The sequence below is a fragment of the Podarcis vaucheri genome, assembly GCF_965113315.1.
Source record: "Podarcis vaucheri genome assembly, chromosome: 10".
In the NCBI taxonomy this organism is placed as follows: domain Eukaryota; kingdom Metazoa; phylum Chordata; class Lepidosauria; order Squamata; family Lacertidae; genus Podarcis; species Podarcis vaucheri.
The window spans coordinates 44,250,378-44,774,260 of record NC_138748.1 but is presented as its reverse complement, the minus strand read 5'-3'; the positions used below and the strand labels follow the sequence as shown (position 1 = coordinate 44,774,260).

Genomic DNA, 523,883 nt, shown 5'->3' with positions numbered 1-523,883 from the left:
TGAAGCAAGCAGGGTTCCAAACAGCAAGGCAGCGAGGGCTGAGCCCATGGATTGACCCACCATCAGATTGAGCTGTCTTGGTGTGTGACCCTCAGGGTCAAATGAAAAGGTGAATTGTTAAGGAGGAGGGTTGTGCAACTTGGGGTTGGCTATAATTAAAAAGCTAAGCCGTAACCAAGGCTAAACTGCTTAACCTGTTGCATTTCCTTGGTGCTGCCTGTGCATTCTCTCCACTCTCAGAGACCAGAAATGGTCATTGCATTAACTGAAAATTTAGGGGTGCAGCTCTTGAAGGACAGCAGAGCAAGTGCTTGCTCATCGATGCGCAGGCTGTAGTGTCCGTTTCAGCACATGAATCTTGTGACAATCAAGCCGCCCCACCCCAGGAAAGTTTTCTAGCTATCTAATGTCACTGAAGGCCCTACAATGCTATGCTAAGCCCAAAAGTTCCAGATTATGAACCACCTTTGTTGGTGGATTGGACAGACAGATAGAAGCTGAAACAGAAGAATGTAAAGAGAGTCCCTGTTGAATCAGGCCAAAGGCCTATCTACTTCAGTGTCCTGTTCTCACAATGGGCAACCACAGGCCTAGATGGAACCCACAAGTAGGGCATGTTGCATTCAGCCTGCTGTGTTCCTTAGCAGGATGTGGTAAAGGTAAAGGGACCCCTGACCTTTAGGTCCAGTTGTGGCCGACTCTGGGGTTGCGGCGCTCATCTCGCTTTATTGGCCGAGGGAGCCGGCGTACAGGTCATGTGGCCAGCATGACTAAGCCGCTTCTGGCGAACCAGAGCAGCACACAAAAACGTCGTTTACCTTTCCGCCAGAGCGGTACCTATTTATCTACTTGCGCTTGGACGTGCTTTCAAACTGCTAGGTTGGCAGGAGCAGGGACAGAGCAACGGGAGCTCACCCCGTCGCGGGGATTCGAACCGCCGACCTTCTTTTATTATTATTATTATTATTATTTTAAGTTTTTTATTTATACAACAAGAAAAACAAACAAACAAAAAACACAAATACCAAATTATACACAAATTACAAAAATAACCATAGATACATAATATTCTTAGCAAACAATAAAACATCTATTGGTCTTAACACTAAAGACCCAACCTCCCATCTATTCCATACTTCAAATTCATATTACTTATTGCCAATACACATTTTTTTTCATAATTAAACTTATTCTCATTAAATCTAATTTCTTATATCTACCTTACAACTATTACTGAAGTTCCTCGAATGCTGCAACAGAATTTAAACTACTGTATTTATTTTTCAGATATTCTTTAAAAACCTCCCATTTAGAAACAAAGTCCTGTTTTGATTTATTCTTTGAACCGCCGACCTTCTGATCGGCAAGTCCTAGGCTCTGTGGTTTAACCCACAGCGCCACCCGCGTCCCTAGCAGGATATGGTACATCACAGGAATTCCCAGGTAGAGAATTTGCTGCTGGGATCCACCAGCTGCCACTGTGTGGCCCTTTAGATCAGGAGGCAGTGGTGGAAAGCTCCCACAGACACCACTGGGGGTGTTCCTCCCATTGCAAACAGCAGGCATGGAAGGGGAGATTTCAATCGAGACTCCCATGGGTACAATTATTATAGCTCCCCTCCCTTCCTGCCATGGTCCAGATTTGATTTGGCCCCTGCCCGCGCAGGCAATTTGTTTTTAAAATAAAGCAACTGCAAAGGTAGACTATGACAAATGTCAAGTTTAAGGCTTAATTCCAGTTTGGATATGAATTTGCTGGGTGGCCTTCCCTGAGCCATCTTATTTATGGTTCTACATCAATAAGAAGGCATAGCAACCACGCAAATGAGTCACTCAGTTGCCTTAAAGGTAAACTATACAACGACTGCAAAGCATTAAAAAAAAAAAAAACGGGGACAGAAATGGTTAACGAACATGACAGATTATCTGTGTTTAGCAATTTAAATATTCTACTTCCTCAAACTTCTAGGTCGCTTTTCTGGACTTGCATATTTATTTACTTCTTTGCTTACTCGCTCTGTTTAGCAGATGCCCCATAAAAATTGTTCCTAGGATGATGTACAGACATAAAAGAATAAAATAAAAGCACAGTTCTGCAGGAATGACCCAAGTGACTCACAGAGAATCCTGGAGACATTTCTGTCTTGTGTGCTGTGACCAATCACCTCTTTGCCCAGCTGGACAAGTCCCTCCCACCTGCCTCTCGGTACAGAGGAATATGTTTTACCAAATTAGCATTTTGCCTAGTCTCCATCTCCATAGTTTTCTACCACAATTTCTGCTTACACTGATGATGGGCTACAGATTTCTGTAAAAGAATAAATTTGAAGTTGAATTCTATCAGCTGCACCAGTGGGGAATAGCTTTCCAATATGGAGAGATACGAGTATGCATGTGGCTTTCATTGAATTCTGGCTTGTTTTCTTTTGCTGCCAAACTTCCTAAAATTGGTATTATACAGGCTCCAGATGTTTTCACACATGCATGCTTCACCAACAATGATCAATCACACAACAGTGCAGGCTTTGTAGACTGCAACTGATGCAGTTTGTTACTGAACATATAAAATTAGCAAACATGAAACCAGCCTAATTGCAGAAAAAGCACCACAGTTGTGGAGGAACAACAAATGCATGAACTCTGCTTATTGTCAGATAGCAGTGCAGCCAGTATGATTTAGATAAACCATTTTAATTCCTTACTTTATACCAGAACTCACCAACATCCCTGTTACCTTTCCCTGGCCCATGTCCTGTCTACCTTTGTCCTTGCCAAAAATACTGTGGAATCTTTGAAACCTCAAACATTGCTATCACGGTACGGTGTCTACTTACGCACCACCCAAAAAGGGAACAAAAGAGCTGCAGATCTGAATACAATTTACATCAGCTAATTTATAATTTAAAGCAGAGACATCACCTTGCCAACAAAGGTCCATATAGTTAAAGCTATGGTTTTCCCAGTAGTAATGTATGGAAGTGAGAGCTGGACCATAAAGAAGGTGGATCACTGAAGAATTGATGCTTTTGAATTATGGTGCTGGAGGAGACTCTTGAGAGTCCCATGGACGGCAAGAAGATCAAACCTCTCCATTCTTAAGGAAATCAGCTCTGAGTGCTCACTGGAAGGACAGATCGTGATGCTGAGGCTCCAATACTTTGGCCACCTCATGAGAAGAGAAGACTCCCTGTGAAAGACCCTGATGTTGGGAAAGATGGAGGGCAGAAGGAGAAGGGGATGACAGAGGATGAGGTGGCTGGACAGTGTTCTTGAAGCTACCAGCAAGAGTTTGACCAAACTGCGGGAGGCAGTGGAAGACAGGAGTGCCTGGCGTGCTCTGGTCCATGGGGTCATGAAGAGTCAGACACAACTAAACGACTAAACAACAACAACAACAGCAATGTATATTTATAGATGCAAATGTAGAAACTTCGTTATTATTTAAGTAAAAATATAATTCCTCCCATCATAGAAAATTGAGCAGGTGAGCTGTGTGCCTGCACAGTTTGCTCTCTAGATGCTAACCATTGATGGCAAACTTTTGAGGGTTTTTTATATTTCAATCTAATTTGGCCCAGCCAGCTGTTCAATCAGAGGATGCCTCCTACAGAAGACAGTCGCCTGCAAAGTAGGACAAATGGCCGCCCTGATTCAGAGCAATGTGTGCAAATTAAGATGTATTTAATGACATAATTTCTCTTGAGTGCAGATTGGCGATTTCCTTTTCATAGAATTTGGATACCTTTCATACGGAAAAGTACCTCCTGTACCAGCCGCTCATTAGGTGTGTTGCTCATGTCTAATTAATGTGTCTTTATTTTTACTTTAGGCCAGTTCCCATTGAAATAAGGCAGCCGGTGATTAGCAGTTCCTGACAAGGTGCAAGAACTGTTAAAACACAGAAGGGAGGGAGATCAGGCCGCACTCACCGCTTTGGCGTTATTGCCTGCTTTAGTAAATATAGGCATTAACGTAGCTGTAATACCAGCATGGGGGCCTGCGCTGATGTATTCATGCAGTGCCATGAGAAGGAGAAAGATCCCTTTCTTTAAATGCTACAGAAGGGTTTACAAATTGAAATAATGGGCCCACAGGGAGGGTGTGGGTGAGGTGTGGAAAACAGGATACCGTAAGTCTAGAGGTCCATGTTTTAATATCTTTCATTAGAGAGGTACAGGGAGAGACAGACAAAAGGAGCGATCAGATTTCCCAATGCCATTCCAGACGTATCGGATATGTATCGCGGACGTAGGCGGGCGGACCCGAAACGACAATGCCATCCCGGGGAGTCCAGAACAAGGCCTCAAAATGCAACGTGATGAAACCCAACCCTGAGGAAAGACGAATGTCCTGCTCTGGAGGGCGGGGGGAGAAAAGGCTCAGCTGGGAGGTTGGGGACAGCTTTGCAAAGACTGTCGAGAATGCGCCAGCGAAATGGGGAGCACGCAGGCCAGCGCAGGTAGACGAGGAAACGGGCAGGACTTTCCATCGCCAACTAGCTTCATCGAGCAATGTCAAAACAGCCCAGTCAGTAACCTCAGGGTGGTGTGGGGAGCAAGAGCAGGAGTGAGGTCGAATGCAGTTCTTCTGCTCTTCGGAATAAGGCCTGGAGTGGAAAAGGCGAGGGTGTGTGTGCAAATTGATATAAGGCTGGGAGATGGAGGCACTAAATGCCTGTAATTTAAAGCAGATGCTTCTGGAGGGGGACCTCAGCACAAAGATATATGCAATCTCAGAACACCTTGAGGGGCTGGGGGGTAGGCATAAATCAAGAAAAGTGATTGCTCCCAGACACACACACACACCCCTGGGTGGGTGGGTGTGGAGCGTGAGGCTAGAAGAATAATGTGCCCAAAGCAATAACCATGTTGTGGGAATGTAGATATCTGAAGATGGATTATGAAAAGTGGCTGGGACCCACTTTTAGATCCTGGAAGGGGGAAGGGCCTGTTCGCCCCAGTCTCCCTCTCAGCCTGGTGAGCTCATCTCTGGAGACCCCAGCTGCAGATCAAGCTGGGTCCCAAATCAAGCAGGGACTTGCCAACAAGCGGCTTCCTTTCCCCGTTGACCTTTGAGCAAATGTCAGCCCCATCACTTCAAGGTATGGATTTGCTGAGCTCAGGTAACGAGAGAGTGAATTCATTGTGGGGTGGGAGTCGTGTTGCTTCTCTTTTCTCTCGTTACCTTTTTTAAAAAACTTGCCCTTCCTTCAGAAGTGAGTAGCATCTTTACCTCAGTACAATCCTGCACCGAAGGTCCACCATGAGAGCTTCATGCCTGACAAATGATTTGATCCTGGCTTTTCAGTGTACTCCCTTAATCACACTGCATGTCTGTTTTTGTTAGGAACTTGCCTCAACACTGGTCCATCTAGTGCAGTTTTGTCTACATCCAGTCATTTGAAGTGTAGTTTTTTTTAAGGGCCCCTGTTCACCTCAGGAGAGCTACAGTTCCCAGAGTCCCCTATGGAAGAAGGAGCAACAGTTAAACCACTCTGAGAATTAGAGCTCCGTGAGAGGAACAGGGGTCTCTGAACAACTCTCAGCACCCTTTAAAAAAAAGACACTTTCCAGGATTTGGGGGGCGGGGGAGGCCTTGACTGTTTAAATGGACATGGTACTGCTTTAAATGTCGAGTGCAGGTGGGCCATACGGGTGGCAACCATTTTGCATGGGGGTTCTGTTCCTGGCCCCTATGTGCGTCAGAAGCATGGAGAAGCCCACCCTCGTTCCATTCCACCCTGCCCCAATTCTGCCCTCTTCCTGGACCAAAAGGACCTGTATCAATTGGACGCACGCAGATGGTCGCCACCTAGACTCTCATCTCTGTATAAGCTTTGTGCAAGCAAACCAGGAGGAGTGTTCAACATAAAGGTTGTTTGGAACATCCCCTACTCTCACGTATAGCATCTCTTTCCTCAGTATGGGTACTGCTTGCTGCTGTGTATCGAATATTGGCACACACTTCCTTGCCAGTTGTAACAATTTGACAACTTTTTGACCCTGCCCCCCATTTTTATCACAAGGAACGGTTTTGTGCTTCCCTGCCCAGATGTATGACATACAAGAAGTGTTTCTTTAACCTCAAATATGCTCTCTGGGTTGCAGGAGGCCCAGCAGAGTAGCCTGTAGGAGACTTCTCGCCATCCCCCAGAAGAGGAACGCAACCACATGTGGGTGAGCCAAAGGCTGACAAAAACAGCAGGGGCCTAATCCCAACGAAGATGGGATCCAACACAAACAGAGCGAGACGATGCAAGTGGTTTCATCTGAGTGCTCCCACCCAGCAGTCTCAGGTCCAAAATCAATATAAAAACAAAACAAAGTGTGTCCACTCGCCTTTCAGAAATGGCACATCTCTTTCCAAAGAGACTGAAGTTCAATAGTTCACTTGTTCTGGAAGCCAGGTATTTAATCTGGCCCCTATCTATTTCATTGTTTAAGCCCACTGTGATGTGGTGGAGGGTACTTTTCTTTTTAATGTTATTTATTTTTCACCCTTTTTTTGCTGTGCTGGAAGAAGTAACTTCTCCAGAACCAAATTAGATTGTTTGCTTATTATTACTTGCACAGGGGAAGGTCACAAGAACACAACCACACTCTGTGCACATTCTTCTTTGGCGATCACTCGTAGCCGAGTGAGATTGTCTTCCATGAACACAGTCTTAACAGTGAGTCTGTAAGTGACTGTGGAGGCCAATTCTGGATCCACACATTCTTCCACAGTGGGGACATAGGTTTCTGGGTGGGAGTTGATCATGGTGAGGGTTTGCCAAACGTGCCTTCCTCTTAGCTTGTTTCTCCCTTTCATCTTGAATTTGAGCATATTCAAAGTCCATGACACTTTTGGTAAAGGCTGTTCTCCAACTGGCATATTTGCAGGCCAGTGTTTCCCAGTTGTCAGTGTTTATACTACATTTTTCTAGATTTGCCTTGAGAGAGTCTTTAAACCTCTTTTGTTGACCACCAGCATTACGCTTTCCATTTTTAAGTTCAGAATAGTGTGGTGGCATTAGTTTGACTGTCTTCCCAAGTGATATGTGCACATGGCAGGGCTCTGGGGCTCTTGCCCCTGCTCCCCAGCGCTGCAGCTTCAAAAATTAGGATAGCATCAAAAACAGTCTGTGATACATCAGACGGTCTCCCAGGCACAGAACAAAAAAAAAAAGCTTAAACACACATATGTACATCCTCAGTAATCTTGCAACAGCAACGTAATTGGGCAAATGTGAAAAGCAATTACAAACTCATAATCAGTTGTATGTGGAAGGGGATGCAAGCCCCTTTGAGAGAAGTTAGCTGGTGCTGATGGCACTGCATAGATCCTGGAAATCCCATCACCAATAACTCAAAAGTTGCTAGAATATCATCTAACATGGAGCTATTTAAACAGATGCTGGATTTTAGGCTCAATACACACTCAACACAAAAGTGGGTCTGCTACAGGGCCCAGGAGGTGGGCTGAGGTGGTGGACACACTGCACATCCCACTGCTGACAGAGAAGAGGTGACAACAGTGAGTTCTGGCAAGATCTTGCCCAAATCTCACAAGAGCTTTGGGCTCTGTGAGAGCTTGTGAGATGTCTGCAAGATCTTATGAGATCTCGCCAGAACTCACTGCTATCATGTCACATGCATCACCACACAACCAGGCAAGGGAGGCATTTGATGGTAGCAGGACAGCAGCTTCCCATTTTGCCTCGGGTGACGAAACAGGACATACTGCCCCTGGTCCACTAAAAGGTTTATTATATAATTATTTATGTCGCCATCTTTGGGTTGGATCCATACCTAGTCATGCTTAGAGGATACTTGTTCAATTAGTGATGATGACCATTGATTTCAAGCCATCTGCTCTAATTATGACTAAGCCTTCTGGATCCCACCCTTTTCCAAGAAAGTATTTTACAGTTTTCATTTTGTTTGCTACCCTTTTCACACTTTGCTTTGCCTGGGTTACTCATTCCAATTCTTTCTTTGCTGCCAACAATAGCAAATATTTTGGCAAGATCCCAAGCCACAAAAATGTGTTCATGATGGGGATGGAGTGTGTTGTCAGGGCAGGTCAAACGCATAGCGGCACCTCATAACTTTACAGATTAATACAGAGTCAACTTGGGATCAAAGACTTGGTAGAGGACCTTATTTAACAAGAAACACATTGAAAAGTAGTTTTATCAAAATGACTATCACCATCATTTGTTCCCCACCTTTAACCAAAGGTATCTGTACACAAATCAATAAAATGCATGTAACAGAATAAGAAATACAAACCTGAAGCAAAACAGAACCGAAAATAATCAAGCAGCCCCTAAGTTGTGGAACTGGTTTCCTACAGAGGTGCCTCTTGCACCTTCCTTAGACAGATTTTCACAAATTCTGAAGACACACCTGTTCACCCTACTTTTGAAACCTGAGATGCATATTTTCAAGACCTACCTTATTTTTGTAATTTTAAGTTGTTTTCAATTGTTTTCAATATTGTGTTTTAGTATTAATGTTGTGTTTTGATTGTTGCAACCCGCCCTGGAGCAAAAGTGTGAAGGGTGAGTAATAAACTGAGTAACAACAACAACTTACCAGGCAATATAATGTTAAACCACAGAAAGTCCACTGTAACCAGACTTGCAAGCCAAGCTACAGTTTATACCTGTTTAGTTAATTGTCACGATTTTCCAGAAAGAATCCCGAGACTATGGCTGCATAGACGCCATGTATTTAAATAACATCCCTACCACCACTAAGAATTCTGGGAACTATAGTTTCCCCCTCACAGAGCTACAATTCCAAGCACTCTTAGCAGACTACAGTTCCCAGGATTCTAGGGGCCGAGGGCAAGAAATGCACTTTAAATGTGCTTTATATTCATGGGGTTGTATGCAGCCTGCAGTCTGTGGAGCGCAGGGGAGATGCCCAAAATTCTGGTGCAGAATGTTAGCCCTCACTCCTCCACCCACTCCTGGCAGAACTACAGTTCCCTCAGGCTAGGGAATGACTTGACTACTAAACCAATTCAAGTTAGGATAGACAGATACGCCCTATGTTTTCTCGCCTTCCATGCTTCCTCAAGGGAATCAACTGCTTGCAATTATGTGCCTTCCGCGTTGGAGGAGAGAGGTATTTTTGAAAGCCTCAAGCGCTCTCACTTGTTCCTAAGAACTGTTTAGCTGCTAATCTGAGTGCTGTGGTGTGTGTGTGTGTGTGTGTGTGTGTGTGTGTGTGTGTGTTTATTTTTCAGCCAAAGGAAGGCTTGGTTTTACTCCCGCTGCAAACCACAGGAATTTTGCCATGGGGTTCTATGGAAATAACACCTGCCTCCCTTGATGCAAAGAACAGAAACCAAGAACGATGATGTAAGTTCAGAAATATAGCAGGAAAACAACAGAAATGGAGATCCGTCCCATGAATCCCAGTCACAGTAAAGACCTGCTTATACAACCAAGGCTCAGGACTGAATTAGGCTGAAATAACAACACTCATTCGCGCAAACAAGGATTTCTTGGGGATTTCAGCTGCTCATCCTTGCTGTCTTGGGTCATTCAAAGGTGGTGTGTGCTTCTCCAGGGCTGTCTATTTCAACCTGGTGCTTTCAATGCTCCTGGACTATGGCACTCTAACCAATTTGGAGTAAAATAATGTAGCTTTTCTAAGTCCCATGCCCTTCATCCTCACCCTGCTGCTTTCAATCTAGATTGATCCCAGGTCTTGCAACCCACAAGGGTAGGTTACCTGAACACATTTGAAAACCCTCCCCTCATTTAGGCTCTCCTTGCCCTTTCCTCCCAGAACATGCCCCAAGTGAATGAAGTGGGGAATAGTGATGGCGGTCTTTGTGTATTTCCAGCCACAGTGTCTTTGGGCAGGTGTAGATACAGACCCCATTGCTAGTGTATCAAATACACAAAGGAAAACTGGATTTTTGTGACCTGCTTGCAATGTAAGGCCCCCATCAGCCAGCAGCCCAAGCAAAACACATGTATTGCAGTGCTGGCTCAGACTTAAGGTCCCTTTGCTGTAGCCTTCTGTCTCCAAAAGCGGGCAGCCAGGTTAGGAACATAGGAAGCTGCCTTATACTGAGCCAGAGCATCGTTCCATCCAGTGGCGTAGCGTGGGTTGTCAGCACCCGGGGCAAGGCAAGTAATTTGCGCCCCCTAGCCTGTGGATTTGCGCCCCCTAACCCTAACCCCCAGATGTTGCACCCGGTGCGGCCGGCCCCCCTGCACCCCCCACGCTACGCCACTGGTTCCATCTAGCTCAGTAGTGGCAACATGGATTGGCAGTAGCTCTCCAGGGTTTGGGGCAGAAGTCTCTCCATCCTACATGGAGGTTCTGGGGACAGAGAGGGGGCATTTGAACCCAGGAACTTTTGCGTGCAAAGCAGTTGTTCTGCAGCTAAGCTACAGCCCGAGTGTGCTTAACTTAAATAGAAGACTACATCTAATCTATCTATTTATCTATCTTTAAAAAGGGAAGAAAGCACCACTGCCCCTGAAAAATGCAGCTCATTCAAATTCACATCACTGCACCTGAAAGAGACTGTTTCACTACATCAAGGTGGGAGGGAGAAGAGGGAGAGAGAGAGAGAAAAGCTGAAAGGGGAAAAGAAATTACTGGCACAGACTAGGATCCAAAGAATCTCAGAGGTATTTGATGCCTGAATGCTCGAATCAAAAGCCATTGTCAGCAGCCAAGCAGTCGGAGTCAGTTATTTATTTAAACACAGAACAGGAATGTTACTCAGGTTGTCTGCCAACAGCTGTCAATCGGCCCAAAGCTTCTGATGGGGTTGAAATCCTGCATGGGGCAACAGAGGCAGCCCCACATGAGAAAATGCCAATTTACAATCTCCCACTTCAAAATAAATAAATGAACAACCCTCAGAGACATTTCCAATACATCCATAGAGAGGAGACCATGCTTTAAGACTTGTAAGTGTTTAAACATTTAGTTTTGTGGGATAATGTCTTTTTTCTTCCATACATCTTCACTAGTGAAATGCCCGTCCATCATTTTGACAGGCAGCTTGTTGGGCAGCCTGTATATTGCAAGATTCCCCAAGGGGTGTATATATGGGGACTGCTGCTGGGGTAGCCTTAAAAACCTGCCACACCAAGCAACCATACACTATCATCTGACACTTTCAGTGTGCCAGAGAAGAGGCTCTAAGTGTGCACCAACAAATACATGCAGAGATCTTCCATTTGAGTAGATTATGTCTGAGCCAGGATTCCCTCCACCTGCCACCCAATGGTAGTGTAGTGTATTTAAAGATGGAGAAAGATGCACCCAGACACCGGAGCAACCTCTGCCACAAAATGGAAGTGCTGGGCAAAATTGTGCCCCCAAAATCTGAATCTGATCTTTCATGGGGAGTGAAACTTAAGACTTCAAAACATCTGGTGGCAAAGCAGTGGCCCCATGTATCAAGCTGCTTTGCAAAACCAGTTCGGGCTAGTTACTTCCATGGGAGAAAACAAGCCCTTCATGATGTTGCTCCACACCCAGGTGAATGCCTTCTTGAGCAAGGAAGGGCACTGGGCCAGAACCATGCTATTTCCTATCTCTAAATGTCTTCAGCTCCAACACCAACGGACAGTCTTTGAATGCCTGCCTTGACCACTGTAACCCTCTCAAGTCTCCAGTGAGGATTAGGATCAGGGTTAAAATGAGCCTAGTTTCGCCCCTGCCTACAGCACAGAAGGCAAATGTAGCTTGCTTTGCATTGGAATCTAAACTATTAGGGCAAATGGGACATTGCCCCACCAAGCCCAGCCTGCCCCCACCTGCCTGCCATCTCACAGTCAGGTGGTGCCTCTGCCTATCATTGGCTTGGACTTTGCCTGTTGTTCGTCTCCCTGCTTTCTGCCCCACCAGCCTCAACAATCACCAGCCACCACTGTTGGGACCTCCCAAGTTGAAATAGTTGGGTTTAATGTCCTTTCCCAACAGAGCATCAGAAAGACATAGCATTCTTCTCCCATTGAATAGGGACCAAATCGAGGAGCATTATTAAAATGGGATTGTGCCATAACTGCTCCAATACCACCATAAACACAAACCATCAGGAACGTTCAATAAAAATTACATCTGGTGGAGCCCTCCCGCACCAATTTAAAAGAGAAAGGGTGGGAAAGCTTGTAGAGAGAAAGTGTTTCAACAAGAGAGATGGGATTGGGGTGGCTGTGAATCGATTTGTACTATGAACCATTGATTTGTACTGTGGGCTGCTAAGGCAGTTGAGAACATCAACGATAAAAGCTGAACTCCTAAGTGGCTCAGAATAGTGTGCAACAGCCAGGCTGCTAGCTCCAGAAACACCAGATATAACACAGTGGTACACAAAAGTCTGGAATATAGCTTTTCTTTTTACAAGGTTAACAAGATATTCAAAGCGTAAAGAAGATTGAGCTGGTAACAAAATTATTGGCAGATAAGAGTCCATTTTTAAAATTATTGGAATCTTAGATTTCAAGGTAACATTCAACAGTATGTTTTGTTCAATTTAATTTAAAATGAATCAATAGTAGGTATTTTACTAATTTTTTTCTTATTTTCCTTATTTCCTTACTATTCAGAAACATGTAGCATTTTGATTATTAATTACATATTATTTGATTGTTTTTATGTACATAGCAGCCATTTATTTTAAAACAAAACAACTACTACTATTACCAATAATAATAAAGCGATCAACCTACCATTTGGTATAAACATTCTGATCACATTTTCCAATGCTCTTTCAGCTGCATGGGCTGATAATGATTTTTCAGGCTCAATTAAAAATGCTAACCATAACCTTTAAGGTCTTGGACTAGAATTCCTTAGGAAACCTCATCATTCATACAGACTTGCTCATATACTTTGTTCAACAAATGAAGCCCTGTTGATTTCCCACCATCACCTAATATATGGCAAAATAAAAAAATTCCTTCCTGTAGCACCTTAAAGACCAACTAAGTTAGTTCTTGGTATAAGCTTTCGTGTGCATGCACACTTCTTCAGATACACTGAAACGTTTCAGTGTATCTGAAGAAGTGTGCATGCACACGAAAGCTTATACCAAGAACTAACTTAGTTGGTCTTTAAGGTGCTACAGGAAGGAATTTTTTTATTTTGACTATGGCAGACCAACACGGCTACCCATCTGTAACTAATATATGGCAGATAGTGTCCTGAACCCCAGGCCTACCTGGCAGCAAGTCAGTATGTCAAGTACCCAGTCGGGGGTCAATCCACTTGTCCAAAGTCCAAAACAAAGTACCATCTCACAGAGGTCCAAGAGCATCCAAGTCAAGGTCCACCAGCATGAGGAGTTCAGCAAACACAGCCCTTCACTTCTGCTGCCCTTTTGTACTTTGCCTGCTGATTGCAGCATCAGGGCTTGACGAGGCAGGTGACCCTCACCTGCTCCAAGCCTCCTCCAGCTGAGGAATCACACACCTCTTCCCAGAGCTAGCAAGACCCACCTGGTCAGCTCAGGAGCTGGGCTGTGGGTCCTTGCGTGCCTCGGCCCCTTGGAGCGCCCCTCCCACTGCTCCCTATGCCTCAGAGCCCTCTGTGTTCATGAAAAGAGGGGCCTCTCTGACTCTGGTGATGGGTCCTGCTGCTCTGGTTCCTGTGCATTGATCCCCATCCCCTCACCACCCTCTGTCACTCAGTGAGTTCTTCTTACACCAACCTCTCCTTCCGCATCCCCAGCTTGCTCCAGTGTGTCCCACTCCCAGCTACACCCCTTGCCAGGATCCTCTGCCTCTGCCTCCTCGTTGTCCTGCCAGTTCAAGACAGGTGAGGACCCAAGGAAGGGTCTTTTCAGCTGCTGCAGCATCACATCCATGCCACGCATTTAAAGCACATTGCTTCCCCCCAAGAGTTGTGTGAACTTCAGCTTGTTGATGGCAGAGGCAGTTTTAGGGTAGCATAACCAGTTCGGCAGGGACGCGGGTGGCGCTGTGGGCTAAAGCCTCAACGCCTAGGGCTTGCTGATCGAAAGGTCGGCGGTTCGAATCCCCGCGGCGGGGTGCGCTCCCGCTGTTCGGTCCCAGCGCCTGCCCACCTAGCAGTTCGAAAGCACCTCCGGGTGCAAGTAGATAAATAGGTACCGCTTACCAGCGGGAAGGTAAACGGCGTTCCGTGTGCGGCTCTGGCTCGCCAGAGCAGCGATGTCACGCTGGCCACGTGACCCGGAAGTGTCCCCGGACAGCGCTGGCCCCCGGCCAATAAATGTGAGATGGGCGCACAAACCCCACAGTCTGTCAAGACTGGCCCGTTCGGGCAGGGGTACCTTTACCTTTACCTTTAACCAGTTCGGCCACACTGGGAGCTGCAACAATGATGTAGAATGGAGTGCAAGAGGCAAGGGTGGGTGGGTGTGCTGAATTTTAATGTCACACAGGGTGCTGCTGAAATTTGAGAACCCCAAGTCTGCCCCTGTTAATGGTGAACTGTAGTTCCCAGGATTCTCTGGGGGAAGTCACATGATTTAAATACATGGAGTGCCTTCCCCAAAAAGTTAGCTTTCCAGGGAGCAGCCAGAACTAGCCTTTTTTACTCAGTGGATTGTGTTTTCGTAAAATAATAACAAATAAAAACAGAAATGTCAGTGTATGGCCTCTTGTCAGCTATTTTATATGTTTGTTTGTTTATTTGTTTATTAATTGATTTGAACCCTAGTCTCTCAGGTCTTTGTTCAACACTCCAGCCACTATAACATGCTGCAGAAATGTGGGGGACTGAATTTAAGATTGGAAAAAGTAATTAATGGAGAGAATCTGACACTGACAGATTCATCCAGCCCTAACGTCTACCTGTTGGCATCCAAAAGTTGCTGCAGAAACATTCTGGTTCCCGTTACCTTTTCGGGAAGATTTTGAAGCGTCTACTACCTACAGCCTCCGTCTATGGAAATGCTCTAGGTCATGCTCCCCTTCTCATCAACACACAGCAGACAGGATTTTCTGTCTTAGGAGTGTTAAGAAGCTTCAAAAAATATATATAGAAGTGTTACCATTGCTGAAAGCAAACTCTGCTATTAAAATGTGGAAGGGAACACATGAAAGACGAGATATGGAACAAATCCCAGCTTGAATCAGACAGTTTGGGGACCGGTTTAGAGCCTATTGAGCACCAGCTAATTTTCTATTCACAACATGCAGAAAACAAAGACAAGCCAGAATGGCCCTGAGGTAAAGTTACTCTGTGCTGCATCCGGAAGAGATACTGACTGCCACATCTGCTCAGATGCTGATCTGAAAACTTTCTGCGCCTGCTGTCACTCCTTTGTGTCACCACAGGATGAGACGGACCGATACAAGAAGTCACTGTTGCACGTTACAAGAATGCAAGGGTTGCAGAGGTAGATGACTGAAGTGTGCATTGGCTCCTGAGAGGTTTTGGACCAGGTGTCTAGATTTGGAGGAAGGCAGCAGTGGTCACAAGAGGTAGGGATGGGCACCAACTTGGATGACTTTAAAAGAGGATTACAGTGGTACCTCAGGTTACATACGCTTCAGGTTACAGACTCCGCTAACCCAGAAATAGTACCTCTGGTTAAGAACTTTGCTTCAAGATGAGAACAGAAATCGTGGTCCGGTGGCGCGGCAGCAGCAGGAGGCCCCATTAGCTAAAGTGGTGCTTCAGGTTAAGAACAGTTTCAGGTTAAGAACGGACCTCCGGAACGAATTAAGTACTTAACCCGAGGCACCACTGTATACAAATTCATGGAGGCTATGCATGACTAGCTACTACCCATGATGGCTATGTTCCTGTCTTTCTCAGAGGGACAAGCTATTTGCTTATTTACCATTGTTGTGGTTTTAAATGACTAAGCGTGGTGTAGTGGTTAAGAGTGGTGGACTCGTAATCTGGTGAACTGGGTTCGCTTCCTCGCTCCTCCACATGCAGCTGCTGGGCTAGTCACACTTCTCTGAAGTCTCTCAGCCTCACTCACCTCACAGAGTGTTTGTTATGGGGGAGGAAGGGAAAGGAGAATGTTAGCCGCTTTGAGACTCCTTCGGGTAGTGATAAAGCAGGATATAAAATCCAAACTCTTCTTCTAAATCAGATTCTAATAGCATGTTGCCAAACAAACATTTTTAAAAAGAAGAAGACAACGACACAGGGAGGGCAGACAATAATTCTACTCTATTTGGTTTCCCCCCCCCCCATGTCACCAGCCGTTTCTGCTGAATTAGTATATCATATTTCTAGACAGGAACTCAAAAGAAGTCTTGTTTCAAAGATTCTAGCTCAAAAGGATTCTTGAATGTCTGAAATCCCATGAGATAAATTCTTTTTAGTGAAATTGTAGAAACAGGTTAGTGGTCAAAAGTTAAGCTTGGGGAAGAATATCAAGACCTCAAGGACGTTTATAATTAAGAATCCGTCACATTTTCCAGATTTTAATTTTGTGGTAAAGCAAAAACGAATTGTGTTAGTCAAAACCAATTCTAACATTACCTTGTCAGTGTATTTCTTCCCCACAACTGTTGAAATCCCCATCCTTGATCTAGCCCCATGGAGTCCTCTGCCTCCCCTGCAGTTGAGGATGAAGATGGTCCTAATGATGAAAACTATTGTCTATTCCATAATAAATTTGTTAGGGATGCCACAAGGTTCTGTTGTTGTAGGAGGAGATCGGCAAATCTGTACAATGGACTAACTTTAGGCTGAAGTTGCAGACACTCTCTCCCTTTTCCATCCCTTTCCCCCTAGACTAGAGCAAAACCCTGGCTCCAAAAAGGAGGGTGCATTTCAGCCTATGTACTTGGCGATCGCTCCCTTTTGAGCATCTGGATTTCAGAATGAATTTTAATGCCTATTTCAAATTGGCTTTTGTAAACCGCTTAGAGGTCTTTTTCTGTTTCAGTAAGCAGAATATACATTTCGTTAAAGAAATAAAAACTGCTAGATGTCTACATCCAGCCACTACTGTCTACATACACAGAGAGATTCCACTTCCCTGTTGCCCTGGCTGTTCGCATAGTCAATGGGGAGAGATGGAGATTTGTTCACACGATTCAACATTTTGCTACTTGGAGCTGGACAGTAAATTGGGGACGGTGTCAGGGGATGAAACCCAGCACCCAAGGCTAGCCATGTTATTTTTGGCACCCCAAGGTAGAAAATCCCACACACACCCACTCTGGCAGTAACAAATATAATAACCATAAATTAAATAGCTAACAATTATGCTACCCTTTCATGTCACCTAAAACGATCTGCCTGAGGAGGCTGCCTCATTCCGGCTAATGGCAGGGCCAACCCACCTAAACTTGCTACACTGACATATTTTAGCTGGTAGAACAGATAGCAGCACCCAAATATATTCATGTAGGAGGAATATAAATCAGTGGCCAGATGGCTGTATTCGGGTAGCAGAATAAGAAGGCTGAAAACATGACTGGCATGTTATACATCAGGGGCGGGCAGATTTCAGGTTACTGGAAACTCCGTTGTTTTCCCCTAGAACAGTCAAGTCCCACAAACTAGAGCCAGATATAAAATGATGGCTCGGGGGTACAGCCAATTTGCTTTTCCACCCCAAGCAGAATACATCAATCGGATGACCTGCACCTACTAGGCTAAATTTACATCTGAGTTACTGTACCTAAAGGTACACATTCCACCCCCATATGAACCTGCCTGGACCATCTGAGCTCCTTCTCTGCATGCCACATCTGAGGGAGGTCCAAAAGGAAATGACAAGAGGACAGGCCTTTTCTCTAGAAGATCCCCATCCATGGAATGCTCTCCCCTGTTGCCAACATTGTCATAATTTTGGTAGCAGGAAAATGTGATTGGATATTTGTATTCTGGCATGCTTGCTTTTAACATGCTTATGTCTTTTATTATTATGTTTTTATTCTGGTTGTAAATCACGTTTTTGGGGGTGTATAAATTTAACAAACCTAACCTCCCTAACTGAATCTAACCTAACCCAACTGTAAAGAGCAGGGAAATTTAAGGCTGGGAGGGAAGAAGCCTATGGTGTTATTGGTAAAGGTAAAGGGTAAAGGGACCCCTGACCATTAATGGCCGAGGGAGCCGGCGTACAGCTTCTGGGTCATGTGGCCAGCATGACTAAGCCGCTTCTGGCGAACCAGAGCAGCACACGGAAACGCCGTTGACCTTCCCGCCGGAGCAGTACCTATTTATCTACTTGCACTTTGAGGTGCTTTCGAACGGCTAGGTTGGCAGGAGCAGGGACCGAGCAATGGGAGCTCACCCTGTCGCGGGGATTCGAACCGCCGACCTTCTGATCGGTAAGTCCTAGGCTCTGTGGTTTAACCCACAGTGCCACCCACGCCCCTATGGTGTTATTGGTATTGATAGTTAAATTGCTGAGAGTCAAGAGCCTCTGTCTACTGCAGAGTATCCAGTCATCTGCCAGTAGATTCAAATCTACTTTCTTCCTTTCCCTGCTATACACATTGCCAAGAACCTGTACAAAAATAATTCTGTAAAGGTACCAGCATTTTTGAGTGAGTGTCATTAATGTTTATCAAGTCACTAGACTATAACAGAGGTGAAATGTAGCCTCCCCCTCCCCATCTTTTTCTCAAGCCATGATGCATTGATTATCAGTGGGCAGTTCTCAGCTAATCAGTAAAGAATAATTGATGTACTGGTCCCCCCCCCCCAAAAAAGGGGAAACCAAAGTAAGTTAAATGACATATTTTTGTGGACCAGTTTAGGATGCTGTATAGAAAAATTATGTGCAAGTTTTCAAGTTTCACAGAACTCTCCATTTGAGTAAAATTGAAAGGGATCAGTATTTCAGGTGGTTGAAAAATATGTGCCTTGCTGATAATGAGCTACTTACAAAGGGAGAGAAATATACAGTACTGATAGGATAATTGCAAAGTTAGGCCACAGGAGACTTGCACTGTTGATAATGGACATTTTACAAGACGTTCAGAACTTGCCAACGCAGTAGCAGGAACAGTCACAGTGATCCAGAAACACCTGGCCTTAACACACATGCATGTGCACAAACTTACTCCCAAGTATGTCTCACATCACACCCTGCACATTATCAGGTTGTGGCAGATATTGAAGGAAAAAAACCAAAGAATTGTAGAGTTGGAAGGAACTACAAGGGTCATCTAGTCCAACCCTCTGCAATGCAGAAATCTTTTGCCCAACGTGAGGCTCAAACCCACAAGCCTGAGATTAAGAGTCTCTTATTCTACAACCGAGCTTTTCTTTTAACTTGAGAACCAAGTGATTTGAAAAAAACAATAGCCTCACCATGAAAAATGCCAACAGGTGGCAGACAATTTTAATCTGTGTCCGCAATGTGAGTTCACCTGTGACTTCAAGTCTGCCCAGTCTAATTTCTGAAATAACTTTCCTGGCATCTTTTGTACTGTAGGAGATTTTATGTTGTGATTCATACATGTTTTCCTTGGCTGGAGACAAGACACTTGATATTTCCATAAAAGTATGACTGCTCACCCCACTATCACCTCTGGAAATTAGGTTTTGCAGGATTCTGTAGTGCTCCAGAAATAGGGCATTCATGATGATTTGTGCTCATAATAATATCAATGTGGTTATACACAATCCCACTTTCAAAACTGCACCTGCAAAGGTTTCAGTGCAGACATACTGCTTCACTTCCAGTGTATGTCCTATAACCTCCTACTGAAATCCTACCAATGTTTCAATTTATTTTTTGTGGCCTCCTTTTGTTGCACTATAATGGAAGAGTGACCCTCCAGATGGCAGTAATGTTTTAGGAGCAGGAAAGCATCACAGCACAACTAATAAGGCAGAATGACGTGTAGATAGTCAAGCTTCAATCCACTGCTAATGCACTATTCTTGTGTTAATGACATGTTGCAGAATCACTTGCAGAAAAGCACCACAACCACCACAAACCAGTCTGGAGGGGGCCTGGTAGGAAAACCTTGGCAATTAAGATTGTCTAGCCCTCTTGATTTGTGTTTATAGAGATGAGACTTAAGCCACTTTTGAAAACATCAATCATATGTTGCAGAATACGCCAGAAAGAGACACTAGTCTGTAGGGGCCATTAAAATACTGAACTGCCACTAACTCTGTGTAGAGACAGTGGAATGCTCTCCCCTGGGAGGCTTGCCTGATACCAGTGTTTCTTTTTCTATGTACCAGACAAAAATGTTTTTCTTTGCTCAGTCTTTTAAAAAAGGAATGCTAAAAGCATTTTAAATATTCTTGACTGCTGTTTTATCTGTGGGCTCATCTTTTATGTTCTTGCAAACCACCCTGGAAACAATTTTGATGATGGGTGGCATGAATATATTTCAAAATAAATATTCTCAAAAGGTTTGCGCGATACGAGTCTTTGAACTGGACTTGACTGCTGTCAGGTCAACTGTTCCCAAGGTTATACTCGATGTCATAAGCTCTGTCCTAAACCCATCACTTCATAGCATCACGTAGGACATGACTGTGTCCCAGCTCCCAGATGTATACTGAAGACACACTGGATCAAAAGAGAGATTTTCAGACTGTGGAAAGTCTAAGAGGTCTAGGCTTTTCAGGAGAAGTCCATGGATGCATAGACCAAGACATACGTCAGTTTCCAGCCATGTTCTTCCCTTTTCTCTATTGCTCCTCCCATCCTGCTCATTACTTTCCTGTTTCCATCCTGCTAACGATGTCCCCCCGCTGTGCAAAGTACTAGATATTTAATTTTGAAATTTCCATCGTATGGGTTCACTGCAATGGCCCATTTCCCTTTGAGGAGTGATACCCAGGGCGACACCTGCAAGTTGATCTCTCAGGTTGATCTGTAAACCTGCCCCTTGTATAGTAGCTCAAGAGGACCACATCTTGCAAGAGTATAGATGTCTCTGGCCGTGATTGTATTGTCCAGACAGTCAACTGTGCCAATAGCGAAGTTTCGATGGCTTCACTTATCTGATGTAAATGAGCTCACACTTACTACAAACACCTGATGCTTCAGCTAACGTCCCTTTTATGCCTTTAACATGGTGGTGGAGAACCCAGGGGCCACATTGCATTGTGGGAAACCTTCCAGGGGTTGTGGGCAAAGTAGGTCTGGCCAGACACACACCACTCTTCGCCTTTCAACCAAGCAAGCAAGCTAGTGGCATTTATCAACATTGAATGACATATTCCAGCCAGAGAAAATCACTAGAGAAGTACAGAGAGCAGAACAAGTGAAGGGTGTGCCTGGGAGGGGACTGGCCAGATAGAAAGGTCTCCAGGGCGACTGAGGTTGCAACACTTGTAGAGACCCAACCAGCAAAGCTTTTGCCCATCCGTGCATCTCTCAGCTTCACTTGATTCATGCCCATTATGTGCAGCCCAAGAGTCTCTATCAACAATAAAGGTGGCAGCACTACCTGTCAGTGACCTCGTGTTTTGTTTTTTTCCGACGGTCCATGGCTCTTGTCATCTGATTGCTGTTCACTGGCCTGTGTGAAATGAATTAGTGGACTTTGCTTATTGCCTAATGGGATTCATGTTTGCATAACACAAACTACCAACACAATTAGGCCTAATTGATCCCACTTGCCAGCAGTCTCAGAAGAGCACTCAAGGATGAAACAGGAAAGAAAGACCACGATGACTAAAGTTGCCCCTTTGTCTTTCTGTGGGTGATCCCCCACTGAACCAAGCCTGAAGAGTTCACCCTTTGTTGGGCTATGCAGGGAATATGCAGGCCGTGAGGTCCTAACACACCCTTCCTTTATCCTGGGGCCATTTCTATTTTCTGGTGTCTGTCCAATGGGCATTATTAAAGGATAGCTGAGTGGTCCTGAGCCCCAGGGTACTTTGCGCCAGAGATCTCTTGTCCGCCCACCACCTTAGTTTGCCCAGAGGTATCTATGCATATAAATTACACCTGCAGATTTTATGAAAAATTGTGTTAGTTTGGGCCTAGCAATGAATTGGTCCCTTCAACTGTTTTGCTTTTAAGTAGTCATCACTGTCTGTTCCTTTTGCATTTCATCTCTCTCTCTCTCTCTCTCTCTCTCTCTCTCTCTCTCTCTCTCGGGCTTCCACCTTTGGTTGGGCAAAATAAAGAACAGGTTAGGCAGAATACAGGAGAGGTCGGCCCCTCCACCCTAAAAATTACTTTACCTGATGCAGAAATGACTTCAAAACAATCCATTACAATGAGACACCTGGTTTACGGTGCTTCATTCAATGAAAGAAACAAAAGCGCTATTATTTACAACTGTAAGAAGAATATTGCATATTACATGCATAGCTGGCCTTTGTAATGCCAATTCGTTTGACACAAACCAGCACGAAACATCACAGTTGCATGGTGTTCACCCCAACTGGAGAGCAAGAATTTGAGCCGACTCACCACCACCTTTGCAAGGAAGGAGTTTTGGGGGGTGGGCAAGTGCCCTCGCCTTTTAACTGCTACACTCTGCTCAGTGATTTCTTTATCTTCTGATCTTGCTCTTCGGCTGGCCACCCTTCCTTCTCTCTGCCCAAGCAGACTCTCCACTGGATTAGATGGGCCAGGTCTGTGCAAAGTGCAAATCCACTCTTGCTCTCCGCGACCCACCTCTGCCTCCATCCCACTCTCTCAAACACACTCTCTCAAACTCCTCCTCCAGGTCCCACCCTCTGCCCACATGCCATTTGAAGTCCAAACAGGACTCCCCCATCCAAAAACGGACGATCATGTCCTTTCTAGGGATGGGTGGCAACAACCCTACTCTGACCACTTCCCCCTACTTCCCCACCCCCCTGCACAACCAAGTACATAGGTGCCAGTCAATCTGGGGCTACACTTCCTGCAACAGATACAGTAGGCTGTAGTCCCCAAAGGCTTATGCTGTAATTAATGTACAGTGGTACCTTGCGTTAAGTACTTAATTCATTCCAGAGGTCCGTTCTTAACCTAAAATTGTTCTTAACCTGAAGCACCACTTTAGCTAATGGGGCCTCCCGCTGCCGCTGCGCCGCTGGAGCATGATTTCTGTTCTCATCCTGAAGCAAAGTTCTTAACCTGAGGTACTATTTCTGGGTTAGCAGAGTCTGTAACCTGAAGCGTATGTAACCTGAGGTACCGCTGTAATGTGACTGCTCTGAATCCCACTGAACTCAATGATGCTTACTCCCAGGTAAGGAGGGCTAGGGCAGCCCCAGTCTTTAAGCTATCACAAGACTCTGTAGCTTTTTCCAGCTTGTGGGATCTGGTCATCCCTGGTAAATCACAGTCCAATTTTTTTGTCTTTTGAAGATCAGTTTGATTATTATTTTTGTTCCATCCTTTTTAAAGAAGCTCAGGGCACATATGTAGTTTGCACATCACATGAGGAAGGGTAGACCAGGACATAGTGACTGGCTGAGGGTCACCCAGTAATTTCATGCCTAAAGAGGAATTTGAAGCCAATTCTAGTCCAACACTCAACCCACTACACTGCTTTAAGTTTTGTGAAGATGAGTTGCTAGCATTATCATCCCTCAGGGTTCAGCTCCTAATTCAGGGTCTTTAGATCAAGGGCTGGGAACCTGTGGTCTTCCAGATGGCATTGGACTTCAGCACCCATCATCCCTGTCCATTGTCCACACCGGCAGGGACTGATGAGAATTGGAGTCCAGTGGTATCTAAAGAGCCACATGTTCCCATGTGTGCTTTAGAGGTTAAATCTCTGAGTGCACCTTGACTGTAGTGTACATGTAGGTAAAAGCATGAACATGAATGCTAAAGCACCATGTGCAGTGCACAGCTTGCCCTTTCACACTTTGAAGCTGGTATATTTGGAACAGCTGATAACTTATTGTAGGTGAGTTTTATATTCTACTGGCATGCATCTACTTGAGCTGTGCCTACACGGTCTCTTGAAACATATTCTCCAGGGAAATGGGCACAGAAATAGGTGGGTAAGTACAATTTTTCACTTTAATTTCTCCAGGGGGAAGAGAAATTTTCTAACAGGTTTTCAAGGGTGAAGTATCTAGGGAGGAAATTGCCCTTCTTGAATTCTAAAGTGGACTTAACTTGATCCATTCAGGAGAAATCTTGACCTAGGCCAGATTGTATCAATGGTCTACTTCAGAATCTGCCATCCAGTTGATTTGATTACAAGCTGGTCCAAGGGTTCTGCAATGCCTGTTTCCAGTCTCACCCAGTGGTTTCCCCTTTAAACCTTCTAAAACCATATATCCAGCAGCCCACAGCCTGAGCAGCTAGATCACAGGCTTTCTTGAATGAGCACATGCCCTGCATGAACGCACAGCAAGCCCCCTAAGACCAATCCATTGCTCCTGGAGGGAATTCACTGGGGCAGCCACATTTCCTCCATACAATTCCCCCTTGGAGTGACGGAAAATCATCAAGTCCTGCCACTCCCAGAGGGACTTGCTTTATGTTCACTCAAGTCATGTGGCTCAAATAATTCCTGCAAGCTAGCTCTGGGCAGTCAAATACTTGATTTCAGCTCTGCTCTAATATTTACCAAAATTGCAATTGGCATCTGTGAAGGAAAGGCTTTTGCAGAGCTAGAGAATTTAGCACTCAGCAAGTGAAGGAATGTGTGTGACCAACAACCAAGGGAGGGAGGGGCTCTCAATGTGATCCTTGGAATGGGAATCAACATCCCTTTAGTTTCGTCTGTGATATGTTGGAGGGCATGAGCTAATAACTGGAGCCCTACATCTTTGGACAGATTCATGTAGGCTGTGCACCTACCCATCACGGGTTGAGTCACACAGCTAGAAGTGGCAGGTCACCACAACCTGGCAACACATTCCCTGTCAAAAGGAACTCTACACAGACATGCAAATACACAGAGCAAAAAAAAAAAAAAGCAATATATTAGAAAGTGCTTCAAGAAAGCAAAACCCAAATCACTATAGAAATGGGGGAAAGTTCAGTGAAACTAGAATCATATGCCTAACAAATAACTTAGGTGTGTTTGTTCTGGTTTTTATAAAAAAGTTTTGTATCTCTTTCTAACATTCTGCAGGGGCGGACTGAGCTTCAGTTTTCTAATTACTTATTTAATTCAAAGCATTTTTATCTCACTTGCCTCCATTCCAAGAAGGGTTCTCAGAGTGGCTTATGAAGATCAATAACAAGGCTTCAAATCTCAAAGACACACCACAAAAGGAAGAGAGTTTGGAAGGAAGGAAGGTAGGAGAAAAGCAAACTCAGGCATTAGCCAAAAGTTGCTGGTCTCTCAATGGCATTGATGGAGTGGTCCTGCTTACCTTCCTTTCCCACCACTTCTGATGGAATGGCTGCTGTCAGTTGACAGGTGAAGGAGGGAGGAAAATTCCTCTTCTATGAAGGATAAGTTCCAGAGCACCAGGGCCACAGCTGAAAAATCTCCCCTATCTGAAACACTCATCAATTTTAAATCAAGCGGGCCTCCAGGTTTGTCACATAGCAGGACTGGAGAACCGGTACAGCTGCATCTCTCATTTAATGAGTAAAAAAAAAAATGTTAAAGGGTTAGAATCAATTGCTGGGTTGAGTTCTGGCAATCACAGCAGCAGCTCAGGAGAAACTGCTATTTTCATAACTCAGGTTCCCTTCCAGAATGGCGTTTTGTTGCAGGTGTATTCTGCAACATAATCCATTAATGGTGGATTTATCCACCATTAATAATAACAACTAATAATATGATTATTAGTTGTTCTGTAATGATGCTCCAGTGCTACCACATTACTGCTATCTGGAGGGGCCTTAGCACAACAAGAGCAAGAGAAAAATATACCAAAATGTGCAGTATAACAAGTTGCAGGATTGCAGGAGGAAGTTACGGGGCATGCACTGGTTGGAGATGAAGCAGTGTGATCACCCTGAAACAGTATTGAAAGTGGGATCACACAGATTGTTGTTGCTGCTATTGCTGGAGTAAAGACTTCATTGCTGATCTATGGTAAACCCCACAGTATCTGCTAGGAAGTAGCTCCAGATCCTCCTACCTCTAGTTAGTATGGTTCTGTTTTCTTATATTGATGTCAGTTCACTTGCTCTACTCAGAGTACAGCCTAATGTCAGTGGGCTTACTCTGAGCAGGACTAACACTGGCTCCAATCCTCTGTGCATCACTTTCCTCCAAAACAGTTGTTCCAAGTGGTTTACAAAGATACAGCCTACGGTGATGCAATTGTGAAGACACAAATTGTTCCACTGGAAAGAGCAGCAAAAACACAAGAATGGAAAGAGTTTCAGCCATGGGCAATACCTGATGCAGCAACAGGGTCAAAGCTTGGTTAGAAAGGAATGGCTGAATACAAACAAGGAGGGAGACAACCAAACCTTTTGAGGTAGGGGGTTCCCCTGAATAGGGTTGGTTCCCCACTCCCATTTCCACACCATTTGTGTCTAGCCATGTAGGAAACTATTCTAAATCTGAAAACAAACTATTGTTTTCCCAGAATGAGCATGAAATGTGGAGATTTCTTTTCTTTGATGTTTTGGTTTTGCTTTCCTTTATCCTTTGAAGGCTGTGTGCTCAGTTGTTGTTTAAGGTTTTTTTTATTACATGCTTAATAATACAAACATAACCAGCAGCAGAAAATAAAAATCTAAACATTGTTTAGCTCTCTACAAAATATAACCTATTTTTAAAATGTCAGTGCATCCGAAGTGTGAACTGCTTAATTTGATCTTATGGTAATTTGCTCTTACGTTCAGTATGTAAAACGAAGAACATTAGCTCAAAGATGAGTGCATTTTTAAAGGCATAAACATTCTGTATAACATTAACTAGGAATACTGAATCAGACATTAGGTCTATGGCAGTGGTGTCCAAACCTTTTTCAAAGAGGGCCAGATTTGATGAAGTAAACATGCGTGAGGGCGGCCAAAATTGTTGAGTTTTTTTAGGATTTAAGTTATTGAGGGTTTTTTTTTAGGATTTTGCCCCCGAGTTGTTGAGCTTTGTTTAGAATTGACCCACAGAAATTGTTGGGTTTAATTTACACTTAGGTGTTAAGGAGACAGAAGAGAACAGTGACTGTGGTCTAACTTCAAAACAACAAGCTCTCCATTATTATTGGCATCTCCTTTCCTGGGCTGCTTTTGAGGCAAGGAAGAAGGGCTACCCCTATGCTATCCACATAATCAGTTATCAGTAATCAATATATTCAATATATATTCATATATGCTTACACATAATCAAGGATTACAGTATTTTATAATCCATTTTGAATCAAAGGGAAACTGTGCCTTAGCTAACTGCAAACTGCTTGGAACAACAAAGTTAGGAACCGACCTTTCCCCTTCAAACATCCGTATACCCTGGACAAGGGGAAGACGTGAATCAGAGATTCTGGTACAAAATCCCCTCAGATACAGGCTAAATTAATCCACAGAACAGGAAGAGGAAAACCACAAAATCTCCAAACTCCCTGTCCTGTCATAACTAGGGGAAAGGTAAGACTAAGCGTCACTGCAAGCATCGGAAAGCAGAACTAGAACTCTGTGCTTGACCAGTGCTTGACCAGGAGCTGGTAGCGTGACAACAGCTTGCTGATTGGCTGATTCTCGCTGACAATATTGTGAATCCCTCTTGGCTGTCTATGATTTGCTGTGATTTGCTCAGGTATAAAGACCTCTGGATTTCTGTCAATCCGGGTCCCAGTTCCTTTTGGAAGAGATTCCAAACTGGGTCCTTATTGCCTGGCAATAAACCTCACCTTCTTATTCTCCATTGCTGAGTCTGCCTGATCCTTATTTTGCACCTAGCCAGTAACCAATTACTTTCACATGCTTCACTTTAACTCCTGAGACTCTACAGCAGCCTTTGTCAACCTCTTGCCCCAGATGGTGGAGACAGCAACATGCAGCAGCAACAGCAACAGATAGCATGAGAGCTGAGGCATGATTTGATGAAGGGAACATGTGCGAGGCCTGACCATTTTGCCTGACATTCTTAGAATCAATAAAATTAAATGCAAATTTTATGCAACGATTTTATGCAAATTTTATTGCAAATGGCATACTTTTCATGATGTCACATGGATGACAAACCTATGCAGGTGTTAAATCACTCTGCCTTTCATATCTGAATGCCAGATGAAAAATAAATCCAGAAAGCTGAAATATATGTCAGGAACATTGTAAAGTACATTACACAGTAATAAAGGTTGTCTGTCAACTTTTAGAACATATGAATAGGAACATATGAATAGGAACCTAACACCAGGTATACTTCTTGTGTCCAAATATATTTATACCTGATTTAGACCAACTGACATTAACTGAGATTTTACAATGTATTCATCTCAATTGAAAAAAAACAAAACATGCCTACACTAATACGAAGGGTGAAACTGAGATCTTCTGGACTGCAGCTGAGGGATCCCCACCCCCTCCTGCTTGCACGCAAGTAAGAGTTGGGATCGGAGTTGCTCCATAGGCAGTGCAAAGCCTCCCTTCCCAGCTGAGGGATCCCCGCCCCCTCCTGCTTACACGCAAGTAGGAATAGGGTTGGGGCTGCTCCAATGGTAAGGGAGGCATTGCTACATATTGGGTGTATATTTCAGCGGATGAACGTACAGGTTTATGGCCATGCTGTAGTGTAGTGCTTATGCGACTGTGAATAATAGGTGGCTGGGCTCATTGTCTCGGGGTTTGCGGGGGGAAGAGGTGACAAAACTGATTTCCAATAAGTGCCCCCCCTTTATTTCCATAACAAGTCCTTGAGTCTCTACTCTGAATAGTGACACTAGGAACCTAGAAGGTGCAGGGCTTGTCAGTCCAACCCCTGCACAATCTCATCAGGGCTGACCTTAAGGCAATTGGAGCAATTGGGCCAAATTGGGCCCCATGTGCTGCTCACAAGGGGGCCCCTGCACCAGGGTAATCTAGATGGATTTTATTTATATCTTTAAGATTTTGCAGACTTTGACTGTGAACTGGGGCCCTACCCCCCAAAAAAAAAAATTCAAGTTGCACCCCACTGTTTCAAATTGGGCCCCACTGGCTAGCCCTGAGTCTCATAGTTGCTGGGCCTGAGTTGCCCTGCCCTTGCATGAAGTCTTGGGTTTGCAATTTTGGGAGAGGGGAGACTGCCCACTGGGGAGCGAGCTGGCTGGCAAGGCCCCCTAGATTTAGAGGCCCTAGGCTTCAGCCTACTTAGCCTATACAGTGGTACCTCGGGTTACATACGCTTCAGCTTACATACGCTTCAGGTTACAGACTCCGTTAACCCAGAAATATTGCTTCAGGTTAATAACTGAAATTATTTCATGCTGGTTTGTGTCAGGTTAATAACAGAAATTGTGCTCCGGCGGCGGCAGCAGCAGCAGCAGCAGCAGCAGCAGGAGGCCCCATTAGCTAAAGTGGTGCTTCAGGTTAAGAACAGTTTCAGGTTAAGTACGGACCTCCGGAATGAATTAAGTACTTAACCCGAGGCACCACTGTACATAAATTCGGCACTGGGTCAAGACAGCAGCCACCCTTCTGCCACCGCCATCACTGCAGCATCAATGTTCTGAACGTGTACTGTAGTATTTATTTATTTAGTCACACACACACACACACACCCGGCCGACCAGACTGGCCAACCCAAGGAATGACATAGCCAGGGACTCCCTAATGGCACAGGGGCTAGCCACGCCCCCCCATGCAGAGGGGAGAGCTCATGATGAGCCTGCAAAAAGGAAATGGCTTTGGTGGGCAGGTGCTTGGGGGGGCGTAAGACATTGCTTTTTCAAAATTGCCCAGAGGGCCATTTGAAACCAGCCCAGGGGCCGCAAGTGGCCACTGGGCCGGATTTTGGACATGCCTGGTTTATGGGTATTGGGGGTAAGGGAACAACCCCTCCTCCCCCAAATCCTAAATGTATTTCATTATTTTGATGTACAAAGAAGCACACGCATGCAACTAGTCAACAAGAGATTTGGGGTGATCTCTGAGACCACTCCCAATGAGAGTGGTTGCCAGACTCAGACTGTCTGATTTTTCTGCAACAGAGCCTTCCTAGAGATGAGAGGGCTATTGATGGCTTTAAAAGAGGATTAGACAAATTCCTGGAGAGGGTTATTGATGGTGGCTGCAAGGCTTCTGGATACCAGTAGTTGGAAACCACAGAAGAGGAGAGTGGTTTTGTGCTCGGGTCCTGCTTGCAGGTTTCACATGACCTTGCTGTTCATGGTAAGACCAGCACAACAGGTAACATGATAGACCTTTTACGGTTTTGTGCTGAGGCAGGGGATGAAATATTTAAAAATTGGAAACTGGGGCAGGCAATGCTAAGTATACATCTGCAAGAATGCAGAATGAGTTAGTGAAGTAGGGTGGCCAGATTTTGAGGGGAAGATGTTGCTGTGAAGCCTAATGCTTCCAATAAATTCTAAATTTTAGCAGCTGAAGCAGCAGATATTTACGGCATTGAACAATTGTCTCTAGGTGTAAGAATTGTTGAAGAAAGTGGTGGAAAGGCATTTCTACATGAGGAGATCCTTGGGTTCATTTAAATCTCACACCAGCAGGCATAGCCAACACAATCTGATCTGCTTGTTCTGATTTTGGACTAAATACCTTATTTGGGCAAGGATACAATGGTTGTTCAACCATGGCAGGAAAAGAAGGTAGGGTTCAACCACAAATTTCGGCATTCTGTCTTCAGGCAACCTTTGTCCATTGCTCATCCCATAAACATAGTCTCACTGCAAATGATCTAACCGTGTAAGTGATGTGTGCAATAAAGCTAACACATTTAAGCCACCACAAAAAAACCCCATGAGAACATTCAAAGATGACATACTCAACATATTAATGCAATGTGAAATGTGGTGGACTAAAAAAATTAATAAATCCATACCTTTGTAGAAAATTACACATTTTCTCACAGCCTAAGCAATTAGCAGGATCAGACAAGACAACTTTTGTATCAGTTGTTCTGTGCATCAACTTTTATTATTTATCTTGTGATCCTAAGCAAGCATTTTTTGATGCTAGAACCAAGCTCTACAAACTGTGAAGTTAAATATGATTTATATGAAAGTGCATATAAAGGCTTTGCTGGGAATAATGGAACAACACAGGGACGCTTACGAGAGGACCATCAGCACAATAATAGAGAAGTGCAAGAAACTGGCCAATGAAGTAGATGTACAACACCTGGACAAACCATAGGACAGAAAAAGCATGCCAATCATTAAAACCAATCCAGAGAGGAGTGCTACCTGTGGTCCATCAACATTCTCTACCTGGATTTGCTTATTACCTCACTGAATACTTTTTTACAATTTGCTGAAACTACATACATCTCAAAGAAAAAACTTTCAAGCCCATGTCAATTCCATTCATGGACTTTACAAATTTGAAAACTATGGAGATGAATCGGTTACATGGTATGAGTTGTGGGCAAAAAGACATAACAAAGAAATGCACTCTCATTGTGTGACATAAGCAACATCAGCCTTACTGAATTGTTGAACCACCTTAAACTGTTCCTTGTTATTAAAATGGCCGTCCTTGCAGCACTTTCCCTCCCAGTTACAACAAGCGCAATTTGAGTGAAGACTGACCACCTGGCTTCTGTTTGTTGAGCGTCCACAGAGAAAAAGTTGAAGCCTGTCCCAAGGAGAAATTTATAATCTTATTGGCCCTTTCGGCTACAACCCTCAAGGACTCTAGTTTTCATTGAAAGAATGGCCCACTTTGTACTCTATTTTCCATTATATTATGCACAGACAAGCATTAACAAAAAGTCTCACTGTTTTAGACCTTATGTCTGGCATTTAATCAAGGCAATTCTGTGCAAAAGGTGTGACGTACAGCCTTAATAGTTTTTAATTTGCCGAGTCCCACAGTATTGTTCTTTAATGGACAAACTGAAGCTGTACGTCTTTCTAGTACTTATTCTGTTATTGTTAAATGAACAAACAAAACAATTTGTTCGGAGTTAGTTCTGAAATGTATGATTCCATACAATACAGCAAATCACCAAGAGGCACAGCCCATAATTGTTTCTCCTGGCTTCTCTTCAGCACCATATAATGGTGTGGGAAGTTCAGTCCCATGAAGACTGAAAACAGTCACATCAACAACCTGTAGTTACAAAGCACAGACTTCCCGCCCTGCTCAATTTTTTGTGCAGACACCCAAACATTGGTCCATCTATCTCCACACTAGAGATTGAAAGACCTTGGCCAGACCATTTTGACAGATAGATGGGGTCACCAACCTGTCAATCACCTGACATACGCATATAATATCAGGTGACCTGAAAAGTTCCTCTCCGGGCATGGGTTAAATTCAAAGGGCACCGGTGGAGTCTGAGCTTACTGCCAATCAGCTGACCGGTGATGATTTCAAGCCATGCTTTTGCAAGAATCAGATGCACTTGGAGTATAGGTGATGCCAGCACAGCTTTGGGCATTTGGTGCCAAATTTGAAAGGCTTTAGAACTTTTGGTTAGTCCTTTGCAGTCAAATCCTTACCTGCCCTGGGACGCAGGTGGTGCTGTGGGTAAAACCTCAGTGCCTAGACTTGCTGATCGTAAGGTTGGCGGTTCGAATCCCCTCGGCGGGGTGAGCTCCCGTCTTTCGGTCCCAGCTCCTACCCACCTAGCAGTTCGAAAGCACCCTTAAGTGCAAGTAGATAAATAGGTACCGCTTTATAGCAGGAAGGTAACGGTGTTTCCGTGTGCAGCGCTGGTGCTGGCTCGCCAGCTGCAGCTTCGTCACGCTGGCCACGTGATCCGGAAGAGTCTTCAGACGGCGACAGCTCCCGGCCTCTTAAGCGAGATGAGCACGCAACCCTAGAGTCGGACACGACTGGCCTGTACGGGCAGGGGTACCTTTTACCTTTACCTTACCTGCCCTACACCTGACATCATATATTCTATCCGACATGGTGTGGATGGGTGTGGTTTGGGGGAAACTGCCTCTCAGGTTGGAGGCTTCCCATGGCTGGCCTACAGACAAGAGAGGCCAAGATGAGCCATTCATTTCAGGCGGCTCCATATGTACCATTAGAGATGTTGCCTTTCATAAAGAGAACTTTACATGCAAGATTGTTTGCCTGAGCCTATTCCTCTCTTCAGCTTCCAGCCACAGAGCTGTGCAAAGCCAACACCTTACAGGATAATAGAAGATCACTGACATTGTATCATCAGCTGGCACATTCTCCCTTCCTGGCCTCTGAAGTTTCCAGCGTATCGACAGTAATAGAAAACCATAAAGGAAGGAACTGATGCTGCCTTTCTCCCATGACCTCTTCTGTGCCTTGCTGAACCTCTGTTTGATGATGCTCTTGCAACTCGCAAGATCTCATCCTTCCCATTTTCTGTTCCTTTATGCAGAGGCTTATCCCATATTAATATGAAACTCAAAACTGAAGGAATCTGTTTGTATTTAAGGCCTGGATTTCCTTGTGGTTCAGTTTTGTACTTTTGTCTTGCAGCTGTTCATCTGTGGCCTCAACTTCTATAATAGGGCAGGAATAAGAAATGATTTGCTAATGTAGGAAGATGGGTGGTAACTTTCGTTCCATTTTTTTCTATGTTTTCATTTATATTGCAAAATATATATAATTCAAATCACTACAAAAAAGTCAAGTATGTTAACGAGATACATCAACACAAAACATACATATTATTTTATATTATAATTTATTCATGTACAAAAAGTCAATTACGGTTTAAAGAGCATCATAAGCACTTATTAGGTGCCCTTGGCTACTGCTGTATTTTAAGGAGAACATAAAATTATATGCATGAAAATGATATATAAGGCATTGCCTTGGAATTTTACATTCTTTAACCAACAAACTCTATTTTTCATTAATTTATTTGGTGCACTTCCTTCAATGTCTCTTTTATAATATACAGGTTTTGCCAACAGTGCTATATCCCATACATTTTTATGCCATTGCATGTCAACCAGTTTATCTGATTTCCAATTTCATGCTGTGAGTATTCTGACTGCAATGATAATAGCTGTTGCAAGTTCCATATTTTCCTCTTTTACTATGCCTTTCAGAAATCCCAGTAAGGTATATTTTGGTGTTCAGATTATGCTGCTACCAAGAATTTCAGTTATAATCCTCATCAACTCTTGCCAAAAAGAATATAATCTTACAACAGTTTCTCTGTTTTCAATACAGTGGTACCTTGCAAGATGAATGCCTCGCAAGACAAAAAACTCGCTAGACGAAAGGTTTTTCCGTTTTCGATTTGCCTCGCAAGACGAATTTCCCTATGGGCTTGCTTCGCAAGACGAAAACGTCTCGCGACTTTGTTTCCTTTGTCTAAAAACAAAGACATGTTTTGTTTATAAAATTAATTTATTTTCCCTTCAATTTTTGAACTGCTCTTTACAGTATGTGTGACTTTAAAGAGCAGTTAATAAACTGTGGTTGTACCAAATTTGGTTTTGTTTGGACTTTTTTTGACCATAGGAACGCATTAATTGAATTTCAATGCATTCCTATGGGATTTCGTGATTTGCAAGATGAAAAATTCGCTAGACGACAAAACTTGCGGAACGAATTAATTTCGTCTTGCGGGGCACCACTGTAGTTGTCTCCTTGTGAATTATACATTTTCATTAAATGGTTTGATGCAATATACTATCTGTCTATCATCTATCTATCTATCTATCTATCTATCTATCTATCTATGTTTGAAGAAACTTTCCTTCAAAGTTATAGGGATAATATTTTGCTGCATTTTTATTTTAATATTCATATTATTACAGTGGTGCCTCGCAAGACGAAAAGAATTCGTTCCGCGAGTCTTTTCGTCTTGCGATGTTTTTCGTCTTGTGAAGCACGGTCCATCGCAACTGCGTCTCTTCAAGCGGCTTTTAAAAAAAAGCGCAAGACGTTTTCGTCTTGCGAAGCAAGCCCATAGGGAAATTCGTCTAGCGAAGCAACGCAAAACTGAAAAACCCTTTCGTCTAGCGAGTTTTTCGTCTTGCGAGGCATTTGTCTTGCAGGGCACCACTGTACACCTCTTTGTCACTAAGGCCCAAGTGTCATAAGAGGAAGCTCCATTGAACTGAATGGAACTTTTTTCTTAGTAGGCATTTATGTGATCAGCTAAAAACGTGTTCCTATTAAGTAGGCAGCAAATTTGAATGTCTGTATTTAAAAAATAAAATAAAAAATGCTTCAGAAAAATGCTCACAAGCACCATCTTCAAAGAGGCATTCTCTCTCTCTTTTTTTAATAAATAATATTTATTAATTTTCCAACAATTTAAACACAACACTACAAAAAAACAAAAAAGGGGAAAAAATACAATATAATACAAAAACACTACAGAACACTAACACATAAAACTAACAAAACAAAACAAAAACCATTTAAAACACATCAAACAATTTCAATATCTTATCTTTCATTCACTTATTTCCTCGACCTCCTCACACCTCCCTCACACCTCCACACTAGTAGTAGTAGTAGTACAGTACTAGTACTATTCCCATTTCATTCCTGAACCAACTGCATTTCATATGTGTTCTATTGAGAGATCCCACTTTGTAGATTCTGGTTAAAGCTATGTTTGGAATGTGCAGTGAATCCATTAAGTGCTTATTTGTATTGATTGGTCAATTATCGCTTTCAGGCTGTGTACCCAGATTCACACAGCGCCAACAATAACAGAACACAGAAGGCACGAGTGACATCCATACATAAACTCCAGTGGGAAGCTCTCTGTGAAGTGCACAAGCAAACATTTAATAGCATCTTGGAAGAGACAGCTGCTTACAAGCATTGCTTTTAGCATGGGTGGGGGAGGGAAGAAAAGAAAAAAGAAAAGAAAATGCCCTTGGTCCCTCCAGCAGTCAAAGAAGAGAAGGAGGGGATGAACCTTCAGCACCATGGCCAGCCTCACGGTTGACAACAGCTGCCGTGGACTGCAAATCCCACCAGCCCCAGTTGCAGTCCAAAATAGTTGGGGGGCACCATGATGTGAAAGGTTGTCCTACATTGAGCTCTGCTCCCAACGGCTATTGGCCTTGATGAGTATAAAGAAGTGGGATGGGGGAATGTTGGCACTCCAAATACTGTTGGACTACAAGTCCCATCATCCTTGAACAGTGCTTGGAAGGGTCCAACAGCATATGAAAGGCCACATGTTTCCTACCCTTGTCTTGGAAGAGGGAATTCTCCTGTGTGTGAAGGAGAAAGGAGAACATCTCTTTGAATATGGCACTAGCTTTCTCTTTTAAAAGTAATATACATTCAAATTTGCTGCTCAGTTAACAGAGGCACATTTTTAGCTGATTAACAATGCAGTCACATGCATGTCCACTCTGAAGAAAGTCCCATTCAGTAAGTGGTGGTCCATCTTAAATTTCAACGAGGTGGTTGTATGAGAAGTTGGAGTCCAAAACAGTTGGAAGGCACTAGGCTGATCTACAGCACTTCCCATGCAAATACCCAAGCTTTAACCACATACCAACCTGCAAAAATTTATCTTTCTTTCCCCTTAACATTAAAGATGCAAATGTCTTCCCTGTTGTTCTTCTCGTTTTGTGTGCTGCATCACAGCGGTCATTTATGCATCACCAAAAAAAGAGGATGAAAGAAGGTACTGATTTGCAGAAAAATTGCATGTCCTAATTTAAATGTACAGTTAAAATGCTTTTCCCAGAGAGATGGGCCTAGTACCATCACTATCAATCTTTGGGCACCAGGTGAAAATATTCTTATCAGGGCTGGCTCCCCATGAGACAAGGTGAGGCAACTGCCTTAGGTGGCAGGATCCACAGAGACAGTAGATTTTTATTTCCTGCCTTGTTCCTGATGAAGATGTTCACTCCGCCCTTCTTCCCTGGTGGGGATCAGGAGGCTCCATTTTGTGGTTTGCCTCAGGCGGCAAAATGTATTGGGCCAGACCTGATTCTTATTTACCTATTATGAGTTTTTTGTTAAAGTTTTTCATAATACAATAAAACAGCTGCTTCAAAAAGTACAAATAGAAAAAGTAGAATATGGAGTCCCCTCTTAAAATTAATTCTTAGCCCATAGCACCCACAGAAGATAGTAGCTCCTCCCAGCTCTCACCTGGGATCTTTCCTTTCTCCTCCCAGTCTCTCACCCTGGAAGACCGACATTTCCCTGTCTCTCACCCTGTGTTCTCCATCAACCACCTGCCACCCCCATGAGTATACACCTGATTCTCATTTACCCAGGGATCTTCCTCCTACTGGGTGTTCCTCTTTTAGCTGGGTGAGGTATGTGGGATGTGTCCTTTTTATGTTCTTGCAGGATGATCCTTTTTAGCTAATAAAGATTTTAGTTTCATTTGGTATTGTGGGCTTTTCTTTTTTAAAAAATGGAAACCATTTTGAAACAATAAAGTGTAGCAAGTGACAAAATAATAATAATAGTAGATACAAATGTAAAAAATATTAGCTAGGGTTAAAAGTTAAAATATTTAAAACAAAAACTATACCCCCTCCCACTATATTTTAAAGAGAAATAAATACAGTGGTACCTCGGGTTAAGCACTTAATTCGTTCCGGAGGTCCGTCCTTAACCTAAAACTGTTCTTAACCTGAAGCACCACTTTAGCTAATGGGGCCTCCTGCTGCCGCCGCGCAGCCAGAGCATGATTTCTGTTCTCATCCTGAAGCAAAGTTCTTAACCCGAGGTACTATTTCTGGGTTAGGGGAGTCTGTAACCTCAAGCATATGTAACCTGAAGCGTCTGTAACCCGAGGTACCACTGAAGACCTCCACATAATGGGGAAGACTGAGACAAGGCAGCCTATGTACCTGCTCAGGTGCAAACTGTAGATCTGCACTCTCTTTACTTCTGGCTCTTTCTCATTAACGGAGACATGAACCAGACAAACAAAGGACACCTTTAAACAGAGAACACTCTCTATAAATTAGGGCAGATGGCCACCTTGTCTCTAGTGTCCAGAATTCTGCTAAAGTCGTTTCCCAGTCCTCCTCCCCCAACCCAGCCCTGCTACTGCAGGCAATCCATCCCATTGTTTTTTTAAGACTGGGAAGTGCAAGCCCTTCCCAGTTGGGGCATGCAAACAATGTCTGGGTCAGCACAGTCTTATTGCAATGGGCATTGTAAAGAGCACTTAGGCAACACAACGCTTGAACATAATGTGCTTTCCAAAAGTTATGCTCCAAATCAAGGGTTGGGAACCTCAGGCGGGGGCTGGTCTCTTTTTCTGGCCCTTCCTAGGCCACACCTCTCTCCAGCCTTACTCTGCGCTCTTTGCAAGTGCTTTTGCCTGGTTGGGATATGTAAACAGGCCTCTTGCTTGCCTGGATGCAGAGAGACGGGTTTATGCAGAAACCATGGGCTTTTGCATAGCTGGAACACAGGCAGCCCAACAAAGGTAGAAGCCGTACCTGTTGCTCCACCCACTTTTGCCTCTGGCCACTCCCACCAGTGGCATGAGGACCTTGGGAAGTTGCCCATGAGGTTATGCAGCCCTTGGGATGGAGGGTAGGAATCCACCACCCCTTCTCTAAGTGCTTTGTTCTTGTGCTAGAACAACAATTTTCATCTACAGGTTATGAATAAAGACAAACCCCGAGTTTTCACACAGCTATTTCGGAAAAACAGAAAAGGATTGAAATACTGGCATATCAGAACACAACCACAAAAACATAATATCTAGCACATTGCTCTCGCTTAGGGGTTAAAGGCTGTAGAAAAGAACGTGGACAGCTGCATTTCCAGGGTCCAAAGGAAGTTATTAATTGTTCAAGGAGACTTTCCTTCACCCAGACAGAAAGTAAAAGTGAGACTCTCTATGCTGCTGCTGAAGTCCAACAAGTGTGCAAGACTGAAGAACAAAAAATGAAGATGAAAGGTACGGTAGTCAGAGGCAACCCTTTTATTGTGGTGGCAGGGTGTGTGTCTTCTGACATTATAAGCCCATGAATCAATCAAAACACATTTCAATTGTGTTTCAACATTGGCGACGCCGACACTGGCAACGCACCCAGATGAGGAAGCAATTGTGTGGGATTAAGTTCCCAGTCACAGAAAGGATTCTAAGCCTGTTCAGCTGAATATGCAAAGAAGCTCTTTCCAGACTTTGTCAACTTGAGAAAGTCGGGGCTGGAGCCAGTGGGGACAAGGGAAAGCCGGCTCTCCTACAACCCTTATTCTCACATGCTTCTGAAGGTGGCTCAGTAGAGTTTGCCACTCAGCAGAAAGTGTCCAGTCTCACAAGAGCCTATTAAAAACAACAACAACCAGGTCTACAACCCAATTAAGGGTGAAGGGGGACAGATTTACTAATATGGTTTTGTTCTTAGAGCTTTCATTTTTTGTGCTTTGTTCTATTTTCATCTTACTTCTGTGGCTTCATGCTATGAAGCAGCTTATAAATTTGTTAAATAAAATACAGTGCTAACTGGCACTGGACTGAGGCTTGCAGGGCTATCCTATGAAGACTAAAATGTGCTTGGAAGCTTCCATGGCTATCAATGGGACCCAATCCTACTTCCGCACAGACAATTCACTCGTAATGGTAGGCCTGGACATTATCACCTGTCCCATCCCATTACAAGATTACTATTACTATTACTATTAGGCATGAGCCAGTGAAAGTTAACTACTTTTCACTCCCATTCAGTTCAGTGGGAAAGCAAACTGTGTGAGCTTATTTCAAACCCATGGATGTGCTATGCTGGAAGGATTTTATGCTTTTCTTCTTATTTTACAGCTTCCTAAACATTTTAACCTAAAGCATGCTCTTTCATCTTTATCAGCAAGCCTTCCCACGTGATCCCTCAAAGCATTCTTCAGCTGCGTTTCCCCCTCCGCCTGCAAATGTGGTGCCATTTATGGCATGCAGTTTGCATGGGAGTGAATGTGCACAATTGTGTGCCAGAAGCAGTGCAAGTAGGTTCTTCCCTTTGAGGGTGGGGAGTTCTTTGGCTGCTTGCCCTTTGCCACTCCTTCGGCTTCTTCCTTCTCCAAACTGAACTACAAAACATGCAGCCTGTTGTGCAAGTTGCTGTTTGCACAAAGATTCAAGCTGTTGGTGCTGGCATGCCCACTGCCCTTATCTTTAAGCAACAGGAGGTGAGCTGGAGAAAGAGGTTAGAGAACTGAGTGATAGGAGTCGGGGTGAGGGGAGGGGATCTCTAGAAATGCAACCTCCTCTCTCCCAGGATGCCAACCACCACAATTCCATTAACCACCCCACATACATGCGCTCACATGTATATGAAAGCAGCCAAGCCTTGTGGCACCTTAAAGACTCGCAAATAAACTGTAACAGTGAGAAAACGTAGGCCACAATGCAGTGCCACGAAATCTCTGCGTTGTTTGTGTCATATGGCTGCCCTTGGGAACTTATGTGCACCCACCCACTTACAAACACACAGTATTTCTCACCCAGATCCTTCCTATTGATTTATTATGCTTTGATCCTGCTGTTCTTTGAACAAGTTCAGATGCAAGCCTTAAAAGCCTACGAGGTGCAACATCAGGCCAAGCATGATAGCTTTATGCTGCTGCTCCAGACAGAGATCCCTACCATTAGACAAAGTGAAGCAATTGCCTCAGGCGGCTGATGCTGGAGGGGCTGGAGGCACAGCTAAGCCACCCAACCATTCCCCCTGTTGGAGAACAGAGCTGTGCATGTTACACTGCCTGTTCTGCCTAAACGTCTAGACTAGCCTGCTATGCTATAGAGATGCTATCACCTCATTTATATTGAAATAAGACTCAACTGCCAGTCCAGTGGGTTTCTATACATGGAATGGGGTGGAGGTAGCATTTTCCCTTTCACTTCAGGCAGCAAAATGCCTTGGGCTAGTCTTGCCTTCAGTCTTGCCCTGCTTGAAGACTTCCCAGAGGGATCTGATTGGTCAGTGTGGGAAACAGCATGTTGGACCAGATAGCCCTTTGGTCTGGCCCATATTTTTCTTAAGAAGATTGACCCACAGAATTAACAAAGGATTGCTGTTGGTCAGCCCTTGCAGGGCTGCTTCTCATGCACAACCACACAGCAGACATGTTTGGTTCATCCATTTCCCTCTTTCTTCACTATAGATTCTTTGTCTCCTTGTCACTTGAGCAATGGCCTCTAATAAGCACAGCAAAAACCCTGGGCTGAAGAAGTGGGAAGACGTGTTATGTCAACTATAGGGAACTTTCTGAACAAGCTGTTCCTAGTTCATATAGTTCTCCTTACAAAACTTCTTGTAGTCCTACTAGCGTAATTTGTTGATTACAGTTGCTCTTCAATTAATTCATATACTTCTTCCAATCTTCTGAAAATCTCTGGTCCCGCAGGTTTCGATTCCTTCCTGTCATTTTGTCCAATTCTGAATAGTCCATTAATTTCGTCTGCCATTCTTCTTTCATCGGAATTTCTTCTTGCTTCCATTTCTGGGCTAACAATACTCTTGCCGCTGTTGTTGCATATAAGAACAGTTTGACATTTGTCTTTTAATGTCTTGGTCTATAGTACCATGTAAAAATGCTTCTGGTTTTTTAAAGAATGTACCGTATTTTTCGCTCTATAGGACACACTTTTTCCCCTTCAAAAATGAAGGGGAAATGTGTGTGCGTCCTATGGAGCGAAGATGCCATAGCCCCGCGACCCTCTCCCGGCTGGAGAGGTGATGCGCGGCTATGGCAGGAGCCTCTTTAGCCACTCATCACCTCTCCAGCCGGGAGGGCGCTATGGCAGTGACGTGCGACTATGGCAGCAGCCTCTCCACTGTGCCTTTCCGCTGTTCCCTGACCTGCTCTTTGGGGCTGGTGGTGGGCTTCCCCCCGCCAGCCCCAAAGAGCAGGTCGAAAGGAACCTGAAGCCTGGAGAGCAAGAGGGGTCGGTCTGCACCGACCCCTCTCGCTCTCCAGGCTTCCAAGGTAGCCGCCTGAACGCACCTTAAACGGCACCTTGTTTTAGAGCGGGAAAACAAGAGGGGGAAAATTCTCCCTCCCTCTGCGCAGCGCCTCCTGCCACTTCACTGAAGGGGCGCTGGGCAGAGAGGGGGAGATTTTTTTTTCTTGTTCTCCCCCCTCTAAAACAAGGTGCGTCCTATTGTCCGGTGCGTCCTATGGTGCGAAAAATACGGTATATTTCAACATCTTTTTCATCTCATATATCATTTCCCAAAAGTTCTTTACTTTATTACATTCCCACCACATGTGATAAAATGTTCCTTCTTTTTCTTTACATTTCCAACATTTATTATTTGTCTTACACATTTTAGCTAATTTCACTGGTGTAATATACCATCTATACATTATTTTCATCATATTCTCTTTCAAAGCATTACAGGCTGTAAATTTTATCCTTTTATTCCACAACCTTTCCCATTCTTTAAGTTGTATATTATATCCAAAGTCTTTTGCCGAGCGTATCATTACGTTCCTAGTTCTTTATTATACCCAATAAAGAACTTATCAAACTAGGAAGTAGAAAAGATTGATTTATTATATGGGGGGGGGAGGGAGTGTGTGCTGCTTTAGAGGGTAAGATACAAATATGTGGGCAACACACACCTTAATCCTGCACACTTTAATCCCAAAAAGAACTACCCCAAAGGTCGGTGAATGAGTGCAGCTACGTGCTACAGACTCACAGTAAAAAGAAGAAAGGAATACCTGATCTTGGAGTTTCATGGAACACAAAGTCAAGAGATCTGTGCCTTTTTCGAAATGTAAGCGTTTACCTTAAACTCCTCTATCAGCCGTGCAACAGAAATCTCTGAGAGAGACATAGGGCTGGTGTGTGGCAAGAAGGGGTTCCAGTGGAACGGTGAGTTGACAAACCACTGTAAAACCTTGGGTTTAAATATAATTGGAATCTAACTTTTCATGAGCAAAGGGAAGGGGCTTGCTCAGTGAGTGAATAATATGACACCAAATCCTTTCAACTGTGGTTTGTTCTCCCTGGTTTACTATTGTGTTTCTGCAATATATGTATGAAGTGAGGATGACACGAGCTTAATTTTGGGAAGGCCACATTTTATCTTTACAGTTCTTGAATCATAAATTTGCCTTAAAAGTGATCTTTCTAGTCTTCTTCCTGCCCACAGGAGGTTGATCACTAGATCTTCCTGGCTAACAAAGGATTAGAATGTTGATCTTTGCTGCAACTATTAGGGGTCAGGATCTCAGCTGTTCTCTGAGTCATGGATGGGATAGGTGCTTGTAACCAGGGTCAGAGATAGTTCATGCGGGATATCTTTCATATTAAACTTATGCCAGCTGCACTGATGCCACGATCCAAAGAAATACAGTAGTACCTTGGGTTACGAACAGTCCTGCTTACGAACGCTTCAGGTTATGAACTCCACAAACCCGGAAGTAGGTGTCCCGGGTTGTGAACTCTGCCCTGGGATACAAACACAATCCGCTTCCAGGGCCTATGTAGGCCTATGTAGGGAATGCACACCTGGGATTAAGAACGCTTCAGGTTAAGAACGGACTTCCAGAATGAATTAAGTTCATAACCCAAGGTACCACTGTAAACCATGTAAAAAGTCCAGAATAGCACCCATTGTTACAGTAAGAGAGCTGCTGCTGTATTTGTGGCCCTGCCTGCTCATTCTGCTAAGCGGGGGCCCCAGATGTCTGCCCCAAAGTTGTGTCTTATGGCACCACTGTTTAAACACCAATAATACAATATCTGTTCCCAACTAACAGAAGGAGACAGCCTTACTGTAGAGGGAATCCACACTTGAAACCACTACTTGTGGGGGGGGGGGAATCAAGAGAGTAGTGTATTATTCCAACATTGGAGAAGAGGAGTGTGCAATTTCCAAAGAAATAAGCAAAATGAATAAACAAAAGGGTTTACAAAATGTAAAATAATTACTAGGTGGGGTGAGAAGCCTTGCTAGCATTTTCCTTTTATATATATAAAAAAAGTCTACATTAAAACATTCCTGGGTTTGAATGGTACCCTGGAGACCCCTTGAAAACAACCCTGCTCATGGTGTTTTCCCCATGAAACTGCTAATCGTTAAAGGTGCTGGTACTGGTTTCAGAAGCCCCACACTGCCTGGAGCCAAGATACCTAAAAGACTGCCGTACCCTTTATATCCACAACTATCACTGTGCTCTGCAGGAGAGGGCTTCCTGCATAAATCATCTCATCAGGAAGACACTTCTGTAGGAACTGGGCCTCCGTGTGGTGTACCTACCCTTTCAAACTCTCTCCAACTACATATGTAATGTAATATGTAGTGTCAGATTATGATATCAGACAAGTGCCACCCCCATTCTTTTTTCCTCCCTGCCCCCGCCTCTCCCGGACTTATAGGTGGAGGTTTTCCTTCAATGTGTTTCCTGGGAAGGAATTTAAAAATGAAATGGAAGGCCCTGTGCTCTGAAAGGCAACTTACAAATTCCTTTAATAAATGAACGAATTAATAGCTAAAAGTAATCTGTGACTCAATCAGTGGATGAACACAGCTTGAAAGGTCCTCATGTCCTCGTCCCTTGCCATGTCACAAGCCTTGCCCAAGAGGGACTTGTGCAACCGCACTGCCACATAGGATTCATAATTGCATTTGCTGGATTGCTGCATTTTCCCAGTGACAAAATAACCCAGTCTGAATGCTGGGGGAATATTAACTTGGCACAACAAATGTTACTCTTTGTAGGGAGGGGAATAATTTGTATCACTGGCAAAACAAAATGAACAATGGCTGCTAACCTGTGCATGATTACTTGTGAGTAAGATGCACAGAACTCTGGGGCTTGGTTCTGAATAGAAATGCGGAGGATTGTGCTGACCTATACATTTATTGCCTAGAGGCAGTAACAGGGTAGCCTTTCCTTCTGCTTCATAGAGAGCAGTTCTCTCTTTTTGAAGGGATATTGGAGGATAGTCCTATGTTTGAAATCCTCTGTCCAGTCTAAGGCCAATCTATAGCTCAAGATCCATCAGGAGGGAGAGCAGGGACCTTGAAGGGTGGTCCATTGACAGCAAACTGAGCAGCCACACTGGTCAGATGTACTGAATGACTGTATCAATGTCTAAATTTGCATCCATACATATAAGTTAGCCTATGTAAATTTTAGGTAAATATGTGCCTTCCGTTTCCTGTTCTTTGGTGATGGATAGGTAGCAAGGAGGGTTTGCTGGAAGGCTCATAAAATGCGCCCCCCCCCAATGGGTCTGCCAGTCTGAACTGGAGTGGAGCTGTGCCTCAAACTGCAACCCGACCCACCTATTTTTGCCACGGCCCTCTCTGGAACAGGGTGTCCGTTGTGCCCATTTTACAGACGGTGCCTTGAACACGCAGCACATTCAAATCCAGGCCTTGCCGGGTCCACTCCCAGCTGTCCGCTGCACCGTCCTGGCAGCTTTCCCTGCCCTTTCAGGTGCCTTGGGAAAGGGCCTGCTCCCCACCGCCCGCCCCCTTCGTCCCCGAGCTTGGCGCATTCCTTCGCCCAGCACAAGTGGTCATGCCCAGTTCAGACACTCACCGAGCCCACCCCGCCGTCTCCTCCCCGCCCTCCCACCCCTTCCCAACTCGGCTTCCAAACACAAGGCGTTCCTTTGTATTGCCTTCCATTGCAGAGGCAGAACAGGAGCGCGAGTGCACAAAAAGACACACACGCACACACAGCTCTTTAAGCTGCAAAAGCCGCCGCCAATTGCTAGGCGTAGATTTCCACACTCAGATATCCGTCCCGGTTTATTTGCTTTTGTATTGTGAGGGGCGTCGGGTTGAGCTCGCTTTGAAGATGGTGGGGAGCCCACCCTCGACTCCTACCTAGATGCAAAAAAGAGAGAGCGCCTCTGGGGGTCACGATGATGCTCGGATGACTTAATCCCTCTCCTCCCGACGAGTCCTTTCTCTCCTCATTCCCTCCCTCGTCCGCTCCCTTCCCTACTTTGCGTCGGGGTAGGGGGCGGGATATTTTTAAACCGGAGGAGGGACGGGAAGGTGGGGAAGGAGCTGCGGCGATCTGGCTTGGCGGGGGCAGAAGGAGGTTTGGGGGGGGGCTGAGAAGGAACCTTCAGGGGCAGAGCGGCGGGCGGAAGGGGCACGGACGGACCCCCGCTCTCACGCACGCAGGGCTTTTGAATGACTGCAGCAGCAGCAGCAGCAGCATAGAGACCTGCCAGGCGAGGCGAGGCGGGAGGGAAGGAGAGCAGCCCTCCCAACCTGATCTCTCTCTCCCCGTTAGCATCGGGCTCCCTCCTTTGGCGGCTCCGAGGAGGAGGAGGAGGCGGCGGGGGAGGAGCCTCGGCCGCATTATTATTAGAACTATTAGTATTATTCTTGCGCGAGGAGGTGATTTCCTCCCCCCCCCCCACGCACACATTCCCTATTTCTGCCCGGATCCATCGCCTGCCCCGCCTGCCTCTCTCTCTCTGCGCCTTCATAATCACCACCATCTTCATCATCCTCCCCTCTCTTCATCCTGCGCTCCCTTCGCCTCTCTCTCTCTCTCTCTCTCTCTCTCCCCCAAACCACGCTCCGCACCCCGGTGTGTGGGTCGCTCGCCTCCTCCCTCCCCTGCAGAGGCTGCTGCTAGAGGGGGGAAGGAAGAGGAGGAGGAGCAGGGAGGTGGAGGGCTTTCGCCCCGGCTGAGCCATGCCGGGGGGCGGCCACGGCTACCGGAATCAGGGATGGGGCGAGAGGCTGCTGCGGAGTCCAGCATCTCCCCACCGGGGGCCCGCGAGGCAGAGGAGCCGCCGCCGCCGCTGCCGCCGCCGCTGCTGAAAAACAACGGGCGATGGGTAAGTGGGATAAGCCCCCCCTCACTGCCCCCCCACCCGCCGTCACGCTCTCCTCTCCGGCCCTCCTTCCCCGCTGCCCCCCTTCCCACTTGCACTCCGAACCCCCCACTCCCCATCTCACTGCCACCCTTCCCTGCCCCATTCCACCCATCTTCCCTTTTGACGTGTGTTCCCATTCCACCCCACATCGCTCCTGACCCCAAGGGTCTCCCTTGACACTTGTGCCTCCTCGCTTCGTCCCTCCCCCCCACCAGATCGTCAGATCTTTGTGTATGGTTAGGAAAGGGGGGGGGGGCTTCTTTGGAGGCACAATTATTTTAAGACTGTAGGGGTGCGGGAAGAGGTCACAATCAGTCCATTCTTTGAGTCAGGGAGCTAATGGTGTTCTGGGGACCAGACACTCTGCACCATCCATCCAGGAGGAAACTCCAAGTGTTTTTGATCTTTCACTTGCCTTACTTCACTCTGAGCCTTAGAAATAATGGGGGGGGGGGTTGCAGATGTGTGTGTGTGTTGGGAGGTTAAGGGGTGGCAGGGACCCTGGCGTCGCTCCCCCAATCTCTGCTGCTGTTTGTGATTGTAGTATGGGGAAAATAGGGAACTGGGGGGGGGGGGTTGGGTTTCCTTCTCCTCCTTAGCACTGTAGGGAAACGACCCACCTGTATCTGCAGGGATGGCTAAGACATGACCAGAGAGAAGATGCTGCCCCTTCTGAAAGACCATAACCCCAGCATATCTCTCTCTCTCTCTCTCTCTCTCTGGAGGTGGGGGATGATGGGCATCTCCTGCATTGCAAAGCCAAGGCTAGATTGCAAGCCCACTCTGCCTTTCCCCCCTACAGAGAGAGAGAGAGAGAGAGAGAGAGAGAGAGAGAGAGATACACCTCAAAGCAAGGCTGGGAACCTACAAGCGCAGGCACTGCAGCAACAGCCCATCTGCTGCCCAGCTCTCAATGCCAGGAGGGCACTGATGGTGTATTTGTGCCAAGCCTGCACCGTGCTATAGGCAGTAAATAAGGTGGGGGGGGGAAGATGAGATAAAGAGAGGTGCGATTTGGAACACTTATTCTATAGAATAAGCACAGAGGTTTTCCTTTCCGATCCACTCCCTCAAGCATAATGCTCATTGTGTTGTTGATTTTAAATGATCCCTAGACAGGGTTTGATACAGAAGCTGGGCTTCTTTCCCTTGGCTTATACATAGGGCCACTGGCAATGTCTGAAGATGCACAGCTAGACAGACAGAGCTTTGCCTCTCTGTATATTGTGGTGAAGGAGGGACCATCCCGTGCTGCTCCATCCCAGGGAGATGTGATTGTCTGCAGGAGCACAACAAAGGTGTTGTGGCGGGGAGGAAAGGAGCCTGTGCTGCAGATGTAAACCTACTTAGGCAGTATTATGGAAAGAAGGGGTGGGGAGAGCAAGCAGGAGGGATGGAAGAGAAAGAAGACTTGGACCCCCACAGCTTTCCTTTCTCCAGGGATTTGTGGGTTCTACCTGCTGGGTTCTCCTCTTGGGCCACATTAAAGCTGTCCTCTTGGCACATTTTAAGGACCACTAAATAGATCAGGCAAGAGCAAATATTCCCCCAAAGTAGAATTTTCACAGTTAGGAAAGCTGTCCCCATCAGCAGCAAGGATAGCATAGCAGAGCTTTTTGCCTGTTGAAAGTTCTTCACACAAACCATCTCAGTAATATTTAGAACAACCCTGTTAAGTAGGCCAGTATTTTTATCCCCATATTTGTAGGTGGAAGGCCAGTAGTGGCTTGCCAAAGACAACCTGGTGAGTTTGAGTTAGATCTGAACCAGGGACATACTTGGCAATCATTTATAGGCTGCTTTTGCACATATGTACATCACATGAGTCAATGCACCATGGCTGGGAGTGGAATATATGAACTTGACTACACTGAAAAAGTATAGATTCTGAGTTGGAGTATTTTGTGTGGTGATAGATTGCAGCTGACTCTTTCACACATGCCAGTCATCACTTGATGTTGCAGTCATCATGGGATGAACTTGCATGTTGAGCTAGACCTTAGGCTGAGAGTGTTACTCAGTTAACCAACAAATTTCCTGGAGGTTCAGATGCGTTTATGCCCCTCCGCAGTCACTGCTGAGAGTGGAAGGGGCTGAGTCATCTGTAAATCCCAAAATATACATACATTTCAGCAGAAACTGAATCATCCACAAGGCTCACTACCTTCCTATACATAGGAGCACAGGAAGATGCATCCTACCAAGTCACACTGGCAATTGACCAAAAGGTTGGTGGTTGATGGCCACCCAGGGATGGTGGTGGGCAGGATTCCTGCATTGCAGAGGTTGGACTAGATGACCCTCAGGATCCCTTCCAACTCTACAATTCTCTGGTTCTGCATGCAATGATCTACCATTGACCTATGGCTCTTCCCTGACCTACACCCCCTCAACTCCCTATACAGCAGAGCTCAGATCACGAGGAATCACAAATATCTAGAAAAGCAGCCCATTCCCCCATTCCTTGGAACTGCTGTGCTTCTCCCTCCACACCAGCATTTTTTTAATGGCACAAGCTTTAATAGACTACCACCCATGCCATCAGATTCATTATGTGCACATGCTAGAGTGGTGGGATTGTGAGCAGAAGAAAAAGTAAATGCAGGAAAGCAGAGAGGCAGTGATAATTATGTGATGAGCAGAGTGGCCACACATTCCCAAACAAATCCTTGTGTCACCTGGAAATTCTTCATTTAATTTTTCCTATTATCTCTTTTCCATCTACGTTATCTAATCCACCAAACTCTAGTCACTATAATCTATAGTACCTTTCCCTTCCCCCTGTGCTGGATGGCAGGGCACGCCATAGGGTATGTGATCCATGTGTGCTTCAAATCTGGGGTCAAGTAGGAACTGGGTGACATTTTTTCAGAAACTTGAAAATAGTACAATAGGGCTATCGCTGCCTGTTGGTACGTGTGCTCTCTTTTTTCTATCCCATTGGCTTTTGGTCCAGCAGAATTTGCATTGCTTGAAAAATCTGCTTTGCCTATAGTGGGATGGATTGGTTTTTTTAAAATATGCATGTTATTATGGTTCTTCTGTACTTCATTCAAATCTCTGAAAGACTGTAGTCAGTACTCAGCCTGGAAAGAAGAGGGGAACATAGGAAGCTGCCTTATATGAAGACAGACCATTGAGCCACCCATCTCAGTGTTGTCTTCACAGACTGGCAGTGGCTTTTCAGGGTTTCATTGCAGGATTCTATACCAGCCCGACCTGGAGATGCTGGGGATTGAACATGTGACCTTCTGCATGCAAAACAGATGCTCTACCACTGAGCTACGCCCCGTTCCCTGAAGCCCCGCCTCCAAAGATAAAGTTCCATTCCAAATAGAGAAGTAAAAGTGGGGATAATCTGTGCAGCATTTGGTGAGACAACAGAGACGGGGCATTAAAAAGAAACCAACCCTAGGTCTAGGAAGATGGCATTTGGAGGGGAGAAATGCCCAAATCTTCCCTTCCCTGATGCCCTTTGAGAATCCTTGAGTCTCTGCAGTGAAGTCTTGTTGTAAACAGTAGACTTGGACTGAAGCCTACAATTACCACAGGCTGTGGCAAAGCTCCCAGCCTAGTAGCTGGACCGACTGACTCAAGGTAGCTTTGCAGTAGAGACAGGAAGTTTGCTGCAGGTGTGACATCCTTTCCTGCTGGGGCGCTGTGCCAGATATCTATATCCCTTGGTTTGGATTCTGCAAATATGCAGACGACCCAAAACTGGATGCTGAGTGCACCCAGCCGAATGCGGAGAGGGAACCTGACCAATTTTCCCTGCGGGTGGCAGCTCACATTAAGAAGGCCCTTTCCCAGATTGCTGTCCAAGCAGCTGCTTCTAATACCATCATGTTTCTTTGCGTCTGTGATGCCTGCTTGAAATGCTACCGTATCCCTCAAGCACTTTGAGCTGCTTCAGGGAAATGCTATGGCCTCTTCCTTATAGAAAATATCAGGCAGGCAGGCAGAGATGCAGCTGAAGAAATGGGTTTTTGTTGCATTGCATCCTAGGATTTATTTTGATATAAACACACACTATACTCATGAAAGACAACCAGGAGACTGGAAACTGAACACACTTTGTCAGAAATCAGAGTCTCTTAGGTATAATCATTTTCTATCCAGAGTTCATTTGCTTATCAAAGTGCTGGTTTAGGGTTGTTTTTCCATTTGTCCTTATTTGCTCCTTGTGCCAGTATTTTTGTGGGCATGCTTGCATAGTAAGCTGAAAGTGGTGCATGCACATTACTATGGGATGTACACAAAGCACACAGAGTGGCCAGGGACTAGAAGACATTTTAGGGTTGCCAACTCTTTCCAGCACGGTTTCTATACCTATTTCAGCTTTGGGAGAAGCAAAATTTATCTGGTGAATGGTTTCCCATCTCCAGTGCATCTCCATGCTGTGCCTGCTGAATTTCTGTTTGCTGTAAAAGGCACAGGAGCCATGACAAAAAGAAATTTGGTAGCCATGAGAGAAACTCCGCAACAAATAATTTTAAAAGCTGGTGAAAGAAATTCTTTTTTTGGATCTTTTAAAAGAAAGGTTGGATAGATAGCCAATATAATCTCACTTTCTCTGTTCCTTCTGAACCGGAAGAGGCAGCTGAGGTGTTAGAAAGGTGCTTGGGGGCTGTGATGGGCTGAATGTGGGCCAATAAGTTGAAGCCGAATCCTGAAAAGGCAGAGGTGTTATTTGTCCCAAGTTCTCACACCCAGAAGGTGGGAAGACAGTCTGTTATGGATGGATTTGCATTGCTCTGGAAGGGCTGGTCTGTTGGTTAGGGGTGCTTCTGGATTCAACACGGTCACTGGAGGCTCAGGATACCTCAGGGGATAACAGTGCCTTTTTGCAGCTATAGCCGGTTCACCAGCTAGAGCCTCTTTTGTACAACAGTGATTTGTGCCCCATGCTCTAGTTACTTCCAGGCTGGATTATTGCAGTGCACACCCATGTGGGACTGCCATTGAATACAACATGGATTCAGCAAATACCAGAGACACACCTCATTGCCCTGGACTTTGACACCTGAGATGTGTGTTTTCGGGATCCATCTTATTTTTGCAATTGTGAGCTGTTTTGAACTGTTCTCAACATTGTGTGTTAATTGTTGTAACCTGTCCCGGGACCTTAGAGAGTGAAGAGCAGGTCAAAAATTAAAATAAAGTAGCAGTAATAATAGTAATAATGTGTGAATCTATATCCAGAAAGTTTGCAGCATGTTCTTGTAGGTGGGGAACTTTTGTAAAAGCAGAACCTCCCTTTGTTTGATCCTTGGTCCATCACCCCCACTTGACTCTCCCCTAGCCCATCATGTAGCACAACCTCCCCCAGTTTGGTGCTCTCCGGTTGTTTGGGACTACCACTGACTGGGAACTAATGGGAGTAGTATAAAACAGCTGAAGGGCACCAGGTTGTGGCAGACTGAGGAAGGCCTCAAGGGCCTCTTCCTCCTTTCTTATCTTGTGCCTTCTGGGCAGCCACTGCAACCGTTCTGTGGAGGACTTACCAGTGGCGTAACATGGGTTGTCAGCACCCGGGGCAAGGCAAGTAATTTGCGCCCCCTAACCCATGGATTTGCGCCCCCTAACCCTAACCCCCAGATGTTGCGCCCGGTGCGGCCGCCCCCCCTGCACCCCCCACGCTACGCCACTGAGACTTACACCCTACTCAGCCCTCAGAAATGCTCCATGCTTCTATTCGCCCTTGACCTAAAAATGGCTAAATATGCATATACCCAAGATCTACAGTTTTACTTGTTTCACAGCATCTATACTGCTTAATTAAATAATAACAATCTCTTGAGCGGTTTACATAAAATAGTAGGAACGTCTGGTATACTTGAACAGTTAAGGAGTGTGTATATAACCTGATTGCAGCTTATGCCATCTCTCTCTCTCTCTCTCTCTCTCTCTCTCTCTCTCTCTCTCTCACACACACACACACACACACAGCTGTGTGTTAATCTTTTGGCTGGGGGATAAAACTCTGCACGGGGACAGAGGTCTTATCAAGCTGCCGCTGGATTTCCTGTCACAAGCTTTCTTAAGAACAACATCTTGAAGATTAAAAAAAAAAAAAAGCCAGAATGGGCAGATTGGATGAAGGAATGGAGTCGGGGGGGGGGCAGGATAAGTGCCAGTGGGGACTATCCGCCCAGGAAATTCTCCTGTAAAAGCCCCATTGAAACAGACAGGGGCAATGGGCAGAGCTTCCCCAGAGGGCAAGCCTCTCTGAAACGGGCTCTTTGTACATTGTTGGAATCTGTGATCCAGGCAGAATGGGATACGGTTTGAGGAGGAGGTGGCAGTGCTGAGGAAGCCTGGCACAGCCTGCAACCATGCCAGGGTGGGTGGGTGGCCGGCCATTGCCTGGCATATCCAGCCCGGCTCACATCTCTGGGTCAGGTCATGTGCACCAAGGCTTACACTCACTGCGCATCGCCTGCGGTTGCACGCTGGTGGGTGTGGGCAGTGCTTTCTCCTCTTCCACCCTGCTGGGGGTGAGCACAAAGCAGGGGGAGAAGTATTTTCCGCTCGGTGTGCCACCAGGTTGGCAGGTGTGTGCTAGGAGTGGTCAAGCCATTCTGCTTTCCCCTTAAGGTTGTCATGAGAAGAATGACTGAGGGACATTGTGTCCCTTGTTTGTTTGTTTTTTGTTTATGGACATTTTCCAGCATACAATACAATAAATAGCAAACTAATCTAAATAAAAATTAAAAGCAAAAGCAAAAAAGAGCGAGAGGGGAAAAAAATACAAAGCCCCCTATCGGAGGTAGATCTTAACTGGTATCACAGATAAAAGCTGGCACATGCTCCCAGCTCTCACCTGGGAGCTTCCCTTTCTTCTTCCAGCCCCCCACCCTGGGAGATCTTCCCTTCCCTGCTTCTCAAACAGGGTTTTCCCCCTTCCTTCCTTCCTTCCTTCCTTCCTTCCTTCCTTCCTTCCATCTATCACCTTCCTCTGCATTCCTTCATTAACTCAGAGCAGAGGACACCAAGAAACAGAATGAAACATAAGGAAGAATTAAGTGGATAGAAAAAGAAAAAGAGAAAACTCAGGAAATTTAAACCAGGCACAGCCTAGAAGGACACAGTCCTGACCCCAGTCCAGGTAACCAAGCTGATGCCAGCATGGTGATTGCTTCAGTCTAAGGTCCTGATCAAGCAGATTAATTGTGTATTGGCTTGAATCCAAGATGAAATTGACTAGTGGAGTTGCACTAATGGAGACAAGCCCTGAGGTGCTCATACGGGCCGTAGCTCAGTGGTAGAGCGTTGGCGCTGCATGCCAAAGGACCCAGGTTCAATGCCCTGCAGTTCCAGCTTGGGCTGTAAAAGACACTACTGAGCTAGGTGGACCAATGGTCTGGCTCAATATAAGGCAGCTCCCTGTATTCACCCAGGACATAGAGCTGTAGGTTCTGAGGTGTCTCTAGACTGGCCTTTCTCAACTTTCCCAGCTGTAGTTGGACTACATCTCCCACCATTCCTAGCCAGCATGGCCAGCGCTCAGGGATGATGCGAGTTGTAGTTCAACAACATCTGGGGACCCAAATATGAGAAAGGCTGCTCTAGACCATTCATTCCCAAACTGGGAGAATTGCAGGTGTGCTGTGAAAATTAAGGGAATTAGGTTACAATCCTATGCTCACTTTCTTGGGAGTAAGACAGAGGAGCTAACTCCTGAGTAGACATGCAGAGCCTTGTACTGTTCAGGAAAAGCTCCTGTGAGTCCAAAGTACCCATCCAAGAAGGAGGCTGCCTGTTGCCTCTCTGATGAGTCACTGCAGAATTACCTACTCCTTGGAGGAGAAAGCTTCTTGGGCCTTGCCACCTTCCTGTCAGAAGGGACACCCAGAATAATGACTCACCCAGAAACAGAGGGAGTGTGTGTCCTCTGTGCACAAATAATTCTTGCCCTAAAAGAAAACATTTTCAGGTGTAACCTCTTAATGCTGTAAGAGGAGCTGATCTCTTAACTGTCATCCAGTGTGCATGCATGCATGTGCTTGTGTGTGCCTCTGTATAAATTAACAGAATTGTAGAGTCAGAAGGGGCCCTCAGCATCATCTAATCCAATCCCCTGCAGCAGTGGAGCGTATTTTTATGGTGCTTGGGGCACATGTGTGTGCCAGGGGGGACATGGCGCAGAGCATGGAGGATGAATGGAGCCTGCTGCACACCAGCCCTTGCCACCCACGTAGTGACACCAGCCCCAAACCGCTTTGCAAGGTTGGAATGATGCCAGCCTCCCAAAGTGGCACAGGCTAGGATCTGGGGAGGATGGCGTGAGAAGGATGCCATGCAGCCTTCCATTCCAGCCCCTCAAGGGCAAGGCTGGGATCAAAGGGTGCATGGCGTCCTTCTCACGCCACCCTCCTCGAGCCACGTTGTGATACTGAGATCTGATCAGATCCCAGCCTCGCAAAGTGGCATAGGGCTGACTCGGCCGCGTGGGTGGTGCAAGTTGCCCCCCCAAACGTACCCAGGGTGAGCACCCTGACAGTCCCCCACCCTATGCTACGCCCCTGCCCTGCAGTGCAGGAGTGTGTACATAAATCAGCCTACTGTAGAAAGGTATGATATGCATTTGTTGCTCCATGCACTTTTGCCTGAGCCCCACCCAGCACTGGCCTGTGGCCCCTGGAAGATTGCCCGGAATGGGATGTGGCCCTCAGGCTGAAAGATGTTCCTCACCCCTGATCTACACTGACTGCCAGCTGCACTCTAGACTTTTGGGCAGGAGTCTGTCCCAGCCCTACATGGAGGTCCCAGGGATTTACCATGGGACTTTCTGCAAGCAAGACAAGTGCTTTAACCTCTGAGCATCAGCCCTTCCCCAATGTGCCACCTTCGTTCTCCACGTCTACGGAAGTATTGCTTCTGGTATATACTCTGTTCCTCATGTCCAAAGAAACACTTCCCAGTGTGTGAAACCTACAGCTTCCATAAGCAGCTTCATTTGCCAGCTTAATATTATCTGCTGCAGCAATGCTGATTGTTGTTCTAAGGACAACGCGTGTATAGTTCATTTTAGAGTATTTCTCTAGGAAAGTGCATCAGAATAAGCAACCCCGTTAATTAATGTGAAATAGCTAAGGCGGCTAACAAAATCAAAAGAGCATTTAAAAAGGAAGTCATCAGTTTAAAATGGCATTTAAAGCATAACATAAACCTCCTAGACCTGACTTCTGCTGCATACAAACTTTACCTTTAAAGCACATCCCTGGCCCAGCCAAAGTATCCTGGAAACTGTAGTTTGCTAAGGGTGCTGGGAATTGTAGCTCTGTGAGGGGTAACTCACCATTCCCAGAATTCATTGGGGGGTTCTTTAAACGTATGGTGTGGGCAGTCTCCATCTCCTAAGCAGCAGATGAGATGTCATGCCTGGATTATCTCATGTCTACCTGAGACTGCAGGTCGGAGCTCACACGATTGAACGGTTCTCCATCCAAAGAAGTCCTAAAACTAAATGTCTGATAGAAGGATGCTAGCCTAAGCCTTCTTCCAGCAATATTCTTTTTCTGTAAGCACAAAATCCTTTTTCTTCATCATGTCATCAGCACCCTATCATGTGAACTCCCAGTTGTATGCCAAAGTCATAAACAGGTTTATGAAAAGTAAATAGCCCTTCTAATGATGCCTCTCCCTGACTGTTGTGGCCTTTCTGAAAATATAAAGCTCAAAACCTGATGCCAGCGACCGTTGGACTCTTGATTCATTAGGGCTCACTTGAAAGTTATGGCTGCTGTAGGTTTCATAATGGCAGCAAATGTTTAACATACACAGAAAGGAGCCTGCAGTATAGATACACTGTCTAAAATGTCTTTAAAGTCAACAATCTTTTTATGTTGGCTTCAGCCTTGCTGGTAAATAAATAACTGAAAACGAACAATATGAGGAAAGCAGCGCATCTCAAAGGGAGAGGAACTCGGAGAATAATAAGCAATTAGCCCAAAGACAGACGTCATCATGGCAGAGATTGCTTTAAAATAAACTTCTATTGTTATAACTATTGTTATAACTTGGAAGCTATTGTTATAACTTGGAAGGCAGAAATCCATGCCAACCTGCCGCAACTCACCCAGATATCTACCAGGAGATCCAAGGATAACTTCAGCCTGCTCCTGATTGACAAGAGTTCTCTGCTTGCTGTCTCACCCTGCGCCCCTCTAGACCAGCCCTACCATTAGGCAAAAAGTGGGCAGTGGCCTGTCCTGGGGCCCCTAAACTAGCCTGCTGACCAGATATGCTATCCTGGACCACTGACCTTCTGATCGGCAAGCCCTAGGCCAGGGGTCTGCAACCCGCGGCTCCGGAGCCGCATGTGGCTCTTTTACATCTTTGCTGCGGCTCCGGGGCGGATACTAGCGAGGGGAGGAGGTGCATTGTGCGCTCCGACACTCCTCACTGTGGCGGGCACTGTACTGGCTGTGACGTCGCATGTGTGCGCTGCGTGCGTTAGTCACGCACCGTCCCGACGTCACCTTCCCGCCCGCTGTCAGATCGTGGCTCTGGAGATATATTTGTTTTAAATGTCGCAATGGTTTTGCGGCTCCCAGTTGTTGTTTTTTCTTCGGAAACGGGTCCAAGTGGCTCTTTTTGTCTTAAAGGTTGCAGACCCCTGCCCTAGGCTCTGTGGTTTAACCCACAGCGCCACCCACGTCCCTATTTTCACTGAAGTAATGTTGGAGGGTATGCAAATGTATTTTAGGAGCTGAGTGAACAAATAAATGACTGCAAGCCTGATAATGTCTACTCAGAGGTAAGTCCCATTGAATTCAGTGGGCCTTACTCTCAGGTAAGCAAGTTTAGGACTGTCACCTATGGTAGTTTTGAAGCATGGCAATTATCACACTGAGGCAAGGGAAGTGGGTGCAGAAGAACTTGGGCATGCTTGGCAATGCTCTTAAGTATACACTCCACTTCTTTAGGGAATGCAAAGCAATTAGCAAGCACTGGGGGAGGAAGCGTAATTATCTCACGTTTGTGGCCAATTTGCATTAATCAGCCCCAGGTGGGAAGGAAGTAGCACTACCACCATTTCACAGAATGGGAAACAGAGGCTCTGCAGAATGTAATTCACTCTTCTGAAGAATACCAGAAGGGACCAACATCCAGTCTACTAACAGTGTAATGCTAGATGTGTCTGTTTAGAAGTATGTCCCATTGATTCCTGAGACATACAGTACTCCCAACTAGGTTGGGAAAGGAGTGTAGCCAGGAGTTTCTGGGTAATGGCTTAATCAAAGAAGTAGAAAAGCAGCTTCTCAGTAAGTAAGAAGTGGGTTTGTTCCACTTTAACCTCTCTACTGTTTTTATTTCTTTTTGTTTCTGCTCTTATCCATTCCTGTATCTTCCCAGCGTTTTGTTTCTTGATCAATGCAGCCTTACTTACATTAAGTAATTAATTATACCCTAACAGTGAAACCTATGGGCCATGTTACTGAGGGAAATTAATCTGCAGTGAGGATCCTCTTCCTGTATTTTTAAAACATGTTTATGTACCATATATTTATTCAATCAAAAACGTAAGTGTCAGGGCTGCCACCCAGTCCCAGCTCACATAGGACCAAGTCCGCCAGCGTTCACTTTATAAGAGTCTTTATTAAGTTACAGGTTTCATTTCCGAACTGCAGCGTGCAGCTCTACACCTTCTGCCCTAGGTCGGCGAAGACCCGTCTGAGTCCCCGCCTCTTGCACACCAGCTTAATACCCTAGCCTTGCTCCACCTCCTTCGCCTCTCCCTACGTCTCTGGGTCCTTCTGCCCCCCTGGGCCTCCTCCCTTCTACTCTCCTCTGACGCTGACCCCCCTGATCCTTCTGCCTCCTTGCGGCGGGCTTTAGGACCTGGCTCACTCTCCGGGCTGCTTACTGCTCCAGCTTCCGCTGCATTTGAACTTGGCGCGCGCGCCCAACTCTCTACTTTCCTCTTAACCGTTGCCTCGCTCTCTGAGGAGGGCGTGACCACCCCTGACTCGTGCCCTCCCTCCTGCTGACAGCCTCCGGAACCCGATGCCTGGCTACCTTCCTCCCTGCTGCTCTCAGTCTTGAGCGTGGGTCCCGACTTCCAGCTGCTGCCGCCCTCAGTTATGAGCGTGGGTCCCGACTTCCAGCTGCTACTCTCTGAATCTCCTCTGTTCCCTTCCTCCTGGGGTGTCCCCCCGGATCCCCCCCTTGCTCTGCTCACTGGGGCTCCCTTTTGGGAGTCCTCTGACTCACTGCTTAGGCTTGGAGATCTCGGGTCGTCATCATCACTCATTTTCCCTTCGGATTCCTCCCCCTCGCTCTCTGCCTCCCCCCCTCTCTGCGTCTCCGCTCCTGAACCCCTGACATCCATCCCCCCCTCGAAGCCCCCCCTTCCCCCCTCCCCGCTTTCAGGTGTGGGTGCTGGGTGCTCCATCATCACGGGAGGGAATGCCGGATACAGTTCGCTCCCTATGGTTGGCCGCCAACTGAAGACCTCCGAGTCTTCCTCCTCGCGGTCGCCGACGTTGACCTGTTCCGCTTCCATCTCTGTACCGCCGTGCTCGAACCCAAGGTCCTCCCCGAACACGTCCATGTCAGTCTCTGCGTCGGTCGCTCGACCTGGCATCTCCAGCCACTTCCGGCGCCATTGCTCCTCCGGTCGATCGTCCCACCAATACGAGGTGTCTGACGCCGAACCCGCCGGCGATCCTTCTGGGGAACGGGTGCTCAGTGCGGGTTCCCCGTCCGAGTCGAATCCATGGAACGTGCTGGAAGAAAGTGTGGGCGTGAACAGCCAGTCGTCGAAGAAGCTCGCTGGCATGGGTCTGTGTGGGAAAAGGGCATGAAACTCGTCCTTGAGCAGGGGTTCCTCCAAAGCGTAGTCTGGCACCCAGCTATTGGCGCTGGCCCGGGTGCCCTCTCTGGCTAGGAGGTATTCGACTCCCTCTTCCCCCCATCTGGAGTCCAAAATCTCCGTGACCTCGTTGATGGGGTCTTGCTGCGTCACCCCTCGCGTCTCCGTCCGCTCCCGGAACGGACTCGGTGCCGTCCCTGGCTCCTGGAATCTGTGAGGTGCCTTGTAGGGAGTGAGCACCGACCTGTGGAACACCGGATGCATTCTGGAACCCTCCGGCAGCGCCAGTCGGAAGGCTACCGGGTTGATCTGTGCTTCGACTTGGTACGGACCAATTTGCTTGTGCCCCAACTTCTTCTTGGCTAGTGACCTGGTCGGCACTGCGTGGGCTGCCAACCAGACCCAGTCTCCCACTTGGATCTCTTCGCCAACCCGCCTGTGCTTGTCAGCTTGCACCTTGTAGGCGTGCTTAGCTAGCTCCAGCTGCCGTCGGAGTTGATCGTGTACCGCCTGCAACTCTGACGCGAACGCGTCCGCCGTCTGTGGTTCTCCGTCCCCCACTCTCTCCCGTCCCGGGAAGGTTCTGGGATTCCTCCCATTGTTGGCGAAGAACGGCGTCACCCCTGTGGACACGTGCTTCGTGTTGTTGTAAGCGAACTCGGCGAGCGGCAGGTAATCCACCCAGGTCGCAGGTTGTTGATTGGCATAGCATCTCAGGTACTGCTGCATGATGGCATTGACCCTCTCTGCTTGCCCGTTGGTCTGCGGGTGTCTTGCTGATGCCAGATCGACCGTGACATTTAGAAAACTCATCAGCTTCTGCCAGAAATTCGAGACGAACTGGCGCCCGCGGTCGGACAGGATAGACCGCGGCAGACCATGCACTTTGAACACGTGATCTATGAACAGTTTGGCGGTTTGTTCCGCCGTGGCCACCTTCGCACACGGAATGAAATGTGCCATCTTGGTGAACAAGTCCACCACCACTAGTACAGCTGTCTTGCCTCTCGAGCTGGGTAGATCCGTAACAAAGTCCAGGGCCACTCTCTCCCACGGTTCAAACGGCGTTTGCAGCGGTTCCAGCAGTCCCGCCGGTGGTTTGTGCACCGGTTTGGCCCTCTGGCAGGTGTCGCACCTCGCAACGTAGTCCGCGACTTCCCCTCTCAGTCTGGGCCACCAAAAGTCCCTTGCGACTAATTCCACCGTTTTTTCCGTGCCAAAGTGCCCGGCCGTGGGTGCGTCGTGCAGCTGCTGCAGTACCCTGGCGCGAAGTTCGTCTCCCGGCACGTAGATGGCCCCTTTACGTAAGAGCAAGCCGTCTCGTATCTGGAACTCGTCGCCCTTCGCCGTGCCCTTGTGCACCTCTGCCATCTTCGCCTGCGCGAAGGAGTCGTCCTGCAACGCCCGCCGCACCGCATCCAGGTCTACTGTGGCTGAAGCGCACGCCCACGCTGTTGGCGCGAAGATGTGCATGGCTGCCGCTGGCGTCGCCTCTTCGAGGTATTGCGGTTTGCGGGACAGTGCATCCGCCATGACGTTGGTGTCGCCTGGGACGTACTCTATTCGGAAATTGAAGTCAGCAAAGAACTCCGCCCAACGTATCTGCCTCTGGTTCAGGAACTGAGCCGTGCGCCAGTGCTCCAGATTCTTGTGATCCGTGCAGACCTGCACCGTGTGCTTGGCGCCGATCAGGAAGTGCCTCCACGCCTTGAAAGCTGCATGAATGGCCAGCAACTCCCTGTCCCAGATGGTGTAGTTCTGCTCCGACTTGCTGAGCTTTCTGGAGTAGAACGCTCCCGGCCTCCAGACCCCCTGTGGGTCCCTTTGCAGCAGGACAGCTCCCACTGCTCTATCGGACGCGTCTGTCTCTACCCGCATCGGTCTGCTGGGGTCGATATGCAGCAGTTGCTCTTCCGACGCGAAGAGACGCTTGAGTGCCTGAAAGGACTGCTCCGCCTGCTCCGTCCAGATGAATTTCTTTTTCTTGGAGCTTAGCGTGTCCGTAATGGCCGCCGTCTGCATCGCGAACCCCTTGATAAACTTGCGATAGAAGTTGGCGAAGCCGACAAACCGCTGGACCTCCTTCCGGTTGCGCGGGCTCTTCCAATCCAACACCGCACGAACCTTGGCGCTGTCCATGGCTAGCCCCTTGTCCGACAACTTGTAACCCAAGAAATCCACCTCCGTCGTGTCGAACTGGCACTTCTCCAGTTTGGCGTACAGTCTATGCTGCTGCAGCCTCTTCAGCACCTCCCGAACATCTTGGTCATGGGCTTGCTGCGATTCGGAGAATATCAGGATGTCATCCAGAAAGCAGACGCACTTCTTGTAAAGGAGTCCCGCCAACACATGATGCATGAAAGCTTGGAAACAGTGAGAACCGTTTTGCAATCCAAACGGCATCACTCTGTATTCGTAGGTGCCCAGAGGCGTGAACATGGCTGTCTTCCACTCATCGCCCTCCCTCATGCGGATGAGATTGTACGCACCTCGCAGGTCCAACTTGGTGAACACGCGTCCCTTGCGCACCGTCGCTAGTAGGTCGTCAATCCTGGGCATGGGGAAATCAGAAGGCTTGGTCATCTTGTTTAAGAGGCGAAAATCCACCACCAGTCTTTTTTGGGGCGTGTCTTTCTTCTTCACGAAGAAAACAGGACTGCCCCCTACTGCCCTGGACTCCCGGATGAAACCGCGCTGCAAATTGTGATCTATGAACTGTTTGAGTTCCTGTAATTCGTCCTCAGACATGGAATACAGCTTCCCTTTCGGCAGCGTCGCCCCTGGTAGGAGGTCAATCTTGCAGTCATATTGCCTGTGCGGTGGTAGCTTGTCAGCCTCTTTCTCGCAGAAGACCTCCAGAAAGTCTGCGTATTTGTGGGGGACTGCTTGCAACGTTCCCAACTGCAGTTGTGATTCCTCCTCCTCTCCCTCCTGTCTGGGCAGGATGCAGTGTTCTGCGCAATAAGAGGAGCCGAAGATCAGCTGTCTCTGGTACCAAGCCAGTGTCGGACTGTGCCTGTCCAGCCAACTCATGCCCAACACAATGGGCGTGTCCGACAGTTGGGTGACATTAAAACTGATGACTTCCCTGTGGTTGCCAAGGCGCATCACCATCGGTGGCGTCTGCTTCACCACCTGCCCCCCTAGCAACTCTCTGCCATCCACTGTGACGACTTGCAGGGGCAGAGTGGCAGGCAGTAGCTGTATAGCGTGCTGCTCCACAAAATCCTGCGCTATAAAGTCTGCGTTGCTTCCAGAATCCACGGAAAGCGGCACTTCGATAGTGACGCCATCGGGTAGCTGGAGAGATGCTGTGAGCTGCACTACTGGTTTGGGTGGGAGGGGGTCCGTGGGTTGCAAGATCGCTGGGGACTGCTTCACTGATGTGTCTGGCTGGGCCCCAGTGCCTCTGTCTCCAGCCAGACATCGTCGTTTCCCTGCTGTGGTTCTCCTTGCTGCGTTGCTGCAGTCACCATTGCTGAGGCTGCAGTGTGCTTGTGGAGCCTCCGGGGACACTCTTTCGCCAAATGGCCTGGATCCTCGCAGATGTAACACTTCCTGTTCCCTCTAGGAGGCTTCGCTTTCACTGCTGTCGGTGCTTGGGCTCTGGCTGCTGACTGAGCCCTTGCACCTCCAACCTCCATCGGTTCCCCTCCCCCTCCTGGCGGAGGTGTGGATTGCGCACGCGCTGCTTCTCTTGGAACGAAAGAGAAACTTCTCGCTGCTTCGCGCCCTCCACGTCCTTCATCTCTGCACCATGGACGTTCTTCCAGCCTCACCCCCACAGTCAGCGCCCTTTGGACCACCTCCTGCGTGCTTCGGGGCCTCTCCCCCCTTGCAATTTCATCCTTGACCGCAGAGCTTAGACCCTCCCAGAACAGGTCTCTGACAGGGGGCGAATCCCGGTCCCACTCTAAGGCACTGACCAGCGCAAAAAAGCGGGCGTGGTACTGCCGGACGCTTGCCCTCCCTTGTTTTAGTCCATGAATCTCCCGTCGGGCAAGATCCACATCAATAGTAGACAAAAAACACGCATCCATCGCTTTGATAAAGGCATCTGCATTCTGAAGCGCCGGATCTTTATCCCTCCACAAATTGCGTAGCCACGCTTTAGCATCCCCATGCAAATGGGATAGTATGAACCCCACTTTCTCTTCCTCATCTCTAAAGTCTTTTGCCAGCAGTTGCAGTGCGCACATTACGTCTGCCCGAAAATTGGGGTACTGTTGTAAATTCCCATCGAAGTGAGCCACAAGCCCTCCTGCTCTCCGTGCCAACCCAACCCCCTCCGGTCTGGGTCCTGGCTGCCCGTGTTTAACCCATGCTTCAAACCTGGCGTGGAGATCTCTGTAGGCGGCTGCCGCATCCTCCTCCCTCTTCTTGGATGCCAGTACCTCCGCGTTCAATTGGGTAACTGCCTGTTGCAGCGCTGCAACTTTCTCTGCTTCCGTCATCTCTGCTAACCGTCGTGAGCTTGCTCCCAAACACCGATCCCCTCCTCCAGCTGCCTCTCTCTCCGCTGCGAGGTATCAGGTGTCCGAAGCTTTTGAGAGACGGGTCTTACTGTCAGGGCTGCCACCCAGTCCCAGCTCACATAGGACCAAGTCCGCCAGCGTTCACTTTATAAGAGTCTTTATTAAGTTACAGGTTTCATTTCCGAACTGCAGCGTGCAGCTCTACACCTTCTGCCCTAGGTCGGCGAAGACCCGTCTGAGTCCCCGCCTCTTGCACACCAGCTTAATACCCTAGCCTTGCTCCACCTCCTTCGCCTCTCCCTACGTCTCTGGGTCCTTCTGCCCCCCTGGGCCTCCTCCCTTCTACTCTCCTCTGACGCTGACCCCCCTGATCCTTCTGCCTCCTTGCGGCGGGCTTTAGGACCTGGCTCACTCTCCGGGCTGCTTACTGCTCCAGCTTCCGCTGCATTTGAACTTGGCGCGCGCGCCCAACTCTCTACTTTCCTCTTAACCGTTGCCTCGCTCTCTGAGGAGGGCGTGACCACCCCTGACTCGTGCCCTCCCTCCTGCTGACAGCCTCCGGAACCCGATGCCTGGCTACCTTCCTCCCTGCTGCTCTCAGTCTTGAGCGTGGGTCCCGACTTCCAGCTGCTGCCGCCCTCAGTTATGAGCGTGGGTCCCGACTTCCAGCTGCTACTCTCTGAATCTCCTCTGTTCCCTTCCTCCTGGGGTGTCCCCCCGGATCCCCCCCTTGCTCTGCTCACTGGGGCTCCCTTTTGGGAGTCCTCTGACTCACTGCTTAGGCTTGGAGATCTCGGGTCGTCATCATCACTCATTTTCCCTTCGGATTCCTCCCCCTCGCTCTCTGCCTCCCCCCCTCTCTGCGTCTCCGCTCCTGAACCCCTGACAGTAAGAAAAGAAATGAGCTCCAATTGAGGGGGGATACAACTGAATAAAAATAACAAAAAAAGAGTACAAATTTGGGTGGTTGTGTTTCTTGGGAATAATAATTAGTAGTGTTGGAGGATAGTAAATGTTCCTTTTTGAAGATTTGTTTTGCTTGCAAGTATCAGTCTTATGTTATTCACAGTTGAGGTAAGATGGTTATCGTAGCACTAAGAATAATTAGAATGGAACTGAAAACAAGGCTATGAAAACAACTGTCTTGTAAACACTGATGCCTTGAGAAGCCTGTTTCTCCTTGTGCAAGAGTGGAGGGTATTGACTTTCTCTCCATTTGGGCACTAGATCTACTTCAAACCTATATACTGCACTTAATACCACTTTAACTTCATGGTTTTCCCCATGAGTAGGGAACCCTACTCTTCGATGCTGGTAATTTTTTAGAGATTCCTTGCCCATCTGACAGAACAATGATGCTGTTGCTTCCTAGGAAGAGGTTGTTGCTAAAACTGACTTACATCTGTGATTGTGGATTGACGTGTTCAGGACTGGTGAGTGTAGGATTATTGAGATCAAGAAAGGGTGAAACTTTGGGCTTGGACTGAGCTGAGTGCAACTTCAGGTGCTCTGATGTGCCAGACACTTGTAAACCACATGGGAATTAAGGATCTTTGCTAATCCTAATGGCAGACTAGTACATGAGCAGAATCGGGACAGGTAGCATACGGTTCATAATAATACAATAGACACTGCACAAAACCCCTGTCTTAATCGGTGACCTCCCTTTTCTGGCTTAGCACTATAGTACTGAAAAGAGGTGCCAGTTCTCTGAAGCCTGAAACAAAAGGGGAAGAACCTCTTAGGAAGAGGCAGAGGCTGGCAAGAGAGAGAGATAGAGCCTGTTGCACTTTATTTAGAATAAATAAACGAAAAGCAGAAAACGAGATTACCCTTGTTCTGGCCCTTTAACATGAGAAGTAACCGAACAATTTAACCCCTGTGTTGCAAACAATAGTCAGTAATATCCAAGGCAACATGATGACCAAATACAATGATACGATATCAATATACGCTCTTTATATAATATGAAATATATGAAAACACATAAACAGAAAACTTATGAATCTCTGAAAGTCACAAAATATGCACCCTTCATGGATTCTCTTGAAAACATAAAACCAGATAACCATAAGTCTTATAAGTCTCTGAAAGTCTTTGAAGACTATGCAAGTCTCTGAAAGAAGCAATGTATCAGATTCTTATCTGGTGAAAACAGGCTGTAAAGCTTTGTTTATGGTGTCCAACACTGCCGAAGCAGTTCACAAACAGATGTTGTGAACAGTGATTCCGGATATACCCACTGTTTCGTGGAATTCTTCTTCAGCACAGCAGAAGGATACACAAATGCTGCATAAACCCATCTATATGGTGAAGTATAACAACAATTGCTATGGAGCAGTGGTCATAAAGTTATGCCCAGTGACTACATAACTGAAGATGCCATAAACAAAGCTTTACAGCCTGTTTTCACAAGATAAGAATCCGATACATTGCTTCTTTCAGAGACTTGCATAGTCTTTAACATGAGAAGGCAGATTAAGAAAAACCTGGAAGATCCAGTTCGCATTTAAAGGTGAGTCTATATTATTTTCACTTTCCAAAATGATACAAGAAATGAAACATAGAGCCATCTTTCAAAATTTGCAATTCTCTAAATTTTGTAGTGCAGCTCTCCAGTCAATGACATGTACAATAGTGCATATACAGAGGTGAAGTCTGCATTAAAATACATACAAGGGTGAAAATACCACACCAAAATGCAATATATATGGGGAAATAGCTTTCCAAAAATGAGTCTACAGTCATACCTCGGGTTGAATATGCTTTGAGTTGAGCGCATTCGAGTTGCGCTCCACGGCAACCCAGAAGTAACGGAGCACGTTACTTCCAGGTTTCGCCGCTTGCGCAGACGCTCAAAATGACGTCACGCGCATGTGCAGAAGCGGCAAAAAGTGACGCGTGCGCGCGCAGACGTGCTGTCACTAGTTACGTTTGCTTCTAGATGCGAACGGGGCTCCAGAACGGATCCCGTTCATATCTAGAGGTACCACTGCATTTGGAGAAATTCTCACTTAATGCTAATTAGTTTTCATGAAGGTTGTTGTTGTTTTTTAATGCAAACAGATGTGAAAATATGAAGAACTGAAATTAAGAATAAAAATAAGAAACCGAGAGAAACCGAAATTGACGCATCCCTGCTAGTGAGAGAGGAAACAGACCAAGCACATTCTGGCTGGGGTTACGTTGGACATACGAGAACTACTTAAAGGGGTAGCCCTTTGGGGAAAGGCAGGATGCTCTGGGTTGACTATTTGCCCAGCACAAAAGAGCAATGTAGGCATCGCCATAAAGGAGGCTAATTACGAAGGTCAGGCCGGTTCAGGGATAGAGTCAATCTTTTATGCCCCAGAGGAAGTAGAGTGAAGCAATGTACAGTTATTAATTAACAATGTTGTTACATATTCCTCTTTCTTTCTTCTTCACTCAAAATATCTGGATCGGCAGAGATTGGGAACAGTTTTTTGGGTGGGAGAGATGCTGTCAGTTTGTGGTAGAAATGTGAGGAGGTTTATTCTTTTCTGCAATGTGTGAACTGGGCCTTGTGCAACCCAGGTGGGTGATGTCTTCTCTCGAATACCTGGTAGAGTTATTTTGTCTTCTTTCAATGAGACTGAGAAGAGATATGATAGCCGTCTTAAACTATCTAAAGCGCTATCACTTGGAGGAGGGAGCCAGCTTGCTTTTTCCTACTCCAGAGGGTAGGACCTGAACCAATGGCTTCAGGAATAACATTAGGAATAACTTGCTGATGGTAAGAGCTGTTTGACAGTGGAACTGACTCCCTGGGGAGGTTGTAGGCTCTCCTTCCTTAGAGGTTCTTAAGCAGAGATTGGGTGGCCATCTGTCATGTATGATCCAGTTGAAATTCCTGCATTGTAGGGAGTGTGACTAAATGACCCTTGGGGTCCCTTGCAACTCTACAATTCTGTGATCCTGTGTGTGTTGTTTCCATCATCCTAAACTGAAGCGCTAGGAAAGAGTCTGAAGAGAGATGTTTGCTACAATCCAATGTTCAAATGACATGTGAATCTGGTGGGCAAATGTGTCAATTTTAGTTTCTCACTTTTCCAGTCTTTCGTTCAGTTTTTGCACATTTCCACATCAGTTTGCAAATTATTTTTAAAGACCTAATGGAACTTCACCAGCAAATTTCTCCTAATATGTTTGTATGTACCGTAATTTTGCAGAACATACACATTTTTGCAAAGCAATTTTCCCCAATATAATGCAATTTTATGTTATGTTTGCTAATATATGCATTTTTGTGCACATTTTACTGCATCATGTGCGTTGTTGTACACATTATTGCTTAGCAAAATTTGGGGAAGTGCAAATTTGGAAGGATGACTGTTTCGGGTCCTGAATTGCTTCAGAAAGTGTAGATAAAGCAGCTTCACCTTTAAAGGTGAATTGAAGCAAATCTCTCTGCCATTCCTACTTGAGCATGATTTTTTTTTTAGTATCTCAGGCTTGTGGCTAGCCATGTCTCTTTGCAGCTGCAGCAGCTCCTTGATTGTAACTGTGGGGGGGGGGGACAGGATCTTTTTAAACCCTTTGCCATATGGCCATTCCCCACTGCTTACTGGCCCTGTTGTCATTTTTTTAAAGTCTTTTTGTTTCATGAGTGCATGATCCAAATGAATCCTCCTTTCCTACCAGTTCCTGCCATTGTTTTGTGGCCACACCTGCATTTGGAACGGCCAGGAGAGCTATAGGATGGCTTTTGCATTATTAAACAAGCTTGTGCATCATTTATAGGCTATTTGTGCAGTGGAACAGCATCTTCTGGTTTCCTGTAAATACTGGAGATAGTGCTATTTGGTCCTGGTGATTTATATCTCAGCAGCTGAAATCAGAGTGGCTTTACTGCCTCTTTGCATTCTCTCTCCCCCCCCCTTCTTTGCCTGGTAGATGCTCTTCAAAGAATTCCCTTGCTGGCTGGGGCTGATGGGTGTTGTGGTCCGCAACATCTGGAAGCCACCAGACCGGTGGAGACTGGGCTGGTGGCTTGCAGACAAACTAGGTGTACTGGCTGCGCAGTGGTTCAGAGTGGCCGGTTTAGGACTTTGTTTTGGCACAGTGGGACCACACATTTCCTGTCAACAGCTGAAGGGCATTTGCACATCTAAAATTAAGTAGTGAACCCACTCTCGGGAGATGCAGTTGGCTTGAGGCTTGGTGCGTACATTTCACCACAAGTTTTCTGAAGCACAGATGTTTTTAAGCCACTAAAAGACTAGTTTGCTGGCCATAGAAATGTGGTGTTTTTTTCACTTCCTGTAATGTATGAAATGGCCTCTGGGTACACTGCAGCAAAATATCAGCATGCCGTGAGACAAAAGGCTGCTTCCATTCTAGATTCCTTTTCCTGAGTGCTGCTGAGGCATTGCTTTTCCTCAATTAGCTGGAAGCCGAATTAAAATGGGAGGTTCCACACAAGCACTTGATAAAGCGCCCAGTTGTCCAGTTGCCCTTCCTTATGGCCAAACTCCTTCTGTATTAATTCCCGAGTAAGTTCCATTCAGCAAAGGTTTCCAGTAACGCTTATTAAAGCTTCTCCCTTTGTAGAGCTGGCCTGATTTCCTTCTCAATGACTGTAGGAGGAGGATTAGTGATATCCTATCCCCGCAGTGTCAGTTTCTGTTCCTGCGTGAGGGGAGGGCATAATTTCTAGTTTATTTCCCCCCATCTTCTTTTCTGCTATTAAAAATTGAGAGGACACTAGTAATTGAAGTCCCCCCCTCACCTTGTGAGAACAAAAACTGAAATGGGTCGATTGAGAGGCTACCCAAGGGTCAATTACTGTACTATTATCTATCATAAATTCCCCATTTGCATTCATAAAGAAGCAATAAAATGGGCTTAAAACAGGTGCTTAAAAAGAGCATTTGGAAAACTTTTTCACCTTTAATTATTTAAGTGATGCTGTGGAAAAATGGAAACATAGTATCTAATACAATTTCTGTTGATTTGGTAAGCTCTGTAAATGTTGCTACTCCATTGTTGTAACTTCAGCCTTTTTCAGATCTGTCAAAAGGGCTAACAAGACTGGACTGTAACACTTATGCAACTATGCTGTGTGAATGTTTTGTTTGAAATTCCTTTCCTCAAGTATGTCCACCTTGGTATCCGTGGCAGAGAGTGTTCTGGTAGACTGAAATGTTCTGAAGGTTTGACATGTTCTCCTTTCTCAGTCTGTCTTGTTCAGTATTCTCTAAACTGCCTGGCAGCGGCTCTCCGGGATTTCAGAAAAAGCGTTTCCCCCCAGCCCTGCTTGGAGATGCTGGGGTTTGAACCTTTGGCTTCCTGCATGTTCTCTTCTACTGAGCTATGGCCCCTGCCCTTGTACGGCAGGTTCTGGTATAAGGCGCTGCAGGCTTCCTAGGTTGTAGGGTGTCTCCAGAAAGTAGTTTGTGCTTAATGCTGCACAGACTCGGTGTTCTTTTGGAAACACTTCTCAAATCCCAATGGTGAAGTTTTTGCATCACAGGCAGCACACTGTGAACAAAATCTGACCACAGCATTTCCTGCCACTAAAACTGCACTTCCACATCCCTGCCTGAAGGGTGGCAGTGCATGACAGCTTGAAGCCCACCCTATAATGAGGCTGATCTTGAGTATGAAAATTAGCCACATTAACAGTACTGTAGATCCCTCTTCAAAGGTAACTCCAGGAATTGTGGATCTGTGAGGGGAATAGGGGCCTCCTAACAACTCTTGGCTACCTTACCGAACTACAGCTCCCAGAATTCTTTGGGGGAAGCCACAACTGTTTAAGGTGGCAAGAGTGTGTTTTCAATGTATGGTGTGAACGCGATCCTAGTCCTCTTGGCTTTCTCGCCACCTACTATTAGAAGGTTATATCTAAGGTCAAAAACATACATCTCTAGAGGAGGCAGTTCTGAGAAATGTCCAAATTTGGTGTGCTGAGAATGTAGATTCAGGGGAATCTTTGCCAAATCTGCACTCGGCTTGAATCATAATGGATGATACTTCTATCATAGTTCAAAGACCCTCAGTCTATATCCCCCCTTTTTCTCTGAAATAACTGAGAGGTTTCTTAAAACTCAGAGCCTAAGCCCTGCTTGTGAGTTTAATATGCTACAAAATGTTTGCTTTAGGTTTAGCAATTGTAAAATCTGGTTTGGGGGTATGTTGTGCCAGTCACTACTGTGCAGAATCTGTTAACTAGCTAGCTTCTACAGAACTTTAATCCTATTGGTTAGGGTCCTCTAGCTGCAAGGCCATTATTTGCAAGGAGATGGATATCGCCCAAGCAGAAATCTACTAGGTGGGCAGTACATCCTCTTTTAAGTCAACTCATCAGACTTTGTTAGTTACACATGTGGCAGCACAGGGAGGGATGGAATTTTTTGCAAATCTCAAATGATGAGTTTATCTGCATGGATTTTTTCTAATTCCTGTCTTGCTTCCTAATCTTGATAAGGACCCTCTTGCTTAAAAATATGAACAGTTATATATGAACTATTATACATATAATGATGTATACATATCCACTCCTGGCTTCCTAAAATAACCAGCACATCATACAACAATACGTATAACTGTGTGAGTGGCTGGAATTGTGCTGGAGAAATATAGTACAGCATGAAGCTTTAGATTCCACCCCATTTAATTTGGCACATAATTAGTTGGACTTTTAAACAACCACAACAATACACAAGCAGCTTGGATGTAAATTGGCATATTACACAAGAAGCAGTGATGTGAGCAAAACACGGTCTGATCAGAACCTCCAAATTCCATGTATAAATAAATCCCTTTAAAACAGATTCCATGGTCATCCCTAGTGTGGGGTATTTCATTATTTCTCCCATTAGTTAACGGCATGATTCTTAAAAATGCACGTGGGGTGTGTGTGTTAATCTTATAGGATTGCTGGGGCTGAGGTGATTTGCTGGGTCTTGCCAGAGCTCAGGAGGAGGAAATGGAGAACAAAAGAAGGCTGGAAAAATAAATAAGGCCACTTCTTGGATCAAGTGAATCTCCCTCGAGCAAAAGTAATGCATACTGGAAGGGGCTTTGCTCCCCTGCTACCTTTGGATTGTGATTAGAGGAAAGGGTGGGGGTGGAGGAAGAGAGAGAGAGACCCCCTTAGATTAAAGTGTGGAGTCAGGTTTCCCCCTGTCTGTGTGTAGTGAGTGGGAGGAGGGTTCAGAGAGAGAGCGACAGGGAATGCTTTTTGCATAGGATTGGCTTATCCCCAAACATTCATTGAAGCAGAGAAGGAGCCAAGTTGGGACCCGTGCAGACAGAAAGGGAGGGGGGATGAGAGGGAAGGGGAGGTGGAGTGACTACTCTATTCCAAAACAGTAATAGAGCTGCTACTGTGGGAAAGTGATCCTGCTGCCAAACCTCAAGTGACCAGGGTATGTGTGTGTTTGTTGCTGCCGCCCCCCCAGCAGTGATCCTGTCATTTGTGCTTTGCAGTGCCTTCCTCTTTCTGAGCCCCTCTTTTCAGAAACCTGCCCCACAGAAAAGCCATCCATTAAGAAAACTGCTTTGCTTTCTAAAGGCTATTTTTAAAACACCCCCCCCCCTGCAAAGGTGCCTTGTAACCGTAGCAAAATTACAGGAGCTACTTGATCTAGGAAATCATTGAAACTGTTGAAACTGCATCATTATGCCCTTTAAAGTGTCTTTGCGCCTCATTCCACTGCCCCCCTCCCTCTTTTTGTGACTTTTGGGTGGTTACGTCCCAATTATCCCAAAGAAAGTTGCTACAGCAGCAATACTGAAGTGGCCTGATATGGCTGGACACAGCAGAACCCATTAAAGCCAAGTTGATTTCCTTATTTGAAAAACAAGCACTAAAGTATCTTTATGGGCGTTCATTGAGAAGTAGGGCTTAAACAAGGACAGATAACTTCCTGCTTTGTCTTTAAGAACAGCTTTTTAAAAATGTTGTATCTGGCCCGGAGGATTAGTCTTCAAAACACAACTAAACATTCCGTACCAAAACGAAGATATATGGCCTCATTTAGTCCATAGACCAGTCCATCAAATGCAAAGTGAAAAATAAAAGGGCATAAACATGGAGTTCTTCAGAGAAGAAACAGCAGTAAAAGAAGGATGTGTTTTCAGCCTGAACTGACCTGCCAGGGCGACATAATCCAATCAAAGATTGACTCTCTGTTAATATGACAAAGGAGAATTTTACAAGAGAGAACCGGTTTGTATTTAGATGTCTGTGCACAGAAGGAAGTGACTGGATGGGACCAACTCCACTTTGATCAAACAAAAATGTATCTTTTTCAAGGAAGAAATAAAGAAGGTGGAGAGTTGTAGCAGAAAAAATAGTGGGCAATAGGGAGTTAAGCATCCTTGCCCTCTGTTTCTCCACTTCACATCGTCCAAAGCAGCTTTTCTCTAGAGCAGCAAGAGAGAACCCGTAGCCCCTGTTGGACTGCAACTCCCATCAACCCCAACCTGCTTGGCCAATGGTCAGGGATCATGGGAGTTGTAGTCCAACGCATCCAGAGAACCATAGAAGAAGACGCCATCAAGAATTTTAATACACATTTGCATGTAATGTTCCAAAACGAAGATATATGGCCTCATTAAGTCCATAGACCAGTCCATCAAATGCAAAGTGAAAAATAAAAGGGCATAAACATGGAGTTCTTCAGAGAAGAAACAGCAGTAAAAGAAGGATGTGTTTTCAGCCTGAACTGACCTGCCAGGGTGACATAATCCAATCAAAGACTGACTCTCTGTTAATATGGCAAAATATTAACAATTCTCCATTGTTACCTTTCTTAGTCAAACAGTTTTGGAGTTACTTCAGGGCAGTCAGCTAAAACTGAAGAAAGGCAGTGCTGTTGCTGACTTCATTCTGGAAGGAAGTTCAGTGGTACCTCGGGTTAAGTACTTAATTCATTCCGGAGGTCTGTTCTTAACCTGAAACTGTTCTTAACCTGAAGCACCACTTTAGCTAATGGGGTCTGCTGCTGCTGCCGCGCCGCTGGAGCACGATTTCTGTTCTCATCCTGAAGCAAAGTTCTTAACCCAAAGTACTATTTCTGGGTTAGCGGAGTCTGTAACCTGAAGCGTATGTAACCCGAGGTACCACTGTATATTTATATACAGTGGTACCTTGGTTTAAGAGCAGCTTAGTTTATGAACAACTTGGATTAAGAATGCTGCAAACGCGGAAGTAGGTGTTTTGGTTTGTGAACTTTGCCTTGGAAGCAGAACATGTTTCGCTTCCTGTTGAGTGTGTTCCATTTGTAAATTGAGTCCCCCGCTGCTATGGGAAAGCATGCCTTGGTTTAAGAACACTTTGGTTTAAGAACGGACTTCCGGAACAGATTAAGTTCGTAGACCAAGGTACCACTGTATTCTTTTTGGTTTGGGGTAGAGGTGGAGTTCAGAACCCAGTCTCTTAGTGTGCAGAAACATAATAGAACTACATATGGTTGTGTTGCTAGTGTAGAATGAATTTGACATTTAACTTGTATGTTGTTAAGAATCATTTCATTGCACTAGAAACATGCAGTTGCCACTTGTACAATACACATGTGATATTTTGAAAATTAGCACATCAGTTGTGGGGTAAACTCATTTTACCAGCAACCCCACCCCAAGGTGGTTATTTCAACAGGGTAGGGTAGGAACAAATAAATAGAGCATCACTTACCCCGTCACTACTATCTGTCCTCGTTTACCTTTGAAGGACGGGGCGTACTGGGTCTGCAGACACCCACTGGCATCAATGAAGAAGAAAAACCCATTCTTAAAGCCATTTTGAGACACCCTTTTTGAAGTTTGAAAGGTAAACACCTACAGCACAATTGCTCAAAAGTCTTACTATGTTCAGTGGGGCTTATTCACGAGCACATAATTGCACTCCTAATGTTTTTATTCTTATAATTTTAAGTTTTATTTTTCTAAGGCAACATCCATTATGCCAAAAGGAGTCCTCAAGCAATCTTTGGAAACTAATTTAAAAATATTATAGGTATTTTTATGATTGTCACTACCGGTGGGCAGCAGGATGAGGAGCAAGGCCTCTCTATATTTTCTGCCTCAGGTGCAGAAATGTCTTAGAACATAAGTAGGTTCTGTGGTTCCCAGGTTGCTGTTTCATTTTTCAAGTGTCTTGTACTAGTGTGCACAGACATCTGAGTGCAAGACACATCCCAATTACTTCCAGATCACATATTGGAGAATGTCTTGTAAGGGCAGTTCCTTGGTAAGGAATAACATGAAGTTTTTTGCATCCTCTGTTTGTTCAGCTCCCAAGGTGAACATCAATGTCAGTAATTGTTGACCTGTTTACTAAAGTTCCATTATGTTTCGGATGTGAGTACAGGATGGTATAAATCACTTGATAATTCTGAACAATAAGAAGGCCTAATTCTAGGGAAGGAGAAGATAACCTCTAGTGTATTACCGCACTTGGCCCCAGTTTCTTACTGCTTAGGAAGATGACAATAAGCACAGATTTATAATAGCTTAGATCTAAAATAGCCTAGATCCAGTCATTTCCCCATGTACCAAATAAATTACAGCTGTCTGTTGAATGAACCTATAAAATGGTTTAATTTTCAAAAGGAGATTTAGGTATCTTAATTCAGATAATAATTTGAAAAGAGTTTGTTTATTGAAAAATTATTAGGGAATAGCAGCTAGCAGAATACCAGCCATTATGTTGGTTGGAGTAGTCAGTATGGTTCCCTCCAGATGTTTTTGGGATACAGAACCCATCATCCCTACTGGTCTTTCTGGCTGTGGTTGATGTGTGTTGTAGTTCCAGGTTATCTGGAGGGACCATGTTGGCTACTCATACTAGAAAGGGTATGATGGAAAGTGAATCTATGCATTGGAAGGGCCCTACTCAGTGGGACTCAGTGTCACAAGTAGAAGGCAGGCTTTGCCCTACCTTGACCATGTCTCAAGTGCCAGAACCATTGACTTAAAAGAAAATCAAGGATGCATTCAGGGATGCTAGTTGGAGAAGTCAATCTGCTCCCTGTAATTGGTGACCCCAGTATCTTGAAGTTGGAGAGGATGTTTTCTCATTTCCCAGTCTCCTTACATTTGTATTTTTTTACTTAATAAATTTCTATACCACCCTTCATCCAAGGATCACTGCACTTTATTTACAATAGAAACACACAAAACATAGTGATAAACAAAAACAATTACATGCCCCTCCCATAAGGTTTGTTTATGTTGTGTCCCATAGAAGTCATTGGGAAACAACCCAGACTCTTCTCTGCCGTAGCTTAATTCTGGCTTCTGTTTCTTGGTTACCAGGTAACAGGACTGTGTTATACTATTAGCAATCAAAATTCTGCTGCAGGAAAAGGTGCTCATTAAATTGCTGACCTAAAAAAAAAAAGCATGGATTTCTAATCTCTTAACTGGCTCAGTTGATTGTTACATGCTGAAATCACTAAATCAGGAATGAGGAACCTGTGGCCCTCCTTGTGGGACTCTAAACCAAATCAGCCCTAACCAGTATGGCCAGTGATGATCAGGGATGATGGAGTCCAACATCTGGAAGGCCACAGATTCCTCATCTCTAACCCGGCTGTCTCTGCCTGGGTGCTCAGTACAACACCACTCCATAGGTCAGAGAGGCAGGAAAGGGAGGTCACTATCACCCATTAAAAAAAATCCATCTCCCTCACTATGAGACTGATACACGCTGTGTATGGGTTCAAGTGATGCCTTGTGGTGTTTGTGGCCAGTGAAACAGAAAGGGGATGTTGTTAGTGCACTGTCCACCTTATTGTACTACAAACTCCTTCACCAAGCTGGCAGAATGTAATATTGAATGTGGTGATGGAGAACGCTTTCATGATTGTATTGAGGGACTTTCAATATTTGTTCTGAGGCTGGGCGAAGACTTCATGACAACCATGAAACTGTCTCAGTACATCCTTGACCTGACATATGTATCTGAACATACCACCTAGTGTTCGCCACAGCACAAACTAGTAATATTTTGCTGATTGTGGGGCTTGTTGTGCCTTCCCCACAGGCTCACTTGTTTGAAGACAGGCAGAGGGGACCCTTCTGGTAGTTCCACTGCCTTCAGAAGTTTGGAGGTGATGGTGGCTCAGGGGAGGGCAACCCTTGTGGCACCCCTTAAACTGTGGAATCCCCCCTCCTCACAGAAGTGTATCTGGCACCATCATTATGGAGTTTTCATTGAATGCTGAAGATGTGCCTCTTTACCCCTAGCCTTTGACACCTCATGTATATTTTAGGACCTACCCTTTTATTCTGTTATTTGTTTTAACTGATTTTTATTTTAACAATTGCATTTTTAAAATTGTAGCCCACCCCAAAACCTCCATGGTGAAGGGAAATAATTAATAATTGGCAGCCAATATAATATGCTCAAACCATCTTGCCCCCATGAGTAACCTGGCCGCCCTTGCATATAGTGTGTTGCAGTAATCTAACCAAGCTGTTAGCAGAGCATAAATGACAGTAATTAGGTTATCCTTGTCCAGATAGGGGTTCAGTGCCTCAGTCTTACCTGGATTGAGCTTCAGTTTGGCTTTCATCCTATCCTAGTCCATTACCAAGGAAAGACATAGGGCCAGCACATCCATACCTGCAGATGTAAAGGAGAAGTAGAGCTGTGTGTTGTCATCATATTGCTGACAATGTACTCCAAAACTCCAGATAACCCCACTCAGCAGTTTCATCTAGGTGTTATAGGAGACCTCTGGTTTCCATAGTTATTTTTTGGGGTGGGAAGATCCTTTAAGTTCTCTGATTTTCATACGTTCTGTCAGGACTGGTTCGGGTTCAGGCAGCAGCTGCTGGAGGCAATGGTGGCAGCCTCTTTTCCGATCTCTCTAAGCCTCCCTTACACAGATATGTCCTCCAACTGAGGAGAAATGATTGACCACTACATGGCATGTCCTGGTTCTGCTATTTTAGCCCATTGCTTTAGATGCACTACCCCATCACCAGTGTTGAATTAAGAGTCAGCTGGCAGATCAGTCAGCTTCTGTGTGTGGAACAGAAAAGGGCACCATCTCCTTTGTCTCAGACAACAAAGTGACTTAGACTAGCCCTGCGGTCTGTTGTCTCCTTTCCACCTGTGCATTGTTTGTCTCTTAATTGTGGGCGAAGGAGAAATGTGTTGATTGCTTCATTGGATGAACTTTGGCCTCACGCACCTGCAATTCAGAGGCATTTCTTGCATTGCAATGTTAATCTCAGGAAATGGAAAAAGGAAAAATGGAAGAGAAGGCTACAGAATGTCAGCCCACCCAAGTGTTTCTTCCTCTCTGAGATGAGGAATCTCTGGTATGTGAGGATGCAGAGGTGACACTGTGTGTGGATAGGAGCAGGGCAGGCTGATCTTAATTTGATAGCTTTGGGGTGCTATGACAAATAGTTTCTATAATTCAAGTTTCCCCAATGAAAGAATTTTTTATTGCAGTGATGTCTCCCACAGGGGAGAGAGACAACTGGAACCCTAGGATACGAATCCATCTGCCAGTGGGTAGGTCAAATCCAGATTAGAAACCAAGGTTTCTAGTGTGTGCTACATGTTATATATACTCTCAGAGGTGAATTCAGATTTAACAACAAAGTTGCCCACCAGGCAAGTTCTCTTTGAGAACTTGTGTGATGGTTAAGAGTATGGTTGCCATATTTCAAAAAGTAAAAATCCGGACACAAAGGTTTGGCAAAGTTGTTGAGCCGATTTCCGGAAATTACGCCAAGGACATTTTTGACAGATGAATCCCGGCTATGTCCGGGAAATTCTAGACGTATGGCAGCCCTAGTTAAGAGTGTGAGGTATATGCCCCAGGGCTTCTTTTCAGCCATAACTCAGTTCCAGCACCTCTCAGGTGGGCACCATTGCCATCATAAGAGAATAAGGGAGGCGTTCATGATGAGTCCTGGCAGCTCTTTTTCTAGAAAAATAGCACCTACTATGCAGAAGCATTTTTGGGGGGCTTATCAGTGGGGGCTCCTATATCTAAATAAACCCCAAGCTGAACTGCCAATTTATGGATTTTAGTGCTGTGCTTCTGTCTTTCTAATCATCCACAGGCCCATGATTCAAGGTTTCAAAAACCTGTTAATTTAAGGTAAGCAGTCCCTTCTTTGAGAGAGAGAGAACAGAGAGATTGCCTCATATTTTTAGACCAGTGTTTCAACAGTCATGACCCATAATAGTGTTCAATGTTTTGGAACGCAGAAATAAAATCCTCAAACTATCCATTCTAGCATGCGGGGGGCCACCTAAATTATATAACTCAGTATTTGAATGACTGGTATTAGTAATTGTATTATAAATTGGTATTGTTATAACGCGGCTATTATTGGATAGTGATTGAAAACTAATAAAAATTATTATCAGTAGTGTTCAATGCTGCGGCTGTGAAAAGGGACTTCTGGGCTTTCTTCAGAAGTCCTCGTTGTGGTATATGTGTGTATAACAGAGGGCAAGATACTATTGCTACCAAGTTGTGAAAGCTTCTGCTTTCCTGTGCTTCCCAATGTCTTCAAACTTTTTGACAAAAAAAGGATTGCAAGCAGGATGCTATGAAAAGAGTCTTTCACAATGTGACATCCACGGGCCTAGGCCCAGTTGTAGTTATAAGGAAGCCGTGGGGAAAGTTTGAGGCCTAACCACCACCAACCTAAGCAGGGCTCATCTCCTGCACCAGAACTACTTGGTGTCATGTGAGTAGCACTCCTGCCTTCCCGTGGAGCTCCATCAAGGCTTCTCGGCTTCGACCTGCTAGCCGTAAGTGAGAAATGGGCCTTCATCCCCTTCATAGCTGAGCGGCAGACTGAGAATGTGGCAGACTCTCCTGCCCAAAAGATGGTTTCTGGGAGGCTTTAATACAGGGGTAGGCAACCTGAGGCCCATGGGCTGGATGCGGCCTTCCCAATCCAGCCCGCAGACGGTCCGGGAATCCGTGTTTTTACATGAGTAGAACGTGTCCTTTTATTTAAAATGCATCTCTGGGTTATTTGTGGGGCATAGGAATTTGTTCTTTATTTTTCCAAAATATAGTCCGGCCCACCACATGGTCCGAGGGACGGTAGACCAGCCCATGGCTGAAAAAGGTTGCTGACCCCTGCTTTAATACGTTGCCTTGGTGAACAAAGGGATTTGTGTGCACTGTTGGAAGCAATGTTTCTTGGCCTCTGAGGTGGCTTGGGTGATGTTATATTTTGCGTGCACGGGAATATCACTAATTGGTGGCATGGAATGAGAAAGGTTATTAGGAGGGACACTTGGGTGGACAGAAACAGTGCGGTGCTATTGCTATCTCATCAGCAGGAGACTGGACAAGAGGAGCTATGGGCAGAGATAAATTTTGTTTGGGCAAGTAGATCTAATAGTTAGGTGCAGGGCCAGAATTGGAAGCCTGTGGCCTCGAGCGACGCTTACATCCCAGCAGGAGTCAACTGGCAGTCTCCTGATTCTGCTGCTCCTCTTTGCTCATCTTGCTGGTTCACCTGTCCTCTGATGGGTCCCGACAGGAGAAACAGCCTGTGCCACCTTGCCTTCTCTTTTTGGGCAGTGGCACAGACTGAACTGAGACACGGAGCAAGAGAATGGGCAGCAGCAACACTGAAAGGGCTAATTGGGCTGGCAAGCCTGCTGAGGCCATCTAGCCAAAGGGTGCCCCAAACTAAGGCCCGGATCCAGCCCAATCACCTTCTAAATCCGGCCTGCAGATGGTCTGGGAATCAGCATGTTTTTACATGAGTAGAATGTGTCCTTTTATTTAAAATGCATCTCTGGGGTATTTGTGGGGCATAGGAATTCATTCATCCCCCCCCCCCAAAAAAAATAGTCCGGCCCCCCACAAGGTCTGAGGGACAGTGGACTGGACCCCTGCTGAAAAAGATTGCTGACCCCTGGCTTGCGGTTTTAGGTGAATAGGCTGTCTTGTTCTTATTGGCAATGCTACTTACACAAACAACTGCTGGCATTAGCTGTCTTGGCTTCAGGAAAGAAACTTTGTCCTTGGTTTTCAATAATAACCGGCTATATAGCTCAGATCATTTTTTCACACACATTCTTGGTCAGCCCTATGCTAGCCTTGTGAGATGGGCCAGTTTATGCCTGTATTGCCAATGGAGAGCTGAGTGGAAGAAATAGTGCCTTGTCTACAGAGTTCTTAATGGAGGCAAACCAAAGACTTCTATTTGCTGTGCAATGCTACTTCTCTTTTATCTGGAAATGAATTGCTTCATAAGGTAGAGGAAGGAGATTAAGATAACTTTAGTCTCTGCTTCTGCTGGTCATCTTCTGCCCTGTCCCCTTCCTTCCTCATTTTCTGACCCCCAGCTTGCATAGACCTCGCCATACTGTCCATTGCCTTCATAATTAAATGTTGTGTATAAAAATAATTATGCACATAATTAAATGTCGTGCATAAAAATTTCGAAAGAAACTCTGGCAACTTGTTCTTGACTCCTGAACTGGAGTTTAAATAAGCAGCCTCACACCCTCTGGCTTGAAACTTATTACATCTTAGAGATCTCTACTGATTTATGGTTTTAATTTGCCATAACTCATTTAGCCTGCAATCCTATGCACACTTACCGGATCGTACGTCTCGCCTTTTAAAGTCAATGAGCCTTTCTTGGAAGTTGCCTACGCACATGCATAGGTTTGTTGCCTTTAGTTACAGTACTTTGGAAGCAGCATTTATTTCACTGGAACATTTTGGTCTGCATTTCCTTTGATGCCCAGGGTTGTCATTCTGGAAATCATTCTGAATTTAATAGCCCAGGTGTATTCCTACTAGGATAGATGTGAATGCACTTTGCCAAAGGTCTTCATGTTTCACAAGCATTAAGAAACAGAACAATGTTTTCTGGCCTTTTTTGATAACCTCTGTCTGGGTCTCTTTATTAAACCTACTTCAAGCTACTGCCTTTTTATTATTAAAGCAAATTCTTGTTTTGTTTTTTTAAAAAACCTTTGTAATAGGATACATTAAATGCTTTCCACTTGATAAGTTTTACTAGTTGCAAATTTAGAGGGTTGTTTTTCTTTTCTTCAGGCATAGATAATTGTGTCTGGGCATGAAGGAATTTCCTTCATCTTAAAAACTGCTGAAGAACATCTATGCCTGAAGGGCAAAACTCCAACTTAGAATTATCCACACTGACTGGCAACCGCTCTGCAAGGTTTCAGACAGGAGTCTCTCCCAGCAGATGCTTTACCTGTCTTTTCCTATGCTGAGCATCTTCTTAATCACTATAGTTCTTGGGCCTCCCTCATGTTAATACATGAATGTAGTGAACCCTTCTCTGCCTGCAGATGTAGTGGTGCAGGGGAAAGAGTATTGTTATAGATTTTTGGGGGTGATCCCCCTAAACCCTAGAAATTAGTAAATGGTAGGATTTTCATTAATTGAGATTTGGGACGCGGGTGGTGCTGTGGGTTAAACCACAGAGCCTAGAACTTGCCAATCAGAAGATCGGCGGTTCGAATCCCCGCAACGGAATGAGCTCCCGTTGCTCGGTCCCTGCTCCTTCCAACCTAGCAGTTCGAAAGCAAGTCAAAGTGCGAGTAGATAAATAGGTACTGCTCCTGCGGGAAGGTAAACGGCGTTTACATGTGCTGCTCTAGTTTGCCAGAAGCAGCTCAATCATGCTGGCCACATGACCCGGAATCTGTACACCGGCTCCCTCAGCCAATAAAGCGAGATGAGCACCACAACCCCAGAGTCAGTCACGACTGGACCTAATGGTCAGGGGTACCTTTACCTTTACAAGTTGTGCCAGACAAGGAATTCCTCCTGTCTTATGCAAACCAGCCTGACTGGTCTAGTGAGGAGCAAATCTGTTAACATGACAAAAGGTGTTGATGGGCCATCTGAAGGGAATCATTTGGCCTGGGGAGGCAGATATTGCCAAGGTGTTGGGGTGTCTGTTTGAGGTGATGGGATTGCCAAAGGAACACAGACTGGGGGGGGGTGTGCCTAGAACCCCCTGGGATCTTCCTATCACTGGGCAGAGGGTGGGGATGGTACCCAACTTTTGCAACAGTATTAAGGAGGAAGGTGTGTGTTCCCAGTGGGTGGATTTGGAGACAATCTGGTTGTCGGGAAAGCTGGATGTTTAGGCCTTGTTGGTAAAACCCCTTGTCTGAGTATTGTATAGTACTGTATACCACTGAAGGCAGAGGGCTCACAGGATTACTGTATGGAGGATCATTTAGTCATACAATTCTCCCACTTGAAGTCTTACCACTCAGTGAGAACTAGGTCGTGGTCCCAAGGGCTGTTGTTATTGCACTGTTGGAGGTTTGCCATAACCTCTTCTGAAGATCGCTCCTTGTTTATCTTCCGGCAACTCCTGCTGATAGTGCCTAACTCCTGACTAGAAGATATCAGATGGAAACCCATTAACAGCAGGCCGTTTTGATCCTGGGGAGAATGCAAGCTAGGCTGCCTGCCTGAGTAGAGCTGGTGGACTTTGGCTCTTTCTGCTTCATTTTCTTGGCAACAAGTCATGGAGAGACAGATAAAAGAGGAAAATTATCGGTTCTGCTTATATCTCTTTGATTCTTGCACCTATTAATTTCTAATTGCATGATGCTTCCAAGCAAGGAAGCTGGGGAGGAAAGGGTCAAAGTAGGCAGGCTAGCTTGATTGCTCTTTAAGCTATCATAGTTTGTATGACTAGGGACGCGGGTGGCGCTGTGGGTAAAAGCCTCAGCGCCTAGGACTTGCCGATCGAAAGGTCGGCGGTTCGAATCCCTGCGGCGGGGTTGTGCTCCCATCGCTCGGTCCCAGCGCCTGCCAACCTAGCAGTTCGAAAGCACCCCCGGGTGCAAGTAGATAAATAGGGACCGCTTACTAGCAGGAAGGTAAACGGCGTTCCGTGTGCTGCGCTGGCTCACCAGATGCAGCTTGTCACGCTGGCCATGTGACCCAGAAGTGTTTGCGGACAGCGCTGGCTTCCGGCCTATAGAGTGAGATGAGCGCACAACCCTAGAGTCTGGCAAGACTGGCCCGAACGGGCAGGGGTACCTTTACCTTTTTTAGTTTGTATGACATTGTGGCTGAAATAAAATGAGAGCCATTTGCAATGATTTCTTAGAAATCTTAGAAAGGTGGACTTGACCACAAAGGGCAGGAAACATGTGTAAGGTAAAGAGCCAAATGGCAGAAACTTAGCATCACTTGTAAACATGTAGAAGCTGCTTTCTACCAAATTAGACCATTGGTCCATCTAGCTTTTTCTGGTCTTTGCTGGCTGGCTGGCTCTCCAGGATTTTGGAGAGTGGTCTTTCCAGTTCTACCTGGAGATGTCAGGGATTGAACTGGGAACCTTCTGCATGCAAAGCATGGGCTCAACCACTGATCTATGCCCCCTCCCTTCCATTAGTGTACCATAAGAGGAGTCAGAGCATATTTCCTAAGTAGTTTAAGGTGCATTCCTGGATGCATCCATCACTCTTTGCCTCTTTGTGTAGACAGGGACTCCACAGAGTTTCCTTCACTTCCCTTTCTGCCACTTTATGGGCAGTGGGCGACCTCATCTAAAGTCGGGCATAAGCTGTGATGGGGAGCTAGTGGCACCTCAGAGGTTGCTGGGCTGTAACTCCAAATATCTCCTACCACTGGCCATAGTGACTGGGGCAGATGGGAGTTGGAGTGCAAACACAGCCGTTGGCCATGCATTCCTCATCCCCAGTGTTAAAGACTGGCAGGATTTCCCCAGTGCAGCCCATGTGACACCTGGAGGGTATGAGGTAATTCTAGAAGCATCACTAGAAATCATGGCCCTGTCCCTGAATGATGAGAGGCAACAGTATATGAAATGCACTGAATATCCAAGCAATATTCCTGCCCGTGGTTCTGGGATCAAATTAAGACAATGTATACATTTACCCTTTATTAAAGTTTTAGGATGGAAATCCAATTTTGATCAAAGAAAAACGAAAGAACTAAAACCCTGTTCCACAGGTATCAAAAGTTTGGGAAATGCCCCAGGGATGCCAGTGCATAAATATTTCAACTTGAGTCAGCAGTAATGTGAAACTGTTGCAAAACACACCAAAACCAAAATCCAATTTAAGCAGCGTTAAGAGAAGAACTATTCACAATATATTGAGACCTTTTGCTGCAGTATTTTGCCTGTCTCAGTCATCAGATTAACACTTATGTGAAGAGTCCAAAGAGGTCAAGACGATAAACAATAGTCTTTGTATTATGCTTTTTATATTTATAGAGGCTTTCAAGTACTCACTAGGCTGGAAGGAGAAAAGCTCTCACCCCCACAAGTGATATAGGACCCAGCAGAAGCTCTGACGTAACTCTTATTTGCCAGATTGTCTGCTGTTCCCAAAGCCCTTTGAGCCATGAACCAGAGCAAGTAGGAAGATGCCTCTAAATTAGGCAGATTACGTGGCACTCCCAACAGATGGACGCCAACAACAATAATTCAGAATTTCATATGGGCTACACATAAAATGAAGAGATATGCTGATTAAACAAAGAAATCTCTGAATAAAATGTTTCATTGACATTTAAAATAAAAATACATTGCCAGAATAACCAGTAGATGTCTAGCCAAGCATATTCATACAATACAACTTCATTCCTAAGCACACATACTGGGAAGTAAACTCTACTGAATTTACTGCATAGGATTACATACATAGGATTGTCCTGTTACCCCATAACAAAAGACTAATATTGTCAAGAGAAGTTTATAAATGATTGCCAATTTTAAAAATCATGAACTGGCCATGGGGACCCAGTTTCTAGATATAGATAGGATGGTCACTCCACTTAAGAATCAACTGACCACTTCCTGGATCAATTTTTCAATGACTAAAACTACAGTGATTCAGAAACTTCCACTGGTGCAGAATTCAACAGCCAGGTTGCTCATGGAGGCAATATGGTTTGAGCATACAGGTGGTGACCATTCTGCATGTATTTCATTGACACACAACCACCGATGCACAGGTCATTTTGGACCCGGAAGAGGGCGGAACGTGCTTGTGTGCACTCCACTGGCGGGTGTGAATGTCCAAAATGCAACCCCTGCCACAAATAAAGAGTTGTCTGCTTTATACTGATCCTGGCCTGACTGCACTGGTTGCCAATTAGTTTCCAGGCCCAACTCAAAGTGAACTGACCTGGACCCTGTGCTCATAATCTAAGGCCCTTCTTAAGGTGTCACCTGCATGAGAGGTTTGGAGGGTGGCAACATGAGAACGGGCCTTTTCTGCCTGTCGTCTTTGTGGCATATCTTCAGGCACCAGGCAAAAGCATGTTTGTGGGGGTGGGGAAGGTTGTTGGTTTGTTTCTATTGTTTCTATTGTGTATTTTGTGTTCTCATTTTGTATTTTTGATGTTTGGATGAAGTGCGCTATACACATTTAATAAATTAATAATAATAACAACAATAATAACTTAAAATCCAATATTATGAATATCAGTTAGAGTCTGGGAGCGTCCCAGGTGTACTGAACTAGTTTTGTGGGTTTTGTTCCATCTTCAGCCACATCCTGCAAACATTACCAAAAATAGAAAGTAAGGCCTTTTTTACCTTCCAGTTACAGATGAGCATCCTTAAACTAGCCTTGATGTCCTTCACATTAATTGTCTTTTCTGCATTGCAGCTGGCCTGCAATTTTTGCAAATAGTGGTTCTTGCAAATAGCGGTTTCTGCCAGTGTGGTGACACCTGAAACGGGCTCTTCTTTTGCATGAGCTGTTCTTGTCCTTTCAAAGACAGAATTTTCTCTCTGACACCTAGAAGAACAGTATCAGCCTTACTGCAGTATCAGTCCCCAGCAGCAAAAGCAGTACCCTCAAATTTAAACTTTTAGCCCGTTTTAAAACTGAAAAAGAAGCAGCTCACAAAATGGGGAAGGGATGGGGTAACTGGGCCCCTAAAAGACCAGGTGTGCAGCTTGGAAGTTGTTTTAGACTAAGAGCTGTCCATGGAGGTACAGGTCAATTCTGTGTCCAGGGCAGCTGTCTACCAGCTTCACCTGGTATGTTGGCTGAGACCCTACCTGCCTGCGCATTGTCTTGCCAGGGTGATACATACTCTGGTTATCTCCCACTTGGACTACTGCAATGCGCTCAGAAACTACAACTAGTCCAGAATGTGGCGATTGGTGACTGGGAGCGGCCACCAGGACCACATAACACCTGTCCTAAAATATCTACATTTGCTCCCAGTACGTTTCCAAGCACAATTCAAAGTGTTGGTGCTGACCTTTAAAGCCCTAAATGCCTTATATACCTGAAGGAGCATCTCCACCTCCCATCGTTCAGCCCAGACACTGAGATCCTGCTCTAAGTGCCTTCTGGCAGTTCCCTCATTGCGAGAAGTGAAGTTGCAGGGAACCAGGCAGAGGGCCTTCTCGGTAGTGGCACCCACCCTGTGGAACGCCACCCTGTCAGATGTCAAGGAAACAAACAACTGACTTTTAGAAGACATCTGAAGGCAGCCCTATATAGGGAAGTTTTTAATGTTTGATGTTTTACTGCGCTTAATGTTTTAATTAAGCAACCCAGTCAGATGGGTGGCATATAAATAAATTATTATTATTACTAGTAAAAAAAAAATCAAAGCTGAAAAACTAAATCAGTGGTTCCTCACCCCAATAGACTATTTGAAGATTGCTGAGTGTCTTGACAGACTACTTAATGACTTTTCCGCTTGTTGTAGAAATTGTAATTTGTTGTGCTAGATACTGTATGGTTTTTAATTATATTTTTTCTTTATTTATCATACGTTGCACTGTATTGCAATTTGAACTAAAAACTACTTAGGTCTCAAGTTTTTTTAAAGTGTTGCAAAGATCAGAACCAGCACTTGGAGCTGAACCTAGAAACAGGAAGCCAGTGCAGATTATGAAAAGTTTAAGAAACAGCACCTATCGCAAATGAATAACCAGGCGGGTAGCATTTTATATCAGTTTACATTTTCCATTGCTTTTCAGGGCCATTGCTGTGTAAGTCATGTCCCAGGAGTCAAATCTTGATATTATTAAACCATGAATAATCACATCCAGGTCAAAATGGCAGCATAGCAATCCCTAGATATCACCAAAAGTATTTTAGATCATTTGTTTTGGTATCTGCCTCCAACAGCAGAAAGCTTTAGTTCAGATATAGACTGCCTTTCATTACAAGACCTTTTAAGCACTGCGCTTCCTAAAAAAGAAAACATATACAATTGAAAACACTTCACTGAACAGCAAGACATGAAGCTCCTACCCCTGCTGTTCTTTCTTCCCCTCCCCAGAACTACTTGATTCACTCACACACATGAATATCATTATAATTGTTGGGGCACAGGCTGATCCCCCTCAGCTAGATAAAACAGAAACAGTAGCTAATTGTGAGCTGCAAACTTAGCCAGATAAACTGCATCAGAATAAGACAAAAGGGCAGGAAAACATTATCTACACAGATTGACAGCAACCAGATAAAATACCTATCAAAGGGCAAAGACAAATAAGTTCAGAATCGATTTTCCTTCCAGTTGCTCATAATGCCAAATAGCAGTAAAACAAAATGAGTAGGTAACATCCTATTCTCATTCCTTTCCCACTCCTGCTTCTCTTGTCAGTAGGGCTGAGCCCAGAGAACTAGGCTCCTTGTGAGCCTTGCCTTCACTGCTATATACCGTACCTGGCTAGCTTCCCCCAATTTGTGCTGCAGCCAAATAGTCTCAGGGGACTCTTTTCCCCCCTCTTTTTTTTAAAGGGTGTGTAGTTCAACTACAGGAGTTGTTCTAGTGAATGGTGGTCTAATGGGGGGTTTTGATCAGATGAGTCCCTTGGGGATAGAAAGTGAACAGGAATGAAAAAGGGAATGAAAACAGGAATGAAAAAGACAAGTCCCTCTGGAAGGCAAAGCTTTGGTTCACTGTAAGTCTGCCTCGTTTTTAATACTTGCACTCTAGCATTTGAAACTGTAGGCTGATTTTCCAACTGAGGTCTGCACCTACACTTTAAGCTAATAAGCTGCATTTAAAACCTAAGCCGAGCCTACGCTGAGCTTGAACTAAAAGCTAAGCCTGTTATTTATGAATGGACTTTCCTGCCAGCTAGGTGTGCATTGTGGTCTTTGTTAATGCAGAACTTTATATAAGCTTCGCCCTATTTTAGAAACTGAGCTAAGCCCAGGTTTCTGGGTTGTGGTTTACTGGTAGAGGAGAGCTGCAAGAACTGTTAAGTTTCTACAGAATTATTATCTCCCCTAGGATTGATTTCATGAGCTGTACATTTCTACAGGATTGTCGGGACTCAGTTCATGCCATGTCGTGCCCTTTGCTGAACCTTTGTTGCTTAAATCTGTGAGGAGGAAAAACCTAACCCTGGTTATGCTTCCCATCCTGAAACATTTTAACTGTGGTGCAGTTAAGTAATTTTAGACTCTGGACTTAATAGTCTTATGGAGGTCTCCATCTTTAGATCATAAACATGTATTCCTTCACTTTCTTCAAAATGTGGTAATCCAGCTCTCGTGTGTTAGGGGTGTGATAGAAATTTTATGGTCTTAGATATGTGGTAATGTTCATAAGTGTACCAACCAAGCACGTACATAGATCAGCACAGGAAGACCAACCTGGAACCATTTTGATTCCTAAACTGAGCCAACGTTTTCTCCGCAAGGTCAAAGTGGGAAACCTCCCATTGTCTCTTTCCTCACAAATCCTGTCTTAAGGGCACATTTAAGATATGAATAGGGTGTGAGCCTGTGACCTGGCCCAGGAACTAAGTATTTATCACTACAAAAGAATGGCCAGGCTCCCCAGGCAATCCAATCAAGTAACCTGCCAGACAGGAGATAAACAAGGACAGGAGAGAGAAAAACAACATTCAAATTTCTGTTTAGACCACCTTTTCTGTGATGTAGGTATGATGTATCTGGGGGGTGGTCTTAGGTTTGAAGAGGTTGAGCCCAGTCGGTGGCACTGGCTCAAAGGCGAAGCTGACAAGGTTATACCCCTTCTGTGATGTATGTATGATGTTTCTGGGGGTGGTCTTGATCTACAGGGTGGCAATTTCAAAAGTCTTTATAAGGCCTTGCATGCCATTTTTCTGGGTTCCTCCTCTCTCCTGCGGGTAAGGGGAGCACTCTGTTGCAACAGATCAATAAAAATCAAGCTTACTAGCTGCTTTGCTTCTCAATATTCTCTGGTTGGCCTCTGTTATTCTCTCCTACCAATAGGGAACCTATGTAAGGACTCTATATGGGCTCTTGGATACCCCATAAGGGAAAAGGGCAATTTTTGTTTACAACAGGGGGACCTCTAGCTCATTCTGCTGAGTGGGGTGGGGGGGGGGGCTTGGCTTCTGCCCCTGATGGCACTGCTGCCTTTTACCCAACCAATGATTAAACAATCTCTGTGGGCTAGGAAATATTTAACCCAACTTCTCTCTTTCTCTCCCTTTGTCTTCCCTCCCTCCCATCCCAGGATGAAGATGAGACGCCACAAACTCTTTTTGACTCTGTGCATGGCTGGTCTTTGCCTCATCTCTTTCCTTCACTTCCTGAAGGCCCTCTCCTATGTCACATTCCCCAGGGAGCTGGCGTCGCTTAGCCCCAACCTGGTCTCCAACTTCTTTTGGAACAATGCACCTGTCACACCTCAGGTCAGCCCTGAGCCTGGGGGCCCGGAGTTCCTGCGTACGCCGCTGTACTCCCACTCACCTCTGCTCCAGCCCCTCTCCCCAAGCAGAGCTGGCGAAGAGCTGCATAGAGCCGAGTTTGTGCTGCCGGAAGACACGGCGGAATACTTTGTGCATACCAAAGCTGGCGGTGTCTGCTTCAAACCAGGCACCAAGGTGTTGGAAAAGCCACTAGCGGGCCGGCCAGAGGAGAAAATAGAAGGAGCTGCTTTGGGGCGGACAGGCCGGAAACCTCTGAGCACCAATGGGACAAAGCGGCGCAAGTGGGTGGAGTGCGTGTGCCTGCCTGGCTGGCATGGGCCTAGCTGCGGGGTGCCCACCGTGGTCCAGTACTCGAACCTCCCCACTAAAGACCGGCTGACCCCGCGGGAGGTTCCTCGGAGAGTCATTAATGCCATCAACGTCAACCACGAATTTGACCTCTTGGACGTGCGTTTCCATGAGCTGGGCGATGTGGTAGATGCCTTTGTGGTCTGTGAGTCCAACTTCACCGCATATGGTGAGCCACGCCCCCTCAAGTTCCGCGAGATGCTGCTCAATGGCTCCTTTGACTACATCCGCCACAAGCTGCTCTATGTCTTCCTGGATCACTTCCCCCCAGGCGGGCGCCAGGACGGTTGGATCGCCGATGACTACCTGCGCACTTTCCTGACTCGGGATGGCATCTCCCGCTTCCGCAATCTGCGGCCCGATGACGTTTTCATAATTGACGACGCCGACGAGATCCCGGCCCGCGATGGCGTGCTCTTCCTCAAACTCTACGATGGCTGGACGGAGCCCTTTGCTTTCCACATGCGCAAATCCCTCTACGGGTTCTTCTGGAAGCAGCCCGGCACCCTGGAAGTGGTTTCTGGTTGCACGGTGGGGATGCTCCAAACTGTTTACGCCACAGATGGGATTCGCCTGCGCCGGAGGGAGTACTACACCATGCCAGGCTTTCGGCAGTATGAAAACAGCACAGGTCACATCCTGGTGCAGTGGTCACTGGGGAGCCCGCTCCATTTTGCTGGCTGGCACTGCTCTTGGTGCTTTACACCAGAAGGAATCTACTTCAAACTGGTGTCAGCCCAGAATGGGGATTTCCCCCGCTGGGGTGACTACGAGGACAAGCGGGACCTTAACTATATCCGGGAGCTAATTCGGACTGGCGGGTGGTTTGATGGCACCACCCAGGAGTACCCTGCTGCGGACCCCAAAGAACAAATGTATGCCCCCAAATATCTGTTGAAGAACTACCAGAGGTTTAGTTACTTATTGGAGAACCCTTACCAGAAAGCAGAGGGGGCTGGGTGAGGGGAGTGGGGCTTGCATGGGACTTTATGGAAAAAGGGGGAAGTGGGGTACGTCTTTTGTTTTTCTTCCCCCCCCTCCCCACCCACTCCTCTTGGAGAAGTGTGCGTTCTCTCCAGCCTCTGTTTGCCCCATCTCAGAAAATATCCTTGGGTGTGTCTGGGTGTGGGGGAGTTTCCAAACCATGTAAAGCAAGGACCAGAGGATGCAGGAACTGGCCCTGAGAACCAGCAGGAGGTACAGCTCCTTCACCTCTCTTGTGGGATGGAAGAAACTCTTAAGGCAGGGAGCGCCTCTCTGTGTGACATGGAGATGAGAAGGAGCACACAGCTGGATGTGTGAGGGTGCAGAAGCCTTGAGTCTTTGTAGTTTAGGTGGGCGTGATGTCAAACTCCATTGCTAAAAGCCAATGTTCATCTGAGTCATTTGAAACCAATGGGTGTCCAATTAAGTTCTGCTCTCCTAGCATATTGCCATTTGTTCAGCCCATAGAGGTTATGGACAGAGGTCAGGGTAGATGTGTGGACTCTTCTTGTCTTGGTCGTTTCAAGAGCATGTGGTGGTGTTTGGCCAAAGAGCACTGTGTCCCTGGATACAACGCTCTTTATTTGGAGCCAGAACAGGTGGGTGGCAGCTTCACTAGGAAATGTGTGTATAAGTGTGAAAGAATTTTTGTAGGTGACTCCAGGAGTCATGTTTGTCTAGGATATGTATATTTTGCCACGTGTGTTTGTTACATTTGAGTGTGGGTGTGCACACAAACTGGGAGCACGGTAGCACCAAAGAACTCTGCTTTCCACCTGATGATGATGAACATTCAGGGAAAAACTCTCTGCAAAGTGGCAGGCTATGGAGGTCAAAAAGCTGTCTGGTTTTGCTCATTAAATGGATAGTTTTGGTAGCCAGTCTCTAATGTGGAAGGAACGTGACAGTAGGGCTGTAGCCCACAGACTTGCAAAGGGAATGCCCACTGAGGTCCTACTTTCTCTCTTTCACAACAAAATGTGCTGTTTACATTTTCAATTAAAACAGTGTGCATGTCATGCTTAGAGTTGCTTTTAAGGAAAGGGGATATTAGGATGCTAAAGCTACAGCGCCCATCCTACTACTTCTGGAACAGGAGAGGTGTAAAGGTACTTGGCTCTATGATGCCACCATTTTGAGGACAGTGCTATATTGGAAGTCTAGCACTTGCACGCCTATAATGTGGTTTGCATAGGCAAGTAGAGAGGGGACAGGGTGTGTGGCGGATGAGGCTGATGTAAGAGCCAAGCGTTTAAGTATTCTATTTACGGTGTTCATCCTTTCTCCTTTGGTGAAGAGGCTCCACTATGTCTCTTTTAAGTTACTATATGGAGTCAGGGTGAAATGTATTGTAAACCCCATGTTATGTTTGCTGCTAAGGAAATATATTAAACAGTGAGCTACTATGCTAACTGCAGAAAATGGGTATGTGTATGCAGCAATAGGAGGTGCACACAGGTTCCTTGCCACTGGAACAGTATGTTACTTTGATGTGTGGTGTGTGTTTTTTCCTCTCGTTCCCTTTGTCTTTCCTGCCCTTCAAATGCATTATTCCTGATCCCTATAAAAGACACAGAAAGTGCTGTGTCTTCTTTATAGTTTTCCTTTGGCATCACTCCTAATGCTTTGTCTCCATGATGCGCTCAGCCAGTTCATGCTCTACCATTTTCATGTGATGAAATCCCTTTGCATTGACTCTTCTTTTTTGGTGCAGCTGCTGGTCTTGTGAATGCTTGGATAGCTCAAGCACCTCTTCTACTGGCAAACTTTCTGGCCTGTGGGTTTGAGCCAAGGGGTGGTGGGAGAAGTGGCTCCCTGTACCAACCAAAGTCATCTTGCGTTTAGCTGTGCCATGTAAAAATGGTTGTATGAATTGACCTTTATGCCTTTAAAATGAAGGAAATTCTGGCCTAAAGCTGAGCTCGCTTGAAGCCCCTTTTCTTTTTGTTGGATGGGTGAATGGATTGGCTGGTGCTGCCAACCTAACTCTGTGCACCACTCTAAGGCAATGCTAAATTTTGTACATGGTTCCTTTCTCTGTTGGAGCATTAGACCACCCTTCTCTAACCAGGTGTCCATCAAGTATTGTTGGATTCTAACTCCCATCATCCCTGACCATTGGCCATGCTGGCTGGGGGCTGATAGGAATTCCAGTCCAAAACATCTTGAGGCCACTGTTTGGGAAGGCTGCACTAAAATGACCCATGGAATGGGCTGCATGCTTTTTCTCTGAAAAGATCTTCATTGGGTTAAAGGAGAGGGATCCTGAAGCATACTGGGTACAGCGGGCACAGTGGGGTGTAGAGTTGATGGAGCAGATCTCAAGCTGCTATTCCAAAATGAATGTGCAGCAATAGCAAAGGAGCTGCTGGTGACTAATGGAGGTTAGTTAAGCACCATTGGTTCCCAGTACTGCCATACAAAGGCCCACTACACAGAGGGAATAGTTTTCTTTCAGTCTTCGGAGGAAATGGGAATCTAGGCTTTGACCTTCAGCTCTCATGACCCAGCCTGCCTAACACAATCGTTGCAGTATGTTCCTTCACTACTGATGTGTGTTGAGAGGCAAGGGAGGGGGGAGAGATGGGCTCCAGCTCTTGGGACATGGAGAATGTGAGCTTTGGCTATGCTGCAGTGCTTGGTTGTGAGCCTGCAGCGTGTTGGGACAAAATTCAGAAAAATAGCCCTTCAAGAAATGAGGACCAAGGGGATGACTTCGCCATATCTTCAGCACTGTGCTGCTTTCCTCCGAGCTCCTTCCTCCAATCCAGCCCGCTGTTCATTTCAGTCCTTGCACTTGCTCTACAGGGCATGCTTTGTGCACATCTAGGGCTTTCACAATTACTGCTCATGAATTCGTAATACTCCCGTCACTGCTGTCTCTAGGCTCCATCTGTCACTGAAAAGCGCAACACACACAGACAGCCAGGCTGTTCCTAGCCCCGCTATACTTTCCGCAACTCTCCCCCTTCCTTGGGGTGGGGGGTTTGCCCCCCCCCCCGCCCCGTTGTGTGCAAGCAACAGATCCCATTGTAATTGGATAAGTTAGCGCTGAATTCCTTTGGGACACTGAAAGAACTCTTTGTTCTGGTCCCCTTCTTTGACTGCACCAAAGTGAAACTTGAAACTGACCTCTTGGGTTGGGGGTAGGGGAAGAAAAGGAGAATTTACAGTAAAAGCTTTGCTTTTTAAAAAATAGGACTGTCTTTTGCGTACGATGGTGTTTTTTTTTTAACATTTCCAGTTTAAAAACCCTCTATTTAATTATTTATTATGTAGTGGGAACAGAGTCCCACATTAAGGAACTTTGCACTAATAGAAAAGCCTTTGGACTTCTGCATTCCGGTGGGGGGTGGCCAATAGTGGCTAAAGGAGAAACGACGTTGGAGAAGTATCTTGGCAAGCCAGTAATTTAGGCACCTAATTTTACCCCTTGACTTGCAGAGTCAATGGAAAATGAGTGAGTCAAATATTAAATGTGTATGCAACAGGTAGAAGAGGAGAGCTCCGAGATGATTGAAGAACCTGCCCTAATGGAAGAACCTTTAGGCACAATTGTAGAGGAACCGATGTAGAAAAATCAGGGTGTGCACACCCTCCATCTTGTAACAAGACTGTATCCAGCTGGTATCACGTAGAGAATCTGAGATCCTTGCACATCATTACAAAGGTAATTAAGGGTCTGTCCCCACTTCATCTTGTCCCCTGCTTTCTAGCCAGAGGTCTGATTTTGCTGATTGTGGTTTGTTCCAATTCAGCACTAAACTATGGGTTTTCCCATAAGAAAGCAGTGGGGCAGACAGAAGTGTGGATGAGCCCTTGGTGTGGTTGGTGGGCAAAGCCAGCCTCATTTTGGAGTGTGTCAGTGGCTGCATACTAACGAGTACCTGATGCTGTGCAAGTGGATATTTAGTGCCTGCCCCTCCATCAGTTTAACGTATACACAGAATTTGTGTTCAGCATTGCAGCTGCAGTGACGTCGTGTCTTAACTGTATTGATGAGTGTTTGGAAAGAACTTTGATTTTTAGAATAACTCATGCCACTTCAAATGGGCAAAGGGTGGGCTGACTTAAAAGTATTAGCAGAGTTCTTTCCTGCTATGCAGAAAGGTTTGGAGCAGTCTTTGTTATAGTGCTGCATAATTGCTACTTGCAAGTGTACCAATAGTACTATAAGCATCATGATGCACTATCCTCATGAATGCCAGCATATAATTTGTAGCAGAGCTAGGTTGAGTCTCCTCACTCTATGAATAGCTGGAGGAAGTTGGGGAGTATCTCTTTCCCATTTTCCCTACAACAAACCCACCTCACTTATCCCTAGTAGACCTCCAGAAGTATTGTTATGGCCAGTGACAGCAACTATGGCCAGTAACTGTGGAGAGAATGCCCACTTTGTAGACAGGATTTAGAGGATAACTTCCCTTTGGTTCAGAGAAGCTCTATCTCCCATAGTGCCACATTCCACTGTCTTCAAACCTGATTTGTACAAAATGAGGTTGTGAAATTGGTCTTTGACTCTACCTCTTTTTAAGTTGCAAGGTGTGTGTGTGTGGGGGTTTGAATGCTTTTCCTTATTTGAAAACAAAACTAGCTTCCCTGTGTGAGGGAAAGATGTGAGGGAGAAGAATTATAGCCACCATAGACTTTTCCATGATTTGTTTGTTTTGTGTCTCTAGGGGTTCCTACCCACCCTCACCAATGAGATAGCACTCCGCTATGAGATCCCATAGCTGCAGTACAAAATGGGTATGGTCCAGGAACAGTTTCCCCATCTTATCTGCTCTTTATATGAACATTGAGCAGTATATATGAGCATTAGAGAACAGCTCCTTTGACCTACTTGTAAGCATCTTTTCATCCCTTGACCAATACAGGCAGCAACTTATGTGACTGGTTATCAATTTGTACTAATTCTTACTCATATTCATATGTTCTCTGTGACCTTGGGGGCTACTTCACACCTTATCCAGTTACAAGGGACAAAGTTGGCACTGCGCAGAGAGCTGGATAGGCTGTTCTTTTTAGTTCTTTCTGTATGGAAGAGATATTTTCTCTCTGCTGTGTAGCTCCTTGTCTTCCCGATACTGTCATTAAGACGGGGTATTCAGCTGCTGAAAAAGGAAAACTGGAAGATTCATAACTTCTTTTCTATAGCAGGCACATAAGGATGTTCTGAATCATTTCTGGTGAAACTACGGCATTTTCATTGCGAATCTAGAGCTCAGACTTGAACTACCATTAATTTTCACTCGTTGCCTGCTCCTAGGCAGTTGCCGAACTTCATTTCTCTGTCTGTCCTCTACTGGTGGAGATCTGGAGTAATCGTGGAAGTAGTCACACTCTGGATTGGATTGGAAGGGACAAGGTGCCATGGCTTTATAGACCTTAAACTGAATGGTTTGGAAAAAAGGAATGGTACTCCACTCAACCTTTGGAGCGCTTTTCAAACTCTGAAGGATCTTAAAAAGGGAAAATATGGAGTTGATGAGTTTTGTTGGGGGGAAGAGAGGGAGCCATTAAGGGCCATAACCACACTATAAAAGTAGGGCTGGGAAACCAGTGGCCCTCCCCATGATGATGGAATCAACCACCAGCCACCCCAGCCAGCATGGCCAATGGTCTGGGGTGATGGCAGTGGTAGTCTAATAACATCCTGAAGGCTATGACTTTGCCACCCCTGCCATAAAGAAGCTACAGAGAATTTTGATGCAGAACTCTCTCTCATAGGTGTGGGTGGGGGGAACAAGGCTGGTAAATTCGCCTAAAAGAGATATGAAGAAAAACCTGCAACAAGGGTGCACACCACTATCCAGCATGATTCCCGGGGGAACAATTGAGCAGCATTCTACCGTGGAAAGTCCTGAAAATAGCTCATTTCTTAAAGAAAGGATACGGGATCTCTTGTCCCAGCACAAAGAAATAGCTTTTGTGCCCCCTGTTGGCTAAGGAATACATGGGACTTGCCAAATAAGTTGAAGAAGCCCTTTAAAGTCTAATTTATAAATACCAATTATTAATAATTTTTTTGTAAGGGAAAAATCAAAGTGTACATTCTGAAATCATTTTCTCTGTAAATGGTTGGATTTCATTTCACCCTTAAAGGGATGTTTAAAGGAAGAAATAAAACAAATTACAAACCATGAAAGGGAAATGAGCACGTGTGGTGGTTTTATTTCCAACTGAAACTGGAAGATGTTCATGGAAGAGGAGAGGGGAGCTTGCTTGTTTCCTTCAGCTTCGAACTTACTGTGTTTGTAATATTCCTTCCCTTTAGCCTGAAAGCACAATTGCCCAGTCAACTGAGGAAGCCTATGCACAGTTAAAGATATTTTGTGTTTTCTCCATAAGAGGATATAGCAGAGTATGCAGCCACTTGCAACCACGCTTCCCAACTGGATATATACATGTATACCCCTCCCCTGAATATTCCACGCAGAATTGTCAGACAAACAGTAATGAGAGATTTGGTGTCATTCATCCATCTCAACTGTCTCTGATAGGAGATGGAGCAAATGAGACATAATACAAAATATGTGGTAATAAATGACAATATATACACAGCAGATGAATGAATAAGTGAATTATTGCAGTCTTTAATTAAAAGTTCAGTTAGTCATTGGAGGCTTACTTAACAGCCGTCTGAAAATAGGACAAGTTCATACTATGCAGCAACATTTCCCCCTCCTTCTGCAAATAATCCACCTATGGTAAATGCCTGCTTATTTGTTAGGACCCATTCATCGCCAACATACTTCCCTTCCTTTTTCTCCCTTCAATCCCTGGATCAGTTCTGCAACTACTTATATACAATTAAAATTAATTGAGTGAACCAACGTCTTCCTCCGCACCATATACCTCTCTAAATCAAATCTCAACTAAAGCACACAAAACTGTTTACATTGGTTATTAATGAGAGAGAAGGATTAGAAAGCGCCTACATAGATCAAACTTCAGTTAACAGACAATAGGTGATCTTGCATGAACTCCCTCTTATAAGAACAATTCTATGCCATGTTTTCTGCTGCCCGACACTACTTCATAGTATGAATTGCCCAGTGTCCTGCATGGAGTAATTTACTCACTTCTGGAAATGATAACATGGGTTCAATTCCCCTTCATGTAGGATTGCAAATGTTGTTAGTTTATCTTTTGCTATGCATAGCAAGTAGCAGTGCCATCTGGACCACAGCTCAGAAGTAAGCCCTATTGAATTCAGTGAGGTTAGGATTTCAATCTAATACAACTAGGTCAGGAAATGTTGGTGTGTACAGATGATTCAATCATAGATACCTGCTATGGGTACAAAGCCTAGGTAGGGGCTGGGCGAGACTGTTGCCTGACAAGAGCCACTGCCAGTCTGTGTAGTCAATAATCAGCCAAGTGGACCAATTGACTCTCTTGGTATAAGTCAGATTCCTATGTTCCTAAATGCAGCTTAAAGTGACTCCACTGATGGAGGAAAAGAGCAGTGACAAAAGAGGAACAGTGTGAAACTTTTGGTCCAGACAATAGATCTTATCCCCAGAGAACTGAAGGTTCACATTTTCTCTTTGCTTCCTCTTTTTGCAAAGCTTTTGATTATATGGCTCACTCTCTCAGCTCCAGGTTTGTAGGTAACAACTTCAGAGAAAGGGATTTGGTGCCATTATTAAACCTGTAAATATTCAGCCTGTTAACAGCAGCCCTGCTTCTGTGGCAAACTTTGCAAATTGGGATCTTAATTGCATTTTTAAACTTTTGCACTGTGCAATTATTCCTTTATGAAATAAAATAAGCTCGATATTTTACACTCCACAGAAATGATTTCAATATTGCTTGGGCATTTAGGAAAAGTGTTTTAAAAAATCATAGGTTTCAATTTCATGCTGTATGACAGCCAAAGTGGTTATTACTACCCGACTTATGATAACACTCTAGGAGCTGATAAAGCAAGTAAGAAGAAGAAGAAGAAGAGTTTGGATTTGATATCCCGTCTTTCACTCCCTTTAAGGAGTCTCAAAGCGGCTAACATTCTCCTTTCCCTTCCTCCCCCACAGTAAGACTGAACTGGCTTACTGCTGAAGTCACCATAGGTTGGCAGGAGCAGGGACCGAGCAACGGGAGCTCACCCCATCCCGGGGATTCGAACTGCCGACCTTCTGATCGGCAAGTCCTAGGCTCTGTGGTTTAACCCACAGCGCCACCCGTGCTATGCTATGCTCAGAAATTCTAGTCCTGATTGCATGGGTAGTATTGCCAACATATAAAATCCCACAAGCACAGCTGTGTTATGACATATTTATCGCATACATAACCAGTATAGCAACAAGAGAGACACTGGTACATTCTATGTTTATGAGTATCTCCAGGCTTGATTGTGCACATTGCACTTTAGTTTGCTCATTGTCTAGTTGGTTTATGAGGGTATATACTTATTCCAGTAAAAATGTTCTTTATATTCATAAGCCAGTTCTGGTGGTGTTGGTTTGTTGTTCAAAGGTAACAAATAACCTGTGTGTTTATAGCTACTATGGCTGTTTTGGAGTGGTGATTGTTGTGCTACCTACTCTGAAACTACTGATTCTACTGAACCTACTGCAGGAATGGGCACTGTCCTTTTGTGGGCTGTGGGTGATTTGACACACCTGAGCCTCACCAGCTACTGTCTGAAAGTGCTCATACTGCTCTGTTAAGACATCTGGTGCCAGACCAGTGGTCCTTCCACCCTGGACCTCTGTTTATCACAAAGGAACAATTTCAGCAAATGTTTATTCAAAAGGTCTGGTTTCATGCATTAAACCTTCCATCTGTTAGTGCCATTACTGCATGCACAAGTTTCCAACACCATGTACAAAAAGAAATCTTCGAGCCAGTGGGAGGAAGCTTGTTTGTTCCTTCTGGATTCCAAAGAATCAGACGGAAACTCTCTTATATATAGTTGCTCATTAGGGGCTCTCCTTCTTGCTAGATAGCACTGCACACATTCTTCAAATAAAAATGAAATAAATAGGCATATGTTGTATTTCTGGAGTTGTACAAAACATCTATTGATCGGATGCATTTAGAAAATGGAAACAAACCCTCTAAAAATAGCTAAGTCCATTGCTTAAAAATGTATATGCCACAGCTCTCTCAGCCTAAAGAGAATCTCTGTGGCATACATAAAGCTGTATTAGGACTTACCTCTGAGCCAGTCAATAAAGTGCAAAATGAGAGGAAGCCCACGCACTGGCATGCTTAAGTATTTTGCAGCCCAGCAATGGGATTACTTAAGGGCCTGAAGTTAAGTACATGCCCAAATGCTTTGCTGAATTTGGGTTGTACACTGTTGGGAACATTATGATCTGAAGAACTAAATATAACTTTATACTGCAATCTAAAGAGCTGGAAAGATTGTGTCAATAAAGCAAAGTCCTCCAAGTTTATGGGATTTCCATACACTCTGCTTAGTAAAATTCTGAGTAAAGAAATTATTTTCAGTCACTTCCTCCTACCTCCCCTGCTCTTCTGCTAATGGCTACGGCTTCAGTTCCAGATAATAAAATGTTTTCAACAATAGTCCTAACGGTTTATTTTACCTAATCATGGTGCTTTCATCCAGGCACTTTACTCTGAGAAGCAAGCCACAGCTCAGCAGTGACAGGTTGTTCTTAAGCAGTTCCAAGCACAGATCCCAGATGGTTTCAGACAACAAATAGAAATGCAATCACTGCTGCAGTGCATTTCTATGCACATACTTAGTAGGAAGAAAGTCCCATAGGACCTCAGAGAGTAAGCATGCTTAGGAATGGGCTGTGTATGATGTATTTAAGTGTGCATATACATTAGTGCCGTAAGGCCAAGCTCTTCAATCTTCCTCATCTCCTCTCCCAGGTACACTGCACATTGAGAAGAGACATGGTTAGCAAAGAAGGAAAGGGACTGTGATCTGTTGTCTCATTGGTGGAGGGAGATTCTGGAGGTCAGGGCAAAGATTGGTGGGCCAGACTAGAGGGAAGAATGGTAGCTGCAGGACTTGTTGAGGGATGGAAGGCAAAGAAGACAGTGCTTCTGTTCATTCTGCAAATACTTCAATTATGTGGCTCAAAAGCTAATAAACTTGGCCACTCCTATTTAAGAGCATAAGAAGAGCCTAACAGACTTGGGACACAGACCCATGACACAAATTTGCTAATAAAATAATTGCATACACAAATTTATATGTATAGATGCTTCTGGGAAAATCAAGTTGATGGGTGGTTGGGGGTCTCATCAACACTGTGCTTTGCCATGTGCTCAGCCACTTTGTAAGCAAAGAAAAATAAGTTTTTAAAAAGAAGGTGAAAGGGGAAGGAAACAGGGGCTTGGTGCAGAAGATCTGGTCCCTCTGAGCCACTTCTTAGCAGTGCATCTGAGGAACACTAAGGAACCAAGTCTGCCTTAACAATTGCTGTGCATCTTCCCACCGTATTCAAGCAAGCAAGATTCTCAGCTCTAAACCAGTGCAATGCAAACACAAATGGAAAAAAAAATATTTTCATTCTTTGCAAACTGTTTTTAATGGAGGCAGATCAATGGCAGCTTGTAAACATGACACCTTACCATTTGTAAGATAGTTGTTTTTAAGCAATTAAAAAAAATAAAAACCCAGACAAGCTACATACAACGCATAACAAATCTCCAGCGGAAACCTTAAGCTGCCAGGGCTGCCAACAAATGTTACTAGCACATTGAAATCCCATTCAGCACAAGTTCAAAAACAGTTAGTGCATTTTTGCCTCCTAATTAACATACCAGAAGAGAACATTAACTTCTGGTTCCGTCCCAACCAAAGTAGCAAGCACTCCCTTAAGCTGCAATGTGGTAGAGGAGCTGCTTCAGTCAAAACCCTCCATTGGCACTAACTCACACTACTGGCCTGTAAATCCAGATGTGAACCGGTCCCTGCATAGCATCACACCCAGGCTTTAGTACTCTCACCACAGCCACACCAGTAGAGTAGACAACTCGGTCCCAAATAAAGGAATGGTACAAAAATACCATACCAAACTCTAAAAAATATCTAGGACTCACAGGAACCTGGGAGAAGGAAAAGTGATATTGTTGCTGAATATATGATTTGGTATTGAGATAACCAAATGCTCTGTTTATGTATGTCTGGTCTGGGCCATAATTTGGCTGCTGTGTCATGTTTGTGACATGCTTAACTTCCAAAACTATGGCAATTGCCTAAAACTTGCTTTAATAATATTTTAAACTGGGCTTCTTGTTTTCAACATGATCACAAAACAGGTGTCTGTAAGAGAATAATTTGAGTTGCTGTTTGTCCCACTCAAATCACTCCTCCCCACCTTTCACTACTTTTCTTTTGTTTTGTTCTGAGGATATACTATTTTTGTATTTCTGCATACACACTTTTTCTTATACGAAAGAAAAAGTTCCCAGGAAGAACAAAGTTCCCATAGACAGTAAGAACAAACATTTCCAGCCTGTGATATTGATTCACAATGGGCAAAATGGAGACTTTTGGGGCACAATACCCATTACCATTCAATTTTAACATTTAAATAATAACCAGGTATTGCACAAGCATTATATTTAGTTGATTCATATAAGGCTTGCACAATAGGTTTTGTGCAAAACCTCCTTATTAGTATTCTTTTTTAAAAGCTCACTATATATGTAGATTACAGTCTATGAGACAATGTGTCACGCTTACTGTGTAAATGAGAGAATGGCTCCTCTGAACTGATGTGCTTTTAGTAAGCATTAATCTGTAAAAATGGGTGCTTTTCATCTGGTATCAGGCTGCAGGAAACAAAATGGCTACGCTGTGCCCAGATAAGGAGTAAAGGGAAGTGTGGGTGTGATGACAGAGAGTAGCCCCTGAAACATCACCAAAATATGACAAACCCATTCACTCCAAACAATACTAATGAGCTTCCACACGAACAGTGACTGCAAATGTATAATGGGTTGTTTTTATTAGCTGGAGTAAGGGGAAATCCAGATTAAATGTCAAAAAAAGGGGAGTATTGGCATTTTGATGACATCACAATGGAGATGCTGTGAAAAACATGTGTGGATAAGAGCAGAATCAATTCCACAATAAATTCCAGTTTGGAAACACCATCTCACAGTTCTCCAGCCTCAGGAATCAACATTTAATGCTTGGGACCACAATGACCACTTTGTGGGGACACAGGTGGCGCTGTGGGTTAAACCACAGAGCCTAGGACTTGCCGATCAGAAGGTCGGCAGTTCGAATCCCCGTGACAGGGTGCGCTCCCGCTGCTCGGTCCCTGCTCCTGCCAACCTAGCAGTTCGAAAGCATAAATAGGTAAATAGGTACCGCTCCGGCAGGAAGGTAAACGGCGTTTCTGTGTGCTACTCTGGTTCGCCAGAAGCAGCTTAGTCATGCTGGCCACATGACCTGGAAGCTGTACACCGGCTCCCTTGGCCAATAAAGCGAGATGAGAGCCGCAACCCCAGAGTCGGTCACGACTGGGCCTAATGGTAAGGGGTCCCTCTACCTTTACCTTTAACCATCTTTTGACTCCATAGTCGTTAAGGTGCCGTTAATAAACTAATGAATTACTGATACCAATGCTTGTGAACCGCTATGAACACTCTAAAGTGCTGTAGAAATGATAAGCATAATAGTCTTTACTACCCAAGCAGCAAGATCAGCACAGGTTTCCACATGCCACATTGTTCCTACTTTGCTTGGCACTACAGTGGGAGAACTTGCCAGTCTAGTGTAGATGCCCTCTTCTTAGCTTTTGACAGTACACTGAGGAAGTCTTTGTCTCTCATTTCGACAGAAACAACCTGCACAGAATTCCTTTACAAATCATGTTGCACAGGTTTTCAGATAAAAAACAAAAACAGGTTGCTCATGGCTACCAGTTGCTCATGGCTACCAGTTTTCAGCAATGTGCAGTTGGAAGCAAGTATTCAACACACTCTTGGCTTTGCATTTGCCTCCTTAGGCAACCCTGAGAATACATCCTAGAACACACTATAGAATCCTGATGTGTAACAGGTTTCATGCAAGTGAATCCACAAGGAAAGGATTCCCTGGACGTAGGACACTTGAAGGCCACTAACCTTCACTAAGCCCCTGAAAAATGCTTTTGCATAGTCGGTGCCATTTTTCTAGAAAAAGAGATGCTGGAACTCACCATGAACGCCTCCCTTGTTCTCTTAGAATGGCAATGATGCCCACCTGAGAGGTGTCGGAACAGAGTTCTGGCTGAAAAATAGCCCTGGAAATCATAATGATTGTGTGGTTCCTCAGTCTTATATGCATTAATTGGAATTAAGGACCTCAGTGAAAATTACTTCCAAGCATCCAATTATGAGGAATATGTACGTTCTCATGAATACTGGATATTTCTGTTGGAAGGATGCCTTCTGCAGTGTCCACGTACTCCTTATGTACAACTACGCATTCCCCTGTTTCCCCCACAAAGATATTATACTCAAAATAGCTGTGCAAGACTATACCAGATTTTTCATAGGCCTGCTCTCTAGAAAGGAAGTAATCCAGCTCTCCAGTTTAGACAGAGACACCCTGGAAAGTGATGGTGTGGGCCCTTCTCTGTTAACAAAAAAAAAAAAAAATCAGGAGCAGGGTAGGATACACATTCTTCTTAAAAGAGAGTGATCCATAAATCCCATGGACTCTACAGTTTAACCCTGGTGAGAATATCCAAGTTTAAAGTTCATTATACAGAACTGTTTGCATGTGCAGAAAGCTATGGGCAGAAAGTGAACCATATCACCACCTTCCAAATTTGAAGCAATGCTGACACCAGTGCAGGTTGTGATTCCTGTTTCATAGGAAAACATACACTGAAAAAGAGCAGGAGGATTTACTACCACCCCCCTTTTTGTTCTTTTTAATCACCCTGAGCCATAAATGTCTCAGCAACCTCTTCTTCCATCCGGGCACATGGACTCGGACAGGTCCACAAAGTCCAGCAACCAAGTCCACAATGCTTTGCTCTTCTCACAGAAGTGGAAGTTTATTTGTAGCACTTATTGTCCTGCTGACCTTCCCACAATTTCCAATCAGAAATGCTATTCTCAAGAATAGTGTGTCAGCAACGAGCTTTCAAGAAAACAACCAGAAGGCGGCACCATTGAGCTGAGCTGAGCATGAGGGGTGGGAGGAGGAGGACAGTCAGCTCTTGCGCATAACGGGAGCCTTCCGTGCTATTCTTTCCTATATCTATGCTCTCAAGTCCTTCTCTAGAATATCACGTTCATTTACAAAGCAACAGTGCTTCTTGAGCATCACTTGCGGACTGTGATTGCTGTTGGCAGAACCCTCTGTATGTGGGGCAAAACTAACAGAAATGCATACGGATTAATGTAACAACGTAATTAAAGTAGTAGGCTGGATTAAGGTCTCTGTTTTGCTGCTGCTTTGAAATTGTACCCTCTATCAAAAACAAACACACAAAATAAATAAACAAGGATTACCTTCCCCCTCCCCCAGGCAGTGCTTCATATTCCACCCCACCCCCACTCCGCAATGCTGGTGTACATTTAATTGCCTCACAGCAAGCACCGATTCAATAGCAGAAATGCACTTCTGGGGGGAAAAGCTTCTCCCATTGCATTTCTACCTGTTAGTTCTGTTTTAAGGCAGGAGTGGACACTCCTTTTTTTAAGGTGAGCAGTAATTTGATAGTGACTGCAGGCAGTGGGGTCAAGTCATAGTTGATGCCCTGCTATTCTTTTGTTGCTTTGTTATTGGCTGTTTTGTGGATTTTATTTATTTATTTAAATGTCAACTGTACTTGTTTAATTGTGGCAATTTTAGAACCCACCCAGGGACTACTGTATTTGGTGAAGGGTGGGCTGTAAGTATAGACAGTAATAAATATGTTTTTGGGGTCTATGGACCACAACAAAGTGGTGTGTGTGTGTGTGTGTGTGTGTGTGTATAAATAAAAATAAAAACCTGCTTCAATTTTCATCCTAACTACTTCATATTAGAATTCCCAAACCTATGCAGTTCTGCTTAGATGTAACCCACACTGAGTTTGATGGGGTTACACACAGATAAGAATATACAGAGGATTTGTTTTTAGTTTGAAGGATCAATACAGCTACTGTTTGGGAATGAAAGTGGAAGTAATTACTTCAGTGTGTTTTATAGCACATACGCACAGTAGAGGCCCACCAATTTGTTCTTGGGCAGCTGGGGAGAAAATGAACAGCACAATTCTAACCATGCCTACTGAGAAGTAAGGCCTAGGACTGAAAACTTATTTTTCCCAAGCCATACAACTAGAAAAGGTTTAAAACATCAGTTCATTTTTTATCAATTATACAGTAATACTATCATGGGGGCATGCATGACATAACACAAATTTAGAGAGAATAGTCATGGTGAAGCTTTCCACATAATTGTATTTTCCACACAGGAAAAAGTTTTAACCAGTTGAATTTCTCTCTGCCATACAGCTGTTAAATACACAAGAACCCTTCCCTCCCAAATGTCAAGCCTAAACCAAAGCCTCAGTTGCCATCCTGTGCCCACTTACCTGGGAGTAACCCCCATTAAACACAAAGATACTTCTGGGTAGAAATACAGTATATACCATTGTTAACTATGCAGTGAATTATTAATGAGTGTCTGGTCTTTAGTTCCTGCAAAACAGGAGATGTGTCTAAGCCCATTTGCAAAGTTTTCACATTTGCCTTTTGGGAAGAAGAGGGATTCTTTAACATACTTATTGTATACTATGATTTGCAGAAAGAAACTTCTAGGGACTATGCAATGTCAGACGAACCCAGCCCAAGAAAGATGCATCCTGGTTGCTGGGAAAATGAAGTAAAATACAGATTCCAGGGAGTAGGAAATAAGTAGAATCAGTAAACAGGAGGGTAAACCAGCAGCTCTTTAGGACCTCAGAAATGTCTATACAAACCATCTCACTTATAAATCATAGCTCTGACTTCATTCATTGGTTGAAAACACTGACAAGCAGGAGAAGCCAAGAGGCTACAACTGCATTGCCCAAGTCAACAAAGCAATGTAAACCAAAAGACCAGCTGCTTTTATCCTCGATCAGGCACATAGCCAAAGACATGATGGGGAGATCTAGGAAGGGAAGGCTTGGAAGAGTAAATGCATCCTCCATAGTCTTCTGAAACAGGAGCAAAGGATGCCACTATAAAGGGTAGCAGAGCTATTTATTTATTGCATTCAAAGCCCAGCTTGTTCTCCAAGCTCAAGGCAACATAATGTACATGGTTTTCCTCATCCTCTACTAATCTCCACAATAGGTAAGGTAAAAGGTAACGGACCCCTGGACGGTTAAGTCCAGTCAAAGACGACTATAGGGTTGCGACGCTCATCTTAATAATCCTATGAGGTAAGTTTAAACTGAGAGGAAGTGGCTGGCCCAAGGTCACCCACTGAGCTACATAGCCAAACGGGCATTTGAACCCTGGTCTCCCAGGTCCTAGTCTGACACTAACCACTATACCACACAGTAAGGTTACCAGACGTCCCCCTTTCCCGGGGACAGTCCCCAGATTTACAAATCAGTCCCCTGACAAAATCCATCCATTATGACTGAAGTTGAAAAGTGTTCCCAGATTCATTGAAAAAATAAATAAATCTGGTAACCTTACCACACAGGCCACCAGTTCTGGGCAGGAGGACCATTTCCAACAGCTCTATTCTTACGAATGAGGAAGACTGCAACCCATTTTCCTTGGAGGAAATCCCACTGAATTCCTTGGGAATTATTCCTGCTGGGTGGACACGGCTAGTACTGCAGCCTCTTTTTAGTCATGCCTAAGAATTGACAAGTAGATAAATAGGTACCGCTTACCAGCGGGAAGGTAAACGGCGTTCCGTGTGCTGCGCTGGCTCGCCAGATGCAGCTTTGTCACGCTGGCCACGTGATCTGGAAGTGTCTCCGGACAGCGCTGGCCCCCGGCCTATAGATGTGAGATGGGCGCACAAACCCCAGAGTCTGTCAAGACTGGCCCGTTCGGGCAGGGGTACCTTTACCTTTAAGAATTGACCAGGGGGACATGGGTGGTGCTGTGGGTTAAACCACAGAGCCTAGGATGATCAGAAGGTCGGCAGTTTGAATCCCTGCGATGGGGTGAGCTCCCGTTGCTCGGTCCCTGCTCCTGCCAACCTAGCAGTTCGAAAGCACGTCAAACTGCAAGTAGATAAATAGGTACTGCTCCGGCGGGAAGGTAAATGGCATTTCTGTGTCTTGCTCTAGTTCACCAGAAACGGCTTAGTCATGCTGGCCACATGACCCAGAAGCTGTACACCGGCTCCCCCAGCCAATAAAGCGAGATGAGCGCCGCAACCCCAGAGTCGGCCACGGCTGGACCTAATGGTCAGGGGTCCCTTTACCTTTAAGAATTGACCAACTTGGGGGGGGGGTGAGACTTCCAAGTTACTACTACCTGAAGCGTGGATTTCAATAGGTCTAAGCATAAATCTACACCCCTGCCTTGCCATAGAGAACTCCTTATTTATAAACAATGGAACTTACACACGTCTAATGCCTAAATTTAACTCCGTTGCTCAGCTCTTTGCTTCGCACATCACCTTAAAAAAACAGAGCCTTTAATAAAAGCATCCAAGACGCCGAGGCTCTATATGCAAACAGCCCAGCAGGGGCGCAGCCGCCTTCAATGAGCAAAATATAATATTTTTAGAGTGCAGGGTATTATTATTTCCGAGCGCAGGAAGGGGGTCGGTCAGTTTTGTTTTCAGCTCTGTTCTGCTTCATTTAAATCCTCTTCCATCGATGCCCCTCCGCCTCAGGGCCGAACGGGAAGCCGGGGCCTTTTGTGGATTTTTTTCTTCTTGGCGTTTCCATGGCGAAGGAGGTCGTGCCCCGGAAGAGAAGCCGCCATCTTGCCGAGTGACCCCGGGAGCTGTGCCGGGAGCGGGAAGAGGTGGGCTCCGAGCAGCCCCTGAAACGCGACGGTCTCCTCTCCTCCGCGAAGGTACCGAGAGCAAGTGCCTGCCCTTAGCCCCAACCCCCCGCTTCCCTCCGGGGGAGACGCCCGGAGCCATAGGGCAGCCCCAAACGCGGTGGGACCGGCGGGGCTCTTCCTTCGGACCCTCGGCTCGGAGTGGAGGGGAGAAAGACTTCCTTAATGCCTTGAGTTCCAGTTTCCTCTGAGGGCCTTTCATTTTCCTCATCGGGCACTCAATATATATATATTAATAATTATATGTATATAATTCGTATTGTGGTAGGCTGGAGGGAGAGGGGAAATCTGCCAGTCGCCGTCACCGCCGTCTCCGAAATCCACTGGATTCCGATGCTGCTTACTGTCGTCTTCTTCTTTTAAACCAGTGTTTCCCAACCTTTTTTGGGCAAAGGCACACTTGTTTCATGAAAAAAATCTCGAGGCACACCACCATGCCAGATGGGGAAAGGTCACTTTTTACTTATGTAAAAAAAATTGGAAAAATAGTAACAGCATAGAAGGTAATGGTTAGGCTAGCATCCCTCTTCCAAATATGCTAGGTTTTTATTTGCAGGGACTGTTCTACATGGGAAAGCATTCAGCACTGTCATTCTCCCATCTGCCATCTGAATTGGTACTATTCTGGGTCAACTTACTCTGCTGCATGTGTAGATGAAAATGGCACCAAGTGTGGGGGAGGGGGCAGAACAGGTTTCAGATACAGGATATTAAGCATACACGTACTTCAGATTGAACTGGTTGCTTGCTTTGCAAGTTTTCATTTCCCAAATGACTGCCTTGGCAAGCGCAATACCTACCAGGTTCAACGCCGGTCTCACGCTGCCGCTTTCCGCGCTCTCAAGGACCCGGGAGGAGGAAGGCGTGAAGGGAATCCCGAAGGCGCGAAAACCTCGCGCATGCGCAGGCCTTCCGCCTGCGACAGCCCAGTAGGCCGGCTGAAGCGAGCGGCGATGGGATGTGGGAGGGAGCTCGCTCGCCGCCCCGCGTGTGCCTATGTGGGGCACGTTACAGCCCCGTGACGTCAGGCAGACGGCGAGAGCCCCGCGCTGGGCGGCCTCTCCTCGCCGCCGCCGCCCCGACTCTCGCCGCCCGACTCGCCTGCCTCCCTCCCACGGCACACCAGGCAACGTCTTGCGGCACACTAGTGTGCCGCGGAACACCGGTTGGGAAACACTGTTTTAAACAACCTTTATTGTACAGCAATTAACATCAATTTACATATAACTTATAAGAATTAACTTAGTACATACAGTATATACCACACACACTATACACACTACAACATATACACACCGTAAACACTAACTTCCGATGCTTCTCATTGTGCTATTTTACGTTTTGTTAGTCTGTACACATTCCGTTATTATTTTGCTTTCCCATTTATTATCAAGAACATTTTGCTATATACTTTATATTTCAAGATTCATTTTAAGTCTGCCAGGAGATTGACGTTGTCACAATAATTATTAATAAATCTGACTTCACAATAATTTCATTTAAAATACATATATAATGTTTCTCCATAACCCACCCAACTTTCTGATTAAGTTGTGGGTCCTAGATAGAGGCAACGCTGCCACAGGCTGCTTGATTGCATCTCCCTTTGAGATTTCATACCTAGTTTTGTGGGATGTGAATATAGGTTGTATTTTTTTAAAAGGCTTTTCCTTACCTTTTGAAACTTTTTTTGGCGTTTCTTTTAATATGTCTTGTGGAGTCTTCTCTGTTTTTTGTTTAGAAAATAAATAAAGGATAACTTTGCAGGAGGTTGTAATGGATAGAGCTTTAAATAGATTTATTTCTCTTATTTGTTGATATTATTACCTCTTGGATAAAACACAATTGACGACTTGGCTAAATATTATAATTTTAAAAAATACTGGATTGTTTCATTGCCCCTGTTTACTCTGTGTGCCTTCAGTTTGCCCGCCCTCCACTCATCCTTCATGGCAGCGTGGACCCGTGAAGCAGTTCTGAACCTCTATCGCGCTCTCCTGCGTCAGGGACGGGACCTGCGCTATACTGACCGTGATTTCTACTTCGACACAATCCGGCGTGAATTCCGCAAGAATCAACATCTTGAGCAGCTCAAAGATAAGGAGAGACAACTGGAGAAGGGCCAGGCTTTCTTGCACTCCAAACTTGGGGGGTTGGTTTAGAGACTTCCCTTCCTGCCCCCACCTGTTTCCTCACCACTTTCCTTTTATCAACCCTTTTGACCATCTGGGCTAGATGGTCAATATTGGCTGTGTAGTAAAAACTTGAAAAAGGAATCTCAAAAGTGTCCTGCCTGGGAGTATTCCCCATTCTTCACAGATGCAGTAAATTTCAGGTAGGTTGTTTTCCAGGCAGAATGTGCTCTCTTACTTATTCAGAATCTTTATAAATGATTGTAGATCTGTCCTAAAGCACTATAGTGGTGCCTCGCAAGACGAAATTAATTCGTTCCGCGAGTTTTTTCGTCTAGCGAATCTTTCGTCTTGCAAAGCACGGTGTCGGAAAAGTTTTGGAAAAGCTTCAAAAATCACTAAAAACCTCAACAAGGCTACCACACCGCGTTCTATGAGTTGCTCCTCGAAGTCAAGTCGCAACTGTATTAACGGTGTTAAGAAAAAGGAAACAAATTTGCAAAAAACACAAGACGTTTTTGTCTTGCGAAGCAAGCCCATAGGGAAATTCGTCTTGCGAAGCAGCTCAAAAACCGCAAAACCCTTTCGTCTTGCGAGGCATTCATCTTGCGGGGCACCACTGTTCTTTGAATGACTAAATTTAACATGACTAGGCTATATGGGAGCCAGAGTAGTTCCAGGAAGCTTGCATATCACACTGCAAGGAGTGACCTATACATTTGGTGGTAAGAACAAGAGAAATGCATAACTGCAGAGGTTGGGGAAACTCCCATCTAGCTTTTGATGGTTTTTCATAGTGGAAAGATCTATTTCTTTTTCTTATTACAACTGTTTTTATGATCTGGAAATCAGTTTATAAAAACTGATAATTTTGTCTTGAGTTCATTTTTAAAGAGCATACCATTTTTCATATATTCTCATTTGCCTTAGAACTTAATTTTATTTAGCAGTAAAAGATAGAGACTTGGGTTTGGTTGTTGAGCTGCGTTCAATTCCTTATTCAGCCATGAAGTTCACTGAAAGGACTTGGGGAAATCTCAGCCTAAGCTGTGCCAGAGTTGTGTGCACAAATGACTTTAGGATTGTGAAGCATGTTATCCCATTACAAGTTTGGTAGAATGGATAATTAGGTTCTTTGTAACCACCAGTGGGACGGAGTGAGATTCTAGCTTTAATCAGGAAGCACAGAGTGACAAATGGGCAAAATGAAATATGTTAACAGTTGTGTTTGGTTTTTCTCTTCCCCTAAAGGAGCAATGGCAGGCGCTGGAGAGCGCAAAGGAAAGAAGGATGACAATGGCATTGGCACAGCCATTGATTTTGTATTGTCCAATGCTCGACTTGTCCTGGGTGTGGGAGGTGCTGCCATGCTGGGGATTGCCACCTTGGCTGTTAAGCGGGTAAGAGTGAACATTGTGAGTGAAAGGGTGCCTAGATTTGGGGTATGATAAAGATGCAATGGGAGTTTTCTGTCCTGTGGGTCCAAATACAGACCAAAGTGAAGGATTGACTGGTGCTCCGAAGGACCCAGTTGCAGGGATTCCAAAGAAAGATGCACAAAACACCAGAGTAATCAGTTCTAATGTTTTATTATAAGGATGTATATAAGTGACATACAAGGCAACATAGAATTCCTTTCCATTACACCTCAGGATGGACGCTGAAGCTATAAGCACCACCATGCTTCGTCTTTGAGGGGCTAATAGCTTGTGTGTTACTTGTACAGAAAACAAGCTATATAAACTGGCAGAAATAATCCAATTAATCACACTGCCTTAGGGGCCTGTTCCCCACTCACAGCCATCTCTCAGATAAGTGGGTAGCTGACAGGTAGAAGCTTCCCTTTTCCCAACTAGCCAAGCCAGCAGCCAAGGCTTCAAAGCAAGCAGATAAGCTCATTTTACAGCTCACATTGATTAGTCCCATGTTTGCTTGACTACCAAGATGGAGTTTACAGGCCTTCCAGGACGGTTTCATCATTGGGTTCTACACAGGGAGGCTGTGGAAATGAAGGCTTTTGAATGGATCATACACTTAATTTCTTGTCTCCCCACTTTACTGCTTCAGATGTATGACCGGGCGATCAGTGCTCCAGCCAGCCCCACTCGCATGAGTCAGTCAGGAAAGAGAAGCTGGGAGGAACCAAGTTGGCTTGGATCATCATCTCGGTTATTGAACCAAGATATGAAGACTAATATTAGCCGCTCTCTGCAGACTCTTCCCACTGATTCTTCAGATTTTGATATAGGTGAGGGACATCCTGTAACTCTTGTGCAACTTCTTACATAAGTTGGTTGCCAAACAGGTAAACCTTGCACCTTTACATCTTCTGGTGTCTAAAAACAGTTAGTTAAGAAAGGATCTTAGTTTTGGAAGAGAGCCTACTGATCAGTAAGTCCAGCACATTCTTCTGAGGAAGAATACTACTGACCCAATGCATTCCTGACAAGTACAGTTCTAGTGCCTTATGTGAAAATCTCCAGGGAACAAGAGCATCTTTTTCAAATCAGTCAGTTTATTTTACACTGCGCTTTCAACAAAGATATTTGTGCTCAAAGCAGTTTACAGAAAACAGACTGTCCAAATTATTACAATTCTCATATATATAAGAGAAATTATATCACTACATCATAACACTAACAATGTGCAGGAAGAGCACATGGTACTTTTAAAGTTTGTCCTCATAAGGAAGATTAAAGCTAGGAGGTTGTACTGTTTTTGTCAGGAAAATTACATGAATTAAAGGGTGTTGTTGCAGTCTGTATCAAGATGCACATTGCCATTACTTTTAAAGAAAGGTTAAAAGTGTGGTCAATGATTTTTTTGTCTCACATAGTTTAATCTCCAGTGTTTCAAAATTCAATACAGGTCCAATTCAGTATAGGCAATTTGTACCTAATCAGTCCTGTGTGGTGCAATATTGAGGCCTGCTGTTCTCTCTCCAACCTATCCTGGCAGATTTGATCAAATCCACAAAGCAGAAATCATCCATCAAGAAAAGCCAGGTGGAGCTGAAGAAGTCCCGCCTCCGAATGTCCTTGCAAGAGAAGCTGTTCGCGTATTACCGGAGGAAGGTGGCCATCCCTACAGAAGAGCAGGCGAAAGCCAAGCAGGCTGCTGTAGATATATGTGCAGAACTGCGTGGTTTCCTCCGTGCCAAGCTGCCAGACATGCCTCTCCGTGAAATGTACCTGAGTGGTAGCCTCTATGATGATTTGCAGGTAATTTGGATGGGTGGGAAGGTTTACATATTCTTCAATAGGCATGATAGAGACAGAGAACATGCAAACTTCATTGTTGCGGGTGTTTGTCTCAGCATCATGTTCTTGTGCCTAGAATTGTCTGTGGTCAGATTTCTTGGCTTTTTTGTGATTTGCTCTTGCATAGGAAATAATTTGTTCTCCCCAATGCTGTACAGTGGTACCTCTGGTTACGTACTTAATTCGTTCCGGAGGTCCGTTCTTAACCTGAAACTGTTCTTAACCTGAAGACCACTTTAGCTAACGGGGCCTCCTGCTGCCGCCGCGGCACGATTTCTGTTCTCATCCTGAAGCAAAGTTCTTAACCCGAAGTAGTATTTCTGGGTTAGCGGAGTCTGTAACCTGAAGCGTATGTAACCCAAGGTACCACTGTAAAGCACTTTCCCTCCCTTTTGCAATTTGAATGTCCTCTCTTTCCGACTGAGCAAGATTCAAATCTTTCTCTATCTTTTCTCGCCCACATCTGTTCCTGACTGTGCATGGTCCTTCTACATTATTTAGTCTCTTCTGTTCTTTTCAATATATAATGGGCATGGGAGCCATTCCTTCATGCTACCCTGATGAACATATAGCCTTTAAGTGAGCAATTCTGAATGGACGTACTTGATTCAACACTACATCAAGACTTCTATGTGTAGTATTTTGTATTAGATAAAACTTAAATTTACACCTAATGGTGATGGTGATTTCCTTGGAGAAACGTATCATGTTTTGTCAAACTCAGTTTTTAAATAGTTGTCTATTGGCTTTAGACAATAAAAACTTAGAAGCAGCAATGTCCCATGTTCAGTCCCTGCCACTCCAGGTAGGTCTGAGAAAGACTCCTGTGTGAAAAACCCTGGATATTTGTTGCCAGTTGATGAATAAACAATTGTGAGCTGGATAGAACAATGGTCTGATTCAGTGAATGGCTCCCTGTTTTCTATTACATGCCCTTGGCTCTTTTATTGCATTCACCATAAATGTGAACAATTACGTTTTATTTTGAGGAAGCAATTTCATTTCTTCGTTTCTTATATTCTTAGCATTCTTCTCAGGCTTTAGTTAATGTAAATGCACTCCATTTGAGGGGCTTAGGATAGGTTGCAACACATTTAAATCTATATATGACTAAATATTCAAAACATCTCAAGAAAAAAATCGCACAACCTCTACAGAATTAAAAACATCAGGTAAGTTTCACCTACATGCAGACTAAAACTCAGGCAACTCCCCCGTCTGTCTCTCTGATCTGTATCCAGGGAATGCCTATCTGCAAATCATCACTGAGCATGTGAATGCTATCTCAATAAGGTGGTAGTTTCTTTGAAGCATAAACTCTGCTTTTATTTCCTTCTTACTGTCTAATTTATGAGGAACTATTTCTAATGCTGCCTCTGATACATCAGCATGTTCTAGCACGGCACCGAACATCATAGAGATCCCAGCTCAACGTTCCTTTGCATTCCAGCCTTCCCCTTAGCCAAATAGCGTGGCCTTTTAAGGGCCTTAGAAAACCTCTTCTTTTTCTCCCCCCTGGCAGGTTGTGACTGCTGATCACATCCAGCTCATGGTTCCTCTGGTGCTGGAACAGAACCTGTGGTCTTGCATTCCAGGTGAAGACACCATTATGAACATCCCTGGCTTCTGCCTGGTACGTCGGGAAAACCCAGAATACTTCCCTCGTGGTAGCAGTTACTGGGACCGCTGTGTGGTGGGGGGCTACCTTTCACCCAGGGCAGTGTCCAGCACCTTTGAGAAAGTTGTGGCAGGCTCCATCAACTGGCCAGCTATTGGGACCCTCCTAGACTATGTGATCCGTCCAGCAGCACCCTTGGAATCTCTGACACTGGAGGTCCAGTATGAAAGAGACCGGCGCCTTTTCATAGACTTCTTGCCATCTGTGACGCTAGGTGACACTGTCTTGGTAGCCAAACCACACCGACTGGCCCAATATGATAATCTGTGGCGGCTCAGTCTTCGGCCGGCAGAGACAGCTCGCCTGCGGGCCTTAGACCAGGCTGATTCTGGCTGCCGTTCCTTGTGCCTCAAGATCCTCAAGGCCATATGCAAGCTGAACCCGGCGTTGAGTCACCTTTCTGCCAGCCAGCTTACCAACGTCATACTGCACCTGGAGGAGACTGACTGGTCACAAGACATGCTCGCTGACCGTTTTCTGCAGGCCTTGAAAGGGCTCATTGGCTATTTGGAAGCAGGGGTCCTTCCCAGCGCTTTGAATCCCAAGGTGAACTTGTTTTCAGAGCTTACTCCTGAAGAGGTGGATGAGTTGGGTTACACTCTGTACTGTTCCCTTTCGGAACCAGAGGTCCTCCTGCAAACAGAATAGCTGCCTTATACGTGAGAACAGTGTTGGAGCTTCCTGCCCGCGACAGGTTCTCTCTGACACATCCTGAGTGAGATATGCATAACCTGCTCCATTCTTTTCACAAGTTCGTCCTGTTTTTCTTTCCGTTTTTATCATACCGTGAGAGCGGGGAGGTCCATTAGATTTCTTGGTGCTATTAGTCCAGTTCCATTACCCACATAGTCATTGTCTCATGGGGCAAGAAGTTATGTGGATTGGCTGCTCGGTCTATTAGAAAGGCCTTGCTGTGGTCCCAACTGCATGTCCCAACCCTGTGCAACCCGCCACCCCAGTAATATGCTATGACTTGTTGCACTGAAAACTCTCACTCCCACCTAGGAAAGTGTGGGATTGGGCCAGTAACCTACTGCCAATTTTTGGAAACATCTAAATATAGTGATTCTGTGCCCTCTTCCCCCAAGGGATTCAGTCCCCTATTGTTGGTTTGTGTGTGGGAGTTTGTTTTTGTTCCTCTCACACCCCAAAGTGCATGGCAGTCTGGATGAAAAGTTTCAATAGAAATATTTATAGTGGAGAATGTATTTGTGTGAGCTCTGTGCATTGATTGTATTTATATTTGCCGTGCGGGGGGGGGGGGGTGTGTGTCCAGAGAGAGTTTGAACATTTGCATAGGTTCTCACCAGTGTATCCCCATTTTTGGGAAACTGGGGATAAACTCCCCAGCCAATCTGACGCCCTTCAATGTATACAAATTTGGTTCTTTTATTGCATGCATGTTTGCAAAACAGTCGCTAGACCCTTAATGTGTCTAGAAGAATGTAGGGAGAGCAGTTTCCTGTATGTGGCTATCAAGAACACTTCCCACTACAAGTGGTAACTGCCCAAGAAAATGCAAACGGCTAGGGAAAACACATTCTTTAGCTTTTATTGTGACATAGAACAAGTAGCTCTGGAAGTAAGGCGCCACGTTTTCAAATATTTCCGTTTTGAACATTCAGATTCTTGCTGAAAGCACTGCGGCTGGAGTGTGCTATGAGGAGTAGTTGAGGTTCAGACCTTCATCACCCAATTGCTAGAATTAATGGTCACTACCTTGTACCTGCCAAACGTTAGGTCCATAAAATGACTAGTCACTAGAAACAAGAGACGAAGGTTCTACAGGAAGGCAAAAGAAAGCTTGAATAAAAAGTAAAATTGTGCTTTTAATACGCTTTTAAAGAGGGTGGCACATTTCACGCTTAATCACCTTGCCCCTACTGCTTTTAAGGAGTCATCAGCTTTAATTTACGCAATGCTGCTCTGCATCTCTGGCTGCTCCTTGAGATAATGGCACAGCTCAGGGAGTGGCCACTCACTCTAGCTATGTCTCCTGCTCTGCAGACATGAAATGGGCATTGACTGTGAATGTCTTATCTCTCAGGAATGTTTGGTTCTGTTACTGCTGCCATCACCAAAAAAGAAAGAAAAGTAACAGGGGGTACCCTAAGTGGCGAGATTCTTGTGTGTCGAGTCTGTGTGACAAGCATTGCTATGGTTGTATGTAATTTTGCAGGCATGGCTCCTCTGTTTTCACATCTGAAATGCTCACCTTTGCTGCTGAAAAGGCACCATAAATAATGAGATAATTTGTAGGTACAGTATAAGGAACAAGTGCCCTTTCCTGTTCTTTTTTTTTTTAAAGGTGGTGCTTATGTTAATAAATTAAGCCTTTGGTGTGGTTCCAGAGTGGAGGCTTTAATCTATATACCAACTTAACCTGGGTACACCCCCCCCCCAAACAGTCTGTCTTTTCAATTTTGTCTGCTAGGTGGTATTTGTTGCACAGCAGAGAAACAGTGTTGCGGTTATTTAAGCCTCACCAGATTTACAGCCAAAGACTTGAAAGGTTGTGTGTGGGTGTCTGGTAATACATAGCCTGGAAAAAGACCAGGTTTTTCACTCATCTCTCAGCCGTCCTTCCAGTACGAGTCTTCCTGCCACACATGCTGCCATGGATGCATGCGGATTTTAGGGGGATGGAGACCTTGCTATTTGAACATGAATAGATACTTTAAGAGTTGTACGAAACCCCACATTGACCTCTTCTGTGTTCATCCAGTTTCCTCTTTGCCACCATTCTGTTGCTTGTTTCAAAGTTTCAGCATGGTAGCAGGGAGATCCTGCAAGGAGAGTAGGAGGGATCTAGTTTCTCCTGCTTTTCCGCTTCTCAAATGCATATCATTACATGCTCAGTTAAGAAAATGAATGCTTTATTACTGACTAGGAACATAATTAATAGAAGCCTTGACCAAGACATGTTGCCATGAAGCTAAATGCGTATTGAATGTAGGCTTAGGCCAGCAAGACACACTTGTATTATTCACTTTAATTGCTTTAGCTGTTCCTTTCTCAAAGTAATGAATTCTTTCTTTGAGGCACCTAAAAGAGGACGAGGGATTTGAGCCCATTTCTTAGTATGGTAGGTGCACATAATTCCACGAGTAGGAAATAAGAGACCATGCTATTGACAGTCAACACAAAGTTTAATGTGGTGATGGTTGGGAGAAGCATGTCTGGGCTATTCCTTATTTCTGTGGCAGGGGATGCAGGGCAGGCTATGCAGGACAGCTATAACAATATTGCACCAATTCTGCTATGTGACTAGATGATTCATTCTGAAGAATGTTTACACCGCCACCAGTATTCAGTAAAAATGCATGTGTATTGGTATATCTAGGAGGGTTTGGTCTTAAACACTTGTGGACTCCTTATGTGAAATGTCAGAACAAATTGTAGATGTCAGTAGTGTCTAGCTGATTTCTCATATCATGGGGAATGGGGAGGCCTTGGTATAAAATGAATGATTGTCATAGGCCAGAAGTCGAAGACTGCTGCTGCATTCTTGAACCCTGGGAAAGCATCAACGTACTATCTTGATGTTTAGGTCACACCAGCTAATGCGATTTGCCTCTAAACTGCAGGGTGGGGACCATCTATCTCAACTTGAAGTCTTTCATTGTTGTCAAACTCCACTACTGATCTTCCAAACCTGTTAAAATTCTTAATACGACAACTTAATTATGTAAATTGTAGACTTCTTCTAGTGTCTGTGTGTCCAAGATATTGAAGAGAAAGGAATTAGATACTTCAGCCTCTCTCAAGCCCTAATGCTGTGTAAGGGAGTTGGAAGAACAAGGTCTAGTGCATGGTCTGTGACTGTGTGGAAATTATGAAATAAAACAACTTTTCCACAATTGTGTGGCTGTTTTTGAATGTCTCTACAACATAAGATGCATAGCCTTTTTCACATTCTGTATGCTGGGGGACAGGAAAATTCTTTGTGTGCTAGTTAGATTGATAAAATCTTGAAACTATCAGCTTGTAATGCCCACAGGGAGAAATGTACTTAAACCATATAATAATCCATCTACAACTGCATATAGCTTTCAAATAGCACTTGCTAGTTTGTGAGCAAAACTTGGCAAGGAGTGAGCAAAATATTATAGACTTTTCTGCAGAACATGCTGCCTCGTGTGCTTTTAAAAATTCAAATAAGATTATGCTGTAGCTTTACATCAATATTTCACCATATGCCTTGTGGAAGTCACTTGGAAATGCCACAAAGGATAGCTGTCACATTACCTTGGTGCAGAGGTTGCAAGAGTTGGCTTCTCACACAACTCAGTGTTCAATTTTGTTTTTTAAGGGCACAATACCTCAGCAAATTAGAAGTCAAGGTGTGTGTTTGTAAGGAGGAGTTGAGAGGACAACTTGGAGGTCTTGGCTTTTATGCCTAGCATGGATGCTCGTCCTCCTGTCCTTAAGATCCATGCTTTTTATTAAATTTCTATCCCACCCTTCATCTCAAAGGAGCCCAGGGTGGTATCTCCTGCTTCTATCTTCTGTGCCCTCTTCCTGTTTTGGTTTTACCCTCCAAATATGATAATATAAGATTACCAGATTTTTTTTCAAAGAATCCAGGGACACCTTTTTTTTTTTTTTTTGAAAAGAGAAAAGAAAAGTTATTTAAATTTTTTTTTAAGAACTAATATCTTCTGTGATCTCCACTGTCGCTCTCTTGGAGCGCTAGCCGCCATGGAGAAGGCTCGGGTCGGGCCTGGACTCTGCCATGTGTCCTTGCCCTCCTGGTGCTCTCCTATCTCTCAGCGGTGGTGGCAAGGTTGAGGCTCCCCTCTTTTTCCTCCTTTCTCTCTATTCCTTCTCTCCTCCTCCCTGCGTTGGCTCTGGTGTTTTCATGGCCCCGGCGCGCCGCTGAGCAGTCGGCCTGGTGGCTGGGTGCTCTTGCTCCCAACTCAATTTGGGTTGCGGGTGTGTGTGTGTGTCAGCGGTTCCCCTAGTTGAGGTGCCGGGCATCCCCGGTTCCCCCTGGGCAGTGGCGCCCGCCATTTTGCCTTGCCGGAAGTCCCTATATGATGTGTCTTGTGCCGTTGAACCAATAACGCAACATTCATTCCCTACTAATAAATCTACAACACTTAAAATATAAATCCGAGGACATTAAATGAAATCCGGGGACATTCTGGGGACAGATTTTGTCTGGGGACAGATTTGTAAATCCAGGGACTGTCCCTGGGAAACAGGGATGTCTGATAACCATATGATAATAATAATGATACACATTACTAATTCTGAATATAGAATCGGTGATTTCTTGACATGTACTGTAATTTGGAGTTCTTTGGCTATGGAATTCATCCATTAGAATGCTGTGTCCCTTCTAAGTTGGCATTACTATTGAGAAATTGGGTTATTGGGAAATGTTTAAAAAAGAGAACGCAGTTGGCATGAAAGATTTTCCCCATCTTTCCCAACTTAAGACAGTGATATGGAACTCTTTCGTTGGGGGGAAATGAAAATGGCTCTCTTTAATTTGAGCTGTACACTGCTGCTATACATTGTGACCTGAATTTATGATAAACATTTGTGAGGTGTGTTCTGTTACTCTGCCACTGACTGCATTGTACGTCATGGAGTTAAACTCCCTGAAAACCTCAGGTTTTGTTTTAAACTTTATCCTATACTTTTTGGAAGCAAGACTCATTTAGTTCAATTGAACTTGCAGGTAAGTGTGCATTGAATTGCAGCCTTAAGCAAGTTTGCAGCTCTTATGGTTGGGGCGAATGTGAGCACATGGAGAAACAGTCTGCTGGAGGCTTGTAAGCAATTTAGCAGTCTTTTTTGTCACTGTGGAAAGCAGAGAGAGGAATGTTGCTTGCCTTACCAGGCAGTCACCATTCCTATATAATGCCTTGCTTCCCCATAAGGCAGGGGTCTGCAACCTGCGGCTCCGGAGCCGCATGTGGCTCTTTTACACCCTTGCTGCGGCTCCGGGGTGGATACTAGCGAGGGGAGCATTGTGCGCCCCGACACTCCCACTGTGGCGGGCGCTGTACTGGCTGTGACATCGTATGGGGGCGGTGCGTGCGTTAGTCACTCACCGTCCCGACATCACCTTCCCGCCCGCCCGCTACATTGTAAGGGGCATGTACGCTGGTCACTGCATTGAAAGGGGGCATGTACGCTGGTCACTGTTTTGAAGGGGAGTGAAGAACACACACACGAAAAAAGGCAACTTGCTAATTTAACGTTCATTTCTATGAGGAGGAGTAATTCTGAGGGGCCAAACAAAAAAATAATTTTTAAAAAGTGACAAAAAAGTTATGTTTATAATGACGAGTTTTGCGGCTCCCAGGTTTTTTTCCCCTTCGGAAACGGGTCCAAGTGGCTCTTTTTGTCTTAAAGGTTGCAGACCCCTGCCATAAGGCAACACAAGTTGGGAACCTGCTACAACTATTGTTCCTGAGATTATTTGATTGGGGAAAAGCAGAAGAGCCAAGGCATCTTAGGACTCTAGCCTTCGTAATCACATCCCCAATGTTGCATGGTATGTTAGGGACCCAAACAGCAGGCATATACAGAATGTAGGCTCTGAAAACTTCACAATAAGCTGCATTATTCAATTACGGTCTGAAAGGCTCCTCTTCAAATAAGCCCATACTCTGAGCCTAGGGCTTGCCGATCAGAAGGTTGGCGGTTCGAATCCCCGCAACAGAGTGAGCTCCCATTGCTCGGTCCCAGCTCCTGCCAACCTAGCAGTTCGAAAGCACACCAAAAAGTGCAAGTAGATAAATAGGTATCGCTCTGGCGGGAAGGGAAATGCTGTTTCCGTGCACTGCTCTGGTTTCCAGAAGCAGCTTAGTCATGCTGGCCACATGTCCCTGAAAAACTGTCTGTGGACAAACGCCGGCTCCCTCAGCCAGTAAAGTGAGGTGAGCGCCACAAGCTCGTCTGCGGCTGGACTTGTCAGGGGTCCTTTACCTTTACCTTTTTACATCTACCCCTTTGGAAAGAAACCCTCAACAGGAAGAAAATGATTCCTTACACCTGGTCTATAATCTAATCAAGTTACCTGGCCTAGTGAGGGAAAGACTGACCACCAGGTATGGAATATATGTTTTGAATGCATGATTTATCTTTCATTTTTTGACATCCCTTAAGTTACTGTATCACTATCAAACATCTGTGTGTTCAGCTTTTAACCCCACTCCCTTTCCCCAAGTATCACCATCTGGATTGATGGTTCCTTTTGCCATAATTTGGGTAACAACTAAATTTGTTGAGTGGCAACTGGGACAAGCTGCTTCCTTCCACCACCCTAAAATAATGAAAAACAGTGATTTTAAAAAACATGGTTACTTTTTAATTTTTCCCCCTTTGATATTTATATTTCTTGTGTGTTTTTAGTTGTATTTGTTATAATTAATTACGCCTTGGGTCCTGCATTTGGAGAAAGGTGGATTAAAATAAATAAGGGCATTAAATTAAATAATAAACATTTTTCTGTGCTGTATGTGGGCTGCTGTATTAACCGTCTAGCAGTGGAGTAATAGCAAAGTATTGGTGCCTTTGGGTCCGGTGAGCTCACTGCAGCACAAGACTCTGCTTACGGTTGTAATTATAATATTTTCATCGTGATTCAGTGAAGAAAAATGAAACATGAAAGAGGGACGTTGTGTAATTCCAAGAATCGCGTGACAATATGGTTGCTCTGAACTAGTGTAGAAATGTACTCAACCATGTGTCTGTAGGTGGAGTAAACTAGCCAAAGGATCCCATTGCAACCCAGTACGACAACAACTGCATCCTTACCTGATCCTTTATTGTGTTTTAAGTAACAAAATTGTAACCCTGTCTGCCCTTTACATTCCAATACTCATTTGCAGTTTTGACCTTTTGCTGTATTACTGGTTATGCTTCATGAAGCATATCAGCTTCTAAAGAACGAGATGCAAAACAGGAACATGTTATTTGTGTTAACCGGCTATAACTGGGCTTTCCATAGGATTTCCCCCTCTGTAGATTAAGGGGAACAATTCTGAGCACTTCTTGCATTTTCTTGAATGTAGCAATACTCCATTCCTGCCCAATGGCCAAATGTGGACTGTAGCAATGGAGTAGATGGTCATCAGAGTCTTACACAACTCTGTCCTACTGCCCCCACCCAAGTGGAGAAAAGGGCCATAGTTCAGTGACTGAGCATCTGCTTTACATAATGTTACAGGTTCAAACCCAGGCAGCTGCCATTTGGTATGAACTATGACAAGCAGTAATGTCTACAGTAGGTGTCATGCTGCCAGGCAAAGCTTACCTTCCCCTCTTTGTAGCTAACAGCACAAAGCAAAAGCAGTCTTTTGCAGCAACAGAGGTTTATTGAACACAACACAAACATTCAGCATCCATTCTCACTGTGTAGGTGCTCCCAACTGAGTTCCTCCCACTTCCTTCTCCCCACCACATGATCCCTCCACCACTGAGCCTTCTGAGAGGCTACCCTATTCAGACGCTTGGCTCTAGGGCTCATGGGCTGCACACTTTCTAGTGAGGGAGATCCAATCAGCTCCCTCTCTTCCTGATCCTCTCCCCTTGGTTGCTCTTCTCCCAGCTCAGCCCAACTTTCAGTTCTCAAACTGTGTCCTTCCACGAACCATTGCTCTAGGTCGATACTATCCTCCTGCTCCAGAGGAACTTCAGGATCAGGCCCTTGAGCAGAGGGGGGGGGGCTCTCACCATTCTTCCTCAGAGCAATACCCTTCAGTCTGGTTCCTGACAGTAGGGGAACATCTGCTGTGCATGCAGAAGATCCCTGGATCATTGTCTGAGTCAGTGCAGCCAATACTGAGCTACATGGAGCAATGGTCTGACTTGATACAAGGCAGCTTCCTCGGTTTCTAATATCTGACGCCCCCTCACAAAGGTACAATTCCTAGAGTTCCCTGTGAATAGGGATTGGTTGTTAAACCACTCTGGAACTAGAGCTCTGTGAGGGGAAAAGGAGACTGCTAACAATTCTCAGCACCCTTAACTACAATTTCCAGTAAACTGTAGCACCCTTAACTACAATCATAGTAAAAATCACAGTGGCATCATAGTGCTTTAAATGCATGTTGTGAATGTGGCCTTGGTCTTCCACCCTTGTAAGGCTAATTCAAGTATGTCTGCAAACATCTCTTAAATTCCAACTCCAGATTGTTATAAACTACAGATGGAGGGAACAAATACACCAGTGCTGGGGAACCTTTTCCAGGCCAAGGGCCACATTATGTTTTGGGCAACTATCCGGAGGCCATATATCAGTGGTGGGTGGGGCCAGAGTCCAAAGGACATGGAGCAATGAAAGTGAGTTTTGCCTTTTTACAGTAGGCTAGCTTCTACACACACACTCACACATCCTTCTCTAGCCTCCATCCAGGCAGGCAAGAGGCACCATCAGAGTTCAAGGGCACATCCCATCCTGGGAAAATGCTTAGGTTATGAAGCAAGGCCAGGGACAAGTCTTTGTCAGTAAGACTAATTATAATAATCCTACAAAGTTGCAGTAAGGCTGAAAAAATGTTGTTACCCACCCAGGTTAGGTACATTAGTTTCTCTGCAGAATTCTAAAAGTAATTACATTTCATGCCTAAATAGAAGACAATTCTAAAGTAGCAAAACAAGAAGTTTTGAATTAATTTATTTTTGCCCCAAGGACTGGGAATTTCTTTCTGGAATCTTTCATCACCACAAATGCTAAGGATTTATTTCCTTTGTATTGCTACAGCAAGCCAGTTCTTTTTATTTACGGTAACTTGTGTCTTTTGTTCAGCTCCACAATGAGCTCTTTCATTGAGATTTATTATCTCGGGGGGGGGGGGTAGAGGTTAAGGTTTACATTTAATTTCCATTGATTTAACTGATTAGAATGACCTTTTCATTTTCACTTAAAAAGGCATTCACTAAAGTAGGGAGGGGAATGATATGAGATTGTTTACCGCAGCCAGTCAGCACCCTGTGATGATGTCCACCCATTTGCCCAGCCAATCAGACATGCAGCAGCTGCATCCCTCTTTATGAACTGAAAGCAGAGTTTCCTAGATTTCCGCAGTACTGAAGTGCTTTTGGGGATTCTTCTTTGGCAGAGAGCAAATGACAAAACTAAAGTAGGATTTTGTGGTTTTAGCACCCTGAATGTTAAAATATTTTCCTATCTGAAGATCTATACATATTTACTTCAATGGTTGTTAAAGCCTAATAGGTTCTGTTGCTGTCATTTTCAAAACCAGCAGAAGTAAATAAGCCAAGTATTGCTAATGTGCACCAGTGGATTCTTCAGCTAAGTTCGCATTCCCCACCCCTTTCACAGAACAGCTGCACACACACAAACCTAGATAAGGCCATGGGGCTGAACAAACACAGATATACTTGCACCACCAAAAATCAATGTGACTGGGGGCTGGTTGTAAAAATGAGTGTTTTGGCCTAGTGAAATCTATTTTTGCACTTATGTAAAAAATAACCTTCATGTAATCTGTCTTCAACTAACCGAACTAAATTTGTAAAAAAAAGAAAAACGAGGTAATTTAATGTATTTGCCAAATGCACATATTTGGTGCAATGCAGTGCTAAATCAATTTTTTTTTTAACTTAATCACTTGTGACCCTGAGGGGCATGGTTGTTGCTTTTTTTATATACAGTAACAGATTGACCTGTATCAGTCAATAAAATCTTGTATGACCTTTTAAGCAAACAGGAGAACTGCTACTCTGTCAATGGAAAACACTGGTGCTGACGTGTCCACCTAGTGATTATTTTTCCCCTCATCAGTCTTGGGAAATGAAGTTCCTTTTACTATATCCTGTTGAAGATTTTATTTTGAAAAGAGGAAACAGAAGCTGAACAAGGCTTATCTTAAAGAAGAAGACAATAAGGTGTATGTGTTAGAACTGGTTTATTTTTAACTAGCAACGTAACCTCATGAGCTTCATATTCCCAACCAACACACAGGTTTAAGTAGCACTGGACAGGCTAAAAAGTCCAATTGTGAACACTCTTCATTTGTGAACTTGTTAATTTTGAAACACTAAAGCTTTTAGGCGCTACATTGCTTTGAGACAAGTTGTGTATAGTATTAACAGTACAACAAAATCACCAAAATTACCTGGCCTTCAAAGCACTGCACCCAACATAAGTATTGTACCAGCTATCTGTAAATTAATATGGATGGAATTGCAATAGTAACAACAGCCAGTTCAAGTAAAGAGTTTTCCATTCATACATACTTTGTTAGTCTCTTGTTGAAAATGACAGTAAATACAGCATCATATTTAGCAGAAATCAGCAACTACTGCAAGTATTTTGTGACAATGTCTTTCTTTAGCTAACCATTATTGCTGCGCAGCTGAGTCCATTGCTTGCTTGGTAGCTGCAGCATTGCTTTATTTTTGAGAAAAAAATGGATGCCACAATGGAATCGAGATAAAGATTTGTTGGACCAAAACTTAATCCGCAGAATTATGACACTCGCTATATGACCTTGAAGCTAGCCTGCCTCACAGGGACGTTGTGCAGATAAAATGGGATGACTCCACGTATGTTGCCTTCAGTCTCTTCGAGAGAGAAAAGACAGAATACAAATGAGATCAATAAGAAAATGCAGCAGAGGTCACAGAACTGTGCACTTTATGCGGCAAATCATGATGAATCCTTCTATTGTGAATGCCTTAGTACACAGATAAGTGTAGTTTTTTCATTTCGCAAAAAAGAAAATCCCAAAGACTTCCCTTTCCCTCGCTTTTCATTTGTCGTTACAAACAATTGTGCTTTTATTGATTCAGGGCTACCAGACCACACAACGTGAACTTTCATGTTGATTCCTGTCATGAGGGAAGGAGGAAGAAAAATTTGTGAATCACCCAGAGATACTGGCAGAAGAAAGGAAGTGGATTACCCAACACGAAGGGGGCCAAGCTACATGTTATGTTATTTTTAAAAACCATACCCTATGCTGAGCACTGAGGCAGTTATTCTGCAGGAAAAGAAGCCGAATGGAGAGGGAAGGAAAAGGTGGCCAAACAATTTGTGCCATCTGCACCAGATGCTAGAAAGGATGGGGGGTGTTCCCCAACTTAGAAAGCGCCCCAGAACACATACACCCCAGCGGCACTATTTCTTCTACGCTCTCCCGTTTAGGGGAGGGCATAAATGTGCATGGAAAGGGCAAAGAGCAGCTCCTCACACCTTCCCCTCTATCGCTTATGGTCCCTGGGTGCAGAGAAGAGGACTGGGCCTACGGTGCTGCCTAGAAAAACGTGCGAGCAGCGACCAAGGCACCCTCTCGAGAGCTCAGAGGCGCGGATCCAGTCCAGCGCACCATATACTCCTCGCTATGCGGCCCTGAGAAACAGGCAGGCAGGCAAGAGCCAGGACTCAGCAGGGGCGGTTGCTGCTGCCTGAAGGCTCATCTCTCCCCCACGCTCCCCAGAAGGCTTTATGTCCACTCTGTGGGCAGCTTGGCCATCTTGAGGGAAAAGCAGCTGCGTTGCACTCAATTCTTATCTCTTTCATAGTAAATTAGGGTGGGGAGCGATTAGGCTCGCCAGGCGCCATCTGCACCCCAGCACAGCCAAGGGAGGGAGAGGAAGAGGCGGTTACTGCGCCCTATAGGGCTCCTGCGGACGGAGCTCCAGTTCCAGGGGAGCAGCCATGTTTAGTCTCTTGTCACACCGACCAAACATGGCAGCCGCTCTGGAAAAAGGGGGAAGGAAAAGGATGGCAAAGAAGATGGAACAAGGTTCCTTTCCTATATTCACATTCCAAAAGAAGGGAGAGGCAAGCAGCAGCAGCGCATTAAGAAACACGCAGGACGGGGACAACGAAAGGACGTTTGCGCCGTTCTCCAACCTGAGGCGGTTGAATTTTTAATGCGCGCGTGCGACACAGAAAAGAATTCTGCCTCCCTCCCACCCCTCGACTGCCTTTCGGAACCCATTGACGCCCTTCCCGCTCTAAGCCAATGACGGTTTACAGTACACGTGGACAGGCGCTGTCAGCCAATCGGGTGTTTCTATGTTCACGTGCTATCTCGAGTTCGGGACACCATCTGCTCCAGCCAGTCGCCTTCCCACTGCTCCAAGGAAGCCAATAGGAAGCCAGCCAGCCGTTTCTGCGTCACGCGGTCTGACCTTAATTGAAAGCCTGGAGAGCGGCATTAGAGTAAAATAGCACAGTGTAGTACCTGAAAACCTTCCGCTGACTTTTGAGGAGGGTCAGGCAGATCCAGTCGCTAAGCCCCGCAAACTGTACGTTTGGCCCCTAGAGTCCTGCAGAGTGCCCTCTGAGAAAATCCAGTTCTTTGAACGAAGTTATTTTAACTCTGGAAACGGTTGGTGGAAGGATCCTGTTGCAGTGATTGCTCTTCGAGGGGCGCGTCCTGCCGGATCTTGTTGCATATAAATACGGAAAGCGCGGGCGGCGCAGCCTCATTGTCTGCCTGTAGAATTAAGAGTAGTGTCTGCTGTTGCATGTCGCTGTCAGGGGCGCAGCTCAAACGCGGCGTCGAAGCGAGGGGGTGATTTCTGCTACCGCAGCCGCCGCCATGGCATGGTAGGTGCGGCAGTGCAAGCGGCGGCATCGGCCATTGCAGAGGCGCAGCAGCATCGGCCGCGGCCTCGGCATCTCCAGGCATCTGCAACCATGGCGTGAGTATCGAGGAGGGACAAAACGGGAGGATCGCCTCATTCTTCCGAAGGAGGGGGCGACGAGAACCATCTTTAAACATAAGCCAGTAGTGGGCGGTGGCGGCGACGGGGGAGCTCATAGACTCATCTCACGGGATTAAAAGCCCCGGGGTGTAATTAGCAGCGTTTTATGCTCCGCTTCCCCCACTGGAAAGGGTCGCGCTTTGACATCTGCTTTCGTGGCCGGGGCATGAAGTGGGGATAATGTGACATTCTGTAAAATGGTTCGTCCTCCCAAAATAAAGACATACCTTGGAAGTGGAAAGGAGATCAGAGGGTGGGGCGAGGCTTCCCTTGGAGAGAAAAAGGATGGGAGAGGTATATTTGTCCAAAGTGGAGGATGAGTTAATGAGCCTCTGGGCTTCCCAGGGTAATTAAAGTGATTTCCCTTCATAGCTAAGCAAATGCTCATGAGATCTGAACTATTGACAGATCTGTGCTGTGTCTTCCCGTCCTATATAGACCAAAGATGGCATTTAAGGTAAATTTGCTGCGGCTTTCATGAGCCAAACAGCTGTGGTTTATTAGTACCTACTTGCCAGGCAACTGGTAAACCTTTTCTCAACATACAGTGACAGGCAAAAGGAGCAGCTCTAATTTTTGTTTAATTTTGCTGGGCCCAAGACACTTAAAAGGAGAAAAACGGTGGCTTTCCCTAGGTTCAGATCTGACTGTTTTGGATTGGTGCCATATGGAGCTTTCCAAGAAAGGGTGGGGATTTCAGATGGCTCCCTGTCACCTTGAAATAAGTTTTGTGTATATCTATTTGTGGAAAGTGTTACCCTTTTTTGATCACGGAATGTGAATTCAAACTATTTGGCACCCCCTTATATTGCTGCTGCTCAGTCTTGATTAGAAAAATGCCAGGATACCAGGAGTAATCGAACCTTCGTGGAACGTGGCAGGACAAAATGGCTCCCTATTTATAGGGTGGGGACATGCACAGCAGGCAGATCATGAAATGGCTGCAGCTGTTGCCTTTGACGCTTGTGAATGCATGAATCAGACCAGGAAAAGTGGTGGGTGGAGCTGAAACCGTGGCTGTGACCATATATGGTTGGGAGGAAACCCAAGCAGGCTGTCTTGCAGAAGTGAGAACATTTTCCACAAATCCTAGTTGGCGCTATTGTACAATAGTGCCTTGTTGGTATTCATTGGAACTCTCTTGGATAGGATCCAGATACAGTGTCCTAAACTGGAATCATGGGGTGCTGTTGTTGCAGTAATGTACTTTTTTTCGTCTTTTCCCTCTCAAGGAATAACCTGAATTCAACATCAGTGGACATCTTTATAATGACAACAAAAATTGCTTGTGTCTTTCAGGTTTTTCAAGCCATCAGACAGCAGCTTTGCTGTATTCGACAAAGACACCATCTATTTGTCCACGCTTTTTGACGACAAAGTACTAAAATCTGACCAAAATGAGCTTCTCAAACACAGAGATGTTGTTGGGGGATTTTCTGTCCCCCTTCAGCCAGCCGTGTTTGGTGGCTGAGGAGGGCCTGGGCCTCCTAGATGACTACCTGGAGGTGGCCAAGAACCTCAGTTCGCATGGGTTCTCCAGCGACAAGGCTAAAGTGGGCTCTTCCGAATGGCTGGCTGTGGATAGTTCGAACAATGCCACAGACAACAGCCAGGGTAAGACACAGACTAAAACGTATTCAGAAAATGTTGGGTGGCCTTGCTGAATTATAGTTCCATGTAGTAAATGTGTGACATTCTTAATAAGTTTAAAGCACTGAGCTGATATGAGTGCTAGCAACATCATTAAATATATTAAATGAGCACAGGAAAGGAGAGAGAAAAAACACTTTTTAAAAACCCTCATTTCTAAAGTTCATGTTTTTTTGTTTTATAAAAAATTATCATTTCTTTAACAGAGGATGCCTTCTCTGGCATGGATTGGATGGTGGAGAAGATGGATTTGAAGGAATTTGACTTCGATGCACTGTTGGGTATCGATGATCTGGAAGCCACCGTCTCCCCAGATGAGCTCATGGCCACGTTGGAGGACACGTGTGATCTATTTGACCCTCCTGTCCAAGAAATTCCCAACAAAGAAACTCCACTGATAACAGAATTAATTATTCATTCTCCTAAGTCTCCCTCTGGGGCAGAGCAGGTGGCCCCACTGGCCCCCTTGTTTCCATTTCCCCTCACTCCAGAGTCCGTGATTTCCACTACAGACCATTCTTTCAGTTTAGAATTAGGCAGTGAAGTAGATGTTCTTGAAGGAGACAAGAAAACTGAAGCCCATATCTTAGTAGTGGTGATTCCAAAGTGTGAAAAAGAGGATGAAGCTCACTCAGACAATGATAGTGGAATATGCATGAGTCCAGAATCTTACCTGGGGTCTCCCCAGCAAAGCCCCACCACTTCTGTTCATTCCCTCAGTGATTGCCAATCAGTCACAGTCCTGCATGATAGCCCTGTGAGGTCCAAACCTTATGATCATCCTGCAGATAAGGTAGTGTCAGTGAAGATGAAAGGAGAAAAGAGAGTAGATAAGAAACTGAAGAAGATGGAACAAAACAAGACTGCAGCTACACGCTATCGACAGAAGAAAAGGTTAGAGCAGGAGGCTTTATCAGGGGAATGTAGAGAACTAGAGCAGAAAAATGAAACACTGAGGGAAAAGGCAGATTCCCTGAGCAAAGAAATTCAGTATTTGAAAGATCTGATTGAAGAGGTCCGGAAGGCCAAGGGTAAAAAAGTTAAAGCCCCAGAATAGGGTAGTCAAGGGTATATGTTACATGCATGTATATAAGAGCTTAGTACAATGAGCTGTGTATTGTTGCTTAATAAATTATTTTCTAGTACATATTTGTCTTGTGTCTTGCAAATGGAGGTTTTACTTACAGCGGGCTTGGTCTGCAGATTTTAATAAAATTCAAAAGGAATAAAAATAGAGAGGTCTGGATTATTCTGGTGAGGGGGGAACCGGGCAACTCCATTTGATAAGGCTTAAAAAATGGGATATGGCACTTTTGGCAGTATTCATCTCCAAGCTAGTTATGTGTGTGGATATTTTCATATACATATTATTGGTACAACCAATAAATAGTTCTAAGTTTAATGATCCAAAGGCCTTTATTCTCAAAAGCAACCTTAATTGCAGTTTTACTCTGCTATGCACTTGGTTAGATACAGTTGACAAAAGTGCATGAAGGGAGCAAGAGCTAGTTCTATGAGGGTTTTTTTAAAAGTTGGTTATGGTAATTTGTCAGACTTCTCAGCAAGACAGCTTCATCTGCCTCCTATATTGGTGGAGGTGCTTTTCCCCTTAATACTCTGAAGAAGCTTTCAACAGCCTAACAATTCAGCAATCAGCAAAAGCTATGCACCCATAGCTTTTGACAACCACAGATTTACTGGCAGAGTGCTGTTGCCATATTCTGGTAAAGTTGCTGCACCATCCAGCAGATTTTGCAAAGTAATTTAAACCCAAATTGATTAAGATGAAGTGGAGAAAATATTTTAAAATTTTCACGTAATTGGGGCAGAGGGGTATTTCCACTAGTAAGAAATCTTTGACTAGGTCTTTGGCTTACCTGGCATGAGTTCAGCAGTCTTAGAAATTGCACTGGCAAAGTCTTGCCATTTCAATTTTGCTGCATTTGGAGTGATGCACTGCGAAAAGTTTAATACAGATGTAAAAAAAATTTTAGTGGGTCAGAATGGGGGCTTGGCAGCTGCCCAAGGCTGGTAGGTGCAGATGGCAGCTCAAAATGAATTTGCACAATAACTGAACAATTGGCTCATGGAGAGTGTGGTCCTTACACCATCAGCCATAGGGAGCATGGCAAATGCTCTGGGATTATGGAAATTTCAAACAACAGCTGGAGAGCAGTGGCTTTCCCAACTCAATTTGGGGAGACAGTAACATAGGAGGGTTTTGCAGTAACTGCAAAATTAAGAAATAATTTAAATAGTTCACAAGCTGCTGAACATTTACACCATCAGCTACCCTCCAACACTATCGGTTCCCAGCCCAACTTGGTCCAAATATAGTGAGCACTTGCTTTAAATGACAATTGTATTTATTAAATTTGTATACTGTCCTTCCCCCCGACGATCACAGTGTCTCACAACAAAAATACAAAAAGAAAATAAATTACATACAAAAGCAAAACAAACCAATAACCCCACTCCCATAGACACATTTAAAAGGGTATATAGGATGTTAAATCAGTCAGGCCTGGTTAAAGAGGATCATTTCTGCCAGGTGTCCAAAGGTGTGTAATAAAGGTGCTAGCCAAATGTCCCCGAGGAGAGCATTCCACAAATGGAGCCACTGCAGAAATGGCCCACTCTTGTGTTGCCACCCAGACCTCTTGAGGCACACAAAGGTGGTCCTCAGATGACGATCATAGGGTCTGGGGCGGTTCATATGGTGACAGGCAGTCCTCAGCAGTTCAAAGCTTAATAGGTAAAAAACCCCACGGTGAATAGGGGCTGGAAACTCACCGACAGGCAATTCAGGATTGGTGTAATATGCTCAAACCCTCTTGTCCTGGTTAGCAACCTGGCCACTGAATTCTGCACCAGCTGGAGTTTCTTAACTGTCTACAAAGGCAGTCCTATGTATAACACACTGCAGTAATCGCCCAGAGTGGGGCAACCCAGTCTGATGAGCTGTGTATAAGAAAACTACTACTACCATCCTAGAGGTTACCAGAACACAGATGGCAGGAGTTAGGCTATCTCTATCCAGATAGAGACGTGGCTGGGACAACTGTCGAATCTGATGGAAGGCGCTTCACTCCACTGAGACCACTTGGGCTTCAAGCGACAGCAAAGGATCCAGAAGTGCCCCCAAGCTACTTTAAGAGCACAAGTTATGCTATACCATAAATACCTACCTTGTAAGCCTCAAGAATCATTTTCAGAAACTGTCAACTAGAGACCCTTTTCACTTACTAACGGAAGCAGTGTTACTACAGCCTCACACTGAATACAGAAACCTAAGATGCTTTAGAGAGATGATCACTTGGGGTACAAAGCACAACTGTATATAAGCTGCTGTAATTTCTTTGGAAGAAGGACGAAAATGAATGCAAGTGTAACAATAAAATACACATTTATGGAGTTTTCCTAGCGGCATTCCTGCAAAAGGAAGTGCATTTAATTCCCACACTTTGGTGGAATTCCCCTTGCCCCAACATTGGCATTCAATTTGTCTCTCAGGCCTCTTAACTATTTGGGGGTGGGGGATGATTGGTTGAAGCCAGCATTTTCTCATACTGCTGCAAAAAGTATTAGAGAGGTAGAACCCTAAGTCCCAAAGTAGGTAATTCCTAGGAGAATGTGTTCTTGGTAAGAAAGAGCAGACATCTTGCATGAGAGGTGCTTCAGGTCCCTATTGTAAAGTTCTGCTCCCAATTGCTTATGAAAAGGAAGTATCTTTGATGTTTTCTCTATAACCAGGAGACAGTGCCGTTTTCGTCAGACTGTTCCAGTTCCCCCAAAATATTCTCTCTCAAATTTCTGGAAGTCTTCCTCGGTGAAAACGGTGCCTTCGGGCTTCTTTTTCTCCTCCTCTTGACGGCGGTCTCTGGCTTTCCTGCCTCTATTTTGGGCCAAAACCTTCAGACACAAAACAAAGGGAAACGAGAAGTTACAGCTTTCTATTATTGCACAACTACTTACAGTTCTCAAATCTCCATTTATCTTCCAGCTCAAACAATCATCTGAGCACAGACTGCTGACACACTGTTCAAATAGAGCCAAGTCTAGGCTCTGTTTAAAATAATTTAAGGAAATTCAGTCCAACAAGGCTACACTCTGCATTGCTGCATACCAATACTAAAATTCAATCATGGTCCAATTTCAAAAGCAACTGCCTCTTCCTTTTGGGAAGAAAAGGACCCATGCAAGGTGAGAATTAAAAAAAAATACTTGAGTCAAAAAGTCTGATTTACAGTCTAGTAGAAATCATTTTAGGAATTCCCCAGACTGTTTAAAGATATATTTTTAATGTATTAAGATAAATATTTACTATTTGGTAAGAATGGCAGAGCAAGAAGCAATAGGAATTAGAAGGTAAGTGGAAAAATGCAAGTTCTTTCTCAAGACGCCCTGACCTTAGGAACACAGAAAGCTGGCTTACACATTGGTCCATGTAGCTCAATACTGTCCACATGACTGGTAGTTTCTGGCCACGAATATCCCCAGTCCCATCTGGAAACTGAATCTGGGACTTTTTGCATGCAAAACAGATGCTCTGCTCTGCAACTGAGCTAAAGCTCTTCCTTTTGAGACATCATTTCAACTGATAGTTTACAGGTATAGAAATTTGTTAGTTTTTCTTACACAACATATGGCACATAGAACCCATATTTCAGGCAAACTTTATCAACTCAATTTCTATTAAAGAAACATTATTGTTAGGGGGTGTGACAAGGCACAAGGCAGGAAAAACAAATTTGCAACGACAGCACATTCCTCACCCCTTCCTCCAGGTAAGCTATGGGATCTAATGAACAGAGTAGAAGGCTCACCTTCTGAGTGATGGTGCTGTCTGTCATGAAATGGCTACTCGTCATGTACTTCACATTTTCCTGAAAATGGTCAACAGCTTGACGTTTCGTATACTCCTCTGGGAAAGTTAAGAAAATATTTTTTTAGTAAGATTGTTCAACAGATACGGCGAGATATAACATGCTGCTCTGACTGATACTTTCTTTCATGTATGGCATGGACATTGCCACTGCGGCCCAGATTTATTATTATTATTTAATTGCCCATCATACAGTATAGCACAGGTTATAGATCTAAAACTACAGATAAAACTGGTAAGGTGGTCTTTCATTGGATCAACTAGGACCATGCATGGGGCATGTGTTAATTCCCAATGTGGAGAGCAAATTTATTTACTAAAGTGAATACTACAGTCACTTCAGGTAGATAATAGACCAATCACAAACCCTTCCAGATCTTAATTATAATATAGCACATTGAGAAGCCCAAGGAAGTGGAGAAGTGATGGTAGTAGAGAGATTCATGTCTATACAAATACACAATTCCGATCATTAAGCAACTAATGTAACTAACGGATACAAAACAAGGACAGATGCCTGGGCATGTATTATTACAGTCTTGCAGAATGTTCCTGCATATCATTCACAACTTCCCACATGCACAGAGTTTTTTAAGCAGCTCCAGCTGGGGCAAAAGTCAGTTTGTCTTTTCAGCTTCCTTTTAGAATTCCTTATCTGCAAACCCTCAGAGGACCTCAAAGACTGCCTTTCCCCATATGAACTGACATAGACCCTGCACTCATTACCAGTGATTTACAAAACAGATATATTTAAGCAAAACATTTTGGTTTCCATATTGCTTAGTTCTTTTGGTGTGAACAGAGGGTACTGTAGGTGAGGTAATATTCAGATAATTAAAGCCTCTCTGGTTGATCCATAATTGCAACAGAAATGTCATTTGCTCTAGAAAAAACTCAAAATGCCTGGATATATATACTTGGAGATATATCTATATATTTGATACAGGGCCTCATTGAAGAAACACAGAGAACATGCCAATGGCCCATCAGTCCAGCATCCTGTTCTCACAGTTGCTAACCAGATGCTTACATGAAGTTAGTAAACAGGAAATGAGCAGAATAGCACTCTCCCCACCTGTGATTCCTAGCAACTGGTATTCAGAAGCACACCGCCTCCCACAGAGGAGGGAAACATAACCATCATGGCTAGTAGCTACTGATAGCCTTATGCTCCATGAATTTGTCTATTCTTCTTTTAGCACCACTCAAATTGGTAGACATCACTACTTTTGTAGGAATGAATTTTGTCGTTTATACATTCTTTCGTTTCTCCTGAATTTTCCAACATTCAACTTGGTTGGATTGCACCCAAGTTCTAGTATTATGAGGGAGAAAAACATTTTTTCTATCCACCTTCCCCACACCAAGCATAGTTTGATGCACCTGGATGCATACCTCCCATTATTCCCCTTCTCTCTAAACTAAAAAGCCTCACCCTGGCGGGTAATAACAGGCATCACTCGACAACAGCCACACTTCCAAATACTCCCTCGTGTTCTGAAACTGCCACCTCGGCTGCAGCGTCTGATATACATAAGAACAGCTGAAGAAGGCGGGAGTCAAAGCGGTTCTCTTTAAAACTTTAGCATCTCTGGGGTTCGTCATCGCAATAAATATAAGGTTTCGGTGATTAACTGCATCCTCCCGGGATTCAGAGGAAGCTTGCCTGAAGGGTTTTGCTTTGATTGGTAAAAAACTTATGGGTGGATTCGAAGATAATGGCTCCTCGGCGCTCACCTAACGCGGACTTGATGACTTTGCCCTTGACTGTCGCCTTCTCCTTTTGGGGCCGAGAGAACTTCTTTTTCTTCGCCCTCGCCAGCGACTGCTTGTTGGGTGGGCTGGTGGCGGCTGCCTTCTTGGGCCGGGGAGCGGACGCTGTCCCGAGGAAGAGAGAGGAAGCCTATTAGAGTAAAGAACGAACGGATTTCGTCCCTTTCCCTTAGTCCCCCGCTGCCTTACACTACCTCCCGTCGTCTCCAGCAACTCCAGACCCTTTCTCAGCAAGGAGGCTGACATGTTGCCTCGCTTCTCCCACGTGAAATGCCCTTCTTTCTGTCTCCCCTCTATGGTACTACTACTTCCGTGTTTCTTCCCGCCACACTTCCTGGTGTGCCGTGCTGGTTTCTGCCACACTTCCGGTAGTTCTTTGCCGCACCTGTTTAGGTTTTTGCTGCCGGTTGCGCAGGGCAATGAAATACAGTACTGTACTGTACTTAGAAAGCGGGTGAGGGAAGGAATGGCCACTTTAATTTTTAGGCGGGAACGCTGAGGGTGGCCGTGCAGTCCTTTACGTGTCTGCTCGGAACTAAGTCCTATTGAGTTCAGTGGGCTTACTCCCAGATATGTCAGTAAAGTATTGAACCCTGAGTGGCTGAAGTATTCCCCATTTCTAGGGCGACATCTTGTGAGCCTCCAGGGGCTGAAGTTGGCTGTTTATCCTTCTTATTTTTATTTATATAGCAACTTCTGCCCCGTCTAATTTTAGAGCGCTCCAGACAGGTAACAACAGTAAAAAAAAAAACAAACAAACAAAAAACTTTACAAAAAAAGTAAACGTCGTCGTGAGATTTACAATATGTAAAACCAAAAATCGGAGCTTCTAAAATAAAAATGTTTTGTCTACTCAGTTTCAGGGTTGCCATATTAAAAACAAAAATTCCTCACACCCGCAAAGTTGTTGAGCATTTTTGGGAAGACCCCAAAATTGTTGAGCTTTTAAAAGGAAACCACCAATATTGTTGAGCTTTTTGGGAACAAACCCAAATTGATTTAAAGCTTTTTGAGCTGTTTTCACTGTTTTTCCCCATCATGTTCCCGTATATCTGCATATCCCCTGACATTTCAATAATTTTCCTGATGTATGGCGAGCCTACTCAAGTTTCCTAGATATCTGAGGGATGGGCTAAGGCAGTGCTAACCTGTCTAAACCTAACCCCACCTACTGGAGCCTATTTTCCTGCTCTACGATAGAAAATGAAAGAATTTCACATTCCTAGTCAACACTGAAGAAATTTAGATTTACTTCATAATGTTAACATAGTTATATGTAGGCATTATATGTTTGCCTAGAACTTAAGCGTAAGTAACCAAACAAACCCCTGTGTTGCAAAGAGAACGTCAGCAATGTCTAGGCAACACGATGACTATGTACATATGCAATAAACAATCTTTTATAGAATTTCTTCAAACCATAACAAGTCCAAAATGAAATCTTGAGACTAAAGTTTTCATTTTGGACTTGTTATGGTTTGAAGGAATTCTATAAAAGATTGTTTATTGTACATTGTCATTGTGTTGCCTAGAACTTAAGCGTGACATGGAGTGAGTGAGTGAGCTTGTTGGCCCAATGAAAAGAAGTACAAAAAGTACCCCTGGTAATGAGAAAAAAAGAGTCCACCATTGTGAGTCCCATTCAAAAACATAATGGATCTACAATTTGAGAAGCACCGGGCTAAGGGATTATCCATAAAGTATGTTCTGTATTGGGTAGGAGGAGATTGCATAAAGCTTAAAAAGGAGGGATTTACTATTGGTTAAAATGGGACAAAGTGTTATAACTGGGTGGGACAGCATTTATTTCATTTCTTTATTGCACTCCACTTATGCCTCAGGGTGATGTACAAAATACAACAAACACAACTAAAAGCAATATAAAATAACAACAGATAAATTTAAAAACGTCAAAGTAGACAACCATAGCAGAGACCTTTTCCATCTCAGAAAGCTTGTCAAAACAAGCATGTATTCTGGAAAGCACAGATAGTGGGTGCCTGTCATATTTCATTATAAAAAGGCTTTAACAAGTGTGATATGCTTTATGGATGGCCCTTAAATCAGTAGAGTTCTGCATGAATAACTGATCTCAAATCTACTTATTTTCAGAAATTATTTTTGACAAATGCTTTGAGGTTGTTGTTGTTGTTTTTACAATCAAGTGGTATATAAATTTTGTGAAATGAAAAATTATATGAAATAACAAAGAGATCCTAATAGAAACACCATGTGGAGTTTAGGATTTCCAAATGGCTATTCTGAGAAGGCAGGATCCCTCCATGCTGTTGAGAGGACAAATTTGCATCCATGCTGCTGTTCCAAAGTTTCATCTCAACTCAAAACCCTATAAGAAACAATGCTCTGGGGCAGGCGTGTGCAGAAGAAGGTGGATTGGGATCTGTTCTAGATCTCAGGGTAATTTTCAGTGGATCAACAACTCCCAGCTGTTGCAACAACAAATGGCTCTCTCCTATCCCTTTCTAAAATATGCTGCTGAGCTAAAGAGACTTGAGGGAAAACCAGGAATGGCATGTAGGTGTGACAGAACTGTGAGCTCATTTCTGATTAAAACAAATTCCTAGCTTGAACATGGGAAGGCGCTCTCTGTGCTTTAATTCTAAAAGTATTCCACCACCATTCCTGCCAACTCAAGTCATTATTTTACCCCAGGCCTTGGCTGTAGTATTTCAGTAAAAAAAAAAAAAGCAAAGTAGGTCCTGCAAAAGTGGTGTCTGTCAGCTTCTGCTGTATGGTTTTTCAGAGATCTGTGATTAATCAAATGGGTTTTAGGGCCCAATCTTCTACTGAAGATTTGGGCCCCATCCATAACTCATCTTAGTATGGATTATGAGCCCCTGCCACTCCTTTAATTCCCCCTCATCCATACAGCATTGTCTTCCACCTACCATTGTCACATTGTCACACGCTTTCTCCTCCCTACACCTGTAGATTCCCTATGCAATCAATGTAATTCTCCTAACTGGATTTTGAAAGTACTGTACAGAGAATCTCTGGATTTAGGGAGGGAAGCCTGTGGAACTGCAGTAGTTGGAGGAGAGCACTGCATGCACAAGGGGGAACAAACTGTGAGGTGTAAACGATGGTGCTCAGAATTCTTTGAGGGTAAATAAAGTGGTTTGAATGTGTTTTAAAGGTACAGTGTATGCAAGCTTACAGGGAGGAAGAATGTTTTACATAAAAAGGAAGCACATTGTACAGAACAACTTAGTCTTATGGTACAGAGAACCTGAGAACAGAGCCAGCCCATCCATGAGACAGGGAAGCGGCAGCCTCAGGTGGTGGAAGTGCAAGAGCATTCTGGCGCATGGCATTGCCACTCATCTTCCCTACCCCTGGGGCGGAGAAGACGATTGTCAAAGCCTTGTGGAACGCTCCCCTGCTTGCTGAGGTCAGCTGGGTGGTGGTGGTTCTGGGATGCAGCAGAAAGGCGGGATGGGGGGGACTGGGGTACAGGGAGAGGCTCATTCCTGTTTCTCCTCAGGTAGCTTGATAACATTACCAATGTTTGTTTGCTTAGTACCCTAACAGGCCTTGGGATTCCAGACACAAATACCAAACCCCACTCCATCAGCTGGGGATGCCTGCACAGAGCAGCCCACACAGGTAAGCCTGGGAGGAGGGAACACATGCTGTAGCAGTCTACAGTTGGTTAATTGTCTCCCAACTCTTCCTCTCACTGCCTTCCCTTTACTGAATGTGAATTTGTATTGAAAGGGACTTCAGAAATACAGACCAGGAATGAAAAAATCAGGCAGCAAAGTTTCTTAAAGAAAAAGTTTTTTTTTATTTGGATTTTTGTCAGACAAAAAGCAAATAGGGTGCATTCAGGAAAATGAAGAATGCCCACCCCTCCTTGGGGGTAGCTAACTCATATACCCTTTTTGCAAAGCACAGTTCAGCCCCTTGGCATCCCTTTAGCCAATGATTGACAATTTCCTATGGTCATTGATGCATATTCATTAAAGCTCAACCAATTAATAAATTGGTGTGTCCTTTCGGTTCCAAGTTGCCTATTCCACTAGGTGGCGCTACTGGCTTATAAACTAATTAACCTCCTTATTAGTTCCAGGAAGTATTTGTGGTTTAGCAACTTCACACCTAAGAGTTATATCTGGACCCTGGCGGTTAGCTACATCCTGCTTGTCAGGGGTCGTTTCTTAGAAATGGCTTAACCTCAACTGGCAAACTTCCTGTCGGGGCAAGCTACCCTTAACCACACTTGCTCTTTGCAAACAGGAGAGAGGCTTTGCTCTCAGAAAATGACTTCAGGCTTTTAGCTTCTAGTTTGCTCTCTAAAACGGTGTCAGAGGTTCTTAGCCTGGCTCTCCATTGGTCATCCTGACCTTCACCCCTGCATTCCCCCCTTTCCATCACGAAAATGCTGACCGGCACGGTTCTCCATTTTCGCTTGATGGACCTATAGGTACAATATCATAGAGAGCCAGGAAATGTACACTTCTGTGGATACACGGGCCTCCCTCTATGACCCTGTCAAGTCTTCAAATACCCAACACTCAGACCTGTTCAGGCTCTTGGCCACAGCCGTGGTCATGTTCAGGAAGGTGTTCTCCCTCCACCCGGTGGCCATCTGAGAGGCGAGAACCATCAGGAGGCAGGGTATGATCCACATCCTGATTCGAGGGATGTTCGGTGCCCCAGAACAAAGAACTGTACCACCAACACAGAAATACCACAAAAGGGTAATACCACAGGCCAAAGGGATGGGGGCCCACGAAGGCTAGGTCATGTGGGCCTCTAACTCCTGGCCCTACTGAGGCGTGAACAGCGTCTACACACAAAACGTTCCCACTCTACACAGGGAAAAGTGGCCGCCTGACACTGATACACTGCTAGGCCTCGGGAGCTATAGGGATGGCAATAGACTCTGTAAAGTTCAAAGGCTGGTCCTACTGGGTGGAGGTCACCTACGTGGTCTCTGACCAGGGCCTATGGAGGCTGAAGCCTGGGGTGGCAACCCTTATGCAGCCACAAGAATACCCTACCACATTCAAGGGTATTATGTGTGGAGTTACCAGGCCAGGTATTCTTCTGGGATTATGGGAGGCTCGAGCCACCACGACAACCACAGGTGGGGCTGCAGGATTTACTGGCACTTGTTCAGCAATTTCAATGCGCACCTGGTTCAGGCTCCCTCCCCTGCAATATTTGCATTAAGATAGGCTCCGTCCCATGCAACACCTGGATTAAGATTAGGACCTGGTCTACCAGATGGGGTTGGTACAGTGCTCTACCCCCCCAAGTGACAGTTGGTTACCCCCCCACAACAGCAAGAGCGGTCCAGAACTCGATAGATTTCGACTGTCTCTGCAACTTCCCGTAGGAGCAGTACCCATGTGCGCTGGACAGTGGTGTGGAAGAGAAGCCACAGTGGGGTAGTGGGATGTTTCAATACGGCAACCTCATCAAACCCCTGTTCCCAATAGCCAATGAGCACGCCATTTCTTACCACTGGCAAGACGAACCAGTCATAGCAGAGGTCCGCAGGCCAATAGGGTCGGTATGGCTCGGTGGGGTCAGGACAATAGGACATAGAGCAAATCAATACAGAACATAATAGAGAAAAGGGGAAAGTCCTTGTGAAAGTCCTTGTGATGATCAGTCGCAGGATCTAGTTGCCCGTGGCCTAACGCGTTTCCGGTAGCGTCAGACACAAGGTGATGATCAGACGCGTGTGATGCACCCAGGGAATCACGTCAGCTATTCTCACCGCAGTTGGGATGGAGAGGAGGACGGTATACGGGTCTCGCCACTTGGGGATGAGGGGGTTGCGCTTCCACGCTGTCACCCGGCTGGAACTGGTGTACCGGCTCAGCGAGACTGCACGGTGTAGGCTCGAGGTAGTACCTGGAAAGGGAAGCAAACACACACGGGGACAGGAATTGCACTTGTTCCTGAGTGATGTGATCTCCCACCCGCCCCAAACTGGCGGGGATGTCTCGGACGAAAGCGGGTGGTCTGCCATACAAAAGTTCAAAGGGTGATAGTCTCAGTCTCTTGGTTGGAGCGCTCCGAATCCGAAACAAGGTAATGGGCAGGACATCTATCCAGTGTAGTCCCGTCTCCTGGGTCAGCTTGGCCAAGTGGGTCTTCAAGGTGCGATTCATAAGTTCAGGTTTTCCCAAACTCTGGGGTCTGTAGGCTGCGTGTAGCCTTCAGTTTATCTGCAGCGCCTTGCACACTTCTTGCACAACTTCATCAATGAAGGCAGGGCCATTGTCACTGCCAATACTTCTGGGGAGGCCACTGTCCAACCCGTCAGGGTGCAGACAAACACAAGCAGGTATTTGATGCCCCTAACTGGAGGTAGTTCAGTGAAGTCCACAATCAGGCTTTCCATAGGGGTAAAGCCCACGTGTTGTACGCCCGGTGGGGGAAGGTGGCCTTGTCTGGGGTGTTCTTGGCGCACAGGACACACTTTTGGGAGATAGCAGCAATTAGTTGGGATAGGTTGGGGATGTAGAGTATTCTCCCAAGGTGTGCTTTAGCAGCTGGGCTTCCTACGTGAGTAGACTCGTGGTAATTCTTCACAATCACGGTAGCCAGATGTTGGGGCACAAAAACACGGTTTTCTGGTAGATGGAACCATCCCTCCTGGAGTGTTGCTCCTTCCTGGCGTGCCCACTGTTGTTCCTCCGGTGTGTAGCGTGGTTCCACATCGTCTGGAGTGAGTTGTGGGATGAGGGCTGCGTTGAGTGCTGGTGGAGGTTTCAAAGCTGCTTCACGAGCTGCGTTGTCTGCCTTCCGGTTGCCCCTAGTGCCCCATGTCCCGGCCTCTCCGATGGCCTTTGCAGTGCATCACGGCAATCTCTTCGGGACCCCATACTGTTTCCAGTAACATCTCAACTTCTGGACGTTAGCCTTGCATCCAGTTGCCAATTGCAGGGCAATGCCTTTTGCTGTTGGACTTCGCCTCAGAGCACAAACAACTCTTGGAGACTTTGGCTTTCTTAGAACTCTTGGAACGGCTTGCCTGGCTTGCACCCCCACTTCTGGGTGCTCTGCTGCCTGAGGAACAACTTGTAACTGCCTTCCTCTTCCCTTCTCTCAGCCTCTTTCCAGCCCACAGTCCATCACACAGATTTATTGAAGCGTAGAAACAGCTTCCCAAAACAGCCTCAGCCCCCTCTGGGCTTGGTACTTTTTCTGGGCATCCTCTAGCCCCCTCTGGGCTTTCTGGGCGTCCCACAGCCCCTTCTGGGCTTCCAGCCCCCTCTGGTCTGGCTGCCACTGTGGCCTGACATGCTGTCTTCAGTGGCTGCCACGCTACCCAGGGCTTCCTCCCTTGGAGTATTGCCAACAGCCAAGAATCAATGCTGGCCCTTAAAATGGCTAGGACCCTTTGGTCTCTCTAGAACATCAGGCACGTCTGCTTCACAAGCTTCCACTGCACCTGCAGACTTCTCAATGGGTTGGGCAAAGCCTGTTTCAGCCTGTGTACCCCTTATATTCCATAAGGGTGAGAACCGAATGGGGCACATTCACATGCATCTCCTGGCCAAACATGAACTTGCCTGCTTCTTCCACTAGTGTGACGGTGGCAGTGACAGCCCGCAGACAGGGTGGCCAGCCTTTCACTGTGGAATCTAATTGCTTGATAGTCTCAAAGGCTTCTTGTTGGGCCGGTCCCCACTCAAAGGGGTCTCTTTCTCTTCCTCTGGTACTCTCATTTAGAGGTTTTGCTAAAATACTGAAGCCTTGGATCAGGATTCTACAAAAGCCTGCTGCTCCACAACTTTAACCTTGTCTTTTAGGGATATCACAATCTCTGCCTTTTCTTCCAGTGACCTTCTGACAATTTCTAGATGGTCAGTATGTTCAGCAAGTTGTCTGGATAAATTAGCTAAATCTTCATCCCTTCTTTTGCATTTTGTAAAGTGAACTGGTTGTGTGAATCTTTCACTGATTTCAGCTCATTCACAAAACTTTGTTCTCTGTTTTTCTTTTAATTTTAGTAACTTGTTCAATTTCTCCTTTACAGAGATATGTTCATCAACCTGGGATTTAAGATGGTCTGTTTCCTCCTTACATTCTATTTCTGTTTCTTGCAAATTTTTAGCTGATTTACTTATTTGTTCTTTAAGCAATTTAATTTGTGAGTCAAACTCCATGAGTTTGTTGTTTTAAGTAACATCACAAGTATTGATTGCAGAATGAAGATCTTTAACTGTTTGGCTAGTCTCTTTGTTTTGCCTAACAAATTCTTCATTCTCTTTTGTTTTACTAGCGTTTTCAATTTTTCTTTTTTTCTCAGCCAGTTATGATTTTTATTGCATTTAACTGCTCAGAAAGTTCTGAAAGCTTTCTGCCTCCACTGTTCACACCTTTGCTTTGTAGATCTTTCAGTAACTGGACTTCCCTTTCAGCCTTAGACAACACTATTTCCCTGTCTTGCATTTCATCCTCTTTGCACTTGATCTGCCATTTCAGAGTATTAATCTTCTCAGAATACACATTTGTATTTGAAATAATAGCAGAAATTTCTTTGTCTTCTTCAGCTAAAACCTCTCTGAGGTTGTCAAATTCTCTTCCATGCCTCTGGAGGTCTTGAATTAGTTGAGACCTCTCTTCTAAATGACTTGTGTTTAATCTATTAAGTCCTTCATTTGTCTGCTCAAGATCCTGTTACATTAATTCTACAGCAGCATCCTGTTTCATGGTCTTTTCTCAAAAGTGGGTATTTATTTATTTTTTCCTCTGTTAATGCAGTAATAACTGCTTACTGTTCTGTACACTCTTCTCTATAAACACTGCACTTCTTCTGGACGTCTTCCCTCTCCAAAACCTGACATGAGGGAGTGACTTTGCAATGTTCAGTCCTGCATTTCTTCAACCGGGGGGGGGGGGGTTGTCATCTACAACCTTCAGCCAGTTGTCTATATAGGGGATCTGGTCAGGATGTCCCCCCCTGGTCTATGCCATAGTCTCCGCTGAATCCTTTCTTGAAGTTGTTTAACATGCATTGAAGGGAAATTACTGGACCTTTCAAGCCTCCCCCTCCCATTTTCAGTATGGCCCTATACAGCGTCCCCACACCAAACACTCACACATTCATTTCGCAACTTTTCTCACCCAGGTGCGGTCGCCCGACTGGGAAATGGAGTACTTGTTGCTACGACCCCAGGGGAATGCCCCGGGGTAACACACATACATGCACAAAATGCCTCTCTCGCCAGACGTTGTACCATACACTAACCACCCTGTGCCCCCCCCTTTCTCTCCTTCCTAATACCAAAGCGTGGGTGGTTGGGTCAACCCTTCTCCTTAATGCCACTATCCACGCTGGAGATTTGATCAGGATCTCCCTTCTCCTTAATTAAAGGAGGATTTCCTATCCCCTCAGGGCTTGTTGCCATGTACTCACCCCAGCCGGCTGTTCTCTGCCCTGTCCTCCCAACCTCGGCTCTTCAAATCCGTTGTCCTCTGTCCCAGGATACAGCAAGAGGGTCAAGTTGCCTTCTGTCCCCCTCCGAAGAAAAGGTTCGGTGTGCACCTGGAAGCCAGGAGGTCCGTTGACCCTCCGCCGTCACTGCCCAGAGGGCAAGGGAGCTGCCTCCTGGTCTCTGAGGACACTTAAAGTCCTTCTGATCCGAGTCACTTTTGGCACCAGAAATGAAAGGGACTTCAGAAATACAGACCAGGAATGAAAAAATCAGGCAGCAAAGTTTCTTAAAGAAAAAGTTTTTTTTTATTTGGATTTTTGTCAGACAAAAAGCAAATAGGGTGCATTCAGGAAAATGAAGAATGCCCACCCCTCCTTGGGGGTAGCTAACTCATATACCCTTTTTGCAAAGCACAGTTCAGCCCCTTGGCATCCCTTTAGCCAATGATTGACAATTTCCTATGGTCATTGATGCATATTCATTAAAGCTCAACCAATTAATAAATTGGTGTGTCCTTTCGGTTCCAAGTTGCCTATTCCACTAGGTGGCGCTACTGGCTTATAAACTAATTAACCTCCTTATTAGTTCCAGGAAGTATTTGTGGTTTAGCAACTTCACACCTAAGAGTTATATCTGGACCCTGGCGGTTAGCTACATCCTGCTTGTCAGGGGTCGTTTCTTAGAAATGGCTTAACCTCAACTGGCAAACTTCCTGTCGGGGCAAGCTACCCTTAACCACACTTGCTCTTTGCAAACAGGAGAGAGGCTTTGCTCTCAGAAAATGACTTCAGGCTTTTAGCTTCTAGTTTGCTCTCTAAAACGGTGTCAGAGGTTCTTAGCCTGGCTCTCCATTGGTCATCCTGACCTTCACCCCTGCAGTATTACTGTATTCAGTTTGCTGAGCAGTCTAAAGAATGTGGATGGAAACAGGTTGAACTGGAAATGCGCCATACATTTAAAACATGTTTCTGCCTTCCTAAGAATCATGGGAACTATAGTTTGTTGAGGGTTCTAGGAATTGTAGCTCTATGAGGGGCAAAGTACAGTTCTCAGGATTCTTGGGAGGGGGAATGTGCTCTAAATCAGGGGTCAGCAAACTTTTTCAGTGGGGGGCTAGTCCACCGTCCCTCAGACTATGTGGTGGGCTGGACTATATTTTTTGGGGGGAAATGAACGAATTCCTATGCCCCACAAATAACCCAGAGATGCATTTTAAATAAAAGCACACATTCTACTCATGTAAAAACACCAGGCAGGCCCCACAAATAACCCAGAGATGCATTTTAAATAAAAGGACACATTCTACTCATGTAAAAACACCAGGCAGGCCCCACAAATAACCCAGAGATGCATTTTAAATAAAAGGACACATTCTACTCATGTAAAAACACCAGGCAGGCCCCACAAATAACCCAGAGATGCATTTTAAATAAAAGGACACATTCTACTGTGAGATTAGGAGACAAAGGAGAGACTGGTATGGAGCGTGCCTCAAACTCAGGAGAAAGGGTCTTTTATGAGTCCAAATGCCATGTCTGCAAGATAGCGGCAGGAGTGGAATGCGTATACCTGTATTTAGCAACAGTTAAACGGCTAGTGTAGATTGAAATAATGTATTAGAGATGTGTTGAACTCTGATAGGTAGAATGTAAGCCAAGCCTCCTAAAGAGGGGCGGCAGCTGTAGGGATAATAAAACCACTGTGTCTATGCTTGATAAGCGCTCTTCGTATCCATGGGTACGGAGAGTCCGCCTTTGCAAACGCGAACAATAAAAGGGTTATCCTTATATTGAAGTCCTTGGTCTATTTGTCTCCACGAATAACTTCTAACACTACTCATGTAAAAACACGCTGATTCCCGGACCGTTCGCGGGCTTAATTGAGAAGGTGATTGGGCCGCATCCGGCCCCCGGGCCTTAGGTTGCCTACCCCGCTCTAAATGTATGGTTTTTATGCAGCCTCCCAGGGGGCTAATTTTGCTGGTAGAGGCTTCTGAGGTTTTTTCCTTCTCCCTCTGCATCAGTGGAAAAAGTGGGGAGTAGTCTGTGAGGAGATGACTAAAAATGGTGTGCTAGTGCCTTCACCACTAGCCTCTTACATGATACTAGTCACAATTTCCCCCCACTTTATTTCTTGTGTGTGTGTGTTCATGGCTGGGATTTATAGTATGCATATATAAGTGTGCGCATGCTACTTCTCTTGCTTATTTGGCCACATGAAATATCCTTTGAAAATCTATAAATGAGAAACAGGCATGTATTATTACTGTATCAGCGCAGCTCTTGATCTTCACTTTTTCATAGACTTAAAAAAAAAAATCAATCCTGGAAAAGCACAACAGAACTTTGCTGGAAATAACTTACCAGGCAGGGATCAATGATAATTTATTGCACCCAAGTTGCAACTGGGCAGCATTTCTTGGACAAGGATTGCTGACACTCTCTCCTTTCTGTTCCTGCTCCTCTTTTTCTATTCTGATCTCACAGCCTACTTGGCATGTGCAGCACAGCGTAGCACTTGCAACAAATTGGTGACTTTGGTAGCCCTTGCCCTTGTACTGTAATGCTAATGCTGGCACTATTAAGAGATTTTCTCATTACATTTTCTGTTCCTCAAGGAATCAAATTTATCTCGGCCTTGCCTGTGCCAGACAATATCGTTTTGTGCCAGTTCTTTAAAGGGTTTATTGACCAAAGGCTTTGAATTAATCTCGCTAGATATTTTATTATTCCTTTAAATACTAGCGAGGATGTATTTTATACTGAGCAGTGTGCTTTTCAGCTGTTGTGTTGTTTTATCTGAATCAGCAGTTTAAGAAAATACCACTGCTCAAATTAGTTTCCGTAGCTGAGCTCTTGGAAAGGCTCCTCTCTGCTTTTTTGCTTTAAAGTCTTCCTCCTGTGTTCTGTGCAAATGGTTCGAGGCTTCATTATATTCTCTTAAATCTCTCCACTCAAGATTTATTACCCTTAAATGAAGTGTACAATAAGGATTGATTCACTTGACCCTGAAAGGAGGATTGATATGTGCTGAACTGAAGTGTGATATGTTTGGAGTTTGGTGTGCAATGAAACTGCCATGGGATCTCTTTATGTGATGGAGAAAACATTTTTTTTCAGAGTAAGCTGACTTTCTGATGTGCCAGTACCGATCTTAGAGGCTTTCGTAGTGACTTTTCAAGGTGCCACCTGCCGTGGAAAAATTAGGATTTGTGCACATAGTGAATCAATCACACGATGAGATGTCCAAACCTAGCCCACTTCTATCCCACTGTATGGAAAGGTGGGATATAAATAATAAAATTATAGAACTGTAGAGTTGAAAGGGACCACAAGGGTCATCTAGTCCAATCCTCTGCAATACAGGAATCCTTTTGCCCACATGGAGCTTGAACCCACCACCTTGAGGTTAAGAGTCTCGTGCTCTACCGACTGAGCTATCCCAGTCCTCAGTGTTTAAGTAAATCATCATGCACAGGTTTGTATTTAACAACTTGCATGTTGGCTGCAGATGAGAGGAAGCCCCTTCCCCTGCAGCCAAGTCAGAAACCAAGTGGGCTGGCAGAAGGCAGATCTGCCATCTTGCTCAATAACCTGCATAGGATTCCTTGTCACCAATGGCGGCCAGGTGAGCTGTTAAACATGAGTCTTGACCTCCTCTGTGTGATGTCTGTTTCAAAAACGTATACAGTGCCTATCTGTCCATTAGGCCCTTTAAGCTGATTTAGGAACAGTACAAAACTTTCTGGCATCATTATTTTTGTTCTGATTTACCGTATTTTTTGCTCTATAAGACTCACTTTTTCCCTCCCAAAAAGTAAGGGGAAATGTGTGTGCGTCTTATGGAGTGAATACAGGCTGCGCAGCTATCCCAGAAGCCAGAACAGCAAGAGGGATTGCTGCTTTCGCTGCGCAGTGATCCCTCTTGCTGTTCTGGCTTCTAGGATTCAGAATATTTTTTTCTTGTTTTCCTCCTCCAAAAACTAGGTGTGTCTTATGGTCTGGTGCGTCTTATAAAGCGAAAAATACGGTATTTCACAGGGAGTTGAATTAGCCAGTTCACTGAGACCCTTCCAATTCTGATTCCTGATTTTACTGTGAATTGCTTTGGATGTTTCATGGGAAGCAATTCACAAATTAAATAAATAAATGGATGAATTGAAATTGGAGAAAAATGTGGGATATAAATGCAGCTAATTAATTAATGTAAAGCCATTCTACCTTAGATGGCAAAGATGAATACTGAAAGAGAGGATAGAGATCAATAAAGGAATAGTGAAGAGTAACAAGATATCTTCCTTGCCAGGCTGATGTTCGCACTGGCATTTTGGCCAGAAAGCAAGGGAAGTCCAGTTTAGACCAGAAAGCTGTTAGCCTTGTACCCAGAACACCTTGATTCAAATTACATGTGCTGGATGGCCTTTCTAAGGGCTGAACTATAGTTTACTGTTGCTGGCATACTTTGTGTGTTTTTCCTGGCATGCTTGATTTTTTTGACATGGTCCCTATTCAACTTGCTTCTTTTCCCTGCCCCCTGCTTTGCCATGCTGGCTATTAGAAAAGAAAAGAAAAGAAGTCAGAGGAAACGATGCTTAAGTGCTCATTAGCAGCTTAAAATGCAGTAAGTCAACTCCCCACTGCTTTTCAGGTCACATTTTTATGTTGCTGCGCACACTGGAGAGGAGGTGGGGATATCTTCACCTGATTCACATTACCTGATTTGTTTCCCTGTGCCTGCAACACCCCCAAATCCTGTTGAATGAAGCTGTCACCTGCACATGTGCTGCTGCCATCTGTGCATGCTCAACAGATGCCTCAGCTCAACTGTAGTTTACATTTTCAAATCAGATGGAATTTGGTTTGCGGGAAAACACATCAGACAGCAGCATTTCTCAAGAAACTACAGGATAGGTAAGGGACTGTGGCTAACGTCACACATACTCAGCTTCAAATGCGAGCGGTGAAAGCACACTGGATATGGAGTGTGCCCAGCCCAGCCTATGTGACAATTGTTGTCTATTGTTTGGTTCTGAGACAGTAAAGAATACCTGAGACAGACCGTAGACAGGATTGTTTTTTAGGATGAGTGAGATAAGGATGGTAAAGCACCAGATTCAGAAAAGGCTGGGGGGGGGGCGTAAGAATGGGTTTTGAGGAAGGCTTGAAAGATGAGGGGCAAATAACATTTTGTGTGATTCTGGATTGCAGGCTTGCGAGTGGGAGCTTGACTTCGGCCAATGAAGTGGTGCTGAAAGGCAGTGGGGCTATAGGTGGAAGCAGCTGCAAACATTTGCAGAGCTTTATGGGGGTTTCCAAGAGGACCCCATAATATCCCAGAAGTGCTGTGCAGTTCTCTCTAACGAAGTTCTGCACATAGGCTGGGCTGGCCACACTCCATATCCAGTGTGCTTTCACACACACTGTGTGTATGGGCACACACACAGTGCTGGCATTTCTGTTTTATTTTCCTTTTACATTGTAGGCTCTGGAAGCTCTTTGAGAACTCTCCTTCAATATATCCATTCCTTTCCCTTTGGACTCCTGTGCCCAATTTATTGCCATTTAATCTGACAAATTTATATACAGCTTAATTGACAACTCCCCTCCCCGCAATCGGTTTACTTAAAACAATGTCAAAGATGCAGTAAAATCAAACATTAAAAACAACTTGGCATTAAATTTATCAAAACATAAACAAAACCAGCAGCTATAATACAGTCACATAATAAAACTATAGGCTAAAATTGTGTTTTAAAATGGTATGTCTGGGTAGGTGTGCCTAAACAAAATGGCACATGCCAAAAACAATGCAGTATAGCGAACGGGCTTGTCTAATAATAATAGGCAGAGATTTCCAAAGAGTAGTGGGTGCTGCCACACTGAAGGATCGATCCCTTGCAAATTCGGGACAGACATGATATGGCATTCATAGAATTGTAGAGCACCTTTTGCACAGCAGTTTATTGTGGATTCAGTTTTGTTCACAGAACTGAAGGAGGAGAACAGGACTGAGGCCAAGGCTGTGTACACATTACCAGCTTAAAACACAGCGACGTTGTTCTTTTTCTCAATTTCGATTGAAGCTGGTTTGCGGGGGAATGCATCAAAATGCAGCATTTCCTAAGAAGTGACATGATAGGTACAGGATCAAGATGGATTGTGGCTAACATTGTGTGCACACTGCTTCCCAAGCCAGTGGTGGAAGCGCACTGGAGGAGCACACTGTGTTTGTGCACAGGCCTTAAAGTTTGTACAGGAGTTTGTACACAGCCTTAAAGTTGCTATTACCTCCCGAGAATGACCTCTAAGAGCTGGATTAGAGATCCAGGTTGTTCGCCTGTTTATCATCTTACTGTATGTCTTGATGGGGTATTCATTATTTATAAACCAAGAGGAGGAGAGATAAAAAATTTACAAGGGGGAGATGAACCAAATATTGGAAATAAGAGCAGTCAGGGTTTGGGTTCTTCCCCCACCTTGACAGTCAGAAATAACTACATGCTCAATGAATTCAAGACCGAAATTCAAGGAACTGCCTTCCATTTGCTTGCATTCAGTCAGCCATAAAGGCAAGGGAGGAAAACATCATTTTTCAAAGCGATGTCACCAGTTAAAAGCCAAAAGTGTTTACACCACACGCCTGCAGAACAGCCAGCCAGTGATCCATATCTCTTTGTAGGTAAAGCGACTGCCGAGTAAATTGCCTCGGGTTGGCAAATACAGATAAATATGAAGAACGATGGAGCTGGATGTTGACACATAATGCAGTGCTATTCCAGTGGAAATGTATAATACTGTAACTAATGGAACAGTACAGATTCAACAGTAAATCACATTTTGTATTCAGGCTACGTAGGACCTCTGTGAGAGGAACTAAGGAACTAATTAGTTCAATTTGTATTTTAAAAAGGTAAATGCAAATTAGTTTTTAAAACCTTGCTAATGAGGACATTTTTAATGGATTAAAATGGTAGTGGGGGAATCTTAACTCTGGGCGCTTACACTAAGCAGTTTATTTTGGACTCGGTTGCTGCTCATGCATGCAAGTTTTGCACAGTCTCCACACAACGACATCCTTATCAAAATACTATTCCATATCCCTCCTTGCTTTAATCCAGATTTGCCTTTTCCACTAATAAGTAAAAAAAACAACAACCAAAGATACAACCAGTTCAGATTAAATGGGGAGGGGTAGAGAAAAATGTGGGATGGCATTTTGATGAGAACAAGATTGCGTGGGTGCTGCAAAAACCTGCATGCAGGAGGAACTATTGAGGGAGCTGGGTATGTTTAGATTGAGAGGTATCTGGGTAGGCAACTTCAAATATCTGAAGGGCATGGAAGACGGAGCAAGCTTGTTTTCCGCTGCTCAGGAGGGCAGGAGCTGAACTAATTGATTCAAATTGGTCTTAGAAGCACCATTAACCCTGACAGGCTAAACATTAGGAAGAACTTTCTGACAGTAAGAACTGTTCTGGCATGGCCCACAGGCTAGAAATTCCCTGTCCCGGTCATAATATAAATGATAAAATACAGGGTGTTTTCAACATTCATTGTGCCCGTGGAATCAATAGCCTGGGACAGGGGATGTGGTGGCTGTCAAGCTGTGCCATCCCTATTGACTGGTTATGAGAAGGTAGGCAGGTAGGGGACTGGCTAAGGGTAGACTGAGGCTGGTTGGGCAGTGCCCCCTTAGCCCTAGTGGACTTGAATTGTGGCTAGAATTACTTGAGATCAGTGGTGTAGCGTGGGTTGTCAGCACCCGGGGCAAGGCAAGTAATTTGCGCCCCCTAACCCGTGGATTTGCGCCCCGTAACCTGTGGATTTGCGCCCCCTAACCCTAACCCCCAGATGTTGCGCCCGGTGCGGCCGGCCCCCCTGCACCCCCCACGCTACGCCACTGCTTGAGATAAATAATGCACTTCAAATGTCCTTTAAAGGGAAAGTGTGTATGCAGCCTTAGAAAGCCATCACAGCAGCCAGAGAGACTGTCTGGTGGAACAGAATGCAGGAGGAGTGGAAGGGAATTTTTGGAAGCCTATCAGCTGCGATGAAATTCTCCCGCTGTTAAGTTTATGGTGCATAAAATATACTGCTCCCCCCACATACTTTGGTTTTAATATGAGAACAATGATTTATGGGATAGCTCAGTTGGTAGAGCATGAGACTCTTAATTTCAGGCTCGTGGGTTTGAGCTTCATGTTGGGCAAAATATCCCTGCATTGCAGGGGGTTGGACTAGATGATTCTTGGTGTCCCTTCCAACTCTGCAATTCCACAGTTCATTATAAGAACAGTAAAAGAGCGCACATCAAAAGGCTTGTGCACACTTGCCTTTCCTTCGTGATTCCCAGGCACTGTCTGGGCTTAAAAGCTCCATGTCCAAGCACAGGTCGCCCCCCCCCCCCCCGAGCTTTCCTTGTCAAAACCTGCTCTTTAAAAGCTGAATAGGAGTAAATGGCAATTGGTGGAAAACCAGCTGCTGACTTCTTTTGCTTGCACTTATTTCACACACACACTGTGGCCCAAACAGCGCTGCTCGCAGGGGGATGATGTCAAAGGATGTGGCAGGGAGGTTAGAGGAGCTTCCTGGCTGGGGGCAGTGTCCCTCCTTCCCTGCTCTTTTCCATCATCTTCCGCAGCACAGGAGAAGGAAGTTTTCTGTTTGTTCACTTCTCCTCACCAGTGACAGCAAAGTGGCCTTTTCAGAAGTGTGCTTAATGTCAGGTGGTGCAGGGCCCATCAGAGGATGCACAGAATTACTTTGGTCCTTGTTGCAATTGCTTCCTTTTATCACAAGGTGTCGCCATTCCATGACAGACGGAATGTTTTGCAGTTAGCCTCTTGCAAGGTAACGGAGGAGGCTGCTGAAGGAGGATTGCTGTGACCCGCAGTGTGTGTGTGTGTGTGTGTGTGTGTGTGTGTGTGTGTGTGTCTGCGTGCCAGAGTGTCTGTTGGGGGTAATACTTTTCTCTGGCTTGTTGATGAGGACAGTGACCTATTTCTTTTAACAACATGTGAGATGCATGATAATAAATAATAATGCATGATAATAAATAATAAAAAAGGAAAAAATGTTCATACAATAAACCATGCTGAATACAGTTAGTATAATAGCATAACAAATATACAAAGGTATATATATATATAACTTTGCTTCAGGATGAGAACAGAAATCATGCTCTGGCGGCATGGCAGCAGCAGGAGGCCCCATTAAGAACAGTTTCACGTTCAGAACAGACCTCTGGAACGAATTAAGTACTTAACCCGAGGTACCACTGTGTGTGTGTGTGTGTGTGTGTGTGTGTGTGTGTGTGTATATATATATATATATGCAATAGCATTGTAAGGTTGGTCACTAATGTTCCCCTATTAAAAATAGATAACTGTGGCTGGGAGTGTGTGAAGTGTCTACAACCAAAAGTACAAGTGATGGTTGGCCCAGATCTTGTTGACCCAATGTTATATCCAGAATGGCTCTTCCTGCTTGTTGTTAGGGTGACTAGAATTAAATACATTCATTCATTCATAAAAATGTATACTGCTTAATATGATAAAGATCTCTTAACCGGTTTAAAAATACACAGCATTCAAAACTCCTGTTGTTCTAGGCGCATTTTGCGACAGGGAATTTCATTAATGCAAACAGTTTCTGGGCACAGTACTGCACCTATAATTTCAGATTAAAACTGCCACTGCTGAAAGAAAACCTTTTTCTACCTCCTCACTTCCAGCCACTCTCTGAAGGCTGGAGAAGGGACTCATAAGAATATTAGGGGGGCGGGCAGGGGAAGCATGGCTTTGTTTTTTGCAGTCTTCAGAGGAGGATAAGACCATGTGAAAAATGAACATAAGATTGAAGATTTTCAGCTTTGTATTCTTGTTATAAAAAAGTGTGCCTAGACACTCCATTGCGGCATCCATAACCTAGGTTTAAGGTCATTCAGCTCCTAGCTTTCATATCTCAGTTTCTAACACTGCACTAACAATGTATTTTTAACAAAATAAAAAAAATTCAAACAACGTTCAATAAAATCACCTTAAAAACTGGATAAGAATAAGAAAAACACAACTGAATATTACAAGTAAACTAAGCTCAATTGAAGACTTGCCCCTTGTATCTTTTAAGACTTGCACGGGGGTGGGGGGGATTTCAAAGTGTGCAACTTGTTATGCATGAGTGAGAAGTACACCTGCTGAAATTTATTCTTGCACACAAGTCTCAAAGTAAAGAAGCTGTCTTCTCCTTTGCACTTTATCAAACTGTGTTTTTGATCAATAACGCTTCTGTAAATGCCACAGAACACTGAGTGGGAGCCTCTCATGTTCCTCCAAACCAACCTTTGTCCCAGTTTGTAAGGCATCTTGCACAGACTTTTTCAAAGCAGTGATCTTTCTGTAATGACCATTATGTCAGTCCTAGCAGAGTCATTAGGTGTTGCTTGCAGATTGCACTCCTTCCCCTTATTGATATATGGCTCAGTCCGACATGATGCGCTCGCATGCTTTTTCGCCATTTCAGCTGCCGTCTAAGGGCTTTTCTGCATGATCAATTGAATGAGCTCTTGTGATACTTTCCCCCTCCAGTAATGGTGTTTGGTTGTTTTTTTTTTTAAAAAAAATGGGTTTTGCAAAATGAATATTATCACTTTTTGTATTTTACAAACAAAAACAAACTACAAAAGAACCCTACCCCCAACCACATTTAAATGCAGAAAGTCTTTGTTGAAATGTCCATGTCATAAAAGTATAATATCGTCTAAATTGTTGAGATGCCATGTGCCTCAGGAAGGCCACATTTCTTCTTCTTCTTTGTATAGGTAGGGAGCCTTGCAGGTTGTTGGTTGAGATGTAGAGTCTGAAATCCCACCATATGCAACTGTGTTCTTCATCTTGCTACATGGGCACCTCTGCTAACATGATCCCTCTCACCCTCCTATTTCAACTATGAATGAACCCCATTCATAAATGAAATAAGGCTGACTTCACTGATAATGTTTTATTTTACCTTATTTGCTTCTGCACATTCATTAAGCCTGTACACTCACAGCAAACATGCTTTCCAAGTATTGGTTCATATCCAAGATGGCAGGATCCACACACGGAAGTGGGAGGTTTGCAGAAGTACAGAAGATGATGGGAGAAACCTGCAAGGATGATTCCACCCCGTTTCTGCCCCCCCCCAAAAAAACAGCCCAATAGGGATTGATCATGCTTAGTGGCTACAGAGTGGTGAGTTTCTGGGGTGGAGTCCAGAAGTCAATATGAGAGGACTGGAATGGTGAATCTTGAAAGGAGGATGGCTGGCTAGCTGGAACGCTGAAGAGGAGCACTCAATATCGCAGCACGTCCACACCATAGATAAGCATATTTGCTTCCCCCAAAGACTCCTGGGAACAGTAGTTACAGAGCACTTGCAGAGCTACAATTCCCAGCACCCATAACAAGATCTCCAGGATTCTTTGGAAGAACCATGTGCTTTAAATGTATGGTGTGGGTGCAACCCCCGGTTCCACCAGGCCATAGGCAAGGGAGAGAGATGGGACTGCAAGGCCTCTTCATCTACTCTGCTGAAAGTCCAACAGCTTTGGGGGACTTCCTCTCCCTGAACTACTTCAGTCACAGTTGGCCATTGCAAGAATTCTTGTAAAGTAAAAAATAGTGCCTAAGCTTGCTCCCCCCCCTTTCCTAATACCCTTTTGTGTTGTGTTGTGTCTTTTAGAATGTAAGACCAAGGGCAGGGACTATGAACATTTTAAAGCTATTCTGAGAACTCTTTTTGGTGCTGATAATGCCAAGGTTGCAGGTTCAATCCCCGTATGGGACAGCTGCATATTCTTGCATTTCAGGGGGTTGGACTCAATGATCTTCAGAGTCCCTTCCAGCTCTACAATTCTATGACTATGAAGAACAGGGGGGAAAATGTGTTGTTGTTGTTTTTTAAAAACCCATTATGTTTGCAGGGACCATGTGTTTATTTCAAACAACTGATCAATTTTAGTGCTGGGCTGAATATTCCACCCCACCTTTGCCAGATGGGGGAGGGGCTGTTTCATGATTTTCGGGGAGGGGGGGGATTTGAAGTATGTTGGGCTTAGCTTATATACAAGACGGCAAAGGGATTTCTGTCTCTCCTTTAAAATTATCGGTCTTGCTGCTACTTGAAGCAGTGGCTCTCCTGATCTGCCTGCCTTTCTGGGGCAGGGGGCTCCTGGGATTGAAGCTGGCTGTCTCATGATGTAGTGTCGTTCCCAGGGGGAGTCTGTCTGAGGGACATGCCTGCATCACCTTCAAGTGGTAGCAAGCCATTTTTTTTTTTTAAAGCCAGAGGCGGGGGGAATCAGGGCACTCGTATTTTAAAAAAGAAGAAAATTATTCAAATTTTCTCACCTATGCAAAATATGAATCTGATCTTTCTTTGAGGGAGGTATTTCATCTGGAGTTGTGCCATGATGTGCACAAACTGCTGTGCATCCCCACAACTGCACTCTGCAGTCTCAGGCGCTGGTTTGCTCTCCTGGCCGCAAGCACAACTTTTACCTTCCCTGCATCCAAAATAGTTCTCTCTTAACCTGATGCTGATGCTTACAGTGGCACCAGGTATGGCCTCAGGCCCTGTACAACCACGAATAACGAATAGTGGGCAGTGCCATTAGCTCTGTCAGAATCCACAGAGTAGCACGAGAAAGCTTTACTTTGGCAGTCGTACAAGTGGGGCAACCTTGTAATGCTAGAAAATCAGATATGTCTCATCTGATCAGGAGTCTAGGAAAACAAATTGTGCCGCACCGCAGAGGGGGAGCGCAGGTGCTGCTGTCAGCCGGATCAGGAGAACGTGAGCAGCTCCAGGACTCAAGAAGGCCCTGATTCCTCTCTGTTGTGGTTTCTGCTCTAACTTGGGTGTGTGTGTGTTGGTGTGTGTGTGAAGGAGGAGCACAGCGTCTCCCAGGTTGCTGTGCTCGTGCTTGGCAGTGTGCTCCATGTTGCCTGTGGCTGCCCTGCTGCATTGCTGAAACGGGAGCCAAGCAGTAAGCGTGACACTCTCTGTCTCTATTAGCAAACAAACAGTGTGCGATTAGAGGGATCAAGCACACAGGCCCATGCACCCATTTGTATTCCATCTCACACACAAGCACAGAAGGGCAGCTGTCCAATTAAATGGACAAAAATGCCAGTTATGGGTCCAGCTGTGTGGGGGCAGACAATATATGTCTCACTCCTACAGAACTGCTTTTTCTCTCACAGTCAGCAGCTCGGCAGCATCTCTCCCTGCCTCACTCGGACCCAAAGCGAAGGCAGCAAAACTCAGGAAACTTGCACAACTTGTGTGGGCAAGCCTTTGTGAATGTGCAGTCTGCAAATACAACCTCCACTGAGTGAACTCTGTGGTATCTGTTCTGTAGGTCCGTTGTCCCTCCTGATGTAGCTCCAAGTATGTGCAACAAAGTGCAAAGGGCTCTGTGTTTTAATTTTGCTAGGGGACTGGAAATTTCCTAGGCCGCTTGGATATATGTGATCATATGGAAGCCCAGCCTCTTAGCCTCAGAGGCTTTCTACATAAAGGGCGGGGTGGGGAAGTGGTAAAGATTACAGTTTTCCAAACCTTGATTCACAGACCAGTAGGTCTGGTGAAACATTAGTTTCTCTTTGGGCTTTTGCCTGTAGGCATGTGCAATGCTATTGTCTAGAATAGTCTCTCCTTATCTGTCATCTACACCAGCCCTATTGCCTCCTTTAAAGTCCCCATCAAAAATCCTGGTTAGCCTGCGAAACCTATTTGGCAATGGGAGACTACAGCTTCCATTAGTGCTGGGTATCAGTCAACCTTCCCCACTCTTGCTGTTTCCCGACATCCCAGGAAAGGCAGATTTCTCTCCTCGTTTCTTATATAGGGGGGAAAGGGGATCTCTATCAAGGGCTTCTATAATACAAACGGCTACATCAAAAATACACTGATATTTCACTCTTTGGCTGAGCCCCATCTCAGACTGTATGAACAGTAGACAGGAAGGCAGAACTGACAGATGGAAGGCAACTCAGCCTTCTCTGGGGACTCTAGCATGGGGCTTTCTCAGGCATAAGCTTCTGCAACTGCCACCCATTCCAAAAGGAGAAGGTGTCCTCAAAGACATCTGCTCTCTCCACGTTCCAGGACTGTGGCTATCATTTCTGCTTTGCCAGGCAAAGGGGGCGGTGGGTGGGTGGGGGAAGGGTCTGGCTACGACTGCATTTGATAAAATGCCAAGGTGCATTAACCTCCCCTCCATCACAGGGCTGTGCAATTAATATTTGATGCTGGCAAATGAAGGAGGGCAGAGGAGTTAAATGGGGTCAGCTGCATGGAATGGAGGAAGGGGTTCTTTCCCGGGGAGGCCCAATTGGGAGCGCAAACACTTAACCAAAAGGGAACTTCCAGCTACCTAAAGCTCTCCCCCTCTAAATAATCAGTGCTGCTATGGAAACGGCCCTAAACGGTCTACATGATTCTGTTACTGATGGAAGTGTAGTGGGGACTGGGCACCCGTGGGGCTAGGTTACTATAACAGCACAAAGGACTTTCTTGTTTTTTACAATCCATATTTTGCAATGCCACATTACAGCATCAGAACAAGCTATGCTAGTTTCAAATGATTTGCCCATATTATTCCGAGATTTTCAATCCCCCCCCCCCGTGTTAAGTGTTGCTCTCCAGTGGATGGGAATGAATGGGCAATGTGGGTGATTGTGGCACCAACATGAGGAAAGGATACTGTGAATAGGGGAAAGAAATTATGCAGAGAAATGTCCTGAAATCTATGGGTGTAGGGTGGTATACAAATTTAATAAATAATAACCACCATCATACTTTCTGACCCTTAAAACAATTGTGCATTTTTAGCAGATGCCGCCTTTTTGAACATTGCAGCTTTGTGCAATGCAGCCATGAGTCAGATATGCATTTCTTCCTAAAAATCCATTGGCTTTGCTTTAGTGGCCTCCTTCAGTAATGTTCCACAATCTGGAGCCACCACTGAGAAGTCCCCTTATCCTGATCTTCCCTGAATTCCACCATAAGCAAGATTGTTGCAACTGCCCTAAATGGAATGAATGGGAAGGGATGCTTGCAGATGAGTTTCTTATGTCCATTGCTTGAGAAATCAGAAGTGCAGGAAGAAAACCGTGAAGAAATAAGGTATACTGTGAGACAGGGTTTCCACCCTAATGCTGCTTTCCCTTGAATGGGAAACAATGAAGGAATTCCCCAGGGAGCCATGATGGTCAGATATGCAGCTGAACACCACTGGTTGCAAATAAATAGCTCTTCTTGCTGGCTGCTGGTGACGGAGTCCCAGTGTTGGGTAATACTAACCAAACATCTGTCCCTGTGGCCTCCTGCACTGGCCTTGCTTTCTATCTCATTCCAAGTTCTGGAGCACGATAAGCATAATTTTCTGTTTCTGGGTGGGATTCAGTCACATACCAACAAATTCAGGTTGCACAATTAAAGGTTGTGTGGTGTCACTGTGTAACATACCATTTCTCCCTCCCTCCCTCAAAATCAGACTTTTTTTGCAATAAGAAAAGCGATGGTCAAATGCATTGGGATGTGTGGGCTATAACAGTTGAGTAACATCGTATAAGCTCCTCACAAGCAAATCAGAATGGATCCTCAATAAACAGCCAACATCATCTAATCTCCCCCAAACAAATGGAGATGAAATCTCCATACTAGGTGGCTATGTAGCCACTGCTGATTGTATGGGTGAATATGCCTGAGAGGACCCCATGTCTGAGAACTGCAACACCACAGCTAAAATATGAGAATATAAGTGAAGTCTTTACTTTGTATACTCAGGCACCACTAATCCAGCAGTATGGATGGGAGGGCCAGAGCAGTGCTGCTACTTAGCAAGAAGTTGGAGCGTGGTGGGGAGACACTGACAGCAACAAGCTGCTACTAGCAGAACCACAGCTGAAAAGTTTCTTGGAATAATTTATAGAGGCAGAAGGGGGGAGATGGGGATGGTGCAGATCCAGATGGAAGCAAATCACCCATCTGTTGAGATTGTGGATCTGTTCAGCATACAAATGCAAGCCGTTCCTTGTTGCCCCCTGAGAGAGAGAGAGCTCAAATTCCATATGCAGAGGTAGAAGTCTGATCTAATCTCAATATTATTATTATTATGTGTGGGGTGGGGGAGCCTGTGGCCCTCCGGCTGTTGTTGAACTTCCAACTGGAAGCTTCTTTCCTAAAATCGAGCACCTCTTAGTTCCCACTTGGTTCCATATTCAGGTATTTGGGTTCTGTATTTGTTTGGTGGGAGTTGTAGTCCAGCGGCATCTGAGAGCCACAGGTTCCCTACGTTGGTTGGCAGGGGCAAAAGGTATATGGAAAGGAGAATTCCTGGATGCCAAGATCAAGGTTTGGGGCAAGTAGTCGATGGTGGGAGAATCCCAGCAGAGATTTAAAAACACAAAATGTGCATCAGAGCATGGAAATATAGGTTGTTAGACCTTTAAAACATGGCCTTCTAACTTCCTTCCAAAGTTCCCCTCTTCCCCAGCATAGAAAAAGGCCACACATTTGGTAAGTTAAAAATTGGTTTACTTACAAACTCTTCAAAGGTCAAGTTCATGTGCTTTTCCATACACCTGTCAGAAAACACATGCAGTAAAATGTTCCTAAACCCTACTCCAGTCTTAGGTGGAGCTAATTTTGTAATTTCTGACTTAGGGGTGTCCCTCTGCTTGCTTTTGTGCCATTTCCAGCAAAGCCAGTATGCAGAGATGCAAGTTAATTCCTGTGCTAACCTGCCATACTGACATCAACAAACTAATATACCAAGTTCAGAAGAACAATGTATGGATCCTATTTAATATATGTTCTGTGACTATGACTGTATTTAGGACTTAAGTAATATCTTAAGGCCCTTCTACCCCACCTGTTAGTAATACATTGGGTGGAATCTAAACACATATAAAAATGCTGTGAAAATGCTTTTTTTAAAAAAGTTTTTTTAAAAAAAGATATTTTTATTAGTTTTACAAGAAATTTTAAGACAATACTAACATATACAAAGACATACAAACATGTATAGTTTCATAAACAAATTTTCATAGACTTCGTTCCTCAGACTTCCCCGTACCTTCCCTTTCTGCATCCCAATGCCCAAAGTTTTTCAGCAACTTCTAATAATTCTGTCAAAGGTATGTCTTACTAGCATTTCCTTCAATCTGGTATTATCTCGCTGTAACCCTTTCATTCTAAGAACCTTGACATCTTAACCTTCATCAAGTTTGTAGTAGTCCTTAAGATAAATTTTAAATTTCTTCCATTCTTCTTCTGCCGTCTCTTTCCCCTGATCGCGGATTCTGCCGGTCATCTCCGCCAATGTCATATAGTCCATCACTTTCATTTGCCATTCTTCCAGAGTGGGTAGATCTTGTGTCTTCCAATACTTTGCGATGAGTATTCTTGCTGCTGTCGTAGCATACATAAAGAAATTCCTATCTTTCTTTGACACCAATTGGCCGACAATGCCCAAGAGAAAGGCCTCTGGTTTCTTAGGAAAAGTACATTTAAGTACCTTTTTCATTTCATTATATATCATTTCCCAGAAAGCCTTAATCTTCGGGCACGTCCACCAAAGGTGGTAGAAAGTACCTTCAGTTTCTTTACACTTCCAGCACTTATTGTCAGGCAAATGATAAATTTTTGCTAGCTTGACTGGAGTCATGTACCACCTGTAGATCATTTTCATAATGTTTTCCTTTAAAGCATTACATGCCATAAATTTTATACCGGTGTTCCACAACCATTCCCAGTCAGCAAACATAATGTTATGACCAATGTCCTGTACCCACTTAATCATAGCTGATTTAACTGTTTCATCTTGTGTATTCCATTTCAGCAGCAAATTATACATTCTTGACAGGTTCTTAGTATTGGGTTCTAACAGTTCAGTTTCTAATTTTGATTTCTCCACCTGAAAGCCAATTTTCCTGTCTTGTTTGTACACCTCCATTATTTGATAATAATGGAGCCAATCTCATACTTTAGGTTTCAATTTCTCATGACTCTGTAACTTCAATTTATCTCCATCTTGTTCCAGAATTTCCCAATACTTTGGCCATCCGGCCTCCATATTGAGCTTTTTCAGTGCCTTAGCCTCCAAAGGTGACAACCATCTAGGGGTTTTGTTTTCCAACAGATCTTTATATCTCATCCAAACATTATATAAAGCTTTTCTAACAATATGGTTTTTGAAAGCCCTTTGCACCTTAATTTTGTCATACCATAAATATGCATGCCAACCAAATTCATTGTTAAAACCTTCCAAATCCAGAATGTCTGTATTCTCGAGGAGCATCCACTCTTTCAGCCAGCAAAATGCTGCTGCTTCATAGTACAATTTTAAGTCCGGCAGGGCAAATCCCCCTCTTTCTTTTGCATCTGTGAGTACTTTAAATTTTATTCTGGGCTTTTTGCCCTGCCAGACAAATTTCGCAATATCTTTCTGCCACCTCTTGAAACAGTCCATCTTGTCAAGAATCTGTAAAGTTTGAAACAAAAATAGCATTCTAGGCAATACATTCATCTTAATAACTGCAATTCGGCCTAACATTGACAGTTTCAAATTTGACCATATTTCTAAATCTTTTTTAATTTCTGACCAGCATTTTTCATAATTGTCTTTATACAAGTTCAAATTTTTTGATGTCAAAAAGACCCCTAGGTATTTCACCTTCTTAACCACCGTCAAACCTGTCTCTTCTTGAAATTTCTCCTTCTCCGTAACTGTTAAATTTTTTTCTAAGACTTTAGTTTTTTGTTTGTTCAGTTTAAATCCAGCTACCTGGCCAAATTGTTGAATTATCTCCAACACCCTTTTCGTACTAGTGTTTGGCTCCTGTAAGGTCAAAAAAAGTTTTGAAAAATATGTTGAATTTGCCATAAGCTCACCATCGTCATCTAGGGTCACAGTTGTATAATGCAAATAAATTAAATGTTATATTTGCAGCAGTCTAGCTGAGTCCTTGCTCCACTTCCTCATAGATGGTTCTTTTCAGGCCTTCCCTTCCTGATCATGTTCTTGCTAATGTCATCCATGGTTAAGTGATTTCCACCCCCCACCCTTTCTCATCACATCAGCAGATGCTCCTCTGCATGCAAACCCTCCGTCCTATGGGTGGAATGCAGGCTTCAGGAAGCTCTGCGCAACCCTTGGGAGACTGGCGCGACTTTGCGCCGGGCTCCCAAGGGTTGCGCAGAGCTGGCTGGTTGCATTCCCGGGCTTCACGCAGCTCTGTGCAACCCTAGGGAGCCCGGCGCGAAGCTGCGCCGGGCTCCCAAAGGTTGTGCAGAGCTGCCTGCATTTTGAAGCCTGGGGCGCGCTGAAGAGCGCGCCCAGGGTTCGCACAGCTCTCCGCAAGCCTGGGGAGACTGGCGCGGCTCCCTAGGCTTGCAGATAGCAGGCTGTTCTGGGGGCTGGGGTCGGGGGAAGCTCGGGCTTTCTTTATTCCCCCCCCCAAAAAAAACTAGGTGCGTCCTATGGGGTGGTGCGCCCTATGGGGCGAAAAATATGGTAAGTTTCAAATTATCTCAAATTATCATGGCAATATTTAGGCCAATTAGCAGGATCACTGTAATTGAAGTTAGGCACAATACCATCTCCTTGCAGACTTTGCAGCACTCTCACTTTTCTTGACATCCTATTTTTCCGCTGTGTGTTTTCCAAAAATATCTCCAATTTGTGAAACTTCTGTCTTGGACTTTATATCATTTGTAGTAGAAACACCACATTCAGCTCCCTTAGTGCTGGTTTCAACAAGAGTATAGTCATAGTCATATTCTTGTTCTCCAATTGCTTTCTGGGTACGAAGGTATTTCAGGAGAAACTTCTCTTTGCTTTGCTTGCTCCTTAGCTTTTTCTCCTTTTCGTTTGTGGTACTGAACTATCGATGGTCTTTTTTTTATCAGTTATAGCTCACTAGAAAAATGAATACATAAGATGTGAAGGTAAGATTTAAAATTAAGTGATATATGCATAACCTACAACTCTACTTTATGCCCATTTCATATATACATTAAAAACAATTCTAATGTATGAATTACTTCAAAAATGATAAAATACTTCAAAATATAAAAATAAAATATTGTGAGAAATTTAAGATATAACCAAAACTAATCTGTATAAAACTATGTCCCTCAGAAGACAGTCCTGTGCCCCTCAGAGGTCTGCAGCCTTGGCACTAGCCCTGCCTGTCTCCTGTTACTAATGTATTTAAATAATGTTGTTTTTAGCAATATGCTCCTCAAATTCTTTTTTAGCATCCCTTATTGCCCACTGGCATTTCTTTTGCTAATATTTGTATCCCTTTTCGTTCTCCTCATTTGGACGGGACTCATGTTTTGAAGGACGCCTTCTTGCTGGTAGTAGCTTCTTTGACTCCTCTAGTTAACCACACTGGCCATCTCTTGGCCCTGCTGATGCCTTTCCTGATCTGAGTTATATACTATATTCTGCTTTTAAACAACTCCCATGCATTTGGAGTGATTTGACCCTCCTGACTTGGGCTCTCAACTTCATTTTTAACAAAAAGCCCTTATTTTGGGGGGTGGGGAAGTTTCCTTTTTCGTTATATAATATTGATTTATTAATGAAGTTTCTTCTTCCAAAGTCCAATGCGACCATGTTGGATTTTCTTGAAAACTGGCCATTTACCTGCACATTTAATAGCACCAGTGCTTTTTTCTAAAAAACAAACACACATTTAGGGGTACTCTCATTTTGACTCAAGGAAATCACCATTTTATAGTTCAGATCAGAAAAAATAAATACAGTAAATGGACAAAAGTACAAAGATTCCCAAAATGTTTATGGGTATGCGTACACATGCGTCCCCCCAGAAAAAAGCACTGAATAGCACTATGGTCACTGCTCCCTTATTCTGCACGACTGTGTTCCGACAATGAGAGAAGCTACCAGATTATCTGACAATGGGCTACCATGTACTTTCCCCTTTAAATCCTTCCCTCCCCCTTTCCCTGGCTCCTAATCTGCTGTTTCCATGTGCCCATTAAACACTGCCTGCTTCTTTTCAAACACTGCCAGCCTCTGGTTCTTACCTCTCAAGGGAACGGTTAAGCAGTTCATTATCACTTCCCTATTAATGTGGGCTTTTCACAGGCTTCCCAGCAAGGTGCAGCCAACCCCCTACGTTCAGGAACCACACCTCTCTTTTGCTTCTTGGGACCCCTTACTCGCAAGATGGGGAGGTTTCATGCTGGGCAGCATTTTAGCCCAGTCAAAGCCTTGGATGGGCTCCAACCAACATGACTTTTTGGGCCGATCCCCCTTTAGCTTGGAAGCTCCCCCCCTCCTTCTTGGTCTCTTTCTCCCTCTCCCCCTCTTGCTTTCCCTGCTCAGGCGTCATGTCACTTTCAAATTGAAAAGCCAAATGGAATTTCCAGGCGGTTTGCAGCTTTTATGATTCACTTGTTTGCTTTTCTCCCCTTTTTATTTTTAATTTATTTCTCTCTCCCTCCACATCCTCTCTCTTCCTATTCACTCCTAGCAGCTGCCTGCTTTGAATTTGGTTTGCACCGAGGGCAGGAGAAAGTCATTTTCTGCCTTTCAAAAAAAAAATCTTTTTTAATACAGAGTGGATTTGAGGGGTGGCGGTGGTGGAATAGATGCAGGATCAAATGAAGATGTCTTAGAAGTTTTTTTTTTTTTAATGTTACCTCTTTTGCCCTTTCTAAATATCTGCCCATCTGCTGAAAATGTGTGACAGTTATTCAACAACATGTCTCTCTGATCTAAGAAACTGAAGGGGAAATAATTACCCATTTGCTGTGAATTAGATATTAGATAATGCCTAGGAAGGGGAGGGGAGACAGGAGAATTCTCTGGAAGTTTATACTTAATTACCAGAGATCAGTAGTGCCGCACAGTAATTTTAGACTCGGGACTTGATGGTCTAATGGGTGCACTCCTCATATAGATCATAATCTGTGTTACTTCACTTACTTCAAATGGTTTTATAGGAGGTCCCATTTTGGATTACAATGTGTATTAAGATCCCTGCTGCCTTTGGGAACACCACTTTTCAGTTGGCCAGGTGGAGCCCCTGACATCTGCCCCATATTCCTGCCCCAAATGGCACCACGGTCAGAGATGCCCAACACACATCTCCTTTGTGAATATTTCTTTCAGAGCACACTTGGTTGAGGTCCATGGGACATGTTGTTTCCCTCCTTTGGTTGCTCTGAAGCATTGCTATAGCACAGAGGTTTTCAGGATGTTCAATTCCAGGGAAGCTACCCTGCATGAATTTGCTTGCTGAGGAACCCTCTCCATTTGCAACAGATAATAGGATGTGTTTATTTATTTATTGCATTTATATCTCAGATTTTTCTTCAGGGAGCTCAAGGTGGCCTCTAAAGTTCTCCCCTCCTCATTTTATCCTCACAGCAACTCTGTGAGGTAAGGTGGGCAGCGACTGGCCCAAGGTCTCCCAGTGGGCTTCCTGGCCCAGTGGAGATTTGAACCCTGGTCTCCCAGGCCCTAGTCCAACACTCTAACTGCTGCACCACACTGGCTTTCAATGGAGCTAAAAGTTCTCAATGGGTTATTTATTTATTTCTTTAAGAAATGTGTGAGCTTCACCAGCTCAAAATTGTCAGGATAGGATTATTTGTGCTGTCCACACAAGGATGGCAGCCAGATCTGTAGGACTTCCCTGTTGCTCAGCATGAACTATGAAAACAGATCACTAAGTGCTTCCTTTGGGTGGGATTCAGTCAAAGGTTGCAGAATTATAGCTGACTGGGAGGTCTTGCACAACAAACCACTTCTCCAAAAGCTCAGGGTTTTTTTTGATGAGGAAAGTGATAGAAAAATGCATTGGAAAGTGTGGGATAACTAATAATAATAATAATAATAATAATAATAATAATAATAATAATAATACTTTTATTATTTATACCCCTCCCAACTGGCTGGATTGCCCCAGATGGTGGTTAACAGTATACAGTGGTACCTCAGGTTACATACGCTTCAGGTTACAGACACATCAGGTTACAGACTCCGCTAACCCAGAAATAGTACCTTGGGTTAAGAACTTTGCTTCAGGATGAGAACAGAAATCATGCTCTGGTGGTGCGGCAGCAGCAGGAGGCCCCATTAGCTAAAGTGGTGCTTCAGGTTAAGAACAGACCTCCGGAACGAATTAAGTACTTAACCTGAGGTACCACTGTATATAAAAGCATAATAAAACTTCAAACATTAAAGGCTTTCCAATACAGGGCTGCCTTAGATGTCTTCTAAAAGTTGTATAGTTGTTTATCTCCTTGACATCTGATGGGAGGGCGTTCCACAGGGAGGGAGCCACTCCCAAGAATCCCCTCTGCCTGGTTCCCTGTAACTTCCCTTCTCACAGTTAGGGAACCCCCAGAAGGCCCTCAGAGCTGGACCTAGCGCCATCTAATCTGTTGGAAGATTCAGGACAGATAAAAGGAAGTACTTCTTCACACAGCTGTTGTGTGAAGCTATGGAGATCACTCCCACAGGAGACAGTGATGGCCCCCAACTTGGATGGCTTTAAAAAAAGGCTACTAGCCACAATGGCTGTACTCTGCCCCCACAGTCAGAGGCAGTAGCACTTCTGAATACTAGTTGCTGGAAACCACCAGGGGGTGGGGGGTGGCGGATATTGCTCTTGTGCTCAGGTTCTGCTTGGGGGTTTCCCATGATGTCTGGTTAGCCACTCTGAGAACAGATTCTGGACTAGATGGGCCAGTGGCCTGATCCAGCAGTGCTCTTCTTATGCGCTTATTTTCCAATCTCCCCGCAAACAGATCAGAATGAACGCTCATGAAATAGCCAATATTGTCTGATTTGCCTGCGAATGAATCAAGATGAATGCTCAGCAAACCAGTTGTCTGGATGTGCCCCGTGTACAAACTGTCTTTTAGGGATGCTTTTCTGCTATTACAGTGGTACCTCTGGTTAAGTACTTAATTCATTCCGGAGGTCCGTACTTAACCTGAAACTGTTCTTAACCTGAAGCACCACTTCAGCTAATGGGGCCTCCTGCTGCTGCCGCCGCCAGAGCACGATTTCTGTTCTCATCCTGAAGCAAAGTTCTTAATACGAGGTACTATTTCTGGGTTAGCGGAGTCTGTAACCTGAGGTACCAGTGTACTGTTCTTGGCAGCAAGAAACCCCTAAAAAAACCACCCCAAACCCAATGGTTCTCTGGCGCACAGTTTGGACCTCACTGATTTAGTCCATCCATTCCCCATGGATATCGGACACGCCCTGACAGAGCCGATGCTTCCCTTGCTTACTGATGGAGCTGCACACAGAGACCAAGCTGGGACAAGTAGCAAAGGCTGTGCCTTTTGCTTGAAATTCTGTTGTAAGCCCACATAGACCCTTCCTATAGTATAACTTTTTTTCCAAATTCTCTCTCTTTCTCCCTCCCTCTGTCTGTACTATGTTGCACAGCACCATTGTGTTACGTGCCACGGGGGTGTGCATGTGTGTTTATTACCTCTTAGAGAGGAGGAAGCATTTGTCTCAACATTCTAATTGTGTCCCATTAAAATGCAAATTTTGGTTTATGGCTTGAAATCGTCAGTAACGTTGCCATGGCAACAGGGGTTTGAGGGTGGGGAATTGGAAGAGGTGGGCCTGGTGCATCTTTTCACAGAATCTCTGCAGAGCAACTCCTTGAAATCCCCAGTACTTTGAAATAAAATGAAATAAAATACAGGAGGCCCAGCCCAAATCAATACTTGCTAGGAAACAGAGGGTTACTCCCAATGCCATTGCAGGACAGTCCTTTGACTGATCTTGTTCTGTTGGCTACAGCCATCAAGAACTAGCAGTGGATTCTTCAGGAGGAAGCCCATCATTTCATTCCCACTAGCTGTTCTATGAAACTGAATGTTGGGATGAGATCTTTAAATATAGCCAATTTATTTGGTGTTTCCTGCTTGGCAGGGGGTTGGACTCGATGGCCCTTGTGGTCTATTCCAACTCTATGATTCTATGATTCTGTATCTGTGGTGGCTAACCTGTTGTCCTGGCTCTAACTGGATTAAGACATTGAACTCTGAGTACAGTTTCTGCCAAGATCTTTAATGTTCAGATGAGTGCAATGCCTGGGCAGCGTACAGGTCAAAGGCACAGGAGGTGCTGCACATGGCTAAGCAAGCTAAGATGCTGATCCAAGAAGCAACACACCCTCTTGAGTCCCGCTATATGGGAATGGGGTGGGCACAACTTCAGCACAGGAAATGGGCAAACAACAGGGTCTGATGAGAAATGGTTGAGGAGTTGGAAATGATTAGCCTGGAGACTGAGAGGTGATATGATATCTGAAGGGCTTTCACAAGGAAGATGGACCAAGCTTGTAAATTAAAATTAAGGAGGTTCCAGATAAACATTAGGAGGAACAGTGGAATGGACATGGAAGGTGGTAAGACTCTTCTTCATTGGAGATTTTTAAACAGAGGTTGGATGCCAGGGATTCTTTAGGTGTGATTCCAGTGTTGCAGCGGATTGGACTAGATGGCCCTTGGGATTTCTTCCAACTGTACAATTCTATGATTTTATGAGCTTTTGATGGGCTGGACCTGAGTTGTCTGTTTTTACTTGCATTGGTGTCTCTGTGACTTAGGCGATGGAGGAGGTGACAGCTGCTGCTCCAAACCAGACTGCTCCTGAGAGGTTGGGCTGGGAATGGGCTTCTGTGCTGCTGGATGTGGTGCCAGGATGGGAGGCCAAATGGGCACAGAAGCTGAGGGTGCAGTGGGTGTAGCATGCCTGGATGATGTAGGAGAGGGTGAAGTGGAGCACTGGGAGGTTGTGCTGCTCAGACTCTCCCTGGGATCTGACTCCTTACCTGTAACTCCTTCCCCCTCTCAAGGTCCTTGAAACAGCCCATTCCCAGCGTCATCAACAAGTGGCTCATCTGACTCCCCCTGTCCTGATCGGAACAGCCACTCCTTGATGTCTCTTAAGGACTCACAACACCTGCAGACCTCCAGATGTTGCTGGACTACAGCTCCCACTATTGACCTGATGTCATGAACTGACAGGGCAATGGGGAAGAGGAAAAGGAATAAGAAGAAGAGGATCCCTGCGACAGGTGCAGCTGGGACTGGGACACACCAGGGCAAGCAAGGGATGGAGAAGGAAGTACTCACAGGGTGACAGAGGACAGCAAGGAGATGGGGGTCAGTGCACAGGAACCAGAGCAGCAGGACCCATCACTAGAGCCAGAGGGGCCCCTGTCTCCATGAACACAGCAGGCTCTGAGGTGTAGGGAGCAGCAAGGTGTGCTGTAGGAGGCTGAGGCAGGCTAGGGCCCACAACTCAGCAACCAGGTGGGACTTGCTAGCTCTGGGAAGAGGTGTGTGATTCTTCAGCTGGAGGAGGCTCAGAACAGGTGAGGGTCACGTACCTCGTCAAGCCCAGGTGCTGCAATCAGCATGCAAAGTACAAAAGGGATGCAGAGCTGAGGGGCTGTGTCTGCTCAACTGCCCATGTTGGTGGGTCTTGACTTGGATGCTCCCAGAATTCTATGAGACTGTGCTTTGGGTTTGACTCTGGACTGTATCCTGACTGCTGAACCTCAGGCTTGACTACTTGGATTGACCCTGGAATGTGTTTCCTGACCTTTGGACTTTGCTTGTGTAGATTGGCCCTCGGACTCTGAACTTTGGACTTGGCCTGCTGACTTGCTGTTAGGTGGGCCAGGGGTTCAGGGCACCTAATCATTGGCCAGGCTGGTTGACCCTGATGGAGGCTGTAGTCCAACAACATCTGGAGGGTCACAGGTCAGCCACTGCTAGTGAATACCCTGAATCAGCATGTCTGCCAGAGAGGGAAACAGAAAAGATGGCTAGCAATTGTTGAACGGTCTGTTACATCCGTGTGCTTGACACTAGATTCTCCACTCAGTGATCTCCTGCTGCAGAGTCCCACAGGTAAGCAACACTTTGCCAAAAGTAAGTCCAGAATTGCTTCAAAGGGGGTCCTCACAAGCCATGAAGTTGCAAGAGTCTTTCAGGCTGCAATAGGGTCAGATGGTGGGAACAATGGGAATGTTTCCACTATTCTCTCTCCCCCCACCCCAGTCAGCTTAAGAACATTCCTAATATAGTTTTTGTTTGCTGAGGGATCTCACTGAGCAGTGGAGAAAGGAGTGTGGAGAGAAATGAGATTGGAGTAAATTATTTCACTTTCAAGGAGAAATTGCACGTCTCTAGTTTGATTGTTGACTGAAAATCTAATAACTGTGCTGCACAATAAAGCAAAAAGATTTGCACATCATCTTTGCTGCTGTAGCCACTGATGCTGTGTCTTTCCCAACAGCTCTCCTTTTCTCACTTCTCAAAAAACTCTGAAGTCTTTCCCACCAGCCCATATCAGGATAAAATAACTGTTTCTGCTGGTGGTACCTAAAATGTTTGCTTGTGTGTATGCAATGAATGCAGGAACAAAGTTTCTACTTTCGTTGGCTGTAATGAGGTCAGCGCTTATTGCCCATTGAATTTATGGAGTGGTAGTGGTGAAATCCCCCCAAGGCTTTGTGGCTTAGCATGGGGAGACCTTTGATTTAGGTCAAAAAGTGAGGTTTGCTGGAGTTAAAAGCCTTTGTGTGCTCATTTTGCTCCCTAGATATCTGTGGTATGTTAAAATGAGTAGGAATGAGTTCCTGAGTCCTGGGGCCTCTCTGTTTGACAGGGGAGGGAAAAGAAAATGTATTCTAAGCACTATACTAGCCCCACTGTGTGCCAGTGGTGCCTTTATTTTAATAATAGTACTATTTAATATTTCGTAATATGGGCAGGGAAAAGAGGTTGTTGCCCTCTAGGCAAGGAAGGAAGACCCTGTGGCCCTCCAGATGTTGCTGGACTATAAGTCCCATCATCCCTGACCATTGGCCATGCAAGCTGGGGCTGATGGGAGCTTGAGTCCAGTAACATTTGGGGGGGGGCAATCATTCTCCATCCCTCCTACAGGCAGAGAATTTACCCTTATTGTTGATTGTTAGTTTCATTTTAAAAACCTATGCGGTGTTCTCTACAAACTCACAACCTGCAGAACATTCTCAGCCCCTTCTTATGCCGGAGCACATGACTTAGGTTTTTCTCGTGTTTTTGATGTGGTGTGGATCCTGGGGAAGTTTTTGCAGCGGCCCCCATTGTCAGGTGTGTGTGCAGGAGCCAGGCCCTGTGACCAGTAGGACTCTGCAGGACTGGGGCCTTCCTAAGTTTGTTCTGAAGAGGCAAGGTGCGGCCACATAGGTGAGGCTGATTGGTAACTCACAGCACCTGGTAGCAAGAGCCGGGAAGGGATATAAGGTCAGCATTTTCCCTTCGGCTCTTTGCCACGGCAACACATTCCCTGTCTTGCTGCATTTGACTCCTTGACTCTTTGCTTCTTGATCCTCGGACCCTTGACTTTGTGACCCCTTGCTTCTTGATCCTCTGACCCCTGACTTTGTGATTCCTTGCTTCTTGATCCTCGGACCCTAATTTTGTGTCCCCTTGCTTCTTGATCCTCGGACCCCTGATTTCATGACTCCTTGCTTCCTGACCCTCAGATCCTTGGCTTCTTGACTCCTGGCTCTCTGACCCTCGGACTCTTGGCTTTCTGACTCCTGGCTTCTGGACTCCCGTTCCTGCTCCCACCCCGCTATCTTGCCCCCAGTCCTGACATCCCCAGCCGGGACTTCGATTGCCTGTGAACTGGACCGTGACACCCATCTCAGTTGTGCTTACTATATGCTGCATTTCAAAGATGTGTAGGGTTGGTGCACCAACAGCTTTTCCTCTGAGGTTGCAGATCACCAGTGTGCTAATGTTACACATGTATGGGCTGGCTCATGCAGTACGTGCAATTAAATGAGAGACTGTCCACGGGGATTGCATGCTTGAGTAAATTATTCGCTTGTGGCCGCCATATGAAGCAAATCAGACTTCGTGTAAGTTAGGAAAGTCATTGTATGTACAAGGTGATGAAACTGTTCTGTTGGCTGCTGATTAGGCCTCAGTATAATCTCTAGGGTTAGTAAGGCAATACCAAGAAAAAAGAATCCAGTGGTGTGCAACAGTGATGATAAAGGGTTTAGGTAGAAAGTGTGGGAAATTGTTTCAGCGCAAAAATGCTTGATATTGGAAGGAAAAAAGATGCACAACCTTTTGCTGAATTGCTAACCTTAAAAAAAGAAAGACCAGACATTGTGGAATGAAAAAACCAACAACCCTCAACGTTATAGAATTGTAGAGTTGGAAGGGACCCCAAGGGCCATCTAGTCCCACCCCCTACAATGCTGGAATTTGAACTAAAGCATCCATGACAGATCATCTGACCTCTGCTTTAAAACCTCCAAGGAGGGAGAGCCCACCACCTTCCGAGGGAGTCCATTCCACTGGTGAATAGCTCTTACTGTCAGAAAGTTCTCCTTGGTGTTTTGTTGGAATCACCTTGTAACTTGAATCCATTGGTACAGGTCCTCCCTCTGGAATAGGAGGAAACAATCTGGCTCCATCTTACATGTGACAGCCCTTTAGAAAATGGCTATCTTATCTCCTCTTTTCCAGGCTAAACATACCCAAGTCCCTCAACTGTTCATAATAAGGCTTGGTTTCCAGACCCTTTATCATCTTGATTGCCCTTCTCTGCACACATTCCAGCTTGTCAATATCCTTCTTAAATTGTGGGACCCAAAACTGGACACAGTACCTGTTCAAGGCAAAATAGAATGGTACTATTACTTCCCTTGAGCCGTACACTATACTTTTGTTGATGCAGTCTAGAACAGCATTAGCTTTATTTGCTGCTGTATCACACTGTTGACTCAAGTTAAGCTTGTAGTCTACTAAGACCCCTAGATCCTTTTCACGTGTACAACTGGCAATCCAGGTGTCCCCCATCTTAAATTTGTGCAGCTGGTTCTTCCTGCTTAAATATAGAACTTTACATTTGTCCCTATTGAAATTCCTTTTGTTAGTTTGGGCCCAGTTCTCCAATCTGTTAAGGTCATAGTGAATCCTGATTCTGTCTTCAGTGGCATTGGCTGCCCCTTCCAGTTTGGTGTCAACTGCAAATTTGATGAACATCCCCTCAATTCCTTCATCTAAGTCATTTATGTTGAACAACAAGCACAGGACAGAACCCTGTGGCATTCCACCTGCCACTTTCCCCCCAGGATGATGGGGGGGGGTACCATTAGTGAGCACTCTTCGGTCAGTCAACATGCCACAAATCCACCTAAGTTACCTCATTGTGAGTACCTCACCTGAAGCTTGATAAATAACTTAATATACAGTATTAACACAAATTGAAACCATAAGATTGTAGCCGTTGCATAAGGGATTATTAACTTGAAGGGAACGTAATTGAAATTATTAAGATTTTGGCATGCAGAAAATAAAACAAAGATGGAGTCATCAAATGTAGGATGTGAGGAGGCCACTTTAGCTAAATTGTATAATTTGGTAAATTAATCATTGGTTTTAATAATTGTATTAATTGGATAAAATTGGCATTGTTATAATGAGGCTGTTATTAGAATGATATTGGAAAAGCAATACAAATACTTATTAAAAACAACAGTAGTTATCTCATCCAGCCCACGTTTTACCAGCTTCCTCACAATAATATTATGGGGGACTTTTTATATAGAGGTGAAATGAAGATCATATACCACAGGACATGATGAACAAATGAGTCATTTATTATTGGACTACCTAGGTGTAGTGTTGGAATATCATCTTTTAAAGAATATAACACCAAGAGTCTTGCTAGATGAAACCAGAGGCCCAACTTAGTTCAGTTTCCTGTTTCTTACAAAGGCCAACTAGAAACCTCCAGCTGGCGCAGATGTAGGGCCTAGTATCCTGCCACTGTTGTTCCCCAGCAGTTGTTATGCCAAATCCATCCTGGAGGTAGCATATAACTACCATTACTAATTGCCACTGGTTGTCCTGTCGTCCATGAATTTGTTGCATCCCTCTTTAAAGCTGCCTTAAGTTGGTGGCCATCACCCGTCTTGAGAAGGTACATTCTGAAAATTAACTGTGCGCTGTGTGAAGAAATTCCTTTTGTGTGCCCTACATTTCTCACCATTCAGCTTCCTTTGGTAACTAGTGGAATATTAAGAAAGACCATTGTTCTTTTTGAGGCATTTTGGTGAAATGCAACAATTGGCTCCTTTCCTTCCTGGAGAACCTTTGAGACTTGGGGCTTTAAGTGGTTAATTCTCTTTCCCTCTTGTTATTTTGTGAAATGTTAGCTTCTCCGAGTTAGTTATATGCTGAGATGGCACTGCGTGGGAAGTTTAATCTCTAGGTAAGCCCTTAACAGGATCCCATGGGGGGGGGCAGCTGGTACGGGGGATTCACTAGTTTTAGAGCTATCTGTGTTGGATGCTTGACATATACTAAGTGGTCCTTCACTCAGGCAACAATGCATAAGCATTGCCAGGGCTACTGATCTAGCACACAAATACCAGATGTGACTTACGGAACTCCAAGAGTATATAAGTCCAGAGAACAGCTTTGTTAATCAGAACTTCAATGCAGGCCACGTCCAGAAAATGATGTGTACTGACCACCACTCCAGCTTCAGGAGTTACATTGGTTGCTGATGGGGTTCCCAGCAACCAAACAGAGAAAGGATGTAAGTTAATTGCTATGTTCTGCAGCTCTTTTAGCTGTAAAATGAAATTTTTAGCCTTCACCCCATTTGTGTGTTCACTGTGTTGGGAATCCAAACAGAACACCTGCTCCTTGTCAGAACAATGACCCCTGGTTTTGGCATTATGAGAGAGAGGAAACCTTCTCTCTTATTCTCACTTTTTACTGAACTAGAAAGCTCCAAAACATTGTAATATTTTCTTTTTGGAAAGTCTTCCAGTCATTTTGATTGCCCCTGTCTGCACATTTTCCAGTTCCATAGTATCCTAATTTGAGGTGGAGCAACCAAAACTGTATTCCATTCCAAGTATGGTTGGCCCGTAGGTTCATATATAGCAGGTGTGAGGAACCTCAGGCCAAATGTGGTCCTCCATATCTCTCCATCAGGTTCTTGGGGTTCTCCCATACAATACACTCTTCCTAGGCAATACCTTGCATAGTTCCTGCTGTGCACCTTTACTGCCCCCCATTTGAATATTTTTGCTTGGGTTGAACTGGGCCCTTGAACTGTGATAATGCTTCTTGCTTGTCAGAATGGAGAGATGTGTTTGTGTGTTTGATTTTTGTGTGGCTAGAATGGAAGAACCATGTTCATTGTTACACCCACTACCGGGATGCAGTTCCCAGAGGGCTGCATATGAGGGAATGTGGCCCTCAGACTGAAAAAGGTTCCCCACTCTTGGCATAAAGGCATTACAACATTGGTAGTTTTATTTCCAGTCTATCTCTTGGTTTCCTTCTCATTGAAGTTCAGCGTGATGCCTTGCACCCCCGGGACCCTTGCTCTCTGGGGCTGTTGCTCTGAGAGTGAGATGTTGCAATCAGGTACTGAAGGACTTGCCTACAAATCTTTCAGCCTTTCTCTGCTTCTCTAGGCCAGCCAGCAAGGCCTGAAGGGAACAGATTTGCCCCCTGACAGTCAGGAGTTCATTGTACCAAACACACACACCTGACTTTTGTCCAGCTCTGTGAAAAATAGGTCTCTACTCTAAACACTGGGAAATAACTAAATAAAGGGGTGGGGGGAGTCAGCAGTAGGCAGGGGGGAGACTGTTGTTATTTCAGTTGCACATACATTGGCTTTCTTCTGATAAGGGGTTACGGACTAGGGAGGGCAAGGGAGTGATAGTTCCAATGGGAATACGAGAAGGGAAGGAAGGAGGAGTGGGAAGGAAAGGAACTGGAATAAGATTAGTAGAGAGAGGACAGACAAGTGCCATAATGTTTGAAAGAGATGGCTGGAGGCAGAATGAGGAGTTCAAGGTCTCACTGCACATGAAGGGTCTCCAGGAGTTTCTGGTAGTTGCTGGAGTTCTCAAGGTGGGAGGGAGCACTGTGTTTCGTGATTGCTCCAGGCTCACAGGGGAAAGCTCAGCAAATTCCCTTCCATAGTCTGAAGCAATAGGCTAAGGACTCTGAGAAACCCAGCGCACCTGCAGGACGAAGGAGAGCTCCCAGTGTTCTGCTAAGGCCCCTATGCAAGCTATTTTTCTGCAAACACCTCCTCTTCCTCAGATTTTAATGGCCTTCCGAGGCCATAGGGGAGGCCCCATTACCATCAACTACTGGCTCTAATGTTATTATTTCTCAGTGACTGTCATGTTCAGTTTAAAGACATTAAAAGGGAACAGCCCATTTTGAAATGTCCAGAATACTTCTTTAAAAAAGCTTACTTGGGTCATGGATGGAAGAGGCAGAAGCAGTAGCTATAAGTCTGAGAGGCAATCAAGAATGTGAGGCTGCATCAGGAAACAAAATAAAGGTTTAGGCTTTGGCTGAAAGCAATATACGGCTCAACAGTGAAACAGAAAGAAGTTGGTAGAGGATATAGAGGAGAAAGGAAAGAAACACATTGTTTGTGTAACCTTCTCTAGCCCCACTGAAGACCCTGGTCAGCGAGGGGAGATTTCTTAATTTCTCATGCATTACTCTAGTGACATCCATTTCCCTTAGTGATGAGTTAGGTGTCTCTGCTCCAGCACAGAGCCTCTGCCTGGCATTATTGCTCATGATTCCTGGTGTGCGTTGGCTCTCCATCCCACTCTTTAAGTGATATCATTTGTGACATATTATTTTCTCTGCATCACACCAGGGAGTTGCAGGGATTCCATTTCTTAGCTGGCTCAGAGTTTCAGGGAGAGAAGGAGTTTTATTTTAACTGCCTGTCTGCCAAAAAAGGCTTTGCAATCTAAGGAGTAAACTTTATTGTAATTGTTCGCCTCCATTTAGAGGCATCTTAGACCTGGTGCCTCTTGGCTATATGCTGGAGCAGAGGAGGATATTGTAGGGCTTAGAGTGAGATGTACTAGTCATTCCCCAGCTATTTGTTCTGTGTGCAGTAAGTCAAACCCATTCCCAGTACATCGCTGCTCTGTTCACCTAAAGTTTCCTCTTGTTAACACAAAGTGATGCAATTGTTCCCTTGCTCAAGCAGCTTTGTCAAATTAACCAAGAATGAGCGGCATTAGTGGCACCTTCAGTGTTCTTTTATCATTGGTTTGGGAGCATGGAGAATACGGCATTGATTTGCTAAGAACCAGTGTTGTCTAGTCAGCTGTGTTTAGCTTGGATCCAGAAAGCCTGGGATCAGTTTCTGGCATAGTCTCTTATGGCTTTGAGCAAGTCACCTGTCTCTAACAAGCTTCTTTTCCCTTTTAAGATTGTTGTAGATGCAATTCAAATTCCAAAGCATTTTGCAAAGAAAATGTGTAGAAAGAAAGATAAATAGTAACTATATGAACATTAATTAATTCATCTAAAGATTTTTACCCTGCTCCTCTGCTGGAAAAGTCTTCTTGAGTGGTTTACAAAGACCAGAAATTTTGACACATGCTTGATGTGTGCCTTCAGGGGAGGTATAGGAAGTCAGCGAAGGCTGGAAATCTGTGGGTGGCATCTTCAGATTGCTTTTGGCTTATGCCCTCACTTATAGCCATGTTGCAAGTAGTATGGGAACTGGAGCAGCATTACTGCCAGAGAGGTTCTTCTCCTGGGGTTGGTGGCTGGGGAGTGTCCTAACCCACAATGGGATGGGATGGGAACAACGTTCAGGCCTTCTTTTGTTGGGAGCATGGGCAACCATCACTATCTTATCCAGGGCCCTCCCAGGCAGAAGGCAGTCCTCCCATCACCCTCTGACTCAGAATATAATCCCTCTGCAGACCCCCTTTCTCTCAAGCCTTGCAGAAGTCATAGACTACACAGTCACTACAAAGCAAGGCAAGGACACTTTAACCAGCTAGCCAGAGAGGCAGGGCCTATCACACTCCAGGTCTTCAATGGGCTTTATCTCCTTGCTGAGACACATTTTCAATTGTTTCAGGAGCAAGATGTCAGTAGGTCCTCTTTGGAGCGGTCTAAGGTCATGTTCTTGCCTTCCCTCTGCTTGGACTTGACTCAGACTGGCCACTTCCTCTGTGAGCCTTAAGCTCAAAGAATGCTGCGCCAGGTGGGCCTTTGGCCTGACCCAGCAGGGTTCTTTTCATGCTATGATGACAGGACTGGACACGGAGGGTCTAGCTCACAAAGCCAAAGTTGGTTGATTAGATATATATTCCATTGTGTCCCATGGACCTTGTTAGCAGTTTTTCCCCAAACGTGAACACTTCTGTCTCCAAGGGGCTCACAGCCTAAGTTTGGTCATTGCTGCTCAAAGGCATGTCTGCACAGGTCTCATATCATTGCCTTTAAATTTAAGTTTTATTTTGTTTTTGTTCTTTTACTCGTTCTCTGTCTTATCTGCTGCGTTTCATATTGATTTTGTGCCACAGTGTGATGTTTTTATGCTGATCTTTGTGATGGGATTGTTATTCCATTGATTGCTTTTAGCCTTTTAATTGTGTCTTGTGTTTTTATTATTTTTTTAAACTTTTGTGAACTGCCCAGAAGGCCAGAGTTGATGGGTGGTATATAAATTGCCTGAATAAAAAGTGCCTTTAATTCCTATAATAAGCTGGAGCAGGGGAAGGAACTGTACCCTTTGCACAGTCTACAGAGTGAGAAGATGCACGAAGTCCTCAATAGTGTTGCCTCTTTGCCCTCCTTGACAAGCTGGTGTGTTTGTGCTTTGCACAAGTTCTTGCCCATCCCTGGTGACTCCTCTCCCTCCTTATGACCATAAGAAGCTTCCTTTAACTGAGTCAGACCATTGGTCCATCTCCCTTTCCATGGAGGCGCAGGTTGCAGCCACAGCAAAGGTGGCATTTTTCCATCTCCGCCGTATTAAGTAGTTGGTCCCTTACCTTTCTCGCCCTGACCTGGCCACAGTGAATCCATGCGATGGTCACCTCCAGGCTTGGTTATTGTAACTCGCTCTACACGGGGCTGCCCTTGAAGCTGACCCGAAACTCCAGCGGGTGCAGAATGCCGCGGCGAGGCTCCTTACAGGGTCCTTGCCATGGGATCACATTCATCCAGTGCTTTACCAACTGCACTGGCTCCCGGTGGAGTACAGGGTCAGGTTTAAGGTGCTGGTTTTGACCTTTAACGCCCTATGCGGCCTAGGACCCACGTACCTATGAGACAGCCTCTCCTGGTATGCCCCACGGAGGACCTTAAGGTCCACAAATGACAACATTTTGGAGGTCCCAGGTCGCAAGGTGGTTAGATTGGTCTCAACTAGGGCCAGGCCCTTTTCAGTACTGGCCCCGACTTGGTGGAATGCTCTATCACAAGAGATTAATAACAACAATAATAAATTTTATTTATATCCTGCCCTCCCCAGCCGAAGCCGGGCTTAGGGTGGCTAACAACAATAAAACAGTACAACAGTACAACACAACACAACACCCTAAAATCATTCATTATAAAATTAATTCAAATCAAACCACTGGCAACGATTGGGCCAGAGCTCCGTGAAGATTGCCAAAGGAGGGAGTCAGGCTGTGCCCTGGCCAAAGGTCTGGTGGAACAGCTCTGTCTTGCAGGCCCTGCGGAAAGATGTCACGTTCCACAGGGCCCTAGTCTCTTGTGACAGAGTGTTCCACCAGGTCGGAGCCACAGCCGAAAAAGCCCTGGCTCTAGTTGAGGCCAGCCTAACCTCTCTGAGGCCTGGGACCTTCAAGATGTTTTTATTTGAAGCCCTGCAGGACTTGACATCTTTCCACAGGGCCTGCAAGACAGAGCTGTTCTGCCTGGCCTTTGGTTTGGACTCAGTCTGACCCTTATGTTGCCCTCCCCTTATGGTCTTGATCTATTGGCTACTTTTAAAATGAGGCTGCATTTTAAATTGCATTTTAACCTGTATTTTAAATCCCCCCCATTATGTTTTTACTGTGATTTTATTGGTGTTAGCCGCCCTGAGCCTGTCTCTGGCCAGGGGGGGGGGGCAGGGTATAAATTAAATTTATTATTAATATTAATTAATATTATTATTCACTCAGTACTCCCTACACTGATTGGCACTGACTCTCCAGGTCACTCCATGGACAGAGCTCAGGTCCTTCTGTATACAAAGGTGATGCTTTGCTGCTGAGCTCCAGCCCTTCCACCTAGTTACTGGTCCCTAGTGACTCCGTGCCCTGGTTGAAAATGTCCAGAGTCTTTGGAGGCCCAGCTCCTAAGAGTTAATGATTTGCTCGTATACCGTATTTTTCACCCTATAGAATGCACTTTTCCCCCTCCAAAAATGAAGGGGGAAAGTGTGTGCGTCCTATGGGGCGAATGCAGGCTTTTGCTGAAGCCTGGAGAGTGAGAGGGGTCGGTGCGCACCGACCCCTCTCACTCTTCAGGCTTCAGGAAGCTATCCGCAAGCCTTGGGAGCCCGGCGGGAGTTCCCACCAGGCTCCCAAGGCTTGCGGACAGCAGCCTGCATCCCAAAACCCGGGGAGCGCAGCGGAGTGCACCCCAGGCTTTGGTCAGATGTCCGCAAGCCTTGGGAGCCTGTGGGAGTTCCCGCCGGGCTCGGAAGGCTTGCGGACAGTAGCCCGTTCTGGGGGCCGGGGTCGGGCTTCCCCCGCCCCAGCCCCATGGCTGGGGGGGAAAAGTATTTTTTCCCCTTTATTTCCCCCCCCCAAACTAGGTGCACCCTATGGGCCAGTGCACCCTATAGGGCGAAAAATATGGTATTTCCTTTGTGGAGTTGAATGGAGGCATCACCCTGGAGGGGGACAGGTAATGGGGAAATGGGGCTAAAACAGTGATAGCCAACATGGTGACCTTTTGACATTGTTGGACTACAACTCCCACCATCCCTGACTATTGTCCATCTTGTCTGAGGCTGATGGGAATTGTAGTTCAAAAACATATAGAGGACACTGTGTTGGCTGCTCTTGGCTTAGGGCTCTGTGCTGAGGACGTTATGAAGATTGTCCCGCCTAACCTTTGGAAAGGAGTTAAGCTGCCACAATCTCTCCCATGCATCATTTGGAGCTTTTTAAAAAAATCTGACGCTTGATTGATGCCGGCTTGTCATCATGCAGAGCCTTCTGTGCAAAGCAATAAGTATAAATGAAATTTCAATTATTTTTCAAATCAGCGCTGCTTAATTGGCAGCAATTATTTTATGTGTTTACAGCTACACAAGTCCGTGGGAAACGTTCTGTGAGCTAGTTTAGTGCTGGCTGACCTCTGCTGTCTAGATACAGGCAGGGAATCATAGAATCATAGAGATGGAAGGGACCACAAGGGTCATCTAGTCCAACCCATGCCATTCAGGAATATTTTTGCCCGATCCATGACCCTGAGACTAAGAGTCTCTACCAACTGGGCTATCCATGTTTCTGTAATATTCAAGGCAGGTTGGTGACCGCCTCTCCTTCACTGGATGTGCTTAAACAGAGGCTGAACAGCCATCTGTGCCAGGGTGCTGTAGTTGCATCCTGCATGGCAGATCTTGTGCTGAAGCAGAGGGTTGGACTAGATGACCCCCAAGACCCCTTCCACTTCTAATAAGCTCTGATGCTTGGATAGGCAGTTCCTTGAGATTGAAAATAACATGATGTGATTGGCACCTGCCCTTCCTTGGAAGGTGTACAAAGAGGAGGAGAGGATCCAGTAATGCCATGGCATTTGCAGATGTTATTTGGGTGTAGAGCCTGTGGCAGGAAACCACCCTCCAGTTTACTGTGGTTGGAGCGGCTCTATGCAGAATTTGTCACATGTTAAAATAGTTCTGTGGTTGCTTTAGTGCAGCATGAACTGCCTTGGATGGGGCTGATTGTAGTCCAACAACAACTGGAGGGAAGCATGTTGGCACATTTGATACCCGTGACACAGATGCTGAAAGAGGACCGAGAGGTACCATGGTCAGTGTTTTAAGCTGATTCAGTGTTAAGCTGCATCCATTGCAGGGCTATTTATAATTGCATGCAGAACTCAACACACAACCCCAGCACATCTGGGATTGTAGGAGAATTGTAAAAAGAAACCACCAACCTGGGCTGCAGTTTATTGCTGAGTGTTGTCAGTGCATGCCCACATTATTATGGGAGAACAAAAATGGGGAGAAAACTATCCAAACAGGCAAGCTATTTTGCTGAAGTCTAAAGTCTTAACAGAAAACATGTGTGTCAGCCAGACGGTATAAAAGACCCAGACACCTGTTCCTTGCTTTCCCCTCAAACTAGCAAGCCTCAGCCATCCAGGCAAATAATCCATCTTTGTGTTCCATTAAACAATAGCAATCCTGGCAACTTAGTCGCTTGGCTTTTATAACAGTGCCTCAGTGCCTGTCTCTGGGAAATGCCACCCCTGACCTCAGCCATCATACCTGTGTCAGCTGCACGGGGCTCAAACACCTGAGGCCCCGCTCTCTGCCAGTGACATATTTTTGGGCAGATTCTGACAGGCAGTCAGGACTCATTGTCTCTGTAGGAAGCTAGGGAGAATAAGCCTGCCTCTAAATTGTCACAGGCAATTCAGATACTGCACTGCCTGGCAATTTTATGTTCCTTCCGCGCGTATATATTCATTTCCCCCTTCCTTCCTTTCTCTTTCCTTTACTTTGCTGCATCGCCAGCAGGCAAGGAATTCTTTTCAAGCTGTCCTGGAGCTGGAGCTTGGGAGACGTGAATGAACTATAGTGGTTCATTTGTTGGGGCAACACATTGGCTACCTTCTTCCTTCACTGTGGGAGGCAGTGTGCCTCTGAAAGCCAGTTGCTGGGAATGGGAAGTGAATGGAGCGCTGTGGCTCAGCTCCTGCTTCTGTGCTTCCCATAGGCATCCAACTAGCCACTGGGAGGACAGGATGCTGGGCTAGATGAGCCATTGCCCTGATCCAGCAGGGCTCTCCCATCATTGGCTATGTTCCAGCTCTACTGTCGGAAGCAGTAGGCCTCTGCATAGCAGTTGGTGGGAACTGGAGATTGGGGAAAGTGCTGCTGTTCTCAGGTTTTGCTTGCATCTGTTTGGCCGCTTTGAGAACAGAGTGCTAGACTAGATGGGCCTTTGGGCAGACAGTCAATTCTCACCTTAGTCTATTCTTCCCATGAGGGTGCCTACTAAAGTAGGTTGCTTCATCCTGATGCAGGAGAGGGTGGCCATGTTTCTTGAGGTCACAAATGAAGGGGGAGGCTGCATTCTGCTCATGCAGTCTGGAGTATAATAGCAGGGGGCTATCCCCACCTGCATTATACATTTAAAACAGAATCATATCACGTTAAATGACTTCCTCCAAAGAGTCCTGAGCACTGTAGTTTATTAAGGGATCCCAATCCCTTTGCAGAGCTACAGTTCCCAGAGTTCCCTGGGAAGGAAGATTGACTATTAAATGGCAATAGGGACCGCCTAACAACTCCCAGCACCCTTCACAAACCACATCTTCTAGGATTCCTTGGGGAAAGCCACGACTCTTTAAAGTGGTATGATACTGCTTTAAATGTATAGCACAGATTGGGTCATTGCCCTTCCCAGGCTAAATATTTGAAGTGTGATTGTCCTTCAGTGGCAGATGCATGGTTCACTAAAAACCTGAAAGAAGGCAAAAAGGAGGACCTTGTTCTTGAAGGTGTCAAGTAAGAGGATAAGTTGCCAGGTAGGCAACAGTGCTCCAACAAACTGCAACGGCAAGTGTATAGAATTTGAATATTTAGGATCACTCCTGACGAAGGAACTTTGGTTTGAAATGTGTTGTGCTGAAATAAATCCTCTTTGCCAGTGCTTTTGAGAACAAGTTTCTCCTTTGGGAGGGTGGTATGCTGTTTGATTTCTGCCTCCCTCCCTTTTGTGCTTACCAGAAACTCCAAATTCTGTAACAGAAGTGAAGTAAGCAAATCAAAGTTTAAGAAGCGGTAAATCTATTACATATATTTTTAAGAGAATCCTGTGCATTGAAAATTGCTAAGCATGGATTTTGTTGACCGGAGAGCCAGCCTTGCCAGGAACCAACTGTGGGGAGGGGCGCATTTTCTCCTTCATCTTTTTGTATCATTACAAAAACATGGCTAGATACAGAGGTGAGGGTCACCATTTTACATTTTTGCTTTGGGTGCTGAAATGTCTAAGGCCAGCGCTGGGTGATTGCCAACAGCTGGTGAAATGTCAAGCATATGCTATTGCCTTATACAAAAGGAAAGGGAAAAGATGCTTTGCATTTCACGCTGCAGGCAAGGACTCTGGTCTGCTTCTGTTTCAGCACCAAGGACATGGACAGATCCACAGATACTATTGAAGACTGCCCTGGAATTTGGTGTGACACGCTCCTTCTGTAATACACTTTGCAACCTGCACTTTCTAATTGTGGAAGTGAACCTGTCTCAACACTAGGCCAAATGATGGAAAACAGAAATGAGGCCGGTGTACACAGTGAGTTGTTGTGATGGCCATAAGCTGGGAGAGGAGAATTCATGAAACTTGAGTGCCTAGCCCAGGCAGCTGTAGCGACATCCACAACAGAGTGACAGGGTAGATAGAGAATGACAGGCTGCACAACTGATCAAGCCTATTTTTATTTTTGTTCCCTGTGCTGAAATATATGATGAAGGGTAGTATAAAAATATTTTAAATAAACAAACAAGCCAAAAACAGTCCATTTTGATGCTCCAAGCACGAGAAGTAACTGCAAGATGACTAGCTAGATATGCGGCAACTCCTGGTCCTTGTAAAACCTGAGTTGGGCTTCCCCTCTGGTCTGAGCAACAAAAGAATTAAGGCTTGCCTTCCTTCAACCTGGCACAGTGCTGATTTGCATTGCATTTGTGGTGCTCCATCTTTGCTCCTATTTGTCATGCATGCTTTCTTTCCTTTGTGTCCAAGTGAGCTGGTTTATGTATGCAGGATGCATCCAAAGAAGGGGGTGCAGTTTGCTTGTCTGTCACTCTCCCTGATTGACTATTAATGTTTGGTTATTTTTAGTCTGTCACAACAGCACAACAAGGCAACAGCACAACAGGGTGGGTGGGTGGGGAGATCTGTGCCATCTGGTCAGCCAAACTGAGGACTTAGTTGGTTCCACCCAGAGGTGAAACTGCTCAACAGTTTGGTTCTCTCAAAGGAGCGTGACTCCTTTGACTTTGGGAGTTGCTCTTTGTCTGTTGGAGGACGCTAATTGTCCTCATTAATAACTGAAGATAGAAGGCAAAAAACCCACAATTAAAATACTTTTTCTGACAGTTGTGATGGAGTGACTGAATAGGATTTCCTCTTCCTCCCTACAGGGTGGATAGATTCCAACTCCCCATAAAACTTCATAACATACCACATTCTCGATATGGGTGACTTGACCCTAAAACAGTGATGGCATGGAACTTTCAGTGGGCAAGGTGGTGGATGTGTGTCCCTTGGATAGTAGTGGAAGATTCTGAGTAGCAAAAGACTGTAGAGCAAATAGGAGATGTGCTATTGGAAAAAGTCAGAGAAACGGGATGAATGTGGAAACTTGTTAATAGTTCACTTAGAGCAGGCATAGGAAAACTCGTCCTTCCAGATGTTTTAGGACTACAACTCCCATCATCCCTAGCTAACAGGACCAGTGGTCAGGGATGATGGGAGTTGTAGTCCCAAAACATCTGGAGTGCCGAGTTTGCCTATGCCTGACTTAGAGGAAAGGGCCCATCAACCCTGGGATCTCCAGGAGAGAAAAATACAAGGTTTTTTGAGTGTGAATCTTCAGTGCTTTGTGACATTAGCAGGCGGCATAAAAACCTCCTCTTTACTCTCCTTGCCTACTTGCTTGGTTAAAAATCCCAAACTCTAACTGGCGATCTGGTGGTGTGCATTTTATGTGGCTAATTCAGAAAAGGTTGCTTAGCAACTGGGTGGCCCAGGCCTCAGTTTGTTACTTAGGTTGCTTCAACACTAAGGCCAGATCTGCAGTAGTCATTAAACCACTACAGTGCTGAATTTTGGAGGAGGGATTGTGCCCAAAAATTATATTGGGAATTCATTAGGCATCCCAAGCCACAAGCCTGACACTCATGTAATGGGAGCATCCAACAGAGAAGTGAGAGTCTGGATAGGGATGCTGATCAGCTGAAAGTGAGTAGCAGAGAAAATTTCCTTTTTTGTTGGTGTCTCAATAACACTTAATACATAACACTGTTTACCCAGGCAATTGATGGCTGAAAGATACTGCCCATGGCAATCTTGGACTGAGCAACCATGAGGGTATGTGATTGTTTTAAAATGTTTCTTAGATGCTGTAAATCAAGGCGGCCCAACTTTTTATACCAAGTGGGCCGCAAGAGTACTTTGGTATAGAACCTGCAGGTCGCACACTGCTTTGTTGCGTGGTGCAGGGGAGCGAGGCAAAAATGTGATGTCCCCCTGCCCTCACACTGCCCTCACACTGCCCTCATGGCAAGGCTCCAGGCTTTGGGAAGGAGGCGCAATGCTCTGGCAGGGTCCTAGAACCCTCTTGTCTCCTTCCCAAAGCTGGGAAAGTGCTAACTAGGTTTTAGGAAGGAGGTGGGAGGACTCTGGGACCCTGTCAGAGCCCTCCTTTCCCTGGCATTGGGAAGACAGTGCAAGGGCTGGAGAGTGTGTGTCAAATATTGCTCAGGACTATCAAATAAGGCCTTGAGGGCTGCATTTGGCCCTCAGGCGCTGCATTGGACCATCCTGCTCTAACTATTTTTGGATGGTTTTAAATGTTTTTATTTTAAATTGTGTGGTTTTAGTTTTTTAATGTTTGCCGCTCCAGGACAGAAATTTCATAAACAACAAAAAATAGTAATAAATATTATTATTATTAATAAAGAGAAAACAACATCTACACAGGCACACAAGGGGAAGACAATTTTACTGAACAGAAAAAATGCACGAGGATGAATTTTATCTTGGAGCCTATTGTTCCAGAGCATAATAAGCACTATCCACTTTTCAATGAATTCATTATTTTGCAATTCCGTATGGTTCATCCAATTGTAAGTTTATTTTGATATGAGAGTTGTGAACCACATAGCACTTTGATACAGATGGTATCTCTTGCTTTCTTCCACAATGAGCTGCCATACACATTTTAGCATCTGTGCGTAGACTTATTTCTAACTCTATAACAATGCTGTCAACAATTTCTTTGAGAAAACATAATAAGACTTGGGATCATAGACTATCAAATCCTCTGGCATCTCATTAAGCAATTACCCTCTCAAAACTATGTGTAAAGGAACATATCCAAAATGTGTGTTTTAATCTTGCAAGCTCTGCCTCACTCTGCCTCACAACAGCAACCTGTGACCTACAGCAAAGTACAAACACAACTTAATTTGTGTTGTGTCAGATACCGCTTTTTAAATGATCAGAGATTTATTTAGAAGTTATTTTACCCTGCCCATTCCTGTTCTATAACTGGTTCCTTATACTGTACCCCAAATCTCTTTTCCATTTCTTAAAAAAACAAAAATACAAACCTTAGATGATGAACTATTCCATTTTCAACAGCACAGTTGTGTGTAAAACATACCAATCAAATGAGAGATATTTTTTCCTTTTATTAGATATATTTACCTAGAAATGTAGAGATGATATGCCTAGTCTGTTTAACTGTACTTTCTGCATAGATATGTACTATTTTCCCATTGGTTGACCCCCCCCCCATGGTAAAGGTTCAAATACATCCTTCATCATGAGGAAGAGCCATTGTTCAGTGGTAGAGCATCTGATTTGCATGTGGAGGGTCTCCTGGTAGGGCTGGGAGAGAACCCTGTCTGAAATCCTGGAGAGCTGCTGCCAGCCCGTGCAGGCATTACTGAACTAGATGGAACAATGGTCTGAATAAGCAGAAGGCAGCTTCCTATGTAGAGGCTTGGCTCAAGGAGTGGGTTTGCCAGAGCAGGCTAGCCTCCTCTGTCTGTTTTTTGAATAAAGTTCCCATTTCTCATAATTTTCCTTGGTTTGCCCCTAATCTGTGTACCTTGTACTTTGTAGATTATGGGGTACTTAGTGACAGTCAAGGTTTTTGAAGGACAGGTAGAATGAAAAGATTGACACTGCTGGGGTTGTGATGCTGCAGGCAAATAAAAATTTCATCCAAACCGGGTGGAAATGGAAAGGGCAGATTACATGCATGGTTAACCCAGATTATCTACAATATTATGAAAGAAGTTAAACAGTGAGCCAATTTAGGTCAGATAGTGAGAGAGAGATAACAGAGCCCCACAGCCTCCTGTGGAGACATCTTTGAGAGGAATAGTGGCTGAGAAAGCAATGTTTTTTTCCTCCTTTTTCTTGCCACGAGGATTGGTACTTTAATAATACAGGGAATGCCTGAAGTCAGTTTCTCATCGGTAGAAATATTAGAGGCTTCCCCTCGCTCCAACCTTTGCTTATCTGAGGGAATCCTTTGCATAAAAAAATGTTGTCTTAATGAAGTTTAGCATCGGGAAATAGGAACAGCTAATGCTGTGTGAGCTGACTGCTCAATGAGGAACAAAAGTAATATTCTGTGACCATCTGATGGCTCATGGACTTTAGGAGGGACCTTTGAGGATGACAGGCTAGCAAGCCTGTGTCCATGCTGGAGCTCTCCTTTGCCATCCCGTAACACATTTCATTGTGATGACCAAGCACTATCATTTGTGTGAAGGGTCTCATGTTATTCCTCATTTCCAATATATTTAACTGGGCTGCTTTTTTTTTCATTTGTGGAATGGATCCTTTTTATGCATTGATTTGTTTGTTAGGATGAGCAAAATGTCTCTGTGTGGTGGTGGGGGGCAGGCACAATGGACTCAGAAAATACATTTCTGTCAAAAGGCCGCATGATATGCAGGCATGTACAATGCCAAGGGAAAAACAGAGGGCAAAGTTTAGTGATTAGGTGGGTATGTCAGACTAAAAACCCTGCTTCAGGTAGGAAAGGAGTTGCAGAACAATGTTCATTTTCTCCACAGGATTAGTTATAGGAAAATAAGAAGCATTGTCTTAATGAGTACATACAAGAGGCCTCCTTCCTTTAACACTCTCCTTGAAAACATGGAGAGCGATAGAGATGAAGGTCAGAGCTTGCGCTCTCATGCACACACTACAGTCCCCATAAAGGGCTGAGATATTCATAACTTCTGGTAAACTGGCCCTATGAGATGTCACACTAAGGTATGCAAATCTACACTTGTGTACACAGCACTGTCTATTAACATGAATCAACAGAAAACTAGCTAGTGTAGATATATTTTTAGCAGGTACATGGACCCTTCTTTGGGACCCATTAAATCTATATTTCTGGTGGATGCATATCATTAAAAATTGTATGCGCACCATAAATGAACATGCTGGGAAGCCACCGCCTCTCGTAAATCTGCTGGATGGCATTCAAGGCTAGTCCTACCCAGAGTAGACTCGTTTATAATAAGGAAGCAGTGTTAGTCATGCTCATTAACTTCATAAAATCACACAGTTGGAAGGGACCCTGAGGGTCATTAGTCCAACCCACTGCAATGCAGGAATCTCAACACATGATCCCAATTTGAAACCATACCGGACCCTGCTTAGCTTTGTAAATATGCTAGCAGTTTTAATGCTCCACCACTAGGAGGATAAAAACAGTGAGGCTACTCTGAGTAGGACTAGCACTGAATGCCCCCCATTATTTGGTTACAGTGAAACATAGTAATGCATGAAGTAGTCCCAAGGTCAGCCCTGCTTTTTAATGACTTAAGCTAGATCAGCTTCACCAGGTGGTGCCTGTTTCCTCCTCTGTAATGCGGGTCATTTGTTCTTTCCAAGCAAGCTCTGTATTAATATTTGCAAACAGCTTTGAAAAATGTAAACTGTTTAATGGAAGGCAGTTAACAGTAATAGATGCTGCTTAGGAGGAAAAAATAATAGCGCACATTTTTAAAAAATCTATGTATAAAATTCTATCTCACTTTCTACAACACTCTAAGCTAGCTGCCATAACAATCAATATATCAAATCAATAAAATATCATAAAATAATTCACAACCATAAATATATTAATTAAACTGTATTAAAATATTTAATACAAAACAACTCAGCTCAGCAAAGACCAAACGTAGCCTTTATAAAATACCATTAACTGCCTCCCTAGGAAGAAATACCTTAAATTGTTTCTTCATTGTTCCTATAGGGTGAAGAATGATGGTTTAGTAACTCGCTGAATACAGATAAGGCTCTGATGGTTATGAAAACAGTCAGTGAACTGTGTCTCTAACAGGAAATCCTTGTATATTTCTTTTTTAGCAGTCTCCTGGGATTTATGTCGTGAGCTTCTTCAATCTTTCCCCAGGGACTGACAGCCTTGTTTGTGTATATTAACTCAGCCCTGTGCAAGAGAACTTTTGCAGCCGCAGCAGAGTCCTTTCTTCCCGCAGTCAGCCCCTTAAAGAGTTTACTCTGAAAGTCAGTCAATCAGTCCATCCCACAGCCGTCCAGAGCCATAAACAGGGATAAATAGTAATTAGTATGGTAAATAGTTTGGCCCTGTGTGTGTGTGTGTGTTCTGGTTACAGTATCATGGTAATTACTGCTGGCTCCCTGCCTGAGTCTTCCTGCCGCCCGATTTCGCGCTCTGCTCAGCCTTGCCAGCCTGATTAGTACTGGACTCATGCGAATTGGCAGTTTACTTTCAGCTGTCTCTTCTGCTCACTCACCAGGAGGCCAGGCATTTGCCCAGGTGTGTTGCAGCGTGCTGAATGCAGGGCCTGCTCCATGCTCATTGTGGCTGAACAGAGGCTTTTTTCACACGCATCTGAGCTCTGCTTCAAACATTTGGGAATTGATGTTCTTAGACTGTCTGCCGTGTAAATAAGTCCAATTCACTAGCTAGCCCATTAAAAAAGAAATCAGCACCTGTACCTATTCTAATAACTTGTGGTACAGCAAATCCCTGAAATATATATAAGACTGACTTTGTTTCCTTCCCCCACTTCAGCCAGCCTGCTCTCAGTGGCTATAACAACCTCACTCTCTCTTAAGGTAGTCCTCCAGAACTGCTTCTCTGACAAACCCTTTCCTGAACCACTTAGTGGCTCCACGGTCAATGGCTTGACTCCTCTCTGCCAGTCTTTAACTTCTTTCTGATCCCTGTGTTGGTAATTATGTAAAATCTTTAGGCAAGGACGCTGTCACTTTCTGGCTCTAGACAGCTTCATATCCTACTTATGTAGCGAAATGATAGTCCACAGAACTTGGCATTGTTGATGTGGAGAAAGGAACGTATTTATTTACTTATGTATGTATTTATTTGCTAATCATTTGGATCCTAATCCAATGGTAAAGTCTCTTCCAGTACCTTTGAAATCAGTGAGAATTGTTTTTAAAGGTTGTGCGTAGGGGAACTTGGTTAATTGTGCCCTCCCACTTTATACAGGCCGTCCCAGGTATAGATGGCATAAGGTAGATGTGCTATAAGAAAAGTGAATCAAAACTAAAAGGCTGCAAAGCACACACACCTATGGGAAAGGGTCAAGTATCCATTTAGTGTGGAACTGTCATCCTTCATTCACTTTTGACAGAAAATCCAGACGATGTCATTTTCAACCCATTGCATTCCAGTGTTTCATCTCTTCTCACACCATTGCTTTTCAGACTGTTGTGGTTATTCCCCCCACAAACCCTTAAAATGCAGTTGCCCCACTAGTTTATCCATTGTTCACTGACAAAGCTCTATTGAGGTCATTCAGGGCTACTGTACCTTTAATTAGAAGCTTCATCTTTGCAGCTTCTGCTTCTGTTTGCTTCCTGTACAGCAGGGCATGTTAGTGATGAAATGCTTTTTAATTTGTCCATTTCTGTTCCTCTGAGAGGTTGTTTCCCCACTCATCCTGAAACTGTACTACTTTGCAACTAAAGGGGGAAAATGCTTCAAGTTGCAGCAGATATTTATTGAATGAGACTTCTGAGTAAAACATTGCTAAAGGAACTTAGCTATGGGGAAGGGCATTGTTGGAGGATATAGAGCTAAGTTGATTATTAAAATGCAGTGTCTTAGCAACACTAAAGGGCCCTAGCATGGTAGCAACCAATAAGGACATTTAGTCTTACCTGGTGATTCAAGGCCTCTGTATTCTGGGGAAGATTTTCAAGGCCCAGCAAATTTTATGTGAGATGTCTTATTTGTCTCTCTCTACATCTGGGGGAATTTTGCTCTTGTGAATCTTGAACCCTCCTTAAAAAAAAATTCTATATCAAGAGTTACCAGCTAGTTATTTTCTAGCAGGTAATCCTACCCTCTATTTTGTTGTTGTGACAGGTCTCCCCAGGCACTTTTTGGATGGAGCCATATGTGAAGGCAACTGAATAAACTGCGCTGAAGCTGAAGTGTGCCAAAACAATTGTACAAGCCTGATTAGTTTTCAATGAGTTTTTGAATAGATTTGGGAATGAAGTAGGGAGAGGGGATTAATCAGTGAGCAGGTTGGCCAGGACTCCCTGCTTATTTTAAAAGGCAAGGTGACCCCAAATAAGGAAAGGATCTGGTGACAAGTACCCTGAATCTATTCATTGGGGTCTCCATAATATGTAGGTTAGATCTCTGTGCTTGTTTGTGATCCAGCAACTGCACCTCACAGTTGCATATAAAGTGTTAAGCACAGAACAGCCTGCTGAATGAGTCCAGTGGCTTGTCTGGCTCAGCATCCTATTCTCACAGGGGCAGACCAGATGCCTGTGGGAAGCCTGTGAGCAGGACATGAGCGGAACAGCATGCTGCCCACCTGTCTTTCCCAGCAACCGGTATTCCAAGGCATACTGCCTCTGATGGTGAAGGGAGAACTAGCATCCATTGGCTAGTATCCATTGTTCTGTGTGTGCATGGATGCACACTTGACTGAAAGGGGTTGGCAGTATATATTAGGGGGAGCCAATCTGCAGAAGGAAGTTGCAGCAAGTCAGAAGCTGTGTGAAAATGTCATGCTTTCTGAAACAAATCAGCATGCCTCCTTAACGCTTTGGTCTCTGAGGATAGATACAGACACTTTCCCCCCTAAGCTGAACCTCTGTCACTGGAAATACTGTGTTTGTTAGCAGTCAAGCTGCAAACTATGGTTGATGGCTAAATCCAATTTTCTATGCTGCTGGTGCTATCAGTATTTCTGCGACTGGGTGCATGCATTATTGTTTCAAACACCTATTGTATTGTGCACATAAGATCACTGATCATGTGTAAAAACTGTCTCTGCCCCACATACCTTTTTTAAAATTTCTTCTAATTTTGTCTCGTATTTCTGTACTTAGAAGGTAATGGTCGAGTGCTTATCAATTGTATTGGATAGATTCTAACGGATTCCTTTTACAGGAAAATTTATAAGCACAACAGTGCAAGGCTAGTTCTCCTGCTCAATAGTGCAGAATAGTTTTTTGTGTTTTTAAGGTTTCCCTTAGAAGTGCAATTGATTAGTCCGAAGTGGTTTTCAATCTGGTCTAATCAATTTCAGCACTCCATTGGCTTGCTCATTTATTTATTTTAATTTAATTTACTTGTTTGCTCCACTTTTCCTTAGTAAGTCCAAACAACTTGCTGTCAAACTCAGTGAAAACTACAGTTAAGCAAAATTACACAATGAGTTACCCTGATACGGAGCCAGAGGAAGCAGCTTCAGTTAGTAACTATGAAAATAGAGGCCATTTCTGTTTTTCATCCATTGTGAGGCTTCTCACTCTTACTCCTGTCCCCCACCTCCATGACATTTGTCAAATGATCAGGCTGCCAGTGCTGAAGCGGGGCTAGAATGTTTTGTTTCTGTATTCCTTCAGCTTTGAGACATCACTGCCTCTTCCTCTTCCTTCTGGGACCTTCATTGCTTTCCTGCTCCTTTCTCTCTTTCATGTCCAAAATCTAAACCAGTTCAGTGACTCAAGAAAGTTATTCAAGATGCATAGTACATTGTACCAAGTGTTCTGTGGTATCTGATGACCTGGAATCTTTCGCCCCATCCCTCCAGCAGTTCTTTGTTTCATAGAAATGACTGTACATATTTCAGATTTCAGTCAGCAGCAGCACTTTACACTTCGCTCCCCCCCCCCGCTCTCCTTCCATTACTATTATTATTGACATTGCCTCGAGTGGCATGTTACTGATTGTGGAAAAATACCTTCTGCCATTTCCCACCTCTCCAAAAATTACTATCTTGGTGTCTTCTCAAGCACTGTGACCGCAATGCTCCACTGCAGAGTCACCTTTGAGGCACTCCAGACTCCTGTGGCAAGCCTGAGGGCTGTGCTTCATTTGCATACCATTTTTCATTAGTGGGTGCAGGGTTTTAATCAGAGGGCAAGGCACACTGTTAATTTTGCCTCTGGAATGCCATTGAGTTTACATAGCTCTTAGCAAGACTCGCTGTAGAGGCTGACTGTGCTCTGTGAGGCACAAAGGATCCTCAGCGGAGACAGCTTCTTTCTTGATGCTTGCTTTTGCATTTGAAGTGACATGTACATTCTGGATTCTGCTCAGCTGTTGTAGGTTTTTGGATTATGGAAGGACACACGGTCAAAATGGATTTTTGTTGTTGCCATTTCTGAGAGGCTTTTGACCATTAGCAGTTCTTAGTGCTGGCCCAAATATGTTTTGCTGCCTGAGGCAAAAGGACTCCCCTCCTCCCACTGCAATTTTTTTTTTTTTTTGGTCATGCTAACATTTAAGAAGAAATACCCTGGTAGTGAATTGCATAAAGTCAACAATGCAGTTACATTTATAAAACAAGTAGAAAATACATTACGAATTAATAGATTAGCTTAACATCAATATAACCGGGTCTCCCCTCAGGGAAAGTCTGGGTGAACAGGTGAATTTTAAGGAAGTGCCTAAATGTCAATGCTGCAGGTGGCTGCCTGACACTAGTTGGGAGCACATTCCAAAGATGCCAGTACACTGAAGGCCCTGCAGTTAGTGGGCATAAGGCAAGCCCAGCAGGGCAACTAAGAGTGTCTCTCCTTAGGATCAAAGCAACTGGGCCAGGAGCATACAAAGTATGGCATTCCCAGAGGTAACCAGGCCCCTTGGCTTAACTGTCCCACAAGAGTCTAACCCACATACAGAAGCCAGAGCTGGCTAGGCAGGTGAATCTTACTTTGACACCAACAATGGGGCAGTGACTTCACTGCACACAAGGACAGGAAACTCAAAGTGGGTTGGATCTAAGAACATAAGAGCCCTGCTCAATCAGACCAAAGTCCTGTCTAGCCCAACACAACACTCTGTTTTCGTAACAGCGGTGAACCAGGTGCTTATAGGAAGCCTGCAAATAGGACCTGAGTTCAACAGCACTCTCCAGAATCAGACATATTGAAATCTGATGCATCTTAAAGGTAAAGGTAAAGGTACCCCTGCCCGAGCGGGCCAGTCTTGACAGACTCTGGGGTTTGTGCGCCCATCTCACATCTATAGGCCGGGGGCCAGCGCTGTCCGGAGACACTTCCGGGTCACGTGGCCAGCGTGACAAAGCTGCATCTGGCGACCCAGCGCAGCACACGGAACGCCGTTTACCTTCCCGCTGGTAAGCGGTACCTATTTATCTACTTGCACCCGGGGGTGCTTTCGAACTGCTAGGTTGGCAGGCGCTGGGACCGAGCAGCGGGAGCGCACCCCGCCGCGGGGATTCGAACCGCCGACCTTTCGATCGGCAAGCCCTAGGCGCTGAGGCTTTAACCCACAGCGCCACCCGCGTCTTACTAGGGTGTAAATTTCACTGAAATCAGTGGGACTTGCTGTTCAGCACAAATACTAAGATCTGCATTATACAACTGCAAATTAATAAAATGCAATCAGGACTCTTGGAGCAGGTTTATAAAATGCCTTGTACGGCGAATGCCCACACAAGTCTCCTGTTGACAGATGACATGCAGGTGATTTTCCTTTTTTAATTTCATCATCTCTGAGTTAATGATAGTGGCATCTTGTTGATGACTGCCCCTTTGCTATATACACACTCAAACGGTGTATTTTGAGTGTTGAGCACTGCAGATGAGGGATGCTGTGGCTTGCCATAACCAGACTGCCTTTGCTAAATAAATAACCTGGATGCTGTGAGGAGGTGATTTGGAGAGGCTTTGTTGATTCAATTGCAATTCATTTGTACTTTCCAAGAGAGATGGTTTGGAATGTGAATTTCAAGCCATTCAGGAGCCATGGAAAAACAACAATGGAAATGCAGCAGTGTTTGCACTTAGGCAACTCCTCCAGTTCCAACTCCATTACTGTTTGAAAGAGTAAACCAGGAGTAGCTGAAGTGATAAACAATGTTTTCCTTTCATCCTTCCTTCATTTGACTGAGCAGAGATTGTATCCCCTCCCTTCTTTGCTTCTGTTGATCTGGTGAGAATTTTCTATTTTCTTGTTCTCTCGCACCCTCCTCAATTGGATATGGTCCTCCGTGTGAGCAAACGTGGTGTGTTCAGGATCCACACTGGGCTAATCTCATCTAAGAGGTGGTGGTCAGTGTTTACTTGTCAAGGTTGTCTGGGGTATCAGTGCAAACTGGCACGAGGCAGAGACATTTTGCATCAAATCTGTAGACTGACATGGAGTGACAGAGCAGAAAGAATTGAGTGATGGGGAAGGAAGAAGAGGAGAAATTGGAGAGGTGGAGTGGAGGGAAACAAGTTTCAGTTCTGAAAATATTACTTTCATTGAGAGGGAGTGGAATGCAAAATGCCCTTTAATAATAAAAAAGAGTCTCCTTTATTTAACCTTGTGTTTTTATAAACTGTGGTTTTAAAATTCTCCCTTAGGCTGCTGGAACTCAAGCATTGTCTCAGATATTTATATCTTCCTGTCTCTTCTCCTTTCTCTTCTTATGTGGAAAGCCCACCCAAGGGGATTGTGGGACACAAGAGGATTTAGAAACAAAGGGGCTGCCAAACTGGATCAGTCAAGCCAGCCCAGAATCTTCTCCCCTGGCAGAGAAGAGGAATAAAATAAAATAACAAAAAACACACACAACACATTTCAGCCATCTAATAGTGCATTGCCAGAGGTGGTTCACACAGGGACCATGTTACACCCTGAAATGTGGTATTGGGTGGGTTTTTACAGTGCATAATTAGGCTGGTTACTTCCAGCCAAAGGAAAGGGTTGTGTGGATATTATGATAGTGAAAGAATCTTACTAGATAAATGGGATTGTTTTTGCCATATATGTTCACACAGTCACCTTTTCCTAGTTATGACCAATGGCTTTCATGGTGATCAAGTGAAAGGAATTAAGCAAAACCATGTTGATTTAAGGCAGAGGTGGAGAACTCCTTGCTCTCCAGATGTGTTGGATTCCAGCTCCCATCAGCCCCAGCCCAGGGTCAGAGGTCATGGGAGCTGTGGTCCAGCAACATGTGGATGTGCATGGGTTTACCACCCTTGCTTTAAGGAGCACAGATTCTATGATAGCCTGTTGAACATGTTCAGACAAACCAGTTTCAAGGCTTATTCACACAGATGGTGATGATATTTATTATTATTTAAATTTTTATACCACCCATCATCTAATGACCACAGCACAGTTTACAACATAAAAACACAAAAATATATACCATAATAACAAACAAAAACAATTCCACAGTCACAGTTTGAAAGGCCATAGATTGTTTAATTAGCCCAAAGCCTGTGAGGAAAGGAATGGTTTTGCCTAAAAATATATAACGGAAGTGCCAGGAGAGCCTCCCTGAGGAGAGTGTTCCCTAGGGGAGCCACTGTAGAAAAGGCCCATTCTTGTGTTGCTGCCCTCTGGACTTCTTGGGAGGAGGCACGTGAAGAAGGGCCTCGGATGATCATCACAGGTTGGTTCAAATGGGGAGAGGTGGTCCTTGAGGTATTGCAGTCACGAGCTGTTTAAGGCATTCTAGGTAAAAAAAAGCATTAAACTGGGCCCAGAAACTAATTGGCAGGCAGTGCAGTCAGGCCAGGATTGGCATTATATGCTCATACTGTCTTGCCCTGGTGAGCAACCTGGCTACTGAATTCTGCACTGGTTGAAGTTTCTAAACTCTCTTCAGAGGCATGTATAACGTATTGCAGTAATCTAACTTAGAGGTAACCAGAGTATAGATGACAGAAGCTAGGCTATCCTTGCCCAATTTTCTCCTAAACTTCTTGTTAGTTTGAATTGAATTGTAGAAGTTCTGAAGTTCTGGCCTGAGGGCTTCATAATAGACCCTACGCTGTGTTTACCGAGAACATCACTAGAAGACCATATTTTATGGTGTACTAAACTCGTAGCTCTGCCAGCAGTAAGATATGCAGATGACAGCATCTCTACTACTTTGGCACTAAATCAGGTTTGCAAAAAAAGAAGTGGGGATAGGAGGAAGAAGAGATTCAAGAGATGGATGAAAAAGAAAGGGCTGGCCAAGAAGAAGAGGGCTACAATTAACATTGACACAAAACAACTTGAGAAATGTTTACATGGCATTGCCCTTTCCACCAAGCTGCACAATAGTTAGTGAACAATAAATGCAAAAACTGGAGAGCATCCTAAATGAACCCCAAACCAAAAAGTGAATGTGTCTCAGGACTTTGATTACTGTGAATAGGAGACATGTATAACAGAGATCTCTGCAGGCTGCTTTTTCAATTTAACCCTTGAAGATGACATTTTAAACAACCATTGGGCAAAATACATTGGGCTGCTTTGACAATAGCTAGTGAGACCACCTTCCCTCCCTCCCAGCTGTTTTCTGCTTGGAGTGGTGTTGTGGACCGAATGTGGCCAATGATGAAACGCAAACCTCTTCCATGACTTTTGCTGCTGGGCAAATGGAATGTCTGCTTTTAAATAGCGGTCACGGGGTGGAGACAATTCTGAAAGGAGACTGTGGTTTGGGGAGATAATCCGTTTCAACTGTGCTGTGTTTCCAGTGAAAATTAGCAACCCTCCTCTCCCCTGCTGCTAATTCCTGGTTGGGAAGCTTGTTATTGGTGCAAATAGCAGCCTCCCTCCCAGCGGAAATAATGGCTACCAGGGAATGATTTTCACCTGGATTGAAATGAGTACAGAGGGAAAGGGTTAATTCCCCTCCTTTTGCCCCACAGCTACAACCCTCTTTGCTTCTGTCTGCAGCTGACTGATTTTTGAAAAGAAACACCCAGATACATTAAATGCAATTATGCATTTAGTGCAATTCGTAGTTTGTTCCAGGCTGGTCTAGTTCTCTGAACTTAGCCTTGCTCCCCATTCATTCAATAGCTGTGATGTCCAGCTTCTTCTGCTTTAGAAGCTTCTTGTATCAAGCTGGAGTAAGAATCAGCAATAGAAGCTGTTGCTGCTGGGGCCTTTCCCCAGTCTGTGTACACACCCACACCTGTGACGCCTGTCCTCCAGACATCCTTTTTTCTGTTATGCATTCATGAGGATTTGTACTCCTAATGGTATCACAGCAGTTATAGAATTGTAGAGTTGGAAGGGACCTGGAGGATCATCTAGTCTGTGATGTGGGAACATGCAACTGTCCCATACGGGGATCAAACCTGCAACCTTGGCATTACTAGCACCACACACTATGCATCGGAGCTATTTAGGTGGATGTGATCCCACTTTCAATACTGTTTGTGCTTGCAAAAGTTTCAGGGTGGATATATTGCTTTGTTTCCTGCAGAAATCCTGTAACTTTCCATACTAGAATTGTTCTGATGACAATGATATGATAATAGTGAGGAAGCATGGCAGAATAACTAATAAAGCAGAATGATGTGTGGATGGTCCACTGTAAATCCACCACTATTATTCTATATGTATTGTGGAATACACTTGCAAAAAACCACCACTTCCAAGGGTGCCATTGTGGGCCTATCATGAGCAAATAAATAATCTCTAAGGAGGGAACGGAAGCACAGGCCTAGATATTTCTGTTCAAAGGGTGAACAGAGCCTCCAACTATCCTACTTAAGAAGTACAAGGATAGAGGCTATTTTTTTTCTTTCTGTGATCTGGCCATGACTGAATATGTTTCGAAAGGCTCTCGAGCTGCATCTCTCACTGAAAGCGAGATATCTAATTGCAGTTTGCACTTTAGAAAGATCTACCTATATGAATGAAAAATAGAAAAGAATATTTCTCGCAATAGAAGACTCTTCAGAAGTTGAATAAATTAAATACACTGAAGGATGTTCCAGTTAGCAGCCGGCAGAGTCGTGGATTCTTTGTTCTCAAAAGCTGCACTTGGACAGAATCCACATCGCTCTAGAGTTTTTGAGTGCAACCTTTTCGATAACAGTGAACTTGTTAGCCTGAAATTGAATCAAATCCCTGGCACAATAAGTTTGGCCGAGGTGTTAAGAGTCAAATACAATTCCTTGATTTGGCTGCAGTAACCAGAGAAGCTTCTCCAAACACCCATCCTTCTGTCAATATGTTCTGACATCTTGTTATAGCTTGTCCTTTCTCCTGGAGCAGGAATTGTTCCATGTGACTAAGGGAGAGTCTTCTTCATAAACTATTTGGGAGTGAATACCAGATTGAAGTAGAGCTGTGTGTGTGTGTGTGTGTGTGTGTGTGTGTGTGTGTGTGTGTAGTTTCTTTTCCATCTTTGTAGTTGTTTCTCCTTACTGCTTTTAATTTTGAAACACTGCTGCAAGTATTGTAGAGAGTGTGGGGCAGAGGGTTGGGTAGGGCTGAAGGGCTGTCAGCTGTGGCCACCAGTGTCAGGAATGTCTCCCAAAAGCTTAGCGTCCAGAGTAGTCACCCCAGTTTTGGTTCCCAACCCCCAGGATAGCCCTGGTGGAGCACGGTAGAGTATGGTCAAGAAGGACGGTAGTAATCAAGGATCTTGGCCAAGTTGCCAAGGAAGCAGAGACTCAGTGGCTGGGGTTTTGCTTCCTTGAAATAGTCATTTGAGGAATCGGAAAGGAGATGCAATAGCTTTGAGACTGCTGAACTGTGAGACAAACAATCAAGCCCCCACTCCAGCATTGCATCACAGGCTCACTTTGAAAGTCAACTGTACCAGTGTGTTCTAGTAACTCATCTTGTCCCCATTTTTAGATAAACTTTTGAAATCTGGAGTGCCTTTTTCCTCACCTCCATGCCTGCCTGCCTTGGCAGAGTGAACTGAGGAACTAAATTGAATTCCACTCTTGGACGATTCCTACCACTGGAACACTATCACACTCATTACTCTTCCCTTCTCCGCTTCATGCTTTGTTTGTTGTTTCTGTCTTCTAAGGCTTATATTTCTGTAAATAGTTTTTATCTCTTCACATGGGAGCTATGTATCTCTGTGTCTCTTGCTTCCTTCATGGCCTCCCTTGCCAAGCCTGCCTGCTTTCTTTCAATAATAATAATAATAATAATAATAATAATAATAATAATAATAATAATAATTTATTTATATTCCGCCCTCCCCAACCGAAGCCGGGCTCAGGGCTGTTAACAACAATAAAATAACACAACATTCTAAAATCATTTCATTATAAAATTAATTCAAATCAAATTGATGGCAACCATTGGGCTAGAGTTCTGTGAAGATTGCCAAAGGAGGGAGCCAGGCTGTGCCCTGGCCAAAGGCCTGGTGGAACAGCTCTGTCTTGCAGGCCCTGCGGAAAGATTTCAAGTCCCGCAGGGCCCTAGTCTCTTGTGACAGAGTGTTCCACCAGATCGGAGCCACAGCCGAAAAAGCCCTGGCTCTAGTTGAGGCCAGCCTAACTTCTCTGTGGCCTGGGACCTTCAAGATGTTTTTATTTGAAGACCGTAAGTTTCTCTGTGGGGCATACCAGGAGAGGCGGTCCCGTAGGTACGAGGGTCCTAGGCCGTATAGGGCTTTAAAGGTTAAAACCATCACCTTAAACCTGATCCTGTACCCCACCGGGAGCCAGTACAGTTGGTATAGCACTGGGTGAATATGATCTCGCAGCGAGGACCCCGTAAGGAGTCATGCCGCAGCATTTTGCACCCGCTGGAGTTTCTGGGTCAGTCTCAAGGGCAGCCCCACGTAGAGCGAGTTACAATAATCCAGTCTGGAGGTGACCGTCACGTGGATCACAGTGGCTAGGTCAGGGCGAGAGAAGTAAGGAGCCAACTGCTTAGCTTGGCAGAGATGAAAAAATGCCGCCTTTGTTATAGCTACACTCTGCGCCTCCATGGAAAGGGAGGTGTCAAAAATTACACCCAAACTCTTAACGGACGGTGCTGGCACTAATTGCACCCCCGCAAGAGATGGGAGTTGCCCCCCCCAATCCCATATCGCCCCGTCCCAGCCAAAGGACCTCTGTCTTCGAAGGATTTAACTTCAACCGGCTCCCACGTAACCATCCAGCCACAGCTTCCAAACATCTGGTCAGTGTGTCTGGGGCCGAGTCAGGATGGCCATCCATCAACAGATAGACTTGGGTGTCATCAGCATACTGATGGCAGCCCAGCCCAAAACTCCGGACAAGCTGGGCGAGGGGGCGCTTTCTTTCTTTCTTTCTTTCTTTCTTTCTTTCTTTCTTTCTTTCTTTCCCAAGAAGGTTAGTTAGCTTCAACTCTTAATCATTTGGATTCTGACACACACAGAGAGGCACAGGTGCATCTGGAGATTTCCCTAGAGCAAATGTGACCCTCCAGATGTTTGGGGCTTTCAGCTTTCATGAGCCCCAGCAATTGGCCACCAAACAGGTATTATGGGAGGTATAGCTGAGGGCATTGAATAGGGGAGGGCTGGTACATTACCTACCATTAGGCAGTGTGACTGCAGCTGCTTCAGGTGGCAGCCGCTGATATATGTGGAGTGGCGGCAAAGAATCTTGGGAACTGTAGTTTACCCCACATGGAGCTACAGTTCCATGTGCCCTTGGGAAACTTTCCAGTGCCCTTAGGAAACTACAGCTCTCACGATTCTTTGGAAGAAGTAATGTGCTTCAAATGTGTGGATATCTCCCTTCCGCCCACCCACCCCTTCCCAAATCCATGTGGGTTACACACTGAGTTTCCATCTGAACAAGAAGAGAAGACTTCACTTATGGGAGTGGTGGTCTTATAATATCCGGAGGGCCACAAGCTCATCATCTCTGCCCGAAAGGCTCACCACTCTTCCAGATTCTGGTCCCCCTGCTGTCTCCCATCTAAGTCCAAGGAGCAGATGAGCAGCCAATGATCAGAGGGCAGCCTGGCGTGCCTTGAAGTCCCTCCCATTTCCATGTGCCGGTGATGGTAACACGGTTCCAGAGATCTCACTTGTGCACACCTTCTGTATTTCTCAGTGGGACTGCCCAATGTCTCAGATACTCTTTCTTCTGCTTCCATCTCCTAGCTCAGGGCTGGGTAACCTGTGACCCTCCGATAGTTGCCAAACACCAACTCCCATTAGCCCCAGCCAGCATGGAGAATGGCCAGGGATGATGGAAACTGTAGTCCAACAACATCTCTGCTTTGCTTGATCTTTTCATTCCAAGAGCACAGCCAAATCACAGACATCTTGGTTTGGGATGAGCTGTACACCAGAAATGAAGGAAGCAAAATGTAGCTCTGCAGTTTGCAATGTAGCTTTTCTGTTTCTGTGTGGGGAAAAGGGGGTTGCATGTTCTTTATTTTTGGAATACTTCTTCTGTAACTCCTGTTCTGGAGATGGTGTGGCCATGGGCATAGCCAAGGGGGGAGGGCAGGGAAGGGCAGCTGCCCCCCCCACATCAAGATCAATAAAAATTCATAGCTAACTCATGCTCTGCCCCCTCCCCAATAAAAGGCCTGCCCTTCCCAAATCCTGGCTATGCCCTTGGGCTTGGCTGCACTGGTTCCACAATGGCTAACGCTTGCAGTACAGAGTGACAGGACCAGGCAGGATAGTGTGGGATGCAGTCAATACAGGTACAGCTAAGGCAGGAAGCTTAGTTGGAGGCAATCCCTGTGAACAAAGGTTGGACATGAATGTGCATCCATCTCCCTGCAAAACGAGCTTCAGCTTCTCAAAAGCCTCCTCTGAATTCTCTCAGATGTATGACCATCGCTACACCACCCAGAGCAGGACACACACTTTCCAAATGGGCACTGTGCCAGGCACCAGAACTATCTTCCCCCATAATGACACCCCCTTTAAGCTGAACCTCAGCTCCTTGCCATGCCACTGCCTCCCTGTGCCACTCTAAACAATAGGCTTATCTTGGTTCTCCCATGGGTACAGTGGCAGCAGGGGTGGGGGCGGCAGAAATGATACTTTTTAGCCCTGCATCTTGCACAGGAGCTGTCATGAAACCCAAACAGGTGATTTGATACCTGCTGTGTCTCATCAGTCCCGCTGATGAAGCCATCCGGGCCTCCGATAAATGCCATAGTTACGCACACCAGCACGAGCTCCTATGAGTCACTGCTATTGTGCATGCCACGGCTGGCATGAACATCGGATGAGGAGCTGTTGAAGGTCAGGGTGTATCCTGCCTTGATGTGTGAGGAGCCTGTCATGTGTGCAAAACCCAGCAAGAGGAGGAAGAAGGTGATGCAGCCACTACCACCCACTCACGACTGGCAGTGCGCTCTTTATTTATTTATTTCCTCCCAGAAATTCAGGCTCGAGGCCCCACACCCTTGAAAATAGCAAGAGAATAAAAGAGAGAAGAGAGAACACGAAAATATAAAGCTGTGACATGAGCCTAACTTTAGATCTCAGAGCTGATGACTCACTCCGCCGGGGAGGGGGTTGAAGTGGCTGAGTTGGCTGTAGATTTCTGTATATATATCTCACTGAGCTAAATATACAGATTGAGAAGTTCTTCTCCTCTTCTGCTGTGGCAACTTCCATCTGCGTTGGATCCCACTCTCTCTTCATGCACTCAGTCTCTCTCTCTCTCTCTCTCTCTCTCTCTCTCTCTCTCTCTCTCTTCCCCCCCAGCTCTGCCTTTCCCAATGCCCTTTTTGTAGTGGGAAGCTGAGAAACACATGCCGGCTCTCATTGGCTCCCTCTGTTTAGAGAGCAAGCAGGCAGAGGATTTGTGGCGCTTATGCTTCAGTCCTGCTATTACACATCCACGTTCAGCACAAAGCTCTGCGAAATGCAAAGACTCCCCCACCCTTCCAAGACTGGCAGGAGCTCTCAGCCCAAGTGATTTGCCAGTTGTTGTCCTGCAGGTGGTACTGAAGCACCAGCCATGTGGTAGGACTTGTGGTGGTGATGACATTTGGTCCTCTTGCCCCTTATCATCCTCCCCAGCCCATCCTGCTGCAGAGGATAAGTTGCGGATGGGACATCTTCTCATGGTAAAGCATATAAGGAGCTGAGAGAGGATTTGGTTAGAGAACATGTAGAGCCCAACCTAGGGATGGAAGGATCTGTCAATGTTGGTTCTTTCTGTTTCTTGTTTTTCTAATCTTAAATTTAGTTCTTCACATTACTGCAGCAAATTGCAGGGGCTTTCTTTAACAAACAAATTAAAAAAGATCCCCAGGAGAATTCATTAGCGTTTTAGTGTGAACATCTTCTAATAATCATGTTTTCATATGCAATTTCCCCTAATATGCATTTTTTGCATGCTATTTCCATTAATATATTCACACTTTCCATTGATGTATTCATTTTTGCAAGTACTGGTTGGAGAACTGCATTGCAAAATTCAGATATGTGCGAATTTTGCTTTGCATATTGTTTCAAAAATTCTGAATTTGACAGGTTCATCTTTAAATGAGAAACTTCCCCCTGTCCTTAACCCAACTGCAAGCAGAAGGTCTGATCTTGGGGAAAAGGTTTGAGGCACAGAGCAAATTCCCCAGGCAGTAGAAGCAAGCTAATAAGAGACCTTGGTAAAAGACATGCTTTTTTGTTTGTTTTCTTAACTATATGAATTTTGCCATATTAAAGTTTAAAATTTTCATGAATATTAAAAAACATATGTTGGTTCTGATGGCATAAGATCAGACCGGGTTGAACATGTCCTCTCCAGTCAGCTGATTATATAAGCAAGCCACAAGTAGTGGCTGATGCTGGATCAAGTGCTTGTGGAAATGAACAGTATTGTTTACATGCTCATGTCTTTATAGTTGTATGTCTAGCTGCATAAAGACTTATGTGTCAGGATTCCTCACCACTCTTTTTGCTGATGCATTCCTTTGTATTTTTGGGTTTCAATGTTCTATATACATTTTTCTTTCTTACTTTAAAAAAAATTATCTTACTGTGCTTTATGTAAACCACTTAGGAATTTTGCATATTGTCAGGGAATTGGAGGCAGAGAAGGGGGAGAGAATGGGCACTTACAGAGATCTGGTGCCTTTAATTAGCAGCTGCTCTTCCTCGGATGAGGAAGGAGACAAAGGGCAGTCAGGAGGCAATGAATCTGAGAGGGGGGGAGCCATTTCCAGGGCCCAGCCACTCACATAGCAGAGGAAGGAGTGGGGTTGGACTCCGGAAATGGGTTTGCTGGGGGAAGAAATGGAAAAACACTTCAAGCGAAGCAACTGACTCATCGTGATGGTGTCGTTCTTTGAACTCTTGTAAATACTTTGAAGAAACCAATAAATCTCTGTAAATATGGCTGGATTCCCAAACTCTTATCTCCGCTAGCACTCGCAACTCATTCCTGACATATATTAAGCAGTATATAAATGTTATTATTGATTATGATGATGATGATAGTAGTTTTCAAGGAAGAGCTGAGCAAAAACATCTGTTGGGAGGCTTGTATAAGTTCACTGCCTTTGGCCACAACAACAGAGGAAAACGTGCCAAAATACTTGTTGGTGTTTGTCACGATGCATACCAATAGCATCAAAGTGGAGTCATCCTTGGTAATCACTGGTTGTGGTACAGCTGTAGGGATGAAGGCAAGGTGTGAACAGGTCAAGTTTTTGTAAGACAAACCCTTTAAAGTCAAACATTGGCTGTGGCGGAACAGCTGGAAACCAGGAAGCCTGTCTTTCCATTTGGGATGTGGGCGCTCATGCATTTTAAATGCTGCAAAGCAGATTGGGCAGAGGCGTGGGAGAAGAAGAGAGGACGTCATCCCGCCTGCCCATCCACTTGCCCTGGGGACAGCCATTGACCCAAAGCTGCTGCTTGTCTGTGAGAATCTTCTTTCTCTCCCTGTCCCCTACTGGCATCCCCTTTCTCTAAAGCTGTTTGCAGGCAAGTCACAATGGATAGTAGTTCGCCCCCTCTAAATAAAACCAATTGCTCTCATTGAAGTCCTTTTTCTGGAGGGCTCCAATGCTCTTTAGAACTGAAAATGTACCGCTTCCCCTTCTTTACCACTGAGCATCATCGATTCAGGCAATGAAAAGGAAGCCACTTTCTTTATTTCTTTCAGAAGCCATAGAGCAGCCCCTTCCCCAACCTCTTGGTGCTGTGGGCTCCAACATCCCTCAGCCCCAGCCAGCATGGCCAATGGTTAGGGATGATGGGAGGTGTAGCTGAACAACACAGGGAGGGCACCCAACTGGGGATGGCTGATGTGAGGCAAAGTGAGTGGGGCTGCTTCAGGCGGCAGACACTTGTAGGTGTGGAGTGGTGGCAAAGTGCACATCCCCAGCTTGGTCTGTGTCCTCAGAGGTAGCTTGATGCCCTCCGGGGTCATGGGGAATATTTTCCTGTCGCCAGTGTTGAAAAAAGGTCAGTGTTAGAAACTGAGATATGAAAGCTAGGAGCTTAATGGCACCTTAAACCTAGGTTATGGGTGCAACAACAGAATGCCCAGGTGTATATTTTTATAACAAGAATACAAAGCTGAAAATGAATGAACTGCAGCTGAGATCTTATGTTCCTTTTTCACATGTCTTGTCCTCATCTGAAGACTGCAAAAAACAAAGCCATACTTCCCCTGCCGGCCCCGCTAATATTCTTATGAGGGTCGCTTCTCCAGTCTTCAGAGAGTGGCTGGAAGTGGGAAGGCAGAAAAAGGTCCTCCTTTCCTTCCACTCTGCAGACAAGCCCTGGATTCTTCCTATACCCCTTTCCTTCAAATACAGTGGTACCTCGCAAGACGAATGCCTCGCAAGACAAAAAACTCGCAAGACGAAAGAGTTTTTTGTTTTTTGAGCTGCTTCGCAAGACAATTTTCCCTATGGGCTTGCTTCGCAAGACGGAAACGTCTTGCAAGTTTGTTTCCTTTTTCTTAACACCGTTAATACAGTTGTGACTTGACTTCGAGGAGCAACTCATAGAACGCGGTGTGGTAGGCTTTTTTGAGGTTTTTAAAGACTTGGTGATTTTTGAAGCTTTTCCAAAACTTTCCCGACACCGTGCTTCGCAAGACAAAAAAAATCACAAGACGACAAAACTCGCAGAACGAATTAATTTCGTCTTGCGAGGCACCACTGTAAATATATCTTTTTGGCACCACAATCAACACATATTAAAGGCCTATACAACTGATGGCAGAGACACCCACCTCATACAGTTCACAAACATAAGACTTAAGGGTCCTTCAATGATCCCACTCCAAAATTTGTTTTGATTTTAAGCATCACTGTGAGAGTCTGAGGTAGATAACACTTTAACATGCACTCCTTAAACCATGACAACGAAGTGGCTAATATATTTCAGATTAAAAGCACATCATACATTAAAGTACATTAAACAAGGCAACGTAAACAAAACATGTTGGGTTAAAAAAATTTCAGGCCCCCAATCCATGCACACTTTACTTGGGAGGAAGCCCCATTGAACTTGGTTGGGATTTACTTCTGATTAACAGTGGCAATTTTAATCTGAAATTTTAGGTGCAGTACTGTGCCCAGAACTCAGAAACTGCTCATGTTTGTGAAATTCCCTGTTACAAAACGTGCCTAGAACAATGGGATAAGGTTCAGCTGCCAGTCTGGTTTCCTTCACTAAAGAGACTTGGGGTGGGATGGCCTCTGATGGAGGCCATCTTCTTTTTACCTCAGACAGCAAAGTGTTTTGTATCAGTGTGAATAGTTAAATACTGAGTGTTTTTAGACTCTCTCTCTGTTCACACCCACCTCATACATTTAAAGTGCATTTAATGCACATGAGCAAACTATAGTTCTCAGGATTCTTTGAGGGAAGGCATCTGCTTTAAATGTATGGCGTGGATATCTATCTATCTAATCTTTCTGAAATCCATATGGCTTATACACCAAGTATCTGTATGAAAAATGCATCTGTATGAAAAATGAATCAAGACATTCTCTCTCTCGCCTCCTGGGCTGTTCTCCGCAGCCCTCGCTCATAGATTTCTCCCTGTATTGGTATGAAGAGTTTGTGAGTCTAAGTTCAAAATAATGCCAGGCAGTCTGGATCAATAGAAGATGCCTTGAAGATGCAGTTGGACCCTTTTGTTCCTCTTTCTACTCGTAGCATTTTATTATTAACATTCCTTCTATCAGCTCTCCTGTTTTCTTTCCCCGCCACTTTTCCCTCTCTCTTCCTTTTCCTCTCTTTCCGTCCCCAACATCTCAGTCTCTTCACTGCCCTCTTTCTCCTTCTCACATTGATATTCATGCATGAATAAATTCAATTGCGTTTCTCCCCCCCCCTCCACCCCGAAAAGGCTTGTTGGTGTACTGTAGACATGTGAAATCATAATGCTCTGATTTATCATTTGTGCAATAGCATTGAAATCCTCCTTTCTCAGCCTGTCCTCTCTGAGGGGGGAAAAAGACAGCAAGAGTGGGGGGGGGGGAAATAGAGCTGTGCAGCTTGGTAACAAGGAACACAGAGGACCAGTTCAGATGTGGTGATACAGTCTTTTCAGAGGGACCTTGCCACCTTGAGGGGGTTTTTTGGGGGGTGAGTAAAGCAGGACATGATAGAGGTGTATAAAATTGTGTGTTGTGTGGAGAAAGTGGCTTGGAAGAAGTTTCCCTCATAATACTAGAACCAGGGTTTATTAATGAACATGAATGTTGGATGCTTCAAGGACAGACCAAAGGACATACTTCCTCACACATACTTAAACTATGGCATTTGCTCCCACAAGAGGTAGTGACGTCCGCCAACTTGGATGACTTTAAAAGAGGAATAGACAAATTCATGGAGGATAAGGATATCAATGGATGCTATTAGGGGATGATTAGCTGCTTGTGCTTAAAATGGTGCCCCTTCAGAGTTTGTGCGGCCCCACAAACCTCTGTGTGTGACAGAGCTCCTCAGACATGTCTGCTCTAGTCACTGTTAGAGTCCGACAGTGGCTGTTTGCGGAAACGCCTCCAACAAAGAAGTTCCTTAACGGAAACACGTCTCCTGGACTCACGACGTGACAGCTTCCGACGAAGCATGGGTCTCCCTGCAATTGCTTCTGACACCTCCCCACTATTTTCACTGGACGTGTCTCTCACCCCTTTCTCCCCCCTGCTTCCTGCCTGCGCTGCTGCATCTCTCTCAGTATCCCTGAGATCCTCCTCCAGAGACCCCGCGCTCCCCCTGCTGGTCCCTGCTTTGGCTGTTGAGTCTCTCCCAGTCTCTGGGAGCCCTATCACCTCCTTTCCCTCTGAGGTCAGTTCCCTGACATCCACCTCCCCTCCAGGGCCCCCTTCCCCCCCGCCCCCTCCCTCTCCTCTGGGCGGTGAGGAGCTGAAACCCCGAAACGAATCCTCTTCATCTTCCGACGTCTCGAACATCTCCCTCCATCGGTCTTTGTTCCGACTCGCTGAATCCTCCTCCACCTCGGAATCAGAGAACCCCTCCAACTCCTCTTCTTCGTCTGTGGTGGCGAAGTATTCCCTCCGGAACCTCGCCACTGGCTGGGGTTTTCGAGGGAATCTCTGATGAAAAGTTTCAATTAGAACCTCGTCATCTACATCCTCTGCCCTGACCCAGGTGTTTTCCGACTCCGGTTCCCCTTCCCACATTACCAAATACTCTACTTGCTCTCCTTTCCACCTGGAATCTAGGATCTCCGCTGCATGGTAGCTGTGTTCTTTTTCCTCCATCGCTGGTCCCCTATTGACCCTCCCCTCTCTGTCCCCTATATACGGTGACAGCAACGATCTGTGGAACACTGGGTGCAACTTCATGTGGTTCGGTAACCGGAGTCTGAAAGCCACTGGGTTGACCTGTTGCGTGACTTCAAATGGGCCCAGTCTTTTGGGTCTTAACTTCTTACAACCTCCTTTAAATGGTAACCCTTGGGTGGACAGCCACACCTGGTCTCCCACCCTAAGGCTTTCCCCTTCCCTTCTGGTTTTGTCTGCCTGCCTCTTATATTCCTCCTTCGCCCGGTTTAAATTAAGTTGGAGTTGGCGATGGATCGCTTCCATTTCTTCAACGAACTGTTCTGCTGCTGGAACGCTCCAGTTCTCCCCCTCCCCCCCTGGGAAGGCTCGGGGATGACACCCGTGATTGGCCAAAAAAGGGCTCATTCCCGTGGACACGTTCTCTGCATTGTTGTAAGCAAATTCTGCCAACGCCAGCTTCTCCACCCAATCATTCTCTCTGTCATTAACATAACACCTCAAATATTGCTGGAGGACACCATTAGCTCTTTCCGCCTGCCCGTTGGTTTCTGGATGACGGGCAGTAGAGAAATTAACCTCTACATGCAGTAAGCTCATGAGCTTCCTCCAGAACCTGGAAGTAAATTGTTTCCCTCGGTCCGAAACCACCCTCAAGGGGGCGCCATGCAACCTAAACACATTTTCCACAAACAATTTGGCGGTTTCTTCTGCTGTGACCGCATGTGAGCAGGCTATAAAGTGTGCCATCTTGGTTAACAGATCTACCACCACCATAATGGCTGTTTTCCCTTTGGACCTGGGCAGATCAGTCATAAAATCTATTGCCACTGCCTCCCACGGTCTTTCCGGCGTGGGTAGTGGTTCTAATAAACCTGCCGGTGCCCGCCTCTCCCCCTTGGCTCGTTGGCAACGGTCACACCCTCTCACATATTCACGCACATCTTCCCTGACCTTGGGCCACCAGAATTCCCTGGTAACCAGCCACATGGTTTTGTGTTGCCCAAAATGCCCTGCTGTGGGGTTATCGTGCAGTTGCTTGAGTACCTTTTCCCTCAATTCCCCTTCAGGTATGTATAACGCTCCCTTGTAGTACAACGCCCCATTTCTCTCCTCAAAACCCCCGGGTTTGTCTCCCTCCCTCCTAAGACTCCTGAGTTTGTCCTGGGCGTATACATCCTGCCCCGTTCCCTCTACCAGTTCCCTTTGCCCCACCAATGCCGCCCCACACACCCAGCGGTCCTCGGGAATGACATGGGTCTCTTCGGGTACACCCTCTCCCTCCAAATATTCAGGTTTGCGTGAGAGAGCGTCCGCCCTAACGTTCTCCGGGCCTGGTACGTAACAAATCTCAAAGTTAAATTTGGAGAACTCCTGGGCCCATCTCAACTGCCGTTGGTTGAGCACTCGCGCAGTTCTCCAATACTCTAGATTCTTATGGTCCGTGCACACTTGCACCTTCTGTTGTGCACCAATTAGTAGGTGCCTCCATCTCCGGAAGGCCTCATAAATTGCAAGAAGTTCCCGGTCGTACACCGTGTAGTTCCTCTCAGACTTGTTCAGCTTCCGCGAAAAGAAGGCACACGGTCGCCACTCCGACCCCTCCTTCCCCGGCTGCAGAAGAAGCACCGCCCCTATGGCTCGGTCCGACGCGTCTGTTTCGACCCTCAGCTTTTTTTGTAAATCCACATGTAGAAGTTGTTCGCCAGAGGCGAAGGCCCTTTTCAGTTCCTCAAACGCTCGCTCCGCCTCCCCCGTCCAAACAAACTTCTTTTTGCTGCTGAGACAGTCCGTGATGGGCGCCGTCAGGTGGGCGAAGTTGCGGATGAACTTACGATAAAAGTTTCCAAACCCTAGGAACCTCTGCACATCCTTCTTGGTCTTGGGTGTTTTCCATTCCAGCACCGCTTGAACCTTGCCGGGGTCCATGGCCAACCCTTTGTCTGACAAGCGGTACCCCAGGAATTCCACCTCCTTGGTATGAAACTGACACTTCTCCAGTTTCACCCACAGTCGGTTGGCTTGCAGCCTGCTCAACACTTCTCTGACGTCTCTCACATGTTGCTCCTCATTCTCCGAATACACCAACACGTCATCTAAGAAGGCCACGCAATTCTTGTAGAGCAAAGGCCCCAGTACGTGGTTCATGAAAGCTTGAAAACACGCGGAGCCTGTTTGTAATCCAAAAGGCATAACTAAGTATTCAAATGCCCCCAAAGGGGTGAACATGGTGGTCTTCCATTCATCCCCTTTCCTTATACGTATCAGGTTGTACGCCCCCCTTAGGTCCAGCTTTGTAAAAATCTTTCCCTTCCGCACCCTGGTCAAAATATCATCAATCCTGGGCATAGGAAAAGCCGCCGGCTCTGTCACTGCATTTAGGGCCCGAAAGTCACATACCAGCCTCGGCTTGTCCGTGTTTTTTTTGTCCACAAAAAACACTGGGCTACCCCCCGCTGCCTTGGACTCTCTGATGAAGCCCCTCTTCAGGTTCTTGTCAATGAACGCTCGCAACTCCTGCATTTCCCTGTCTGACATGGCATACAACTTGCCTACAGGAAGCTGTGCTCCAGGGAGTAAATTGATCTGGCAATCAAAGGGTCTATGCGGAGGTAGTTGGTCAGCTTCCTTCTCGCTGAACACGTCGCTGAGATCAGCATACTGTGGTGGCACCTTCCCCTTCTCCACTACTTCAGTCCCTGCCAGGGTGGCTTGGGCCCCTGCTGACCCCTTTTCCCCCCTGCAGTGTTCTAAGCAATGTGCGGAACCGAAGGAAACCACTCTTTGATGCCAGCCCACCAGCGGATCATGTAGGGCTAGCCAGCTCATTCCCAAAATAATGGGAGCACCTCCCAAGGTGGCCACATTAAACGCTATCAGTTCTGTGTGCCTTGCCACCCTCATTATCATTGGGATGGTCTGCAAGCTGACTCCTCCTCCCAACAGTTCCCTGCCATCGATCGTGGTCACCTGCAGGGGGTTGCTTAAAGGGATAGTCTGTATCTGGTGTTCAGCAGCAAACTCCTTGCTCATAAAATTGCAGGAGCTGCCTGAGTCCAACAGTGCCTTTATTTTTAGGGGGTGTCCATTTTGCAGCTCTAGCGACACTTCAATCACTAGAGCCGGTCGAGGAGCTTCTGGCACTGGCACTTGGGGAAGGGGCACTTTCACTGCTCTTTGGCCTGGCTGCAGTGCCCTGATGGCAACCAGGCGTTGGCTTTTACCTGCTCCGTTTCTCCCTGCTCTTCCCCCTCAACAGTTCCCACCATCCCTTGCCATTCCTTCCTCTGGGGGCAGACTCTGGCAAAGTGGCCTGGCTGTTGGCAGAGATAGCATTTCCGGGCTCCCTTTCCCTCCTTCTTCGCCCCCTCACTGGGCTTTGAAACTGCGCGCGCGCGGGCTGTTCCGATTTCCATCGGCTCTGCCGGCGGGAAAGCTGGCTCAGGAATGTCTGGAATGCGTAACTCCTTCCAACGTTCCCCTCTCCCTTCCCGCCTCTCCAAGGCTCTTGCCTCCTGGCGCGCTCCAATGGTCAGCGCAGATTTGGTCAGCTGATCCATAGACACCGCCCTGGGGCTCCTGGCCAGCTCGTCTTTCACAGCTGAAGAAAGACCTTCTTCAAATAGCATCTGAATGGGTGCTGCCGATAAATCCCACCCCAATCTGTGAATCAGCATGGTAAATTCAGTCCAGTACTCACGGACAGATCTGCTTCCCTGCTTGCAAGCCATTAACTGTCTGCGCACCGCCCCTTCCTCAACGTCGCTGGAAAACATGATATCCATTGCACGAAAAAATTTCATAGTGTCCTTTAGGATATCGTTGTGCGTTGCCATCAGGGGTCGAACCCAGTCTCGCGCGCCCTTCTCAAGATGCCCAATTACAAAAGCAACTCGAGATTCCTCATCAGGGAACTCATCAAACTGGACATTCAGGGCATATTGCATTTCAGTCCTAAAGGCATGGTAATCCTTGGGGTCCCCCCCAAACTTCTGCACCAATCCTGGTACCTTTCTGGGGAACTGAGTGGTTCTCCCCTTCTTGTCTGCATCTTGAGCCCTCCTCTCCTCGAGCCTCGCCGTCTGCAGCGCCAGTTGGACCTCCAATGCTCGGCATCTTTCTTCCAAGCTTGGATCAGCTCCTCCCCCTGCTCCGGCTGGGTCGCTCATGATGCTTTCTCCTGCACAGGCAGCGTACAGAGACTGTCGGACTGCTATTAGGGGATGATTAGCTGCTTGTGCTTAAAATGGTGCCCCTTCAGAGTTTGTGCGGCCCCACAAACCTCTGTGTGTGACAGAGCTCCTCAGACATGTCTGCTCTAGTCACTGTTAGAGTCCGACAGTGGCTGTTTGCGGAAACGCCTCCAACAAAGAAGTTCCTTAACGGAAACACGTCTCCTGGACTCACGACGTGACAGCTTCCGACGAAGCATGGGTCTCCCTGCAATTGCTTCTGACACCTCCCCACTATTTTCACTGGACGTGTCTCTCACCCCTTTCTCCCCCCTGCTTCCTGCCTGCGCTGCTGCATCTCTCTCAGTATCCCTGAGATCCTCCTCCAGAGACCCCGCGCTCCCCCTGCTGGTCCCTGCTTTGGCTGTTGAGTCTCTCCCAGTCTCTGGGAGCCCTATCACCTCCTTTCCCTCTGAGGTCAGTTCCCTGACAGATGCCAACCATGATTGCTATGTTCTACCACCATTTTCAGAAGCACCTCTATATACCAGTTGCTGGGGATTACAAGTGAGGAGATGCTGTTGCACTCAGGTCCTGCTTTTGGACTTCCCGTAGACATTTGGTTGGCCACTGTGAGAAGAGGATTCTGGACTAAATGGGCCACTGGTCTGATCCAATAGGCTCTTCTTAAGTGTTTCCTTTAGGGAGATGATCAACTGCAAGCCTTTCACTATGAACCTTGCACTCCAGATCAAAAGTTCACTGGCGAGAGGGGAGGATATTGAGAGAGGCATACAAACTCAGTAAAGAGGAACAAGAAAAATCAGTTGAAATATGCTCTCCCACCTCAAAGTTTCATGTGGGGTAGTAATCTGTTTTTGGATTTAATCAATATTTTTAAGTTTTAAAAACTAATTTGTTGTTTATATTCTTGTACGCTGCTTTGAGCAGACAAAATACAGCAACAATTTTTTTATAAAACAACAATTGATATGCTTAAATGAGGGTGGAAAGGGTTTGATGTAGGGAGACATCCGACTGCAAGCTATAGTTTGTTTTGTGCAAACCAAACCATTGAGTCACATTTGTGCATTTTAATGCCCACTCACTCAGTTTGGAGAGATCCTTTTGGAGCTCCTCACAATCCCATTTTATTCTTCTCACCCAGGTCAGTTTGGTTATATCAGTGCATTTGGCCACCTCACTGATCATGTCTAACTCCACATTGTGTCACTCCACTACAAAGGCAAGTGCTTAGCCTATTATCTATTACAATCCCATAATATTTTACTGCAACTGATGCTACTAACTTGTTAACTAAGTACTCTCAATCTTACACTATATTTGACACTTCTTTTCTGTGTGTAATACTTTACATTTTATACATTTCATATTTTACATTTCTCCTTGCATGAACTGCCCAGTTCTACAATTGATTGAGATCATTGATCTTTATTCTCTCTTGCACTGCCATGCTCAAATCTCATATTTTAAAGCATTGTTTAAAATGCATTTCAGAGGCTACCACACCTACCCTTGATCAACATCACAGGATGCACCACTGGGAACCTGATGTGAGGTGGAAGCAGAAACAGTTGCAAGGACAAACTGGATCACAGGGAAAATATTATGGACTTAATATGCCCCCTGAGGTATTGCAAACTGTTATGGAAAACCAGAGAGCTGGGGTTACCTTGCAACTGGGTGTCTGTCTCTCGATCTCCACACCGTTCTAAATCACTAGGGAAAGATAACTGGGAGGGAAGGCGAGAAAGGGCTTCGTCTGCATGCATCATTCTAACTGATGGTGCTCATATCTGTGGCCACTAAAAAGATGCCTGACAGTGGAGAAGCTTAAAGTCAGACCCAATTTAGTGTGTGCTTGAATGAAAAATAGTTAATGCCGTTCCATGTTACACATTGCCTAATCTATCTGCCTCCACAAAATCTTTGAAGAAAGAAAATAACTCGGGCTTCCTCAACCTCGGCCCTCCAGATGTTTTTGGCCTACAACTCTCATGATCCCTAGCTAGCAGGACCAGTGGTCAGGGATGATGGGAATTGTGGTTTCAAAACATCTGGAGGGCTGAGGCTGAGGAAGCCTGAAATAACTATATATAGAAAGATCTTTTATGGCAGAAAAGAAACATAAAAGGCATTGATTTCCTCCTGCACTGTTCTGAACATCTGGTTTGAAAAGGGGGCAAGACTGCTTGCTTTTTGGTAGAGATAATTGACCCTGTAGCTCTCAAGGGCATGTTGACTGCATTAGAACTAAAATGATTTTTGACTATTTGTGGTTCTGGTCAATTTACTTTAATAGAGTAGCAATGATTTGAACCTAGTAGGAAGTCATTGGCCCGATGATTTTGATGGAGGGACAGTAGAACTCCCATTAGACTTGCTGCAGAGCTGGGAGGAAAGTGAAGGCTGCTTAGTCTGGTCTTTACTGGACTGGGTACACACACCTCAACAGACTGTGACTGCATCCACAAAATGTTTTGTTTTAGAATCAACAGAGACTCAAATATTTTCCACCCCCCACCTCCCCATGTAGTCCACACACAATTACAATCTATTGCATACTTTTTGATCCTGAAAAGTGCTTCTTGAGAAACCAGTTTCATTTGAAAAATAAAAGCTCATTGCAAAGCAATTCTACATTACCCTGCAGTTTGTCCACTTGGAAAACAGATGAAAACAGATGTGGGTAGTCCTGGCAATGAGTGGGTGTGTCCACACCTGCCCAATGATTTTGTGGGCAGACATATACCAGTGTTTCAATCACCACTTCCTTCTTCACTTGGGGCATGTGCAGAGAGGAAAAGGCATGGCTAACCTCATCAAGGGGAGGGTTTTTAACCATGTATCAAGTTTCCATGCTCACCCTTGTGGATGACAGGATCTAGACTCACTCTAGTTGCAATCAGCATGCTGAGGATGAGCACAAACAACTCCAGACCGAGAAAGCTCCATTTTTGTGCCACAAAAAGCTTAGTGTGTACACAGCCTACATCATTCATATATAAACAGAAAACCAGAGCATGAAAGATGCAGCATGCTAGAGATGCTTTCAGGTGAAGGAATAAGAGCCCCTTCACATACCCACATTTGGCATACCGAGAATCTGCTTCATTTATATTCTCATCTAAACTTACAAGGATAGTGCGTTAGCACAAATCTATTGAATGTAGGTCAACAGAGGTGCAGTAAATGCGGAATAAGCTGCAAACCGGGAGCACAATGAAGTCGAACCACTGTATGATGTGCCAAGCCCTGCATGGATCCTCTCAACCCACATTCCCAACATGCCAAATTGGTTGCTAAGAGTAGGAAAGCTCAAAAAAGTGAGTTATGTCACATGCTCCATGCTGCAAACCCAGCAAAAAGTAGGTCAATGGTGATGCGACAAATCTGGATTGAGCTGCAAACTGAGAGCACAGCGAAGCACCACCACCACCGTGCCAAGCTCTGCATGGATCCACTCAATCCACATTCTCAACATGCCAACTTGGTTGCAGATAAGCTAAGCAAGACTCAAGAAAATGAATCATGCCACATGGTACACATGGAAACAGAAAATCTTCCGTTGCCTGCCAAAAGTACCTTCTTTGTCAGAGATAAAACTGTGTGATCTGTTGCGCAGTGAGTTTCCACTAGCACAACTGTTGCTTTGGATTCCTTTTTTGCACAACATTAAAACTCACCCATCCTTTAGTGCAAGAGACTTTGCGTGAGTGGACAGAGAATGATGGGTATCCAGCCCAAGGCTAGGGATTATTAGGAAAGATGCCTTTATCCAAAACTGTGGTGCAGCCTAATTGGGAAAACTATGCATCTTTCTATATAGCTAGACTGTGTTCAGGTGAAAAGCAAACAGAAGCAGGGGATGTGATTGAAGAAACCACCACCCAAATGTGCTAAGGAACTTCTACACTAGCAATGAATAATTTTTGTGTGGTCCATGTTAAGTCCTGATTACATGCATAAAGAGTGTGGACTTTCATTTTGATAGTGTGGTGTGGATGCCCATTCTGCAATAAAGTGGTTTGACTGATAATAGTTGCTACATTATAATACAGGCATGGAACAGTGAAGCAGCTGGAGAAGAAGAGGAAGAGACTGGGGGAAAAAACTATGAGTAGAGGGGTGTCCTTTTTTCCATTTTTTGGGCCTCCTGGGAAACTCACCAAACCTATTGTGCCTGGAAAAGGGTATGAAGAGTGTTAAGTGTGTATTTTTGTAATGTTTGTTATTTAAGCTGTCTGTTATTACACCGCTTTGATATAGTTTTATATATTAAGAGGTATCAAAATGCTGTAAATAAATATAATAAACACTACAACACCAATTCTACAATAAACTCACACCTGGATGTGCCCAAAGTTCGCCTAAATGTGCTTAGAATCCCTCTTCAGATCTTCCCACTGAACGTGAACCAGTCTGAAGTGCATACAGGGATGTTGGTGGTGGGGCTGGCATGCCTGCAGCTTCCCACTTTTTATATATAAAAAATTACTATTTTAAAGCAAATTTTCTTTTCTTTTATGGGGAAAAGAAAAAAGAGAATGTAAAAATAAGAAGTGGGGGAAATAAAGAGAAAAAGTATACTAATAAAGTATACTAAAATACTAATAATAGCAACTCACCATCATTTCATATTGTGAATACAGTGACTGTCAGTACATGGATCTTATATACGGTATTTAGTTTAAGTGTTTTTACTATTCTGCTGGGAGCTGCCCAGAGTGACTAGGAAAACCCAGCCAGATAGGCAGGGTATAAATAAAATAATAATAATAATAATAATAATAATTTCAATATAAGTCCTCTAAATGTCCAAATGGGTACCCACATGAGATTGACAAATATGTTTGAATGTAGTCAGGGCAGTAGGCCACTTTAAGCCCAGATACATTTACTCTGAACACATCAGTAGGGCTTATGCACCTTTTCAAACTGTTTAGATAAGTGTGGAAGAAGTCAGAGTATGTTTTTGTACCAACTTATGAAGTAGTGCCTCCACCCACTTCCCTTTGGAAGGTTCTGATGGAATGACTTGTTAAGTGCCAGCGTGCAGAGAGATGGGGTAGGAATTTGATTCTGTTTGAAGTTAAAACCGAAGCTACCCAATTCACACTTTCTGAAACAATATGTGAACTGAGACACAGCCATCCTTCAAAATGTGCACTTCGCTTAATTTTGCAATGCCAAGTAATGTGTACACAGATGCATATACTGGGGTACACAGAGAGCATAAAAATGTGCATATTAGTGAAAATCACATATTAAATGCACTCTGTTAGGGAAAGTTGTTTTACAAAAGTGCATATATTAGACAGAGTCATATGCAAATGTGTGCATGTTAGAAAGTCATACAAAAATGCTGATTAATTTTCATGTGTTTTTTTTAAAAAATTGCAAACTGATGTGGAACTGTTGAAAAGTGAATTTACGTTTGGAAACTGAGAAACTGAGGAAAACAAAAATTGGCATATTTGCCTATCTGTAATGTGCCATAATCCTAATTTAGGAGTGTACAGTGGTACCTTGAGAGCCAGTGTGGTGTAGTGGTTAAGAGCGGTAGTCTCGTAATCTGGGGAACCGGGTTCGCGTCTCCGCTCCTCCACATGCAGCTGCTGGGTGACCTTGGGCCAGTCATACTTCTCTGAAGTCTCTCAGCCCCACTCACCTCACGGAGTGTTTGTTGTGGGGGAGGAAGGGAAAGGAGAATGTTAGCGGCTTTGAGACTCCTTAAAGGGAGTGAAAGGCGGGATATCAAATCCAAACTCTTCTTCTTCTTCTACCTTGGGTTAGGTACTTAATTCGTTCTGGAGGTCCATTCTTAACCTGAAACTGTTCTTAACCTGAAGCACCACTTTAGCTAATGGGGCCTCCTGCTGCCGCTGTGCCACCAGAGCACGATTTCTGTTCTCATCCTGAAGCAAAGTTCTTAACCTGAAGCACTATTTCTGGGTTAGCAGAGTCTGTAACCTGAAGCGTATGTAACCCGAGGTACCACTGTAGTCCCAAACTCCCTGTAACCAAACATGTAGCCTGCCCTCCACACCTACATTGCAACATATTTTTGGTGAATCGTTTTCAGTCTGACCCTTGCTTGGAAATGACTTGTTGGCAATCCAAGAAGCAGCAGCTTTGTTCTAGGCGCCTCCAGACATGTGTTTATTGTGGGATCAGTGCACCACGTGTATACAAGTGGTTTTTGTTTGTTTGTTTTGCAGCATCCATACGTCATTATCGTCCAAACACCAGCCCACATTCCCCCCAATTTTAATCCAGATTATATCCAGGGAAAATCCAATTAACAACAAGAAAAACCTGTTGCCAATCAGTGACCCATTTGGCAGCCCACGCGTTTATAGCACCAAGTTCCCCTCTGGAAGTACCTTCCATCTCTCTGAAAAGGGGGTAAATTCACAATCTCCCAACCTGTAGGGAGAAACCTGAAGTCCTTCTCAGATGCTAAACTGGAAATGAAGACGCATAATGTGTGTGTGTGCGCCTGTTAACCAGTCATCTTGAGCCCAACAGCGGAGAGCTGGGGCAGAATTGTGTGCGTGTGTTGGGGATGGGGAGAGCGAGCGAGCGAGCTTCACCCCTTCCTTTCTCCCCTAAAATTGCCTTCCAGTAATTGTAGGTTTCCCCTAAAGACATTTGGTGTCACTGTAAGGACAGCATTTTTCTCTGTCTGTTCAGCGATTCGGTTGCTTTCCCGGTGCATCCACTCTGCGAAGCCTGAGCCGAGCCTAGCCTAAGGCACAGCGCGGGAGAAAGAGAAAGCAACGGCAGACGACCCTCTCCTCTTCCTCTTCCAGGTTTCCCTACCAAACTTCTCCCCTGCCATCTTCCACCTCTCCTCCTTCCTTCCCTCCCTCCTCCTCTTGCTCACCTGGCTCTTTCCTGGGAAGCTCGCTCGCTCTCCTTCCCCCCTCTCCATCCAGCCCCCTTTCCCACCCCGACGCGCAAGGGCGCGCGCGCCAAGAGTTCCAGCTCAGGCTCCCAACCTTCGGACTCCAGCCTGAATCGGAGGCACGTTTTTTTTTACCATGTATTTCCCCTTTAAACCTTCTCCTGCCTCCCAGCCCTCGCCGCCGCTTCCAGCTATGGATCTAACGCAACTGCATACTCTCCACTCCCCGGCGCTCAGCTGATCCTCATCGTCTTCTTTTTTTGGGGGGGAGCCCCGTTGTAGATGTGCGCGCGTGTGGGGGGTGTCTTTTTTCTTTCCTCCCCCCGGCTGGGAATTTTGTCAAACTACCTTCTTTTTCAAACTTCTCTGGACCTGGACTCCCCCCACCCCTTCCTCCTCGGATATTTCTCTTCCATGCAAAGGTAGGTGACCAGAACACACCTGGCTAACCTATTGCCTGGATGGCTTTTGTTTGTTTGTTTGTTTGCTTGCTCTTTTCTTTTTAATTAGACAAAAACAGGGGACTTGGGGGCTGTGGCCAACTAAGTTGTACTTAGAGTAGACCCATCGAAATGCAATGAAGGGACCCAAGTTAGGCATGCCCGTTCATTTCAGAGGGTCTAGCCTGACTAATGTTGGAGGCGACCCTTTGGAATCCTCTCCCCATAAGCGTTTCACTTCCGCACCTGTTTCCTCCTCGAACAGTAGAAATAATAACCTTTAAAAAACAGACCAAGCCTCTCTGTGGGGCTCCCGCTGTTTCTGTTTATCCCAGAAGTGATCATCATTTCTATGGGGAAGGTGGGGTGGTGATCCAGTGTGCAGGGCATGTAACTAGTGATATATCTGCAAAATTGTTCCAGGAAAAGATCTGTGTGCGTAGGACCAATAACATGTTCCCTTTATGTGTGTTCTCGTATGTCTCTAAATATGACATAGCAGGTACGAAGGACATATGATATCTGACATGGGATCCTTATTGTTCTGTGGGGGTGGAAAGGAATGGGGAGGGCTCAGAAATTCCCCCTTCCTGGACCAGGCTTTCCTCTTTCTATTTAACTTTTGGCTAAACCATCTCATAGCAAAAGCTGCTCCTACCCCTTAATTTGACTCTGTGCTTAAAAGCCCTGGGATCTCTTCACAATGTTGTTGTTTAATTGGTTTTTTGGGGAGTAATCCTACAGTGGTTGTTATTTCCTGGCAATTGTCTGTGCAGTAGCCCAAAGTGCTCTGGAGAGGATAGCAGTTGGAAAACACTTTATAATGCAACAAATGATTAATTATTCTCATTATTTGGAGCATGTGGGAAAGCTGTTTCCAAGAGGGAGAGCTTATAAAAAAGGGGGGGGGGGAATTATGTATACTGGCAAATGTTTAGCAGTCTCTTCCTCCCACCTCTCTCCTCTCCTCTCCCCCCACCTCCTTGCTTTTGTATCGTTTTTGCAACACTCAAGTGGATTCAGTTTGTTTCATGGACACAGGCAACAGTCGGATGAGAAGTAGCTGGAGGTTTGGGGGGTGGCAGGGAAGGGGGATGATTTCAATAACAGTCATTGCCTAGAAAATGAAAAACAACAAAAAGGAACCCCCAGCTCACACTGGTTTTCCTTCCAGGCGGAAAAAGATTGATGAGAGAGGTGTTGTCTGGTTCTGTTTAGGGCTTTGGTTTTCTCTCTCCAGCCACTCTCCAGTGATAGTTGGTATTAGTTCCCCTGTTTCATATAGCAAGCTTGCTGATCTCTCCAAAAACCAGGATGGTAATTAATGGTTTGTTTTCTTATTAGCAATTGATGAAGGGAGGGCTCACCAAACTCTTGACTTCCTCCCCTCTCATCTTGTTTTGGATGTGATGCTTTCAATTCTCCCAAAGCAACTTTTTCAAAATTACTTACCCATGGGGTGGTGGAACTGGTGGGAGAAGCCTCAGCCTTATAGGTCATATCATATGTGTGTGGGATCTTGGATGGATCTGGATCTCTGCCTTGATAGATTCTCTGCACACATTCCAACAAGCTAAAGTGGGTTGTGAAGCTGCAAAATATCAGGGTATTAATGGCATATCATTCTCTGTTGGCTGAAATGGGGTGGGTGGGCTGCAAGGGAGATGTTCCCTTTCAGTCTAGACAAGCCTTCTAGAAGGTCACCATCTTCTTGCAGGGGAGGGTGCAGGTGCATCCTCATGCCAGTGACACATGGACACGCATCCTTGTGTGCCTGACTAGCTTTGGAAGAAATGTCACATTACCCCGCTTTACAAAGGGGGCAGTAGTTATCCAGCTGTGGCTGGCATTTGTGAGTGTGTCCTGTTGTTTCTAGAAAGAATGGGGAAAGCAGGTTTCCCAGGCATCTCACTAGAAAGCATGTGCCTGGGCACTTGCAAGCTCAACATGCAGAGCAGACCTGGCACCTGCCTCTCCGTATGGTTCAAAAGCACAACCTCTATGTGCAACAGTGGGAAGGGGCGTTGATGGCTAATTCTGTGGGTGAAAGGTGAATACTGTATGTCTGGAAGTGCTTAGGAGTGGCCTCCCTTGCTTTTCTATATAATTTTTATTTCAAGCTTTGCAACTTTAGTTGCAACTTCACTGTGGTGACGGTGGCAAGAGCACTAGAGGATGCTGTATATGCTATGGGTTTGTGGGAAAGGCCAGAGCTCAGTGTCAGAGCATGCAGAAGGCCCCGTGTTCATTCCTCAGCATCTCCAGGTAGAGATGAGAAAGACCCCCTGTCTGAAATCCTGGAGAGTCAATGCCAGTCTGTGTGGGAACCCTGACCTAGATGGTCCAGTGGTCTGACTTGGTCCCATGCATCCATGTTTATCCTGGGGGAGTTGCTGGATCTCCCCATATTATGTTGTCTGAGTTGATGGATACAGGAGACTGAACTGGGGCACAAACGTTTTATGTTTTCTACTCAATCCAGCCAAGATGTAAAAAGAAAAGGCTCATGCATGTAGAAATCCACTCCAGTGTTGCCACAGCTTTCTTTCATCCCTACACTTTCTTCAAGGAACTCTGGGTGAAATACATGGGGGTTATCCTGTTTTTTAAGCAGATTAATCTGGGATCTGAATTTGGGTCTCCTTAGTTCAGCACTCTGAACATTGCCGCACTTGCCACCACGAACCCCATGCAGGGATAGGGGACCTGTAGTCCTCCAGTTGTTGCTGGACTCCCCACCTCCCATCTGTCCCAGTTAGTGTTGACAATGAGCAATGCATGGTGGGACTTGTAGTCAAGCAACATCTGAGGGCCGCAGGTCCTCCATCTCCATGATACATACTGTTTATCCCCTAGTAGGGGATTTCTCACCACTGCCGAATTATTTCTATATATTTCATTCCTTGAGAGTTCTTTCCTATACTGTTTCATTGCTTCAGGTCCATAAAAATGATTTACCACCACAAATATATGTGACATAGATACATATAAAACAGGATAAATGCATGGCAAATGATGAGGACTCCACTTTCTGCTGGTTTGACTATGCTCCCCAAAAGCCAGGTGAAGCAGTCACGTCCAGCAAGTGCCCCTGCCAACATTGGCTCAGAACTACTGAGAGTGAGAGGTAAATATTATTGGTACAGCAGCTGTGTGCAGAAAGGCTGGGGTGCTTCCATTTGAAAGATTTATCAGCTGTTGGGCATGCTTGCAGCCATGGAGGCCTGTGTCAGTCTCTTTGCCTTTAGTTCAAAGGGCATAGTGTGATGATTTGCAAAGTCAACCCAGGTGACACAGCCCAAAGGAACTGCGTTCCTTAAAATCTCAGGCAGTTCTATGATTCTTTTCTCCAGCACATCTTTCCACACTTCTGCTGAGTGTGAAATTGTGCATCTGGAGAAGCAGGAAGCAAAAGCAGGCAGCAATCCGCAATCCGGACACACAGCCCCAAAGCACTTGTGTAACAAAGGCCACAGTAGTTTCTGTGGTTTGCAAAATAGCTAGGTGTACTTCATATAGTGAGAAGGATAAGGAGTTGTGGGGAGAAAGGGAAATTTTGAGATGTGAAAAGTCTGTAAGGCTGTGTATCAATCTGTCAGTATGTGTGTGTTGCTGTGCAAACCTTTGCTGTTCTCCAGCTCATCTCCCTCTGGTTCACTCAATGCACTTCTATACCTGACTGTCCTTTCTGCTTGCTCTGACATTCCTGGCCTCCTTGCTTCTTCCAGCCCCAGGTCCACTTCTGCATTTCAGTCGCGAGGGTTGCAGCATCTCCCAAGTGAATCCACATTGGGAAACTCCATAAAGCTCTGCCTGGTGCAACTCACTTTATTACAGCAGCCTTGTGCTTCAATAAAGAAATGCCCAAATATTGCAGATCTTCAGAGTAGGAGAGGATAAGATAAACTTGTATCACTTGTGGATAGGGAAGGGAAAAACTAGAATCTCAGCCACTGCTCATAATAACACACAGAACTCATTTGATGCACCTTCTTTGATTTGAAATGCGGAAATGTGGGTGGGTTTTATTCCTGTTTATTTCCTGTTGCAAAAGAGAAACAACAATTAAAAAACAAACAAATCCAATCCCATTGGACTCATAACTGTGTGAATGCAGCAGAATTCATTAAAATAACCAGGCTCTGATTTGCTGGAAGCTGTATATTTCTAAAAACTGGTCCAGCAGCCTAGGGCCTGCTTCTGAGTCTTTATACCTGCCGGTGGGCTATGTTTCAGTCAATGGACCTTTGCGTGAGCTGACCCGTTGTATTTTAGGATTAAGGCCACAGGGGCTCTCTGCTTTAAAACCAACTGACAGAATCGTGGGCATTCTAGCTGCCTCCTCACCAAGTGATTTGTTGCTTGAAGTCTCACAGCTGAACATGTGAATCACCTGCGTTGAAAAGCATTGCGTCTGCAGTGACTTCAAAGCTCTGTCTGTGATAATTTAACTGTTTATCAGATGGCTGTTCCACACATGCTGGCCTCCCTTTGATGTTGCACTTGTTGCATTATGAATGTGCATGTGCAAACTTGTCGTCACTTCCCCGTCCAAAAAGTGACCGTAATGGCTCTTGGCTTCTATAGGCAAGGTGCTTTGAGGGCTTTGGATGTAGTATGCCTTTTGTTTTGGTGTACGTTTGTTATTTGGTATTGTACAGTTAGAGGAAGCCATTATGGACATACTGTACTCAGTTGCACTTGAACGGGCCCCATGTTGTTCATTATCTGAAGAGGCTGTTTTGTAAAGTGTGCCTTTCAATTATCAGCTCCGTTGTCTGTCTGTCCCCCCTCCCCCACATCAATTTGTCATGACTCCCATAACCATTGTGCAACTTTGGAACAGAGGCAGGAAAAGAGAGTGCGCATGCGCTGAGTTTTTGGGCAGGCAGACTGAATGGAGGCGGCAGAGGACAGGTCAGTGACAGATAATGTGGAAGAAAGCAGGTTGGGTACAAGAAGTCTGGACGTGCAGTGGGAGGACACAGTGGCCTCCTCTAGGGACAAGTTATCCACAATGAGGCTAGCAGGACTTGATATCCTGTAGTAGCATCAGAAGGGCCATAACTCAGAGGTTGAGCATCAATCACTGGGAGCCTCTTATGCTCTCCAAGGGCCACCGGGTTTCCCCAAGCCCTGAGGAATATGGGCTGCTATAGCAAACTCCTAGCTGGCTTGCCCTGCCCATTCTCACCTCCCAGTGCTTTGATGCTGCAGGGAGCTGGTGCCTGAGCCATAAGGCTCCTGGTTTGAATCTTGCCTGTGCAGATGCACAGGTGGTGACTGATAGTGTGGGACTTCCTCAAAGCTAGCCAGTGAGTTCATTGCCAAGCTAGGAGACAAACCCAGCTCTTCATATCCCACAAGTTGCTCATGGGATCACACTGGTGGTCTCTTGGAATTCTCATCCCTCTTGCAGCAAGTGAACCAGTCCATTCTAAATGTAGTGCCTGACCTAGTTTAAAGTTGTTGAAATATGCCTGTGGGCAGAGAAATGAGCCATGCATTGTTTACCAAAAGCCACGTAGACCTGTGGATAGTGTTGTAGGCTTGGATCCATGAGCCTTGAGTTCAACATGACCACTCATCCTGTACCTTAGGAACATCACTTTCTTAGCCTTCATCCTCCATTTGTAAAAGGAGAATAGTAGCTTACGTCAGAACTGTTTTGAGGACAAATGAGAGAACATTTGCTATGTACAGTAAAAGTATATTAATAATAACTTTTAGAAGAGCACTTCAGGCTCTTTTGAAATAGTAAAAGAGGCCAAAGCCTAAACTACTTTTGGAAAACATTATTTCCATTTAAGCATTGAGAATTGCTTGGGATCTGTGGATGAAAACTGACCTTTCAGATAGGTAGGCCAACAACCACCCAAATTTTTCTTCATTGAGAGCAACACCTCTGGATCTGTCCTGAACTGCACACACTGCAGATGAAGCATCATGTAATAAATCAGTAGTGCTTTCTGCACTTAATTTTAAGTGGCCTTGTGGTAGATCAACATGTGGATCATAATGTTGCAACCTTGTTTTCCAGTAGCTGCACACCAATGTGTTTTAGCAACAGAAGACAGTGGGGAGGAGGGTTTTCAAGGTAGCGCAAAAAGTAAGAATGGTGAGGCACAGTTTCAGGGATCCTTGAACTAGGAACCTTAGAGCAGGAGTGGGAAACCTCAGATGCATATATGGCCCTCTAGGCCTCTCTGATCCAGCCCTGGAACTATTTCCTCTTTTCCTAGGCTAGGCCACGCCTATCCTGACTGGCCTTGCTTTGCACCCCAGTAAAGCAGTTTTGCTTTGCTGGCCCATTATCTTGAATGTGATGATGCCTCTTCTTGGCTGGATAGAGGATGGAGAGGCATAGATCCGAAGTCATGGTTTTGCCTTAGTGGGAAGGTAGCCTATTGCACAAAGGCTGTTTTCCTCTGACACCACTCACTGCTGCTATGTGGCCCCCAGGAGTTGTACTTGAGGGAATGATAACTTTACTTCATTTCTTAAGGTGTGTCTCGGTTGTGATCATAGCAAGGTTTGTGTGTTTCCCTCCACATCCATCTTGTCCTTGGTGTTCATATAACTACAGTACAGGGTTTTGTTTTTTTAGCTCAAATGGGCTGATGTGGGATATGCTCCACTCTCTGGTTCTGGCATTTTAATCACTCTATTAGATTAGAATCTCTTTTTTGCAAGCATTCTCAGGATTGGCTTAGGAAGTCAGTATCCCTTTCTTCTCACAATCAGGCTGGTAAAGAGTCAAGCTCTGCTACTGTTTCAGTGACTATTAAGGAAAACGTCCTCACAACCTTGAATACACCCATATCTTCTATCCAGGATTCATTAACCTGAAGTGTACTCACACAATCCCTAAAGTGGAATGGTTTGTGTGTTTTGGAAGGCTGGAAAATGCCTCCCACTTTAACCATTGTAGGTTGAAGCATCATTTGCTGTAAATTTCTCTGAATACAAATGTATTTGTAGCAGTAGTTAATGGTTTTGTATGTTTGGTATTTGGGTTAATAATGGTTAAGATGAACAAATCTGGCATGTAGATGTGAGGGTGATTTTACTGTCTGCACCTTTGACTTTTATTGATGGTCTTGCTGAGGTCTCCATTGGTGTGATTCTGTGTACTTCCATACTTCCAGGCTGTCACTATTATCTGGTGGGATTCAGTCACATCTCTACAAATTATGACTGCATTATTGAAGCCAGTTTGGAGCGCTTGCAAAACAAACCCACTTCCCCTAAAGGTCAGACCTTTTCCCAATAAGGAAAGTGTGGGATGATGCTTGGTAAATACAACATCATCTACCCAGACAACAAACAAATCTGGCTGAGTGTTCATGAAATAGGTCACCAGGAAGCAGCTTTTAACCCAGGAGAAGCTAACTCTGTGTCGCTCCTGATATTGTTGAAGTCCCAGGTCCCATTAGCCTCACCTACCATGGCCAGTGAGCAGGGATGATGGGAGTTGTCATCTGGAAACATCTGGAGAGCCACAGAAGAGCCACCTCTAACTCATAGCAAATAACATTTGTTTATTGGGAATCTCCCTGATTTTTATTTCCCCTGTAGGCGTGTTTCCAATCTGCTAGCTATTTGGATTGGTTGTAGTGGAGCCACAACAAACAGAGGGTTGGCCTAAGTATTAAACATAGGATACTATACTGTGTTCATCCCATTCCCCCACTTGGTGAAGGTGGCAAGAACACTAGGTGTCTGGTTTGTCCAGAGCACAGCACATCTTCAGGCTGCCCCCAATATAATATTTGAGGGAGCAGAAGCCCCCAATATTGATGGACATTGTCATTCAAATGGTGTGTGCGTGCCGTATTTTGTGATCGATTATGTGGGGCAGGGCTTACCTGCCCCCCAATATTTTATTCAGGTTGTCACCCCTGACCTCTACAATTTTTTTGGAAATAAAACAGGAGCACAGGAAATCACTGTGGCTTGAGTAAGAGTGATGTTGTCGGAAGCAAAAATGTACATTCATGCTCCTTCCAGTGGTGCAGACTCTGCTTTGTGATCTGACTCTTTTGTGATTTCCATATATTGTTGAGACAGAAGCAGGTCAGATGTAAGGTATATTGTGACCAGTGAAGGCTGGGTGGTTCATATTTCTAGACCTGGCTGAAACGTAGTGAGGCATATTTCTAGGCTGTTCTTTTTTCTTGGAAGGTACACCAGTGCATATTTTCTCTCTTGCACGCATATACAGCTTCCTTCACTCACACGCTGTTCTATCCTTGAAATTATCCCGGCAGGAAATTTGGTATTCTGCACACCTCGCTGACCGGCTTATGTGTATTTCAAACTTTCGTCCAGTTGGGAGCATGACCGCTGTTTCCCATGTCTAGCAATGAGGCATCAGCCATCATAGTGTAAATGCTGAGGAGTTCAAAAGAAATCTAGCAAAAAAAACCTCCTTTTCACTCTTGGGTAACAGTTTCGTGCCCAAAACCCTATTCTGCACTCTGCATTAAGGTTAGTCTAGTCCTCAGCTTGAGAGATCTGAATCCACAGAAAGTGCAAGCAGGCCTTTGTACAACCACATTCTCCAGTACAGTGGTACCTCAGGTTAAGAACTTAATTCATTCTGGAGGTCCGTTCTTAACCTGAAACTGTTCTTAACCTGAGGTACCACTTTATCTAATGGGGTCTCCCACTGCTGCGTGATTTCTGTTCTCATCCTGAAGCCAGTGTGGTGTAGTGGTTAAGAGCGGTAGTCACGTAATCTGGGAAACCGGGTTCGTGTCTCCGCTCCTCCACATGCAGCTGCTGGGTAACCTTGGGCCAGTCACACTTCTGTGAAGTCTCTCAGCCCCACTCACCTCACAGAGTGTTTGTTGTGGGGGAGGAAGGGAAAGGAGAATGTTAGCCGCTTTGAGACTCCTGAAGGGGAGTGAAAGGCGGGATATCAAATCCAAACTCTTCTTCTTCTTCTTCTTCTTAACTTGAGGTACTATTTCTGGGTTAGCGGAGTCTGTAACCTGAAGTGTCTGTAACCTGAAGCATATGTAACCCGTGGTAAAGGTAAAGGGACCCCTGACCATTAGGTCCAGTCATGACCGACTCTGGGGTTGCGGCGCTCATCTCGCTCTATAGGCCATGGGAGCCGGCGTTTGTCTGCAGACAGCTTCCGGGTCATGTGGCCAGCATGACTAAGCCGCTTCTGGAAAACCAGAGCAGCGCACGGAAACGCCGTTTACCTTCCCGCCAGAGCGGTACCTATTTATTTACTTGCACTTTGACGTGCTTTCAAACTGCTAGGTTGGCAGGAGCTGGGACCGAGGAACGGGAGCTCACCCCGTTGCGGGGATTCGAACCTCCAACCTTCTGATCTGCAAGCCCTAGGCTCTGTGGTTTAACCCACAGCGCCACCCGCGTCCCTGGTAACCCATGGTACCACTGTATAGACAATAAGAAAGTAAGATGAGGCTGTTGGATTAGGCCAATGGCCCATCTAGTCCACCACCCTGTTCTCACAGTGGCCAACCAGATGCCTGTGAGAAAGCTGAAAGCAGAACCAGAGCAGAAGAGCCCTCTCCCTGCCTGCAGCTTCAAGCAACTGTAATTCAGAACCATTACTGCCTCTGACCCATGGAGGCAGAGCATAGCCCATCATGGGCCGCAGCAATTGATAACTCTACTCTCCATGAATTTGTTGGTGGCCATCACTGCCTCCTGTGAGGTCCTGTAGTTTAACAAATGTGCAAAAGACTTTACTTTCAGTGATTACTGTACAGCTGGAGGCCAGAACTCTGTAAGAAAATGAGGGTTGTGTGTGTGCTTGTTATGCCGATAAATAGTCTGACCTTAATCAAATACCCTGGAGAAACAAAGACCTCCTCATACACTGAACAGGTAGTTATAAGATAAGGAATATTAGGCGAGAGGCAAAGAGCTTTTTATTCAGCTTCCACTCTCCTGCTGCCAACGCTAAACATCCTGGCCTGAGGCATCTAGCAGTCAGGACAGCTCCAATCCCTTTTCTCCTGGGAGCTTCCAGGCTCTTCTCCGCCTCCTTCTCAGGTCCCATCGTCCTTAACATCTTCATTAGCTATCTGGAAGGAGTAAATAGCATGTTAATGAAATTTACAGATGATAATAAATTAGAAGGGTTTTTTTTTTTTTTTTAATACCGCCGAGGATATAGAAATGATACAATGAGAACCAGAGAGATTAGAAGTGTGGATCGGAAAAAAAAGAGGTAATGAGATTTGGCTTTAAGAAACAAAGAAGCCAAAGGAACATTGGAAGCTGCCTTCTACCGACTCAGACTGTTGGGCCATCTAACTTATTATTATCTACACTGACTGGCAGCATCTCTCCAGGGTTTCAGGCAAGGGGTCTTTTCCCAACCCTCTCTGGAGATGCCAGAGATTGAGATCTTTCTGCGTGCAAAGTCAATGCTCTACCAGTGAGCTTCAGCACACGCATGTCTCTGGGATGCGGGAGGGTGAGGGGGCAGAAAGTAATTGTAAATCTTAAGCAGGTGGTCTCAAAGGTTACAATATCAGAGTAGACATTCTGAAGTTTAGGGACGCGGGTGGCGCTGTGGTCTAAACCACTGAGCCTAGGGCTTGCCAATCGGAAGGTCGGCGGTTTGAATCCCCATGATGGGGTGAGTTCCCGTTGCTCGGTCCCAGCTCCTGCCAGCCTAGCAGTACAAAAGCATGTCAAAGTGCAAATAGATGAATAGGTACCACTCCATTGGGAAGGGAAACAGCATTTCCATGCATTGCTCTGGTTTCGCCAGAAGCGGCTTAGTCATGCTGGCCACATGACCTGGAAAAACTGTCTGTGGACAAACGTTGGGTCCCTTGGCCAGTAAAGCGAGATGAGCGCTGCAACCCCAGAGTCGTTCATGACTGGACATAACTGACTTACCTTTACCTATGCTGAAGTTTAAGGTATGAGATAAATCAGCAAATAATCTGGGTATGAACTTGCCCCTTGAAAGGAGGGGGTAAAGGCCGTGGAGGAAATCAGCACGGTCATTTGAGGTACCACCTCAACACGAATGTACCCATTTTCTGTTTCTGCCTGTGACCTCTCTGAATACAGTTTTTAATTGTTGGCATTTTACTGCCTGTAAGATGCTGGAAAATTTTAGGGATTTAATGAAGGAGGACACAGTTGACCAGGGGGCTTGGAAGATTAATTTATCAGGAGGGATTAAGAATTAAATATGCATAGGTTGGTAAAGTGAAAGGACATGATAGGAATCTACAAATATGCGGCAACTATAAATCCTGTGGATGGAGACAAGGCACGGTGCAAACTTCCATGGTAATTCCTATCATGTTCCTTTCTTCATCATCCGCTTGCCAAGCTGAACCTATTTCAAACCACAGTATCAAATGTTTAGCAGGTGCTGTGCCTGAAAAGTGTTAGTGAGGTCTATCATAGCTCCAACTTAGAGTGGTCCATAACCATTACTAAGGTCCAAGCTTCATCCTCTAAAGCAAACAAGAGTCAGAGCTGAAGATTTTACGGGATTTTTGGCAGAGTTAACATGAGGAAAGGCCAGGTGGCAGGTTTTGGTAGCCATTAAGGAGCAGAGACCAGTCTGACCTATGGATGGGGCCATCCCTAACATTAGACAGAGTGAAGCACTCACCTCAGGTTGCAGATGCTGCTGCTGCTGCTGAAGAAACGTCAGAAAGACAGAAAAGGAAGAGGGTCATTGCTGATGTAGCTGAAGAACAGGCAGGCTAGAGCTTTCACCTTCCACATCCATCTTCTCTGTTGCAGAGAATGACAAAGGAAAGGCATGTGGTGAACTTCTCGTATGAAAAATCATTGTGTAATGTTGTGGTTATGGGATACCACTAAATGTGATAACTGAGTCATGTATTCTGATGTGTGTTTTGTGGGTGAAGCACGTTGGCAACTGTTCACCATGTGCACTCTTTCCTGTCCCCCCCTTTGTGCCAAAACCCTTGTGTGACTCAGCAAGCCACTAACATTAAGTTTGAGCCAGTAATTAAACCACAGCTTCATAGATTGCATGTTGGAGAGCAAAGAATTGAACCTAGGTCTTCCCTGGCCCTAATTTTCACTTGTCATTAGGCATCAGTTTCTCCTAATAAAACAGAGCAGAGATGAGGATGATAATGTAAAGCACTTTAGGTTCTGATGAGTGGTTCGTGCAGGACATGTTCTGTTTACATGAACTGTCTTGATTATTCTCGGGCACATATCTGTGAGGACAAACTTTGAGTCCTCTAAACAACCTGTTGATTCAGCATTCATCCTAATTTTCTTGCACACAGTTTATGCTGTGGTTAGATTGTATCTAATCTTCAGAAAGCATTCACTCAGGGGTTTTTGTGTGTGGCAGTTATACAACAATCAGGATCCATCCTGAGTTGCTTGTGAGGTGTTTACAAACCTTCATTTGTTCACTTCGCTATCAGTTTCCTAACTACAACAAGTCCTTTAAAAAGGTAGATATGTTGCACTAGGGTGGCAGCCTGCTTTAATCCAATTCACTTGTACAACTTAATGTTTCAATGTGCGCTTGAATGCCTCTTGCAAAATAGTGACCATATGAAGGAACCTCTGTGTGTGATTCTTGTGATCATGTTGGCTGGCTCAAAGAAAGAACCATTTTGATCACATGAAGTGTACCTGGTCATATCACCTAGTGTATTTATCCACATAAATTCATATTCTGGGATAGAAATATATTGCAAAATATTGTTCAAAGAGTGGCATAGAAATGTTAAATAACAATTCTGTTTTCAGTGCACACAGAGAGACATAATCACTTGCTTCCTTCAAATCTGAGCTCTTACCCCTACCCTCTTGTCAGTTGTCACACAATTTTGGATGATAAAATGCTTCACTGGAGACTGCAGAACCAGGCATATTTTAAGTTGGTACAAACTGTTGTGACAGAGGTGGCCCTTTGCCTACCACTCTCTGAAGCACCTCTCTTGTGCCTTCAACACCAGATACCTTTTTCTCCTCATTAGGAAGCTCAGAATTTGAGACCAGCTGCTTCCAGAAGAATCAAAATACACTCTCCAACCTTCTGACTGCAAAACCAGCTACTTCTGAAGCCAGAAAGGGGCAAGCTAAAGGCCATTAACTACCTGTGATGGCCAAATGAGCAAGCTTTCTTCATATTAGTGCATGTGCAAGACAGAGGGAGATGCAAGATTCATGAAACTAGGGAGCAGGGCACGGATGTGAAATAACTACAGGTATAGTGGTTTTTAAGGGAGGATGGAGCAGAGAATGTCCATTTCTGAGACCTCAGATGCCAGCAACATTTTGGGTAGATGCAAAGAAGAAGAAAGAGAGGGAGAGAAATTTTGTTCCCTGGGGCCCTTTCTCAGGCAGCTTTTAATTTTTCTTGAGAAAGGGCACATTTGTTAGCATTGCTGCTCCTGAATATTGCATTTTTTCCTTATTAAATAAGGCTAGATTTGCACAAAGACCCACATGAATTGGCTTCCCTTTTCTATAACCTACACAGTTCTTTGATCTTTTTCTGTCCAAATCCACGTGATGGAAATTTACCTTGAATACATCTTGGAGCATTCCTTTCTCAGTGAAGCTCTTATCACACAATTAATCTGTTCTGGTTTCCACTTGGGATGTCTTCCTTTTCACTACGAAAGCAGCACACCCTCGTTCCATAGATACGGATAAAGTTATCCCTCCCTGCCAGAGATAAGTGATGAGCATGGGCGGTGATTCAGTGGGCTCCTCCTCATTTCTCCTGTGAGTGTGAGACCTGTTTCATCACTAGGTAATAGTTAGCTGGGCAAGCTCCATGACTGCAGCATCTATTGAAAGTTTCAGCTGGGCATATTTAAAACCAGCAGCCCAAGATGGGGATGCACTCCCCTGTTTAAATCAATTGAAAATACACATTTGTAACAGGGTGGCTCTTGACCCTTATGGATTGTGCAAACGTGTCCTATTTCTTTTGTCAGAAATCATGGCATCTCTCCATGTAAATTTTACCTGAAACTGGCTTTTTACAAAAGGCATACATGATCCCCCTCTCCCCCCCCCCCGCCGCATCACTTGATCTACCTGTGCCAGTTTCCAAGGGGAAGCAGAAGTGGGAAATACTGACTTCAAAAATAAGATAATTGCTGCTCTTCTATTCTAGGGCAGCAGATTGTCTTCATGACTCATGGTGTTCTTTACTGCAGGTGCCCACAGTGACCTGTTCAGGTGCTCATAATGGGCTTGATTCAACTAGCTGTGTGAGAGGGAGCCAGAGCAGAAAGTCCTGCTAGTGCAGTCATATCTTCCCCTCTCCTCCCCTACTCCCCCAATTCAGTTCTGGGTGGGGGTCGTAAGATCTTTTGGAACAGTGTGCAAGGATAAGAGAGGGGCTATGTACCCTGAGGCCGTTTGGGTAAGGAAATGTTAGGAGATAGAGAGCAGCAACATCAACAGGTTCTGTAGTCTGATGGAGGTTCAGATGTTACATTTTTTGCCCATGTGAATTGTCCCAACCATCACTGAATGGGCCCTTGCCATTTCAGACATAACATGTGATGCCGGGTCATTGCAGATGTTGGTCAACTACATCAGTTGCATCCACATCACAGACTTAAACCACTTGTAAACAACTTCAGATGTTTGGGCTTTCACTTAAAGAAACTTGGGCATCATTAGGTCTGTAGAGAGAGCTTTACAGGCTCCAATCCCCAAGGTTTAAGTCTGTGGTGTGGGTGCACCCATCCTTTGCAATTATGGAACTTTTCCTGGACATTGAGATAATGGAAGTTTCTGCTACCTACACTCACATTATGTTTGCATATCTGCATTTAAACTTTAGGGTGCTTGGGATGTGTGCAGAAAAACCATCACTTCTCAACCACCCTTGAAATATTTTGACCCTCCCTGATTAGAATATTTTGCTAAAAGCATTCAGGTTTTTTTCCTGATTCCCCCCTCTCCATTCAGAATGCTCTCTTCTAGCATAACAGCTGTTGGACTAAGATAGAGGTAAATAGTTGTGTTCATTGAATACTCTTTTATCTCGCTGACTTATTCTTCTGCCTCTGAACAAGACTTTCTCAACTTGGTTGAGAGCCAGTGTGGTGTAGTGGTTAAGAGCGGTAGACTTGTAATCTGGGGAACAGGATTTGTGTCTCCGCTCCTCCACATGCAGCTGCTGGGTGACCTTGGGCTAGTCACACTTCTCTCAGCCCCACTCACCTCAGAGTGCTTGTTGTGGGGGAGACAGGGAAAGGAGAATGTTAACCACTTTGAGACTCCTTCGGGTAGTGACAAAGTGGGATATCAAATCCAAATCCAAGCTCCTCTTCTTGATGCCCTACAGATATTTTAGACCAGGCACCCCCAAACTCGGCCCTCCAGATGTTTTGGGACTACAACTCCCATCACCCCTAGCTAACAGGGCCAGTGGTCAGGGATGATGGGAATTGTAGTCCTAAAACATCTGGAGGGCCGAGTTTGGGGGTGTCTGTTATAGATTTCTAAGTTTACAAAAATGCATGCATTGTCTCTCTTTTCAAGTTATTTTTTTCGCTACAGATCAGTTCCATTTGTTGTGAGACATTAGTGCTGCATAAAATGTTAGGTTAGGAAGAAAAGGGGGGGAGGGAGAGGGGAAATTGTGAGTGGGATGGGGTCGGCTGGCAATGCTTCTATTCTTCTACTTAGTGTATATGTGGGGTTTTGTGTCAGCATCACTTGTATGGGTTCTCTTACTATTCACTTGTTGTATTTCCTTGGTGGTGAGATAGATTGGGGTGTGGCTTAGGTTGTGGTTGGTTGTCTTTGGTTGGTATTGATGCGAGTTGTAGTTCAAAACATTTGAGGACACCAGATTAGGAAAGGCTGCTCTCTAGGTGTCCGTTGCAGCCTTGGCATATGGATAGCTAATTGTCCTTCTCAGTCACTGAAATGTGGCTCCTTTTGTATGATGTAATCACGCATTAGCCAAAAAAAGTGCCAGCAACTCTCATGCACAAGGTTTCAATTTAGCTGCGTCGAGATTGGCTCAGTTTATTTTGTGACACGTTGGCAGCAATTCTAATCTCACTTACCTGAGAGCCAACCCCATTTAATCTGGTAGGTTTTCTCTGCATACATGGTTAAGCTTGTGCTGTTAGTTGAAATTCTCCAGACTGACAGTGGGTTTTTAACGAGTGATTATTTTTAAGACACATCAGGGCTGAAATTGCTGCATATTTAATTGCTGTGGACTATTTCATTAGATATTGGTGGGTCTCTATGATGTCAGTGATGTCAGCAGTGGGCATGGAAGAGGCAGGTTATTTTTCCTGTGATCCTGCCTCTCCTAGGGGTCCACAGCCACCAGTTTCAGGGCTCCCACTTTCTCATTTTGATGCTGTGTTACTGCATCTTGGCTTTTCAAAGTAAGGGCACAGAGCAGGGAAAGTTTGGCTCTCTGCTTCTATTTCTAGTAAAGAAAACTGGATTCCAGCAAGATGGTAGCTGCATACACATGCATCTTGGTAACCAGGGAAGGGATAGTGCTGCAGTATCCAGCCTTTCCTGGGAAGAAAGAGCCATGCAACTGAAGTAGCCTAGCTGCTTAGCAACTTAGGTCACATCCACACTATGCATTGAAAGCACTCTTATGGAACTTCTAACATTTATGGCTTTCCCCAAAGAATCATGGTAACTGTAATTTGAAAAGGGTGCTGAAAGTTGTTAGGAGAACCTTAACAAACTTTAGCTCCCTGGATTCCTTGGGTGAAGCCATGCTTGTTAAAATGGGATAAGAGTGCTTTAAATGTGCAACATAGATGTAACCTGACAGTGCAATCCTACCCATGGTTGTTTCCAGGCTAACTGTGTATTGAGCATTCATTGTGATTGTTTGCACAAAATTCACAGGGAGGTTAGGTGACCTCGGCTAGTATTTACTGAGCATTCATTGTGATAAGTTTGCAGGGAGGTTAGATGTGGTGTTCCATCAATTAAATGCTATCCCACACTTCCCAATGCATTTTTCCTGTTACTTTCCTTATTGCAAAAGGTCCAACCTAAAATTTGCTGATAATGTGACGGAATCCCACCTGAAAATTGAAAAAGTCTGGACGCACCCCATATCTACTGAGAAGTGGGGTTTACTTTCAGGCAAGTAGGGTTGGGGTTGCAGCCTCAGCAGAGCAAGAGGAACTGGAGGTGGACAGGAGTGCCAGTCAAAGTCCCAATATTTCTTTTCAAGTTCCTTAATGTCAGCTGAGGTACCCTTCTCAATTCAGATGACAAATTTGGGTTGACTAAGTGGTGTACATTTTGTTAGAGAAATTATTTTATCCTGGGCTATTATTCGCATTGAGAAATCATAATAATTTATCTGCTAATTAGTGACAACCAAGAAAATCAACAAGCTCCTTACTTTGCATACATTTAAATGCAACACACACCCCAGATATGTTGCTAGTCTGCAACTATTTTTTTACAGAGCCATATTTTGATTGATAAGCAACAGCCGAAGGGCATCAACACTGGCTCAGCTCACTGGCTCAGCTCACTGAATCTCTCCTAGTGAGCTGGGAGACAGGAAAAGGACACTTTCAACTGATGCCTTAACCACTGGACCAAACTGGATGAGATGCTGGAGCTCCTTGATTGGATCTCTCAGTTCTTAGGTGGTGTTTTTTGTTTTTGTAAAAAGCAGTCAGGAGGAGTGGAGAAAGAGCTGAGTGTAAGAGCCAGCCATTCTGCCCAAGGCTACTGCAGATACCATTGTTAATTTACATTAATTAACATAATTAGAATGCATGCATTTTTAAAAACAAGTTGATTTGAGAGGTTATTCAGCTGAAAATATACTAATAATGAATAAATTACACATTGGTGGAAATGTTCCGTGATGCTGGGTTATTAACCCAAAAGAAATATCAGGAGCCAATGAATCTGCCTTATACCAGATCCAACTACTTCTTGCTGACTACTCTGATTGGCACTTGTTCTTCAGGTTCCCATCATCTGCTGCCTTATCCTCTGTTGAATGGAGGTGCCAGGGATTGAACCTGGGATTTTCTGCATGGTCCTAGCTATGGTCCTTTCACACTGTGTCCTACAAGGGAACATAGGAAGCTTATACCATCAGACCATTCATTCATTTAGCTCAGTATATATAGGCTACACTGGTTGGTACTGGTCTCCAGAATTTCAGGAAGGCGTCTCTCCCAACCCTGCCTGGAGATGCTGGGGATTGTACTTGGGACCTTCTGCATTCAAAGCAGATGCTCTACCAATGAGCTATGGCCCTTCCCCACAAGGGTGATCTCCAAACAGGGGAAATGGCATGAATCAGCCCTAAGGGCCAAAGGGTCCATATCCGCTCCCACCCTGCTCCCCGAATTACAGTACGCTGCCTCTTTAGGGAGTAACTAAGCACGATCCTGCTGACATCTGAGCTGGATTGATTGAAGGGTTTTATTTGAGCTGGATGGGGTGGGGGCTACTCTCTGTCAAGAGGGTGCTCTTAGCTTCACAGTGCCCATACTGGTTAATCTGCTTCTGCATTCATGCTGCCTGTAATGAATTGTTTAGGCTGCAGCAAATTGGAGTAGATAATCTGTTGGATGCAGCAATTCCTTCCTTCCTTCCTTCCTTCCTTCCTTCCTTCCTTCCTTCCTTCCTTCCTTCCTTCACAAAAAAGGTACCCCTGGTGAACTGCCAGACCAGTTGCTACCCCACCAGTGAGTGCTCTAAGGCATAAACTGTGTCTTTCAATGCCAGAGGCAGAGAGTTGTGCTCTTCACTATGGCGGATGCCTAGCAGCGGGAGTGCAAAAGAAATCCTGAAAATAAAACTGTGAGCGGAAACTGGGAAATGCTAATGAGGTTGCTTTCCATAGCTTTGTTGCATTGTATTGTTAATTATGAAGCCGTGTAAAGCATAGCTTGGAATTGCCAGCCTTCTAGTCTTTTGGAGCTTCACAACAAGCAAGCCTTTTCTCCCAGCAGTCTTCAACTAACCTTTCACCTCTGTGGCCTTGACGGAACAGAAGGTGGACTCAACAACAGCATGCTGGGAGGCTGTAGGGAAAATCCTGCTCAAGTTGTGAAAGAGAGAAGGGATCTGCTTCTATGTGTGATGTGTCTCAGAAGTCACTGCCCGGTTATCTGGAACAAACGTATCACCAAAGGTGCAAAAAGCAAATAGTTTTGAGAAAAAGGAGTTGGGTATTTTGGGATTTTGTGGTGTGCTGTAAGAACATCCTTGTGCTTGGGTTGACTGGAGGCAGATCTGTGTTTTTTAATGGCTGGAAAATGAGAATGAATGAATGGGCTCCAAAAGGGCTTTTGCTGGTGTGGTCACAATGGCCAGCATTTTTGATGGTGCCACCAAGACACTGGATTGCTCCACTGACCTGTATCTGTCATGATGGTGCTGGGGCCAAACCTGTGGTATAATGCAAATTCTGTGGCCATGTGTGTAATCATTCTGGGAACCAGACACATAAGATCTAATTGCTTATATTTGTTTTAAAAGCTTTTTCTTTGTTTTTAATGCTGATGGGTTGATGCTTATTTGTTTAATAATTGGTTTGTGTATTTTAAGCATGCCTTAGCTATGAATTTTTGGATCAAACAGTTTATTAGATAGATATAGATAGATGATAGATAGATGATAGATAGATAGATAGATAGTGTAGCCATTTAGTGAACCCATCAGTGTCCATTTGGGATATTTGCCCATGTGTTTCCTAATCCATCCTCACACTAAAATAGCAACAGCTTGTATCCACCACTGTGTGAGCAGAGCTTTGCTCTTGCAATGGGACTTCTGTTTCCTCCACACACACCCAATCTCTTCCAGAAGGTCCAACAACCCCCCAGAGCTGATTTTGAGGGCACATGGGGCCTTGGGGGACAGGAGAGGAAGAAGTTCCATTGGAAGCATGCAAGTTTGTTGTGCGAGTAGAGCTGTTGTGATGGATGCAACTCAATGCCTTCTGAACAGGACTTTGGGTGAACTATAAGCAGATAAAAGAAACCATGTGTCCCTGCCAGGAGAGAAGACACCTTTGTATCTCAGCAAGTCCCACTGAGTTCAATTTGATCTGCTCCGGTGTAAGTGTGCATAGTACTTATATCACAATCTTATGCAAGTTTACTCTGAAGTAAGTCCCACTGCATTCAGTGGGAATTACTGTCAGGTAAGTGGCACAGAACTGCAGCTGCTGAGTATCAGTAAAATATTACAGAATACTGGCAATGCATGCTAACATTTTAATTTAAAATGTAATTTATGCAAACAATTTCAGATCTTAATGTATTATCCACAGGGTCGTGAGAATGTGAAGATATTTTTCCTTATAATTGTTTTACTTTGTTATAAGGAGAATTTATTTGTACTAATATTTCTCTTAAAATAGATTCTAATAATTTTTAGCTAGCTTCAAATGTTCTTTCAGAGTAAGCATTCTGTAACTCAAACATAAGTTTTTGATCTAGACACTATTACCAGATCTCACACTTCCCAAATCTGCTATCCCCACCATGCCATCCTGAAATATACAAGGAAATAATAGATTCTGGGTAGCCTCACCTGTGATCCTCCCACTTCCATCAGCCTCAACGAGTGTGACCAGTGGTCAGAGACTCCTACTCCTGACATCTATCTGGAGAGTCGCAGATTTCTCCCCCCTGTAATAGACCGTTCTGTTAATATGCAAAATGCCATTTCATTTGGGAAGATTTCCTCACTTTTCTTGGGCATAAAATATTTGCATTTGCACATTTCCAACATAATGTACTTGTTTCCCTGTGTTCTTGCTGCAGTTCCAAATATGCTGTGCATTTATAGATGCATCCCCAGTGTCCAGGGGTAAACTTGCCTTGATGGAAAGAACTTGAGATATGATATAATTAAAACAAACTAGAAGCAGGTATAAAGACTGCCCACAGATTAGAGAGCAAGGTGTTGGCCCCACTGTGTCCAGGCATGACTGGAATGCCTAGAAGCAGATCTGCACGGAGAACAAGGGTCTGCAGATAAACAGCAGGAGGTGCTGCACGCCTAGACCAAGCAACATTGATTGAACATGGGCTGTATAGCAACAGCACAACAAAGGCAAGCTCATGGGCAGAAAGATCTGGGAAACACGGAGAAGATAATGTTCCGCTTTTAGAGTGGAGACAGGATTATGAGCAGATAAGCTCTGTGTTTTGGATCTTTGTCACTGATAAATCCTCTACTGTTGGCAATTGGATTTTACTGGAAATTGATGTTTTTAAATGCTTTCGCATTGCTACATAAGCCACCCCAGTGTGACACGCTGTTCTGTGCTGCCCTCTTTGTAATAACAGAATGAGGGGAGACGCATTCCATCACACAGCAGACCAGAACGCCATCGCATAAGGCGCCAGGAGGGGGCACGATGCAGTCTTCTGTCAATAATTGCACTTCCTCCTTGTGCTCTGGCATCTAAGCTGTTTTTATGTGTTTCAGGGGGGGAAAGCAAGTGCTGTTCCCTGCTAGGGCTCTTCAAATGAAGGCGGGGGAACAACAGGGACATCATAAATGTTTATGCAGTGCCCCCTCTGCAATTGGTGCTCAGGCACTTTACATAGAAGATAGTGCATTTAAATCTACATTTTTTTAATAGAAAAAAAACCATTTTCAAACCAAATAAACACTAGATGGAAGCCAACACTGGATGTCCACGAAGAAGCGCAGGTGGTTTTCAGAATGGGTGTAGGGGTCAGGGTGCTTCCAGCCTGTAACTATTCTTTTTTTGAGAGGAGAGATTCCATCACATACCAGCCAGTTCATGTTGCATAATTAAAGTTGGTCTAGGACTTACTTTTCACATTTATATCTCACCTTTTTCTCCAAGGAGCTCAAGGTGGCATATATGGTTCTCCCTCCCCTCATTTAATCCCAACAACAGTCCTGTGAGGTAGCCTAGGCTGAGAGGCAGTGACTGCACTAAGGGTTTTTGCAGGCAGTTGCAACTGAGGACTTCTGTACCCCTCAAGTATCCCAGAAAAACTGGGACATCCTGTTTCCCCCTGCAACAGCATAGCAGCCATCTGAGAGGCCATGATCTTGCATGATTTTGTGCTGATATCTCTCCTTGAAAAAAATGCAGGGTGATCTCACATGGTGCCCCCAAAAGCACATTTTGGGGCACCGTGAGAGCACGCTTCGCCCAAGCGCATATTTTGGACTCTGTAATACTCCACATGAGTCATGTGACACGCATGAGAACAGATGGGAAGACGCATGTCCCGGTTTTGGGACTCAACATCTTGGAGAGTATGGACTTCATGGGCACCAGCCTGCTCTCACATCCATGAGCTTTTGCGTAATTGTGCCTCCCCTGGGAGCCTAGAAGTTCTCTTCAAGTAAACCCAGTTGAAATGCTGACCTTCCCTCCTTTTTTTGTGTTCTCTTACATGAAGTACATGTGCCTGCTTTTCTAATTCAGCCAATAGTCATTATGTGTTTCTGAATGACTTAAGCAGCTGTTTGGTAGGGCACTGTGCCAGAACCAGCAGTGCTTCAGGGCTGCTGCGGTGAAGCCTTATGTCCTATGCTTCTCAGTAACCTTTTCTCACCTTTTGATTAATCTTCCTAAAAAGCCACAGTATTCCATAGCTGTTCACTTTGTGGAGCAGAGCCTCACTTCAAGTGAGAACTGGAGCTGCGCAACACCATCCCCTCCCACCGGCACCTATTTAATAGCTGCCACATTATTTTTTTCTGATTATTTTTTGTTTGTTTCCAGAGTGCGCTGCTGTGTACCTGGTACCACAGCTTACCTTTCAGATTCAGCTGGTTGCTATTTCATTTCTGGGCCCAGTTAAAGGTCTCACACTAGTGCTGAGTGTCCTCAATGACTTAGGTGCCAGATATCTGAAAGACTGCCTCTATCCCTGATGACCTTCTGGGGACACCCTTGCAAGTTCAGAAGTACAGGGAATCGTGACCCAGGAGAGGGCTTTCTCTGTCGCAGCCCCTAAATTGTGGAACTCCTGCCCCACAAATGGGCTTCTGACATCTTCATTGTACACCTTTCACTTGAATTTCACATTGTACACCTTTTGTTGAATTTACACTGGTGTGTTCCATTTCTAATGGTACATAATGGGGAAAGGCAGGTTTGATGGCCATGTCCCAACCACCTGGCTATCTGGCCACAACAGAGTGTATCCCTTTGCTTCTGCCACTCTTCCCCCATTTGAGGTATCCCCATGTAAACATTACATATAAATGCAATGTCCCAAACCTGCTGAAACCAAAAATATTCTCTTCAGAACAAAATTGGATAAATATGATCCTTTAGCCCTAGTCTGAACCATCCCCAATTTACCAGGCTTCTTTGGTCTCAAGTAGGCTTTTTGTTCCTTGTTCCTTCTTCCCAAACTTAATCTGCTTGTCTCTTGTCTGTCTGTCTATCTGTATTCATGGCACTGCCTGTCAATCATATGCTCCTCCACTTGGGACATTTGCTCAAGGAAATTTAGAGCTTTCACATTTCCTGCCCTCAGATGAGGGATGTGCTATCCTGCACATCGGCAATGGCAGATGCCTCAACCCTGTTGTTTAATGAATCATAGAATTGGAGAGTTGGCAAGGAGCATGAGGGTCATCTAGTCCAACCCCCTACAATGCGGGAATCTTTCACCCATTGTGGGGCTCAAACCCACAACTCTGAGAACAAGAACCTCATGCTCTGAGCTATTGGAGACCTGGCAGATTTGTCAAGGCTCAAAGTTAACCCTATACTCCCCATAGACAACAAAGCTATGTATCCCTTTGCCATGAAGACATACAAGTACATCATATACACAAGCAGTCCAGGACTATGAATTCATTCCTTCAAAAGGGGGAAGGAATTTTTCAGCTGAATTTTAAGTCCCAGGGAAAAATAGTATTTGAGAGTGAGATGTTATATGATAATGAAAACCATACAAGTTTTATACTTTTTCTAAATGTACTCTCTGAGTTTCAAGGCATCATGTTGAACGTTGACGCAGAATTCAAGCTAGAATCCTGAAGGGCCTTGAAAAGACAGAAAATGGTTTGTATGCAGTGTTGTGTTCATGGAATATGTAGGATCAGTCAAGTGGCTCACACTGTATAATGGATTAGAGAGTGATGTGGTTTGATTAAGTAGCAGGAAAGATGACTTTGGCAACAAGTTTATAAATGGATTTTAGTGGATGAAGAGGTAATAGATGGGGTGAGACTCTCATTTTTAAATGACAGAACCAAAGTGGGACGTTGAATATGTGAGCTGAGTGGATTTTGCATACAGTGTCCAGGCAGCATGTGGTGAAACAGTTGGGTGATTGCATCACTGCCCGCATAGATCATGGCACGATTCATGTTAATCGTTCCAATACTCAACCAACTATAGGCAACTTTGCAGGGCCTGTTACATGTGGGCTGAGTTGCCAACCAAATTTGGCACGGATCCTGTCAACCCACATCCTCAATATGCCAAGTTTTGTTGGGTATAATTAGTCGTAGATGGAGGTCTACCATGAAGTTTCCTGGCCTCGTCAGACGTGTGTAACACACACACACACACACACACACACACACACACACACACAGATTGCACTGCTTCTGCCAGTGGGGTCTGTACCGAGGGCTATAATATTATTGCCTTTTCATCATGAATGTGTTTATTGAGCCAGAGTGAGGAGGAGTTATGAAAACTCCTCAGTATGGCCTGGAATGAGAAGGACATTAGTAAGCAAGCAAGTAAGCAAGTTCATCTAACATTTTGGATTGGTTCTATCAAAGCAAAGGACAGTTGCGCTGTGCATTTGGTGGTGGACTGTTCTTCAACTGTGTCACTTCTGTCTCTTTCCAGGGATTCTCATTTCATGCCAACATGGCCGAACATGGCTCCCACCCCTCCTCTGCCCGGCAGTCGGGGAACCCACCCACTCACAATCCCACTCTGTGCTCTCTGGAACATGTGGATCCGGGAATGAGTGAGCAACCAACCCTGCTGGAGCAACCACCACCATCCCCAGACCTGGGTGACGAAGATGATGATGGTGACATGGAGCCTCTGCCGGACCCAGATGTGCCCTATCCTGATTTGGCCCCCGTGGTTTTCTTCTGCCTGAAACAGACCACCAGCCCTCGCAGTTGGTGCATCAAGATGGTGTGCAATCCATATCCTTTCAAAACCACAAGCTGCCCTTTCTAGCCTTTCTCCTTCCTCTCTTTGTTCTCCTGCCCTTGCAGAGCACCTGACAGGTAAGAGATGGCGTTTCTTACATATTTAATGCGTCACTTTGTTCCCTGCTTGCATTTAAACAGTGCCTTGGCTGCTGCAATATGCAAGCAAAAAGGAGCTGCTTGCAAAATGGGAGACTTCAGAGGGAGTGACTGTCAGTTAGAATCAGGAGAACAGAGATGAGGGGCAAGGAGAAGAGAGGGGACAAACATTTTAAAATGTATTTCCCCCCCTTTCATCTCTTTACTTTTCCTGCGCTGCCAAAGGCGTCATGGTATGACTCTTTGAAAGCTTCAGAGCATAGGTTATAGCAGTGCTAACGTGTTTCTAGGAGAACTTGATGTGGTGGCATGCATTTATTTTGTAGTCTTCTCTGATATACAGTAAGCTGTCTGGTAGCTATAAACATGGCCACCCCAAGGCTTATTGCTGTCCTGAGGCAAAGGACAAGATCCCCTCCCCATTCTCTGCACAAACACTTGCAAGGGATCTAGCAGACTGATCTTTTTTCAGCACTGGTGAAGGGACAGCTTCCTTCGCTGCATCTGGAGGGCAGTAGGGCAGCTTAGAAGGCTCAAGGTAACCTGTGTAGCACACACAACCCTGTCTGTTCTCCACCCGTCATCATCGGCCTCCTCAGGCAACCACCTTGCTTAACCTAATGGTAGGGCCAGCCCTGGTAATAGGATTGATTGATAATTAAATTTTGCAACAGGTTGCAGTAGTGGTTCATAACTGCTTGACAGCTGGAATTATTATGGATGGCCCGGAAATTTTAGGGCTAACACTGATCATTAACTGAAATGGGGTTTATGGAGAGGATCTTGTCTTGCCACATTATTCCACGTGCCAGCAAGAAGATACTGGATTGGGTGAAACAGGAGTCTGAGGGCCAGCCCAATACAATTTTCTGCCTGCAACAATAGCCAAGATGCACCTGTTCCTCTTTCCAGGATGGGCAGTTTAATCTTAATTCAATACAACTGACAAAACAGTTTATTCTCCTGCATCTGAGGACAACAGGCCAGATTAGTGGGTACAGAGCAGGCTGTATGGGGCACACACACACAGTTCTGTCCAACTCCTTGTATCTGTTGCCTTCCCTTCCCGCTGCTCGCCCCAGAACCGCCACCTGAAGCAGTTGCTTCACTTTGCCTAATGGTAGAGTTGGCCTGATGAGTCTGTCTGACATACTACAGAAATTCTTGCCTTTGTATATTTACTGAATTCACTAACTACTTAGTTTATTGCCCTAGAAGTATTCGATCCACGTCCTCCCTCAAAACACATTACATGCTTGCCCCTGGGTAACCACTCCAACTTTTTTAAATCCTGGGCTAAACACATCCTGGAGGCAGGGCTTTGGGCAAGAATAGTAGTGTGGATAATTCACCACAATCCACCAAGTATTGCTCCCATGAAGAGCCTTTTGTTTTGCATCAACACCTTATGGATTGTGACCATGATCAGCTGCCCCTTTTATCATGCATTTCCCTACTGAATCATAGAGATTAGCTCTGAAGCTGCTGTAAGTCTATTCAGCCTCAGTCTTTGTCTCGTGACTATAACAATAACATCTTTTGGAGACTCCCAAATTCATTCCATTCTCCCTATACCTGCAAATCTAAACAGTGCTTCCATGGACTTGTGGTCTGCCTGTCATGTGTCTCACTATTATCCTGTTGGCATCTAAGGTGGTGGGATTTTGTAGTTATTGAAATGATTCCTGGGGTGCAGTGATCAGAGACTATCAGCTGATTGCAGCATCGACAGCTGTCTGCAGCTAACTTACTTGAACTCCCTGAGAAGGCTATGTTGTGGAGGAGCAGTTCATTTCCCTTGGCTCTTTTTGTAGACAGTGCATATAACAAGAAAGCATCCATCTTCCACATGTCCTCTTTGCAGCCACATTTAATGGGTGTCGCACTTGTGCCAGCCAGAAGTCTCTGGAGAGCTGAAAACTCTATAGGAGTCGTGGCCTCTCCCTGACTTTTCAGCATGAGCTCGCTTGCAACAGCTGACTTGATGGGAGGGGAACCCCACTTCATCTTCTTCTGAGAGGCAAAGGTATTTGTCGGGGGATAATCTGAACGCTGATTACAAGTCAGTGACACTGGGCTTATTTACAAAGTGTTTGCATTAGGATTAAAGGATTTTGATGAAGCTTCTGTCTTTTGAACCAGTCTTCAGAAGACTTGTGTATTACCATAACCTCCCTAAAAATGACTGCTTGAAATAAAGTAAGAGAACTTATTTAAGAAACCCCAAAGGCCACTCACTGTAAGAAGTAAAGGGGTGTATTGCTCCATCTGTGGCAACTTCACTAGCACAGCAGCCATTCTGCTAGTGGGAGCCCTGTTCTTAGGGTAGTACAATTGCCAGCTTGTGTTGGCAGAAGAGTTGCAAGTCTTGTATGCTGTGTTGTACTGTTACACTGCTTCTGCTGCAACTTGAGCAACACTTCAAACTCTCCTGCTTCTTGCACTAATGTTAGATTTCATCCAACTCAGTAACATGTATTTCATTTCTTACTGTGGTAACATGCTAGTACCATCAAAATAGCCTACAAATATGAAGAAGTGTGCCTTTAATACACCCGCCCACTAATTCAAATTGATTTTCATTGGTTAAAATCAGTACACAATAAACTTGAACTCTAAATCTACCAATTCAAGCCAGTAGTCTTAGGGCACAATCCATCCTTATGCATCACCCACTCATGGATGGATCACCAGACAAATGACTGGTGGGTCATGGACCCCAATATGGACTACTGTCTTCAGTGGGCTTATTTGCAAGGCTTGGTTTCAGTACAAACCATAAATTGAATGTAGTTGGGTGGGGAATAGGGAGCCAGGTTTTGAGATTGAGTTCACAGTCAATATTTGGGCTCTGACACAGATTCTCACAGGAAAAGGTACATTATAGATTGCAACAGTTTAAAAGGGAAGCTCAGGAAGGTTTAGTATTGGGTTTTGTATGCTTGTTTGAATTTAGGGACCAGCGGAGGACCATTAGGGAAAATGGGGCACCATGACAACCCCTACCTGACCGCCATCTTACTTACAACCAATAAGGAGGTGGCTCTGCCTGTCATTGACGTTGGCTTCCTGCTTTCTGCTCCACCAGTCCCAATGGACACTGGGTACCAGGTACCAGTGGTAAAGACACTGAAACTATAGAGTGAGGAGAGTCTGCATTAATGTACACAGATTTACTAATCTGTTTCTCACCCTAGTAGAATGCTTTGTGGTTGAGTGTACTATTGTCCAAGACAGATAATGGACTGTACAGCAGTGGTAGGTGGAGCCAAGAGGGTGTGGGGAGACTGACAGCTTTCTTGGTCTTGTTGCTGATGATGAAGATGATCATCCAAATGTCATAGACCAAATGGAGCAAACAGCACGCAGACCTAGTGGTGGGAGGAAAAAATCCTTAAATAAGAGACACGGGGGAATGATTAATGGACTTCAATGTCTGTACACTAATGTGCAAAGCATGGGAAATAAACAAGATGAGCTTGAGCTCTTGGTACAGCAAACTAAATATGACATAATAGGCATCACTGAAACCTGGTGGTCCCACGATTGGAATGTAATAATGGAGGGATACAATCTATTTCAGAGAAACAGACCAGACAAGAAAGGAGGAGGAGTGGCGTTATATGTCAGGGATGTGTATACCTGTGAAGAGATCCAAGATTTAGAACCTCAAAGCCAAAGTGAGAGCATTTGGGTCAAAATTAAGGGAGAGAAGAATAACAGAGACCTCATTGTGGGAGTTTACTATAGATCCCCAAGCCAAATGGAGGACATAGATGATGCCTTCCTGAAACAGATGGCCAAGCATGCAAAAGGAAGGGAGATAGTAGTAATGGGGGACTTCAATTACCCGGATATTTGTTGGATGTCAAACTCAGCCAAGAGCATAAGGTCAAACAGATTCCTCACTGGCCTTGCAGTCAACTTCATTGTCCAGAAAGTGGGAGAAGCAACAAGAGGAACAGCCATTTTAGATCTGGTCCTAACCAATGTTGATGACCTGGTTAGTGGAGTAGAAGTGGAAGGATCATTAGGTGCGAGTGATCATGCTCTTCTGAAGTTTACTATACAGCGGAAAGGAGCAGCCAAGCATACTAGGACTCAATTTCTTGACTTTAAGAAAGCCGACTTCATAAAACTTAGGGAAGTGCTGGGTGAGATCCCATGGACAGTAATACTAAAAGGAAAGGGAGTTCATGATGGCTGGGAGTTTGTTAAGAGGGAGATAGTAAAAGCACAACTTCAGGCAATACCAATGAGACGGAAACATGAAAGGTGCCTAAAGAAGCCAGGGTGGCTATCTAAAGAACTTTTAACTGAGTTAAGATTAAAAAAGGATGTGTACAAAAAAATGGAAAAGGGGGAAAACCACCAAAGAGGAATTCAAACAAATAGCCAGCACATGTAGACACAAAGTCAGAAAAGCTAAAGCACAGAATGAACTCAGGCTTGCTAGAGAGGTTAAAAGCAACAAAAAAGGCTTTTATGGGTATGTCCGTAGCAAAAGGAAGAACAAAGAAACAGTGGGGTCACTCAGAGGAGAAGATGGTGAAATGCAAACAGGGGACACAGAAAGGGCTGAACTCCTCAATGCCTTCTTTGCCTCAGTCTTCTCCGATAAAGAAAACAATGCCCGACCTGAAGAATTTGGAGCAAATGATTCAGCAGAGGAAACACAGCCCAGAATAACTAAGGAGATAGTACAAGAATACTTGGCTAGTTTAGATGTATTCAAGTCTCCAGGGCCAGATGAACTGCATCCAAGAGTATTAAAAGAACTGGCAGATGTGATCTCAGAACCACTGGCAGTCATCTTTGAGAATTCCTGGAGAACAGGCGAAGTCCCGGCAGACTGGAGGAGGGCAAATGTTGTCCCTATTTTCAAAAAGGGGAAAAGAGATAACCCAAATAATTATCGCCAGTCAGTCTGACATCAATACCAGGGAAGATTCTGGAGCAGATCATTAAGCAAACAGTCTGTGAGCACCTAGAAAGGAATGCTGTGATCACCAATAGTCAGCATGGATTTCTGAAAAATAAGTCATGTCAGACTAACCTGATCTCATTTTTTGACAGAATTACAAGCCTGGTAGATGAAGGGAATGCAGTGGATGTAGCCTACCTTGATTTCAGCAAGGCATTCGACAAGGTGCCCCATGATATTCTTGTAAAGAAGCTGGTAAAATGCAGTCTTGACTATGCTACCACTCAGTGGATTTGTAACTGGCTGACTGACCGAACCCAAAGGGTGCTCATCAATGGTTCCTCTTCATCCTGGAGAAGAGTGACTAGTGGGGTGCCACAGGGTTCTGTCTTGGGCCCGGTCTTATTCAACATCTTTATCAATGACTTGGATGATGGACTCAAGGGCATCCTGATCAAATTTGCCGATGACACCAAACTGGGAGGGGTGGCTAACACCCCAGAGGACAGGATCACACTTCAAAACGACCTTGACAGATTAGAGAACTGGGCCAAAACAAACAAGATGAATTTTAACAGGGAGAAATGTAAAGTATTGCACTTGGGCAAAAAAAGAGAGAGGCACAAATACAAGATGGGTGACACCTGGCTTGAGAGCAGTACATATGAAAAGGATCTAGGAGTCTTGGTTGACCACAAACTTGACATGAGCCAACAGTGTGACGCGGCAGCTAAAAAAGCCAATGCAATTCTGGGCTGCATCAATAGGAGTATAGCATCTAGATCAAGGGAAGTAATAGTGCCACTGTATTCTGCTCTGGTCAGACCTCACCTGGAGTACTGTGTCCAGTTCTGGGCACCACAGTTCAAGAAGGACACTGACAAATTGGAACGTGTCCAGAGGAGGGCAACCAAAATGGTCAAAGGCCTGGAAACAATGCCTTATGAGGAACGGCTAAGGGAGCTGGGCATGTTTAGCCTGGAGAAGAGGAGGTTAAGGGGTGATATGATAGCCATGTTCAAATATATAAAAGGATGTCATATAGAGGAGGGAGAAAGGTTGTTTTCTGCTGCTCCAGAGAAGCAGACACGGAGCAATGGATCCAAACTACAAGAAAGAAGATTCCACCTAAACATTAGGAAGAACTTCCTGACAGTAAGAGCTGTTCGACAGTGGAATTTGCTGCCAAGGAGTGTGGTGGAGTCTCCTACTTTGGAGGTCTTTAAGCAGAGGCTTGACAACCATATGTCAGGAGTGCTCTGATGGTGTTTCCTGCTTGGCAGGCGGTTGGACTCGATGGCCCTTGTGGTCTATTGCAACTCTATGATTCTATGATTCCTCAGCCTCTGAGAGCAGCATGAACTGGTTGGCCGTGCGAGAAAGGATGGGTAACTTTGCTAGTATTTGAAAGGGTCCAGTTTCTTTATAGGGGTTTTCAGTCTAACTGTATTTATTTTATAAATTCCAAAACAGAACCAATTCAAACAATCCCACTGCTGTTTCCTAGCTTCCATTATTTAACGCTGAAGGCTGTAACAGTGGTATGAAATTCAGGATTCACATGTCTCCCTGCTGGCCATGTGTAGATGTAGTCCTTTGGGTATGGAATCTCTCATGCAAATCTGGTATAGATAAACTAGTTCATTTGTTGCCTTGGACCTATTTGCACTAATGTATTGCAATGCACTACCTATTCATTATACAAGCAATGTAATGACATATGACCCAACAATTTTACCAAATTCTGACTTGAGAACCACCCACTCTCAAGACTTCAGTTTGTCAGGATTCAGCCTCACTGTAGTGGCCTTCATCCAGTCCATTCCTGTTTCCAAGAATCACCTTGTCTGACTCAGATAATGATGAGAAATATTGATGGGCGTCATTAGCATTAAGGAGAGGGAAAGCGTTTGTTTTTTAGTCTACTTTCACTGCTCAGAATTTTAACAAAGGATCTAGACAAGCTAGCGTCACTATGGTTTTCTCAATTTTTCATTTGCATTTAGTAATGCAAGTTTGAAAGGGCTGAATCACAGTTACTGTGCGGATATTTATTAGCAGAAAATTATTAGCAGATGTCTGTCTCTGTTAGATCATTTTTTAAAACAATCCTGAAATTTCAGTTCTGAAGGCATTGTGTTTTTTAGAGCCCAGATTATTTGTGAAAGATCAAAATTTAGATTGGAAATGAGAAAATGAAAAGCATTTCTTTACAGTTTTATCAAAGCCTAGAGAGATAAAGAAAATGTGTTAGTCTTTAAAGTGCTGCAAGACTCTTCCTTGATTATGCTACAACAGATGAACACACCTGCCCCTTTGGAAAGAGATAAAGAGGCTGAGGTAGTAAATTGTTTCTCTATTAAAGGGGAATGCGATGTAACTGCCTGTAACTATCAATGAATCTCCCTTCTGAGAATCTTCATTTTCCCTGCTGTTGTTGCTGCTGCTCCACTTCACTTGATAACCATTGGCTGATCTGCTGTGAGGTCACAGCGGGCCTCTGTTGACTTGCTGGTCTAGATGCAAGCCCACATCTGCAAACTGCTTGGGGGAGATGGTGGCTTTTGCAAATTTTGCAATCCAAAATTGGAAGCCAGTTAGCAACATAGTTCAGTGATGAAGCCAATGCTTTGTACACAGAAGTCCCAGGTTCAGTTTTGGGCACCTCTCCAGTTAAAAAGACATGGTGAGTTGAGAAATCTTTTTGCCTAAGGCCCTGGGCACCAGCTACTTGTCAGTGTAGACAATACTGGGCTAGATAGGCCAATTGTCTAAGCAGGTATAAATTAGCCCCCTCTGTTCTAAACTACTTCATCAAGAGCAGAGGTCATTGGCCAAGTTGGCCATGTTGGCTGGGGCTGATGGGAGTTGGAGCCAGGCAACATCTGGAGGGGGCACCAGGTTGATTTTCTCTGATCTAAGGCAATGTGCTACAGGCTTTCTAGTTGCATGCATACTTGCTGAGTGGTTTTGTATTGTTACATAGATTACCCACAAGGATCTTGGTGCCCTTTATAAACTCTAGTTTAAATTCCCAATCAGAATGGCAGTCTACTTTCATATAATCACCATTACTTTGTGGAGATGCCATGGCCAATTGCCTTGTACAGCCCCAGTGCCATCCCATTATACCCATGGAAATTAGGACCAGAAATAATAAGTGTGGTCAAAATAAACACCGGAGCACCCATGCAGTGTTTGTCAAGCATGTAAAAGGATAGCGGGACTGTGGTTATACTGCATAAGCATCTCAACTGACATACGGAATTTGCTGATTCCGGACCAGAGTCTGGAAGCATCTGTAGGGGGACTTGTTCAGTAACACAGATTCTGCACTGACCTCGGTGGGACACTGCATGGATCTAAATGTGGATTTTTTGAGTTACATCTTTACTTTGCCGTTTTAAAGTTCTGTGCAAAAGGAATCTCTTTAACAGGCCTATAAACCCGCATTCTCCCTCCTTCCCCAATGGGAGGTCAATATTTTAGATGGGAGCATGAAAGCAAGAATGAGCATGCCATTAAAAAAGATCAATATAAGAAACAGGGAAATAACAAGGCATATTATGCAGTTCACTGGCTCAGTTGCTTGGCTTTTGTTGCATCCTGGACGCATCCTTCTTTGCTCATAGAGGAGATGGCTGCTCCTTCTGCAGCTGTTGTCCCTGATAAATTGCCGTTTAATTCCATGAGTCTTGAACACGGCATTCATGGTCCAGGAAAGCAAAATAGTATGTTACATACTTGAAATAAAGAGCTGGGCTGTAACCAGTCACACAATTTCAGCTTTGCATCGGGTGAACATAAGCTCTCTCTTTTTTGCCAATGTTTGACATACCTCTTGAAATGGTTTATTTTAATTTTTGAAGGCTTAGGTACAAAGTCAAATGATTGTTTCTGAGTGTGTTTCCTTGGAGTTTGCCTGGGAGTTTTAACACTCTGGTTTCCATAAAACAGTCTCGGAAGCTAGTTTGTGTGTGTATTTGCATAAGTTGCCCATGTTTTCAACAAAAAAGTTCTATCTTGTTGAAAAGGCGGCTTTCCGAGTCATAACTGAGTGCCCCTCCTGATGTACTTTGATTGTGCATTCCTGGTGATTTGTGCTCATGTGACTGTATTGGGGTGATTATATGTGATAGCCTGTTTTCAATACAGCTTGCACCTGCAAAAAAAATTGGAGAGGCCATTCGGCTTCATTTTCTGTCAGCGTATATCCTGTAATTTCCTGCTGAAGTCCTGTAATTTTTTTATACCGCAAATGTTCTGGGGTTGTTGTTGTTGCTGCTGCTTCTAGCCTACTTTTATTGTACACTAGCACAAGAGTGCCCCTCCAGATGGCAGTAATGTGATAACATTGGGGAAGCTTCACAGGAAAAGTAACAAAGTGAAATGAAGTGTGGACGGTCCAATCTCAGTCCAACACTAATGCACTAATATCGTGTCAATTGCATGTTAAAGAACACACCTGCAGAAAACGACAGGGCAGCAGTCCAAAGGGGCTTTGAATGAAATGACAACACACACACACACACACACACACACACACAACCTGCATCTTGTTGCATCACCTGTAAATATATAGTTGCTGTGCTGGTGTAAGCTCTGGACAAGTCTTCCAGTGCACCAGCCTGCAAAAGAGTGTCTCCAGTCTGTGAACATTAAGAATTAATGGTGACATTTCTCCTTGGAACAGGTGGTTATTCCAATGGCCTGGTAAAAATTCACTTTCAGTTCCCTTCTTCTGTCTGCATAAAATTCCCACCAGAGTTTTCAGTGAAATCCCAGCCTATACGTTGGGGTATAAATGATTTTTTATTTTTATTATTTTTGTTTAGACTCTATCACAGCAATAGTCTTTACCAGAGGTGGTAACTGCAAATCATCTGCAATGCAAATAAAGCTGTTTCTCTAACAGTATATTTTAGAAACTGAACCCCTTGGTTTACACTTGCTATAGGGGAACCAGAAGGGTCACACAGTCTTAACTAAGAAGCCTTATATGGGGGGAAGAAAGTTGTCTTTGTAGAAAGCCTGTTAAACGCCCTACAAGAGAAGACATTTTGGCAATACAAAATAGTATTTTTTTGATACACGGAAGCTGGAGATATTTCTGCTGCACTTTGGAATATGCTAAAATGTGGATTTTGCAGCCATTTTGTTCCATTGAAAGGCAAAGACGCAAGCATTACATGAAAGCACATCCTGCAGTGCTCACAGGATGTGGTCTGAGTGACTCTGGAGAGGAAAATGAATGTTGCATTTTTGTGTTTGAGTTCATGTACAGGACAGTTTACAGCAGGAGATTTTGACAAAATGTCTGCAACTAAGAGGGCAAGCTGAAATCCTGTGATAGCACACAAGAGAGTGAGGCCCCACATATTTGAAGGGAGTTATCATGCTTGTTCGCTGCAAGATATTTTATGTGGAGTGTGTATGTATATATCTGTGTGAGAAGCTAGACATATTAGTGTTGCTGTATTCCCAGGGAAGGGATTCTGAAGCATGGTGATTATACCATCTTGCTTTCAGATCTTCAGCTTGCTATTTTGTGAGCTCACCGGTAACATAGTTTTAGAATTTGCAGATTGTTGCTGTGGAAACAAATGGTAAACACTGATCCCCACCCCGCAAGAACCTCAACTTTTGATGTTGAAGCTGGAGTGGAAGAAGCAAATTGTTTGCCTTGGTGCCAATAAGCTCTCCAGGCACAGCAGTGACTTGAGTGAATTAAATTTCTTTGCTCTCCTGATGGATGACAATGGGTCTGTTCTAATGGGAAGACAGTGGTGGCTACTTAGAGATTCTGCCTTAACTGTGATCCAGAGCAGCAGGTTCCTGTAAGGTTCCAGAAGTGTCTCTTATTTGTTCATTTTTGCCATTTTGCTGATCTATATATTTTTTCATGTTGTGGTAGCTCATCTGCCTCACTGGGACAAGGAACATGCAAAGTATGCAGAGGATAAGCAACTATTTTAACTCATACTACAGACATGTAAGCAGCAGGGACTTCCCACCCACATTGTGAATTTAAAGCACATGGCTTCCCCCAAAGAATTCTGGGAACCATAGTTTACCTTCCACAAAACTACAATTCCTAGTACCATTAACAAAATGTAGTTCCCGGTATCCTTTGGGGAAAGCCACGTGCTTCAAATGTATGGTGTGTATGGGGCTAATATATCATCGAAGCCTTTTTTTTTTAATATACCTTTTCTGCAGCAGCTATGTCATATCTCACTAAGGGATGTGGAGAATTTTACTACACATTTGCCATCAATAGGAAATCTGGTTGGCACCTGCTCCATCATCCTATGCCCTTTACCCTTTTTGACTTATTTTAATTATTATTATTATTATTATTATTATTATTAATACCCTGCCCACTCTGGGCGGCTTCCAACAAAATATTAAAATACAATAGTCTGTCAAACATTAAAAGCTTCCCTAAACAGGGCTGCCTTCAGATGTCTTCTAAAAGTCTGGTAGTTGTTTTTCTCTTTGACATCTGGTGGGAGAGCGTTCCACAGGGCGGGCGCCACTACTGAGAAGGCCCTCTGCCTGGTTCCCTGTAACTTGGCTGTAGTTACATGTAATCCTATGTGAGCTCATTGGTTGCCTGTATGTGATACCTTACTTGATTTTACTTTTGTGTCTATAATTTTTTACAATACATTTTATATATTAAATTAAGGATCTAGCATAATTCAGTACTGTATATTTTTAAAAAGTTACTAAACTTGGGGGGGGGCAGGTTTCGGTCTGTACTCTGTGCGATGGGAAATGGCACCCGTGTTTTCCAAAGGTCCTCTGGTTCTTGGGAGTTTGGCAGTCCAGGAGTTTGTCATAATGCAGAGGCTTGTGTGAAGACAGAGCTTGTACCGCTAACTGGGGCAACTGGGGCTCCTTGGATATAGGAAGCAATTTCATTTTTCTTCCATAGCCTGGCATTGGGAATGCTTGGCCTGCAGTTGTGAGACTAGATCACATATGCTGTGTAATCACTAGCACCACCAGGGAAAAGCCTGGCTTTTGGCAGTGACATCCTTCTGTTGATGTCTTACTGCATAAGGACAAGGAGCAGAAGAGGGAGCATTGGAGTGAAGCTCAGTTCAGGACCTTGGTCAGCTACCTGTGGAACTGTGTAGAGCTGCTCCAGATCTGAAGCCAAATGAGGTCTTTAAAAATAGTTCCTCTGTCAGGTTTATGCTTCTACAGAATCACAGAGTTGGAAGGGACCATGGTGGGTCATCTAGTTCAATGCAATGCAGGAATCTTTTGCCCAACATGGGGCTCAAACCCAGAGTCTAATGCTCTACAGACTGAGCTATTCTAGCTTTGAGGAAATTGGAGTTTAAAGGATCTGCACTCTATTCAATGAAGGCTGGATCTAGCAGTATGCTCCCATACCATTCTGCTCCTGAAGACGATACGGTAAGCAAGAGGTACCCCACCCTGCACAGATGAGGGTTCTGAAGAGGAGTCCATGGAGAAGGGACCATGGCAGCTTCCTCAGGCCTTGTGGCTTAAGGCATCTCTGACTACCAAGTTCCCCTAGTGCTGATGGGACTATTTCTGGGAATGGTTTCTGCACCCAAGTCTTTGGCAAGACCTTTGGGTCTTCAGACCCCTTCTTCTCAGGGCACGAAACTGTGAAAGGGGGAAGATGGGGTAGGCAGATCAGTACAAGGAAGTTGGGGCCTGAATGGGAGAGTTTTTATGCAGGGCTCCTGGCCTACTGGAAGACAGAGCCAGCAACAACGATGTTTTTCATTCTAAACTGGAAAAAGATATATGTTCAGGTCTTGGAGTACCTGTGATTGGTCTTGGGAGGGATAAAAGGGGAGGGTGAATGTCAAATGTCTCAACTGGAGCAAATTAGCATTAGCTTTGTTGAATTCAGTAGAATCGCCTGCTTACTAAGTCTTGCACTGAGTATAGCCTCTGTGCTTCAGGCCATCTGTGGAGAACAGAGTCTGTTCTGTGTCATATACTGTGCAGTATAAGCCAGTGGATAGATTGGTGGTAATGTCAGTTCAAAGAACAAATGTAAAGGTGATTTTTTGTGGATGGATGGAGGAAATGTATAGTAAAGTCCCCCAGGGATAAGAAGAAGATGACTGATTTCTTCCTGTCTGGAAGGGTAGTAAGGGTTTAGAAGTAGGATCCCCTCCCTATCCATTAAAAGATTAAACTCTTGTCACAAAATGAACACTAAAACCCCATCTGGAGCATATTGTGAGCACTCACTGGAACAATATTTTGCTAGAAGAGAAGAAAGACATTTGATGTGCATCAGGCAGGTGATATATGTGTGTGTATAAAAAGACACATCATTTTCTTAACCTCTTTGCAAATATTTGTTTATTCATTTATTTAAAAGTATTGATAAACTGTTGAAAATATTTTGCAGGTCTCTAAGCAGTATACAATATAAAAGGAAGCAGCATTGTTAAAAAGAAATGCTACCCAAAACCAGTAAAGTAGCAGCATAAAAGCACATTAAAACAAGAATTTAGGAGAATCAAATGCATAAAACGGGGTCTGATCTTGTGGCTCAAGGAAAGCCTTATATGAGGATAAGTTGTGTTCAAGTGAGGCAAGAGAACTCCCAGGGGCATCTAAAGATAGCTGAGCTATTTTTAAGATTTTAAATAAACTGATTTGATTTTTCCAAATGGAAGGCACAAGAACAATAGGAAGAATGTGAATTAAACAGCATGTCAATCCAATTTGCAAAGTCTCTTATTAAAGGGTTCCAAAAAGCAGACTTTTTTTCTGCCATGTTTTTCTAAATGTGTCCACGGTGATGAATGTTCATTCTGTCAAAAATGCGGGCTCCGTTGGCACTTCACTGAAAATATTCTGACACCCCTCCTGAGACCTTCTGCATTATTAGGGGCTATTTATGTGAACACCTGTAGTGATTATAGCTCCAACAGAAAGCTATGATGAGAACAACACTGGGACAGCCATCACGAGATATGAGAGTGTCTGTGAAAAATACTCTCTCTAGAGAAAAATAAACCCCTTTCCTTTGTCTTTTCAAGATTTTCCTTATGCTGTTGGAATCCAGCGTGTACAGATTCAAATGAAGTACAGTTTTAAAGTGCTATAAACATTATAGGGTACTGCACAATCCACATTGTTCTGTGAAATGCTATTTCCTTACAGGTTGCAAATGATAATTCTATTTGCTCCAAAATTTCTTGAGGTTTCATCTATATTTATCACCCTGCTCCAACCACCCAGTTCCTTTAACATTTCTGATTTTTTTTTATAGCAGCCTGCACAGCAGGGGGCTGTGAATAAAATGGCTTGCACAGCTCCGCTGTGATTTTGATATTTGAAGATCCAGAAGGAATCGTGCTCCAGAGACTTGTTGGTGACTTAAGGCTGCAGTCCTGTCTGCTGTGTGAGCCAAGAGCAGGTTGCCAGTGCAGCTTCCCATGAGGCTCCAGCTTAACTTCTCTTCTCTCGGCAATTCATCTTTGCAGCTGGCACTGTGCTGCAGTCACTTCACTTTTCAAATGAGGTTCCACCGCTCCTCACAGGAGCCCAGCTCGTGCCCACTGCTTCAGCTGAGAGCAGCCTCGTCCGAGCCTGGACAGAGTTCATATGCTGAAGTCCATATTCCCTGGCCCCCTCTCCTAACACACCATACACCCCATTCTTCCAAATGTGGTCTGATATATTTATGTAACCTTTTATAATTAAAGGGCTCCTTTGGAAGGAAGGGTGGGACGCGGGTGGCGCTGTGGGTTAAACCACAGAGCCTAGGACTTGCCGATCAGAAGGTTGGCGGTTTGAATCCCTGCGACAGGATGAGCTCCCGTTGCTCGGTCCCAGCTCCTGCCAACCTAGCAGTCTGAAAGCACGTCAAAGTGCAAGTAGATAAATAGGTACCACTCCGGCAGGAAGGTAAACGGCGTTTCCGTGCGCTGCTCTGGTTTGCCAGAAGCGGCTTAGTCATGCTGGCCACATGACCTGGAAGCTGTACGCCGGCTCCCTCGGCCAATAAAGCGAGATGAGCGCCGCACCCGCAGAGTCATCCGCGACGGGACCTAATGTTCAGGGGTCCCTTTACCTTTGGAGGGAAGGGCAGGATATAAATGTAATAATAATAAAAAGAATCTGGTATAAGGATGATCTCTATGTCATACTCTAATGGTGATTAAGTGTACATAACTAGATAGCTCAGTTGGTTAGTGTGTGGTGCTGATCATGCCAAGGTTGCAGGTTTGATCCCTGTATGGGACAGCTGCATCTTCCTCCATTGCAGGGGGTTGGACTAGATGGTCCTCAGGGTCCCTTCCAGCTCTACAGTTATATGATTCTGTTTCTCTGTTCACCTCTGCCTCCCTCTCTCCTAGTCTTTGCTTGTCTCCTCTGTATTAAATTGGAAGCCTCTTGGGAAAGGACTGGTCTTATATTCTGTAAAGAACCATGCCCTGTGATGGCACTATACAGTTGCTGCTGCTGTAATACTAATTATTATTTGTAACCAAAAATATTAATTACTGAGAGTAGAGCAGCCTTCTCCGACCTGGTACCTTCCAGATATCTTGGATTACAGACCCCATCACCCAAAGCCTGTGTTGGGTGGGGCTGATGGCTACTTAGTCCACAACATCTGAAGGACACCAGTTTAGGGAATATGTTTTGCTTCCTTTATTGGTGTGATTTTATTGGTTTCTTTTTAGTTTTAACATTTAATAACATGAGGTAGATTTATTCCCCCGCCCCCACTCATGTATGAAACTGACTGCAGGACTGTGATTCTGGGATGTAGAGAGGTGATACTTTCATTCCTTCTTTTTGTGGTGGCCTATGGCTGATACAAATAAACTTGACTTGATTAGACTTGATGGTTTCCTGAAGGGACTGACCTTCATGACCTTCACAAATTCAACTCCTTCTAGGTCAAAGCCAACCCTTTCAGTAACAGCCAGGAGATTACTCAAAGGCAGAACAAGTACAGAGCAGCACATAATGCTTTCAAATAGCAATTTCTGTTTGCTCTTCAAGTGCAGGGCTTAAAATGGAGAGAGGCTGTTACGGGAATTATTGTGTATCTACTGAGAGTTGTGTTGGAACCTCCTCAGATTTGTGAGAAATCAGGAAGTGCTTAGTGGTCTGATTATTCCTAAAAATCAATAGGATCTCCCAGTTGCTCCCAACAGGGGCCCAATTCCCTCTTGTGAACTGGAAAGACATAAATAGCATCATCTACTAGATATATTATGGGTCTTGAAGAATACACATAAATTGAATTTTGTACAAATTGTACATTCTCTGGCATGATGGAGATTATGCATATTGATCAGGACAGATTATGGACACATCCGTCATCATGGATGGATAATGAACACATTCTCCATAAGGCCTGGTGAATGTGCACAAAGGCCAGGTGTTGTGCACATTAACCATTCAATTTACATTGCTTCCCCTAGTACATTAACCATTCAATTTACAATGCTTCCCCTAGCATATGCATTAAGTGCCAACTGAATGTTCCTCACAGTGGGAAGACAGACTATTGACTAGAATAGTGCTTCCGCTTTAGTGGGGAACCACATTTTTGGTTTTGTTGTAGACACACTTGCAGATCCATCTTTATACACACTTGTGTATTACACAGCATCTCCAACATGCAGTGATCACATGTGATAACTGTTGAAATCCACTGAATTTCTACTTATCATTGAGGAATCACTTGGTCAGGAAATAGGATGGGGAGGTATGAATAGCAGAGAGGGAATTGGTAGGTGGAAAATGGAGAAGTAGAGAAGAAGACCCCCCCCCATCAAGAAGAGGGAAAGACAAAGGAGTTTAATGAGAGGGCCAAGTTGTCCCCAAATGCTGTGGATGAAAGGTGGGTGATTATATAGATTGAAGATAAAAAGATGATGTTTGAGGAGGATGCTTTAAGTTACAGAGAATCAAGAAAAGATTTTATGTAGAGTTTCCTTCTGGCTGTGAAAAAGAACAGAGCTGATTGTAAATCCATGCTGAGAGTCCCCAGCCATGTCAACAAATCCTTTTGATTGATGTTATCAGAGGCAGCGAATAGATCTAAAAAGAATCAGCATGCACCCTTGACCTTATATGTTGCCATCATTGACTAATGGAGCCAGAAACTGAGGGGGGGGGGATGCAATAATGTTTTGTGCCAAATGCAGTTATTCCAGAGAATTTACCTTTGTAGGAGGTAGTCAAGAAGCAAGGTTGTGGTTGTTGTTTTAATATATTACCCATCCTTCACGCTAAAGTTTCAGGGTGTGTTAAAACCATTTACAACATAACATTAAAAAAACAGTTTAAAACAGGCTTCCTCAACCTCGGCCCTCCAGATGTTTTTGGCCTACAACTCCCATGATCCCTAGCTAGCAGGACCAGTGGTCAGGGATGCTGGGAATTGTAGTCTCAAAAACATCTGGAGGGCCGAGGTTGAGGAAGCCTGGTTTAAAACAACTCACAATCTCAAATAATTTTTAGACTATTTACAGCATTTATAGCTAGTGGTCTTTGAAGTGAGAAAAGGAGGCCCAAAGCAGTTTCAAAGCAAGATTAGACAGGGACTTGTAGTTATGTTACACCCTCAGTTTAACAAACTTTGGCACTCTTGTCCTCCTTTCCTTATCCTGGTGTTTTTTCATGGAAGCCCTTCTGCCCTCTTCCAGTTGACATCTTTGCACATAGCTGATGTAGCATATTGAATTCTTCATACATCTTGGATTTTGGGGAGGGAGATAATTTTGCAGGATTTAGAGGCTGGTTACAACATCCATGCAACAGAATCATGCAGCCATGTTTTGCGTTGTTGTACTGGAGTCCCAATACAACCTACGCTCTGAGAGGCTGCAAGGACTGGGTTGGATGGAACATGTACTTTCTTCACATGGCTACTTCTGCGTGCCACTCTCCCAACTGGGAACTTGACCTACAGTTGCCATATCAGAACTGAGTAAGGGCCTGTTTTCATGATTGTTTCAATATGCTACAGTTGTGTGGGGGGTTGGAATGTCCCATCAACCTCCAACTGGGCTTCTGGATAAAAAGCAGCAACCTCCAAGATCCCTTAAGGAGTGCATGTGAAGCACTGAAAGCCATGCTGAAGGAAGCCAAAGTTGGGTGTTCTCCCACCCCCACCAGCTGGGTTAGGCTACAAAGATCACTCCTTTAAAAAATAATAATTTATTATTGATTTTCTTTTCTCATAACAAATATCCAATATCATTACTAAACATTTTCCACCCTCCCTGTTCACTTCCCTCATCTTCCATTTCTGGTTTATTACATAAAATGATATATTCTGCAGTTTGTATATAATACTATGTTATCACATTGTTATACTTCTTGTTTTCTGTAAATAAAATTGCAAATGTTTATTCAAATCTTGCCAGTGAGTCCATTTTTTTGTTTTGTTTCTGCAGATATATTGTGAAAGGTTCCCATTCTTTTTCAAAATCACTATTGTCCTTTTCACGCAGTTTGTCCATTAACTTTGCTAACTCTGCATAATTCATCAGTTTTTCTTACCATTGTTCTTTTGATTTGTTTTGGGAAGCTTTTAATGTTTGATGTATTATAGTATTCTAATATTCTTTTGGAAGCCGCCCAGAGTGTCTGGGGAAGCCCAGCCAGATGGGCGGGGTATAAATAAATTATTATTATTATTATTATTATTATTATTATTATTATTATTATTATTATTGATGGTACTTCTCCGGTCTTCCAATTTTGTGCTATTAAAATTCTTGCTGCTCTTGTAGCATACAAAGATCACTCCTGGTAAGCTGGGAACACATTCCTGCTCTCCCTCACATGGGATTGAGAGTGTGTTAATAATGCAATAAGGATTACTAGAAAGTTAGTGAAGTGCACTTGGGAAGAGGGTTTAAATGATTCTATGAGTCTCCGCAAACCTCCTGTCCCCTCTAGGGCCAAAATGTGAACCTCACTAGAGTCATTTTAGGACAGCTGTGTTTTCATAGCCCATAGTCTTCCTGGTTGCACTCAGAAGTATAAGTCGACGCAATAGTCAAATGCAAGAAATACATCAATCCAGGAGAAATTTCTAGAAGTCCTGGGCATAAGAGCAACAAGTTGCTGATCTAAGCGTACTGAATTTAGTGTAGCTATGTAGTGTAGCAGAGGGGGAAAGTAAGCCGAGCACACTACCCCCCCCTGTAAAATATTAACCTCCTTATTTAAACAGGCTGGTAGCTCATAACAAACAGCAGCTGTTCACTGGCTGGGTTTGGAAGAGGCAAGGGGGTTCAGTATGCCAAAGCGGGAAGAAATTGTTCCTTTAAAAAAACACACACACAACATAAGATACTTGTGTATCTGATGGGTCAGAGCTCCCACATTACCTTTAATTTTTTGCAAATGCACTTGAAAATCAGTTAACTTGTACTTTGCAAGAAAAATTTTTTAATCCCCGCAACTCATAATTTGCCCTCTTCTCAAGAATCTATACCTGAATGGCATGGTGATGTTTCATCTGAGAATGATTTCATTATTTTTGCAAGGGAATACTGAAGCGAGGGAGCATTGGCATCAATAATTGAAGCCAAAATGTGCATGTTAAATAAATGAACAAAGTACATCTGTTGGTGCCCAAGCCCCACTTTTTAATGTTATTGTCTTTGTTCACTTGCTACTAATTTGCAAAATGAATCTGTGGGGGATGGGGAGAGGAGAGAGAGATTGCATAGCAACATGAGAAGAAGCAAGGTTGTGAGCTTACAAGAATTGTAGTTAAGGTTTTTCACAGTCACTGCCTACCTTACAACGGCACATTAATGCTGGGTATCTCTTTGCAGGGAAAAGTAAGATTACATGGATGTACTGTAATGTTTCGGAGGTGTTTGATGGTGGAAAAATTTGTTCCCTTGTACCACCTAGACACTCTTGTACTCTTATGCTGTAGTAATTGCCTTGCAAGGACTTTTGAAAGCTTAGCCACATTTCCATTCAAGTTTCGTGGCTGGGATTTAGATGAAGAAGCTCTACAGCTCTAACAGCAGCATTTATAAGCACTGTAGGCATTTTTGGGAAAGAACAGCAAAATGTACCGACATATGCATGTATATATATATGCATATGTATATGTATATGTACTGGATTTACAAATAGAAGGAGTTGTGGTGGTATCATAAACTGCTTGAAGCTGAGTATATTGCCAATATTTCATAATGAAAGATCTTATTTTACCTCCTGGCAATTACATTGATTGCAGTTGTCTACACAGCAAATTGCTGTTAATGCTATTGAGGGGATAATTTTCTTCTAGTGATATTTCTCTTTTCAGGTCTCCTTGCTTGCCAGGTAGCTTTTGGTGGAGAGATGTAGTGTGCATTATCAAGTGCTCTGAAATTTGGTGCTAAAGTTCAGTTTCTGGGCTTGGAATAGTGTGGATTTGGAATTCAGGACCGAGGCCAGCAACTAAGTGGGCTTAGGTATGATTCCAGCATCAGAGAGGAGCCCTTTTGAGCACTCAACTACTGCTTATTTTGATCATGGAGAGAGAAATTCCCACAAGTGCCTATTGCTTGGCATAAAAAATATAACACTAAGAAATAAAAAAGTAACCATTTGCTGCCTTTTCATGAAACCCAAAATCAACTGCCTGAGGCATTTGCTTCACTCTGTCTAATGATAGAGCTGGCCCCCATGAAATCTCCTAAGGGCAATAGAACAGCAATGCAGTCACATATACGAAATAGATAATGGCATGACTTAGATTACAATATTTAATAAGCAGGGTTCCGTTTTCAATGTTTGTAGATGTCCAGATTATATAAAATATTTTTCACACTGTTCCTATAAGCATTCAGTGTAAAGTAAGTTCTGCCAAGTAGTTTCTGGAATTGCAGCTGTAGAAAGCAACCTCTTTCTTCCTCAGCTAGGCATCTGTTGCAAGTGTCCATGGAGACAGCACTTCAGCAGCTAGCTGAACTGTGGCTTGTTAGGAAAATCTACTTCTTAATTAAGCAAAGAAGCCCTTTGATTTGGAGTAGGTCTGACCCACCAAGCGAAACACAGCTCATGATCTTTGTCAGCCTCCCACAATCTGGTGCCCTCTAGATGTTGTTGGATTACAACTCCTACCAATTAGGTCAGTTTTTGGACACGATGATGGGCTGGATGTGGGCTGATAAATGTGGGGTGGGGGAGATGGCCTGTCCCGGACAGAGTTGCAGGAGCAGGTCTGTAGCTTGGGGTGCTTGTGGATCCAACACTGTTCCCAGGGACTCAGGGGCTCTGAGTGCCCTTTCCCACCTATGGCTGGTTCACCAGCTACAGCCGCTTTTGGATGGAAATGACTTGGCTGCTGTACTCCATGCTCCTGATCAGTTCCAGACTGGAAGCTCTCCTTGAAGGTGTCTTGAAAGCTTCAACCAGAGCAAAATGCAGGAGCCAGATTACTGGCTGAGGTTCCTTTTAGAATATTTAGAACTGGAGTTGCTTTTAGTACTTTTAAAAGAACTTTTAGAGCTTTTAGAACATGGGTCTATGCTTTAAAACAGCTGCATTGGTTGTCAGTTTGTTTTGGATCCGATTCAAGGTGCTCACATTAGCATTTTAGTATTATTAGTATTTTAATATTTTAATGTTTCAATATTTTAATGTTGTATTTTAATGTTGTTTTTAAGTTGTATTCATTCAACTTGTTTTTATTATTGCTTGTTAGCCGCCCTGAGCCCGGCCTTGGCTGGGGAGGGCGGGGTATAAATAATAATAATAATAATAATAATAATAATAATAATAATAATGCCCTAAGTGACTTGGGCCTCAAATATCTGAAAGACGGCCTCCTTTCCTACAGATCCCCTTGAGTTTTAAGTTCAGCAGAGGGCTCTCCTTGGTAGCTCCACTATTCCCTGGAAGCTCAGGAGTGGCCTGGCAGAGGATATACTTTGTAGAAGCTCCTACATTGTGGAATTCCTTCCCTATAGAGAGCATCTGGCACCTTCACTATACAGTTTCCAGCAAATGCTGAATATGCATCTCTTTACCCCAGCCTTTGACCATTGAGGTGCATATTTTTGGGACCCACTCCATCTAAATGGTTGAGACCCAGCCATGAATGAAGGGTAGGTAATAAATCAAATTGATAACAGTAATCCGGAACCATTGGCAATGCTGGCTGCGTCTGAAGGTGCAACCACATTGGAAATGCTGTGTACGGTTCTGATCATCTCACCTCCAAAAGGATATTGTAGAGTTGGAAAGGTTTAGAAAAGGGCAACCGGAACGGTCGAGGGGATGGAGCAATTCCCCTATGAGGAGCGGTTTCAGAATTTGGGACTTTTTAGTTTAGAGAAAAGGTGAATAAGAGGTGACATGACAGAAGTTTATAAAAGTACACATGGCATGGAGACAGTTGATATGAGAGGATGAGAGAAGCTTTTCTCTGACACTAGATCTCTTGGACATTCAATGAAGCTGAATGTTTGAAGGCTCAGGGCAGATAAAGCAAAGGACTTTTTCACACAGCACATAGTTGAACTATGGAACTGGTTCCCACAGGAGTCATTAATGACCCACCAGCATGGATGACTATAAAAAGAAGATTAGAGAAATTCATAGAGGACGAGGCTATAAATGGCTACTACCCACAATGGCTCTGTTCTACCTCTGCTATTGGAGGCATGCTGCCTTTGAATACCAGTTGCTGGGAACTGCAGGAGAGCAAAGTGCTCCTGTGCTGAAGTCCTGCTTGCAAGCTTCCCAGGGGCATCTGGCTGGCCACTGTGAGAAAAGGATGCTGGATTCGGTGGACCATTATTTTGTTGAATATTTGGTTGAATATTCTTCCCACCTACCATTGTTAATATAGTAAATGATTTTGTACTGCTGTACACATGTCCTTCCAGGCTCCAAATTAAAGGCTAGTTTATTATACGCCCCCCCCCCCCCGGAAGTATGGCCGTGAATGTGTGTATACCACTCTTTCAGTATGTCATGGTAATTAAAAGCAAACAATAAGCTTTTAGGATTCACGAGGTTGCACTGGCAGACATTCTCAAGAGCAGCACTTAAAATGGATTAATTAATCTTTAACAGACTTTAAACATTCTGTTGTTCCTACTACACTGTGGTTAAAAGCCTGGTAAAAGGGTTCATTTTTCTTCCATTTTTTAAAATGCGTGTGCAGTCTACAAAACTGTTGGTAAGAGTGTTCTAATTACTTAATACAAATTCAAAGAGCGCATCAATGCAGGATTATGCTTATTTTTCCAGGCACGGCCCTGTTATTAGGTATGGCGATGTGGCAGATTTTGGAAATAATTAAAGGGAAGCAAAAGGAGAATTATTAGTATGTTGCAATTTCTTTCTGCCCTGGGGAGCACCCAGGGAGCGATTTATTTTCACAGGTACAAAAATGCACAAATGTATGTATGCATAATTTTATTTGTCCGCCGCATTTCTATAGTTCAAACCCTGCTCAAAGTGGCTTACGACATGAAAAAATACGTAACTACAACATAAGAAATGTAGTCATAAACCATAAATAAACCATTAAAAGAATACACAACCAAGCTGAACAATTTCAGCATAAATCACAACGACATCTATAATAAAGATACCAACAACCAACAGCAAAAACTGCCCCCCCAAAAAACTCCTCAAAGAATACCTCAGCTCAAGATGGGGTTCTGCAGCCTCATCCCTTGTAGCTGGAATCAGTCAGGGCTCTGCCCTCTCAGTCGAGATGGGAAAAGGCCTGGAATGCAGGGAAGCGGGTCTCCCAGAACTCATAGCCAAGATGGTAGAGGTTACACTGATTGTGTCCTTCATAGATATGCTTTGGAACAGGGGCGTGAATAGAGCTGACATACTCCCCAGATTCCCCACCACCACCACAAGATTCTGAGCTTAAATACTTGGCAGATATTCAATATATTTATTTGCTTATCTGATTGGTGCAGTGGTTAAGAATCTTGGACTAGGACCTGGGAAACCAGGGTTCAAATCCTCACTTGGCCATGAAGCTCACTGAGCAAGTCACTGCCTCTCAGCCTAATTCACCTCACAGGGGAGAACCATGTATGCCAGACGGAGCCCTTTGGAGACAAAGGTGGCCTATAAATGCAATCCATCAATGAAACAAATATCCCATATACTTCCGATACCTCTGCAGTGTTCAAGTTGGCTTGGGGGTCTGAAACCCAAAACAATCCCTTAACAGAAATAAAAGAGCAGCATGAAAACTGCTGTGTACAAAAAATAGCATAAAATGAGGGTCTGCCTACCTACCTACCACATGGAAACCATCTAGTAAGGCAAAGTTTTGCTACTTTAATCACGCGGCAAAAAACAGTGAGGAAGGGGGAAGCTATCACAAGGTAAAGTGTTCCATGATTTGAGTGCAGCCACCAAGAAGGCTCTCTCCCAATCAAACATGTCTCAGCCACAGCTGGGACATGAGACCCCTGCAGACAACCTATGTATTGAGCATTCTTCCCTGTTTGCTTGCACAAAACTTATGTGGCAGTAAAATTACATCCAGTCTTTGTTGAGCAATTGGGGTTTTTTTTCTTTTCAGTTTTAGATTTTTACTTTTTTTAAAAAAACCTTTTTTATTCAAAATTAAAACAAAACATATTATCCAGAAACATATATCCTTATTTCCCGCCCCATTTTCCTCCCCCCACCCCCACCCCTGACTTCCCTCAGTTCCAGTCTTTGATTTCTCTAAGAATGCTGTTTTCTGCATGTTACACAGCTGTATAGATCCTCAAGCTATTTTGCTGATTATTATCAATAAAAAGTTTGTGAATGTTTATTCAAGCCAGCCAAGGAATCCAGTTCGCTTTGTTGCATCTTCAAATACTTTGTAAAGGGTTCCCATTCATCTTTAAAGTCACAGTGATCCTTGTCCCGTAGCTTATATGTCAGTTTTGCCACTTCTGCATAGTCCATCAATTTTTCTTGCCATGATTCTTTAGTTGGGGTTTCTTCAGTCTTCCATCCTTGTGCTATTAAAACTCTCACGGCCGTTGTAGCATAAATGAAGATGTTTTTCAGCTTATTGAGCAATTGTTCTGATTGGTTTGTGGGGTGGTAAAAAAGAGAGTATTTGTCCTGATGTGCTTTCATGGTGTTTACATGTCTTCCTGCTAGTCATTTGTTCATTCCACACTTTTCAATGCATTTCCCCATCACTTTCCAAACTGCAAAAACTCCTGTTTTCGTCATAATAAAAAGATGGCTTTTTTGTTCTAGAGTAAAGTAGCACTTTAACCTACTTCACATGCACAAACCTAAGGTTCTAATGCAGGCATCCTCAACCTTCGGCCCTCCAGATGTTTTGGCCTACAATTCCCATCATCCCTTACCACTGGTCCTGTTAGCTAGGGATCATGGGAGTTGTAGGCCAAAACATCTGGAGGGCCGAAGGTTGGGGATGCCTGTTCTAATGTATACTTGAACACACATGCCACCCCTGCCCCACAAAATATTGGTGGTCTGGAGGCAGCCAGGTGGAGAAGGACATCTCCAGCAGATCTTAGAGAACATGTAGGAGGAGTTGGCCCTCAGGCATCCAGGACTCTCTAGCCACTTAGGGTTTTAAAGGTAATTGTCAACACTTTGAATTGTACCCAGAAACAAACTGGCAGCCTGTCATTCATTCATTCATGCATGCTAAGAAAAAGTGGGTGAGCGCCCACTGATATCCTTGCTGCTACATTCTAGACCGAATGAAGCTTCAGGGTAACTTCATGTAGGACGCCTTATAGTAATGAAGCTGAGTTACTGCCATCTAATTTTCTCAAGGATGGGAGCAGCTGGCTCAGCAGTGTGAGATGGGCAAAGGCACCTCTGGTGACAGCTGCTATCTGGGTATCCAGAACCTGTCATATCCAGGAACATCCCCAGATTGCAAATCTGACTTTTCATGGGAAGTGCTATTCCATCCAAAGTAGGATGGCCCAATGTCCACCTCTTTCCTGATCATCTTTCCCCGCTACTTCTCTAGATTAAGCTGCAGCAGGATTTGAGAGGCAATGCTCTATTTGATTTCTAATGTATATCCTAAGTAGCATTTTGGTTACATTCCAGCTTTGCAAAGTCAAAAATTAATTTGTGTGTACAGACATCTCTTCATCAACCCCTCAGGCAAGCAAGAGGCCCTGTCACAATTCATAGACCCCTCCACTTAAGCAAAAGCTCCGAAGGAGGGCAGAGAGAGTGGGCCAGTAAAGAGGGTGGCCTGGGGAGAAGGGCAGCTATGAAGGACTCACATCCCCATAGAGTCCTCTAGCTGTACTCTATATAAAATACAGCTTGCTATTTATCATATATATTTGCCACTTGATAGCTGAAATTCAGTACTGGAAACTTGTAGCTATTTGATACAGTGATACCTCGGGTTACAGACGCTTCAGGTTACAGATGCTTCAGGTTACAGACTCCACTAATGCAGAAATAGTACCTTGGGTTAAGAACTTTGCTTCAGGATGAGAACAGAAATCGTGTGGCGGCAGCAGCGGGAGGCCCCATTAGCTAAAGTGGTACCTCAGGTTAAGAACAGTTTCAGCTTAAGTACGGACCTCCAGAACGAATTAAGTTCTTAACCTGAGGTACCACTGTATTAGTATTTTAAAATCAACCCAAGTCCCTGGTGACAAGACATTGCAGTTCATTTTGTCTGGCACAATCTCACTTCCTTCAGTCCTCACTGGAAAACCTTTATCAAGAAGCATGCATTAGATAATGAAACATATTCTTCTTAGAAAAACTAATCTTTTCTTACCGCTAGTCATAATTATACCTAGATAGTGTGAAGCATGTGTGTTTGTAAAGAAAAGAAACAAAAAGAAAAAGAAAAAAGCCAGCACTGTCCCTAATTAAGTAGCTGTGTTGGGTCTACTCCAGGCACACACTCCACCCACTTTCTCCTCAAAATATATGGTTCCCTAGGGGAAAGAATTAAAACATAAGAGCAGATCTGAAAATTGCATGGTAGGCTAATGCACTGAGCTCTTTCATTAGCAGGGCATTTGTCAATAGCAGACTGTCTTATTCTTAAACTAGGACAGATTGTCACCAGATGCAATTGGTGATCACAAACCAGTGGCTGAAAATTGGAGGCCAAAATCTCCGTCCAGAAACTAAGAGGAGTACATGCATGTAGACAATAAATGTGAAATATAAGTGCCAAGACACTTTCTGATTGAATTTGCCAGCCATGGAGAAGTAAAAGACGGCACCTTTAAAATGGTCAGAGACCACTTTCAATTTCCTATAACTGTGATGGGAAAAGAGTCAAAGCAGTTGGCATTGTGCAATGTTACCCTTCTGCTGCCAGATAAAATGGATAGTAATAAACCATAGACAGAAGTCTCGGCCCAAAGGGCTTGCGGCGGATCTTAGAAACACAAAGCAGGGGTGAGGAGGAGGTCACAGAATCAGTTTTAACCTAGCAGGAAACATCCCTTTAAATTGCTGAAATAATGGTCTAACCAATAAACTTCCTGACAAAGGGATGGGGAACCTGCAGCCCCTGAAGTATTGGACTCCAACCCCCATCAGTCCTGGCCAGTATGGTCTGTGGTCAGGGACAATGAGAGTTCCAGTACAGCAGTATATGCAAGGCCACATGGTCCCCATCCATGCCTTATGAGGTTATTTTTACCAGTTGAATGGCTACCACAGTAACTTTTAGTATTTTCCATAAACAGTATGAGCAGCTGTGTGCTGCTCCAGTGTTAACTTCCAAACCCAAATGTTGGTAATTCTAAAATACTCTGGTTCAGTTTCCCCCACCTTGGTGCTCTCTAGAGGTTTTGAACTACACCTCCCATCAGTCCCAGCCAGCATGGTCCTACAATGCTGGGAAGACTGTAGGTTCCCCATCTCTGTCTTATGCCAGAACAGCCACATGAAACCCTTGGGATATAAGAGAGACAAATGAGCACCTGTAAGCTTGGCTGAGATATTTTATAGTCCCATCCAATATGTGGATGCACAATATTTGTTTCAGCTTTTCTTGGCTGATGGAGACATAGAGTTCCCCAGCCTGTCTCTCTTAATTGTGGCGCTAGGGATATTATCTATACGTTCAAATTGCTTGAGAAGTTGTGTTATCATCAGCAACTGTGATCACAGTGAGAGAGGGCTGTGCTTTTTCTGGATTAACAAACCTCCTGATTGTACTGTTTTCTGAGTGGCAATAAAGGCCAAGGCATGTAAGGTGTGTCTTCTGTGAAATTGGTATTCTGGAGAAAGTGGGTGGATAAGAGGATCCACCTTCAAAAGCAATTTATTATTAAGCAGGAAGGGGCATTTCAGACAAACAAGGTCAGTCATGTGTAACCAGTTGCGGGGTGTGTTTTTTTTGTAGTCCTTGAAGTTGACTGCTGTGTGGTAGCCTTTAATTGAGCTGGGGATGCACCTCGCAGATTTCCCCTGGATGCTTAAAATCCATTTGGATGGCTCTCAAGTAGGATTAAGCAGATTAGTGTCATAGAATTTAGATGTCTTTAGGGCTGCACGGTAATTTATGGCAGAGAGTCTATTATTTCAGCGCTAGATAAGGACGATACAGTCACAACGCTCATGAATTGGGATGCTTGGAGATAACTGAGAGCAAGGATGAAAATACACAAATATAATTAAGCAGAAGTCACGCAAAGCCTCGATGTTATAGAGGTTGTGTTTGTGGCTGGTGCAGTTCTAAAGTCATAGAAAAGGAGTGACTTGGGCAGCTCGACAAATCTGAAGACCAAACAGCAGCTCTGGTGTGCTTATTTTATTTATAGGGGTTTCTGCTACATGCCTGCATTGCTGTTGTGCGGCATTGGCGTGCCTTGAAAGATACATAGATTCTGCCTTATATTTGGAAACTGCAATGGGGTCCAAAGAAATTGTAGCAACAGGGCTGCCATGCCTCAGTCACACCTGACACATGTGGAGACCCAAGTTTGGACTGAAAACAGCTCAGGCTGTGTACACACCATAAATTTAAATCACACACACACACACACACACACACACACACACAATCATGGGAACTGTAGTTTACTTATCACAAAGCTACAACTCCCAGCCAGCAGTTCACAGGATTCTTTTGTTTCGGGCATGTGCTTTCAATGTGCTTTAAAATTGCTTTAGATGTATGGGGCGGATGCAGTCTTAGATAGCTGCCAAAGAGAACATTACTTTGGATAAATTTATTGTCATTGTCCGTATATACACAGTATACACAACAACGAAAATCAAACACCCACCCAAAGACCGGGTTCACATATACATTTGCACGTATCTCCGAACTCTCATCCTATTTAGACATAATCTATAAAACATAACATAATCCAGAATATAGCATGACCTATTAAAAACATAACATAACCTAAAACCTATCTCATTCCTTCCACTCCCTACTTACTAAACCTTGCAACTGGCCCTGAGATCATTATTTAGTGCAATCAGAGCTCTTGGATAGAAACTATTCAGAAGGCGTGTGGTTCGTGTTTTCATTGTCCTATATCTTCTGCCTGAAGGCAATAGTTCAAAGAAGTTGTGAGCAGGGTGGGTGGGATCTCTCAGAATATTATGTGACTTCTTCAAGATGCGAGACGTGAAGATCTCATCCAGGGTTGGTAGTCGGAGCCCAATAACGTTCTGGGCAATTTTAATTGTTCGCTGTAAAGCTTTTTTATCCGTTTCAGAGCTGCTCCCATACCACGATAATATACTATAGGTTAGGACACTCTCAATGGTACTATGATAATAGGACAGGAGTAGGTGCTGGGATAGATTCAGTCCCCTGAGCATTCTCAGGAAATACAACCTCCCCTGCACCTTCCTCACAACCATATTAACATTTGCAGTCCATGAGAGGTCCTCCGAGATATAAATGCCCAGGTATTTAAAACTACCAACCCTCTCCACTTCCTCGCCATTTATGTGCAATGGTAACAATACACTTTTCTTTCTCCTAAAGTCAATTATGAGTTCTTTGGTTTTTTTGGTGTTAAGCATAAGATTATTTTCTTTACACCATTGAATTAACCCCTGTACTTCTTTCCTATAAGCAGTCTCATCGTTCTCACTGATGAGCCCCACCACTGTTGTATCATCCGCAAATTTGATGATTGTGTTGGACTTATACAGTGGGGTGCAATCAAATGTGTACAGAGAATAGAGAAAGGGACTTAGCACGCATCCCTGAGGGGCTCCTGTGCTTAATACTAGAGTAGAAGAATAGTAAGGTCCCATTCTCACTGTCTGCGGCCTATCAGTCAGGAAATTCCTTACCCACAGACAGATCATGTTAAGTTGGAGGATCACTTGGTCTGTATCATGCCATCACATTCTGTTGCACCAGTCAATGGTGCAGAACAGATCTGGGGAAGCTTTGGCCCTCAGCATGCTGCGAAACTACTGTTCTCATCATTTCTGGCTATTGGCCATGTTTACTTGGGCTGATGGGAATTGCAGTTCAGCAACTGTTTGTATAGATGGTTGCATGGAAAACACATGTGGTAATGATAATGATGCCAGTTGCATTGGGGAAAGCCTCTAGACAACATGCAAGAAAAATTAAAACAATTTAAAGCATAGCAAAATATAAGCAGTTCTTCTTAAAACAAGCCAACTGCAACAGGAAACGAATATCAGATCATCTGTTTATTTGAATGGCACTTTCCCACTAAATTCTGCTCAAAGTGGCTCATAATGTATCAAATGAACAATAATATAACAATTCGAAAAGCACATTAACAATAAAAATAAGCAAAATATAAGTAAATACAAAAAACCAACCCGTATAATAAAAGAGTACAAACAGGCTAACCTAATTTAACCATTTAAACTGGAAAGAGAATATCGCCCAGTGCAGAAATTTAATGATAGCCTACAAATCTGATGGAAGAACCACTCTTCCCAAAGGACATTCCACACAATCTTACTACAATTAACTGACATCCATTGGATACTTGTAAGTCAGTCATGTAACAACCATACGAAAACAAAAAACTTCCAAAAAGCTCAACCCATGCAAGCAAAAACTAGTTGCAGTCCAATGCTTTTAAAGTGTTAGACGTTTAAAAGCCAAAGGAAAAAGAAAAGTCTTTGCCTGGCACTGAAAGGCCATTATGGAAGGCACCAGGTGAACCTCTTTTGGGAGAATGTTCTACAGATTTGGTGGGGGAAACACCTCCAAAAAGGCCTCTCTCGTTACTGGCCTCTGTGCCTTAGAATTATGGGGCATCCAGAGGACGGCTTCCACAGATGATCTTAGGGCAGGGAAAGATATTTGTTGGAAGAGAGGTACCATTTAGTACCAGGGGCCCAAGCCCTGTAGGGCTTCATAGGTTAAAGCCAGCATGTGGACTTGGGCCTGTAAACAAATAAGAAGCCAGTAGTGGTGGGAAACGATAATGTCCCAATACGGGGTTGAGGAGAAGGACTTAATATGGGGGTGCTGTTTTCCAGTGCCATTGCCACGCAGTGCGTCATATGCAATTCCTCTTTTCTGTTCAGTCAAGATCTCAGGCACAGGTAATTTCTAGCTTGGCTACCTGAGAGCTTATTAACTGGAGATGCCAGAGATTGAATACAAGATCTTTGACATGCAAAGCCTGCAGTCTCGACTGTCAGTGAGAAAGACTAATCTGCCCAAGATATGAACCGAGCCCTTAGTCCTTAAAGGACTCCTGCCACCCTCCTGTTTCTAGCAAAGCTTTCGGTCTGTGTGGTGTGTGTGTGTGTGTGTTTGAAATTTAGGCTGCAATTCTAATCCCAGTTATTTGAGAGAAAACCCTACTGGATTTACTTCTGAGTAGACATGGTTAGCAGCATGCTGCTAATTACTGTATTTATACAGGCTGTCTGATAATGCATGCTCTGGACTGTTCACAAGAAGTAAAAGAATGAAAAACAGCATTTAAATATCAGAACCAAGATAAAATACACAGCAGCACAAAAACCATGTTAACTAGCAGAGAAAGAGATGGAAACAGTCACCCCCAAGAATAAAAAACCCCCATTGATTCAGACATTAAGAGATTGTGTGTGATGACCAAGACGTAGTGGAGACTGAGCTGTGATCTTAGTGGGTTTCCAGGCAGCTAAGGGCCCACCCAGATGGCCTGTTTGTTAAGCATTCATCCTGATCCGCTTGTTCAAAACTTAGGTGGAGGTTTAATTATATCAGGTCTTCATTGATTCTTGGGACTCCACTCTGGATTTGTGTAGGGTTTACTCCTTAACAGTTTGACTTTGCCCCCAGAGGTGCTCTCCATTCTCTCTTGAGACAGATGGATGCCATAAAAAATTATCAACTATTCATTCAGATTGAGTTTTGGAGATGGATGTGGGTTATGCAACAATGAACATTTACCCTTGTTTGCTTGCAAGGTGTTTGCAAATCTTGCAATTAGTCATTTGTTCACTCCAAACTTTTCATTGGACTTCCTCATCCCTTTGCTACGCACAAAAATCAGTTTCCTTTTCGAAGAGGGTTTCTGGCATGGTGACACAGACTACTTTAATCCACTCTTCATTTGTGCAAACCTACATTTCCCAGCTTGAATCCCTCTTGTGAAATAGGAGGTGCCATAGGGCTGAACTACTCAAGATGGGGCATGAGACAGCTTTAAGTAAAAACTAGTATTTGCTTTGACAAAGGGATCTAAGCATCTTGGGAGCCCATACCAATGATCCAAGTCCTACTCCTAGATGCAGTATTAGCAAAGATGTAAATGGGCAGCATTCTGGTGTTACTGGGTGGTTTCCAGCCATACCGTCTTACATTGGCAGGGGGACACCTTGAATAAATGGAGATGTGGAGCCCAGTGTCTCCGTTGTAAAGCTACAAATCAGGTATCAAATCCTGTATCTCTGGGTAACCCAGAGTACTCTTCAGATTCCCCCAGGTAGAGTCCTGCTGACCCACGCCTAGACAGATCTCCTTTGCATTAGAATCACTGTTGAAGGCACCCAATAGATGATGCTGAGTTCTAGTTCCAGTCAAAGAATAGTGACGAGAAGCACCTTGATTCTCCCTGCAGTGAAGTTCAAACTGGCATTCTTCTGCTGTGCATCCAACACCCTATTTTTTCCTCTTGATTGGGGTTGCTTATTCTTTTCAGCTTGCATTATGTTGTAGCCACGTTTTCCCTACAGTAGTCATATGAGACCTCCACTGTGTGCGCCGATCACAGTTGAGCACAGCGCACTGTTGCACAAACCTCCAAAAAATGAGCAGAAAAGGGCCATCTGGCTGTGGCGAGGAGCATGACTCTTTGCAGATGGTTGGTGTGAAAACACGTGTTAGATGATAAGAGTAACAGTAATACCGAACTCAATGTTTTGCTTGGGTAGGCAGAGCGGTAGTTGTTGCATGCTCACACTGCTGAAGATGGCAGGTGGATGTGCCCTAACATAAATTGAGCATGTACACGCACCCTCTATCGACAGTAGAATCATGTGTTATTAAGGCTCGTTTGCTAGAGGAGACGGTGGTGCCTGGAAGGAGGGGGGCGTGAAAATGAAGGGAGAAGAGGACTGGAAATAAAAGGAGACAGACCATTCACATGTCTTTGAGTTGATTTGACTTTTAAAATCTGGCGTGTTGCCATTGAGTGTGTTGGGCAGTGAGCTCCTTGCACTGTATCTCTAATCAGTGCTATTTTTCTAGAAAAATAGGTGCTGTAGCTCACCATGAACACCTCCCTCGTTCTCTTAGAATGGCAATGGTACCTACCTGAGAGGTGCTGGAACAGAGTTCCGGCAAGTTCCTTCTGGAAAAACACACACCTGTCTCTAATGCTGCTCAGGAAATGGAGTTGGAGGGTAGATGAAAACATTAAATGAAGCCTCTCTGTTTCCCACATGACTTTCTCTCACTACCCAGCCAGCACTCCCACCCCTTCTGTGAGAGCAAAAATGCTGTGCGTGACTCATTCCTTCAGCCTCTGCAAGCTGGGCAGCAGTAATGTCTTTCTCGTCTGCATCCCCAGTGTGTGGGTGTTTAGAGAACATGGCCTGAGCAGGAGTGGGTGGGGGGTAGCCCTGTGAACCTCCACATGTTGCTGCATTACAGCTCCCATCAGTGCCATCCAGTATGGTCAATAGTCAGGGGGACAGGAGTTATGAGGTTCAGCAGCATCTGCATAGCTGCAGGTTCCTTTACATGTGAAAGGACCCAAGTTCTGCTCCTAGCATCTCCCATTAACAAGGCTTTCTGGTTGTAGGGCTGGGAGAGACCTTTGCCTGAAAGACCTTTAGGGAAAGGGCGTAGCTCAACGGGAGAGCATCTTGATTTGCATGCAGAATGTCCCAAGTTCAATTCCTGGCATCTCCAAATAGGGTTGGAAGAGAACTCTCTCTGAAGAATCACTGTCAGGCAGTGTAGGCAATACTGAGCCAGGTCAGCCTTAGTATAAGGCCAGTGGCGTAGCGTGGGTTGTCAGCACCCGGGGCAAGGCAAGTAATTTGCGCCCCCTAACCCGTGGATTTTAGCACTCGAGTACGAGTGCGCCGCCCAGATGTTGTGCCCGGCCCCCCTGCACCCCCCCACGCTACGCCACTGGGGCTGGGGGCGAGCGAAGGAGCCAAGGACCCCCCCCAAAGGCTCAGCAGGAATTTATTAAATTTATTATTTGCGGAGCCCCCGCAGGCCGAGGCAGCCGAAGCCCCCTCCCCTCGGGCGCCTCCCCGCCCCCTCCTCTCCTTGGGCTGTAGGTGGAGCTCCAGATCTGGGCTTGGCGAGCGCCTCTCCTCCTCCCGGCCGGGTCCGGGGGCTTCCAGCCGTGCTCCGTCCTCGCCCCCCCCCCGCGCCCCCTTCTGCCGGGAGACCCTCGCCCGCCCGCCGGCTTCCTCTCGGAGGGTTTTGGGGAGCGCAGGGCACGGCGAGGCCCCTCAGAGCTCTCCTCCCTCCCAGTCGGCAGAAGCAGCCGCCGCCTGTGGCTGAGCCGAGGGGATGGCGGCGGCGGCGGGGTGCGGAGGCTGCCCGTGCCCGGCCAGGCGCCGGTGGCGGCGTCGGCGCTGCTGTAGTGGCTGCTGCTCCTGCGAGCAGTGAGTGGAGCGCAGCCGCAGCGGCGGCGGGGGCGCGCGTGCGCTAGGGCGCAAGGCTGGCGGCGGCGGCGGGGAGCCTGGCGGAGGAAGGAACTTGTCCCTTCCCTCTGGACTCACGCCCCCCCCCAGATGTTGCGCCCGGTGCGGCTGGCACCCCTGGCACCCCCCACGCTACGCCACAGTATAAGGCAGCTTCCTATGTTCCTAGCCTGGAACGCCACTACCAAATTGGGTAGTTAGACCAATAATCTGCTTTTGGTAGAAAGCAGATTAACTCAGCAGCTCTCCTCACCGGAACTTCTTTGTAGCAAATGAAGGTGCAAAGGAGAAGAGATGCTTCTTTGAAGAGAGAATGCGGCTGATTCTTCTCATGTGGTTTTGAATGAGCCAAATTGGCACTATGATCTGGCTCAGAGCAGCACTGTAGTTGAAGCCTGGAATTATTTAATATTTTGATTCATTAACTAGAGGTTAAAAACCATAAAATGGAAGTTTGCACGAGGCCATGCAAAGCATAGAACTGTGAGATGGAATTCAACTCAATTGTAATCTTTCTCATATCTTTCTTTCTCACCAACCATGGCTTTTTGTCAAACGCCACCTCTTCTGTGAACTCTCTGGATACAATCCTTAATTGAATTGAAGCCTAAGTGCATTCAACTGCATTTGCACAGCTTTCCACTCCCATTGCCAAAAATTCAGCAGTAAACCCTTCCTTATAAAGACTGGCCTTCTTTACTTATGTTATTATGTGAGGTGCTATGTACTTTGATAGCGCTGTTTAAATAAAGAAAAAGAATTTCCCACCCCATTTTCCCTCTCCATTTTGCCATCTTCACTGCCTTAAGTGTCTGATTCTGAAGTGGCTCCTGTTGTGTCACCAATTCACTATACTCTGTGGACACCACAAGGTCACCTTCATGCCATACATCCAAAGCATATGCAAAGTACAGGGCTTCCTCCAAGGAATCCTTGGAATTGTTGTTTGCCCTTCACAGAGCTACAATTCTCAGCACCCTTAACAAACTATGGTTCCCAGGATTCTTTGGGAGAAGCCAAGTGGCGCTGTGGTCTAAACCACTGAGCCTAGGGCTTGCCAATTGGAAGGTCGGCAGTTCGAATCCCCACAATGGGGTGAGCTCCCGTTGCTCAGTCCCTGCTCCTGCCAACCTAGCAGTTCAAAAGCACACAAAAAAGTGCAAGTAGATAAATAGGTACCGCTCTGGCGGGAAGGTAAATGGCGTTTCCGTGCGCTGCTCTGGTTTCACCAGAAGCGGCTTAGTCATGCTGGCCACATGACCCGGAAAAACTGTCTGTGGACAAATGTAGGCTCCCTGGCCTAAAGCGAGATGAGCGCTGCAACCCCAGAGTCGTTCGTGACTGGACTTAACTGTCAGGGTCCTTTACCTTTTTTAAAAAAGTGCTTTAAACATATTGCGAGAATGAAAATTAGACCAGACCAGCTTTGTCCCACTTGCTGCACTACACTGAGCAGCTGATCTCCATCTGATTTAAAAAAACTTTTTCATTGCAACGAAAATCATACACCCAAACACAAACATGGTCCTTTGTCCAAGGTATTAGTTCAGCTTCTAATGTGCTCAGTGGAAAAACCACCAGTGATTTGAATAGGGGGATTAACCAAAGGAAATAGAGTAACCTCTAATTCACCTCTAGCGGAGGGATTATGTAAATGAATCCACTTGTTTTTCAACTGGGAGGTTTCAGCAATTGCATATTGTGTGACCTTCACCTGTCCTCTGACTCTGCAAGTGCCTTTCTGCCTTGGCCTCAAAACCCCTTCTAACAATCCTATATAAATCTGCCATTACTTCCTACTCATATCTCCCAGGCCACTGGAACTATTTGCTCGCCTTCCTTTCCTCCCTAACTTCCTTTCCTTTCACTGTACCAGGCATGTCCAAAGTCCATTTCGGGAGCCTAATTTGGTCAGTTTAATCCCTAAAATCATGAAAAAGCTCTACAACTTCAATCCTAAAACAAAGGTCAACAACTTTGGTCACTTCATGAAATCTGGCTCTCTTTGGAAAAAGTTTGGACACCACTGCTAGCCCCCAAAGAGGCTGTGAAGACACTCCCTTCTACTCTGCAGCCAATGCACTCCCTCAGCTGGTTTGGGAAGCGGCGTCCACACAACAGCATTAGCCCCAGTCCACATCTACCTTGTATCTACCCTGTTGCTATGGAACCCTGCATCTTGGTGTGTTTCCCCTGCAGACAGCTTCAGTCTGAATAGAGAAAAAGAACGACCTAGCTCTGTTTTCAGCTGGTGGTATGTACCCATCCTCAGTTCCATCAGGTGACAAAACTGAGGAACATTAAAGGTAAAGGTAAAGGTAAAGGACCCCTGACAGTTAAGTCCACTCGCAGATGAATCTGGGCTTGTGGCGCTCATCTCGCTTTACAGGCCAAGGAAGCCAGCATTTGTCCGCAGACAATTTTTCTGGGTCATGTAGCCAGCATGACTAAGCTGCATCTGGCACAACAGAACACCAAAAACAGAGCAGCGCACGGAAACGATGTTTACCTTCCCACCGGAGCAGTACCTATTTATCTACTTGCACTTTTTTGGGCGTGCTTTCGAACTGCTAGGTTGGCAGGAGCTGGGACTGAGCAACGGGAGCTCACCCCATTGTGGGGATCCGAACCGCGACCTTCTGATCGGCAAGCCCAAGAGGCTCAGTGGTTTAGACCATAGCGCCACCCGCGTCCCTTGAGGAACATTAATCCAGACATAAAAATCCATTTCCTTTTAACAAAGGAAAAAGGGGGGAAAGATCAACAAATGTGTATTACGAAGAGAGTGGGGAGGTAGATAAGAGAGGAAGGAGCAAAGTTCTGGGTGTGGGGAGAAGGGGAAGAGAAGGTAATAGGTGAGCCTCAGGGTGAGGGCAGGATAAAGGACCAACAGAGCATCGAGAGAAGGAAAGAGAGAAATTGTTTTTCTGCTGCTGCTGCTGCATTGCTTCTACTTTGCACAGGCTGAGCCGTGACCTGAAGAAAGGGAGAGGGAGACTTCACGGGGGAATCAGAAAACCACACACAAGAGATAACAAGATAAAATAAAGGAGGGCACGGTTGCACAGAGTTGAGGGGGAGGCATTTCAGTCAAAAGACGCTGACGAGAAACCAGCCAGGATGGATTCCTGCCCAGTGCAGTATTAACAGGGTCTCCCCACCTTTCTGTCAGCAAAAACCTTCATACGTATTGCAAGCTGTCAACAGCCTTGCAGAGCTCTAAGTGGTGTCATTCACATATGCCATTACATGTGGCAAAGTAGGATGCGCTGCCATTCCCACATGGGAGGAACATGGTGTGTGTGTGCCTGTTGTTGTTTTCAGGCCATAAACTCCAACCCCACATCAGCCTCTAGCCCTTTTATGTCCTTTGCACGCTGAACACCCTTACAATGCACCATTTCTTTCCAGAACTGGAAATCTGCTGGCAGTTTCTCAGCACTCTCAATGTGTGTATACCCCAACCTGGTGAGTGAAGCAGGGGAAATGGTTTTGTCTTGCCTTGTGTGTGTGTCTAGCAGGCCCCGGGGGGGGGGCACAGTGCTTTCCTCAGGAAAGGACCAAGGGCCCACAGGCAGTGTTGGGAAGGAAAGCAGAAGAGCTGCAGACTAAGGGGGCAGAAGTAGGCAATAGGCTATGTAAAGCATTTACATTGTTCCATAAAATAAAAACAAAAAGCTCTATCTCACAGCAGCAGCAGCGAGACGCAGGATGAAAAGGAAAAAGAGAAACAATATTTTGACATCTAATGGGAAGGTTACAATAAACACACACACGGGGCTCTAATCCCCAGCTTCCTCTTTCCTTCTCTTTATTTTCTTGTCTTTTGTTTGCTTCCTACCACTTTGCTTGCGCTCCTGGCAGGGAAGGCACATTTGGGGAATAATCCAATTATGCCAAATGCAAGGGAGAGCTTTCTTTGGCCAGCTATTTGGATGGCAGCCTCCCCATGTTTCAATTTTCCTTGGATCCAAATGGAAGCTCCCATAGTTACTGCTTATGGTTTGATGTCCCACCACCACCTGTCTAAACGCTGCTTTGCCGAAACACCTATCCTCTCAGTCTTGTGATGTTCTCTACTTTCTGCTTTCTTTCCTATGAATTACATTAGTCTTCCCATCCACTGAGCACTGTACTCACTCCATTTTGGTTTTGCCTCCTTGTACCCTTCCTCCTTTGGCTGTCAGCAAAAGCCCCGCTCTTCTGAACTTGACCTTGGACTTCAGCTCATGGCTAGATGCTGCTGAGAAGGGTTCAGCAGGGTCACCACAGCAGTTTAACAACCAATCCCTCTTCACGGAGAACACTGGGAATTGTAGCTCTGGGAGGGGAATAGGGGCCTACTAACAACTCTCAGCACCCTTCACAAACTACAGCTTCCAGAATTCTTTGGCAGAAACCAAACTGTTTGAAGAGGTATCACAATGCTTTCAATGTATGGTGTGAATGTGGCATAAGCCTAGGACAGGGGTCTGCAACCTTTAAGACAAAAAGAGCCACTTGGACCCATTTCCGAAGGGAAAAAAACTGGGAGCCGCAAAACCATTGCGACAGTTAAAACAAATATAACACTGCATATATTGTTTCTTACCTTAATGTCTGATCTGACAGCAGGCGGGAAGGTGACGTCGGGATGGTGCGTGACTAACGCACGCACCGCCCCCATGCGACGTCACAGCCAGTACAGCGCCCGCCACAGTGGGGAGTGTCGGGGCGCACAATGCGCCTCCTCCCCTCGCTAGTATCTGCCTCGGAGCCGCGGCAAAGGTGTAAAAGAGCCACATGCGGCTCCGGAGCCGTGGGTTGCAGACCCCTGGCCTAGGAAGATTTTGTACTGGTACACCAGTGCCATGTTCTGGTGGGGAAAGGAAGATTCATAGGGTGAAACAACAGAAATGATTAACAGGACTATTTGGGAACTCCACCAGTACTTAATCATTTTATGCATTGGCATGATGGGGAAACTGAGGCATGGCTACCAAGTTCATAGAATTGTAGAGTTGGAAGGGACCGCAGGGGTCATCTAGTCCTACTCCCTGCAATGCAAGAATCTCAACTAAAGCATCCATGACAGATGGCCATCTAACCTCTGCTTAAAAACTTCCAATGAAGGAGAGTCCACCACCTTCTGAGAGAGTCCATTCCACTGTCGAACAGCTCCGGTGGTCAGAAAGTTTTTCCTGATGTTTGGTCAGAATCTCTTTTCTTGTAACTTGAATCCATTGCTTTGAGTCCTACCCTCCAGAGTTTGCTCCTTCCATGTGACAGCCCTTGAGATATTTGAAGGTGACTATCATATCTCAGGGGATGCGGGTGGCGCTGTGAGTTAAACCGCAGAACCTAGGACTTGCTGATCAGAAGGTTGGCGGTTCGAATCCCCGCAATGGGGTGAGCTCCTGTTGCTCGGTCCCTGCTCCTGCCAACCTAGCAGTTCGAAAGCACGTCAAAGTGCAAGTAGATAAATAGGTACCGCTCCGGCGGGAAGGTAAACAGCATTTCCGTGTGCTGCTCTGGTTCGCCAGAAGCAGCCTAGTCATGCTGGCCACATGGCCCGGAAACTGTACACCGGCTCCCTCGGCCAATAAAGCGAGATGAGCGCCGCAACCCCAGAGTCAGTCACTGCTGGACCTAATGGTCAGGGGTCCCTTTATCTTTATCATATCTCAGTCATCCCAGCTACAAGTATGAATGAAGATTGAAACACACCATACACTTGCGGGCGGGAGGGTGGAAGTATTGCTCTAAATGAGATTGGGAGGAAAATTCTAGGCAAAGGGAGTAAGACCATGGGCATAGCCGGGGGGCAGGGGGCAGCTGCCCCCCCAATCAGTAAAAATCAATACAAACCTGAGGTTCTGCCCCCCCTAACAAGAATCCTGACTACTCCCATGAGTAAGACAGGATGGCAAATGTTAACTGTGTAAAGAAATAAGAAACGGAATGTTTTCCCCTGGGGTGGTAGGTAGTTGTCATAATTTAGGCTGGAATGTCCAAAGAGGCCTAAGAGATTTATGCACAGCTGAGCTCCCAGTGGGATTTGGGAACTTTTCTCCTACACATTTCCTAGCTGGCATCTGAGACCATTAAGGCAAATTGGTGCACTTGGCCATGTTTTTCAGTAATACAGAATTTCACTTGGAGGTTATGGTGACTGCGACCTTTCTTTTTTCTTATGCAGTAATAATGTAAGAATTCAAAACCTGTCAAATGAACCGCTATCAAAGGATGTTAAAGGTTTTTTATTCTCCATAGTTAAAGTTACTTTAATAAATCTATTAGTTTGTCTGCAGTCTTCTTATCTATCTTGATTGCCCCTGCTCATCCCTGATAGTCTAGCAGATGCATTTATACTTATCTAGTCTTTCTTCTTGGACACTGTTAAATTATATTTACTTCCTTTTGTATATCCCACCCCCCACAGACTTTTTCGAAGTGATCAGTTTGAAGTGTGCCCTGTCACATTTTAGCCAGCAACTGGTTTAAAGGTAATACTATAATATCCAGTCCACACATAATGGGGTGGTGGTGGGGGACTAGGTTTTATAATTTAAGATGAATCCATAGTCCCTTTTGAGGCCATGTGCTGGTTTTTATTCTTTTGCCTCACATGTATTTGTTGAACTACAAACAATCATTATTTGGAAATGTCCCTAGTCTGTCTAACTTCCATAACACACTTTGGCTGTGTTCAGATGTGGGGTTTGTTGTTAGATTTACTGGTTAGATGTGGGGTTTGTTGTTAGATTTACTGGTTATAATCATAAGCGTCTTTAGCGTAGCATGACTGGTTCAGCCGCACTGCAGGGAGCGCCACAAGAATGCTGTAGAACGGAATGCGAGGGACAAGCAGGTGCCGAATTTTAGTGCCACACAGGTTGCCGCTGAAATCTGAGAGCCCAAAGTCTGCCACTGTTATAATCCTAGTGCTTTCGTCCCAATTTCTTATGTTCCTTTTACACTGCAGTGCCTGTTGCATTATGGAACTGCGGCCTTGTGATCAATCTACCCCCATGTCATGCTAAATTTTAAGTGGTGGAAAAGAATTGTATGACAGGATACTGCACCAAATTTTGTATTGTGAAATTACAGTACAAAACTCATTTTTCCCTGAGTTAATAAGGTTGCAAACATATTTTTTAATGGAACCAACACAGAAATGAGCACTAGCCTTCCTGAAATGGTTTTTACATCATGTGAATGAGAACATAAAATGTAGAAATTATCAGGCAAAGAAATGGCAGGAAAACGGAACAAAGTGCTGCCTGAATGCATTGTTGTTTCTCTGGACAAATGCAGCAGCACAGGGAACCTGTAGCCCTCCATATGTTACTGAATCACAGCTCCCATCATTCCTGATCTTGGGCCATGCTGGTTGGGGCTGATGGAAGTTGGCGTCCAACAACGTCTACAAGGTTGCAGAATCCCCCTTTCCTGCGCTCTTCTGTGACAAGTGTTCACTAGCAGGTTCTTTTTTCCTATTTGTTGCCCTGCCACGAAGAGAGCAGATGGTAACAGCAAGGAAGCGAAGTGCAAATCACTGTCAAACTACAAAGATTAATTACTCTGTTGTCAATGTGTAGTACAGTAATAGCAAACACATAATAATAGGAAATTACTAGCTTGCATCATTCATGGAAAAAACAAAACCAGGTTTACTGGAGTCTGGTTCAAGAGAAAGCTGTTATAATGTAATTTGGCCCCTGGAGTTGAAGCAGCTCAAACTTGCAGGGAGTCTCTGATTCCAAACGCGCCACATTTCTTGTATATGTTAATAAAATTCAATGGTGCAGGAATGAGGGTGTCCTCCAAGACTTTGCATGTGGGCTTGGGAAGAAGGCTTCCCCTGAATTGCTTTCCACAAGGTTACAGTTTGAAATTCTTATGAAATTCTACTCATCCTTCAAATTCTGCCCCATTTCCCCCTTGCACTGTTACTGTTCCACCAGCATAAGGATTCTGATGATTGCTGGTACCACTGGTGGCAGGGGACGTTCCTTACACTGGCTTGTCTTTGACCTCCACTAACTCATGGACTCAGAAGTGCTCCTATCTCTGCTCAGCAGGAAACAGAATCGCATGGTTAATTACAGCTAAGCTAAGACGGTAAAGAATATATTTTATCTTTGAGTCATCCTAGGGTTCGTATTGTCAGTTCCAAATTGTTTTCACAATTTTGAGAGAGAGAAAGAGAGGAAATTGCATGGTGGAATTCACACAATGCTGCAAGTTATTTTCCAGATCTAAGTCTAAATGTCATTTTATACTTGAGATGCTTTGATAACACTGAAGTTGTGTTTGGAGGTTTGCAATGCCCTGGAGATTTGTCCCTGCATTGGAAGACCAAGTTACAAAGACATGACTGAGATGAACTAAGACTTCACTATATACTGTGCATAGGCTTCCACGGCCTGGTGTTGCGGACATGCATGAAAAGAGCTGTCGGGCTGTGGGGTTGGGGGAGACTAGCACAAACCAGGTGGGATTTGGGAGAAGTAGACTGCCACCAGTGTGGGAAGTATCTTGACACATCTAACCAAAACTATCTGTCACTCTTGTATACAAATACCAAAATGAGAAAAGTAGCTAGCTAGCTTAAGAGTATGCCTTATCAACTCTGCTCACATTATTGGATGTAGGAAATTCAATAATAATAATAATAATAATAATAATAATAATAATAATAATAATAATAATTCATTATGTATATGCTGCCCATCTGACTGTGTTGCTCCAGCCACTCTGGGCAGCTTCCAACAAATTAAAACATCAAAAATAGTAAAACATCAAATATTTAATAACTTCCCTATACAGGGGGGAAATGATACAAAATAAATGACAGAAAGGTCTGTTTGTGAAATCACAATAGGAGTCACACTGTGCATGCCAAGTGCATTGTAGGACAATGCAACTATCATTGGAAAGAATTGACAGGAGGGGAATCAAAATAATGAATAGGACAGGCTAGATTGATTCAAGGGAAGATTACAAAACTAGAATTACCTCAAGCTTGCTTAAATGCTCTCTGGTGAGAGAGCATGGTGGCACCCTTCAGGCTGTACTTATCAGAGAAGGAGGAGGTAGAGACAAGATTGATCCTGGAAGGACTGCAGGGAAATTGCCTGAGCAAAAGCTTAATTCTGATATCAAAATTGGGTTTTATTTCAGTCTGCATTTTGTTAACTGCTGTGTTTTGAATTAACTTGTGCTGTTCATTTTAAGTAGTATATGTGTTTTAAAATGGATGATTTTATATGTTGTTACGCTTAATTTTAGAGTGGTGCATTGCCTGGGGAGGTCCTGAAATAGGGTCTAGAGTTTCTAAATAAACTACTGGTAATTAAATGTTGGGGGTGAAATAGTCCATTGAGGGATATAGTAGAAACCTTCTACATTCCATGTCACAGTCTGCCAATTTTATTGTCATTATATACCTACTAGTGATAATAGATTATCTACTAGTAAAATAAAGTCATTGGCCACCATATACTTATTCACAATGTGCAGATACACCTTCCAAAGACAGTGCAGGGGCAATTGCTCTCCCCCAGCTTTTCATAAAGCATGCAAGAATTAATGAACTATGGTTGGAGTGTGGGGAGAGGGAAGGCACTGGTCTTATTAGGGAAGGGGTGGGGAACAGATTCAGTGGTTTGGCCAGATTCTGAGCACCTCTGCAAAACATTTTGACAGATGGGCAAGTCTGTCCACCCATCAATCATCTGATGTCACGCTTAGCACACACTAAGGAAACCCCTGCTGAAAGCAGGAATCAGCTGCCCTAGGGAGTACCTGATCAGGAAGTAGATAGCACAGCCAATCCTTGCAAGGCTTGCTGTCAGCACCAATCAGCACTGTCAGCAAGCCTCAGTTGGCAAGGTACAACTAGGAGGTCTCTTTAAGGCTCCTGATAGTTCCTTTGCAGCTGTGATATTGTCTTCCCCACACCTGATGCTACATAGGATGTGAGTGTGGTTTGGAGAAACATTCTTAAGGGCCAGATTAGCACCCTTGCTGGGTCTAATGTGGTCCTGACTACTGCAGTCAGGTGTGTGAGGGTGAGGAGCTGATGATAAACTGGATTAGAAGAGAACTAGGTGAGTTGAAATAAAAACGTTCAAATTTTGAGGAACAAAACTGGCCATAACTAGAATGACTTTGAATCAGTTTTTTAGAGTCCTGCCGGTAGGCCAAGACCACGTGCCATTTTGGGATGAGTACTCTGGGGGCACCAGGAGTAATATTGAGACAGGCTAGAGTCACATTGCATCCATCGATAGGCATGGCTGGTGCTTCAGTATGAATGAGGTAGAATGAGAATGGTTTGTTTGTTAGTATATAAACAGCCTTGTGCAAAGTGCACGAATCTATCCTCCTTAAAACACCACAGCATCTATTAGTAAAGCAACAGGTTTCCCACAGTGACAGTAAAATCTGATTTGCCAGTGCTTTGATTTACTGATTGAGAGGGGTCCTTGTTGTTTTAAAAAGGGAGTGCAGCACCCCAGCGAGAAAGGTCATGGGGCTGTGTGGCAGTTTTTCTCTAGATCTCTGGTGGTTTGTTATCCTTCAAAAGCAATCTTTCCATACATTTTATCTCCCTAGGCACCTTCCCCTTCATTCTTATCTATATTTTATGCTGTCTGGATATCTCGGGCCATTAAGCCTATCTCTTTTATCGCTGCAATCTTTCTCTTCCCTCTTGAAGGATGTTTTCTGCTCCACTGTCCCCCTCTACATCTTTCTCTCTGTCTTTTATTTTGTGCCTCCCTCCTCCCTTTGACCCTGCATTTTCTCGCTGGCAGATGCACCGCCTTCTCCCCCCGCCCCCAGAGAGGAGAGTCTCCCTATCAGCGGGAGTGATGGCATAAAGGAGGTCTGGGGTGACTGGCACTCCTTTAGCACACCTACAAGGGTAAGATGTGGAAGTAACAGCCGCTTAAGACAAGGACCTGCAGTAACAACGAACTTTTATTTCGTAACATTTATATACCACTTGATTGCAAAGAAAACCCTCAATGGGCTTGCATTGTTCAGATGACGTAAGTGGCAACAGTAGGAATGCCGTGTCTAGTGTTTCCCACCAAAGATGGCAGCACCTCCCCTTCCCGTTACTGGTGCATGATGGGATCTTACCTATTTTGGGGGGTTTGACACCAGAAGGACTCCTCTTTCTACAACTCAAAATATCTCCTGTGCTGGCTGGTTGTTCCCACATTGCATCAGGGAAGTGGGCCTCCCTCTGACTTGAGGTGCTTGGGAGTCTCATACTATGGTATGGAATCCCCTCCCTTGCTTTACTTGGGTGGGGTTTATTGTCCCTGCAGATCCAGTTACAGTTGTGGAGATAGGATTCTTGACCGATGTTTGTTGGAGTCCTAGGGTGGAGTACTGTTCGGCTGGCTGTTATTTATGCAAGTTGCACTTTCGCCACTGTCCTTATCACCAAGTTCTCACAGGTGTTAAGCTCACAATGACAGTAATATAGCTTCATGCGGTGTGCCTTGATCAGTGCTATCTGCATTCCCTGGCAGGGTCTTATATGTTTTGCAGAGTTAATCACCATTGTATCTTCTGTTGTAACAGTAGGAGCAGAGAAGGAGGCAGAAAGGAAGGTAGTATGCAGTTGTTGGGGACTGCCTGTTGACTTAAATGGGAACACTTTCATTTTCACCATTTCTTCTGCAGGCGTAACATTGCATCATTGCAGAAGGCAGGGACTGTTGGAAGTGCAGCAGCAGGGATCATTCCATTTGTCACGTAAGAGTTAATTCTGTTACTGTAAAAGTGAACTAGCCAAGAGGGCAATGGGTGGAGATGTTGCTTAGCATCCAAGCAAAGTGGCACGATCTTCACTGAGGCAACACATGCACTGATTGACTGTATAGCTCTGAGCAAGTATCCCCTCATATCTTTGGTTGAATATCTCCTTGCTATGTTCAAGACCTGAAGGAAGAAAGGCAAAACATCTCTCCTTTACTTCTCGAATTATACACTGCTTTGTTTCCTAGTTTCCTAAGTAACGGGTTATCTGGTTTCTTTTCTCTCTGGTCTCCTATCTGCATTGTTTACGTGACTTTGCTAAGGGGGACAAGCCTTGAATGGTATGCTTCACTGGTGTAAAGATGTTTAGAAGCAAGTCTATACTGTCTAACAGGAAGAACCTGAGGCTAGGATTACTCTTCAAATCCATACCAGACTACTTCATTATACCCACATAAAACTGTCCTGGTATTATTTGCGTTTATTTTATTCTCAGCTGTAAAGTTCACTTTTCTGTATTTTAAGGACCCTCTATGTATAGAGAAGCCAGTAGGAGGATTTTAAACTTGAATGAGATCTCTGGTTGTTCTGAATGATCCTCAGGTACTTGCAAAAATTACTATGAAGGAATTATTACCAAGTGCAGGCTGTATGTAAGTGTTTACCTGGTGTTCTTGTTATGGAAGATCTTCACATTTTCATTTAATCGTGCGGAGAGTTGCACATTTTTCAAGACCAAATGACACTTTTATACCTTTGCTGATTTTTGTGTGTGGCTATGAGGTTGTTAAGTGTACTTGGATTCAGCAAATAATTTTATATCATCCATATATCAAAGGGGCATGGCTTGTGTTCTTTCCTTCCTTTTTTGGAATCAGTACCTAGTGCTAGAGTTGAGAGTAGCATAAGAGCTGAACAAACCCATAATAGTAATAATAATAGATGATATTATTAATATTTGCGTGTTTATACCAGACCTCTTTAGATGGATTAAAATATCCAAATTATATGACAAGGAAAAGTAAATTGCTTAGCAATACAATATGAAGTTTTACAAAGAAATAGTATATAACATTGTTTCTTCTGTTGGGAGTGGGGGTGGGGAATGCTTCTCTAGATACAGGAGAAAAAACATTTCTCTTGCAGATCGTGAAAACTGTTGGGTTCACTTAGGCCTGACTGTAAAATAGGACAAGGCCTAGACAGGCAACCTAAAGTGTTTAGGTCATATCTGTCCCCTCTAAGGATTCCACCTAGCCTCTGGTGATCCTATGTATGGCAACACATCCTCAAACTGCTTGTTCTATAGAAGGATGAAGCATAATGAGCTGAAAGTCCATTTGTTCAAATCTGCTTGAGCTCAAATCTTTTGATGACTTTCAGCAGGGTTGAAAAATTTGCAGCCTTCCAGATGCTGCCAGACTCCAACTTGTTGGACTGATTAGATGCTAGGAGAGGATATATTTATTAGATATTATCCTTCTTTCCTCAGCAGAGTGCCGTCCCTTTGCAGCTTAAAGGAAAGCTTGGATAGGCTAGTTTTAGCCTTTTAGTATTAGTAATCCAGGGTGCTTTAAAGCAGACTGGATTTTCCTGGTATTACCTGCCTTTCTCCCCCTCAAAATAATAATCACACACACTTTTTGAGAAAAGGTAAAAATAGCATTTACTCAGTCTACGTCTTCAAGAATAACAGATACAGCAGATGTAGGCAGGCTAACAAATACTAAAGTCTAGCTTAAAAATGGAATCTGAACTGGAGCTCAGACTCAGATGCTCTCAAGTTGCTGGAAAGAGGAGAATGTGCCCAACCAGGTAGGAGCATATATAGTCTCATCTCTTCCTGCCAAGGCACCACAGGGAAATGATCTTACGGAGTTATCTCTTGCAAGTTTACAGGAAAGCTCTGTGAGCTTTAGCACCTGCATGTGCCTATCTAGCAAAACATGAATTGTTGGTTCAACTGCAATGAATGTCCCACACAAGTCCCATCAGCACCAGCCAGCATGGCCAATGGTCAAGGATGGTGGCAGTCAGAGTCTAGGAACATCTGGAGAATCACAAGTTCCACATTTCTTTAGGTGTTTCTGCCTCCTTCCCTGCCTGACCCTAATATGGGCAGAATGTTACTGACTTAGCTTGGATTCGTCGTGTAATTAAACGTGAAGAAATTATACATAAACACAAAATTTCACCCCACGGAGTGCTTGCATTTTATAGCGTTCTTGTTCACGTCTCCCTCCTTCCCCATCACCCAGTGACTGAGCATGTCAAAGCCTGACAACAATGGATGGTAGCAACTGTTACCAACATTCTTAATTGTTGTGTCTCTGAGTCTGTGTGTGTTCCATGTTTTTCATAATTAGACTACAATAAATATGTTCATAGTCTCTATTGTTAGGCATTTGAAAATGTCATCAGAACTAAAAAGGCTATGTTTTAAATATTATCAAAATAATTACATTCTCACTGATTTGATCATCAAACATGTCAACTGTTTTTCACCATTTTAAAGTAAATTATTATCAAGGGGGAAACGAAAGCAAGGAAGGAGGTGCTTTGGGAAGCAGTGCTTTTGCACATAACTCTGCACAGTGGTACCTTGGGTTAAGTACTTAATTCTTTCTGGAGGTCCGTACTTAGCCTGAAACTGTTCTTAACCTGAAGCACCACTTTAGCTAATGGGGCCTCCTGCTGCTGCCGCACCGCCAGAGCACAATTTCTGTTCTTAACCTGAAGCACTATTTCTGGGTCAGCGGAGTCTGTAACCTGAAGCATATGTAACCCGAGGTACCACTGTAGTATCTTCTATGTTCCAGTACACAACCAGCTTCGTGGTCTAAACTACAGCTGGTAGTATAAACCAACGGACACTCGGAATTCACTCCACAACTTAGCACAATCACTTCTCTGCATGGTGTCTGTGGTTTGCACGCTTTAAACCACTGCCTCCCTGGGATTTAAGACACACAGTTCCTTAGTAATGGCTCGCCTAGATTATTATTTTGTTCCAGAAAGAGCATCTGTATTGGGGGAGGGGACACGGAAATCACATTTTGCCAAAATACTTGAATATTCTTTTCACTAGGAAAATGTGGAGCAATGACAACCGCGTTGTTGAAGTTTTGAGAGTTGTGTACAGTTTATTTATTTTTCTGTCCGTCTATCTAATTTATATCCCACATTTCCCCCAAGGAGCTCAATGGGGTGTCCATGGTTCCTCCCTCACATTTGCATTGCCACAACAACTCTGTGAGATAGCTTAGGCTGAGAGGCAGCTTTCTGGCAGAGTAGGGATTTGGACCCTGGCCTCTCAGGTCCTAGCTCATCGCTTTTACCACTAAACTATACTGCTTCTCCATACGTAAGAGTTTGGGTTGTATCCAAAGAGTAGTCTACAGAAGAGGAAGGTAGTAGCTGAAAGTATGGCTGCAGCCTCTACTCCCTAGCTCAGGGGTAGGCAACCTAAGGCCTGGGCGCCGGATGCGGCCCAATTGCCTTCCCAATCCGGCCCACGGACGGTCCGGGAATCAGTGTGTTTTTACATGAGTAGAATGTGTCCTTTTATTTAAAATGCATCTCTGGGTTATTTGTGGGGCATAGGAATTTGTTCATCCCCTTCCCCAGAAAAATATAGTCCTGCCCACCACATGGTCTGAGGGACGGTGGACCGGCCCACAGCTGAAAAAGGTTGCTGACCCCTGCCCTAGCTCCTTAAGTGGAAAAGGGATGATTTTTAATGACATCCAAGAAGTTTATAAGAAGTTTCTCTATGACCTGCTAAGATCCTCATCTTCTCTGTCAAGGAGGAAAACCACAGGATGCTTGTTGATTGGCTACCATGGAATTAATGGCAGTATGCAATAAAGCAAGCGTTAGAGATACCTGTCATCAAATGATCATGCAATGCAAATAGCTCTCTCACAGTTCTTGATGGGAATTGGGTTTGTTAGGGAGATGATTAACTCATGCTGCAGTGTGAGGGCACAGATATGTGTTGCTTTTTGTTCGTTATGGACACCCATCTTGCCTAATCAGTTACTTGATACTGAAAGGAATATTTTTAGACTGCAGCTTGTGCATATATTACAGGGCCCGTGCCTTGAGAAAACTGGGCCACAGGTTGTAGTGATACAGAAAGAACAGAGGTGCATGCTGCTGTCCACTTCTGAGTAAATTTATTAGTTCATATTTGTGTGCGCGCGCATACACACACACACACACACACACACACACAAATTGCTTGGGCAAAACGCTTTGTGAAACATAAACAATGCTGAAGAACGCAGCAATACACATTGAGGCTGCATTTCTTGTTACTTCCAAGGCAAAGAACCATTTGTCTGGACTGAATTCTGATATTCAGTAGCCCTCGATTGGAAATAGTTAGAATATGATTAAAATCAACAATTGCTAAAAAGAAATAAAACACATAAAACTTGTGCATGTCTGTTTTGACTTGCCTGAACAAAAATGTTTTAAGCAGGCACCAAAAAAAGTACAGCGAAGGTGTCTTCTGCCTGTTGTCAATAGGCTGTGGGTTCCAGTGTGTAGGTGCTGCCAACTAAAAGATTGATTTCTAATGAGTGTGGAATGAGTATTATGTCACACCTGTAACAGTGCCAGTTCTAAAGATCAAAGCTGTCAAGTGGATATATGTGGGGGAAGGTGATCACACAAGTAAACTGGCTCCAAACTGTTAAGGGCTTTATATACTAACAGTACTGCTAGTAGCAAATAGGCAACCACTGCAGATCTCTGAACAGAAGTTTTATATGCTGACATTCCTGTCAGCAACTGTTTTACAGCATCCTGCACTTACTGCAGCTTCCAGATCAAGTGCAAGGAATGCCTTATGGAGAATGGATTGCAGTAATCCAATATGAAAGTCACCAAAGCCTGAACTACTGTGGTCAGGTTCTCTCGGCTCAGGAATGGCCATAGCTATTGCACCAGCCACAACTCATAAAAGGTGCATCTAGCTACTTTGATTACTCAGGTCTCTTCTCAGTGAAGAGAATGGGAGTGGAAGGTATGTGGAATTGTGTTCGTCATCATCTTTAGACATGGGTGTGAGAAGAAGGCTTAATTCCTTCTGTCGTCCTTTCCCTTTCATTCCTTTCTGTCTTTAGATGTGCCAAGGAAAACTGTGAGGGAAATTGGAAACACTTCAACGTTTTCATCACGATTTCCTCTTGCAACTGAGGATGCTATATTCATTGGATCCTGTTATATTAAAACTCTGTTTCTTATCCAAGCATAGTGGTTGCTCCCCGCCCCCAACAAACACAATGGCACCTTCCTCTTCATATGTTTTTATTTAGCTCCAGGAACTAGCTGTCCCGTGGGTTCACTGTAATACCACTCAATAGCGGTAGTCTCTCACCCAACGAAGCAGAATTGACAGGGTTGATGTTATCACAAATTATATGTGATAATTTCATAGCTTCGTTTTGGGGTGCTTCCAAATGGTGGCTTCATGCAGTAACAGTAGCACTTTTTTGTTTATGGCACACTGAAAGAGGACACCTCACACCCACAGTCTAGGTGGGGCTGTGAAGCTCTGCTTACAGTCAGACTAGTCTAGCACAGTATTTTGTTGGTTTTGGGACCACTGTCTTTGTGGAATGCTACATTTTATTCCTTCACAGCCATCGAGCTCGAAAGGCTTCCGAATGAAAACTCGGCGTTTGCATTTGCCCTCTGTGACTGTGATCCTGCCAAACTATGGAAGAGACCCATGCACAAAACCAGACGGCTCTGTGAGGTTTACATTGTAGCTACCCTGAGCAGTGAAAGAGGCACAACATTTTAAAATCCAAATGTTAACAATTGAATTGGAAAGCTTCAGCACTTGAAGGTGGATTGTCAGGAGGAATCACTCTCAAAGGTGCTGTAAAAAGTTTTTTAAGGAAAAAAGAAAAAATGGATTTTTTATATTTGATCATATACTGGGTGTCTTTCTCACACAAAGACATGCACACACTATTGTTATATATATAGAGAGAGAATGAAAACAAAATGTAAACAAGTGTATCTGAGGACTTATTGCTTATCGAAGGGATAATATGTTGTCGTTCAAACTTTCTTCTTTTTTTGCAACCACTCATAGCTGAGTAAGATTGTCTATGGCTTAGTGGGACTGTGCAAACTGTGTGGACTGCTAGAGAGGGGCATACAGATAACTTTGCTACTCTCTGGTCCCTTTTACTGCTACCTCATGCTGAGCTGAGCCAAGATTTGACTTAGTATGCCATCTGAACTGGGGCTTGGAAAGCTATCTCTGCTGTAGCCAAAGTCTGCTCTTGGTTTATCCTTGGCAGAGGGTGGAGATTAACCACGAGCCCCAGGCTAGATCTAGAGACATCAAAGAAGTAATTCGGTTAAATGCGTAGTAAACTTCATGCAGAGAAATCCCATTGGCAAAAATGGGACTCCACAGCGCCATCTGATGTCGCAGTGTTATGGTGCATATAAAGCGTGTTTTCTTTACAAATGTAGCTGAGTCCCCAGTTCAGACAACTCACTAAGCCAAACTTTTATTTTCCAAAGTGGCCAGGCCAGGGGAACTGCTGGAGTGATCCATCAGGGCACTTCGTAAGACGGCAGAGGAATTTGTCTTCAGTTCAAGACTGGCAGGACATACAAGTAGAATGAAGTGATAGAATCCTGAGGTGTCAGAGAGGACTGCACCATTTTCAGCAACTATGTTCATTTTCTACATGCAGAGAGCTCCTCTCCACTCCATGTTAGGGGAGTGCCCCAAAGCAGGGTTCTCCACCTCAGTCTGAATTGATATAGTCCACTTCTACCACCTCCAGCCTCTGCTGCTTCATTCTCACTTCATTCAGCTGCATGTGGAAACCAGGCCGCAGCTGGGCCTCAAGTAATTTATATCTTGGCCAATGCTGATTCCTGTAATGACTCTACTGGCACGGAGGTAGTTTCTTTTATTCTCTTCCATGTTCCCTTAGGAGGCCAGCCTTGCCTCATTCTTTTGTAGGAACAGGTTCCTCGGACGTTGTCAGCAGCTGAGAAAAAATATTGATGATTTTTCTCATCGCCCCAAACACTTGCCTCCCTGTTATTTGATTGTAGTGGTGTTTAGGGGCTAACAACTCTTTTCGGCCTCCAGCTGTTATTGTTTGTTCCTTGGCATGCGTGTTGCCCGACTGTCATTTGGAACGATGGGCCTGTATTTGCCATAGTACCAAAAAAAAAAAAGGTAGTTTATTTCGTCTGTCTTCCAGCTGTACTTGTAAGCTTGGTATTTACTTGGGTTTTGATAACTGGTGTCTTGTGGGAAGAAAAGTCTGTGTTTGCCTGTTTGTTATCATCTGTGCTTGGGGAAATTAATGCTTCTGCTTCTGTTCCTTTAGTAATGGTAGATATGGACTGGTACTGAAGGCATAGCTTTTCCGGGGGCGGGGGGGGGAGTTGCACCCCCATAGACCTGATAGATTTTTATAGACATCCTGCTAACTCTGAGTATCTTAGTGATGAAATAAAATGCTCACATTAGTTGGGTCTTAAAATCCGTAACTGAGAATTGGACTCCCTTGTCAGCAATCAGACTTTCTGCAGTGAGCTATCACGTCTGTTATCAGTGTGCTCCCTCCACGGCAAGAACAAAATATATCACCCTCTTTATCTCTATTTCCTAGCAACTTGATGACTGCTGCGTATTTTAGTGAATATTCTCCCTGTCTGCATATTCCTGGGGGAAACGGTGTCTTTCTCTGGAGCATACATACAGACGTGTGCTTTATTAGATATGGAATTATGCTTGATGTGGAATGCGTTGGCCAGAATGCCTCCATCGTCACTGTAAAATTCCAGGTTGTTGCTCCATTTGTTTTTCATTTAAGAAATCTTGAAGGGTTATACTACACTGTCTGGTTGTTTACTCATCATTTTCCTTATTTAAAAATTATACTTTTCATAAAAATTGCAGTAACTTTGATGAGAACCGTCAAAGCATAAGAAAGCATTAATAAAATCTGGTTGGGAAGAAGGGAGGAAGTCATGTGTCAAAGAGCTGTCTGAATAACCATTTTCGATAGATGGGCAGGGATGATTCCTGCTGAACCTCCAGTGGCAGGGAGTTCCAATGGTGGAGCAAGCCAGTTGGGTGCCTGGGGAGGCACACATGCCCTGCACCCAAGGGCGGGGAGAGCTGGGGCAGGATGCTCCACAGGGCCTCTGAGGAGTCTACCTGCCTACTCCCACTCAGCCTCTGTACAGGGGGAGGCAGCGGGCAGACTGTTTGGGGCCCCGTGGTGAGTGCCGCCTGGCATTTTGTCACCCCCCCTCAGTGGTGACACCCAGGGTGGCCCACCCCCACCACACACACACTTCCTTTGCCCCTGGGGAGTTCCACAGGACAAGGCCACCACGCTAAAAGCTTGGTCCCTAGTAAAGGCCAACTGGACCCCAGGATCATGGGAACCACAATAAATGCCCCATCAGAAGATCTCAGTGATGCAGGTGGAAAATAAGGAATCAGGAGGTGCTTAACAAATGAAAGTTGTTTTGTGAATTGACACAAGAAATTGACACAGGGTTTTGTGAATTGACACAAGAAAATTTAATCCAGTCTAGTAGCTAATTGGCAATTGGTGCAGCTCCCTCAGCAGAGGGTAATGTGGTGCCAGTTACCTGGTCCTGTGAGCATTTTGGTTGCTGCATTCTGCTCTAGCCACAGCTTCTGGATCACATACAAGGGCAGCCCACATAAAGTGACAGCAATCAAGTCTATTGGCATAGATTTGCATAGATTCCACTTCTGCTGTCTTATCATATAAACTGGGAAGCCAGTGTCGTAGTTAATGCATTAACCATGGATATGGAAAAGGCTGATATTGGGTCAGTCATAATTGTAATATTTATTTATTCTAAATGCTTCTCAACCACTCTTCATCAAAAGATTCCAGAGTGCTGTATAATATTGCAGCCTAACCTATTTTTGTAGGCATTGCGGTGATACCCTTTGAACCGGTTTGTTACGTTTTGGAGGGAAGCCCTCTGGGAGGTTTGCGCAGCAGGGGGACGGCTGAGCCAGAGGCAGTCTGCGAGTGGCAGCTGTGTGTGAGGTAGTTAGCACAGAACAGGACCATGATTAATATTAAAACTACCCGGTGGTCGTAAAATAAATCAAGCAACATTATATGGAAGAAATCTGGTATCTGTCTTCACTGGTGCCTCTGAGGCAACATTACAGGGGTGTTGTGAGGGTTGAACAGGGTAACACTAGCACGCTCTCCTGAGCTCCTTAAAGGAAGGGTGGACTTATATAAAGGTGAGTAATGATAAGAATAAATTGCTCTTCTCCCTCTTCATGATTCTTCTTCATAGGGAATCCTATGGTTCCTTAAAATGGCCTCCCAGGAGCCATAGGATAGAGTGAAGCTCCCATTCCATCTGCAGAGGAGAAAGACTGGGCAGAGGAGGCCTGACTGTACAAGCTTCCCCAGCTGCAGGTGCAGAAACTTCTGCAGCCTTTTGTCACCCAGCCATTGGTGCTCCAAAAGTGGTAATGGCAAAGGGAGATGTGCTCTGGATCTCTGCTTTATATTTTGCCTGATCCCCAGATATGCAAATAATATACCCTCCCATATGCAAATAAGCATAGGGCTGATTTTTTGGTCAAAGGTAACACCTGTTATATCAACCATTGCGTGTCTGCAAAGCAGATGTGAATCCGGGATATCCAGAGTTAATAATGTGCAAATGTAAATTGTTCGAGGCAAAACCTGTGAAGCAGAATTCCTCCTGGCATTGCCTAAAATGTTACTCATTCTTTTAGCTCAGTTGGTGGCAAACACTGCACTGTGTATGAACTGGCATTCTTATATTTGGCTTTGATCCCCTCCCCTTATTATTACTGTAGCATTCAACGTCTGCTTATTGCTGATCTATACTGGAAGCCAAATGTTAATAATAATAATAATAATAATAATAATAATAATAATAATAATAATAATAAATTTTATTTATATCCCGCCCTCCGCAGCCGAAGCCGGGCTCAGGGCGGCTAACAACAATAAAACAGTACAAAAGTACAGCATAAACAACACTCTAAAATTATTCATTATAAAATTAATTAATTCAAGCCACTGGCAACCATTGGGCCAGAGCTCCGCGAAGATTGCCGAGGGAGGGAGTCAGGCTGTGCCCTGGCCAAAGGCCTGGTGGAACAGCTCTGTCTTGCAGGCCCTGCCGAAAGATGTCAAGTCCCGCAGGGCCCTGGTCTCTTGTGACAGAGTGTTCCACCAGATTGGAGCCACAGCCGAAAAAGCACGTAGAGCGAGTTACAATAATCCAGTCTGGAGGTGACCGTCGCGTGGATCACAGTGGCTAGGTCAGGGCGAGAGAGGTAAGGAGCCAACTGCTTAGTTTGGTGGAGATGGAAAAATGCCGCCTTTGTTATAGCTACACTCTGCGCCTTCATGGAAAGGGAGGTGTCGAAGATTATACCCAAACTCTTAACGGACAGTGCTGGCACTAATTGCACCCCTGCAAGAGATGGGAGTTGCTCCCCCAATCCCATATTGCCCCGTCCCAGCCACAGGACCTTTGTCTTCGAAGGATTTAGCTTCAACCGGCTCCCACGTAACCATCCAGCCACAGCTTCCAAACATCTGGTCAGTGTGTCTGGGGCTGAGTCAGGATGGCCATCCATCAACAGATAGACTTGGGTGTCATCGGCATACTGATGGCAACCCAGCCCAAAACTCCGAACAAGCTGGGCGAGGGGGCGCATAAAGATATTGAAAAGCATCGGGGAGAGTATCGCACCCTGAGGTACTCCACACACCAAGGAATGGCGCGATGACAATTCCCCCCCCAAGCGCCACCCTCTGTCCCCGACCAGAGAGAAACGAGCGCAGCCATTGAAGGACTGTGCCCTGGATCCCCATGTCGGCAAGGCGGTGGTCCAGAAGTTCGTGATCGACCATGTCGAAAGCTGCTGACAGATCTAGAAGAATCAGCAGCCCCGACCCGCCTCGATCCAGCTGTCTACGAAGATCATCTGTTAGGGCAACCAGAGCCGTCTCGGTCCCATGACCAGCGCGGAAGCCGGACTGGAATGGATCCAGAGCCGATGTTTCATCCAGAAACCCACCAAGCTGTTCAGCAACCACTCTCTCAATCACCTTACCCAGGAACGGAAGATTCGAAACTGGGCGGTAATTGGATAGATCTAAAGGATCTAATGATGTTTTCTTTAAGAGCAGGCGCACCACTGCCTCCTTCAGTTCCCCTGGGAATGTCCCCATGGCAAGGGACAAATTGATGATATCCCCCAGGAGGGCCTGCACCTCGTCTGGACACGCTCTAATCAGCCATGACGGGCACGGGTCGAGAGGACAGGTGGTGGGCTTTCCAGCTTGGAGAAGTCTGTCCACATCGGCTGGGGATATCCAGTCGAAGTGGTCCAATACTGGACCCGAGGACAGTCGAGGGGCCTCCAGTTCCTTTATTGTATCCAAATTGGCAGGGAGGTCATGGTGGAGCAACAAGACCTTCTCCGCAAAAAAGCTTGCAAATGCCTCACAGCTGTGTGTCAAATTGTTATTTAAATTTGGCTGTCCCTCAAGGGACATTAAAGACCTGATTATACTAAATAATTGCGCTGGGCAAGAGCTAGCGGATGCAATGGAGGCCGAGAAGTATGACTTCTTAGCAGCCTTCACCGCCATCTCGTAGGTTTTCATAAAAGCCCTATAAGATGTCCTTGAGGCTCCATCACGGGCACCCCGCCATACTCGCTCTAGCCGTCTGAGGTCCCGCTTCATTTTCCGGAACTCCTCGGTAAACCAGGGAGCCCGGTTTCTGCGGGGTCGCAGAGGGCGCTTAGGTGCAATCTCATTGATGGCTGCCAGGAGCTGGGTATTCCAGCCCTCAACAAGCTCAGTCAATGAGTCGCCAGGGGGAGCAAGGTCCCGCAAGGCTTGGCGGAATCTATCACGGTCCATCAGCCTCTGCGGGCGAGCCCAAATCGGCTCGCCACCTAAGCAGGGTGGGGGTGGAAAGTCAATCCTGGCTTTCAGAGCATAGTGATCAGACCATGGCACCTTCATCGAAGGAGACATGATCACATCTATACCTATGCCAAAGATCAAATTGCCTGAAGGCAGAGATTTGGGTCCCCTCCCCAATCATTTTCAGTACCTTGTACTTGACTAAATCTGTTTCTCTCTCCCCTGAATGCACTGCTGGAATGTAACACAGCTAATACACAGATGCCAGTATTTTCTGCCATCTTCCCCTCCTGTTTCTTTTGGCTTTGTAGCAGGATCTCATTGCAAATGCATCTGGCTGCTTATCTTGCATTAGCAAAAAGCTCCTTCTGTACATCTTTTGGAATATACATCTGCTGACGGTGCAACTGGCTATGGGGAAATTATACTTTTAAAACGGATGGACTGTTGATCAGCATGTTTTAACTGCTCGTGCGCCTCTTGATGTCTGTCTTACCAACATGAAGGCAGAGTCATTTTCCTGCAGTTTCCTTAAGGGCTTATTAACCATAGATAAATTTGGAATGAATTTCTCAGAGTAATTTATCATCCTCACAAATCTTGGTAGATCTGTTCTGAACTGCGGCTCTGATATTTCAGCTATCTCTTTCATTTCATTGTTCTTCTCTTTTACACTGATCATTAATTAAACATCTTTTTACTTCTCAACTTAAGACCTTGTCTACCCAAAGAAGCACAGGGTAGACTGGTGGAAGTCTAGAGAGGATAAATTTAATCCTTTCTTGTGAAAATGAAACCAGAGCTTCTCATAACTAAAATGCACCATGTACCTGGTTTTAAGGGAGTAGTACCTATTTTCTCATTAAGTTAACAGGTTGGAGGTATGTACAGAATTATACTGGAGTAGGTCTGCCAACTGTGTACCTACTGTATATTGGCTGGTACAACAAGGTCTTGCTTATTTTGAGAACAGCCTTATTAATTTGTGTTGAATGTTTGAAATTCTGAACATTTTGGGAATAAGATGTGCCGTGCTAGTAGAAATGGGCTATATAAATGAAATATATACATCCAGAGTTGCAGGGGGAATACATATTTTGGAGTTAATCGTTCAGAATTCCTAGAGATGGCTGCCACAGTCTATGCTGAGGAAGAAAATGTGACCTGTGGAAGCTTCTCATTACAGACTTTGGAACCAAAGTGCAGAACTATACGTCACCTTGGTAAATCCATATTCCCAGATCTGTGTTTGCTGAGATAATAGGAACTCAGGAGAAGGGGCTTTTCTACAGGAGAACCTCTGTAGAACTCTTCCTGTGCCTGTCAATCCTCCTCCATTTCCTACTTAATCAAGCTTACTTCTGGTGTCAGAGCCTGACAGAAGAAAAAGGGTTAAAAGAGCCCTGGATAGCAAGGTAGAACCAGCAAGTGAGTGAAGTTAAGCTCCTCCATTTAGCCCTTGGCATCTCCCTTGCATATGGTTACCTCCACTGTGCTAGCTGTACAAGACAAACAAGAGGTACAGAACCCTGTACTTGCTTTCTAAGGTCCTCTAACCTAACCTAAACAGCTGGCCTTGCAGGAGCAACATCTAAGGCTTTATGGTGATGAGCTAACTCTGATTAGTACCATGTCCCTGGTCCTGAAAATTTTGATTGTGCTTGCTGTCTTACCTATCATGTTTTATCAAAACTGTAGCTTTGAACTACCCAGTTAACTGGACCAAAGGCGATATTTTTCTAAGATTCTTCCTTTCAAGTCCAAGCCTTATACAAGACAATGGCAGGCTCATATGGCTTGCTCTTATTCATATTTTGAACGCTTTTGCTCCTTTAAATGCACCAATTTTCTCCTGAAACTATCACAGGCTGTGCCAACTGAATGGCACTAGGGAATGTTAAGGAGTTCCTGGGGAAAATAGTCGCCCATGGAAACTCACCTTGGAAGGGATCTTCATTTAAAATCCTTGAAGGGAGTTTTGTGTAGAGTTGCCAGCTCCACTCATTTTGTATTGTCAGAGCTGTTTCTCACAGCCAAGCTAGGTGAGATGTTAAATGCATGAATGCATTTATTGTGTTTGATTTTTGTTATGTAACTAGCAGCTTCAAAAGATGGGAAATCAGGATCAGGAGCATAGCATATAACCCCTGTGAAACATGTTTCCTTTAAAAGGTAGTAAGAGAACCAGCTCTTGCAGTTAATGCTTCCTTTTTCTTTAAGCAATAAATGCTGTAATTATTTGAATTTCCAGTTTGTCCATTTTCTGTTAATAAAAAGCTAGGCTGTAATGCTTCAACCACTTAATTCATTTGGGGTACTCGTAGGGTGTGCTGATTCACATTATTACATGACTGTTGAGAGAATGTGGATGGAGTTGATTTCTGTAGCGTTTGTCACACAGTGCAGAGATTGTGTAACCTGAAACAGTTACACGATTGCTTCACTAAGCATGGTCTACCTGGATCCATTTCTCATAATTTTTCCAGTCACTCACCAAGTGCCTCATCTATAATAGCCAGTAACACCCTGGCTACCCCACACTTCGCTTCATGGAACTAGGAGATGTTCTGGGCACCTCTTAGAATACTCTGGTTATGGGGCAGGTTGGCTGATACGTTGCAGCTGCATGAAATGCAAGCCCAGAAATTGACCCAATATCATATACTGGGAGAGTTGATGAAGCATAGTGGCTAAGAGTAGGGGTGGATGAATCTGACTATTTCGGTATCTCTCAGTTTCTCAGATTTCAAGCCTTAACTTCACTTTGCCATATTTTTGCATCGGTTTGAGAATTTTTCTTTCCAAAAGTCTGCATAAAAATTCACATTTTAGTGTGCATGTCTCCTGATACGCATAGTTTTGCGTGCAATTTTGCCTAATATACAAATTTTCGCAAGCAAATTCCCGTAATACAATGTGCAGGCGTAATATAATTTCACTTACATATGCATTTTATGGATATCTTCCCCCAATATACACATTCTTTGGGGGGGGGGTAGAGAACTGCATTACAATGTTCAGAGAAGTGTGAATTTTGGAGGATAGCTGCATTTCTGTCCACATATTGTTCTAGGACGTGCGAATTAGGTAGCAATACATTAAAATGAGAGCTGAATCTAATTTCTTATCTGGCCCTCCTCTGCATCCCCTCATTAGGGAATGTCCATTATGTGGTGGTTTGGGAAAGGGCCTTCCTTGTCACCACAAGCTTGTCCTTCTATGGAATGCCCACCTCTTTGCACTGTGGCTAGTTCTAGCATTGGATGATATACTTCATCTTAGAAATGATGCAGAGGAAAGGTTTAAATACCCTCTTCTGCAATATCTCCCAGGTCACATCTGCTTTGGCCCTCTGCAATTTAGAATAACCAAGTAATACATCATAGAATATCAAGGTAACATAGGCACAGTGTGGGGTTATGATGTGGACACTGCTGTGTAGTAGTATACTTAACAAGCAACTGTTAAGTCTGCTCCAGGTTAGTTTGTTACTGAGTGTGTGAAATTGGATATGAAACTGGTAAGAGAAATGAAAAAAATAGTTTTTGTGTGATTCAGAGGAGAAAGCAGTTTTTTGAATTGTGAGAACATTGCTCAGTGAGATGGCTGGATGCTTACAGGAGTGTGTACACGCATATGGGAAATGTGGGCTAGTACACTTGCTTGCAATGCTGGTGTATATTGTTAAAGTCTATCTTCTGGAAGAATGAAGAAGAAAACCCATGGCTTCATAAGCAGATATTGCTTAAGGTGCAGCTGTGATTTTTGTTGCTTTTGGTGACAGTTATATGATACAGGTATTTTAATCTAGATGTATGCACATAAATGCACTCTAGGAGGTGATTTATTTTCATTTTTAACCAATATATATGGTTGGTTATGTTGATAAATATGGCTAGTCATTCAGTCACTTTCATTTACATAAGGAAATAGATAGGCTTATTATCAAATGTGCTATGGATTTTAAATATGCCCTGCCACTTAGCGATGCATCTAACCAGAATGACAGATTGTATGCAATTTTCTGAAAAAGATTTTGAAAAGTGCCTATGAGATTAATAACAACAGTAATATGTGCTGGATTGATTTGCAAAAGGCACGCCAGATTCTATATGTAGCTGTTTAAGTGTTGAGTGCTGCCCGTGGAAGTGTTATGAATGTTAATTTATTGCAAAAAAAGTAAAAGAGTCCAATGGCTTGTAGGACAAACGAACTAACATCTAGATCTGGGTGGTCTAGTGTGCAGCCCAAATCTTTTTTGTGTGGCTCTCGGCAACATTTGACACACACATCTGCTGTTTTCCCAAAGCCAGGTAAGCAAGACCCTGGACTTTGGGTAGGCGGTGTGAGGGTCTAAGAGTCCTCTTTCCTCCTTCACAAAGCCTAGTTAGTGCTTTCCCAGGTTTGGGAAGGAGGTGGGAGGGCCCTAGGACCCTGCCAGAGCCTCACGCCTCCTTCCCAAAGCCTGGAGCCTTGCTTACCCAGCTTTGGGAAGGCAGCCGAAAGACAGGGGTGTGTGTGCGTGTGTCAGATTTTGGCAAGGCAGTGTGCGGCCCATGAATTCTGTGTTGAAGTACTCCTGTGGCCCACTTGGTATAAAAAGTTGGGCTGCCCTGAGCTAGATCCTATGTAAAGAGGTAAAGGACCCCTGGGCGATTAAGTCCAGTCAAAGGCGACTGGGATGCGGCACTCATCTCGCTTTCAGGCCGAGGGAGCCGGCGTCTGTCCACAGACAGCTTTCCGGGTCGTGTGGTCAGCATGGCTAAACCACTCCTTGCGCAACGGAACACTGTGATGGAAGCCAGAGTGCACGGAAATGCCATTTACCTTCCAGCCACAACGGTACCTATTTATCTACTTGCACTGGTGTGCTATCGAACTGCTAGGTTGGCAGGAGCTGAGACAGAGGAATGGGAGCTCACCCCATCATGGGGATTCGAACCACCAACCTTCTGATCGGCAAGCCCAAGAGGCTCTGTGGCTTAGACCACAGCGCCACCTGCATCCCATGAACCTTTATTCTATGTATCTTTTTTAGGAAGGAAGTTCTATTGTGTCCAATGGGGCTTATTCTTTATTAGTAAGTATGTATAGCATTACAATTGAATCACACTTACTAGGAGGTAATAGAAGTCTCATTGAACTCAGAATAACATTCTTTTGAGTAAATTGCCAAGGATCACACTGAAAAGACTCACACTGACAACCAAATAACAGCACTGAAACGAAGATCCATTAGTGCTCTGAGGTCTCAGAGAAGCACACTGATGAGTCATAGCCATTGCTACTGGCATACCAAGAGGGAATAATTATGATAAAGTAAGAGGTGTTGACTGATCCACTTACATATATACACACAAATGTGGCTGATTCAATTTTTTGGGTCACAAGCATGCATCTATATTCTAATCAAAGTATAAAGAGAAAAACAGGATTTTATGTTCCGTTTGGTTGAATTGAACCAAATCTTTGCCTGAACCAAAAACTGGGACAGCTCTAGTTTTTCCTGAACTGAATGGAACAGAACCTCAAACATCCTCTGAAAGTCTGGTGAACCTGAAACAGAGCAGAACTATAAAAACAAGCAGATCAGAATAAGTGTTTGACCCAAAGTACCTAATGTGGTACATTCAACGGCTCCTTCAGAAAGAATCTGAATGAGTTCATGAAACAAAACTAAAATCTGGAAGGATGTGTCTATTTGTCCAGCCCTCTGCACTCCATCTTCTAGAGGGCTTGGCCTTGAAAGCATCAGGTTGGATTGGACGTCTGCTTCTTCTTTAAGGCAGAAGCCACCACTGGAGCAGACTATAAACATAAATAGGGGGGAGGACATTTCGAGCATGAACTTTGGAGAAATGGAGAAGTAGTATGGAAAGGGAAACAGCAATAATTGTAGCCTGTAGGCTACAGGAGCAAAGTCGCTACGTGCATGCTAGCCCTGGGATTAAAATGCCATTATTCAGGGTGGGAGAGGGAACAAGCCAACTGAGAATTTAGCTGTTTCACAGATTTCATTAGTTCATTGTCATAATTAATTAATTTCATGCTACTTTGGTGGTGCAAGGCACATTCATGGTTTTTTGACCTGTCAGTTTATAACCCCAGAATTGTAATTTGCTATTCTGCTTAAAAACAAAATAAAAAACCCTTGTATCTTTTTTCAGTGTTACAATGTTCTGTTTCATCTCTTGGAAGCAAATGGTGAATGTTCCTCAGCATTATTGTTAAGGCAGGAGTTGCCTTGGGGTATTAGAAAGCTTAAGAGTGGGATTATAAATCACCTGCCCATCTCTCAGAGCTTCTCACCCTTATTGTTTGTAGTGCGCTGTTCATTCCTGGAACTTTGTTGGCTAACCACAAGGAAGTCTGTAGCTTAGATGTCATATATCATTGTCATTGGTTGTGTACACACTATACCTTTAAATCACATTTGAAGCATACTCTTTTACTCAAGGAATTCTGGGAACTAGTTTGTTAAGAAGAAGAAGAGTTTGGATTTGATATCCCGCTTTATCACTACCTGAAGGAGTCTCAAAGCGGCTAACAATCTCCTTTCCCTTCCTCCCCCACAACAAACACTCTGTGAGGTGAGTGAGGCTGAGAGACTTCAGAGAAGTGTGACTAGCCCAAGGTCACCCAGCAGCTGCACGTGGAGGAGCGGAGACGCGAACCCGGTTCCCCAGATTACGAGACTGCTGCTCTTAACCACTACACCAAACTGGCTCTCTTAAGGGCTGGTGAGAATTATAACTGTGATAGGTAAACTACAGTGCATAGAATTATTTGAGGACAATAATTTGCTTTGAATTTACTGCGTGTACACAGCCATTGTTTGTTTGTATGCCACCTTTCTATCGTAAACTAGGCTGAAGATGGCTCACAACATCAGAAAGTCTTACATAACATTGTTAACCTGGATAGCTCAGTTGGTTACAGCGTGTTGCTGATAATGCCAGGGTTGCAAGTTCGATTCCTGTACAGGGCAGCTGCATAATCCTCCATTGCAGGGAGTTGGCCTAGATGATCCTCAGGGTACCTTCCAGCTCTACAACTCTATGATTCACTAACAACAAAATTTAAATAGTCAGGAAAACAATAATCTAATAAAAAATCATATTAACAAATATACAATAAAATTAAACAACCCACCACTAATTCATAATTAGGTATAACACTTAAAAAGACAAGAACACAAAAAAGAAAAAACAATGCATCTAATAATATGAGCTCCTAACTAGATCGCTCACTGACATGGGTCCCAGATTTCATACTCTGCCCATGCAGTTGTTTCCTTGTGCCTTGTTCCGTCCTGACATGTTCTTGATCATACCTTGCCTTCTCCGGTGTCAGGCCCTCTTCCTTGACACCCTCTAGCATCTGTGCCCTTCTCTCACCTGCTACTGTTCTGAAGTGACAAAAGCATATTGGTCCCTTTCTTCTTCATTAAAAAATAGTTTTTATTAAAGATTTTCTTGTGTTACAAAACAGACAAATAAGTGGAGAAAAGTACAACTGGGTGGGCAAGAGAGGGGAGAGAGGGACGGAGGGTGAGAGATGGTGTGAGTTGTGCTATCATTCGGTTGTCTAGGGTTAGTGTAGGGGTTGTGCCAGACACTGTGAGAGGTTAGGGGGTCCAGAGCTTGGTTGGTTGCATTCAGTTGGTTGGTTGCAGTGTGACTAGTTTGTGTGGGGGGTGTGTGTGTAAGTTGTTGGGTCAGGTTAGCCATATTGATTCATATTCTGACTGGTCCCCTTATTGTTGGACTGATTTCTTTTACCAGTGTAACCAAAATGCACTCGCCTTGGGCAGTCACCTTGGGATGCTGTGGGTAAGGCCTGCTTGGCCACTGCAAACTTCAGCCCCCAGATTAAGCTGCATAATGTGTTCCCTTTTGTAGCATATCAGATTGTTTGGATTAGCAAGCAGATGCCGTACCTTCCAGACAGCACTCGTGTTGCTCCCTGGCATGTACTTGCTCCGCACTATGATATCTTTGATGTAGCTAAATTATTAAAAGTATTTGGGTTGATCTTTGAGCCGCTTCCAGTTGTAACAATTATATGAGGCTATTATGGAGCCGAGGGAAGTCTACGTCTGGTCTTTGACCAGGCAAAACACATCTTAACAACATTTTAAAACGAGAACAAAAAAATAACCTGGTCTATTTGGCACAATAAGAAGGAGACAAGAGCTTATCCATGTTATTTATATACTTCAGCATAACTATCTAGAGACATGTAACTGAATATTTTGCTTCTTATTTCCGTTCAGATTCATATTTTAAAAGCATCTCTCCTCTCTTTGGTAAGTTATGCTATGGGAAAGTGCTGCAGCATGGGCAGAGCATCTCGTTTTGCACTCCGAAGGTCCTGGGTTCAGTCCCCAGCATCTCCATGAAGGGCTGGGAGTGCCACTGCCAGTTGTTGTAGGCAATATAGAGCAAAGCGGACCAGTGGTCTGACTCACGATAAAGCAGCTTCCCATTTTCCCAGTCCTGGCACCAAAGCTTACCCCGGGCTTCTCTCTCAACAGGAAAGAACATAACAAGAGCCCTGCTGGATCAGGCCAAAGGCCCATCTAGTCCAGCACTTGGTTCTCCCAGTGGCCAACCAGATGCCCATGGAAACCCCCAAAAGCAGGGCCTTCTGTTCCTAGGCTCTGACATTCCTCGTTCTCCCTGGACCTTCCTTTTCACAGTTCTCTTCTTGCCGTCTCAGGCTCCTGTTCCTCCAGGCGTCCTTTCCTCAAGTACCTTCTGCTCATCCTACTCCCTACACTTCCTTCCTCCATTTTGGCTCTGGGCACCCTGACCCTGAAACTACATTTTATCACCTCCACCTGTTGTCAACAGGAGCTTGTATATTATAGCTTTGCAGCATAACTATATCTAAGATATTGAGGATGTGTGTTTTCTATAATCCCTTGGTGTAGGACTTCAGATGTGGTAATGACCTACTTTTTCCCAGCCCCATCATGGATTCATCATGGATTCAATGTACAATGAAGATCATGTAATCATTCCTCCTGACCAGACTTTTGCAGTTCTCTGTCATTGAGAGTGGGTGGAAGGAGGAGATAGAAACTTTATTTTATGCTTTGCTGAGAGCCCATGTGGTTAGAGTGTTGGAGTAGCATTAGGGAGATCCAGGGTCAAATCCTGGGCCAATCATTACCCTTCAGCCTTTTCTACTTTTTATTGGGCTTTTTAGTTCATAGAAAAGGTGAGTAAGAGGTGACGTGATAGAAATGTAGAAAATTACGCAAGGCATGGAGACAGTGCATGGAGAATTTTTTCCCTCCCTCTTTTATGAACTTGTGGACATGCAATGAAGCTGAATGTTGGAGAACACATCTTCATGCAGCGCATAGTTAAACTGTGGTCCTTGCTCCTACAGGAGGCAGTGATGGCCACTGTTGTAAATAAAAAATTGCCCTTTTCCCTTATGGGGTATCCAAGAGCCCATATAGAGTCCTTACATAGGTTCCCTATTAGTAAGAGAAGATAACAGAGGCCAACCAGAGAATATTGAGAAGCAAAGCAGCTAGTAAGCTTGATCTTTATTGATCTGTTGCAACAGGGTGCTCCCCTCACCTGCAGGAGAGAGGAGGAACCCAGAAAAATGGCGTGCAAGGCCTTATAAAGACTTTTGAAATTGCCACCCTATAGATCAAGACCACCCCCAGAAACATCATACATACATCACAGAAGGGGTGTAACCTAAGACCACCCCCCAGATACATCATACCTACATCACAGAAAAGGCGGTCTAAACAGAAATTTGAATATTGTTTTTCTCCTGTCCTTGTTTATCTCCTGTCTGGCAGGTTACTTGATTGGATTGCCTGGGGAGCCTGGCCAGTCTTTTATAGTGATAAATACTTAGTTCCTGGGCCAGGTCACAGGCTCACACCCTATTCATATCTTAAATGTGCCCTTAAGACAGGATTTGTGAGGAAAGAAACAATGGGAGGCTTCCCACTTTGACCTTGCAGAGAAAACATTGGCTCAGTTTAGGAATCAAAATGGTTCCAGGTCGGTCTTCCTGTGCTGAACTATGTACGTGCGGTTATGAACATTACCATATATCTAAGACCTCAAAATTCCTATCACACCACCAACTGGGATGACTTTAAAAGAGGATTGGACAAATTTGTGGAGAATAAAGGCTATCAGTTGCTGCTGCCCATGATGGCTATGCTTGGCTTCTTGGTCAGTGGCAGTGCATTTCTGAATACCAGTTGCTGGAAAGCACCGGAGAGGAGAGAGATGTTGCACTCAGGTCCTGCTTGTGTGTTTCCCATAGACATCTGGGTGGCCACTGTGATTACAGGATGCTTTACTAGATGGGCTCAGGGGCTTGATCCAGGACGACTCCTTTTGTGTTCTTACTTGTTGTGAAAATAAAAGGGGTGGGTGGGAGGGAGGAAGAACCATGTAGAAAGCTGTGAGGTTGTTTTTGGTGGTGTTGTTTTTTGGAGGAAAAGCGAAATATGAATGTAAAGAAAAGAATGGAACAACTTTTTAAAAAGATAGCTTCACTGAAAAAGCTTGAAATTTTTGGCAAAGGCAACAGTTGTGAGTATATCTTTGTGCCACTAAAGATATGCATATTGTTGCTGTTTTCTTAGCGATGGGAGAGCACTTTAAGCACAACACAATTCGGACATATTTCCTTTTACATTTATGGCATAATTGATTAAACACCACACAGGGATTATTTTTGGATCATGTTCTCAACTCTGTCTAGTGATTTGAAGCTCTGTCTAGCTTCCATTGGGAGCATTTATCCATCGACTTTGCTGGGAGTTGGATCAGATGCTTGTCAGATGGAGATTTTATTGCTGATTTCATTGTTGTTCCAGTTTCATTCGTATCTGATGTTGCCTCTTTGGAGAATTAAAATAAAATAAAATCACACTCTGAGCATTCAGCATCAGGTCACTTAGTGCCCATGTCTGCATTCCAAAGGAAAAATAGACATTCATAGCTCAGGTAAAGGTTAAATCACCTTCCCATGGTAGTCTGACTTGCTCAATCATTTTGCTTCCATTTACAATTAATCTCTTATTTAACAGATTTGAAATTCTATGTTCTTAAGCATTAAAGTCAGACACATATATCCGCTGGGGTTTTCAGGGTTGTGTTTGGTTTTTTTGTTCCCCTTCACTATATATAACAAACAAATGTCTCTCCTTAGTTCCTTTTCTCCTTTCCTTGAGGTTGCATGTTGCTTTCAAAATTTATCTGCAATCTCTCTCTAATCCTCTTTATCTTTTTCTTCCTGCCATGTAAAAAACACTTTCTACCTGCGAAAGACCCCGAAGCCTGCAGGCAGTTTCTGTGAGATCAGCTGATTGCACATCAAATATATACCCCCCCCATTTGTTTCACACAATCCTCCGACTTCCTTCCAGGCCATTCTTTGCTTCAATCTATGACTTTGCCTGATACTTAGTCAGATCACTGACCAATCTAGCTGCCTACTCTGGCTTCTATCCTCCAGTAGAGAGAAATCCTTGATTACCAGAAATCTATAACACCCAAGGACCAAACTAGATGTAGGATCTGTCTTTGCATTCAAACATGTACATTGTTTGTTTGTTTGTTTGTTTGTTTGTTTGATTGATTGATTGATTGGTTCATTATTTTTAATGCTGCCTCCCAGGGCAGCAGCTCACAGGCAGGATCTCAGCAGGCAGGGATAATTTGACCCTTTCTTGCCCACCTGCAGTCCTGATGATACTGTTCCTCTGAAGCTGCTATTTGCAGTAGAAGAAAAGCTCCCATTTTAAATTATTTCAGCTCTCAACAGTCTCTGCCCTACTGTGACTTCTAGCTAATGATATACAGACCCCACCTTTACAACAGTTCATTCTAGATTTCTTAGAATGGATACAGTAGTGTCAAGCAGCACACAGGGGTGTTCCGAGGCGGGGATGTGTGCCACACCCCTCGCAGATGGAGCACCACGCCCCCTGGGATGTGCACCCAGGGCGAGTGCCACTCCGGGTACTGGAGCAAGTTGCTCCGCCTCTGGCAGCACAGAAATACCATGATCCAATCATAGAGTTGAGTTGGTGGGCTGAGTGAAGCTATTAGGCATCAAATATCCATTCACAGGAAGGAATAATTGTTATTATCTCAATAGAAGGAAAGAATAGGAAAACAATGAAGAGCAGGCATGCCTCTAATCTGGGTATGTTAAAAATTCAACATTGAGGACAGAACCAGACTTTTCTGTATCCCAACATTTCATTGTTACAAAGAAAGTGCTTTCTCTCTAGTCTAAACAACAAAAAATGTTCATGGTCTACAGAACACTGTAGGGAGGCTAAAACTGGACAAGCTGTTGGAGATAAAGCATTTGTATTCAAATTTGCCTAATACAGTACACACATTTTTGGAAATAAATCCCCCACAGTATAATGCATGCCTGTATGTTATTTTCACTAATATATGCATTTATACCCACACTTTATGGGACGCATGTGGCGCTGTGGGTTAAACCACAGAGCCTAGGACTTGCCAATCAGAAGGTCGGTGGTTCGAATCCCCGTGATGAGGTGAGGTCCTGTTGCTCGGTCCCTGCTCCTGCCAACCTAGCAGTTTGAAAGCATATCAAAGTGTCGAAAGCACATCAAACCTGTTGCTCGGTCCCTGCTCCTGCCAACCTAGCAGTTCGAAAGTACATCAAAGTGCAAGTAGATAAATAGGTACCGCTCCGGTGGGAAGGTAAACAGCGTTTCCGTTCGCCAGAAGTGGCTTAGTCATGCTGGCCACATGGCCCGGAAGCTGTACACCAGCTCCCTTGGCCAATAAAGCGAGTTGAGCGCTGCAACCCCAGAGTCGGCCACGACTGGACCTAATAGTCAGGGGTCCCTTTACCTTTACCCACACTTTACTTGGCTGCAGAACTGCATTGCCAAATTCAGAGAAATGCGAAATTTAAAGGAAGTCTGTGTTTGGGTTGGTATTTTGAAAAGTGTGAATTGGGAAAGTTTGCCTTTAAAAGTGAAATTAATCAATCCCCCCCCCCGCCGTACGTGTGTGTATAGGATTGTAACCTGATATACCTGCTGTTTACAAATTGGCAGGGTTGGCAGTTGATAGTGAGGCAATGAGCAAAATAAGGTTAAGAAATAAAGCAGGGCCTCATCTTTTTTTGTTTTGTTCTTACAATAAACAAAGGAATTGCTTTAAAAAAACAAAACAAAACGCCATAAGCCAAAACCTTGCACAAGGAAACAAGGAGAAGAATGAAGAGAAATGTGTTCCACAATAGGTTAGCTACTGCTTCTTTCCTCCTCCTGTGTAAACTCTGTAATTAAAATCCAGAATAGAGCAGTGTTGGGTGTGCAGTGGGGGTGAAAGGGCTGGGATCCTGACTTCAAAAATATTCTCTCCAGAAATAAAATTGTCCCATACTCTTTGCTACTCAAGTAGATTTATTTCCATTTCATTGTTCTTTGGTATCTTTTTGCGTTGGTCCTGCCTCCTCCTCCTCCATATTGTGAGTGGGTTCATACATTTACATAACACAATAGAACAGTAAAGACTTTCCATTGGCGTCTCAGTGGCAAAATTACTTGAAAGAGGTGCAGGATGCCAGCAGTACTTTTTTATTTCTTTTGTTCTTGGTTACAGCTGATGGTTAGTGTGGATACAGTTTGCCTATGAGCCTTGGTCTGGACAATACACTAAACAAATCTTTGGCTTAGCCAGCACAGAATAGCAGCAAAAAGGACAAGCAGGGAGCAGAGCAGCCATGCGCTCCTCCCTAGGAGTCTGTATGCTCACATCAGCTCACTAATAAAAAAATTCCTTCCAGTAGCACCTTAAAGACCAACTAAGTTAGTTCTTGGTATGAGCTTTTGTGTGCATGCACACTTCTTCAGATACACTGAAACAGAAGTAGACAGATCCTTCTATATAGTGAGAAGGTGGGGAGGGGTATTACTCAGAAGGGTGGTGGGAATGGGAGATTGGCAGATAGCTGAGATGCAACTCATTACCAAACTTAAAACCATGGAGAGACCTGGTCTGAACAAAGACATTGGATTCTTATCTCATTATACATGACTAAGCCATTTTTCACCTTCTCACCCCTTGCCTTTTCCTGTAAGACCTATTGCAGTCGTTAAGAGTCGTCAACAGGCTCATCTCAGCTATCTGCCAATCTCCCATTCCCACCACCCTTCTGAATAATACCCCTCCCCACCTTCTCACTATACAGAAGGATCTGGCTACTTCTGTTTCAGTGTATCTGAAGAAGTGTGCATGCACACGAAAGCTCATACCAAGAACTAACTTAGTTGGTCTTTAAGGTGCTACTGGAAGGAATTTTTTTATTTTGACTATGGCAGACCAACACGGCTACCTATCTGTAATCAGCTCACTAAGTCAGGGTTTGGCTTAGCTTCATGTGAACCAAACTACAAGATTTAAAGAAAGAAGACAGCAACAAGATACATGTGCAATAAACTAGACACCCTTTATTGAGTATAGGAAGGAATGTGGGTGGTCACCCAATATTAACCATGGTTTTGTGATATTTTGGAAGTTTGAAATGATAGGACTTTGCAGAAATCTCACGCAAATATTAGTGTGAACTGAGCATTTTAGATAAGTTACCGCATATGAAATGATTTGCTTGGTGCTATATTATGCATATTTTAAATCAGCAGTGATAAGCGGCTTGCACACATATATTCACCGATTGTAAGCACTTTTGTGTTGGTGGCTAGTTTGGGAGGGCACATGAGGGCATCAACCTACCGACCTCAGCTGGCTTTCTGCAGGCTTGCCTGCTTTCTGATTGGAGGGCATACAAAGCCCAGGATTCCAGTCCTCATGGTGGCAAGGAAAGGGCGGATTTAAGAAAAACATTGTCACAAATTGTGTAACCCGATAGTGCTTCCAAGGATGGTATTTTCATGAACTTCAAGCGTAACTGTTCTGCAGAGCCAATATTTCAAACTTACAATTCCATTCCCCATTTAAAGCAGTTTTCCTCACAATGTTAGAATTCCTAGTTAAAAACTACAGAAGTGGAAAGCTCCTAAATGTCACACTCCCATTGCAACATTTTCTCTTTCAGATTGGCTATAATGGACCATTTTATAGCTATTAAAACCATGTAATCACATTGACTTCTTGGATAATCTGTGCCATAAATTTTAATCATAAGCATTCCCTTATCACAACCAAGGTATGGACACACGAGGTTGCTACCAGGGACATCATTGTCGTGGGTTCCACGATGGAAGATAGGTGGGAAAGAAATATAAACAGTGCTTCATCAGGAATGAGTTTACCTTGATATGCCATTAAGATTTGTTTTGCTCCCCCCCCCCATATCATATAGTAACAAGAAAATATTGCCACCTGCTATCATAATTTTTTTTAGAGCATGGATCTAGATTTCAGAATTTTACACACTCAGTTCCAAAATCAAATACCATAAATTCTGCTGTTGGAAGGAATTGCAAAGAATGTGGCTATCATTGCTTAATCTTCCTACTTGATTAAATGTATGAATGCTGTATTTGAGCAGAATCAGGATTTATTTGTAAAAAGCTGTGGTGGTTGCAAAAGAGATCCTATGGGCACCAGATCAGAAGGGGACAGTGGTGTTTGGTAACTGTTTGAAAGGGGAGCATGGGAACATAGGAAGCTGTCTGATAGAAACCAGACCATTGGTCCTCCTACCACAGTACTGTCAACATGGATGGTAGAATTTCCATCCTGCCTGAAAGTGCCCCGGACTTCTCCTTTCAGGTCTTTTAAGCAATGTTGCTCTCAGGCTGCTTAGCCTTTCCCCGTAAGTGCCAGAAACTCACTCTTTCTTACCCAAAAGCTGTGATTCTCCAATATTTGCATATTATCTTTAAACAGCCAGATTACATGCTATGCAGCATGACCACAGTTATTCATATATCTAGATCCCCTGGTGCCTGACTAACAAAACAATAGTGTTTGTTCATCTTTGCAATTCTCAGGAACCTTGAACAAATTTCTTCACTTATTTCCTTTTAGTTACTTTGTGACTGAAAAACAAACAAACACAAAAACCCAAGTATCAGCCTTCCCAATTTCAAGCTGTAAAACATCTAACTTTTTGTAGTCAAGAATGCATACTCCCTTTGCAAGGACTGATGTTTCCACAGTTATAAATTTGAGCCTACAACCCCCATTGCCTCTGACTATTGGCTATTCTGGCTGGGGTTGATGGACATTGGACTCCAACTATATCTGGAACACCCCAGGTTGCTCATCCCTCCTTAGCCTTGGTTAAATAAAGGTAATTGTCTTAACAGCAGGAGGGTCTTGGACACCTCATCATATAATAATGGTCTATGTCAGGCCAAATGATGTTGTGGTCTCAAACCATCAATCTAAGAAAGGAGAACTACTGAGTTAGTGAGCACCCAAGAGATCATTCAGACCCACCCCAATCACTCAGGACTATATTCCAGGTAGAGATAAGAGTGCAATCAAGTGTTCCATACATCTTCCAGCCAGCTCAGTGCTCATTTGCCTTACAAACCGGGAAGCAAATTTCCTTCCTTCCTTCACATTTTAACCCTCCTTATCCATTCCAATGGAGCTGGGCATTTTGCACCAAAAGGCATCTCAGTAATTGAATAACTTTCATGGCTTTGCAGAAATTTAAATGTATCCCTTAATTACAGAGGATCAAGAAAGCAACTGCAGGACATTTTTCTTCTCCTCTTTCTTCACACAGGCTTCACTTGTCGTCCCCTCCCTGGGCCCCCAGCCTCCGTTTGAGTATAGGATGCTCTTATTCTCATTTGCGAGATTGACACTCTCTCATTGCCATTTCTCTTCTAGAATTTGGCAAGAATGGCTTCCTGCTGGGCCAAGAGAGAAGCTGCTCTGCAGAGGAGCAACCTCACGCCATTTCTTGGCTTGCTTTCAGCAACTCTGCATCATTTTGCCAAAAACACTGAGTATATTTTAGTGCGCAGGAGAGGCTGGGGCAGATAAGCCTGGACCACGGCTAACACCTCCCCCATCTCTCTCTCCCAGGTCCATCATAATCACAACTCCTTGCACACGCAGACACCCACACAAAGATTAACTAATTTTTTAACCTCGTTACATGAAATTAACCTGAATTTCACACATTCTTGCAAAATAAGTTCTTTAGTAAGCCTGCTGGCCTTTACCTTGTGGCTATATTATAATTATCCTGCCCTAGAAAAACTCAAAGATAGCAAGAGAGAAAGAGAAAGAGCGACAAGGAAGATATTGGAGAGGGAAAGGGAGAATGCAGGTGGGGAGGGGGACAAATATCATGATTCTCAGATTAGAAATTCTTGGGTGGAAGGGAGGGGGGCAAATATCATGCCTTTAAATATGTCTGGAATACACCCAGTTCAATGTGGGCACAGCTGGAGCCAAATAATCAATTTAATGCGAAGGCTAACAAAAGGGGAATAATTATTATTTTTTTGAGGAGGATTTATCTACACACAGGTTAATGAATTCACATTAGTTAATATTATTTAACCAACCAGTATTAAGCCCCTATACACTCATTATCACTAAAAAGTGCCTTCTCATAGAGATCATTACACTTTGGGGATTAAAGTTAAAGCTAACATGGAAAGGGGACACTGAATTCCTAATAAGAATGTCTGTGGAACTTAACTTAAATTGAACAGAGGAAAATGGCTCCCAAAAGGAAGGGTGGCGAAAAAGAGGTTACTTCCAGATGTCCTGTTTATTCAGCGTTCATCCTGATTTGTTTCCACAAAAAATTGTGGGGAGGTTCCACAACATCAGCTGATTATTGAGCATTAATTATGATTTGTTTGCAGGGAGCTTATAGTGCACTGCCTCATGCAACTGTGACTCTGTACTAGCCGACCCACTTCGGTTGCACTACGTGAATCTGCTGATATGTGATTGAATTATACCCACAAAAATAAACGTTTGGTTTTTCTCACTGCCTCTTAATCCACATGGAGAAGATTTGTGGTTCTGCTCATGGTGCACACAGGTGTTACAAGTGTGTCTCTATATCCGCTTGTAAAATGTTGGAGGTGATGGGACTTTCAATGAAGAGAGCAAGGAAGACCATAAGAATTAAGCTGAATGCCCATCTAGTCCAGCACCTTGTTTTCCCCGTAGCCAACCATCATAGGCGCCGACTCCATGGGGCTTGAGGGGGCTTGAGCCCCCTCAAAAAAATTTTTGGGGGGGCTCAGCCCCCCCAATAATCTGGGGCGCCGCCGCCGTCCCCCGCCTCCTCCCCACCTGCTCCCTCGCCAGCCAGCCAGCCAGCCAGCCGCGCGCCCTAGCCGGAGAGCCCCGGCCGTCCCCCGCGAGATTAGGGAATCCCCGGGGGCGGGGGCTCCTGCCTCTAGCCCCAGGTTTCCCGCCTATCAGCTGTTCCGGAGCTGATTAATAGGCAGCAGCACGCTCTCCCCTATTCGCTCACGAGGGGGCGGCGCCACTTTATTTGCATATTCATGAGCTTATTTGCATATTCATGAGCTTATTTACATTTCACGAGCTTTCCCGGGCCCCCCCAATATTTTTTATAAGTCCGCGTCCCTGCCAACCATATCCCTAAGGGAAGCCTGCAAGCAGGACTTGAGTACAACAGCACTCTCCCTCCTTTGGATTCCAGTCCTAGCAACTAGTATATAGAGGCATACTGTCTCTGACAATGAAGTTAGAACATAGTCAGTGTGACTCGCAGCCTTATCCTCCAATTATTTGTCTAATTCTCATTAGTTGATGGTCGCCACTGCATCTTGTGAGAGCAAATGCCATAGTTTAGCTATGCCCTGTGTGAAGATGTACTTCATTTTGTCTTCCTTGGATCTACCCAACATTCAGGTTCATTGGATGGCGCTGGATTCTAGTATTATGAGAGAGGCCTATCCAATTTTCCCACACCAATGCTAGATATGTGTGTGTCTGAAGGGCCGAAAAGATACTTTACTGCAGGTTTTGCGGGCAGCAGGCAAGGACTGTTTCACCCTGATAAGAGAAGTGGGAAGATCCTGTTTCCAGACTTTGCATCCTTTCAGCTCTGACAGGCATTTCACACATTTTCCTTTTAACTCACAGTCAATGCACATGATTGCTCTGCTTGTACCATATACTTTTTCACCTGTCTAGTGGAATCTGTCTGTTATGAGCAGGGATGACTGCTTGAGGTATCCCATTATACATCACGGAAGGCTCAATTCTCTTTGCTATATGCTGTGCTCATTTACCTCCTGCACTGGTAGATTAAAGATAAGGTGTGTGTGTGGGGGGGGGAGATACAATTATCTTGCGATCTGTTTATCAAGAGCTCAAAATGAGCTTCATTAGCATGTTCATATCTGCCATTCCACTTATATGCGGAATTCATCATGCGAAAGGCTGGGCTGGATGAATCCCAAGCCGGAATTAAGATTGCCGGAAGAAATATCAACAACCTCAGATATGCAGATGACACAACCTTGATGGCAGAAAGTGAAGAGGAATTAAAGAACCTTTTAATGAGGGTGAAAGAGGAGAGCGCAAAATATGGTCTGAAGCTCAACATCAAAAAAACGAAGATCATGGCCACTGGGCCCATCACCTCCTGGCAAATAGATGGGGAAGAAATGGAGGCAGTGAGAGATTTTACTTTCTTGGGCTCCATGATCAGTGCAGATGGTGACAGCAGTCACGAAATTAAAAGACGCCTGCTCCTTGGGAGAAAGGCGATGGCAAGCCTAGACAACATCTTAAAAAGCAGAGACATCACCTTGCCAACAAAGGTCCGTATAGTAAAAGCCATGGTTTTCCCAGTAGTGATGTATGGAAGTGAGAGCTGGACCATAAAGAAGGCTGATCGCCGAAGAATTGATGCTTTTGAATTATGGTGCTGGAGGAGACTCTTGAGAGTCCCATGGACTGCAAGAAGATCAAACCTCTCCATTCTGAAGGAAATCAGCCCTGAGTGCTCACTGGAAGGACAGATCGTGAAGCTGAGGCTCCAATACTTTGGCCACCTCATGAGAAGAGAGGACTCCCTGGAAAAGACCCTGATGTTGGGAAAGATGGAGGGCACAAGGAGAAGGGGACGACAGAGAATGAGATGGTTGGATGGTGTTCTTGAAGCTACTAGCATGAGTTTGATCAAACTGCGGGAGGCAGTGGAGGACAGAAGTGCCTGGCGTGCTCTGGTCCATGGGGTCACGAAGAGTCGGACACGACTAAACGACTAAACAACAACAACAACATCTGCCATTTACATGCATGTGAATTAAAGCCAAGATGCACCCACCCTCCACTGGGAGATTTCACATCTAAAGACGCTGAGCTGAACCTGGGAAAATTACAAGTATAGTAACAACTCACAACTCTAGTAAGTCAGCCCCTAAAGCCAAAAACTGGGACAACTGGAGTCAATTTAAGGAGTCTGCTCATTCCACATTCCTTTTGGAGTTCTTCCTCACTGAGCTACTAGTCACTTACTTTTGATGAGCTGTGAATTACCGGTAGGTCCCACATTGTTGTGATAGAAGCACCAATAGACAAGAGTACACTGCCCAGGCTTCTCCTCACCAGTGCTCCTCCAAACTTGCTCTTTTCAGTTAAGGACTCCCCTCTTCTCACTAAACCATTTAAGAGGAGTAGAAGCAGATGAACCATGTCATGGTCTGGACTTCATAAACATCTCAGCCACTTGAGCCAACATTCTGGTCTGTTGTAAGCCACTTCTCATTAACTATTATTGGCAAAAAATAATAATACAATATGTTTAAATTTTGGCCAGAACCTCATGCACTTTGAAAAGACTTAACATTCTGTGCATGTTTAACAAACATCAAAATAATAACAGAGAACTCTAGGTAATAACATTGAAACTGGAGAAATTATTTTTACCTCATGTTCTTTGCAAGTTACTATCCAGGATTGCTAACATAATGGCTTTTATTTGATTGATTTATTCTCAGTCTTATCTGGGCATTAGAGAACACATAGAACCAGTTATGTTTTTATTTGTCTGCTTCTCATTTGCTACATGGTCTCTGATGAGCTAAATATCCCTGAGCCCCTAGACATTTCTCTGGGCAGCGCCCCTCTATTTGCAACTAAATTATGAGAACTTCATTTTAGAGCAGCAGATCCAGCTGGAAACTCTCAGCTCATACATTTTAGATCTTTTTTTAATTTTATTCTCCCTTCCCCAAGTGGAAGGAAGTTCAGAATTGGTTTTGCTTGACTAATTTCCATCGAAAGAGTGGAGACTTGCAGTGGTTTCTGAGCCAATGGACACATTTCAAATGTTGAGAAAGTGCAGTGGGTGCCTGTCACAAAATGGCTGCAATGGGAGTATGGCATTAAGCAAAATGGCTGCAGTCGGGAGTGTAGGAGATGACTAGCCAGTGCAAACGGAACTGAGAAGGAAAAGGAAGCATGCACTGTGGCTTTCTGAGGAAATATTTACTGACACCTTCCGTGGGTGCTATAGGATGTTCTGGCAGGCACAAGGTCACGCACATCTGCCACGCCACCTGACAGTCACCAGGTGATCACTACCACCACCTATGACATCTCCTCTTAATCATTTTTAATGTACTTGTTTTGTGTTGTTGAGCACACATTGAGCAGTAGCTTGGGCTCGATGACCTCCAAAGTCTGTTCTAACCCTAAAATGTGATTCTAATCAGAGGAAAAGCCCCAGATCTTTGCAATTTAACAGTGCAATTTAAGGAGCTTGTAATAATGAGGATTTTTACTTGGGTGGAAAAAGTTCCTTTATGTTTGGGGTGCTTACTCCTGTGAAAATGTGCATAGATTTGTTTGTTTGTTTATGGTTAAAAAAAACAACCCACCTCCAACCCCACCCTACCAAACCTAACCTTTAGTCCGGGGGGTGGGGTGGGGGAAACAGTGGGTTTGATAATATTAAAAATACAAAACTAAGCTAACTGCGGGATTAGGTTTATAGGATTGCAGTCTGAAATCAGAAGCCACTCAAGCACCTCCAAGTCTGTGATCCTAGGCATGCTTAGCATTTGAGTAAGTCCAATTCAGGGTGATGGTGCTTACCACTGAGTCAACATATGCAGGGGAATGTATTGAACTTTCTAGCAAAAGATTGGCATGCTTAATTATTCCATTGAAATTAACGGGAGCTGAAATGGTTCAATTGATCTCAAAGTCCTCTCTCTTTCCCCTCACCCCCAGCCCTATAAGTTTTACACTGGGGGAAGGGTGTTGGGAGGGTTCCACTCGGCAATTGCATCAAGTCAGGCTAGAGACAAGGGATGTGAGTGGATATGGGGTATTACCGAAATTGTGTGTTTGAGGACGCACTTGAAGGTATAGAAAAATGTTTCGTTGCAGACTGTTATTTTGGAAAGAAGCTCTGGGGACAGCAGAGGAGAATGGAATAAAATAAAAATAAAAAATCTTCTGAATGGAACTTCCAAGCATATCCATTTACTTTATCCCACTTCCAGTCTGTCAAAAGAGAGATGAGAATCCCTTTTGAGGATGCAGATCCATTGATCCCAATCCACTTCTGTCAAATCAATCTTGTTGGTTTTAGCAGCGCCATTATAGAGTTCAATGGGACTTACAGCCCAGTCATATGAATGCTTACATAGCTGCAAGCGCTGCTGAGTTCAGAGGTATTTTCAGCTTGAACCTACCTAGTGATGTTCTGGTCTGTTTTACAGCCTCCCCTACCATTTACTTCCTTCCACCACTGCCTTCTCCTGCCGCCACCCTTTGACTTTCTTTCCCTGACAGTGTGTGCCTGCTATGTTAGGTACCAGTCAAGATGGGAGGAGGTGAGGTAGGACCTCAATCTGCCACCCCTCCCAAAATCATCCGCTGAAGCATCCTCCTTAGTTGGGCTCATTGTAGAGCCAGCTCTGATAATGATGGATGCATTGTAGGAGAAACTGATTGGGAAGTAGCATAGCCGATCTGCCGTAAGAGGAACACTGTAAGGGAAGCCAACGGGGACTGTCCATTACTTGCTCAACTAAGTAGTAATTAATTTGAATCTTGGGTTATACGGGAGTAATGATGAGAGACCCTTGGGAAGCGTCTAGGATGACAGATTTCTGGGGAAGAATAAAGGAAAGCTGCGACGGCGCACATGAAACAAATCTGCGTGATGCTCAGGAAGGGAAGGGATAGGGCATTTGCAGTGTCCTGATACGACTCCCAGGAATTGAAGAGTAATCCTGTTTGAAAAGCTCCTGGAGGCAAGAGCTGCAAAAACTATGCAGTATATGTGTCAGCCCAATGGGGGGGCTTGTTATGCCTGTAGTAGGCCTAGTGTTTTGCAACATCAAAGACAAGCCCTTCTGTACTATGTGATAGACCCAAACTTCTTAATTATGCATTGAGACCAGATGATTTATTTGGAACTCTCAGGACCCCCATTGAGGCATGTGTGGCAAAATCCATTACATGACATGTAACGCTGAGAGCCTCGAAAGAGACATAATTGGGTAATGGGGAAATCCAAGAATAATGGGGGGCAGTGACAAGTATTAAGAAGAAAGCGCCTTCATAGTGGAAAGGACAAAAAAAGAGGATTTCTGTCAGTCACAGCCAGCTTTTATCTTGTTGCGAAGTTGGAATTTTAAACTACTGGGGGTATGTTTGTGCAGCAGTCTAGAATTAAACAAAGAGGCCCCTGCAGCAAAATGTTGCAGCATGCAGTGCTTTAGTTCAGGATTGCAGCTGCTCCTTCCCATTCCATCTAGATAAGACATGGGGGGGATGCACTTTCCTTCTTGCAGTCTCCATGCCCCTGCCATTTTATCCTGCGCCTGTTTCTCCTTCCTCATACTGCAGGTTGTAGCAGCAGAAAGCCAGCGCATGCCATGGATTACAACTAGTAAGTGTCACACATTTCGGCTGACTATAGGGGGACTATAGGGTTTTTAAATAAATGAATGTGCTTAGAGGGCATAACAGTGATGTACAAGCATTGGCCAAGCAGGTTTTGTAGGCTTTTGAATCTCTACAAAACTTAATTGACTAGAGGTGACTAAGTTGAGTGCAAACCCCATGAGAAGTGAACCCTCTGCCAAAATTAGCTTTGACTGTCGGGAAAAACAGAACAAAAACTACCGTCCCTTGCCAGCCTCAGATGACAGATAGTTTAATAAATAAATAATCCAAAGGGTTTGCTTTCAAGAGATTGTTTCTTCTGCTTCCAGTTTAGTGCTCTGCCTGAAACTACTCAGGAGAGCATTGCCTCCTCTCACTTACAGCTTCCGTTCCTCTTCCAAATCCCTTCCCCAGCCTGTAGTCCATTGTGCTCTATGAAGGCTGAGGTGGCGGGAGGCAACTGGGTTTGCGGAGGAGGTGGATGTGAAGCAAGATGCTTCTCTTGGTCTCCTTGAGCCTTCTTAATGGCCCCAAGCTGCCCAGGATCAGATGTGGGACAACTGGGTGAGCCCAACATTCAGCGCCAGATTTAGTATGGCGCTGGTGGTTCCCCTGTACAGGGTGCAGTGGTGTAGCGTGGGGGGTGCCAGGGGTGCCGGCCGCACCGGGCGCAACATTGGGGGAGGCGTGTTTGGCCGGCCCTTCGCAAGACGAAAGTCCATAGGGAAATCTCCGGGACAGCGGGGAAGCGCAGCGCGTCTTCCCCACTGTCCTCGGACCTCCTCCGAAGGCTGGCGGTGGGGCGGAGAGACCTTCTCCCCGCGCCAGCCTTCGGATGGCTGTCCTGAAGACTTGTGGTGGGAGCAGTGGCGTAGCGTGGGGGGTGCAGGGGGGGCCTGCCGCACCTGGCGAAACATCTGGGGGGCGCGGAAGAGACTCGAGTGCTAATCCACGGGTTAGGGGGCGCAAATTACTTGCCTTGCCCCGGGTGCTGAGAACCCACGGTACGCCACTGACAGGGTGCCATACTGAGGGAGCACCTGTACCTGAGGGTTCCCCTGTACAGGGTGCCAAACTTTGAGAAGATCCATAATTGAGAAGATCCATTTGGGAGCGACGGATTTTGGGCTCACTCAGGGCACCATATTACCAAAGATTACCAAAGGCCACCCCTGCCACTATTCCCCCTCCTCTCTGTAGCAGAGTACCTTTGCCATGTCATTTTTGACCCATCTATGAAGTGGTCTTTCATCAGCAAACTAATCACCACCCAGGGAAATAAATAGAAACAGCTAACCCTCTGAGGTGCATCTTAACCCAACATGGCTGTTGCTGTTGTGTCAGGTGAAGAGGTACCTCTTTGCCCAGGCTTTTGAGGATGGCTAAGGCACACTGAGGGACGCGGGTGGCGCTGTGGGTAAAAGCCTCAGCGCCTAGGGCTTGCCGATCGAAAGGTCGGCGGTTCGAATCCCCGCGGCGGGGTTGTGCTCCCATCGCTCGGTCCCAGCGCCTGCCAACCTAGCAGTTCGAAAGCACCCCCGGGTGCAAGTAGATAAATAGGTACCGCTTACCAGCGGGAAGGTAAACGGCGTTCCGTGTGCTGCGCTGGCTCGCCAGATGCAGCTTTGTCACGCTGGCCACGTGACCCGGAAGTGTCTCCGGACAGCGCTGGCCCCCGGCCTATAGATGTGAGATGGGCGCACAAACCCCAGAGTCTGTCAAGACTGGCCCGTTCGGGCAGGGGTACCTTTACCTTTACCTTTAAGGCACACTGGGCTGGATTTTCATTCCTACTGTTGGTTTAATTTGTATGGAATTCATGTTTGCTATACTGTATATGTTTTAGATTTGTTCTGATTTTAATGTATTTCTGTTTTGAGACCTGTGAGTAAAGGGCAGAATATAAATATGGCAAATAAACAAGTGAATTAATAAAAGCGCCACCCCTCAATCTACCCAAACCCATTTCCACAGCAAACCCAGATTTGCTGTTCCCAAGGTGGCAGGGCTTTCCAGCTTCCTGGTTCACACACTTGGAAGTGTGTGGCATTTCAAGCCAAATTCAGTAATATTAAATGTAAAGGTAAAGGTAAAGGTACCCCTGCCCGAACAGGCCAGTCTTGCCAGACTCTAGGGTTGTGCGCTCATCTCACTCTAGAGGCCGGGAGCCAGCGCTGTCCGGAGACACTTCCGGGTCACGTGGCCAGCGTGACAAAGCTGCATCTGGCGAGCCAGCGCAGCACATGGAACGCCGTTTACCTTCCCACTGGTAAGCGGTACCTATTTATCTACTTGCAGTCGGAGGTGCTTTCGAACTGCTAGGTTGGCAGGCGCTGGGACCGAGCAGCGGGAGCGCACCCCGCCGCGGGGATTCGAACCGCCGACCTTTCGATCGGCAAGCCCTAGGCGCTGAGGCTTTTACCCACAGCGCCACCCGCGTCCCTCTAATATTAAATGTATGCATCTAATAAAGAAAGCATTGGGAATTTAAAAGAGAGCTGAAGCGGGATATATAAAATATTGGCCACACAATGTATCAGCACTGGAGATGCAGTCTTAAACTGTTATGTAACAGCAAAATGCAGGTGGCTGAACCTTTCCCTTTGTGTTCTAAGTACAGTGGTACCTCGGGTTAAGTACTTAATTCGTTCCAGAGGTCCGTTCTTAACCTGAAACTGTTCTTAACTTGAAGCACCACTTTAGCTAATGGGGCCTCCCGCTTCCGCTGCCGGAGCACGATTTCTGTTCTCATCCTGAAGCAAAGATCTTAACCTGGGGTATTATTTCTGGGTTAGCAGAGTCTGTAACCTGAAGCGTATGTAACCTGAAGTGTATGTAACCTGAGTTACCACTGTACTAAAGATGTAACATGTAAGGTAAAGGTTGGGGAGAACCTTTGGCCCTCCAGATGTTGCTGAACTACTCCCATCAGCCGCAGAAAGCATGGCCAAAGGCCCCAGGGATGCTGGGAGTTGTAGGGCAGCAACAACTGGAGGGACAGATCCCCCTCCCCACTGTAAGGGATATTATCAATTCCTTTTCATTCTTTTTTTCTCCTACACAAGCTGGCTTGGACACAATTCCCACTGAGTTCAATAGTATTAAGTGTGCAATGTTGCATTGCAGTCTTGGAAAGTGTCCCATCAGGACTTTCTCTGCATGGATTAGTGTTTGCCCATCATCATCTCACACCTGGACCCCTGAAATAAAGTGATTAAAGTCCTAAAAACACAAGATAGGACCAAGCCCCACCTCCACCCGTCATCTGAGCACTGGACTTTTTTTAAAAAAAATGCTCAGAACATTGAGCTTGCTAAAGCTGTTGTTCTGAAACAATCCTGTGTCACTGCTTAATTTGCCCCAATCATCCGTCCCCACCCCCTTCCATTCCAGGTTCATTGTGTGATTATCCATCTTTAATTAATGAAAGCACAAGCTTTAACAACCCCACCAAACCTTGCTTTTTTCAAATCTGGTAACTGCTGTACAGCTTACATATTTGCATTGCTTCGTCTTGCAGAAATTTCAGAAGTGAAAGTAAAGAAATTACCAACTCAAAGAAATGCGGAGGGCCGCAAGAGCTGCAGGCAGTTTCTGTAGACAGGGACAATAAGGAAATGGGGAATGTTTTTGGCTTTCCACATCTGTTCTGTTCCTTCTGTGGCATAAAATTCTGCCTATGACAGTATGGAGCAAGCTGCTTCAGTGCTCACAATCCACCAAGTCTACAGGGTACCCCGTGGGAGTTGTGCTTTGGAGCACCACACACACTGTGATCACAAAACCATGCCAATCGAATAGTTTCTGTCTGAACTCCTCCTTTTGCTCCTGTGCTTCTGTTTTTCCTGCAGACAAATAAGTGAGATCACAGCCTCTCGGGTTGTAAATGGCAAGACCTAGTCTGGTTTTTATATGTCACATTTAACAACCCATCCAGCTGTACTAGTGATCATAGTGCTATCTGAATCTTAATTTGTGTATTCCTAAATATGGCCATTTTATCTGATCAGTTGTGTTTTTCTACTGACTGTAGTCCCATAAAATGGAAGATATAGACTCAGTTTAGATACCTCTTCAAGACAAGTTTTGTGCTGACCATAATTAAGGAATCAAACCATGTTTTGTATTTCTAGATATACAGCAGGCATGCTGTGGTTTAGAGCTGCTTGTCTTTGTTCGTTTTCCATCTGCTCAGCACTCAACTTCAGAAATTAGGAACATAAGCAGCTGCCTTATACTGCATCCGACCATTGGTCCATCTAGCTCAATACTGTCTAGGGTAGACTCTACACTGACCAACAGAGACTCTAGAGCAGGCATAGGCAAACTCAGCCCTCCAGATGTTTTGGGACTACAACTCCCATCATCCCTGACAACTGGTCCTGTTAGCTAGGGATGATGGGAGTTGTAGTCCCAAAACATCTGGAGGGCCGAGTTTGCCCATGCCTGCTCTAGAGGGTGCCAGGCAAATATATCCCTCAGTGTCGGCTAGTGATGTTAGGATTTCAACATGGGACATTTGCATGTAAAGTGCGTACTCAACCGCTTAAGTATGGCTCTTCCTCATAAATTCACTCCTGTCTCTTTGGTGCAGCAGTCTCTTGAGATGGAGTAATCACCCTAACTATGGTTTGTCTGTGGTTGTAAACTCAAATTTAACAGCAAACTACAGGCAGCACAAATTGGTTTGCAAACTAAATTCAAACCATGGTTTGGTAGCCCCTCAAGAACCATTGTTTGTAAGCTAGCGTAGGTTCAGAGATAACACCAAACCACGGTTTGGCATCATGTCTGAATGCAGCCACAGACTTAATAAAGATTCTATCTTTTATTTAGTATTTTAGGGGGTCACCATCGAATAGGTTTTTTGGGTGTGCCCCCTCTAGCTGAGGCTCACTATGTGGTGTCATAAGGGATAGGTGGTGGCACCCCAGTTTTGGAAGATACACTTCCCTAGGATTTGAGTAGCACCAACCCTTTTGAGTTTTCAAGGCCAGCAGAAGGCTTGGCTATTTGTCCAGGCCTTTGTTAGAGTTCAGTGCCAGGGTGGATGCAAATTTTTTATGGCTTGTTTGTCATTTCTCTGCTTTGTTTGCTTAGCTGATTGCACTGTGTACATGGATGTGTATTTCAGCTATAATCCATTCTGGAATTGCATTTGCGACTAAGAGCAGCTATGAAATGTTCTAAATTAAACAATAGAGCAAATAGATAAAAATATTTTGGAAACTTCTATCTCCTACAAAGTTGCTGTTTATTCATCATTACTTTTCCCGTCCTCTGCCTTTCATTGAAAAACTAATTCCTGGGGTGGCAAATACAAAAGTGAAGACAAACGACAATATACATATGCAGTGATTAACTGCAGTAAAAATTAACTGTGATAAAAGTAAACCAACAACAAAACCTTCAGTTAGCAGCATAAGCTGCATTAAAATATTATCCACTAAGAAATTGGGAGAATAAACTTCTTCATCTGGTGCCTAAAAGCTACTAAAGTGGGCACCAGAGAATATTCGTCAGGGCTTTCTTAGTGATGGCACCCCACCTTCAATTGTCACCTGCCTAAACTGTCAAAGTGGGACCACTAATGAAGATCTTCGGGGAACAGGCACATTCAGATGTGAACAGGCAGCCCTTCAAATATACTGGTGATTGCTTAGAGCAAACATAACAACATCTTACACCCCTTACATCTCTAATGCTAATTTTCTTTTCTGCAGTGCAATATTGTTCCTTTAAAAAATGGTAAAACGAGTTAGGGGTTCCTCATGAGTATTTGTGTCTGGGATTTTGAGGCAGGGCACCTCTAAGGGTTCTGAGAAGACAAACCACTTTGTTGTGCAGCTTGGTGTTTTTTGCAAAGTTTCCTTTCGACAGTGTCTCCACCACCAAGTTCCCACTTGTGTGTTCAGTTCACATGAACATAAGAAGAGCCCTGCTGCATCAGACCTGAGGCCCTTTTAAGTTTACCATTTTTTTCCTCTTAGCGGCCAGCCTGAGTGCAACAGCACTCTCCCCACTTGTAATTCCCAGCAATGGGCACGTGGAGACATATAGCCATCATGGTTGGTAGCCACTGATAGCTTTCTCCTCCATGACTTTGTTTGATGAATGTGAGGACAAAGTGATATAGCCCTATGTGGCTTCCCTTTAATATATGTGTTCTGTGTGGTCCTTAGTTTTGTCTTTATTCTCCTAGTACAGTGGGTTAAGTACTTAATTCATTCCGGAGGTCCGTACTTAACCTGAAACTGTACTTAACCTGAAGCACCACTTTAGCTAATGGGGCCTCCTGCTGCTGCCACGCCGCTGGAGCACGATTTCTATTCTCATCCTGAAGCAAAGTTCTTAACCTGAGGTACTATTTCAGGGTTAGCGGAGTCTGTAACCTGAAGCGTATGCAACCTGAAGTGTATGTAACCCGAGGTACCACTGTAATATGCTATGATTTGCTGTAGAGTTGGCCAGAATTGCACCATCTGTTGTGGCTGTGAGGATATACTAAGAAGATGTGAGAGTGTGGTCAATTGATTGCAACGGGTGTTTCTTACCTTCCACCATCACTTTTGCAGGCATAACGTTACACATTCCAGGAGTGAGCCGAGGCACTAGACTAGACTTTTCTTATTGATTCCTCTGCTCTGCTCACTTTCACTTGCTTGCCTTGGTGATGCATGGATGAGTGCCACGGGTGCAGAGGAACACAGAGCGTACGTCATGAGTAGGCTTGCTGTGTAAAAGCAGGAAATAGGTGCAAGGGATATAATAAGAAAAACCTACATCGTTTCAAAGACTTAAGTGCTGAGGAGGAAGAGGAATGATTGACACAATATTTAAAAGATGCATATTTTTATATTGAGATGGTGATATGAGGTAAAAATAGTAAAATTTAAATATCTGAGTGAACATTCAGTTGAAGAGGTACAGTATCTTCTTATATCCAGGGGCACAATTTGTGTTCCACTTCTCCTGTGTTTCAGATGACATATGATTATTTCTCAGGAGCACTAATCGTTCATCCGAGTGGCCTGGTTTGCACATTGCAGTAAACCACAGTCTTAAGGGCCTTTCTGCATTTACTGTTTGCATGGCAAGTCCCCCTCCCCCCTTGGGAAATAAAGACACAGGACACGGTATTTAAGGTTAATGGATGAAAATGGCCACAACTTTATTGATTGCAGGAACTGAGCAGTATTGGCTTAGGCATTGGTCCTATCAGCTAACCGTCTTGAGCCCGATTGCATGAAGACCAGTGAGGGTTAACCACCAGTAGGGGGAGTCCTGCTGATGTACAGCAACTAGGATCTCCCCCGGGGTCACCGCTCGGGGGCGTGCCTTAGGCCCACACCTCCATAGGCTTCAGACAGGGCAACGCCCCCCGGAATCCTTTACCGAACTACTCTTTGCTTTGGGGGAAGGTGATGGCACTTCCTTCCCCCCTCATTTGCATCACAATACCCCTACCAATGCCTAACCGCCAATGCCGAGAAGTTGTGATGATTTGCTACAAGGTAGGCGAAAAACCAAATGGCAGGTGCCAATTCGCCAAGTGGAAAAAATTTCTATCAGGCCCCTTGACGGCAACCAACTGAAGTCCATAGCAAGGTTGGAGGACTAAACTAAAGGGGCGGGCAGGGTGGGAAACCTAAGAAGCTGGAGAGGCAAAGAGAGGGCGGTCCTCGGGTGCGCCGGGCATAAATAGCCCGGGCCATGCCTCCCTGACCAGCCGATTGGTTAGGCAGGGCGCTGACGCGCCCGAGGATTCCCTCATTCTCGTGGGGGCTGGGTGTGGGCCTGCAACCCCACCTCCTCACCAGTTTGGAAGTGGCTTTACAGTGGCATAGTTGCTATTCATCCAATGTTTTTTAAGAGTAAATTAGTAGCTGATTGTCCACACCTTTGGTTGCATGTGACTGTTATTACTGAGTTTTCATTTTCATGCTAATAGTGAGTTGTGCCCAAATTGAGAAAAGTTCCATGGTTGTAGTCAAACCCCTTACATGCTCCTCCAGGTACTAAATATTGGCGTTATAAGCATGCACATGGAGATAGCCCTTTCATGGTTTAAAAAAGAAATTGATGCCTAGTATTCCGGAATTCTGATTTTGTCTGCAGCTGAAGATTGCTGTTATGGGCAGTACTTTGACTGAGTGCCATCATCTCAACCTGCCATATTTTTCCTATGAACTGAGTTCATAAACTGATAGCTCACACCAGTCAGAGGGAAGCAGCGTAAAACAGATGTCTCCAGACTATGCACACCGACTCTCCAACCCCTCCACCCAGAAACCAGGATAATGATTGTACACATGGAGCATAAATGAAAATGTTGAGGATCCATTTTGGATATTAAAGTAAGGGTTTTTGTTGTTGTTTTTAACAGTAGGAGAAAAGTGGTTTTTTTTGAGCACATTATTCCTGAATACTAGCTAAATGATGATGATGTTGTTGTGTGGCAGCATACTAAAAAATTCCTAATCCCTAGCTATAAATAGTAAGTGTTGAAAGGCCCTAAACAAATCATGGCTTACATGAATGACTGGTGGGCTTGTACATGCTGCTCAGATTCTGCCCTCTGTTCAGATTGTGCCCGCCCTGTCCCTTGCTTTGCTGAGTAAGGAGGAAACAAACTACAGTGTTCACTTGGTGTTATGTGCAGACCAGCACTTGTGTTTTGTTTCTGTGCAAAGAAACCGCAGGCAGAAACCAAGAACAGACGCTGCTAATTCACTGTAAGCCATTGTTTGTTTCTAAATATGATTTAGTGTTATGTGCAAAGCTATGCAAATTTAACTCCTTTGGGTTAAATAGTGTGTGTGCATGACAGCTTGGTCTGAATATATGTTGATGATAGGAAGGTCAGCAGTTCAAATCTGCGTGGCAGGGTGGGTTCCTATTGCTCTGTCCCAGCTTCCGCCAACCTAGCAGTTCAAAAGCACACCAATGCAAGTAGATAAATAGGTACTGCTGCGGTGGGAAGATCAACGGCATTTCCGTGCGCTCTGGCTTCCATCATGGTGTTCCGTTGTGCCAGAAGTGGTTTAGACATGCTGGCCACATGACCCGGAAAGCTGTCTGTGGACAAACGCCAGTTCCCTCGGCCTGAAGCGAGATAAGCACCGCACCCTATAGTTGCCTTTGACTGGACTCAACTGTCCAGGGGTCCTTTACCTTTACCTTACCTGATAGTATTATAATAATCATAGGATGATGAGCCATACCTAAAGGAGACCATTAAAATGTCCACTGATTCCAAGGGGTCTACTTTGAGTGTGACTAATGCTAGATATCATCCATTAAAATACAGTGGTACCTCGGGTTAAGAACTTAATTCGTCCAGAGGTCTGTTCTTAACCTGAGACGGTTCTTAACCTGAGGCATGCTTTCACTAATGGGACCTATCGCTGCCACTACGCCGCTGGTGCGCAATTTCCGTTCTTATCCTGGGGCAAAGTTCTTAACCTGGAGCAACTACTTCCTGGTTAGCGGAGTTTGTAACCCAAAGCGTCTTTAACCCGAAGCGTCTGTAACCCGAGGTACCACTGTATAGTAAAAATGTTCTGAATGTATGCTGCCTTTTTGCAATGTAATCTTGAGCACAGCAAAGAACAGCAGCTCTAAGTAGCTTTGTGCATCTTCCTTCCTCTACTGAGATTTCTTTACCCGCCTTCTTCCCCCACCATTGGAACTGTGCCTCTGTGGATGTCCCTTTGCTAGTGACATTTAAACAAGACTAGATGAGCCAATACACTATTCTGCTGGAAGAAATGTTGTTTCAGCCCTAGAGAGCTGGATTGCTTTGGCACAAGCACAGTGCCACTGTCTCCAAAAACAACCTAAGAGGGTGCTGTGAAGCAAGAAAGCAGCTGTTAGAGAAAGGCTCACAGCGATAAACTTAACGAGAGAAAACTTTCCTCACTTTAAATATGATCATATCTAACACCCTTCTCCCAATCCCCTTGTGCATATAAGTGCATACAAAGGCAGTATCTTAACTAGAGATGGGGGGGGGATTCTCTTTGCCTCACATTTTAATGCACATCTGCCTAATTCACAGTTCCTGAAACAATATGCAGACTGAAACACAGCTTTCGTTCAAAATTCATGATTGTCCAAATTGTGTGAACTGTTCAAAAAATGTGTACGTTAAGGGAAAATATGCATGAAATTAATATATTCGTGAAAATAACCTGCAAAAATGCATCCTGTTCAGCAAAATGTCCAGCAAAACTGTGTGTGTTGGACAAGAGAACAACAACTACCAGACTTTTAGAAGACATCTGAAGGCAGCCCTGTTTCGGGAAGCTTTTAATGTTTGATGGACTACTGTATTTTAATATTTTGTTGGAAGCTGCCCAGAGTGGCTGGGGAAACCCAGCCAGATGGGCAGGGTATAAATAAAATTATTATTATTATTATTATTATTATTATTATTATTATTATTTATTGCATAAAGAAAGGCGTATGCTAGGAGAATTTCACAGTTAAATCCTGACAAATTTTCAAGAAGACTTTTTTATTGTAAAAAATGGCAAACTGATGCAGAAATGCAGAGAACTGAATTCAAGGTTGGAAAAATGAGAAACCGAGAGAATCTAACATTGACATGGTTGTCCATCCAAAATTTCAATATGCGTTTAATTCTTTTGCTTCGCATAGTGTGTAGTGGTGAAATTTGTACCTGCAGAGGCATTATGTGGAGGGGCAAAACTGTGCTAACCCACTGTGTCTGTCCTTCTGTTCCTTTTCCTAAAGTGGTTACTAACACCGCCTAAAACATGCAGGTACCCCAAAATAGTTCCTGCATGTGTCTCCTCACAGGGCAAATAGCTTCATGGGGGTAATTTAGATAAGACAAACAGCACAGGGGGGAAAGTTAGCTCTCTTAGATATTGTCAAGAGCCAAACAGCGCATAAGGGAGAAGATTAGAGCTAGGTGAGTTCCTTGCCTGAGATTGATGTAGAAATTAACTGAGTTGTTTACAGATATGATGGCTTGTTTTTCTAACTAATTTAAGGCTTGGTAAACAGGAAAGAGGGTGGTCTGTGCCTCTTGCTGTTGTCCTGGCACTTTGCACAGCAGCATACCTTGCCTGCAGAGCTGGCAGCCTCTCACCCTTTTTCAAAACCCTCCCTTGCAGAGAGTTCCCTCTGCCTCCTCTCCCCTCTCCTTAGGAGTCCTCTGGGCAGCTGCGACCGACCGCTGCTCCTGGTCTCTGAGCTGCTCTCCCTCCCTGCCCCAAAGAGAGGTGCCTCCCAGAGACACCATTCGCCTGCGGAGGTTATGGCCAGGGCTGCTGCAATAAACAGCTGTGCAAGCCTTTGGGAAGCAGAGACAGGAGAGGGTGTCAGAGGAGAGAGGGAAGGAAAGAAGCCCAGAGGCCCAGTGTTGCCCGCAGCACCCCTGACCATCATTCAAGGCACCTCAGGGTGCCACGGCACCCTGGTTGAAAACCACTCGTCTAGAATCTGAAAAATTCTTTCTGATCGCTATTTTCACGTAGCCTTGTGAGAAAACAATTTGTATTCCTGGGTTTTATCTACACAGCATTGTAAACTTGCCCGTTGCAATTTACTACTTGTGACAGCAAAACATGCAGCCAAAAACAGAGAGAGGTAAGAGCCAGTGCCAATTCCACCTGACCCAACCACTCACGCTGTTCTCCCTGCACGGCTGAAACGTGGTCTCAGAAATACTTGCTGCTTTCCAGGTGTGAGGCCTCCAGGGAGCTTTCATTTGAAGACAACATGGCTTACTACATTTTGCGCGCACTGTAATATTATTAATATTCCTCCTCCCCAAAAGGGGGAAGGGTACAATGATAATGGATATTGCTAATATCACAGTGCATCCAGTGCAGGTTTCTAGCAATGGTGACATTTCTTTAGAACCCGAGAAGCAGGATTCTTCAGCAAGTATGAGGTGAGAACATAAGAAAATCCTGCTGCATCAGGCCACTGGCCCATCTAGTCCAGCATCCTGACATCACAGTTGACAAGCAGATGCCTATGGGAGGCCTGGAAGCAGGACCTGAGTGCAACAGTACTCTTCCCCTCCTGCGATTTCTAGAAAGTGGCATTCAGAAAGAAGCTTCTTGCCTCTGATAATGGAGGCAGAGCACAGCCATCATAGCTGGTAGCCACTGACAGCCATATCTTCCGTGAATTTGTCGAATCCTATTTTAAAGCCATCCCAGTTGGAGGCCATCACTGCCTCTTTTGGGAGTGAATTTCATAGTTTACTTTGTCTATCCTGAACCTTATAATAAAATGTTCTTGCTCTCAAGGAATTTCAGGCTCAAAGCACAGAGTTTCATCAGTAATAGGCCAGTTCTAACACAATGTTTTGCCAGCACAGGATGATTAGTAGGGATGTGTACCCATGCAAAAAGCTGGTCAAAATGCATCATCCATGTAAGTTGGTGGAAGAAGAATGACAGGCCACCTGGCATGTCGATATAATGAACTTCTTATAGTATCCTGGCACCACTTGTTCAGGATTGTGCCTCTACTTCTTCCCACGTGCTGCCAATCTGAGGGCCACTCCCCCACCCCATCCTCCCTCTGTTTTGGACAGGGGGAGAAGGAAAATGTCCTTGGTGGGGAAGGTGTATGGGCACAGAAGCGACACAGTGCTCTGGAGCCCCAGGTGTGAGAAAGGGTGTCCTTGTAGTTCTGTGGCCATGGTGGTGGAGATTCAAACTCCACCTACAGGAAGTCTTTCAAATTGCCAGGGAACTCTCCTAAGACTGCGATGGTTGCAGTGCTATAAATTTGACTGACTGATCTTATAGTCCACTCTTTACCAAGTGGTCCCAAGGTAGGCTACAAGAACAAAACAATATTAAAACAGGTACAATTTTCATTAAAATTGTAGAACAAAGCCACAAAATGAGCCAGGTAGCAAAATAGCTGCACTGAACAACAGTACAGGAGAGAAAACATCCTCTCAGCCAAAGATGTGGGTAAAAAGTACATCAAAAGGTGTACAGTGATGACACAAGACAGCACCTTGGAGGGGAAGTTATTCCACAAGCTGGGGGCTATCACAAAGAAGGCCCTCTCATGCCCCTCAGACAACAGATGTGGCAGGATGGTTGAGGAGAAGAGAGCTCAGGCCTTTTGCTCTGCTGCTGGGAGACAAGGAGACAAGGATGAGCAGGAAGAGGAGTCTCTTTGACCCTTCCCCTCCATTCTGGAAGCTAAGGAAAAGAGTATCCAGGAGGGGCAAAGGAGAAACCAGGGCAGAGGCAGCTATGGGTAGCAGGCATAAACCCATGCCCTACCAGCTGCTAAAGAACTCTCCAGACTGGAGAAATGTCTGTGGGAGAAAGCAAAGCATGCATATTTTCCAGATGTGGAACACTGCAGGGGAGAGGGAGACTAGTAATGGAAATTGAAATGCAAATTCTTTTTCTGTGTGGAAAAGGCCCAATAAATCAGGAGTGACAGGAACACAAAAGACACCATCAGGAAGCATTTGCACAATCAAGGGATGCTTCATATATCAGAGAGTACTCAGGCTGTGCCTCCATGCTGCAAATAAACCAGATTCATTGCAGAAGGAGCAGCCTCTGAATTCTCCCTGTCTGAAGAGCAAAAGAAAACATATTGTGTTCCATTTCAGTCAGACTTAGCATGTTTTCTAACATAAACAGGATCGTATTTAAAGGGCCAATTTGAAAGAAAACAAGTCAGTCTGACTTCTGGAACTCCTTTATGGTGAAAGAGGAATTCTAGGGATAGAAGCTGCTCTTGCGAGGCTCCCATATAAAGTGGAAATGCAGGGCTTCTGAAGAAGGGCCCAGCTGAGGAAGCGAGTCCTTAGGGGGCAGGGGGGTGTGGGAGCCAAGGATTAGAAATGTATTGTGGCAGTGCTAGCTGACAGCTCTCTAGACTGTGTATCTGTCTCCATTGCTGTCCCCTGATATTTCATCCAACGCTTTTTATGCTCAGGCAAGAAACCCTGCCTGTTATGGGAAGCTGGGGCAAAGTGCGGAAAAGGATGGATTTGGAGAGCAATTTGTCCTTTGGCCACTGCTGAAAAGGCTGATGATAATTACCTTTTTCTGGGTACTTACGCTTCACTTTTATGGCTGGCCAGCGCTGGAGGTGACTAAGGAATTATCCAGACTTGCTTGCTGCTCATAGATCCTTTTGCAATCTCTGCCAGTTAATAAAGAAGCACTTGCAGAGAGAGGGTTATCCAGCATTAGCACTAACAATTGCCAGGCCTTTAAAGAGAAAAAGAAAGAAAGAAAACGATACAGTGGCGTAAATTCTGTAACTATTGGTAGGCATTGCTGCTATTATGAGGCAGGCAAAGTAACAGCAGGCCAACTCCAGCTGTGAGAGACACAGGTTTATATAATGGGAATTCCATCACTTCCTTCAGGAGTACATTCTCCAGAGTATTTTGACAACAGAATGAAGTCAAAAAGGTATGCTACCGCAGATGTTTGGAAGATGGGTTTGCAAACGTATGTATGCTTTCGTATGTGTGGTCTATTCATGGAGCAGAGATTTGGCAATTAGATATCTACAACGCATTCAGCTAAAGAGAACCAGTGTGGTGTAGTGCCTAGTTGCAGCATTGAGTTAGATATGTGAAAGCTAAATTCATATCTGCAATCAAGAGTGGCATTTCCTGGGTTGCCTTGGACATGACATGGCAGCCCAGATCAGTCATCAGATAATCATGTACAGTGGTACCTCTGGATATGAAAGGGATCCGTTCCGGAGCCCTGTTCGCATCCTGAAGCGAACACAACCCGCGTCTGCGCATCTGCGTGTGTCGCGATTCGCCGCTTCTGTGCATGCGTGTGACATCATTTTGAGCGTCTGTGCATGCACAAGCAGCGAAACCCAGAAGTAACGTGTTCGTTACTTCCAGGCTGCGGAGCATAACCTGAAAACACTGAACCTGAAGTGACTTGAACCCGAGGTTTGACTGTATTGGACTTGCATGCTTCCTCGTCCTCCCTTCATGCACTTCCTCCCTAATTTCCTTGTTTGCAGTAACAGTTGTTTTCTGTGATGACCAAATCAGGCAAATTGTGGTTACTGCAAACCATAGTTTGCCTCCAAACCAGAAATAGCAACTTAGTTCACATGTGGCCTAAAGTTCTGATTTGGAGGGATAGTATATCTAATGTGACCATAGTTTGGTCAGTTGGGATGTCACAGCAAGCTACAGTTATAATGTTCAAGAAAATAAAAGAGGGAATAGATGTGCATGAAGGGAGGCAAAAGTGTATGGACCTGAGGAACAGCTCAGTATTTGTTTTTTAAAAAAATAATAATATTTATTAAAAGTTTATTAAAAGTTTCAGAATTACAGAAAAGAAGAAAAAATAGGAAACAACACTACAATACATAAAAAGAAGAAAAAAAACAAAGCATAAAAACTAATACAACAATACAGCAAAAAGAAAGGGGGAAAAACACCACAAATCCCATATTATGTATCTTTAACTTCCATTTGCTTGTTTCATTGACCTCCTCACACCTCCCTTTTTGTATTCTAGTTTAATTAGTTATTTCAGTAAATTCTTTCCATCTTTCTCAATTTTTATTGAATAATTTATCTTAACAATTTAACCTATTAATTAACTCAACAAATCCTTTCCATCTTTCCCCATATTCTGTTATTCAAATTGCCTTGATTTATCTAACCTTATCTTACCGTAAAATACCTTAGAGCTTGAATCTTAATACTCAATTATACATAACTCCTTATATCATTTCTACTAAAGCCATATAGTTTCATTACAACATTTTCCCTAATATTCATTAATTTTAGGCTAATTCCCTAAATAAAAAATTTTCTTTATAAATTTTCTTCCAATCTTCATCCAACATCTCTTCTTCCTGGTCTCGGGTCATGTCAGCCCTTACTGTCCATTCCATCTAGTCCATCAACCTGGTAATCTTATGTCTGAGGGCCTTAAGTCTCTTCCATGTCCCTTCTGCAGATCTTCTTCTTCTTGTTTATACCTGCACTTTTCCTTGTCTTTTGTTGGTTTCTTTCTTAATTTCTTTCCTTTCTCATTGAGGAGTAGGTCTCTGGGAGGTTCCAGCCCCAAATTATCTCCATCTCCCTTCATCAAACCAGCCCATTCCCCACAGTCCCACTCCCCACAGTCATCAATGTAATCCAAAAAATATTTAAGAGCATATTTCAAAGTCCCTCTGAAGTTAAGAACCCCCTCAGCTCCAGACTCCCCCTGGCCCACTCCAACTTCAATCTTCAAAAACAGCGGCTTATGCTCCTGCAGGGCCTCGGATCTCTCCATTTGTATTACTTGAGGTGCAACCGCAACCTCCTCCATTATCTTCTGCACTTGCCCAATCAATACAGGTTCCTGAGTTGGTCCCTGAATGGTTTCTGTATCAATATTCCCTGTTTGTCCAAAGTTATTGACCACAATAGTCATCAAATCCGTTTTCTCATTCATCAAATCCATCTTCTCATGCATCTTTTCCAACAAAGCACTTGTCTTGCATAAAGCAAGCACCAAAACTTCCTCCCAGCTCATTTTTATTCAAGGTCAAAAGGACTGGTCCCACGATCTTAATCTCACAGCTGTAGAGTCCTCAAGTAGACTGCAGCAACAATTTAACAAGCTCCCTCTAGAGGAGACAATTTCTATTTGTCCAACAAATAGAATCCAACAAAGGAAAATAACTTTCATTTTTCAGATATTTTGTTTCTTTAGAATGCAAAAGGCAACATTGGAATCAGTTTATTTCTCTTCTTTAGCTGTCAAAGTATTCCATTCACAGTCAGTGAACCTCTCCAACAATTTCTGTCTCTGACACCCCGTTCCCAGGTTTGAGACGGTGGAAACTTATCTTTCTTCACTCCCTCTCCTGCAGGCTTAAACAAAGTCCCCCCCCCCTTTCTCCTGCTTCCAAGGGGGTTTTAGTAGTTATAAATGAAGGAAATTTAGACTTTTTAACGACTTTCCAGACTTTAGCTTACAAGGTTTTTGCTTCAGTCTATATACAAAAAGCGGAAGGCGGACTTCCTGTTTGAACCTTCCCGCTTCGGTGCCAAATTAGGATATTTCTTGATCCAATTTTCCGTTTCTACTCACGGGTACTTGTTTTAAATCCAATTGTTCACAGGAAAAAGTCAGTGCTCTCCGGCAATGGCTGTGCGGCTTCACTCCGTGAAAGTAGCAATCAGTTCATAGCACCGCGCCACTCACCCCACTTCACTCCGGAACCCCGAAATGGGGTTCCCCGTGAGTAGGGGAGGCACTCCTGGTGCCCTGCCGAACCCCACGTTCCCAGGCTTCCTCCGCCTGGGATTTCTAGCGGGTCCCCACCTTCGCCGCGGCGGGAAGACCCAGTTTCCATGGAGCCAGTTCCTCCGGTCGGAGGAACTCCGCCATTCGCCAATGGCGCTAACCCGGACGCCCTGAGGAACAGCTCAGTATTTAACCATGACATCTGAAACAGGCCTTTCAACCTAAGCTACACCAAAACATTATGGGTCTGACTCTGACCAGCTACTGTGAAGCGTTTGGTGGAAGAGTGGATATGCAAATCAGCTGAGGTGCTACAAATAGAGCAAAGTTTGATCGATATAGCTCCTGTGTTCACAGAAATGAATTTAAGCAGTGTAACCAGTGAATCCTTAAAGCTGGGGTGGCGAACCTGTGGCCCTCCAGTTTTTGTTAAACTCCACCATCAGGTCCAGCCAGCATAGCCAATGATCAAGAACGATGGGAGTGGTAGTCCAACAACATCTGCACAGGCAAAGGTTTTTTACCCCCATCTTGGTGCATTTTAAATTAAATCACCTTTGGGAAACCAGCTGCCTCAGAGTGCTATGAGAGCAACACACATTCTCTAGGGCAATGGTAATTTGGATGTCAAAGTTTTCTGCCTTCTGTGGTCCCTTGATATCAAAAGCTTTTGCCACTACCATGGCATGACAGCACTCTTTTAAAGCACTCTATGTTAAAATAAGTTTGTTTTATTGGCATGCTATAACTTTTAAAAAAACAAACAAACAAACCTTGTAGGGATGCAACTTATGATTATTGGAACTTCTATGAGCTGCGGATTTTTTCTTCCACCTTGAATATTAATTTGTGAATCTTAAGCCATATAGTATAGCTTTCGTGTCTTGAAGACAGGCTCAGTACTCAGTAGAGACTTCTTACCACATAAGAAATGTGCGCTAAGAAAACATTCACTTAGTCATTTGTTACTCTTGACCCCAAATCACAATTCTTACGCTCTTCTAAAAGAAACTAACATTCCTGAATATATGCAAAGTCACATTTGTCACTAATCCCATCTGGTTGTACAATATATCGCATAATTGCTGATGCTGTGTGGTGGGGTACATGTGTCTCTTTCTTTGAAAGCCAAGTGCGTATGCAGCAAATTTCGGTCTATTCTGACAGATATACAGTGCATCATTTATTTTTATGCACATTCAAAGAAACCTCTGAAAGGCGGCAGTCAGGAAGTAACAAAAAAAGAAGACATATTCAAGATACGTGTGACTGCCAGTGGAGGAAGTACCTTGGCAAAATGAAAATGGTCTTAAATCCTATGAAGACAGGAGCTTTGTAAATGACAGCACAGCCCACGTGATAATTCCTGCACAGCAATTGAAGCTGGGAAGTATGTCTGAAAGGTCAACAGGACCAATTGGACAAAGGAAACAGAACTTGGTTTTGATCATTTAAATAACAAAACGAAAAGGCACCATAACCACACATGCAAATTAGCAAACGTTTTCGACCCTACTCCCTGGTTACCTATTCTGAAATACCTGATGTCACACAGGTGGGAAAGGGAGGGAGAAGAGGAGGAGAAATGGCTTATCAGCCTTGCACAGTGTTGGGTTTTGAATGTACCCCTGGCACCGACCACCCAGCAAACTGGCCTGACTTGCAGCTGTCAGCCAAGCCGGCAGCGGTCGCCTTGGCAACAGTTTTATCAGTTCCTGAGGTAGAAGGAACTTTGGGCCTCTGACTGGAGATTTGTCACATTCCATGATGGCCTACAGTGTTCAGACTCTGAAGTGGCTCAGAGGATGGGCTGCTCTTTCCGGAAAAGACTTGGCAACAGGGCTTGTGTGTGTGTGTATGTGTGTGTGTGTGTGTGTGTGTGTACTTTCTGTCTAACAATTTATGGGATGTGGTTTTATTAGCTGCATCTTTGCCTGCACCATAATTATATAGATATATTAGCTGGCCACCCTTAGCCACTTTGCGGGAAAGCATTCTGCAAGGCACATAACCTGGTTTTGCTTCACCCTTTCTTGTCAACACCAGTCTCCATTTTGAGATGCCTGATCCAAAAGAATGTCATAGTTCAGAACTCCTAAGGATCACGATTTTTTTAAGGCAAAACATTCTCTATAGGTAGGACTTGTCCTTATTAATGCATTTCAGTGCGAGTATTTTATCTCTTTTGTAGTATCCATGGTTTTACATTTTATTGGGTCTTAAATTGCTATTATGTGTTGCTTTTGAGACTTTTTATTGCATAAAGTGACTGAAAAATGTAATTATTATTATATAATTATAGGTTTCATTCAACTAAGTCCTGGCTGGAGTAGGCCCATTGAAATTAATAAACCTGAGGAAGGCTTTCTTGAACCAAGAAAGCCTGACACATCACAATACATATAAATAGTACTTTAGGTCTCCCAGTTATTTATCTTGGACAGTGGTTGGGCTGTAGTGTCTATAGTTTCCTTGATTCCCTCCACCAACCCCTTTTGAAAAACAGTAATCTGGTTCTCTAGTAATGAGGGTATTTTTAGTAGTATTGGGTTTGGATGGATTTTGAGGTGAACTATGGTGCCTCAGAGGAATAATAATAATAATAATAATAATAATAATAATAATAATAATTTTGCTTTTGAAGCATTTTGTAGTATCTCAGTGATCCAGACATTGGGGGGGGGGTGAGGAGGAAATGCTGCAGATACCTACTGAAAGTGAAAGTTATGCCTCCTATCTTACAACAAGAACAACACCATAATGTCAGGGAATGGGGAGGGGAGGGTTAACATCAAGCAGAGAAATGTCAGAGGGAAAGTTGCATTGTTACTAACAGGTCAAGTCTGTAATCAGAGGAAATAATTTCATCCGGAAAAACAAGTGCGTTTTAGGTCTTCCCACCCAAAACCAACTTTAAAGGCATGTAACACAAAATCTCCTGAAATTATAGTTTGCAGTTTGGCAGCTGTCTTGCACCTCTCTCATTCTGTAGTTTTCAGACCAATTGCCCACAGAACACAAGGTCTTAACACTCAGTGATTCCTTATTTACCCTCTCTACAGTTGCACCAGCCTGACTTTGGGGCAAACACCTGCAGTTATCCTTCGGAAATTTAGCAGAATTCATGTCCTCGGAAGGAGTAAACTTAGCTGCAAATTTCATCCAATTTTGCCCCAATCTTTACAAGTTTAAAAAAATAAAATCAACCTTTAAAGGTGCTCAGCACAACCCTCCCCCTTGGACTTATTTGTCTGTAATTTGACAGGATTTATACACTCTGTAGGGGGGTAGCATGCCTGCAAATTTCATTCTCTTCTGTCAAAAGAAAAAAGTTACAGCCATTTTTTTAAAAACCCAACAGTGATTTGGGGGAGTGAAAAAGGAGCCTTGAATGGGCTCCAAGTTCATGAAGTGCCTCAAGTGAAGGCAGGTTGTTTTCCAAATTGCCAAATTGTCTTTGGTAATTGTTATTGTTGTTAAGGAAAGTGGCTACTACTTACTAGCAACTGTTCTAGTTAAATTATTCTGGGGCCAGCCTTACAGATATATCCTCTAAAAACAAAAATAGCATTTTGTTTTGAAATATTGCCAGTTCTATATATTGAACCATCTGGATAAAATGAATTAGAGACTGAGTGAATGCACTGAAAGATGCTGAAGAGAAGTAGGGATTTTAAAAGGATCTGTTGGGCTTCTTGAAAAGGGACTCCCTATTCACGAAGCATATTCACCTTCTAAAATGGGAACTTCAGGAATTCCTGAAAGAGGAGTTCCTATTCATAAGGAATATTCTAACATTTGAGCCATTTAAAATATTTATATCCTGCCTCTTAATCATACTAATTCATCATACTAATTCATTGTGACTAACAAGCATAAAATTACCCATACTGTTTATTTATATTAAATATTTTTATGCCACCTTTCTGCCACAAGCGGCTTTTGAAGTGGCTCTCAAGAAAATAAATATATATCACAGCAGTAAAAAAAAATGTTACAGCAGTGAATAAAATTAAACCACATCCCTAACCAGCAGTAAAAGCAAAGCAAAGTAGAAACAGCAGCGACCTTAAGCACAAACAAACTCCATTAAAAATATTCCTGAATCACAACCTATTAAGAAACAGCTGGAATAAACAGAACAATCTTCACCTGGTTCCTGAAAGGTAGCAAAGCAGACACCTAGTGGCTCTTCCTTGAGAAAACGTTTCATAGTCAATGCAATTAGTCAGATTACTACTGTTACTAATTAGTCTGGTTACTAATGGGAGTTATTATATATTATTGCATAACGATAATAACTCCCATTAGTTCATATTTTGAACCAGCTGAAGTTTCTGGTAATTTTTCAAAGTCAGTCCTACATTTGCATAATACATTGGCACAGTTATACTAGGATGTTGATGGGAAGGTCATTTCTTTGCAGTTTGGCAAGCCAATCAAAGTTGGGAAAAGCAATCAGAAGAGGAATAACATACCAAGTGAGGTGAACTGAGGCATCCCAAAGTGATTTACAATATATAACACATACATACACCCCACATATAAAAAAATCTGACACGATTGAATATATATATAAAATTAAACAACAGTTACATACATTAAAACAGTGTAAAACAACAATAGCACATACAAAAAATAAGTTGAAATCCAGTACAGGTAAGTAATTCTTATGCCCACTGCCTAGATCCAGCTCCGAGTTGAGGTGAAGGAATTTGCAATTTAAATGCTACCAAATCCAGGAAATGCAAACTTCAATTGATCCTTACATTAAAATTTTACCCAACACCTTCATTCTACTTTGCATTAAAAGAAAGTTGACAACTGTACTGAATTATTCTGGAAGCATTTCTGCTTAGCATTATTATTAGGGCTTTTCTACCTACATGTTTAGAACTTTCCTTCCCGCTCTCCCCACCCAACACCCAGGATTGCCAGTTTCCTGGAAAAATGTTGTAGATCAATAAGTGGTAGATATGGGTTAAAATGCATAGCAGTGAGATGAAATATATGCTTTTAGAAACTTAGTAGAGAGGTATATTGAATTGTAGCCCTAATTAATGATGGTGAATTATAAAGGCTAACATGTATGCATTTGAAGGTCAAGCTAAATAATATTTATGTACCTATTCTGCCTCGGCTGACAGAATTGGGGAATAAGGGGAATTGGGATTACACTTAAAGTGGAACCAAAGTTCTTTGCTGGCCTGTGGACCTTGTTGCCAATTTTTAACTGGTCAGTGGCCTGCAGTCACACAACATACTGGAAATCTCATGAGTGTGCCTGTCTAATGCATGACAGTCTCTCTCTTCCCATATACCTTTTCTTTGCCCACCTTCTTGGTTGAAATCTGAATAGAGCATCTCAAAGCATTATCTGCTCACGGAGATAGAATACGATTTCATATCCTAGGGAACTCTCCATAGCCTGCAACCCTATTGCGTTTACCTGGGAGGAAGACCCATTGAACTTAGTAACCCCACAAATTTTGAATGCACTTCCATCTGGGATCCATTGGAGAACCCTACATAACCATTTTATTTCCTTGGCTTTCTCTGGATGACTTCTTTTATTTTGTGGCTGATGGATTTAGCTGTATTTTGGCTTTTAATATTTGTGGCTTTTAAATTGTTCCTGGCTTTTATTAATTAATTGTAGTTATTTTCTATTGCTTTTCTTCTGTGTGCCACCTTTGAGAGGGCTTTAGACTTCAAAGCTGTCTATAAATATTTTATATACAATTAAAGAAGACTTACATAGACTTGCATTATTAATCAGACTTTTCACATGCCCCGTAGACATGGTAATCCCTAGTTGGTCATTTGAAATGGGGCAAAGGCCGAGGAGGCAACAGGGGCTAGAGGGGGGTTGTGAGGAGGAGAAGCAGACTAAGGAAAGAGGGACATGATTTGGGTGGTAGTTTCGAGGCTCCTTTTCTCTGCAAATGACTATGAAGAAAAAATGTGCACTATGAATGCAAATTTCAGATAAGAAGCGTATAAATCAAGTTGGCAAATTACACAGACTCTGAAATCAGGACCAGGATGGTGGGTGCAGAATGTGAAAATAAATAAATAAAAATGAAATGAATAAGCAAGCCTAAAGTACTTGCTCTTTTGAATAATAGGAGACTTCAGTTACCCAAATGAGTTGCTTGAGTGCCCATTATATGCTGTAAATCTCCTTATGTAACAGTTCATTTTCTTGAAAGTAAGAGCAACAGTAGCACATTCCCAAGGTGAATTAGGATTTTCACAAACGTGTTACAGGTGAACAAGATGTAATATTTTCACATGTCCAGCTGATCTGAGTTGTAGCCCGATTGTGGGGGAAGAATGGGGTTTGTGGTTTTTTAGTTGTCAGTCTGTTTGTCTCCTTGGCCCTGGCTGAGCTAGATTGTTTTCAAATCTGCAGCAAGCCAAACAGTTCTGAGCAGCATCTTGATTCCTCTTCTTATGGTCACTAGGTCAAGCTTTTATCTGGGTCAGCTGGACCCTGGCTGCTGCCAAGATATTTGACAGCTCCATTAACTATACATGATTATGTCTTGTTGTTGTTCCTGTTATACAGACAAGTTGAATCCATAGCCCCAGTTCAAACTGAAGGTGTCCCCCACACAGAGAGACCATGATAACGTGTGGTGCTGCCCTCGCAGAACTGTTGCAGCAGGTGTACTAATTGCGAGAATTGGCTCCTTGGCACTATGGCTGTCTGCTTAGCCACAATGTTTTGTGCAGTTGTGGTGGCCCTTGTTCTGAGCTACTATGAATACACAAATTGTCTCAGTCACATGAATGGCCCCCACATGGAAGAGCTAGTTCTCACAAGCAGTGCCTTTGCCTGAGTGGCAGTCCAGTGGCAGTTGCTTATTCTGACTTGGTTTGCACATAATGCTAAACCATGGTTTATTAAACTATGTTTTATTTAAATCATAGCATGTGGTTGTATTCAGCTAAGTATTACTCAGAGCAGACTCATTAAAATTAATGGACCTACATTACTGATGGCCTTTAATGTCAGTGGGACTACTTTGAGTATGATTAGCACTGGCTACAACCAATAGTGTTGTATGTGAAGCCTGTTCATCAGGTTAACTATGGTTTGTTTACCAGCAAACCAGAATATGAAGCAAGGGTTTCTTGTTGGCTGAGAAACTTTGATTTGCTTTAACCCAACACCCTTTTCTAACCGTACTGTGTTTGACAATGCACCCCAGACACTCATCTGACTACAAAGGCCTGAGGCAAGAGTAAAGGTAAAGGTAAAGGTACCCCTGCCCGAACGGGCCAGTCTTGACAGACTCTGGGGTTTGTGCGCCCATCTCACATCTATTGGCCGGGGGCCAGCGCTGTCCAAAGACACTTCCGGGTCACGTGGCCAGCGTGACAACGCTGCTCTGGCGAGCCAGAGCCGCACACGGAACGCCGTTTACCTTCCCGCTGGTAAGCGGTACCTATTTATCTACTTGCCCCCGGGGGTGCTTTCGAACTGCTAGGTGGGCAGGCGCTGGGACCGAGCAGCGGGAGCGCACCCCGCCGCGGGGATTCGAACCGCCGACCTTTCGATCGGCAAGCCCTAGGCGCTGAGGCTTTAGCCCACAGCGCCACCCGCGTCCCTGGAGGCAAGAGTAGCTGGGAAATAAACCAAGGTTTGGAGAAACTAGCTATGATTTAAGTGATCATCTTTGGGACAAGTTGTCATTAACTTGTGGCTTGTTAAGTAATGGCATAAACAAACAATGGCCAACAAACACATCTGAATAGTGGGAAGCCTTGGTTTCCTCAGTCCAAAATAACTGTTTCCAATTTTCAAGCTATTCTCTTCACTAAACCGTTGTCTGTAGAAATCCTTTTTCTAAACCATTACAAGCAGATGTGCTTCAGGAATTGTGGATTGTCCTTTTCCTAACTTGCTAAGAATCAATAGAGAGTTTTCAGAGAAATTGAGATTTTCAGTAGCAGTGAAGAAAATAAGGTCCTCATTTGAGAATTTTCAATTATAATTTCATAGTCATTGTCTCATGCCTTTAATATATTCTGCCTGCTGAGATATAACTTTGGCCCATCTTTGCCTGCCTTTAGGAGATCCTAGAAACCTCTAATCAGGCTGTAGTTTCAGGATGCCTGAATATTAGTGCAGGCTTGCAAACAGCCACTTGCCTGGTCAGTTGTGGTAAGTGAGAATTGCCTAGAGACAACTAAGCAGGGAAGCTTTTGTAAATAGGAAGACAGTCAACAGTTTAGGCCTCAAATGCATTTCATAGCTCACAACCTTTTTGTAGAACTTACAACATGGGCTCACCCTGTTACCTTCTCCAACCTTGTGCCTCCCACATGTTTCAGTCTACAATTCCCAACTTCCTTGACAACTGAACCCGCTGGCTGTTGCTGATGGGAATTGGAGTTCTAAGCATTGAGAGCAGGCATCCCCAACCTTTGGGCCTCCAGATGTTTTGGGCTACAGTTCCCATCATCCCTGACTACTGGTCCTGTTAGCTAGGGATCATGGGAATTGTAGGCCAAAACTTCTGGAGGGCCAAAGGTTGGGGATGCCTGATCTAGAGAACTCCTAATTGGGGAAGGCTGCATAGCAAAGGCAAATTATGTCACTGCTGAACAGCTCTATTTCAGTGTTTCTGTGTTTTCATCTCTCATTAAGGACTTTGTTTCTGGAAGGCTTTCTAACTTGTTACAGTGCCACCTTGTCTGGTGGGAAGATTGGTTTATGAGGCAGTTGATGTCATGACTGGTGAAAACCTACCTTTCTACATTGCTTGCCTTCCATTTCCTGATTGCACTGCATTATAGCCTGTGTAGTCTCTTCTGCAAAAGCTGGAATTATGACTCTTTTAAAAATCTCATTTTTATTTCATTTTTTTCCTGCTACATTGCAATTGCACTAATAAAAAATAAAATAAAAATAAAATAAAAAGCAACTGGTATGATCACTTTGGCTGCAAAGAGAAAACAATTAATTACAGGGCTGGTTTGCCAGGAGAGATCAGGAAATGATTGATTAATGGGCCAATTTCAGTAATGGCTGTGGCCCAGGAGGGAACAGGAAATGACTTATTAAAGAGCCATTTCAATAATGCCAGGAAAAAATAGGAGCCGCTTCACACACCACAAATTAGGAGAACCTTTATTGATTGAAGGCTGCAATCTAAGCAAGTGTTCTGGAGCACAATGGAACTTACTTTTAAGTAAAAGTAGTTATGTTCTTGCCTGTGGAGATGGGCATTGCGGGATTATTATGGGGAATATAAGATATATTAAATCCTGTGTAGAATTTAAGCTTCCAACTTTAATGTGTACTTTTAATTGCTTTTATCATCACCTAAAATATCCAATAAAGATATTACAGGATGTAAGTATTTTAAATAAAATTCATGATTATCTTTTGATGATGCACAGATCTAGCAATAGTTGTTGCTGACATCCGTCTGTCTTGGGAGAAAATAGAGGAGTGCACTTTGAGGGGTGAAGTCAAACTATTGGAGGTTGTAGCGCCTGCTCACTGCTATGGAAACATGCCCTGACTGCCTGTCTCCAGACACTGTGATCATCTGCAAGGAATTCCCACATGGCAGAGTCGATGTTGCCAGCCTTCATGTCTCATTTGCAGGCATCTTTGTAGCATGGAGTTGGTCTGCCAATGGGCTTAGTACCTGAAGCCATCTCCCCATAGAGCACATCCTTGGAAATCCTGCCCTCTTTCCTTCTGTGGATGTGACCAAGCCAGCATAGATGTTGCTGAGGTAGAAGTTCAAACATGTTGGGAATGTGGGCTTGGGGGAGCACATTTGTTTGAAACTTTGTCCTGCCATGTGGTACCCTTGTAGAAGGTGTTGAGGCTTTGCACCTGACGGTTGTAAGTGCCCACAATACAGTTCCACAAAGCAACGTGCTCAACATGTAAACCTGGTAGACCTTCACCTTGGTATTGGACGTTAGCATTGCATTCTCCCATACCCTCTTGGAGAGATGAGCTATTACCGCAGTTGTCCAGCTCAGCATTAGTGAGGAGGTTGCTGGTTATGCTAGAACCCAGGAAGATGAAATTATCTGCCGCCTCAAGCATGTGGTCACCGATGCTGATGCATGGAGTGCTGGCTGATGGCTAACAACAGTCAACAGGCTGAAAATCTGCATACAGTAAAGCTATAATCACATTAAGCTAGTAACTAATCCTGCAAATAGAATTCCTTGCCATCTGATTCAAGAAGCCGGGTTATTTCCTTTTGCAGCAGCAACATCAAGGTGAAGTCTGCAGATGTGGCTGCAAATTTCCACGCAAGAACAAGTTTGCCCAAGCACATTCTCAGGGAGGAAGTGTTTCTGAACCAGCATATCTAGTAAAAAAATAAGAAATAGCAGAAATGCAACCTGTTTAATGTACAGGGAAAACAAGCATTTGAATTTACAAACTGTAAACTGTGTAACTGGCCCTTGGAATCCTCCAAGTTTTCAGTGTGTGAAAGCTTTCCTTCTCCTCCAGTATGCTTTTCCCATTCATTTGTTTACAACAGTTCCCAAGTTAAAACCAGCAGCACAAATTTTTTTTTACATGATTTTCAACAATACAAGGCAGAAGTTGCCAGACTACTATTAAAAAATGGTCTAGCCTGTTCTATTGCCTCTGGAGCTGAGTGTTATTACCTGTTGGTGTTTGGTGGTTATGCTGCTATTAAAAGCAGTGGAGTGGCCCACTGCAGTGCATTGCTTAAGAGTGCTAGACTAGGATCAGGAATACCCAGCTTCAGATCCCCATTCAGCAATGAAGTTCACTGCGTGACTGTAATAGATAGGCTGGGTGTAGAGAAGTGGTGGGAGGCACCATCTGGGAAACCTCCATGGAAACCCCAAGGGAAGAAGGCTCAGTGCCAGTGGATTGGTGGTGGGACGATGATGAGTGGTCAGAGGGAGGAGGAGGAGTTGGAAGCTGAAGAGGTAATAGGGTTTAGTGAACAGAACAAGTCTGTGGCATACATAGAGCAGCCAGAATCAGAGGCAGAATCAAAGGCTGGAAAGGAGGAGGGCTAAAAGGCAAAGATGAGGCAGGTTGCTAAAGAAACCAGGGGGTCTCTCTCTCCTGCTGCAACCAGCTCCCCTCCCCTCTGGTCTCCCAGAACCCGCAGGGGTATGAAGAGGATGCAGCATAGACAGACAAGCCATTGGAGTTTCAGATTGCTTGGGAAGGACCCAGAGGAAAAGGAGACTTAGGCAGCTGTGGCAGGGCGAGGACCTTCAGTCCTTGCAACTGACTCACTGGGGCAAGATCTACTGGGATGAGTTGCTGTGCTCACTAGGTCTGTGTTGTTTTGTTTCTTTGAATAAAAAGTTAACTTCACTGATAGTTTGTGAGCTATTGCTGACCTGCTCTTGAAACCCTCCCTGACAGTGAGCTTGGATCAGTAACAGAGTTGTTTCCTAGTTCTGCTGGATCTCTCAGCGGCCTTTGATACAATCGACCATAACATCCTTCTGGACCGTCTAGAGGGGTTGGGAGCTGGGGGCACTGTTATACAGTGGTTTCGCTCCTTCCTCCTGGGCCGTGTTCAGAAAGTGGTGGTGGGGGATGAGTGTTCAGACTCCTGGGCCCTGGCTTGTGGGGTGCCTCAGGGTTCCGTCCTCTCCCCCATGCTTTTTAACATCTATATGAAGCCGCTGGGAGAGATCATCAGGGGGTTTGGACTGGGTATCCATCAATATGCAGATAATACCCAGCTCTACCTCTCTTTCAAATCAGAACCAGTGAAGGCGGTGAAGGTCCTGTGTGAGTGCCTGGAGGCGGTTGGAGGATGGATGGCGGCTAATGGATTGAGGTTGAATCCTGACAAGACAGAAGTACTGTTTTGGGGGGACAGGGGGTGGGCTGGTGTGGAGGACTCCCTGGTCCTGAATGGGGTAACTGTGCCCCTGAAGGACCAGGTGCGCAGCCTGGGAGTCATTTTGGACTCACAGCTGTCCATGGAGGCGCAGGTCAATTATGTATCCAGGGCAGATGTCTACCAACTCCACCTGGTACGCAGGCTGAGACCCTACCTGCCTGTCTCGCCAGAGTGGTGCATGCTTGCCAGAGTGTCTCGCCAGAGTGGTGCATGCTCTAGTTGTCTCCTGCTTGGACTACTGCAATGCGCTCTACGTGGGGCTACCTTTGAAGGTGTCCCAGAAACTACAACTAATCCAGAATGCGGCAGCTAGACTGGTGACTGGGGGCGGCCGCCGAGACCACATAACACTGGTCTTGAAAGACCTACATTGGCTCCCAGTACGTTTCCGAGCACAATTCAAAGTGCTGGTGTTGACCTTTAAAGCCCTAAACGGCCTCAGCCCAGTATGCCTGAAGGAGCGTCTCCGCCCCCATCGTTCTGCCCGGATGCTAAGGTCCAGTGCCGCGGGCCTTCTGGTGGTTCCCTCATTGCGAGAAGCAAAGCTACAGGGAACCAGGCAGAGGGCCTTCTCGGTAGTGGTGCCCGCCCTGTGGAACACCCTTCCAGCAGATGTCAAAGTGATAAACAACTACCTGACATTCAGAAGACATCTTAAGGCAGCCCTTCAGGGAAGTTTTTAATGTGTGATATTTTAGTGTATTTTTGGTTTCTGTGGAAGCCGCCCAGAGTGGCTGGGGAAGCCCAGCCAGATGGGTGGGGTACAAATAATACATTATTATTATTATTATTATTATTATTATTATTATTATTATTATTATAACAATCACTAAGTCTAACCTATCTGGAAGGGGGGAGCCACTGAGCACCTTGGAAGAAATATGGGATATAGATGCAATAAATAGGTAAAGGTAAAGGGACCCCTGACCATTAGGTCTAATCGTAGCCGACTCTGGGGTTGTGGCACTCATCTCACTTTATTGGCCAAGGGAGCCAGCATACAGCTTCCGGGTCATGTGGCCAGCATGACTAAGCCGCTTCTGGCAAACCAGAGCAGCGCACAGAAACACCGTTTCCCTTCCCGCCGGAGCGGTACCTATTTATATACTTTCACTTTAACGTGCTTACGAACTGCTAGATTGGCAGGAGCAGGGACTGAGCAATGGGAGCTCACCCCGTCGCGGGGATTCAAACAGCCGACCTTGGTAGCTCAGTTAGTAGAGCATGAGACTATTAATCTCAGGGTTGTGGGTTCAAGTCCCATGTTCCTGAAATCTAGGGGGTTGGACTAGATGACCCTTGTGGTCCCTTCCAACTCTACAATTCTATGATTCTATGATTCTAAGTCCTAGGCTCTGTGGTTTAACCCACAGCGCCACCCACGTCCCTTATGCAATAAATAAATGCCAACAAAAACAAAAGTTGGTAACCCTCCTGCATAAGGCAACTTCATCTGTTCCTAAGTGACTTGGCTGTGGATGTGAATGAATTGAAGAGGGAGGAAGAAAGAGCACTAAAAATAAAGTGAAGGGATAAAATGGATTGGGAGTCCCACACCTGCAACTTTAGAAAGGGTGACTAGGGAGAGAAAGAGCAAACTGTGGAAGAAGCCCAGAAAAATGGGAAGAGAAAGATCATTCTTCATACCAGTGCTAAACTTTGGAGGGATGAGGAGGCAGGGAATGGCCTGGAGGAGGAAAACTGGGAACTTTAAAATGCACAGAGTCAGCAAGGAGGCAGCTGAAGATCTAATTAGAGGCCCATTTCTGTCAAACTTTGCTGGAGTCAACACAGAGTTGCATCACTGTTAAAGGAGGCTGTCAGAAGTAAACAAGTAAAGCACGGGGAATCCCCTTCAGCGATTATGTGAGCATGCACATGAATTTATCCAGGCCAAAAGAAATATCCTTTACACATGAAAAATTCAAGTGTGGCTAATGCAAGAGACTAACTTTGCCAGCTGAATAGTCTGAGGGATTTTAGGATGCTCAAAAAGGCATCTGCTGAACAAATAGCTAAAGTTATTAGGACAAATAGTAATCTTGTAATAGAAAATGAAGTTACCTGTTAGGCTGTAAAGCAGGCAGGCAGTCAAAGATGATAATGATATATCAGCAAAGCTAAGACACTCCTTAGCTCTTGGTTCTTCTCCTCACCAAACAGAATGAGTACAGAAATACCTATTTCAGTGGTTATTCTTCTCTGGGTGATGCCCTCAAGAAAAGGTGCTTTTGCTGCTGTGCTGATCTCACAAAGGAAGGATGCATAACAACCAAAGTTCAGAATTTGAATTGGGCTCAGCCTCATTGTATGGGTCTGCCAACTGGATTATTTTCCAGCCACAGGTGTTGATAGAAAGAAAGCAGACTTATTGTATAAATCCCGGCTTGGAATTTTATCAGAAAAACTGCTTTGGTACTGGGCCAGGGCTAGACAATGGCCAATTCATGGCCAGCCCAGACATTTTGCTCCATAGGATAGATCAGCAGATCATTATTCATGCTTGCCCCATTGAACATACTGGGACTTGACTTCCAAGTAAACATGCATTGTAAATCCTGAAGACTGACACCGGCTAAGGTGGCCAGATGCAAAAGGGAACAGGACTTCCTGTACAAGAAGAATCCTGCTGGATCTGTCCAAAGGCCTATCTAATCCAGCATCCATTTCTCATCCTAGCCAATCAGTTGCCTATGGAAAGCCTAAAAGTAGGGCCTGATTGCAGCAGTGCTCTCTCCACTTGTGATACCCCAGCAACTGTTTTTCAGAGGCATGCTGCCCTCAACAGTGGAGGGAAAACGTAGCCATTGTGGCATTGATAGCCACTGATATTCTTCTCCTCCAATAATTTTGTCTAATTCTGTTTTAAAGCCATCCATAATCTTAAGAGAGTGCTGTATGAAAAGGAAACACTTTGTGTACAAGATGGAGATGTTGCTTATAATGCAATCCAAGCGAGATCTTGAGAGGGTGTGGCGGGCACGGGTAATACTGAGCCAGTTTGACTATTGAGGCAGCTTCCTAAGTTCCTGTGCTCTGACAGAAGGCATGAAACTCTCATCTGGAGTGCACCATTCACCAGTTCCGTCATCTAAAGTCCCACTAACTGCCATCACCTCAGCCTGATCTGTGCCAAGTTTTCTTTTATTGGCCCTCATCCAGCACATTACTAATTCTGGACAACAGCTTAGGGATTCCACTGCCTCACTGGTATTTGAGAAAAATGAGAACTATTACGAGGAGTCATCAGCATACTGATGACACTAAGCTCCAAATTCCCTAATAACCTCCAACAGTGGTTTAATGTAAATGTTTTAAAAGCATATGGAAGAAGACAGAACCATGGGGCAATTCCCAAAGCGTAGAACAGGAGTCCCCCCAACAATACTTTAGGGCCATTTGGCAGTAGGAAAAGGGCCTTTCTCATTTACAGAGGACAGGCTTTGCATGCAGTCCCTGCTGGCATCTACAGTTAAAGGAATCAGGTAGCAGGTGGCATGCAAGACCAATGCCTGAGACCCTGGAGAAGATGCTGCCAGCTTGAGTGGGAAGCAGTGGACTAGATAACCAACACTCTGACCAAATATAAGGCAGCGCCCTATGTTCTTCTGAAACCTACAGAAACAGTGCAGAGCAACTCCATCTACAGTGGTACCTCGGGTCAGTGGCGTAGCGTGGGTTGTCAGCACCCGGGGCAAGGCAAGTAATTTGCGCCCCCTAACCCGTGGATTTGCGCCCCCTAACTCTAACCCCCAGATGTTGCGCCCGGTGCGGCCGGCACCCCCTGCACCCCCCACGCTACGCCACTGCCTCGGGTTACAGACGCTTCAGGTTACAGACTCCGCTAACCCAGGAATAGTACCTCGGGTTAAGAACTTTGCTTCAGGATGAGAACAGAAATCGTGCTACGGCGGCAGCGGGAGGCCCCATTAGCTAAAGTGGTGCTTCAGGTTAAGAACAGTTTCAGGTTAAGAATGGACCTCCGGAACGAATTAAGTACTTAACCCGAGGTACCACTGTATTTCCAATCCAGCCAGGTGATCTGAAAGGATATCGTGGTTTATGGAATTGAAAGACCTTGACAAGGCTAAACAAGGGCACACATGCGCATTGGTAAAGGGTATTCACCAGTGCAACCCAGGCAAAGGATGGAATGGTGTCTCTTTCTCTCTACCCATTCCATTTACAAAAGCCTACTGGACTAGCTGCTGCATCTTACTTCAACAGTGACCTGGAGCAGCTGGCGAGCTTAGGGCGGATCAAACAGCGAACATGGCTCCCTGCAGCTCTCAGCCCCTGACTGTTTAATGGGGTATGGCACTACTTTAAATGTAGAGTGCATTATGGGCCCCATGTCAGAGTCAGCCCAGAGGTATAAATGAGGCAAGTGACTTTGACAATGTGTTTGCTCAAACCACAGAGGATGAAAAATGCTTTGTCTTGGTCTCCACTCCCCACCCAGTTGCAGAGGAGTGAGGAGACCTGATGTACTGAAAGCCTACTCCCTTCCCCCTTCACAACCACTGCCCCAGTACATAGGCAAAGAAAGCCTTTGTCCGCAAGAGAAGGGTATTTGAGAAGGAAAATAAATTAGACATTCCTATTCACCCAGACTGACAGATTCAGACTGTGCTGGTGGTGGAGGATTTGTCATGCTGTCACCTGTATTGTATAGAAAACTGGCCAGGATAAGAGAGAGAGGGAGAGAAAGAGAGAGGACAACAGGATGAGTAGAAAGTCAGTAAAATGGTGAGAAGGCAGCCACAGGAGACGTGGCAGAACCCTTCACTGCCTCGAATTGTCTGATGATTTAACATTCACACCGCAAGCCATTGCTTCTGCTCTAAATGAAATATTAACTGTCCTGCAATAAACTCAAGGCATCCTGTTCCTTGTCTAGGTTCTTATATGAAAAGAGACAATAGAGGGCCAATAAGCTACCAAAGATGCTTTGCTGTATTTTATTTTGAAAACTGGTTGGGAAAAAGAAATCCACGTTTCAGAGGCCTTTGTTAGTTTTCAGGAGATGTCTGAAAGTAGGCAGGGATTATTCTTGCTGAGCCTCTACTGGCAGGGAGTTCCACAGGGCAGGGCCTGTCACATGAAAAACTTGGTCTTAGTAAAGGCTGAGCAAACCTCAGCAGTGCCCCATCAGAGGAGCTCCATGACTGAAGTGGAGCATAAGGAATCAGGTGGTCCTTAAGACACTATGTGGGGTTTTGTGAATTAAGACATATATAAATTTGCTGTGTGTGTAGATGCTTTGTGCTATACTTGTGAGGAAGTATACTTGTGCTATACTTGTGAGGAGAGCCAGTGTGGTGTAGTGGTAAAGAGCAGCAGTCTTGTAATCTGGGGAACCGGGTTCGCGTCTCCGCTCCTCCACATGCAGCTGCTGGGTGACCTTGGGCCAGTCACACTTCTGTGAAGTCTCTCAGCCCCACTCACCTCACAGAGTGTTTGTTGTGGGGGAGGAAGGGAAAGGAGAATGTTAGCCGCTTTGAGACTCCTTAAAGGGAGTGAAAGGCGGGATATCAAATCCAAACTACTACTACTACTACTACTACTACTACTACTATTCTTCTTCTTCTTCTTCTTCTTCTTCTTCTTCTTCTTCTTCTTCTTCTTCTTCTTCTAGAAGAAAGGCCTTGGTGGGCTAGTTGTTGCCCATCTGTTGCTCCTCTCTGGTCCAATAATCCAACCAGGAAGGTCATTAGTCACTTTATATTACAGGTAGCAGAAGTTGGATTGAGATCCAGCGCTTTGTGTGATGGCTGTTCCTAACAATTCTTAAGTTTAGTACTTGTGAATAAAGCTCAGATATGAATTAATTGTGCTGCGGGCCTCGTATGATTTGTGCTGTTTGTGTGTGTTTTTGTAGATGTTTGTCTCATTAAATACACATATGGGGGCCAAATCAGCACTGGCATGTATTTTAAAGAGAAAAGCACCTACAAAAATACATGCATAGAAAGTTCAAATGATTTTTTAGCCAGGGAGATCCAGTGGAGTGCAAAATGCTGGAAGCTTTTGGCTACATTCAGTGTGTAATTTAAGGGTTAGTTCTGTTCTGAGTGTTAGCTACCCAAGAGGTGTATGTGTTGTTGTGGAGGAGCTTTTCCTCTGTCTGTCTGGTTGGTTGAATGTCTTTATGTTATATACAAAGTCTGAAGTAAATAAAGTATAAATCTCTTCAATTGATATACTGCTTCTGCTCTGTTTTCCTCAGTTAAGTGTTATCAGGATTTCTTTTCTATCTGGATTCCACCTGCATTATTTAAGTAATTTTTTTAACACAAAAAGGGATTGTTTGAAGTTGGCATGAGTCTAAGTGAGGACATGAACCCAGCTTTTCCAGGTCTAAGTATAGCGTTCAGTGTACTCGATCACAACGTTCAGGCATATGTTACAGAATTTGATGCTGATGCACGTATGCATTATCACTGTTTTATGGTCACTCCCCATTTATGACCTGTAATGTTCCTGGGACTCTTTAAGTGTCTCAGATGTTATTGCTTTTAGCAGTTGACAGTCCCAAGCTCTACCCATATATTTTCAGAATAGAAATGATGGCCTTATTAAGAGTCACAGCTGGATCCGAGCCAATCACTAGCTGAGGGGAGAAGCAAGAGGCGATTGGCAGTAATTGTCACCAAAATGGAAAGGGAATTATGAATCTGGTTCATACATGTTCTTTCAGATGGAACCAACTGCAGTGACTTTTCGCCGAGAAATTAAAATTAATGGTCTTCCTTTCCGGACCATCATTTTATTTATTCATTTGTATTATGTGGGAATAAGGTGCAGAGCTACTGGAGCAGAACCAATGCAGCAGGAAGTAGAGGACTAAGAGAAAAGTAGGAGGGGAGGCGTTTGATCCAGAAAGAAGAACTGCAGAAGGGTTTAAAGTGGAGTGTGTAAATTATGGTTTAATTGGAGTAGTCCATCTTCCAGTCACAAGTTATTATAAAATAAGACATAAACCTTTGTTTCCTTAAGGACATGAACTACCTGCGAACGGATGGTATTTTAGGAAGAAACTTCCCCTTAGGGTGCGTGATTACATAATCGTTCACAATAGGGTTTCTTGCGAGTTCCTGTGAACCATCTGGTGCATGGCATTACCAGAAAGAGGATATTGGTCTAATCCAGTGTGACAATTCCTGTGTTCTTGGCTTTGATTATTTATTTATTTTAAATACTGCCCAGCTATAGAGACCAGCTCTGTCTCAAAAGGTTACCGACTTCTGTATGCCTCTGAGGGAGGGAGGGAGGGAGGGATTTAGCAGGACAGAGAAAAAGATTAACAGCAGGAACGTGGACAGCCAGGATGGTGGGAGCGAGAAAAGGAAAGTTCATTGCTAATTAGAAAACTTGAACTGAGGAAAGTTAATTAGTAATGAAACTTCTGACTGAATGATGTGGATTTTGAATACCGGCTTTGTCAGAAGTTGAAATTAATTACACGCTTAGATACAGGAGAGGGTTTGGGGGTGGCGAGGGGGAAGAGAAATAGAAAGGGGTGGAGAATGAGATACAGCAAAAAGCAGGATTATAAACCTGGTTCAAGTTTGTTGCCGTGGTGACTAGAGATAGTCCCTGTGGCTGACAGTGGTGAGACACATTGAAGGAAGCAGATAGTTATAATTAACCCTTTCTGAATGCTCTTGATTCCGTGTGTGTGTAGGTGGATAGGACATGGAGAGAGATTTACAGAGTTCTATTTTTCTCACTTGACTTCTTTTATCTCTCGTCATTCCTTTTGGACATGCTGGAATTGGTCATATAAATATTTAAGCCCCTCCATGACTGATACGGCTTTTCACTCAGTTTATACTAAATTTTGCCTGTGGTGCCACAGACTGAAGGGTGTGTGTGAAAGTCACCCACTGCCCCAAAGGGACAGCAGAGGATTCTGACAAAAACAGGAGTGGAAATTGTCCAGAACTAAGATTGATCCAGCAAATACAATTGGTTTTCACTGTCTGAAAATGATACATAATCGATTATGTCTCTGTGCCCAAATTCGCATTGTGTTTCCTCTGAAATGAATAGGGTGGAATAATGTAACGGCAATGTAACATGTAATGACTGTAATTCATTACTTAATTTATGTAATTTCACCACAGCAGACAGCAAGATGAATAACATAGTTTTTGGCAGAAACCCAACGGCAGCAGAATGGAAACAGAGCTGTGTGTGTCGACCACAGGGTGGAACAGAAAGCGATGCACAAAGTTACTTGAGAAGAGGGATTGATTGTTAAAATACTTAGAACTGTATCTCTGTGAGGGGAATAGGGATCTCCTAACAACTCCCAGGACCCATAACAAACTACAGTTCCCAGGATTCATTGATGGAAGCCAGGACTGTTTCAAGTGGCATGATAATTCTTTCAAGGTATTGTGCAAATGGAGGCTTAGCATATGAGAAGAGCTTTGCTGGCCTATCTAGTCTAGCATCTTGTTTCTCACAGTGGCCAGCCAAGTGGCCCTGGAAGTCCACAAGCAGGAGAATAGCCTCTTCCTGCTCTCTCCATCTCAGATGAAGCATTTAAAAGGAAATTTACACACACGACTTGAGTTTCCAACCCGTTTACTCACTATTTTTTAAAAAGAAAGTCTCATTGAAATCAATGGAGCTTACTTTTGAGTAGACATGCACAGGATTGCACTGTTGAAAAGGCTTCATGCTTCCATGTGACTGTCAAAGTTAGATGGTGTCTGCTGCTTAAGTAACTGCTGAGAAGATCCTGCTGATCTGACCAACCTGTGTTACTCATTTTGTAGTTATGTATCTGTCCTGAGGTTTATATATTTGGTATAAATTAAAATAATGATACAGCGATGTTATCCTGGACATCTATGTGCATTTCACCACTGAAGTATCCATTCTGCATCATTAGACTGCCAAGTGATAGTCTGGAATACTTTTTTGCAATCTTCAAACAATTTAACACAGACAGGAGAACTGGCACACAGTGTATTGCTGCCTCTCCGGAGCAAAATGCAGGGCAGAGGACCATTGAGTTTGGCTGCTGAAACATTCCTGGACAAAAACCGAAGCCAAGGCAGATCAGGTTCCGCTACCAGCTTCTCTTCCCTGAGGGAGCGTACATATGTTTGTTCCAAGCTTTTGGTGGATGGAAACTGGAACTGTTCCTGTTCTGCAATGCCAGTAGGAATTCAAGATGTCGGGACAGTTATGTTGAAAGGAGTTCCTCATTTTACGGTTGCTTATTTTAGAACTTAAGAGGGTACACTGTAAATTATGTATAGACCTTATATGAGAAATGTAGAACTTTCTGGAACATAAGCTGCAAGTCTCCAATTCCCTTTATATAGATTGGAAAAATGGAGCTGTATATTTCAAAAACTTATGGAGAGTCTCTCTCAGTGAGTCTTCTTCTCAGAGATGCATCTTAACTGCACTCCTCCATGGGATTTCCTCTCCTGCTCACAATGTCCAGAGTTAAGGGGGCAGGTTTTGCCCTGCCATGGTAACATCCCTAAGTGTCTGCCCTTTCCTTTCTCCATAGTGTTGAATAGAGCAATCACTTAAATGGGCAAAAGAAATGGGGTATGTTTGTGGAAATCACTAGGGTGGGAGACTCAATCCAGTACTATACATACATGTGCGGGAGCGGGTGGCGCTGTGGTCTAAACCACTGACCTTCTTGGACTTGTTGATCAGAAGGTCGGCGGTTTGAATCTGCTCGATGGAGTGAGTTCCTGTTGCTCTGTCCCAGCTTCTGCCAACCTGGCAGTTTGAAAGCACACCAGTGCAAGTAGATAAATAGGTACTGCTGTGGTGGGAAGCTAAATGGCAGCCACTGTTTAGTCATGCTGGCCACATGACCCAGAAAGCTGTCTGTGGACAAACGCTGGCTCCTTTGGCCTGAAGCGAGATGAGCGCCGCATCCCATAGTCGCCTTTGCCTGGACTTAACTGTCCAGGGGTACTTTACCTTTTAACTTTACCTTTTTATTGGGCTGTTGCACATGCATTTTCCCAGACTTAAAACCTTTGTTGCTGTGTTTGGGAAGAAGACAAAGGGCAGCAGTGGTCTGGATTCAGCCTTCCCAATTTCCCCAAACCAATGATCAGTACAATGCCACATCCAACCAGAGATACGCTAAGGGTGTTTGCTTTTCTGCGTTCATGGTCTTAAACTGAATCAGGGCAGTTACATGAAATTCAGTCCCATTAGATTCAGTAGCATGTGCATCCTTTACCACTTTAGGATTAGGACATAAGCCTGCAAGCACATCTGTTTGGAAGGAAGCAGGTAAGTAAATGCATTCAGGAATGAACTATCAAGTTGCATTCCTCTACTTGCTTCTCCTTATATCTTTCTCAGCCTATTTGCTATTCCCACTGAGCAACAGACTGCAGCGTATCTTAAATCTTCCTCAAAACTGTGCATTCTAGTAAAACCCGGTCTCCTTTTATCTGTATAGATGTTGATTGTAATATTCATGGGTTTCGGTAGCTCTTTACAAGGAGGAATAATAGGGGCTTTATTCTCATTTAAATGAAATTTAAATGTATAAGCTACAAAACAAAGGGCATTAAAGCACTTTCATTGAATTTAGGGCTGCTTGCCAGTGCAACAGCAATTTAGAAAACTTTTAGCAGAAATGTAAATCTGGATTTAGGATAGTTCAGTCTGGGAAGGGGGAAAATCAGTGCAGGATTATATAGAATAAAAAGGAGTGTAAATAATAATCCATGCTTTTGTGTGTTTCCAGTGCTTCATAATACACAAGGAGAAATGGCATATAGTGAAATCTGCAAAGTCATTTTGGGTGGGGGGGACTATCAGAAAACTACAATAAAATGACTCTGAGTCTCTGGCTATTGATTATTAGGCATTATCCTGGTATGAGCCTCCAGAAATGAATGTTTTGCCATTTAGTCTGATAAGCATCTGCCAGGGCAACATGCAGCAGCTAGGAAAACAATTACAAGGGCTATCAATCCTCATGGTTTAGGATGTTTACTGATTACCAGCTGGGGTAAAGAAACATATTTTTCCCCTAGTTAAAGTGTAGCATAATTAAGCCCATTATGGAAGTTACATCCAGCTTTGGTCACTGTTGGGAGCAAAATAACGGTTTAGATGAACCAGTGTTCTGTTCCTTCCAGTGTGGCAATTGGAAGAAATTAGTATCCCTAATTTCTTGTGAGAGAGAGGAAGAGAAGACTCATTTGAAAGCAATCTAGTTTTCATTGGCCTCCACTGTAGGATAGACAATTCCTCCAAACCAATCTTTCCTCTCTAATTTCTTCAATCTATTGCTTCAGTGTGGACATACACCTCAAGCAGGCACTTCTTCCTTATTTGCTGCTGAGAAATGATTTACAGAATTTTGGATGAAAAAAAGGGCAATCAAAATGCCTAAGGGTCTGAAGCAACTCCCCTATGGGGGAAGAGTTTTGGGGAGAAAGGCAAGTAATTGTGGTATGGAGATGAAGATGGCATGGTATGGAGAAAGATACAGATAAAATTTCATTATTATTAATATTATTATCATCAAACAGAAACCCAGGGGCATCCTGTGAAGCTGAATGATGGGAGATTCAGGATAGACAAAAAATAAGTGTTTCTTTAAGCAACACATGGTTAAACTATGGAACTTGCCACCACAATTTGTGGTAATGTTGTTGTTGTTTAGTCTTTTAGTCATGTCCGACTCTTCGTGACCCCATGGACACCAGGCACTCCTGTCTTCCACTACCTCCCGCAGTTTGGTCAAATTCATGCTGGTAGCTTTGCTGGTAACACTGTCCAACCATCTTGTCCTCTGTCGTCCCCTTCTCCTTGTGCCCTCCATCTTTCCCAACATCAGGGTCTTTTCCAGGGAGTCTTCTCTTCTCATGAGGTGGCCAAAGTATTGGAGCCTCAGCTTCACGATCTGTCCTTCCAGTGAGCACTCAGGGATGATTTCCTTAAGAATGGAATTTGTGGTAATGGTTGTTGCCAACTTGGACAGCTTTAAAAGAGAATTATTCAAATTCAGGTTAAGGCTAACTATGGCCACTAGTCAGGATGACCTCCAGGATCAGAAGCGGTATGCCTCTGAAGACCGTTTGCTGGGGAGCAACGGCAGGAGAGAGAGCTATTGCGCTCATGCCCTGCTTGTAGACTTCCCAGAGATATCTGGTTGGCTACTGTGGAAAACATGATGCTTGATTAGATGAGCCTTTGCTCTGATCCAGCAGTTCTTAAGAAATAAAAAGATTTCACAAAAATGGAAACGCCAATAGAAGGGGACAGGGCTCAAAACATTGGGATGTATTGATAATGGATGGATTAATTCACCAAATTACAAGTCAACACAGGAGGCAGAAATCCAATTGTTTTACTGCAGTGCAGTAACTCAGAGCAGGGCTTTCAGTGTGGCTGGCCCTTTCCTGTGGAATAGCATTTCTGTTGAGATACAACAGGTGTCCGGTATCTGCACTTTCCAGAAACAACGGATGACATATTTGTTTCCAACAAGCTTTCCCAGTTGAATGAATGTGTCACTGCCATGGGTGTCTACTTTGTGTTGTTTTTAACATTAATTTGCTGTTATTTTCCATGCTGTTTTAAACTGGTCTTTAGCTGTTTTATTATATTTTGTACTTCGCCTTGTATGTATGTGGAAGGCAATTAATAATATTGTTTGGAAGCAGAACCTCTGAACTTGGCCCTCTTCAGGCGCTGTCAAACTCATCGCAATGATCACTCAAGGGAGGAGAGCAGCACTATGCACATTCGCCCTGACCCTCTCCAAGGCTGCTCCCAAGTTGAAGGCATGTCAGCTGCAGGACAACCTGCCAAATTCACATAGGCTGTTCCCATGAGCTGAAACCTACATACATTTGGCAGACTCCTTCGCTGCAGACGTGGCCTCAACCCATGGAAGTGGTTGGCATAGGGTGTTAACACACAACCCTGCTTGTCTGCCAATGCATGAAGAGGGTTTATATGTTTGTACCAAGTGCGTTGAATGATACTGCTTTTGAGGAGAATTGTAACTGTAAGTTATAATATATTTTGTCATTTGTGGGGCGGGGGGAGGGTTGTTTATTGAGTTTTCTTAATGGGTGAGATGGAAAGAAAATAAATTGATGCTACAAAAAGGGAAAAGAAAGAATCCTCCTCATATAAACCTACTGTTCTGGTGTTCTTTCCAGCCTATGCATGCAGAATGTCATAAAAATATGTTTATTATATCTGGTTTTAAAAGGATTTATCAGACGCTTAAAAATTGATGTTTGCGTTTTATCATGTTGAACATTGCATTCAGATTTACATTCATACAGGACTTTGCTTTACTCCATATGATTTCCTCCTTCCTCCATCAGCAACCTGAAGTGGTTTTACTCAGGAACAGATTTACCACCTGATGTATAATTTGTATGAAGCCCCTTTGGTCTGGTGTTGTACCCGCTGCATAGCCTGAAGTGAGGTGTTTAAGGGATTTGTTTTTGTTGCGTGTGGGATTTGTGTGTGTGTGTGTGTTAAATGCTTTTATTCTGCCAGAACTTGGACTTGGTTGCACTCTTCGTGGCTGAATGTTTTTCCTTGACTTTATTTCTTCCTCCCACTTGGTTTGAGTTTGTCAGTATGATGGTGATCCTACTGAATTGTGTGACCCTTGGGATGTACCAGCCTTGTGATGATATGGACTGCCTCTCCAACAGATGTAAAATTTTGCAGGTAAGTAACTCCTTCTCCATAATGGCAGTAGGTGAACTACCATGTTGCCCCCTCTAACCCACCCGCTTGGGGTTTCTCAGACTGCCAAGCCACTCTTGCTTCAGAGTAGATTGGTGAGCCCTTTGTTCTCAAAACTCAGGAGACTGGTTTATCACAGGACCTTCCTGTGGGCTTCTACCATCTCCCTTCCTTTGCCCTGTACACAATTAACACAGGCAACACTGCTGTTTCTTCCCTTCTCCTCTACAACAGGAGGAAAAAGCCACCCTCTTCCTTGTCTGCCTTGGCAATACTTCTGGCTTCTCTGTCTGAACCAGCACATCTGCTTTTGTGCTTTCCAATGCAAGACTAGACCACATTGCTGCTACAAGAAGCGACTGCTGCCATTTACAACAATGAAACATCCCAAATACAGTGTAGAATAATGTTATGTCAGTGTATGTTTATGTCAGGGAACTGCCATCAGCTCAGAGCTGGGAGGTGGAAGGGCAGTTGTGTTATAGGGAACCTCCGAAAATCTTGTGAAGCAGTTCCTCCTCTGGCGAGGAGGGAAGCCCCATCTCCAGTGGAGAGGAAGTGGTGGGAGCAGGGGATGCTAGGGAGAGCTTCAACACCGAACCTGAGGAAACCGGAGGGGAGAGAAGTACCCCTTTGCCAGCGCCCATGCTGCACAGTAAGTTTAGGCGCAGGGAAGGGAGGAGAAGGTTGGGGGTCATGCGACTGTTATCCTGGAGGAGGTATAAGGACCGCCTACTCCCAGATTCTGCTAGCGAGTGAGCCAGACATGAACTTGCGACGCTCTTCACTGTAAATAGTTTTCACTAATAATAAAGACAGGTTGGAGTCTTGCCTGTTTGCTCTCGAGCAACCACACCAGCACCTGACAGTTTGTTCTGAGTATTGAAATTAAGACTTGCTCAAAATGTTGTCAAGTATAAGGTAGAGGGAAAATAGCCGTGGAGACAAGTTGAAACCCACCTCACTTATTCTTATGGGTCTTTCAGGTTTTTGACGATTTCATCTTCATTTTCTTTGCTATGGAAATGGTTTTTAAAATGGTGGCCTTGGGGATCTTTGGCAAGAAATGCTACCTTGGAGACACTTGGAACCGGCTGGATTTCTTCATTGTTATGGCTGGGTAAGTTCCTGCCTTCTTTTTGAAATTCTGGTTACCGTTGGATAAAAGCTGTCAGTATGGGAACTGGGCACTATCTATCAGCATGCTTTGAACACAATGCAGGGCCAAGCCGAGTATGGATATAGATTTGAATCTCATATACTTCAGTCTGTGGTCTCATTGCTCCTCTTGAGTTATATGTAAATAGGCTGCATCCAGGAGAATAGCCTGTCTGGAGCTGGGTGGTAGGTTCACTCAACTCTGTCCTGCCCTGATACCATATGGCCAGCTCTCTGTAAAAGATGGATATGTGTTGTGGGGGGAAATGCAATAAGTCTGTGCTTACAGAAGAGACAGAAACACATGTACTCCCCACAGAGATCCCTGTAATGTATGGCTCCCCTCTGGGCATAATTATGGGCACTTGCTGGAAAATATAAGGCACGGAAGTATGGCAGGTGGGAACAGAGAAGAATCTCCTTGATCAAATCGGTGTCGTGTTTTGTTTTTTTACAGTGTTGGCATTCAGAGCATCTTCATAAAAAAAACAAACCCAAAACATCCTATTGGCCCACCTAAGCACACCTCAGGGACATGTTGACATTTGAGTGTTTTTAACAGCCAAGTTGCTATAGTAAAGTGCTAGTTTCCACTTCACGTGTCTCATTCCACCCTGAGCAAGGGGCCCATAAGGATTTGCTAGTCAAATGGTTGGCGAGAATTCACTGCCTGCGTTGGTGGGCACAGTTTTGCAGAATAGTTTCCTTTATAAAATGGGCTATATGAAGGGGAGAGCATTGTTGCTCCAAGGTCCAGACTTCCCTCTCCATCCTGTAAGCACGCATAGAAACGCTTTCCCCCCTCACCATTGAGAATAATCATCTATCACCTGTATCCGCAACTCACTGGCTGAACTGGCAGAGGGTTCAAGCCTGAGCAGACAGCAGGCCCCTTTCCTGAATGGTTGCAGCATTTATTTGCTTGTATTCAGCCTAGTGAGTCAGCACAGCATTGCCAGCCACCTGGCTTATTTTAAATCAGCCTCGATGCTTTATTGCCGTCTAGCAGCTTCTGTTGTCCTCGCCGTTTAGTCCAGCCGCAATCTTCAGCGCTGGCCAATTTCAAATGTCATACAGTCAAATTAAGTGGCATGTGCAAATGAGAAATTGTTTTCCCCTTTGAGAGACGCACCGGTCCTAAGCCCAAAGCCGGCCATTTCTGCATGTGAGCAGATAATATTCCCCATCATACTGAACCAAGAGTGAGCAAACGTCTGGGTTATAACCTCCTTGCAATTGAAAGTCTGGGACTTTGAAAGATGAATTTAAAAAGGGATCATTAGGTGAGTTCACAGAGGAGGAGTCTGACTACTGGTAATGATGGCAATACATAGCCTCCAGCTGCAGAGGATGTGTGCCACTGAGTCCCAGCTGCCAGAGGATGAAAATAGGAAGGGGCCGTCACCTTTCTGTCCTGCCTGCAGGCTTCCTGGATACCTCTGATTTGCCACTATGGGAAAGTCAACGCTGGACTTAGGTGGCCTTTGGTCTCATCCAGCAGGGCCCTTATGGTCCATGTCTACTCTGGACCTCCACCCCCACATAAGGAAACACAGCTTGTATCTATGGCCATCTTTTGCTCTTGAAGCAAGTAATGCAAAAAAAGGAAAAAGGAAAAAAAGACTCACACACAAAACTCAAAATGTATATTTCAGTTTAAAACTCATGTCCTCTTGAAGGTATTCAGAATTGATTTCTGGATCCTTAATACCTGCCAAATAATCTACAGGTAATCCAGAGGGACCTGGGTGGCAGAGGGACCCGGGTGGCGCTGTGGGTTAAACCACAGAGCCTAGGACTTGCTGACCAGAAGGTCGGCGGTTCAAATCCCCGCGACGGAGTGAGCTCCTGTTTCTTGGTCCCAGCTCCTGCCAACCTAGCACGTCAAAGTGCAAGTAGATAAATAGGTACCACTCCTGCGGGAAGGTAAACGGTGCTTTCGCGTGCTGCTCTGGTTCGCCAGAAGCAGCTTTGTCATGCTGGCCACATGACCCGGAAGCTGTACACCGGCTCCCTCGGCCAATAAAGCGAGATGAGTGCCGCAACCCCAGAGTTGACCTAATGGACTGGACCTAATGGTCAGGGGTCCGTTTACCTTTACCTAATCCATGGGTGGGGGGGACAAGGCAAGCAGTTGGCCCAGTCAGAAGTCAATGAATCCCAAAAGACTAGAAGCAGCTAAATCTAGCTGTACCCCAAAATGCAGTTCAGCCTCTTATGCCAGCTCCAGAAAGACGTTTGATATAAATACCATCTGTTGTTAGGAATTCGTTTTCCCCAACAGCGCCTGCCTGCTCAACATATTCAGTCAGGCACTATCTCACAGCCTTGTTCCAACAAGCAGTTCAACATCCAAAGGCCCTCAACTTCATCCGAATGAAATCTATGCAGATGAGCCTGCAACTGTACAATGGGCTCGGTGTGCCCATGTGCCCTGGTCAGCTTGCATATTGCTATGCCATCCCAGTGATAGGAGAACATATGCTGGGAAAGGTTATGCTGCACAATCAAGGGCCGGCACACAACTTCCTGAGCAGACACGGCAGCCAACACTGATGCTAGACATTGCATTGACGTGACCATATGGACTAAAACAAAAGCTTCAGAATGCATTTCACTCATTTCATGGTGATATTTAAAAATGTGTGACCAAAATGATTATGTAGGGAGGAAGAATTGTAGAATTGGAAGAGACCCAGTCCAACCCCCTGCGCAACACAGGAATCTCAATACACGGTCCCCCATCCAATTTGAAAGCATACTGGACCTTGCTTAACTTTGCAAATGTGATAGCAGTTGTATTGCTACACCACTATGAAAGCTCCTATGTTCAAGTACTAGAAGCAAGCCACACAGGTGTGTTGGGAGAAACCCCATTTTCCTCCACTACAGATCTTTCCTTCCTTCCTTCCTTCCTTCCTTCCTTCCTTCCTTCCTTCCTTCCTTCCTTCCTTCCTTTCAGCATCCATTCCATTATTTCTCAGTCCGTGTTAACACAGCATTTAGTATTCCTGTGCATACATGAAAATATCCAGTGAACATTAGGAAAATAATGTTCCACCATTCATTTCCATTTCCATTTGGTCTTCTCCATTTCACAGCAATTTGCTTGTTTTGCTAGAGTCTTTCCCCCATTTCAATGGCTACTGATGTGAAACTTTACATTTGTTAATGTACATTGTGGCATGCAACAGACGTGCATAGCTCAGCCACCAACAATTCATTTACCTTCCCTGTGTGTTTTCTTTCAAAATTAATGACTTTCAAGAGGGGTCGCACTGTTAGTCTCCCGGAGCAAAAACGACTAAGAGTCCTGTGACACCATAAGGACAAAGTTAATAAAGTGGTTAATGGCTCAGCACAAAGTCATCTATAGCTGCAATTCTCACCATGTCTACTTAGAAGTAAGTGTCATTGAATTCAGTGGGGCTTATTGCCAGGTAAATGGGGTTAGGATTGCAGCCTATCTCACTAACTTAATTTCACATTTCAGTATAAACTCGCATCCAGTCTTGTTTCCCTCACTCTGGCACCAGGCAGGGCCAGTTTAGCACCCTGCTGATATTTGCACATTGTGTCCTGTATTGTATGAATTACTCCTGCCACTTAATTGCATATAAATCATTTTTTTTAAAAAAAATTGCAGCACTTTATTTCATAAACACATATTCTATTCAGAAAATAGCCATGTGTGCGTATGTTCGTGTGTCTGCTGAAATATAATGGCCCAAGCTAATTTCCATCTGAAAAGAGCAATAATGAATGATGCATTCCATTGGTTTTTAATATTCACAGTAAGAAGCATTCCTAACCCATTTTACCTCAGAGTAAGGCTCATTGAATTCGGTGGCACTTTCTTGTGAGTAAACATGGCTAGGATTGCAGCTTTTGTGCACTTAGTCTGTGTCTAGCAGCAAACAACTTGCTCAAAATCAACAAACAACACTTCAGAAAACAGAAAAGCAATGAGGCATCTCTTGGGACAGCACCAATTATATATGAATAACATATTTAAATAACATATATGGCAAAGTAATATATGTATGGGTGCCTTTTTGTTTTTTGTTTAAAAAAACCACTTTTGCTGTAGAGAACTGAGGGAAAAATTGTTCACAGCAAGAGCCTGTGCCATGATGGGGGGGTCTAATGAGCAGATGGAAGGAAGTCCACATGACGTGTGCACCTACCAAAATGACTCCAAAAGCCATTGCTTCTGAATGGTACCTTGGAACTGTCTTCTGTTGCTTGTGATTCTGCCAATGAACTGATAACCGTTTATAATAAACAAAAGTTAACTCAGAACAATCTGAATCTTATCACATTGGAGGGAAATGTTAATTGGACCTAGGATTGCGTAAACCGCCGTTAATATTGATGCTGATGTTCCCCTTAATTACAGTGAAGGCAGGATTAACTCCAGAGGTAGGGAAGGGTGGGAGGTGGGAGCCAAGGTGGTTCCAGATTTCCTAATTGCAGAGTGAAGCAGTAGCGTGAATGCACAAGCCCACATTGACTTGGGATACACTAATGAGCAGACCCAACAGAGCATATGCATAAATTTCCATTGGGGTGTGTGTGTGTGTGTGTGTGTGTGTGTGTGTGTGTGCAGGTGTAGGGCTGCAATCCTATGTCTTTAACCTACAACAGATACAAACACTGGAAGCTAACTCAGACTTGATCCCCATATTTGAACCTGCTCCAAGTGAGCCTGCCATGCTAGTTGTGACTTAGTTTCAAATCCCAAAGTGGAAGGCAACCTTTAATGCAGCTATCTTTATAGAGATATACCAGAGATTAATGGTAAAAAATGTGGCTCGTATTTCACAAAACAGATGTTAAAACCTGCTGCACAACCTTAATGTCATGAAGCCAGAATTAGATCTCATGTAGTCAAATTCAAGCTAACTTTACCCCACATCTAGAATGACTATCTCAGGGAACTTGTCCTAAAGATCCCTCACTTGGGGCTCTAATCTTTCTCCATCTCTTTAACTGCATTCTGGCTCATTCCTGCTTCCTAGCAAACAGCTCATACCAATTTCCCTTTCCACCACATTCCTCATAAGGTCGGCCTCCTTCCCATGTAGCTATGATAGCCTGTGTGCTAGTGCTTGACTTACAAGAGGCCAGAGGAGATCTGGGCCCGTTCCTTTTGTGACGTGCCCCATTAGATACTGTTTTCAGAAGTCTACCAAAGAACGATAGTCATTTCCCCTACAGTTCAAGTCAGGATAGCTCAGCTGGTAGAGCATGAGACTCTTAATGTCATTGGAGCCCTACATTGGGCAAAAGATTCCTGCATTGCAGGGTGGTTGGAGCAGATGACCCTTGTGATCCTTTCCAACTCTACAATTCTATGATTCTGTGACTGGTGGGAGCTATTTCCTCGTGGAGCACTCCCACATGGCTATAGGGTGCTAAGTTGCTGATGGGGTCCATGAATGTTGCTCTTTCCTACATGATTGAAAGGGTGGGTGCTGATCATGAGGGACAGAGCCACACAATTGGCCCTGCTGATGTGTTTGCATCAGTCATATGCAAACAGCAGCAGTAAATGACATCCACAGCCACGGATCAGATATATAAGAAGATATTGGCAAGATCTTGTTCCATCAGCTCCTGAAGTCAGCCCAATAATATTTTGTGCCATACGTTTTCCATTAACATTTAAAAATGTAAGCCACCTCTGGTGCCTCGTCAGAAAGGTGGTATGTAAACGTAAGGAGCAAATGATAAACAAATATTGGAGTGGAAGGAAATGCTGGCAACCTGACTTTTAGGATCCATGCTGCAAAGCACTCATCGGAAGTAATCAGCCTAAAGCACCCCCACATGCAGGGTATCTCAGTAGAGCACGAGACTCTTAATCTCAGAGTTGTGGGTTCAAGCCCCACGTTGGGCAAAAAGATTCCTGCTTTGCAGGGGGTTGGACTAAATGGCCCTCGTGGTCCCTTTAGAAATCTATGACTCTCTTTATAGCATTCTCAGAAAAGACAGACAGAAAGGGGAATGTTTGGTGTGAAATTACCTTGGCGTTTCGAAAGTCAAACTCCAAAGTTTCAATCATTGCCTTTGAATTCCCAAGTTTACTTTGGGTGGGTGGGACTGAAAAGAGAGGCAGCATGTTCTCTTTTGAGAAGAGGCTACAGAACAGTAGATAGCTGCAATATCTCTGTCTGTGGGGATCACACCCTGTATGAAAATGAGGCATAACAACAAAACCAGTCATTTGTGGATAGTGCTCCACTGTAACATGCTCTAAGCTCTTAAGTTACGTCAAGCTATAAATCTAAACTAAAATATATAAAACAACCCTCCTGGCTACATCCATAGGAGCAGATATGCTTATTTTGTTTACTCAGCTATCTTCCTCGTCTTCTCTCTCCTGCAAATTTTAAGAGTTACAGTTTTACCTAAATAAATCCCACTGTCTGTTCCTTGCCCTTCTCGCCCCCACTCCCCATGCAGTTTAGCAGCTTCAGGAGGAAGACTCCGCTGTCACTAAAAATGTACAGTTGCCATGGCAAAGAGAATTGACATCACTAGAACTTTATTATCTCTCTCCCCCCACCCTTCCTGGCTTATGGAGTGAATTTTAAAATAAAAGGCCCTAAATCAATATTTTCCTTCTTTGCCGTTTCCCTTAAGAAATCAGACAGCTCCTAAAATGAAAGCATTTGTGCGTGTGTGCAGACGTAGGGTTAAATAAAACATGCAACTGCAGAAAGAAATGATAAGTCTGGCATTTGGAGCCTCTCTCCAGTTGTTTGGTAGGATTAAGCTGCAGGATCCCAGGTGTGAACGTGGCCAGTCTTTGGCAGCTGTTGCCCAAACATGAAGCTGTTCCCTCTTCCACCTGTTTGTGACCTGATCTCCTGCAATGACTGGTTTTCTTTTCAAGGACTCACTTGTGGTTGATGGTATATGCCCAGCAACACCTTATCTTAAAGGAACTTATACACACAAATTATTGAGAACCAAAGTCCTTAAAGACACCTAAAGCTGAGCGTACAAAATCAGATGGCAATTTTGAAAAGGTAGCCCTATATTTCAGCAGATCTTCAACAGTGCTGTAGTGGTAGGGGTGGACAGATCCGTCAGCTTAAGTTTCTCTCTGTTTCTCATTTTTCCAGTAGTTAGTATTCCACATCTCCACATCAGTTGCTTAAAAATAAATAAGCCCTCTTGAAAATCCACCAGCATTTTAGTGCAAAATTCTCCCATTATACACATTTTTGCAAAGCAATTATCCATAATATAATGCATTGTTTAATGTTATGTATGCATGTATAAGCACACTTTACCCAGGTGCGTGCGTTTTACTTGGCTGGAGAAAACACTGCAAAACTCAGATAAGTTTGAATTTTGAAGGATGGCTGTGTTTTGGCTCACATATTGCATATTAGTTGGGTTCACCTTTAAAGGTGAACTGAATGTTCATAATTTCATTTGTTTATTTCATAAAATGCATACACCCTTCAAAGCAGTTTAGGAAAAGAATCAAACAATAAAATGATCAGCAAAACCAATCCATTCAAATCAATTTGCCTAAATTGAATCCCCCTCCCCATCCCTATGTAGTGATAAATTTTGAAGTGCAGGAGCTCATCGTAGCGGCTTCCTTAGCTACCCTGGCCCCAAGGGAGTGCAAAACGTCAAGCAGCAGTTATCACCCCTACCCATCTAAAAGAACAGCAGTACACCGGCATGATATCCTCTTGGATTATTGGGATTTCAGTCCTAGGTATAGTTTCCAGTGGATTCAGTGGTGCTTGCTTTTGACGGCATAGGTTCAACAGGTAGAATACACTGAGCTTTAACAAAAGACCTTCAGCCAGTCAATTTTTTAAATTACATTTAGCTATAAATTAGAACTGCTAACAATCTTGCAAAGAAGTGCTAGCACAAAGGAGGAACCCCGTCAAAGAAAAGGAAAAAAGTACCCAGCCTCTGCTTGGTTGTTTTCTTCCTTGTCTGACTTCCTCTATGTTAACATGCCGCAAACAAACATGAAAGCTTCATTATCACATCATTGACTTGCCAGAGCAAGGAAGGACTGTCAGTTATCAAAGCACCTTGGCAGATGATGTCATCACCCTTGCTCAGAAAGAAGTCCTGGAGCGGCACTCTTCATGCATCCCCTCCTCACTACATCACTGATCACCAGTTCAGGAGAGAGACTGATTCCCAACCTAGGACGAGCATCTCCAGATGTACAGGTTACATTTTACCCTCCATTTGGCTCATTTGGCTTCATTTGGGTTTTGCTGCTTGCAAACATAAGAATTTGTTCTCCCTTTGGGATGCCTGTCTTGGCATTTGGTATGAGATATTAATGTATCTCTGCTAATGTGGAATGCATGATTCATGCTACCCACACTGAGTCACCAGCTAGCTGAACTGTCAGGGTGCCTAATCTTATTTCAGGTGAAACTTACCCATGTGTCGGGTTAAGATGCTTACTTTGCCTGTCTCGATGGGGGTGCCACCACTGACTATATATGGTAGCGTATAATCTCTGCCGAAAAGACATTTTCCAGACCAGAAAGAATAATTATATGTTACCTGTTCTGATGTCTGTGCCATATGTGCCAGTTTTTTGAAAATCCAGGAAACCCTTCTTTCTGACCTAGAAGACCTCTCCTGTACTCATTGTCCCCACTACTTCACACACATTAACGGTTAAGATCAGCGGGCAAGTGCTTTAATGTCTGCATGCATTCTAATCATAGTCCTCTGTGCATGCTAAAGTCAAGAGCACTCAGGTTGCATTATTTTTGCCTGGTTTTACAGCTAAACTGTAGACTGAAACATCATTATATTCCATCAGTTCAATCTATGCTTCCTTTGTCTTGCTTGCTGGCAGAATAGGGCAGCCCAGCTTTTCATAACAAGTGGGCTGCAAATGTATTTCAGCATGGAACCTGTGGGCTGCACACTACCTTATTGGGCAGCAAGGCCAAAATTTGACGCCCTCCCCCCCCCGCCAACTCAGCCCTTATGCTACCTTACCAAAGCTGGCTATGCGAGGCGCCAGGTTTTGAGAAGGAAGAATGAGGCTCTGACCAGGTCCTAGAGCCTTCCCAAAGCTGGAAAAGTGCTAACAAGGCTTTGGGAATGAGGAGGGAGGACTCTAGGACCCAGCCAGAGCCCTCATGCCTCCTCCCCAAAGCCCAGCGTCTCCCTTACCCAGCTTTGGGAAGGCAGTTCGAGGCCTGCTTTGTTGTTTAGTCGTTTAGTCGTGTCCGACTCAAGAACACTGTCCTGCAGGGGCCGTCAAATGTTGCTGAGGGCTGCCAAAAAATACGAGGCTCTTGGGTTGCATGTTGGACCACTCTGTGGCAGAACATAAGAAGAGCCAGCTGGATCAGGTGAATGGCCCATCTAATCCAGCTTCCTGCTCTCATAGTGGTCAACCAGGTGCCTGTGGGAAGCCTGCAAGCAGGACATGAGCGCAGCAGCACTTTGCTCACCTGTGATTCCCAGCAACTCACTGTGGAGGTAAAACATAGCCATTGTGACTAGTAGCCATTGATAGCGTAAACCACAAGCTGGCTTTTCAGGACTGTAATGTAAACACTGCTGCTGCTGCTGCTGCTGTTGTTTAGTCGTTTAGTTGCATCCAACTCTTTGTGACCCCCTGGACCAGAGCACACCAGGCACTCCTGTCTTCCACTGCCTCCCGCAGTTTGGTCAGACTCATGCTGGTAGCTTCAAGAACACTGTCCAACCATCTCATCCTCTGTCGTCCCCTTTTCCTTGTGCCCTCCATCTTTCCCAACATCAGGGTCTTTTCCAGGGAGTCTTCTCTTCTCATGAGGTGGCCAAAGTATTGGAGCCTCAGCTTCAGGATCTGTCCTTCCAGTGAGCACTCAGGACTGATTTCCTGAAGAATGGATAGGTTTGATCTTCTTGCAGTCCATGGGACCCTCAAGAGCCTCCTCCAGCACCATAATTCAAAAGCATCAATTCTTCGGCGATCCGCCTTCTTTATGGTCCAGCTCTCACTTCCATACATCACTAAAAGGTCATAGTGGAGAGTTTTGACCAAACGTGATCCACCTGGAGCAGGAACCGGCAAGCCACTCCAGTATCCCTACCAAGAAAATTCCATGCACAAAGACAAACACTGCTGTTAGAGAATTAATATTTCATATTCGCAGCCTTCTGAATACCAACTCCTTCCAATGTTAGGCTTCATAGGGACTGCTGAACTACAGCTGATAAGTTTGATAACCCATTTCCTGTTTGCTAAAACTGGGGTTAGGAAGCACTCATGTTTCTCACATAACTTGTGGTGTTGTGCCCTGGTTCCTTGAGTCATCTGAGTACGTGTTACTGAACCCCTTACTGTCAGTGAACAGGCACCTCTGACATTGGTCTGCCCTAGCCCTTCTTGCTGTCTACTTGCGATACACTATAATTTTGGTGATCATAGGCTGTAATTTATTTAAGTTTGTACTTAATTGCATCCAACCGCATACGTGTGTTAACCATAGTCTTTATCAACCCTGCCCTTTTGTCTTGTTGCTTTCCCCTTTGTCTACTATTTCAATTGCAAGCTTTTATCAGTGATCTGTGTTATTTAAAACTTTAAAATGTGTTAATTAAAGGTACAATAGGAAGATGAAGATGAGAGCAAGCACAATAAAACAATACTAATATAGGGAATGATCTAGCCAAAATTAAGCCCTGCAAGTCCTCGTTCTTAAAAGTACTTAAATCTAGCCTGATTTAATTTCAACCGAACAATAATTCACATCTATGGTTTGATTTCTTTTACAACTAAATTTGTATATTAAGAAATTATTAGATCAAGGGCAGCAATTAAGTGTTTTCAGGGGGGAAATCTGATTAACTAAAAAAAAATGTCTAATCTACAACATGCTTTTGAGCCTTCATTCTATAATGAATCAGGACATGATTCATTACATGACAAACAGTGGGCAAGATCTTGGTAAACCTGTCGGTTCCATTTGGGGCCAGATTGGATAAAAAAATTTCCCCACTGATCCAGCATATTGCATGGATGGGAGCATGAGCATGCCTGCCCTCTCCACCTCAGCACTCCCTGTAAGGGATAGCATGTTCAAATGCATCCTGTATTTGAGATCCAATGCACTCAGGCCAAAATTATGTGGTGGCTTTCTAATCCTGCCCCCCCCCCCGGAGATCAGTCATGAAGTTTTGACCTATGCATATTATATTTCATCTTATTTATTAGTTGCTGTACAAAAAAGGTTATCAGCATGTATATCGTATTTTGATATGCTGTCCCCATGTGGATCACCAGGGTCGATGGCGTTACGATTGGAGTGCCAGTGTACTCGTGCTTGGATGCCATTCATTCATTCAGTTTATCAGCCCTAAATAACAAGACCTCTGAGTGATGAACAAAGTAATCCACGCAGTGGGCTAGACTGGGATGTGAGCATTTTCCTGTCTGGCCTTTTGGCATTTTTGACAGCACCATATCTAAAGTACAAAAATAGTGCACAAATACAGAATAGTCTCCCTAGCCAAAAGTAGCTTTTAATCCCCCCCCACACACAGAAAACTGACAGGACCCCTGCCCATGCTCTGCCCTGGGAGATTTCCTGGAGATCAGTTCCCAGCCTTTCACTCAGGGTTCTTCCACCAGCTAGACTGGTGACTGGGAGCGGCCGCCGAGACCACATAACACCAGTCTTGAAAGACCTACATTGGCTCCCAGTACATTTCTGAGCACAATTCAAAGTGTTGGTGCTGACCTTTAAAGCCCTAAACAGCCTCGGTCCAGTATACCTGAAGGAGAGTCTCTCCCCCCCCCCCCATTGTTCTGCCTGGACACTGAGGTCTAGCGCCGAGGGCCTTCTGGAGGTTCCCTCACTGCGATAAGCCAAGTTAAATGGAACCAGGCAGAGGTCCTTCCCAGTAGTGGCACCCGCCCTGTGGAACACCCTCCCATCAGATGTCAAAGAGAAAAACGACTACCAGACTTTTAGAAGACATCTGAAGGCAGCCCTGTTTAGGGAAGCTTTTAATGTTTAACAGACTATTGTGTTTAAATATTTTGTTGGAAGCTGCCCAGAGTGGCTGGGGAAACCCAGCCAGATGGGCAGGGTATAAATAATAAATTGTTGTTGTTGTTGTTGTTGTTGTTGTTATCTATCCGCCATTCTGTAGTTTAAGGAAAAATTGTTCCAGATTAACATCACATTGGTATATTGCACTAATTTTGTTTATTTTAATTCATAAGATACATAAGAATAGCTTCCCAATATGTTGGGCTTGTTAGCTGTGGAATTCTAGAATAGAATCAGTATACCAAGAATATCTCAGACAATTGTGTCTTGACCTCTTAATATTTTTTGTTAACATACAAACATGACATACGAATAACTCTGCATGGATTAATTTAATATATGGTTATCGCTGCAAGAGCATGTTCTGCAAAGCACAGAAGAGAATTGCCTATTCTGTCATTGGGAAAGGAAATTATACGGCCAATGCTGTGATGTCAAAACACTGGAGTGAAAGAAGGAAGGCCAAATTTCCTAAGAATTTGACTTGTTTGTTAAATTAATTACTGACAAAACAAAACTCACCCTTCTGTTAATGTGAAACGTACATTTAATGTAATTTGTCTCATTATCCTTAATTAATGAAATGTAAAAGACATACACCCACAATCTAAAAGAAGTCTGTTTGGAAAATGCCCACGGTATCATTTCTTTGACAGAGGTTTGCAAGAATAGAGCAGTAGGGGATAGTCAAAGCTTGACAGTTATAAAGAATCATTGATGTCATGTTTTTCAGCACGGAACACTTAAGTATATTTTCACAACAATAAATTAGAAGTCACACATTGGCATGGAATGCTCAGATGCTTAAGAGGGTCACAAACCAGGCACCAAATGCGCCCAACGCTTTCAGCCTCACACTTGCAGGCTGCCATGCTATACCCTCTGACCTGAGATTAAGTGTTGGATTGCACTCTGCCAGTCACTTAACACCACTTGGAATATTTGAACACGAGTTGCTGGAAGCTGTGGGAGGGGAGAGTGCTCTTGTGCTGAAATCCTGCTTGGGAGTTTCCTATAGGTTGACTCTCATCTGAATTCTGTGCATGTTCCGTTGGAAGTAAGTTAGGAACAGAGGAAGCTGCCTTATATGAGTCAAGCCACTGGTCCAGCTCCCTGGGTATTTATTGTCTACAGCTCTGGTCTTCAGTTGGGGGGTCAGGACCCTCTAGTGCAGCGGTTCTCAACCTGTGGGTCCCCAGATGTTGTTGGACGACAACTCCCATCATCCCTGAGCTCTGGCCTTGCTAGCTAGGGGGGATGGGAGTTGTAGTTCAACAACATCTGGGGACCCACAGGTTGAGAAAGGCTGCTCCTAGTGGGCTGCTGCCTGATTCAAGGTGGCTTGCGACAGGAGAATAACCATCATGCAAATATATGGTAAAAGATTGAGAAGTGGGTCCTCAAATGCATGGCGTTTGAAAGCAGATCCTGAATTTGAAAAACTTGAAGATACCTGGTTAGTACTGACCAGCAGTAGCTTTCCAGGATTTCAGACAGGGCAAATTCCCAGCCCTACCTGGAGATGCCAAGGATGGAATCTGGGACCTTTGGGCAAAACAGACCACCACTGAGCCACAGACCTGAGTTCAGCAGGTCTTACTCTCAAATAAGTTTTCAATAAGGATTGCAACCTGTTATTTTTAAAACTGGGCTTTGCAGGATGCCAGGATCAATTTTCGGAAACCAAGGCAGCATTTAGGCACCCGACTTCTTTTATCTTTCAAAGAACTATCTGGGTTGCCAGAGTTCTTTTGTTTTTGGTGTGTGTTTTCCCCCTTTTAGAAATCCGTCTCAGCTCAAAAACCAGAGCAGCCACCCCACTCCACCCCTGAGAGCTGTGCAATCCACACTAAGTCAGTCGCCACTTGGAGTGACTGCTTATGCCTCCGCACATTGGCTTCAAAGCATCGCTGCCACTCTTAATGGAGTCTGGCATTTCCCTTCTATGTTTTGGGAGAAATCTGAACAGAACAGGGGTGTGAAATAAGTTCTGGGCATCGAGGGATGGGTGTCGAGAAATAAACAAATCCCTGATTAAATAATAAAAAACCTGCTTACTCAATTAAGCTATTCACTACTTGGGGTGTTGAGCTTCTCAGCTTCAGGACTGAACACTAAAGTAACTGTGTAATTAGTAATTAATTTTTCACTCCCAGAAGATATGTCTTATTCAGTGCTAGGAGAAGAAACAGAGTAAAGAAGAAAGGGGGGGAAACACCCTCTATTGGTAAGAAAGAAAGCTGGAAGGGCCGAAATTACACCCTGTCTCCTGGCTCTGATGTCTTCAGAAAGCTATATTCAGAGCAGGAGCTTGGGAATGAGGGTAGGCAGGGACCTTAATGAGGGCTGCTGCCAGCCCTGTGATTAGAGCACTCCACCAAGGGTGCTTCTGCAACTCCTTGGCTGCAGAAGAGAGTGGTAATGAGAGCAGAGCTAGACAGGTGGGGTAGCTGAATTGGGAGAAGAAATGGACTGGGGGAGAGGGGGAGAGTTGAGTGCAACAGAAATGTGTTGGTCAGGCCAAGATAGGCATGATCAAGTCAGTGGAGGATAAATTTAGGAAGGACTGAAGATCACATATGCCAGCTGTGATCTCTCCAAGTAGAAGCCCAAGCCAATTTATAAGTCACTAGCCATCTCATGCCTGACATGAAACCCCCAAATCAGTTTGAAATCAGTGGTTAAATCGGTGCAGCTTTGAAATGTTTAGTCTGCCATCTTGATTCAAAATTGTGTCCAAATGTAGACGGAAATCTGCTGCTTGGTTTCAGGAACCGTCACACAAAAGTTGGTTCTATTTTAAGAGATGTCCAAATACATAGGAAACAGAAAACTTTCCAAAATATATAGGATAAGTTGCGCTTTAAATCATGCTCAGAAAAAGAACAACAGCCAGTGGGCATGCTAGCACAGATCAGCCACATTCCTTTCCCTGCCTGTGAGAGGTCAACATGACTTTTAAAGAAGAACAATCTGAGTGAGAGACTGCTGGTGTCCTTCTACCGAGGCTCCATAGAGAGCATTCTTACATACTGTATTTGTGCTTGGTTCTCCAGTTGTACAGCTAGGGAGAGGAAGGTGCTCCAGAAGGTCATAACCACAGCCCAAAGGATTATTGGTCATCCTCTCCCATCTTTGGAAGAACTGTACGGTTCCCGTTGTCTTAGGAAAGCAAATAACATCCTGCAGGATTCATCTCACCCGGGACACTGTCTGTTTGCACTACTGCCTTCTGGCAGAAGATATAGAAACATCAAGTCAAAGACAAATAGACTGAAAAACAGTTTCTATCCAAGAGCTGTGGCCCTTTTGAATGCTGTAACTCGTTAGTGTGACCTGGGAGTTTGATGGGTGTGGTGTGGGTGTGGCTGGAATGTGGTTTGTTTGGTTGTTGTTGTTGTCTTGCTTTTGTTGTTTTAAGGGATGGCATCCAATTTCGTTGCACTTTGTGCAATGTTGCACTTGTGTAATGACAATAAAGAATCTATCTATCTATCTATCTATTAACACTGTGAAATGGCCAACATGATTAACACAGGCAATCACGTGAGAGCCTTATCTATTTGAGAGGCAGGGGAGCTATGTTCTGCTGCATTTGTGGTGTCAAGCTTAGGCACGATTTGAGTAGATGTTGTTCCCAGTCTGGACCAGTCTCTGGTTGTTACTTCCAGGGCTCTTTGCCTCTTTTGCTTTGCAGATGAGCCGTGGTGCACACTTTTCATAACGAGGTCTGATGGCGTGTGTCTTGTGTGACACTCACCACCCACTTAAGCAATTTAGCCGCTTGTTTGCTCTCTTGCCCGCCCTTCTCTTGCTCTGCCGTGTCATTGCCATTAGCACTAATGGGGCACACTAACCAGACAGTAATGGACTCTTAAGGGGATGGCAGGCTGGGAAGTTTAAGCTGCTTCTACGTTCCTCCCCCACCCAGCCTTTTATCATTGGAGCGGCCATCAGATTAGTTTGCAGGGCTTGGGACTAGGGTGGTTGTTTTCTTTCCTCGGGTAAAGATTTCCCTGAGCGATGAGAATGAAGAAGAAGAATAGTTGCTAAAATTGCAGATACATATGGCTGTTGTTTTTTTAATGTCCTTAGCTGCTAGAGGGCAGGTGAAGCATATGCTAGAAAACAAAAAGGAGCACAGCAGGAAAGGAGAGGGAGCAGGGTGATGCCCAAGGTCAGCAGACACAGCAGCTGCGCTTATAGTCACGCTAGCGCCAAGTGAGCACCCATAGAGCAATCCTTGGGCTTACAATAAAAAAAGGCACATGAAGCTATCTACCCCAGTATCCTGATTGGCAGCAGCCCTCCAAGGCTTCAGCCAGAGGGTTTGTTTTAATTCCACTCCTGTTATGTGAGGGTTTTTGTTTGTTCTCAAGAGGAGATAGGAGGAATTGAACACGTCAATTGAAGGCTGTTTTGCAGTTGTACGTTCTTCCGCTCTTCCTCAGTAGCATCTTGGATGCCTTCCAACCCGAGGGGCTCATCTTCCAGCATCATAACTTTTATATGCCTGTTGTCTTTGTCCATGGAGTTTTCTTGGCAGGGATACTGGAGTGGCTTGCCGGTTCCTACTCCAGGTGAATCACGTTTGGTCAAAACTCTCCACTATGACCTGTCCATCTTGGGTGGCCCTGCACGGCATAGCTCATAGCTTCTCTGAGTTAATTCAAGCCCCTTCGCCACGGCAAGGCAGTGATCCATGAAGGGGACTCCTGTTATGTGAGGGTTTTTGTTTGTTCTCAAGAGGAGATAGGAAGAATTGAACCCAGCAATTGAAGGCTGTTTTGCAGTTGTACGTTCCTAGCTTGGGACCTTTCCCTCTTTGCAATTTTATTATTCTACCTATGGGTCTTTCCAGATGCATGTGTTTGGTGCAAGTGTCCCTTTTTCACAGGGAAAGATGCTTATGACACTTCATACCATCTAGTGCAGTATTGTCAGCAACGACTGGCCAGCAGCTCTCCCTACCCACCCACACCAGCAATGTCCTGCAATTTTGTGGAGTTCTTCTTTTGATAAAATACATTTGTTTTAAAGTTGTAAATCTTCGTCTCCAGTAGTGGAGCACACAATTTTCCTCTTTGTTCTAAGCAGTGAGCAGAAAAGAGCTCTCTCCCCAACTCTTTCCCATCCATAGGGACAGGGTATTGTGCTACTGACTCAGGATCCATGCTTGTGTGTTTATAAAGCTTTCAGGAAAGGGCAGACTTTTAAAACTATTTTAAAGGCCAGACAGTGATGAGGATGGAAATGTGAAAAGAAATTCAATATAAGGTAGGATTTGAATACAGAGCATGCAGGGGAGATAAAACAAAGAGTTTTGTGGCACTTATATAGAATAGCAAATTTCTTCATGCCTAAGCATCTGTTGACTACAGTTCACTTCATCAGATGTAACCCCTCTGGAAACTGAGAAGAAGATAATGTCGGAAACTGGAGATGAATGTTAATGTCAGAATTTTCTGGAGCAAATGCTTTATTGATTTTGACAGTTGACAACGCATATGGTAAAAAATACCAAACAAGCCTGGCAAACTGTGTTCCCCACCTCTTCGTTCCTCCCGTTTTTCACTCTTCATTGCCCCTTTTGTGCGTCTCAAAATGACTAACCAGCCTGTTCTTTAGAGCACAGGCAAAACTGAAGTAACTTTCTTTGACGAGAGCCTCTGGCCCTGCCTGAGAGATGTCACTGTGGATTCTTCATATGCTGTGCCAAGGCCCCAATGATTAATGCTGCGTGCCTGACAAGTTGTGTCAACTGTTCTGTGGGTTGCAAGCTAAAAGCTGACCTCAGCAAATGGGGTGGGAAAGAGGGCAAAGAGACTTCCTCCTATGGGATTTTCAGTCTTACTCCATCTACAATAAGGAACTCTGTTGCGGCTGCAGATCTCCAGGACACAGCTGCAAATTATATATGGAAATGTATAGAAGTAAAAAAACAAAGGTGCTTCTGGACACCAACATAGTGCATATTCAAGACAGCTGAGTAAAAAATTTCCAGAGGGGTTGCATTTTAGCCTATTACAGGGTGGGGAAACCAGAGACTGTAGCATCCTAAATTTTTGATTGCATAGCTTTTGTGGACTAGCATCCTGTTCATCTGATGAAGTGGAATCTACTCCATGAAAGCTTGTGCCATCACAGTTGTGTTAGTCTTTAAGGTACTGCAGGACTTGTTTCCACTGCTGATAGAACCTGCTCACCTCAAATACTTGGGATTTCACAGAATAGAATCATAGAATCATAGAGTTGGAAGAGACCACAAGGGCCATCGAGTCCAACCCCCTGCCAAGCAGGAAACACCATCAGAGCACTCCTGACATATGGTTGTCAAGCCTCTGCTTAAAGACCTCCAAAGTAGGAGACTCCACCACACTCCTTGGCAGCAAATTCCACTGTTGAACAGCTCTTACTGTCAGGAAGTTCTTCCTAATGTTTAGGTGGAATCTTCTTTCTTGTAGTTTGGATCCATTGCTCCGTGTCCGCTTCTCTGGAGCAGCAGAAAACAACCTTTCTCCCTCCTCAATGTGACATCCTTTTATATATTTGAACATGGCTATCATATCACCCCTTAACCTCCTCTTCTCCAGGCTAAACATGCCCAGCTCCCTTAGCCGTTCCTCATAAGGCATCGTTTCCAGGCCTTTGACCATTTTGGTTGCCCTCCTCTGGACACGTTCCAGTTTGTCAGTGTCCTTCTTGAATTGTGGTGCCCAGAACTGGACACAGTACTCTAGGTGAGGTCTGACCAGAGCAGAATACAGTGGCACTATTACATCCCTTGATCTAGACTAGATGCTATACTCCTATTGATGCAGCCCAGAATTGCATTGGCTTTTTTAGCTGCCGCGTCACACTGTTGGCTCATGTCAAGTTTGTGGTCAACCAAGACTCCTAGATCCTTTTCACATGTACTGCTCTCAAGCCAGGTGTCACCCATCTTGTATTTGTGCCTCTCATTTTTTTTGCCCAAGTGCAATACTTTACATTTCTCCCTGTTAAAATTCATCTTGTTTGTTTTGGCCCAGTTCTCTAATCTGTCAAGGTCATTTTGAAGTGTGATCCTGTCCTCTGGGGTGTTAGCCACCCCTCCCAGTTTGGTGTCATCTGCAAATTTGATCAGGATGCCCTTGAGTCCATCATCCAAGTCGTTGATAAAGATGTTGAATAAGACCGGGCCCAAGACAGAACCCTGTGGCACCCCACTAGTCACTCTTCTCCAGGATGAAGAGGAACCATTTGAGAGCAGGACTTCCAAGCCTGGCTTCCAAAGAGGCTGACTTCCTAGCACCTCTGTATTTCATCATTAATTACCATCAATTGCTTTCATTTCTCACTTCTTGCCATCATTCCTTATTCCTGCAGCAACTCCATTCTGTGAAATGTCTATTCCTACCGGAAAAAGTACACTTCTTGCTCCTTACGTTTTTCAGCAAAATCAGGGTTTTAAAAAACGAGTATTTCTCCTGATTAAGGTAAAGGTAAAGGGACCCCTGACCATTAGGTCCAGTCGTGGCCAACTCGCTTTATTGGCCAAGGGAGCCGGCGTACAGCTTCCGGGTCATGTGACCAGCATGACTGATTTTTTTCTCTTGATTAATGACTAGTTAATCGAACTAGTTAACTAGTTTAAATGCTTATTATTATTGATTTATTAATGGCCTTCTAATTTAAAACAGTTAAAAACACAAATACATTGAAAACAAAAACAAAACCCTAACAAATGGACACTCGTGGTAAAGACCCATTTATCCAGCTGGGAAAATACGTTGGAACAAAAATATATTCAGATGTTTCTAGAAAGCGCAGATAGTGGACGCTGGTCATATTTTGACGGGAATGCTATGCCACAGATTGGGGAAAGCCACATTAAAAGCCCTACTCTGAGTTACTGTGGAGCAGGCTTCTGAGATCTTTGGAACTTGCAGAAGAAGCCCTCCTACAGACTGCAGCAATCTACAAACTGTATGAGGGATACAGGTGGTCTCTCAAGTAACCAGGTCCTGAGCTGTCTAGGGACTTTTATGTTAGCACCAACACCTTGAACTTGGCTCAGTAATAGATAGGAAGTCAACCTGCCAATTGGATTCCAAGTTAGAAACTAGATAAATGATAAGAGCAGAGCAGGCTCAAGTCTGGATCCCTCTCCTGCCCACTACAAATGACACACCTTATCCTCCCTCTTTGCAGTTATTTGATGGGGACCTCAGTTCCCAAGCCTGCTGCTGAATGAGCCTTTTGGGTGCAAGCACATACCGTAATTACTTGAGACTAGCAGAATGTAGTGAAGGAAATTGCCAGATTGCTTTTTGAACAATTTTGTTTTGGAGATAATTTGTCAGGTTCAAAGCAAAGCCTCATCCCCACGGAAGAGTCAGGATTGCGCCAAGGGTATTATCTTCCGAAAGAGATTGGTGCCATGATCCAAAAGGAAAGTGGCAGAGGAATGCTGCATGCGTTAAATTACATTACAGGCTCTGTGCTCAGATCCTTTAGCAGAGGACTTTCCCCTCCACTTTAAAAGTGGTTAAGCTTCCTAATCTGTCCATGTATATATTTGCTTAAATGGTTTATTAACCGCCAGCGAGCTGCCTTCTGCATACAGAGAGATGGTGTTGGCTTTCTGATGCAGATTAGGACAATAGGATGTGAGAGTAATAAGTTTTGGATTCATCCCAACTTTGATGCCCTTAACTCCCTGGGGACAGTTGTTCAGTGCAAGCACAAAAAAGTTTGTTTCTCATGTTCAGTAAATGTAATGTGTCTGACTAAATGAAGGCATTCCTTGAGGTCGCAAGCAGAATTATACCTCACATTTAAAATGTGGTGGGGCGGTATCTCCTACTGTCAAGCTGAACGAAGGAGGTAAAAGTGTGGCAGGCTGCATAGCTTGTCCGTCCTACAAGATCCAACTCCCTCTGATTATTTCTCTGTGATTCTGGCTTGTGCATTTACAGCTATAGATATATTCTAGTGAATCTTAAAATACATGTGCTTCATATCGTACTGCTAAAAACACCTTAAAATATAGTCAGTATTTAGGAAAGGATGTGTTTAGTTGCTACACTTTATTACTATATATTTTGGAAAGTTGTTTGTTCATCTGTTCATTTTGCATTTGGGCACTTCCTACGGTATTGCAACCAAATTTTGCATGATAGTTCTCAGTAAAAGATCTCCAGAGCTCTCACTGAAAAATATGCACGTTTGTCTTCATTTACATGTCAATAACTTAACTAAAAGATATTTTTAAGGGACATCAATTTTAGCTGGAACAGTGTAACTGATTTGAAAAATCTGCTGCTCTAAGTTGGCGGTTTTATTGAGTAGTCAGTTATTTTCCCTATTTTTGTTTGCATATGAATCTAAGCTTTTACATGTGAATTGAGTCTCCTGTATATGCTTGGGGTGGGTGAATGGGTGAATGTGCAGTTATTTATCCAGCCAGCATTGATCACACTCAGAATAGACACACTTAAATGAATGGATTTAATTAACTAAGTTTCATTAATTTCAGTGGGTCTACTCTAAGTAAAAAATAGTTGGCTACAATCCTCTATATTCCCCCACCCCCATTTCTGTTTACATGATCAGCCTCTGCTCAGGTTTTCTCTTCCTTTTAATGAGCCTTCCATGCCTCTCTGAGTTATTTTTGTTTAACAGGAGCTCGAATATTTTTTATTGGCTGCGCAAAATCCCATCTGCCTCTCTCTGTGAGCTCCAGGGGGGGCTGCATCTATGCCACTGCATTTCAGGAAACGACTCATTTCATTCTATTACTCCAAATGTGAGCAAACAAGAAAAGGGATAGATGTGGTTGCAGAGGCTGGAGGGGGGCAAGAGATGGAAAGGGAGTGTGGAGAGGGAAGGAGAAAACAATCACAACACATCGACAGGTTGACCTGATTGCTTTGGAATATTTGTCCCTCCGACAAGTCCCTTTGTGAAAGGTTTTGACACATGCTCTCTTTATCTTTTGGACTGGGAGCAGCGCTGAGTGACGGATCACAGGGAGCAGGCAGCCTTTGGGTTAGATGCACGGGAGGACGAGGCTAGGGCCTAGCGCTGAGCAAGAAGAGCTGATTCAGCAACTGGAGCAAATTTGATAGTTAATAATGCATGAAGTGAATTAGGTGCTGACAGCTCTCAAGCTTGGAACCTTCGCTATGTAATTATGTACTGTTGAACTTACAAAATGTCTTATTTTTGGGAAAGAGTCGGAGCACATTATAATTAAGCATTCGTGTAGCACTTCTGATCTGCAGAGTGTTTGATAAGCTTCATCTTTGCCGTAACCCCATGAAATAGTTCACCCATTTTACAGACGGGAAGCTGAAGCTGAGAGAGGAGCAATTGGCCTCAGTGAATGCCGGGCTGTCTGAAGCTGGGATTTGAACTTATGTTTCTTAGAATCAAACACACTAGAATGCAGAAATGTTCTGTTGCTCCATTTATGTTCCCCTCCTTTTGTAACAAATGCCAGAAAAATTAGCTATGTTGGTCAATTGCAATAAAGCCAACATAGAATCAGCTGGCACATTTCTTGCATTGTAAGCATTTGTGGGCCTGAGCCCACTTTGTTAGATGCATATATATATTGTGAAGGGATGATGAGCTGCTTGTGCGTAAAATCGTAGTCTCTCAGAGTTTGTTCAACTCCACAAACCTCTATCTGTGACGGAGCCCCTCAGACATGGCTCCTCTAGTCACTGGCAGATTCCGACAGTGGCTGCTTTCGGAATCGCTTCCAACATAAAAGCTCCTTAACGGAAACACGTCTTCTGGACTCACGGCGTGACAGTTTCCGGCGAGGAGTGGGTCTCCCTATGGGAGGTCCAGAAACCTCCCCACTGTTCTCGCTGGACGTGTCCCTGAGCCCTCCCTCTTGCTCGCTTTCCCTCAGAGACCCACCTCTCCCCCTGTTGGTTCCTGCTTCAGCTGCTGGGTCTCTCCCAACCTCCGTGAGCCCTTCCACCACCTGTCCCTCCGATGGCAGTTCCCTGACACACACACACACACACACACACACACATATATATATATATGCGCAATATAATATATATATACATATACACACACACAGAGGAGGAGGAAAGAAACAAAATCTGGTTTTCCCCTTTTTCTTTTTACAAAGTGAGAGGGAAAGGTCAATACAAGAGATAGCTATTGGTATGTTATAGTTGTATTCAGAGCACACATTAATACAGAATCCAGTCTGATGACTAGGCACAGAATGATCAATAACACGAGCCAAGACAATTTCTTCTTGTAATGAGCTAGCCGTATCCTGCGTTTGTTGAGGCTGAATCCCAAAGTGTCAAATTTGCTAAGGCATTCCAGTTTGGCAGCTTCATGTTGGTGGACTCTGTTTGTGGTTGTTGTTTTTTTAACGTTTATTAATATCTGATTCGTTTCCATGTATCCCTTTATGTAAAGACCTGGCTAGTCAGCCTATGCAAACAGCAAAAGGGCACTGCTGGCAGATGACAGCATGTATTGTGTTCAATTAGAAGATGTGTAGTTGATTGTTCTTAGGGGGATCTCCTTGCTGAGAAGAATTTGCTTCAAAATGGCCCCTGGCCTGTAAATGCAGTAGGCATGAGGACTGAAGCATTTCCTGTTGGGAAATAACTGGGGAATACAGGTTAATCCTGAAGTCCCACATCTGTGGGGAACTGCAAAGAAAAACTGGCTGACCCTGAATTTGAAAATAGCAGGAGGGGCTTTGAACTTAGTCTTTAGCCCCAACAGTCCACCAGCAGAGTTTAAAACATAGATCTATGCAGCATTTGTAAAGTATGGGGGATATCTGTTGTTAGACCTTTAAATGTCCCGCTATTGAGCACTTACAATTCTCACCTGGCTCTACCCCTCTCGGAGTGCATAGACAACAACATTTAGTAAGTTTAAATGCTTTACTTGTAGTAATCACAGGTCTCACTCGTGCATTGTTCAGTGCTACAGCAGAAACAACACAAACAAAAAAAAGAACTTGGTCTCAAACATGTGGTCTGATTCTGAAGCACCAGCCTCGGACATGTGCTCAGCTTACATGGCTCAAGAAGAAGAGAGGGAAAGGAACAGGAAACAAGCCTTTTTTCCTTCCTCCCCAAAGGTGAGGGGTCATAACCAATCTGACTCTCCTCTGTGGTTTTTAACGCCTTTCTTACTGGCAATTATGCACAGTTTTGATTGGCTTCATAAATCTCCCACATTTTCCCTGTGCTGTTATCTTGGAATAAGGACACTGGTGAATAGACTTTCTTGTAACATATTCCTCTTAAGAATAAGTATGTTTGCTTAAATTACAGTGGCTTCGGGTAATGAGGAGACTATGGTGGGTTCTCTAATTCCTTGTGGATACACATGGCAACCGTCAGGAGAATTCTGCCCTCTGCCCTCTGTCCTGATGGTGCGAGAGAGGAATGAGGCAAGCGATAGTATGCAAGCATACCCACAAATGCAGAGGAAGGATTTGCACATACACGTTGACTGCTTGACGAATGCAGCATCAAACACTGACTTCCATCCGTGATTGGACAATTCTGAGGTGACGGTTCTTCTGTCTGGGGCATTGTGCGTTCTCCCAGTGCCTTGTACACAACAGCGCTGAAAATGCATTACAATACATCAAATGATGTGCATGCATGAGTGAACCAGATCTGAGGCTTCTCAAGATGCAAGGCAGGAGATCCATTGCTGTCTTCCAGTTGAATAGATTGATGCACTTAGAAAAAGCACTCTCAGAGCATAGCAGCACTTGTTTGACGTGCTCGTGCTTCAAGTGAGTCCACTGGCATACATGCTCATTTTAGTTGTGAGACCTGGGTGGTTAGGGGCAAAATGGAGGCTTTCTACAAACAAAGCATGGGCTTCACCACTGAGCGATGGCCCCCTTCTCAATTAGGGTTTGGTTCTTGAACTCATCAGTCAGTCATTTGCCAACTTAAATACACTTGTTGTTGGCCTGGCTAACTTTCAGGATTAGAGTTGTTGCTAGAGTTGTCCTGAGAATGTAGAAGCATCCTTGGGAAAGGTCTAGGTGTATTCCTCTTCTCTTAGTGGGTATTTGAAAGGTGCTTTTTGTGGATACTAATTCACACACCCCTGGGCTGTGGAATGCCCTGTCACTCTTCCTCAAGGGCCCAGGCAAGACCAAGTATTTCCCCACCACTCAATGAACGGGCACACAAATATTCATCGGTGAAGTATTACAGATGAACTGTTTCTTACAGCGTGCCAAGGAAAAAGGGCTTTGTGTAAGCAGACTCCTGCGTTCACCATGAAAGAGCAGGACAAAACCATATTTCAGTGGAGCCAGTTCATTAACTGGTTAAAATACCTATGACAGTATTTCAGTGCATGTGGCATTTTGATGCAATTTAATGAAGGAGAAAAGGCTTTGTTGTCAAACTCTCACAGACAAACCATTTATTGTTTGGAAAGTGCATCACCTGTTTGGGAAAAAGAACATAAATTGTTTATGACAGTGCCATCAGCCCTGCAAATTCTTCCACAGGGGACCGCACTGAATTTTAACATGATTCATGAATTAATTGATTAATTATACCAATTAATTCTATCAGCTCTAATCCCTTTTGATCTGAATGTTCAGGAGCAGGGCTTCAGAGATTTGGGTTCTCCTTTTGATCCCCTTTCCTGTGACACTCAGCCTCATTCCTTGCTTCTCTAAAGAGGAGCTGGCGATAGCTGACGTGCCTGCCATAAAGAGGGATTTAAGAACATATGGAGAGGCCTGCTGGAATAGACCAGATGTTCATTCGGTTCCCCACAGTGGCAAACTAGATGCTTCCAAAGTAGTCCATGGAAGCCATCAGCCAGCCCTCCCCACAGCGCTTTCCGGTTCAGACCCACCATTAGACAGAGGGAGGAAGCAGCCACCTCGGGCTGCAGATCCTGAGTAGCAGGAAGCAGCATTGAGGTCTTGGAGGAGAGACCTGTATATGCTGTACTGTCTGTCTACCCAGCATCCCCTAAGGTAGCCTTCTGCCCTCAGGTGCGCTGTCCTGTTGCTGGAGCAAGATTCAGCTGCCAGTCCTATCAGCTTCTGCACGTAGGAATAGAGGAAGTTGCCTTATACTGTGTCAAACCATCGGCCCATCCACCTCAATATTGTCTTTGCTGATTAACGTAAGAACAGCCTGCTGGATCAGACCAATGGCCAAGCTAATCCAGCATCCTTTTCTCATGGTGGCCAACCAGATGTTGGTGGGGAACTAGCATCAGCTCTCCAGGATTTTAGATAGGGATCACACTCAACTCTTCCTGGAAATGCTATGAAGTAGGTGATCTACAGCTGAGCTACAGCCCTTCCCCAAGGAAGCGGGGGCAGAACCATCTTGTCATTCATCCCAGGCAGCAAAATGTCTGAAGCCAGCCCTGAGCACCTGACATTCCATGACATCCAGCCTCCAAACATTTTTGCAGGTTCTTTCTTTATAGATGCAAACTAAAGTAAAAGAAGCCATGTTCTAAGTCATTGCCCTGTAAGAGGCAAACATGCCACTCCCCCCCCCCCTTATAGCAGTCAGGCCAATTAGTATAAGCCATTGTAATGACTGACAGGCACCCAGGAGCTTAATTTGTTTTAAATTAAAATGGTTCATTATTAACTTTAAGTGGCACGTTCATCTAGTTGTAAATAGGTTGTTTCCGTTTCAGGTTGACTTTGAGGCTTTCCCTCCACACCCTCATTTCAGATTTAAAAAAATGGTTTCTCCATTCTGGTCTTAAAATGCATTGGCTTTGTATTAAGTGACCTTTATTGCAATGGAATAGTACATCTAAATGGGAGCATTTTGAAGTGATAGTGCCCCGAAAAATGGAAGAGTCACTCCTCTTCACCCCTTCATGAATTTTTAAAAAAGAAAAGAAACAAAATGTTTCCTTTTTAACAGCTCTCAGGTTGAGGGGTCTATGCTAGGTCATTGTCACTGTCTGAGCCAACCCTCAGCCTCAGCCTCCCCCACACCCCAGTCAGCAGTGCGCACCCTGCTGCTTCTTGAAACTGCTCTGCTTTAAAGGTTATTCAGGGGAAAATCCTGCTGCGCAGGCTGCAAGGTTTTGTGAAAGCCCAGATACTCCATTTGTCTGTGTTTCCCTTAATTGGGGTGCAGCAGGTCAAGCCTGCAATAGAGATGCAGCCATACCTGAAACAAGACTTTCACCTCATCGAAGCCAGCAGAGATTTTGTTATTGACTTCCAGCGAGGGCACTTGGCACAAATCTCCTCCAGGGAAGATTCATAAAATCCAAAGTCACTCTAAGGCTGCAATCCTATGCACACATTTACTTGAGCTCACAGACTTCTATCTGAGCACATAGGATTGGCCTGCTGGGGCATTTTCACACAGGGTGCTTAGAGTGACTCTTTCCTCTTTCAGTTTGTGCTGTGAATGCCCACCCTCCCTCCGCATCCAGTCGTTTATCAGAAGGCACATTTGCATTACATAAATGTCTCTCTTCCCCTCTCCCTTCTGCCTTAACAAGGACCAGACATGCTCATAAATAGCATACAAGGAGCGCTCAAAGACCACTTAAGTTACATGTCCAAAAATACTCTATAAGCCAATCTCTCTGTCTCCCTGGGACTAAGATGGAATGAGACCATGGGCCAGTCAGGCTTCATGAGCCTCTGTTCCCCTCAGGATTAGACCTGTATAACCACATGTTTCTCTTTCCACATAAGACTCCTCAGCTCCTGCTATACCCTTTCCTTATGCAATTATGGAAAGCTCTGTGCTTGGCAACAGAGCTCAGCTCAGCTCCAAACCAAACCCCTCTCTCTGACTTGGGTTCCTCTAGCTTGATTCTCTATCCTCCCCACTCCCCCTACCTAAGATATTAGGATCCCACCTTTCAAGGGGGCTAGCAATAAATGAAAACACTTAAGACTTTTTAAAAAGTTAATGGTGACTTATGAAGGCTCTGTGGGAAATGTCACCTTCTTCAGGCCTTATACTCCCTTGCTTCTGGTGTTTCAATTAGTTTTCCTTGAAGGTTTCAAGGTGCCCATCCGAGGCCTCCTCTTGAATCCCTCATCCCAGCTCACATTTCCTTCCTGCACTTATTTCCTCCAGCATAGTCAGCTGAGAGAAGTCTGCTTAGTCTTCCTTGGGAATGGCCTGATGGTGAGAAAATCAACTTTTAATAAGCCCTGAGAGGCAGATCCAGACACTACTGCCTACATGCATTCAGTTTCTATTCCCCTCATGTCCCTCCGTTATTTGCCTTCTGGCATACCAGTCCTTCCTAAAACATTATTGGAGCCAAACTGGGTGAAGTAAGGATATATCATCCTATGTGCATGGTTCATTCAGAGCACAGGACTTGCTCAGCTTTGCTTGATGCTAGGTGGAGATGGTTTAGGCTCCTAATGCCAGTCAGTCCAGCCCAGTAGGAATGGGACAAATGTGCCTTCTCAAAGATGAAAGGCAGCAGGGTGGAAAGAACCCACTGCAGTTTATCTCCCCCAAGCAGTTCAGGGTGCCGTGTATGCCCTTAGCAAAGAAAAAAGTTGGAATTTGGATATGTATGGAATGAGTGAGCAGGAAAGAACCATCACAGAACGTAGGGGTGGGCTATGAACAAGGATGACAGCATTATTTTACAGTGGGCTGAAACGTCATGTGAGTGTATTATTCTGGCAGTTGTTCTGGTAAGCCAGTTTTTAGCAGGGGGCATAGTTCCACTTGAGCAAGGGCTGAAGAGTCAGAACTATTAGGAAGCTAAGATGCAGGTGAAGTGCTCCATTGGCCACCCCTCCCAGAGGGAACAGCAACAGATGCTCCACCTCGCCTTTTGTTCATTAGCTGTTCAGTTCTGTGCATGATCCAAGACAACAGAAAACAGAACTAAAGAGTTCAGATTTTCTCCTGTCCTGTTCTGACCATGAACCCACAGGGCTTATGAAAGTTGTCTGATGGTGGCTCACCTGGTCAATTGTTAAGTCACATAGTTAGGGAGATTGTAGTGGCAGGCTGGAATTTCAGGACCTTGGATAGATGCAAGTGAACATCTTGCTCTGTATGAGCTCTGGACCTCAACTGAGATCCTTTATCTTCCCTGGGCTAGATCACCCCTCCAACGCTCTGCTCCTTTCCTGACCAGCAGAACATTAAAGGAACATTCTTCTGTCCCAGAGCTTGCCACGCAATTACTTACCAGACATCTCCCACCTTGGGTGTTGCTTTCCCTTGTTGCCAAACAGGTATGGGGGTGGGGAGGATGAGGCTCCTATTGTAAAGGGAAAAGGTTCCTCACGGGAATCTGACTCAGGAGTGCTCTCTTGGGGGTCTCGAATCTAAAGTTTTGATTCACAGTGCTCTTGGCTGATAGGCTTTAATTCAGGCTCAGTGTTGGACCCTGTCTGGGTTCAGCATCAATGCAGCTTTACGCTGCTGGTCTTTCAGTCTCGGCTGTGTTCCTTCCTCTCTGTGCCACTCAGGGTCAGTCAAGGTTAAGGCAGGTTCTTATGGAAAACAGGACACTGCCAAAACTCCTGCTGCTGTTCACAGCAAGAAGGAAATTGTTTTAAAAATCATTCGCCAACATCTCAGTTGGTGTTGGTGTGAGGCCTGATTGAAGCATGATGCCATGTACACCATAAAAAATTACCTATTCAAATACAGCTCTTTCCATTAAACACTGGACTCTACTTCATTGGAGGTTTTTAAACAGAGACGTGGTGGTTCTTTAGCTGTGATTCCTGCTTTGCAAGGGGTAGGATAATATGATGCTCTGGGTCCCTTCCAGTTCTACAATTCTATGATTCTATAAAATGAGGTTCGTGCAAGCTACATCTCCAAAACCTAGGCCATGGGTCCCTGACTTGCTAATGCTGATTGGACTAGTAATACAATTTTATTTATACATAAAGCCAGTTCAATGGATCATAGATTTGGAAAGTTGGGAACAGGGGGTTAAACATCACTTTTACACCATGCTTGGGACAGCTCTGTGTATTTACTTTCTTATTTAGTTGACCTTTCTACCCTGCCTTTCTATCAGACCAGCCCACCAGGGCAGCTCATGACACTTCATTAATAAAACTATTGTAACAAAGCAGTTTAAAACAATGATACATAAAACACAGCCAACATGAGTACAAAACCAGAGACATGCACACCCCCAAAAAATCTGGAAGAGCACCAAATAATTACTTCTTAAGCCCCAAAGATCTTCTTTAAAAACCCAGCTTTTGCTGCTTGTCAGAAGGTCAGCAGTGAAGTGCACTGGCAGGCTCTCATCACCATAGTAAAATATATATATATGGATGGGGGGGCATTCATATCCACCATGCTTTGAATGTCAAGGGGACAATCAACAGGGGAGCACACAGGTATGTTCATGGGGAGGGGAGAGGTCTTTCAGATGTCCTAGTCCCAGACCTCTGAAGGTCTTAAGGGCACTGGTGGAGGAAGGGGTGTGTGGTGGGTGCGGCCCGCGCCAGGTGTCATCCTTCAAGGAGGGTGACATCACCGCCCCACCCCCCTAGGATGCTCACCATGGGTGGCGCCCCCCCAGGATGCTTGCCGCAGGTGGCGCCCCCTCTGGGACGCTAGCCTCACCCCCACTGGCGGCTACCCCGCACCCAAGTGCACAGCATGTGCCCCCTCGGGGTGCCAAAGCAGCTAGCTCCACCTCTGCTTTTGGGTTACAACCAGCACTTTGAATTTGGCTTGGAAACAAATTGGTAACCACCAGTGAAGCTGGAATAGTGCTGGAGAGTGGAAGTGATATGAGTGTCTCTTTCCAGAGAAACCTGAAGTTTCCAAAGGCTTTTGAAAGGCAGTTGCATGATACAGAAAGGGAGAGGCCAATGGGTTCAGAGGACCGGATGCGAGGAGGGAGGTCTTTGGGAGTCAGATTTTGTCATCGTCATCTCTCCCACCACCAGTTTCTCATCTCTAAACAGCAGTATCTGCTTTCCTATACCCAAGGAAACTCCTAGAAAATATGTATTGCATACACAAGTGCCACAATCTGGGTCAGGAAATCTGTTTGATGCCACTGTGCTCAGTGTTAGGCTAACCTTTCTCCCTCCCCCATCAAGCCTCTGTGGTTCAAGAGCTCACTTTGGCTTGGTGGCCCCTTTGTTGATCTTTTCTTTCCTGCCTCCAGGGCAATGGGGGGGGATGCAGTGTTCTATAACCACAGCAAAGCCCCTTATCCCTTGCAACAAACAAAGCAGGTAAATGCCAGGAAGAGGGCTCAGCAGAGTCTCTGGGCTAGGAGTTCCTGACATCTTATCAGAGCTGCTCTTTCAGCTCTTCTCTATTCCAAAGGGCATGGATTGTGGCAGCTCAATTTTCCACCGTGGGATTTTGGCGCCTGCTTCTGTGAAGCACCAGGTGCTCATGCTCAGTTCTAAGGGTCTCCCAGAGGGGATCCATGCTCTGATCATTGTCTCAATAGTGTCACCAACACCCCTTCATTGACATGCAGCGTGAGGTATGCCGCCCTGAATGTCAGTCATTTGCTTGGTATCTCCAGCCTTGGCGAGTGGGCAGGAGGCGCACTCACATATGATTAGCATGCATGGAGCAGTGCTTCATTTCTAATAGTTCTCTACCGGCAAAGTCTCAGGGTAGTCTGATGAGGAAGAAATGACACACTGAAGGGATTTTGTGCCATCCTGCCTATGTGAACAGCTTCAGCTCCTGCCTTGCTCATCTCCCCTGCTAGTTTCAAGCATGTCTCTCACTTTCCATTATCTTTCCTCTCTCCGTTTTTTGCAGGATGGTGGAATATTCTCTGGATCTCCAGAATATCAACCTGTCTGCAATCCGCACTGTGCGCGTCCTGAGGCCCCTCAAAGCCATCAACCGTGTGCCTAGTAAGTCTATCTGCCTTTCTTCTTTCAGTCTCTCTCTCTCTCTCTCTCTCTCTCTCTCTCTCTCTCTCTCTCTCTCTCTTTTCTTAGTGGTGGGGTGGGGTTGAGAGCACACATACTCATCCAGCACATTCAGAACTTACTAGCCACATGGCACCTGCGTCTCTCGCACCCATTTGCACTGCTGTCTGTGCAAGGGGAGCAAATCAGCTTATCCGGCACTTCCAGTCCCTTCCAGCTACTCGGTACCTAAACCCAGACTATGCTGATTTCTCTCCCCCCCCCCTCCTGAACTTTTGTCTGGGGAATTCATGAGCAAAATCCTTTTAGGAGAAAGGGCAACATTCACAACAGAAATTCTGAGCTAAAACACTAAACTGGGATTAAAGGGACTTTAGAACAGGCCTTACTAAGAAATACTTAGCAAGGCTTCTGCAAAAGGAAGTTCTACCTTACACCAGCATTTTGGGGTTCGTTGGAAGCATCATCAGGCAGATGGGTAAAGGGGAATCTGGTAGATGATATGGGCAGGATTCCCCTAACCGGCCCTGTCAAAAAACATTTTGCTGTTAGGAAAGTGATGGGGCAATGCATCGAAAGCTGTGGAATGAGTGAAGAATTAATCAGAGAACGTGTGAACCCCACACAAGTGAATCAGAATGAATTATCATTGTCGCACGACTATCCTGTAAACAGATTGGAATAAATGCTCAATAAAGACCAGACATAGTCTAAGCATGGCACAAGATTTGTGCAAACAAATCAGGTCGTCTGTTTATTCAGAATGCTTCATTTAGGAAAGGTTATGGTGCCAACGGTTGACCCACTTCAGGCTAGGACATTACCCTGTTGTGGGTCATGGTGTAAGTGCTGAACACCATTTTAGAGAAAAAGTCTCTCATATTTGTGGTCCTCTTAGAGAGTGGGGGGTTTCGCCAAATGGTTGTGTCAGCGACAGGGGGAATTTGAGAGACAGGAGTAAACAGCTTTGATTATGGATGCTTCAAACCTGTATTGCTCTTCCTTTTATGAAACTGGAGTCTTTGGGAGATCTGCCTGCTGTAGAGAAGGAAGTTAGGTTTACTGTGCTCCTCCTGGGCATGTCCTACATTTATCGATAACTTCTGTGTAAGGGACTTGTTATCAGACCCATGGGCTAGGGCAGCATTAAGAAGAGTTGGGACACAGAGGGCTGCTTTTGTTGCTGCTCCCTCTACTCTTCCACATCTTTCTCACACCATTGCAATACTTGCTGTGGCTATGCTAAGCCCCAGACCCGTGACTACGGGGCAGAGCCTTTGCCTTGCATGCAAAAGGTACAGTGGTACCTTGGGTTACATTACCTTTGGGTGATGTAATTTCGGGTTGCGAACGCGGCAAACCCTGAAGTGTATACTTCCGGGTTTCACCGCATGCGCAGAAGCGCTCTATCGCGCTGTGCGTGTGCACAAAAGTGGCGCCTCTGGATACGGACTTTTCGGGGGAAGGACGGCCCCCCCGGGATGAATTAAGTTCGTATCCACTGTCTTGGATTCAGCTTCTAACATCTTCAGGTGGAGTTGTGAGAGATCCCACCTGGAATCCTAGAGACACATTGCCAATCAATATAGACCTCATGGAGCTCGATGGACCAATCTTCTGATTCAGTATATGGCAGTTTCCTTTGTTTGTAGCAGCCTGTCCAAGAGAAGCAGAGATAAGGAAAGCATACACATCATGGGGGGGTGTTTGGTGGGTGCAGCTCAGAGGACATGCTTTGCAAGCAGAAGGTCTCCATTTAAATCCCTGGCATCTCCAGTTAAGGCTAGAAAAGACTAAAACCCAGAGAACCACTGCTAATCATCATAGACAGTATTGAGCTAAGTGGAGCAGTGGCAGCTTCCTGTGTTCCTAATATAGGTAGCAAAGCAACAAGGACCACGGATTGTATCTTGTATAAGTGTGATGCTCAAAGAACTCTAGGGACCATTTCTGGAACTAGTTTTGGGATTTCGCCAGAAGGTTGCCCCTTGGGGCGCTAGTGCTTATTGGTCATGCGGGAAGTGTGTAATTATTTTTCCATTTTCCTTGAAGCTAAGATGTTAGGTGTGGGATTTTTAACTTGGCAATGTCCCCTACACTCCCCTTTCTCCCCCAATCCCTAAGGTTTTGCTACTAGGGCCCCATGTCACAGGCCTGATTTGAAACCTTGGTCTCTGTATTAAGCTACTTTCAGTACTCCAGTACTTTTTGAAAAGAGCTTTTTAAAGCACAGAATAATATTATTTATATTCCTTCAACTAGTCCAGGTAACATCAGGAGCCTATGGAGGAGCCTGTAGCAAAGCCCCAGGCGTAGTCAGATGAATTAAATGCCAAATGTAAACATTCTCACTGGAAGTCTAATTTACAAGCATTTGGTATGTGTATGGATTATGGCTTTGCAGCAGCAAATTAAAGCCTTAAGCAAAGAAGGGAGAATTTCCAGCCCTTACCCTGTTTTCTTGGACTGTGCTGGTAGCATTTGGAGAAGCTACAGACATTTTATTGGTTTGATTCCCTGTTATAAATGTGCTTTGATTTAGGAAGCCTTGCTCAGTAGATTATTAAGTGACCTTTCTTCCCTGGATACTTAGAATCACAGAATTGTAGAGTTGGAAGGACCCCAAGGGTCATCTAGTCCAACCCCCTGCAAAGCAGGAATCACAGCTAAAGAACCCCTGACAGATAACTATCCAACTTCTGTTTAAAAACCTCTAGTGAAGAAGAGTCCACCGCTTTTCAAGGAAGTTAGTTACACTGCAGAACAGCTCTTACCATCTAATGTTTAGTTGGAATCTCCTTTCTTCTTCTGCAGTTCTCTGTGTCCTCCAGGAAATAGAATTGTTAAGCCACGCACTGGGAATTGCAGCAGTGTGAGGGGAATAGGTGTCTCCTAAAAACTCTCGGCACCCTCATTAACAAACTGTTGTTCGAAATATCCTTTGGGTGAAGCCATCACTGTTTAAAGAGCTTTGCTGCTGATTTAAATGTATGGTGCAGATGGAGCCTTAGCTATGTCTGATGAATGAATACATGTTCCAACATTTAACCAAGGGTTGGGAACCTCAGGCCCAGAGCCAAACATGGCCATCCAAGTCTCCTTATCTGGGCCTCAGGACTCTCCCGAAGCCACATCCCTCACTGGCCCTGCTTCACACTGTCTTTGAGTGTTCTTGACCGCCTGGAAGGTGTCCTTGAACTCTGATATGCCTCTTGCTTCCCTGGATGAAGAACAGAGAGGGACATGTCTACTGTGCAAATGCAAAATGTGCATTCATTGCTCTGCCTGCTTTTACTGCCCGCCTCTGGAAAGTTACCCAGAAGGGAACGCAGCTCTCGAGCTGACAAGGGCTCGCCATTCTTGATGTAACCAATCATACGGTGATGTGTGCATGGTGTGCCTCCTTTTCCCAACTTGGGAGTGAGATCTATGCAAGGAAGCAACCGGGTGTAAAGCAGTCCTAAAACTGTGCCATTGCTCTGCAAGTTAGGGACGAGGAGCACGGCATTTGCTGTCTCCTGCATGACTCCCCTTGAAATCTAAAAATACTCTAAGACCTATGCTACATGGAGGGAAGTGAGATAATGGGCACCTTCCCCTCCCCCAAGTTCGTCTTGCTTCTACTTTTGTCCCCGCTTCCTCCTCTGCAGCTCTGTGTGCATGATATATAAATATGAGTCAGGCTCCACTGGGAGCTGAACCATCAGAATCTGCTAGGCGACGGTGTGAGCCGGGATGCAGTTTCTCTGTATACACACACAGTATAGTTTAATGGAGTCCCCTCCCCAACATGTCAGGTTTCAGGCCAGAGAAACAGACGCGTTTCAGTAGAATAGTTACTAGGGAGGGAAAGTGCAAGAGCACAATAGAATAGAAGCAGGGATTGTGTTCTTCTTGCTGCTTTAAAATATCACCTCCCTCCTGAGGGCAATGCGGAGCCAAGGCTGCAGCACAGCTGGTATTCCACTGTGTTTATTAACTCCGATCAAATAATGCCAGCAGTGTTTGCCCAACTAGGCATCACACAGCGGCTGGTAATGAATTAGTAATTATTAATAACTATTTCTGTGCAGGGTCACCAAAAAAAGACAGGGTTCCTTTGCCTGATGAAGGGTAAAGTGAGGATTTGCAGATCACACTGTATAAGGAACCCCCTTTCATTGCTTTGTTCAATAGATTAAATCTTTATGTATTTATTTATATGTTTTCCTTGTTTTATATTTTTATCCTGCCTTTCTGCTGAAGCATTAGGGTGACTCCTGCTTCACACCACACTCCAGGACCCAGGCCATCTAACACAATGGCTCATGCAGCGTTCTGTTCATTCCTATGCCTGTTTCCTGAACTGCAACTGAGTTGGGATGGCAGAAAAATAAGATTCGGTTTGCATTTGAAAAGCTGAACTTACCAAATCCACACATTCCAAAGCGATATGAGAACTGGAATATAGCCATCCTTTAAAATTTACTCTTGGCCCAAATTTTGGGATTTAGTTCTCTAGCCAAAGATGATTTACATTAGGAGAGAGTGCACATAAAAAATGGACATATTGGTTAAAATAACGTAACAAAGATGCATTATATTAGGGTTAATTGATTGCAGAACTGTGTACATTGGTCAGTGCTGCATACAAAATGTGTTTGTGAGGAGCAAATTCACACTAAAATGCTGGAGAATTTTCATGAGGGCTTTTATAAAAAGAAAAGAATCACAAATTGCTGCAAAATTGAACTGAATTTTTTATTGGGAAAATGAGAAACCAAGAGAAGTGAAATTAACAAATCCTTCCATCCGTTCTCCCAAGTGAGTACAGAGGATTGTGGCTCTGGCCTTGTAGAAAGTTTGCCTCTACCCACCCCTGCAAAAAAAGAGAGAAGCTCTTAGTAGGCCCCAGCCCCTGCCATGTTCTTTTTCTTCATTCCTGTTTTTCACTTTAGCTTGAGAAGTTCATTATCTGGGATGGGCAATTAAAATATCACCAGTCTTACTATGGCACATACATGGGCTTGTTTGTTTTTACTTTGGTTATATAGTTGTAGAGAGTTTGAGTATTTGATACATTGCTCTATGTACCACAAAATATATATTTAAATAGATTATTTTAGCTCAATGTATGCCTTTTCTAAATATTTTTATCCTAAAACATATGATTTCATGCATTTTTGTTATGCTTTTGAGCTGAGAACAGTATCGCAAAGCTCGGAGAAGTCCAAAATTCAAAGTACTGTATTTTTCCATGTATAAGACTAGGTTTTTCCCTAAAAAATAATGTCAAAAATTAGGGGGCATCTTATACACGGCGCCATCTTCCCCATTTTCTTAAATCTGTGTCCCCGAAAATAGGGGGCATCTTATAGATGGAAAAATACGGTATATGTTCTTCTCTGTGCAACTAGTCTGGGAGGTTTGGATTTGAGTGGTTTACTTGTAAATGCAGACTACCGAAAGGTATCTTTGTCTCATTCTCACCTCCTAAAAGAGTGAGCCGCAGAGTGGTTGGGGCCTCCCATGTTGACCTTACGTAGGCATCAACTTTAGGGGGCCCAGGTCTCTTCAGTCGCCCCAATAAAATATTTTGGGGGTGGTCAGGACAACCCCAATGTTGAGACCACTCAGTTGCGGAGCCAAAAGCAGCACTGTGTGGCTTCAGTGGCTTGTGACTCCTTCTCCTGCCGCGGAGGTGAAGGAGGGGGGAAGCAGCCCCCAGCCAATGACAGTGGTAGGAGGAGGAAGAGGCGGAGCACTAGAGAGGAGGAGCCATCAGCTATAGAAGCTGTGCTGCTGCCGCATTTGGCTCCACCCCTGGCTCCTCCCTGTGTTACGCGCATGTCATGTGCATGTCATCGCCTTCCCAGTCTTCAGCTCAAGTTGGCACCTCTGTGACCTCAGCAATTGGGTGGGTTCTCTAGGATAGAGAGGGGATCCTTTGCACCTGGAAAGGTCATGAACAGAGCGAGAGTCGAAACCTTTGCCTGCTAGTCACTTTTAACCTGAAACTCCCTCTCCCACCACACCCTTTTATTCCAGTTTTTAACATGCAGGTCTCACATTCCTTAGGGGTAAAAAGAGTTAGGAGGAGTTTTAGGGAGAAGGAGGCTAAGCAATATTTACTAAACGCGAAATATTGAGAGCTGAAAACCAAATGCTATCTGCATAGACTCACCTATTCATCTGTGTGTCCATGTGCTGGGTTCGATTTCCTTCCAGTGACGCTCAAAAGTGTTTGTGTTTGGAACAGGTTTCTGTAGATAGAGAATTGCTACATTGCGCTAAGAACAATTTGTGGAGCTTCTGTGGGATTGCTTACCTGTTTCAGATACACAGAAGCAATTTCCACGTAAGGTTTTGTGAGACACTTTCAGCCATTCATCACCGCTCTTTCTGACAATACGTAAAGATTTATGGTAGGGTTTGCTTCCTCGGGGTTGCCTTTCACGTTATTTTAAACACAGAAGTGCAGTCTTGGGAGTCCATGCCTAAAGATGTGAGAAAATGTAATATTGGAAAGGTAATAAATGTGTCTGGGGAAAAACTTTTAGACATGTTGGGCCAGCTTCCAGACACATTTTGTGGAGCTTGTGCATCCTCATTCTTGAAATAGGCATTCAGGCCTTGACAAATTCAGACACCTAATAATTTGATACCGGTGGCATCGGCAAACCTGAAAAATTATTTTCAGGTCTGCACAGGAGCTGGCATGGAAATGTTGATGCTGGTTCCTGAGCAGTCTTTTTCAGTCCAGTGGGTGCAGGACATAAGGGAGCCAAACTAAAAGCCCCATTTTCCCAGTATCTCATTATTAGTTGTTGTATGCATATTTTATTATTGTTTCTAAATCGTCTTAACATTTACCAGTTCCCTACTGTTACACCAAACTATAACCTGTTAAAGCACGAATAAAAATCAGAAATATAAATGAAGCATTCATTTTTTTAATAGTCTGTCCTCTTTGCCACATCAGTATCTCTGTAGCACCAGCACTGTTCTGGGATTAATTTTACTTTAATGTGTTTCTTTTTCCAGTTATTATAAATGCAGGGATTTCCAGCCACATCTTCAGTACTTCTGATCAAAGAGGCACTTTTGTTAGTAATATGAGGGGGGAAACTTCTGGTTTCTTCATTTGCATAGAAACGTTGTCACATCAAGTGCTCCAGTGCTTGCTTTCCTCTCCCCTCCTCATTCCCTTTTCCTTTTGTATCATGTTTATTAGATTCTGAGTCTGTAAGCAGGGACTGTCTTATCTTTTAATGCAGCACTCAGAAAATGCTTTATAAGTGCTAAGCAGCAATAACCGAAAAATGGCAAGAGGATTGTGTTTGAAAAAATAATGAAAAATTGGAAATGGTCTGAGTTGGTAGCAGGTGTCTAGCTAGACATGGCACAGATTAGTGACAGAACATTTGGGTCCTTCCCACAAACCTTATTTAATGTCTTCATTAATAATCTTCATGGAGGAGTCATACTTGTTAATGACATTCATAGATGATGCTAAAATTGGAAGAGTCGTGGATATTAGCAAAGGGAAAAGAATAATATAAAGGGATGTAAAAGGAGTGAGGGGAAAGTGGAGAGAAACGAACATGGACTGGTCAGAAAAGGCTCCACCTATGTAAATGTAAATGTATCAAAGATTTTTGAATTATTTGTTTGTTCAGAAACAGCGGAATATAAGTACTTTAAGATAAGCAAATTGAAGGCATACATAGGCTGAGACAGTGGACAAAATGTTCAAGGGATGAAATATTGTCAAAATGTTTTATTGATTCCTATTTTAAGGTCCTTAATTCAGAATGGAATGGGTTGTCCAGAAGCATTATCATGTGACCAGGGTGTAGAGTCTCCTGTTGGCCACAATTTTTAAAAGATATTAACTAGAGCAATTTTGCTGTGATAAAGGCACTCAAATACTTATGACCAGCGGCGTAATGGCAGTTGTCAGTGCCCAGGGCGGGCGGGCGCCCTGAGTTCACTACTGATAGGGATTGGTTGTTAAACCACTCTGAAAAATTGTAGCTCTGTGAATGGAATAGAGGGCCCCTAACAAAATACAGTTCACCCTTAATAAACTACAGCTCCCATGATGCTTCAGGGGAGCCATGACTATTAAAATGGTATCATAGTGCTGGTATAGATGTAGTTGTAGTCCAGAATTCTGACATCTCCTTCTGTATGATGGGTAGAATGGCTCTTGCAGACAAAACAAAAACAAAAACAACCCTATTGTTGCAGGAGTGAGACTCGATAACTCTTGGGGGCTCTTAGACTTCACTTTTCTAAATGATAGAAGGTCTGTTTTTGCAATTTTAAAATTTATAACCAGATAGTCAGTTCTCTGTGTGGCCCATATATACTCTTTCTCCCTCTCCATCTGCATCCTTTTATTAACATTCGCCCTTTCTCATATTCTTCTTAACTGAAGCCTCATGGGTTGCACCTTGAACACAGCACAAGAGAGAGAGGGAGACAGAGAGAGAGAGATCCCCTTAGGTCTTTGTCAGAAGCAGCCCCAGGCCTCTCTAGAAAAGCTTGGCTGCATGTCACCCCAGCCAGTTCTTATTATGGCCTCTCCAGTGGCACCTTTCTGCCTCTATGCCACCTCTCGCTTCTTTCTGAAGTTGTGCACAATCTCACTTCATCCCTCTTGAGTGGCAAGTCTTTAATCATATCTTCCTCTCATACCGTCATGATTTGACACAGGTGGAAGAAAATGCCTCTTCTCGCTGCTGTTGCTGCCACCGTGTTAGCTGTGACTGTCAATTCTGTCTCATTTTGTACTGTGTTTGGATGTGTGTTGCTTACAACTAGTACTTTACAGCAACTGACTTGGCTAAAGTTCTGTCTGCTAAGTTACAAGGCAAATCCTGTGATGGTAAGGATTTGCTGAAGAATTGATTGCCAAGAATGTACAGTGCTATCTAGCCACTGCTGTGGTGGTGGTGGTAGTTGTGGTGATTGTTATTTAACCACCCTTCACCAGCAGGTTACAACAATTAAAACATGGTGTTAAAAACATTCTAAAGCAATGTAATGATCACAGAAATAAGGTGGGTCCTAAAAATATACACATCTCAGGTATCAAAGGGGGCAAGGAGCATTTGCTGAAAGTTCTATAATGAAGATGCCAGATGCACGTCTGTGGGGAGGGAATTCCACAACTTTGGGGCTACCACAAATAATGCCCTCTCCTGCAGTAGCAGGAGGATGGTGGAACAACCTTCTGTCAATCTTAGCACCCAAGAGGGTCCATAGGGAAGAAGGCAGCATTTCCTCCAAACCATGCCCACCTGCCCTACATCAAGTGTGGAGCACCAAAGAAACAATCAGAAGCTTAGAAGTAAGTTCTTGATGGTTCCTCTACATGCAGGGCTCACTGACAGCCCCACTGGGATTGGCTGGACTAGGGAGGTCCCCTTTGGGTACTTGGTCCATTTGCAAGTTTGATTTCAATCCCTACACACCTGTACATCTGAGGGGATTATTTTAACCACCAAGCAGGTAATCAGCCATTGTATCAAGACACTTAGAACTTGTCACCTGATCTTATAATGAAGTTGGCCTGTTGGAAGTAGGGGAAGAGATTTTAGGATCCAACCCACTGACTAGATCCAACTCCTCAGCCCTGCTCAGTACATTGATGAGGTCCAGTGCCGAGGGCCTTCTGGCATTTCCCTCACTGTGAGAAGCCAAGTTACAGGGAACCAGGCAGAGGGCCTTCTCGGTAGTGGTGCCCTCCCTGTGGAACACCCTCCCACCAGATGTCAAAGAGAACAACAACTACCAGACTTTTAGAAGACATCTGAAGGCAGCCCTGTTTAGGGAAGCTTTTAATGTTTGATGGACTATTGTATTTTAATATTTTGTTGGAAGCCGCCCAGAGTGGCTAGTATTAGTATTAGTATTATTAAGCAGCTCTCTATGATTCTGGACTAGAGTTTCCTCCCTGAAGATGCTAGCAGGGATTGAACCTGGAACCTTTAGTATGCAAGGCACACGCTGGCCCATGCTGGCTGAGATTGGATTGAGCAGTCAACTGGAAACTCCCAATTCTGGCTGTTGTGACAGGAACTACTGCTCAATGCACCTGCTCCACCCGCAGTGTAGGGAACTATACCATGGAAGGGGTATCCTATGACTCGGAGGTGCCTCTCAAAATAATAATGCTGCTTAGCATGCACCAAGCCTGTGTGCTGGTGGGGCGGCTTCTCAGTAATGAATACATGCTAGCAGCCATTGAACTGAGGGTCAGGAGAGCGAAAGGTATACAGTGCAGAAAACCTTCACTGGGCCTTTAGCAGATATCCTCAACTTGGTACCATTGAGTGAAAACATATGTAGATAAAAAAATATGTATAGATAAAGTAAATGTAACAACTTGGGCTTTTTTTATTATTGTAAGAGCAGCCCTGCTAGATCTTGCAGTGTTCCAAGTGTAGCCAATATTATAAATATGAGCATGCTACATTATTGTTGATTAATGTTATAATTGTAACTCATCCATAAAATCCGTCAGCCATGCTAAGATTCACCTGAAAATGTCTGCAAACTCTAGAAAGGTATGTCTTACTATTATTAGTCTTGTGTTCTAGGTGTGTGTGTGTGTGTGTGTGACCAAAATCCAGTGAGTCACAGCATCAGAAATAGAATCACCCTCTCCTGATGCACAGCCCTGTCGTCGACTCACTAAACTGAAGTAATACAATGAAACTGCTGTAAAACAGCCAGACTGCAGGTTAGTCATGAGCAAAAGCGATATTCAGCATTTTACTTGCCAATCTTCGATCTGTATTCTACTCCTGCATAGAGTACATTGCTTGATGCCAACAAAAAAATCCCTTGAAAGAGAATGTCCAATGCAGAAGGAAGCAGGTGAATTTTCTCATGGCTTTTGAGAGCTGCATCATGCTAGAGAGTGAATATAAAATTCTGATGGACAGATGAATTTGGCTATGGAATCAAACACTTTTAAGGCAGTGATCAAAGCAGTAGAAGTTTTTCGACAAAACTGATGCTTGTATGGCCTCATCCTTCTGCAGTAGACTTTCCGAAAGCCCCGATAGAGAAGAGGTGGGGAGCAGCAGAGACTTGTTCATTGCAGCAAATGGGTCACTGCACCAGCAACCTCAGTCTGCCTTCAGTCAGCCTTCTTGCCTTCTTACAACCAGTGCCTGTCAGCTTCCTCCTTTTTAGACTCAGTCTTGTGCCTCATGGAATACAGCTGTGTGGAGGAAGTGGTCAAAACTAGAATTACTTGGCTCTGACTGACATTGGCTCTGGCTCCACCTACTGTTGGTCTCCTTACCTTCCATCCTATCAGTTCCAGTAGCCACCAGTCACCACCGGTGTGGAGCAATACTTTTCAAGTAATTTGTTCAAAGGTGTCAATAGAGATTATGAGAGGAGAGGCAAACGTGAAAAGAAAATGGAGTTTCTAAGATCTTTTTCTGCCCTATAAAAATATTTTTTTCCCCTCTACATAATTTTTAAGTTGTGAAATCAATATTTTGCAATCTTTTTGTCTCCTCCCCACTGCCGAATCCCAGCTTGTAGACTACATGGTGGAGCTATTGATAGAAGACGATCACATAAACTGAACAACATAGCCCACCTTCATCCTGTGGATACTGAAATAGATAAAATCTATTAAGGTCATATTGTCTGTAAAATTCAATGACTTGAGGATAAGCAGAGACATCAGCTGCAATTCTCTACCATTCCCCTTTCTCATTGTCCAAATCAGGCTTCACTGATGCTTGCTTGCCATTCCTAGTTAGTTTCACCCTATTATACTCTCTCTTCTGCTTTTCCTCCTCTTATCTGTTACTGGTTCCAGTGCCTGCCAGTGATGTCTACCTTTGTCTCATGCATCTCTGGTATTTTCATGTAAGCATAGTCAGAAGTACCTCAGTCAAAAGTACCTTCATGTAAGGATAGTCAATTCATTCATACTTGGAACTGATATTTTCCACTCAACTGCAATTGGTTTATTTTGCACAGCCCTTTCTTCCATTTTGTCATCTGCTGCTGCTGAAATATAAGTGTGTATGTTTTTATGTTGTAGTGTACAATATTCATGCATATTTCAGCCATGTACAGATATTCACAAAACAGATGCCTCCTCTTCGTGTTCCCTTTCAAAGTTAATGACCTCCCAGAGGAGTAACCCTGTTAGTCTTTTGCAGCAAAAAGACCAAAGAGTTTTGTGGTACCTTAAATAAAAGTTAATGAAGTGGCTAATCTATGACTGTAATTCTAACCATCAGAAGTAACTGTACAATCAAAAGTGAATTCAATGGGTCTTACTTCCAGGTAAATAGGAATAGGATTACAGCTTATCTCACTAGCTTGATTTCACAGTAAACTTGTCATCTCATCTTGCTTTCCTCATTCTGACATTAGTGAAGGTCAATTTAGCTCCCTGTTGATTTTTTGTTCATTGTGTCCTGAATTGTATGAATGGCTCCTTCAGTCATTGTAATGCGAATTAACCACATATACCGGTAAGTCATTTTTGTTGCAACATTTTATTTCATTAATGTGGATTTTAATCAGAAAATGTGTGTGTGTGTGTGTGTGTGTGTGTGTGTGCTGAAACATACCTGTCAAGCCAATTAATCTTTGAAATGCTTGTAGTAAATATGCTGTTGTGTTTGACAGCTTTAACATTATGTGTTCCATTGGTTTTTAAATTCACAGCACAAACAGGACTGAGGGGGAAACAAGTTATATACCAATAAAACTTCTGGGGACAGCAAAGCATTTGGGATTGGGCTAAAAGTGAGACAAGGACACTTTGAAAACAAATATTTTAATACAACAATTTAGGGGGTGAATTGATGGTCAAACCTAAGCAGTCAAATCCAGCTGGTTCTCCCCACTTGGACAAAGCAGTTTGGATCTTAACTGAGGAGTGTATAGAGGAGTCTACAGCTAACAAAAAAAACTTTAAAATTCACAGTAGGCAGAGGCTTAAGGTTAATATCCTAGGCATAAGCCACATTGAATCTAGTGGGGCTTACTTCTGATAAAATATTATTTGTCTTCATGCATATAGGCTGATTGTAACAACAATTAACTAACACCAAGTCAGCAAGCTACAATTCAGAAAAAAGAAAAGCAACGAGGAACCTGTCAGGACAGCAGCAATTATATATCAATGAATATGTACACAGAGTACATTACAAAACAATTTATGAATCTATTTAGACATAATTTGCACATTAAAAATAATTGGCACAAACTAAGGCAAAAAGCATTTGAAGCAAGAATCTGTGCTGTGATGGGGGCTGAACAGTTAGATGGAAGGAAATCTGCTTGGTGGTTCATTTTCAATGGATACCTTTGACAACCATGTTGTTGTTTAGTTGTTTAGTCGTGTCCGACTCTTCGTGACCCCATGGACCAGAGCACGCCAGGCACTTCTATCTTCCACTGCCTCCTGCAGTTTGGTCAAACTCATCCTGGTAGCTTCGAGAACACTATCTAACCATCTCGTCCTCTGTCGTCCCCTTCTCCTTGTGCCCTCCATCTTTCCCAGCATCAGGGTCTTTTCCAGGGAATCTTCTCTTCTCATGAGGTGGCCAAAGTATTGGAGCCTCAGCTTCACGATCTGTCCTTCCAGTGAGCACTCAGGGCTGATTTCCTTAAGAATGGAGAGCTTTGATCTTCTTTCAGTCCATGGGACTCTCAAGAGTCTCCTCCAGCACCATAATTCAAAAGCATCAATTCTTCGGCGATCCGCCTTCTTTATGGTCTAGCTCTCACTTCCATACATCACAACTGGGAAAACCATAGCTTTTACTATACGGACCTTTGTTGGCAAGGTGATGTCTCTACTTTTTAAGATGCTGTCTAGATTTGTCATTGCTTTTCGCCCAAGAAGCAGGCGTCTTTTAATTTTGTGGCTGCTGTCACCATCTGCAGTGATTGTGGAGCCCAAGAAAGTAAAATCTCTCATTGCCTCCATTCCTTCCCCTTTTATTTGCCAGGAGGTGATGGGACCAGTGGCCATGACCTTCATTTTTTTGATGTTGAGCTTCAGACCATATTTTGTGCTCTCCTCTTTCACCCTCAATAATAGGTTCTTTAATTCCTCCTCACTTTCTGCCATCAAGGTTGTGTCATCTGCATATCTGAGGTTGTTGATATTTCTTCCGGCAATCTTAATTCCGGCTAGGGATTCATCCAGCCCAGCCTTTCACATGGGCTGCATATAAGTTAAATAAGCAAGGAGACAATATACAGCCTTGTCGTACTCCTTTCCCAATTTGGAACCAATCAGTTGTTCCATATCCAGTTCTAACTGTAGCTTCTTGTCCCACATAGAGATTTCTCAGGAGACAGATGAGGTGATCAGGCACTCCCATTTCTTTAAGAACTTGCCATAGTTTGCTGTGGTCGACACCCATAGCTTCATGCTGATGCCTTATGAAGAGATATGATCTCTTGACGAATAGATACAATCTGTGGCTTCGCACTTCAGCTGCTCTTGAGAATGATCATTAAAGATTGTTATCTCTTTGACAGGCATTGATGTGAAGCTACAGGAAGTGCCTGAGATGAAGTATTGGGTGCTGCATAATGCCCATTACCAAGAAAAAGCCTGCAACAAGTTTTAGGGGGCAGAACTCCAAAACACACACAGAGCACCCAAGCAATGCAGCTATCACCACTACTGACAAAATGGAGGGGGGCATCTTCAGAGGCCACAGAATAGCTTCTGGGGTGCTAGATATGGCCCCCAGACCATGAGTTACCCAGTATAGCATAGGGGTTATACTCAGTATCATGGGAAATAGACTTAGCCTTCATTAATTTGTCTAGTTCTTTTCGCCGTAACTTGGGTTAGTGAATTTCCTAAGTTGTTTAATGGTTTGTGTGAAGAAGCTCTTGTTTGTTTAATTTTTGTCTGTCCTGATATATCAGCCCAAAAACATCACTAGATGACCACAAATTCTAGTACTATGAGAGACAGATAAGAATTTTCTACCACTCATCTCCACAGCGTTTGTGAGAAAATGCTCTATCAATTGTTTAAAATAAACTAGGAAAAACAATCATTTTCAGTTGCAAATATTTGGACAAGGGAACACTTTCAAACATTTAGCTTGATCCAAATTACACTGAAATCACTTGAAAGGCTTCAACAGTCTTTTGCTAAGGTTTGGAATGACATGTGGTACATTATTTATCTTTACATGCGCAAATAGTCCCACTGAAGCTGAGCTTCTGGCATGAGAAACTCTTTGTAAGATCAGAACTTCATTTAAATTTAACATGGCAAGAGAAGGCAACTGCATACCAGAAATTCAGCAGCGTAGCATCATCTCATGCCTGATTGTTATATATTCAACTTTAAAAAATACGTTGAGCTTTTAAAATTGGGCCCGAGAGGGGAAGAATTGGAACAGCGATACTCCATGAAAGGAGTTCTGCAAAAAGGCATGAAGTGAGAGAGAACAACCTGCCTGGGCATTGCTTCAAAGCAATGGAGAGCATTTCAGACAGAGAACAGTGCGTAAGGTGTAAGTAATTTTCTCTTATTGTACAATATTGTATCTGTGTTTCTGCGTGATTTTGGATTCCTAAGGCTGTCCTGCTCAATTATGTGTTTGTACTTTGCAAGGTACGCTATGGAAAGAAAGAGGAACTGCTTGCGACAAATTCAGACTATGAGAGACACTTGAAAACATTATGTACTTGTAGGAACAAAGGAGGAGGAAAGGAAAAATTGAGACACCCCCCCTTCCCTTGTAGAACAGAGTTGCAAATGGAGATAGGAAGATGTTTGATTTGCCCTCAGCAAAAACAGATACCTGTAGTTCGGTTTCAACCCAAGGTGCAATTGCTGTTGTCTGGTGCAATGCATTCTCTTTCATCACACTTGGTTGGTGACAATGAGCCCTGAAAACTTTTATTCATAGTTTCTCAATGTATAAGTAGCTCCTAAGCCCTCCTCAGCTGTGTATACTCACAGCAGCTTATGGGAAGACCAAAGTGTGGTCCAAGCTGGGCATGGAGGTGTTTGGTAAAGATTTCTATGATCACTGCAGCATTTTTCCTCACCTACTACATTCACAGGAATCTCCACAGTTGTGTCCATATGTTCAGCCTCCCTCCCTTTGTGTACCTAGTCATGCCTTAGGAGTCATGTTTTTGTAATGTGGGAGTGAAAAACAGTAATAATAGACCCTCGTGTCTACTTTTATTATGCTGCTGCATTTCTTAATATTTTACATCAAGACTCTTGGGTGCTACAAGGGTGATTATTGACTAGGAGTAGGCTACTCCCCACAAGTCCAATATGCCATTTGTCTTAGGGACCATCTGTGCAGTGGAAATCAATGGCCACAGGAAGGCTGCCTGCTTTGGAAAAGAAGCAAAGAAGAAAGCATTTTTAAATAGTAGGGATATAATTGCAAGACCTGCCTGTACATATTACATGCAGCTCCCACCCTCCGCTCTCCTCTTTCTAAATTGCTTGCTACGCTTCCCCTTTCCCAAGGGTTGGCACATGCTGGTTGCTTCACTCAAGATGGCTTCAGCTGTGGCAGCCAAGCTAATAGGGGTTGACAGGCACTGTCTGGAGGGAGTCATGGACTCTATGAAGTCGACAGAAGCTTGTCAGCAAGGGCCCTGAGGCACCTACAGAGTCAGGCAGTCGATTCACTCTGTCCAGCTCCAAAAGGGAGACCCCCCTCCCCCCCAAAAAACCCCACTGTATCATTTAGTTTGGGTGGTATTTGAAGAGTTGCTTCTCTTAACCTCCCTGTCCACTGCTCATGACCTGGGGTGCCTTGTGTGGGGCTGTGTGTGTGAGCAAGACATTTGCACCAACTCATCTCCTTGGTCTTGGTGTGACACTAGAGAGCAAGGCTTTTCCCTGAACCAGCCATCCTCTCCCTACACACCCACACCGGCTGTGACAGAGTGGTACATTTAAAAGTATATTTCACAAGCTTTGCCTTCTGGGGGAAATTTGCCAGCTAGAAACTTCCTCTACTGGGTCTCCTTGACAGACACAGCCTCATCCCTGCAAATCTGCCCACAAGGACGGCGAGGAGGCTGCAACTTTCTCTCTCCAGAACACACACCTGGTGTTCATGCATATTTCATTCTTTGCGCATTTCGCTGCAAAGATCAAATCTTTTCATAGCTGAGGCCCTAGAAGGCCTGCTTTGCTTGCCAAATATTGTTTCATCGGTGCTTTCCTCCCTTCCGATAGTCCAGGCCCTCCTCTTCTTTTCTTGTGGAATGGCTGCTTCCCCAATCCCCAACCCCAGACTGCCTGAGAAAAGGTCATTGTCCCTTTCATATTGGCTGCTCCTCGCTGTGAGCCAGTGTGGCTTCTGCTCTGGCAATAGAAAAGGATAAACAGGGAGGAGGGGAGGACAGAGCCCTCCAGACAACAGCTTATAAGGACGGAGAGTCTGAGGAGAACAGCAAGAGAAAAAGGCACACTGAGAGGATGTTAAGAATGAAAAAAGAAAATAGAGAGAGAGGCTGACAGGGAAAACACACACACACACACACACACACACACGAAATGAAAGCAGTGGGAGAAGAAGACAGCAAATAAAAAGTTTCCTAAGACATTTCAGAAACCATTGTTGAAAAGCCACCTGTTGGGCTCCAGGCTAACTAGTTCGCTTCTGAATCTCACAGAGTTTCTCTCACACTCCAGGCCAGAATTGATATAGGAGGCAAATGCGAGAATTGCCTTATTATAAGGGTAGCATGTGTGTCTGCTCTGAGGCATGTGGGAGAGAGCAAGGAGCCCACAGAAGGAGGGTGTTGTAACACTGACCCCCCCCAAGGACTTTCAATCATATGAAAGGAAGGGAGTGGCACCAATGTTATTGTAGCATTCACTAGAAGTGCATAAATTAGTGAGCAGTCTTTCCTCCTAAACCAGCCATGTGGTGCCCTGCAGGTGTTGTTGGACTCCAATTCCCATCAGTCCTGAACAGCATAGCCCATGGTCAGGGATTATGGGAGTTGTGGTCCAGCAACATTGATTCTCCCCTAAACTAATGTGCGCATGTATGTATGCCATGGGCGTCTGGGAGCAGTTCAGTATCACAGCTGCACATTGCTCCTCTGGGAATCCTAATTGCACTACCCTCCTGACATCTGGGGCTTTTGCCCAGCCCCAGTTATATATCCATATAGCATTGCAAACATGGATCTGGACTGGGCAGGAAGAGGACTAGACAAAGACATTGACTTTGAAAGAGGATTGGACAAATTCATGGAGGAGAGGGCTAGTGATGGCAGCTAGCCATGATGGCTGTGCTGTGCCTTCATGGTTGGAGGCAGCAATACCAATTGCTGGAAACCACAAGAGAAGAGAGTGGCCTTGAGTTCGAATCCTGATTGTGGGTTTCCCACAGGCATCTGATTGGCCACTGTAAGAACAGGATGTTGGATTAGACGGGCCATTGGCCTGATCCAGGAGGCTCTTTTTCTGTTCTTATAAAGTAGTTGGTAGGTGGGGTTCCATGGGGGGAAATGGCAGCCAGCATGGGAAGGGTTGCGCATGTTCTTCCTGCCCAAACGTTCTTAACGGCAAACAGGAACATTAGAACCTGAGTCAGGCCATTTGTCAGTCCAGCTCAGTATCGCTTCCTGAAATTGCTTGGCAGGGGCTCACTGGAGTTTCACACAGGGGACTCAATACACCAGGCATTAAACTCAGAACCCCATCTGCATGCGAAGGGTGCACTCTGTGCTCCACCGCTGCACGACAGCTGTTTTCAGTGCTGCTCTGATCTCAGGCATTCTTATCTAGACTGCCAGCAGCAGCATCACCTTGGCCAAAAGGGCTTGGCGTTGGCTTATATTTAAACTGATCTTGTGTTTGTACTACACCATTTGTCCATATGAACCCCAAAGCACATAGCGACTTTTATTAACTGACTGTGCAGATTTAAGACGCCGGAGCCACGTTTTCCTTTGCTTGCTGCACAGCTTGCCACTTGTTGCACAGCAATATACTTCGGCAAGAAAGGAAATGAAGAAAATGACGTACCGAAACAAATTACAGAGTTTTCGGAGGTACAGCAGGCAAAATTAATGATGCAGCCTTGACATTTGGCTGAGACCTTAGGCTACCTGTGATGTTTAGATTGTTCCACTGGCTCTTTTTAATGAGCACTGACTGATCAGGAGTCAGGACCTTGGTTCTGTGTCTCTATAAATGACACTGCTATGTGCACAGTGCTGCACTCTAACAGTGTTAATCAAAATCGCCTCCTGAATTACCAGTGGAGTAATTACAGAATGCTTGGGTATTCCCAGTGGTCCTCTGTGCATGCTGCTGAGGCCCTGCGCCATAGGTTCATCTCCTCGTGCTATAGCCGTTGCACAAATTGTTCCACATTTGCTGCTGCTGCGGGTGGGTGGATTTGTTTTGGCCCGGCAGAGTGGAGAGAAGCAAGGGGGAATTTAACTTTTCCTGTCACTCAGGGCATTCATACCTGGCTTTCTGAAGGTTAACCGGATGACCACTTGCAGCTTTTACAATTAAAGTCCTCAGGCATAGTTGCTGTCATTGGAGGGCCAGGCTTATGAGAAGGTCTGCTTTGGGATTGGAGATGACAGTGCTGGTCTGGATGTCTCCTCCAGATTGTTTCAGTGTGAATGTAGTCCCCAGGGACGTAGCAAATATAGATTGCTTGGAATCTATGTAAATAAAGTGGAGGCCAGCAAACCATAGACAGGTCTGCTGTGAAGATACTGCACTTTCTGTGCTTTGCCGCTTCCCATCTTGACCCAGATTTGTCTATACATCAGGCAGGTTCCACCAGCGATGTCCACTGTAAAACGAAAAGTACACGGAGCGCAGCCTTCACACACTTCGTACAATGGGAGTTGTGCTCCAAAACATCTGGAAGGTACCAGGTTGGCAAATGCTGCATTGGAGTAATCCAGCTGTTGAGCTAATAGCGAAGGGGTATTTGGGGAGATAACTATCAGTTAATTATGATCTCAGTTTACATTTAAGATTTAGCAATGGGGATATTATTTTACAAATATATGCACTGCCAAAAGCCGAAGACAGTTTCGGGGAATAGTTATTAGTATTCTCAGAGTTCGTTTCTCCCATTCACACGTCACCCTGTGGCAACAGGATTTTCCAGCCTACCAGGGTGAGAAAATGATGTGGTTTTGGTTTTGTCACATTGATGGAGGCGCTACTATGCACAGTGTACTTTTCGAATGATTTAAGACACACTTTTAAGACTAACAGTGAGAGCCTAAAAATGCAAGCTAAGATTTTAAGAATTTTGATACAAATTCTCCAGATTTCATGAAAGCACCTGCTGGGTGGCAAGTAATCTTCAGGCAAGCAAAGTCGCTACTTGAGGTAGTACAAATGTTGGTAGTTACATACGCAGATTCCCCAGCTGTACCTGTTAAATAGGGGCACAATGCCTGATTTCTCATTATGCTTATCTCCCATTGCTGGGACTTTATGCATACATAATAAATTACTACTATTAATAATAATGTGAATGATGAGGCCTATCGTCCTAATGGACTCCTTTGACTGACAGAATAGTATCCATCTTGTCTATGGTGCCAGGTATTGCAGGTTTTCCTAGAATATAATGAATTCTGACGTTCTGAATATTATTGGATATGGATTTTCATGGTGGAATGAAGAAAATGATAGGGATATGGTGTTGACTATGTGAAAGTGGAAAATGCATGATGTGGAGTTATTTTCACCTCACTTACTTAGCAAGGCTTGTCAACTCTCGGAGCCCATGTGTGCTCCTGCTGCTGCTTCTCTCTGCCTCACTGTGAGGAGCTGACTTTTCGCATCAGGTAAAAAGCGTCCCTATTTCCATTTGACAAATGTGTGAGGTGGGATGCTGTGCCTCAGCTGTGCTTGTTCAAGAAGAGGAGGAGATCTGAGAAGCTAGCAGAGTCCCCCTTAACCATTGTTCTTTTTATTGGCACATATCAGAAACTTAGGAGCCGGTAATGGTATGTGCAATATTCCCCAGGCAGGATGTTCAGACTCTCTTCGGGTGAATAATTGATGCTCCAGAAGCCAAGCAACTGGTTCCTGATACTACATCCTGATAGTCAGGGGATGGAGGCTTTGAACTGACTCTATATGTTGTGTTTAAGTGCCTATCTGATCAATTCTCCTCTGAGCACATTCACATTTACACTCTCACTAATACTGTATAATTTGGTGCCCCAGAAACAGGGCAACTGCTGGTGTTCAGAGGCTAAAGTTTATTTTTCGTCCCATAGGATGCACCTAATTTTTTTTTGGGGGGGGGAATAAAGGAATTCCCCCCCCTTTATTTCCTCCCCAAAACCAGGTCGGGGAATCCAAACCAGGTCAGGGAACAGCGGGATGGCGGCGCTCCGCCTCCTCGCTGTCCCCCGAGCTTGTGGGGCTGGCGCTGGGGAGAAGCGCGCTTCTCCCTAGCGCCAGCCTCCAAACCAGGTCGGGGAACAGCGGGGTGGCGGCGCTGCGCCTCCTCGCTGTCCCTCGAGCTTGTGGGGCTGCCCGATGTCTGCCCGAAGCGCGGGGCGCTCTGCTTCAGCGCTCCCTGCACTCTGTGCAGCAGGCTGCTATCCGCAGCCTAGGGAGCCCTGCAGGAACTCCCGCGGGCTCTCCAGGCTTGCTGATAGCCCTCCTGAAGCCTGGAGAGCGAGAGGGGTCGGTGCGTCCTATAGGGCGAAAAATACGGTAACCCCAGGTGTTGGGATGACTATTTATTTGATCATTCCTCATTTTAAAACATTTGCCTTTGGATTTCTGCTAATACTGAAAATTGAAAATGCTCCGAGTATGAACACATGTAAATCTTTTTCTTTTCTTTTTTTTTTAATGGAGCTTTGCCAGATTGGGTATATGGCTTGTTTATTACAACCTAAGTCAGTGCAGAAAGAAAGAGAAACATCATGGGTTAAAGCCAGTCATGTGAACACCATACTAATTACAAAGGCAGGTCCTAAATGCTTTTACCCATGGGTAGGCAAACTAAGGGCCGGAGGCCGGATCTGGCCCAATCGCCTTCTAAATCCGGCCTGTGGATGGTCCGGGAATCAGCATGTTTTTACATGAGTAGAATGTGTGCTTTTATTTAAAATGCATCTCTGGGTTATTTGTGGGGCATAGGAATTTGTTCATTTCCCCCCCTCAGACTATAGTCCTCTGCCCCCCAAGGTCTGAGGGACAGTGGACCAGCCCCCTGCTGAAAAAGTTTGCTGAACCCTGCTTTTACCCATGTTCCTTTTGCTGTCCCTGGTTCTCTTCTACCACATTCTTATTTACTTGTGATATTTAAATATGATTAATACCTCCACTGTTAGAGGCTGAATGCTTCTGAATGTCAGTTGCTGGTAACTGCAGGAGGGAAGAGGTGTGTTGCACCCAGGTCCTGCTTGTGGGTTTCCAATAGGCCTCTGGGTGGCCCCCATGAGAACAGGAAGCTAGACTAGATGGGCCTCTGGCCTGATCCAGCAGTCCCTTCCGATGTTCTTTTGAAGGACAGTTATGGCATGATGTATGGTGTTCAGGCAGTGAGGACCTGAAATGTCCCCAGGTTATTTACAAGTGGAAAATTTATTTTGAAATGTGTTAACTATGGAGACGAGTGGGACGTGGGTGGCGCTGTGGGTTAAACCACAGAGCCTAGGACTTGCCGATCAGAAGGTCGGCGGTTCAAATTCCCGCGATGGGGTGAGCTCCCATTGCTCAGTCCCTGCTCCTGCCCACCTAGCAGTTCAAAAGCACGTCAAACGGCAAGTAGATAAATAGGTACTCCTCTGGCAGGAAGGTAAACAGCATTTCTGTGCGCTGCTCTGGTTCGCCAGAAGCGGCTTAGTCATGCTGGCCACATGACCCGGAAGCTGTACGCCGGCTCCCTTGGCCAATAAAGTGAGATGAGCGCCGCAACCCCAGAGTCGGCCACAACTGGACCTAATGGTCAGGGGTCCCTTTACCTTTACCTTTTAACTATGGGGACCTTTATTGGAAGTGATTTCATGAGCAAGCACTCTAGATTTATTGGATGAGATTTTTAACTGAGAAACATTCAGTAGGTGGACTATTTTGGTGTCGCTTTCCCCTGAAAATTTGTTCATGAAATAACTTCTGAAAGACATGATACTAGGCACGAAACATTATATAAGGAGTTGTCCTAGAGGGGTTACAACAGTGCAGTTTCACTAAGTCTAAATTGTCCTGCAAATTTGTCCCATGTGAAACTTCTTGCAGGTTCCTTAGATATACTCATCCTTTCTCACTCACTCTTGCCAGAGGCCTCTTCCACAACTGGGACTCAACATCCACACTTCTCTCCTCAGTCATTTATGCTACTTGAAGTGATGCAGCACCCCACCCCCTTCTGCCCTTCTAAGATGCTGGATATATATGGTCAAATATGGTCGGAAGAAGAGCCCTGCAGGATCAGACCAAAGGCCTGTCTAGTCCAGCATTCAGTTTGCGTGGCGAGTTCCTGCCCCCCACCAGTAGAAATAAAGAAACATGACACCATTATTTTAGGTTAATGGGCTAAAATTGGCCACAACTTTATTGGTTACAGGTAAAGAGCAGTATTAGTATTGGCTTAGGCATTGGTCCTGTCTGACTATCCGGCTTCAGCCTGTTTGCTTGAAGACTGGGAAGGGTTAACACCAGCAGGGGGAGCCCTGCTGATGCACATCAAATAGGGACTCCCCTGGAGTCACCGCTTGGGGGGGCGCTTTAGGCCCTGGCCTCCATAGGCTTTGGACAAGGCCATGCCCCCGGAATCCTTTACCGGACTACCCTTCAATATTTGGGGGAGATGATGGCGCTCCCTCCCCAACACATCTACATAACAATGCCTAACCACCAAAACCAAAGGAGTTGTGACGATTTGCTACGAGGTAGACGAAAAACCAAATGGCCGGTGCCAATTTGCCAAGTGGAAAAAAAATCCTACCAGGCCCCTTAACGGCGACCAACTGAGGTCCATAGCAAGGTCAGAAGGGGAACCATGAGGCAAGCCACACACCCCAAGCCAGCCAATTGGCTGGCTCAGGGGATGATGAGGCCCGAGGATTCCCCTGATCACGCGGAGGTAGAAATACAGCCATGATGCATAGCCTTATCGTCCATGCATTTGTCTAATCCCATGCTAATGAGAGGAAACACTGATGGTATATTTCATTGTTATTTGTGATTTTGCTGGAAACGATGTCAATCTGGGGACTTTTAACTCCACAAGACATGCAGTGGTAAGATGGCTATAAAATGATGTCGCCCCATTGATTAAAATCAAAGCCCCTGGAGTTAAATGTTAATACCGGTGGCAATTCTGTATGTAAGTGCTGTTCACTTGCCACTGGTGTTATGTGAACAGTTTTGGACATCTGTTCATTTCTTCTCTCACTTGGATTTCACGGATCTTAAAGAAAAGAGGTTTCGGGACACAAATTGTTCATTGAAAACCTCAGGATTTTTTAAAATGGGAATTAATATCTTTACCTGTGCAAATAGCACCTGTATCTATGAATGCCCCAAGCCTTCATTGTACCCAATTCCAGGTGCTCTCCTTGAGCTCAGAGTCCCTTATTCCCAGGCGCAGGAACAGAATAAAGCAGGAAAATGAGACAAAGTGTAAAGCGCAACTTGATGTGGCTAATTACTTGACAGTGGGCATAAAAAGGGGATTAACTGGTGCCTCTAGGGATTGTCGCTGAATCCTAATCTTATCTTTCCCTCTCCCTTCCCCAGCCATTTGAAGTAATGTACTAGTTATAAATAGCTAATTAGTTAATTATATGCTGGCCTACATGCAGCATCTTGTAATGTGAAATTCCCTGGACCCCTGCAGTAGGGAGTCTCAGCTGTGGGGAGGGAAGCAGGTGGGGGGATTAGGAATGTGATTGATGCTTGGAAGGATTTGCAGAACTCAAGTGACCACAGGGAACACAGAGAATGTAATTAATTTAGTAAACGGGTGCAATCTATCCTATCCAAGGGGCTAGTCCATTATCTTAGCAGAGTAAAGGGATCAAGGAGGGAAACAAGCCCAAAGTTTATTCAGCTGTTGTAGTCTGAAGGTGTTACAGATTCTATGCACGAGAATAGGGTGGCGTCCAATTAATCAAGATCCAAAGGAAACGAAGAAGAAAAAGTGCATGGCAAAAGCCACTGCATTGTGAACTAAAACGCTCTCTTCATTAAGTGATACTTAGTTCAAAGAAAGCCATTCTTGGATATGATTGAGGAGCTCCTTCTTATTGGCTCTCTGAACAGAAGCTTTCTTTGAAGTAAATATTCCCTGATGAAGGATGCATTTTAGCTCAAAACATGGTAGGGTTTGTCAACAAATTGAAGTTTCACACGTTACCTTTTCTTCCTTTATTTATTTATTTATTTTGCATCTTTGTATTCTGACTTTGTAAGACATGTATCATGTCAGCAGCCCCAGAGGCTGAGTCCCTTGTATCCTGATCCTCATATATTTGGAGACAATGCATAAGTAATATGTTCAAATAAGAACAGATATAACATGCATAGATAGGCCTGGATTCACCATTTGGCTAAACATGCTACTGTACTTAATTCAGAGCTGCAAAACTGCTGCACAGGAATGGGGAACTTTTGGCCTTGCAGATGTTGCTGAACTACAACTCCCAGGAACCCAAACAAGCAAGGCCAATAGCCAGGGGTGATGATGGGAGTTGTAGTTCAGCAACGTCTACAAAGCCAAAAGTTCCCCACACCTCCTTTATAGAGTTCTCTAGCTGCCTCCACCTTGTTTTGATCCAGGATTTCCCCCACATAACGTCGTCTTCTTTCTTTCCCCATTCTGTTTTATATCTCCTTTCCCTTTCTTTTTCTCCCTCCTATGCCGTGATCTATCCCTCTCTCCTTTCCTGGCCCTGGTCCCTCTTGCAGGCATGCGAATCCTGGTGAATTTGCTTTTGGACACCTTGCCTATGCTGGGGAACGTTTTGCTTCTCTGCTTCTTCGTCTTCTTCATCTTTGGCATCATTGGGGTGCAGCTATGGGCTGGTCTGCTGAGAAACCGCTGTTTCATGGAAGAGAACTTGACAATGTGAGTGATGGGGAGATGGAACTGTCTGTGAAGCAAGCCTCTCTTATCTTTACCCCTTCTTAACTTCCTTTGTTGCTGAGCTAGTTCACAACCTTGGGGAACGATCAAACTAAACATATCCACTACAGCAAATGATAGGGGTGCATGTCTTTGGGGGAATGATTTCCACTTGTGCACCCTTGCACCCTTCCCAAATCAGGTCCAGGGTTGTGGTGTTTTTTTTGGTGGGGTGGGGGAAATGCAGAACATATATAGGGGTGCATGTCTTGGGGGGGGGCAGAAGGGAATAACCACATCAGACAGCATGGCAGGCAGCTTCGCAGTCTTCCTTTTACTAAAAAGATGCAAAGTCTGGGAGCAGCCACTGAGAAGGCTTGCTTTTGCGTCCCCACCAAGCGTGCCTGTTAGGGTGGCAGAACCAAGAAAAGGGCTTCCCCCAAAGATCTCAGAGCCCAGGCAGGCTCATATGGGAGAATATGGTCCTTCACATAGCCTGGGCCTAAGCTGAGCATGCATTTTATTTTATTTTTATTTCTTTTTCACTTTTCCGCTTAAAAATATACTAAGAAGCTAACAAAGAATGCCAAACTCCAGCCCACTAAAACAACATGGACACAGATAAATAGTTATGACATACAAACCAGCAATTTAAAGCATCCTTATAGCCAAATCAGAGGTTGTTTTTTTAAAAAAAACAAAACAAAACAAAACCTCAAGCAGCAGCCCTAGCAAGCCGTTATTAAAGAAGAAGAAGAGTTTGGATTTGATATCCCGCCTTTCACTCCCCTTCAGGAGTCTCAAAGCAGCTAACATTCTCCTTTCCCTTCCTCCCCCACAACAAACACTCTGTGAGGTGAGTGGGGCTGAGAAACTTCAGAGAAGTGTGACTGGCCCAAGGTCACATGTGGAGGAGCGGAGACGCGAACCCGATTCACCAGATTACGAGACTACCGCTCTTAACCACTACACCACACTGGCACTGCCAAAGCCCTGCCAAGTCCCTTGAACCAGATAAACAATATATTTTTCATATATGTAGCTAATTCATGTCGCTTTATGAATATTTTCAAGGCTGCATTTGCATGATGTCTTCATAACAGGCTTAAAGAATGACGCAATGTGCTCTGTTCCTATCAAAGGCAAAATGGCTGTGATATTTGGCTGCTGCTAACAACAGCCAACTTCATCCCGTGTCCTGCCAGCTTTATATACAGCTTTATATATTGTATATTGCACAAATGATAAAGGAAGTAGTCCTATCAAGTAGAGACTGCCAGTCCACAAAAAGACTGACCTATAGCCAGACTCTGGGGTCCCCTACTGAGCAAACTTTGTGGTCCTGCCTAGGAATCAAATAATTTGTTGATTTTAGTACTTTAGGTTTTTTATTTTTCCAATCTTAAATTTAAAATTGGAAATTAAATATCTGCAGAAATTTGCAATAAATCATATCCTCATGAAAATTATTCAGCATTTTAGTGCATTTCCCCCAATGAACACATATTTGTATGCCATTTTAACTCACATACACATTTTTGCAAGTAATTTTTCCTAATTCAATGCACTTTTGCATGTTCTTTCACTAGTTTATTCATTTTTATGCACGTCCCCCCAATATATCCATTTTTGTACACATTGTTTGGTTTGAAAACTCCATCACAAAATTCAGTTATGTGCAAATTTTGAAGGATGGCTGTGTTCCAGAAAGTTTAAATTTGAAAAATCTGGCTTTAAATGCAAACAGAATCAAATTCCTTCCCATCCCTAGTCCGGCCATTCCTAGGCCACCCACAACTCCTCTCTGCCCCTCATGACTCCCAATATATTTACATTTGAGAAAGGCTTGGTTGCCATTGGCTAAGAGATGCTAGAATGTGTTTTTATCTCCAAAACAGTCTTTAAACAAAAAACAAAAATCCTGTCAGCATGATTCATATGATTCATGCAGAACCTTCTATTTTTAATCTGAATGATAATCACTAACAAAATGGCCATTTGATTGGAATTACCCAGTAAATGCCTATTAGGCCCCTACGCTTTCTCCTCTACCATATTCAGTTTCAGATGTTGCTTAGCAACCTCGCACATGCTTCCCTAAGTTGCCCCCCTGCTGTTTAGCAAAGGTGTCCTGACAACCTGGCTGACAACCCAGGGAAGGCAGGGTCTCGATCTATGGTTGGCTGCCTAGATCACCTGGCTGTTGGCCCTGACCCAAGTGCTCAGGCCCTGTGGATTTGTAATGCTAGAGATGTGTCATTTGGAAGTTGTAGCTCAGCCTCCAGGCCATCTCTCACATTCCACAGCAGGAGATGCAGCCAATCCTGACTCCCTAATGTCTGCACCTTTATGATACATTTTTTTAAAGCAACATGTCTGGTGCATTCACGTTACATTTTCAGGTCTGTGCTTAAAACACCTTTGGCATACCTCCGAAAAATAACGGGCGAAGCAGCCCATAGCTACAGCAGCTGATCCTGCCATTCCAGACTCTGCCGTAATATTTTAAGATTATTCATGGTCTTTTTAATTTTCTACAAATCTCGAATTCTGTGGGATTCTACAGTTTTAAGTTTGGATTCAATATTATGGGAAGTATTGCTGTCAGATGTTAGGAAATAAGTATGTTAAATACTTCCATACACTGGCACAGCCCCAGATTACCCATTTGCTGCATGAGGCATACATCTGCTATCTATTTTAGTTCTAACTATGTGGAAAGTATGCCACTTAGGGAAGAAAAATGAATAAAAACTTGCACTCTAACTATGGCCTTTCTTAAAACCTTCCCCCCGCCCTCCCCAATGTGTAAAAATTGATTTTTGCTAGGGGCTGTAGGTCAATTCAGCTGATTCTCTAGACCACTGATTGGGTCATCCCGAATGAGCCACAGACACATTCATTCTCCACCCTTCCTGGTGTCTCTCACTGTTTCCTTTCCCTGTGTAATTTCTGTTTCCCTAGAATTAGAAACTTCTTGTTTTATCATTCCGGTTTGGAGGGATGAGTGCTAGCCATAGTTTGCTAAGTCAGACATCACAGCAAACTGTGGCTAGTGTTAAATGGGAAACCAACCAGCAGCTCATTTTCTGTGACACTACATGATCCTTAATAAGCTACATCCCTGTAATAGCTGATTGGAAGGTTATTGTGATCATGGTACTGCCCATCGCCAGGAATATTATTAACTCTAGTGCTTGCAATAACAAGTTAATTAGTGTGCCTTTTGTGTCCCCTCAGACAAGGTAACATCACCCTTCCTCTCTATTATCAACCCGAGGAGGACGATGAAAAGCCCTTCATCTGTTCACTGTCAGGAGATAATGGAATCATGGGCTGTCACGAGATTCCCCCACTGAAGGAGCGAGGCCACGTTTGCTGTTTGGACAAGGATGACTATTACTACTACACTTCTGTCAGACAGGAGTTCAACGTCAGCGGCATGTGTGTCAACTGGAACCAGTATTACAATGAGTGTCGCACGGGCAATGCCAACCCACACAAAGGGGCTATCAACTTTGATAATATTGGCTATGCATGGATTGTTATATTTCAGGTAATCTGAACAGAGATGTCCAGGAACCAGTCCGAAGTCTATAAATGGGACCTACACTTCTTCTCATTAGTGATTTACAGTCCTTTACTGAAAGAGTAGTGTGGGTCTCAGCATATGTTGTATTATTCATGTGGTGATAGCATAGTTGTCAGGCTACTTTTGCGATGGAAATATTACAGTGGACGCTTGGGTTGCGAACGCGATCTGCGCAGGGTGCACGTTTGCAACCCGCAGTGTTCACAACCTGCATCTGCGCACGCGCAGGTTGCGACTTGGCGCTTCTGCGCATGCGCAACTGCCGAAACCCGGAAGTAACCCGTTCCAGTACTTCCGGGTTTCAGCGGTTCGTAACCCGAAAAAACACAACCTGAAGCAGCTGTAACCCAAGGTATGACTGTATATGGGTTGGATCAAAGATGAGGAACTTGTAGTCCTCCAGATGTTCTTGGACTCCAGTTCCCATCAGCTCCAGCCATTATGGCCAATAGTCAGGGTTATGGGAGTTGGAGTCCAAAAACATCAGAAGAGCCACAGCTTCCCTATCCCTGGGCTAGAGGCAGAAGGGTGTGGTCAGGTTCAGGCTAGAGGTCAGCCACTGGTTCAGACAAACAAGGAACAAGGATGAGAACCAGAGATGTAGCAAAAGATGGGCTGGTGGTGGGACACAGGGTTGGGCAGAAACGAACCAAATGGCCAGAGTCAGGAACACACATATAAGTTAGGTAGGTACCAGATGTAGAGTAGCACTCTGTGCTGTTCCTCCATCTTATGAGTTATTCAGACAGAGGAGCTCAACTTGAACTGGGAACTCATATAGTGCCAGGCAGGTCTCAGGGCCATGGCTGGACAGAGCAACAGCAGATTATACTCTGGCATGTAGAGCTGCAACATAACAAAGATTAGGCTGGAAATTCCCTCAGTTCTTTAAGAGCTGTCCTGGTGGGGCAGGGAATAATTCACCTGTATGCTGTGGCAATAGTCCTCGGTTGAAGTCCTCTAGTGCCTTTATATCAACATACCACCATTTGGTAGCACAGCAAGATATGATGATGATGATGATTAAAAAGCTTTGCTCCATAAGGAAAAGCCAATGAAGATATCAAACTTACTATCTTTCTTGTTGTAAGATATTACTGTTCCTCTTACTCAGTAGGCCTTTGGAATAGGGTGAACTTAAAATTCCATTCACCCGCAGCAATAGCTTGATAATGTGGATGACAATCAGTTGTCATTAATTGTTATGTCTTAGCTCCTTGAGTATTTACTCAGTGCAGCAGTGGGTTGCAATAAGCCTGTCAGGGAATACGAACCATCATGATTATCGTCCATATGTTTCATCTGCTCAACTACCACTTAAACCGTGAACTCACTGTTTCCAAATATAAGGATATTAGTGTATAACTCCTGACTTCCCCACTCTCTTTTGATGATTAAAAGACTGCATAACTGGTATTAAAGCATCTGAAATGTGCTAGAGAGAACTACTTTTGTTTACATATTTACTTGGTCTACATGTCTAGATCAAACCTAGCCTGTAGGCCTTCAATACATGGTGAGACTAACATGGGAATGCACCTAAATCTTACACTTATTTCCTTTAATTTCTTAAGCCATCTGAGAATATGATTAGACTAACATTGAATATGCTGCCAATTGATTGCATTGGGGAAGTTAAGGACACACTTAAATGTTATTGAAATCAACAGCACTCACTTAGAAGTGTTAAACTTTGGTTGGCTCTCATTCAGCTAAATGTGTCAGATTCAGAGAGCCCAACTGGATTCAGAGAGCCCACAGAAGCAAAACTCCCATCCCTCCATTCATGTCATAGTGAAAAGGTACTGCATTGCTGGCCCAGATCAAATTAGTGCTACTTTAGTGGATTGGAAAGATTTATAGGATTTGTGGGTTCTGCTTTTTTTGCAGCAAGTGGAGGGTTCCTAACACTGAAAGTCTAGCAAAATAACACAAAATGTGTGGACTGGAGCAGTCTTTCTGTAGTTATTTACATTTTTTGTTCTTGTTTTCTTTTTCTATAGGTGATTACACTGGAAGGGTGGGTGGAGATTATGTACTACGTGATGGACGCTCATTCATTCTACAACTTCATCTACTTCATCTTGCTGATCATTGTAAGTACAATTGTCCTTTCACCAGAGCTGATAGGATCCTGTCAATGTCCCAATTAATCTAGGAGCCTGGAACACACATTGTAGCAAAAGTAGCTGTAGAAAGCAAAATTGTATGCATTCCAAAATGCAAAGTATTCCAGTTCTGGCTTTTTTCTTTTTCCAAGTAGCAAAATCAGGAAATTCAAGGATCAAATTTAGCATTGCCTTTTTAGAATGAGAAGCTAGAGTTCACTCGAGACATTTCTGACATTTTGGTCTCCTGTTCTCCTCACTTAAATGGTAATTTATAATTGCTAAGTACTTACAGTCCATGGTCCAGTGAATTTATAGTCTGTAGCAACCATTGCCAGCCTTAGGCAGCCTTTGGTCCTGCTAGCTGGAACTGATGGGAGTTGTAGTTCAAAATATCTGAAGGGCTCTGGGCTGCCCAAGGCTGGCCTAAGGCATAACTTAGAGACATGGATCACAGTGAATGGCAGAAGAAAAAAGCAGTAGTGATGGTAAGAGAAATAAGATAGATTTAGAGGGGGTTTTTTGGGGGGTGCCTTCTTTTTGGTTCAATTAATTTGAGATAAAATGAGCAAATAAGATGCTGATGATCTGAACCTATGTTGCAGTCTTTCTTTCTTTCTTTCTTTCTTTCTTTCTTTCTTTCTTCTGCCGCATTCATCTAAAGGAGTTGTAGTCACTTAGACTTTCAGTGTTTCCAAGCCACTGTCCACAGGCATGAGTTAAGTAGGTGATTAAAAAGAAGCAATAAAAGCTAATGAAAAAAGGAAAGCAGAGAGTATTTTAAATTGGGATTGAAAAGCTTCATTAAGGGTGACAGCTGAAACAAGTTTCCTTTTCCTGAGCTGCTTGTTTTTCTTATTGAGAATGAAAGCACCTTCTTTGCTCCCTATACCTCATTTTTAAAGAAAACCAATACAAAAACCCAGACCTTTGTGACTCCTGGAGAAGTCCATCCTGCCTGACAGTTCACCCAATGGCTAGCCTGAAGCAGGGTTTTTCACCACATGGCATTTCCTCTGAACTGGCTCCAAGAGGTATCACATTCCATGCTGGCTTCGTGGAATTGATAAATAGAACACGAAGGCCTGGGCACATCATTGGAGGAGCCAGTTGGATGGGGTCTCCAGAACCCCTGTAACAGCTGTTAACTTGCCTGCTTATAGGAAGTTGGGATGGAAGAAGGCACTGTTTTCCATTCCACCCTGTAATTGCTTGCAGCACTGCTTCTATTCTGCTGCAGTTCATCTTCCATAAAAAACCATATTATTTGTCTCATTGTCCACTGTGGTAAAATTACAAATCTTACATAACTTAAGTAATTGTGTTCTCATTTATTCCACCCCATTCATTTCAATGCAAAGAACTCTCTTTTTTTAAAAAAAGATATTTATTGAAATTTTCAAAATATTACAAAATTAAAAAAGAAAAAAGAAAAATACAAAAAAATAGTTAAAAACAATTCGCTCTTTCAATGACTTATCTTTCATATGCTTATTTCCCGGACCTACTCACGCCTCCCTTTTCTGTATTCCTGTTCAGATAGTTAGTTCAGCAAATCCCTCCCCTCTTTGTTTATCCTGGTCTTCAATCTTAAAATATTGTAACATTGGATTTTTACCTATTAATCGTCCATTTTCGCGTCTTCCCTTATAACATTACAGCTATAGACCACTTAGTTTCTATCCAACATCATTCTAACATTCATTATTTTTACAATATTTCTGTAAATGGTCTTTAAACTTTTTCCAATCTTCTTCCACCAACTCTTCTCCCTGGTCTCGGATTCTGCCAGTCATTTCTGCCAGTTCCATATAGTCCATCATTCAATGCAAAGAACTCTCAATGCAAAATGACGGGGTGTGTGAGTTACATAATGAATTACATATTTGTGCTGACTGAAAGCAACAATGACAGAGAATACTAATCATTTGCAATGGATTGATCTCCATCTGGACAAGGGACAAATAAATATCAGCAATTTCTGCTCCTTTTTCCTTTTTTGTCAGAATTTTCCCACATCCACAAAACTTGGACAATAGCTCTGGCAAAAAGGAAAGAAGCAAAATACCCCCATGTACTAAAAATATACATTTTTAAAAAATTATTCAAGGACATGTTTTTAGAAACAATTCTCACATCAGTTTTGGTTTCTCTCAGTTTCCCCTTTTTATCAATCCTAAATTCAGTTCTCCAAATTGACACATCAGTTGTTAAAAAAATTAAGAAGTCCTTCCAAAAAAATTCTTAATGTTTTAGTTTACATAAATGCATTATTATGCATCCTTTCCCCTGATATATGCATTTTTGTACACATTTTTTGTTGGCAAATTGTGTAGGTGTGTCTTTCAAAGGATAACTGTGTTTCTGTTTGCATATTGTCTCAGGAATCACTCACTAGATAGATTTGTTTTAAAATATAAATTGAACCAATTTTCTCTCACCCCTTCCCTACAAGAACTACATTTACTTTACTTTACTTTTTCTGCCAGCAAAATCTTTATATACTCCAACACATGTCTTCCATCACCAATAGTGGTATAATAAGGAGCACAGCCATTCATTCTTGTTAAGAGTGTGACTTTTAACCTCTTTTTCTGTAGTCCAGAGCAAGTATAACCTGAATATATATATTCCCCCCCTTTCTTTCTTCCTACCCATATCAACTTCAGTTCTGTTGTTGCCCTTTTTACTATGGCTAAGGGTGCTGGATGGCTCTATACATTTTCTGTAGAGAATGGAAGATTCTAGTCTCTTGCAAAACTCGTGTCCCCTTTTTCCTGTATCCCCCTTTGGGAGGCTAGTCTACACCAGCTAAACTAAATGCCCATATAACATTTCATTTTCTCCCTCTTTATGAATGAGGTTGCATTCTGGTCTTGCTGCAGTTTGTGACGCTGAACTATTCTAAAGGTTGGATTCCATCTTCTCTTTCCATTCACCCAGCTTGCAGCCAGGGGGTATGGAATTCTACACTGGGACTGGAGAAGCTGTAACTCTGCAGATGTTGTTGGACTCCAACTCCCATCAGCCCCAGCCAGCATGAACAATAAATAGAAACAATGAGACTTGGAGTCCAGCAGGATCTAGCAGGCTACAGCTTCTCCAGTCCTGGTGTACATTCCCATACAGCTTTCCCCCAATGTGTGGACTGGGGCTGATGGGAGTTGGAGTTGGAAGGCTCTACTCTCAGAAGACTCGTGAAATACTTGCCATTTCTGTTCAGTCAAAAAGGTGAGAATAGGAATGTGTGAGGGAATGCATTTAGAAGAGGAGAGGACTCACAACCGTCACAATTTCAAACAAGAAAAGCAGAGAGCATTTTGCAAAATCTTTACAGGTCAGAAGGGATTATTTTAAACCAAACTGTGCTTTCTCCCTCTTTTCTTTTCCCCTCCAACACTGTGTTCAGTATTCTAAAGAGTGGACAAGCTGAAGTGGAGGAGGACCAGATGGTTAAAGGCAAAACAGCTTTAGAACAGCTTTGAATGCCATTTTTTCAATAAATAAATATATTATTTTGAAACAGCTTATTGTCCTAACACTGAAGCTGGCCAGGAACGTTTCAGTTCTTCAAAGCTTTTTCAAGTGCTAGCAATATTGTACCCCCTTTGAAATGCTGAAAGAGCTCCTGGATTGAATATTCTGATGGAGCCTTTGGGCACCTTTGCTTGTGTGAGCTGAGTGCCAGGAGTGCAGAGGCATCACGTGGGGAATTATGTTTGAACATGGCTAGGTGGAGAAACAATCACTTCCTACCCCGTTCTTATGACTTAAGTAGGTGATAGAATTGGCTCTTTATGCTTATTCTTGGGTCGGTTCTCTTTGGTGTGTTATGCCTTACCCAACAGATTGTGAGGCAGATGACCTTCAGAGTGCATTTGGAAAAATGTTTCCCCTTATTTTCATGTGTTATCCTGGGTTAGCTTGTGTGTGATGGTAAATAACCCTTTTGTATTGGTTTATAATGTATGAGTTGTGAAATGAGTTTTTGTAGCAACGATTCTTCAACATCAACTTCACTGGACTGGTCATGTTGTGCGGATGCCTGATTACCGTCTTCCAAAGCATCTACTCTATTCTGAACTTAAAAATGGAAAGCGTAATGCTGGTAGTCAACAAAAGAGGTTTAAAGACTGTCTCAAGGCAAATCTTTAAAAATGTAGTATAAACACTAACAATTGGGAAACACTGGCCTGTGAGTGCTCCAATTGAAGAACAGCCTTTACCAAAAGTGTCATGAGCTTTGAAGACTCTCGAACTCAGGACACAAGGGAGAAATGTGCTAAGAGGAAGGCACGCTTGGCAGATCCACACCATGATCAACTCCCACCCGGAAACCAATGTCCCCACTGTGGAAGGACGTGTGGATCCAGAACTGGCCTCCACAGTCACCTACGGACTCACTGTTAAGAATGTGTTCATGGACGACAATCTTACTCGGCTATGTGTGATCGCCAAAGAAGAAGAAGGGTTTTTGTAGTGGGAACTGAGAAGGCAAAGTCAATGAAAGGGTGTTAATTATAATGAAGGCAGAATTACACCTTGACTGAAATAGTTTTATAGACATGCCAATAACCAAACCAGCATTTTTGAGAGCCATCCTTGTAAGAAATATCTCACCATTTAAATTAATATTCAGGATTAGGCCCAATATCAGAGCTGCCAATGAAATTGGTTTTCCTGAGCTGTTAAAATTAGAATAGTGTTTTTGAGCACAAAAGGCAAGGGAGAGTCATTTTTGCAGACTTACACCCTAAACGAATAGACACACAAGGGAAAGGACAGATGAAAGATGAGATACACTGAATTAAAACACCTCAATTAGTTGAAAAAGACATGTGGAAACAGATCTCTTTTAGGATTCTTCTTTAAGAACTTAATAACATAAGCTGAGCCTGCAATATCAGCCAATGGCCCGCCTAGTCCAGCCTCCTGTTTTCCCAGTGGCCAACCAGGTGCCTGTGAGAAAGCTGCAAGCAGGACCCAAGCCAAGAGCCTCCTCCCCTCCTGTATTTCCCAGCAACTGGTGTTCAGAAGCTTCGCTGCCTCCAACTATGGAGGCAGAGCATAGCCCTCATGGCTAGTAGCCATTGATAATCTTATCTTCCATAAATTTGTCCAGTCATCTTTTAAAGCCATCCAAGTTGCTGGCCATCACTGCCTTCTGCTGGAGCAAGTTCCATAGTTTAACTATGCACAGGAGAGACTGGAAGTCCAAGTAAAGAGCAATCAAGGGAACAAAACCAAACTGGACATCACATCCCCTCCAGTCACGCCCCCTGCCAAAGCCCTTTACCCGAGGCTGCATAATGGTGAAGTCAAAAATAGTAAACCCGGTATTTTCCCATCATGGAATGCAGCTGGAAATCTTCTCACTGAGGACCTGTCCCAAATTAAGGTTGTTCCTACAGCCATAGCAGCAGCAGCAGCAGCAGTGGCATCTTAGGCATGGACATTTCCAATCATCATTCTCTTTTCCTTCCATCCTCCTAGAGTTTCCACTGCCTTTAAAATGCATTTATCTATTTATTTATTTCATCATTTGTAGGCTGCCTTACAGGGCTAACCATCCCAAGGCAGCTCAAATCATACTAAAAAACTAAATAATCCTATAAAATTCCTATTCCTTGTACAATCATAACCTAACATTTAAATCACTATCAGTGCTAAAATATTAGAAACACCAGCGTAGAAGCAATTGAACTGCAGCAGTACATATGTTAATTAAAAGCAGCTTAAAATGGAACATTAGAACAGCAATAGTTGAGAACAATCAAGAGGATTTTGAATATTAGTTAAAACCAGCTTGAAATAGGAATGTCTTCAAGGCCTATTTAAAAATTGGGAGCAAGTTCCATGATATGGGACCACAACCCAAAAAGGCATGCTTTTGTTGCCTGCCAACCTAATGCATCTTGATGACAGACTTGCAGACTTATTTTCAACTGCTTTGGAGGTCTTTTGTCAAGTAGAAAAGCAGGATGTAAGATTTCCATAAAGGTAAATAATAAATATACTTCTCCAGGAGGCAACATTTCAACTGTATCTGTACCTTTTTTCCCTTCCAGATTTTTGTTTCCCCGCCTCCTTCTAAATTCATGCTTTATGCCTCTCTTCTCCTCTGGTTCCTAGGTGGGCTCATTCTTCATGATCAACCTATGCCTTGTGGTCATTGCTACACAGTTTTCGGAGACCAAGCAGCGAGAGCACCAACTGATGCAGGAGCAGCGAGCACGGTACCTGTCCTCCAGCACTGTGGCCAGCTACATGGAACCAGGAGACTGCTATGAAGAAATCTTCCAATACGTCTGCCATATTGTACGCAAGGCCAAGCGCCGCACCCTTGGCTTCTACAACAGCCTGCAGGATCGGCGCCTGGGCCGAACGGAGCCGAGCGCTGCCAAGAGGAGCATGAATGGGAAAGACCAGAGGCAATACAGTAAGATTTGCGAGGCCAAGCCAGCAGAATGGTGGTGGTAGGGGAAGAGAGAGGAAATAAGTGATTGATAAGACCACACGTATGAATCAGAGTACTTAAAACACATGACTCTCTATGCTACTAGAAAACACTATGTGGTAGGTACAGAGATGGCAATGCTAATGGAAAACTCTTACGTAGTGACCATAGAGGAGAAGGCAGTACACTGGACAAACACTGAGTAGAATCTGTTGGTGAGAGATTTGTTCATTGATTTAATCTAGGATGCATCAGATCTTCAGGTTGAGAAAAATAGCCCCTTTTGTAGGTCAGAAAAATTGCCATAATAAAATATGAGGCAGGCAAATGGAAACACATTTGCAGAAACTGATTTTACAATAAAGAGGATTAGACTTCACTGACCATTAAAACCGAGGTAATCTAGCATTTTTAAGGAGGACAGGCTTGCAGTAAAGCTCAGTGGCAAAATCTACGCAGGAGGACATTTTGAACGGCTTATTTGTTGAATATAAAAAATACATTTTAAATCATTTGTGGCATGGAAAGCAAGCCATGGTCCTGTAAAATTATCCTGGAGGGCATCCAAAAGTTTGCAGTAACCAACAGTTCTTTCTACTGATAGCTTCAGTGGCTTCAGCACAGTTGAGTCTCAGGGATTTTAGAACGTAATTTAATATTTTAAAATGATGCCAGATCACTCAGATGTTACTTGAATTCTTGGGCTATCCTGGACCTTATCTGGCTCCAGAAATACAGCTCTCCAACCATGCCAACTAATGAACCACCCTTTACTGGGATTCTTATATAACCATCTTTCCTGCCATTGCTGGGCTCCCTTTCCTGTTGACCTCCTGATCCTTTCTTGTCTATGGCATCACACCTCTGTGCTTCCTGAAGGATTCATTCCAAGATGACATTGCAAAAGGAATGCCTCTGCCACAGCAGTAAGGCAGGAGCACCTAACAGTAAAGGAACTGAGGCTGTAGGTAAATGCTGTACTTGAACATGCATTTCTAGCCTGAGAACAGCAACATTTAAAGCTACATTTTAGTGCTTAACTTTCCATCAAGGTGAATTTAGCAGGGAAAAGGATAAAGCAAAGAAATCGCTTTTTCTTCCAGACCTGCAATCTCTGGCTTTCTAATGATGAGAGAGCATTTTATCACCTAGAGGTGATGATTTCTTTCTGCATGACCACTCCTGCTCTGATGTTCTGTCCTCATTCTAAAAGAAAACTTGCACACTTTTACGGTGGTATGTTAGGAATAATAATAGTACTGAGATTCATAAGGGAGTGAGTTCAGAATAGCAAACTCTGGCTTTGGCTTCCTAAGCCCTTTGTGAATCAAACTCAAACATCAAACCCTAACCAAAGTTTGGGCCTGGTTTTAATGAGCTCATCCTGGTACCAGCCCTCTCCACAAACCACCACAGCTGCCCACTTCCCTTTCCAACCCAAATTCCATGGTGCCAACTGAGGAAGCAATGGAGTTGTGCCATCTTGAGATTCGTTCATAAGTTTGTGGAGAAAAGAAGGGGACATGGGGGGGGTGTTTATTTGGAGGTTGAGGCCTTCAAACCCAATTATGTTTCTGATGACATCATCATCTGTGTGATTCAGCCGAAACTTTGGAATGGGCTTGGAGTGGGGGGGAAGGATTTTTCTGACATGAGGAGAATGTTTTACCCCAAACCTTTTCCAAATCAAGCTATAAGGAGCTCACCAATCAATACTGGAAACTAAAGGCACATTTCTCAGATAACTGCAGCTGTCTTTCAACCCCACTCCCTGTAGCTGAGTATCTAAAGACTGTTGGATTTGATAAATAAATGGGAGGCGGGTCTCTAAGTTACTGCCTGATCATATGAAGCTACCTTATACTGAGGGCCAAATTGGATGCAATGTTAAATAATTATTTACAGTAATATACTGTACATGTATTTTTAATAGCAGCTGATATTTTGGGGATTGCAGAACACAGGAAGGGGAAATTTAATTCTTTCCTCCCCTACTGTGGTCCTGAGTTTAAAAAAACAAAAAGCAAACCCACCTCTGAAGCTGATATATGTATTGGGAGGAAATCCCATGGTGTTGCCAGTATCAAAGCATACAGCAGCTTCAAAGAAGCCAACTGTATTTTTAACAAATGCATTTTATGTCTCATCTAGTTTGGCCCTGAGTCATGCCATTGATCCATCTAGCTCAGTATTGAGAGGTGCCGGGCGATGTTTACATGCAAAGCACGTGCTCTGCCACTCAACTTTGACCACTCTCTGGATCCCACAAGATTACTTTGGTTATAAGAACAGTCCAACTGCCAGTGCAAGCTAAAGAGGTTTCCTCAGCTTGTCAAATCAGATCAGCCTGTCCAGTTTTGCTCCATTTTGCCAGGGTGAACTTGCACACTCAGCAGGGAGTTGCAGTCAAGCCTAGTTTCCTTACTTGTGCTTCTGATGAACTGGTTGCCTTCACACTTTGCATATTCAGGTATAAAGTATCTTAGCTTTACATATTTTTTAAAAAGTGTGGCATGACCCGTAGGAGCATGAAGTTGTGCATTCTTGCCTGTTTCTGCTAAATTTTCATGTGGTGAGGAACAGGGGCGAACAAGTCTGTGCTTCTAGCTTGAAATCCGCATAACTTTTTGAGCAAGTTTGCAACAATGGACTGTTTTATACTTTCTCTTCATGTTGTTGTTCTTTCTACAGATATAACAGGTAACACTGACATTAAGTAAAAACTCAGCAGTTCTGATGAACACAGGCAAGGACCTTTTCAGCAATATGTTGTGCAAGTGAAACAATTTATTTAAGTGATAACTAGGGAATCATAGATTTTAGGGAGAGAAGAAGCTTTGATATTTTTTCTTTTTTTCACCTCTGAGATAATACACGCCATGGCCTCTTATTTAGTGATTCCTGCAGTCTGGAGAATTATCCTACCCCTACTACAGAGCTGAACACAATTGAGTCTAATCTATTGTAGCTGAAGTAGAGCATGTCTCTGAGAGACAAACAATCTCCATTAAAGTCTCTTGGTGATGATGAGCCTAACACTTCCCTTGGCAGACGGTTCCAGGGCTTAATTTCCTTCACACTTAAAATGGCTAGCAATACAGTTTAGGACCTGTTTTGCCTAACAGATGCGGAAATGTAGCACTGCTTTCCCCTTAAATTTGATCCCTGTATTTATTATTCCCCAGGACGTTGCCGAAAGCACAACTGTGTTGATTATGTGCCACAAGGCCTTGGCCAACCGATTGCCATGACTTTGACGTCTGACCCTAGCAACTGCCCAAGATGTCACAAGGCCCAGCGGGAAGCAGCCCGTAGACTCTCTGTGCTTGAGAGTGCCGATTCAGATCAGGAAGAGGGAAGAGGACCCAGTGAAGAGGAGGGAGATGGAAGAAAAGAAAGCACCGGGACTACAGACCTGGAGAAAGAGGAGGAGGATGGAGAGGAAGGTGGACAGCTGGCTCTCTGGAGTGACGTGTGGCAAGAAGTCAGGGTTAAACTGAGGGGAATTGTGGAGAGCAAATACTTCAACCGTGGGATCATGATCGCCATCCTTGTGAACACCATCAGCATGGGCATTGAGCACCATGAACAGGTAGCTAGACTGGTGGGCAGTGAACAATAAATTAACTTGGCAGTCTGAGGTGATACTGTGTACCTTGAAAAGTATGGCTGTTATCTAGCATGTTGTGGTTGTTGGGGCATCAACACAACAATGTTCAAATGAGTTTACTTTTTCTGTAGGGAATTTGGGGGGCTCTAGGAGCTGGTAGGTGGTTCATGTATTTAAGGACCTACGTATATAATCAAGCAGCACCTGGACAAGGCACCTGTATCTGCCATGTTCCCTTAGAGCTTCTATGATTATATCTTGTGCACAGCTCTATACTAGGCTTGCACATCTTCCCCACCCCACAATAAATTATGGAAGGAAGACCCAATTGGAGGCTTTGCAGTAGCAATAGTGGTCCTGTGATCTGAGGCCAGGGTCTGAAGACCAAACAAATCTGGCAAATATTCAAATGGAATGGGATACATTTGCTCTAGGTTGACTGAGGAAGATGTAGCCTATAAAAAACATACGTAGCTCTGTTGACTCGTTGCAGGGCAGGGGAGATGCTAAAGCCATGCTAGAATACTACATTTGTTAGGCCAAACCAATATGTCACAAAGCTTTTGAGTTCCTCCAAACATCTTCAGACTGGATATTTAGAAAATTATTTGTTGGGTGAGTGTAGTAAAAAAAAAAGTTCATGATGCTAAAGCCCCAGAGTCTGCAGTTTGTAACAGTCTTTTAAGATGGAGTAATTGCATATTAGCCTCTGGTAAGTGTTTTGCAGATTACAGGTTGTACCAAGAGCAGCTGGGATCAAGAAGAAATAATAGATATACCCCCATTTAAACAAAAATGAAATAAAGCAGTTAATCAATTTGTTCTCAGTCCTGGGAACAACTCTGTGACATTTGGGTTGGTTCCTACTAAAGATGTTACCTCACTGTGGTTTCGGGGCAGAAATAGCTGGTAAGCCCACCGGGCAACAAGTGTCTGTGTTCACTAAATGAATGAATGGGGAGGGGGATTAATAGGTGAAGTAACCATCTGAAGTGCATTCCACCTCCTTTTGCTTCCTTGTTCTATATCTCCCTTTCAGTTCCTGCTCTCTATTTTGGGGAAGGGCTGTAGCTCAGTGGTAGAGCAACTGCTTTGCATGCGGAAAGTTCCAAGTTCAATTCCTGGCATCTCCTTGTAGGGCCAGGACAGATTCCCTATCTGAAAACGTGGAGAAGCGCTGCTACTAACAATACTGATCTAGACGAACCAACACAGCTTCCTACCTTTTTCTCCCTTTTATTTCTGTCCCTTTCCTTGTCCTCCTCCATTTATGCTCCATTCAGCTGATCTCCCTGTGTGTGTGTTCCTGTTTTTGCCAACTCTCCGCTCCCACTATCTTCCTCTCTTTCGGTCTCATTTCTCTCCTCATTAGCTAACTGAATCCTTAGTCTATTTGGTTTAGTTTAATACAGCCTCTGGGGACAGCGCAGGCACTTCACCCACCGCTCAAATCAAATCCATCCGTTTGCCAGTCTTTCCAGCTTAATTAAGAGACACACAAGCACAGCCCGTTTCTACAGAGGTACAAGGGAATCCGGTGAGCCCTGTGCGGATGGAGCTCAAGGAACCCTCTCAAGGGGCAGCAGGGGCAGGAACTCTCCTTTCAATCTGAAACTGTGCTAAAGAATAGATCAAAATAGAAAAGGCATATGTCTGGGCACAAATGAGGCTCTCTGAACTGTCACAGAGGAATCAGCTACACATAATATTGAGCAGGGTTATAACCTAAAAGGCAGCTGTGCCAGACCTCAGATGTTTGTACTGACAACCTGCCGCTCAAAGCCTGCATGTACCACTGCTGTCATGTGGCAGTCTTGTCTTCTGTATAGCATCTTGTATAGCCAAAGTGATTCACTCTGTTGGGTGGAGCTGCAACACCAGCTTTCTTTCAGTGAAGCTGTTTCTGCTTTAAGGTTTGGGGAGGGAGGGTGAGGCAGCGAGGAGGTCAGTTGCATCACCAGAGCCAATCCAACCTTGTCCCTTCCAGTAAGCAGCTGATGGGAGGCCAGGTGTGCAGTGGTACCCCTCCCACCTGCTGCTATTGATGTATGCAGTAGGAATGGCAGAGGATCCAGCTTTCAAGGCGCATACAAGGAAACTCAGATATTTGTGTTCGAATTGTGACCATTCCAGTGGTCATTCTGTTTGTAACAGGACATTTTCAGGCCTTGATGTTGTAAAGATTTTGTTTCAAAAATTGAAAACCTAAGGGGTTTCCAAAGAGGGGTTGCAATGTACAGGAATTATTAGAGTAGTGATTGCTGTAGCTGTTCTTATTTGGAAAGTGCTTCGGCACTCGGTGCAGCACAACAATTGAATTAAAAGAACAAATGCTACCCACAGGCTTACACTCTGAACTGCGAAGCCAGTAAAACAATTTCCTAATCTATTGGTGTTATTTTTAATCTCTCAGGATTTTTCTTCCATTTTCCCCCAAGGGCTGATGCCACAGTTTCACATCACATAGAGAACACATTGTAGTTTTGGCCTCAGCTAAGTTCATGAAAACAATTTGCAACTTATGTTAATTGCAGGCAATTAATTCATGCAAATTAGTTTTGTTCCTCCGCATGAAATATTCCCTCAGTAGCCGCACCCTGATGTCTGTAGAAAGTTAATAATGTGGCATTTTAAATCAACATTATAGCTTTGTAGAAAATAATTATATTTCTGTGTTTACAACTGCAAAGAATCTGCATTATGAATGTCCAGTTGCTCATCAGAAGGCATGGTCGCCTTCGCACAACAGTTTTTCACCGAACTCGGGTGACCTGCATTTGTTGATGCATGTTGGTGTGCTTTGTGGACAGCACATCGTATCAAGATAGTGAGAGATGACCAGCCCTTGCTCAGCATTCCTGACACAGGTGACAAGCCTAGCCCCATTTACCTGAAAGTAAACCCCACTGAATTCAATGGGACTTCTGAGTAGTTGTAGTTAGGATTGCCATGTAACATACTCTCTGGAATGTTGGTTGATCTGAGGTGCTTGTGAAATATGTGTTTCAGTGTAGTCAGAAGAGGAAGGAACTGGCCATGTAGTTGCAGACTGATGGTACTGTGGAGGTCCTGTGATCTGCCTCAATGAAGCTGGAGCTTTGCTGTGAGCAGTTCTGTGGGCAGTGAAAGAGAGAGCAGAAGGTAGTGCATGTGGGCAGGTGGAATACTGCCCGAGTGGGTGTAAAATGAGGGTGACGTCAAAGTTGAGGAGGAAGTTGCCATCTTCATGTTTGAGAAGTTAGGCAACCTGATGTGAGCAGCAGGAGACAAACCTGACAGGGTCTGTTTCCTCTTACCAAGGCCTGTCAGGGGACTTGGCACCTACTGCTTAGCGGGGGCCAAGTTAAATCCAGAATAAGAAAGACTGCTACCAGGTCATGCATACAACATCTTTCTGTACATCCACACAACTAAAAAGAGCCCCCTAGCTTCTTCTTAACAATAGATGAATCTGTCATTATTGGTTTCTCTCAGTTTCTCATTTTTCCAATCTTGAATTCAGGTCTCACATTTCTGCATCAGTTTGCAGATTCCGCCCCCTCCCCCCGCCAAAACAGTCCTTCTGAGAATTCATCAGGACATTTCTCCAAATACAGGCACCCTCCCACTTACACATGATTGACTCATGTGCAACCACATATATGTGTGACACCAGGAAAATAAATAAGTAATTTATTTTCAAATCCAGAAATGGTGGGAGAGAGCTGGAGAGTCCTCGTAGCTCACAAGGAGACCCTCCCCAGAGCCCAAAGAGGACATCAGTGAGGGAGGAGGAAGACCCAAAGAGACCTGAGGTGCAGTGAGGCTTTGTTTTGGCTACTCAGCCTCCCCGTCTAACAGCTGACATGCGGGGTAGCACAGCAGCAGCAGTAGCAACTTTCTTGCACATTCTTCAGGCAGCCCCATAGCTTCAACTACAGATATTTTGGTCTGGATTGGGGAGAGAGTGGGAGAGAGAGCTGGAGAGCAGGGGGGGAAATGGGTGTCTGGAGGCCTTTTAGATAGTGCTCCCCAGTTTATGTGATTTCAGTTATGCATGCAGGGGCCTAGAACATAACCCCTGTGTAAGTGGGCTGTATACAAATGTTTGAATACACAGAAACACAGTTTTGCAAAGAAGCTTTTGGTAATGGATTTTTGGTGTATTATTTTCACTATGTTATTGTTATGTTATGCACACTTTATCATTAATTTACCCTAGTATATGCATTTTTGTATAAATTACTTAGCTGGAGAACTGCATTGCAAAATTCAGAGGAATGCAGATTTCAAAGGATGGTTGTGTTTTGGTTCACATATTGTTTCAGAAATTGTGAGTTAGGTAGTTTGACCCTTAAATGTGATGTGAATCAAATTTCTCCTCCATCCTTAGTTTCTTTTTTCTTTTTAAAGATGCTTTATTAGTTTTTGAAACAAAACAAATACAAAACTAAACTAAACTATACACAACAATAATCAAAGGGCAATCCCAACCATCCTTAGTTTCATTGTTTTTCTGTGAAAGTTTGACAGGATAGCAGTTGAGTGTGGAAAATACCATTCTCCTCCCCCCTTTTTTTTGCAATATGTATGATGATAACCCACATTTGCTGACTAACCTGCCCACAGTCTTGCTTTCTGTTTATGGAATATTCATAGCACAGAATTGGCTGTGAATCAGACAGAGTGGGCATAGCCTTTTAAGAGGGCCCTGGTTGATTAGAACCTCTGCTTTGTATAATAAGCACTAATGTAGCCACCTCATTCTTAAAAATAATGATGCCCAGCTCAGAGGAGGCCTGTATAAAAACATAAATCATTTTTTAAAAAGAAAGATCTGACATAAAGAAAAATTAAAGAAGCTGAGTAGTTATCACTTTGATTGGCAACGAGTAAGGGCAAAGAACAATCAGTATAATCATCTACTAATATTCAAATGTTATAAACACATGACTTATATGATGGAGAGGTTATCCAAGAGCCATGTAGCTAAAGGGAGATTTAGGCGTGAGTTACTTCATTTAAATTTTACATAAGCTTGAGTTAATGTACTGTTTAGGACTATTTATAGAATAACCATCAGAACATAACAACAGTATGTGCTAAGACCTCTGGGAAGGGTTTAATTTGAGTCAGTATTGCCACAGCTTAACTTCAGAACATTTTTAAAATCAGTGCCGTGACTCAGCCCTGGAAAGTATGGAGTAATAATAAATATGAGCTAGTGTAGTGTAGATATGACTTTACTCTCTTTTTAGGCAGATGTAAGGAACTTGTGGCCTTCCATATGCTGTTGGACTCCAACTCCCATCATCCCTGACCATTGGTCATGCTTGCTGTGGTTGATGGGAGTCAGAGTCTAACAACTTCTGCAGAACCGCAGGTTCCCCACTCCTGTGTTAGATCAACCTGCCCCATCACAATAGCCAAAAGAAAGTACTTCTTTATACAACACATAAGAGGTTTGTCATCCTCCTTGTCACTGGGAATAGTGATGGCCGCTTTCTTTAGGACAAATTTATGGAGCATAGGTCTATCAATGAATTAACTTCATAACAGCTAAGTATGCCTCTGAATATTGCTTACATTTTATGCCTGCCATTGTACATGGTTTGCCTCCTGCCCGCTTCTAATCTCACAGCACCCTTGTGGGATTGGTTAGGCTGACAGCTGGCTCAAGGTCCAAAGTGAGTCAATTCTACTGAACTCAGTTGAGCTAGCCCCTGATTGCACCGTAAGTGAGGTCTATGGTTGAGCAGGAAAACTGAATCTCCCTCACCACCGCCTGTTCCCTTCCCTCATAGAAACCATAGGTTGGTCCAACAGCTGGTGTGAAACAGCCAAGTGTGTGCTGACCATCATTCCTCCCACTCCTGCAACTTTGTTAAACACCCCCAACAAGGCATCTAGTTTGGGCTTCATACATCATCCTCATCGTTGTTTGTTTTGTATGCCAGGGTTCTTTAGTTGTATTGCATGTCTTCAGCCTCCCCTCCCTTCATTATTTTCCCATCCTAATAATTTGCTTCTGGCTTCCTCTTTGCTTTGCTTTTTCATTGTGTCTCTGGCTCTCTGTGTTCTGTTTTGTATTTTCCTTTCCACTCAGGAATGTGGAATTGTTAGAAGTTTTGCCTTTCCCCAGCCGTTCCTCTTCTGTCTCCCTCTCCTACGCTCTTCTTTTCTTACCCAACTCCCTAGGTAGAACCATTCCCTGGGGTGAGTGATGGCCCATTAGAAAAAGATTAGCAGATGTGCACTTGACTAGTGAAACAGATGTCAGGGAGGAAAGGAGAGTGAGCGGGAACAGGTGACCTTTTCGGTAAGAGACAGACAAGGATGACTTTTAAAACATCAGTTCCTCACGAAGGCACAGAAGGCGTGAGAGAGAGAACACGTCAGCAGGAGCAAGGAAGACAATTCACCATTATATCATGATGCTACATTACATTTCTCATTATGACTGACATAATCTGTTCAGTTTGGGCTGGAATTGGTATTTTTGCTTTTTCTAGTTTCTGCCAAAGACTCTTTGGGCAGATTTGCTTGTGCAGTTCTGAGCTTATTTTCATCACGGTTGTGCTTGCCCCCATACAGACAAGCACGCATCTAAATAGGACAGGACTGGTATCTCAAAATGCCTTGCCAAAAATAGGCGTATCTTTAATCCACTCGGATGTGCGCTCGTCTCTGTGGTGGGGAGCTTCATGGAAATGAGCATTATACTACAAATAGAAGTTTCCCCCTATAACCTTTCTGCAGAATACATTTCCAGCAAAGTAAATATGCACTTGTTAATGTTACATTTTTGTCTTATGCGAGCCACACTTCTCCCCTCGATACCCCTTATGTGGGGTGGAGACTGCATTTCCCACACTTGGTTTGTGTGCTATATTTTGTGCTTGCAATAAGTTCCCCATGCAGCACCTCCATTGCAATTTCTATTTGAGAGACTTGTCGGAATGGTTCCATGTGATATCCTTGACATTTTTAGTGTCATTGCGTGAACACTGGGGTGTGTTTATTGAGTGACTGTATGCAGGAATTCCACCATGTGCAACTCTAGTACCATGTGCAGGAATGAATGAAGTGGGTGGATATTAGGAAAGCTTCTCCCCACCTCTCTCCACCACTGCCCTGCCATGTAAAAAACCACTACTTTTTGTGAAACAGGTGAGGTCTTTAGTTTCACTCTCCCACTCATTCAGCATTTTATTTGTTTGTGAGATACTCCATTTGAACACTGAGATCAGAATGAAATATGCTAGTCATATTCAGGGCACAATTCTGTGCCTCAGGTTTCACATCTCTCATCTATATTAGATGAAGGGGGAGGAAAATGCAAGCCCCGCAGACCTCTTCTCAGAAAGGCAAGGAAAAATGTAAAACACACCACAATGCGATTTAGAAATTAAAGCGTTCACAGTGAGGCAGGTTATGTCTATTTTTACAAAACAAGTTTCTGTCCTGTTCAGTCCTCACTCGTATTTTCCTCTAGCGTCTCCTCCCCCCAACTCAACATTTTCAGAAGTGGGTAGTGGCAGTAAAATGCAAAATATATTCTAATGTGATATCTGCCTTGGAGAGTGATTGGTTGAAATTACAGTTGGCGTTCCTTCATGCCCAGGATAAACATACAAATTTTAGGACAGCATCCTATTTTCAACCCGCCTCAGAACACATATTGCAAAAAGCTGCTATCCTCCACACCACCTTGCAGGAGTTTTACACAGAGGCTTATTGAATGATCCAAAATGTTCTTGTTCTGCCTGATTCTTCAGCTCAGGAAATGAAAAGTAGATGATGATGATGATGATGATGATGATGATGATGATGATGATGATTTATTTATACCCCGCCCATCTGGCAGAGTTTCCCCAGCTACTCTGGGTGGCTCCCAATCGAATATTAAAAACAATACAGCATTGAACATTAAAAACTTCCCTAAACAGGGCTGCCTTCAGATGCCTTTTAAAAGGAGGATAGTTGCTAATTTCTCTTGACATCTGATGGGAAGGAGTTCCACAGCACAGGCTCCACTACCAAGAAGGCCCTCTACCTGGTTCCCTGTTACCTCACTTTTCGCAGTGAGGGAACTGCCAGAAGGCCCTCTCAGTGTCCGGGCTGAACAATCGGGGTGGAGATGCTCCTTCAGGTATACAGGACTGCAGCCGTTTAGGGCTTTAAAGGTCAGCACCAACACTTTGAATTGTGCTTGGAAACGTACTGGGAACCAATGCAGATCTCAAGACCAGTGTTATATGGTAGAGATAAATAAGGGGAGGGATTTCCACTTCTTTCTGAAATTACCGTCTGTCTTTTCTTCACCCTACAATACAGGTTTTTAAGTTATGAGGAAAGACCCTTAGAAGTTAATCCTATGCAGATGGACTCCAAAGTAAATTCTGCTTCCCTGGGGCTTACTACAGTGTGCATAGTCTTATCCTACAAACACTTACTCTTCCTTCTGTGTGAAGATGCATAAGATCACTCTGTTAGTTTTTACATTCCATCTTTTGCCTTTTAGCACTTGCATTATTAGTCAAACATAATTATGGGTGGAAATAGAAGCCTTGTTTCTCCCATTCTGTCTTTACTTTTTCACTTAGGGAAACTGGCAGCTTTAATAAAGAATCATCTGGCATGGGAAAGGTGTGCAGTTGTTGCTGTTTCCCCCTTCTCATTGTGTTGAAATTAGCGTGAAGTCGCTGATCCCGAGAAAGTGTGGGGATGAATTAGTAGGCTGTGGAGAGAGAAGGGTTTTGCTTTTTCAGAATACAGGAGGGAGGGGATTTTTTTGGACAGCAGTTGTCAAAACCACTTGGTGCGAGTGAACAGATGATTATGTGGGACAAAGCGCTAAGGAACTGGAATGGGAACTCAGGAGAAAGCATCGGAGGGCAGGTGGTTGAAGTCTATTCATTCAATCACTTATTTGTGGCGCGCGCACACACGCGCATATGAACTAAGCAGAACTGTATTTTTCTGGCTTAGTGAGTGGATGTTATTTGCAAGTTCCAAGAAGACCACAAATGACCTGATACCGCATGCATCCAAGGCTGAATCATTTGATTCAAGCCTTTTTCTCACCACAAACATCCCAGGGGGTAATAGCATCATGCCACCAGTTTTCTTGACACGCTTGTTCTGTATGCAACATATACAAGATAGAAGTGACATGATTGGCTGTGTACTCTATTTATGGAATTGTGTTATAGCCTAAGTGTGTGCTTGAGCGCCAAGCATAACAAGCTCCTCTTCGATAAAATACATTGCAAGATTTCTACATATTCCATTGGGTAATTAATGAGACAGCAGCCAAGAGAGAGAGAGAGAGAGAGAGAGAGAGAGAGAGAGAGAGTGTTATGAGAAAAGATTAGCAGAACAAGGCCTAGCAAGCTGCTACTAGACGTATAGGGGTATAAAAAGGACTGGGGGTGGGAAGCTGAAAACACCGAGAAAAGAAGAAAGGAAGGATAGAGGAAAGTTTTGTTCGAAAATATGCATTATTGCAAACAGAGAGGAAGTCACAAAATAACTGGGGTGAGTGTTATTTTTTGTTTCCAAAAATTGATTGATTGACTTTTGCATTAAGGGAAATGTTAATAATAATAGTAATAGTAATAATATATTTATACCCCGTCCATTTGGCTGGGTTTCCCCAGCCACTCTGGGTGGCTTCCAACAAAATATTAAAATACAATAGTCCTTCAGATATTAAAAGCTTCCCTAAACAGGGCTGCCTTCAGATGTATTCTAAAAGTCTGGTAGTTGTTTTTTCCTTTGACATCTGATGGGAGGGCGTTCCACAGGGCGGGCGCCACTACTGAGAGGGCCCTCTGCCTGGTTCCCTGTAACTTTGCTTCTCGCAGGGAGGGAACCGCCAGAAGGCCCTCGGCGCTGGACCTCAGTGTCCGGGCAGAATGATGGGGGTGGAGACGCTCCTTCAGGTATACTGGACCGAGGCCGTTTAGGGTTTAATACAAAACGTTTTTTAAAAGAAATGTGCTAATTCATTTTAGAAAGCAGCTCTAGTATACTATTATAGTCTGGTGCTAGTGCTCCAACACATGCCATGGATGGTGAAAGTGATAAGCATACCTTCTTGATGGTTTTTAAAAAATAATAAGAAAAAAAGAAAAGCAAAGGATTGAAATAGTTTGTTCCAATTAAGCAGATGAAAAAATACATATCCAACGATCATAAAGAACAACAAAGTTTGATGCAAAACAAAATTATTTGTAGAAATAGTCAGTGAAAGACCACAAAAATGAAATTGTGTGCTTCTGTTGTTTGAATACAACCAAGTCCATAATAGAGCTATGTTTGGCAATCCAGCAGTGAATTCACTTTAAATTTTTATAGTCTAAGATCAACATTAGTAACATAGTAATGTAATTCTATAGGAGGCAGAAGAGGGCACTAGTACTGTTAAGTCCTAAATATACATACATTAAAATAAGAACATGAAACTTGCAGAAATAACTTCCACCTTTCTCAGTACTGTGATGCAAATTTTACAGATAAGGTTTTTCAACATGCATATAACGGCCTCAGTGCAAATGCCCTGAAGATCTTCAAAACAATTTCAAGTTCCCAGTTGGTATGCTGGTCCATAATCTGTATCACGTATCCTTATTCATAAGGAACCAGCATTCAGTACAATATACATGGTATATTGTAAATTTCTATGGAACATCACAGTAATCCTCAGTCTTCTTATAACACCAAATTTGCACATTAAGCTTCCTGCAACCTCATTTCTTCATTTCATAGGGTGAAGCTGTTATTCACCCTAAAACAGCTACAATTTAAAAAACAGCAACAGCCTTCACTCCTGGAGACAGAACCAAAACAGAACATAAAGGAGTTAAGGTAAAAACTCGGGGATAACAAGTGAAACATCATGAAATATTGGGACATCACTGGGAGATGGTGGTTTTACAGACAGACATTTAACATGCAATTTAAAAAAATAAATGGAAAAGTTGCAAGAGTCTCTTCTCTACCCAGAGGCCCCATTTATTGTACACTAGGCAGAACAGTATGTGATAGAAAGTTTCCTAAATGGCTTCCGATTTTATTTTATTTTATTTACTTCTCCTGCAGCCAGAAGAGCTGACTAATATTTTGGAAATCTGCAATGTTGTGTTTACCAGCATGTTTGCCCTAGAGATGATCTTGAAACTTGCTGCCTTTGGCCTCTTTGATTATCTTCGCAATCCTTACAACATCTATGACAGCATCATCGTCATCATCAGGTAATGATAATCAAAGCCATGCATCAATGTATGAGAAGTAGTATAAGAAAGATGGGCGAGGGTCAGTTTTGGGGCCGCCCAAGAAATAAATGAAACTCATTCCAAGCAGTGTTCTGAGCAATGTTGTGTTGGGACAGCACATCTCAAGCCATTCTAGACTTTGGTGACGCCACTACTTTATATTAAACATTTTAATCAATAAAATGTGAGAGCCACTTGAAAAGGTAGTGCACAGGACCAAGAGACTTGCCATTCTGGATTCTATTCTCGGCCTTTCCACCAGCTTTCCTTTGGATTCAGGACAATTCCTATTAACTTTGTAACTGTTATCCATTTTGCTATATATAAAACCAAGAGTATCATGGTTTTGCTTGCATAAATCCATTAAACATGGTGGGGGGGAGGGTTAGTATTCAACTGTGTCCTACTCAGAAGAGACCCACTGAAATTAATGAACCAAAGTTATTCAGGTCCATTAACTTCAATGGACATTCCCTGAGTAGGACTGATGTTGAATACCACCCACTGTCCAATCATATAGCTCCACATGCGTCCTTATAACTGTAAGAGAACCTTATACCTAGATTCGCCATTCACTGCAACTGTCCATCAGTTTCTAAACACCCACCCTGTTCAGAGTATCGTTTATACAGGAACAGAGGAAGCTGCCTTCTATCAGGTCAGGCCATGGCTTCATTTAGCTCAGATGAATCTACTCTGACTTGTGGCAACTCTACAGGGGCGCAAGGATTTGCTTCCTCACATCTAGAGGAAATTATCCAAGAGATTCCTAGCTCTAGTTTTAAGAATCCTGGTACTGTGGCATCTGCTTCAGTCAGCTCCTCCCAGCCAGTTTCCAGTTTGGTGGTCCCCTGATCACCAGCTTCAGACTCAGACCCAGGAATCTGCTCTGGCTCCCTCACTGCTGGACTCTGGGGTCAAAACAGGCCCTTCATCATGCAGGGGGGCGGCTGCAGCTTCCTACTTCAGTCTGAGGGGCTCATCTTCCAGCGTCATAACTTTTATATGCCTGTTGTCTTTGTCCATGGAGTTTTCTTGGCAGGGATACTGGAGTGGCTTGCCGGTTCCTCCTCCAGGTGGATCACGTTTGGTCAAAACTCTCCACTATGACCTGTCCATCTTGGGTGCCCTGCTCAGCATAGTTCATAGCTTCTCTGAGTTATTCAAGCCCCTTCGCCACGGCAAGGCAGTGCTCTAAAAGCGGCTAGCTCTGCAAGAGGTTTTGACAGCAGGGAGAGAGATTGACCCCCAGGACCTCCCTACTTCCTACTTGCCAGGGTGCAGTGCACCTGAGAAGAGGGGAGCTTGGTAGTGGTAGCCAGAGGATTTTATTCAACTAGGTTTTACTCAGTGTAGACGCGCTGAAATTTATGAACAGGACTAAGAAAAGGAAAGGAAAGAGCCCCTGCTTTCACCCTTGAGCAAAGCACCCCCAAAACCATTTACGATGTGTGTGTGTGTGTGTGTGTGTGTGTGTGTGTGTGTGTGTGTTTATGGCTCATTTGAAGGTTACCAAAACAGTTGCCACCTGCAAACGTGGGGGGGGCAGTGAACTGGGGCTGCCATTTTGGCTAAGCTGTAGTTGTTTTCACCCTTTGTTTCTTCCCTTCTGGTTCTTGAGGCTGGAAACAAGCCTTCACTTCTGTGGAGCATCATAACATCTTTGTATAATAATGCTTTCAGGAGAGATCCTGAAGGAACCTGGAAGAAACCTGTTGAAATTGACTAAGGGAAGGATATAAGGGGAACATTAACTCCAAAGAACAAAGAATAACTCATGAGTTATAAGCAAGTGTATTTTGTTCACACAAAATTAATTCAGACAAACTTTGTATTTCTTACACATAGGGATACTTGGTTTATAGACACCAGTGCAATTGACAACAGAAATTATCTCCCTCCTTCCCGCTCTCTGGCAAACACAGTCTACCTGAATCTCAGTTAAAGATGACTCAAATAAAACTTGCTTCTATTTATAATCTTCACACTCTCATTCATCATCCTTTGAGATTCCTTTCTATTACTTTTCTCAAGGTCTCACTCTGGCCCTCCCTCCCCCTCCCTTGTCTCTTGTTGCTTTTGTCCCTGTTTTGTAGCATCTGGGAGATCATAGGCCAGGCTGATGGTGGCCTGTCCGTGTTGAGGACATTCCGGCTACTGAGGGTGTTGAAGCTGGTGAGGTTCATGCCTGCCTTGCGGCGTCAGCTGGTGGTGCTCATGAAGACCATGGACAATGTCGCTACCTTCTGCATGCTCCTCATGCTGTTTATCTTTATATTCAGGTGAAAAGAGGGATTCCAGGGTGCAGGAACACTGCCCAGAATGAGATCCATTTTACTTGTTCAGTCACAAGAAAGGATGTTTGTTAAAACTTGATGTATTAAGGGGGAAAACACTTTTCAAGGCACACTACTCTAACAAGGCAGCTTTGCAAAACTCAAAACACAGGAAAATATTATTACAACACACACACACACACACACACACACACACACACACACCAGCAGTGCAAATCAGCTAAATGCAGACTTCTGTCTTCTGAGTTTTGTTTTGATCAGCAGTGATAATGCCATGGGAAGGGAATTCCAAAGGTGTGGGGTCACCACTAACAAAGCCCCTGCCCATCACCACCAGCCTAATGGGTCTCACTGGTGGGCTAGTGAGCAAGGTCTCAGGTGCTGATGTTGATGTTGGGCTAGGCTCATGCAGGTATTAACTATCTTTCAGATAACATAGTCCCAAACTAGTTAGGGTTTTATAGTATAGGCTAAAACAAGCACCTTGAATTGGACCTGGAAATGAAAAAGTAGCCAATGTAACTGATGCAGCATAGGTGTAGTATGATCTGGATGTCTTAGTAGCCACATTCTGTGCCAGCAGCATTTTCCAAACAGTCTTTAAGGGCAAGCCCCACACAGTTCATTACAGTAATATAACCTGGTTGTAAGAAAGCCATGCATCGCTGTGGCTAGGTCAGGTTTCTCTAGCTAGGGCCACAGCTGCCAAACTAACCTAAACTGATAAAAAGCACCCTTGGCAACCAACCTCACAACCAAAAGCACCAAGTCCGGGCTATATTTAAAGGGAGAAAATTGTTGTGAACTCTCTCTGCTCTCTGTGCCTTCCGTTTGGGAGTCATGTGCAATTAAACACTGTTTCTGTGCCCTTAATGGAAAACAATGTGCGATAATGCCAGGATCTGAACAATTCAGGAAATCACCAATTAAAATGACAGTTCACAAAATCAAGATAAATGCAAAGTAGCTAGTCAGGAAACCCTGAACTGCTGCGCTAACAGGAATGTGCAGGTAGAGGAACAGACATTCAAACCCTTTAAGTATGGGTATTGCTGACAGTTACCCAGGGTTAACAACAGACAGAGCAGATAAATAAACAGACAGATAGATGGGATTAGAACTAGTTATCTAAGTCGCAAATGAGTGACCCATGACCCAGCAATATGGTGGAGTCTGGAGTTCTGCTGCAGCCTCCTAACTGGAGTCTGAGGAAGGCAAGGCAGCCTCTTCCAGCCAGAGAGGCACTGGCATGACAGGTTCTCCTGGTGCTAGAATTCCCAAGGAGGTAGGGACACCAAAGGCTGGTTCTGAGGGCAAATCCTCCTCTCAGTCCAAGATGTTCCCTATATCCATGACCTCTTCTTCAGGGGATGAGGAGGCAGAGCTCTGGGTCCTGTGACAAGCCATGTATGTATTGCCCCAGTTTCTTTAGTAGAAGGATAGGATACATATGTGGTAAATAAATAAGAACATTTCAATAATGAAAATTACAGCAGAAATGTGTTGATTTAAAAATAAAAAAACTGTTCTTTCCAACAGCATCCTGGGAATGCACATCTTTGGGTGTAAATTCAGCCTCCGGACTGACACAGGAGACACAGTCCCTGACCGGAAGAATTTTGACTCCCTACTTTGGGCTATTGTCACAGTGTTCCAGGTAAGACCAAGAAATAGGAAAGGGGAATGAGGGGGTGAGAAGGAGGCATGTCTTCCCAGAAACAAGGAGTGATTAAAGGAAAGGATAGGATTTGAACCATCAGGCTTGTGGGCCTGCTGCTATGCTTAACACCATGCCATCAGTTGCAACCCACTAATGATTGTGAGCTCAGCTTGGCCCACTGGTAAAGGAGCCACAGTGTTTCTGCTACTCTACAGTGAACTGTAAATGACAACCCACTACATTTCAGAGAGTGCTTGTGGCATTGGAACAGCACAACACAGACAATGCATCTCCTCAGGGGAAAAAAATATCATGACCAAAACAGAAAAAAGTTCATGTATATGAGCGGGCTGAAAAGGATAAAACTAATGAGATACTTTTTACCTGTCAGTTAATGGATTTTCCAGCCTGCATTTTTTGTTCTTGATTTGACTTTGCAAGCTTGGGTTCTGTGTTACAGATCTTGACTCAGGAGGACTGGAATGTTGTGCTCTACAATGGCATGGCCTCAACTTCACCATGGGCATCTCTTTACTTTGTGGCTCTCATGACATTTGGCAATTATGTTCTGTTCAATCTGCTGGTGGCCATCTTGGTGGAGGGATTCCAGGCCGAGGTGAGTTGCTACAGTAGCTGCTTTCAGGGAGGGTACGGCACACATCTATAGCTGGTTGGGGATATAGCCTGAAGGGTTTAGAAAGGGTGGCAAGGCATCCCATGTCCAGTGATCTTCCAAGGAACATGTTTGCGGAGGGTGGTTTTCAAAGCAACTGCAAGAAAAGCAAGGACATGTGCCATTACATGGCCTGGACACTAAGGTATCGTCTCTTCTGTTCAGTGGCATGTCAGCTAATGATTTCCATAAAGTAGTTTGCCTTGCCTTGGAAATTCCCTACCAAGCGGAAGCCACAAAATGCTGGAATCACAGGGAAGCACCTCCTTTGCTCTCAGGATGCTCACAATTCCCAGGTCTTTGATTTTATTTTCCCAATGCAGGGTGATGCTAACCGGTCATATTCAGATGACGATCAGAGTTCATCAAACAATGAGGAGTTTGACAAATTCCAAGATGGCTCGGGTAAGAGAAGGTGGTATAGGAATTCTGCATGACTATAACTGCAGTGAGAACCGCTGCATGAAATCTAATTTGTGAATATATTGGTTTTCATGAGAGTAGCAAAATAAAGTCTATTACTTAATATTGCCCATTTTCCCTATTTCTCAAGATTGGCTGCAATTCTGGCTTATTAGCATAACTACCTTGCAACTTTGAATTAGGCTGCAATCGTAGTGACTTACCTGGGAGTAATCCCCATTGATCTCAGTAGGTCTTACTTTTGATTGCCATGTAAGAGCGGAATAATCTTGGATCCTACTTACAGTTGTGTTGGTCTCTGCTTTTATATGTGAAAACATAACATCTTGGAAAGTTCCCTCCTTAGGAACATAAGAAGCTGCCTTATACTGAGTGAGACCATTGGTCCATTTAGTTCAGTAATGTCTATACTGAGTGAGACCATTGGTCCATTTAGTTCAATAATGTCTACACTGATTGACAGTGGCTCTCCAGAGTTGCAGGCAGGATTCTCTGTCTTAGCCATATCTGGAGACACTGGGGATCAAACTAGGGCCTTTTGCATGCAAAGCAGTTTCTCTACCACTGAGCTACAGCTTTCCCTTTTCATCTTCCTCTTCCCCAAATGTGCTCTGAGTCCACAGCAATGGACACTTCAAATGCATTTGCATTTCTAATAGTAAAAGGCAAAGCTATTGCAATGTTTTACTAAAGGATTTTGGTGCCTTTTGGACACGCTGTGGCCCAGATCCTGTCACTTCTCTTTGAAAGGCAACAGTGATGTCCTAGACAGGCTTGGCGAAATCAGGATACTTGGCTTTCCTACTCGACCTCATAGGAACTAGGATAACAATGATGAAGATGTTCAAGCTGCTGATGGAACAGGGCTCCCACACTGAGTTTCAATCAAACCCCTAGTGTTCAAATCACACAAAGCACATCAGACGGAAATAAAAAATCTGTGTAAAATACCCTGTGGCTACTGATTTGACTTGACAAAAGGTTGGATTCAAACATCAGTAAAATCAGCCAAAAGACAGGGCGGCAGAATTTTGTTTGTGTGATAGCCAAAGCAATACCCTCTGCACTTCTTTAAGAATACTGCAAATTGCCCTTAACACAAACAGCTGTAAATGCCAGTTACAAGCCTGCATATTCTTATTAAGGACCACAGTGAAGAGGGGGAAGTTCGCTGGGAGTTTGGGGTTTAAAGAAAGTGATGGGGGCAACTTACAATGGAAATGCATGCCAGTCAGGCACCCTTACTACATTGGAGTGGTACTTGAAGAGAGAAATTGCATTTTACCTTTGTGTTGGGAGCAATGATCTTTTCTCTTTACCATATGGCAGCACCCAACAGTGTGTACCATTCTAAAGATACATCTCTGCCTCTGCTTCTGGACTTCAGTTTTTATTTGCTGCTGGTTTGTAGGGTGCCCAACCTGGAGGGAACTTCACTGGTTGTCTGCTTGCTTCAGAACCTCAAAACCCCTAATACTGCTAATGGGTTTCCAAGGCCAAATGGCTCAATAGGCGCTCTGCTTCCAGGGAAGTCAGGACATGTCTGGTAGTAGATTCCCAGATACAAATGAAAAGAGACTTGCTGGTGTTGGTCTGGAGACACAGAGGGGGCTCTCAAACATAGGATACAAAACAGCTTGTCACGGATTGGTTAATGTCTTCATCGGTTTCTCTCATTTTTACTATATTCTCCTTTTGTAATGTGTGCCTGCTGCAGGAACAAAGCTACAGCTGCCTTCGATTTGAAAGCAGGGAGGGGGGGTATCATCAGTCATTGCAGTTTTGCTTCTTTCCATGTATGTGAATATTAAGCTGCTCACACTAAGGATAGCTATTGCTACTGCATCAGTTCTCCTGCTGCTGCAGTGGAGTGCCTACTGCAAGAATCTTCTTTGCTAAGCATTTGGGCAATAAAGAATAAGCTTTACTTTCTCCCAAGGATAACGTTTCCCAGATTTAATGGGAGAAGTATGAAGCACTGTCAAAGCAGAAGCTATTGGGTGATGGAGGAGAAGGATACTTTTTGTTCTTCCATATTGTTCTCCCTATTTCCTAGAGGCATTGCTATGGAGATCGCGCCAAAGTCTGAATCTATGTATGTGGAATTTATGTATGAACACAGTTCCTTCGAGTTCACTATATATCTGAAAGCACGTGAATGCATTTATCGAAGGGCTTTCTGGGTGGAAAAAGGAGTGTCCTTTGCTCTCTTTCCTTTGCATTTTTCTGCTCAGATCCAAAGCTTTGTGCAATTCCCATGACCCCAAATGGACATCTTGACCCCAGCCTTCCGTGTCTCAACCAGCCTGGAGCAGCTGCTGGAATTCCCAACCCTTCCCGCAATACTCTGCAGCCAGACCAAGTCCTCATGGCCCTCGAATCCAGGAAAAGCAGTGTGATGTCTCTGGTGGGTGAATTTAAATCTAGCTGTAGCACATGTTGCCTAAAGCCAACATACTACAATGATTTCCAGTCCTAACACCTGAGAATAAGCATTTACTTTATGGTACCAGAGAATAAGTTCTTCTACATTCAGAGCATGTTCTCTGGTACTGGGCTATTGCTTCCTCTCAAGCTTGCCATTGGCTACATTTTCCAACACTCCTCAACTCATATGTACTATAGCTTAAGCAACATCTCTCTTAATCCAAACCTTAATCCAAACTCCAGCTTCAGTTCAAATGTAAGAAGAGCACTGGTGGATCAGACCAAAACATCCAGTTACCTTCAGAGGCCAGTCAGGTGTCTTTGAGAAGCCCATAAGCAGATTGAAGGAGTGATAGCCCTATTCTCCTGCTGTTCCCTAGTGACTGGCATCCAGAGACATGTTGCATCTGGTCCTGTAGATAATCTATAGCCATCCTGACTAGTAGCCATGGAAAGCTGTCTCTTCCATGAATTTCTGCTCCACATCCCCCATGGTTTTCCAGAACTCGTTGTCCCCGCTGTTAGAATGTGCAAGATCAATTTCCCTTCCAGCCCTATGGAAATGGATAAGAGTCATGCTGGGTGGTTGGGTGTTGATGAAGGAAAGCAGTGCTCCTGGTGGGTGACAGCCAATGTACCGTATGCTGTGACTTAGTTATTATGATGACCAAGCCAAAACCACATACCTCTAATTTACAGTTAAAAGAGCTTGAAGTAAAAGCAACTAGTCTGAAGTAAGTTGTTGTTCCATTGTAATTTTAATGATCTGTGTTGATTCTGAACTGCCTCATGTGGTTTTCCTAATGAAAGATGGTCTAAAAACATTCTGAATAAATAAATGGCTGAGGTTGTTGACTTGTGCTGCTTTCCTGTTTGGGTGGGGGCGCTGAACCCTCTCTTGGATTTATTGCAGTCTAGCTCTCGTAGTTCTCATTACGGTGCCTGGAGCCGGACTGGGGGCTGGGGGAGCCGCCGCTCCAGCTGGAACAGCCTTGCCCGGGGACACAGCCTCAAGCACAAGCCTCCTTCAGCTGAGCACGAGTCCCTCTTATCCGGGGAACGACACAGGGCATCAGAGGGTGAACAGGAAGGGCTAGTCAGAGTTCACCACCATCGGCGAACCCTCTCCTTGGACACCAAAGGCTCCTCTGAACTGGTGGAGTTGGCACCCACGGTCCTATCCAATCACAGGCCTTTGCGGAAAATGGGTGTGACCACAGGGCCCAGTGAGCACCAGAACTGCAATGGCAAAATGCCCAACATTGCTAAGGATATGTTCCCAGAAATGAACAACCGCAAAGACCATGGAGAAGACGAGGAGGAGATAGACTATGTAAGTAGTTGCTTCCTCCGCTAAAGGGGCATTAGGACTTTGTAATGTTGAGGAGAACCATCATAGCGGTTAAGAAGATGAGCTGGGCCAGCCCAGAACTTCCTGACTGTACTGTGCAAAGAGAGATCACAGTGAAGCTCTAACAGAACCCTTTCCAAAACATCTCCCATGAAATGCTTTTCATGTCATGTTCTCTGAAAAGAACATTGTGTTCTGTGACTTTGTGTTGCAGTTCTTCAATTAAATAATGCATACCAGAGAGCCCGTGTGGTGTAGTGGCTAAGAGCTGTGGACACGTAATCTGGGGAACCAGGTTCGGTCTCCGCTCCTCCACATGCAGCTGCTGAGTGACCTTGGGTCAGTCACACTTCTCTGAAGTCTCTCAGCCCCACTCACCTCACAGAGTGTTGGTTGTGGGGGAGGAAGGGAAAGGAGAATGTTAGCCGCTTTGAGTCTCCTTAGGGTAGTGATAAAGCGGGATATCAAATCCAAACTACTACTCCTACTCTTCTTCTTCTTCTTCTTCTTCTTCTTTTTCTTCTTCTTCTTCTTCTTCTACCAAGGAAGGAAATAGTAGGTAAAAATGTGCATAAGAATGCATATATTAGTGAAAATACCATATGAAAACGCATTCTACTCAGGAAAATTGCCTATTGGAATGTGTATATCAGGCAAAATTTTATACCAACCCATGTATGTTAGGAGAAATTTGCATTAGAATGCTGATCAGTTTTCATTATATATATATATATATATATATATATATATATATATATAATCACAAACTGATACAGAAATGTGGAGCACTGAACTTGACAATAGAAAAAAAATAGACACTGACAAAGACGAAACTTGAGATATTTGTCCTTCCCTAGTGGTGAGTGAGCTGCCCATTCTGATCTTCTCATTGAAGAGTGATCAGCTTTTGAAGAACTCTATAGAACTCTATGGTTCCCCCGATTTCCCAAGCCATAGACTCTTCTGGCATTATTTAATTAGTTTCAGAGTGCTTCTACCACCTTTCAGGGCACACTGCCCACGCAAGGCAGCTTACAAGACATGAAAATTCAATCTCTGTCATACACCAAGAACAGCTAAAAATCCCACCCACAAGTACAGCAGAATCCTATCAAACTTCATAGGTTTTCTTGTTTTTTAAAATCAGCAGTGATTAGGCTTTACGTGTATCTCTCTGAAGCCCTGTCCTTAGCCTGAGTCTTGTCTGAAATTCCAGATGTGTTAGTAGAATATTTCCTCTTATACTATATCTCAGACTCTCCTTTTTTATTTTGGCATTAGGAACATCCCCATGGATACCTGCATGCCTCTAACTGTGTCTCTCTGTTACTTATGGAATAGGCAATATTAGTAAGAATGCACAAACCTCTGATGTAGCCAACGTTTGAAAAATTACTGTGACCTTTATGCAATGTTACTTCAAATTGAGTCTGATTCCCTGAGACTTACTCCCAACACCCAAGTGAGGGTGCTCAGGATTCAGTCTCGGCTACATAAAATTCTCTCTCTAAGGGACTCACTGGATTTCACCAGGTGTGAAATGTCAGTTTCAGTAAGGGACATTTGGGGGTTTTCTCTGTAGAAGGCAATGCTCTGAGCTGTTTCAGTAGCCCGTGGCTGTTAATAATTTTAAGTGTTGCCCAATCAGCAAAGCTTTCAGTCTAAGTCAGAATGGCAGTGCTGATTCTCTACTTTCTATGAGGTAAATTAGTTCATTAATCCTGCCATGGTGCTTGCAGTTGGCTCTGATGACCTTGAAGTTCTCTTTTCAGCCCTTCAGTTTTATGTCAGATCAGAGAGAAACTTCTGAATGCTCTGTCCATGCCATCATCGTCTCCCACAGCTGTGATTTCAAGTCATTTTCTTACCCGGCATGGGGCATGGTGGGTCATCAATGATCCATATAGATGAAGAAGCTGTACTTGAGAGGTTTCTCAGTTTTTGGTATGCAAGGCGTTAAAGGAGTCTTGCTCATGTGGGGAAAGTGAAGAAGGCGGCAACTTCTGATGTTCTTGCCTCACTTTTCACAGAGCCTGTGTTTCCGTATCAAAAAGATGATAGAGGCCTACAAGCCAGACTGGTGTGAGTTGCGTGAAGACTGGTCCATCTACCTTTTCTCACCACAAAACAAGTATGTGTCCTTTAATAATAATAATAATAATAAATTTTATTTATATCCCGCCCTCCCCAGCCACAGCCGGGCTCAGAGCAGCTAACATCAAATTTACTTTTACTTGTTTGTGGGGGGTGGGGGATGGGCAAATTGGGGTGGGATACTACCACGCTGCCTTGAATTTTTTGCATTTACCTTCAATCATACCTGCACATCTTTTAGAGCACATGGTTGGTTTATGCATTACATCATGGGTAGGCAGACTTAGGCCCGGGGGCCGGATCTGGCCCAATCGCCTTCTAAAACAAGCCCACGGACAGTCTGGGAATCAGCGTGTTTTTACATGAGTAGAACGTGTGCTTTTATTTAAAATGCATCTCTGGGTTTTTTGTGGGGCATAGGAATTCGTTCATCCCCCCCAAAAAAAAAAATAGTCTGGCCCCCCACAAGGTCTGAGGGACAGTGGACCGCCCCCCTGCTGAAATTGTTTGCTGAGCCCTGCGTTACACTATCAAACATACACCATGATGTATTTTTTAGCAATGTTGTACTACTGTATCTTCTTTTCACAATACTTTCTGCATTATTTTGCAAAGCTTATAGCAGCAGAGGAAATTATTCCAGCTCTCAAATTTACTTCTATTTATTATTAATAAAATGGGAGGTTCTAAAAGTTTGCCATGAGGCAATACTAATTAAATCAGTTGCACAGTCTTCAAGTGAAACCAAAAGAATTTTGAACGGGAGGTTTAACAGCTTAAGTTTCAGGGAGTAATTTTATCATCTTCTACTTCCCCCAAACCTTCTCACTACCCCTATCATCCCTTAGAAACATATGCACTTCACAAACAAGTGAACTGTCTTTCAGATTTCGCATCCTCTGTCAAACTATCATCGCCCATAAGCTGTTTGATTACATTGTCCTGGCCTTCATTTTCCTGAACTGCATCACGATTGCCCTGGAGAGACCACAGATTGAACAGAGAAGCACAGTGAGTACTATAACCTGTTCAGATGGACCATAGAAGCTTAGGGGAGCTTTTGTGGGGCAGCTACACAAATGCTTTCAACAGTGCATCTTGATGCAGGTGTGAAGAAAAGCTGGTTGTCTTTGTTAAAGTCTGTCACTAAAATGATCTTATTTACTGTGTTTGGAAACTTCCAAAAGCATTTTTTATATGTTGGTAAAAATTGTCGACTTCAAAAGCAGCATTTCATGGGCAGAGGATTGTTTTCCTTTGTATTCATGTACAGTTGTGAGACTCTGCATATAAATAGAGGCGGATTTAGGGCATCATGCCTGGTTCCCCTGCACTGGACACCAATCTGGGGGGGGGGGCGCCACAGGGCATCACCACTATGACATAGTGTGCACACAGAGCAGAAAGTGAGAGGCAGTGGAGGCACTGAATTTTGACCTCACACAGGGCACTACTGAAATTTGAAAGACCAAAGTCCACCCTCGACACAAAAGATGGATTTGAAAGACTTGGGGGTATCAACTCTCTTTGCTTATACATGACTTGTTTGACAAGAGTGCATATAGTATTAGTTGCAGATTAACTAGCAGACCTTCTGCAAAGTATCTTGAGAACACACCTATGGTTTAGAGCAGGTATGAGGAACCCTTGGTCCATAAGCCAGATGTGCAGCAGCCAAATTCCACCTGGCCCTTGGAGTTCCATCTGCTTTCCATTCAGTGAGGAGGAGCCAAGAGGAAAAAGAGCTCTGATGCCATGCAAAATGTGCGTTTGCAGCTCTTTCCTTTGAAAGAAGCTCAAAGCAGAGGAGAATGGGTATTAGCAGAGAGGTAGACTGGTGTTCCTTGCAAATATGCAAAAAGTCATTCATGCATTTTGCATTTTTGCAATTGCATGTATACAACTTTCAGGATGCAGCTGAAGTTTAAAGCTTTGAACAGCTGTTAAGGCAGGGCTGGCAGTTCAGCTCTGCATTGACTTTATTTGCATTCTTGTGGGATTGCAGAGTTCTTTTTACCTTTTGCACAATTGGGACATAGAAAGGATGTTGGAGAGCTTTTTTCTTTTTTCTTTTACAAACTATGGAGTCTATGGAGAAAATGGAAAGTGAAACTTGAGTAGTTTTACTAAGAATTAAATGTATGTCTCTGTTTCCATTGGAAGCAGCTTTGTATATGTGTGATTGCATGTATGTGTCTCTGTGTGAGTCTCTGTGTGAGGTTGGGCCTGCCACTACTAGTATACAGCCCTAAACCTCTTTTACCAGGGTGATTTGGCACTCTGCCTGAAAAGGGCCTCCTGTCCTGAGTTAGAGTGATAATATTTCTCATCTGTGTTAGTAATTGTCAGAATATTTATTTTAGATAAATGGATAAATGTGTGTGACATAAAAGAGCACATGCTCGTAAAATACTTTAGCCATTCAGATGAAATCCTTGACAATATATTCTATGTGAAGAAAACGTTTCCTATCTAAAACTTCAGAATGGTACTTCCTTAAATTACTAGAACAGCAGCCAATGATAGTGAAAAATGAGGAAAACACATATCTTTCTCATGTATTGGAAATCTATACACCTGCCAATAAGAGGGAAACTCATTGTGTACATGACAACACTGAAGATGAAAGTTAGATAAGATGGTTTATCTGTGTGCTTTGGGGATTAGCTTTTCAATGTATAATCAGGAGAACATACACACTGAAGACTGTTTTCACATTCCTGAGACGAGGCTTGCGAAATTCCACATATGACCCTTGGGCACATAGCAGGTAGCACTTTCCAGCTCATGGCAAACTGTGTGAACAAGCCTCCCTTCTGCACATGTGGGTCTAGGTGGGTTTAGGTGGGATGGCAGTGACAAGATAACAGTCCAGTGCTGTGCCCGGTAGTGGGGGGAACCATAGCTTAGTGACAGAGGACACACTTTGAATGCAGAAGGCTCCAAATTCAATCCCTGACATCTCTAGTTAAAAGGCTCACCTGGCAAGTAATGAGAAGGTCCTCTGCTTGAGACCTGGGAGAGCTGCTGCTGGGCCAAATGAACATCTATATATGTTGCTGTTATAAGGCAGTTTCCTATGTTCTGTGAACAGTTTGCCTCAACCACAGAAGAGCCACATACTTGACGTGATTGCTATGAGCACCATCTACCTGAGGATTCTATTCAATGGTGTAACAGTTCACAACTGGGGGGCATGTTCACAACAAAATGCAGCAGGTTCATTTCCCCCCTGCTGCGTTTTAAGCTGCATTTGCACAGTTCACATCAGAGACGGGATGGGGCATTACCTGTTTTGTTTCCTCACCCCTGCAAACCCCCCTCCCCCAGAACTCCCATTTATGAGGCTGTCATCTGTGCATGCACAATGGTTTATTAGGGCACGGTCCCATGACTGCTAACTCTGCATCTAGTTTTCTAGTCAAATTGAAGCTGCTTTGAGGAGGAAACGCATCAAATAGCAGTATTTGTCGACCAAGTACAGGGTCAGCATGGATTGTGGCTCGTGTCGTGGGAATGTGACTTCTAAAACTAGCAGTGGGAATGCACTGGATGCAGTGTAACTGGCAATGTGACCATGTCCTTTGTTGTGTTTGTATCTTTTCTTTAGGTATTTGTGAATGTAAATGAAAAGAAAACCTCAGTCGCTGGCCTGTTCACATTCATTTTTTTATTTCTACCACATCCACTAGGAACTGATTGGGCCACAACGGTAGACTAGGAAGGACGACAGCATATTATAATGTACTTGAGATGCTGGGTAGGGCGATGCTTTTGGCAGCTGACCTTAAAGTGCCCTAGACTTTTAGACCCACCTGGCTCTTAGCAACCAAGTAGGATTTGCCAAGCTTGTTGCAATGACTCAAACTGCAGAGCTCTTGCTAGATCTATTCTGAGGCTGCCTTTGATTATTCCAGGAGAGAATCTTCCTTACGGTATCCAATTACATCTTCACAGCGATCTTCGTTGCTGAGATGACACTGAAAGTAAGTCACTCATTGACAGCTACCAAGCCGTCCCCATTTCACTGACCCAACTAGCCCCTTCCAAATCTGTCAGGGAGGCAAACATACCATTTGGGGGGGGGGGCGACGGGTAAGGTACAAAGGGGTGCCATTTGCACAAATATATTTGTCAGAGTTGAAAGAGGGCAGACGCCCTTTTGGTGAATGTACATATATTGCTGCAAATAGGGCAGCAATTCTTTGTCTATTCAGAGCACCACCCGAATAGGCTTTGTTTGCCTATGATGATATCAGCACTTAGCTGAGTCTGATGAGCTGTGAAGCATTTCAGCATCAAGGTCACTGCATGACCCCTGGCTGGCTAGGGTAACTTTAGAAAAGAAACAACCCAGGGTGGGGAGCAGTGAGAATAGCACCCAAGAGACAGACGGCGGGGCAAATAATGGCAGCACTTTGAAAGTGATTTCAGGGGTTGTGTCTTTTTCCTAAATAAACATTTCTTCCCTCCTCCAAAGAAAGGATCCAGTACATTCACACACACACACACACCCAAATGAGTAAATATTCAGTGTGGCCATATTTCTTGCTGGTTATATTTGTACAATTGCTTCCCACAGGCTGGCATGATAGGGAGTACTGAGAATTAAAACCAGTGCTTTTTTTTTCTTTAAAAAAATGTTTAGGGGTACTCTCATTTTGACTCAAGAAAATCACCATTTTATAGTTCAAATTGGGAAAAACAAATACAGTAAAGGGACAAAAGTACAAAGTTTCACAAATTGTTTAGGGGTATGCATACCCCTGCGTCCCCCCCAGAAAAAAGCACTGATTAAAACCCTTTCATTTCCAAATCTCAGAACTCCAAAACTTAAAATTATCTCTGTGATGATGAAGGGATTTGTATATAGTATAAGCAGGAGCAGCAGCAAGGAGATCATCGGGGCCTTGGTGGCTATTAGCTTTTTTAAAAAAATATTTGTTAGAGGTGAAATCATGCCCTCCTGTCCATTTTTTATTCCCCAGAGTTTTGGTGGTTGTTGTTTTTATTAGAAGAGAGCCAAGCATTATATCAGTGTCAGTGATCAGCTTTCCATTGACCCCTTGCCTGTTCCCATCATGAATTCTGTACCCAGGTGAAACCCTTAAGTATCTGCACTGTGTAGTAGTTCTAGGAGTGTAGCTCAGCGATATTGCTTGACTATCACATTCTCCACCCTCATGCATTCTCTCATCTCCCCTAGGTAGTCTCCCTTGGCCTATATTTTGGGGAGCAGGCCTATCTCCGCAGTAGCTGGAATATCCTGGATGGCTTCTTGGTGTTCGTATCCATCATTGATATTGTGGTTTCGGTAGCCTCTGCTGGTGGAGCCAAAATTCTGGGGGTGCTGCGAGTCCTCCGGCTGCTGCGTACTTTACGCCCCCTTAGGTGAGATCCAAAAGGCTAGTCTCCCCCCTCCTCTCTTTTGTAAGGACCCTGCCTCTGAACACCCAGAGAAAGCTTGTGTGGACTCCCAGATGTTTTGCCGTGATAAAGGTTTTGGAAAGGGCAATAAGAAGGGTGAAGAGCTCAGGGCACTTAGATACAGTCTGTGATGACAAGGCCAATCGAAATAGGAAAGAAGAAGCATAGAGGCAGGGAATGGGTGTGTGTGTATCCAGAGTCAGTTTTGATAGTAGCGATGGGGGAGAATTTAGACTGAGTTGGCATTTAGGTACCTAATTTGCACTTTCAAAAGCAATATGAAAACCAAAGCACAGCTGTTCTTCGAAATTGGCATTGCTCTTAATTTTGTAATGCAGTTGTCCAGCCATGTAATGTGTACAAAAATACATATATGGGGATGAAATGATGCCCTTGTTGGAAATTTGCCGTGTTGCTTTATGGGGCAAGCAGCTGTGTCGTGATACTTTTTAGAGGAGCTCTTCGTAAAACATTGAGAAAAGCAGCTCTGTTCTACGTCTCCCTTATTGTTGCTCCTCACAGTGCTTCTTTTTCAGGGTTATAAGTCGTGCACCAGGCCTGAAACTTGTGGTCGAGACACTAATTTCATCACTCAAGCCCATTGGAAACATCGTCCTCATTTGCTGTGCTTTCTTCATCATCTTCGGCATTCTTGGGGTGCAGGTACTGTTGTTAATATCGTCGATGAGAAAATGTATTATTTTTAATTATTTTTAATTTTATTGCATTTATATCCCACCTTTCCTTCACAGAGCTCATGGTGGCGTGCATGGTTCTCTTCCTCCCCATTTTACCCTCACAGCAACCCTGTGAGGTAGGGCAGGCTGAGAGACTGTATCTGGCCCAAGGTCACCCAATTGAGTTTTATGGTTGAGGAGGGATTTGAACCCGCGTTGTCTAGGTCCTAGTCCAACACTGCAACTACTACACCACTCTGGTTCCTGTGTCTTTGTGTCTCATGTGCTGCATCTTTTTGTCCTAACATGAAAGCAGTTGAGAATTTACTTCTGCTTACTTAAAGGCCTGCTTTCCCATTATACTATAGACCATGGTAAAGAGGTGGGTAGGAAATTTGTCAAGAGACGTGTGGCTTTTTGTCTCCTGATGAGGCAGGGTGGGGGCGCGGGATCTGGTTGGTGGGCTGGATCCTTCCTTCCCTCCCCCACCCCTCACTGCAGGCCAACTTTGCCAAGCAGGTGGAACCGCCTATTTGTCAGTCACTTGGATTTCCAAGAGGGTGGCTCTCAGCACTAATCCAGCTGATGGACGCCGAGAAACATCACTTCAAAGTCCATTTGCAAGCAGTTTGAATGCAAACCACTTGCAAGCAGACTTCAGAAATGATGGCATACAAAATGCTGTCCCCATGGCATCTGCCTAGGAATGCATCGATTCTAATTCTTATCTATTAAATTCCTATACCGCCCTTCATCTGAAAGACCACAGGGCAGTTTACAATCTAAAAACACAAAAATGCATACCATAATAACAAACAAAATTTAATATCCTACACAGTTTAAAAGGCCATCCAAAGGTCTGAAAGAAGAGGAATGTTAGGCAGAGTCCCACTCCACATCCCTGAGAATGCAGGCACAGAGAAAGCAAGAACCTATTTGGATGAGCTTGAGATGTCATATTCACTAATAAAAAGAAGTGAAAAACAAACATCAGGAAAGGAGGGGTGGGAAGTCAAGAAGGAATTTATATTAGGGAAAAACATTTTGTTTATGACAATAAATATTTTGGAATATTGGAGATTTAATAAAAAATTAGAGGAGGGGTCATATTCACTGTTTCACACTCCCTCTTTGGTCCAGTTCTAATGTGATAGCTGGAAGGGATGCATTTCAAAATAATAAGAGTGCAAGGCTGGTGTTCCGGGCTACTGTCAGATTCAGCTGGACCTCAGGACCCAGTGCTGAAATGGCATGTTGACTGCTGGTCCAAACTGAAATGCTTGAGAGCGCAGATATCTACCTGCTCTTTTATTACAAAAAAGTGGTTTCCGTTAATTCCTGACTTTCCCCCACATTCCAAGCACTGGATCCACCCACGACTATTTGAAGAAGAAAGTAGTGACGTTCTGTTTTATTTTAGGCTCCTACTGCTGGAGTGGGTAGTGCTTCTATCATTTGGAAGAATGTGCTATACTTAATCTGTATGTAGGGATGGCAGTTTCATAATGTACGGGAAGTGCTAGAAAGCAGATGAGCTTCCTGTAACGTGTGAAGTCACCCTGAGATTTTCCAAATGCACAATCCAATCCCTGCCATATGGGAAAGGGGCAACAGATTTTTTTTTAAAGTCACCACCAAGTAAATTTATGTTGAAGTGTCTGAGGAGTAGGGGATATTTTCTGAGTATTTAATTCATGGGAGCAGTATGCTCGCATTCAGCAAACCCAGTAACAATTTGGAACAGAATAACTCTAGACTGGCCTGGGGAATAGAATTGGGGGCATTTTGCTTCTGCTAGTCCCCATTCAGCTACTTTCTCATTTACTTACTTCCCAATGGGTGTCAGGAGGTTAATGACTCTCAGTTCACAATGGGTCTTAAATCAGGTGGCAGTCAGTGACCGAGAGGCGCAAGGTGCCTTGTCTCGTAACCAAACTCAGGAGCACCACCCTCCATTCCTAACAGCAAAGTCTCTGACAAAGTGGTTTCTTCTTGCAGCTGTTCAAGGGGAAGTTCTACCACTGTCTGGGCGTGGACACCCGAAACATCACCAATAGGTCTGACTGCATGGCTGCCAATTACAAGTGGGTCCATCACAAATACAACTTCGACAATCTGGGCCAGGTAAATGTGGAACCCTCCAAGTTTCCTTAGACTCACTTTAGTCTCCCTGGTGTCTTCAGCCTAAAAGGAAGGACTGTGACTTCAGACATCGATCCTCACATTGAAGGATGGGAGGTTGTAGTCCTGCTGTTGAGAGCCTTCATCTTCTGAAGCGTATCCAGTTTTTAATTACCACATTGTAAGATAGATATACCTTAAGAATCAGAATTGCAAATGGCATAGTCCATCCAACATTAAGTGCTTCTAAGTCTCCTTGGTTTCAGCAATAAAATCAGCACATTGAAACTAAACTAAGCCAACCACATTTTAATAAAAATGGCAATTAAGGCTTCGGTTAAGCATGCACTTACATGTCTATTGAGAAGTAAATACCATTGTTTAATGGGGTTGGCTCCCAGGTAAGTGGGTTAAAGGACTGTAGCCTTTACTCCATTACTAATTTCAGTGGGATACAAAGTGCTTAACTTGGTTCAGATAATGCCTCAAGGTCTGGTTTGGTTTGGTTGGTTGGTTTAAAATACTGATATACCTCATCTCATTGGAATAATATCAAGTTGGTGGGCTGTACAATAAATGATTAATGCAAAGCAGCAATTCAAAAGCTGCTTTAAAAAATTCAATAAAAGCAGCATATTTCAATTACAGTATCCAGGAATCTTTCAAGTGGTCTCAGAGGTCAGAGAAAGCTGAAGACCTCTGTGACCTAAAAGAAAAAAGAACCAGAAATAGCATGTTGAGGTTCTAGAACACATAGGAACATAGAAAGCTGCCTTCTATCGAGTCACACCTGTAATGTATGAATTGTGAGTTACGTAACTGGCACATGGCCCCTTTAAGGGAAACAGGCATAGCCCAGGAGGCCAGCTGCTGCAGAGCTGGCTCAGAGAAGTGGCCTGACTGAAGAAGTTCGTTACTACTTTATGTAGGCTCCCAGACCTTTTCAGAAATAAAGTTCATTAACTTGGCTTACAGTGAGTTTCTAGATAAATAGCTGAAGACAACACACGGTGTCAGAAGTTTGATGGTGACACAAGACCGTCAGTCCATCTAGCTCAGCATTGTCTGCACTGACTGGAAGTGGCTCTCCGGGCTTCCCTTCCAGCCCTACCACCTGGACATGACAGGAATTGAACATTCTAGATGCAAAGCAGACACCCTACTGTTGAGCTGTGGCCCTTCCCACCATATGACATGTGCACATGATTTATGTGGAAAGGATAAAGAGCTATGCATTATGAGGGATTAAACTGTAATAATTAATTTAAAATATTTTCAAATATATTTTCAAAAGTCAGAATTTTAACTCTAATTCCAATGCTGTTGATGGTGCTAATCAAGATTAACTGGGCATGTAGGACAGGAAAGCAGGATCCTACTTTTGACTCTATGCATTCACCAACTCTTCTGAACAGAGTCTACACACCCCGCGCAGAAGAGCCAATGACTGCATGGAGGGTGGCAATGGGGCCTGCCACCACAACCCTGCCTTGCAGCAGCACATGTTCAGCATGCTCTGTTTAGTTGCATGAACAGGGATATCATTTTCATGGTTTTACATTGTATGCTACCTTAAGAGACCTGGTAGCAAGTTTTAAACGCAAAGAAATCAATCAGGGGTGGGGGCAGTGTTTACGAGGGACAAAGAAAGAAGCACTACAAATAGTGTGTTTAGATTCCAGTAAAGCACGTTCAGACCGGACATTAGAAAAGATCTCCTTGCAAAAAGAACTGTTGGGGAAATGAAAATGGTTGCCTAGGGAAACTGTCGAGTCTCAACCTCTGGAGGCTCTTAAGGGAGCAAACAGAGCGAGTGTTTATGGAGGATGCTTTACATTTCTGATTAAAATATTCTAGCTTCTTTCCCTGTTTGCATCCAGTTGAAATTCACTGTCTAATCTGGAGGCCTCCTGAAGTGTCTTGGAATCTTTTTTGAAGGGTCAACTTTTGCACGGAGTGCGAATTTTCCATGGGGGAGTGAGACGTGGCAGGGTAGAGTTCAGAGCCAGTTATAAAGGGAGATAATTGGGTTCTTAAAAAATAATAATCAGATGCATCACAGTCCTTCCTGATACTTTTCATGTTCCCTTTTTTGCAACCCCTTGGATTTGATAGATTTGTGACGTTTTAGCAAGGAATGGAGTGTATTGTGATGAGTTGTTTTCTAAACCAACAGTGTGACTGAGCTGATCTGGTGTTTCTCTAGGGACGAATTTCTCGGAGGACAGCTGTCTGGCAGCACTTCCTTCTCTCTCTTCCCCCTTTTCACAGGCAAATTCTTTTCCCTCTCCCATCAGCTTTTCCTGGAGAACTTTGGGAGGGTGGTGGAGGAAGAAGGAAGGAAAGAACCTCTCTGGTTTTTTTGCTATTCATTTGTGTGCATCAAATAGTCAACCCCTGAACCAGTCCAAAGCTGACTCACTTTCATGTGTTGCAGGCTTTGATGTCACTCTTTGTACTGGCTTCCAAAGATGGCTGGGTCAACATTATGTACAATGGACTGGATGCTGTGGCTGTTGATCAGCAGGTATGGAACTTGCTTTACAAAATGATCATTCATGTTGCTTTCAGCTGGGTTGTTAAATAGGCTGGATGATCCATCTTTGATGACTCCTAATTGGTTTGCTATGTACCTCCCCAAGTACTAGGAAGTTATAGGGGGAGTGGTTAAGTTTCTTCTGGATAACATAGTGCGGCAGGCCATTTTTCATTTGACAAAAGACATTGAGTGAGCATAGACAGATCACTCTTTTTCTGGTCAATGTCTGTTTTGCATGTGTTCATTCATAAAGCCAATCCTCTCTGTTTCTGCATTGAAAAAAGACCTTGCAATTTAAAATATGTATGTTTGAACATATTTTCCTAATGGTATTTTCTCGCAAAGTGCATTTTTCTAAATTTATGTCATCATGAAAACTTGCATTTCTAGATGCATTTTAGTACTTTTTTTGAGTGCGGGAGCTGCATTGCAAAATTAGAAGTGCAAACTCCAAAATATTACCCATTTCTTACCTGAATTTTAGTATTAGAGGTCAGGTCAGTTTGTAGCAGAATTTGGGAATAACAGATTTCTCAAGCAACCTTTCTAATATGTTCTCTTGCTGTGTGCACTGAACTGCCTTTCTTAATACATGTGCAATGCCAAATCTCTCTCTTGAGTTCTCTATTTTCTCCTCAAAACTTGCATTTCCCCCCATAGCCTTTAGTCTATACTCTTCATCCTCATTCCCAAGTGTAAATAGGCTTTAAATGCACGTCAAGACATTTGCCCACAGTCCTCTCTCCTTCTCTTCTCTATCACTCCCTCTCACTGCTGTTTCTCTCCCGTTTTTGGCCCCCTCCAAACAAACTCTTCATTGAGAATTCATGTTGATTTGCTCGCACAGAACTTACACGGGTTAGACTAATTCCAGTCTTCATTGAGCATTTATTCTGACTTTTTAATGCAACAATGAGGATTCATCCTGAGTTGCGTGTGAGATGTTTGCGCATCTTTCTGTTAACCATTCATTTGCATTTTTAAAAGCAGATTTGTTGCTCTAGGGCAACAGAGTGCTTTAATCCACTTTGATTGCGCAAACCAACAGTTCAAGTATATGCTCGAATCCCTTCCACAAAATTGCCACAGTCTGGAGGCGCCCTTAGAGTATAAGTTCCTTATTTAACTGTACTAGGGTTGTATAAACACCTTGCATTGAAAGCACGTTGCTTCCCTCAGAGATTTGTCAGATTGATTGGTACTATTTTCATGCTGGGCCATTCCATTTTTGCTGCAGTTTGTCCTCATCTAATTTGTAGTGGGTGTAGCTTTTGTTTTCTGTGTGTGCAGACATGGCATATCTTTCAGGTAACTAGCATGGAGAAAATTGTTTTAATGCTCCCACGTTTATTCTTTTTGCATAAACTTCTGCCAATCACTGTCGTCTTCTTTATCTCTTAATGGCTTTGCAGTAGTATCATGTGTCCTTTGGGGCATGATGGCAGACTCTTTGGATTGATGATCACTTGCGGCAATTCCCACCCTAGGCAGGGCTTTTCACGCCTGGCAGCTAAAATCTGCTGCTGTTCCTGTTCACTTTAATAATGCAAGATCCCTTCCCTAATGCAGATGGCAGTTGCACAGGACCTAAACAGTGACGATGATATATTACATCCACACTGTGAACGCAACTTGTTTTCTCAGTATAGCAGAATGGTTTTCAGCTGGTCTTGTTTGGAGAGAACCATTTCTAGCACAACCTCACAACAGTTCTAGGGCAGCCAAAATATACGTACAAAACGGTTTTTATCTACATGGGAATAAGGACAGACGAATCTGTCAATTTTTGTTCTCTCAGTTTTGCATTTTTCCAAACTGATTTTCAGTTCTCCACACCTGTGCAGCAATTTGTGAGCTTTCTTTTAAGGATCCATATAAAATTTCACCAGCATTTTAGTGTGGATTTCTCCTATTGGACGGTGTCTGTGACATAAATTACTTACCAATGACACCGTCTTCTCCTTATTAATTCTTGTGAGAGTTCTTCACTCTCCTGTTACATATGCAGAATGACTCCCACCACAAACAAAGTTTCTCCCCCTTTGCTGGATTTGTTCTAAGATGAGTAAAACATTAAAAAAAACACCAGGGCTTTGTTTTTAAAATAATCTGGAAAATCCTTAGACTGTGAACCTCGACCCACTTACCTGAAATTTAGCCCCATTGAATTTAATGGGACTTACTTACTCAGAGTAGACATGCATAGGATTTGACCGTTCCATTTCTCTAGCTAAGCTTCATTACCCATCTGGAAGTTCTCTTTGGCATCTCAGGCGGCAAATATACACGCAAGGCTGCAAAATTACTTCTCTGAAAAATGCTGTTGTGCCTGTACTAATTTCTGATATTTAATGACTTGATAATAGTGATCGAACATTAATAATTTGTGTATACATTGCTAAATGAGTTCTTCAGAGAATTATTGTAATTATCCTAGTCTACTTCTCTGATACTGTAATTATTATTCTTGTATTCCAGCTACCAATATTATTAATCTAAATACTAATTCCACCCCCACACAGAAAGACACGCATGTCAAATCCTTTTGGGACACTGTTTCAATAAGCTCTTAACATTGCACTCCTGGCTTGTTTCCTCCAAAAAAAGTTTAGAGTGCAGGAAAAAATGATACTGTTTTGGAATCTGATCAAGATCATCATGTGCAATAGCCTAATAAATCTGACAGCTTAAAAATAATAATTTAAAGCACTTTTTAATTGAGTGGGAGAGGTTAAAAATTAGTTGGACTGATTGTTTTGCTTTTCCTCTGTACTTCATATAAATTATGAATATTCCATGCAACAAACCTGTAAGATATGCCACTATTTTTATACCTTTATTGTAGATCACAAGGGTAGGACTGAGGATTAAATACAGTGGCTTGACCTGAACACTCAGGAAAGCAGGAACCTTCCCAGCTCAATATTCATTCTCTTCAACATGACACTGCTCTAGCTTTTTTTATTGCTGCCCTATTAATTAAAACCATCCTCATGATGGACAGAATGGATGAATGTCACTGTGATGGCAGTACTTTTGTTCATACAAATATATGCACCATGCCTTCCCCAGTAGCAGGAAAGAAAAGAACAGGCAGTCAAGGAAGGATTCCCTATAAACTCTCCTCAATAAATCACAAATATCACTCTCCAGTGCTTGAGGGGAGGGAGGATGTGTCCTGCGCCATATTTCCATGAAGTTTGGGTCTCCCATTGGTCATAAAAATCATAAATTCTTGCTGTCTTCCTTGCTTTCCAGAAATCTCCGATTTCCTTCAACAAAATCATTTCTTGGTCTTTCCTCTCATAAAGTGCTAACTACAGCGTCTGTCTGTCTGTCTGTCTGTCTGTCTTTTTAATTCCAGCCAGTGACCAACAACAACCCTTGGATGCTCCTTTACTTCATTTCTTTCTTGCTCATCGTCAGCTTCTTCGTCCTCAACATGTTTGTAGGGGTGGTGGTGGAGAACTTCCACAAATGTCGGCAACACCAAGAGGCAGAAGAGGCCCGGCGGCGGGAAGAGAAGCGCCTGAGGCGCCTGGAGAAGAAGCGTAGGAGTAAGGAACAACCTAAGTGTTTTGTTGGTTCGTAGGCTGAAGTTTTCTGAGAAAAAACTTGTCATTTTTTATTAAAAAAAACAACAACGAATACAACATCGCTAACCCAGGTGACTGCATTTTACCTCCACAGTCAGAGGCAAGAATGCTTCTGAATACCAGTTGCTGGAAACCATGGGAAAAGGGAGAGAGAGCTGTTGCTCTTGGGCTTCTCACAGGCCGCTGTGAGAAGAGGGTGCCAGACTAGAAAGGCCATTGGCCTGACCCAGCAGGTGCTTATGTTCTTGATGTGTATGTGGGTGGCAAAACTGTGAGAGCTGTTTGCCGCTTGGTCAAATGCCATTGAGCATCTGCCCAAAAAAACCCTGTTAACATCACCTGTTCTTTGGGTAGATGGGGCCCATGGCTATCTCTATCTCTTTCAGTCATCATATTCTAAGACAGCCTTGGAACCAAGAGAATCCCGTTTCAATGTGCCTCTTATTTGTGCGTGTAGTTTTGTGTGTAGATGATTTAATGAGAAAAACACACATACCCCAAATGCACCTGGATGTGAATTAGTCCAGCCTTTCCTCTCCCCTCTACTGCTCCTTAAACCCCTTTGAATGCATCTCTGTCCCAGAACCATGGAAGTCCCTGTAACTTCTCCTTACTTCAGATTTTCCTTTTCTGGAGATGCTTGCTTCCTCTGCTCATTTGAAAACTCAATTTGTTGGAGCATGAAATGCTGGTTTAGCATCATTTCTACAAACACAGGATTAACAGATTCTTTCTGTCCCTCTCCTCTCCTCTCCCCTCCCCTCCCCTCCCCTCTCCTCCCCTCTTCCCTTTCACTTACTCACTTTCTGTTTTCTTCCCCGTCTTCTGGTTTCCTTTTATTACATTCTTTTTTCCTTTCCTTTCACCTTGCTCCTCTTTCTCTGTTTCCATTCTTTCCTTTCCTTGCCTCTTCTCTGTTCTTCCTCTCCCCTCCCTCCCTCCCTGGGTTGCTCCCCTTGCCACTCCCATGGCAGAAGCACAGCGCTTGCCGTATTATGCCACCTACTGCTCTGTCCGCCTCCTCATCCATTCGGTCTGCACCAGCCACTACTTGGACATCTTCATCACTTTCATAATTTGCCTCAACGTTGTCACTATGTCCCTGGAGCACTACAACCAGCCAATGGTGAGTGAGTTCAAAGGACTAAATCCCACCTTTATGCCTTCCTCCTCCTTCCTTGTTCTCCTCCCCTTTTCACAAAGAGCTGCTTTTTACATAAAGTAGAAAATAGATGTCTAGCAATTAGGAGTAAAACGTGGCAGGCATTAGAAGATGAGTTGGGAACAGGCTACAGAGAGAACCACAGTGGTACCTTGGGTTACAGGCGCTTCAGGTTACAGACTCTGCTAACCTAGAAATAGTACCTCAGGTTAAGAACTTTGCTTCAGGATGAGAACAGAAATTGCATGGCAGCAGCGGGAGGCCCCGTTAGCGAAAGTGGTACCTCAGGTTAAGAACAGTTTCAGGTTAAGAACGGACCTCCGGAACGAATTAAGTTCTTAAACAGAGGTACCACTGCACTCACAAAGCAAAGAACAGCAGGTCTCCTTTATTACAAAACTTGCCTTATTAGGGCGTGTGTCTGGTCACTATATAGTTTCACTAGAACCACGTGCTATATGATCATCCACCTTGCCAGTTGAAAAGTTCCGTGATGAATATCACTGTGCAAAATTGTCCATAAATTGAGCCAGAACTAACAGGATAATTACAGCAAATAGGTACAAACTAATGGCGGGGGGCTCATGTCTGATGTTATAGGTTTGTGGGGGGGCAGATTCCCCTAAATTCCTGCATGCTAGATACTCCCCATAATTTCTGGAGTCAGTAAAAGTTTGAATTAATCAATGTTCGATTAAACTTCGCCAAACATAGAAAACCCCTGAATTTACTTATGCTAACAAGCCAAGCAAGCCAGCTTTGCAGAGTTAGCTGGATGGGCCCTTAGCAGAGGTCCTTTTATGGGTGCTAGTGGGCACCACAGTCTCTGTAGTGTCTCAAAAGGGAACACAGACCCTGTTAAGCATATCTGCAACCCCAGGACTTTTGCACTACTCATGGAGATTGGGGTGGCATGCAACCCTTATTTTTTCCTCTTTCAAAGTGTGGTTTGCTAGATGAGATGTATATTTCTTAATCCAACCTGTTTGCTACTCCTTGTTTCCCATTTCGCTTCATGTGCAAAGGAGTTTGTCATCTGGTGGGGTGGGGGATGGCATGATCCTGGAGAGAGAATCCTTCCTGTCTATTTCTCCTAAACTAGAATGATGATGTTACCAAAATACACACAGTATTAGTGTGGCTTAGTTGAAGAAATGAATTTTTGGCTCTCAGAATCAAATATATATGATATAAGATTAAAAGGTATTTTCCCTCTGGGTAAGTACATCCTGCTCAGTTCTGTATTCATGCATGCCAGGAAACCTCTGCCTCCAGAGCCTGCTGTCTTCAAGAGGCAGGGTCTTTAATTTCTAAGATCTGAAATGGCCAGAACTGCAGTCATTAACTCACCTTCTCTTTCTGTTAGACTTCAAGAACAATTTTTGTCAGGATTCCTATGGTTTATACCTTGTATCTCCTCCTGCATCCCAGTTTCTTTTGGGTTTTGCTTCTAAGCTCATCATCCTATCTCCTCCCTCCTTGTTACACCCGTCAAATCTTCAAGTAGGAGACATCTCTCTTCGCCTCCTTGTATGTCACTTTCCCCACCTGTTAATTATGCTGGCATAATGGAATGCCTATAAAATGCTTTAAGGTGGCTCAAGCATATGGAACTCCAGATATGCCAGACATAATTATCCGAACCCTTTCTAGTGAGTTGCAGGAGCTTCATACAATTTTGAAAAAGTCTGCTAACTTCTTCAGAAAACTTAGTTTCCCGCTTCCTCAAAAAAGATGAAGAGCTGTAGCCCATAGATTGTTCTCTTTGGAGACCCCTCATTTATTTACTGATCAGTTAATTTGTGAAAGCTGTCCCACGGTACTGATGCCAGAAGTGGTGTGTAATGATGTTTGGATCCCTTTCATACCACCCACCTTCCAACGATACAATCGTTCAGATGAACAGAGATTGTTCAGAGCAGAAGCATAGCTTGATAGCCCTGTGGCACAGAATGCAACATGACTCATTTCCATGGAATGCAGTATGACTCATAAGCCTGCATCTAATACCAAGTCCTGTCCTGGTTTAAACTCTACTACAACATATTTGTGATGAGATTAATACTTCAGAAACAAGGGTGCAGTCTTACCACAGCATCCCTTAGAGCAAGCCCTTAGAGCTACAGCCACTGCCCTGGCCAACCTGTTTCTTCTCTCAAGTGCCTGTGAGCCCCCTTCTCCAGTGTTGTTTTCAGTACTACTGTTTTCCCCCTGAAATAATAATCATCATCACCATCATTAATACTTCTAACCCAGCTTTCACCCTGCAGGATCACAGAGCAGTAGACAACAATGAAATAAGCATATCACAAATACATCGAACCAATAAGCAAAAGCATTAAACCAAGTACATGTATAGCAAATCAACTCTCTTAACAGTTCATCCACACCATACATTTAAAGCACATTCAGGGAACTGTAGTTTGTTAAGTGTGCTAGGAAATGTAGCACGGTGAGGTGTAAATTAGTGTCCCCAGGATTCTTTGGGGGAATCTGTTGGAAAAACGCCTGGGAAGGCCACCACCTTCCCAAGACGTCTCTCTGGTGGTCACCCTCTGGCTGTAAATCTTCCTCAGTCCACAGAGATCGGTGATAAGCGACCCCTCCTTCCTGAGAGGAGCACACTCATCTTTTGGTATCTCATAACAGAAGAAAAAGTCAATTAGTAGCTCTAAAACTACTTTATTTACAGTCCATATACAAAGAATCCATCAGCACATCTGTGCTCTCTCAGCATCAGTACAGAACAGCCTAACACAGAGAAGTGAAACTAACTTCCAACAGTACTGAGGCTTCCAGTTTCACACTCTCAGACACTCACTTGATATAAACAACATAGTGCTACTTGCTAGACAGCTTGGTGGATAAAAATCCCAACAGAATCCAGGTGCATTAAGTGAGCTTTAACACTCTTCTCCTGAATGCCTGCCCAAAGAGAGATGTTGGCAAAAAGTCATCCATTAAGAGGACCACAGCATTTTCACAGGGAGGGAACTTTATAACCAAGAAGGCCACCACAGACCCTTTCCTAGGTCACCACATCAGGAGCCATGGTAGTTGCTAGGGCTTCCTCTTCAGATCTGGGGAGATATTGTACAGACCATTTGTTTTGCAGCCCCTTCAAAAGACATGTCCTCAAAGATTCCCCTCTCACACAAAAAAGGGGGGGTTCACATAGCAGCAATGTAGGTAAGAGGCATTTACATGGCTGTGCAAAATTTGGCATTTCTTGTTTGGGGTTTTTTAAGCCATGGAAAGCTGCTACAGAAACAATAAAAGACCAGCCAGTCATCATGGAAGAATGAATCGTGTATGAACTGTAAACAAGGTTGAAACATGCAAATCTTCTCAGCAAGGAACAAAACAGAAAGGAACTAAATGTTAAGATACTTGAGGTATACTGCTGCAGACATAGTCTTTTGGTAGCTCAGTATTCAAGAATCCTAGAAATATGTAGATATATTTGTAAAGAGTAGCAGAGGTAGGTTTTTCTCCTACAAGGAACACTGCTTTCTCCTGCCTTCACTAGACCTCACATATGTTCAGCTCCCAAATTAATTTTTGGCTGTGTTTTCCTTGTCACCCCATGAACCAGGTGGGATGTCCACTTTGCCTGCACACACACAATACACTTAAAACACATGACTCCTCCCCCCCCTCCGAATCCTGGAAACCATAGTTTACCCCTCACAGAGCTGCAATTCTCAGCATCCTTAACAAACTCCAGTTCTCAGGAATCTTTGGGGTGGGGAACATGTTTTAAATGCATGTTATGTTATTGGATGCTTCCTATTTGTTTATTTGTTGCATTTATATACCGCCTTTCTGCCAAGGCACCCAAGACTGTTTACGTTTTTGAAATATTAAAGCAATCAAATTATATAAATGTAAAATCAGCACTGCAGTGGAGGAGACAGTCAGACTTGGCAAGCCCTAAAGTTATAATTATCATTATTATGGTTCCCCAGCCAGATGTTGTCTTTCCCTGCCTCCATCACTCTCTTTTTCTTTTTCAGAGGGCAGACGGTGTCCGTTGAGCCCTTTTTATGGGGTAGTTTTCTACCCCAAATGTGATCTCCAGTGTATCTTAGGGTAGTCATTTGTTCAGCGTTTTGTTTAAAGTGGGAGAGGTTACTTTTGGAAAATTGCTCTGAGGAAAGGGGAGTTATCACTGACACAAGGACTAGTCAGATAGTGCTTGTACGCATTAGCATTTGCTACAAACTGGTGGGTTTGCTGCAAACAGCTTTCCTGAACTCAGTCTAGGAGAGGCGATTGCGCATGTGCTCAAAACCAGTAAGTGTGCTTCCACACCTTCCTCCTTTTGATTCTCACAGACCAGTCAGGGAACTTGATGACATTAATGTTCCCTTTTCTTTCAATTCCTAGTCTCTGGAGACTGCCCTCAAGTACTGCAACTACATGTTCACCACTGTGTTTGTCCTGGAAGCGGTTTTGAAGCTTGTAGCCTTTGGGCTGAGACGCTTCTTCAAAGACAGGTGAGCCGGAAAGAACGTGAGTCATACCCTGTGGCACACAGAAGATCAGAGGTGACACATTCTGTGTTTGGAATACCATTCACTACCTGAACTACTGTATTTGAATTAGCATGAATTTGGGGAGAGGGGACTCTGACCACGGACATTTTTACAAAGTAATGCTTAAGGCACCCTTCCTCACTCGGTACCCTCTGGGAGTTTTAGTTTCTGGCTCCCATCATCTATGACCATTGGTCATGTTGGTTGGGGCTGATGGGAGCAGTAGTCTAAAACAGCTGGAGGGTGCCAGATTGGAGTAAGTTGGCTTAGAAGGAAGCCTCTTTCCTTAGAAGGAAATACAGATAACATGGATATCAAGGCATTCCTTCACTCAGTGAAACTCTCCAGTCATTTCCCACCAGCTTGGCCACCACTTTGCCTTTATAAAGTGTTTGTCTTCTATTTATCTCTTAGCTCCTTCCCTAGTCACCATTGCTCAGGGACACACTTACCATGTCCCAAATTATTCAGTCCAGTTAAAGAATCTAAGATATTGGGGTGGGGAATGCTGCTGCCAATCAAAGTGAACAATATTGAATCAGTATAAAGCATTTTGATGTATCATATTTAAAAAATGTGCCTCCCCACCTGCCAAATAATAATCAAATGCCATGCAAATATAAATTCTCATCCAAGCAAACAGAACAGCCAAAATAAAGGATGTCCGTTTGCTTAATTGGCATGCTCATTTATTTAATTAGCAAACACAGATTTGCATGTTTTGTTCCTTTTTTTAAAAAAAATGGAACCTTTGATAAGTACAGCATTACAAATAACTTGTTGATAAGCTGTGCCTATTTTGAAAGTGTGTCATTTATGGAATAAATTGATTCCCATCTTTTAAAGGTGGAACCAACTGGACCTGGCCATTGTTCTGCTCTCAGTCATGGGCATCACACTTGAGGAGATTGAAATAAATGCTGCCCTTCCCATCAACCCCACCATCATCCGTATCATGAGAGTGCTGCGTATTGCCCGAGGTGAGCTACAGAGGGAGCTACAGAGCACAGACTGACCAATAGGCGTGTTTCAAGAAGGATGAGGAAGGGCTGTGGCTCAGTGGTAGAGCATACGCTTTGCATGCCGAAGGCCCCAGTTTCTATCCTTGGCACCCCCCAACAAGGTTGAGAAGGACTCCTTGCCTGAAACCCTGGAGAACCATGTCCAGTTAGTAGACAGTATTGAGCTAGATGTACCGATGGTCTTCCTATATTCCTATGTTCCTAATGTATTAGTAGGAGACTAGACTGGGGAAGACTAAGCAACTTGGAGTCTCTGTGCTAAATCATATGTTGGGCCTCACATGCCCCTGATGCTTGTGAAATTTGTCATCTTCTGTGTGTGTGCAAGAGCCACACAGATGCAGTCATTCTGGCATCTTTCTCCTACCATGCTTATCCAATGTGACTCTTCAGCATGTGTAGCAGGGCTCTACTTAACACCATGCAAGTTTCCAGTGTTCTGAGTTTTCCACAGAACTATGAACTTGAGCAGAGCTGCTTTCTCACGTGGTGACAACTGAGTAACACTCAACTAACTGGGACTTTGCCAGACATACTGCCAGACATTCACATGTACCTGTGCAAGTGATGCTGCCAGAGTTCAGAACTGGAGATGTTTAGAGCACGAACTTCCCCAGTTAGCCATGTATGGGCTAATTACAACTTGAGCCAAACATCTCCAGAACCCAGGCCCCTATAGTAATTAGTGTGGGGACCTATTCCCTCTGACATTTACCTGGTGACACCCAAATCAATGAGAAGTACGGCTGGGCTGCTGCAACCTTTGTTAGGCTGCACAGGACCACTGAGAATGCCAAGGGCACTGGTGTTGCAATTTTGGTCCTTGGTAAGAATCCTCTGAATTCTGGTACCGAAGAGAGTATGCTCATCAGTATAGTGGCGAGGGCACCATAATTACTGGGAACTATCATTTCAGAAACAGAAGGGGTTAAATGGAGAGGAGGCAAGTGGCTGAGAAAAAGAGACTGGGTGGTGGGGAGAAGAAGATGAGATGTTGGCAGGAGTGTTCTCTAATCAGACAGATTGGGGCGAAAAACCAGCAACAGGACCATTGCTTGGTGTGCTGATCCTGTGTGAAAAGCCACCCACTTTGCTTTCCCCCCCATGACAGTTTTGAAGCTCCTGAAGATGGCGACTGGGATGCGAGCATTACTGGACACAGTTGTGCAAGCACTGCCGCAGGTAAATGAAGCCATTTCTTTTTACAGAGGATTTTGCACTAGTTTTTTTATTTATTTATTTAAGAGTGCAAAATGTTTAATTAGGAGATGGGCTGAGGCTGCCATTCCTGAGGGGGAAAGAAAATAGGCCTTAGCTGCCAACAGTCCTGACAGCCCAACCCAAGCTTATTTATTCAGAAATAAATTCCACTGCATTCAAGAGGACTTGCTCCCAAGTATGGGAGTGTAGAATTGTACAGCCCAAGGCTGAACTCCCAAACATACTTATTGAGGAGTAAGCTCCACTATGCACAGTGGGACTTCCTTCTGAGTAAGCCTTCCTGTGACTGCATTGTACATGTTAGAAATTCTGAAATACTGAAAGCACAGTTATTTTATCTTCTGCCTTTTGGATGAGCGGTTGGTATCGCCGCTCCCACATTCTTTTCTACAAATAAGATATCTGATACTTATTTTAAAAAGGAAGGTTAGAAGCCCAAGACGGATGAAGTGATATTTTCTACTGGCCAACTTGTATATGAATTTGTAAGTTTACTAACCAAAAATAATAAGACTTAAGATTCAAGTTCACTAATTAAAAACAAATATCTGAAACAGTAAGTTTGCAAACTTTTTAAGAGCTCTTTATCAGCAAATGGGGTCTGATATTATATTCTCCATTTTGTATCTTATATATACTTCCACCTGTCAGCTTTATCTGGGAAATCATAGTGCTTTTGTGGGAGACTGACATGCCTGCAACTCTCACACCCATTGGTCAGCTGGGATCATTACCATTAGTCCAGGCACTCTCACTGAATCACTACATGAGGCAGGAAGGAGACAGCAACAATTGTGTAAAAATAATGATGGTAACTCCAAATACCCATGACAGCAGAGAACCCTTGGATCAGCAATGATCTGCTTCAGCACTGTGCAGATTGCAAGTTTCAATCACACTGATTCAGTAGGCTTGCCACTTGCCAAAACACTACAATTGCTCAGCTATGCTTCCGTCCATTAGCTCCACTGACTTTCATTTCACACTTCAGGAAAAGAAACAATATTCAGGTAATTAGCTCTTTATCCCCTTAGATACTTTTACCCCTTTTAGCCTCATTGAACACAGTGCTTTTACACTGTGTTAAATGATCTTACTCCTATTTTCCTTTTTCTTTCTTTCTTCTTTCTTTCTTCCTTTTGTTTCTTTCTTTTTTGTTTGTTTGTTTTGTTTATCTCACTATGCCCTTGGCTGGATGTACTCTATATTAACAATGCATGCTTTTGGTGCTCAAAGTAAATAATGCAAAAATGCAGAATCGTATTTAATTTGGCATCATTCATTCTGATTTCACTATTCTCAGAACTGGAAATATTTTGGCAGTGACTGGTGTGTCAAAAGACACTGCCTATGGCCATTTTTGTTTTCAGGACCTTTGGCAATATCTACCACCACATTGTCAGACATTTTTCTCCAACCATAAGGGCTGAAAACCAGATTTTGAAAAATAATATTACTGGGGCCAAAATAGACTCTTCATGTTATATCACCTGGACGTCCCATTTGAAATAGGGAAGGCCATGTCCAATATTCAGAGAGGCAAACAAGACTGAGAACTGGCAAGGCAAGGAGGTCTTAGCCCTTTTCCTACCTCAGAAAGATGCTTCAAGCTGCTTCCTTCTCATCTCCTCCATGGGAGTTTAAATGTGGCATAACACACTCTCAAATTGACGGCAAGGGACACTTCAGTCCTTTACTTCCATTTCCTATAACTCATGTATTGAGTGAGAAGGTCTAGGTCTGGTCAGTGGTCCCTGTATGGGAGGCCAGTTTAGAACCTCATGTACCCTGCCTTGAGTTTCATGATGGGAAAAGGCAAGACATAACATGTAATAAATAAATAGTCATCAAGGGTTGATGGGATCTGTGACTGTTTTGAAGGCCAGCTAGGAAGCTGCTGGGGAGCTAGAATGGTTCCCCACATTGCCAACTATGCATCTCACATGGCTAGACTATAGACCTTGCTCCTATAGGAGGCAGTATCTGCCACCAACTTAAATGCATGAGAGAGAGAAGGTTGTTGATGGCTACTTGCCATGATGGCTATGCTCTGCCTCCATAGTTAGAGGCAGCAATGAATACCTGTTGCAAGAAACCACAGGAAGGCCAAGTGCTGTTGTCCTCAGGTCCTGCTTAGGGGTTTTCCACAGGCATCTGGTTGGCCACTGCAAGAACAGGATGTTGGAGTAGACGGGCCATTGGCTCTTCTTACATTCTCATGTTCTTAATTTACAAAAAGCCCCAAACCTCCTCTCCTCTTTGAACTCAAGTGCCAGAGGATGTTAAGAATGTTTAAACACTATGAGCAGCGGTTCCATTTTTTAAAATATATAAATAATCCCTTTCTTATTTCTCTTTTAATTTTTTTCGTGTAACTGTAAAGTGGGAGCATCAAATAAAAATACTGTGCTTGGGGTTTGTTTGTTTGTTTTTAAACAAAGACTAAAAATGGGCCTGACTAACTCTGGCTCTCACTCTTCCTTCTCCATTTTCCATTCTCCTGTCGAATGCCTGATCGTTTATCAAGTCTCCTGTCCCATGAGAAATAATGCCTCCTCCATCTTTGCATGTAGTGAAATGTCACCTGAAAGGCAGCAGCTGGATAGGGGGATTTGCATGACTTGCAAAAGGCAGCTGCTCAAGAGAAATACTCAGTATTGATGTTTCCACTGCCCACCACTCGATTCCCATGGGTATCAAGCCAGGAGCAGACTGACAGAATTCCACTTGATGGATGAGTGGCTTGGGAAACGGGGATTACACATACACTTTGGTTCTTAGGAGATAATTGCCAAAGAATGAATAATGGCATCCAAGAGGGCTTACCGAAGCAGCTATCTTCTATCTTGTCTATAAAAAAATATGAACATGTGTTTGTCTGTTGGTTGGTTATTTGATTATCTCTTTGTGTGAATGAGGTGAGCTTGAAACTTTATCTCGAATTGTTACACATGAGACTTGTGCATGATATCACATTCTTGCCTCCAGTGCACTGCTATCTGATGCAACTTGTAGCACTTTTTTAATTGTACTCCGGATTATAACTCTACAATTCTGTAGAATTCTTGCCTTCTGCCTGCTGCTATGTCTGTGCAAACAAGAATCCCTTGTTTTCTTACACTGAGAACACATACCCACTTTTTATCATTTACAAATGAGGGAGTTACGCTACAGAGGCGATGAGTTTTAGATGTTCAGAGGTCAGCATCACACTGTTCCTGGTGTGGTAAAACCCTTCAGTTGCTTAGAAGAAGGGGAAGTGTTTGAGTGGGTGGAGCCCAGGGCTGTGGCTCTGGGCTCCACTCACTTTTTGCATGCAGCTGCTGACAGATTCTCCCCTCCCCCAAGAGTACAGCCTTCAGGAGGAAAGGGCTCATCAGTGGTGTTTTAAACCCCACTTGTGTGAAACTATTGCTCTTCATAAAAATACTGACGTTACCACATCGTGAGGTGGGGGGTTCAAAATCAGATATATTTATTTTTTACTATATATAACATTTTGCAGTAATCTATCATTGAAATTACTAGGGCATAGATGAGTGTGGCCAAGTCTCTGTCATCAAGGAGGGGATGCAACCAGCTTAATCAGTTAAAGGCATTCCTAACCACTGCCACCACTTGGGCACCCATGAGCAGCACCAGGCAGTACATTTACTTTTTCCAGGTGAGTGCAGCACTATCCAGAAGAGGCACACATACTCCCTGTGTTTGGGTCCCTTGGACTGCCTGCCATCATCGCCCTATCTTTTCAGGATTCAACTTCAGTTAGTTCATCTGCATCCAGATAATAACTGCATCCAAGTTAGGACTCTTGACTGCTGGCATTAGGTTTGGTGTTAGCCAGGGGGCATCAGCACTCCAGTGACACTGCACTCCAGAATGGTTAATGTTCTCTGCCTGTGGCTGCATATAGATGTTTAAAGGCATTGGGGACAAGGTGGCACCTTACAGCATTCCAGGCCCAGGGAGTAGCATCCACCCAAGGCTGCACCTACATTCTCAGGCAGGGTGAGAATCATTGCAAAACAGTGTCTTCAATTTATCTGCATCTGAAGGCCTGTTTCCCTCTCTGAAGAACTTGTGCTGCGTTGTTCTTCAAGCACCGGCAAAGCCTAGAAAGCACAATACTTCATTATTTCTTTAGAAGGCAGCTTCATTTAATAATGTTGCATGGTGGAGGCTGCAAAGATTAAGCCATAGTTTAAGCCATAGTGCATGGGGGGGGGGTTCACTCGAGGCAGTAATAAAATTTTCAGCACTTAAGTGATTGGGTTGAGTTTCCATATTCTGCACATTGACTCTTCAGGGGACAACCAAATTATCCATAACATCATTATTCTCAAAGATCTATGAACTCTGGCAGAACAAGTACTTCAAAATTAAATCCTTTCCATCCTGATAACCTTTTGCTTTATGTCTTTCCTTTTTCCTCCTCTTGTTTTTCAGACACAATCTTAGCAAACCATGTAGTAGTCAGCCTTCCATGCTGTGAGCCAGGTGTACTACAGAAGTGTGGAATTGAAGTGCCTGATTTTGGCTGGGGAAGGGGTGGGCAGATAGGGAGTCTCCTCTGATTGGGCATTTGCTGCCCAGCCTGGCCATGGTGTAATCTCATTCCCACCCCCCACCCCTCCTGTGTGGCCATGGGGAAATGCTCAGCACCTCACCAGGTTGGATCCTTAGCTGTTCAGATACTCCATTAAAGGGGTCCGGGAAGGTGTGTTTTTGTCCAAGAGTCCACATGGGGGCTAATGGACCATAACACCCTTCTTAGTAGTGGCCATGGCAGGATTGTAACACCTGGTGCATGTCAGGGGATGACCCCCTAGTTAGGGTCGACATGCATACACACACACACACACACACACTTAACAACCAGCAGGCTGGCTGCTTGATACCAGATACATACCCAATGCCTTGGCATAAGCATACTTGCATCAGTCATCAATAAAAGTTGCAGCCTATTTCAACCCTGTTTGTTATTCGATGGTTGGCCCCTCACTAGGCCACTGACATGCGCCTGGGTATGCAATTGTGGTGGTCTCTGCTCCCTGCATCATACCTTGTTTGGAGGAACCCAGGAATCCTACCCTTCAGTCACACCTTCTGAGTCAAGTTCAGTTTAGGGAGAACAAGTTGAAGATGAGTGTGCTTTCTTGATGCTTTCTGTTGAATTTCAACTTCCAGTTCAGACTGTCTACTTCTGGTTCAGACTGTTCATTTCCAACGTGTTTTTAGTATATACCACAATTGAAATTGTCGCCTCCTTTTCTCATGTTGAATCTGGTAGCATTTTTCAGACTCTCTAATTTGTTGCTGCATATTTTTTAAGCCACCTTTGGGGTTCTACTATGAGATGTCAGATCTGGCCTTAATAAAACATGTCTTAGTTACATCCCAGTTAGACTATTGTAACACACTCTACTTGGGGCTGCCATCATCCCTTCAACAAATTGAATAGATTATCTGAATCATTTGTAAGAAGCACAAATGGCAGAGGTGTGTGTGTGTATGTTTTCTCCCATGCTACGCTAATGGGGATTGAGTGGTGATCACCCAAAATGGCAACTTTTGCACTTTTGCACTTGCTGAACTGTCAAGCCCCACATTTAGGCAGCTCTGTATTCCCATAGGTCTCAGCTTGGTGACGCTTGTATCATACTCATTAGTTTGACTTGACTTCAGTTTGTATGTTTGATTTTTTTCTTAGGTGGGGAATCTTGGACTGCTCTTCATGCTCCTTTTTTTCATCTATGCTGCTCTAGGAGTGGAGCTCTTTGGGAAACTCAGTAAGTTTCTAGCACAGAGGTGGGTTACAAGATGCATGGAGGATTCCCATCATGCATTAGGGTTATTTTTTCCACATTAACCAGCAATTAACAGAATTTCTGAGTATCTCCAAGAATCTATCATGACAGGGAATTTCTCTTGCATGGTTTGTTGCCTGCAGTTAGTTTATTTCAAAGATGGGTGGCCGTTGCTTTCCGTACAGTTACCCCAGTGAATTGTTTTTTTAAAAAAAGTACCTCTGGGTATGCCCACTTGGGGCGATCAAGGACTATCTCAGCCCAACTCAACTGAAGCGCAGCTGTGCCCAAATTGACCCAATCTGTTTTAGGATTTGGGCTTTGGATGATTCCAGGGCACAGCCCTACTTTCATATACAGAAAATGAGCTTGTATACGTTATTCTATTATTTAAGAAGAAATTATAGATGATTCCTGTACACACAGGAATCTTGGAGACATGGCTTCTGATCCCAAAATGATGGATTGATAGATATTATTTATATATTCACCCACTTGCCATATACTGTGACCAGTCCTTTTGGAATTATTGGGCTGAAGCATGGAGTTCCTCAAAATTTAAGGTCTTGAGGATGTAACACTTGAACAACCATTAGATGAAGTTGTAGCTGTTATCACTAAGTGAATTAGAAATTCAGTCATTTACTTTGTCACTCTCACTGGCTCTAACATCTGGCTCCAATACATTTGCTGACTGAAGCTTATGCATCCTAATAGGCCATCAGTTTTAATGAGCAATGCAAACACAGCATTTTTGCACAGTAGCATCCAGAAGTAATGTAGGAATATAGTTTGGATCTTCCAAATGTAATAATGGAAGGCAGACATTTGGAAAGTAGCTTGACATAAAATATTGCAAGAACAAGATTTGTTTGTGTATGCATGTGTGCATCCTGATAAATATGGGAACTCATCAGATTTTTGTCATTTTGGCCATTCCAGCTTGTTGGCCAGTAACAGTATGCAAAAGCTATTTTTATGTGGACTTGGATATAAAGTTACAATTAATATTACAAAGAACTGCTTTTTCATCTCTTGCCTTTCACTGGAATATAGCCAATGGTTCACTTTTTCTCCTATAAATCACTTCTTTCCAGTTTGCAACGACGAGAACCCCTGTGAGGGTATGAGCCGTCATGCCACCTTTGAGAACTTTGGGATGGCCTTCCTCACACTTTTCCAGGTCTCCACTGGTGATAACTGGAATGGAATCATGAAGGTAACTTGGGCCTTTGTTGGAAATATGTCTTTGGTCCCAATGAATTACATCTTGAAATGGAAACAGACCGGCACTTATTAGAAGTTGTGTGTGTGAGGATAGAGAAAAGAGTAGGATTGAATAATGTTGCAGACATCTAATCTGTGCCTGGGTGTAGAAGTGTTGGTGCTTCATGGGAGGAAGGAACCTGAACAGATCCCAGCTTGGCACATAGAGTTCACCTCAGGACAGGTGGTGAATGTTCATAGTATTATCAGAGCTTGTGTAGAGTTTCTGAACCAGAAGCTGACAAGAAGAAAGGAAAGAGAATTGAGAAATTGGAACAAGTCCTTCTCACCATATCACACAAACTGCCATTCTCTAGTATTTTATATAAAAAACTGTCTGTAGCAATGCAACTGCTCCCTGTGTGGAATGGAGTTCTTTCATTAAGATGTAAAAGCTTAAAAATATAAAAAGCTGGTTTTAGAGTAATGTCTGAATATGAAATCCAATAAGGCCCTATGAAAGACACTCCACCATATGCCTGCCCTAGTTTTGACCCATATCCTTCTGCCTTGACAAGAGATAAACCAGAACTGCGGCAGTAAGGCCCATGAGTGAACTCTCCAGAGCAGGCAGGGCAAGAATCCTCCTTACCTTCATAACCCTGCACATAGTTTCTAGTCACTTAAACAAATAACATTTGATGCCAAATCCCTAACTCTATAAAATTTATTTTGCAAGAGCAAACATATTAACACCAGTTAGGCTTGTGCAGAGCTTCCCTGAGGCCTGGGGCGAGAGTCTTGTTGGAATAAAGTCATAAACTCAAACAAAAAGGCAGCTGGTCCCTGGCAGGGCCCCCCGGGCTGCTCCATGGGCCTGACAGCAGTGTTCCTGTTTATATGTACTGAAATAAATAAGCCCTTCTCCAGCTGCCCCCACCAAGTGAGCTGCAGTTGTTGACTACTGTGGAAAGGGCCTTTTCAGTGGTGGCACCCTAAGTTATGGAATGGCCACTCCAGAGATGCTCGCCTGGTGCCTTGCTTATATTCTTTTCAGTGCCAGATGAAGACATTCTTATCTTCCTGGGTTTTTTAGATCTTTGTCCTTTTAATCCACTGAATCTTAGATCTGCCTTTAGTGATGCTTAAACCTTCTGGTGTTTTACTTGCTACCGCTGACTTTTTTTGTTGTTTTATTGATGACTGATGGATGCCATTGCCATTTAATGTTTTATCGTAAGCAGTCTAGAAAACTGTGTCATTGGGTGGCATAGAAATCATGTAAGTAGATAGACAGATGGACAGCCCATTAGGAGTAAACTGGAACTGACATTTCATTGGCATGCTAGAAAAGGCCAGCCAACTCGACCGATTTCCTGTGATTCCAGGAAACTTTGGAATTAGAGAAGAGAGGAGAGTTCTGTGTCCAGAAGGTGCCATCTTGCCATCTTTATTTGTATACTTTGTCTGAGAGAGCAACCACATTTGCATTCATTACTTCAGCCTTTTCTCTCTTCTTTCTCTCTGTATGTGTATGTGTTGTGGGGTTTCTGTTTGGTTTTCTTTGAGGGTGTTTTCTTCCTCATTTGTGGCCTAACGTGTTCCTCAAGGACACACTGCGTGAATGCACTCATGACGACCGGAGCTGTCTCAGCAACCTGCAGTTCATCTCGCCACTCTACTTTGTCAGCTTCGTGCTCACCGCCCAGTTTGTCCTCATCAATGTAGTAGTAGCTGTGCTTATGAAACACCTGGACGACAGCAACAAGGAAGCACAAGAGGATGCAGAAATGGATGCTGAGATTGAGCTGGAGATGGCCCACGGGCTCTGCTCCCGTAACTGTGGTTCACCGAGTGCTGGACACGATGGAGGAGGTGGGAGATTGGATCCTGGAGGACAGCTGTGCATGGCATGTTACTCTCCTGCACAGGTAGGTGGCGGTGTTTGGTTGTTGTTGTGTTGCTTAATTGCAAGACTTTGGCACATTGATGTGGGTAGGAGAAGGGCAGCTTAGGTGGTTGCAGAACCTGATGGTGGAAAAAGGTGTGTCTATAACTATATGGCCGGCTGGCATTCAGTTCTAGGATGGGTGTTTGGACGAATTGGCAGTCACATGGAGCCAGAACTTGGAACAGCAAAGGGTGCTCTGTAGAACTGAGACCAGTGTTCTTTGAGGAATTCAAAACTGGAACAAGAAGGGATTTAAGTGCGTGTGTGGAGGTGTGTTAGCAAAGCACAAGGGGTACTGCAGGGCAAGGTTGAGGAACACTTGCAATCTTGGACATGAAGCTTCTGTGGTGCCTCTCTACACATGGTCAGTTAGTCATATGAGCCCCTCCCTTTCACATCACCAAGCAGGGCCACATTCTGCCTACTTTACTTGCATTTTGTAAGACCATACAACCTCTTTTAGCCTTCTGGATATACTCACGCAGAAGAACACTGAAACAAACAAAAACTTGGAATTCTTAAAATTATTTCTCCCATCCTCCCCCTTTCTTGTCCCCTAGGAGAACTTATGGCTGGACAGTGTCTCTTTAATTATTAAGGACTCCTTCGACGGGGAGTTAATGATCATCGATAACCTATCGGGCTCCGTCTTCCATCATTACTCCTCGCCGGCCATGTGCGAGAAGTGTAACCATGACAAGCAAGAGGTAACCTGCGTGCGAGGATATGGGAGGGGGACCCCCCCACACGTGCGAGAACACACCCGCACACCCCGAGGCCTTTGAGATCTCCCTGGGATGGTCTCCTGGTGATAGGTGACTTAGACTTGAAGCTTTGAGTTTTGTTACTGAGGTGCGTTCTTGAAGTGAAGTCCTTGTCAGGAGGAAATGCATATTTGTATCAGCAGAAGGCTGAATGAACAGACAGCTGGACCAATGAGACTGGCAGAAAAGGATAGGTAGATAGACAGAGCAAGGAGAAATCATGGAGGCAGAGTTCCATTTTTCACTAGGAGAAAATAGGTTTGTGGGAGAAAGATGCTGTATTGTCTCACTGTTTTCAAGGTTCAGCTATCAGTTCAACAAGGCATTGCCTGATCAGTTTTAAGCCCAGTTCTACTCTTCAGTTTTCCATTTCAGCTGATGAGACTTAGGCATGTTGTTCAGTATTAAATATTTTCTGGTTTCTGCGGAGCAAAATTTCTAATGAAAGTGTAGTTCATAAGTAAAATCCATTTTTAAAACATGAAGATATTGGTTAATTCTCACTTTGTCTGTTCATCTTGTTGGCAAATGGCTTCTTGTGGACCCTTTGGTGTATGATTAAAATTGCTACTGGAAGACATAGAAAGAGGCTACTATGGGAGAAATAAGATTTTGACGCTAGGTGTTAGCAACTGTTGTAGGTAGCTGCTACAGAAAGGGTCAGGGAGATGTCAAGAAACTCATGTCATTCTTACAGGTACCATAACCATTCACTGTCATTCCTCTCCATTTAATTTAAATGTCTTAGTTACATTGATTTCAAAGAGTTGGGGAAGTCTTTGACCTGTGAACGAAGATTATCAGTAGTAGTTTACTATCATATCTAAGAAGTCAGATTGGCTCCATATACTAGATATACATACTAGATTTTATATATATTTTAACAACGCACTGCATTTGTATCTTCTTGATCATTAGCGGCCAAAGCTTTTGTTTTGTATTAATAAGTTCATTACAACAAGAGTTTCAAAAGCTGTAAAAACGCCATAAAATGAATAATCAAGTTTACAGAGAATCATGAAACTCAGTATGATAGGTCTGGATTGAGTGAGCTCCTGAGACTGTAAACAAAAAATATGCATCCTTTAATTTTAGCTCCAGTAATCCATCCCCTTCAATTTGTTAGTGCACTGCTGCTGGAGTAAAAAGGGGAGAGGGGAAATCATAGACATATATACAAACTTTAATGTGCCTATTCAAGACATTGATAATAACTACAGAATAGCACACAAGCCAGAGAAAACTCTACACTCTCAAGTCCCATAGTAATAAAATGATTAACTGTGCATTTAGTTTGATTTCTGTATAACTCAGTGTCTTCTCTTTTTTTAACATTATTTGTTTCTTGCTAATCTCTATGTAGGGAAATGTGTCTGCACTAAAAAGTTTTACATGTATTGAGTGTTTTTCATTGAGAAAAGAAGCAAATGCACAGGCACCAAATCATTGTACTTGTGGCCAATACTAATGATAATGTGCACCACATTTCAGACCCATATTTCCTCCAAGGAGATCATCTTCGTGTAAGAAAAGTGAAGCATAAGGGGCATCCCTTAACTATGCCTAGCATTATTTGGCTTATTCCCATATATTTCCAGTCATTTGAAATCATGTGTTGGCCTGAGTTGCACAAACCAATCAGCAGTTGCCTGGGGTAGTAATATTTTTTAAATGGTGAACCATCTGAGAACCCAGAAGCCTCCTGAAACATCCAGGTATCTGTAAGCCAAATTGAATTTTGATAGGACTTGTAAGGCATGCCTTGTCCTAGACATGTTTAGGATTGTGCTATAAGTAGTCATGCTGACCCAGCAAAGTTCATAAGTATCCCTTTAACTCTCAGCTACAATGTTTAGTCCAGTGGATGCTTCAGAATGACCCAGAAGCTTACAATTAACGAACCACATCCATTAGGTTATTTGACCCTAGTAAGCAGTTTGACGTAGTCCCAGAAACTGTGGATTAGAATTTCTGTTGCTCTGGGGCACCATCTGAAAACAAGTAACTGAACTAGGGAAGTCTGTGGATTGCTTCCACAAACGCACAACCCATTCCTTACATGTATTTCAACTATGCATAAAGGAAAGCGGCCTGAAAATTACCAGGAAAGTGATGTTTTATGCTTAGAAACAGATGTAAATCTGAGAAATACCTGGCAATATTCCTGGGACCTGCTTGGCCATTCATACATTTTAAACCTGCGTCTGACCACTTCCACATTAGAGATGCATATCGTTCCAGCCATTCCCCTGCAAGCATTTTCAAAACATTATAGAAGTGTGATATTAGGAATGGCTCTAAGCAAAGTTGAATGGGATCCTGATCAAGGGCAAAATAGACTGGGAAGCTCTCCTGGGCAACACACACATTTGAAATGACTCCATAAGAGCAAAGTAGCACTCTTGTGTCACTTCCATTTGTTTCAGAGTGACTGGCTGAATGAATGGATTGTGCCCAAATCTCTCCTTTATGTTCCATAAACCACTAGACTTTGCCAGCTAAATGAGCTACATGGATGATGGTGGCCATTGCATTTTTTCATTTGCTGTGGTCAAAAGGCTGGGCATCTTGTAGGATTGATGCATGAAACCCTAGTTTTTATTATTTTAAGAAGCCCTGTTTACAGTAGATTATTTTAATTATGATGTTTCATTTTCATAGAATCATACTCAAGATTATGTTGCATTTTAGTCCAATACATTTTTAAGACGATAAAAGATAATGCACAGAGAGAGAAATAACAGAAATTCTTGCAGGATTTCTCCACCTTCAAATCAAACTGATATTTTAATTCTCAAAGCACTAAGAATTTTTTATTGTTCAAAACATATAAACATTTGAGAGTATAGCATGAAAATCCTAATTCTAGTTTTAAATAGATCCCTCCCAACAACTGTAATGTGTATAAATTGCAGTGTTGAAATTAAGTATTTCAGAAACTCACATTGTAAATAAATAGAAACAATATTTTTATTCCCACACTGTTAAAAAAAACAGATAGAAAAACATATGGGGATGTTGCAGTAACTCTTTTCTTTTTAAAATAATGTGTAAGTATTCTGTAGTCTAGGCTAGAATTTTAAAATGTAAGACATTTTCTCACCATACTAACATCATTGCTCTTTTCATGACATTAGTCTAATTTCATTATCTGTCTCTATGAGGTTTGCATATATCTAGCAATTTGTACTGGTGGCACATAGAATCATAGACTCATTGAGTATTTAATTGGCATCACATGATCTGTCAACACATAATGGAGAATTGAAGCTCTGAGCAGAATGTTTTTTCTCTTTATGAATTTGTTAGGTGCTTCTTTTTGTGCTGGATTTCACTGGAAAAGATTGTCACTTCTTGCAAAGCAGCAGTACAGCAAATATTAACTGTTCTAGCATTTGTAATCCCAGGGTATTTTTGAAAGCCACAAATCAGGAAGGGTTACTTTTACAGTCTTTTGCAGATGTAATATATCAATGTTCCCAGAGGTGCAGAGTTGAGGGTGTTTTGATATGAACTTCAGTTATGTTTGTGATAGTTGATGAAACTCATTAGATGAACAGTTCAAACAAAGGCTGTGTTTCCTTTTTGTGTGTAGATATTGTGTGTAGATAGTTGTGTTGTGTGTTGACGTGGTGTAATTGTGGTTTTCCTTTCCTTTCTTTTCTTTTCTCAATGTTTGGATCATTGGTGGTGGTTATACTACATTTTGCATAGCATTGGGCACAATCCAGCACGCAATGCATAAATCCCATTGACACCGCAGGATTTAAGCACACAAGATGATGCACTGGATTGTGCCCACAATGCTCTAACCTGAGTAGTTCAGTAGATAGCTTCCATGGAAGTACCGTTGTGTTAGTGCTACGAAGATTGCCGTCATTGTGTCGTTTGCTGGATTACATCATGATGGTGGATTACCTTTTTGGAAATCTACTTCAGGCATATCTTCCATTCATTCCCAATGAGGTATTGGTCTGAAGGAGTCCTAACATGGCACTGCCACTGATTCTGCTATACTTCCTGTCCAAAGCCATCAGCTCTCCATATCATATTTCGTCACTATTTACAAACACAACATGCACACACAGTTCTACACAAACACAGGAAAGCAAAGACCTTGCCCGAGGAGCCCTGCAAACTAGGTCAAGATCACGAAGATGATACGCAACCAGAAAAGATCAAATGCCATACTAGATTAGTAGAAGTTCTCTAGAGGCCAGTGCTGCCTTTTGAAATTGAAGATAGAGCTATGTAGGCTGAATCAGAGGGAAAATAACAAGGAAAATCTAATCCAATGAATGAAATGGGAGAAGATGGGGAGAAGATGTCAAGGTGGAAAGTTATGGTGGAAAGAAACAAGAGCTAAAGACATAGGAGCAAAGACTTGAAAACAAGGAAGATTCTCTTATAAAGTTAAATAAAAGCAACAACTGGGAAAACAGGAGAGGGGGGTAGAATGAGAGCAGAGTGTAGGATGATTTTTTTTAGTTCCATCCTAGTATACTGGAATTAGAAAAAGGAAAAGAATAAAAATAAGCAGGGAATCCAGAAGGAAATAGCTGGAGGAGTTGCTCAGCTGCATGATATTGATATGGATTGCATGAAGCATGGTTACTGTTGCTGGAATGAAGGCATCCCTATTATCATCCTGTTTGACTGGAACAGGTTCTTCTATCCTCAAACAAGGGTGTCCTTTCCTCAACTGGTCTCTGGGATAGGCTCTGTCTGGAGAATCCCCCTGTCTTTCCTCCACTGGTATGGAATCAGTTGCATCCAGAATCACGGAGCCAAAATCGTTAGGGCTGAACAAAACACCTTCTCTCTGCATTCCAACCCAAGAAGATGTTGATAGTGAATGTACTGCAGCTAAAATGGTCCATGAGAAATGCCAGTGACTGCTTTGTTCTCTCTTTTTCTGTTCTTTTCTCTCCAGAAACAATTTATTTCATTGTATGCAGAATTGGGTTAGGACTCCATAAACCTCATGTGTGGTCTTCCTCCTTGTCATCGAACCATTTCTTAAAGCAATGTGACTGGTTGAGTGATAGAATCTATCTGTGATGTGTGATAGCTTTCCCCCACCCCCTCTGACTGCAGGTTCAGCTGGCCGAAATGGAAGGCTTATCACTCAACTCTGATAAGTCTTCCATCCTGCTTGGGGACGATGGAGACAACAACAGTGTCGATCAGCCAAGCCCTAAGGAGGACGAGGCCAAGGTAAAACTTTCCAAGAGTTTATGTGGATATATATTCTCCTTTGAAACAATCACTGGGCTTCAGGCCAGATAAGAGAAAGTACTTCCTTCATACAACATGTAATTAAACTAGGAAACTTGCAGGAGGCTGTGATAGCCAACAAAATTAGTTGGATGGGAGACCTCCACTCCCTCCACCTTCTCATATACAACCCTTCCTTAAACTGAAGTGTCTTTCTGGGGTCTTGCATATGAGCACCTAGAGCAATAGAAGGGAGTGGTATATGTGTGACAGAAAATGAAGCTAGTAAGCTGTGCTTGTATGACTAGGGCAAGTGGTGTGGGTTTCGAAGAGGAAATAGGTATAGAAAAGATATTGCAAATGTTCATACATTTCCTTTTCTGCTAGCTATAACTTATCTGGATGCAGATGATGCATATCATAATAGGATATGGATGTGATTGATTGATTGATTGATTGATTGATTACCAGTTAGTGATCATTGTAGGATAAGTGTCAACGCACTAGAGATGTTAAGGGGAGGCAAATTCCCAAGGACAGGGTAGCATAGGGAGATGAACTGTTTGATGAAAGTAGGACATTATTATCCCTTTTGCTACCCACAAACTCAGTGGCATCTGCCTCTTGTAACTGGGCTCTAGTGTCCCAGGCATATTCTGCAGGTATTTGAACACAGCTGTAAATGTTCTTATTAATCAAATAATGGATTTGACAATGGATTTATTCTTCTATTTTTTGGATAAATTTGAAATTTTATAAGGCAAACGTCTTTCTTTTATTTAGGATGGTGAAGGCAGTCCTAACTTGGAGGAATGTCTCTTCCCTTTAACAAATATGGAAGCTTCTCCAACTCCAGAAAGCTACTTGTGTGAAGTGGAGAAAATCTCGTTCAGTCCAGTCCAGTCTTGGCTGAAGAACGAGAGCAACCCAGGTGGGCAATACCCTAGTGCTCCTTTGGACAATCCCATGATGCCACGCAGAGATACCTTGTTCTTCCGAGGGCCACTTTTTAAGATACATATTGTACTCAGCTACAAAAAGCTGACTACAAATGCATGCACGGTTTCATCAATTCCAAATTGCATACTTTCTTGGTGTTCTTTCTTGGTGTTGGCTGATCTGCCCTTGATGGATTACTCAGGGAAGATTGGGCAATGGGAGAAGAAACATAGCTGGAATAGAGGTACTGCTAGAAGTAGAGAATAAATTCAATTCAGTTTTCATTTAAAAGTGAACATATTGCATTGACACTTTTCAGAAACCATGCATGAGCTGAAACTCAAGCCTTCAAAATTTGTGCTCCTCCAAATTCTGCAGTACAGTCCTCCAACCAAGTAATGTGTGCAAAAATGTATACACTAGGGTAAAGTGTTCATATAAATGCATATATTAGTTTTAAAAAAATAACATAGAAAAATGCAGTATATTAGGGGTAATTGCCTTGCAAAAGTGTGTGTATTTGGCAAGATTGTACATAAAAGCGTGTGTATTAGAAGTTCACACAAGAAGCTCATGAATTTTCATGAGGACTTTTTAAAAGAAAATCTCAAATTGATGTAGAAATGTAGAGAACTGAACTTTGGAAAAGATTGGAAAAATGAGACAAAATGAAAGTGACATCTTCACCCATCCGTAAGGACTGCTAGCTACTGTTCTTGCTGGAAGTACTGGCTGAGGGTGAAGTGCAGGCTGAGGACTTTCAGTACTGGCTACCCGGGAAGAAAGAGCGAATAGATGACAAGGAGGAAGAAAGCATTACAAGAAAAATCAAGTTTGATTGTCTGTGTTTCCTCATTAAAGAAGTGACATGTGGATGTACCCTGCAGATTTCTGACATGGGTAGAAACGCATTTGAACAGTGCTGATTTTCCCCCTCCTTGACTTTGTCAGGTCCTCCCACCCCCTTCTCTCCAGATGCACCCAATCCGCTGTTACCATTGCGAGCAGAGTTTTTCGTCCCAGCTGTTTCTGCCAATCCACCAAGTCAGGAGAAAGCTTCCTGCCCAGAGAGCCTCCCAAAAATCTCTTTGCAAGCTTCCTGGGCGTCTCTGCAATCTCCAAGTGTCCACTGCTCACTTATCCACCAGGTAAGGACTCCTACAACCGCCATTCCTCCATCTGTCCATTGCCAGACATTTTAGCCTCTCATAGACTTAGGGTAGAGGGGATTAGATGTTGTGTGGGAAAAGAGGTGACTGCCACATTTAGATTTTGCACTCTGACCTGGAAGTGGGGGGGGGGGATGTTCGGCACAAACAACTTCGTTCTGTAGGAATTTGCTGGAAGACAGGCTTCTTCCATTTGCTTGTTTTAGCATCTCATCAGTGACACCCAGCAAAGCTTCAAGGAAAATGAGCTCATGTTTGAAATTAGTGTCAAAGATGCAAGGACCGTGCTTTGTTGGTATAGTCACAATTCCACATCGTATTGTGAATTGTCTTTATCTTGGGGGGGGTTAATAAAACTAGGTATCCACGCAATGATGAGATCCTCAGAACTAAATATACATTATTAGGGTTGAATATTAGATAAACCTAGTATAAATGCTTTTCCCTAGCTTGGCCACACCTCATTTCAGGTGTTTTTCTCTCTAATTTCCTTTGGCACACACCTGTGAAAGAAGAACAAGTCTGGGGGAAAGATGAGCAGCGGAAAGCTGCAGGTGGATAAGGAAAAGAGTTTTTTTGTTTACTTAATTTATGCCTTAAGATTGTGACTTTCCAGGCTATTCTCAAGGCCCAAAGCTTTAATGCTGCAAACTGGACTCTTGGCCCTGACTTTGAGGACACAGAAGTGAAATGTGGAATTCCAACCTTACTTTGCAGCCCCAGACTGGATAATAGTCCTCTCCTGTCCCAATCAGGGAAAATTTCCATTTTGCAATGTCGTGAAGGATAAGGGCTATCAACAGCTACTAGCTATGATAGCAATTTTCAGCCACCACTATGAGAGGCTCTCAGTGCAAGTTGCTGGGAATCACAGGAGGGGAGAGTGCCCTTGCCCTCAGATTCTGCTTGTGAGCTTTCCATGAGCATATGGTTGGCCACTGTGAGAACTAGGCTGGATCCAGCAGCATCTATGCTCTTCCCTATTTCCCCCTATATTTATGCCAAGATCCAACCACCTCACATGCACACCTTGCAAACAAGGTGCAGGAATATCCATACAGGATCTTCTGAGTCCTCCTCCTTCCTTACTATAGGTACTGTTGGGAAAACATCAGGGTGTGTGTCCATCACCAATCAAGGGAGGACATTTCCACATCTCACATAGTTTTAACCAGGGGCCTATTCCCCTCCAGGCTCTCAGATGTAAGCTACTCCCACAGAGAGTTTAAATTCCCTATGTGCAAGAGGCCTGGAGAGAGGCAGGGTACCTTTCTTTTTAGTCTGGAAGAGTCTTTCTTGATCAGCAGTGATTGGGCACATTGATGTGCCCACTTGGCATCACTTCCATGCCCCGCATGGACCCCCGTTATCTGGGTGCTTGAGTGACATAAATAATTCCCCAAGATTACGTGTGCTTCCCTTACTTTGCTACTAAACCCATACCTGCCTTGTTGTTGTCCTGATTCTATTGCTGTGGACAACTAATGTACATTGGAGTCCCTTCATATGCTATGGAATGACAGGTTGTGTGAAGAGGGGAAGAGAGACCTGCTCCCAGACATGGCTCCTCTCTTCCAGGTCCTGCTATTTTACAGCTGCTTGGTTGCAGGTCACATTCTAAGATGGAACTCAATTGCTGGAGGATGTACAATTTTGGTCTTGAGCACATGAAGGACACATGTGCCAAGAGCACTCCAGAGTCCCGTTTTACATAGCATTGACATCTTGGTAGACCAGCTAAACAACAATAATTAAAAGGGGATGGCCTGAAAGAGATGTGTAAAATTAAAAGCAGTGTGGGGAGAATTGAGAGAGAGCATGGAAAGAAAAAAATGTCTCTCTTATATAATAATAGAACCGCAGGGCGTCTAATGATATTGATTGGCACTAGAGTCAAAATGAAATATCTCTTCACAAAGCGCAAAATTAATACCATTCATTACCACAACTTGTGATGCTGGCCAACATCTCTGATAGCTTTTTCAAATGAAGGCTAATTAACTAGAGACAGATTCATCAAATGTCTTCTAGGCAGGACTGAAAAGACATAGACATCCATGTTCAGAAGTAGTGTCCCTCTCAGGTTCTGGAAATAAGCAAGAAAACACCTGTCGTGTAGATGTCCACTGCTAGAGACAGTGGGTAGCACTCAACTACATTCTACTCAGAGGAGACCCATTGTAATTAATGGATCTAACTTGTTCACGTTCATTAATTTCAGTGGGTCTGCTCTAATTAAGCATAGCTTAATTAGGGTGCTGACATTAATGGCATTTGGTCTGATCCATCAGTGCCATCTATCTATATATATATATATTTAATGGCAAAGTAATGTTTGGCCAACAGTGGTCCTTGTGATGATGCTGCACATTGCTGTTTTCAGGAGATACTGCTGATTGGGAGCTAAGAACTGGAACAGTGTCCAGTGTGCCTTCTTCAGGGTGGTGAGACGTGAATTGGGGTCAGGAAGCACTGAACTGCTTTAATGTTAACCTTCCCACTGATGCCCCAGTTGCAGCTGATGTCCCAGTCCCTCCCTCACCCAACAGCATGACAACTGAGAAATCATAGGACAGTAGAATTGGAAGGAACCCAGAGGGTTCACCAGTCCAACTCCCTGCAATGCAGGCATCACTGCTAATCAACCACTTTGTTTCTGTTGTTGATTCTTGACCCTGCAGACCACAGAGAGCGACACCTCCCTGGAAGACTGCAGGAGCAACAGTTCGGAAGGCAGCTTGCAGACCACACTGGAGGACAGCTTAAACCTCAGTGACTCGCCCCAGTGCACCCTGGACCTCCCAGTTGCACTGTGCCCAGTGCCAGCCACAGCCACCAAAAAAGCCTTGGTGGCGCCTCTTTCCCCTGCCTCCCGCAGGCAGAGCTTGAGGGGCCGTGGGATCTTCACTCTCCGGAACATGAGCCGGCACCAGCGGAGCCACAGCAGTGGCGGGAGCACGAGCCCCGGCTGCACTTACCATGACTCCATGGACCCTTCGGACGAGGAGGGCGCAGGGAGCAGCCTGAGAGGCGGAGGCAACAACAGCGAGCAGTCAGAGACCCTCAGCAGTCTCTCTCTGACCTCCCTCTTCTCGCCGCCCCCTCCGCCCCAAGGTTTGGCGCTTGTGAAGAAGTGCAACAGCACCAGCAGTCTCCATGCCAACCCTTCCTCCCGGGGCTCCGCAGCAACCGACAGCAAGCAGTTCTACTCTGTTGACCCCAGGGGTTTTTTATCCATGCCCTCGTGGGTGACGGACTTCTGCAAGAACAGCCCCTCTCCGCGGGAGGGCAACGTACCAGAGGGCTCGGACAGGATTGAGACTGCAGGCCACAGCTCCCCAATTCCTTCCGAGTTGCAGCTGGGGAGCGGAGTCAGCAAGAGGAATAGATGAGGCAGCTCCCTAAGACGGGGAGGAAGAGCGCCGTGTGAACAAGGGAGCGTGTGCTGGCTGCCATTTCCGAAACAGTTCCAAACGCAGGAGCTGTGGAGAAGGAAACAAGCAGACACGCAAAATATAAATATGTGTGTGTGCGTGCGTGTGCGTGTGTATGTGTGGAAAACAAAGACTTTTGTACCATACCTCAGAGACACGAGAGAGCGAAAGCAATATGTGGAACCCCCACCCACCCACCCACCTACCCATGCACGGGACCACCACCTCTGCAAAGATGACAGTGGGGCATAGGAATCCAGAGACTTCTGGGTGATGAGGCCGAAGAGCCTCTGGCCCAAGGAGTAGCCTGGGGGGCAGCCGTTTACTCCTCTACATAGACAAATATATATGTACAGATATAGAGAATGATTTATTTATTTTTTTTACAGAGAGCTTAGGACTTCCAGAAAAGTGCTAAGCGTGAAAAGGGCAGGGTCTTTGGGGGGGGGGATTATTTCAGACTGAAATCAGCAACCAAGCTGTGTTTTAAGGGTTTGGGAATCTCTTTTGAGGAAAATCATATTGCTCTATGTTTCTATTCGGGAAATAGTAATAGTGCAAAAGCTATTGTCCAGCTGTTTGGGGGAGAAGGGCAGCAGAGGACAGCTCACTATGTGAAAATGCTCCATGGAAATACTTAGGGTGAGCACCATTAAATCTTCAGCTGGGGTTGTGTCCTCTCAGTGTAGTTGAGCTCCTCAGGCAAGGACAATGAAGGCTCCATTTCTTACATGTGAACTCTGAGGGTCTTGCGGCTCCCACTGTTGGGCCATGGAGCACTGGCGGCTATTCAGGTTTGCTTTTTTTAAAGGGGTGCGTGTCACAACGAGAAGTCACAGGGCAACTACTGGATGCTCCGATTCTCACTGATCTTTTTTTCTTTTTGCAAAAAAAGAAGAAAGCTGCTTGGGGGGAACTACTCTGTACTGTTAAGGGGTTTGGGGTGTAGAGTTTATTTTCTTTATCATTCAGTACTTTTGAAGAGTCTATTTTAGAAGCCCAAAGGTGCAAAAACCATCTCTAGAGAAAGGTATGTTATTTTTTACAAATATATTGAAAGAATAAAAATGAAACACGAGAGAATGAGCAAGAGGAGCAGACCGAACCTCAAGCGTAAAGCGCCATTAGCTCTCTGTCTCCAGTTTGGGGCTCATAACTTCGACACACGGGGATTTATCGCTGAATAATCTTAGGGAAGATGGGTGAGCCATGTTCCTCCCTAATGCTTTTTTATGGCCTTCTATCCTAATTCAGTGTGGTGGCTCTTGGATTGTGTCAGATGAGATAAGAATTCAAAACAGTCTGCATCTTTTTGGGACCCGACAACAGAAGTTGATGGAGAGGGCCAAACTGCAGCTGTGGTTGGCATTGCATGTATCTTTTAAAAACGTTAAATAGCTGCTACTGCTGCTGAAAGGCAGGAAGCAGGATGGATTGGGACCACGATGCATGCAGGGCGGCTTTAACCCTTTCCCCTTGTTTCATAACCCTGACAGCCCTCCTCAAGCTGCTTTTTGACACAGGAAGGAAGCCCCCCCCCACTGGCTCCAATGAGCACTTCCCTCTGATGCCAAATAGCAACTTGTGGGGGGCAGGAGGAAAGAGTTAAACTGCTTCCCCAGGTGCTGCAGTGTCAGTCATCGTGATTTGGCCCCACATCAGCTATTTATGGTCTTTAAAAGTTACACGCAACACCAAACTGCATGTATAATGTCACATGTAGTTTGGCCTTGAGTGAGTGTGTGTATGTGTGTGTACATGTGTGTAAATGTATGTGTATATGCAATACAGTGGGTTATTTATTCACCAGTGAATGTTTGAAAGGATTGTTGCTCGCCTTTTCTGTGCTTTGCAAACAGGGTGGATTGATCACCAGGGTGGTGGCCCGTTGCTGGTTAGATATAGTGGCTGGTTAGACGAAATCTGCTCAGTCATAGGGATCGTTCTCAAAAAAACAGAGAGGTCCGTTTCTTTCTCTATCATGTAACTCATTCCCAGTGATTCAATCCCCCTTTCAGGGTGCCTTTGTATCCAGTCTTGCTTTTTCTACCACTAGCCAAGCCCTCTGCTAGAAAGACTGATTTCTGGAAAGCATATATTATTATTATTATTATTATTATTATTCAGTTTTAGGGCAGGGGTAGGATATTCAGCGATGCAACTTAGTGTTGCCAACTGACCCAGGGGTGGGAGCAACCTGGCAGGCTCCTTTGGCTTTGGCAGAAGCATGATCCACAGAAATCAGCAAGTGAAGCTTTTCCCATCATGGAGATGAAATCTCTCCCTTGCTTATTGCTGCAGATCGAAGCACTGTTTCATGGCACATCTACAGGTGCTGGCGGAAAAGTTGGCAGCCAACTTAAAGGGCTTTGGGAAAACAAGAGTAGGAAATGATCCCCTTTCCTGCTAACACGTTTCTCTTCGCTGAAAGGCACATGCCATCGGGGTGGAGGGGGAGAGGTGCATAGGGAGGAGAGCTTGCTTTCAGAGCAGGGCACTCCTTTCTTCTGCTGCATAGAGTGGACCACACCTACCTCTGTGGACCCCTTCTGCAATTTTGGGGCTTGCGCCAAGGGTCGAGGCCCTTTAAAGAGCCATGATTGTAGCCCCCTGTAACGTAAGAAGCAAGGGCACTGCTGGTCTGTATGTCAAAACAGTTGTTTTGTTCTTTATATTTGATAAGGCAGTAAATACCAAATGTGTTGATGCACAGGAGATGGAATTACAATGACATCACATCTCGGAAAGTAATACATGTTCCTTAGCGAGTGCAGAAGCTGAACTGAGCAGTGTGTAATGCTCTGGGATTCCCTAAGAGATCTGAAATCCCCACCTCTTCAGATAAGCCACTGGTCTGCGTTAATAAAGCAATAACAGCAGTCTTGATTTTAAATGTTTATTTTGTGCTGAATTTTGTGGCATGTTTCCCACCTATTTTCTTTCTCAAGCATAAAACTGTCATGGGGAGAGAATAGGCAGCCCCTCTTTAAATCACACACACTCCCCTGCAAGGGACAAGGAAGCAGTCCCTACCAAAACTTTTTAATGAGACTGAGACTGAAATTGATCAACATCATCCCCATCCCATGCCAAAATCGTGCAGGGGCCAGTTCATTCTGTTCAGCAGGGAATCTCCAGCCATTTTTGCTTTTGGACAGCTGTCAGACGACATCAGCTCCCATACCAAACACCAACAGAGGCACAGTAGACCTCACACTGCCTGCCAAAATAGTAGGTAGGGATTTTACATTCCTATTGGATGTTGCCTATGAAAATCCTTGCAAAACTCAATGGGGAGCCCAATGCACATCTGCACGCTCACAATATCATTCCAAAATGTCATGGTGTGAACTGAATATATGAAATTGTACCTAGATATGCTTGAAACGTGGAGAGAGAAAGCCCACTCACACGCAAAGACAAAATATGCAGTGTATAATGTTGTCTGCAGTTATTTCAAATGTAGCCTTAAATAGTGGAGAGGTGGACATGAAAAGCAGCTAGGAATTTAATTTCCTTGTATTGAGAGTGGCTGCAAAGTCTGAGGAATTCAGAAGGGGTGCTTAACTCTTCCTTTGCCCACCCGTTTATCTCTGTGTTAGTGTTGGGTCCGCTTGTGTTTGTACTGTAAAGTGTTGTTCTGCCCTGAGAATGGTCGCCATCAAAGAGTAGAGCAGGGTTCAAACCTGCATTGCTTAGAGCCTGATTCTATGCATGTTTAATTAGAAGTAATTCCCACTCTCCAGTGGTGCTAGGCTGGGTCTCCGGTTGCCATGTTTGAGAAAGCACCATCTCATGTTCACAAGCAGGTTTTCTGCTTCATACATTTCAGTTATTTTGATAACCGTTTGTCTTGTGAGCCCTTACATTTCAGGGGCTTGTTTTTGTTTGCACATTTTTCATAATCTTACGATAGGAGGGTCTTTGTTGGGGGGCTTCTGGCTTGGCCTGGAAATTCTGAGGGAAGCGTAGGACCCAGAGAAGGTGCTTTCCCAAACCTAAGGTGACTCACCTTCTTAGGTTTAATTTGATGATAAAAGCAGTTGTCCCTTCCTCCTAAATAAGTGTCCTCAGGTGGCCCCTAATGCATCACCCCAAAAAATTGCATATGGCAATTTATATGTTTAGATACAAATCTGGAGGCAGGTGACCTGTGTGCCTCTTTGGTCTGCTCTTCTGGTGTTAACTACTGATAGGCAACTTCAAAAGCCCTGCTCTTTCTCATAGTTCTTTATCTTTAAAGTAGACCTTGGTTACAGAGTCCTTCAGAGGACAAATAGAGCAGTGTTCTCTGATATCCCTTCAAATGACACAGTCACCCTAAAGAATGCACACTCAGCCATTTAGTATGTGTACCTGGCAACTAATCTGGATGGATTGTTTGGGTACAGACAAAATCTATGCTGTTGGAAAAACTATAATCTGTTATCCCAGCTATGAATCCACAATCTAGGCTGGCCTTCATTTTATGAAATATTCAGTGCCTCATTTATCTGAAGGTGCTGCCACCAATTTGTGTCTATAGAAATCCCAGCCAGCTTCTGTTATGTAACACTCTGATGTTTAACTTGAATTTATAACAGCACAGACATCTACACCTTATCAACAAAATCCCATCCTTCCTTCCCAAAAACAGATTCCTCGCTCGCATTTTCATTTCTCTCTACAAGTAAAGGAAAAGGGCTTTTGGCCTAGGAAATGTGTTACCATGGCAACCAAGGACTAGGTTATCTTTAGAGAATATTTTGCCTCTCCCTTTTAATTATTTACTAATGGTTTTGAAAAAGAAGAAGACACATCTATTCTTCCCAGAGAGTGGGTTGTTATAAAATGCAACAAAATAGGTTATTTCTGTATGCTGGCTTAGAGTGAAGGTTCTGCTCTATTATGTGAGAAGGTCTGTTTATGCCTGGTTGGTCTCCTTTCCACTGGGGCTCTCTTGTCCAGTCCCTTTAGTGGGGAGTCACAGGAAGACACAGGTCCCTTGTGCCTGCAGGAATTTTGTCTATCTCAGAAACTGCACAGGGAGGAAAGGAAGTCTCATTGGAAAGTCTCCCCAGTGAAGGAAACAAAACAAAACACAGGAGACAAATGCACTTTGTGTAGAAAGTTTTGAACATTAAAGTATTGCCTTTTGACAAGAACGACTGTGGTGTGGTGTTACTTTTCTTGCTCTCCCCACAAGAGGTTGTTTCTGCAGTATGGTAGCAAGAATAAATGTTTTTTAAAACAACTGCTCCACTTCACTGCCAAGTGGAGCGAAAGGAGGGGGTTGCCCACCCTTTTCAGCTGATTATCAAGACTAGAAACCGATTATAAAAGTTACCTAGGCTGCACCCACATTATTCCATCTTCCCAGTGTCAGTTTCTGCATTTTATGTGATCTTTCAGACAATGTAAAATCCACTTCTGGGAATCTCAAGGAATCTAGGAGAAGCTTAATGTCTCCAGAAAAAAAATAATCCAGAAATATTGT

The 523,883-nt window shown here is 44.2% G+C and overlaps 6 protein-coding genes and 4 long non-coding RNA genes across 16 annotated transcripts; 5 read left to right on the top strand and 5 right to left on the bottom strand.

Annotated features, from left to right (window-relative positions):
- Nucleotides 1–45,837: 45,837 nt before the first annotated feature.
- Nucleotides 45,838–91,886, top strand: MGAT3 (beta-1,4-mannosyl-glycoprotein 4-beta-N-acetylglucosaminyltransferase). Of its 2 annotated transcripts, none has more exons than XM_082241308.1 (2): nucleotides 45,838–46,600; nucleotides 90,376–91,886. In XM_082241308.1, exon 2 carries the CDS (start codon nucleotides 90,377–90,379, stop codon nucleotides 91,880–91,882), a length of 1,506 nt encoding a protein of 501 aa, XP_082097434.1. In that variant the 5' UTR covers nucleotides 45,838–46,600; nucleotide 90,376; the 3' UTR covers nucleotides 91,883–91,886. The 2 variants fall into 2 exon arrangements, with proteins under 2 accessions (XP_082097434.1, XP_082097435.1); XM_082241309.1 differs by lacking the exon at nucleotides 45,838–46,600 and adding an exon at nucleotides 79,560–79,691.
- LOC309542503 lies at nucleotides 76,041–80,582 on the bottom strand. 2 transcript variants are annotated; one of them, XR_014224264.1, is made up of 3 exons: nucleotides 80,414–80,582; nucleotides 77,454–77,531; nucleotides 76,041–76,291 (listed from the first exon to the last, which is right to left on the bottom strand). It is a non-coding gene; the product is annotated as an uncharacterized lncRNA (long non-coding RNA). The 2 variants fall into 2 exon arrangements; XR_014224265.1 differs by lacking the exon at nucleotides 80,414–80,582 and adding an exon at nucleotides 79,585–79,671.
- Nucleotides 91,887–91,950: 64 nt separating the features above from the next.
- LOC309542502 lies at nucleotides 91,951–104,162 on the bottom strand. The gene is made up of 2 exons (XR_014224263.1): nucleotides 101,464–104,162; nucleotides 91,951–98,181 (listed from the first exon to the last, which is right to left on the bottom strand). It is a non-coding gene; the product is annotated as an uncharacterized lncRNA (long non-coding RNA).
- Nucleotides 104,163–109,326: 5,164 nt separating this feature from the next.
- MIURF (mitochondrial elongation factor 1 upstream open reading frame) lies at nucleotides 109,327–112,048 on the top strand. Its single transcript, XM_082241331.1, has 2 exons — nucleotides 109,327–109,867; nucleotides 111,780–112,048. Exon 2 carries the CDS (start codon nucleotides 111,805–111,807, stop codon nucleotides 112,015–112,017), a length of 213 nt encoding a protein of 70 aa, XP_082097457.1. The 5' UTR covers nucleotides 109,327–109,867; nucleotides 111,780–111,804; the 3' UTR covers nucleotides 112,018–112,048.
- A 3-nt stretch (nucleotides 112,049–112,051) lies between these two features.
- Nucleotides 112,052–120,785, top strand: MIEF1 (mitochondrial elongation factor 1). The gene is made up of 5 exons (XM_082241311.1): nucleotides 112,052–112,190; nucleotides 113,239–113,387; nucleotides 114,055–114,235; nucleotides 114,946–115,208; nucleotides 116,770–120,785. The coding sequence occupies exons 2-5, from the start codon at nucleotides 113,244–113,246 to the stop codon at nucleotides 117,571–117,573; spliced, it is 1,392 nt and encodes a 463-aa protein (XP_082097437.1). The 5' UTR covers nucleotides 112,052–112,190; nucleotides 113,239–113,243; the 3' UTR covers nucleotides 117,574–120,785.
- A 7,017-nt stretch (nucleotides 120,786–127,802) lies between these two features.
- On the bottom strand, nucleotides 127,803–130,194 carry LOC309542498. Its single transcript, XR_014224259.1, has 2 exons — nucleotides 129,679–130,194; nucleotides 127,803–128,475 (listed from the first exon to the last, which is right to left on the bottom strand). It is a non-coding gene; the product is annotated as an uncharacterized lncRNA (long non-coding RNA).
- A 185-nt stretch (nucleotides 130,195–130,379) lies between these two features.
- Nucleotides 130,380–133,426, top strand: ATF4 (activating transcription factor 4). The gene is made up of 3 exons (XM_082241314.1): nucleotides 130,380–130,566; nucleotides 131,929–132,243; nucleotides 132,486–133,426. The coding sequence occupies exons 2-3, from the start codon at nucleotides 132,027–132,029 to the stop codon at nucleotides 133,334–133,336; spliced, it is 1,068 nt and encodes a 355-aa protein (XP_082097440.1). The 5' UTR covers nucleotides 130,380–130,566; nucleotides 131,929–132,026; the 3' UTR covers nucleotides 133,337–133,426.
- A 2,242-nt stretch (nucleotides 133,427–135,668) lies between these two features.
- On the bottom strand, nucleotides 135,669–139,257 carry RPS19BP1 (ribosomal protein S19 binding protein 1). Its single transcript, XM_082241327.1, has 4 exons — nucleotides 139,132–139,257; nucleotides 138,902–139,042; nucleotides 137,106–137,203; nucleotides 135,669–136,191 (listed from the first exon to the last, which is right to left on the bottom strand). Exons 1-4 carry the CDS (start codon nucleotides 139,181–139,183, stop codon nucleotides 136,051–136,053), a joined length of 432 nt encoding a protein of 143 aa, XP_082097453.1. The 5' UTR covers nucleotides 139,184–139,257; the 3' UTR covers nucleotides 135,669–136,050.
- Nucleotides 139,258–226,927: 87,670 nt separating this feature from the next.
- On the top strand, nucleotides 226,928–523,551 carry CACNA1I (calcium voltage-gated channel subunit alpha1 I). 4 transcript variants are annotated; one of them, XM_082241264.1, is made up of 37 exons: nucleotides 226,928–227,722; nucleotides 252,570–252,880; nucleotides 378,358–378,469; nucleotides 379,474–379,607; nucleotides 411,474–411,571; nucleotides 437,511–437,670; nucleotides 440,908–441,223; nucleotides 443,263–443,355; nucleotides 449,500–449,806; nucleotides 453,010–453,416; nucleotides 464,520–464,671; nucleotides 466,789–466,974; nucleotides 468,529–468,646; nucleotides 469,110–469,265; nucleotides 469,619–469,727; nucleotides 471,980–472,152; nucleotides 473,086–473,505; nucleotides 475,554–475,654; nucleotides 476,505–476,628; nucleotides 479,535–479,603; nucleotides 480,824–481,008; nucleotides 481,581–481,707; nucleotides 483,720–483,845; nucleotides 486,280–486,369; nucleotides 489,746–489,938; nucleotides 490,952–491,103; nucleotides 495,529–495,638; nucleotides 496,524–496,657; nucleotides 497,811–497,881; nucleotides 503,631–503,709; nucleotides 504,825–504,946; nucleotides 506,544–506,864; nucleotides 507,445–507,591; nucleotides 512,746–512,865; nucleotides 513,649–513,796; nucleotides 514,780–514,952; nucleotides 517,655–523,551. In XM_082241264.1, the coding sequence occupies exons 2-37, from the start codon at nucleotides 252,591–252,593 to the stop codon at nucleotides 518,363–518,365; spliced, it is 6,534 nt and encodes a 2,177-aa protein (XP_082097390.1). In that variant the 5' UTR covers nucleotides 226,928–227,722; nucleotides 252,570–252,590; the 3' UTR covers nucleotides 518,366–523,551. The 4 variants fall into 4 exon arrangements, with proteins under 4 accessions (XP_082097390.1, XP_082097389.1, XP_082097391.1 ...); XM_082241263.1 differs by having other exon boundaries at nucleotides 226,929–227,722; nucleotides 514,756–514,952; XM_082241265.1 differs by having other exon boundaries at nucleotides 226,930–227,722; nucleotides 469,646–469,727; nucleotides 514,756–514,952.
- LOC309542505 lies at nucleotides 347,880–354,567 on the bottom strand. 2 transcript variants are annotated; one of them, XR_014224267.1, is made up of 3 exons: nucleotides 354,396–354,567; nucleotides 349,695–349,847; nucleotides 347,880–348,808 (listed from the first exon to the last, which is right to left on the bottom strand). It is a non-coding gene; the product is annotated as an uncharacterized lncRNA (long non-coding RNA). The 2 variants fall into 2 exon arrangements; XR_014224268.1 differs by having other exon boundaries at nucleotides 354,410–354,567.
- Nucleotides 523,552–523,883: the final 332 nt, after the last annotated feature.

Excerpts from the sequence above, each read along its gene's own strand:
- MIURF (XM_082241331.1), top strand. The coding sequence starts at position 111,805 with ATGGCAGCGTGGACCCGTGAAGCAGTTCTGAACCTCTATCGCGCTCTC.
- RPS19BP1 (XM_082241327.1), bottom strand. The coding sequence starts at position 139,183 with ATGTCAGCCTCCTTGCTGAGAAAGGGTCTGGAGTTGCTGGAGACGACG. Across the intron at positions 139,043-139,131 it reads GTTGCTGGAGACGACGGGAG|CGTCCGCTCCCCGGCCCAAG; the intron begins GTAGTGTAAGGC and ends TCCTCGGGACAG. Across the intron at positions 136,192-137,105 it reads ACAGCACCATCACTCAGAAG|GTTTTGGCCCAAAATAGAGG; the intron begins GTGAGCCTTCTA and ends TTGTGTCTGAAG.
- ATF4 (XM_082241314.1), top strand. The coding sequence starts at position 132,027 with ATGAGCTTCTCAAACACAGAGATGTTGTTGGGGGATTTTCTGTCCCCC. Across the intron at positions 132,244-132,485 it reads TGCCACAGACAACAGCCAGG|AGGATGCCTTCTCTGGCATG; the intron begins GTAAGACACAGA and ends TTTCTTTAACAG.
- MIEF1 (XM_082241311.1), top strand. The coding sequence starts at position 113,244 with ATGGCAGGCGCTGGAGAGCGCAAAGGAAAGAAGGATGACAATGGCATT. Across the intron at positions 114,236-114,945 it reads TTCTTCAGATTTTGATATAG|ATTTGATCAAATCCACAAAG; the intron begins GTGAGGGACATC and ends CTATCCTGGCAG. Across the intron at positions 115,209-116,769 it reads GCCTCTATGATGATTTGCAG|GTTGTGACTGCTGATCACAT; the intron begins GTAATTTGGATG and ends CCCCCCTGGCAG.
- MGAT3 (XM_082241308.1), top strand. The coding sequence starts at position 90,377 with ATGAAGATGAGACGCCACAAACTCTTTTTGACTCTGTGCATGGCTGGT.
- CACNA1I (XM_082241263.1), top strand. The coding sequence starts at position 252,591 with ATGGCCGAACATGGCTCCCACCCCTCCTCTGCCCGGCAGTCGGGGAAC. Across the intron at positions 472,153-473,085 it reads AAAGCAGTGTGATGTCTCTG|TCTAGCTCTCGTAGTTCTCA; the intron begins GTGGGTGAATTT and ends GATTTATTGCAG. Across the intron at positions 496,658-497,810 it reads AGTGCTGCGTATTGCCCGAG|TTTTGAAGCTCCTGAAGATG; the intron begins GTGAGCTACAGA and ends CCCCCATGACAG.